Source organism: Chiroxiphia lanceolata, chromosome 6, assembly GCF_009829145.1.
Source record: "Chiroxiphia lanceolata isolate bChiLan1 chromosome 6, bChiLan1.pri, whole genome shotgun sequence".
Lineage (NCBI taxonomy): Eukaryota > Metazoa > Chordata > Aves > Passeriformes > Pipridae > Chiroxiphia > Chiroxiphia lanceolata.
This window is the reverse complement of record NC_045642.1, coordinates 37,029,763-37,503,961: the sequence shown is the minus strand read 5'-3', so window position 1 is coordinate 37,503,961 and position 474,199 is coordinate 37,029,763. Positions and strand designations below refer to the sequence as shown.

Here is a 474,199-nt window from a genome sequence, read left to right as displayed (position 1 = left end):
GATGGTTCCCTCTCTACAACCACCTGAAAGGAGGCTGTAGCAACGTGCTTCTTCCAGGCAACTAATGACAGAATGAGAGGACGTAGCCTCAAGCTGTGCCAGGGGAGGTTCGGGTTGGACATCAGGAGGAATTTTTTCATGAAAGGGATTGTTAAACATTGGAATGGACTGCTCAGGGAGGTGCTGTAGTCACTATCATTGGAGCTGTTCCAGAAACGACTGGACGTGGAACTTAGTGCTATGGTCTAGTTGACATGGTGGTGATCAGTCAAAGGTTGGACTTGATGATCTTGGAGGTCTTTTCCAACCTTAATGATTCTGTGATTCTGTTTGCACCAGTTAAAAGAAAACAGTCTCAGAGAACACAGAACTACAGTAAGATTATTGTTTGTTTATTTTAAAACTAAAAAATGATTGAGAGACACATACGTTGCTCTCATTAAGACAGAACTTAACTTTGATCACAGATTTCAGTAAAGAAAATCCCTCCAATGGAAATTTTCCCATGACCACTGAATTTGCTTATGAATTTTGGAAGGGCGGAAGTCATTCCAGTGATGTAGCAACCCTTTCCAGTTGGAGCACATGGAAGAAGTACCTAATGCAGTAGGAGAAACCAGGAGCTCCAGCTGACCTGGTCCTTTAGACACAGAATGACTCCTTGACTTGGGATCCCATATCGATTTGGGGTCAGAGCCTACACAGATGAAACTCAAGAGTAACTACTTTTGCAAATGTTGGGTTTGACATGCGCTTAATATAAAGGTGCTGTTCCTGTTACTGTCCCGTGCAGTGCCCAGGTGCCCTCTCCAGAAAGTATGCCTGTGGAGTGGAGTGGAAATCAGAAGCCATGGTAGACTCTTATGACAGCCAGGTACAAATCCCAAAAATGCCAGCTGAGCTACTTAAAAAAAAACATCACCGAGAGGGATTTTTTTTTGTTGCTGTTTTCGGTGGGAGAACGCTGAGCGCTGGCTCCCGGCCGTGCCCCGCTAGCGCAGCGCCGCTCACCGCCCCGGCGGCTGCGGGGCCCCGGAGCGCCCTCGGGGCGGGGTCTCTGCGCCCCCCGGCACCGCGACACCTCGCCCCGGGCCCCGCGCTCCCCGAGCCGCTCCCGCCCTCCTCCTCTCCGCCGCGGGCGCTCGATGGCTCCGGGCCCGATTGCACAGCCCTGAGCACCGGAGACGCCCTCCATCTCCTCCTCCTTCTCCTCCCCTCTCCCCGCCGGCGGGCGGCGGCAGCTCGGGCGGAGGACCCGCGGCCCCCCCGTGCCGGAGGAGGGCGGGCGAACGGACGGGGCCGAGCCCCGCAGAGCGGCGCGGGAGCCCCGCGGGCAGCCAGGAGGTACAGCGGGCGGCAGGTAGGGAGGGCGGGGGCGGAGATCGCCGGTCCTGCCTCCGGGGCAGGGGGCGCGGAGAGCCCCGGCGGCCGCCCGGAGCAGGGCTCGGAGCCGCCGGGGGAGGGCGGGGATGACCCAGAGCAGCGCGGTGGCAGCCCCCAGCCCGCGGGAGGGGATGCCCGGGCTCGGCGCGGCGTGAGGGGCTGTGTGAAAGGGCATGAGGGCCGAGCGGAGGCGGTAGCTCTCTACGGGGCTGTGCCTGCCCGAGGCCTGCGCCTGAAAAGTGCTCGATCACCCCCCGAGCCGCCTGGGTGGGTCGGTGGGTGACACACACAGCCGCCTCTGAAGCCGGCGGCCGGGCGGCTCCGGCGCTCCCTCAGCACTGCCCGTCCCGTCCCGGTCCCCGGGGCTGCGGGGCAGGTCTCAGCCCCGCGAGGGGAGCGGAGAGCGGAGAGGGGTCTTCTCACCGCGGGAGGAGCGACAAGCCGGGCACAGGGCTGGTGCCGGCCGGGTGTCACGGGGCTCGGCGGCAGAGCAGCGCTGCCGGCCGGCCCGCGGTGGGCGAGGGTGGATGTCTGCCCTGTGCGGGGCGATACTGAACCTGAGGCTGCAGGGACGGGTTCGGCATTTACTTTAACGAGGTTCCGTGATTTTAGGGTCTTTTTTGTACTTTCTTAAAAATCTTGGTAATTAATAATATTTAGGGGAGGAGTAGCAGTGTTGGACATTCTGGTATGCAGAAACGTTTTTGCAGGCTTTTGCACTTGAAATTTGCATCGTATAACTGGTAAAAACCGTGCACAGGGATGGAAAACCTGTAAAGTTGCATTAGTGTTGACATTTTTGAATGAGGGAAAGAGTAACAGATGTTGTAAGTTTAGTGAAAAGGAAAGTTTTTTGAGATATGGGTGGAAGGATGATAGGAGAAGAAGAAGGCGGATAAAAGTTCAGTTCAGCTTTGTGTTTCTCTAAATGAAATCTGATAAATTTTTAATTCATTATTTGTAGTGATTCTTTAAGTTTGGGTTTCGATTTAGTAGCATTAAGTGTTTGCAGTTCTGGCCATGAACTGTACTTTTATTTTAGTCTCACATGCCAGAAATATTTTCCCTGTCTTCAGAAACAGTCAAGCTATATTGTATATTTTGGTGTTTTGCTACATGATGTGTAATATTCTCATGTATGAAATAACAATTGAGACCCAGCAGATACATTACTTCTGCTTGTGTGCTGAATGGAGTTTGGGTTTCTTTTCCTGATTGTTTGACACAATGAAATGGAGCTGGGGGGAGGAAGCCGGTTTGATGTTACACTAAATCTAGCGATACATTGAAAACTTGTGCTTGATTATTGAACATAGGATTGTTTTTATAGTTGATAAAATATCTAACTTACTGACTACTTCATGACCGACTACTTCCCAACACATCAAAAACATTATTAATCAATGCAGTATGATTGTCTGGTTTAAAATTCAGAACATCCTAATGAGGTAGGAGGTTAGAAATATGTTCTTACAAAAACATATTCAGATTGTGGGATGTTTGTTCTATTCAGTTTTTACCATTGTGGTTTTTATAGATTTTAAGGAAGCAGAACCTTTAGAAAGACACAAAATATATCTATATTGACATTGCAGACCAAAAAGGCATGAAATTTTTATGCAGTTATATTTTTTTTAGCTGTTTTGGAGTTTTCTTTGGGGAATAACCATGTAAAATACCTAGAGAAAGAACAATTGCATTGAGGTATGTCAGTAATTTATGCCTGGATAGTGACCTCTGATCTGCCAAACAAGTCTCCTGCAAAGTCTGCATCTGTGAGGCTCCTACTGCTAAATTTCTGTGTTGGTGTGTTTCAGTGCAGTTGAAGTCTAGTCATAGTAATAGCTATAATAATTTTCAGGAAAAATAAGTATACTTTTCTGGGATTTCAGGATATGTTCAGCAAAAAAACCATTTGGCTGAATTTAATGCTAAACTAGACTGGATTCAGCATTTACCTTGATGGAAAATTGGTAGCTAAAATCAACCTACACTTTGCATAATCCATATGCATATATATCACCTAGTGTAAGTCAATTTAACATTTTAACAAATAATTTCATTTCCTGAAACTACTGTCATTGTGATAAAAACCCCCACCACCAACAAACCCCACCCTGTCAGCATACTCAGTTTGATGTATTTTTGTCTATATTAGATAAACAGTATTGTCTACAGTGTTCTCAGGAATAAAACTATATTCAGACATATATTGAAATTATTGGTAGGATTTAGATGGATGTTTATACCTCTGTGGTTTTCATGCACTTGCTTTGCTATGACACCAGCTTTCAAACCTGCAAAGAAATAAACCCAAAGCATTCTATGAATTTTTATCAGACAGAAGCTAGTTATTGCTTTTCAAAGTTTAGTTAGTACAGTTTTGGGGGGGGGGAATCTTTTAAACTCATTTTGTCAGTATCAAACTTCTAGATATTATACCATTTTTATGACTATTAGAAGCATTGGTTAATTATTTATATGTGGTTTGCCAGGTTACCTGTAAATAAAATAATGTTCTGAGGTCCCTGTAATGGAACCAAGTCTATCTCTTGGCTGAAACTTTCAGAAATGAACCTAAATAATATTAGAGAGTTGTGAGGGCTAGGGGGGACAGTGTGCCAGTAGTGCTGCTGTGGAGCTCAGGAAATGGCTGGCTTATATTTCTCAGTAGCTGAATGTTGTTGCTTCTTGGTTTCTTGGAATAATTCTTCTCATGTGGAGATAAAAATTAAAGTGCTGACAAGAAACATGAAAGCAAAGTGTATGTACTTTTTAACACAATGAATAAATGTCTTCCAAATTTTTTTTTAAAATGTCTTGAATATGTTGCATTGCTGAAATAGCTATTGCATTTCCAGGCACTTTTTTCAGGGTATTTTTCTCTAATTTTCCCTCAAGCCTTGTCCTCAAAACTTCACAGAAATCATTCATCATTCTTAGAAGACATTGTCTTGTCATTTCTTTCACATTTCAGCAAATGTGTATTGTGTTGTAGTTCTTATAAATGTCACTGTTATGTATGAAGGTTGTGGGTGGTCACATTCTTTGTGTGAACATTTTTAAAACCAGCAAGTCCAGAGCAAGGATTCTGATAGATTTCTGTTAGGTCTTTGTTGCCTTTGAGCTTTATTAGTTTTTCAGATAAAGGGCAACTCCTCTGAAACTTGGAAATCAATAATAGCATTTTGGTAGGAAAATCAGTCGTTTGGAACTGTTCCTGTGGGAGTAAACAAGTACTTTGTATGAGCATCATGGTTCACAAAACAACCCCTTTGTTTTGCAACACAGATGAAAGTAGCTGAGAAGCTAACAATAATTCTGTTTGGGCTGCATGATATTTGTTCTTTAGGACAGCCTGAAACGCTGTGTGAACACAGCAAGACCTACATATGTGGGAGGTGCAGTATATGAAGATACACTTGGCTTGTAACTTTAACGACTACCTGCATAAATGCTACCAAATTTTCAATGAGAGGATAGATACATAGCTGTCCTGGGGCAAATTGCTTCACCCGGAGCACAGCAGAAAGCCTGAAAGAATAGGGTCTTGGTTCAACATTTATGATTTCAGAATCATGTTTCTAATCTGAATAATTGCATACAAAAATATGATGTAAATGGAAGTTGTCCTAGTCTGAAATCTTCACAAATAATTAGAGGAAGTGGATGGTTTTGCAATAAGCTTTACTTTTTCTGCTTGTAGTTAGACTGATTCTTCAGTGCTTTTTGGTCTTTGGGATAAGCATGTGATGCAAGTGGATAGATGTTTTGTTTTTTTTTAAAAAAGGAAGATAATTTAATTTGTGAGTGGAACTGAATCCCTCTATAACACAGAATATACAACAAAACATATGAGTACTCAACTGTGGGATTTATTTGGTGTGGTTTTCACATGCTAATGCGCTTAAAATCTGATATTAAGAGTTACAATTCTGCTTGATTTAAAGATCTTAATATTTCGGACCATCTCCTCTGTGGCCTGATGTTCTTTTTCCATGTCCTCTGAGTTTTGGTCTTGTGATGACTTTGTCTTGTGGTCTGTTCTTGCAAACTGCTGTCAAACATGACTGTTGGCCCCATCTTCTCTGTGTTTGGCTTCAAATTTTCCTTGCTGCTGACCAATGTAACATAACACTGCTAAATACCTGGCATTCTTAATGGCACTATATTAATTTTGGGTGAAAAGTACTTATCACTTTTATGCTAAGGAGTAATTTGGTCCACATTGATGAGACCAATCAGTGACAAATTCAAGTATGAGTGTGTATGCATTGAAAGACTGGGTTCTGGTTTCAGAAAATCTTCACTGTCCTCCTCATCAAGGGTTTAATCAATTAAATGTACCAATGCTTCTGCTAAAGAAACAATTCTCAGGGGGGTTAACTTTCTCTTTTTTTCCCCTCCTCCTCTTCATGTCTTGGTGCTAAAATTCCCTGCATTTGCTTGTGTGTTTCTTTGAAAATGCATACAAGAAAGCAGTGAAAGGGCACACGAAATTCCCAGGGTTTTTTTCAGTCAAATGAGAGGCCAAGAGTGATTAGCACTGCTGAACATAAAATATGTACAGAAGGCTCAATGTTATATTGGGACCAGCAGTTACCTGCTATTGCTTCATGTAGCTCTGTGGAGCACAAAGTTTAAGGCTAAGGCTTGTGTATATATAAAGAAGGCAGAAGTTAGCTGAATGCTGAGGATCCTGCCACACAAAAGATTTGGAAGTACTGACAGGCATTGACACTTCTATTTAGCTTTGCCTACTCTAACTGAAGATTGTGAGGCAGACTTTGCTTCTGTGAGTTAGTTGGTGATAGTTTGTATAAGTCAAAAAGTAAACAAAGACTGCCCGGTCTTTCCAGTAATAATAAATACCTTTATCTCTTGAATGTTCTCACTTTAATCCATTTCCAGTACCTAAACTCCAAGCTCATCTAAGCTGGAATTTTAGTTCTTTTTTATTCCTTAGGAAATTACTGAGATTCTATCATTGTTGATTTAAAGCAGATTATTTCTGTAAGCTATAAATTCTAGCTAGATTACAGCTAAAGATAACTACATTCTTAATTTCCTGGGCCATCAGGTCTCCCACTTGAAGTAGCTGGGAGTTTGATCCTGCACTTTCTGCCTTCTCCAGGCCTCAGTGCCTCTTTCTGTTTGCCTACTAGTGTAAACAATAAACTATAACTATTGGATTTTGGTCTATGTTTCATTCATTAGTAGCTGAATTTGGCTGGTTCTTTAAGGTTTTTCTGCCCAGCTGGCAAAGACAATCATACTCGGTTTCTCTTGTGAGAAGTCCAAGGGGGCTGGGCAGGAGTTTTGTTTATGTTTGGAAGACACTCTAAACGGATATGTCCGAGGGCTTAGTAGACTTGAGCATCGATGTCTCTCCCTGCAGTCAGCTCAGATACATTGGTAACGATCATCCCATTAAACTTTTAAAACAGTGCTGCAGGAGTAACATTGATCTGAGCTGTTAATGGCTACAACTAAATGTGTCAGGCTAGAAGGCTTTCTCTGGAATGTATTAGTTCACTTGTTAGATAGATGATAAAAATTTTGCTTTCTGAGGAAAAAACCATGAATTTGAAGTCACTTAAATTACTGCTGCAGTGCAGTGAGGGACAGCTTGAAGCTAATGAATGTGCTTCAGCTCTGTTTTTCAGCAGTGGGATGGTTATAGTGTTGATTATATAGTGAGCCCAATGGCAGCTGTTATGAAAACTCTGGTTGCTATTACTGGTCATTTTTGATCTTACTCATTACAGTTATTCATTACTCTTTTTTTACTGTTACTCATTATTGGCAATGAGTAACAGTGATAATTTCTTAGAAGCATAATATGCATTTACTTCTCTGCTAGACTAGTGTTTGGTACAAAATTGAATCCACAGATATATCAGTGAGCTCCTGAGCTGTGCCATGCTTCAAATTGTCACCTGTGGGGAGCAACTGAGGGAGCTGGGGCTGTTTAACTTGGAAAAAGGGAGGCTCAAGAGAGACCTTGTTGCTCTCTACAACTACGTGAAAGGAGGTTGTGGCCAAGTGGGGGTCAGCCTCTTCTCCCGGGCAACCAGTGACAGGAGAAGAGGACACAGTCTTAAGCTGTGCCAGGGAAGGTTTAGGTTGGACATTAGGGGGAATTTCTTCACAGAAAGGGTGATTAGACATTGGAATAGACTGCCAAGGGAGGTGGTGGAGTCACCGTCTCTGGAGGTGTGGAAGGAAAGACTGGATGTGGCACTCGGTGCCATAGTCTAGTTGATGTGTTGGTGCTTGGTCAAAGGTTGGACTTTATCTCAGAAGTCTTTTCCAATCTAATTGATTCTGTGGTTATCTTTATGCTTTAGGTCAGATTTAATGCAGAATTATGTTAATACTGAAACTAGAAAAATATAAGTAATTATCATTAAGATAAATGACACTTTATTTTCTTCACTGCATAGTAGATGTAAAGGACTTGGACCCTTGTTTAGATTGTACATTAGATCCTCACCTGAGTGTCATGCCTACAGAGCTGAGGTTGATCTGATTTCTGTTTGAGCACTTGTTCCTGGAAAAGAGACAAACTGCTGGAACAGTGAGAGATGAAATATGAAAAGTCTTGAAAGAAAAGAAATTTGTAAGTACATACTTGATCTATGTGGTAGTTTCCATTACTTGTGTTGCTCTTCTTTGAAATAATGAGTCATAATTTAAAAGCTTTCTTTTATTGAGAGATCAGTTAGGAGTTTGCTTTATTGCAGATTACCTTTTTTTTTTCTTTTTATTTTTTTATACATATGCAAGATATGCTATGAGGTGGAAGAAAGGGGGAAAGTAAAAATCATTGCCACTATTGCTCATAGCTTTTCACTGGTTGTGTATTAGTTTTTGTTCTATCTTGTATTGGCCCTTTTAGCCACCAGCATGCTTGTAGCAAGTGTGGGTAGAGCCCTCCCCAAATCTTCGTTCGCAAAGCCCAGCCATGATGATTAGTTTTTGTCTTAGATGTCCATGTGAAAGAAATACAGCAGTCTATGGTCTGCTCCCCTCAGATTTTAAAACCTGAGGAGATTACCTAGCTCAGAATGAACTTGATAAACGTAATCGATCTGTTTGGTTTTTTTAGTCTGTTATAATTTTGTCATGGCTGATCTGTTGGTTCTCATATTTGAAAGATGGTTGCTAAAGGCAGTTACTCACATCAGTCTTATCCTGGATGAGTCATCTTGTATTTAAAGAAGACTACAGGTCCCTCTTTTCTCACTGTGGTCTGTCAGGAACTTCAGAAACTGAAGTGCCTTTTAATACTTGACTCACCCTATATTCTTTCAATTTACAGGGTGACATTCTGTTTAGAGCTTGTTCTAAGAGCTTTTCTGAGCTCTTTTCTGACCAGTCTTGAACAATCCTGCTTGCCAAATTTTCCATCAATAAATGAAAAAATTTTCATCAGTAATAAGTAGGAACACCTTCTGCCTTGTCCGATAAATCTTTCTGACAGTTTTGTTGCATACCGTAAATGCAAAATAAACCTACATCCTAGGAAAAAAAGGGATTTTTGATTGATCTGTTCCTGTAGCACCGATGGTAAAGTAATTCTTGTAATTTCTTCGGTTACCTAAAGACAAAACCAAAAGCACGGTGCTTCATGCTAGTTGGCAAATGAAGATTTTATCAGCCACGTATACCTTTTCATTTTGGTTGATGGCATAGTATACATCTCATTCAATTAAATTTCACACTTTTTTTTCCAGATTTCTTTTTTCAGATTGAGAAGCATCAAAATTATAACACCAGGGGAAAGGCACTATCAAATAATTCAACATTTCTAAACATGAGTTTCCTGTAAATATAGATGCATCTTTACATGCTGAGGTTGCACTCGCATCGATTCATTGGCATGTGATGACGTTCAAAAAGCTGCAGTGGCTGATGTGACATTCAGTCTTCCACGGTGCTTGCCTGGCCCCCTGCGTGGCTGTGCCTCGCCTCTGAGCTGGGCACAGTCCCACCCATGTCTGGACAGCGTGTGTTTTGGTTTGATGTTTTCTTCTGCACTTAGAAATTGCCTGGTAACATCTTGCATACATAACAAGGACATATTTATTATTAATCAAATGTAGCTCATCCCTGTGTTCTGTGCTTGTGTTCAGCTTTGCATAGGCTTGTAAGAAGTCTGCCTTCTGCATTGTTCTCTGCCCTGGCTGCAAAACCAATAAAAATAAGTAAAACTTAATTTCCTACATTCTTGGCTTTCTTCTCACAAGTTTGCATGCATATGCCCTTTTTTTATTGTTACTTTTGAAGCTTCATCAGTGTCCCTGGTGTGCAGACTTACTCTTGTTAGAGGGAGTCTCAGTGTTAGGGATAAGTTTTTTGCATGGAATAGGGGTTATACTGCTTTGTATGCAGTTTCATGGAACGAAGGTTTGCTTGTTGACCAGATCAGCTCTGTGATTTTTTAAAAATTTTTCTTTTTTCTGCATGTCCAGTTTTGTGTCTACAAAACTAAATCTTGCATAATAAACAGTGAGCCTTTGTAATTTAGTACTCGTAGTTCTCCTGTGAGAAATGCTAGCCTTTCTGACCTTGTTAGCAGGGGTTTGTTGTAAAGATCAGCAACTATATCGTAACAGTTTTTCTTTCTTTAATTTAAACTAAAAAATAAATAAATCTAGATTAATTTTGCAAATGTGTTGTTGTGGGTTGACCTTGGCCGGATTCTAGGCACCCACTAAAGTTGCTCTGAGCTGGGAGAGGTCACACAGGCAAAACAGACTCAATGTGGGGTTAATACTAAAATTTATTACTAACAGGATAAGATCTAAAGAGTGAGAAGTAAAACAGTCTTAAACACACTCTCCAGTCACTCCTCCTTCCTTCCATGTTCTCCCTCCTCCCCCTGCAGCAGTGCAGGGAGACTAGTCCACCCTTCGGGCAACAGGTCTTCTAAATCTGCTGTCCCATAGGTCACTCTTCCATGGGCTGCAGGGGGACAGCCTGCTCCACCATGGTCCTCACCACGGGTTACGGGGGGGCCACAGCTCTGAGTCATTCCCCTGCTCTGTGGGGTCCCTCCCACGGGTAACAGTCCTTGATGGACCTCTCCAACGTGGTTCCACCCCTCAGGCAGTAGTTCTTCCATATCTACTGTCCTGAGGGTCATTTCTCCATGGGGTGCAGGGGGGGTCTCTTCACCCCAATGGTCCTTCATAGGGTGAGCTGTACTGATGTGGATCCCCCACAGGGCCATGAGTCCTACCTGGGAATAACCTACTCCGGTGTGGAGCCACAAGTCTCTTGAAGGACTCCGCTCCATCCTGGGCCTTCCATGGGGGGTAACGACCTTCTTCCATGCATCCATCTGCTCCAGCATGGGCTTGGCTGCACTGCAGCGGGCTGCCCCGACCCAGCCTGGCTCAATTCAGCAGGGGGGGAAGGGAGGGCAGTGCCCGATGGCAGGAGCCACTCTGCCGCCCTGGCCTAGCCTGCGGGGCTCCCCCTCTCCACCCCTCGCAGTTTGCCTTGGGGGCTTTGGTGCTGTCAATGCTGTTCGGCTCCTCGGACAGGACAGGCTCCAGGACAGGCTGCTCGCGAGGCGGGCCCGGGGTGCTGCGAGGACTCTCTTCGTGGGGCCACACGCCCTGGCCCCAGCCCCGACTGCCCCTTTGCAGGGGCCGCTGCTCAGCTCGGCCGGCACTGCCGAGAGCAGCACGGGCGGCTCGGCCGGGGCACCGCTGCCTGCTCCGGGGTAGGTGCCAAGAGGCCCGGGCTGGGCTGCCACCACCTCCCCTCCCGCAGTGGGGAGGTGGCGGGGCTGCCCAGGAGCTTTGGTCAGCTCTCCCCTGGCTCGAAAATTCTTTAGCGCAACAAACTTGTTCTTAAATATTTTATCACAGAGGCATTACTATTGCTCCTAATTGGCTCAGCCTTGGCCAGCGGCAGAAGTCCCTCCTGTAGCCAGCTATCCTTGGCTTACCTGGGGGAGGAAAATTCTAGCAGCTTCTTACCGAAGCCACCCTATGTAGCCCCCCGCTACCAAAAACCCAACCACCTCAACCCATGACACGTGTTTATACAATTGAACCGTCTTCATTTAGAAACAAGTTACAATAATAGCTTCAGATGGCTTTGTCCAGTCAAGTGCTAGAAACCCCTGAGGGTGCAGATTCTGCAACCTGTCATCACCAATCCCAGTGGCTGATAATCCTTACAGTGAAAATCGTTTTTCTTCTATCAAGATGGAAGCTTCCTTGTTTTAATTATGCCACTTTTGTATTATTCCCTCCCATACACCTCAATAAAGATCCTGTCTTCATCTGCTTGATAATCTTCCCTTGTGAAGGCATTTCTTAAGGTCCCCTTGAACCTTCTCTTCAGCAGGCTGAACACTGGTTCACCAGGATGAAAGAAGTTTGGATTATTCTGAAATCTACATATACTTTTGATTTGTTTTTAACATCAGTCATTTGAAGACTGATTAAAAAGTGAATACTTTTTAAATAAAGTATTCACATTCAACCTCTATTTCATGTCCTGCCAGAATAAGTTCAAGTTGAATGAGTTTTAAAAGGAAATGTTTTGCCCATGGATTCTTACATTAAAACTATATCTAGGAGCTAGGAGAATGGATTGATAATCCTCATGTCTTGTATCCATAGTATTGTACATGAATTTTTCAGAACACATGAATCATCTGTGCCAGCTCTGCTGGTTGTTGGTTTTGACTTGAATGCTATTGTGTTGTTTATGGCTATTATAGCATTCCAGACTAATATAATGAATATTTTGCACCTCTGCTTTTTTAGATGTTTTGAAGTAATGTGGGTCTTATGAAAGCACTGAAATACTCTTGTATTATGCAGTTTGAACTTACTTTTTTTTTATGGTTTAGAATTAAACTAAGTTAACAAAACAAATAACAAAGGCAGTTTCAGTAGTTAAATGAATCCAATTTCATGGTGTATATGGTGCGTCTGCCCAATTTAAATGTAACATATAGAGAGCTAATAATATTTATGGAGCTCCAGTCTTTTTTGGTGAACTATCACTTAATACAAATTTTCAGTATTGCAAGACTTTGGAATTCTTGTTTTCTGTAAAAGCTACACTTGTATCTCACGTGCTTTCTTTCCTAAAGTTGATCTTTGTATTAATTATTTTCCTAGGAAATCAAGTTCTTAACATCCTTTATCCAAAAACCTGAAGCAGCAGAGAGATAGTTTTTACAATGAGGAGAAATTATCTTCTAGGTAAGTTAAGTGCCCGTGTCTGGTTACAAACTATGATCTTTTCAGCTGGGAAAAACAGCTACAAGTTGTAATCCTGAGCTGCATGTGTTAAGTGGATAAGTTACTGTGGTAGTAGGTGGTTTAGAGATGGTAGACATTGGACATGCCTTGGGTGAGGGAAAAAAAGACGTATTTGTGACCTGTACCTGTAATTTTCATACTGAGCAGTGATGAGACTCCACTCAAATACTCAGTGAAATATGTAATCCTACTTTTTTTTGTATGTTGCAAAAAATGTGAGGATAGAGCTAAATTCCGTGAGTGTTCTAGGAGCGACATAACTGGTAAATTATGAACTTCTGTGTACTTAGTTAGATAAAATATGTGTATATATATGTATAATGTATGTAATATGTAATATATGTATATTATATAAGTATAATGTGTTATGTGTATTTATATCTGCATGTCATTTTATAGTGTGGCACCTTTTCAAGTGGCTTGGTATTTCAGGTAGATTTGAAGTGACAGTTCACTACAGTAAATATAATATGACTAATTTTCTCTGTGAGTTACTTTTACATAAAAATGCATAGAATACAGTAAAGGTAACTTTCTGCTGTGCATTTGATGACAGCCTGAGTATTGAATTATTTACCAGTGCTTTATATTGCTGTTTACAGTTTGAGGGATCATTTAACGCTATAATATTGTTACTACATAGGAAAAAATGTGTTCAGCAGTCTTAATGACCTCTTAAAAGGATAACTTTTTTTGAGTTTAAAATATAGTTGACCATATTTTAAGCAGAATCTCCCTGACTGTTTTTGTTTGTGAAGCCTACAGAGTATTCTATTTTGTATTTTGAGGCTATATGGCATTTAAATGTAGAAATTCCAAAAATAGTCTGAGAGACATAAGTAAAACATAACTTCTTTTTGGATTTCAAGTTTCTGAGGTTTTTTTTTCAGGTTTGGGTGTTTTCTTTTGTTTTTGAGGGTTTTTTCCTTAAAAAAAGAGTGTATTAGAGGTTTGTTCAGTGATGAAATTCTGGATTTTTTTTATGCCTTGCTTGGCATTGAGAATACCTAAAGTGTTTGAATTAATATCTTAACATTTATATTTGTGAATATAATTAAAAGGAGTTTGTTATATGTAGGTTGTGGCTATTGCTACACTTAGCTCTAGATAGCAAAGTCATTTTGTTTGGGTTGGTCATTACTTTCAGGTATATATATGATCAAGGACTAGAAAACTTCACTTCTTGCAAAACAAGGAGAAGGAAAATCAGAAGTTCAGTGAGAACCCCTCTGATATATTCTGAAGTATATTTAACTTTAGCTGGCATATTACCTCAATACCATTGTCTCATATGAAAAACTTAAGTATTACTAAAGATCGCTACATCAAACTGCTATAATTTATTCTTTATATTGTTTTCCTCTGAAAATTTCATTTTAATAAACCAAGCATAAATACGATATGATCATTGACTTTCTATAACTTTTTTTTTTTCTTTTTCTGTTTAGCTGTTCAAACTTCTGATTCATCAGGTATTAATGAGGAAGAAAACCTGACTGATTAACATAGCTTCGGTAGTTTGTTGGGTTTTCTTTTCATTCCACAGTGTTTGAGAGATTTGAGGAAAATTTCAAGGAATGGAGTCAGCTCACAGTTTGTTGCTTAATGAAGAAGTGTATAACCAGCTTGGTGGCTTTCAAAAAGCAGAGTTCATTTTTGAGTGGTTACAGTATTTGGAAAAACTTTTACCAGTGACTAGCAGAGTAAGTATAATGAGATTTGAGAAGAAAATCACATTATATAGTTATTTCTTTCTGTCTTTTTGTTATTTTGTTTAAAACCAAAGAGCAGTATTCAATTTCATTTGCCTCATGTCTTTCATTTACAAGCAATGAAAGTATATTTAGTGTTAGCAGCAGCTTTCTAAATGTTACAAGAATTTGGTCACAGCCCTTCAAGTGACAGAACCACTTGTCCAATGAAGGGAATTTTAATTATTTTTAATTCATATTATTGCTGCAAGATTTTGCAGCCCCATTGTGAAGAATGTCAGTCATGCTTCCACCTGGCATTTGATAGTTCTCTAGCAAGCAAGAATGTAACATCTTTCTCTTCTTTTTTTTTAAATTTTCCTAATCAAATGATAAAAGATCTGTTTCCAGCCAACTCTCAAATTGATTAGTTCACTCTTTAGAGTATATTAAGTCGATTGTGTAGATATATAAGAGTAAACTGACCAAAATAATGATATTTAAGTGTTTTTATTTGTGATGAAAATATGTAAGTGAAATATGGTGCCACACTATTTTTTTAAAAAGAGTATTAAAATAATGTATTTAAGACTGGATGATTGTTTTAAGGGACGTTCTTTCCTTTCTAATACTCAGATTCTTGAAACATGGCTAAAGTTCTTCTTTGCTACTAAAATTACTATATATCTATTAATTGTTTTATTTTAAAGGAGGCAAAGCAAGAAAAGGAAGCTTTCTTTTAGAAATATATAAGTATATAAATGCCATAGGAAAATACACTTTCAATGCTACTAGAAATAGTAGCTCTGAAAAACGTGTTGTGTTTTTTTTAAGAAGAATAAAATAGTCACATACTTGAAATGTCTTTTCTTTAAGCATAAAAATGAAGCGAATGTTCATTTGTTATTAAGAATGTCATTATCAGAATGGTAATAATGAAAAGTAAACATAATTTACATTAATTATCTTTAACTAACTTTTAAATTTAACTGAATTTTGACTGGTTACGGATTTTATTTCCAGGCTGATATAAGAGAAAACCAGAAGAAACTGGTTGAACAATTGACTTCTTTATTAAACAATTCACCAGGACCTCCTACCAGACGGCTTCTTGCCAAGAATTTAGCTGTAATTTATAGCACTGGAGACACTTTTTCTGTTTACCAAACAATTGACAAATGCAATGAACTCATTCGGAGTAAAGATGACTCACCAAGTTATCTGCCTACAAAACTGTAAGTATTTTTTTAATCCCAAATTTCAAATTCAGTAATAACAAGAGAGACAGATTGACATGGTGAGCTGCATCTGAATTCACTACCACAAGATACCTAATAAAACAAAGATCGTGCTAGTGCTAGATATTGTATGTGTGCATCAGGAACCAAAAGAGTAGAAGAGAATTGGTGGTCTCCAGCCAGACAGTTGAAAATCAGGCTGGGGAGATACCAGTGATGGATAACAGAGTTATGAGGGCACAGCTGTTTGAAAAACAAGGAGAAGGGAAAAATATTGCTGAGAAGATCAGTGAAACAGACAAGTACAACTCCAGGTACAAAATGCAGTTACTGAGTACATTTCTTAATGCAACTGGGAAACTGGACATAGTTAAATATGTTTGTAACTAAACGCCTGAAGCCTAGCCGACGGAACAGAGAAACATCAACTGTTACTTCAGAACGTGAAACCAAATCTTTATGTGCAGAAATGTTGTAAGTAACCTTCATTCCTGAAACAATGCACATCTTTGACTATAACAAAGAAAATTAAAGGTAAAGGTAGAGATAGTAAAGCATCATAGTGCATTAATGATATGGTATTGAAAGCAGAGCTGAATATGTCTTCCTCCTTTACTTTGCATGCTAAATTTGTTTCTGACAACCCAAGTAAAGATTTCTGAAAATAAATTTTACAAGGAGTCAGTTGTATTTTCCAATACCATAATTTTTTTGTTTCCCTCTTGTTCCAGGTGACCTCTTGTGCAGTCTTTTGAGTTAAGAATAAGTTTGCTATAAAGGGTCTAAGTCCTGCAGAATAAATTACGCTATACTACATTCTCAACTATGATATGCCATTAACATTATAGTTGAGTTGTAGTGTGGGACAGAGCTCTGCAGGTCTTCCTTGCTTCAGCTGCAATATACCAGAGGGAAGTGGGAGGATGTCGGCATAGCAAGGAGGGATGATGGAGTCCATTGGCAGTAAAGCAGTAATGGCAGATATCCAGAGTCAGAACGCAGAGAAGTAACTGGGGGAGAAAGAGAGAGGTGGCATTGTTCAGAATGCTCCTGGGTATGTAAGCAGTAGTGAGGAGAGGAAATAAGAGATGGCAAAAAAAGTAACGGTAAAATATGGTTTAATTCAAAAAAGTTTTGGAAAAGGTATTTCTGATACAGCTGACACTGAGGCTGAGGCTACACAAAAATAATTGGAACCACAGAGCTGTTTACTGAGTAAAATCTTTCATCTTCGGTTGCAAATATATTAAATGCTTGGTGTTCAGTGTAGAAAAACTGCTTTTTTTTGCCCGATCTTGATTAAAGTGTTGTCTTTGTTTGCCATCTGTCCTTATTTAGCATACATGCCCATGCTGTCTCGTAGCAACACTTAACCATCAGTGTTCACAATATGTTAATACACTCGGGAACTCCTTTAAATACAGTTCCAGTGAATCATTCTCTTATCTCATAAATTATTACTTTTCTTCTTTGATGGAAATATTTTAGGCAAGCACTTTAAACATAACCTTAGCTAGGTGCTTATCTGCTACTAAAAGTCAGTGTGATATGAATACTATAAAATCAGATAAACAGGTTATGCAGTGTGAATGCAACTTATTAATTAACTTTAAATGATGAAGTTTTTGAAATATTGACAAGGGCTGCTTTTAAACTATAAGCATTTGCCTGGTCTGCAAACTTTTATAGCTTATCTCAGTGCTATTTTACCACATGTTTAAGTATCTTAGCTCTGGATTTTTGTTGGTGCCTGTCCAAATACAATTGTTAAGGCAAAATTTGAAAGAAAACAATTTAGATGTATCTTTCATAGAGAGTTGTGTATCAAGATGGAGGTGTGCTGCTAGGGAGGTAGAAACAGGGGCAGAGAGGCTTTTCCCTGCAAAACTTGTAAAAATTTACAGGCTTCCTTGGAAACTTCTGGCTGTTGCTTACAATTTGACAGTTAAAGTAACTCCACAGTTAGTACAGTTTGGACTTAGTGAAGAAACATTTGTGGAAAAAGAAAATAGACAACTAGAGCTGTGATGCAATCCTAGAAGGCAGGTACGAGAGCTTCCTCAGTCCTGTGCTTTGAACTTCAAATGTTGATGTGCAGAAGTAACTACATTCCCCTCTTTAGTTGACTAGATGTTACTTATCAACAAGTATGGTCACTCTGTTGCTAGAAATCACTGTTCAATACTGATTGACTCTTTCATGCGATGCTGAAGCAGTACATGGCAGTACAGCCAAACTTCTAAGAGTGTTTGCAGGTTATACCATGATGTAATAAGGTAGTTTATTTGGGTGGGGTTTTTTATATGTCTGTTAAATATTCCTTCTTCAGATTATTAAATAGATATTATTTAGTCTTGAAGCTAATTAAAGAAAGTATCTGTGACCATCAGATGCTCAATTTAGTAGTAAGATGGGACAATTGTAACTTTACGCCCAGGCACACCATGAACAAAATTAAAATCCAAACTGTTGGTGTGTACTGAGTTGAATAAAAGCAATAATGAAAAATGCTTTTTTAATGAAAATAGTATTTTGGTATGATAAGAGAGAAAGAAGGCTTTGTTTTTCTTATTGTGCTGTGTAACTTATGTGAAACTTGAATACAGTTGGGGAATAAGCAAAATGTTGTTTTGTTGAAGGGGATGCTGAGCAATGCTGTATATTTAAGTAGGTTAAGCCAAAGAGCTGAAAGCTGATTAAAGAGATAATTTCTTTTTTTCCTTGTAGTCATAAAACTAATTGGTTTAATTTATAGATCTGTCAATACAAAAGCAAAGTGTTTTCCTTAAGTAATTATTCAAAGGAAAACATTCTTTCATTAGGCAACTCTTTATTTCTTTTTTTTTTTTTTTGCTCAATATTAGCAATTTTTTCTTTTGCTAATGGAGAGGCCAATGAGCACACAGAGTCCAGCTGTCAGATATTTCACTAGGATGAAAAGGACATGGGTTTATAGTTTTATTTCCTTCTTATGTATTGTTATACATAAATGACACAATTGCAATTACTAGACCATTTGCAGTCTACTATTGGCCATCCAGTTGTAAGTAAACTCATGTGTGACTACTTTTGGCAGCATCTGCTGTAGCACAGTGCCATAGACTGCATGACACAGAGAATGCTTAGTAAAAAATTAGATAAGTTTTAAAAGTGGATATGGAAACCCTATTCCTATTTTAAAATTTATTAGAAGATTGTATTTACTTGAATTCTTGTATTGTGCAAGTTATTTTCCCAACCCTTGTATCTGCATTTCTCATAGAGGGTATGTGCCACACACAGACCATTTTTTTTCCCTATTCATAATCCACTTATGTTTTTGGGACGTTCTGTTCAGTTATTTTGCTGTTTGCCCATTGATTATGTTAGTCTCTTAATCCCTTTCATCTCTTACTGCATCCATTTTCACACGTCTTTGGATTTGCTTTTGTTTTAGTGCTGCGGTGGTATGCTTGGGCTATTTATACAAAAAATTGGGAAGAATTTTGGGAAAAAGTTTTACTGACACCGTTGGGAATGTGCTTAAAGCAATGAAGAATGCAGAGGTATTGGAACAGCATGTTTAAAAAATGATTGGAAAAATAACAGGATGTTTACTGTTGGTAGCTGGACCAATGAGTAAGAAAAAATGCATGATACCAATTTATGAAAAGAAATCATGGAAAGTCAGATAAAAATCAGTGTCTAAATTCCAAAGAAGTAATAAAGAGTTTATGGATAACGACTAAAAAAAGGATGGATTGTAGTTTTTCTCAATCTGATTTCATGAAAATTAGAAAATTTAATTGCGTTATTAATGAGAACCTTTTTGCTATAGCTCATACTTTGTTTTGAGTTTTGTTCTTCTATTTAGTATTTTTCAGTGGAACATAGAATTACTGTTTTCATTTGCTTATAGAGTTTTAGGGCAAGTTATCTGCTTTAACTTGCTTCAGCATAAATAGATCTCCAAAAGTCTAAAAGACCCAACCACTGTTCGCCTATATCAGTAATTGGCATTTTGTATTTCTAAGGATCTTAGGGTTACAAAATTTTAACATTTCTCATTTTCATTTTTCAGTCTCAAGGTCGTTATGAAATCATGCTTAGTTTGCAAAATATATTAAATGGTTTAGGAGCTGCTGCTATCCCCTGTCACAGAGATGTTTACAAAGCTGCCCGATCGTGTTTGACAGATCGATCCATGGCAGTGCGCTGTGCTGCTGCAAAGGTAAACCACTCTAATAGCTGGTTTTATTAAGTAACTCCCTAAATAAAATTCTGTTTTAATGGCTGATGAACACAGCAGTAAATACATTGTTTGCTTATCTTTATTTCTTTGATATTACCTTGGCAGCAAAAAACAAGTAATTTTAGTATGGGGCAACATGCTTATTTTGTTAGGAAAAACTCTGTGTATTCTGTACCAAAATAAAATTTTTGCTGACTACTTTCCCATGTTGAAACACTTTTATTTCCCTTTTTTTTGTCTAGTGTCTTCTTGAACTTCAGGATGAAGCAGTATTTATGTGGACTACAGACCTGGATAGTGTTGTGACCTTATGTTTTAAATCCTTTGAAGGTTCCAATTATGATGTACGATTAGCAGTTTCAAAACTTTTAGGCACAGTATTGGCTAGAGCTCTAACGTCTAAGCAGACAAGAGGTAAAGTATATACTTTATATCAGACGATAAGAAATTCTCAAATTCTATTGAAGCCTGAAGTAAAAATTCACAATTAAAGCTTCATCTGGCTGTTCATATCTCTGGTTTGGTCTTTTCTGTAACTTTTTTCTTCTGAAGTGAGATTATATATATATATATATATATATTTATTTATTTATTTATTTATTTATAAAATAATAAACAAGGAAAAGTATTTGGTAAAACTGTTTTTCTCTATTATAAGATTGTTATTCTATGGAGAGAAATTAGTAACCTGAGGAATTTAAAGGTAAGATTAATTTAAGCAGTATAGAAAGAACCAAGATTTGAGGCAGTGTCTCTGTGTCAAAAGAAAAAGTTAAGGATACCTTCAAGCTATTTTTCTGCACTAATCAATATCACATCAGGATTGTCCAGCAGTACTAATATGATCAGAAGCAGAAATTAGCATGCAGTTTTGTTCATATAACAGCCATGTAGCAGTTTTTGCTGACAGACAGTACTTGAGCTAACTGAAGCATCCTAGCACAAAGTTAACATCTCTAATATTTGGTGTCATTCAGACTGGGTGGTTTTAGTCCAATCTTAGAAGCCCAAAGCTAAGTATCTAACTATAATCTAAGCAAAATATAACAGGATGCAGAATAAGTGTGATTCAGACTGATTGTTCTGCTTTTAATGGCATCAGAGAAAAACTTCAGTGCAATAGGCAGCAAATGACAAAATCACATGCTTTTAAGCCCAACTTACTCTCTTTCAAAATACTTGAGGCTGTATATTAGCGTTGTGGAGTCTGAAGTCTTGATTTATAAAGTATTTTCCTAAGAATCTTTTGGAGAGTATTATTGTGTTACAGAAAACAGCACTTATCTTTTCTCGGTAAAGTAAAAAAAAATAATGTTCTGACCTCTTTGTAGTTTCAGTGGTTTTCTTTAATCTTTTTAAGAAATGTAGTTGTTATTTCTAAAGTACTAAGATAAAGTTATATAAGAAGCTTATAAATTATTTCGTTGACTGTTTCAAGGAGTTATTTCCTTATTGGAGTTATTTTTAGTTAAAAAGAAGTTACAGCTAAGTGAGACAGAAGCTAGGTAGGGACTAGAAGGGGCTGAGGGAGAGGTGGAGGGAGCAAATGAAGGAGCTCATGGTCTTGAAGTTTTATGTATTGTATCTGATGATATGCTGATATTGAGTTGTTTACTTTTTTTTCCTGGACATAATTATCTTGAATCCTCTCCTTCTTTTCCTGTTTCGATGCTTTCAAGAGAATGAAAAATGCAGTGAAAGTTTTAGGTCACTTAGTTTGTGTAGTGTGTTGTCATCATGCTGTTTGCAGACATGTCCCAGTATGTATTTTAAATGAACTTTCTGTAAAGAAATAAAGCAATGGAATAGGAATTGGGGATAAATAATTTTCCTAGCTGTTTTTGTTATTCTCATTCTTCCAAAGAGCTAGCTTAATGCCAAGATGAGTTGCTTTTGTTTGTAAGAGAACCTGTAGTTGTACCCTTACCTGGCTAAGCATAGCAGAAAGGGAATCCACCCCTCTGAATTTTGTAATAGAGGTTATCTTTGGTGGTAAGCTGAAATATGTTAGTCAGGACTTCCATGAAACTTTGAGTGGTAGGAGTAGATCACACAGACCTTTCTGCAGAGGGAACATAGATGGTAAATACTGAGGGTGGGTAAATATAAGTATGCATACAATGGCTTAGACTATTTAAAGGTAGCTAAAGGAGAAAAACTTGATAAATGTTGTGGTTTGCTGGATCACCGAGTCCTAAAATATCTTAGTTTCTGTTATGAAGTTAAACCGTATTTAGATTTGATTGTGCTACTGAACTTATGCAAATTATTTTTTCTAAAACAATGAGAGTTGAACCTCTCTACTTCTAAAAGGTAGCAAGATTTTAGAGCTATTCCTCTAAAGATTTACATCTATTCTTAGTGTCCACCAAGCATAACTTCCGCAGAATCTCTTTGGAAGAAGTGATGGAGCTATTGGGAACTGGATTTCTGCGTGGAAGTTGTGGATTTCTACGAGCCAGTGGCGATATGTTGAAAGGGACCAGTTCAGTCAGCAGAGATGTTAGAGTTGGAATCACCCAGGTTTGGTTTACGTTAGTTATGGTTTTCTGAGATTGCTAAACATTTGTATAACTGTTTTGCTCTGCATATATTTCTCCTAATTTCATCCTTTTTTGTATCTGTGATGAAATGTATGTACTTTAAAATAAGGATTTACATCTTGAGTTATATTGGAAAGAAAAAAAAAAGATTTCTGATCTTGCTTATTGTTTACCTGATAGTTTGAAATTTTAAAAGTTAAATGTGTATTACTTGTGAAAGCTTCATGTGATAGGAATTTCAAAGGAGTGATATAATTAAAATCCTTGAATTTTTAATTTAAAACTTAATACCTTATGTCTAAAAATTAAAGGGAGAAGTTACAATAAATCTTTGAACTTGGAATAGCTTCCAAGCTCGGAAGCTTGGAATAGCTTGGAATAGCTTGGAATGTACAGGGACATTCCAAGTCCAGTTTTGAAAAAAATGATTCTGCTTTGAGGAAGTGCGTGAAAACTAAGGAAAACAGAATTTAGTGGAAAAACCCCACCATCTATTTTGGTGTGTTCTAGGATGCTCAAAGGATAGAATCTTGTTAACTGAACGGTAGTGAAATCAGACCATATAGTGCATGGTGGTAAAAATTGTATAAATTTTTCAGATAATATCAGGTTGGCTTCATCCTGTAAATATTATCTTAAAAGTAAACATTCTAAGACATGGATACTCAAATGTGAAAACTGTGAATCAAGACTATAGGTCATGATGAACATTTACATATCAAACAGCTGTGGTTATTTTAGTATTACAGTTCCACAGCTATATGATAATCCACTTTGCCAGTAAGGCAGTTTTTTAGTACATATCAACTTCTGCAGTGCAAAAAAAAAAATATTTAAATTAGCTTCAATTACTGATACAAGCTGCCACACTTTGCACTGAAACAGCTAGAAGGTGCTCACAAATTGTCGTCTGTACTCAGGTCATGCTGAGTGGAAGCATTAACTTCTGGCAGAGAGACAGAAAAGCTGGGGAACAATAATACCTTGACAGCTATTTGCCTAGAAAATGCATACCAGACTCCTAGGGTGTTCTGTATGCATGGTGGTTTTATTAGTTTTCCAGGAACGGATATTTCAATTCAATGTTTTGACTATTTTTACTGGTTTTTGGAAGTTATCTCCTTTTTCATGCATTTCTATGTTAACTGAATAGTACCTGTGCTGGATGGTACACTCTAACTACCAGAACAGTTTAAATAGTGCAATGGTTCTATAAGAAAAACTTGAGAAATTATGTGTTTATCAGTGCTTATAAGTAGAAAACACTTGCAGTTATTAAATGTATTAATTAGTGAGTTTCAGCTTATTATGAATTTAAAAATAAGAATGTCACTGAAGATGATTTCTTACATATAGAAGATTTTATATTTGTTCAAGACACAGTCTTTATCGTGTGAAATTCCTCAATTTTCAAATCTGTAAAACCAGGATAATGTACTGGTGCATTATGAAGCATAAGTAGTATTTGTCAAGAGCGATTAGCTCTAGCAGGATCTAATAGTATAATTTCTCTGTCCAGAGTAGTTCACTTTCTTTTACATGAATAAATTTGTTGTTAATATTAGACACAAGACAAAGTATGTGTGAGGCAAATACAGAAATTGATTGATATGAGTAGTAGTAGTGAAGTTTCTTATGAGGAATTTTGTGTGTTCATTTGCATATTCTCATTTTTTGTATTCCCTTCTCTTGATCTATTCATTAAAAGAATCCAACACATGCACATGGAAGGCAATTGTAGGGGAGCTTATTATGTGGTAAAATAAATGGTCTTGTGGTGATTAGATTTGTAAAGTGATTCTGCATTCTTTCTCCTTGTTGTGATAAACATAGTCTTTTTATGGTTTTTATCTTTTTTATGATTTGCAAGGCAAACAATTAAAATTCATTGAGTTGAGGAACAGTGCTTGGGGGCTGCAAATATCCCCTGATTCAAACCCTTTAATAACAAAATTCTCTCCAGGTTATGAGTTATAGTTTTGTAATATTGTAGTTCTTACAATGCATTCATACATTAAATTTGGGTTGCATGTGCAGAATGTTAAATAGCTGTAAGCTGTTGTTAAGTGAGACCAAACACAATGTTTTACATAAAAAGTGCCTGTGCCAGGTAAACTGCCATTTCTCACACTCTGGAATGAAGTGACACAGGCAAGCATCTTGAATTAACTTACAGTCAAAGCAGGCTGCCATATTACTGGTACAACTTTGATAGTAATTTAAATTATTTAAACACATATGTAAAAAATTGCAGATACCAGAAGTGAGAACATATGTGATTTATAGATGCATAAATTTGTAAGTCATCTCAGTTTAGTGTTCTAGTTGTGCAATGTGCAGATTTAAGAAGATATGTAAGTAGGATAGTTAGCAGGGATTTCCCAGATATTTTACTCTAAAATATGTTTCTTTTCAAATCTCTTTCAGGCATATGTGGTATTTGTTTCTACATTAGGAGCAAAATGGCTTGAAAGGAACTTCTCTGCCTTCCTTTCCCATATTCTAGATCTTGTGTCTCAGTCTCACCCTAAGGCTGTTCAGAGCCCGGTGGATGCTATTGGCTGTCGTCGCTGTGTTTCATTCATCCTTCGAGCTACAGTAGGAGGCCTGCTCGGGGAAAAAGCTCAAATTGCAGCTGCCAAGGAGATTTGTCAGGCCATCTGGAAACTGAAGAAAGTTGTGGGTATGGGTCTAACAGGATTATCCATTTGGGCCTCTGTTTTTCCTTTTTTAAGCGACTGTCCAACTACCTAATCCAGAGACTGCAGAAATAGAATATATAGTGCTGATTTATTACCCCATGGTAACGTAAAAGGCTTTTGATGGACTGCTTTGTTTTTAGCTTGGGCTGGTTATTTGTGTGTGTGTGTTCATCTCTCTGTTTCTGTATGTGTGTACCCACACAAGTATAAACGTATTTTTTAACACTCCTTCCTTGGCAAAAGCAATTTTAACCAATTGCAAATAAAATTAAATAATAAATATATGCAGTAATAAAATACAGATATTTTATTATCTGATATTTATTTTAAAGTAAGTTAAATTGGCAGTTAATTTATGTCTAGCCAGATCCTGCCTTCCTGTTCAGAGCAGTTGACATTACTGAAGGTTCAAAAAAGAAACATTTGTTCCTAATTGAAAAATGAGCATTTCTCCTGGAGAAAACATATCCCCTTGGAGTGGAAAAGAAAGAAAATGCTGGGCATAACCAGTTGTCCCCTGGTGTACAGCTGCATATTGCATCTGAGTTAAATATCTAAATGTTGTATGTCTAAACTGACATACTCATTTGTGTCTCAAAAGATGAACTTTCAAAAATACATCATATTTTTCCCCTCTCTCTTTATTCCTTGTCTCCACCTTCTCGCTTGCTGTCCTAAAATTTCATTCTTTTCTTCCCTTTCTTTTTTCCTACTAGGTACTAAAATCTGGCAAATTATCAAAGCATGTCCTCTTCACATCACATTTGGTGGGGCAGGGATAGCATGCTTCTTGCTAGCCACTGTTTCCCATCACGTAAAGATAAGCAATTTGGTAGTTTCCGCTTTATCTACCCGCCTGCATCTAGTAATTGAAACATCTTCTCTTGCAAAAACCTTTTTCTGATCTGTTTGTTTGATTTTGTTAATGATTTCATGGTGATTTTCTTGTACTGTGTTATCAGATGCTGCAATGAGTGACAGTAACTTGGAAACAAGACTTAATACAACAGATGTAACAGGAAGTCAGCATGTGCTTGTGTGTGCACTTCAGGAACTTGGAAGTCTTATCCAAGGCTTAGGAACAACAGCAGCACCATTACTGCAAGACTCCAGTACAGGTACAAGCCCTGAATTATTTTGTCGTCCAGAGTAAAAAATATATTTATATTCCTTTGCTCACTTTCATCTTCTTTGATTTCTTATTTTTTCTTATTTCTTCTTTGATTTCTTATGGCTATTCTTCTGGCTCAGTCTCCTTACTAGGATCTCTGTAGTTCTTCTTTTCTGTATTCTTCCAATAAACTTAAAAAACCCCAACAAAACAACCAAAAACAAAAAAGGGAGAAGGGAAAGTTGGCTACCTAACATGCTGTAGGAAAGTTTCAGACATTGCCCGAAGAGTTCTGTATCTTCTCCAACCTGTACAACTATATTTATTAAAAATACAAAAAAAGTATCAAATTTAATTCCATTAAGGGTTGTATTTAGAGTCCAACACTTCATATTGTTTATAATAAATCAGTTTGATTGAGCTGGGTATCTTCATCAACCTTTATTGTTTTCATTTAGCTGCATTTTTTTCTGGATGGGTTCAAGTGGACATCTATTTCCACTGCATGGATTTCTGCTTCCTTGAGAATGCTTACAGATATTTTCTATGCATGTTGATGGATAACTGTGTAATATATTAGGTTTTCTCCATAATGTTACATTTCATTCAGGGTAAATTTTTTTGAAAAGTATTGAATTATTAAAATTCGTTAAGAAGTACTTCACAATAAAGAACAATAATAGTTTTTCAAGAGAAGTATAGAAATTGGATAGTGTTATGTTCACCAGTCCTCTGTATAGATTTTTGCTTGTTTGACAATCTGCTTACCTATTTCTTAAGTGTATTTATGCGTTTTATTTTTCAGGAGTTCTGGAAGCAGTGATTTCTATCATTCTTCATCCCAGCATTTCAGTCAGAATAACAGCAGCTTGGAGTTTGCGCTGTATTGCAGTAGCGTTACCCTCCTATGTGTCCCTGCTGTTGGATCGTTGCATTGAACGTCTTAGTACGTTGAAATCCTCCCCAGAAGCAGTAACTGGCTATAGTTTTGCTGTTGCTGCTTTACTGGGTGCAGTGAAACACTGTCCTTTAGGAATTCCACATGGAAAAGGCAAGGTATGGTTTGAATACTGTATATATAGGCAGTTCTTGGATGTTTTTACAGTAGTACTTGCAAGTTTTCTTTATGATGTGCTCACATAACCCAGTGTACTGATGAGATATTTTGGCGCCACAAGAAGAGGACTTTGAAGCATACCATAACTCAAATAAGCTAATGTTTTTTCTCAAATGTGTCAGGATTGTGAATTTCTTGGGAGATGTCGTTAATGATTTTGTTAACTACTCATATTACTACCTTTTTCTAATGGAAAATTTTGTTAGGGGAGAAATTCATTGTTTTGGGACAGAGCTTTTAGGACTTAAATTGAACAGTCTAAGAGAAGGTTTACCTGAAGAAAGTATTTCTTGAGTAGTTACATTTTTCAAATTTCCAGCTAAATTCTTTACAGCAAAATTAAGCCTTCTGCAATTCTGTCTCAGTTTGACACTGGCTTAATTTAGAAAGCTGACATTTCAGTAGTGTTAATGGTGAGAAAAGGCTATTTTGGAGTAAATCCAGCTGAAAAGTATCAGACTTTGCCAAAGGAAAAGATCTTCCTTTTATTAAAAAAAAAAAAATAGAAATACACATGCAGATCTGTTGCATGCTGTCATGTTTCTGGGAGGAAAGTTGTTCAACCGCAGAGTAAGCCAAATTAGTATTTCCTAGGCTCATCAATGACTCTCCAGAGTACAGTTTAGTCAGTTCTTAAAGCAGTAACAGATAATATGCATTATACTGAAAATCTTTGGTCAAGTCCAACAAAATGTTTAGTCAAGTGCAACAGATACACGCTTTTATTTCATTTTACAGAATTTTTTAGAAACCAATTTATTGCATTATCATAGTTTAAGATGCTTGTACCAATCTCCTCGCTAGTGCAGATAGGATATACAGTGCTCTGAAGTTTTAGGGATATGCAGATGTAGAAATATAGACCAGGAGAAGAAGCTGTTTCCATCTTATTGGCAACTTTATCTATGGAGTTACTCATGTTTGGAAAACTATGGTACATCATAAATGTCAGCAGTACATGGTAATTCTTTGCACAATGTAGAAACTTATATTCTCTCTTGTGAAAATACCTGTTTTGGAGTCAATGGACATTAAGAAAATATTCTCAGCATTCAGAGTTCCAAATGCAAATTGAAACAACTTATAAATTAAAAAAAAAAATGTACCTGTGTTTCCTAGCTTTTAAGAACTTTTCCTGGTGATTACTAAAAGATCATGCAGAGAGAACAAAATGAATACAGTTTGCCCACTTACATAGATAAGAAGTGCCATTCAAATACTATATGCTTAAGCAGAGCTAAAGTTTCTATTTAACAGAGAAACATAATTCTTAACAAAGATTTATTTTAGAGGAGTATAGTAGGATGAAATAGAGCCAGAAGGAGGTATGGGAGGGTACAAAAAAAAGTGTGGGAGAAATACTGTATTCTGTACTAAGCTGGCAGGGGTGAGAACAGAGCAGTTGACAAAGCCCTTTTCCATTCTCTCCTAGGAACACTTCCAGATTCCAGACTAGCTCCTCTTCTGAGGAGCTGAAAGAGACCAGTGTTAAATAGAGCAGTTTTGAAAAAGAAGTATCAAACTCAGACAATAGTCATCTGGATAGAAACTCTTTTATATTAATTCATTTTCCTTTGAGAGAGCAGTTAGAGTTGCAGGTGGAACCTAAAGAAAATAATTAATGAGTTTTTGTACATTTAACATTCAGTACTAGTGCTTATGCTTCCGTTAAAAAAATCCTTCAAAAATAAGACATTCCTCCTGTACACAGAGAGAAAAATTACCAGAAATCATTAAATGACATCCTTTCTCTGATGTTTGTTTTAGAGGTAATTTAATTATAATAAGTTTTTAGTGATTTTTTAGTAGCATAATTTAACAAGGGTACTGATTTATTTTAGAATCAAATACATTAAATCTATCAGGAATCTATACAAATAAATTTCTTCATTTACAGCCACCTGGTAGCATTATGGAATTGGGGAAACGAATACTTTCCGACTGAAAAAAAGATTTAGATGAAGTTTTGGCAGTGTAAAAATTTCAAACATTCATGAAACAAATTTCATATGCAAACTTTCACATAATTTTCTAAGTGTGCAAAAAAATTATAGAAGGATATTTTCTATACTGAGATTTTTAATGATACTCTTGATAATGACGCTTCTTACTTGTAATACTGATTTATGGGAAGTTTTGGAGACCAGACATATTGCAGAAAGTAAGAAATACTTTTTAGCATATGTGAAATGTAATTGAAGCAAACTACTTGCAGAATATTTACAGCATTAGTAGCCATGCTGTGGTAATTGTCTGTGGGGGTGTGTTCCACCATTTAAATTCTAGGTAGCTTGTGCTTTGCTAACAAGTGTAATCACCTTGCACTTAGCACTTGGTGGGTGTGTGCAGCTAAATGGGATTAATTCTAACTATACTATTCAGAGTCATTTGTTTAGCCATGCCATTTGTCGATTTGAAAAGTGGTCAGAGAGAATAATAGACCTTATTCTAAAACAATGATTAGAAGATCATTACAGGTCCATCCCACCACTTCTGAGCTGTAATTCATAGGTGTCATGCTATTCTTTTTCTACATGTTGACATAAATAGAATATCACAACACTTCTATCCTTCCAATGCATATTCCTGTGAGAATTATCAGTTGTCATTTTACTGCTGATAAAAGAAAGGGTACAAACCAGCCGAGTAACTTACCTAGTACTCCACAGAATTGTTGAAGCTGTCCCAGACTACTACTGAAGTCAGGAATTGCAACTTCAGGAGCCCGAGTTTATTGCCATAGCGTGAGGGGAAGATGGCATCCTATCTGGGAACACTGGAATAGGATTAAGTATCAAAATAAAAGTATTTGAAAAAAAAATTGTAGTTATGAAGATGCTGATGCTCTGTTTTTCTGTTTTACGTTGAAGGTAATCATGACAGTAGCAGAGGAGTTGTTGTGTTCTGCTTCTCAGAACGGTCGCATTTCACTGCAGCGAACACAGGCTGGATGGCTGTTGATAGCTGCCCTCATGACATTAGGTAGTAGCTTTCTACAATTTTTCTTAAACTCCGTTTAGCTGTTCAGTGTCACGTCTCTGATTTTAGTTCTTTTGAGATTTTATGTAATTTACCACTGCAAAATCATTATAAAACCCTGAAATGTTTAAAAAAGCTTTCTGAGATAAAAATGTCATTTCTCTCAAATTTGCTGTTAATTCATTGGGAGCAATGTCTGAAAACTAGTGACTGAGTGGGACCGCTATTAGTTAAATGTAGAAAATAAATTTCAAAGTCAATCTAACCAAATCTCTTCATGGTCATGAATTGTTAAGCATCTGTCCCAGTACAATTTGAGCTAATCATTTGTATATCCCTCTTGTCAGGCATTTGAAATCTTACAGAACTTTATGATATATCTTAATGGTCATATCATTAAGATATATCATTAAGACTGTGATCAGTAAGTTACTGATAAAGAATGTATTTTATTGGGTTTGATCATATTTTCAAGGCATCTTTCATGTTTCAGCTATTACTTCTGCCCAACAACTCCCATTTTTTTTTCTTTTATTATTATATTTAATTAACCTAAAACAGATGCTTACTTTCCTGAATATCGCTGTTGATTATTACATCTCTTTTATGCTGGTGATCTACAGGGTCTTAGTAGAACAGAGATTGCAGTTGGCTTGGTAGCATACTAGTAAATGTGTCAGTGGTTATGCAGTTATATATGAAAATGGAGTACCAAGATAGTAAACATCTGAGAAATTATATATGAGGAGGCTGGAAAAGTAGCATAAGGTTTTATTCACTGCTGTAAAGATTTTGTGAACTCAGGAAAAAGGAACAAAAGAGAAAATTTAATTTTATTAATGCTGCATTGGCATGACAACTGTCAATGTTTATAGGTCCTGCAGTTGTCCAACATCATCTGCCGCGAATGCTGTTACTGTGGAAGTGCATCTTTCCATCATCTCCTAAAGACCTGGAAACAGAGAAGACACGAGGAGATTCGTTTACCTGGCAAGTAACACTGGAAGGTCGTGCTGGTGCTCTTTGTGGTAAGTGGGATTTACTGTCTTTCTCTGCATATTTATAGTTGGGCTGTTAGTTTATTTTTCCTTCTGACAGAACAAGGACACTTCATATTGTTTTTTTTTTTCACTAGATGGTAAAGGATGTATTCACTCCCCAACATACGTGCTTCTGTATCTCTATTTACATATGTATATATGTGTGTTTCATTTTTGTTAAAAAAACCTCCAACTAATAAAAAAACCAAGATAGTTTTTAGTTTTTCCTCTTGTTCTTCTAATCAGTTGATTTTCAAGCAGTAAATGATAATCAGGAAGCTTGTTTCTCTAGTTTAACATACCTATCACAGTAATGAATGAAGACCCAAAGCAGCATATGTTCTGTTGTTTATACCTTTTATTATATTTGGAAAAAAGACGTTCTCTTTCCTATCAGGTAACTTACTATAAGCAAAATAGAATTGGTGAATCATTCAAACGCGTTTGTGGGAGTGGGAAGACTTGGGTAAAAGTTGCGATAAGGTAGTTGCACTTCTTACCTTGTGAAGAGCACTTTGTGTGTGGCTGCTGTCTGGTTAGGTAGCAATTTTTGAATGAAATACTGTGAATTTGGGCTTCCAGGAAATTACTTCAGTAATTTTCTTCAGATACTTAATGTGTTTCAGTCATGTATACTAGAGTACTAAAGGGTTCTTTGCATTGCAGAAATATGAACCCTGGTATAGTGATCACCCTTCTCTCTCACTGTTAAGATTTTTATCACAAAGTGCAGAATTTGACAGTAATTTCATTTTAGAAGTAACCTAAACAATTAACCTATGAGTATTTTCTCTTTAGAAAATAGGTATTTAATACTTCATATTCTCTAGGTGGTTTTGAAAATTAAACTCAAGTTTAGTTTTTCGTAAATAATGAAAAATACTTGTATACATATTAGCTGGTTCATAAGGTACAGTAATTAAACTAAGTTGTAATGGAAAACAGTAAGCAGTAGGTCATTTAATCATCCTTCTTCTATTTTTTTATTATTATCATGGAATTATCCCGAAGTTGAGTTATATACTGTAACTCAATTTATAACGAAAAGCAAAAAATAGGTCAATTTATATATGCAATTAAAAGTCAGACTATGAATGTCCAAGCTGAGACAACAAAATAGTGTATCTGTAAACATGACTTTTTTCATGAGATTTTTATCAGTTTCTTCAATTTTATAGGCTAAAATATTTTTTAATTTTGTTTGGTTTTTTGTTTTCTTCTACTTTTACATTATTAGATGTAACGATGTGATTACTTTGCTGACGTGATTTTGTGCCTGCAAGATACCTCACACTAAGTAAATTAAAATCCAATTCCTTTTCTAGCTATGAAAAGCTTTGTTTCCCACTGTGGTGGTCTTCTTACGGATGAAGTTGTTCAGAGACTTCTTCCTCCTCTCCCAAGTGCTGTTGATTTATTGACACAGTAAGTGTGTGTACGAAACTGTTAAATGGATTCTGGTTTTGAGAAGCTGCAGAGTAATGTGCATTTGACTTAGTGCAGTTTCTAAAGAACTTTCTTTTCAAAGGACAGAAATCAGAGTCTATGTGTTTGCAGATTCCAGTGTCATGTGTAGAAGCTAAGGAAGAAGCTATTGCATGGCTTTTTTAAGTTAGTGTTTATATTCTACTTTTTTAATCAAATGTGCACATTTGTGTTTATATGCCCTCATTTTTTATAAAATAAAAACAAAGTTCAAGAATATGCTTAGAAAAAATCTTTTAGACATGGGCACTTTTTATATATGTATTCAGAACTAAGTTGGAAAGGGTTTTATAATTTTTAAACATTTGCCTTTGGAATATAGAGTGCATTTGGGCTTTAAGCTCTAACTTAGAGAAATATATCCACAAAAGTTTATTGTCATAAATATAGGTAAAAAATCAAAGAAAATAGAAAATCTTGTTTATTTCTCTGGTATTAAGTAAAAATAATGCCTGGGAATGGACAACAGACATTCTGTCAGAATATATGAAATAAATTGGTTTCCTTCTACTATTGGTAATGCCAATCAGAACTGTAGTTATATAATACATACAAATTTTAAAAGCATTTGGCAGAGTGGTACAAATGAAACTGGGGCATTACATAATGCTTGCATCTTTAACATCTCTGATGTGCTTTTTATATTTTAAGGCTCTCTTCAATATATAAATCATACGGAAATGCTTTAAAAACACCATCAACAATTTACAGACATAAACTTTATGAATTACTAGCAGTATTGCCTCCAAAGACCTATGAAGGTATGTACTTCCATACAGAGAGAAATCCATTAAAAATGCCATGGGCTTATTTTTAAGTTTTTGTTCAATGTAAATTCAGGTAGCAAAAATTAGTTTCATCCTTTCTAAAAAACAAATGTTATTCTGTCTATTTAAATTTGATGACTTGTAGCAAAGTCACTGTGGTTTTGAAAAGGTAGTGTTCATGATCTCTTTTCCCCCTCTCCTATTATAAATATAGGCCTCTGTTACAAATATAGACTTTTGTTCTATTTTTGGTTGAAACTAGAAGTCAGACAACCTTTCAATTTCAAAGTAGTTGAAAAAAAAAATTTTGATGCCTGTTTTATTTTCCATTGAATCCTGAATCCCAAAGGTGTAATCTTAGTTTAAATCAGTTGCATATAGTCTATTGAAATAATTTCAGTTAATTAATTTAAGTAAACATATATTACAGATATATTAACCTGATCCTGTGGAGACTGTGGATAAAAAGTTTGTATTTAAAGAACAATTTCAACAAAATTTTGGGATTGACTTACTTTTCTGTAGGAGAACATAACTAAGTATTTAAAATCTAGCCCTCTAATGCAATAACTATGCACTGTAGTTAGATGGGTCTAACAGTTCAGCTAAAACATTAAATGCCTTTGTTGTCTTTGAATTGTTTGCCATACAGTACTGCATGGACTTCAGTAAGGAATCAGAGTGGTTTTGACAGCTATAAAGAGAAGTATAGGGTATTTTTTCAGGACAGAGACAATATGGGCCAGCCAGGGTCTAAATTAGCTGTGTCCTCTTTATCGTGGAGGGAATCCGTACTCAAATTATGTGCTCCATCTAGTGGTAATGGCTAAATAATTTGGGACAAATCCCTGACTTATGCCTTAAAGCTGCCGTCACATTGGAATTCTGTATATAGCACTTGAAGCATGGTGTATAATACTCATTCATGACTTGAGTTTAAAAGACTGAAAATTACACTTCCATCCCTTAGAACAAGTTATTCCTTTTGTTTCTTTATTACAGGGGTAACATTTTATACAATACAAGCGTTTGGTATGGGTTTGGCAGTTTCTTGATGTGTTTGAGATTTCTGTGTTATGTTCTAACTTCATTGAAAATACACCATGTTTTACAGTGTGACCTGCAAAGCATGATTCATGTGAGAGAGCATCCTAGCTGAGGGTGCTGCATTCTAGATCCAATAAATAAAGAAAAAGCTTGAAAGGTTTCTTATAAATAAGTGGTCACCCTGCTGAAAGCTTTGAGAATAGCCTTAGAATCAAAGCAGTAACTTGACAGATGTAGTCTCAGACATATCCACTCGTGTGTAATACAACAGTATGAGAGTGGGGAAAGAATGGAAATGCATACAGAACTTATTTCCAAGGTCTGCTATATATTTTAATGTATAAGTGTGCATCATTTAAAAGTGTGATGAAAAGTTTCTAAGGTAAAACTTGAAACAAATGCCGTTCTTTCCATATTATTTCCAGTATGAAAGCTTCATGCAGAAACTGTATGTCTTTGCAAATACCTGGATTTTTAAAAATTATATATTTAGGAAAACAATATCATTATGAAACCCAGAATTCTTTTTTTGATGTCTAAATTCAGTCATTATCAATAGGAACAATATTAGGAGTACTCTGGTGTTGCACAGCATGTCACATTTTACATGGCTCAGAGCGACACACTGAATGAGAAACTTTCACCACTTCATAGTTTTATTTCTTTTGTCTTTGTTTTCTTTCATCCAGGTAGTTAGGCAGATGCTAGAAACCTGCAAGCTGTTTCTTTTTGAGAAAATTGGTGATGGAAACATACACCAGAAGTTGTAACTCAAGCTTTTAGTATTTGCAAATAATGTGCAAAACTTGGTTTCTTTAGCACAAGAGGAACAAAACAAAATACCCAGGAAAATGAACAGTTGAAAAGAGATTCTTTATTCATAGATCTCAGCTTCTTTGTCAATTCAAGGCTTTTGATTTCTGAAGCCTGAGACACTAAGACTTGTTTAGGCTCTGCTTGGTCCTTTCCTGCTCACTTTCTGCCTCTTAGAGGCAGTTTCTTTTACTGTTTTCATCACTAAAAATCAATATCAACTCAAACAGCAGAATTTTACGAAGATCTACTATGAGTGTGCATGAATAGTAAGTGATTTTTTGCATTATTTCAGCGATGACAGAAATGAAAAGAACATATTAGGTAAACTTGAACATCAGTGAAATACATTGAACATGTTTTAGTTGCTGTCTTCAATTGAGTCTGAACAGTTAAGACTTTGCAATTTATCTGATCCAAAGTATGAACTTTTTAAGCTGGTGAAAGCTGTTTCTGTTTCTAAGATGACGAATCATATTTGTGATCATTTTCATGTGTAATTAGATCCGGATTATAATGTGCTTATGTTTTTGAGGCTAAACATTTATTTCCTGTTACTTAATACAAAAAGTTTTATAATGTCCAGATTGAAAATTTCACACAAATAATTTCAGTAGTCTGAATTTTACTAGATTTGTTGATGCTTTCTGTTGTCTGAAATTAATGTGTTTTGTCAGACAACTCATTAGGTTTCTTTTCATTCTTCAGCTTTTTGTGCTTGTTACGTTCCACTGTCTAAACCATAAAATTGAATACAAGCATTCACTTCTCTTTCTTAATAGGATGAATAGCTAGAATGCTGGAACAGCATTCTGGCTCAAAATTTTGAACTGCTTTACATTGGGAAAATATTGTTTGACATGTTGAGGATTGCCAAGTGTCTGAGACTAAAATAAATTTTAATTTAGTTAAAAAATGGGTATCTCAATTACATTTCATTTTAAAAGCTGTTCTCATAGGAAGGGAATTTTAAAAAAAAAGTTATTGTGATGAGCAATAATGAAAGAACAGCTTCTAGTTCTTAACTACTGTGTTTTTTTGAAAAGACTCAATTTGTGTCCCTGGCATACACTATTTGTGCACCTTGCAATATATTTGATAGTGCTAACTTTTTGCATTTAGATTTGAGTAAAGCATTTTGGAAAAATTACATACTTGCCTAATTAGTCAGGGAGGCAGGCAAAGCCAGAGATACCTGCAGGGAAGACAGGCTGATGGGGCCAGGAGTTTGGTAAGTAGGGGAGAGAAAGTCAGCTTTCTCGTAACAGTTTCAATTTTCAGAAAGGGTAAAATAGCTGGTTGTAGCTACCAGCTCCAACTATAATAATTCTGCTTGTGCTCATGGGGTGCTGATAACTGTGTTGTCCTATTTTTTGGAACTTCAATGTGTTGAGAAATGATAAGCAACTTTAGTGCAGATAGTTGTGCAATCATCTAAACTGAATGCAAAGAATTGGATATGTGAAGTTAAGCTCCTCCTCTTAGTGCTGATATTTCCCCATTCTTGAGGTCTTGACTTTGCAACCTTAATGCTCTGGAGGTAAATTCTTATGTAATATTTGTATAAAGACTGTGTGCATTCTTTAAGATCAGTTCTGCAGTTTTTCAACACAACTTAATTATAAATCAGACCTTTCTCATCACATGTGGTTCAGTGCTGGAAATGTTCTCTCACTGCAAGGACTATTTTAATGACCTAAAATAGTCTGAGTCAAAATGCCCAGGGTTGTTGTTTTTGTATAATGTACAACCTTGTCAGAAATATTAAGTACAAAAATATGTGAAACTCAACTAATAGTGTAATTTATCATAACGTAACCTACAGTAAATTTCTCCTGCTTTGCTTTTTGCATGCAAACTCATAAAACAGGGAACTATGCTCATCAGATTTTGTTATTTATCAAACTTATGGATGTTTTAAATTACCTCGACTTGCCAAGTCCAAGTATTCCCATGTAATTATGTAATACATTTCACAGCATTAATTTTCAGGAAATAGAAGAAAATATAGCTGTGTTTGTAACTACCTTTTTTTCCTCTACTTTAATTGTAAATGTAACTAATTTACTGGATTATCACTTGTATGGCACTATACCTTCTGTAAAAGTAAAGTCTTTGCTTTTCAGCTTCTGAATTGCTGTATGTGCTTAGCTTGCTTATCTCAGATACTGCTCTGTTGTTTCCCCTGTAACAGAGAGGGTTCTCCAATTAACTATTTGAAGACTTGAGAGAAATGTTAGATGGATGTTGCTATTTCAGTATAAATATCTTGCTCCCAAAGTTGCTTGTTGCGAGTAATTAACCAGAAGTTTAAAATATTTTTCCTTTAACTTAAAGGAAGTTTCTGTGCAGTTCTGAAAGAGTTAGTGACCGACTTGACTGTCCCAGATAGCCAGATTGATGCCTCTACATTCTTACTTCCACCACTTTGTCATGAGAATGATCTCATTTTACTCGGTCCCTTACTGCAGGATACTGACCACCGATTTATCGAAGAGCAGGTACTTTTTGTTCTGTTATAAAGGTAGTATTATATTTTCATGCAGTTCTAGTTAGTAGGGTCAGCACTCATTTAGACTTGGTCAAAAATACGGCTATCCCTTTTTTCTTTCTTACAGCTCCTTTTAGGTAGCAGCATAGCTAGTGGCAGCCTGGAGTACGACCCTCACGCAATTTATGAGAAAGCTGGAAAAGGGGACTCAGTACCTAAACCACTGCCTCCTGCATTGTCTGTTATCAGTGCAGCAACTCGACTTTTTGGAGTTATGTTTTCCCATATAGCAGAATCTCACAGGTAAAGTAGTAACTACAGCTACTGGGGAATTTGGGAGATGTTATGAGATGGTCACAGTGTTTGACATTGAATGCAGAAGAAAACAGTTCTGAAAACATAATAAATTGCTTAAGTGGATTCTGTAAACCATGTGAATAATATAATTTAGACCACCAAATTGTTCAAGTTTCTCTTTAAAGTTATTGACAACAAAAAAGCACATCCAGCAAGAGGTTACTGTCATAATAAATTCTGTTGACCAAGAAAAATGTTTTGTTCTGATAGCCAGATCAAAATGGAAGTTATTTTAAGAGCTATTGCACTATTTTTGTGGTGCTTAATACATAATTACTAAATACCTTAGAAACAAAGAGGGACAAAGGGGGTAGGAAGTGGCAGCATAAGGAACCCTCATCCTGCCTCATTCATAAAAAGTAGATGGGAAGAAACAAGTGTGTGTCTTACCACAGTTCTGTCAAGGTACAAGAATGCTCGAAAGGGTTCACAAAATTCTCTTGTGTGTATGATCTTCCTACTGTGCACATGGCATTTTGGTTTGTTTCACATTTATAAACGCACTGATTGCTAAGGCATAAAATTCCTTAAGATTTTTGTGTGCTGTTGCTTCTTCTGTATGCTGCTGGTATTATTTTCAAATGCGGCTTTAGAGCAGATCAATTATTTTTAAAATAAATAGCTTTGTATTTTCAAAGCCAACGGTACTTAGACCTCAGATCATGATCATTATAGATAGTAATGGTTTTATTTACCCTATGTGGGATGAGTGCTTAGTCTTGACGAGTCCTGAGTCTTGATATTTTAACTACCTAGAATGCTCCAGATTTAGTGTAAGTTTGAGGCAGCTTTTTGAATATGAAAATACCTGCCAATAAAATTGCCATGTGATTTATTTGTTCTTTTGACTCCCCTTTACTTTCTTATTCTGTCTTCACTGACTGCTTTTATTGTGGATTTTTTTTCTGTTTGGGATTTTTGCCCCAACTATCACCACCTTGCCGGTTGGTTTTCTTCACCTGTTTCTCAAGACCTGAACTAATTGCTGCAGATAACTGCATTTTCTTTTTCTTTTACCTCCTCTTTTCTCAATTGTAAGTCAAAATGCATCATTCCCCTATACAGTTTGTTTTAAGAATTTCTGTTTAATGTTAATTAGAATAAATGATTATTTGTGAATACATGTGTTATAAGGAAACAAAGGCAAAGAATTCATGTTCATGGATCAGTTACTTTTTCTAATACAGAATACCCATTTTTTTTGTAGGAAACAGGGATGCCAGTTGAAGGAAAATGCTCAAGAGTTAATTTGCTCCACCTCTGTTTCTGTAATATATAGGCTTTGTTATGGGTTTTAAAATAGAATTTAAACTCTTGAATTATATCCTTAACTTTCAATTCTGTGGTTTCTTTTCTGTTTGTTTAAGGCTCCAAGCATTAGAACAGTTGTTGAATTCCATAAAGCAAACAAAAGGATCACGACAACAAATAGTACAACTACATGTTGTGTCAGCCTTTTCTACTTCCTTAAAGGTAAATCTCCTCTCTCTCTCCTTTCTTTCCTTTGTTTCTCTCTCTTTCTCTCTCTCTCTTACTAAAATATAGCACCTGTTGCTTCAAATGTGTCAACTGCTGTGATTTAAACCCAGCCACACAACCACTAGCTAACTCCCCCCATAGTGGGACGGGGGAAAGAGTCATAAAAGTGAAAAAACTCATGGGTTGAGATAAAGACAGTTTAATAGGGAAAGCAAAAGCTGCACACACAAGTAAAGCAAAAAAAGGAATTTATTCACCACTTCCCATCGGCAGGTGGATGTTCAGCTCTTTCCAGGAAAGCAGGGCTCCATCATGCCTAACAGTTACTTGGGAAGGCAAACACCATCACTCCAAACATCCCCTTGCCTCCTTCTCCCAGCTTGATATGCTGAGCATGATGCCATGTTAAAGTTGCTGCCTGAGCATTCTCACACTGTTCAAGGAGTCCCACACAGACCACCCGAGACTTTAACTGCTGGAACCAGAGCCCCTTTACTGCGGATGCCTCCAGTGAGCCAGCGTGTTCTTTTCATCTCTCTGTTTGCACACACTCACTTCTCAGGCATGCTTCCTACTTCTTCTGGCTTGACTCTGGCTTTCCCATAGCAGAGTCTCAGGGATCAGATTCATAAAACCAAATTATTTGATAGAGTGGTAGAGTAGCAGGTCAGCTCAAGCTGGATGCCTCCGGAGAGGCACCCAGAACAAAAATCCCTGGGAAATTATACTCTTTATGATATATGGACCCATCCTTCATGTGCTCTCCACACACCCTGGATGCATCTCTTGGTCCAATGGTGATTTTTGGTTTGGAGTCTTCTAACACATTATTGGGTTCTTTCCCTGTTTTCATGCAGGTAGGCTTTTCATCGTTCTTACCTTGAGGAGTTGCAGCTTCTGCCAGTGGCTGTAGTCTCCTGATATTCTGGTTTGTGCTTCTGGTGCACCTGCTCTCTGGCAGAGCACAGGAAACTAGAAGATCCCTAGACTTAGCATAAATGTTACCTAGCAACAATCAAAACATCAGTGTGTTATCAGTATTCTTCTTGTGCTGAAGACAAAACAGCACTGTGCCAGCTACTGGGAAAATTACTAAGAAAATTAACTATATTCCAGCCAAAAACATCTCTTGACGTAAGTTCAGAGCTATCAGCATAAGGGTTCAGCTAATCCAGCTACTTGTGCTAAGCCAGTAAAGCATGGCAAACTGCATATTAAATCACACAGTATTATAACTCTGTGTACTCATTTTACTTAAAACTTGTTTATGCTAAACAACTCTCTTTTAACAGCTAAATGGTATGGAATATCCCTTTTGTCACTTGAGGTCAGCTATCTCATCTGCATCCCCTCCCAACTCCTTTTGCACTCCCACCCTGCTCACTTGCAGGGTGGTACAAGAACCAGAAAAAGCCTTGGTTCTGTATAAGCACTGCTCAAAAATAATAAAACCAACTCAGTATCATCGGCCATGTGTGCAACACAAATTCAAACATGGTCCCATACCAGCTACTGTGAAGAAAATTATCATGACCCCAGCCCAAACCAGCACACTACACAGTTCTTGTTTTGATTAACAGTCAAGGTGAAGATCAATCCCATTTTCTATGATAATATATTGGTTTTGTTGTCATAGCTTTCTTGAGTGCTAAAGAGTTTAGTTTTCACCTTTTTTAATGTTAGTTTTAGGGAAACCTGTTCTAGTACACTGTAGTATATCAGCATCCCTACTAGTGTCATTTAAATAAGAGAGATATGGAAAAATTCTGTTTGTGTCATTTCTGTCTTTATCAGTGTCCCTTTCATATTTCTTATTGTATAAATAAAAATTAACAATTGGTAAAAAAAAAGTAATCTCAGAACTATCTGCCATTTATTGCTTTTCCCTAATGCTTTATTCATAATTTCCTCAGTCCACATGCAGTTTTCATTCTTCCTTTCTTAGTGTTTCTTAATAAGGCAAAATGTTTTCAGAATAGGCAAGACCTTTCATTGTACAGTATTTGTATTTGGAGCATATTTAATATGGAATCCAGATAACTGCTAGAGCTTTTACTCATACTCTTATTTTGGACTGAGATTCTTTTTTGGGTCTTTCCATTCTCACTGGTTTTCTTCTTGATATTATTTCCTAAAGTTTATGCTTATATGTTGGTTTATTTTGTTCTACTACAATCTGTCCAGTATTTCTTAAAATAGTAACGTTGATATTATAATGCTGTGCTGTGATGTACACTTATGCAGGGCTAGATGTCTAACTCTCAAAACAGCAAATAAAAAGAGAGGAATTCCTCAGGTAAAGTGGAAGAAAATAAAATTCCTTCTGCAGGTCTGGAGTTTTTTGCATGACAGAAAAGCACATTCTAATTCATATTCTGTTTAATATATTTAATATTTATTTTTAGCATTTGGCTAACTGCAAGGGAAGTTTAGGTTCAGAAGAAGTTAGAAGGTCTGCCCTGGCATTGGTAATGGGTGCCTTGGAAAGCAATAATCCACTCCTAAGATGCGCTGCTGCAGAGTGTTTGGCCAGGTTGGCACAGGTGGTTTCTGACAGTGCCTTCACCGCCGGATTAGCACAAGTCAGTTTTGACAAGTAAGTTCAGAAAAAGCGTGGTTACTAGTTGAGTTTATAAAAATGTTTGAGAAATCTACCTAGTGACTATTATGATAATTTTTAAAAGATTATTTCCTTCACAAATTTGATGTCACTTCAGAAATTAACAGAAAAAAGCACAGCGTGAGTTCTGCATGTGGTTCTTAGTTTTGGTGATCTCGAAGAAGATTGTCTAAGTAACCATGTAGACTTTCAAATAAATAAAATTTTCTGCTGTTCTAGCAACATCATTTAAATGTATCTAAAATAATTTTGGTACTTTCTTCAGATAAGAAATAATATATGAACTTAGAATTTTGTCAATGTAACAGTGTCTAATTAAATGTTTTGCTTATTATATACCAAAAATTTCATTTGTGCATGTGCTTATTGCATAGTAAGAGTCTTGGTGATTAAACTAACAGCTTTCTTTCAATTAATAGGCTAAAATCTGCCAGGGATGTGGTATCAAGAACAGGTCATTCTTTGGCTCTGGGATGTCTGTATAGGTACCTAGGAGGAATAGGTTCTACTCAGCACCTGAATGCATGTGTTGGAATCCTATATACTTTATCTCAGGACAGTACTTCTCCTGATGTACAGGTACTTGCCACTTATATAAAAATGTTACAAATTAATTGAATTATATTCAGGGGTATAAGGTTTCTTTTCTTGTAAGTGTAACACTTCACAACCTCTTAGGTATACCTCACAGGTAATGGTTAGAGCAGCAAAGGCAATGTAGAAGATAGCCCCTGCTCGAAATCCACCTTCAACAACTTCCCTAGCAACAAATATGATGATATGTATGAGGTTCTTACTTAATGATCAGCAAGGCTGATAAGGCTAAGATATACTGGCTTCAGAAGCAGTATCTGATGTTTTAGGAATTAATTCATTTCACACTCACCTATATCTTGACTTTGACTGGATAGTACCCAAGTTTTTTTGGTTTTGTCAGTTTTTGTCTCTTCTACGATGTTTACATCACATTTTTTGTTGAAGGGTCATGTAGTAAATAACAGAGATTTGTAGCCTAAATGCTGTAGAACTTGGTGAATATACATCCTTGAATAATGCAAGAAGTTTTTAAGACTAATTCACATTATTTCTCTATGGCTAAAACTGTTATCTATCATAATAGCTTTAAGAGACATTGAATGTATTTAATGTATTTGTCTATATCCCAGTTAAAGAATTTTTAAAGCTTTTTCCACAATATCTTTACACAGAGAAAACTGTATGTGGACATGAAACAGATGTGGCTATTGGTGCAAAGTAACTGCAACTAAAACAATAGGTTGTTTCAGCAACTCAGTATTTTTTCACAATTCTCTTGTTCTTGCACGTGGAACCGTAAGAAACTTTAAAAAGAGTAGAATGTATTTAAGGAATAATAATCACTGTTAAATTAATTTACTACTAAATTCAAATTTTTGTTAATTAACAATGACAAATTTGAAATAGTTGTTGCATTGCAGAATATATAGTTCCTTGTAAAATATTCAAAATTACTTATTCAACATCAGATTCTTAAGGGTTTTTTTCTATAACCTCTCCATTTGTTCCTTTGGAACCTAAAAGTGCAACTTTTATTGCACTTCATTACTGAATTTCACTTGAACTATCAAGGTTTTAAAAAAATCTTACGTTTATCACATAAACATTACATGACTTCTTCTCTTATTTTACAGGCATGGGCACTACACTCTCTGTCACTGATAGTAGATTTGGCTGGGCCCTTGTATCATGTGCATGTGGAACCTACCTTATCTCTTGTTCTCATGTTGTTGTTGACTGTGCCTCCTGCTTATGCTGAAGTTCACCAAAGCCTTGGTCGCTGTTTAAATACACTTATTACCACTCTGGGCCCTGAGTTGCAAGGTATGTAACATACAAAAGCATCAGCTTGGTTTGGATTAGCAACAGAATTGCTAAACATTGTTTGAATGTGTGATTGCAATTGTAACAAACAAGCTAAGATTTTTTTCCTCGTTTTAAGACAGTATTTCACAGGCCATGACTTCATGCAATCAAGATGACATGACTGCTAGTTTTCTAAAAATAGTATGTCTTCTTGATATCATTTCCTTTGTTTGAACTGTTTCTCCAAGCCTTGCCTCGGGCTGAAATTTCTTACATAAATTTTTACATTTTACAATTCTTACATTTTTACATCTTATAATTCTAGCATGAGAACAGAAGATACTCGTATTTCAAGAGTTAGGAGCCGATCTGTGTCTTAGTTATGATGCACACATTTAAAATTAGCATCTAAATCACCTTTTAGATAGCTGGACAGTGAAATTTCCAGACAGCAAAGTGATCATTACTCATTGATATCAGAGTATAGCACAGACACAGAAGTCATCCTTCAAGAGGATGAATGTTGGCTGGCTTGGGAAAAAACAGGTTATCATTTTTATTAAAAAAAACAAACAAACAAACAAACAAAAAAAACCAAAAAAGAGATGTTTTAAAACCCCCCAAAAAAATCCTACTTTTTTTATTTCAAATATAGGCAGCAGTACAACAGTTTCAGCCTTAAGAACTTCCTGCCTCTTGGGCTGTGCAGTGATGCAGGATAATCCTGACTGCCTTGTTCAGGCTCAAGCCATCTCTTGCCTTCAGCAGCTTCACATGTTTGCTCCTCGACACGTCAACTTGTCTAACCTTGTAAGCTGCCTATGTGTGAGTATATATTTACTAGTCTATATCCTTGTATTTTAAAACATTTTGCTCAGAAACACTTAAAAAATGCAGATGTTTCTTTAACCAGAGAAACTGATCATTGTGTAGGGGTAAGGTGTTTCATGTCCTCCTACAGGCAAGTATTCTATATTTTTTCTTTTTTTTCCCTCAGTTTATACTTCCCCTTTACGAGATGAGCACATTCTGTAGAAATCTTGGCCTTCTGAACTGCTTGCAAGCGCATTCTACTGCTCTTAAGGCCAGTTGTCTGGCAGGATATACCATTCATTACAAATTTCTGCTGGATTTTTACCAGCTATTTTATGTTGACCATTTTTTTCCTTCTGCTGCTTTTTATGCCTTGGGTGAAGGATTGACTAAAAATATTTGTGTGTACTGATTACTGAGAATTGTTTGGTTTCGTTTTGTTCTTTCATGATGCTGAAAAATTATAGATTTCTCTGTTTTGTGATTTTTGTAGCACTAATGCTTCAATGTACTGACACCTTGGCAGTCAGTATAATTATTTCTGACAGTTACATAAGTAATAGTCAAACCAGGTCTTTGGAAAAAATAAACAAAACTCTTTTTCAGTCCCATTTGACACAGAGGTCGGAGAGTTTATTTGCTGTGGGTTTTTTGTTTGTTTGTTTCTTTTTCTTTTCACTCAGTATCTCTCTGTCTTTGAAAAGTTTTTGTTCTGAAGCACTTAAAAAAAAAAGGCAAAAAGGTAGTTATTAGCCCTGGTGTTTTTTTGTGGGCTAGGTAGAAACAAAAACCCACAGAGACAGTAAAGTATGGTGGGGTTTGGTTTTAATCTTGTCTATACTAACACAGTTCTTATTCACATCTTCTACTAGGTAGCTCTTGTGTATCGATACTGACTATATGTTAATTTTGGATAAAGTTTAGATTCCTCCAGTTTTCTTTATTCAGACTAGCAAAATGATTGTGGGAGGTAGGAAAAATTGAAGGTCTTTCAGCCCCACTTTGTGATAGGCATGAATATGCTAATTGCAGAAGAACTGGAACTAATCTGAAGTGTTCTTTGTTTTAACATAAACTAAGAATTATTTTCTCTTCTCTGGGTTAAAATCAGTTTTTCTTACATTGATAAAGTCACAGCAAACCATGTAAGCCACTCTCTTGCTCAGAGGATGTGTTAGCATTTGGGATCATTTGTAGGTCTGTATGCAGTCTGCTTCTGTATCTCTAGTTAATATCAACTCTTTAACTAATAAAGAGGACGTCATGATAAAGTTGTCTATATGATATTACTGATTTTTATTGTTTTTACAAATGGTCTCAAAGTACTTAATATAGTACTTTATGAATTTCATAATGTTAAATTACTCAATTAAGAGAAAACATGGTTCATAGCTTGAGTGTGTGTGTTCATTCATCTGTACACGTGTATGTTCCCCTCTAACCCAGAAATGATTCTGGGCTTCACAGGGTAGGAATACAAAGAAATCACTGGCCTTATAAGGGTGAACTTTTCTCATTCCCAGGAACTTGTTATATACAACTAGGGACAATTTTGCTGACACTGGCAATTCAGCAAATGCCAGTATGTCTCTGAAGAGTATCATAAACAAGGTTTGAGTGTGTGCTTTTCAGGTCTGTGAGAAGATAATTGCACAATCAGAATTCTGCATTTGTAGAACACTCCATCTATTCATGTAGTTTCCACCCACTAAACCACCATCTCACTAGGGAAGCAGGATAAATTATTGGATCTGAAATCTGCTCTTGACTCTGCTGTTTGCTCAGAAGGTGACCCTCAGCTAATCATTGTTCATGAGTTTAAATGTCTGCAAGCTGGAGAATGAAGTGTCACTGTCCTCCTTTGCAATGCATTTTGAAGTAGCATATAAAAACTAGGCACTAGATAGTGTGAATATTCACCACTCTACTCCTTATTTGGGGCAGAAAAACAGGAGAGGCAAAGAATCTGTGGTCAGATGATTGATCTTTTACCCCTCTCTCAATGAATTCTCACTCAATTTGAAAACAAATGTGCAACGAATTATTTTTTTTTCTGTTTTTAGTAGCATTTAGTAGCATAACCTGTTTCCCCAAGGATTTTGGAAAATGTCTGTGCCATCAAATTTGCCTTTTTAAAATTTTCATTCTCCCCAACCCCCTCCCCCTGCTTCCCTGTTCTCTCACCCTCCTCTCTTACTTTCCTCTCCTCTCTCATATCCCCTCCTCTTCTCTCCCCCTCTCTCTTCCTCTGTCTCTTCCCCCATCCTCCTCCCCTCCCTCTCTGCCTCTCATTAGGCATGCTAACAATTTCTGTGAGCAGCTGCAAGCTGCCTCCTCCACCTGTCTTCCCAGCCCTTAGAGGATGAGATGGTTCAGGTCTTCAGAGTATTTGGACAGTTCAGGTTGTGACTTTGCTAGCACTAGTAACACATGACTTAGGCAATGGATATATTGCTTCACTGGCTTGGTTTTTAGTGTTACTTTTTGTTATAATTGTGTACATGTGCCTGTCGTTATCCAGCTTCCCATCTTTGGTTTCTTTCTGAAAGTGTTCAGTGTTAGTCAATTGGATCTTTCGTGGAGTGTCTAACAGTAATGCTTATCCTGCTGTTTGAATTCTTGGCTCCAGCAGAATAGAAATTGCATGCTTTTAATCATGTCTAAAATTAACTCTGAAACTAACTTAGTTGAGCACAGATTGCTAAAGAGCTTATCAATGTAAGCTTATGATGTAGTATTCCTCAACATAGTGAATGTCAGTTTTCAGCTCTAAGATATTAAAGATATTTTGAAACACAATAAGTATACATTGTCAATAACTATGCTGTACTGTTGTCTTGGTACTGTTTAAGTACTAATTTTAGAGGCAGCTGGATTGCAATTTAAGTGTGTTCAACTTATTAAATATAAGATAAATGAAGTAAGCAAATGAGGGGTTTGGTATATTTGAGGTAAGATTCTGAATTTTAATATATGCTGAATTTACATATAACAGTCTCCATGTGTGGTTGATATCACTGTGATATCTATATTTTGGTTTTGTCATGACTGGTTTGTCGTTTGTTTTTTGTGCAGGAAATCTTGTTGGATAATTCTGTGTTGGTAGGTCCCTGTGCCTTGTTAATCCTAAATTTTGCAGTTTGCAGTGGTGTTTTTATTTCATCTTTTATCTTTCCTTTTAACCAGTTTAATGTAATTTCTTTTAGCATGTCAAGTGACATTTTATTGTCATCCTAACCAGATCCTTTCTAACTTTCTGTAGATGACAGGCATACATTTCATTTACGTGCTTAGTGAGGAATAGTTTTGTTTTTAATGTGTTAATCAGAGAAAGGGGACTGTTTGTTTAAGTTTTAATGTGATGCTTGCATTTTGTGTCTGTCATTTAGTCCTGTCCCCTACTTAGAATGTGGAAGAATGAGAGAGATGAAAAATATGCATCTTGTGTTATTCGGTAGCCTGAATTGGGTCCTCTTTTTTTTCCCCTATTGAAAATGAGCACGGAATTTATGCATGTTCAACTTAAAGCAGAATGTGTAGCCTGCTTGCATAAGTGTTGCATTAAAAGCCTCACTTGTTTTAAAGTTTCAGTTAAAGTATCTTACAGACATACTTGTTGAGTCAGAGTTCTTGTAAAAGAATTATGCAGAGTGTATCTTTTTACATATTAAATCTGTAAATCTGAGTATTGTAGATTCACGTGCATGCATAGAAATTCCGAAGACGAAGCTTAGTTTTGTTAATCTAACAAAGCTGAAATTCTGTATTGCTTACTCTTTTTGTCCTTGTTGGTTTTTTTAGATATATGTTAAGTAATATATATTAGTCATTTTGACTAACATATATTGGCCTGTTGCTGACAAATGAGGAGCATAGTCTTATGTCAAGGTTTTCCTGCAGCAGACACTCAGCTCTATTTTAAGGATGGTAATAGCTAAGGGCACACAATTACTTAGTTGTAGAGAAGAATATTTTTTTTTTATGATAAACTACACTTAATTTAAAAGAAGCTGCATAAATATTGGTGTAGCCATCTTGCCTGACCACACAGCTAATTTATCATATCTTTGGGATTCCCTTCAGATTTTCTTAAAATTGAAAGCAAGCAAATAAAAATCAGAAAGCTCTGCTCTAACAAAAAAACCTTGAGGCTATGTCTTGGGTTTTTTACATGGTTCTCCTTGTTCCAGTAATAATGAATCTGTAATTGTGTGTTTTCCAGTGTAAAAAACACTCACTGGCCTGATAGTTGTAAAATATGGTGGTGCTATGAACCTTTTTGCTAGAAAAGTACATTCACCAGTAACTCTCACCCTTTCTCTCACCTTCTCCAAAACATAATTTAATGTAAACTGAGTATGTGATATTTTTTTGCAATGAAACTACAGCAGTGTTCTCTTTGCCCTTTCTTTTAAACTTCCTTTCATGCATGGATTTCAGATTTACTAAAACCTGATTGACTATCTCACCCTTGGTTACATTGGCATTTCTCTCGTTACATCTGAGGATGATTTGAGTAATTTTCTCTTGTACTGAGTTTTCAAGCCCATTGTATACATATATACATATACATACATATATATACATATATATACATATATATACATATATATATATATCCTGTAGTCAAAGAACAGAGTTAATTGTTCACTGAGACCACGATTCACCTGTCATTGAAGTTAATGGGAGTCTTTCTACCAGTATTGGTTGTGAGTTGGATTCAGCCCCAAAGCAGTATTATAAGTTGCCTTTGGAGAGAAAATGCTAAAAGCACTGATATGTTAAAATTGATTACAGATGTTGCAAAACCTTTCATTTGGGGGTCGGACAAAAAAAAAAAAGCTGAGCAAAAAGAGCATCAATTACATGTTTACTGATGTAACAGATTTGCCATAACTGCAGTTGTTCAGAAAATACCAGCCTTTCTGAGGTATTGTTGTAGAGGTTTGTTAGCCATCTTACTGCATCTTTTTGCATGTTTCAGATGAATCTCTGTAGCTCATACTTATTACTGAGACGTGCCGTGGTATCTTGCTTACATCAGCTTGTGCAAAGAGAAGCTGCTGAAGTATCAGAATATGCTGTTGCATCAGTAAAAGAGAGCAGAGAAGATTTTACTCCAGGTAATGCATTGAAGTTTCAAGATCAAAGAGCTTGACACATTGACAGTAAATTTTGAACTCAGTCTGCTATGGGTATGAAAACTTTGCTACACTCTTGAAATCTTGAACTCAAAATGGTTTTCTATCTCAGTTCTCTTTATAGTACCAAATTATGATAAAATGAATAAAATGAGAAAATGCAAGTGGAATTCCAGAGAAAGCTAAGCCTGTCTAGCCTGTAGCTGTTGTAATAACTGCTTGCTAAAAGGCCTGAGACTGATCACTAGTTCGTCCTCATGGGCCTTTCTATGAGGAGATGGTGGTAATAAATGATTTCACTTCAGATTTCAGTTCAAGCTCATTTGGAAATTTTCCGAAAATATAGACTATAGCCATTTTGTAAAACTGCTGATATGTAAAAGTCATAATATTGAGCAAATAAAAATTGTTCATAGTAATTTAACAAATTACTTCTGTGTGTCTGTCCAGTTTTGTCCTTTGTTGAAGAATAGTTTTAACTTTCCTTTCAAGTTAAAACATTGTTTTAGAATTACCTTATGAAGTAAGATAAGTGAAATAGCAGTCAAAATGAAAATGAAGTTAGTGTGAAATATCATATGGCCAAAGGTAATTATTTTCAGGAGCTCAGATGCTATGGTGATGATAATGCTGTGAAATTCAGAGTAGGATTTTTTTTTTCCTGGGATAACTTTCTTCCTGTTTTTACTATGTTTCTGTAAAAACTCAAATTTGTTTTGTATTCAGATATAGTATTAAAGCAGCTAATACAACTGTTTCAAAAATATTTCAGGGCTAGTAGGTATTTATTCAAAAGATATCCCATGTGCAACATGCGGTGGGGTTTCTGTTGTCATTACTGCAGTTTTGTGATGTACAGCATTCAACTCACACTTTGTTCTTAGCAGATGTGAACATCAGAGAAATAGGCCTGGAGGGGGCATTGCTGGGCTTGCTGGACAAAGAACTGGATCAAAGATTGTGCCAAGATATCAAAGAGACTCTGACTCATATGCTTACTTCAATGGCCGTTGAAAAGCTCTCTTTTTGGCTGAAGCTTTGTAAAGACGTTCTTGCTGCCTCTGCTGGTAAGCCCTAATACACTGTAGTTGAGAACACAATCAAAATATGGTCTGCAGAAGTACACTGTGTCACTAAGGAAAAGTATTCATGTTTCTTGAATGTTTGGCATTTATGAAGTGTATCATCATCGTTCATATTGAAAGATTGGACCCTTTAACTTAGTTCCTTCAGAGGAATGAATATGCCTTTCTCCCTTCTAATTGCCTTTTCCCCATTGAACAACTTTTTGTCAACATCTTAGCATGTTGCCTGTTCATATTCTTGTTGATTTATAGTCCTAACGTTAGCTTATTTCCATATTAGAAATGGAAATGCGGAGTACGTTTGAGATCATGAGTCCTTTGCAATTACCTACAAGAAAAATATTCAGATGTTACTAATAGGAGTGATTCAAACCTACTATATCATGATGAAACTCTTGAGTGGACAAAATTAATTACTGTGCCAAATATTGGGGGAGGGGGAGGGGAGAAAGGAAATTCTTTTACCTGCAGTGCAGGAAGAAAACAAGGATTTAGATTTTTTGATTTGGAACATTACTAGCTTCTAATGTGTCACGCTTCTTTTAAAAGATTCTTTCACTGCAGTTCTTAGTTTACTTTCATGGTATTGATTTTGTCTTCCAGCAACTAATATCAACCAAATGTAGGCAGTTTTGTCATATTTTAATTCTAGCATTTACTTTAAGACACCAAGGTTGAAGGGAGTCACAGTGAATTTGAGGCTAGAGATAGACTTTGAAGAGATTTCCATGTGAGTCCTTCTGTAGTTTTCAGTTACAGTAAGAAAGAATATTATATTTTGGGGTTTCTCTCCTGTGTCTTAAATACAGATTTCAATACAGTAGCTTCAGTAGATACCACTCAAGAAGAGGAAACTGCCAAAGTGGATGATGCATCTGTTTTAACATCTGACAGCGATGACAGGTTCCATCCTTTCCGAAATCCACGATGGTCTACCAGAGTTTTTGCTGCAGAGTGTGTTTGTAAAATTATAAGCCAGTGTGAAAATGCATGCAGTGCGCATTTTGACATAACTTTGGCTCAGGAAAGAAAACAACGTGATTCAAGAGGTATGTGTTACGCGCTGAAAGAATTCAATAGAATGCAAAGTATGCTTAAAATAAATATTAGCTCTTTGCATCTTAGTGAAGTTTGTTATAAATTTGTTGTTTGTAATCAGTGAAGCCTTTAATTATTCTGATTAGAAGCCTGTATTTATTAAGATGTAGAGCAATTTTCATTTGCTAAAATATTGGCATCTTACTGCACCGTTTACACTCACTTTCCTGGTTATAGTACCATGGCATATGCGTAGGAAGCCATTGTTTCTGCATAAGCACTGGCAGTCAGAAGTGATAGCTGACACCAGCCTATAACATCACAGTATCTGGGAGTAGCTGAGAGTATGACTTTTTAAAAGCACCACTTTTTTTTTTTTCCCTATAATTTGCATAATTACGGGTATAAACACTGCCATTTTTTGGTACCTCTCTATGTTTATCTGGAGGTGTTTTCCTCTTTTTAGAAAATCTGCCTTATACATAAGATATTTACGCTTTATTCTGAGTACCTTTTTTTTACATATAAATGGAAAGCAACCTAGATCAGCTAACATAAGATATCCAAGTAAGACTGTTGTATGTGTAAGCTGCTTAAAGTGATATGTTAAGGTAAAATGTAAAATATTAATTTTGAAAATGTTTGAATCAGTCTAATAAAACACATTATGTCTAAATCTAAATTTAATAAAACTATTTTATTTCTCTTTTCAGATGACTTTTTGGTATTGCATTTAGCTGACTTAGTTCGTATGGCTTTTATGGCTGCCACAGATCATAGTGATCAACTTCGTCTTTCTGGGCTTCAAACATTGCAAATTGTTGTTCGGAAGTTTGCAGCTATTCCAGAACCAGAGTTTCCAGGTCATGTAATTCTGGAGCAATATCAAGCCAATGTAAGCACCATTACTAATAACTTAGAAAAGTTTAAAGTTACAGTCAATCACTAAAAGAAATTTGCTTTTGCAGTGCATAAGAGTTGGATTTCAGTGAGTTTGTTACTGAAAGTAAGTTTCTCAAGTTTTGGCATTTTCCCCTCTTGAATACAGCAAAACCGAAATAGATAATTGGTAGGGTTTTTTTGGAAAGCATTGGTTTCAAAGTGTGGAAGTATTGCAAAAAATATTAGGAACAACTGTAATTTTAAATTCTGCTCAGAAGTAAGTAGCCTTTGCACACGAGTGATCACACTTTGAGATCTTGGCCAATAAATAAGCTAGAGGAGATAAAAGCATGGATGATACTCAAAAGGTCCATTTCAGTTAAGTGTTGGCTGAGACTTAGAGAAAAATGTCCTAATCATTTTGCATTCCAGACTGCACTTGTGTTAAATACGGTAGACAGCTGTGTTAAGCCTCATCTGGGTCCCATTCTTCAATTTCTAGCAGGGATTGAATAGGTCAGATCACTTTCTCTCATAGGAATGGAGAGATCCTGACACTGAAGACATCCTAACCTACTTTAATCTCACTTTTGCCATTAGAATTCTATTTTACTGGCGCTTCTTTGTGGGAAAGAAGTGCCTTGGTCTAATCTGGAACTACCAAGGGGAAAAAATATGCTATCTGTCCTTGCTGTCTGAAACCGTCAAGCAGGTCATAAGTAGAGCTAATAATTTTCCTTTTAACCTTCAGGACCCTTAAAGTGTTTCTGCTAATACTATGTATAGGTCTGATCAGCTGTTCCATGGTAGTTTAAGAGATGTGAAACAGTTAAATATCAAGTCTTTATCTTCTAATTTTTTTTTCTCTAACAATATCATAATAGTCCAGAAAAAGATGGATATAGATTTTCTGTACTTGAGTAATAACTTCCTGAAATCTTGTTCAGAAGTTCCTTAAATGAAGTCTGAGCTTTAGTGGGTCTTAAAAAACTGTCATTAATTGCCATTAACAACAAATCATTTTCACTTATTTTCACAAACTTGTATTTGTAGTGTTTGTACTACACTTTCATTCCAAAAAGCATCAGACTTAAGTCTGAGTTTTCAAATACAGGCTAAAGCAGCAAGGGAAATTTTTATTGGACTTTACTGAAATGGCTTTTAACAGTGAGAGTAGCTAAAATCTCTGCAACCTGGTAACTGTATGTCTGTGTGTTCTTTATTAGGCAAATGGGGTTTGTGCTCTCCCTTTTTTAAACTTTCCAAAGTTGACCCACTTCAGCTGCTTGTTTCCTTAAATCTGTATTCTTTCTAAGTAAGGAAATGTCACTCAGTAGGCATCTTGCTATTCATCAAGCCAAGCGTTCAGGAAGGAAAAGGTTTCTGGTTCAGTTTTAGATGGTGCAAAAAATAGAATCAACTTTGAAGACCCCTCTCAGAGACAGCCATGTCTTCAGTGTAAGCAAAACAATAGAAGTATGACTGCAGCTGGTTCTCTGCTCTTTAGCTTCACTGAAACAGTCTGTGAAAAAAGGAAAATTATAAAGGAAAATTATAACGAAGTCTAATTATGAAAAGTAAATATTTAGTTAATTGTTCACTACATATTGAATGTTGTGTAACTTCTCTTTAGGTTGGAGCAGCACTTAGGCCTGCCTTTGCTCCTGAAACTCCTCCTGATGTCACAGCAAAAGCATGTCAGGCAAGTGTTGAAAGTCAGAAGTCTTAGGTAATAGACCCTCTGAAATATTTTTTTTTTGCTTGACACGCAACACAATAAAAAGAAAATAAATCATCTAGCCTCAAATCCTCAATGCACACAAAATAATGTTACCTCTGTATTGTGACAACTCAAAGATTTTTTTGCAGTTTAAAGTCTTTTGAGAAACTTCATAGCAGTTGATACTTGGTCGTTATTTGTGACACCCCACTAATGTTTTTGGCTTTCATTACTTAAGTATACTAAACTGTAGTGTCATTTAACATTTATTATTTTCTGAGAGTAATTGTATCTTGGTAGAAATTAAATCTGGTTTTCATAATTTTACAGACAAAAAAAAAAGTCTCCAGTGGTGGTTTTTTCTTGTTCCTCATTGTTTCTGTTTCACAACACTAGGTATGCAGTGCCTGGATAGCAAGTGGTGTAGTCAGTGATCTTAATGACCTTCGAAGGGTTCACCAGTTGCTTGTGTCCTCTTTGGTCAAAGTGCAGGCTGGAAAAGAAGCACAAAATCAACAATATAATGAAAGCACCTCAACAATGGAGATACTGGCTGTGCTTAAGGCTTGGGCAGAGGTTAGTATAGCAGCTCTGTAATGTTAGTCTTGATATCTGGTAGGTGAGTTGGAACCTTTCAGACAGAATTTTTGAGAAATTTCTTACAAGCTTCATTAAATAGAAAGTGCTGGCCCTTTGCTTTGTTACCTCTAAACAGTACATGAACTTTGTAAACTTGACAAAAGCACTGCTCCTTAAGCCATCGGTATTATACCTTACATTAAGAATAATGTCTCATACTTAAAAATATTAATTTCTTAAGATATTCTGATAGTTCCATATTCATTTAAAATTACATGTTATAAATGGCTATGGTGATGGTCCACTGAATGTACCATTTTAAATAGGTGTCATTTTTCTCAATGTCTATTGGCATTTCATTTCTTAGAAATAGTTCTTGTAAGTTAATATTGTCAGTTCAGTACTGCATTGGTTAACTTAAAAGTCAGCTCACGTGAATGCCTGTTTTAATACATGTAAATGGAAGGTTAAATATTTAAAAGTCAAGAAGGTGAACAATGTACATAATCTCTAAAAGATGTTTAGAAAGGAGTGATAAGGATCTTGGATGCTGATGCTTGATAACCAGCTAAATATGAACATGTTATGTAGGTACATGATATTTCTATGTGTAGTCAAGAAGCTGTTTTGGAGGAGAAAGTAGGCAATAGATAGCTTTTATGTGAACATTTGTAGAAAAACACCTTTGGTGTCCATACTTGAAAAAGGATATTGGCAAAATAGGAAAATCATTGAAAAAAATCTAGCGAGTGGGAATAAAAATCTTGGAAATGTGCTTACATTGAGAGATTTAAGTAGATTAGTCTATTTAATCTATTCAGGAAGAGATAAAGTACTGAGATCAACTTAAAATTATTAAATTAAGAAAATGTTTTTAATAGCATGTAACAACCTATCACTGGTCAGAAGCCTGTGAGGCTCAATTGTCAGAAGTGAGGATCTGTAGATTGTTCCAGCCTATAATTAACATCACTAGAATTCTTGAAAGTAAAATCCATATAGCTTTCCATAAGCTTTTGTGACCTGTAATTTACAAATATTTCACTTAAGCCCTAGGCAGTTCCTTCTCACTTAGTATCTTACCTATTTCCAAAGCTAACTTGCGATTCATTGAATCTAAATGTCTCCTTTATAGTGGAGAAAAGCGTCCCTCCAGGGGCATTTTGGAGAGAGTAAAGATGGCTGTTGGTCTGAAACATTCTCAGTTCTGTCTTTTTCATAGCTAGAAAGGCATCTAGGGAAATTAACATTAAATTAACCTATTAACACCCAAGAGTTTGCAAAGTATTGCTTTGCTGATTGATGGGAGAGAGAGAAGACACAGACACCAACAGCGGGAACGGTCTTACTTTACTAGCAAAATTAAGGCAACACAAAACCAAAATAATGCATTTAATATGGCAATAAGCTTAGCACGTGCACCATTTTGGCAACAAACAAACTAAGCAAAGTAATGCATCTAATCATTACTGTACAAGCAAAGAGTAGTGATTAAGAAAGACACATCACCAGTTACCCCACTAATAAATTACCGTCATCCAGACCGTTTCATTTGCTGGGGAGCCCTGAGTCACAGCGAGGGTCGGAGAACCACTCCTGGTAACTGGGAAATCCTATGCAGTGCGTCCACTCGTGGGTGAGTTCTCCATCTTCGCTGTGAAGGGATCCAGCTTTTGCAGGCTGGATATGAATGACTTGCATATTTTGTCATGCAGAAACACCTGGTGACAGTCTTCTCGACCACCTGAGACCAGAGCTTGTCCAGAGCCCAGGTCTAGTTTGGGCAAGGTTCCTAAAGGTCTCTAAAATATCTTACAGGCAGTCACAAGAGCATACTACAATTTCTTAAGCATCCGGTTTAACAGACAAGATTTAGCAAAAGATGTCTCAAATATATGGTTTGACAAAATAATGCTTAGCATAAGCAGTTTAGCTAATCCGTGTATAAAGTCCATACTTAGCACAAGCAATCTAACTGATCTGTGTATAAGGTTTGCCCATTTTCCTATATCAAGTAGGGACAGTACAGGACTTATCTGTAAGTCAATTTTGGCCTGTCTCAGGCCCTGGCAGTTCAAGTATGCAGGACTATACTCTTCCTTCTTTGCTGCTAACACAGAGTAATAAATAATTTTGAGAAGTCAGTTGCAAGTGCAATATGTCATTTCAGTTAAAAGAAGTTTTAGGAATGGTTTGATTATTGTTTCCGGATCATGATTATAGGTATATTATTTGATAAGTTCTTCAGTGTTGTAGCCATAGCTATAACAGGGTTTGATGGTTGAAACCAGAAGCTGGACAAGTAAAATATTATTTTTTAAGAGCAGGGAAGTTAACTGCAGGTGTGTTTAGGAATTTTAGTAGTTTTTCCTTTTTTTGGGACACTTGCATTATGATTAGCTGGGGAATGGATTCAGAAGGTTTAGAAAATAAGTGCTTGTTCACCTCTGCCTGCTGGACTTAAAGCAGGAATAGATTCTAGGAAACCTCATGTCTATTCAACGGGCAGTCGTGTTAGTGATCACAGTAGTTTTTTCCAAATGTCAATGCTTGTCAATATCTATATATCAACAGGTTTACATTGTTGCAGTTCAAAAGCAGAAAACTCAAACTGATGCACACAATCACTGTTTAAAAATTGCAAACTCTGCAGAAGAAAGCTACAGAGATGTAACATTTTCAGCCAGTGGACTTCTGGACTTGGTACAGGCAGATCTTGGGACACTAAGCAAGCTCTGGCTTGCTGCACTTCAGGATTTTGCTCTCTTAACTTTGCCTTCAGAATATGCATCACAACTACCCGCTGAAGGTAAAAAACAAATCAGTTGTATTTTCATAAGCCACTTGTCAGCATACTGACTAGTAAGTAAGATTAAATTTTACTTAACCATGCTTATGTGCTATCTAAAGATCAGGAGTGCTTCTGAGAACAGAGGTTTCACTGATGTGAAAAGTAGTTTTTGGTATTCTTGTTTGTTGGGTTATTTTATGGTGGAAAAAGAAGTAGGTGATTTATTGGATTTTTTCCAAATAAATATAAATTAGGTGCCCTTATTAGCCTGAATTTTAATATTGAACATTAAAAGAAAAAGTTATACATAAAATACATGATAAACATAATTTAAATTTTTTTCCATAGTTTCACATTACATTATAAACATAATTTCAATAAAAAGAAGAATCCTCTTTTAAAAATGAGAAAATATGATAGTTGAAAATAAATTACATCCTTAAAACTAACTTCTTTTCTTGTAGGTGGTACATTTTATACAGCAGAGACTATTGAAAATGCCAGACCTCATTACTACAACTCCTGGGCACTGATACTTTATGCTACAGCATTATGGCTGACTAGCACGGGTTTCGTTGTCGTTGATCCAGATGAAGGAGTTACAAATCTCTCTCGACCTGTCACCCCAACTACCATGTGTCAAGATTCTTCTACCAGACCCTTGGTGAAATCACCTGAGGATGTGAATACCGACAGATTTCATCTTATCTTAGGTTAGCGAGTGTCTATATGCTGTATCTCAAAATGTAATTCTTACTAGATAAAACTGCTAGCAAATATTTTCACATTATACTGCATCATTGAATATCCTGTCTCTTGGAAAAATATACAATCAGAACAATTTTAAGTCCTAGTGAGAAAATTGTGAAGTGTTTTCCAAATGTGGTACAAAAAACACTCATTGTTAGCTAAACAAGCCCTAAACAAGTGTTTATTGCTCTGACCATAAACATGCAAGTTCAAGGGTGAATTTTACTGTGGTTGTACCACTATAATTACAGGATTAACATTACTGAAGTACAGTTTTACATCACAGAATAGGTTGTGTAGGTTGGAAGGGACTTGTGGAGGTCATCTTGCCGACCTTCTGCTCAAGCCGTTCACCTAAAGCCAGTTGCTCAGGACCATGTCCAGACAGCTTTTGTATATCTTTGTGGATAGAGATTCAACCTCTCCATGTAACCTGTGCCAGTGCTTAGTCACCAAAACAGTAAAAAATGTTTCTTTACATTCACATAAAGCTCTCTTAAGACTCTGCTACTGCAGAAGCTAATCAGGTAGTTGAATTCAGTCCTGGTTCTCCAAATTTACACAATTAGACATTTGTGATAATATTTTTTTCTTTGATCTCTCTTTTGTATCCTTCTTTTGTAATCCCTTTTTGGAATGGGTTTGTGTGACCCAGTTGCATGTGTCTTCTTTTGAATCCCAGTTTTTCTACAGAGAGCCAGATTCCTTTTGAACTCCATTGCTCCCTCAGTTAAAAGTGGGACCTCTGATACAAAAGCTGCCTGTTTCCCCTGCTTCCTCTACTACTTAGTGCTTCAAATTTCACCTACTTTAACATGGACATCTGGCTTGTTTATTCTACTTTTGAACATATTCTAGTTGTTCATTTTCACTCCTACAGAGAAACTGAAAGAACTTTAAAACTTGGGCATTTTCTGTTGCACAGCTGTTCTTCAGTGTACGTCGATCCATTCCCCAAGTCATCACGCATTTTGGAATTACAGCTGTACAACTGAGAATATGGATTGCAGTTTATATGAAGATAAAGCCTCAGCCTTTGAGTTTATGCACTATTATTAATTTTGCCATTATTTCTTTCTATTACATAAATCAGAGCGATGAGGCAAATATTCTGCTATATACTCATTATTAATTATCTTGTCTGTTCATTGGACCTATAGTTTAGTGTTTTACTCAGATATTGCTGGGGTTTTATTTCTTTATGTTAGTAGCCAGTTATAGTTGTGTCTTATATTGTTTAGAAGCTGAAATTCTTTGTTTTGATGGAAATAGAGTTCTTGCCCCAAGATATTAGCAATAGGAGATGAATTCACAATATAAAATGCTATTTCTATGGCTGCTCAACCTCCTGTGAGGTTACTTAGTAATGGACAAAATTATTCCTTAAAATTTCGAGCACATATGGTTTTTTTCTTCTGATGCTTACAGGAATTAGTGTCGAATTCCTCTGCTCTCCTCGATCAGATGCAGCAATGGAGAATATTATTGCCTGCTTGCATGCCCTACAGGCACTCTTTGATGTTCCGTGGCCAAGGTCTAAAATAGGTGGTGATCAGGTAATGAATTAATGATCTAATGCCCCCCAGAATTAAGGCATAATTTTAGTTTAAACAGTATCTCTACACTCTGTTGTATTTCAGGAATCTTGAACATATAAGTAGTAGGTATATTATATGCTTTACCAAAATCCAAAGCTGTAGAGGGAGGAGAGAAAAAGAGCACATCATGGAACCTGTAAGAAGACAGGTGAGAGGCAGGGAACTTGAGGACATTTTGTCAGAAAGGGGTAATTAGATGAGTAGGATGAGAACCGGGTAAAGACAGAATTCCAGGAAAGAGAGTTCTCAAGGCACAATTGAATTAATTCTGTGGTAAAAATCAAGGACGCCCAAATTCTGCTGATTGTTGATGGTCTCTCGGAGGAAATGCATATACTGTAGGAGGGATACAATGTAGTATCCTCCCCTTCAAGAACGAAGATGCCGTAAGATAAAGATTACTTGAGGGGGGGGTGGGTTTAGTAATTTTAAGTGCCCTGTCTCTTAAATGGCTATGTTTACTATTTTATTGGGAGAATTGATCAGGACTGCTGCTACCAGGAGCTACGAGCTGGATGTTGAAGAAAATGACAACTGCTATGATTGTACAAATTACATTGTGTTCCTTAGGGAGATTAATCAGAATAATACTGTTGGCTTTAACAAGTATTAACAAGTTCCTAAAACTCATGCATTAAAATGAAGATATATTAAATGTTTCTCTTACTGTAGGAGTTAGGTGTGGAGCTGCTGAATGTTTTGCATCGACTGATACTGACCAGAGAATCACCTGATATTCAGCTTGCTGCCCTTGAAGTGGTTCGCTTGATTCTTTTTGCAGCTCAGGAACATGTGAAGGAAAAGCGGAGAAGTGCAGAAGGTACAGTAATGTGTGAGATGTTTAAATACCTATTATCAGGATTAAAGCAATTCTTTCTTGGAAAACTGGATTCCAAGATGCATCTTAATTGAAGTGTTTCACAGTTGGTTACTAGTTCTGATTTATTTAAGTCAGTCCCAGTGCCTGACATAAGAAATTGGAGTGGTATGATAGATAGCAGGTGGTTTGGGTGTTGAACAGAGGAAGTGAGGTGGAAAACTGGAGAAAGTGCAGTTGGGATAGTCTTGTGTAGTGTCAGGGAGGGAGGAGTTTTAATGAAAAGCTGCGATCAGTTGCAATAGAGCAATGGAGAGACTCCACACAGCTGTTACAAGCTAGATTCCAATAGTTACTCTGATTGTAACTTCCTAATGTTCACTTTCTAAAAGGAAAAGACTGGGAGAAGAAGAAAAGCACTTCTATCAGGTGACTTCATATTGGTTTGGTGCCTCAGGATGTTGTATATCTATTGCACACCCTTTTGCCTTTTGACAATCACTGTGTAGTTTGCTTATTCAGAAGGATGTATGATTGCCAGTAGAACATTGAATACATACTCATGTACATATATATGCATCGAGATTATGATTTGGTGATGAAACAGTCTTAAGAAGTAAACTTTCTGGAAACAAGGCACAGCTTGCAGACTTCTGCCATATTTCTTCTTCTTGTTTTAGTTGATGATGGTGCTGCAGAAAAGGAAACGTTGCCAGAATTTGGAGAAGGCAAAGACACAGGAGGACTGGTGCCTGGGAAATCATTAGTCTTTGCAACACTGGAGTTGTGTGTTTGTATTCTTGTCAGACAGCTTCCCCAGCTCAACCCTAAATTAACTTGTAGCCCTGCAGTTCAACATGGAAAACATCTGTTACTCTCAGAAGATGGAAGTAGACTGGTAGCAGCAGCATTAGTTATTCTCTCTGATGTTCCTGCAATCTGTTCTCCTGAAGGTATGCTGTTTCACCACAAGAAAAGATTAATGAAAGAATAGTGGTGTCTTCTCTCCCTTTGTTATTACCTAATTTTCTTAGCTGGATAAGTCTGGCAGCAAGTTTTATTGATTTGCTTGTGACAATTTCCTTTTCTAATTATTTTTTGACTGTCAGATTACAAAACTGAAGCAATTAAATGAGTAGTTTTTCTTTTCCTCCCACATGTAGCAGTGCAATTAATAGATTCATTTTGTACAGGGAAGTATACAACAGCTACATGATTATATTCTACTTGAATTGTCTATTCTGGAATTTATAATGGAGACATAAATTAAATTTGAAAGGGAAATGTGTCACGTTACCTTTCACTAAAAGCCATCATTGGAACATTAAGAAACCACTGTAAGGAGTTACGGTTGAATTCTCAGATTAGTTGACTTTCACCTAGTGAAAGTGGAGTGATTCATTTTGGATTCACTCCAAACTTTAAGGTGGTTCCCCATCACCAACCTCTAATATCATATTCATACATATGATCTTCCAGTGCTGTTACAGCCACACATATAAACCATTTCTGCCCTACTCCTCTATTCCCACCTCAGGTATCTGTGTACACCTTATGCAAATCTTTGGTATTTACCAGCCCTGAAAATGTCTTCTTTTCTCTTAATTTTGTTCTCTGCTAAAAGATTCTTCTTTGGGGAATATCATACTCCAAATGGCAGTCTTGCTATCATTGTAAGGTGATGATATGCTTTCTTTTTTCCCTCTGCAGCCCATTATTTATTGGTTCAAAGCAAATGGAAATAAACATAGCATCACTTAAAACTGAGGACAGCTATCTTGTATGAAAAATAATCTGTGATTTTTTTTGGTGGCTGTTGTTCTTTTTTGTCTTTAGCTGTCATGTCATGCCACAAACTAACAGCTTGCAGTATCAAACCATATGAGATGTTTACACTAAAGGACTTGAGCATTTCATTCAGGTGACTGAAAAGAGGAGCTTAAGCTTGCTTATACAGTCACTTGAATAAGGAAGCAGCTCCAAAAGTCAGCTCATATAATCAAAGAGAAGAGAATTCCTATGTGGAATTGCATCATTTTTTCCCCTTTAATAGGTAATTGAAGTTATAGTCCTGTGACCACCATGTCTCTTACTTCAGGCTGTCATGATAGGTATGCATAATAAAATATGCAAGTAAATGATGCTCATGAACAACATTTCCTACTGAATTCCAACAGTCAATTTTCAAAGACTTGGCTGTTTAAAAATAGAAGGTAGATGTCCTCAGCTTCAGAAAATACTTGTGCATATGTCAGAGACCTTGATTATTCAACAGGTCTCTCATGAACATCAGTATATTAAAATCTTAAAAGCATAAGCATTTTGCTGATTAGGGAAGGAGATAAATGTATTATGCCATATGCTTAACTCTGTGCTTTGCTGAGTCAGAACCTGAGATAGGAGTAACACATAAGTATGCAAGTTGCTAGGTTGTCTCCAATATTTGCAGAATTTTATATTACTATTAGGTTCCAAGATGTAAAAATAAGTTAAACTGCTATGCCAGGTTTCTTCTCTGTTTTATTTTTAATATTTTTTAATGGTCTGTCATTCTGACAGGTCAATTATCAGATTGTTAGAGATGAAGGTCTCGTCAGTAGCCTATGGGACAATCTGCTTCTCTCCCTAGGTCTCCTCTTTTCCAAAATATTTTAGAGGTTTTTATTGTAATTCTAAGAATTTTTTTACACATATTTATTCTGAGGTTCTTTTTTAATTACTCTTACTAAATTCTCGACTTTACTGATTTTCTGGAGCAATGACATCCTTAGCTAACCACGCACCATGGGAGAAGTATTTCCTTTTACCAGTTTTGAAATTACCCTCTGTTAATTTCCTTCACTTTATTGTCTTCACTGCAAAATAGACTTGGATGCTTTATTTTGTTTTCTGCTATTCTTTGTATCTCTTATACATATTCTTTGTATATCTTATATATCTTTCTGGTTTTGCTTTTCTCTGAACAGGACATAATTCCATGCTTCATATAGTAAAATCATCCATCCAGATCTACAGTGCTAATTTAAAAGGGGGAAAGGTTTGACTTCACTTAAGCAGTCTGACTCTGCTGTAGCAGGTCACACATTATTTCAAATATTTTCTTCAAATTGCTGGTGCCTCCATTAATACAGGTGCTTAAAAATTATAAATAATAAGTAAAAAAGAGAATTCAAGAAAACTGCCTCAATTTTTTTTTATGTAAAAAGTACCTGCATTGTTTTAACTCCTGTGAAATTAGTTTGCATTGTTTTACAGGAAGTGTTTCAGTTCTTCCTACTATTTTGTACCTAATTATTGGAGTATTTAAAGAAACTGCTGTGAAATCACGAGATGGCCAGTTACCTCTGGTGGTTGCTGCATCTCTACAAGCTCTTAAAGGACTCTTGTCTTCTCCAATGTCTCGAGCAGAGAAGAGTAGGACTGCTTGGACTGATCTTCTGCGTAGTGCTTTGGTCTCAGTACTTGACTGTTGGGATCAAGGTAAGCACAAATATTGGGTTTGTGTATTTAAAAACAAAACAAAAACTGTCTGTCTGAAGGGTTATTTGGTTTTATTTAGATTCAATTTATGCACATGTTAAAAAAAGATTAGTATGTTAGTCACAGAAGAATGTGTGAAGAACTACCAAGTACTGTTGAAACTGTAGTGCAACCTTGTCCCTACAGTTCATATGAGAAGTCATCATCTATAAAGTACAAATGAGGGTGTCCTGGTTTAAGCCCAGCTGGAAATTAAGCACCAGCAGCTGCTCGCTCAACCCTCCCTCTCCCCACCCTGCCCCCACCCTGGAGGAACGGGGAGGAGAATCAAAGTAAAACTTGCATGTTGAGATAAGAACAGTTTAATAATTGAAAATAAAGTAAAATACAACAATAATTGTAAATTATAATAATGATCCTAATAAAAAGGGAAAAACAAGGGATGCACAAGGCAGTTGCTCACCACCTTCTGACTAATGCCAGACCCCCCTTTCTGAACCCAGATCAGCACCTCTTCCAGGTAACTCCCCCTAGTTTATACACTGGGCTTGATGTTCTATAGTGCAGAATAGTCCTTTGGTCAATTCAAGCCACCTGTCCCAGTTGTGCTTCCTCGCAGTTTCTTTCCTGTACCTCCTCACTGGCAGAGCATGAGACAAGAAGAAAAGTCCTTGACTTAGGATAAACATGACTTAGCAAAAAACTAAAACATCAGTGTGTTATCAACACCATTTTCATTCCGAATCCAAACACAGCACTGTGACAGCTACTGAGAAGAAATTAACTCTACCTAGCTGAAACCAGGACAGTGGGTTTGCAGGCCTACTCCTGTGTTACTTAGTGCCACAATGTAGTTACAGGGTACAATGGCCTAAACAGAAGTTGTGGCCTCAGCCTACCGTTGAGCATAAAAGACAGCTGTTCTGTGTGCAGCTTCTCAACAGAGAGTTAGTGCCCATAGTAAAACAAAGGGTATTTAAAGCAGTAGTGCAAGAAAAACCTTTTTTGTCTTAAAGTAAGTTTACTGTGTGCCGCTGCTTCAACTTCCTGAGTTTGTAGTATTTTTATCATTCCTTATGTTTACTCTCTAAGGTGTAATTTGTCATTGGAACTTTTTTTATAGAGTTGGTTTTTTAAGTTATAGCAAAAGAATATATGTTAATGCAAATTTTATATACTCTCAAAAAAGATTGTAATCTTAATATGTCCTACCAGCTCTTCAAAGATATGTATTGTACTTTATATAAAGAAACAATGGAATAGAAGCATGCTGTTATTTCTAAATATGCATATAAGCACCCCTGAATTCCCATTTTGGCCTTGGCTTTTATTACAGGAAAAGTCCATATCACTGCATCAGAGTACATTTGTGTATTTGAAAAAGAGGTTCTTAAAGAAATGTAGACATTGATTTTTCTGTTCCACCTCTATGTAACACTTTAACTCATAAGATTACTTTTTAATGCAAATCTAACCTTCTTACTTTATTGATAGATAAAGAACTCCAAGAACTGGATGAAGTTAGCCTGCTTACTGCTATTACAGTATTTGTTATGTCTACCAGCCCAGAAGTTACTACTGTAGAGTGCCTTCAGAAGCGTTGTATTGAGAAGTTTAAAATAACACTTGATTCAAAAGATCCTCTTGTAAGTACTGGTGAAGTTATAGAATACCAGTATTGTATTAAATGAATTTTAGTTGTGTCACTAGTCCTGGGTATTGACTGAAGTTAATTCTTTCCTGACTATATCTGTTCTATTTTAAATTACAATTTGAACAAGTGACCAAAGACACGTCCAGCCATGCATTTAATCATTTTTTATTCTGTATGCAATTCTGTATTCCTATGATTTTTTTGGTTTTTGTTGCATTGGATGTAGCACTTTATACATTGATAAGTACAAAATACAGTTGTGTGGTGTTTCAGGCACCTGTTTAATTTTATTTGTTCATTTTATCTTCAACACATAGATACTATCTTTTGCACAGGAAATCACTCAGCTGTGAGTCTTTGGGAGCTGTAGCAAATACCACTACATAACTGTCACTGTCCCATAAGCATCAGCTCTTGGCCACTGCTGGATGCAGCCTACTGAACTAGATTAATGCTTTGTTCCGACCTAGTATAAATATTTTCGTGTAGTGGCTTTAGATTGTAGTGCCACAGTTCATATATTACTATTCTTCACCTAAAAATCCCAATGTATCAGGGAAAAAAAGTATTTATACAAATGGCTTTTTTAGGTGTTGGAACTTCTTCACTCTTGAAGTTCAGCTCTGAAAATAACATGCATTAGATTTCATCTTTGTGAGAATTCATTGTAAACTGTTTTTCTTGCATCTTCTCTGTATATATTTGTATAGTAATAAAAAATTAAATAAAGTTACCTTTACTTGAGAAATAGCTGTAAGACAGTACTTTTTTACAGATCAATACATTTCTAATATTGTAAATGTCAGTTTCCACTGTTAGGAAACTGGGGATGCCAAATATGACTGCAGGGAAATGTCAGAATGCATTTTCAAATTTTATCCAAGTATTTAAGCATCTGAACCCTTCAGAAATTGTGTAGGAGCTTGGCGATTCCAGTCCTGTTGACTTCCAATGAATGCAAGCTATTGGACAATCTGAGGCATTTTAAAATTGTGTCTACAGTTTGACAGGGATATTGCTTACATTTTAAGCACCTCTTTTCAGTCAGCTGTATTTTTGCAAAAAGGGGAGTATTTTCAAGTACTCATCCTCATACAAAAAAAAGTATTTTTCCGTCACTCAAAAATGTCAGAATATGTAAGACTTGGTGGAAAGAAAAAGGCAGTATGATCTAGTTTCTATTATTATTTTGATTACAAGTTATAATGCTCTTATAAAGTATTATACATTAGCAGCCTGAAACCTGATGGATTTTTAAGCTGTGAGGCACATTTTTCCCCCTCCCTAAAATTTTATCTGACAAGCTGTTAGATTTAAAATACTCAGAGATGTATTTTTAAGTACAACGCTTTGTAACTGCAAATTTCATTTTCCCTCAGGTACAGTACAAGTGCTACCAGCTGCTGCACTCCATCTTTCAGCATCCAAACAAAACCGTGTCGTATCCTTATATTCATTCTTTAGCACCATCCATTGTAGGAAAACTGCAGGAAACAGAAAAAGCAAAACCTGAAAATGCTGCTGAACTTCAAGTCATTCAAGAGGGAATAAAGGTGGTTACAGCTCTGACAGCCACTGCTGAGGAAGAGCACCGTAAGTTATTTCCATTACTAGTGCCCAAAGCATTAAATACGCTCAAAGTTGCCATAAGTAACAAACTAAACCAAAACGACCGCTAGGAATCCAGTCCTGAACACTAATTGCTAACAAAATTGCTCACAGTAAATGTTGGTTCTTTTTACCCTACAGTTCAGCTAACATTTGCAGCTTTATAGTTTGAGTTAACCTAGAGAAATATTTCTAGTTTGAATTTGAAACTATTTTTAAAAAGTATATGCTCAAGTTGTGTTTTCAATGTTGTAGGTGCTCATTTGGTGGCCTGCTTTCTTCCCATCCTTATTTCCTTTCTTTTGGATGAAAATGCCCTGGTTTCTGCTACAAATTCAGCAAAGGATCTACATGAGTTTGCTTTGCAAAATCTGATGCAGATTGGTCCACAGTACTCATCAGTTTTTAAAAAACTAATGGCCTCCTCTCCAACTATGAAAGCCAGGCTTGAGTCAGCTGTGAAAGGCAATCAAGAAAGCATCAAAGTGAAGACTGCTAAACATGCAAAGAATCCTGGAAAAAGTTCAAGCATTCAGCTAAAGACCAATTTTCTTTAAAGCTTTATATTGTCTTCTTACACATTTTGATATCAGCAGCAAAAAACATCCCTTTTAATTTCTCATCAAAGTAGAATTGCTATGAGTTGATCTTAAGTATTTGAGTTTGTGCTGAAGTATTTCAGAAAGTTTTTAAGAGAAAGGAAATCTCTAGGTAGCTTTCTGTTAGTGTAAGACTTCTTAAACATCTCTAAATACTGTGAATAAATCAGAGGTCATCAAATCTGTATTTTTTTATTATTTTGGACTAAAATACCAGAAATGCACATGTCTATATTAAAAAAAGTATAGTGAACTTTACCATAGGTATATTTAGGAGAAGCCCACACTTAGCCATTAAGTAAAATTAATTTTATTTCAAAGCAATATTTGTCAAAAAGAAGTTACCTTAAGTGGTTTTTGGATTTAACTGGGGCATAAATTTACTTACAGATTGTAATCTATGCAAATTACTAATTTAACAGACTGCATCATTAATTAAACAGGTTAAGTATCCTTTTAAGCCTTACAATAGTTTATTGTTGATCTCAGAAAATTCAGCTCAGTACAGGTAATATGAATAGCTTTAATCCTAATGTCTTGAGCTGTACAAGATGTAACAGTGAAACACAGCTCTATGATGCTTCTTCATGAAGGACTCTGTAGTGCTTTCCAGAGTGGGACTATGTAAGGACTGGCAGGCTTGGTGCCTTGCTTCTCAACATGGTCTCACTTTTCAGGATGTGTACTTGAGTTAAGTTTCTATGAGGTGAGCCAGGCAATTGGAGCTTACATATCCTGTCCAGGGTAGGACAGCAATTTTAACATACTGTGCCTCAATTCAGACCTCTGCTCTATCTGGATGTATGTTTCCTGATCTGTAAATGATCAGTTATATATACATATAACTCACATAAATTTATGTATCTCTGCAATGAGAGATGGACATATTTGAAGTCACTTTGTCCTGTGTCTATAAATAAAGTGCAACAAACTGATAGTAAGGAGTATATAATTAACATTTTTATCAAGGAACGTATTTTAATATAGAAAAATAACTATCAAAATTGCAAAGGCTATAGAGTATTTTGACTTCCTTCTTAATACCAGTATTAACTAAACCAAACACTGTCTATCAAACTGAGGATACTATTTCCTTCTTGAATCTAATTGCTTTAAAAGAAAGAAGAAAAAATTATTTACGGAACTGAGAAACACACTGTGACTCAGGAAGAGTGTGATGTACTGTATTTTATTAGAAGTTTTGTATATAAATATAATTGTAAATTGTACAGAATTAACCATTTGACCAAAGTTCTAACAATTAATTTTTCTAATTTACATAAATAAAGCTAATTTTCTTCCCTTAGTATTTGTCTTAGTCATTTTATCCAGTAGTAGAGGAACTCTAAGGACTTGTATATCAGAAAGAAAATCATTGTATGGTGCCTCAAGGAAACTAATAATAAAAGTTTGGGCTGGATTCATCAAGGTCTGTGACTTGATATTGCAGGTCTTCCTCTGTTCTGTGTAGGACATTGGGTAAATAAGTAGCACCAGGAAGACTGTCTATGTGTAGATACCTCTTCTCTGCCAAATGCTGAAATGTGTGAACTCTGGGAAGATGTTTGAGATGCTTTCCATCTTTCCCTGGAGAACCAGAAGCCCTTTGTTTCACCTCTTCATTGAAGTCAAATCTGTAGTTGTTGGCTCAGTTACTCATCTTTATCTCATTGGTAATTTTTTATCTTGTTATTTTTCCCTTCAAAGTTTACTGGTGGGGTTTTTTTGTTTTGTTTCCCAAGGCTGCTCTGGAGAATCATAGATTCTTATGAAACTTGAAACTTTTAAATGAAACTCATGTCATGTTTACCATCAAAGTGGCCAAATACATTGCTTAGGAAGTTAGTTACTACAATAGGTATATATGGCTACCTTTTTCATTTTCTGTAATGTATAGCAATGTATCAACATTTTCTAATGTTGATAGGCTGTTCAATCTACTGAAACCCTACCTTGCTCAAAAATTTTGAAGAAGCATATTGAAGTTGCAAGAGCACCAAACAGACCTGTTAAAAACCAAAAATAAAATTTTAGAACAGCTTAGTCCTCGATTTCTTAGAAGTTCTCATTGCAGTAGCTCACAACTGAATCATTGAGTAGTGCCATAATTATGTGATTTCATGTTTCTTGGTCAATTCTTGTAGCCACATGTGGAAAAGCACCATTTTCAGCATATCTGTGTATTGCAGAAGCAAAAATGATTCCAGTAAAGAGAACTGCTGCTAATTCTTAATGTTGACTGTAAATTAGGACGTATGTGTGAGCTTTATTTATCTAGATAATTTATCCACATAGTAAAAATATTTGTGCCCTGAGTTGTGCTTTTTTATGTACACCTAAAAGAACAAGTTGGATCACATGAATAAATCTACTCATTTAAGGTTATATAAACGAATATTACAGATATAATCTTGTTTCAGTTATAAAAAGATTTTGGCTTTTAGATATCAGATGTCTTTGATGCAGTCTTATGAGGAACTTGCATAAATCTCTTTTTTCCTGAAGAAATAAGTAAGACCACAGAGCAGTTTTGGTTTTAATTCCACTCTTCTTTTTTAGGCATTGCTTGGTATGCAAGCTCTTACGTTTAGCCAAGCAAAAAGAGCCCAGCATATGTTTAGCCATAAACCAAACTCTCACTTTTGCCATTCCTGCTTCCTGTGTCCTGTGCCTCCTTGCTGATTGTTTTTGTGCCATTTCTCTAGAAGCACCAGTAAATTTTCCTCCAGTAAATAGTGTTTGCAATGAAGCGTGTGGCCTGCGTGCATGTTTCCTTTGTATGTTTCCAATGTTTATATAGGAAGTTTAATGGTTTTGTGTGATAAAAGATCTTTTCTATGCCTAAGCTCAAGTGTATATATGCTCATATGAGTACATCATGGAATGTAGTATTTAAGTGCTATGCAAATAATTCGCAGGTAACTTTCTGCTGACTGCAACAAACCAGAATTAGTAAAAACTGTGCAAAAGCATCACAGCTGGAATGTGGTGGGTTTTAATTGGATACAAATCTGTAGCACTGCAGCTGAAAAAGCAGCATTTCTGATAGCATTGCTTAGGCTACAATAGGTCTGAGACTGACGTGGTATGTTCCAAGGTGCAGGAGTCACCTTCAGGTGGACAGAGGTATCAGTCAAGTGATGCACATATCACCATAAAATAGGAGTGCATAGGAAGCATAGCAAATTTTTGTATTAATAAATGTCAGTTACAATTAAAATTTCTAAAGAGATTTTTCCCCACCAGACTGCCACAGCAGTACCAAAAGAGGGTAATTGCAGAGACCAATTGCAGGAGGAGTGGAATGATCTAGGATAATTTGCTAGTTTATCAGAAATAGCAGTAATACTGCTTAGGAGGGATCAGGTGGAAAATTCAACAGAATTCCAATATAGTTTTAATTTGAATGAAGTTGGATGTATCTGTGACAGTAACAATGTATGAGGGGTCACTGTGACAGTCTCTTTTAAAGCTTCATCCCTAATCTCAGTGCTAGATACACACTTTTTGTATTCAGCTTCCTGAAATGTACCTGTTTTATCAGCAGACTGTAAATCAGAAGTTGTTTCCAAGAAGAATTTGTTGTTTCTTAACAAATACTGGTCTACTAATAAACGGCTTCTGTTTTCTGCCAGTGACAAACTTAGCAAATGATACTTCAAGCAAGGCAAGAAAGCAAGGGGGGGAAATCCTTAGACAATTAACACTCTTTGTTGAGTCATCAAATAAAAGAACATACAGCAAGGTAGGGTATTTGTCTACTTCTCTACACTGTGGTATCAAAAACCACAGGAAGAGTCACTCCATTTGTCTTGAAAGTAGCGTTCCTTGGCCAGCCCTGATCCTGTGGGTGTTCCTAGATACTGCTTTTTGCACATGAGAACCTCTGATCCTTAAAAATATCTAATAAACTGTACTTCCATGCAGCCAAGTGTTAAATAAAGTGGTCAGTCAGATTTGTCCATAGCACCCTAATTTGAGCAACACTGGAGCTGTTGCTGTGGATGACATTTCACAGAGGACTCTCATTCAATTAGCTGAAGTAGCAAGCAGTTCAGTTTTACATATACTGCTCAAGCTATTTAATGACAGCAGGCTATAGCTTCAAAGACATAAAAATTAAAAAGCACATTTGGCCAGACATGACATGCTTTACCTGCCTCTAACATATTTAATGTCATGAATACTGCAAGTTGATTATGCAAACTGAAGTAAACCAGCTACGTTTGATACATTATGCTGTCTGCACAAGAAAACCCTAAATATGCCAGTGCTATGCCACTAACCTCTCCAAAATGTTGTCTGGTTCTTACTTTGGTTTTTACGTAGAGTTGTAGATTTTTGAAACTTTTTTTCCTAAAATGTTCTCTGTATTCTCTGGAGAATAAATGGTTTATTACATATAACAATGTAAGGCAAAGTGACATTTAAATATAGAAAAAGTAGGGCTGAAGACCTCGTCTGAGAAACAGGTCAGCACAAAAGCAGACTTTTAAAACATCCTGCAAGAACCTGTGGTACAGTAACTCAAATTCACTCTGTAGCCAGATATCGATTTTACTCTATGGTCATATCTCCACTTCCATAGTCCCACTGATCTGAAGTGCAAAGTCTAACTCCGGAAGGAAGAATGTGGCATCAAATCCCCTTTCTCTCTGCTTGGATTCCAGGTGCTCAATGGTGGCACATGCAGGAGAAAACAAATTGGGAGGATGAGTAGCAGCCACAGCAGAGCCTGCTGTCTCTGTGCATATTAGTGCGTGTGCCAATTTGCCTGGTTATTGCACAGAAAAATATTCCTTATGCATGTAAAGAAATTTGCAGATAAGGAAAGTCTGTTTCTACAAGTTGCTGGTAAGAAGCTAAATTTAGTAATGACACAGATTCGTAAAGTCTCATTCTAAGCTGCAGTCTTACGAATTGCAATCATGTAGCCTAAAAATGGATTTTTTTTTGACCAATGTTAATATTCATGTATTAAAATGGATGTGAATTATCTTGCTGACAATGAAATGAAATATGGAATTACTGAGAGTCCCTGTTGCTACTACAGGGAATTTTTTTCCTATTTTTACCTCCTCTGGGGACAATTTTATTTATGGTATTTTTGTAAGCATTTTTTTTTCTGCCTACTTTGTCAGTCCTCTGTATGCTTTTCTGCAAGAAAAGGAGAAGGGCTTGTATGAGGCTCATTTTCAGTGGAATATGAAGTACAGGCCTCAGGGATTCTGGAAACAATTTTGATTTATATCTAAAAATAGAAATATTATGCAATTTGAAAATACAACCTATCATTATGAAGGAAAATGCTCTTAACCTCATCTTCCCTCATGTAAAATTCATGGCAAACACCAAGAAAAAATTGTCACAGATGTATGCATGTTTTATGGGAAGCACAGATGCAAGGATAACTGGTTCAAGCTGCTGCCACCAAATTTACCTGAAATTCAGTTAGAGAAATAGAAGAATTTGCCTATAGGAAAAAAATCAAGTTTTCTTTTATGATACTTCTTCAACTGTATTTATTAAATAAGCGAGGATGGGATAAAGAAGGGAAATAGAAGAGACGCTGGAAATGAGTGGTTTTCACCTCCAGTCTGAGGCACAATGCAATCTTGTGTTCAGCTGTCAGGGAGTCAAGCCACACAGTAATGCGGCCACGGGGAGGGGGGGAGGGTGGATGGGCTTTTTTTAGTCCATTCCTCCTAGTTCCCTTTTGAGACCAACAAATCTGGGTATAATTTACTTTTGTGAAATGAGACTTTTCAAGCTGGTTGGAGAGAGGTTCTCAAGAACTAGTAGTCTTGATTTGGAGCCATGACCCATCCCTAGTTCTGGGCACCCTCTAAACCATACGATACATATAGATACATGTGAACCCTTGGGGCTTAAAGGCTTGCAGTCTTCTGTCCTGATTTTCCCACATAACCTTGGAGATGTGGCAAAAGGCCATACCTGTCCCCTGTAGGTACAGGGAGGAAAAGCAGTCAGTGGGCATGGTATGAACCACCTGTGATGGTTTCACTCTAGGCCTTCCTGGAGACCAGCTTGTAGCCAGGAAGGAACTAGGAAGGTGATCACAGAAGTATTCCATGCTATTCCTTTACGTAACTTGAGGTATAAATAAAGCCAGCAGGAGGGACCTCGCTCTCTTGCTTTCTGGCGAGGTTTGAGAACGGTGGGTCCCTGTCTGGGTCTGGCTTATCTGGAGCTGAGGCCTGCGGTGACTGCTGTTATCTGCCACGCGTGAGGGGAGAGTGCTGGGCCGTGTCCAGCCGTCCTGCTTCTCTCAAGGGAAGTGCTGAGATTTTGCCAGTTCTTCAGTTTTCTGGTTACCGGGGTTTTAAATTGTGTAGACTGGTTTTGGTTTTGTCCCTTTTCGTCCTAGTTTGTCCTCTTCCCTTCTCCCTTCCCCTCTTCCCTTAGGAAGCTATTTAGGGTTTCTGGGGTTATAGGTATATAATATTCTCACAATATATATCTGTTTTATATGTAATATATACATTTTTTTGCTATAGCTTTGGCTGCTTGGTTCGATTTTTTTTCTTCCCTCTCTGGGAAGCAGGCCTTTGTTGTCAAGTTTTGGAGACTTGGCGGGAAGCCAGCCCTAAACTTGCACACCACCAAAGTATTCTTCTCTGTCTGAGGGCAGGTGCACCCAGGGAAGCTATGAGTGAATAACTTATTTTCCAAGTAGGCAATTTCCTTTAGGTGCCCAGAGAAACCTACTTTCAAGGACATTCAGAACCATGAACTGCAATGATTTAGGATAAGCTGTGGTCATTCCTAAAGACTTCTGGAGATTTTCCTGATCAAGACAGGAGAGAAAAGGCTGTTGGAGTACTGGCTATAGAGCAGAGAGACTTCAGAAGCAGATTTGGAAGATGAGACATCTACTGCAAAGCTTCCATGAGCAAGAGAAGAGGGAGCAGGTTGTCAGGCTTGAAGTGACCACCATGGCTGTCATGGCTGGGCTTTGTGAACGAAGACTTGAGGAGGGCTCTACCCATGTTTGTTACAAGCGCATTGGTGGCTAAAAAGGCCAATACGAGATAGACAAGTCCGGTTGCAAAAGGCACAGCAGAAAGACTCCTCAGGTGGTATATTCTGCAAGACAGGATTCTTTCTGTGTTGTCTTTTCTCCTCAAGAGTGATCCTGCGTGCTTTCTCAAAAGCATCAGCAGCATTATAGATGGTGTGTCTCCAGACCTCCTGTTTGGAGGCCAGAGTAGACCAGTTATGTTGATCAATGTGGCCAAGGCTGAGATGTTGTTTCAGGGAGTCCTTGTATCTTTTCTTTGGGGCTCCTCTCCTGCGGCAGCCAGTGGCAAGTTCACCATAAAGCAAGATCTTAGGGAGGCGGTGGTCCTTCATCCTTGAGATGTGCCCTGCCCAGCACAGCTGTGTTCTCAGCAACATGGCCTCAATACTTGTGACTGCTGCTTGCTCTAGAACACATGTATTGGTCACATAATCTGACCAGTGGATGTTTAGGATTGTACATAATCCGACAGACAACCTTTGTGTAGCCATGAGAGAATGTTTTCCATTACATGAAATTTGGCAAAAACTGCAATGGCTTTGGCACACTAAGGAGAGGACACATAGCATCTCATGAACCTGCTACTGCCTATGGAAACTTGCTGTTCCAGGCTGCGGTATATCTTGGCTGGATCAGCTCTACACCTGGTGGTCAGGATTTGAAACCACATACTTCAGTGGCTTGTTCTGGACTTTAACTAAAGCTTTCAGTGCCATAATTTTCTCCTTCAGGAGACGGTGAATACGTTAACTGTCAGGGATTCTCTCCTGACCCTCTAGGTTTGTGAAGCTGTAGCTAGACTACACAGAATGCCCCAAAACCAACTGAATCTTTTTTACTTTTTTTTGTCTCTTTTGTAAGTGCAAGAACTAGACAGAGATGCAAGTATTTAAAATCCGGTCCCTTTTCTAATATCCCAGAACTATGTGCAACTACGTTGGTGTTAAAGGTCTTTTCTGATTGTCTTCCTCATGTTCAGCCAACACCCAGACATGACTTGCTGAGTGACTTCTGCTGGGTAAAAGTGCTAGAGGGCAATATGCTCCAGACAGTGAATCAAGAGAGATAGCTGTGAAGATGGGGCAAGTCAGAGGACAAAGTAGCAGGAGAGGAGCAAATACAAAGGCTGCTGAGGAAGCAATAACACTCTTGAGAGATTTTTCAAATCAAACAAATGCTGAAGGATTAGGCCAGGACAGAGAGGAAGAATGGGGAAGCAGAACAAGAGGCATGCACCTGGGTAGTAAAAGAGGAAAATTTTTACAGCAGTCACCTGGTTGATTCATTGCTTCAAAACACCCTGTGTGAAATATCATAGTTTAATAGTTGACTGAAATAGTATAAAATATTTTAGAAATTAAACTGCTCTGATTTGTAAGGTTCACACCATTTTCTGTTGCATGAGTTTTGCTTGTTCTGTTTTGTGCTGCCTATTATTTAGGAAAAGAAAAGACTACCAACCATCTGCATAAATCAAAGCACAACACTTTGTAGTAGCAGCACAGGATGAGGCAAACTAATGACATTACTATAAAAAGTAACGCAAAGTTACTTGCATAAAATACTCTGAGTCTCTACCTGTTAAAATATTCAAAGCAGCCACAACAGGATCACATTCTACACAATCTCTAAGTAAACCATGAAAACACTCACTGAAATGACGGAAACTTCATCAGAAAGCACTGTTTGTTCCACACACACACAAACGCCAAAATTATTAAGCAGTATGCAAAGAAGACAAGTTTGCAATGATGTAACTCATGAACAGCAAGAGCAGCTACATGCCCTAGTTTCCGTTGCCTTTTCAGTACTGGTTACAATCAATACCTGCACATACACACTTTATATGTTTTCATCTACAGATTTCAAAATTACTTATAAGGAGTCAATTGAATGGCAAAATTTTCACTGCTGTTCTTAGGTTAGGATTTTGACCTAAATGAGTGGATAGTCTTTGGAAATGAAGATCATTCCTTGGAGGGTATTCAGAGGCCAGAGAGAACACAGAGAGTTGGGAAGGGTTTGTCACTGTTCAGTGGCAGATCAATTTTCCTAGGGCGGGTAGGTGGGATCAGAGTGGGTTTACTGGTTCCTACCTGCTGTAATCTCAGGGAAGTGCGTGTAATTGCTGGCAACAGCTCAGTCCCTTCAGGGCAGGGAAGAGAGGGTAAATACTGTCAACCTTTAATTATGGTTTGTTCTTTCTCGCCAGTTCTGAAGAAATGGAAGCTGCTGATAACACAGTCTGCACCAAGTAGGGGCTAAGATGGGAACTGATTTTTAAAAGCACAAATAAATGTGCTTGTCACCCTTCTGGGGAGAGAGAAGAACTGGAAACAATCATGGAGGTGCCAGAGAAAACATTCTGTGAGACTGAATATTGCTGTGCCCTTGTTTGTGCTCCCCATCCCAACCCCATAAGAGAGGGTCTTATTATCTGCAAAGAGCAGCTTTATCGACCTTGATAGACATATATTGAAGCTGCATGGACCACTGTCATGCAAATAAATACTTCCTGTGCAGGTTACCTGGTTAAGAAGTCCTAACAGTTGCTCACAGCAAATACTTTCTAAAAGTCAAAGCCATTGAATTCCTTCACAGCTACACCAATAGCAGTGAATTGACATTGGTAAGAGTTGTTCCACTGCAGAATAATGTTTATGAAGTGGTCAAGATTTTAAACGTTTCCCATTTTTAAATCAAAGATTATCCCATGTCTTAGCTGAACTGTCAGTGTTGACTCCTATTTTACTAACTTGATCACTTGAACTGGTGAGTTCTGGAAAGGAAGACAGTATTCTGAAAAAAAAATCACTGGAAACCTCAAAAAATTTAATAATTTGATATTATTTGTAAACTTGAGAAAATTGACTATTTATCACTACATAGGAAAGTGTTTATATAAGGTAAATGTAGGGAAGCTTTTTTCCTTGAATTGTTTCTGGTCTAAAATCACACTACTTCACTTCTTCAAAGTAAGTTAGACTCAAAAAAACTAGATGGGATTCTTTAATGAAAGGGTGGTAATGAGATTATCTTCATCCTTTTACATTTTCATGTCTGATCAGTCACTGATATTCTTTGGTTTTCAAGCTGAAGTTTGTGGAACTGATTTAAGTATTGAAATATACAAAAATGTGTTAGCCATTATTTTTTGTATGTAGGTTCACCATTTACTGCTTTCTTGAGACATCTTCTGGTGTGATCTGAACTTTGACATAAGGCTGAGCTTAAGGTTATCTTACGAAAAGCATTCTGATTCAATAGCTCTGGAAGCTGAAAGCAACACTTAAGCACAGTTTAAATAAAATCTAAAAATTTTGGTAGCCAAACTTTGATTTTAAATACTGGAATTCCCTAGAATTTCAAATTACTTTGCATGTAAAGCTTAGTCTGGAGTGAAAATGGGAGAAAGGGAGGATAAAAGATTGGACAGACTGCAAAGGAAAATTTTGAATGTACTGCAAATTGGATTTAGACATATCATTGTTTCTTGGGAGAAAAAAAAGTAGTAGAGGGGGATAATTTTCAGAAGTATTATATCACTGGTATTGAAGTGGTTTAGGGGTTTTTTTTGAGATGTGTTTTCACTGGCCTATCAGGTCGACATAGCCTGGCTACCCCCATTGCCAGGCCTGAACGAAGGTACTGTGTGGACCCACTGAGTGGTGTTCCTGCTGCAAGAGGAGGGAAAGCAGAAGCTTGTGGGTTTGGTGGCAGACAGCTTGTACTTAAGAGTGCCTGCAAGATGAAGAGAGTACTGTGGTACTCCTAGCTCCCTCCTAGCAGTTCTGCTTGATCTTAATAAAAGAAGTGTGCGTGTAGGATGTGTCTGTCATCTGAAGGATGATGTGGGAGAGGCCTGCTTGAAGAATGGAAAACCCAATGAACCATTTTCTCCATGTAAGTTATCATTTTTGAGAACTATTTAAAGCACTCTAGAGATCAAAATGTGTTTCCTTAAAAATCTTTTAGACTCCTGTAAAAACTCTGCGCCAAGGAGGGAGTCGGTGTTAGGGGTATCAGGTATGCACAAAGAGAATGGGGAGCTCTTTCAAGGGAATGCTGGGGTAGGTGTTGCTACAGTCCCAGAAATGCTCTGCATCTGAAGTGAAAGGCCCCGAGGGAAAAAAAAAAACACTGTATCAGTTAGGATTGGTCTTAAGAGTGACCATGCCAAATAGCTCTACCAATAGAGGTTGGCTGAAAGAAAACACAGCAGCATCACTGTGAAATGATAATGAAAATAACATTTTATATAATTTATACTAATAAAATTAATTAAATTTTAAATTAATTTGTCTTATTTATAACTGTCTGAGATCATCAGATGAGATTCCTTTTCTAATCCAACTGCATATTTCCAGATCAGTAGTACAAGATAGATTAGTTTTCCATGATTTTATATTCTGCTATTCTATGTTTTTATAAATCACAACTTGTACTGGCAGGATGGCTTTTAATATTAATTATTAATTAATAGGCTTGCTTTTAGTCCTCATCTGTGATTTGTGCTTACTCTAACAGCATAAAGCATCACTGAGCTAAGCCAGGAAGTGTCAGCGTGCACCAGCACTGTGCTGGCTTCGGCCAGTTGCAAAAAGCTGATTAAATTAGCTACAGAAGCAGAGTGGGGAGGGAGACAAACCTGGAGTTAACACAGAGCCAGCACCACCTTATACACAATTCAGCCATATTAATGACATACTAACCAAGGGTGTCAATTTCTTTTTTTTTAAATACAAATGTGTGATGAACCTCATGGTACAATTCTAATGAGCCACTTTTTCATTAAAAGCGATGAATGCAGATGTGTGGCAATTGTGATAGTGTTTTCAAATCCTCTTGTTTTGGAAAGGCCCTACAAACAGTCAACTGATTTACAGAATAGAGTTGGTAATGACACAAACTTTCTTTACATTTCAAATTCTGATTTACAACTAAGGGAGCTATGTGGGGTGTCTAAAACTGCTGTATCAGATCAAAACATCCTACAACAGGTACAGGTTAATACTGGAAGACAGTAGCAAGTTAGATGTTTAGCTTATTGGACAGACAAAATTGTGTATCACTTTACAGCTAAGAATGGTTTATGATTGCATCTTCTAACCGACTTAGGAGACATCAGGGTATAAGTCCCAGGATACTGTTTCCTACCATAATTGTTAATCAAGGTATAGAATAAAAGCAGATGGGCTACAGTCTTGAAGTCTTTAATTATCTTTATTATTTTAAAACAGGATATTCTGTTGCTACAGCATAGTTCTGCTAAAGTATACAGGAGGTGCCAGACCCTAAACACAGAGGTCTCATCTTTCTTGCCTAACACCATGGGAGGAAGTCTCTGACTTTCAAGTATGCTTTTGGGTTAATTTCTGCCCACATTTACATGCATTAACACCTACTGATTTCATCCTGAATTTCATACATTTGTGGGCTACAATATTGTGACGGAAGGCACAATTTACCTCCAGTCTGTCTTAAGCCTGCTTCTTAAGGTTGCCTGCTTGACATAACTTGTGTGTTTGTATATAACTTCTGTGGCCAGTAATGAGCTGTTTTTCTCAAAACATTGCTTATTGCTTCCCTATCAAATTACTAGTAGTGCTAAATGTTGGGCAATCTTACTAGGCAGAGTACCAGCCCTGCCTGTGAGATGGGACTGGATTCTGACTTTGATTTGTTATCTAAGTTTCCCAATAGGGAAAGAAGCTCTTAGTTGGTGTGACATTGGAAAGGCCAGCTGCCTTCCCCCTCTGCTCTCTTTCTTTCCTCTAGGTAAATCTTCCTTGTGCTTGGGTCACCTCTGGGCCAGGAGATGCAGCCTAGCTTGTAGCTATGATCCACATAGAGTATAGATGCAGAACAGCTTCTGTTTTCCTCGTGGCTTTCTTTGCACAAGGAAAAGAGTTTGTTCAATATAGTTGGGAGACCACTAACATGTAGAAGCGGGGTATGGGACTCTGGAGTTAAACTACTAAGCAGCTTATCAGTATGGACTGTGTTACACTCTGATCTGTTTTGTAGCCTTTGAATTTTCTTTTTAGTGTAATTTCTGAGGTGGAGATGTCTTTTATCACACATGTATAGTAGGCCTGAATCCTCATTTTTGCTTTTCAGTATTTAAAATGCCTACCAATGACATTGATCCTCCACTATGAAATACTTGGAATCACTAGCATAAGATTCAGTCTCCCCAAGCATTCCTTCTCTCATCAGGGTCAGAGCAGGGACTGGGACATAGACTAATTGTTGTAGTCAAGGAGGTGTAATTACATACAAACATAATTGTACATTAAATGTGACTGCAAAAATGACATAGACAAGTATTTCTACCAACAATAACTGCTGACACTGCCAGTGTAGCACACCACTTACTATAAGAACACATTTTAACTAAATAAAATTCCTCTATCAAAATAACTGTCTGATGTTCCCTATAAATGAGCTGCAAGAGACAATCTAAATGGTGCTTGTCATGGAAATACGAACAGAAAGTCTACTGATGCACTGTCAGGTCTTTGTACTCTTTTAAAATCTGCTGCTCCTTAAATGAACAGATGAGATCTGCCACTAGATCTGGGTCTCGGTCTCACCTTAAAATGCCAAGCTAGCTAAGAGTCTTGTACAAAATTTTAAATTTCCGTTGACTCGGTGTAGCTAAACTCCTATAATCAGTGCTAGTATTTGAGCCAAGCTGCATGCTGACCCTAAACTGGTGAAGCATTATTCACATCAGTAGAATGGAATTTCTTTACAAAGATAATTTGGCCTGCTGATTTTAAGGCTGGCACTGTATGAAAAAAAATGGGTAAAATACATTCTTGCTTTGGTGCAGGCTCAGACATACAATACCTAGTAATTTTAATAAGTTGCCTGTGTCCACTGAGACCAGCGTTTACACAGAAAGTTTACAGACAACAAAGCCCCAAGGAGCTAATATTTTACAGTATAAAAATATAATCTTATAACACAGAACTGAGAACTCTTAGGCAAATGATTTTACAATTATACAAATTTTCTCCCATGGCCACATATTCTCCTACAAACACACAGCTCTGACACAAAGCTATCTACTATCAGATCAAAAAGATCTTATATGGCCTGGGTCACAGTTTGAAATGTGGTGAGTAAGGGTAGTGTTTTGAACCCTCATCACTGCATATCCGTATTTTTTTTCCTGCCAGAAGTGCTGTTTAATCACTTACAGCCTAGTATAAACACATTTGAGATATATGACTTTCTAATTCACAACATGCTTCTTCTAAGATATCTTCTAAAAAGTGATGTATCAATATTTTTTTAATGTCCTTGGAAGGGTGGTGTTTCTCATAATTTCCCTCATATTCACCATTACAGAATGAATTTCAGGGCTTTGAGCTTTGAGAGTTACTTCTGCTCTTTTAAAAATATTTCTGTTAAGGAAGTTAAAAAAAAAAAAAGAAAGAAAATAGAGCAGCAAAAGGAAAAACAAAGTTAAGAAAACAGGAGGAATCCCCTCAGCATCATTTACTGCATTCATTAGCCATGGGCAAAGAATGAAACTCAACCCTGCTGATACTAAAAGTCCTTTGTCTGTCTTTGCAAAATATTTTCCCTATTTTCAGCCAGTTCTATTTAATACCGTTTGTAGCCTGGGAGTAAGTTCAAAGGTTACAGAAGAGGACAAATCTCAATACGTGCACAATGTGATCTTCATTGATTAATAAAAACTAATTAAGAGAAAATCAGGTACACAGTTTACTGCCTATAATATATTCCTTAAGGAATGTGCATTCTTTCCTTGCAGAAATATAGATTTGAGGATCTGCAGAAACCTGGTTTCATATCACTTGTAAAATTCTAAATAAAGTAATTTCACGCTACTGACAAGGATTTGTTTGAATGGCACCTTTCCTACAAACCCAACAATTCAAGCTTAAATGAGCTTGGGAGTGTTATCTTTCTGATCAAACAAACCACTAGTGAAATATACTACTTTCTCATTTTTCCTAAGAGTCATCAGTGGGGCAAGAAAGTTTTCCTGTTTCAGTAGTAAATGATACAATTTTTTTGTTGTCTGTCTCATATGCCCTAGGACAGTGCTAGCATTGAAATTTGCCATGCTCCACCATAATAGGCTGATGCTTTTTCCTGGTTTGAATGAAGGAAGCTCTTTTCAGTTAGCAACTAATCCAGAAATTCAGGTTTTAGGAGCTTGAGACTGTTTCTTCTTTTTTGCATGTCAAGACATCCAACAGTAGTGAATAGGGCATAATTTCATGAAAAGAATAGTAAAAGGCATTAGTAAGCTTTTAAGTATGTAAAAATTACAATCTTTTCTATAAAACTCTAAGTAGCTGGATTTTTTTAATCCCAGAATACAGAAGAATTGTTTTGTGATTAAGACACTCTCCAATAACAACAGACTAAACCCAGGAAGAACAAATATCAAATCTTAATTAACCTTCTGATTCAGAAAGTTATCACCTAGTCTGTGCCATTAAAACAGTAAAAAGTCCTGTGATCGGAGTCACTGATCTTTCCTTACACTTGTCTTGGATTGAGTTGCCCATGTCACAACTGGACAGGACAGAGCTAACAGCCTGAAATAGAGAACTGTTGCCTAAATTCTGTCTCACTTTCTCCATGCCAGTTGGAGGCAGAAGGGACATTAGTGAGGGTAGTGAGGGCAAGTTAATTTCTATTTTATGTCCAAATAACTGATATAGTTGGAGGTAAACTGAGGTTAAAAGTAGTTAACTGATATAAAGTTTACTCATTTCTCACTCTTTAGCCTGAAACTGCAAAAAAGTAAATTTATGCTTGAAAAAAAGCATTCCATTAACAAAGGCTTCACATTGGTGAGTTTACTTAGGAAAAAGCACTATAATGGATAAGATTTTGAGCAATAATTTCAGAAAGAAGAAAAGATAATTTTGGAGTATTTGCAGTTTTCTGGAAAACATGCTCTTTTGTAAATTTTCATGCTAATTCCCTCAGCTCCTCAGACGATAAGACCCTTCCAGGAAGCTGAGCCTCTCCTGAGGAGGAGTCTAACGTGATGAGCAATGACTCAGCCCTGTAGCTCGGTAAACACCAACCACCAGCGAGTCACTCGCATATTTATCATGTCAGCGTCCGTCGTGCCCTCACCACATTGACGTGTAATTGCAATGCTCGGACCCCCGAGAGGCAGCCTCGCACACGGCGCCGGCTGCAGCAGGTTGCGTAAGACCGCACATGTAAACACACCCGCTGGGCAGCAGGCACGGGGGTGTTTGGGGATCGCCAAGGCTGCAAAAACCGGCACGTCCTTCTGGAAAGCCAAGACGCCGACACTATGTTTGTGCTCCCCAGGCTTGTGCAGAAGTAAAGTGGCTAAGAAGAGACTGTGTTAACACAGGATACTTAAGAAGTAAAGAAGTTTAAGTAGCGAAATTCTATAAAACTAAATCTTACCTGATACAGCAAGGAAACTTCCGTAATAACTGACCTCCTCATTTTGAAATGTGTAGTCAACATTTATTAACTTTCTCTTTAGAAGTATAATGTTCATCCAAAAAAATGAAACCTGTATGGAATTATTCATCTTTTGGATTTGTAGGAGTAGGAACTTTCAGTGTTTTCTACTACATTATTGGGTGGGAGAGAAAAAAGTCTTAAAGCAAAAGAATAAATAATCCATAAACACCAAAAGGTTTTAATTGGCTGGGCACAGCCTTGGTCTTCAGCATAAACTACTCAATTAAATTTATGGAGGTGTTCAGGTCTATTTACTATAGAGAAGTGATATTTTTAGAAACACCAACTTGGCATGCGTACAGAAGTAGGCAGACAGCTAACAAAAACATCAGTTATCCTAGGTTCTAGTTGCTGCCTCAATTAAAAATACATGGAGGAATCAGATGCTTCTTACTTTGTTTGAACTGTAGGTGTTGTATTTCAGTTTGATTATTGGCCAGCTTTGTATTTTCTTAACAAAAGCCCAACAGTTCCAATCTGAAGCTTTCAATCCTCACTATCACACTGTGATATCAACAGTGCCCATGACAGATTTTCCTTCTGCTACCAGCTAAAACCATGTAGAAAACACCACCCTGATTATAATATAAAACCAGTGATAAATGTTATGTTTTTAAGCTATAAGTGAAAAAACATTTGGGTTTTTTTTCTATCCTGAGAACATTTTGCAGGATTCTAGCCAAATGTGAATTCCTTTCAAAGATGATCAAATCTTTTAGAGGACACCCGCAATGTCTTCTTATTGAGTATCTGTCTCAGATGGGCTGTCCTTTATAACATGTCTCAGAAGCTCTCTGCATCCACAATCCTCCAATCCCTGACACTTCTGCCCTCTATGGCATATTTCACTGTTGTTCATGGGTCCCTGACACTGTTCTAGTAAATGTGCTGATGTTTTCTCTTTTAAAGCCAGGTTTTAATTTTCAGGTAAATACACAGCAAAAATGCCGGTCATTGCTCAATATCACACTCTACAAAGGTCAATCTATGTTGACCCTATGTGGCCTAATTTCCAAAGACATCGTCAGTCACACATGTGGTCTGCTCAAGTGTAGTCATAAAGAGGGGTTCTGTTTTATAGTATTATTTAAGACTTAATGTAGTAACATGACTCAGCAACTCACAGTTCCATAAATGCTAAGACATTTCTGACGCCAGCATTACTATCTCATTATTTGGTAAAGGAGGAAACAGCGACACGCAGTGACTAAGGGATTAGGCCAAGGTCATACATGAAGTGCGTGTCAGCTGGTGTTAGCATTTAGGTAATTTTCTAACTGAATGAAAAATATGTACATTGCACAAGTACGGGGAACTGGAGCTGTTTTTGCAAGTTTCACACAATGCTCAGTGTTGTTTTCTTCAAAACAGCTCTGACAGTCAAGTTCCACTACTTATCAATTCAGAATATGCCATCACTTGCCTTCCCCATCTGGCTACACTAGCCCATGTAGGGACCTTCCTCCTCCGTATGCTTAGGCCTAGCGCTAGCAAAATGATAGACACGGGCTGGAAATTTGGGGGTCTGAACAAAACTTTGTTCATGTGAAATTTCAAATGAAAGTGAGTAATTTTATAAAAATGACTGATGCAATTCCCGTCTTTCTTATCCACTAACTGTACTCCTACTTGCTAGTGATTTCCTTCCTATTAAATATTAGAGAGCAGCCCCGTTTGAAGAGGCGATCCTAGTCTGTATCACTTGTTGTAGTGTATTTCAGTGGAGTACTGACAACTGTGGAAATAATTGGAATGTCCATCAGCATGTGAAGTGGAAAAAAGTATTAACCAGTCAATGAACATATTTTATAAGAAGAATATAATCAATGAAGCTGAGATTATCTAGTTAGCATTCTTTTTCACATTTGTTTATGAAATCTCATCACGAGGAACAAAAATCACTAGCCAACTCTTGACTATTGCAAATGTATCACAATGAAAAATGATCCTGAATCATGAAGCTGCAATACATTACTTGATATACTTCCTTTAATACAAAAATATTAGACATAGGAAATCAGGCAATTAATGCAGCAGGACATGGAAGTATTTGTGTTTATCCATTTAGAAATAAGTATGTACAGCACTGAAAACTATTTCCAGTATTTAAGTGTTGTACTCCTAATTAATAGTACTTTAAATCCATGATTTGTATTCTTCACATGTAGGCTATTTAAAATTTTGATTTTGTTCCTAAATTGGTCTGTATTTTTATACCCTCATCTTCTCCATAGATGATCATGTCCAGACACCTGAACCAGAAACTGTACCCTACGTGAAAAGAGTGAAACATTTGTTTGATTGCAAAGGTTTTGGTCTTTACAGTTGAAAATTGGGATTTATTTTTGGTCTTCAGAAGAAATTCATAATATTTTTTTAACTGAAATTTCCTTCGTGATAAAAAGCAAAGGAAACTGTTCTAGCATCATGCAACAGGAGTGAGGTCACTTAGCAGATGCAGTTCTCATAAGTTTGGCCTAATTTTGCTGCTTCTGCACTGGTGAAAGTGAAAGAAGACCAAGCTTCTAAATTTAAAGACTGCCGACTCAGTCTTCCTACTGCCTGGTGCCCTTAACTTTAGGCATATAAGAAGTCTTCCTGATCTCTGAAGGACAAGCACAGGCAAAGGATATCCATGTAAATCTTGTCAGGGCTGAAACAAGTGGCAGTTAAGAGAGACATAATATGGTAAGACAGAAAGGCTAAGCTGCCTTAAAAATCAGAAACAGAGACAAAAGAACTACTGTTCTTGTGTTCTGAAAACACCAATAAAGATAACACCTTTTAGAGGTGTTATTAGAACATCGAACAATAAAAATTTGGCATTTGGCAAGTTTTAACCAAGCATGACTGCTATTGCCTTTTTGTTCAGTGTGTAGTTTTAGCCTCCTAATTACAGGAAATGTCTATGAGGTAGGTAGGAGTGACATTCAAATGTACAATAATCTTATTTACTGTACTTATATTAATAGACTTAAATTCCTTTGAAAAACATGTCATCTTACAGAGAAGGAAATTATTTTGAAGATCCTTTGCTTTTAGTCCTTCAATTTACAGCAGTTTGCTTCCTTTGTATTTTGATTATCTGCAAGCTAACTGCACAGCGTTTTGTAGAAAGTATGGCCGGGGACTACACTGCAGGAGGTGTCTCAAGATATACAACTCAGGCGCAGCACTTCAAACTCACTACTGGGTAAGGGCAACTTAAAACCTCTGCTCTGGAAGGCCCACTACTGCGACGTTTAAACCTGCTCACCAGACCCCTTTGACGGAGGTGCTGGAGGTGAATCAAAGTGTTTGCAAGAGTGGCCCCTACAAAGTACAAAACCCCCTCGCCCACATAAATATAAAGAACTGAAGTAACTAGAATACGGCAAGAAATAAAACGACCTGCAAACCATTAAAAAAAAAAAAAAATCCCGATGCAGCCAGGGAAAGGCCTCCCGAGGCGCGGGGGGCTCCGCTGGGCAGGCCGCGGAGGGCCCCGCTCTCGGTTCCGCAGCGGCGGCGCGGGGCGGAGCGCTCCCGGCCCCGCCGCCGGTGGGAGCGGCCCGGCGGCACCGCCCCCGCCATGAGGGGCCGCTCCCGCAGCGCCCCCAGCGGCCGCCGGGCCGGGCCGGCTCCGCTCCGCCCCCCGACGGCGGCTCCTTCCTCGCCCGCCCCGCCCCTCCCGCGCCGGGCGGAGCGTCATGGATGCCGCTGGCCGCCTGCCGCGGGGCTCGGGCCGCCGCCGCGCCGCTGCCCCGCTCTCGGCGCGACGCTGAGGAGAGTCGGCTGCGGCGAGGAGGCTCCGGGAGGCTGAGGTGAGCGGCGGGGACGGCGCGGGGGCCTCTCCCGCCGGCGCCGGGCAGACGGCGCCTTTCTCGGGCCGCCAGGCCGGGTCACCCTGCGCGGCCTGCGGCTCTCCGGGAACTCGAGCGTCGCTGCCCGGGCCTGGCGGGCCGGTGCCGGCGGGCCCGGACGGAGCGGGCCGGGAGGCGGCGGGCGCGGGGAGGCGGCGGGAGCCAGGAGGTCTGTGCGTGGGGCCGGGGACAGAGCAGGCGGTGCTGCCGGGGAGCCCCTCACGCCGCCGGGTGCCCCGTGCGGGGGCGGCGGGGAGGAGGAGGCGGTGCCTGCCCTGCCCGGGCGGCGCCGTGTGGGGACGGGGCCCGAAGCCCCGCGCGGGCCCGGGGCCGCCTGGTGAGTGCGAGCAGGCCCGGGCGGCGCGGGGGGAGCGGGGCTGGGCCTGGGACGGCTGTCCCAGGAGCTCCGTTTTCCAGAGACGCTTCCGTCTAGCTGGAGCCCGTCTAGCGTGTAAGAACAGCAGGTGCCCATGTTGAACTTACCCCACTTTTCACTGTCTCTCTTAAATTTCTTGTTTCTCTCGCCATCACCCATCTCCCTGCTCCCCTGGAACTAAAGATTTAGTCACCTGAAGGAGAGGTACTATACTTGCAATACAATTCCACTTTTACTGGCTGAAAGTGGTATTATATAGTGTTGGTGCAGAAAATACAGCCTGTAATCAGCTCAGAGGATCATAGGCATTGTTTAAAGCACAGAAATTTACTTTAGTAACGTTAAACTACTTTTTAGAGCAAGACAATATCAAATATGTAACTGGCAAGCAGTAATTGAGTGATCTGTAACATTATGGCCCTAAATTACATAAAAATTCTACCTGCCATACTTTTGTCCCATCTTTGAGTTCAAAGCAATTGTGAAAGAGTGCTGCTGATCCAGTGTGTGTTTCTCCATGTAAGACTAATTTCTGATTCCCTTTCATAGACGTGCCCTTCATGGAGTTATTTTTTAACTATTAACTCGTTAGCAGCAAGTAAACAAGTAGGCAGACTTTGTCCAGATCAAGCTTCTCCTTCACACACCACCTCCCCCCCAGTTTGTGGGGACACTGTCGGTGTTCCATATTTACCTATGAGTTTGATAAGCTTGCTCTTTTTCTATAATCTGTATTTTTTAAAGATTTTTTTTTCTTGTGTGTTTTATTTGTAGAAATTGGTTTGTAATCTTTTAGTTTTCATATGTAAATAGTCATATTTGCTGTGTTGTTAGGCATGGAAGGTGAATTTGACTATTTGTTTGTAAAAAAATAAAAAGCAAGCATGTAGGTCAAAAATATCTCTTAACATTTTAAGGGGACTTTTTTGGTCTTCAGCTTGCATGTACAACTATGGCATTTGGCCAGCAAATAATTTTGTTTTCCTTATATGTACGTGAATTATTTGAATTACTCACTGCATATTTTAAAAAAACTATGAATTAGATAATTTTTTTAAAGAAAGTCCAAACAACCCAACAAACTTCTAACACCTGAAAACTGAAGTGATTCTTATACTGTCTTTTTTTATCTTTTGACATAAAAAGACTATTTTTCTTGTGCTTGAATGCTCTTAAAAGGGGAAGGATTCATAAAATGTTTTCAAAGATTCTGCAAGTCTGTAGTTACTCATCTCAGTTTTTCTTTTGTGGATTTCTATTTAAAATGTGAAATTTGTTGTCTTTCTATATTTGAATACTTTAGTGAGGTGGTAATACATCTCTAGTAAAGTTGAAGACTTTATAATAAAGTGATATTAAAGGGAAGGGGACGGACAAAACATCACTCTCTTAGCTTTGAGAATACACAGAAGGGTTAAGCACAATTTTTCTAGTCTTAATTTTGGATTATCCTCAAAACAGAACAAACTCATTACTGTTTACTTATAAAGCTTGGAAAAAAGCAAACTTTGCTGATAAAATATGTGGAAGTTTTCTTAATGTCGGCCCAAAAATGTGCTGTAGATTTTAGGGAGAAGCAAATACAGAAAGTTTAACAAGAAGATTGTGATGATGATTTGATGATTACTTTTTTTACTTATTCCTTTTAGGTGAAAACTGCAAAAGTGTGAGGCTGACTGAAGAGAGAAATTAGTTGTGCTGAAGTTAGTCTGGCTTGAACAATTAAAGGATATTTGTGGTACTTTTTAATTTAAGTGGAAGCGGCTTTTTTTTTTTTTTTTAATAAAAAAAGACACCATGGCAGATGTGGACCCAGACACGTTGCTGGAATGGCTGCAGATGGGGCAGGGAGATGAAAGGGATATGCAGCTAATAGCACTGGAACAGCTATGCATGCTACTTCTGATGTCAGACAACGTGGATCGCTGTTTTGAAACGTAAGTCCTCTTGGCTTTCCTTTATGGGATGCTGTTTTCCTCTTTCAGTAGCCAAATATAATATTTAACATTCGTAGAAACTTTCAGCTTTAAAAATGTTTTGACAGACTGAACTTCAGTTTAAATCTCTGAAATGAAGAGTTCCTCTTAGTGCCATGTGAAGTACCATTGTCTGATTAAAAACATAGTGTTGTTTGAGTGATACCGGTGCCTGGTCTGACATATGAGCCTGTTGCAACTCTTATACATTTCTTTAATTTAAACAATGTGGAAATGTTGTGTGGGGGGTTTTGTGTGGTGGTGTTTTTTTCAGTAGTGAAAAACTTTTATTTGCATTAGGACTATAATGATCACCTGGATAGATATGTTTAAGCATGTTTTGCCCCTTCTTTGAAGCATGTTGGTGTTCATGCCATGCTCCTTTTCAACTGCATTGGTGCATGTCATGTAGCACAGTCCCTGCACTCACTCTTCTGTATATTTCTCACAGCACAAAACTGATGTAATCACTCCTGTTACTTAATAATGTTGTTGTGCATGTGTTACACTGCTTTCTTTGAGAGCCCAGACTAGTTTGGAAAGAGGTAGCAGAAGTGTAAACAACCACAACTTTTAAATCTCACATATCTTTGTTTCTTCAGTTCTGATCTTGATTCTCTTGCTTATCTTCCGTGTTTTTTTCATTGTTCTCACTTTCTTTTGCATGGTAGAGTATGGCTGGTGTATTTCTGATACATTCTGCTTTTTGGGAGTGTGGGTTTAGAAGCATTTAAGAAGGTAGCTGTTTGTTACACTGTTTAGTTTTGTAGCTCTGAAGTAAACAGTTTTCAGGCTTATCTCTTAAAAACTGTTCTCTTTCATGACTGCATTTATTACAGGAAATGTAAAACTCATACATCTGTAAAATTTGGATTTGGATTTGTAGTAGTTATGTAACAGCACAACTTTGTACAGTGCGTTAAAATTTGAAATTGCCTGTTCTTGGCCTTGGTGAGCTGATGAGTAAAATTTTGACTTGGAAGAGACTTATTGCCGGGAGATCCATTCTACTTCCCTGTCTGCCCTCATAGTACTGATCCTGGTTGAACACTATGTTTGCAGCCTCAGAATTTGCCATCATAGAAAAGCATTTGTTGCTTAAGAGTGAATTTTTTTTATGATGGTAGGTGAACTGCCTGCTTCAGGATATTCAGAGGTATAATTAGGCATAAGTGTTCTTAAAGTTATCTTCTGGGTATTGGAGAATCAGGAATGAAAAGCCAACTTTTAAAATACAGATCAGTTGTGGGTTTTATGAATTTTATTTAGAACAGACTTTCATTTCCATATAAATGAATTAAATAGTCCAAGTGCTTTTTTTCTTAGAATGTAGATAATGAATGCTCTATTACTACACTGTTGTGGTTCTAAAGTGATTTTTTATGTCTGAAAGAAGGAACAGTTAAAATGCCATTTGGCATTTTAATTTTTGTTTTGAGCCTTGGTATAATTTAATTTTACTGGTCTTCTAGGTTGTTTATTTCTTTTACTGTCGTTTCACTCAAAAGAAGAGAATAAAGTGTAAATTGGGGAAAAAGTTACCAAGGTTGAAGTGATATTACAGTGAAGCTAAAACTGGTACTTTTGAATATACTGAAGCACATGATCTGGTATCTCAGCCTTTGGTGAGCTGACATGGTAGCTCATTACCTTCAAAAGGGACAGTTTCCTCTTCCCGTCTATCACCTACCAGTTTTATTCCTCACAACCATAGTCCTGCTTCATACCGCTGTTAGGGCTTACTGGACTCCTCTAGTTCACTGAAAGAGCAAGCTGCTCTTTAAACCTGCTGAAGAAGATGGTTAATTTCTTGCTGTTAGTTTTCTTTTTCTGAGGGTTAGTTTTCTGCTGAAGATGGTTAGTTTTAGAACTGGAGGTAGAACTGCATAACTGGAAGTATGGGAGAGGCAAAGAAAGGTATACAGTCTTCAGTGGAGAACTTCTCAGTGGATTGTCTCAGGTGCTTGTGGTATCCCAGCCTGCATTTCAAGGCAAATTTATGTATTTTGGAAGTCTGTTAGAAATAGATGGTGTCTTGAAAAGCATTTTTAAAGTCTTTCCAAATGACAGTTCAAACAGCCAAAATTGTCATGTGCTGAGAGAGTGTAACTAAAATGATAAATGGATAATATTTTATAGTTACTTTTCAGCTGTGTTTTTAAAGGAATTTTTGTTTACCTAAAGAGGGCTCTAGATTTTACAAGGTTTTTTCTCTTTTGCTAAGCTAGAACAGCATTTCCAAGTTCTTGGATGCTGTGCAGATATTCTTTCAAGATCTTGGAATTGTTTATTGCTATTAATTATATATTAACAAAACTTGAAGAAAATTTTTCGTCTGTCGCATTCAACAAGGTGGAAGGTGAACTTTTAAACAGTTTCTTGGAGAACAAAATGGGGTGTTTTTCAGGGATCAGTTAGTGACTTTAAATATTAAGTATCAGCTCACTTTTATGTAAGAAACTATTTTCTTATGTGATGTGGAGCTAAGAAAAAGCTCATCATTTTAGAGAAGTACATCTGGTGATTAAAAGCTGTATATTGTGAGGACTGGCAAAGCTGTGCAACAAAGACACATAAAAAATGTTGACATGTGTGCACTTTCTCTAAAAGCATAACAGTGTTTCTGAGCTTATTTCTTAAGGAGTTAAGGGCAATTCACAATCTCACTTAGCAAAGAAAGCACAAAGTTGGAGGGGAAAAAAGTATTGAACTGTTGGATTCAAAAATCTTGAACTTCATTATTGCAGTAAAGTAACGAGGTTACTTTGCAAACATATGCTCAAGGAAATGTTGTATTTTAAAGCTAATAATTTGCTTCTGTAGAAGAGTAATGAGTATTGAAAGTAGTGTTTCAGATCAACTTAAAAAGGGAAGCAAGCATGAGTGTACAGTAGTGTATTTTATAATGTTCTTGCAGAGTTCTAGCAGCATCACAGCAGATTGTGTGGTATGCAGCCCATTAACAGGTAGTGCTGCCAAACAGTTGACATTTCTTTACTTCTTCCCAGATTTACATATTACATCCAGTTAAATTATTTTGAAAGTTACTCATATGTTAACATTACAAAAATTAGCAGCATATTCATCTTCTGGTGATAATGAGTCACAGACACTGCTAGTCACTTAGCATGAAAAGTGGCTAACATTTTACCAGCAGCAAAAGCCAGTAGCTTGAACCATAGAAACTTAATGAATAAGGAGAAATGGTTCTGTTAAATAGTTGAACTGGAGTAAAATAGCTAAACTGGTTTGATTACAAGTGTTAGTCCCAAATTGTAGTTAAACTATGTGCTATTAAATCCACTTTAACAGGAGTTTTAGGTATGCATTTTATATAATACAGTGGGGGCTTTTTAGTCTTTTAAATTACCTGTAACAATTTAAATGCTAGAGGCTGTTAGTTACAATCTCACATGATTAATATAACCTTTTCCTCTAAGTTGTTTCAATTTATCTTTTTTTCACCCTCTTTCATTGTTTCACTTTTTTGGTGGAATAAAATTAGAGCATCTTTGGTCTGACCTTTCTGTTGCTATTTTTTTTCCTGTCTACCAAAGTAAAAGTATTTAGCAAGCAAGATGTTATTTATATATTTTCCTTAATTACAAAGAAAATTTGTAGAAGAAGGCACTAGTATAACATGTAAAGTAAAGCCTGAGTAAAACCTTTCTTATACAGCAGATAGACCTTATTAGTGCTCAAAGAGAGCATGTCTTCCCCTTTGCCTGTTCCCTAAGTCGCTTCTGTATATTTAGCATTAACAGATTTGGTCTGCAAAAAACTATGAAGAGTTATCAGTTCATTTGACAAATAAAACCAAGTTGTACAGGGAATCATAACTTAGAGTTCTAATATGTAAAATGGAAATCCTTTTAGTTTATTTTTTGGGTCAAATATGTTTAATTTACAATAAACCTTGTTCTTTCCAAAGTATCTATTCACTGGGGAAAAGGTACTTGCAAAATACAAATCTTTATCTTGTATTTGCTAGTGTGTGACAAGTGTGAAGAAATGCTAGTGAACTAAAGACTGTTGATAGGAGTTAGTGAGACTGTTAATGTGGGACAGTTTAGCTTTACCTCCACCTGATTGCTTAAAACTATATTCTCCTGTCTTTATCAGGGTTGTATAACTCCACTACATCAAAATTAGATACATACAGGAAAACAATTTTTCTTGTAGAAATAAGGATGGGAATTCAAATTGCTGGTTTCAGGCATGTATTTACAATCTGGGCTGGTTTAAAAGCATCTTGTAATTCAGGCAGTGGTAAAGTGTCCTTTAGCAGCTCTAACAATCATGGAATAAGTAACAGGTTGAGAGGGCAGCTCTGTTCTTATCAAGGTGATTTCACATTGTGTGTCCTACAGATTTGCTCGTTTTGTTATTTTAAGGGAAAAAAAAAGTCAGACCATTGTTACAGTTTTGTACTGGAATGCAGCCATGAGTAAATTAGGTAAGTATTGTTGTTATCAGTAGATTAGTTTTCATTATTTTAAACTGTGCAAAGCATTTCTTCTTTGTTTAGAGGTATTCCTGACTTTTAAAGCTGTTTGGTTGTTGGGGTTTTTTTCCAGTTATAAGAGTTTTTAAAAACTAATGTCTTTCTGCTTGCTCTTTGTAAAATGGGAATTACAGCCTCATTGTCACTGGTATTATGGAGATTAATTAACCTTGTCTAATTATTTTGACAATCTTAATGGTTGCAAAGGCCGGAAGGAAAGATTTGGTCATCTAAATTGGCATCCTCTCTTCTGTCATTGGCCCTTATATTTTACCTGGATATTACTGGATTGAGCATCTTGTTTGATACAAGCATAATGTGTAGCTGATGCTCTCTGAGAGGGCATCCTGCCTAATTTTATCTCATTTTGCTATTTAATGTGCTGTCTAAGTTGTCTTTGTTGTTGAAATTTGCTTGTTCTTTTTCATATGAATTGGCCAGGCTGCTGCATTCTGCAGAGGGCAGTTGTTTCACCTTTTCCTATTAGATTAAAAGCTAGTACTGTTCTTAATGTGAATGCACTTGCACACAAAGATCTCATCAACTCTTGATCTTCTTCCCCCTTTCCAGTTCTTCAATTTACAATTTTTTCAGAAATATTTTCCAGTGTTACCTTAATTCATGCTGTTTATAGTAGTATGTTTGCCTTACTGTTACCAGTTAAATATGCCAAGTTTAGTTACAGGTTTCCAAAATGTTGTACAGTAAGTGTGGTTTTAGTTATCTGTTTTCAGAGTTGCTTTCAAGGATATGATTGCTTGCTTCTTAGGTGTGGCTTGGTGTATTACCTAGACTAAGATCTGTAACTTGGCATTTGTGTGTGTTAAAACACATTTTGTTTAAATGCCTCTGGGTAGTCCAGACAACTGTATAACTCATCACATTGTCACTGTTTACTAGTCTGTCATTTTTAAGATTTTTTTCTAGTAGTATCATGAAGTAGCCTTTTTGTTCAGAGTTTTGTGTGTGAGATAAAATTGAAGTGACTCTTGCAAGTACTATGTAAAACATAGGTGCAGAATTTTAAGGCTTAAAGTTAATGAACTTTCGAAAGAGTCCAACTCCTAATAGATTGGAAGAGACCAATAAAAGAGGTGTTATAAGAATTTCAAATTGTGGGCTTCCTTTCTTGGATGACTGTACCAGTCAAGTGACTTTTAATATTGGCCTTTTATGGAGAGGTATAGATAGCATAGATGTTAAGCAGATTGCTAATGGGGAAGTGGAAGTTTTCTTAAGTCAGTTCTCTTTTTGAGCACCTGGAAATCCAGGCGAAACTAGTGGCCAGATGTGCATATTTAGGCACATATACAAAATCATACTTTTTGTTTTAATTGCTTATTTCCTTTTGAAATGTTAAGACATGTAATGTGTATTTGAAGCATTATCTGTTTGCACAGTTGAGGTTGCTACTAGTGGAAATCATAGGCAAAAAGACCTGTAGTTTCAAGGTCTTTAATTTATTCAGCTATTGTGGACCAACTTTCTGTGAAATATTTACAAAATGCTGGAGATAGGAGAAAAAAACATATGTTTTTTCTGAGGTATGGCATAGCTTTTATAATATGCTGAAAAATGCAAAAGGCATCCCAACACATCCTTTGTAAATTCAAGAGCAATGCTAATGATACTTTATTTAAAAACATAGAAGTTACCTAGGCTGTAGAAACTTTCTTTGTATGTATTTTTATTTTTTCATTTTACACAACTGATATTTACTGAATGTGTAGTTGAATACTTATGTGTTCCCTCCTAATAGTGAACGCTCAGAAGAGGGTTCAGCTCTGTCATTTATTTAGCTCAAAGGAAGTTTAAAAGTAAATATCAAATTTGATTTCTAAAATGATTTATTTTAATTTCTAATAATGTGGATTTTCTGCTGGAATGGATAGGAGATGGAATCGTTTTAGTTCATTTGTAGAAACAAAATGGTCTTTGAGCAAAAGAAACAATGAGGGAAAGTCTGAGGTCTCCTCCCATAGAACTACAGACAGGAAAAACAATCATTAAGCAAAAATGAGTTGAAGTTACTATTGCTTTAAGAAGAAATCAGTTGTGGCGAATGTTCTTTAAAGTTTCAAAGTTGTGTGACACATTGTAGTCAACTTATAACTTGTATATTTTTCCTCAAAAGCAGTTACTGATGAGAGTTAGCTTCAGTATTTTAGTTTTCATTTGAAATTATTATATATTAAGTAGGGCAGACACATGTAATGCCTTATTTTCCCACTTTTAATGGTCTCAGCATATGGTATGCATTAAAGATCCGGCACTAGCGCTGGCAGGCAGCTGAGCTTGGTTTTCTGCCACAAGTCACATGGCTTGGAGCAGGCGCCTGAAGCCGAAGGCTTTGTCACATGCCAGGGGCTCTGCATCAAGCATCGACTGAGTCCAGCGGTTACTCTGGAATTGAGTAACACACCCTTATGCTAGCAAGAGTTATATTAACTGTTTTGGGGATGAACTGGAGTTGTCTTTTTTCCTTCTTTCAGGTTTTGTTTAAGCACAGCAGTAGTCTTCACAATTATTATTTCTGTTTTAGCTAAGGATTTTAACTGCATTCAAATACGAAATGTAATTACAGAAATGAGTTTACAGTGCCTATTTTTACTTCCTTGGTATCTTTTTACACTGGCAAGCTGTAAAATCAGCTGAGTCACTTCATTAGAGTTTAAGGGATTAGCCCTGGCAGGAGCTTACTGCTGTAGCTGTTTAACAATTTTGTATCCCTATGGATGTTGCTGTTCCTAAAGAGGTGGATGTGCGTGTAAAGGTTCAGAAGTATGTCAGCATACGGAGTTATGCTGATTATAGTGCTGTAAATTCTGTAGTAATATAATTGTATCGACAATTTTCTTAGCCTTCCTTGTCACCAGGATGATTATGATATTTAGAAAATGTTTTTAGGCCAAGTAAATTTTTTGCAGAGGAAGAATGTATATTAAAGAATTTGAGTATCATGCTTTTTACAATCTAATAACTAGTTTTGACACTGAAAGTATGAATATCATACAGAATAATTATACAGAATCAGCACTTCTTAATATGGTTTAGTTCTTGATGTTAGTACTGGGAACAGAGAATGCTCTACTGCCTTAATCTTAATGGATTAGAATATAAATGGTAGATATTGATATGAAATAGTACCTATTTCGGACAAACCTGTCTTCCAGCAAGATCTTGGAACTGTGGTGGGTGGAGACTTGCAAGACAGTAGGTAGCAGACAGAAGCTCTTATCCTGACAGTACAGGAATGAAGTTGGGTGGACATGGAGACTTTAAGTAATTAGCAAGAGATGTAGTGTGTGTTGTCGAGTAACCTCATTAACTTGAAGTCCTTCTTTCACTAAGGAGTAACACAGAGTAACCTCATTAATTCACTAAGTAGTCCCTAATCACTCTTCTAAAGTACACATTTAAAGTACTTTAGGAAGTGCCCGATTTGATGTTAATACAGCTCCCTAGAAATGAAAACCTAAAAATACTTCTTTCATTTTCATATTCATCAGAAGGACCTAAATAGAAATCTGAATTTTGGAGCTACTATTTGCTGTTATTTTCTGATTTGAAAGAATAAAAACTAGCTAGGGTTTTTTTTCTGTATTAAAGAAAACTCACTACTATCTTTTTACTTGTTCCACTGCAAAAAAGTTACTGTGAACAGTGATTCCTCTCCTGCAACTTTAAGGATAAAACCAATTTTTTTTGGTCATAATTACTTTTTTCTCAGATGTATTACTTTTACTTGATATATGGTCTAGATAAAAGCAAAATGTGAAACTAGTTTTGATATTGGGATGATTTAAGTTTAGAAATGATGCACTTAGCTTTTTTCCCTTCAGTGGGCGTTGATGCCTGCGGTAATGAGAGGTTTATTTGTGTGCTTTGCTCTGGGTAATCAAAAGCATCATCTGTCAGTAGATGGAAATGTACTAAAAGGTGAACATCGGTTGCTGTCATGTCACATCAGTTCATTCAGTGCTGTAGTTCTTCCCTCAGCCTTCCTGCTATCTCAGGAAGTTTTGGCAGCCTTGTTTTTCCCATGTAAACTGTTTTCTAAAAGGGAGTCCCATGTGCAGACCCTGTCTGTGGTATAGACACTCCTTGAATGCTTTGCTACCTGTCAAATTACATTTTAATTCTGAGCATAGTGTTAGTTGGAACAACACTAAGGTCTGTATTAGTAATGGGCTCTAATCTTCCACAGCAAGTATTTGAGGCAGTTTTAGGTCCCTTTGATCTATTTTGGCCTGACTCAGGAAGCCAGTAAGGATTTACCTTGGAATTATAGTGTATTAGTAATGCATATGTAACATGACTTGTCTGACTCACTCTTTGTTTCTTGCTGGTGTTGACTGTGTTCGCTTGCTTGGTGCTTCATTAAAAAGAGAGGCTGGTCCTCAGAAAGTGCCCTACTTGCAACCTGTTTCCTGGAATTGCTTCCAGGTGAGCAGTGGATTTCTCTTCCCTGTGCTGCCTTTGCTTAATGCTGTAGTGCCTTTCCTTGGGACTGGATCAAGAGAAGACTCAAGGACTACTCTGAAAGCCCATTTGCACAATTTTGAAACATAAAAATCATCCACTGAGTAAGGGCAACACTTTCCCCCTTTTTTTTTTTTTTTGTGGTCAAGTGCCAGCACGCAGAAACCCCCAGTGGAGCTATGTGAACAGAAGGGAGAGGTGTACAGGCATTTACTATATGGCTGTGATGATGTTATATCCCATCTCTCATTGTGGGCTGGTGTTCCCACCTACCCCTTCTAGACCTTTTTCTGGTACTACTCACAGATGCACGTTCTTGTCCCTGAGACAATGTGTAGCAGGTGCTCATAGTTTTAACCATGAGAGACCCATGTCATAGCCTAGTGCGGGTTTGGGGATTAAAGGGTGATCTCCATAAAGCTGACCTGTGTACTTTTGTTTGTATACAGTTATTGATAGAAAGGTTACCTACAGCATAATGACTGAAGTCCTTCAAAATGACAGCTGCATGAATAATTATGCTGTAATTATTCTAGCCACCTGTTTGAGAAGATGATGGCTGGAGCAGTGGGGATGTGTTTGTACACCCAGCTTCTCTGCTATTACAGGCTGAACCATTGATCTAGAGTGTGTAAATGACGGAACTGATCCTTTCTGGTCTCTTGTTGACAGGAACATTAGACACTGATAAGACCTGAGTTCATGTCCAGGACATGAACAGGACTTCAGCAGGAAAAAAGAATCTGAATTTATCTGTATAGTGTATGTAGTTTGTATATCTCCAGAGAAGGAAGCTCCACAATCTCTATTTGTTGTTGCCAAGCCGCTCTCAAAGATATTTGAGAAGTCATGGCAGTCAGATGAAGTCCCAAGTTACTGGAAAAAGGGAAATCCATCTTTGAAAATGGTAGAAAGGAGAACCTTAGGAACTACTGACCTTTCAGCCTCACCTTTGTGCATGGGAAGACCATGGAACAGATTCTCCTAGACACTCTGCACATGGAGGACAGGGAGGTTATTCAAGATGGCCAGCACGGCTTCACCAAGAGCAAGTCCTGCCTGACCAACCCAGTGGCCTTCTATGATGGAGTGGCTACATCAGTCGAGAAGGGAAGACTACAGATGTCATTTATCTGAACTTCTGTAATGCCTTTCACACGGTCCCTCCCAACATCCTTCTCTCTAAATGGGAGAGAGATGGATTTGATGGGTGGACTGTTGGATGGATAAGGAATTGGTTGGACGGTCCCATTCAGAGGGTAGTGGTCAACAGTTCAGAGTCCCAGTGGACATCAGTGACAAGTGGTGTCCCTCTGGGGTCCATATTGGGGCCAGTGTTATTTGATATCTTCATTAGTGACATAAACTGAATTATACCCCCAGCAAGTTTGCAGATGACACCAAGCTGAGTGGTGCCATTGACACACCTGAAGGATGGGATGCCATCCAGAGGGACCAGAATAAGCTCGAGAAATGGGCCCACGGGCTTCTCTAAAGTTTTAACAAGATCAAGTGGCAGTGCTGCACCTGGGTTAGGGCAACCCCTGGTATTAATACGGGCTGGGAAATTAAGAGATTGAGAGCAGCCCTGATGAGAAGGCTTGGGGGTGTTGGTAGATGAGAGACCGGACATGAGCCGGCAATGTACACTTGCAGCCCAGTAAGCCAAACATATCCTGGGCTGCATCCGAAACAGCATGTCCAGCTGGGCGAGGCAGAGGATTCTGCCCCTCTACTCCACTCTGGTGAGACCCCACCTGGAGTACTGCATCCAACTTTGTGGTTCGCAGCACAGAAAGGATGTGGACCTGCTGGATCGAGTCCAGAGCAGGGCCACCAAGATGATTAGAGGGATGGAGCACCTCTCCTGTGAGGAAAGGCTGAGAGAATTGGGTTTGTTCAGCATGGAAAAGAGATGGTTTGGGGATGACCTAACTAGGGCCTTCCAGTACTTGAAGGGAGCCTACAAGAAAGATGGAGAGGGATTTTTTACAAAGGTATGTAGTGACAGGACAGTGTTACCTAGAAAAGTTGTGCATGCCCCATCTTTGGAAGTGTTCAAGGCAAGATTGCATGAGGCTTTGAGCAACCTGGTCTAATGAAAGGTGTCCCTTCCCACAGCAGGAGGGTTGGAACTAGATGGTCTTTAAGGCCCCTTTCAACCCAGACCATTCTGTGATTCTGTATGCCTCTTCCAAGAGCTCCTGTGTAGCTGACTCTTCTTTGTCTACTGGAATACTAGTTTGTAGTTTTCACTGTGAAATAAATACAGCGATGTTGTACTACAGAATACTGCAGTTTGTTTTTTTGCTTTGTGTTGCAGATGTTTCATAAATGCATTAATCCTTCTGTTTACAATAATAATAATTCTAGCAGTCCATGTCGTCTGTCTGCTCGTGTAGGAAATTTGCTGTCGCTTCATTCAGCTGCTGCTCTTAATTCTACCAAATCTTCTAATGCCTGGACCAAATATTTTTGCAAAGAATGTATCTTCAGTTATTACAGTTCCAGGGTCAAAGTTATTTTGCGATATGGAACTCATGGAGTCCAGTGAAGGGCTGTGAAGATGATTTAGGGGACCGGAGCATGTCACTTATGAGGAAAGGCTGGGGGAGTTGGGCCTGTTTAGCTGGGGGAAGAGAAGACTGAGAGGGGACCTCATCAATGCCTATGAGTATCTGAAGGGAAGGCACCAAGAAGATGGAGCCAGGATCTTCTTGGTGGTGCCAAGCTATTGCTTGGACAAGAGGCAATGGACCAAAACTGATCCACAGGAAGTTCCACCTGAACATAAGGAAGAACTTCTTTACTGTGTGGGTGACTGAGCACTGGAACAGATTGCCCAGAGAGGTTGTGGAGTCTTTGTCACTGGAAATATTAAAAACACACCTGGCCAAAATCCTGTGTAATGTGCTCTGTGGGGACCCAGGGTTGGACTAAATGACCTTCCATAGTCCCTTCCAATCTTACCTGTAGTTTGAGAAGACAATGCAGTGCGAAGTTCAGAGCTGGCAATGAGTGAGGCTCAGTCAGGATCCTTTGTGTCTAATGACCACAAAGTTGCAATAAGTTAAGGTGGAAAGATGACAATATTTAAAACTTGCAGAGTATGTTTGTGAATGCCTTCCTACCTTCTTATTTATGTGGTACTTGTGAAGGCCAGTCAATTACATTTGTCCCCAGGAAGCTCCTGCTACTGGATTGTTTCACTTAGTTCAGAAGAGAAATTTATCTTATCTATAATAACCTGCACATCAGGAATACTGTTTAAATTCTAGGAAATTATTTTTGTCTTTTCTCAAACTCTTGACACCTACAAAGTGAAAGATTATCTGAAGGGGCTTGGGCCTGGCTTCTCGAAGATGTATTTCAGAATTGCATACAAATATAACTCGATAGTTGTATTTTCATAGAATTATAAAAGGTCTGTAGCTGTCCAGAAAAGCTGTTATTTATGAGTAGTGAAAAAACTTACACGCTTGGCTGGCACAGCAAACTTTTTTTTTCTGCTGATACCAGTGCATGTTTGAAATGTTAAAGAACTGTGCTGCTGAGAACAAAGTATAGCAGTGTATTGGCCTGAAATAAGATGTTTCTACACCAATGCATGCAGCATGAGGAACAAACAAGAGGAGCTCGAAGCTTTGGCCCAGTCCCAGAGGCTGGACAGCACTGACATAAGTGAAACCTGTTGGGATAAGAGCTGTGACTGGAGCACCCTGTTGAATGGTTACAGGCTCTTCAGGAAGGATAGGCAGGGCAGAAGAGGTGGGATGGGGAGTGGCACTGTATGTAGTGGAAAAGTTAGAATTTATGGAGCTCATATTTGGCAATGGCACAATCAAGAGCCTCTGGGTGAGAACCAAGGGGCAAACAAATAGTGTGGATGTCATTGTGGGAGTCTGCTATAGACCTCCCAGCCAGGATGATGACACCAATGAATTATTCTTTGAGGAACTAAGGGACACTTACAAATCGACTGCCCTTGTCTTTATGGGGCACTTCAACTTGCCAGAAATTAACTGGGAGCATCACACAGTTGATAAAACCTGGGCCAGAAGATTCCTAAAACACCTGGATGACAACTTTATGGAACAGGTCCTTTATAAAATGTTTCTGCTAATCTTTCAGATGGTATAGTCTAGCTCTTACCTTTCTAGTTAGTACAACTGGAACTCCCAAAATATACAAAAAACCCCAAAGACAGACTATTACAAGAAATGAACATCAAGTATGTAGAAGTTGAAGGAGCTTGAAGGAATTTTCCCTGAAAGATCTTGTTAAAATTAAATCAGTTGCTGTTTTCAGAAATGATGAATGTTTTTTTCAGAACAAGTGAAGTTCTTAATATTGCTGCTTTTATAGGAATTCAATGTGCGTTACTGTAGTCTACAAAATTAGCTAAGTCTGGGTGGCTTTTTATTTTGAGAATCAAGCAATATCCACAGGTTAAATGTGGGACAAATCTACAGTTTCTTCCTGAAACCTTGTGAGAAAACTTGGTTTCCTTATTGGAGGACTAGTAATCATTCCTCTAAGTCAGAAAACACATGTCCTGACAGCAAGTGGATGTTGTTATTTACCTCCTAAATTGAAAAAGTGTGGTATCTGATAAATGTAGCTAGAGGTTGTGGCAAAAAAAAGAAAAGTAATTTAAAAAAAAACTCAAACCCTTACGTTTTTGCTAGAGAGCTGTGCTGTTATAAGAGGAACAGTGCTGATACAGTGCACTGGCCTTTGTGTGCTGACAAAGAATTCAATATAAATGAACTGGTTTTAGTAACTTTGTATTTTTGCTATGTCTGCTGGGTGATTGGCGCTGGTGGATAGGAACAAATTTCTTCCAAATTTTTAAATTTCCATTTTCAAAAAATACAACCAACTTCCCTTTGAGCTGTGTCTCTTTTTAAACTGTTGAATCACAGGGAAGAAAATGTAAATTTTAGATTTGCTAAGTATGGCTTGGACTCTCTGCTGCTGTCTATGGCCATCTAAGAGAAATGTTTTACTACTCTTGCTAGAATTAAAATGGAGACAGTAGAGCTCCCTACTTTTCACCTGGTTATACATGTGTGAGTTTGGTTTCTTTGGGGCTTTTTAAGATTTGTGGTTATTGTTTGTTTGTTTTTTCTTGCAATGTGGTGTTGGAAGAACACTGTTCATAGCAGTGTTTTAGTGTTCTATTGCGGTTGCATAAAATTCAATATAAAAGATCCAACACCAAAACACTTAAACAGATAGCATTGTCCACTTTAAATTTTATGTGCTGAAATGCTTCTTGTGTCATTGTATGGTAGTTGTCTAATAATGAGTACAAATTTGAGACTTTTTTTCCCCAGTGGATAATGCCTTAAAAATGCCAATTTACTGTATAAACTTTTCTTAAAGATGTACAGTTAAGTAGCAGATTTTTTAAGAACAACAGACAGTATAGGCTGGATAGGCTAATACAAGTTTTACTTACGTGATTTGACTTTATTGAAGCTTCACTTATTATTTTGTCATTAAGGATCATTGGGTAATATACTTATTTGTCAGGCAGTATTATTAATTACTTCATAGAGCATGGTCAGATCTTCAAGGAAACTCTTAGCATTTTGCTGTCCCAGGATTTAGTCCCTTTTATGAGTCATTGCATACCAGATGGGATACTGAATGACCTCTGAGTCTTCAGAATGATTCATCAACAAGTACTTCACCTGTCTTCCAGACCAAAAAACATGTTATTCTTTCTGTTTTGGATTTAGAAAAGTTTTAGGCTGTCATTTGAAGACCAAAGCCTTACTTGAAGGAAAAGTTGCACTATTTGCTTCTTGTAGATTTAGTCTGGTCTACTGCATCTAAGGTTGAGGTATCGGTTATTTTGACTACGGTCACAGCGTATATCCCCTTCACTTAATTCCCCACCATCACCTTGGAAGTCTTTTACCACGGCAGTGAACCATCATTGTGTTGTTATTTGTAGTTAAGTAAGTATGCTATTGGAAGATAAACTGAGGTAAAGTATAGGTCTGTGTCTTAGAACTTTTGATCCAAATCAGTCTTAACCACAGCTGTGAAAAGTAATTATATCAGTTTATATTCTGTTGTGTTAGAAGGGTAGAAGAAGGACCATTGCAACTTGCTCATTTTGTTTTGAAGTTGTGGGGATATCCAACATACAGACTCAAAATAAAAAGGAGAGGCAGAGGCTACCAAGGCAATGCATGTGGAGAGAAAATGCAGTAGAAACAAGCTAAATGAATTAAATATGTTCTCAGTATGATTAAGGGGAAAAAAATGAGGCAGGGGTGGGGAAGGAGACTGAAATAGGATAAAAAGACAAGGGAAATAACATAGAGAAGAAGGACCACTCAGAATTAAATTGTTTAGCAAAACCAAAATCTTTAGTCTTTATATAAACATAAAATTTCAAGTAGCTATTAATCATCATGAACCTTGAAGCTCTGTTAAAGAAAAAATACATTCTGTTTGGTGATGTGAGGTTAATTCCTAAAATAAATTCCCAAGACGATATATTTTTTCCTGTATGATTGTAAAATTTCAAGAATATTTTCTTCTACTGGCTTCTTCCCCTAATACAACATCTTTTCAGATTACCAATTTGAATTTTCGTGTGTGAGATGCAGTGTTCTAAAAGAATGCTCTGAACCAACTATAAGCTGGTTGAGCAAATCATGTGTGCATGGAAAGCACTAATGTGCTGATGTGAGACTGTATGAAATTACGTAATGTAGAGAAACTGGCACAATGTAATAATGAGTTCTGTTTTTGTTCCTGCAGATGCCCTCCTCGAACTTTTTTGCCAGCACTGTGCAAAATTTTTCTCGATGAAAGTGCTCCAGACAATGTATTGGAAGTAACAGCTCGTGCCATAACGTATTATCTGGATGTATCGGCTGAATGCACCCGTAGGATTGTGGGAGTGGATGGAGCTATCAAGGCACTTTGTAATCGTTTAGTAGTTGTTGAACTTAACAACAGAACGAGCAGAGATTTGGCTGAGCAGTGTGTGAAGGTACATATACTTAAGAACCTTGTTTTTAAGAAGAAACTGGATGTATTGAAAAAGAAACGAAATATTAGAAGAAGGTTTTCCCGTTTATCTTATATGACTAGAATACTAGTAGAATGCTAAGAGCTACTTTTGTGCTAAAAAGGGAATGAAGAATGGCTCCAGGTTCAGATTAATTACCTGTTGCAAAAAAATTGTCTGCTTCCTCTTCAATAACAGTAGACAGAGCTTCCCTTCACCCTTGTGAAGTTTTCTGAAAAATTTACAGGGCCCTTAAAATCTCTAATTTAAAGTGTAACTCATGGCCCTGTGGTAGCATACAGTTGTAGTCCTTGATTACCATGGCATCAGAATTTATGCATGTATTTCCGATTTACTAGTTCAGTCTACTTGAAAGTGCATCGCTGGAGTGATGGTGCTCTTAGAAGTTTCAGAGCTCTCAGTTGTGTGTTATCCCGAGATTTAATTCTCCCAGGATAAGATACTGTTATCTGTCTTCATGAACACCTGTTATGACCATGCCATTGGGGGATGTTCTTGTATTCACTCCTGTATTTTTGAAGAAAGCTCTAACAACTAACTACTAGAGTATTGAAGACTTTGACTGCTTCTGGGTGTTGAGGAAGAAAGGCGTTTTTATTTTTTCCTGTTGTTTCATTTTTTTAACTAGTTCTGTATATGGATATAAACATCTGACTAGGATATAAATAACTGACTTTTTATGTATGCTTCATTCAAATTAAATTTAATTTTGTCCTAGGTGTTAGAATTAATCTGTACACGTGAGTCAGGAGCTGTGTTTGAAGCCGGAGGGTTGAATTGTGTTCTGACATTCATTCGTGACAGTGGACACCTTGTTCATAAAGATACTTTGCATTCAGCTATGGCTGTAGTATCCAGACTCTGTGGCAAAATGGAGCCTCAGGATTCTTCATTAGAGATCTGTGTGGAATCTCTGTCTAGTTTATTAAAACATGAAGACCATCAGGTAATGTTGGCTCAATGTGCTGTGAATTTAAATTTCATTATGTTTAATAAATAGATGACTAGGTAACTTCTTTAGCCTCCCCAACTGTAGGTCTACATAGAAGTTGTTATATATGGATATTACAATAGTTTTCTTTATAGTTGTTATGATAAGAGGATAAAAATACTGCTTAATGTTTGACTCCAAGCACTATTGTTTGAATATAATCTTATTTAACCTCTGAAAACTTTATTGAAAAATATCTTGTAACTTTTTTCAGTGCATTTTGAGATACTTTCTAAAGTAATTATTGTTCTATGACTGCACTTCAATCACTAGTAAGTTTGGCATAAGTAAGAGACAAAAGTCAATTTGGTTCATTTTTCTTTTGCCAGACTAAGAGAAGCAATAAACTTTTTCCAGTTTATAAGGTGTTTGAAAAAAGCAGTTGCTGGGGCTGTTGGAGATGTGAATGAGAGTTCAGATCAACTTAGCTATTTAGCAATTAAGCTTAAAGATAAGTGGGCTTAAGACTGGAGTAACCCAGATAATAAGTAAGTCTGTACTGGTATCCTTCAGAAATGTCTTATGCATGAAACAAGCCTCAGGATTGCAATGGATGTTGATGTGTATTATGGATTTGTCCAGTAATGTCCCTTATAAAGTTTTGTTGCTCCACACCTCATCCTTTTACACTCTTGGGTTTGGTCACTTTTTGTGTGGGCTGCCAGTTAGTAACACAACTTGAGGGAGAAGTTCAGACCAGATGAATGTGGCCCCAAGAACAGCTTATCTGTAACTTGTTTTTAACCTTTCTGCTAAACTCGCAATGTGGGAGAAGAAATGTAAATACTTTCCACAGTACTCTTCTGCTTTGTAACCTGATGCCACTAATACGGTGTGTTAAATAGGTGAACCTTTCTTGTGTATTTCTGACAGCTGTCATGGTAGGGATCCAAAATGTGTATACAAATTACATAAGGGTTGATGGAATTCTTTATCTGTACCGTCAAAGAACTGGAGCAAAATGCCAGAAGACATGAGCAGTGACCATCACAAGTTAAAGAAAAATGTCCCTTGCAAAAGAGTACTGATAAATCAGAATATTTGGCATGCACAGGCTGTGCCAGAAGTTTGCAAACTTAATGGAGATTTAAAATTTTGTCTTCATGAAGTCTGGCTACTACTCTGATCATGTTCTGTGTGTTGATGAGCAACTGTCTTTAAGCTCTTGTTATGTGATAGCTGACAATCATTTTGAAAATGGACCGTGCTATGAGTTGACATTTTAGGGAGTAAGAACTGTAGTAATTTAGAGTTTGATAGAGAATAGATATTGTGGTTTGGTTTTTTTTTACTATTTCTTGACATCAATCTGGTTTGCTACTACAGATCTTTGAAGGCAAGCGTGCCTGAAGCAGCTTATTTTGATATGCCTACGCAAACCTGATTGAAAGATGGAGACCCTTGTAGTGCACAGATGAGAGAGATAAAGGGAAAGCCTTCCTTTCTTTTCAGTGTTGACATGAAAAGATGTTGGCTGCTTTCCTTGGCAGTTGGCCAGCAGTACTTTTTGCTGAATTGTTAAAAGGATCATCAGTAAGCCTTATTTCCACAGTGCCACTGTTTGCTTTTTTTTGTGTGTGTGTGTTTGTTTTTTTTTTTTTCCCCTTTAGTGACAAACCTAAATTTGGGAATTTGCATTTTATTGTCACAGAAGTGCTTACATGTCCTTGGATCAGGTGCTCAGTGGGCAATCTTGAGTTACCTAAAATTTGCTTTTCCCAGTTTGTCCTATTTTTAGGCTTGGTCCAATTGAAAAATTTCTTGTGCTCAAGAGAAATATCTAGACCTTTAAATACAACTTTAACTATCAAGCTTCACTGTCAATTTAATACTTTGAGAGTTCTTAGTCAGTGCATCATTTAATGGCTTATTTGATAGCATTTCTTTTGATAGAAAGAACCAAATTATTATAACATTGTAATATTAGCAGAATGTTAATTATAAATGTAAAAATATAACACATTGGAATATTTGGTGTTCTGTAAATACAGAAGATAAAACCACAAGGAAATTTTTGTCTTTATTATTCTTTGAGGAACAAATTTCAAATTCGGTAAATGTATGAAACCTAGGAAGTAAGTCCTCATAGAGCGTTTTCTTGGTGTTTTGGGTTTTTTTGTTGTGTATTTCATTTTTGTTATTGGAAGGCTACTGTAATAGTTTCTAGCATCAGAAGAACCAGAAGGTTAAGTATGCTCTTTCAATACCCAGCTGTGAGTTGGTATTGGTTCTTTTTCAAACTGTATGGTCAGAATGGACAGTTGCTAGTGAGGATTGTAAATAGCTGTAACAACAAGATCTATAACTAAAAACGTTTTGAGAAGTGCTTCCAATATGTATTTATTGGCAATTTCATTATTAAATGTGTTTTTCTAGATTGAGCAAAACCCCAAATCACACAGTTGAAGAAATGCTCATAATGCTGAACTTCAGAAATAGTTTCCTTGACTTTTATGTATCATCAACAGAGAGAAGGAGGGGAAGAAATGCAGCAACAATACAGTCCTTCAGTGAGCAGTTCAGAGCACTGTTGGGTTCCATCTCTGAGTTTCTGGCTTGAAAAGCCTGTTTCCTCCTTTCACTGACTTTGAAGGGAACCTGGGGAAATCAAGTTCTTCTATATGTCCTGTATTCTTGCAGATATCCCCTTAGCATCTTCTCCTCTTAAGTAAGAGATATTTCATAATTTCTCTTGCACTTCTTTCTTAGGTTTCGGATGGAGCTCTGAGATGCTTTGCTTCCTTAGCTGACAGATTCACACGGCGCGGGGTTGACCCAGCCCCATTAGCTAAGCACGGATTAACTGAGGAGTTGTTATCTCGCATGGCAGCTGCGGGTGGGACAGCATCAGGACCATCTTCAGCTTGCAAACCTGGACGGAGTAGTGCTGGTGCACCACCAACAGCTGCAGACTCTAAATTAAGTAATCAGGTGTCAACTATTGTAAGCCTGTTGTCAACCCTGTGTAGAGGCTCTCCAGTAGTAACACATGTAAGAAATCCTTTTATGCTACAGCTTTTTGTTTTCATAGGGCTTTTCCCTCTGTGTACTTTAATGTATGCAAGATTTATGTTGCTATTTTATATATTTATAAGTTTTATTTTTATAGATACACATGCGCACACACATGCACATTTATTTATAAAGAGGGGGAAAAAAGGAAACATTTCATATGGAAATGAAACCCAATTCTGATAGTATCTTCTAAAGCCCTGTATATTTTTTATTGTTCAGACTTTTAATTATTTCCAGGATCTTCTAAGATCTGAACTTCCAGATTCTATAGAAAGTGCGTTGCAGGGTGATGAGAGATGTGTGCTGGATACCATGCGGTTAGTAGATCTTCTTTTGGTGCTACTGTTCGAAGGGAGAAAAGCCCTGCCAAAATCCAGTGCTGGATCTACAGGCAGAATCCCAGGACTGCGAAGACTGGATAGTTCTGGGGAACGTTCTCATCGGCAGCTAATAGACTGCATCCGCAGTAAAGATACTGATGCACTGATAGATGCTATTGACACAGGAGGTAAGCAAAAAATACTCTGATAAAGAAAATGAGATGCTTGCTTTATCTCATGGTTTTCATATAATCTGTGGTGTTACAATGAATGCTTACTTAGTGCATTGAAAATCTTCATATACAAGTTCACTTATTTTGTTAAATACTTAACAGGTTCTGTTAGTATAATTCTTATGCCATCTTTTTTTATAGGAATTAAGGGCATAAATGCTTCTCTAGAATTATTGAGGATGCTTAATTTTTTTAAGACCTACTTTTTATTTAAAGAACAGTGTTGAAGTTTAGTTTATAATTCTGGGAACTTTAACTATTTATTTAATTGTATCTTTCAGCTTTTGAAGTAAATTTTATGGATGATGTAGGACAAACTCTTTTAAACTGGGCCTCAGCTTTTGGAACTCAGGAAATGGTAAATTAGGTTTCTAGATTCTTAAGAAGTTATGTTATCTATGTGAAGAAAGAAAAAAACTACTTTCCTTTTTCTGGTTTAACAGGTAGAATTTCTCTGTGAAAGGGGTGCTGATGTTAACAGAGGTCAGAGGTCGTCCTCATTACATTATGCAGCGTGTTTTGGAAGACCTCAGGTAGCAAAGGTATGATTTAAACTGACAATTAGGAAGCCTTACATATTGACTTTTCATCTTATTCTGCACAAAATGTTTTCAATATGTTGGACACATGCATGATCAAATATTTACATGTTCTTTATGATGTTTATCAAAACATAGATTTTTCATCATGATAGGGCGCTAAAGAATAAAAGTAGTTTTATATTAGCTCTACAAATATCAGAAGCACGGAATGCTCCAACTTTGTTTATAAGCATGAGAAGAGTATAGGAAAGATGTGTAAAAAACACATTTGCTACTTTGGAAGAAGAAATCTTAATGTTTTATTCATACATAAAACTATTTGTTTTCAGACTCTCTTACGACATGGTGCAAACCCTGATTTGAGAGATGAAGATGGGAAAACCCCTTTGGACAAAGCTCGTGAAAGGGGACACAGTGAAGTAGTAGCTATTCTTCAATCTCCAGGTGAGTGCAGTTTTTATTTCCATACCCTCGCTGTAATAGAAATGCTGATACATGTTAAATATCGCAATTATTAGAATTTTATTAAGGTTATTTAAAAAAAAATATTTTGTGACCGACCTTCCTTAACCTGTAAAGTCCATATAAAAACTTCAGTGGTTTAGTTTATAAAAACTTCAAAGGTCCCCCTCTTCAGGGAGGGGGAATTACTGAAGAAATGACTGACTGGCCATGAGCACTGCCAGTGGTCCTGCTCTTCAGCTGTGGAATGGGACTAGACTGGGATTTTCCTGTGGATTCAAAGGTGTCAGCCTTGGTAGCTTTTCTGGCATCCTTCCTTTGTACATGAGAAAACAGCACTTTATCTGATGTTTGTTAGATGCCACAGGTGTGATACATGCTATCAAATAGTTTAATTCAAGAAGTTGTGCACGTGTAAATTTTATATTTCTTGGAGTGCATATTCCTGTTCAGGTACTTAGGTGTTTTAAAGAAAACCTGTATGTTTATTTAAAGGGCTTTTAGGTTTGGTTTGTTGATTTTTGCCACTGAATGTTTTGGGGAAAAATATTTTCCAGGAGATTGGATGTGTCCTGTTAACAAAGGGGATGAGAAGAAAAAGAAAGATGCAAACAAGGATGAGGAAGAATGTAATGAACCCAAAGGAGATCCAGAAATGGCACCCATATACTTGAAAAGGCTATTGCCTGTGTTTGCACAAACATTTCAACAAACTATGTTGCCTTCAATAAGGTAATACTGTCGCGATAGACAGTTTCTTAATACAATCTTAAAAAAGCCAAGGTGGATCTAAAAGTTTAAGTAATGCAAGTAACAATCATATTTCTTTTTGAATAGAAGTGGTTGTGTGAAAAATGTTGCATGACTGATTTTTACTTAACGTTTTAAGTAGCATTTTTTCCTTTCTGGGGAAGTGATGTCTTGGAAAAAATATGGTTAGTCAGTCAGAAGTGGGAGAGCAAAGCATACTCTTGACTATAGTAGCATGATGAAAGAATTCTATGTTCATAAAGTACATTGTATACACTGCATACGTGATTTGGTTACAGCTCTTTGTGCCGCTGTAATGAAAGTAGTAATTTAGTAGAGGAAAACTAATGAAGTGATATCAAGATACATTCATTGGATAATCATCAAGACTGGAAAAAGCTGTTTTTAGAAGACTAACAACTTATCAACTGCAGAAAATGCTTCTTACTGAGAGAATTACAAGAGTGTAATCTAATTTACTACTTAGAAAAGGAATGCTGTGGGTGGCATAGTGGATGTGAAAAATTGCATCTGACCATAACTGCTCAACCTTTTATACTACAAATATGATGTTTATTCCAATCACTTACTTATGGTCCCAGTGTTTATAGGTACTTTGATGGGTGAAAATGCAAGATAAAAAGGGCCTCTAGTGGAGAGAGGCTCAATATGAGCTGATGATAGAAAGCTTAAACTAGGTCCTTTTAAATGAATGAAATAAGAAACTATGTTAACAATCTACGTATGATTAACTGTTGTTGCAGATTGTGGAAAGAAGTAGTTGGCTCTCTATTTTAAAGTTTAGTTTATGAATCAGATAAATTATGTTTTTAGAAGTCAGTCAAATAAAAAATTCGTCTCTACCCTATGGGGGTGATTGGCTTTCACATTAATTATGGTTTTTAGTATGGAGAGCTGCATGATTAATAGTGATTTTAGACTTTAAAACTATAAGGGTCTCGAAACATGGGAAATATGACTAAAACAAAAGGCTGGATACCTGTGAGGGGGATAAATTGTGCAGAAGTGAATTGCCAGCACTAAGAGTGGATACTTAGCAAAGGGTTGAGAAGATTAAAATACCTTAGACAGGTAGCACTGTACAATCCAAAAAGATCAGAGGCACATTATTCTTAGAGATAATCTAGGATTTCTTAACAAAAACTAATTTCGGTTCCAGTAACGAGCTGAAACAAGTTATTTTTTTTGTTTCTAAAGAATGTATAAATGTAGTACAAAAGTAGTTTTATCTTGAACTTTTTTGTTGATTTGATTGCTGCTTGTTTTATCATTGTTAGAATCTTTTTTTTCTACCATCTCTTAAAGGAAAGCAAGTCTTGCCCTCATTAGAAAAATGATACATTTTTGTTCTGAGGCACTGCTGAAAGAGGTTTGTGACTCCGATGCTGGCCACAATCTGCCCACAATCCTGGTTGAGATAACAGCTACAGTGCTTGATCAAGAGGTAGGAAGACAGTGCAAAAAAGGGGGTTATATTCATTGATTCCATGTAGTTGTTAACAGCTAACCCTAAAACTTTTATACCATCCATCTGTGACCATATGTGAAGTTCAGCATGTAAGGATATCTTCAAGTAATTGTTATTTTCTTTTCATCCCAATGTATTACAGGATGATGATGATGGCCATTTGTTAGCCTTGCAAATCATAAGGGATTTAGTGGATAAAGGTGGTGATCTTTTTCTAGACCAACTGGCTAGACTTGGTGTAATTAGTAAAGTGTCAACTTTGGCGGGGCCATCATCTGATGATGAAAATGAAGAGGAGTCTAAACCTGAGAAGGTACGTGTATGGAATTGATAGCTTTATTTGTTACTGTAAAATCAACACTTCTGGTAAAATTTTCACTGTTATGAAAATGTCCAGGGCAAGGTAGTTAGGATATTAAATTCATGCTTATAGTATGCCCCTTGTTTTAATTGCTTTTGCTGTTTTTGTCTCTACCTTCATTTTCTGTTAGCACATTATTATCTGCTGAGTTTTCCTATCCATATTTATTTATGGTCAAGTTGATTGACACTTGATTTTTTTCTAGTATTTTGAAAGTGACTGCAAAATGAAATGAATCCTTCCTGAAGTGTATTCGTGTCAGAACTTTATGCGCCAAATAATTGCAGATGTTTTAAATGTTATGGGATATATTAAACGTATGAAAAAGAAAATAATTGTTTGCTTAATGAAAGTCGTAAGTGTATATTGAAGTTATTTGTCAATTTCCAGCAGTCTTATTGCCACTCAAAAGAACTGAATGGATCACAGACCTCTTCTGTTATCAATTCAATTAAATTTATAGTTAAACCTTAAGTGTATAGTTAAACTCTTTTACTGTGGGTTTTGGGTTGTTTGGTGGTTTTCTGAGTTGCTGGTTTTTTAAGTGTTTGGATGTTAAAAAGTCATCTGGACATGGTTCTGAGCAACTGGTCCTATGTGTCCCTGCCTGAGCAGGGGTTTGGACTAGATGGCCTCCCGAGGTCCCTGCCAACTTCCACCATTTTGTGATTCTTTCCTCACAATTCAAGTTTTGAACAGAAGTGGCTGTCACAGTTAACAGACTGTTGTTACTGTTGAGTAGATAAAGCTGTATGTGACAGGAAACTTCCTAAGAAGTATCTTATTGTTTTAAAGAATACTTTTAAGGATATGTTTTACAAACAGAAATAGTATAGTTCCTGGTACTTCTCTTAAAGTCTTTTAAAGATGTCTATGTTTTTGTGTTGCGTTTTCTGTTGGTTTGGGGTTTCTTTGCGTTTTTTTAATGGATTGGGCGTTTTTGTTCTTTTATTGTTGTTGATAAATACAAATTTATTACAGGAGGATGAACCACAGGAGGATGCTAAAGAACTGCAACAGGGTAAACCGTACCACTGGAGAGACTGGTCAATCATTAGGGGAAGGGACTGCCTGTATATTTGGAGTGATGCTGCAGCCCTGGAGCTATCTAATGGTAGTAATGGATGGTTCAGATTTATCTTGGATGGCAAGCTGGCCACAATGTATTCCAGTGGGAGCCCTGAAGGAGGATCCGATAGTTCAGGTAATTTTTTTACCAATCAAATCTGAGTTAAGTTTTGAGACGGTTATATTTGTTTATATAATTTGATTTGAGCTATTTTGTTTTGCAGGAATTGGCTTACTAAATAGTAAAGGATATAAACAGGTGGAAGGTGGTCAGTTAACTGTGATGCTTTTTGTCAGATAGCATGTGACCATAACTTGACTTCCTTGGTGAATTGTGTTAAGTAAACATCTTGCCAGTAAAAGTATATTAACTTTTTGTTTTAATTCTCCATGCGTACCTAATTTTTTTCACCCCAGTCATTAAAAGCACTTTGTAGTGGCCATCCCAGGAAAAGCAGGTTGAAATGGTGATTTGTTGTTTGCTTCTAGCTAGCAGAATGGAATTGCATGTGTTTGAAGACAAAGTAATGGAAGGTTTCTCATCAAGATTGGGAAACAAATTACAATGTCTTAATTGTCTGTTGGAGAGAGGATAAGGGAACAGACCTTATGCACTGGCAATGCACAGCTGGTTCTAGTTTTCTGTACAGAATACACAACTTGTTCTGGATGTGGAAACAACCTTCCTTGTGTTGTTTCATGTTTTTTGCAGTTCATGAATTCATGAACCTGCAGACATAAAATGCTTTGCAATATTATTATGTTTTCAACAAGCCATGGAGTGAAATAACAGAACATATTATGATTCAGGATGAAAATAAAGTGTTAATGACTTTATGCATCGATTTTGGTGCAAGGAGACAAAATGCAATATAGTGTGTTTTTGATTATAATGCAACTGGAAACCACTTATAGATTATTTTTTTTTTGTCAGAAAATGTATCTTTGCATTCTTTTTGATAAGGATAATACCTTAAGAGGTAAACAGTTCCTGGGTTGAGATACTACTTTATCACACAATACAATTTTAACAAGATCTATGAGGATAACGTTTTAGATTCTCTTAGCCCCCAGATGCCAACTTTTTTTTCCTTCCAAATGGTTTGGGCAAGGGGCTGAGACTTTACCATATCTGTACAAGATGAGTGGAATGGGGACACCTCAGATGAATTTGGAGTGAAGAGAACTTAAAAGAAGTCAGATTGAGAATTTAAGAAGATATCTCTTTAAATCAGTCTTTTAAAAAAGATTGAATAAATCCCAAGTTTTTTGACAAGATACTTAGCATAGATTTATGGAGGGAAAGGAGCTAAAATTGGGATTAAATGAGGCTTCATGCAGTATTTTGTCAGATAGACCTCTACTAAGAGTACTGATGTTTGCAGCGTCATTTGCCTGAACTTTAACCATGAACTCTAAGCATGTGCAGCAGCCTTTTTTACTTAAGAAATTAATATTTATTAACTGAAATGACTACAGTACAGTATAGACTCAGTATCTTTAAGTCCTGAACTGTATTATATGTTCTGCTGTCCTAAGTCATTACTGATTAATCTCATGGTATACTTTTTAGTATCTTCACAACTGGCAAGAATATAGTGGGTTGAGTAGTGAAATCTGTTAATGTGTATTGCATGATGAAAGTTGAGGTGGGTGGGGAAATATATATATATAGTGTGAACATTTTTGGAAGGTCTGTACTCACCCCTCTCCACATTAACTCTATACTTGTTTTGTTTGAATTTTTAGAAAAAATAAAACTTCAATGCAAAAGTTGAAATTTAATGGTAATTCTGACGCTTTAAGTGTGACTCAAAATTCTGTCCAAGGGAACCTGAAATTATTCCCAACCATGTATAAACATAGTACTTGCAGTGCAGCATGCTATATAATAAATTTATTAAAGTGTAATTATGGAAATTTGAAACGGTTTAATTAACAGAATTTTCATTTTGCATATAAAATCTCAAAGTTATTTTTATAAACCTTCTGTCTATACGTTATGAAATTTAAGCAATAATGTTATGCCTTCGGTGCATATTTATTTTTGCACAGAGATGATTTACTTTTGTGTTATAAAAGAAAAAAACCTAGCAGATTTAAAAAACCTAGAGCTTGTCAATGCAGCAAAAGGAAAACAGCAATTTTTACAAGTGTATGGACTACAAAGGTTGTATGTATCAAATCAATATGAGGGTACCTGTTAACTGTGCAGTTGAGAGATAATCTTTACATTACTGAGGTGTTTGCATTTTTATTTTAAACGTAATTTTTATCTTTTAAATTATGAACTCAGCCTTGTAATTACTAAAATATTAAAATATATTTTAATTAAATCTGAGATAGGTTTTTGGAATAATTTTGGGCTAGATTGCCTGCCTGCCCTAAAAGTAGAACATGATTGTGTTTGCCGTCTATTAAATTTCTCTAAATATTGTCTTCTAATTAAGTATCATGTGGTGCTGTTTGGTGTATTTTTTTTTTGCCTTTCTCAGAGATAGAGATCCTTAACAGTTTTGTAATTACTAAAGAAAAATAAAAATCTACATCAGAAGTTGAATTAATGTAATGTCACTGTATTAAGTAGCATAGTTGTGGCATTCTTAGTTTCTCTGAGGTTCTCCAAATGAGATTAAATAAAAGTTTTAGTATACTTCATGAAAAAATTTTATGACACTTCATCTGAGGAAATAGCTCAAATTTGCTTTTAGTACATGTTAACTGTCGGACTAGGTAAAGTTTTGTGAATTTTTTTTTTTTTTTTTGTTAGGGCTTCAGCATATTTTCTCCAGTTGCTCTAAGCTATGAAACTGATTGCTGTTTTCCTGTTGGAAGATTCATTTAATTTCTTCTTTCTGAAAACTCACTTTTGAGAGTAAATCATGCTGGCCATAATGAGATTAATTTTTCCAAGACTAAAAGTTTATCATGGATTTCTTTGATATTCCTATTATAATTGTAATGACGAATTAATATATTTGTGAACAGCACTTTTCAGAAAGAGTTTCGTTGTTACATTGCAGCTTTCATGTGGTTGTGGATTAAATCACTGCTGAAGTGCAGAAGTACGCTGGGAAGACATTTAGAACACTTTAAGACCCTTAATTTCAAACTTAATTTTGCATTGAATGTACTCAGTTGTTTTGCTCTTGCCAAATAAAAAAAAAGACAAAAACAAAACTAAGATAAAATGGTGGAATCAGTTGTTGGAAGAAAAAAATTGTTTGTTTCTTTTTAAATAGAAAGTAGGAGTGAGTTCCTTGAGAAGTTGCAGAGAGCTCGGAGCCAAGTAAAACCATCTACCACAAGCCAGCCAATTTTATCAACACCAGGGCCAACTAAACTTACTGTAGGAAACTGGTCACTCACTTGTTTAAAAGAAGGAGAAATTGCTATTCACAATTCTGATGGTCAGCAAGCTACAATACTGAAGGAAGATCTGCCAGGCTTTGTGTTTGAATCGAACAGAGGAACAAAGCATTCATTTACAGCTGAAACTTCTTTGGGTAAGTATGTAGGTATGTGTTATGTGCAGGTAGGAGCAAGTGTATATGAGGTAGTTTTTTTATTTGTTACTTTTCATACCGATGAGAAAATGCAACTTTTCTAAAAAATACGTTTCAGGGTCAGAATTTGTGACTGGCTGGACAGGCAAAAGAGGAAGAAAACTGAAATCTAAACTGGAGAAGACAAAACAAAAGGTTGGTGGGCATCTGTCTATTTTATGCTTAGAATCTGAGTTTATTTTATAACATGCTTATAGAGTTGTAGTTTCTTCTCAGAGGATTAAAATCTCCGACTTCAACTAGACACAATTTTATGTTAAGCTTGAAGGGGAAAATGTCACTTGGAACAAAGCACTTCTTCAGGTGGTTTTATCCAACAATGTTAGTAAACCCTGTGCTCCTCTGGAGGAAAATGAATTTTCTTTTAAAAATGTAGGAAAGTCTAATCTTTCTGATTTAGATTTGTATAATTCTGCAGGATTTTTTTCTTTTTTTTTCTTTTATGCAAAAGGAAAAGATGTTATGATCAATACTACAGTTGTCAGAGCCGTATGATGGTTACTTCATTTAGATAGTAATTTCAGACTGGATGTTGTGACAGGTAGGGTGCTGGAAGTGAACAGTGTGCATTGTAAGAGTTGTGGTAGTGAGGCAAAATGAGTAAATACCCTCATTTTAGACCCCACAGAGTTAACAGTATGTTCTGTGACCTGCTGATGTCAAGGGCTCAAGCTAATCTTCAGTCTTGAACTGTCTTGCAGTTTCTAACAGGGCAGTCAATGTATTCTGTACCACCTGTCTGCAGCATGTAAGAACTTACATCTTAGGAAGTGTGACACTAAGTTGAAAACTAAAACACTGTGTGAATGAGAATACATGGGATGATAAGGAAAGGCAGTGCACTCTCGTACCTGAGATTGCACTGTGTAACTCCGAAGCTTGCGTATTATTGTACATGTAATGGTAATGAAAAGGAAAGATTTTTGGGGAATTTCTTATAAGCAAAATATTGTTTAATAAGAACTTACATTATCAGATCTGTATCTTGTGTGAGCCATACTTTGTAGAAACAGTAATTCTTATAATAAGAGCTCAAATAGGGACTGAATTGTTTTAAGGAATGTTAATAAAGCATTCTGAAACCGTATCAAGCCTCCTTAATTTTATCTTTAAAAAGATTATCTAATCCATGATACAGTTCTAAAAGAAAGATTTACAGATTGAGAGTCCTACCTTTTGTGCTGTAATTTAATACATGACACTAAGCTTAGTTTGTGAGATTCAGTAAGATTGTGTGTATTTCCATTTATTTCTCCTGTACCTTTATCCTTTCACAAGCTTTGCCATTTCATGCTGTATGATGGATCTGATTCTTCCCTGTTTGTCTGTCTTTCATGGACTTATTTAAAAAAAGATGACCAAGTTTCCAGTATTTGGGAAAATAACTATAGTCTCATTACAATAAGGTATGAGTTCTGATTATTAAAATCCATTTCTAGGTTCGCACTATGGCAAGAGATTTATATGATGATCATTTTAAAGCAGTGGAAAGTATGCCTCGAGGAGTAGTTGTAACTCTGAGGAACATAGCAACACAGTTGGAGTCTGCATGGGAGCTTCATGCAAACAGACAGGTAAGGGTATCCTTCATTTCTAATGTCTGATGTCAGTGAAAATCACATAATGTTCAGACTAGTCTTTCATGGTGTAAGGAGAGTCATAGTATGTCTGTCTGAAATGTGGGGAGTTTTAATGCATGTATTGCCTAGATAGGTACTTTCTTAGGATATGGTTTTTCAACTGAAGTGGAAAAACTGTTACCTTGTTTCACCATAATTATCTTTTTGTCTTTCAGTGTATTGAGGGAGAAAATACTTGGAGAGATTTAATGAAGACTGCTCTTGAAAACTTAATCGTACTATTGAAGGATGAGAATACTATTTCTCCATATGAAATGTGCAGTAGTGGCTTAGTTCAATCGTTGCTGACAGTTTTAAATAATGTGAGTTTATAGAACATCGTTGCTGAAGAAAATCTTTCTAAAAAAAAAAAAATTAAGTCATGTGCCTTCATTTAAAAATTCTATTATAAATATGTCTCCTTCCTGTCTTGGTGAAAATCAGGCAGACTTGCTCCAGTTATTGTTCTACCTGTTGAAGATAAACTGTCACAATAGATGACTTTAGTTAAAATGAGCCATTAAAAATCTTTAAATCAACACTGGTCAGGTTTAATGACTGATGTTTAGCTTTTCATATACATACCTTAAATAGGGCATTCAGTGAGATTGAATAGATATTTTTGCCTGTATAACAAACATTTGTATTAAATGTAATGTATTTTTTTTCTATTAGAATGTCGATTTAGATGTGAAACAAGACTGTAGTCAGCTGGTAGAGAGGATAAATGTTTTCAAAACAGCATTCAGTGAAAATGAAGACGACGAAAGGTAAAAATAAAACCAAACAAAAAAACCACTCCTTTTGCATTTGTGAAGCAGTATGGTATGTTTAAAATAATTTAAAGACTAAGATTATGTTCTTTGAATTTGAGTGGAATAGAAAATTGATCTTAAAAGACAGCATCTGGCATTGAAGTAAAAATGGAAGATTTTTATCTGTAAGAGTCAACTATACTGAATGAACATCTGTTGACAAATATGAAGTGACTTGTTCATCACTGTGCAGATTAATATCTTTTTTACTGTGCTGTAACCATGTGACTAGAACAGATGATATTAGTAGAAATAGCATGCTGAGTTACCTTTCTCAGCTGAGTACTGTTCTCTGAGACACTGTAGAATTTTTTCCTTTGTTTTGTGGTAACATGGTAACTGTTCACTTTCACAGTCGTCCAGCAGTTGCATTAATTCGGAAATTGATAGCAGTGTTAGAATCCATTGAACGTCTACCTCTGCACTTGTATGATACACCAGGATCTACATATAATCTTCAGGTAAATGTACAGTGATAACAGCATATCACCCTGGGTGGTACACATCTGAATGCTATATATTGAACACATTGTCCGCAGAAGTGGATAGAATTAGGTAAAGAACAACGAACTCTTTGGCATCTGTTTTCTCTAACACTTAACCTAAATGTGTGAGTGTTCCTCTACTGTGACTTTAACACTGTGAAGTGAAAGTAAATTTTGATTGAAGAGATAATGTGCTTGTTCTTTTTCTTTTGTCTTCAAGTATTGTTGTCTTTATAAAGGAATGTGCCCCCTTTTAAGTATCCTTACTGCTTGACCAAGCATTTAGTGGAAGGCATAGTTGAAGGCAATTATTAGACATTTATTTGTAATGACAAGGGATGGGTTTTAACTATTTAAAGGGTCTCGTCTAGGGCTGTATGTTCAGACACCTGCCAGATCATCAGCTTCTTATGCAGGACACTTGGCAGTTTGGCTAAAAAGATTACTTGGTTTTTTCCAGTTTGTGTGGATTCTTGATTTTTTTCTATTTGAAAGCACACTTCAGGATTTTGCAACATGCTAAGGAAGTGTAAATACTTCTGTTTTTATGTTAAATTATTAGCAAATAGTTGCAGAAAGTTGCAAAAACACTGTTGCTATTGAATATTTTTGAAAATAATTTTCAATTTATATAGTATTATAGTTGCTAGTCAACAAATAAAAGCTATGAAAACACAGGAGAAGTGAGAAAACATTAGCTGAGTGTGTTATTGACTATCATCTTAAAGCATTGCTTAATTGAAAAAAATAAGGTTATCAATTACATTTTAAAGTGTTTCATTAGAATATAGTTTACTTAAGTTATGCAAAGATACTTGATATGCCACTGAAACTGTTTTTCTTAAAATTTCAAAGCGTGAACAGAAAAGCCTATATTAATGTTGAACTACTCTTTCAGATATTAACAAGGCGCTTGAGGTTTCGTTTGGAACGTGCCTCAGGGGAGACATCTCTGATAGATCGGACTGGGAGAATGCTCAAGATGGAACCCTTGGCAACTGTTGAATCTCTAGAACAATATCTCCTAAAAATGGTGAGCTGCATACCACACACAGAGTTCACAGGGAATGGTTGTATTCTGTTTCTTTAATATTTTATTTCCTTTCATTCATATGTAGGTAGCAAAGCAATGGTACGACTTTGATAGGGCTTCGTTTGTTTTTGTACGAAAACTGCGTGAAGGCCAAACATTTGTGTTCAGACATCAACATGATTTTGATGAAAATGGAATTATTTACTGGATTGGGACAAATGCAAAGTGAGTTTCTTCAAAGCTAAATATATTTAAGTAAGACAAACTATATACCTTGGGGCAGGATGGGGAGAGAGTTCATAATGAAATGAAATAAGTTATGTTTTTAGGAGCAGGAAGTATCTTTTGATCAGTAGAATTACATTTCTTTTTGGTCTACTTAAATAATAGAATATGAATCACTGAAGTTGTGTTGAGAATTTTTATGCTTCCCTAAGAAATGAAAGAATGGGGAAGTTTGGGTCTTTGTTTTTGCTTGATGTGGTTCTGTTTGGTTTTGGCTTGGGTTTTTTCCTTTGCTACAGTAGTTTAAAAAATCCAAACAAATAATGTTTGAAACGTATCTAAAGTTATCTATTTATCTAAAATTATATTAGTCATTTTGGTTTGTGATAAACTCAGCTGTAGTATACAATTTACAATAAATGTCAAATGTTGCTGATACCTGTTTTTTTATGTAAGTAATAATTGAGCAGTACATTTCTCTTTTTTAATATAGAACTGCATATGAGTGGGTAAATCCAGCAGCCTATGGGTTAGTAGTGGTTACATCCTCAGAAGGAAGAAATCTGCCTTATGGTCGTTTAGAAGACATCCTGAGCCGTGACAGTTCAGCTCTCAATTGTCATACTAATGATGATAAGAATGCTTGGTTTGCCATTGATCTTGGCCTTTGGGTTATACCATCAGCTTACACATTACGCCATGCTCGAGGGTATGGACGATCTGCTCTCAGAAATTGGGTTTTCCAGGTATCTAAGGATGGACAGAACTGGACTACTTTGTATACTCATGTTGATGACTGCAGTCTCAATGAACCAGGGTATGTCAGTGTATTTTATCACTTTTCATAAAACTGAGCTCAGTTAAAAATGTACTTGTCTATAGACTAGTTTAATTTGTCCTGTAGTTGTAACAATATATCTATATAAAGATATGGTAGGCGATGTAAATTATCAAGGATGGGCTGGAGAATAAGTGATTCGTAAGTTCTCTGTGCTTTTCCATCATTGTGAATTTTGCATTTGATTTTTTGACAAAATAGTAGCACCAACACTCATCCACAGTTTGTTCCTAGTATTAATAGGTTTTATGTGTCTTGTAATACATGATCAGCAATATGATTTTGCTTACTTTGGTACTAAGATTTTTTGGTTGTGCTTTGGTTGTTGGTTTTTGTTTTCTTTTTCTGGTCACCCACCAACACTCCCTTTCTAATAAACTTAAAGGTCTACAGCAACGTGGCCTTTAGATCCTCCAAAAGATGAGAAACAAGGTTGGAGACATGTTAGAATAAAACAGATGGGAAAGAATGCCAGTGGGCAAACACACTACCTCTCCCTCTCTGGATTTGAACTTTATGGCGCTGTGAACGGAGTATGTGAAGATCAGCTGGGTAAGAAAAAGAATGTGTATATATCTTATTTGTTCTTTTAAAATGCCAGTGAGCATACAATAAAAAAGTCAGTGTGAAAAAGGAGGTTAATTTTTGCAGTGGAATTTGCTTGGAAATAAGCTCAAAATTATTCCCCATTCAATACTTTTAAGTCTTTTCATTTCAATTTACATCTCTTGTAGGAAAAGCTGCTAAAGAAGCTGAAGCAAATCTGCGAAGACAACGACGTCTGGTCCGTTCTCAGGTGTTAAAATACATGGTTCCAGGAGCTCGTGTAATCAGAGGAATTGACTGGAAATGGAGAGATCAGGATGGAAGCCCACAGGGTGAAGGCACAGTTACAGGAGAATTACATAATGGTGAGCATAAATTACCCGAATTTGTAACTGTACCATGATTAGATCATGTGGAGTGGGTATCATTAAAGTATTTCTTTTGTAATGTCTTGAAGTTGATGAAATTTTAAATAGTTTGGGGAGAAGGAACTCAAATCCTACAACTCTTGTGGTCCATTTGTGAATTCCATTTTGATGCATGAAAAAAAATTCTTTCTGTACATGAAACTTTTGTAGAGCTCCGCTTAACTAAAATACAAACTTGTTATTTAGACATCTGTCGCAAAGTCTATGAAGGTGATTGATGCAAACTGATAAAGCTTTGGGCCTTCAAGATCTATAATTACCTTCTTCATTTCTTCTAGCTTAGCATTTGCAATATTTTTCTTGACTTTTGTTGTATCCTATACCTTTCCTACCTTGCAAGCTTCATTGGGATCAAGTTGTTATTTTTTTTAGTTAAAGCATGAAAAATAATTAACTTACTGAGCAGAATAAAAACCTGCAACAGCCAGGGAAGTCAGTACTCAGGAAGCTAAGATACTGAAGAGGCTACAGGAAAGGTGATGATCTTGTCAGCTGAACATGATTTCCACCTTTTCCCTTCTCTTCCTCCTGTTTTGAGGTATATAAGACTTGCCTTGTTTCTGAAGCATCTTCAGCCACTCTTAGGTTCATTCTTAGCCAGACTTGAAAATTTCTTCTAGTTTGTTGTCAGCTCTCAAACAATGTCCAAAGTACAATGTCTTAAAATGTTTTGAAACTTAAATTCTTATTTAGGCTGTTCAGTACAGCTTGTAGGGAATTTTTCCATCATCTATATGTTGTTCTTATCAGATGCAACAGTATCCATAGCTACATTGTCACTTTGAAGACTTTAGGTATTATTGGTGAGTAGTATTCTACCAAATCAGTGTTTTTGTTTCTATGTTCCAGTAAAACTTTCCCATTTAAGCACAGGTGAAATTGAGGTTCATTTATGAAATGGTGATGCCAAACCATTTTTTTTCTGTCACAACTTTCTTTCAAATAGAATTTTGAAAATTTTGGTCATTATTCACAAGTTTAGACAAATTTTGAGTTGTTTTAGGGCTATAATGATGGAGCAGTATAACTTCAAGTACTTAATACGTACTTAAAACTTGTTCAGATTTAAAACGGTTTGTAATTAATATTTTAGAGAAAGGAACTATACAGAACAAGAACAGTTTAGATATGCTTTTACAAAATACCCTGTCAGATATTCCTGAACTACAGTATGGAACTTTTTTTTTGTATTTTATAAGAAAGGCAAATAAATTGTAGAAAGAAAAAAAATCAGGCTTTTTTCACAACTTTACCCTTCAAAGATTGAGTAATGGTACTCAGCTATAGCTCATGAAGAAGGAATAAAATCATACGAGAGTAACATGATCTAAGCTTGCTCATTTGGGGATGAGATGTCTGCTTATCCGATCTGAAAACTGTATCCCTTTTTTAAATACCTTTCCTCCAGAGTGATATTTCTAAATAGAAAGTTGTCTGTGATCTTCTGTTGTCTAGCAGTGGTGACTGTTGGATAGCTGAAAGCACTTTCGTGCACCTGACAGTACTAAAAAGAATATTTTACTTGAAATTAGCTCTCTTCTATTTCAGTTAAAAAAATATGTGTGTACATCTGGACCTGACATTTGTTTTGAGTTTGTCTGAGGTTGCAGAAGATGATTAAGCTTTAAAGATTTTATTTTCAAAGAAAATGTGTATCAACTAAAATAGTGGCACCAAGATTTGTTGCAGTTAAGATACAATGATAAATTTAGGGTGACTCATATTGTGATACATATTTAGACAAATAAAAATAAATCATTTTGCCCCCATTTCTGTTCTGGTTTGCTAAATTTTGCACATTACCCTTATTATTCAGATCTATTATATTTAACTTAAAAAAATTTTGCTATTCTAAATAATCATTCAATAAAGGAATTGAAGAGTAGCATCTTTTTGAGTGTTGTTTGGTCCCAGGATAAATTTTCTTTCTATGAAATATATTCTCTTCGCAATCCTGAAATTCTACTTGAAGTAGTCCTTACCTGACTGCTGTAAGAGTTCTCCTATGAAAAAGGAATATTCGAGTCTGTGTAACTCACTGAACTAAAAAGCTGTGTATCAGTGAATTAATTCTTTCACTTTAATAGGGCAAGAATAAGAAATCCCAGACTAATCAGTTTCAGTTTCATGACATATCTTCTGTTGGGTAAATATGCTTACCCGCAAACATCCAACTAAGAAAAATGTTATAGAATGTCCTTGCAATAATTATAACTTCTTGACAGATATTAATAAGGTTCTTAGACAGATATTAATAAGGTTATAAAACATTTTAATATACATTTCTGTTATTAGAGATTCTAGTAGGTAAGATTCCTTCCTGAAGGAAACTTTATTTTTGGCTGGATTCTGGGACCCTGAAAATAGAGGATGATCATTCTTGCCACCTCAGTGTTGACAACATTACAAAATACTAAATTGTTTAAATTTAAACACTTCCTTTTTAATCGGCATTAAGGGTTATTTAGTGATTTCATTAATTTCGACATGCAGCCCTTATGAGAAGCTGATCCCACATTGTGGAGCTACTGTCTGACACGCTCCTGTCTGCTTTCTGCTGGATCTCACAAACTCCTGTCCCTTTCCAGGCTGGATTGATGTCACCTGGGATGCTGGTGGCTCTAACTCTTACCGTATGGGCGCAGAAGGAAAGTTTGACCTCAAGCTTGCACCAGGGTACGACCCTGATTCAGCGGCATCACCCAAACCTGTTTCATCCACTGTTTCAGGCACAACGCAGTCATGGAGCAGCTTGGTGAAAAACAACTGTCCAGACAAGACGACTGCTGCTGCAGGCTCTTCAAGTAGAAAAGGAAGCAGCAGTTCTGTGTGTAGCGTGGCAAGTAGCAGCGACATCAGCTTGGGTTCGACCAAAATGGAGCGGAGATCAGAAAGTGTATTGGAGCAAAATATAGTTTCAGGCACTGACGTCCATGAACCAATTGTTGTTCTGTCATCCGCTGATAGTGTGCCTCAGGCTGACATAGGGTCATCTTCCAGTGCGAGCACCAGCACCTTAACAGCGGACATGGGAAACGAAAATGCAGAGAGGAAGTTAGGTCCTGATAACTCAATACGTACTCCTGGGGAGTCCAGTGCTATATCCATGGGAATTGTTAGCGTAAGCTCTCCTGACGTGAGTTCAGTCTCCGAACTGACTAATAAAGAAGCAGCTTCCCAACGACCTCTGAGCTCTTCAGCAAGTAACAGACTCTCAGTCAGTTCTTTGTTGGCTGCTGGGGCACCGATGAGCTCTAGTGCAAGTGTTCCGAATTTATCATCTCGGGAAACTTCTAGTCTGGAGTCCTTTGTACGAAGAGTGGCAAACATAGCACGTACCAATGCCACAAACAACATGAATTTGAGCCGGAGTAGCAGTGATAACAATACTAATACTTTGGGAAGAAATGTTGTGAGTACTGCAAGTAAGTAAGCTATTTTTGTTTTTAGTTGAAGCTGTTGTTGTTTCTTTGGCTTTCATTACACTTAAACAAGTTTGGATTCTGTTGGCCTGATAGCGAAATGAACTTAGAGCAGCCTTGACCTTGTGTGTACCTGTAAAACTCATGAAAAGCTCACAGAGTTCATGTCAGCTGAAAAGTACCCATCAGATAGAAGGTAATTTGAAATTGATACCTGTTATATATTTAGGAAGAGAGAGACAGTATGGTTTAGACCAAGAGGTTGGAAGTCTAGCAACAGTAGCTCATGTCAGCTATTTATGCTTTCTGATCTGTGTAGATTTTGCATATTCACCTTATACCTGTCTATTTCCGTTATTTTGTGATTTTCTTCAGGAGGCAGTTTGTGCATATTGTGAAGTCTCTGAGCATAGGAACTAAGAACACAGCAGAAAGAAAAAAGTGAACTTGAGTATAATGAAATATTAGTAGATTCCTTCATTCTATTGGGCTGCATAGCATAGTGTGCTCAATACTGTCTATGTTTTCTAAAGATGGTATCGTTGTTAAGGCTTAGATTCAGTGAACTGTTCAGGTGCATTAAATGTAAGGAACTTCGTAGGTAAGTGTTTTAATTGACTGTGTACATGCTTTAACATTTGCATGTTCTGAGATTATATGTAGGATTAAGGTGTTAGCAAGGGGAAGCTGTAAACCTGCTTGTTGAGAGTTCACTATTTTGAGCATACTGCCATCAAAGTTGTTACTCTGTTCTCTGATGGTGATTGTATTTTAACTGGAGAGCTGCATTTCATGAGGTAGGCAGGTCAGAAAAGGTAAAATTACCCAAGCTAGAAAAAACCATTCAGCTTCTTGTTAAGCTTTCATGCTTTCTGAGGAATGTGAAAAGAACGTCAGTGAAACCCGAGGGTCTGGAGCACAAGTCTTATGAGGAGGAGCTGAGGTTTGTTTAGCCTGGAGAAAAGGAGGCTTAGGAGAGACCTTATTGCTCTTTACAACTACGTGAAAGGAGGTTGTGGTGAGGGGGTGCAGTCTCTTTTCCCAGGTAAGAAGTGACAGAGGAGGTTTAGATTACATATTAGGAAAAATTTCTTGATTGGAAGGGTGGTCAGGCATTGGAACAGGCTGCCCAGGGAGGTGGTGGAATCAGCATCCCTAGAAGTGTTCAATAGTTGTGTAGATGTGGCCCCTGGGGACATGGTTTAATGGTGATCATGGCAGTGCTGAGTTAACAGTTGGACTCGATCTTAGAGGTCTTTTCTAACTTTAACAATTCTATGATTCTAGGCTTTCTTATTTGAAAATATGGTGTTTGCTTTTAGCATTTTTAATTTTTTTAAAATACTGAATGTTCTCTTTTTTTGTTGGGGAGATTTATTTTTTTTAATGTATTCTTACATTCATATTGTGATACTGGGGATGGGGGGGAATTGTTTGAAGCCTATATTAAAAATGTAAATAAGATATTCAAGGAAAACTTTCCAGTAATTGGTCCCTTTTTAGGCAGATAGTGCCTCTGGTTCTGAAGTAGTTTTGTGTTGGGGGAAGAGGGAAGAGAGCACCTTTGAAAAACATGGTAAAATAGTTCAGCAGCGTATTTAACAGACTTCATGAATGTTTGATACTGTACGCTGGAAAAGTTAGAAATAAGAATAAGGCAAATTAAAAATCTAATTATTTGATTAAAATCTTCATACTTTACATTATCCCTCATGTAGGAATTATTTTGTTTTATACATTTTATATTAATAGAAACTGTAAATGGTAACTCATGCCCCAAAAAGAGATCAGAGACTAAATTGAAGCAATTTCACCATAGACCATTGTGACAAGCTTGGATTTTTAAAAATTTTTTGGGGTTTTGACCTGTTCAGGTTAAAAAACCAAACAACTCCTCCCCTCCAGAAAACAAACAAACAAACAAACAAAACCCCAAAAATTCCCAAACCCCAAACAAGCCACTCACAACACCCCACCCCTCAAAAAACCACCAACACCCAAAAAGTAAAGAGTGAAATCATGGTTAGTGATGTGTTTCTGGACTTGCTGTACTGGTTGCATTGAAAAACATCAGTATTTACCAGAAGTTAAGTGGTGTCTGGGGTAACCAGTTTCAATTTGGTCTTGAATTCAGAGCAATTGAAATGCTGATGCTTAATGGCTTTTTCTGTTTCCTGTAACAGCAAAGAGTTTACTGCTATTAATTAGCAGTGGGTGGAAGATGTGCATACTGAACAACTTATTTTCAATTTCTTCAACAACAAAAGAAAGACTCTTTGGTTTTTCATTTCCATGGTTTCATAATGATGAAGATAAGCTTATTAACAACTCTAGATTTAAATTTCACACTCTTCCTCATTATTATATTTTTATTTTACATTCTTCCTGCATTGTTATATTTTCATTTGCAAAATGTTACTTACCTTCCTAATGGGCAGGGACGGGGATGGGGCAGTATGTGACAAAGAAGAAAAACAGAAACAGTAACATTTATTTTTCACAAAAACTACCAAATGCACTTAAGGGAGGAAGCTTTGTACCCTTCTTCAAGGGTAGTAACCTTTGCAAACTTTAATAATAGTCTGAAATTCAGATATGGGGGTTTTTTTAAGAAAACAGTTTCTTAGTTTACATAAACTGCAGTAATGGAAATGTGTACTTTAAAACTGCAAAACTTGAATTTGATAAAGTTTAGAAAAAGTAGATTGCAAAACATAAGGCTTAAATTCTAAGTACAGATGACCCATCAAGTTTTCACATGCAAATGTGTGATTAATCTCCTTGCTTGAAAATAAGCACGTGAGAAAATGTTTTGAAGACTGGGATCTACTTGCACATCGGTATAAATTGTACTCAGTTACATACATTACCTGAAATTCTTTCTGTTGAGTCTACAGTGAATTCAGTTTTGTTTCAGTTGTTAACTAAAATGCATTTACTGTGTTTTATTTGAATATGCAGTAAGGTAACTTCTTAGTTGTTGCTTGCTTTTTCTGAAAATTATTTATATAAGTGATCCAACATAAGTCAGTCACTGTGTTTCGCAATACTGTCAGTTCAGGTTTGTTGACCCTTATGATAATATATTTTAATAGTTATAGTTTAGTAGTTATGTGAAAAGTAAACTCAGAGCTGCTTTAAGAACTTTAGAAAAGTTCACAATAATCTCAGGTTTCATGTTTCTACTGTTCTCAATTAACTTATATATAGTTAAGTTGTTTTCCCTGTATAATATAACTGTATTGTTGTTTAAAGGTTAAATTACATTTTAGGCTTAAAGATAGACCACAAGATTAGAGTAATAGATTTCAGAAATTCTCTTCATACATTGAAAATGAAATTAAGTAATTTCAGATTTACAGTGGGATTTGGGGATTTATTTGATAAAATTACTTATTTTTAATATACACAAGGGAATAAGCTCAGAAGTGGATTACAATCTGCATTGTAAGGTGCACTTTTGCATTGGGAAACCCTTCCCTTTTATATTCTGTTGTTCTTTATTGTAAAATAACACACTGATAATTTTTCAATCCCAAATATGTTTTTCAACACAGGAGTCATGCATGTAAGTTGTACTCTTCAAGTCATCAAATCATTTATTTTATCTTACCATATCTTTATCTATAGCTTCTCCTCTTATGGGTGCCCAAAGTTTTCCTAATCTGACTACAACTGGTACCACATCAACAGTGACCATGTCTACATCCAGTGTTACTAGCAGCAGCAATGTAGCTACAGCAACTACAGTTTTATCTGTTGGTCAGTCGCTTAGTAATACTCTAACTACTAGCCTAACATCAACATCTAGTGAGAGCGATACAGGGCAGGAGGCAGAATATTCTTTATATGGTAAGTTTCATTTTTAAATGAACATAAGCATTAGACTTCCCATGAATGATTATTTTCCTTTCTTCCATTGTTGTGATTTTTCTCGTGTAGTAGTTTATTTACTGAAAAGTATTTGAAAGCTGAGCTGTTCATATGTTGCTAATTCTGTAAGGCAGTAAGTAAAATAATGTTAATGTAGTAGTATTTCCTTATGTTTTTAAGCGGTTTGTATCCCACGTTATTACTATTTGATACACTCTATTAGGTGCTTAAATATTTTCCATCATAAAATTTAATATCCAGTGTAGCTTTCATATGTACTTCTAATTAAAATCAAAGTGTTATTTCTTGTTGTGTTTTGTAGGTGTGCTACATGCACAGCCTGATGTACCTTGTATTAGTCTGATTGAAAAGCATCCACCATTAGGCATAGTGTACACTTAAAATAGGTTCCAGGTATCTCAGTACCATCATAGTAATTGCAAAAAATTGGAAAGAACACAAAGATTAAAATGACATGGAGAATGGAATTATATGATTTGAGGAACATCATCCAGAGTTATGTGGGCACTATACCCTAGAAACAGACTTTAGGACAGTAGTTACTTGCAGGATATGAATATTGGAAAAGAAGATTTAGATAACTAGGTCAGTAACACCTAGGAATCAAGATGATAAAATGAAGTAAAAAAAAAAACCCTGGGTTGCATATGGGAAAATACTTCCTAATGTAAAGTTTATTGGATTGTGAGGTGTTTTTGAAAAAAAGGTACTTGATTTGTTTAAAATTTTATTGGATTGTGTTCTATTTTGTTGCCTTTTAAATTACTTGAAGAATATCTGGTCGTTCCAATGGATACTGGAATTGAGCTGCTTGGAGGCAGTTGATTAATATATCTACATATACCATCTCCCTTTATTCTTTTAATTAAGTCTGATTTGATATTTCGATTGGGTGACAAGTCTTAAAATATATCACAAGCAACTGAGCAAATAGAGTATGTTAAATTTTCTGTATGGGTGGTGGCAACAATTCATAGGGTGTTTCAGTAGTATAGGTAGTTTCTATATGTATAGAAAAATGTAAAAGTTGAAAGCTTCATCCCATCCACTTGTATTGCTGTGAAATTCTGTTCTTGGGATGAAATTCTACCTCTTTGGGATGTTGTTGAAGTCTTAGTACTAGGTTGGTAAAATTGAACTTTGTCTCTACCTTCAATTTCTTGTTACAATAACTAATTAGCAATTGAATCTTTAAAAATATCACTCTTAAATGTTTATCTTAAATGTAATTTGAGGTCTAAGACACATTGTTAGTGGAAGTTACATAACTGACCTGTTTTTAAAATTAATTAGACATAGAAACAGACAGTGTGCATTTGTGTACCTCTTTTTTGAGATGTTTAGTAATTTAAAAGAAGTGTAATTATGTTTGCTATAAGCAAACAAAAAACTGATCACTCTTGATCACTATTAATTATACCAATATTAAGTGCTGCTTTTGTTAGTTATGGTCTTGAGTAGACCCATGAACTTTTTAACTATGTGCTAAAGCCATGGACTTTTTAAATGTGCTTTTAACACATCTTTTAATCTTCTTATGCAATAAGCAATGTTTTAGTTTTCTTTCTTGTTTTAGTGAGATTTGTTTTTTCACTCTGCCCAATGCTTCTGTTCTTTAATTTTAAAAATTTTGCTTTAAAGGTTATTCTTGACTTTTGTTCTGTATGTAAATATATATATATGTATGTATTATAGATTTTCTTGATAGCTGCCGAGCTAGCACTCTGTTGGCAGAATTAGATGATGATGAGGATCTACCTGAACCAGATGAAGAAGATGATGAAAATGAAGATGATAACCAAGAAGATCAGGAATATGAAGAAGTTATGGTATAGTACAGTTAGCATAAGATGGTATCTTAATTGACTAGCAGATGCATTAAAAATCAACAGATTTTTTTGGCAATAGGAAGTCCTAGCTATAATATTTCCATTAATTAAAACAATTTTATTTAGATTTTAGTTTTGCATATAATAAAAAAATACAAGAAAAGTGGTTTTGAACACCAGCACACCCTGAGACCGTATAGGTCAGAATGAACATCTTAAAACCAGCCGGGGAACAAAATGACAGACAGTGGAAATGATGGATCACTAGTTCAGTGGCTGATGAAATGGTATAACTTTGTGGGTAGGCTGCTGCATTTCGTAATGATACAGTTCTAGGATGTGTTTAACTGTAGGCTTGCATGAAGGAAAAAGTTTGTTAGAGGAACTATGTCTTCTAAAAAAACCTCCCCAAAAAAACAATGGGGTGGGGGCAATAGATTTTTGCTTACACTGTTGGGAGTTCTGGCCTTTCATCTGGTTGTTCTTTAGTGGAAGGGAATAACGCTTGGTCTTCTACCACCACTGAAGTGATCAGAATGGATATTGCAAAATATAAGACTTCACTAATAATAATTTAATGTTTTATGTAATAAAAGTAAATATTGTTTTATGGAATTACAGAAGCTTCCTGTTGCATTTAATATGCACAGTTTTATTAATTTGAACCAAAATATTTAGCATTTTAAATTAGTGATTATGCTCTTAATAGAAACTTTATTAAATATATAAATATTTCTTAATAGAAACATTATTAAATATTTTGTTATTTCACCTTCTGCACAAATATATGAAATTAGGAAGAATATGAAATTAGGAAGAAAAAAGCTAGTGCTACTTAAATAGATCTCCAATGTAGTGACATTAGTTTGTAGACAGTTGACCACTTTTCAGAAAATGTTAAACGGAGTTACTATTGTTCATGGGAAGCAGCAGAAATAGCAGAAATAGACTTTCATTGAGACTACACAGCAAGAAGCAGATCCAGAAAAGAAAATTTTCCCTTTTTGGGCTCCAGAACTATTCCCTCTGATATACCATGTAATTCTTCTCAGTGAGGAGTTCAACAGATTAAAAGGTTGTAGAAAATTCATAAGCAATTTATACTTGCTAAAGCTCATTGAAAATTAGATTTATTTTTTTTTCTCCACCATAATAGTTCTAGTATTTTTGATTTAATCTCTGGATAAAATGTGTATATTTTATATACTAATATGTGATACACTTTGGAAAAAAGTGCTTCTTGTTTTCAGAAAAACTAATGTGTTTATTTTGACACCATTGACTTATTTGAACTTATGATATTACAAAGTTTGTGGAATACACACAATATCTACACCAAGTTTGCTCATCTACAATACTTTGTATTTTTCCTGTGTTCTGGTGCTTCATGGAATGTTTAATTCTTTCCAGAAACTGTAAATATACCCATTGTAAGGTTAGCCCTGTTGTTTTCTCTGTGTCTGTGGTTTTGATAATTTTGGTTCCTGCTAAGGGGAACTAAAACTGTTAAGTGCCTACTTTGATTTCTTCTATGTCAGTTTTCTCTGAAAATTGGGGAAGACATAATGAATTGACAGAATGTTGACAAAAACCACAGTGAGACTCCATAACCTCTCTGGGCAATCTGTTCCAGGGCTCAGTCACCTGCACAGTAATTAAGTTCTTCCTCATATCCAGATGGAACTTCCTGTGCATCAGTTTCTACCCTTTGGCTCTTGTCTTATTTCTCAGTACCATCAAGAAGAGCTTGGCTACATCCTCTTGGCACCCCCCCTTCAGATACTTGTATACATTGATGAGGTCTCTTCTCAGAGCTGAACAGGCTCAGATATCTCAGCCTGTTCTCATAAGAGAGATGCTCCAGTCTCTTAATCATCTTTGATTAAGCTGGACCCATTCCAGGAGCTCCATGTCTCTCTTGTACTGAGGAGCCCAGAACTGGACACAGTATTCCAGATGTGGCCTCACCAGGGCTGAGTTGCAGTTCAGTTTATGTGATTGCTGTATTCCCTAAGTTTTAATTTTTTGTTTAAATGATTTTTTTGTAGCAGAATCTAAAAAACAACTACATTTTTTTATAGGAAGAAGAGGAGTATGAAACCAAAGGAGGCCGTAGAAGAACATGGGATGATGATTACGTATTGAAACGGCAATTTTCTGCTTTGGTTCCTGCTTTTGACCCAAGACCTGGTCGTACTAATGTCCAGCAGACAACTGACCTAGAAATCCCTCCACCGGGTATGCTGACAAGATATTTATGATGCTTAATCTGGCTTTAGGATGGAGACTCACTGTTAAGGGGCCCACTGTTCTGGGGATCCTATCACTGTTAACCAGAACAACATGCTTTTGTGGCTGTGTGGCTTTTCTCTGTTTGAGTGAGAGTTTCGTCTACCTCTGCAGGTCCAAGCATTACGAGGGAAAAAGTAAATTAAGTGCTGTGTAAAATAGGCAAACTCATGAATTTAACTTGGATCATCTCTTAAAATGATAAATAATAAAATCTTTTGATAGGATAAAGATGTGATAAATCTCTTGGTATGTCTGGTTCCACCTGCAGGGATTAAACTGTCTTAGAGCTACCCAGAATAGCTTTGATTGGAGAGGGCTTGCTGAAACAGTCCAAAGCAGAGGCAAGGGGGAAGGTAATACAGTAAGGGAGCTGTCTGTGCGATCAGCAGCACAGCACCTGATCTTGCTCCTTAGTTCATTCCTGTTCATCAGTGTGGAGGTACTCAATGTGCATAACAGAAAGGAATAAATAGGCTTTAGTGTATGTGGAAATGAACTGCTGTTGATTTTGAAGAACTGAAAGGAAGATGCTGTGTGTGAAAAGAATAAAGCACGTGCTGTGATAATATGAAAAGAGATGATAACAAGATGTAAGGATCGATAGGGATTTCAAAAATTCCAGTTAGCTTTACTCACATGAAAAAGTGCTCTGATTATAGCCCTTAGATATAGTCTGTAGTTAAAACTCAGTATCATCTCTTTGGCGTGTGTGCAGGAAGTCTTTACACTTCGTTATTGTGCCACTTTATTGATGTTGCAGCCAACTTGCAATGCATTATATATTTTGTATTAATGGCTTCTCAAATGATTTTTCACACACAGGTACACCTCATTCAGAACTCTTGGAAGAGGTTGAGTGCATGCCTTCACCACGCTTAGCACTTACCTTGAAAGTTTCCGGTCTTGGAACAACTCGAGAAGTAGAACTGCCTCTAACAAACTTTCGATCTACCATCTTTTACTATGTACAGAAATTGTTACAGCTTTCCTGTAATGGCAGTGTGAAATCTGACAAACTTAGGCGTATTTGGGAGCCAACCTACACGTAAGCTCACTAGTTTATTATTCTGTGTAGAGAACACTGTGACTGATTAGGAAATGGATGCAAAACAATGTTAATTTTTTTCTTCCTCCTCTGTAAGAAGCAATGTTAGAATTAGGTGGGTTTTTTGTGTTTGTCAGTATGTTCTTACTCGTTTTAAAACTACTGCTGTGCCTGCAAAACAAAAAAACCTCATAACCTCTAATGCTCAACAGTGATTTGTTAATATTCCAAAAGACAAGCATTGACCAAGGAAAAAAGAATTTTGTCTGTTCAGGGACCTGCTTGGAAAAATCTCATGGCGTTTACAGTCCTAGAGAAAAGATAAGTTTCTAGTTAAAAAGCATGAGAAACAGTTGTAAATATGCATATCTCCTAAGTTAATGCACAGTAAGCTACCGTAGGACTTTAAAATTTCAAAGAGGTGGTGCGTGTGTAGTGAAAAATCTAAAGTTGGTTTGGGAAATGTGCACGGTGAAGGTTGTTTGATTACTCAAACCTCACTTAAGGAAGCATAAATTAAATACTTTACAAGCTAAATATAAAGAGCTTAAGAACTTATTAGGGTATCCCAGATGTTCTGTGCAGCAGAGAGCTGCTGCTGTTGCCAATTTACATCATATTATCTAAATGTCACTGATGTCTAACAGGTCAATGTATGACTTCATAATTTAGAGGATGTGCTATGAGTATGAAATATTAACTCATTGTTTTGATATCTAGAATCATGTACAGAGAAATGAAGGATTCTGATAAAGAGAAAGAAAGTGGAAAAATGGTAAGACCTATCTCTGTGCCTTTGTTTATGTTCTGTGGTTCTAACAAAAGCAAAAGAAATCCTATTGCAGTTTTTGAAATGCTACATTAAAAAAAACTAACTGTCTTCAATTACTTAAAGGATATGCGTGAGTATATTTGTAAATGCATGCTCCTTTAAAAAAAATTATATAATGCATGTGAAATCTTCAAGACTTTACAATCAGGAAGAACCAACATTTGGTGGTTCCTGTTGTAGGGTTGCTGGTCAGTAGAGCATGTGGAGCAGTACCTTGGCACTGATGAATTACCAAAGAATGACTTGATAACCTACCTGCAGAAGAATGCAGACTCAGCTTTCCTGCGCCACTGGAAATTAACCGGCACTAATAAAAGTATTAGGAAAAACAGAAATTGTTCCCAGCTCATAGCTGCGTACAAGGTATATGTCTGCATCCAACCTTTTTTTTATTATGAATGGCTGTGTGCTTTGTTTTGCAGCTTTAAAGATTCTTGTGGAGGGAGAGCTGTGACATGGATAGGGAAGCTGAATGTTCAAAAGCCAATATCAAGTTTAGGTTTTGCTGCTCTTGGCCTTTTTATTTTAATGTTTTCTGTTAAACGTAGTCGTGTTGAAATGCATTTGAATCATGATTTGCACCATACACAACTTGACTGTGTTAAGTTTGAACACAGTAACCATTTTGATTTTTTTTAAATCATCAACTTAGCGTGCACAGTCCTAAAGACAGCAACACACGCAGTTTTCATTGTTAACAATTCTTTTTGTCACAGGATTTTTGTGAACATGGATCAAAATCTGGATTAAGTCAAGGAGCCATTTCTACTCTTCAAAATTCTGATATCCTTAGTTTGGCCAAAGAACAACCTCAGGCCAAAGCTGGCAGCGGACAGAACTCCTGTGGAGTAGAAGATGTTCTGCAATTACTTAGAATTTTGTATATAGTTGCCAGTGACCCTTACACAGCACGAACTTCTCAGGAAGGTAAGTTAGTTATTTTGCAGAGCTTCTGAAATATTTTAATGAAAACAAAATAAAGGAAAAATTTTCTCTTGATTATTTTTAGAAGGAGATGAGCATCCTCAGTTTAACTTTCCACCAGATGAATTCACAAGCAAAAAAATTACTACAAAGATTCTGCAACAGATTGAGGTATTACAATAATGTATTATGCACAATGTATATGTGTCATATTGTTTTTAAGCCTTTATTATTCTTTTCCTTATTTTGACTGTTTGAAATTAATAGTTTTTTGCCATTTTGATTTTTGAATTATTTCATACATATTTTCTTTATTATATTTTGGATGAGTAAATTATGTAAGAATAGACTAGTCTGAATGAAAACATACAGTTCTTTTTCATACATAACTTTTTTTCTTGATTATATTTTGCTTATGAATAATAATTTTTTTCCGTACCAGCCATTGATGTTACAACTGTAGTGTGTGTATGCCTGCCTGATGATAATGTAAAAAAGGCAATTGATTATGTTAGGGTTCACAGACATTTTATGGCTTATATATTCTACACAAAGCTTTCAAAAATAGCATCTAGAAAACATCTTACTGGTACCAGGTCAGTTAGATGCATTAAAAAGGAAATTTTAAGGTGTCGTTCTTCCAAAGAACTATGTTTTCTTTAACAAAGATTTGAAGAAAATTCTTGACTTACTTAACCCTTGTGTGGTTTTTGAGGTTTGGGTTTTTTTAATTACAGTTAAGGTGCCCTAATTTTTTGTTTAAAAAAAAAGTTCAGTTTTTTGTGTTCTTTTATAGATTGTTCAGGCACCCTGAACATCCTTGTAGTAATAATTTCTGTAGCCTTCTTTATTTTAGAAGAGACTATAGTAATATTTCAGTGGGGATCATCTTAACTGCCACCAAGTTTCTTTTGTGTCTTCTGGTATTGAGAAGGTGGTATCTAATCACTTTTGGGCAAAACTCAGGAGTAATTGGATCCTTAGATCTCCCCAGTGTTTTGAGTAGTACATATCCCACAGATTTACTACAGCTTTCAGTGTCTATGTCAAAGCACCCTGTGTCCACTCTTGAGTCCTAGAAGCTTTATAAACTTAGAATCATAGAATCACAGAACGCTGAATATGCCGAGCTGGAAGAGACCCGTCAGGATCATTGATCCTGGCCCTGTGCAGGACATCCCAAGATTCACATCGTGTGCCTGAGAGTTTTGTCCAAAACTCTTCTTGAACTCTGTCAGGCTTGGTGCTGTGATTACTTCTCTGGGGAGCCTGTTCTGGTGCCCAACCACCCTCTGGGTGAAAAACTTTCTCCTAATATCCAACCTAAATCACCCCCACTCAGCTTATTGCTGTTTCCTGTCGACTCCCTTCACTGGTCAGTACCTGTCTCTCTGCTTCCCCCCGTGGGGATGTTGTAGATTGCAATGATGTCTCCCCTCAGTCTCTGCTTCTCCAGGCTGAACAGACCAAGTGACCTCAGCCATTCCTCATGCAGTTTCCATGTTGATAGCATTTAAAAGGGGGGGGAAAAGTGTCAGTTGCTAAGGAAGAAACTTAAGCACAGACGAAAACTCTGTACTTTGGGTGTATTGGGTGTCTGTGTAGTTAGTTACAAACTTGTTGGGACCACCTGAGTCTAATATTAAAAACATTGTTGTTTTTTTTTCCCCTCTGCATTAAACTACAGGAACCCTTGGCACTAGCAAGTGGAGCTTTGCCAGACTGGTGTGAGCAACTAACAAGCAAGTGTCCTTTCTTAATTCCATTTGAAACAAGACAGTTGTACTTCACATGCACAGCATTTGGAGCATCAAGGTAAAAAAAAAAAAAAAGTAAGACAGCTTCCTTTTAATAAATTGCTGATTTGCAGAAGGACCTTATCCTAATGAGACAGATTTTGCTTGCCAGATGTGAAGCATTTTGGATAGTAGAAGGAAGATGGAAAAGTTTAGCAAGTCAAGAAATTTCATTTTTTAACTTTAGCTGAAGACTTGCTAGTGTACATCTAGCTAGGTTATCCTATCAGGCAGTAATTTGACAGAGTTGCAGTTCATTGCATAAAGGACTGAAAAACAAAATAGAAAACATTCTGCAAATCATATGAATTAAATGTTTTTATAAAACATACACCAAATCAGAAATCTTTTTATAGGTCCTGCAATTGTTTTATGATTGTTTTGGTTAATTTATTTTTAATTCACTAAAGTCTTAAAAAACCAGAAAAAAATCTAACAAAAAGATGCTATTTTGAAAGTTACTAGCTGCACAATGAAACTGTAACAAAATCAGACTTCAAAACATTTAAGGGTACGCTCTAGAGTTCATTAACTCGGAATCCTTAATATTTTGATTACAGCAGTGATTACCTTGAGAGTATATAGGCAGTGTAAACCTTTTTGATGGTATACCTTTATCTAATGAGAAAAAAGAATTAGTTTTTGAGGGTTTCCTTGGCTGGTTTTGCTTGTTTGTTTTCCAAACCAAGGTGTAGAGAGAGAATTGCAGAAATTACTGTTGTCTAATTCACAGTAGAAATGCCTCATAAAGACTATAAAATGAGGCATTTAAAAAGAAAGAAAAAGAAGGAGAAGAAAAGGTATTATCTTGCAAGACATCAGTTTAGATCTTTTTATTGTGTAAAAGTTTGACTTTTACAGAAAAAATGGTCCAGAAAAACGGACCACATGTGTTGGGGTTTTTTTTGTTTTGTTTTGAAAAAAGGTCATATTTTAGAAAAATTGTGTTTTAAAGAGATCCCTCAGGAAACATTATATGTTATTTACTTTGTAAGTAAAGAGCTCTTAAAATACTGGAAATAGTTCTTAAAACTCATATTCTGTATGAACTGTGGGTGTGTACACTCTGTCATAACATTTGACCATATTTGCAAAACAACCAACAGACAGTAGCTTGGTAGATAGTTTATTGCTGCACAGATGACAATGCATACAAGAAATGGAAAATTTAACTTCATGTAAGTATTGCTGTTAGAAGCAGCTCTTCTTCCTTCACTGATATGGGTTTATTTATGTATGATTGCACTGGACCATTGGTTCTGTATTGCTCTAAGGAGTGTGTAAGTAAATAAATCTTGCTGCAGAACTTGGTCAATATTAATGGGGTGATGTGCAACTGCCTTACAGTATATACTGAAGGGTGTAATACTTGACTCTAAAGAGGCTTGAGCATCTGTGATGAAAAGTTCAAGATCAATAATTGTATTGTTTTCATGGGTGCTATCATCAGAAGCTGGTGCTTATATTAAAAATTATCTAGTTTTCTGACTTTATAAAATATGAAGCAGCCCATATTGGGGCAAACTGAAGTATAAACTTCAGTTTATACTTCAAAAAAAATTAGGAGCTAATTAGTAATTAACAGGTAATATTTTATTAGTGACTACTTTCAAGTTTTCATGCTGCTGGGCATCAAAGTTTTAAACAACTTGTTTGTTTTTTTCCCAGAGCAATTGTATGGCTGCAGAACAGACGTGAAGCCACTGTTGAACGGACAAGGACCACAAGCACAGTGCGACGTGATGACCCAGGAGAATTCAGAGTTGGGCGCCTCAAACATGAAAGAGTAAAAGTTCCGCGAGGTGAATCCTTGATGGAATGGGCAGAAAATGTCATGCAGATTCATGCAGACAGAAAATCTGTTCTAGAGGTAAAGCATATCTGCCTAGCAGAGCGAGGTTAGATAGCTATTTCTAATGTACCGGACAGGATATTTGTTGAATATCCTGTTCTATAACCAACACTGAACATTTCATTAGGATTTTCTTTTATTAACATCCTTATGTTTTTGTAGGTTGAGTTTTTAGGGGAGGAAGGAACAGGCCTGGGTCCTACCTTGGAATTTTATGCATTGGTTGCAGCAGAATTTCAGAGGACAGACTTGGGAGCTTGGCTTTGTGATGATGATTTTCCAGATGATGAGTCTCGTCAGGTATATTTTAATTTGTATATTAAACTGGATACTTGTGTTAAGAAAAAAAAAAGGGGGGGAAGACAAATGTGCTAGATATCCAGGAAGAAAGAAGAGAAGCTAGTCATCATGGTCAGGAATGACCACTCTGCTCCACAGCTTGGTTTTTTACCTGTTCTCTGTTTAACAGAGTAGTAGAGTATAAGAATTTAGACTGTGCAAATACATTGTTAAAGGTGAATTTAATAATATTAACGTTTTTGTCTGTTAAATCAGGTTGATATTGGTGGTGGATTGAAACCGCCTGGCTACTATGTACAGAGATCATGTGGACTGTTCACAGCACCATTCCCACAAGATAGTGATGAACTTGAAAGAATAACCAAACTCTTTCATTTCCTTGGAATTTTCTTGGCTAAATGCATTCAGGACAATAGACTTGTGGATTTACCCATTTCTAAGCCTTTTTTTAAACTCATGTGTATGGGGGACATTAAAAGTAACATGAGTAAGTTGATATACGAATCACGGGGTGACAGAGACTTGCACTGTACTGAAAGCCAGTCGGAGGCTTCTACAGAAGAAGGGCATGATTCCTTGTCAGTAGGAAGTCTGGAAGAAGACTCCAAGTCAGAATTTATTCTTGATCCACCAAAACCTAAACCTCCAGCCTGGTTTAATGGAATTTTAACATGGGAAGACTTTGAATTAGTAAATCCACATAGAGCTAGGTTTCTAAAAGAAATTAAGGACCTTGCAATTAAAAGGCGTCAAATTTTAAGCAACAAAAATCTGTCAGAAGATGAAAAGAACACAAAACTACAGGAATTAATGCTGAAGAATCCATCGGGTTCGGGTCCTCCTCTTAGCATAGAGGATTTGGGGTAAGAGTTTTCATATTTACTCATAGATAAACAAACCGTGTTGTGTTAAGAGACAAAAGTCAACAAATATAATGAAAAATGAAGATTTCTTAATTTTAAATAGCATCATTGCAAGGGGGAATCATTAGAGATGCAGCCATATTCTTGCTTGGTTTGAGAATTTTCTCACTTCTTCAGTTTCCTACTCTTTAAACTTAAGTGTGGCACACTGCAGCATTGTAGGACTGTGTGCTGGTTTAAAGGTAAACCGGCAGGGGAAATGAACCCAACTCAAAAGAGAGATGATAAGTCAGAATAACAATTTAATAAAACAATACAATAAGTACAATTATACGGACAAACAATTGGTTTTAACCCACAAAACCCAAATGTATAATCCAGTACCCTGGGGCATGAACAGAGGGGTGTTTGTTGGGCCCCCTGAGTCCAAAGTAAAAGGAGAGGGGAAAACCTGTTGGTGAGAGTGCTGTTGCAGTCTGGTCAAGAGTGGTGATTGCAGTCTGGTTGAGAGTGGTGGTCTGCAGTCTTCCTCTGGATCCCAGGAGTGGTTAAAAAAGTCCCAAGACTCCAAGATTATGTATCCTCCAGTTCAGGCAGGAATGCCCAGTACCTCCCTCAGGGCGGGGAGTTCCACAAAGGGTGTGAGGACAGGAGCATCCTCCTGTCTCGCTGGCCTCTTAACACCCAGTTTATAGCCTGAGGAGTCAGGCTGCTCTGGGCAGATGGTGTAAATGGTCTATTGATAACAGTTTCTGGGAAATGGCATGGAAAGCTATAGAATACACAGCTTTGGGTTACACCCATACAGTGATGAACTGGTCCCAGCTGTTCTAACTAGGACAGACTGGGAACACAAATACTTTTAAAGACATTTGAAAAAAGTATGATACACTAATTTCTTTGCTATGATAACTGTTGAAATTTATCAAGTTTTTTGGAGAGCTTTTAAAGAGGATAGATTGACATTTCAGATTGTGTTCATTGTGCAGTATTTGAATCCATGTTAAAGCATGTATTAACTTTTAGCAAATGTTAAAGACAAAGTGCTCATACCTATGTAAACCTGATGTCAGGATGTAGTCTTAAATATTTCCTTTGAAACAACAATAGTTTTTCTACCATTAATATTCTGGGTTATTTGTTAAAATAATGTTGTGCCGCAAGGATTGCATATTGTCAGAGTTCAGGAATTGCTTATGGCCTTGGAATCATAGCCTGTCCTTAGCTGGAAGGAACTACAAGGATTATCCTGTACAGGACAGCCCCAAGTGTCACACCATGTGCCTGAGGGTATCACTGAAATGCTTCTTGAACTCTGTCAGGCTTGGTGCTGTGACCACTGCCCCGGTGAGCCTGTTCCAGTGCCCAAGCACCCTCTGGGTGAAGAACCTCTTTCTGATATCCAACCTAAACCTCCCCTGACACAACTTCAGGCCGTTCTCTCAGGTCCTGTCACTGGTCACCACAGAGAAGAGATCAGTGCCTGCCCCTCCTTCATGAGGAAGTTATAGGCTGCAATGAGGTCTCCCCTCAGTCTCTTCCAGGCTGAACAGACAAATGACCTCAGCCACTCCTTGTATGGCTTCCCCTTTCACAATCTTCGTTGCCCTCCTTTCTAATAGCTTCATATCCTTAAAGGTCTTGTGGACTTTAGCTGGGCTTGTTATGGAGAGAAAGCAGGTAGCACCGTTGAAGGGCCTAAATACCTAACATGTTAAGTGGCTCTGTAACTGTTAGGTGCTGGAAATTAATGGAAATGATTTTTCTGAGTTTGTGAACTGAATTAAATGGTTTGAGTAGTTTTGAAGCTGATAGCTTCTGGATATCAAGCTCTGACATTTTCAATGGTTATCCAATCCAAATAAATGGTGGGTGAGTATATGCATGTGCATACTATACATTTGAAACCTGCATTATCTGTGCAGTCCATTACTACTTGTAGTTCTATACTGTTGTATATACATGAACAGTGGTACAAAATGATCCACCAACAGCAGTTTCAAATCTAGTGAGATACTTGTGGGTGTAAGGGGTGCATGTTGTAAATCTGGTGTATTTACAAAAGTAGTAGCAGACTTGTTTGCTTTGTTTGCTAACTATCTTTGTATTTTGAAGTCTAAATTTTCAGTTTTGCCCTTCATCCAAAGTATATGGGTTTACAGCTGTGGATCTCAAACCAGGTGGTGAAGATGAGGTAAGGAAACTACCTACCTTTACAATTTAACGAGCAGTTAAATTTTTATAGTCTCAGCAGTAACTCTAATGCACAAAGAATTCTTATAGTATTTATCTATTGTCTTTCCAGACTGTAACAATGGATAATGCAGAGGAGTATGTAGACCTCATGTTTGACTTCTGCATGCATACTGGTATACAGAAACAAATGGAGGCATTCAGAGGTAATTTTAAATATAACAGAACATATATGCAGTTAGGTGGAGTAATTGGTGTTTAGAGTATGTTGGTTTAAAGTGGTGGCATAGAATGGCTTTCAAAAATAAACTTTTTAATTAAGAATGCAACAGGTAAGATACTAATTTCAGAATACCTTGGCATTAGTTATGCCATTTTTTATCTTGAAGAGGTTCCATTTACATTAATAAAGAAACTGTTGATTCTAGTTTGACTAAAATACAATTGAAATGCTGACATTATTTTATAAACACTATTTGGACTCATGTTTATAACTGTATCTTGTACAAATTAAAGATGGCTTCAACAGAGTCTTTCCAATGGAGAAGCTGAGTTCCTTCAGCCATGAAGAGGTTCAGATGATTCTTTGTGGAAATCAATCGCCTTCTTGGGCAGCTGAGGATATCATCAATTATACTGAACCCAAACTGGGATATACAAGAGATAGGTACTTATATTTTGAGTGATTTTAAAGTATTAGCTAAAATATAACGTTAAGTGACAAAATGTGCAGAATATTCTTTAGATGAAGATGCCAAATTGGGTGGGATTGGTGGTTCCTGAAGAGCAAGTGATTGTCTAAAACAGCGTGAAATAACCATGTATGTTACAACAAATAGTTTAGAAGATACTTGGTGGTTTTGTGATGATAGAGAATAAGAAAATTATTCAAATGAGAACAACTAGTGAAAATGTAATGGCAGCTAACTAATACAGATTATTAAAAATAGCATTTTAGAGTTTTTATTCTCATGTTAGGTGGTTATAACTTTTTTTTCAGTTGGGTACAATTGCTACTTGGCCTTATTTCTTATTTCTCTTCAAGTGTACTATGCAGGGGACAAATGTATACTGGTGGTTGTCTATCAGGAGGTGGTCTTGGTGTTTTGGGGTTTGTTAGGTTTGGGGTTTTTTTGCTGCTTCTCATGTTTGGTAGCAATAACACACAAATCACTTCTGGAGCTGTGTTAGTATAAGTCTGCTGAAGGATCCTAATCAGTCTAAGATTGTGTGAAGCAATTCTTCCATTGACCCTGCCCTGCATGCAAAGATGTAGCTGAGATTACAGTGCCTTATACCTGAGGGAGTGTTTCAGCAGGCTGTGCTTTCTTCATGCCCTCTCTTTCCCCTCGTTCCCTGGGTTCGTATGGATGAAAGCAGCAGCAGATTTCTTGAACATCTATTGTAGTCTATTGTATTTTTCCTACTTTTTTCACATAAGTGTCTAAAACAGGATAGAAATGAAATGAAATATAAATTGACTTTATACTGTAGTACTGGTACAGAAAAAGTCTTCAAGATTATAGGCAGTTGGATTCTTCTCTTAGAATGTTTGAGCTCTATCTACTTCTCTACCCATTCATATGCAAGATACCCAAATAACACTCCAAGATAAGTACGTACCTATGTTCTTTTGTGTAATACTAATACTCAGCAAGGAGACTAAAGAAGTATTTTTATAGATTTTAAGCTTTTTTTATTCTTAACTTAAAACTCAACAGGCCCTAGAATCTTATGATGTCTGCTTAAACATGACTAAAGGTTTTAATTTGAATGTCTTAAGAGAAATTAAAAAAACCCACACGCTTTCTTGTAATGTTACCAGAACTGATTATTTTGATTTATTTTAAGCCCTGGATTCCTTCGATTTGTGAGAGTCTTGTGTGGTATGTCTTCGGATGAGAGGAAAGCTTTTCTCCAGTTCACCACTGGTTGTTCAACACTCCCACCAGGAGGACTGGCCAACCTACATCCCCGGCTCACTGTTGTACGGAAGGTACGGCTTATTCAGGTCGCCCTTTAAACCAGCTGGTTTGGCTTTTGAATGGAATCATTGCTATGTTAACAGTGATGATTTTTATTTTATTTTCAGTTTTTAATTTATGGCACTATGCTAAGCTTTCAGTACTAACCTCTGTTTCAGATCTGTTCTCTGACTTCCTATATATCTATTTTGTATCTAATATATTTAATATATTTCATGTATATTTCATATATAAAATATAGTTCATATATTTATATTTGAAGTGTCATTGTACAGATAAAGCAAACATATTTATAAGTTGGTCTGTAGCTTTGCTGATGCTACTGTTTCCTGACAACTGGTGTTACATATGCAGTAAGTGCCATAAATTACAGGACTTTACAACTTTTAACTTCCATATCAAGTGCTGCAAACAACTGCAGTAAACGTTCTTTTTTTTTTCCTCAGGTTGATGCTACAGATGCAAGTTATCCATCTGTGAATACATGTGTGCATTACCTAAAGTTGCCTGAGTATTCTTCGGAGGAGATTATGAGAGAGCGTCTGCTGGCTGCTACCATGGAGAAAGGCTTCCATCTCAACTGAGCTGCTGGCCGCAATATGGAACATGGAAGTGTTTTTTGATACTAGCGAAGCCTCTTGTGTTTGTGTGCAAAAAATATGATCTCCCCGCTGTGCTCTGACGAGACTTGCCTTTTTTCACCTGTGAGGCTTTAGGAACATGTGGAATGTTTGTTAGCTGCTAATGACAAAATAAATCCCTGTAACTACACAGCCAGCAAGAAATTGGCACAGAACACTGTGTGATGCTTCAAGGGCTTGCACAACTGGAAATTAAGGTGTTTCTGTTTGACTGTTCCAAAGAACAGATCATCAGATTTTCAGTGTTCACTGATACAAATTTTTAACAGTGTATTGTGTAAAGTTTGTCATTTAATACCTTGTACACTACAGTTGCCATCACTGATCCCTGTTTTGCTGGCTTTAAGCTAACTGGTCAGAAATTTGTTTCCTTTAAAACTTAGAGTTAATGGGCATCTCCAGCCTTTTCTTTTTTAATGGTGCCTGCACTATTGGAGTATTTTAGTGGGTTTTTGCATATAATCATGCACAACCATTTTTTTTTCTTCTTTTTCTTTCAAGTGGGAATATATTTTGATTTCTCAAATGCCCTGCTATAAAGATCAAATCCTTAAGTGTGTTTGTGCAGCTCAACAATAAAGCTATTAAAAAACACTGGTTCCTAGTGCAAGGCACACTTAAAGCAAGTTTTACTTTTGGTTGTATTTTCTTTGTATATTATAAACATTTATTTAACTTGTTGCAGTTTGAAGTTTAAAAAAACCCACCCAATGTGTAAGCTCAAAAGTAATCATTAAAATGTTTGCAACATATAAAACTGTCTCGTCTGAATACTTCATTAGTACTTATTAAATCTTTACACATGTTCTGGACAATGTGCCATACTTTTTTAAAGGTTTAAAAGAACTACTGATCTCACAAATTCATTGCTGTGTTCAAATCTTTTCGGAATTAGACAATGCAACTTTCTAAGAACTAGCCTGGGAGTGATAACCCTGCATGTGGCAGGTTTTGGTGCTCTGCAGTGAACCGGTTGACCTGAGGTTATAGGTCTTCACTGCATTGGAATAAAATCTGGGTCAGGTGATACAGCTGATTCAGCTTTACCTGAGATGGAGTGGCTGCCTTGGTTTCAGCATGTGGTATTTATTGGTAAAAAGTGGATGGTAAAATGACAATATGTCCTTAAAGCTATTTAAGTACTTGATAACAGAAAAAAAGAAAGGCTATTATAGTTGAATCTGTGTGGTAAGTTTTGTTCTGTGCCAGTTCTCTTTGGTAACCACCTTTTCTCGCGCTGCTACTGAAGAAGGGCTTGCCAGAAGATTCCGCCGTGCACATATAGATCAGGTTGATGCCAGATGTCTTTTCATAGCATTATTCATAGGACTTTACAGTATTGGTTTTTAGATTTTCCCCAATGCAGAATTGGAGGGGAATCTCCTTCCTGCCCACTCCTGTGCCTATTGTGTTTCAGTAAAAACACCTGTACACAGGTTTATAGAGCTATCTGCTCCAGACCCAATGTCATCTTGTTTTGCTGAATGTGTTATTGTGTTAAAGCCATGTGGTGGACTATTCTCACAACACTCTTTGCTCCTTAGACCCTGGTTTCTGGGTGCAGTTTTTATGTGACCAGTATGTGCTTTCATACGTACAGCTCACACAGAATATGCTCATTCAGTATCGAGTTATGCCTAGGGTTGGGGTGAAGGTTATGAAGAAGGAGCCAGATAACTTAATTGTAGAAGGGTAAGTGGAAGTAAGCTCGCATTGCTGACTCTTCCATGACTTACAGTGTAGCATGCAGGTGTGGCTCAGCACGCTGTATGCCTGTGAATGCAAGTCAGTGTAGCTATGGCCTCCTGCTCAAGAAGGGACATTTGATTTGGTACCTACCTGGTACTGAGAAACTTGCATATCTTATTACTCATCTTTTGTAAAAGTTTTAATCTTGATGCATGGATAGCACATACAAGAGAAAAAAAATACACTGGTGTGCCAAAATGAAAAAGATTCTGTGTAATTTATGAAGCCAACATGATAAAAGATCATTAAACGTCTGATTTTAATTATCTTTTATTAATGTTATAATATTTAAGTGCTAAATACTTCTAGTTACAACTTACACGATATGCAGGAATACTAAATACCTCTGTACTTTTCTTTTGTATCCATGACTTGCATGGCAAAGGGAAGTTAACCAGCTTTTTGATGAAGGATGAATCTGGTTTAAAAGTGGTCATAGAAGTTACAGAACTGAAAATAAATCAAGTTGATGCTTAAGGGAAGGACTGAAACTCAGAATTTATATTTCTGTATTTTCTGTCTTCTAGGTCTGGCACAATGCTATGTAATTCCATGTTATACCTGGTTGGTAAGTTTCCATTTCTTCATCCTCAGTCCATTTTAAAATTGTTGACCATTCTAGGAAGATTTCTGCTGGGTCAGTAGAACTACATCCAAATGCATCTACATGTTTAGCTGCATCTTTCCCATTAGGTACACAGATTACAGGAGAAATGGAAAATATTTTCCAACTAATTTGAGTATTGCATGAGTCAGTCTTGCAGCATCAGAAAATTGCTGTCAGTACATTCTTGATGTTTTTGCCATCTTTTGTAGAATGCTTTAGTCAGTCTTGCATCTTCCTATCTTGCATCTTCCTAGCTTTCCGCCACTTTGTCAAGCACAAACAGAGGGGCGAGAATTCTGTTCCGGTTTGTTTCCACAATGCAACCATTTAGCACCATTTCATCCAAAATTATGTGCACTCTGTCCAAATTGAACATGATCTAGGAACATTTCAAGTTAAGTATATTTTGAACAACATGAAGATAATTCAGAAAAAATCTTAGGCACCTAAATCTTTAACCAAAATTTACAAAGATAGGTGTTTCTTAACTTATTCTAGTTTATTTGACTGTTTATTTTAATAGAGCTAGGGAAACAGTTCAAGGGACACTTTTTTTCTGATCACAGGGCAGTCAGAAGTTTGTAGTAGAAAAGCTGAAGCCCCAGCAATATCCTCTCCTGGAATACAGTAGTAGTACTAGTGCACAGTAGTAAAAGCAAACTAAACTTAGATATAGGTGGTTAATTTTACTGTCTGTCTGAGTACCATGTATTGTTTGGATATAAAATGTTATTCATGGATAACAGCCTTGAATGTGAAGATGCAAATATTCTGCATTCTTCCTAGAAAAGCAGTTGCCAAATTCTTAAAAATTGGATTCTGAAATTTTCCTTACCCTAAGTTACTTAATAGTATTTGATCTGCTTGGAAATAGCTTAAGAGGAATATGCTGATATGTAAAGTTGAGTCACTGATCTAACAATAAATCTCATAAAGAAGAGCAAAAGTAAATAAATGGTTCATATTTTAAATACTTTCTAAAATATATTTATAATCTCTCATATTCAGCTGTAAGAAAATAATCTGAAGCAATATGTATTTGTTCAGTTTGCTTCAGTACATCACAGTTGTGATATATGAAATTTGCCCATAATCATGTCTGTCTTTACTTAACATTATCTAACAGCATCTGTCTCAAACCCCCGATGACAGGCCCCACTCGGGTATTAAGTGGTGGGCATTCGTGATACATGACTGCATTCATGCAGACACGAGTGTTGGGTGCATCCACTTAACAACTGCAAAGGGTTGCGTAGTGAAAAAGGACTCGTATGTTGCCATTTATCACCAGAACCCGAAATGGAAACGGGCACAGCAAACCAGCCTGCTGGGTGCATCTGTTGTGCCTCACTGACATACACGTACACAGAGGCATGAATAACCCTTCGTCTGCCTTGCTTGCCACCTGTTGCTGCTTTTTAAATGTGTTCTTCACTGTGCTCAGCAGAACCACTTTGCCTTCATTTTGTGCCTTCCAATTCTTGGATGTGTCTGGAGGACTACTGCAGTGGAGCCAGCAAGACACTGTACAGTAACTTCTAAATGCATCTCTCAACACTTCTTGCCCAACTTTGATATGAGTCTCTTGAGTTCCTTCTCTGCTCATCATGCTATTTTTGACACTATGGATTGAACACAGGAAGATAGCCTGGTGTTGCTCTAGTCCTTGTATTTATATTAGTGGACTTCCCTGCTACTCACTGGAGCTGCAAGAGCCAGGTTTTTGAAGGCATCAACATTTTCCTCTGCCCAGTGTGATAAAATTGTCTAATTTTTTGAATATGACTCAGGCATTGAAGAGGATCTAGTGGATCTGACTTCAGCAGTCAGCTGTACTGCCCTACCAAAGAGGAGGAACAGTGGGAGTATTGTGAACTGTGTATGACAACAGCTGAGGAGCCACATATTTGTATATATTTGTTCCTCCTAGGTGGTAAGCGCAAGTGGTGGGGGTTTAAGACAACATCTTAAACCACTGGAGCTGCAGTGGCATAAGCTCATGCGAGGGAACAGTCTTGGGCTGAAGTCAAGAAATGGATTTGTTAGGTAACATTGAACATCTCTATGCCTTGTTTTTTTAGCACCTGGCTTTGAGAAGGGAATTCCTTAAGCTGAGTTAGGTGCCTTATTTTCCTCACAATGAGTGGTGACTGCCAGACCCATCAAACAAGGTACAGGTTCTGGAGAACCAGGGCTGAACCCTGTACTTGAGATTGCAGAAAGGGAGTTTTCCATGATCCTTTCTCTTGGATGCAGAAACTCAAGTCATTACATCAGGTGATGATGACTGGCTTGATCTCTTTTTAAATGTCAGTAGAGATACTGCCTGCCTGAAACCTACAGAGGACAGAGGCTGAGTCTGTCCTCAGCCTGGGGAATTCCAAACCCACCTCTCTCTGTGTGCATGCTTAGCTGAGTTGGTAGCAGCTGCACCAGCTTCCCTATGCTTAAGGTTCTCCTGCTGTCTGTAAAAGTTCATAAGTATGACAGTCTGGCCTGGCAATGAGAGAAGCTGAAGATTTTGTTCCTGTCTTGGTGATTGTTTCTGCTGCATGCACTTAAAGCAAGAAGAGGGGCACAGAGTATCTCAGCCGTGTGTGTGACCACCCTTCTAAGAGCTGAAAAGGAGAATTTGAACCTGTTCAGGGAGAATGGTCAAACTGATGAGACCACAGCTAGTGGGCTGTCACCTTCCTCTGCCATTTCAAATTGCCAGGAATGCTCTGAACTCGGTGCTACCGTGTATTTGTGCAGAAGAGGAAGCAATTGTACTGCTGCTTCAGCAGAAGTGTTCTACTTGACCAAGTGCACAGCATGTGTGGGTATGTGCAAGAGCAGGATTCAGGCCCACAAATAGCTTTTCTACTAGTTACCGTTACGTGACAAAATATAGTTGTCAACAGGATCTTGAGTATGCCCGTGGTTCATCAGATAGCTTCTAAGTTGCTGACCTAACCTTAACCACCTAATTTAATTCTAAGTTGTATTTTAAATACCAGGCTTCTTCCTGAGCCTGACCATAGGCCTAAATTCCTTCTAAAAATCAGACTCGTGCTGTCAGTACTGAGGAACAGTGCTATCCTTACAACTGTCACTGTTTCTGTGGTGCCAGAGGCAAAGGTGGTAGCTTTACTTTGCTTGGCAGATTAAAGACTGAAGATAAACTTCTTGCTGTTATATACTTTTTAAGTAAATTAGCCTTTACAGAAGTATTTTAATCTGAGAAGTTACGATTTCCTTATTCCAGTAATGTGAGAATTTTTAGGAAGACAGCTGTTCTGCTGCTTTGTGTTCACCTCTGGCACTGCTCTGCATTGGGCTAGAGGATCTGTTAAGGAAGTTAGACAACATTCCATTCATGTTTCAACAAGTGATAAAGCCAACTCCTCCTGGCTTTTAATTTTTACACTCTGCCAGATTCACAGTGCCCCAGTTCCCATGGCAGAGTCCAGACCTTCCTCTTCCTTTGACAGTTCCAAGGATCTAAAAACCAGATGAGTGGACCAACCAGGATCAATGATGAGGCAGCAACCTGCCACTCCCATCTTATTTTTCTGCATCATCTTGTCTAAGAAAACATTTAAATCACACTTAGCACTGCTTTTTCTCCTGATGTATTTCTGGAAGAGCCAATACTATGTCAAAGGAAAACACACCAGTAAGAATCTTGCAGCTGTTCCACTCAAACCCAATGTGGTTTAGTAGATGTCAGTTCAGGGCCATTCCAGGTTATTTCCAGACGGGGCTATTCCACTGCAGAAAAGTGGTATGATTTCTTTCCCTCTGTGATCTGGTCAGCTCACAGTCATCATTCCAGAACCAGTAACTTCATCTGCAGTTTGAATGGAGATACTAATACCATTCTGGAATGATCTATCAACTTGATTTTGGAAGGTCCCAAAGCATTCTTCACCCTCTACCCTCAGCCTAACATCCCAGCTTCCTTCCTCAGTTCTCTTCCAACCTCCCTTCATCACGCTGTTCTTGGCAAACTGTTGGATTGTACAGGGAGAAACCTTGGCTCTTTCCTGCTTCCTGTAAGTTTCACCTATGCTCTATGGTTACATCTTGCCATACGCACACAACTCAGCCATTCACATCTGAATGCTCTGCTCAGGGAGAGAGAGATACAGATCTCTGATCTTCAGTAAAGCTTGTCCTTCCCCCCTGTCACTTGTTTGGCAAGTGACCCCAAATTTCAGGGTTTAAAGCCCTGAAGTCATAGATCCACACCCAGCTGAAGAGCAGCAAAGCAAACCAGTTTCAGCAGCTGGCAAGGGGAAAAAGCTGTATTCAGTGTGTGCACTGCCGTGTGCTCCAGCCAGAGCTGTCATTTAAGGTCCTGCTTCCAGTAAGAATCCTGGCTACCCACAAAAGAGGATTAAGGGACTTTCACTAGATCCATGCAGAGGCTAACAGGAGTTTTTAAACAAGTATGTAGAAGAAAACACGTGTTAATCCCTGCCTGTCAGCCTGGGCAAAGGTGAGCCCTCCCCGGCTCTGTCTTACGGATTTCTGGCAATGCTGCCGTGGCTGTGTAACAAGCAGCGGAAGTAAATGGTATCTACACAACTGGCATTTTACATGTAATGCTCGCTTTTGGCAACTTTAAGAACTGCCCTTCTTAAAGACATTAATGGTACTTTCTACTATCACAAAGAGTTTTTATGACACATACGTACTAAGAGGAAGTAAATGTGACACAAGTATTTTGTTTCCTTCCCCAAAATATTATATAGACAGTTGAGCAGGGGAGAGGGGAAGGAAAGGAAGAAAGGAAAAAAAGCACATTTAGGACTTGGATGTGATAAATAACTTCTTCATATAGAGGCATTTTAAGAGCTCTCAGGATTTTCCAGGCAAGTAATTAAGGGTGTGCCCAGGCTTAACAGATGATGAAGCGCAGCCAACACCTTGTGATCATGGAACACACCCAGGAGCACAAACAAAGGCTTTGTAGATTACAGCACAGGTATGTATGGGGCAGATGGTTTGCTACTGAATATACAGCACTACAAAACCTTGATTTCTATCCTGGACACTCATGTTCAATGAGCAATTAGTTGGAGTTGCTTCTTTATTTAATCTAGAGTCACATATTCTGATTTAACTTTGCTAACCTTCACTTTCAGTGACTTTTAGCCTATTTAATGGGAGGCACATTAAACACACTGAAACCAATGAAATACTTTCTGTTTCTTCCTCAAATGGCTAAGCTGATATTAAATAGGTGACAAAAGTGCCTTCAAGTTCTGTGAAATTCTAGAACAACTAAGCTAATTTTAAACTAATCCTTATAAGTTTCCATTTCATCCAATTATGTTACAGAGAATAGCCACTATCACTTTTAAAATAAACTTCCTGTGGATCTGTACAAACTGCATAGCATCCTTATAAATTCTCAGAATAAATTCATCACTGAATTTTCTCACTCCTTAAATACACTGTATTCTCAGTGTTATTCCGCAGGGGACTGAAGAATAAAATTGATTCACATGAAAGCATTCCCTATACCAAAGTTTCTTATCTATCCTAGGAGGAGCACCAGCAGCTAGTTGCAGTGGAATGTAATGGCTTTTTTGGATCAAGACAACATTCCTCAAATGCTTTATCCTAGAGCACCCTCCCCCCCCTTCTCACCAGGGGAACATAAGTATCTGTTTCTTCTGTAAGTTAATAATGTGACTCCAAGTAAACTTTGCTTCACCAGTTCAAGCAATAGAAAACTCACCTTTTGTAATTTTAAAAATTGTCATACTACTAGCATTTTGTTCTCTATAAAGCTGCTGTGGTAACACGTTCATTTTTATAGTCTCTTTTGTCATCATCATAGCAAGAACGTAGTTCCTACACCATCCAAGCTGGAGTTTTAGAGCTACAAAAAAACCCACCCACTTATTTTATACACAAAGTGAGGCTTATCCAGTGCTATTAACACATTAAGACACAACACCCCTAGGACAGTTTCAGTACTTGTTCACTCACCTGGCCCAACAACACTACTTATCGATATTTTAAAACCAATTTGAACAACTTTAGAAATGTTATGCTATTCCAGCATAGGTACTCTTAAGTGTGCAACTGACTTTCAAAATGAAAGTGAACATCATATAATGGCTAAGTGGTTTACAAATTCACACGTGAAACCATCTGTAAAAAACTGACTATTCTGAAGTACTTAGCTGGACAGTAGCTAATCAGTGTTCATTTTTGCAGTATACATGAGATAACTTCACAGTTGTTCATGCATTGTTAAGCATTACACATGCCTATGTCATACATATCAATGTGATGTATGAATCCTGTTGGGCAGGATTCAGATTGGACCCAGTCCCTGCCTTATGCTCAAGGCATCCTTCCTGACAGCTGACTCCAGACTCAGGCCATGACACAACCTACGCTGCGGGTGCCCTGGGTGAATTCAGGGGCGTGGATGTAAATGAAAGCTGTAGTCCTGCCTCAGCTGGAGCTGCGTTGCCAGGAATAGTGGGGTAATGCCCTATGTCTGGGAAGATGAAAGAATCAGTGCATGTGCTGCAGGCTTCGTATGGGCTCCAGGGACATCTCAAAATTGTGTGATGGTCTCAGTCTTTAGATTTGATTTCATGTAATTTCCTACTATTTTTTTCATGTTAATAAACACTACTGGCTCTATAGAATAGCCACTATCACTTTTAAAATAAACTTCCGATGGATCTGTACACAAAAATAATAGCACAGAGTCAGGAAATTGTGATAGTCTCCTGCCGGATAGTCTGTAAACAAAGATTTTGTAAATGCTACTTGGCTTTCACTGTTGCAGATGTTCAGACACAGTACTTTCTCCATCAGATATTTTGTATCCAAGCTAACTGTACTGAATATAGGAGTTCGTGTGAGACCATTGGCAAAGGCAATGGTTTAATCCCAGGTGGGGATATTACCTTATATGTTATGAAAGGCTGATTGATGAATTATTGCTTGCACTGCAGTAACAGCTAAGACACTTGCCCAGACTCTGTATTGATTTTCTGGGTCTGCTATTCAAGCTGTTGTCAAAAATAAATACAGTCCTGAACAACCCACTTCTTCACAGTTACACCTCAGCTTTACATTTAATACTGAGGGCATCTCACTTCATTTCAACTATTTTAGGTATCCTTTCAACTTATGAAAAGCTCTTCTTCCTAAATGGGAAAATTACTTTGTACCTATAGAGAAGTAAAATGTTTCATTTTAAAATTGTTCCTGAAATGTGTATCATAGAAAAGTGCATCTCTAAATGGTAAAATTACATACATCATTCATATGTCATCCATATGAAGGAGAGAAATATCAGATATGAGATTTTCCAGTATTTTTTCCACTGTGATCAAGTAAGTTACTAATGCACACTCCTTTTTTCCAAATATTTATATTTACACCATCGTGCAGATGAGACCCTTAGATAAATTTCTATGGGAATCATTCACACCTCGTATTGCACCCATTGCAAACATTAGTGTTGGCATATAAGCAACAACTTCTCCAAAAAGTGCAGACTAAGGACAGGATGCCATCCAGAGGGACCTGGACAAGCTGAAGAAGTGGGCCCCACATGGAGTACAGTGTACAGTTCTGGGGTTCCCAGCACAGAAAGGATGTAGACCTGTTGGAGCAAGCCTAGAGCAGGGCCACCAAGATGATCAGAGGGATGGAGCACCTCTCCCTGTGAGGAAAGGCTGAGAGAATTGGGATTGTTCAGCCTGGAAAAGAGATGGTTTAGGGAGTGACCTAACTGGGACCTTCCAGCACCTGAAGGGAACATACAAGAAAGATGGAGAGGAACTTTTTAGAAGAGCATGTGGTGATAGGACAAGGGGGAATGGCTTCTAACCCTAGGCTTGGGTTAGATATTATGAAGAAATTCTTTACTGTGAGAGTGGTGAGGCACTGGCACAGGTTGTCCAGACAAGCTGTGGATGCCCCATCACTGGGAGGGTTCAAGGCAAGGTTGGATGGGGCTCTGAGCAACCTGGTCTAGTGAAAGGTGTTCCTTCCCATGGCAAGGGGGTTGGAACTACATGATCTTGAAGGTCTCTTCCAACCCAAACCATCCTATAATTCCATGATATTCAGCAGCCAATTGAACGGGCTGCTGATGGTGGCTCTAAGCATAGAACTACGGGAAATTCTTCTTGGTAGGAAATCAATGACCAGAGGCAAACAGAATTTAGAATCATCAGTACACCAAACAACCTAAGATAATTAGACACTTGCAGACTTAAATACACCATATGGAAACACAGGGGATTCTTTTTATGTGTAATTACTGAATAGGTCAGATTAGTCTCTGATTCAGCAAAGCTCATATACAAGTACACATAGTTCTAAATCCTAAACTATAATATCTGAATACAAAAAATGTAGTTTTACAGTCACTCAAAGACCTTAAGAGTCCCTTCATGCTGAAATGTCATTATTGCTCTTTTATAATATCAGTGAATTTAAGTTTTTTATTCTAATACCACAGCATTTTGTAAATTTCAGGAAGGAAATACAGACAGTATATATATATCTATATATAAGGTCAGTAAATGAGACAGTTCCAACAAGTAGCAAGCATTAAAATATTCACAAAAGTGAAATTAATTATTTCCTGTTGGTTTGGTTTTTTCTTTGTTAGTAAAGAAGGAAGAATAATTCCAAGAAAAATGACAGAATTTTCCCATGTTCTTCATAAGTTGTAATTCTTAAATAAAATAAATAAATGAAATTACGTGACAGTACTTCATTCCAGGATGGCAGCTGTATTTCAGGTGTATAATCGAAACTCTTTGTACCAGATCTGCATTTAACCAACAACAAACATAAGTGTAAGAATTGCTAGAGTAGAGTGAGCAGGCACTGGGATTGGAAGAACTGAGAATGAAGACTGTTTGTGATACATTCTCCTGGTTTAATTTTCTTCCAATCCAGTATTGTGTTTTATTTACTTGATATTTGTGTTTAATTGTTCAAAACTGTATTTTAGTATTTGTTTGTATTTGGGTTTAGTTTTAAATCATATTTTAATTAATCATACACATGAAAATACAGCTTTGTAAGTGGAGGGGTGGAAAAAGAAAACAGTAACTGTGGCAATGCCTAGTTTCCTAAATTTCCTCCTCTCAGGTCTTTCTCTGTTCATAGATACAGAAAGTAAAACTCAACTCTTGCTTCCATGAAGCAAAATCAAAGTGCAAACATAATCTTACAATGATGCTACTGCTATTTGGCTCAAGACACAGCTGTAACATTCAGTTATTATTGCAGGCATTTCAATATCTATTTTAGTGTAAACTTAAAGAAAAAAGTGAAACCCTGAAGTAATAATTAGTTAAGCCTGAAAGTTCCCCTATGAATATGACTTTTCATGTACTTAGTTCTCCCTGTCTTACTTTAAATGGAACCAGGCTTATCTTAATGATAGAGGATTTAAATAGGTGACATTGTGAACATCAATCATGCTTTCAGAAGGGTGCCAAAATGGTGCTACTTACTCTAAGTGCAAAATTGGTTAAACCTCTGCATTGTCTTGATTGACAGTCAGTGCTATGAAGACAGTATGAACTGGATCATACACCAAAAAGAGACAGACAAACGGATTTCTGATACTGAAAAGGATACATCTAATTCACTCTGCAAGGGAAAGAGATAGACAGTCATTAGTTACAGTTGGATCTCTCATCTCAGATTAAATGATCTCTCATCTTGTAATCATTAAACATTACATATCCATTTAAAGGATAAAGAAAGTCTTCAAAATAACTATAGAAAATTTTAGGGCGATTCAGATTTCTGGTCTGGACTGGACAATTACATGCTCTTTCCTGCAACACTGCTTTGCCTTACATATGTTACCTGCCTGTGTAATCAAAGCTAATGTTTTACTTAGAAGAAACCACTGAGGTCACCCACAAGTAACAATTTGAATATATGCAGTGCCATCTGAGTGCGTGGGTGGAAAACTAGCAGCTCTAATCATGGCAGCTCTTGCCCTATATTCTGACTCCTCTTTCTGCAAAACCCAGGATGTTAATGCCAAGTTCACACAGTTAAAAATGTTGCTGCAGATCATTTCAACAGCAAAATCTAGACATTGTATATACCCATAGCTGGGGTAGTAGTGGCTACATATATTAGGAAAGGGAAGGCAACTCCAAGCTTTGGACAGTTAGCACTAAGTATTCTCCAGCCCCAGCAACACAGTTCTTCATAGTCATCATTTCCCTTCTGTTTTTGCCCTGGATTTACCCCAAGTAGTATTACTCATTTAACCAAAATGTCTGAGTTAGAAGCCCTTGTGGTCTCTCTGCAGTCCCCAGAAGAGATGCAGATCTTCAACAGTCGGCACGCTTGAGGCATGACTCACTTTCTCGAGATACTCATAGGTCTCCACGGCCAGTAATGGGAGCTTAGGATGACCAAACTGCTAACTTAGGTGCCTCAGTTAAATGTCTAAACTTAGAAACAATTAATCACAACCTTAGCAGTTAATATTTTGCACAGTTGGGTGGAGGTTCCCCACTCTCTGCTAAAAGAGGGAACCTTTATCTGCTACCAAGGGAATTTAGTTTGCTAACGTGGTTTTCATTCATGGTCTAACCCTGGTTTTAAAGCAGAGTAATACTGGTAAAGTTCTACTGGTAAAATTGATATTACTTCTGTGGTCTAAAGATGCTCTAAACTGGACTAGTTCTAGTCTACAGGCCTCTGCTGCATGACTGTGCCATTGTATTTTAAAAGCCTGATCAGTTTAAGTTTCCTGAGCATTAAAACACAATTGAAGACACTGGAATTCTGAACAATATGCAGAGCTTTCTGTGGGTAGCCATATAAAAGTGAAGGGGACTCAGAATTACATCTCACAAACAAATCTGAAAGCTTTCCCCCTAATTCCATTAATGTTTGTTCTCATATCTGAATTCAAGCTCTTTAAAATCCATTAGATAAAAATAGAGTATGTGAGAATGTTTAAAGCTCACAAGCCTAAAAATAATAGATGACAAAATGTCCTTCTAGAGCAGGACAGATGTTCGTTCCTTTCCCAGAGCTCTGTCCCTGTTGTCACCATCATAATTTGGGATTCTGCTAAAATTCTGCAAATCCTAAATTAATCCATAATAGTACAGATTTATACTTTCTTGCTCTGTGGTTACTGCCAGTAACCCCAGCTAGAATTATAGCCCTCATCTTCAGTGCTCTGCCATTTATCATGTTATATGCTACTAAAAATAGAACCACTGAATGGCATGAGATTTCTTTAACCAGTCCCCTTTTAGGTTCCTCTAGTCTCAAACATGAAATGCTACAGAAATTATAAAAAACCCCTGTGGTATGATGAACTAGCAAATTTCTAACAACTATCAGTGGTTGGGTTATATGTGTGGTCAAGGAATTATATATACTACATTTCTATGTATAATAACTACATCTATTTTCGTTCTGCTTTAATTGAAGAAAATAAAACTTGAGAAGTGGTTGGCAACTATTAGCTCAATTAGATAAATAAGATGTGACTAAATTTTTTGTGCATTCCTGTGCTGAGAGGATCAAATTCCATTCCTGGTTATCACTGCTTAGGTTGGGACTGCAATCAGCAATTTTAAGAGAGAAATTCTGAACTCAGTGCAGTCAGAAAGTGATACACTTAGTACCAGTTTCAGTGGGGGTGCGGCATCAGTTGACATAACAGCCTAAAACATTTCCCAGGCATCTAAATCATGAAGGGTGCAGATGACTTTTTCAAGCATGTCCTTGAATTCACAGAGGGACCTCTGCCATGCCCACTGTGGTACCAGGACTAGGAAACCAGTTACAGACCCTGCATACTGATCTCTTGATTGTACAGTCACCAATGTAATACCCTCAAGTACGTGGACTACAGAGGAAACTACGCAGTCCTGTTTTCTGAGAGGGATATCCAAGACATTTCAGAATAGGTTAATTGAAATTTTTTTGTAATAAGGCTATTAAAAGCCGTATATTAAATAGCACATGTTCTAACCAGGATTATAATGCTGTATTTTGAAACTTTGTAAAAACGAGCAAGCAAACAAATCTCCCACCAAAAGGAATGGTGTCATTTTAACTGGAGCCATGTCTGATGTTAAATCCTTAACAAAATTACTATCTCTATAATAGCTGTTTCATCAGATATCTACTGTTGCATGACAACAATATGGAGACTACAAGTACAGACTGGTTTTTGGGTTTCTTTTGCTCCATCCCTCTGATCTTGTTCAGTGAGATCAGTTCCCTGCTTAATGTTTACACCATCTTAATCATGAATGAAGTTCATTTGGGGAATGTAATGCTAAGAACTGCATAAAAGAACTGCAAAGAAAAACCTCTTTATTTCTTTAAAGCATATAAAATGCCCATGGCTAAAATAAGAGTACATGACCCAAAGAAACTTTATAGCACATACAAACATGCTTTTCTAACAGAAGTATTTCTGGTGTTCCTTGTCTGATGATTTATAACCTATGTATACTTTTACTTCTCTGAAAAATCAATTCATCCTGCTTTCACCCCCCCTCCTGTGATAATATTTATACTAAAGTATTCAAAATTCTAAATGAATGTTAAATAATTATTTTCTTCTTTGATTTATTCCCTGAAATGACACATTCACTAAAGCTTTGAAAGAGAAAAAATGTTTCAGAATAGATTCAGTGTCTCACCACTCTGCTGAAGTATTTGTCCAAAACTTCCACAAAATTATGAATTAGTTCATATACAGCCATCTCATTCTGAAATTAAAAACAACTGAATGTTAAATGAATATCTAGAAAATGTAATAGCATTCTTTGTGTTAATTCAGTTTCTGGTGAATGAAAAGCAACTCGATAACATAAGACAACCTACACTAAAGTGCAGAAGCTCAGGCCACCACAGCAGGAGGCAGTGTCGTTACCCAGCAGAGGTGCCAAGAGCTGGGCAGTGCTTGGGGCAGAAGTTTCAGGCCGGCCACACAAGGAAGCACTGCAGTACCCAGTGGGTCTGTCTCTCCCAGGATGCTGCTGTTCCACTGCATCCTTTGTTCCACCATCGCCCAGGTCAGATATATGGACAGATACACCTAACTAGGTTATGCTGAAGTCGCACCAGTCAGCTGTAGCACAGAGCTAGGCTATGCTGGGCGATTTCTGCAGCAAAGCCAAATTAATTTGCCCCAAATTGCATGCCATTATAACCCTGACTTGAAGACACTGTGGTAATCAGTGCTACCTTCCACACTACCCTGTTAAGGTCTCTAGTAGTAAGCTTTGAATTAATTTCTGAGAACCAGGAATCAATGTAAACACTCAAGCCTCACAGGCACAACCTGAACAAATGAAATAACACTACTTGTCAACTTTCAGATATCTTTCTTTTTTTCCCTTTTAAAAAAAGAAAATAAATTGGCATCTTTCTAGCTGAACAGTATGGGAATTTGTTCTTTGGCCAAGGAGGTTAAAAACAGTGGAGAATCACCACAGATGAGACAAGTGATTTGGCTGTAATGCTAACAATTGTTGAGAAACTCCACCCCACATAAATTTGTGTTTAATCAAACATAAATTTGGAAAACAGAATCAATACAAGGCTCAGGAAGACTACCTCATGATAATAGTTAAGTCTGCTGCTAAAGACTGAAGTCAAATATACTTCCTTTGCTTTTATACCTCTTTATTTAACAGAAATAAAAATGTGGGAGCATTTTTGTTTGTTTGGAGGGGTTTTTTTGTTGTTGTTTGTTTTTTTGTTTTTGTTTTTTTCACAATGACTCCTTGAAATTCTCTAATTGCTATTGAAAAATTCTGTAGTGGAAGAAGACTTGAGCTCTTGCCTGTGAGAATCACTATAAGCTTTCATTGCAACAGGGTATATAATTTCTTACCTCTGTCTGGTCGATGCCAACAACTACAAAAAGGGCTGCATACTGTCGGTACACCAGCTTAAAGTCCTTATACTCAATGAAAGAGCACTAGGCAGAAGCAAAACAAGTCAACTATAGCAGCTGTCCTTTAAGCATACAACAGCACAAAGCACAGTGTTCAGAGACTAAACTTCCAGGTTTGTAAGACCCACAAAGAACAATGGATTTCCCAAGATCTATCAAACGATTTTGACTTGAAAGAAATTTAGTAGGATAACTATTACACAACACTTTTCATCTACTGGCAGAAAACATGCCACCACTTTTTAAATAGAAAAACTGGAACATACAGAACTGAAGAGACTTGTTATAAGGCACCCAATATCCCCCTAACTTTTCATTTGCAAGCCCTTCCAAAAAGAGCCCTGAAGATAATTTTTCTACTTTAAAAATTATCAAAATTCTAAAGTAAAAATTAAGAACATTAGACTTTCCAGATTCAGGGGGCACTGACATGTGTTTCCCAATAGGACGGGAGCCAGGAGATGGCGCCATTACACGCCGCTTTAGGACGTGCCGCCGCCTTTTCTTTCACTGTCATTTCGCTCGGTCCCCGAAATGGCAGCGGCAGCGCCGTCAGCTCCTGCGCTGGAGCCTGTGGTACGAAATGCCCTTGCAAGAGCAGTATGAGAAGGTTAATTTCTTTAGCCACTGTCAAGTCTGCGGACTAAGGTACTTTATAAGAACTGCTATTTTTTCTGAGGTTTGCTAGAGTGAAGTATGTGAGGACCACTGCACAAGAACACACATAATTAATTAAAAATAAAGAAGCTGACTTCAGAACACAAACCAAAAAACCCCATTCACAGTCCAAGTCACATATTTTTCCTCTAATTCAAGTCAATGTGCAAAAGTTTGGTGCTTTTTAAGTGAGCCATGAAAATCTCAATTTTCATCTAAGAAATTTTACAACTTCTGAGTTTTCTGACTTTCTTGCAGAAAGTGCGAACACTTTTTTTGAATAAAAAAGTCTAATACTGAGGCCTAAAAATTTGTGTTTCCAAATGCTCCTGTGCTTTAGGTAGTGTTTTCATAATTTGGAATCCTCTATCCGAAATTCTTTATTTAAACTTGGAGCTGTCAGTACTCTCCCTACTACACTCTGGCAAAGCAGCAGTAATATCTCTCTATCCATCTCTACATAAATAATAAAAGGATAAAATGAGTTTTTTCTGGACTTCTGAGTTTCTTCAAACAAATGAGAGGAATCTTCACAATAGTGATACACAAAACTCTAAAATCTCTTTAAGCCTCAGAAAAACATATTTATTCAATGCAGAATAACAGTTCAACTGACTAAACCCAAAATCTAGAAACTCAGTCTTTTTCTTCACGGGTACAAAAGAAATAATGACCTGCAATGGAAACTGATAGGTTTTCAGAATTATTGACATGAAAGATGTGAGATGTGGATAAAATAAAAACTGCAAAACTTACCTGATCCTTTGAACGGGAGAGACAGTTTTTGATCACTTCAGCTTCCAGCATTGTCCGTTTATTAATTTCTACATGCTCATAATACCTAGACAGTCTTGTTTGACCTTGCTTGTTAACCATAAGAAAAAATTTTATCATTTCTTTTTTGTTGATTTCAGTGGTAGATTTGAATATTGAGTGCAGGAATCAAGAAAAGTATTTCTGTTGGGGGGAGGGGAAAAAAAACTAGTAATACATAGGAGTAAAGACTTCCTAAAAGCTAGTCAGCCCAGATCTGCATATATTTATGACCGAGTTTATTGCCAAAACACAGAATATTGAAAAAAAATCTCTAACCTTTTGCATGTATCCCATGAGTAAAATTCCATTTTTCCCCCCACACAACTAATCACAAACTATCTAATAAATAACAGCTTTCACATTTTCACGCAAATTAATTTCTCTGTAGGATTTGGGCAATTGGAGGAGTAATCAGTTACTTCTTCATAACCATAAATCTACTCACCATTTTATTCCTGCATCCTAACTGGTTGGAAAACATTACTAGAAATTTACCCAATACCAAACCAGAAGGTTAACAAAGCTCCTAAGAGTAAAGTGGCCTCTGAACACTATTTTTCCCTTGACTTGTATTTAACAATTACATTCATACCATTGTCATATCATATTGAAGGGAGAGACAACAAAGGGAAATGCGTGGGCCACAGCACATGACCATTCTTGCAGAACGAGAGACTCCTAAATATTTGGGTATCTGCACTATCAGCACACATCTTAAACTGGACCAGGAGCCATTGAAATCAGTTTTCTCCTGTCTAATTTCCCACACTGATGCAAAAGGTAAATTCTGCACTTAATGAAAGCTAACTGTGTGTCTTTGATAGCTAAGGAGAAATCTGTTCAAGTTAATTATTTAAAAGAGCTTAATCTCAATCTAAATAAATATTAATCCACACAACATCACTGAAATATAGTTCTAGAATATAAATATACCCCATGCAATGTACAATGAAAAAGGGTATTAAAAAGAGCACAGCACATGTCAGAATCTGCTTGCTAAACAACTGACATCTTTAATGCTTTGAAAAGCATGGAAAAAAGGATAAGCTGCAGATGTAATTTTCCTCATTGTGCTATGGTTTACTCCATATATAAAGAAGTTTAGATTTCCGTATGTAGTTTCAAATGTATTTTTACTAATTTGACTTGATACTGGGAATTCATTTCTTAGTTAAGTGACACATGCTTAGTCCAGGATGAATCCTCAGGACAAGAGAATCTGTTTGAAATCGTGACAGTCTCAGAGCATTCTCACCTCCGCCAGTCTCTTCAGGAACGCACTTTTGTTGAGTCACTCCAACAGAAGACTCATGGATGCTGGTCAGTGCTGCTGCAGTGGTGCACACACCTTGTCCACTGCACCCAGGGCTTCTGAATCAGCACAAGTTGGTCTCTGAGAAAGAATAAACCAGGTAATTAAGACAAAAAAGGGCCCAGATGGAAACGTATAATGGGATCTTCACTGCTGGATGGCAGGTAGGCTGACATTTATGACTTAAATGGGAGAGTACCATCTATACAGTCTTTACTGTGTTTAATATGTGACTCTTTTTTTTTCCGTGTTCTATTTTGTATTGCCTCCTGAAGTTACAGTTGCGATGTCTTTGTATTTTGAAGCATAAAGGTGAAACAGTGAGTTGATGTAGTCATTTTTTAATACAAACCTTCCAAGAACTGAGGATAAGAATGAATGAGTCCTTCCAGCTCTGAGTGAGGCCCTCCACCAAGGGCCAACCTCACAACAGAAGGAATCAGAAGCTTTAAAGCTACTTAAGAAAGGGCTGTGGCATGAAAGAGAAACAATCGAAGAAATGCTGCCCATTGTTTTAATCAAGCTCAGACACAGGAGAACAAAAACTTTGTTCCCAACTGCAAAACATGTCTGTCCATGCTAAACAGATAATGACAGTGACATAGACAGCCTTTCTTTTTCCATCTTAGTTTTACACTTCATCTTTGTGTTTGGCACTGCTGAAGCATGAACAAGGTGTCTGTTTTAAACAAGTTGTTTCCAAACTATTTTAATAATTTAGTCATAAATTGTACCAAGGACCGTAAGTCCTGTTTTCACAAATCAGCAAGCTGCATAAATCCACTCTAGAAGAGTAACATAAGGCTTCATTATCATCATCATCACGGCTGGGCTTCGCAAACGAAGATTTGAGGAGGGCTCTACCCACGTTTGGTGCAAGAGCGCTGGTGGCTAATGAGGCCAATATGAGATAGACAAGTCCGGTTGCAAAAGGCACAGCAGAAAGACTCCTTAGGTGGTATCAACAAGGCACGATTCTTTCTGCATTGTCTTTTCTCCTCAAGAGTGATCCTGCTGCGTTCTCAAAGGAAGCAGCAGCGTTATAGATGGTGTGTCTCCAGACCTCTCGATTGGAGGCCAGAGTAGAACAGTGATGATGATCAATATGGCCAAGGCTGAGATGTTGTTTCAGGGAGTCCTTGTATCTTCTCTTTGGGGCTCCTCTCTTGCGCAACATAAGGCTTAACATGTCTTATATATGTGGATATTCAAGCAGGACTTGAGAACAGGAGGAGAGTAAACTATCCCAGAGCACTGACAGAGATGTAGTACACTTTGAGTTACTGTTAAGCAATATATGACAGAAAAACATACAAAAATCGATACGTATGATTTTATTGGGGGATTGGACCCTAATACTAATTATTCCTTTATTAACCTAATCTTTGTACATGGTTAATCCCTTTCTGATGTTCTGACTATTGTATCTGCATGTATTCCTATGAATGGCCTGGATTGTTTTACATACGAATATACTTTAGACCAGATTATTTTTTTTCTAATCCACACAAATGGCCTTACCCAGAATAGATTAAAAAAAAGATGTTGTAACAGGTAGAACCACAGTAGCACTCAAATGTGTTACGTGCAATTTATGACACAATTATTTTTCATAGGATTGGAATAGGTGATTAACATCTGTAGTAAAGAGGTCCACTAGTATCATGAGTAATTTTTGTATTTTCCCATCAGCCCCAAAGACAGCTTTCAAAATTTTAACCAGAAATTTTGTTCAGATAAATGACAGCACAAGCACACAGTTTTGTGCAGAAACACTGGATTAAATGAACATGTTCAAATAATATTTTTTTAAAAAAATTACAAAAAGCATGCAAGCATAGTTTTGGAATCTGACTTTGAGAATAACGCCAGTGTTAAAAATATTTTAAGAGTTTTTTTTTTTTAATTTCCTTTAGAACTAATTCTGAAGAAAATTGCTTGTAGAAATAAAAACGTTTGCTTGCACATTTAGGCAAAAAAAAAGAAAATTACTGAGTTTTGTTTCTAGCAAACAAAGATTATTTTTTCTCTTTTCATCTTGGCTTTCAGATACAGATAACATTTTGAAGTGAGGTTTGCATATACAGAACCCACAGAATCACAGAATATTCTGAGTTGGAAGGGACCCACAAGGATCGAGTCCAAATCCTAAGTGAATGGCTCATACGGGGATCAAACCCACAACCTTGGTGTTATTAGCACCATATCAACTGAGCTAATCTCAGTTTTATAAGATGTATATAACTTATATAAGATGTAAAGAAACCTGTGAAGTATAATAAACAAACAAAAGCCTATCTGTGTATGTTGATGGGTGGAGAAACTCCCATTCCTTCAAGTTCTATATATTTGAGAAGCTACCTTTTATGATCAATAATCAGTATTCCACTTACAAAGGCAGCTCCATTTCTTCTGATACAACTCTTACGTGCTTTCCTGTGCATTCTCACGCACATGCCTGTGTGTATCAATGCACATACACATGAATTACGATGCTTTTATGAATGCAGAATCCAATGGTTCAAGGGAATTGGTGACAAGATGCAAGCCTTTCATATCTCTGCTATTATTTTGCTCATTTTAGTAATGAAAAGACATTAGTATCTGAAGGCTGTTTGTCAGAACTGAATAGGCTGTCTCATTCCAGGTCACTGGACAACTATCTGCATCACAAATGCGCTTAGGAACCGAAGACTGGAAGAGACTATTGGGATCCTGATGGACTGTCAAGTCCAACTCTCCCCATCACAGTCAACCATGCATTAGAAATTTTATTCAGAATAGCCTATGGTATATGCCTCCTGCATATCCTGCATACCCAATCTACAAAACACCTACCAAACTGTCTCTGAACGAAGACTCCCTAGAAACCAAACCCTCACAAGGTATCATTTGGGGAAGATGTAAAAAGTCTTGAAACTGCAAACTTTCCTTCAAAAGAAATTACCTTCTGGAGTAACTGAGTAGAACCCTTACAAAGTATTTCTTCTGTAAGGGTAATTTGGCATGTGCACAGACGACATACAGCTTAACTACTGTGATTTAAATATGCACTATTACAGTGTGTTAGATCTCACCCTCATTAAAGTATCTCTTGCAGATAAATATCTATGAGAGAAAACTCATATGGTGATTGGCTTGTGTGACTCACACTGCTTCAGGATCTGTTTCCAGAACATGTCAGCTCTGCAGGCTGCATAACCACATAAGACACCTCAAAGTAAGCTGTCCCTGTTTGAGTCACACCCCTAAATGATGTCTTTTCAGATACTGGCTGAGACCTCTCACAGAGACAAAGCTGCAATACCTGTTCTGTGGATAAAAAGATCTTAAGTCTCCAGTGAGGCCAACCCAGCTGATTCCCATGCAGTAATATAAAACATATTTTAAACATATTTTTAATTACTCCTCCAGTATAGACACAAGCACTCAATTTAGTTTGTCAATGATTTTGCCAATATTTATGCATACTCCGATACAAAAATTATAAAAAAAGAAACACAACCTAAGTTTGAGTTGTACTTGAAGTACAGCTGTAATTCAAATTAGTCCTGTCTCTCAAGCTAAAACCACTCCAGTCAATGTCTATAGATTTAGAAGCATTTTACTTATTGCACTCTACGAACAGTTTGCAATATTCTAGAGCTCTCAGCTAGAATGTAAATAAGAGATCAAATCTCAAAAAGAAGAAATGCATGACTACATATTTACAGAACTGCTTACTGTTAGAAAGAACTATATGCAAATAATTTACTGCAGTAACTCTAAACAAGTTGATTTTCTGGATGCAGAGATCTAATGGCACTTAACGTGTGTACTAAATGTAGAATCACAGAATATCCTGAGTTGGAAGGGACGCAAAGAGGTCATCAAGTCCAGCTCCTGGCCCTGCACAGGACCATCCCCAAGAGTCACACCATGTGCCTGAGAGTATCACTGAAATGCTTCTTGAACTCTGTCAGGCTTGGTGCTGTGACCACTTCCCTGGTGAGCCTGTTCCAGTGCCCAACCACCCTCTGGATGAAGAACCTTTTTGTAATATCCAACCTAAACCTCCCCTGACACAACTTCAGGCCATTCCCTCAGGTCCTGTCACTGGTCATCACAGAGAAGAGATCAGTGCCTGCCCCTCCTGTTCCCCTCAGAGGAAGTTGTAGACTACAATGAGGTCTCCCCTCAGTCTCCTCCAGGCTGAACAAGCCAAATGACCTGATATGGTTTCCCCTCCAGGCCCTTCACCAAATGTAGAACAAGTAAAACATTAATGGAACTAAAACATTAATGAAAATCAAAAAATGGCTAAATAGTAGAGGCAAGAGGCAAAAGCAGGTGTAGCACAGGAACAAATATTTGTGATATATATGTTTATTGAGCTTCCTGACTATAAATTTATTGTATAAAACCATGTAGCAAATGAAGACCGCTCCCATAATCAGAACCTTTGGTCTTCCTACTTTTGTTCTGACTGTGGACAAGGCTTTAACAAAAGTCACATGCAACGTTATTTATCAGTAGAAGTAATCTTTGTATTCTAGAGCTTATTACCGTGCATATTCTTCCAAAGATGAAACAAGCATATCTATGTGGGTTTAAAATAAAACACTGTGTTGAACTTCAGGATCAGGGATTTTACAAAAGCAACCTTATTAACCTAGGGAAGTCAAGGGAGGAAGGAAAGAGTAAAAAAAGTTTTCCTTTGCTGTTGAGTTGTCAAAATGCTGGCTGAATATAGTAACGGAATTAAAATGCAGTAACTCCCACATACTCAGGAATGAGGAATGTCCCATACAATTCGAGCTAAACAAAAGGTTACACTAGTTATGAGCTAAGTCGCAATTTTTAAGAATGATTAGGGACTGTCAGTAGACAAAAGAAGTAAGCTAAGGTGGAAGGGAGTTGGATTTAGATTGCCTAATCTATATGGAATCAGGAAGACTGTACAATGACATTTTAGTAGGAAATGATTTAATGGAGAAAAAAGGAAGGACTGGATGAACTAACTGAAACATCAACACACACCTGAGCAGAAATTAGTAAAGAAAGGAAACACCAGCACTGAGACAAGGAGTATTTTTTTTCAGTAATTAACAGAATTCCAGCTCTGTCAAGAATGGGCCATGTTTAGGAAACTATCAATTTTTTTACTTAATGAGCACAGCATGTAAATACTTTGATGAGAGGCAAAACTTAAGGGCTACCTTAACTTACAGTGGGTGGCCTCTGGATCATTTCAAACAGGATGTGTCAATAATTTGTAAATACTGCATTCCAGAATAGGATTGTGCAATTGAGGTAATTTCACAATATCCAAAATACAGCATCAAACACTGCATTGCTATCACTGGCAAAACTGAGCCAGACAAAACAGACCAGTAATTATTTGCAAAACCTTCCTCACGTGGAAAAGACTTTTGAATAGCAAATATGGTGCACTCTTCCTTCCCATCCAGGGTGGAACACATTACACACAACACGACTGAGGTATCATGAAGATGAGCCTCTGGTCATTAACCAGCTTCCAGAAACATACCATAAATTCAACAAATCTATTCTAAAACCACCTCCTTGCAGGGCAAACTCAGCGCACCATTAAACGGCGCTGAGTCTCAAAAACTTAAGTGTTTGACCTAAAGCTGGCTGCGGGCCGCTTTGGGACGTAGGCCCCGGCCCAGCCGCATTCCCGCCGACTCTTCCGAGGCCGTTCGGCACTCCCGAAGCGCGGAGAGAACCGATCCCCGCCGCCGCCTCCCACGGTCACCCGGGGCGGACGGGACCCGCGCGGGGCCGCCAGCCGCGGCACCGACCGACGCGGGGCCGAGCGCAGGCGGGCGAGGCCGCTTCCACAGCGAGAAGATGCTCCCGCTCCCGGCCCTGGGCCCGTCCCCCTCCCCCCGTCCCGGCGCTCACCTCCCTCCGCGCAGGCGCCCCGGCCGCGGGAGGAGGCGGCGGCGGGGCCGGGCCGCGTTTCCCGGCAGGCGCCGCTCGCTCCCCGCCCGGCCGGTGGGAGGAGGGAGGGCCGCGGGGCTGTAATGGCGGCTGGCGGCGGCTCCGCGCTGCGCTGACACCCGCACCCGCTCGGCGCAGCCCCCCCGCCCGGCCCGCCCCCTCCTCCCCGCCCCAGCCAGCGCCGCTCGCCCCCTCCCCGGCCCCTGCTCCCGGCCCCCGCCGCGGGACGAGGAGGAGGGCTCCCTGCAGACAATGGACGAGCACCCTGGAGCCGGAGGAGGCGGTGGGATGGCGGCCGCCCCGAGACCGCAGCAGCCGCCACTGCAGGCGGGTGGGAACATGAACCTGCAGTCGGGTGGGGGCTGCGTGGGGGCCGGAGCCGGCGGCGGCGGAGGAGGAGGGCAACAGCCGCAGCCCCAGGGCCCCGCGGCCCCGGCCGGGCAGGAGGCGGCGGGCCCCGCCGAGCTGTCCCGGCCCCAGCACTACACCATCCCGGGGATCCTGCACTACATCCAGCACGAGTGGGCTCGCTTCGAGATGGAGAGAGCGCACTGGGAAGTGGAGCGGGCCGAGCTCCAGGTACGGGGGGCGCGGGCGGGCTGGGACCGGCCCGGGGGGCTGCGGGGGCCGGGCCGCGCGCGGGATGCGGGGCCAGCGCTGCCTGCGCCGGCCGCGCCCTCAGTGCCGAGCCGGTGGTCGTGGCCTGGGGACGGTACCCGGGCGAGGTCTGGCGGGCGGTGCTGGCGGAGGCCCGGGCCGGGCTTCCTCCCCGGGGCAGCCATTTTGGTTTGTAGCATGGCGCCCGCCCGGCTCCGGAGCGGCCCCGGCCCCGCAGGCCGCTCGCCCGCACCCGCCGTGCGGGGCCCGCAGGGCGGCCCGGGAAGGGAGGCGGGAGCTGTCGCGGCGCGGGGCTGTGACCCTCCTCACCCTTCTCCTCGCCGGTGGGGCGAGCTGCGCTGCGCCTTGACAGCTGCGATGTGCTCCCGCAGCACAATGACTCCGGGGTTCCCCCAGACCCGCGCGGGTCACGAACAGCAAGAGCTACCGGGCCTGCGAGCGAGGGCTGGCGCTTCCCTGGAGCTCAGCGAGCGGCTGCTTTGGAGGGAAAAGAGGGAGTTAGGAAAGGGCAGGAGTGTCTGCCGCCCGAGAAGGGAGAGGACGAGGAAAGGGAGTCCAGGTAAATCACAAGTAAGGGACTTGGCCAGGCACTGTAATTTGAGACAGGTCGAGTGTATGTTCTTGCTTTTCTTCGGACTTGTTTCTTTGGAGATTTCGTATCAGAGAAAAGTGAGGAGTCAATAAGTCTGCAACGTGGTCATTTCAGTATACAGAAAACTACGAACTTATCTCGGGAGCAGAAATCGAATAACTCCTTAAGGTAGAGAGCAAGTGTTGGAGTTGCAGTATGCATCTCTTGCCACTAATGTTTGCTTTTAGCAATAGAAAGGATAATTCTACTAATTACTTTTGTAAGTAAAAATAAAATCATGTGCAGACTTTTATAAGTTTATGAACAGATTACAAAATCTCCTGAATGTGAGATATTGGTATAGGAGTCATTGTCCTTTTATAGGACAGAAATATACATGATAACAATGCTAAAAAATGATAGCAAACTTTATTGCTTCTGAAGAATTTTTCGTGATTTTTTTACTGAGTGAATGTTTACTATCTTGAAGTGACATTCCATCAAATTGCACTCTAATTAGAGTTTTTAATAACCTGCTGCAACAGCAGCCAAAGTTTGCAAGGCATTTACTTTCAGATTTCAGAACCAAGAACTATACCTGAGCCTGAGCAGTTCTTTCAGAGCTTCTTGTCTCTATAATAAGCCTGTAACTCGCACTATTTTTGTTACAACTATAATTAAAAAAGAATTTTAAAAAAACCACCAAGGGAAACAGATGAAGAGGTTTCACTGTTTCCTTCGCTTACTGCTAGTCTTACCATTTTAAACCTTGTGGAATGGCTGGTTTTAAAATCAACGTGGTGGACATTGGTGGGAGTTTTTAGCAGAGGGTAATTGGCTATTTCTCCTGTTTCCTCTGGTGTCTTTGTAATACAGCACTGTGTTTAGAATCAAGTTGCTTAGTGCTATTCATTAGCAAAGAAAACCATCTTGAAATTTTTATGTATGGGCTTGTTACTTCAAAATGAAGTACTATATTCTGTACCCTGTTGTGGAGCTCAGTTCGGAGACTTTGAAAGTTATGTCTGACTGAAAAAGCGCTACTGTGAACTCATGTGGCCTCTAGACTCCCTGATGCACTCTTGCCAAGTCTGCTGCATTTTGTTTGTGGTTGCTGTTTGTCATCCATTACCACATTGTTTCAGGTGCTTATTTCTGGAGGTATGGTACTAGTTCTGACCCTGATTACGTATGTGTTGATTCACATATGTGTGCATAAGCCATGGGACAGAGACAGCATAGTTGCTGCACACTGCGACTCCATGAGGGAGGGATTTTTTATAACTTCGGAATCCCAGGATAGAAGGGAAGGAAGGAATTACCTTTGGATTTTAAATGTCAAATTTACAGTGGTGAAGACTGATACAGGAATGTGTTGAGAATATTTTTGGAAGATAGGTGTTTACCAGGCCTTTTGGGTTTTTTGTTGTTCTACAACTCAAGATGTAAAGCCACAGTATGTTTTGTGGCTAACAAAACTTTAATAGTTTGGACCCCAGACAACAGTTTTGTCTGCTGAAACTGGTGACAGTGTTGTTCATCCGTGTGATACAATGTACCAGTGTGAGTTTTTTTGATGAGTGAGGGCTCCTGGGTTGAAAGGAAAACAGCATGTCCATAGCATGGCAGTAGATAGTTTATATGGAAGTGAGTGTTAGATGATTTAGTTGCAACTCTCCTGATGCAGGTAATTTCATTGTTCTTATTTCTTCATTCTTTCATCATGATGGTAAACTCTGTAAACATTGTTTCTCAGTGCTGGCAATTACAAATTCTTTATAACTTTGCAAACAATGCACTTGGTGCCATGGTCTAGTAACCACGGCAGTGTTGGATCAAGGATTGGACTTGATCTCAGAGGTCTTTTCCAACCCAGTTGATTCTATGATTCTATAAAAACTATGTGGAAAACCAAGTGCCTTAGCAATATGTGTGATTTTATTTATCTGTTCTAAATTTATGACTTTATTATTCCACAGAATAAGATACTTTCTTATCTGCAGTATGAAATTAATGGGACTCCTGTGATTTACCCACCTACCCCCTTTCTTCTCCTGTATGGTTAAAGTGAGTGGAAGAATTGCCCCCCTTTTGTAAGAGTGCTCTTTGCATAGAGGGGTGATGGTGCAGGGAGAGATGGATCTTGTAAAGAACTTTTTCTTTTGTTCTGCCTGTCTTTGGGACACATTTTTATAAATAAATTAAAGTACATATTACCTTATTGTGTTGGGGCTTATACCACAGCTGTAATGACTAATAGAGGGTCTTGAGCCTTTGGATCTGAAGTCCTGTACTGGTAGACTTAAGTCTACATTTACATCAGACTTTGAATATAAAATGTTAATAATTTTACATTGACTTTCCAACTCTTCAGATGCATGGCTGTTCTGCTTGTGTGCAGAAGAGAAGCAGCATCATCATGAGACAGATCTGTGAGTGCAAACCAATATCAAGTACAGAATTGTCAAATATCAGGTGTGCAGTACTTGAAACATTTTTTCCTTTCACTTGTAATACTGGCTGCTGCAGTAACTTTTTAAGCATTTACTCACAACTGTGTAGAAAATAAGTAGTCTGGTATTGCATTGATCTGTTCCCTATTTGGTGAACTAAAAGAAAGGTTTTTTTACTGTAGCAATGTTGTGTAATTGTAACTGTAACTTTGAGCTGTCAATCTATTGACCTTGATGATTATAGCGGTTAAACTGAGCTACACTGTCCATCTTTTCGAAGACATTTATGCACTTCAGAGGAGTTACTCTAAGTCCATATTGTTGAATGTTATGTATTTGTTAGAAGTAATTATTTGCTCTAGGTGGTAAGTGGTTCCATAGTCTCCTAAAAGAAAAAGAAACATGGATCCAAAACCACTGTGGAGACACAGAAACATTTAAAGAAAGAAGATAAAGGTTGTGTCAAAAAGGTGTATCATAGGAAAGGTTGCAGCTTTGCAGGGAAAATCAAGAGAGATCCACTTGCCTGTGGGGCTTATAGTAAGGCTTGGCTGGAATAAAGGTCTCAGTTGTGCAGTTCTTCAGGTTTTCTGAACTAGATAAAAGTGAAATGGAGTACTCTCTGGTATTTCAAAATCACACACAAATATGTTGGGAGAGAATTATCAGTAGATGCTACTTCCAAATGTTCTAATGAATAGGATGAATAATTAGGAACATAAACACTCAGAACAAAATATATGCAATTTCAGTTTAAATGTTATATAGCCTCTTAACTTAAATGTGCATATGATTGTTAATACATTTTTTATCCTGACGTCTTTGGTGACACACAACTGAAGTTCCTAGTTTATCAAATTTTACAAATGCTCTTTTTCCCAACTGTTCGGTGACATTATGGGAAAGTTTTGTTATCTAACATGTTGTGTTAGATAACCAAACCCCATAGATTTCAGATTTTACTTGCATGCCTCCCCCTTTCACTTTCTGCTGGGGGGTGCGGAACAGGCTCATTAAAGGAATTTTTATACGGGGTATTCCTTTAAAAAAAAAGGTGTATCTTCAGATAACATATGTAAAAGTGTTGATATCATGAACTAAATTGAGACCATGTTTAGAGTATATATACCCTCATACTGTATTTCAGCATTTTCCAGTGTTTATAAAGTGTAGCGAGAATCAATTGCTGGAAGTTTTGGCTATATGTGGCTTGTTTTACTTTGTTGCAGGTTTGAAGAGGAGATGGAGATAATGGAGATAATGTTGGGAATGTTTCTCTCAAACGTGGAGGAACAGTTATTGCTTTTCATAGTATAGACTTTGCCTTGCATTTAGCAGGCAGATAATTTGTTTTGATGATAGATTGCAAGTAGAAGTGGTTATGAGGGTTGTGGAATGGTTATTAGTTTGTTGGAAATAATCAGTACGTCTCAGCAGCTAGGGAGCATTAATTAAAAATAAGTATTTACCCCCCCCCCCCCGGTCTTTTCAAGAATTAGTGGAATTTTATGCAGGGGGCTGTTGTAAATGTGTGTGTATGTAAATGCTAAAGTGTTCTTGGGTCAAAAAGGGTTTGCATAAGTTCTTGGAAGAAAATTTCCTGAGGATATCTAAATTCAAAGATACTATCTTTTTGATTTACAAGTTTTTTGAGATTTGGAATGTTTTCTGAGGTTTATTCTTTTGTTTTTGTGCTACTCCTGTGGCACTGGCTGCCCATGGTTAAAAGTGGCATACTGAGATTAGTGGTCTGATGGTCTGACTAGGCAAGCTGTTCTGATATTCTCATGACCAGTGAGTTACCTTTGAAATGTAATCATAGAATGGTTTGGGTTTGAAGCGACCTTAAAGATGATCCAGTTCCAACCTCCCTGCCATCAGCAGGAAAATGCTTCGGTTTGATTGTTTGAAAGTATACATAGTGCTGTTTTGATACTGTCTTGCTTAAGTAACAAACACCGATTGATATCGGGGCATTAATTGTGATCAAATATGCAAAATTAAGGCAAGAAATGCAGATGCTACAGTTGTGAAATACACAGTGTATTTTAACTGCATGTATTGTTTATCAGTTACATTCTAGACAGTTGAAGTTGGAAGTAGGATTAATTGACAAACTGCTATTTCATTGAGTCTTACAGGTGAATTTCAGTATTTAGTATAAAATTAAGCTTAACTAATCAGTCCTTTTTAAGCAGTCCTTAAAAAACCCACGGGTTACTTGATCAACACTGACTGAAAATAAAATGAAGTAGGTTGTAAAAAGTTGATCAGCATTCTTTTTTGTGATAGCTGTAAATGCCATGAGGTATGTGGGTAATATATGCATCTGAACTGGATGAATATTAGAAGTTAAACCCCAGAAATGTCTGTTCATTAATCATTTTTCTAAGCTAATGGTGAAAACAGGTACATATTTTCTAGAGTTAAGTCCATTTTGAAGTTCAAAGCACTCAACTGAGCGTTCTGAGTATTTTGGGTAAGAGCAATTAGACATAATCAAGGGTTTCCCTTCTATTTTCCATTTCCTTCAAGACTTTCCATAAGCATTTTAGTCTAAACTACGTCAAGAGGCAGATCACCTCTGGTAGAACTTCAGGTGCCTGTATACTGAAGGTTGAAAGTCTGTTCTATGTGTCTGTGGGTAAATCTTGCCTTTCCTCATAGGCTTCTTGGCAAGACTTCCAAATTAAAACTGTGCAGAGCTGCTTCCTTTTTGTGTATGGATAACCTATAAAGAGAGGACATGATTGTAAATTAAAAGATGACTGCTGTATAGCAGAGCTTACCTTAAGAAATACATGTGCGAATTTGGAGTAAGGAGATTTCTTGAGATAGTTCAAGATAAATAGAAATAAGGAGATTTTGTCCTGTGGAAAGAATGTTAATATTTCATTTGTTTCACTATAAAATTGAAGTATGATTTTTGGCACTAAAGGATTAGAGTTTTCTTCACTAAAAAACACAGTGTTTTTACTTCTCTGTGCCCCATTCTTCCATTTTATTTTTTAAAATGTTGATTTAGATCTTTAACACTTTTATAAAATTTTCTTGCAGTATGCACCTCATGGAGGCAAAACAATAAAAGAATGCAGGACACTGAGTTACATAAAGATCCATGTAGAGAGTGAACAGGAAATACCTGGATGGCTATGGAGTTTATGTACAGGAAGATATTGGTCAGTGTAGAAGTCGTGTAACTTTTTCTGGAATATTGTTCCTAAATAACTCCCTTCTAGCAACACTTGGTATAAAAGTTTAATGATTACCTTTTCATAAATGTGTATTTGGAATAAAATCTCTCTTAGAAGTGCACAGAACTGTTAATTTTCATAACAGTCTGAGGTTTTCTTTTAGGCACAGTGTAGAAGTGTGTGGCATGTAAGTTATATAACACTTCCTGGTGAAGAAGTGTTATTTGTACTTTGTTAAACACTGGACATGTATTTTATTTCTTAGTTTCATTGCTTATGCCTATGCATTTCTCTATGAGAAATGTCTCTTTGGGGAATTTTTTGTGAGGGTTGAGGTATCTGTTGGTGTAATTATTCATTTCATGCTGAAAGCAGGTTTTGAGGTAGCAGTGGGTATTCTTGATCCTTTTTGTCATTTAACCAGTTGGGAGAAAGTGATAATGATTTGTTTTTCCTAACTGATGAAGAGTATGGCAGGGAAGTTGGATCTTCCAGTGATTTAACATATCTTCAGGACTTGGAAGAGCTTTGTTTGCCTATCTGATTGTTACTTTTTTTCACTCAGACTGTTCTTGAATTATCCTAAGCAATGGCTCTGCAGGATATTGAGCTTAATGATACTTTTTACCTTTATCAGTGCAACTCCAAACAGGTATCAAGAGCTAATTATGAAGTTGGCTATTGTTCAGGACCAGTCCTGAGTCTACAGCATGAATTCAAGCAGTCTGTAGGTTTCTCTGCCACTACAGGATCTTTACTAAAAATGGCTGATTAGAGAGAGGTAGCCTGCTGTTAGCAATTAAAAGTAAAAATACATTTTTCTGAGTTCAGAATAAATTCAACTCAATGTTACTGAGAAATGGAGTGCATTCCTAGCTTTTTTTGAAGGTATTGTGCATGTTTATGGATATATTTATATTGAAAAATCCTGCATATGTTGAATGTAACATTCTGAAAAATTGTCCTTCTCTGAATGCTGACTGAAATGATCCTGAAATAGAGAATGAACTTTAGAAAGTCCAGGTCTTTCTGATTATAAAATTTTTTAACAGGTTGGTTGCTGTAAAATTTCTTCCATTTGCTCACCTTGTTTTTTCTTCACCCAAAATATTGCCACTCCTTAACTACTACCACATATGAGGATGATGATCCTATAATACTCCTCCTAGACTAAAAAACCCAAAGAAAGCCCCTTGGCTTTATACCTGTGACCACTATAACAAGCTGGACTCTAGTATTTAATTTGAAACTGTGGTGATTTGCTTTCTTTGAGGATGATGTGCTTAACTCCTGGACCCTGGGGTGCAGGAACAGAATCCTGCGATACACCTTGAGACCCTGGGAAAAGAAAAGATCCCACTTTGACAAAAAGCTCTCAGAAGAGAGTTCAAGGAGAACATGTAAACATCTTTACAAGCTTTATAAGAGCTATTCTGTTTCATAGCTTTAGCAAGATATATACAGCTGTATTGGTAGAAGGCAGGACTGCTGGCTGTGTTAACTCTCTGGTGAAGTGGTGTAAATTAGAGAGTGTTCTATGCCAGGAGACTGGATTAACATTTAGGAGGTGCAAAATACCTGCCCCTTTTCAACCTTCTGTGATGCCTCACTGAAAACACTTTTAATTATACACTTTTATTTTAATCATCTTACTCTTTCTTAACTTTTAATTCCCTCAACTTGATTATATTCAGTTTTGTTGCTGTCAATGTTACGATTGCCTTAACAATGCAAAGCTCTCTATACTCTGTGGACTGTATTCTTCTATGTGTGTGTGTATATATATATATATATATATATATATGACTTCTTATATTCAAATAGTTCTTGCTTTCTACTGTCTTCCTTAGGCATGTGTGCTCCTGATTTGCAGCTGATGAACATTGACATGAGTGTTCATCATTAGAACAGTCTAGGTCAGTTCAGATCACTGTGTTTGTAGTCTGCTGTGGATTATACTTTCTCCTTCTCTATTCCTGATTAGTAAGTAGATGTTCCTGGTTTCTTGAGGATGTTTGCCACACTGCAATTCTTCCCTTCCCTTTTCACTCTATAGTGATTATGAGAACCTGCCACACTGCAAAGTATACAATTTCATTCTTACTTTTGTGCTCTTTTACGACACATACTAGTAATAATAAAAAAAATGAGCTTAATATTTTCAGTTCTATGTAGTATTAAGTATCTAACGAAGCTCTAACTGTGGCCATCTGTCATTAGCTGTATAACTTAACAAAGTAGCTTCATGTTAATGGAATAATGTGCCAATGTAGTGATGCTCGCGGTAAAGATATTTTTAATACTATCAAATTCAAATACTGTCTTTTGGTATATACCTAATTAGTTTTACTGGTTGTAGTGGTGACTTTAGTGAAAAGAAAATTTTTTTACTAGCATAATGTGTTCCAAAAAATGCCAAGCAATTTAAAAGACTGTATGTGAATCTTTTTAGATAGAAATGGTCCAAGGTGTGTAACTGTTTTTTGGTTTTGTTTTAAAGATGTTATTTGGAAGGTTCATGCATTTAGGAGAAATGCCGAAAATAGAGATAATGGCAGAGTGAGCAACTGCAACTGAGGATGAACTTGTGCTGAAATAATCATGCTGAGTTGTTTTCCTCCAGGACTGCTCTGACTTTCCTGCTAAAAGAAGTTAATAAAACCCCTGAATGATCTCTGGCTTTATAAGCGGGAGCTATAAATACAGAAATTGGGAAGTGATTTCTGTCTTGTGATCTGTGCAGAACTGGCAAAGTCAACACTGAAATATAATGTCCCATTCTTTAGTAGTCATTTTGAAAAGAATGCTGAGAATTTGACATAAAACCAGTTTGAGGTCTGGAAATAACATCCTGAAGAGGTATCCATTTGGAATTCATTCTTGTTGGTAAATCAGAAGGCAATCTGAGGGGTAGCCTTATTAGATGCTTCACCGAGTTTTAGACTTATTCAGAGGCTTTTTATATTACAGTAGAAAGCTGTTTAGCTTAAGGGGTATGACACAGCAGACTGGAGCTTCACTTTAGAGAAGTTAAGTCCCAGTGAGGGTGTGTAAATAGTTTGACAGATATATGTGTGAAGTTGGGTAACTGTTTTTTTATTTTTTTCTTGTTTTATTTGGGTTTTTGTTTTGTTTGTTTGTTGTTGTTGTTTTGATTAGATTTTTGTTTGTTTGTTTTTCCTTTTGGTGCAACAGCCAAAGAAATAATCAGGCAACAAGTGTAAAACATACCAAAATAATTTTTGTACAATGAAAATTTATGAATCCTTTCTACATGGAGACACAGAAGAAATAGAAATGGATTTACAATAAGCCATCTCTTACTCTGTAGTCTAATCTACTACTGTTAAGTTTATATGTTCTGTCCATACTTTTTCATAAGGCATCAGACTTAAATTAAGAACTGGACCCTTGGAACTGAGAGAACTAAGATAGTTCTTAGTAAGGGACTTTTAAGAATGGCTGTCTTAAGTGAAAAGGGAGTCAGCACTATCTGTCCTGTAGTAGATGGAATGTACTCAACATAGCTGGTGTCTACTAAGAAAGGCACTGACCTTTTGTTTATTAGTTAAAACAGAGACCTAAACAGATTACTGATAGCCAGTATCAAAGTACAAGTAGTTCAATAGTTTGCTGGTGGGTTGTTGAATATGCCTGTCCAAGGCCAGAAGCTGTTCTTGAAAAATTAAGGTTAGAAGAAAATGTACAAGAACCCTTGCAGTGTAAATTCTAAGACTCACAACTGCAAAATAATCCTGATTTTTCTTCAGGAATTTCTCTTACAATTGCTCTGGTTGCACTGCACTTAAGCCTGTGTTTTACGATCAGTTTGTGCTGTAAGTTGGGACTATTATGTAGCATTATGTGAAAATTGTATACCTGTGTTGAGCACCCTTATTATATGTGTTTCAGTAATTTATAGAAAAGATAAAAGCATATTTAACAGTTTCTTTTCAATCTCTGATTATTTTGGTATGGCTAAGTATTTATGAGAGCTTAGGTCTGGGATGAAAACTACTTCAGAGATTTCAAAGTCAAGTGAAATTTTTTTAGACATTATTTTAGCATTACTTCACATAGAACATTTCATTAATAAACTGACATCTGTGATGACGCTAAATGTTTTCAAAATACTTGCTGCACTGTAGTGTTATAGCTGTCATGGTCGAGAGTATTTCTCAAGTGGTTTAAACACTATCTAAGCTGTGGTTACAGTGTATTTTGCTGTTGGTTGTCCAACATTGTGATTTGACTTGTCCACAAGCTTGTCTGTGTCTATTTTCATTAGTTTTTCTTCAGAGAAGGTACTACTCACAACCTTTGACTCTCTCAACCAGTTCATACTGGAATAATGTACAGAATGTTCCAAAATAGAATATTTACATAGGAAATGCTATATGTAGTCTTAATTGAGGGAGGGAACACTTAGAGTTGATAGCTGGTATTTTTGGCAAGACTCAGTTTTTGTCATTGGTGTTGCAATTGTGTTGTGGGTTTTCTCCAGCACAGACATTTGGAAAACACTATGACTTGATAGATTTTAAAAAAACTCAAAACTTCAATAGTTTCTTACCAAACAGTAGTATAAGAATTTCTTTTCATCTATGAAAAGAATATTAATTTTTGGCTGACATCTTGGGAATCCAGAAAGGTCCCAGTTGACTGGAAGCTGGCTAATGTTGTCCCGGTTTTCAAGAAGGATTACCCTGGTCACTACAGACCTACCAGTCTCACTTCAGTGACTGGTAAAATTATAGAGATTATTATTTTGGGAGGTACTGAAAAAACACCTGAAGGACAATGCAGTCATCAGTCACAGCCAGCACAGCTTCATGAGAGGAAAGTCCTGCTTATCCAACCTGATGGCCTTCTATGATAAGGTAACCCACCTAGTTGATCAAGGGAAGCCATTTGATGTAATCTTTTTGGATTTCAGTAAAGCTTTCAATACTGTCTCTCACAATATCTTTCTGGACAAAATGTCTGGCACACAGCTGGATAAACACACCATGTGGTGGGTGAGCACCTAACATTCTGTCGTAACTTTTTACTGTAAAAGACATATGAACACTAATATTGTTATTTTATGTATTGGAAAAACTGATGTGAAACAAATTGAAGTTCCATAGAAAGTCATTTCAGATAATAGATGTGGGATTTTTAGTTTTGCATTACGTGACTTGATCTTCAGGAAGTACATACTTTCTTGAAGAAGGATACTTATATTGTCAAACAGGCTGAATTGTAAAGAGAACTTAGTTTAATTTACATTTGTGTGCAGAGCTTTCTTAAATTATTATTGGGAGTGTGACTGCCTTAAAGTCTTCAGAGCTTGTTTTCAAACGATTCATGGATTATTCAACAACGTGCTTAAGAAATGTGGTTGAAATATGGTATCCAGACTCTTCACAGAATAGTGTTTATAACGAGTAAGAATTGCTTTTGCTGCTTATGTTTTACTTGGTTAACTATTTAGCTATCTTGAGTGGTGGCATTCAATTTGATATTTGAATGGAAATTTAATTTGTCATTAGAATTGTATTGATATGGGTGAAAAAAGAAGAACTTGGAGATAAAAACGAGTGAGCGTTTTTGAGGTCAAAATGAGCATTCATGTCTAGTTGGGTGATGCAGTAGCTCCAAGCATTCCTGTTAACTGTCAGTTGATTAAAGAAATGATTATGTCTGTTTAACAGCTTCAGATAAAATTTGGTGGCTCTTGGCTCTGATTGTGGGGAGAAGGACAGCTGGCATGTAGGGACAGTGGCTGACATTCTGACACTGTGGCATGGAGCATTTTAGTAGTTCTTTTACAGTGCATAGATGATAAAGACCAGATTAACTTCACTTTTTCTGAAGTTAATGTAATAATTCAGTCTTACAGAATAGAATGTTCTTTCAGGAAGGTGACAGTTCTTTTAATAATTCCTAGGCAGGAACTTCCTTTTCTGAATGAATGTCTCAGACTGAAATTGAAATGGAAAACAATTATTTATAAATTAAACTGTGCTTAGTGGTTTGTAAGTTTTTGACCGAAACAAAATTTTAGAAGCCTGTTGTTGCATGAAGAACACTTGAGTACAAGAATAGTCAGTGAGTGATAAACTTCTAAGGCACTTGCGTTTGTTATTAAAAAAATAAATGTTTTTAGTGTCCAGTTTTTAGACATGTGTATTTTAGTCTTTGAGGACAATGTTCTTTTTGTAAAAGAGTGTGAATCTGTTGTTTTTAGTGCCTTCAGCTTTTTTTGGACATGTAGTCTAAATTGACTTTTTTTCCCCACTGCCATTGGCTTCTCTGTACTGGGTGTAAGTCTGTGGACAGACTTGGTTTACTGTCTTTCCAAACCATGAAGTTTAGAGGGTGTTAGTCTTTAAAAACACAATTATGAGTTGTGTGAGTTTTGTTACTGTACTGTTCCTAAATACCATATTGGTTAAGAGAGTGCCTATAAAAATCCTAGAAAAAAATGATTCCGTGAAAAAATTCTAAGAGTGACAGAATGAAGGCAGTTTTATGCTGAGTTTAAGTTGTGATTTGGAAGTTTGACCCTAGCACTGAAGAGGATGCAATTGAAGGCTGGATTTTCTGAAAGTTGTTCAGAGATGCTGATGAAACTTGACACTATTTGGCCCTGTAGTGAAGAGGCAAACATTTGAATGTGAATGATATGGTGGTAGTGGGAAAGAGAAAAGACAGATTTAGGGAAGGAGAGAATTTTGCAAGCCTGGTCTTTGCCATCCATACCCATTGCAGGACTGAAAGGGGACTTATGGATGAGTAAATCCTCAGTTGTGTCATTAACCTCCTTAGACCTAGTTGGGTGTCTTGTGTCTGCCACTTCTGTGAGACAGTTGCTCAAGCATGCCACTTTTCTAGTGGTTAGGGTTTACTTTTAAAAAGATATCAGGAAGTGATCACTTGAGTCTTGGAAAAAAGTATCAGTTGGGGAGCAAGAAATGGTCATCAGCTCAAATGGAAAAGATCTGTAAAAAAAGGAACACATCTTAATTCCTTTACTACTCGAAGTGTAATAGTTAACTACCCTGATATTTAACTAACTTTTCGTAAGTTTCTGCCAAAACTTACCTACTTTATTTGCAAATGTTGTTCAGATGTACACTGGTATTAACTAGTTGTTGATATCTTTTTTTCCCCACACCTTTAACTTGAGCTTACTTTATGAAGTAAAGGTTTTCTGTAATGTAAGAGAGGTGGTGTTTCTATTTTTTTTGGTCTTCCAATTATTTTCTATTCTACTGGATCTTTTAAGGTAATATATCTTTGAAACATGTATGACGCTGATATGACCGGTGACATCTTACTGCGTAACTTACTAGAGAGAGAATCTTGAGACTTTAATTTACGAAATAAATATCGATTTTAATTTATATATATTTTTTTTATAGTATGGTATCTTCTTTCAGTCCTCAATTGACAGTTAAAGATTAACCGTAAGGACAAAAAATATATAAACATAATCAGGTCTGTAAGAATACTCTAAAATTCTTCTGAATGCCCAATGCTTTTACATGCTTCTAGATGTTCTGAAGGAGGTTAAGTTTCAGACTGTATTTATTGAAAACAGAAGGTGAAGGCTTATGTTCAGTTTCCCTTTTATGAATGGGAACTGGAATATTAGCTGCACAGGTGTGTTCACTCTTAAACGACTGAGTCAAATCTTCCACCTCCCCAGTATTTTTTAGCTTCCAAAACAGTGTTCTGCTTCATCTTCAACATAATAAGTATCTAAAAATTAAGATTAGATTAATATTTTTGTGTAGCAATAAACTTGTGATTAAAAGGTTAAAAAGGTTAAAAAAATTCCTGCTGTTTTTATTTTTGTGTTTTAGTTATCCTTAGTAGGATAAGCATACACTTAGTGTATGCACTGAGTATATATAGTTAAATTGCCCCAGTGTATTGCACTTCTTTCAAAATTACTGCAGTCCTTTCCTGCCTTCCATCTAGAAGTCTGAATGGACTTCAGAAAAACAAAACACAAGCATTGCATTGTAGCTGGTATTGCTTTACATATAGTTGAATTTTTTCAAAATAAACTTCTAGAGACTGAAATTTAACAATGTTTAGAACTGAAATGGAAAGAAAGTATACTCACTTATTGAGTGTGTTCCTGTATTGGTAAACCCATTAGAATTCAATAGTTTGAAACACTAATCCTTTCTGGTAATTTCAGCAGCATAAGATAAGGCTTTTAATCAGTCCTTTACCATCCAGGTTTCTTTTGTGCCTCTTTTTCCCTTTAATATGTTTCACTAGGTTTGAGATGTTGGACAAGTATTTCAAGTACTGCATATCAGCATTTATTAGTAAAATAATTTATTAGTAAAATTTATTAGTAAAATAAGACTATGAAATCCTATGTGGATATCATAGTTATTATATAAACTTTAGGTTACATATGCAATTTTACCTACCCAAAATGCTGTAATAACTTCAGTGTGAAGATTGTTGGTCTTTTCTGTGCAGTTAAAGCAATGAAGCATAGTTTATTATGAATGCTGCTATGGGTAGTGCTATATGAAATGTAGAGCAATAATTCTGAAGTTTTAAGACCTTTCTAGTTTCTTTCGAAAGAAGGGGGGAAAAAATCCTCATTTTCTTCCCAGGACACTTTTTTTTTTCTTTAAATTTTGATTTATGAGCTTCTGTATGAAATGAAATATTTTTAAGAATTGAAAGTTATGTGTAAGTAATTTAGTAAACTAGTTTAAATCTTCTGTTGCACTTTGAACAAGCACTGTAATTGCATACTGGGGATGTGGACTATCAGTGTAATCAGTGATTTTTAATTATTCCTGTCATTTAAGGGAAACTCAGTTTCTTGTTTGAGTGAAACACTGTTACCTGGTTTGTGTATGATCAGACGTGCTATTTAAAAGATAAAAACTTTTCCAACTCCAAAATGCATATATATCTGAAATGCAATATGCCATTAAAACAATGCTAAGTTTACAAAGTCTAAAATATTAGATGCTAGGGTTTTTAAATGTTCTTTTCTGTATGTGCATTCTGTAGTTTTTAAATCTCAGACAACTCTTTTTCATGGGATCCATACTGTTCAAGTAGCTATTCAGTAATTCTTTTTATCCTTGAATTCTATCTTGCCTAGTTTCAGGCATTATTTCATGCATCCTTGCACAAATACAAAGTATCTGTCACTCTAACTACTTCTCAGAGCTGCACGAATTCACTTTCATAATAAAGCTGAGCAAGTTTGTGTGGTGGTACTCACAGCTGAGGGCCAAGGTGTAGAGGGAGACCAGAGTTATTAAATATCAATTTTGTAGAAACATAGTGGATCCCAGGGATCTGTGAAAACACTGTAAATATGGAAATTTACAGGCTGGTAGAAAAGAAGGAACCTGCCCTGAAAATAAGACTCTTGATTAGGCTTTGAAGAATGTGAAGTACAGTCCTTATCTGTAGTGAAAAATATTCTAACAGAATCTGCACACAACTGAATACAGCTGGATTTTAACCCATGAAAGGCCATATTTTTGCTTACAGAACTATTACGTGTTTTGTTAAAAGACCAAGAGTTTTCTTCCCCTTAAGAAATGTTCTTGTTAATACACTTTTTAAAAAGTGCACTTTGATTGAATTTTCAATTCAAAAGAGTTAAGACTTGTATTTGACTTTTGTAGTCTCTCTGCTCTTGTTTTTGCAACTCTTGTGCCCTGGACATGCATGTTATGGTATCATGGTCAGTTTAGGCTGATCTAAGACCATGTTGTCTCTGAAGGGAGCTGTTACTTCAGTATCCTGTTTGCATCCCTTGTGCCAGCCTGCGTGCTCCCGTGGCTATACAGAGTAGAATCAGGAAACTGATGTAATTCAGAACTGAGTAAAAAATAAATAGGATGATTTCCTTGGTAGACTTGATATATGTGAACACAAGTAGCTCAGTCAGCACAGCAGAAGGAACAGCAGTATGAGGAGGAGGATTGCTCTTGGTAGTATCAGCCTGGGGACTTACAAATTGGTGTAAGACAATAGAAAGAAGTCTGTTGTGACTAGGGAGGGTGGGGTGAAAAGGTGAGACCAAATGCTTCTTTGCCATTTTGTTTCCCAGTTTTTGTGCTAGACAATCTTAAATCATCAGTATATTTACAAATCATATCAAATCTAGCTCTCCTGAGAATTGTTTCAATTGTTTCAATGTTTGAATATCTAAGGATTGTGAAAGTTGTATTATGTAGAGATAATTTCTTAAGTATTTGTCTTGGTGTATGGAACCTAAGTTAGTACAGCACCCCTGAGGGAGATTGATGTGTTTGCTTTATCTGATTTTATTGACCCTTAGATTTACTGCATTTCAGAAAAGAAGGTGTTGGGAAATTGTGTGTTAATTCTTAGGGCTCATAGTCAGGGAGTACATCAAGTGTATTGTTTGACACCTCTCATTTCTCAGTTCAGACCAAAGGGAGCAAGTTGATTAATTTATACAGCAAATTTTTGGTGACCTAATTCTTGGTTTCATGTTGAAGGTTTTGATGACTAAGTACTCCTCCAGTCTAAATTAATTTTTGATATTTCTAAATATTGAGCTCTTAACTTCTATTACATTTTAGCTATGTGACGGTTACAATGAGAAAAAAGTAATAAATCCTAAAATCAGTCAAATGTGTATCCAAGCAATTACAGAAACCAATGCTAGAAGAAATCTGCTAATATTGACAAAAATGTGAAAACCCCAGCTACAACGTGTGTTTTGTGGTAACCTTTCTGTTCAACCTACTGGACCCAGTAAAGATTATTATAAATACTATTGTTCTTTTGAGGGTTTTTTGTAGGGTGGATTTTGGGCTATTTTTATTTCTGTACCATTATTTCTTTAGTATATTAATTCTTAAGATCACTTAGCTCATTAACCTGTCTGGTTGAAAAGTATGAGATCTAGGCAATACCTTTTAAATATGGAAACTTGATTCTGCTTGGCCAAGTACTCCAGAAGTATTTCCATATGGAAAAATTTTGTCTGCGAGCCTTTAGGAAGCAGATGCCTCCCTCTGTGTATGATCAGAATTATGTTGTTTTCCTCTCTAAGGTTGAAATAAGGCCCAACAGTTGCAGCTGGCAACTAAGATTTGTCAAATAGTTGTAGAAGTGAAAGAAGAGTAATGAAAGGGGAGAAAACTATCACTTACAGAAGACCTGAAGTTTGGGAGAAGCTGAGAATTGCATTCAAGCCAAAGGGCATAAGAGCTTTTATAACCTTTATTAGATAATTATTAAAGTATTTAGTTCTGGGTTTATTTTTGTAGGAAGAGTTTGTGGGCAGTCAGTAACTTCCAAATGTTTGAAGTACAGTGTTGCGCATATGTGCATGTAATATGTTACCTTCCAAAAAACCCCTACTTTTATAACTATTTAATGTGTATTTTGTTATTTACGTAACAACTTTGCATTGACTGGTGAAAACTGGGATAACTTGTTGGGCTTGTGAAATTGTCTTGGTCATTTGCTGCCTTAGGTATTAGGGGAGTACAAATTATGTGTAGTCATAGCTTTCTGCAGAAGGCTGTTAACTTTGTATTTGATTAGAGTCAGTTTTGTAGTGTTTTTTTGAATCTAAATAACATAATTGCAGTTGAGTTTGCTGATTCTGGATCTTGGTCCTTACCTTTTATCTTGAAATATCTGTGCAGTCAGTATGAAGTCTGCTTCAGTGAGTTTGGGGTTTTTTTGGTGTGGCATTGGTGTTGTTTCCCTCCATCCCTTAAACTCTCCCCGTACACTGGTACATTACTGTTTCTTACCAAGTGACAGTGGTTAGTTGAAAATGCTTTCATGACAGACTTTTAACTGGAATACTCATAACTGCCTTGTTCTCACTAGGATTTTAATTGATTAAATCATTACTTAGCTAATGCAAGTTAAAGGAACATATTTTAATTTGGTCACCATTGAGCACAAAGGCAGAGGGGCTAAAATCAGGGCTCATATGTCAAGTCTTATACGATGATATCACTTAATCTCAAGAAAAGAGCGATACAAGAATGTTATCATCCTGGTTAAACTGTTTCAGGCTGTAACCACTGAGTAGTGAAAATGTACAACCAATCCCTTTAAAAAAATCTTGAAGTGCCGATTATAGCAGTTCCCCCTGCCTCCTTTAATAATTAAATTGTGTTGTTGCTCTTGAGCTTAGTAGAGCAATGTGGTCTTTGCTTTATCTTCCTTATTTTAGTTTTTTAAATACCTCTTCCAAGGAAATTTTATATCTAATCTTGTAGTGAGCTACCCAATGGCTTCCGTCAATTTAGAGTCATAATGAGGACAAATGAGTCTGTGTAATGATGGCCAATCCAGTACAATCATTGACTGTTTAAATTTTGTATTCATCTCTGCAGTTTCTCTTGTCTTCCTTAGGATTTTGGCTTGCAAAAGTCAAAACACAAGTCCTTTCACTTGGTAGTGAATAGACTACTTTTGTCCTCAACAAACTTATTGCTTTTATTTTTCAACTACTTTAAAGTTTGATGAGATGGCTTGTATGTTCTGCTGAATTTATTATCATCTACTAGGTTAGCAGGCAAGTAGATATCTTCCTTACTTCTTTTTAAATTAGGTGGGTAGTATGATTGATGCTTTAAAAAAACATAGCATTATTTTTCCCCATATACAACAGCACCCTAAACCCAGTTCTCCCTTGATAATCTAAGCTTCAGCTGTCAGTAGTAAGTAAAATGTGAATCCGTAAAATAGTTGTTTCCTGTACAATTGATTTGTAATTTCTGTATGTGAATTCATGTACTCATTTCTTAATCTGTTCAGTATGTTTGCATTAAAAGTTAAATTGCTGGTTGCTGTGTACCTGATATAATATGGCTTTGGGTTTGTAAGAAAATGTGTAATAGAATTTATGCTAGCAATGGTGCAAGGACAAAGATGTGTGTTTATTAATAAGAGTGCTGTTTGTGCCTTCTTGAAGCATTACTGTACAAACTAATACCTGTTCATCTTAAAATGATGAAAATAGTAGTGTCTAGGGCAGAAGTATTTTTGTTGTTACTGACTCGTTGAAATAATTAATGCAAAACAGTTTCTTTTATTTTTCTTCCCTTTTTTTTTTCTTTTTCTTTCTGAGCCAGACTTGGTTGTTTTTTTTTGGGAACAGAATGGATAAAATCTATTTTTTCTTTTTGTGTTTTTGTGTATGTGTTTTCAGGCTCGGATAGCGTTTCTACAAGGGGAAAGAAAGGGTCAAGAAAATTTGAAGAAAGACTTAGTGAGAAGAATAAAAATGTTAGAATATGCATTAAAACAAGAAAGGTAGGTATACAAATTGTTCAGCTTTTTTCTGACCCGGAAAACTTTGCAGACTAAAGGGAATTCTGTCACATTAAGTGAACTATCTTTATTAGATGATTTTATGTTACTTTATGTAATCTGTTTTTATGGTTGACCATTTGTACACTGTGTTTTCTGACAAACCTTAGTGTCAGCTATAATAAAAAGTTGCATAATTTTCAAAATGTTTAGACTCATGTCTTAGACAAACTGGAGAGTTTCCCTTTTCTGAGTTAGAGAATGAACATGCCCAACAGATTTATACCTTATTACTATACCTTTACGTGTACTTCAGAGCTCTTGAATTTGAAAGGATGAAAAATACTGTTCTGTTGATCCCTTTCAACCGTTTTTTTTGTGTTGCATGATGAAAACTGTACTTTTGTGACAGAACGGAATCTTTTAAAAGTTGATTTTGCATTTTAAAGTATTGTTTTGTCATTGGGTAGATGCTAGCATATTTAGTCTCAGTAGGTGCATTTTCTGTAGCATTAATTTAATGCTTTAAAGGTTAAAATTCCATTCAGTCTGTGCAGGCTAATGTCTTTCAAACCTACATGCTCTTTTGTAGCCTGGTTATTTCATTTGACCAAAATCGGTAGGTAATTTTGCAAAAACACTAGGAAAATAGTCTTGTCATGTGCCTGAACTTTCAGTAGTGGACTCAGTTCTTATACTTAGTTTTATCTTGCTCTTAAAAAGTAGCTGAATCCAATAGTGAAACAACTTGAGGATCAGGCAGCAAAACAGGTACTCTTTATTTGTTTATTTTGATTTCAGAGGAACATGCCTGTCAGAGTAAACTTAAAATTTTGTATCAAAGTGTAGTGGGGCTTTACCTGGACATTTTTAAGTTAGTTATCCAAGCATTAAGTATGTCTAAATATATTTTACATTATCCATGTACTGTAAGTGACTAGTACAGAGGTAACTTTCAGTTGGTTTCATATTAAAAACTAATGTTTTGGCAGTGATGGCTGCATTCTTCTGTGTGAAGTGTCCAGTGTAAAGGTGCTTCAGAAAACTGTATGTTCAATACAAAAAGCCATATCAGCACATCATGTCTTTTCTGGTGAAGTAGTAGACAGAAAGGATCTGTTATTTCATTCAGTCCTGTCCTTGTAGTGGAAAGTAGCTCAAGGCTTCCAACCAGTATAAGATTGAAAATTTTACATTGTTATATCAAACAGGTAATGTGCAAGTCAGTCTGGATTCAAGGCAGATGAGATGTATGCAGAGTATTGGGGTTTTTCTACTCCTCCTATAAAGAACATTGAGCATATCAAAGAAGTAATATGCTGTTATGGCAGACCCAAGTGTCTTGGAGATAAGTTATTATGTGAAATTGAAGGAAAAGATTTTGATTATTTTGGCAGTAATAAACTGAGCTGCACAGGGACTTTGTGCAAGTGCATACCATAAGGCTGTGAGGATTGCCTGCTTTTTGAGATAAATCAGAGGCCGTTAATTACAGCTGGAATGCGAAGACATCATATAACAGGATGCACAATTTGAAGATTAATGGCATTGGTGAAACCATATTCCTGCTCTCTCCTGAAATGCAGCTGCCTTTATAGTTTGTCTTCCCATGAAATACCAAAATTCATCCAATGGGCAAGAAACTTGTAAACGCACACCAGAAGCAGAACAGCAGAATCACACCACTTGCTTTAGTTTTTGTGGCTAGTGGGTACAAGCAAACACTGCACAGTTTTTAAGATGCAGAGCCTTGCTTAAGTTCTAACCAGAATTCTTATGGAGGTTGCTAGAAACAGGAACTGAAACTTGTGTTGATTGGTGAATGTGTGGGTGGCAATGAGGAAGCTACAAATGCCTAGTAATTCGAGGGGATCTAACTGTGAAAGTACTATGGATTGAGTAAGGAAAGCAAGCAGGTACTGACTTGTTAGTAAATCATATGAGAATGATACTATGTTGATTTCTTGCTTGTCACAGTGTTCAGGATAATACATGTTATTTTTTTGCCGTTTTTCCTGTGAGTGAAGAATCACAGCTAATGAAAATATACGTGTTCCAAAGCAAAACAAAGTTTGAGAATTTCAGACCTGAGAATTGTTGACAGCAAATTTCAGTGTTGCACCTGATTCCTCCCCACCCTCTTTCTCCTTTTCTTGTTACCAACTCCACACCATCAAAAAGTGTCATGCAGTGAAATATCAATTATAAGGAGTCAAGAACAAACTAATTCAGACATGGACTATTGTGACTTTACAGAAAAAGGATATGAAATTGAACATCAGTGTGTAAGATTAAATAAAATGCAATAGTTGCAAAATAGTTTGATATTTCTAGTATTTATCTCTAGGTATGTGTAATAATGTTTTGGAGACGTAAAATGTTATTATTTTAGTGTCCTGAAATGCTTTGGTAGTTCAGTATAATTTTTTTGTTATAAAATACGTAGTTATATGTATGGGATTTTTTTGTTTGTAGCTAGTGTGTATTCCTTTATGGTGCTTTGCAGACCCAGAGACACATTGTGTGCTGCATGCTCTGAGCACTCTACCCCAAGCTTCATTACCATAGTGCTGTGCTTAACTTAATGACACTTGCTGAAATCATAAAACTGGGACTGTGTTTTGGCTTCGTGGGCTTTGAACTGGAGCTAACTTACACCCTTGTAACTGAGTGATAGGTTCCACAGTTAAATAGCAGAAAGCAGGAAAATCAACTTAAGGCATTGTTTTTTCTCTTCTTACTTTTTCACTCATGGAAACCTAGCTTTAGATAAGTCAATACTCTTAAGGATTCAGAAGTTGGCTCTCACAGAATTCAGTTACTATGTGATGTGGAAGAGTAATGCCACTGACTTGTCAACTATGCTGTAGCTTGTTAGTGTGTTTGAAGGTATGTAATAATTACCATTTTTTGTGATCATACAGAAGGAATAGATGTGTGAATAAGATTAATTTCTTGCTGTAAAATTGAAGTTGTGATGTGAAAGACAGCTGATCTCATTGCCTGCAGCAATATTTTGGCTTATTTGTAGTGGCTAGTCATGGTATAAATGTAGATCAGATACATCATTATCTGCTCTAATCAACAATTAAAGCAGAATTTTAATTAATGTTTTGAAGTTGTAACTCCAGAAAGGGGCAACTGCTCCTAAATAGTGTTGCCACAGCTCAAAATTGAACAAATTTAGGTTGACTTTTCAATTACAGTGCTTTATTGGCTTCACTTATGAATTGAGCAAAAAATATTTTGTCAACTTTGTTTAACTTGAATTATTTTCACTTTGGTTGTTTAGAGTTGTTTTGGGGTTTTTTTTACCCCTAAATGTACAGTACTTTATAGGGCATATAAATCATAATATGTACTTTCCATATCTGGAAAGCTTGGTGGAACACTGCCCTATTACGGTGTGGCACAAAGCTTTGTCTCTCAAAGCTTTGTCTCTCAATTTAAAGAGAGCACCTGGAACAGACAGTCTTTACTAGTGCATGGATGAGCTATGAACCTATTCATAAATAATTAAAAAATATGGTTCTATTTAATTGGCAGTCAGTCAGATTCAGGTCACTCAAAAGTCTTCGGGGGCCTCATAGTTTTTCAGTTACAATATGATTGCCATGAAATGAGGGATTTTATCTTACTAAAAAGGGTCAATAGTGCCATCTACTGACAGTTTGTTAATGAGAGTTCCTATTTGCAATTTTAGGAGACACTTTTGTAACCCTAAAAGAAAATCTTCTATACTCTTGCTTTAAGGATCGGGAGCAGAAAAAACTCCAGGCAAATTTAGTAGAGATAAGACAGAGAACAGCTCTTTAATGAAGGCCTTCTGGTGCAAGGAGTATGAAAAGCGGGCACCCATGTCCGGGGTTTCCACAGTTTATGGTCTGATCCGAGAACCACCTGCCCCCAGATCTGCCCCCCAGAAATTGAGTCGGAGGTCCTAAGACCCCTTCCTTCCTCATCTTCCTCTTCTTCATGGCGCATACTGTCTTTGGAGCTCTTCCAAAGTTCTGGGCTTGAAGTTGCTTTGACTATGATGATATCTTGTTGTTCAGGCCTGGGGTGCAAATGTTCTTAAACAGAAGGTGTTACTACAGTTCTACCTTGAAAGGAGCCTAAACAAGCCTAAAGAATTTAGAAAATTCAATATGAAATAGGGGAATAGGGTTTGATGAGTGTTAACTACAATTCTAAAGTGACTATACAGCTACATTAAAATCTACAAAAAACTAAAAATCCTGAAAATTCAAAAGCATCAATACCATCAAATATACCAGGCAGCATTTGAGATGTACCTTTATTTTCAATTTGGAAACACTTGCAGTAGTGGCTCAGCCATTTGAGAAGTTTTTTTGGAAGTCCTTGATTTTTGTCCAGCGCGTGTTCCATTATGTATCTCTTCTTGAGAATTTTCATATTCAAGAATGGCCTTTAAAATTGATGGGAGATAAGTATGGTTCAGTTATTCTTAAAATTTTGGTCAAATGTTTCATTTTGAATTATAAAGACAACTGCATTTCAAACTTTTTTGAAATGTGGCTGCTAATGTTTCTGCAGAGATTTTTTCCCTTGGCTTTACTGCAGAACATTTAGATTTCTTTACCCTGAGATTCTGAGTAGTTTTGCAAAGGATCTGTGAAGCAAAAGTTGACCTGTGAAAGGTCAGTGATAAAGTTTGAGAACTCTAGGACATAGGTGTAGGTAGTTCAAATTATGTTCTTGGAGGTAAAGGGAACTGAAGACCTTTTGATATGCAACTTGGGTAGAGAAGAAGATTTTATAGGCTTATGTGTACCTCCATGGAAATAGTATCACCAAGACCAATTTTTTAGAGAGGGATGGAGAAGGAGAGGTTAGGGTTATTGGTATCAGAGATCAGAAGATGGGAAGAAGTGAGGCATATTTGCTTAGGTGGAAGCTAAGCCTCCGGTCAATGAGGAGAAGAAAATCAGTAAGAGAATACATGTGATGAGAGAAACTAGCACTCCAACATGGTTTTTCAGAGGGAAGGATAGGTATGATAAACAAAGACAGAGCAGGAGAGAAATGGAAGTGGAAATTGAAAGTGGCAGGCAGGAATCCCAAATAAGAGGTTCATTCATTGTAGTGTGATTACCTACCTATGACAGTGGTACCACTGGAAAATCATTTCTACTAAATAGCTGAACCTGCTGGTTTTTGAAAGCTTCTCTTATTAGCTGATCTACGTGGAAAACCCCACATTACTGGAGAACATACTGAACTCTCATCTGTAAGTTATTTGATAATTCTGAATAATTGTAAAAATATTGTCTTGAAACTGTGTTATAGGAAGACTAATAATAATAGTTTGCAATAATAATCACAAGAGTTTTATTTGGATTAATTATACTGTTGGCATGGTTACTTTAAATGGGAATGGTAGAATGTTTTGAGTTATTCAAATTTTTGTATGCTAATTTGTTAAACATCTGCATACTTTTTCAGGGCAAAATATCATAAACTAAAATATGGCACAGAATTGAACCAAGGTGACTTGAAAATGCCAACTTTTGAATCAGGTAACTTTTTTTACAATAGATTTGATCTGTTCAATTTATTGCAGCTTTCTGTCTTTCCCCCAACCCTCCTGTAAGTGTCTTATAGAGAATAAGACACTTATAAGTGTCTTATAAGAAAGATTTGGCATTGGGTAGATATCGTTTAATCTGAAAGTCAAAATTAATTGACCTTTCCTTTTTTCAAGGAGCTCTGAATGTTTTTATCTTGAATTAGAGAAAAAACTCCAAAGAGGAAAAAATAAGCTGTCCTTATTACTCCTCTGGAGTGCATTTGATTTTGCATTGTAAATATCAAGTTGATGGTAACAGTTTTGCTCTTCACAGTATTGCAGATAGAGGAAGGCATTTCTCGTAACAATACTGGGCTATTTAATAAGCAGAATTTCATTTGGCTTCTTTTGAAATGTTGGTCTTTGGGAAGACAGACTTTTGGCCTGTATTTGTATAGTATGCCTTAAAATTGTGGTCTACAGATTTATGTACCACACCCGTCTCTTTTTTTTTTCCCCTTCTCTTTTATAAGTGCCACATTTTGGGTACTTTTATACCCAGTTGAAGCTAGAGATCATGATTCGTATTTCTTGTTTGATGGGAATTTTTTTGTGTGTTTGAAAGCATTATAAGTTAGATATTAACTATGACACTGTATTTTCCAGAAGATACCAAAGATACAGAGGTTCCTGCAGTACCTCAGAATAGCCAATTGACCTGGAAGCAAGGCAGACAGTTACTGCGACAGTAAGTAACATTGTTGAATATTGGTGTTTCAAACTTGCAGTATGAGGAGCTGTATATATACTTACTCTATGTAACACTAGTTGAGGTGGGCATATAGTAGTTTGTTTTCCAAAACTTCATAGTCTTGAGCTTTTAGCAGTACAGAGTAAGGTTTTCCATATGAGATGGATAGCAGTGAAGCTTGTTTTTCAGTAAATGATGTAATAGTGGCATTCATTTTTAACAGTGATACTAAGTTTCCTTTTTTCTCAAATATGCCTTCCTCTTTCTTCCTCTTTCTTCCTCTTCTCTACTCTGAATGCAACTAGGTATCTTCAGGAAGTAGGATATACAGATACAATATTGGATGTACGCTCCCAGAGGGTAAGGTCTTTGCTTGGGCTCTCTAATTCAGAACCGAATGGTTCAGTAGAGACGAAGAACTTAGAACAGATCCTGAACGGTGGTGAATCTCCTTCGTCAAAACAAAAGGGACAGGAAATCAAAAGGTAAGTGAAGAGATAACAAATGCATAAAGTTTGTTTTTCTTAATCATTGGTCAGTGCAACTTGAACTTTCAGCTGGAGAGTCTCTGAACACCTGCGAGTGTAGCTGACCATAAATGATTATGAACTTAACTAAAACTGATTATACACAGGAACATGTACATCTATTACATACATACATGTATATTATACTAATATATACAGAAAAATTGTGTATTGAAGTTGAATTATGTCATATAAACACTTTGGAGGTGTTATTTTAATCAAAGATTCTGCTGAGTGGTGTTTTTGTAATAAAGACATAGGCAGTTGTAGAAACTTCTTCATACAATCATTTCTTGTTTTGCTAGCTTTAAAGCTCTTAACCTGTCAGGTAGCAATTTCATTTAATCTGTTAATCTTCGAAATCTATTCAGCAAGTAAAATGGATTCTCTCAATGTTTTTAATTATGTAGGAATTCTGGTGATGTTCTCGAAACATTTAACTTCTTAGAAAATGCAGATGACAGTGATGAAGAAGAAGAGAATGACATGATAGAAGATATTGCAGAAGGAAAAGAAAAGCATCGGATAAATAAGAAACACAAAGTAAAAAATCTTTTGTTTTGTTTTTTGTTTAAATAGATCTGAAATTCCCTTTGAAAAGGGAATTTTTTCTCCCGAGATGATATAAATGTGTAATGTTAAACTGTTTGTTGCACCTTTGTTATGTGAATGGATTGTAAGCAGATGCGTTATTAGTAAATTTGGTAGTTTAATTAATATATTACATAGAAAAATTAAAAACAACCAACCAACCTATTTGCAAATGTGAATTGGCCATGTCAGCTTCTCTCCATACTTTGAGTCCCTTTATGAGGCAAATTTAGCACAATACAATGTGCATCCTTTCTGAATTTTGGAGAAGGTAGGGACAATTCCTTAGAAGAAATAAGGTTATGTAATGTGAAAAAAAATTACTTCCACATCAAATACATGTTTAAATCTTCCTTTTAGGCAGTTTTTTACTAAATAGATTAAAAACCTAGCAGAGACTTGTCTCAAATCACCTTTTGTTTAAGGTTCAATTAAGTTTTATTTTTCTCTTTAGTTTTCCATTTTGTGAGCAACTTTCTGGGTAGGATAGACTGTGTTACCTGTCCTATTTTAGTTCTGTCTTCTGTACCGAAAGTTTCCTTGTCTTTGGGGTTTTTGAAACTGAAGAAGTGAAATCAATGTAAAAACATTGATTTATGAATGTTGTACTGACAGTTTTGTTACTTTTTACTAAGAACTGTGTTCTGTATCATGATGACCCTCTGGCTGCATTGGATTTTTTTAAGTAGTTGACAGCATTAGCTTGGCTTGATGCAAGTCTTCATGTCCAAGCTTGACTTGTCAGGAAGGAGTTTCCACCATACCTTATTAACTTGTACTTCTGGTAGACAGATTAATCAAGCAATCAATTGGAATCTCTTTTGTTCTAAGGCAGTAGGTAGTCTGATGAAAAGATTATCTAGTAAATAAATCTCTAAGCACATGTGAAGATAAGCTACTTCTTGATTTTTTTACAAAGCTTGTTTTTCTATAGAAAGCAAAAGGATCATTTATAGTTAAATTTATAAAAATAGTCTCTTTCCGCAAAAGTAAGAATATTGTGCATATAATAGAAAATTAACTCCACATGGAAATTTTTTTCACTTGAAGAACTTTTCACTGACACTTTGGCAGGGGATTTTTTTTTTGTTTTGTTTAAGGTGAAGATGTGGTAGAAATAGTAAAACTACACTTTTCTTAAAATGCTTCCTTTTCCAAATTTATGCTTAAAACTGAAATAGAACTGGAAAGCAAAAAGGGGAAAAGGCTCCTGGACCAATAGAAAGCAGAATTTGTTTGTAAGGCTTCTCTGCAGAGCTATCGATAGTGCAAGAAAATCAACAAAATTTTCTAATTGTTATGTGTTAAATAAAAAAAATGAAGACTGGGATCTATGGGATTGTTTTTGTTGCTAAAGCAGTGTTCTTTTTATTTTCTAATGATCACTAGACTGCACTGCTCTCTCTTTTTTTTTTTTTTTTTTTTTAAATAAACCAACTGAGATCTGTGTCTTTTTCTGCATTTCACATTGAAAAATGTTTTCCCCTGGAACCAATTACTCAACGAGAGTAACCTATATCTCTCTGTATCTCTTCTAACCTAAATGACTAGAAAATCTGTTCGTGATTTGAACACAGAAAAATGTTTATCTGCTTGCAGATTGGTAATGAAGGTTTAGCTGCTGACCTTACAGATGACCCTGATACTGAAGAGGCTTTGAAAGAATTTGACTTTTTAGTGACAGCTGAAGATGGTGAGGGAGCTGGAGAAGCTCGAAGTTCAGGAGATGGAACAGAGTGGGGTAAGATGCTAACAAAAGCATTTAGAAGTAAGGGAATATTTGTTCATGGTAGTACATAAGAGTTGCAATACCTACTAAAATGGTGTGAATGTGTGGATGATTGTGGTGTTCAAATGTTAATGCTTAGAAAATGGTGTCTTGTATACTGAAACTTTCATATATGTATGCATATACACACACACACACATATATATATATATTCTGTTGTAGTTGCCACAAATACAAGTATAGTTGTAATTGTTTTGGGTTTTGTTTTTGATTCCAAAACTAAGAGGAGAGTATTTTCTTTGTTAGATAGGAAAGGCTAGGATTCTGAATGTTTTTATACCTGTATTAAGTTTGCTTTCAAATATAGATATATTTTTTCCTATTTGTTTCTTATCAGGACTTTTAAACTTTTTGTACTTCAATTTCTTTGGTGTACTTGAAAAATGGACCATTAGTATTTTTAGTTTTTCTCACTGAGATTTTTAGATGTTGTTGCTCATATGGCTTCCATTAGTTAAAAAAAAAACCCAAACTTTTGTAGTAGCCCAACTTTTTCGTAGTAATTTGTGAAACAAAATACGTTAAGTCAGAAACTCCTGCATCCTACATGTTTCAAAAGAAGAAACTGAAAGGAGAAAATTTATGTAGGAAAAAGAACTGACTCACATAATTAATATTTGCCTTTAAATGGTAAGTTGAAATCTTAGTTTCTGAACTGTGATACAAGCAATTTTGTAGTTGCATACTCTTAAGTCTTTAATTGTAAGCTCCAAAGTGCCTCTAGATCATGTTCAACCATTTTATGTCATTGAGACAATGAAGTCATACTTCAATAAGCACCTCGGTGAGCAAAGAGAATATAAAGATCTACAGAAATTAAAATAACGGCACATCTTCCAGGAAAATAATCCAGTCTTGATTTTGAAGGTATCAAGGAGTAGAAAGCATTCCTTCCTGAAAACTAGTATTAAGGGTTAGTCACCTTTATTTTTAAAACTCAGTCTTATTTCTAGTTGGAAACTGAAGCTGAACAAACTGTTACCTTTAGTTTTGGTGATAACTGTCTACTTTTAGTAGAATTTTAGTTGTTGCTTAGTGTTGATCCCCTTTGAGGTTGCTGGTATGTGATCCATTTCTTGATCTTCTTTTTATTTAGGCACACAGGCAGATCTCTTGATGTAAGAACTTGAATCCAAGTTTTTTACTTTGTTTGCAACATTCCTTCAAATATATAGTGATGCCGAATGTTCTGGTTCTAGCATCAGTCTTACTGCTAATGTATATAAAAGGAAAGATTATTTGATACTATAATTCATGCAGTCAAAAGATTTATCCATTTTTGCCACAGCAGACTGATGAAACATATTGAACTAGCTTGTCCATTGAAATTCCAAGTCATTGTTCCCACGATTACTTTCCAGTGTGTTCTATCTCTGTCATCTTCTCAGGTAGCTACCCGATTTTCGGTGTCTATTTTAAAAGTCAAATTGACCCACCACAATTTTCATAGAGCAGTTTGAATGTCTTCTATTACAGTTTAAGTGAACCCATAGCAAAAGCGACAACTGATTTAAATGTAGTTCATTCCATTGTTACCAAAATAATAGTGTTTGAGTCAAGGAAGTGGGAAGGAAGAAATAAAACATAGACCTACTTTTCATCTTTCTAAGTATGTGTTCTAAGTTTTGCCATATGAAGACAATATCCGTAAGTTCATTGTTTATTTTCTGCTAACTTACTATTTAAATGCATCAAAGACACACTTCCAACTGTAGTAGCAGTGTTTTTTTCACATTATGTCACTGATTTAACTACAACTGTTCTTTTCATAAGTGGATGTTTAAGGATACAGTCTATCAGATCCTGGGGTTAAGCGTTACTTTTTTAAAGGTCAGTGTGTAAATATGACAAGGCTTCTTTATTAACTACCACAAATAACATTTTAAAAATTGTCCCAGTTAAATGCTTTCTAAAGTAATACGTTGCCTAAACCAATTTATTTTAGCCTGTCATATTATTTTGAACTTTATGAAACTGTTGTTACCGGAAATCTCCAGGTCTGTACATTTAGCTGTTTATTTTGAAGGGGAACTTCATTTAAATGAATACTTACCATGACTTTCTAAACAATTGCATCAACCATGCACACCAATATTTGTTAAAATTCAAATTTTTCTTCATAATGTAATATTGCTCTGTTCTGTTTTCATAGTTTTTCTTTCTTCCAATTTTAGTTTTCCTGTCATTAACATCCTTCTCTTGCAAAGGTTTAAACACTCTGAAAAAAATGTAAATGTTTACATCTCTATTTATTTATAATGCTTTTATTTAGTATCTGGAAACAAAACTTGTGATGTTTTAGACTCTAAACATATTGCCTAGTCTTCCTTTATTAATATTTTTAATATTTATCTGTTGAAGTATTGTCTGTAGATCTAACTTCAAATATGCTGAAATATTTCATCACCAAATTCAGTTATATTTTTGCTATTGGAGACTTCTGCAAACCAGCCAGTGAGCGCTGTGAAGTTTGGGTTCTTTTCTTCCTATAGTACAGCTTTTTATGAACACATTCTTTTTTTGTAAGTCCCTCAGTTAACATATTTTGAGTATTAAATTAATTTCAAGCATTGCAATATAATGTGTCCTGTCATGTAACATGTTTTACTTAGGAACAGCTTATCTTCAAAATAGTGAAAGATGAGCAAGTTCAAGGAATGTTCAATGAAAAGTCGAAGTATGTGACACACTAGAAGAAAATGTACAGTTTTAGATTGAAACATTTATAAATGCCTTGTGGTGATTTATTATAAAGAAAAAATGCATATATAATTTGAGTTTGCTTAAGCAAAAAGGAATAAATACATATTGTTATATATTGTGCTATGTATTACAGATTTAACATATTATGTAGTCTTATAATATTAACATATTATGTAGTCTTTATGGTTTCAAAGACTAACTGTGTGTTCATCACTGGATTTCTCATCTCCATGAAACACCAAAGTTCCGTTTGCAGTCAGAGAATGACTGACTGTGGCCAGAATTCTGGGAGGCAGAGTGTGACTGAAATTAAGAGTCTCTTGGGTCATCTTCTAAATATTTAAAAAAAAAAAACCAAAGCCCAATAAAAACAAATTAAAAACAACCTTTCTCCATGAAATTATAATGGTTAGTGGACATCCTGGATCCTCTGTGCTGTTCTGGTGTCAGTTTAGTGCAGGTATAAACACTGCAGGCAATTTGAGGAAGTTCACTAGAGGGAAATTACGGAGATCTTCTAGTTACATGGCTCTGTTCTGAAATACATAGTTTATCTAGGCTTACCAGAGAGAAGTGCTGCTGGATTTTCCTAAAAATCTTGTTTGAAATTCATTTCACAGCCTCCTCAGATAACCAGAGTTAGTATTTTATCTGGTTTTCTATTTTCAACCTGCATTTCAGCAGCCAACAGTGTTGGTTTTGGATATTTGTTTGTAGGCTTATGCTTTTCCTGTTCTCTGTTGACTGAATGAGCCCACAGTTCCTTCAAATTCTTTGTCTTGATATTTAATGTCCTGTTTGTTTTGCACTCTACAGACATTTCTAAACCTCCAGTGTAGAACACAGACTATGTTACTTCAGTTTTGTCATCACCTGTGCTGAAATATATGGGCTACTCCTGCTTTAATACAGTGCACCTTTTAAAATGTACCAAAATGACTTTTTACAACAGCATTGCATTGCTGTTCCATGTGGTCATCTTCTGGTTCAATTGAATTCCCTAATCCTTCTCTGCAATACTTCAACCTAGCTGATTATTTTCATTTTATTAATGGTGCTTTGGATTTTTTTAATTCATTTTAATTTGGTTTTAACTGAATTTCTTTTAATTGAATTTTAGGTTTTTTGGTGTGGGTTTTTTTTTTCCTGATTTTCTTCCTCTTTTGATTGAACATATCCTCTGACTTATCTTTCTGTGCCTCTTGTGTTTCCTGACTAATCACTATTCCTCTCTGTCAGTGTTTTGACCCAATGATTGTAAAGATCATAAAGGTCTTCATGTTTGCAGTTTGGTAGTTGTAGCTGCAGTTTGGTGTAGGATGTCATTGTTCCATTTTCCTCTCCACAATTCTTTGTGGTCAGCTCAGGGGACTTTGCCATTATGCTGCTGGTTTCATGCTTTCACTACCCTTTCCATTTCTATATTGATCTCCTTGATCAAGATTGACCTATCTTTGTCCTATTTGAATGATGATAGATGCATCAGTATCCTAGGGTATCTGTCCACTCCTTCGTTGTCATGTTTTGTCATGAAACATGTACTTGGAATAACTCCTATTGTGTTGCATCCTAAATGCATGTTTCCTTGTTTCTGCTGTGTATGATTCCTCTTGTGCACTTTTATGGTTATAATGGTTATAACTTCAAAAATTGATACAGTCATATTGTAGGTATGATTGGAAGTTGAGAACTGAAGAACTAAGTTTTATTATGTTATGCCTAAAGAATTTGTGGGCATAAAGCTAAACTGGCACATAAATCAAGTTTGCTACCTAGTTGTCTACTAGCAGAAGTGCTTCTGCAAATGTTATGTATGCCTTGTCTTAGAAACAGGTTTATCTTTTTACTAATTCTAAGTTTCCAGAAATATTTGAGATGGATAGTTTAGAAAAGTGGAGACTTGACTTTTCATAAAGAATAATTAATTCTGCAATGTTTGTCAAACAGAAAAAGATATGTCTTCTGAAACTACTGTGGAATGTTATATTTCTGTTAATTATGATTTAATTTCTGGAATGCAGTAGGATGTCCACCTGTGTGAACTACTTTTTTTCATCTTTATGTAAAAAACTGTGTTTATAGACTTGTTTCTCTGGTTAAATATAGGACCAAGGTTTTTTTCTTGTGCATGTAGAATGAATGCGAAAGGATGCATGGTGGTCTGTCTTCATGAATAAACTGGCACTGATTTACTCAAGCTTGCATTTTCATGAGAGATATAGCATGAATACTTTTATTTGCTTATTCAACACTGGCTGAATAATTTCTTAACACTGTCTTTCTAAAGATGCAGTAATTGTTTCTGAACACCAATGAATTGTTGTGTATGTTGAAGTATTTAACGTAAACAGTTACCTTTGAAGCTTAATTTGTTTGCTCCTTAGTAACAAATTAACATACAATTTTCAAATATGTAACTGCTAATATACAGTGCCTTGGAAAACTGTATGAAATGAGACTTAGTCTTTTATAAACTTAAAACTGAGACTGCACCTTTAAAGTAAAGATTTATTAATAACTTTATTAGTGCTCTTATACAGCTATGACAGTAAATCACCAACAGCTTGCATTGCCAATTGCTGATTTTTTTTCTTTTAATAATATGCTGCATGTAGACAAAGATGACCTGTCCCCAACTGCTGAGGTTTGGGATGTAGACCAGGGACTAATAAGTAAACTGAAGGAACAGTACAAGAAGGAACGAAAGGGGAAGAAAGGGGTAAAGAGTAAGTGCAGATTCTGAATCTTGTAATGCAACACTTTTTTGCCTATCTATATAGAAGATATTTTTTCTCACAATTCTGTTTTTGTTTTTTTTTTCATTAAACATCATTTTCTGTAATGGGGGCAACCAACTTTAACTTTCTACCTGCTGAATGTGAATATGCCAAAACCTTTGATAGCCATTTCCTAAATGAGAAATGTTGAAAACACATAAAAATTCAAGATTAAATAGGTGAAGAGAACTAAATGCTTTGCAATGTGAGTGTAAAAATAGTAAACAACCTACTCTGAGAAGTTTTCTGAAAGATTTAAACTTTATCTGCTTCTTAAAGTATAGTACAGTGATACTGTTCTGGGAAGGATGGGTGTTGAGGTCTTTTTTAGGGGTGGTGGGATTGAGTTTTTTGTTGTTTTTTTAATATGAGTTTGAATCAAGCTATAATTGCTATTTATGGGCTTGTAATTATTTTACAGTCCTAGGCATTGAGAATTAAAAAATGTCTATAATGTAAATATGAACTTTTTGATGGCTTTTTAAATGATATAATCTTTATTTTATGGTGCCCTTCAATTTTCTGTGCATTTACCACATTTTGGTTGACAACTCTTTACTCAGTAAGAGTTTTGTGACCAGCTGACCTATTTTAACTATGTAAGTTAAACCAAATTTCAGTGTTGAACAACCTGGTAAAAATGCTTTTAGAAATTATGTTATGAACTACACAAAGTTCTTAGTGGATAAAGTATTATTAAATCTATGTCATCATAGAATGGCTTGGGTTGGAAGGGACCTTAAAGATCATCTGGTTCCAATCTAATCTAGTTTACATTAGATATTAGGAAGAAATTCTTTAGTCTGAGGATGGTGAGGCACTGGCACAGGTTGCTCATAGAAGTGTGGATGCCCCATCCCTGGAAGTGTTCAAGGCCAGGTTGGTTGGGGTTCTGAGCAACCTGTGCCAGTGCCTCACCACCCTCAGAGTAAAGAGTTTCTTTCTAATATCTAATCTAAACCTACTCTCTTTTAGTTTGAAGCCATTCTCCCTTGTCCTGTCACTACATGCCCTTGTAAAAAGTCCCTCTCCATCAGGTACTGAGAGGATGCAATTAGGCCACCCCAAAGCCTTTTCCAGGCTGAACAATCCCAGTTCTCTCAACCTCTTTTCATAGGAGAGGCTCCATCCCTCTAATCACTCTGGTGGCCCTGCTCTGGACTCACTCCAGCAGGTCCATGTGCTGGGAACCCCAGAACTGTACACAGTAGTCCAGGTGGGGTCTCACCAGAGTGGAGCAGCGGGCAGAATCCCCTCCCTCACCCTGCCGGCCACGCTGCTTTGGATGCAGCCCAGAACATGATTGTCTTTCTGGGCTGCAAGTGCACATTACCGGCTCATGTCCAGCCTCTCATCCAAGTCCTTCTCAGCAGGGCTGCTCTCTATCTGTTCATCCCCAGCCTGTATTGATACTGGGGGTTGCCCCAACCCAGGTGCAGCACCTTGCACTTGCTCTTGTTAAAGCTCATGAGATTCCCATGGATCCACTTCTCGAGCTTGTTCAGGTCCCTCTGGATGGCATCCTATGTCACTTCAGAGAAGCTCCCATGCTTGCAGTGTTTTTCTTCTAAAAGTATATTTTAACAGCTTCTGGCAATATCTAGTAAAAAAATTCTTTTCCTCAATTTGAAAAATTGTGTGAATACGTACTAACTAAATTAAGTGATAATTAAAATATAACACTTCATGAAGAATTCTGTAATCATTAAGATTTGAATTTACTTTGTGACATCTAACAATTACACTTCAGTTGGTGCATGTTGGTTATTTTTGCAGCAGTTTTGCATGACTTGCACACACACACATGAATGTAAAATCTTTGACAAAGCAAAGATTTTTACCTAGTCTTGGTTAGAACTTACAGTAGTAATCTGCATGCTAATGAGCATTACCATTTAACATGGAAATCAGCAGCTGACACCAAATTCGCATGAAGTATTTAGTAGGGTTAGAAACTTCACACCGGAATGGACTTATTTTATTTGAAATTTTCTTATTAAATTTCACATTTTAGACTTTTGGAAGCACAGTGGCTGCAAAATAACAAACTTTTGTTCATCTAAAGTAATTTTGAAGTCTTCTTTTGCTCACATAAGAGAATATTTAGGAGATCAACTGTGTGTCACAGCGCGGTGAGGTCATGAAAGTCATTGTTTGGGTTTTGAGTTTTAAGCTTAAATTCTCCTTCGGGAAGCTTTGAGCTCATATAGTCTCACACAGTGGTTTGAGAGATTCTTTGCTTTTCACATTCATGATAGTAGTTTCTAATTAAAAACTTACCTCTAAATCACTGAGCTAATTGAATGGGAGAACTCCACACACATTCAAGGTTGGGCAGATTTATTTCAATTCTGTTTGCTTCATAGATTTGTTTTCTCAGCTTTTTAACATTCTGAGACTGAAAATAATGTTGAAGGCCTTCTTTATTCTTGCTTTTCATGTCTGATCATTTGGGAACTTCATTCTGAAAACTCATCTCTTACTTTGCTGTTCAGTGTTTTGTCAGACTGCTATCAGAATTTATTTTGAGCGCTGTCAGAACTTACCTGCATGGTAGTATGTATGTATCATCATAAACATCCAACAAATGTGCATTAACTGTCATCCCTTGCAATACTTTGAAGCATATTACAGCATAATAGACCAGAGATTCTAATGGTTTCTTTTGTGGGATATGCATCTGGTAACTACCATAATCTACATTTAGACTGTAGCTACATTTAGACTGCAATTAGCCAGGGTAATCATAGCCCTGACCCCAGGTAGGGAAACTTTCATCCAGATGTAGACATAAATAAGTGAACAGAAGTAAATCTGATTCTATTTTGATGCTTCTCTAGTCTGAATTCATATCTTTTCTGTTAAGTAGAACACCTTCATTTAGATCATCTTCTGTCAACAACTGTGTTTCTCTTTTTGGTGGGGAGGAAGAGGATGTCTGTCATGACAGTCGCCATGTTATGTGGGAATACTACCTCTTTATAACAGTCTATATAAACCCCAACAAAACAGCAACAAAAATCCACTACTTCACACTTAAATTTCCTTCATAATATCAGCTGCAAAATAATGCAAAGCTGTCTATTGAAGAGTTCCAATTTTGATAAGATCAGTTTTGGCAGGTAAATTGGGATGACTGTTTTTCAGATATAGCCTGTCACATTTGCAGGACATAATAGTGCAGGTGGTGTATATCTCGTTTTGTACTATCAGGTCAGCATAATGTGTTCTCAGCAATTTAAAAAATAGTTTTCACATCTTAAAATGTATGTGTACATCACTGTTGAAGTGAAAATACTCTTACTGTTTTTCCTTAGTTTTCTTGAAGCTTGTCATTTTTTTTTTTACTTTCCTGCTCTTTTCCCTTAGTGTAATTGTTCTGTTTGTTAAACAGTATCCATCCCATTCACTGCTAGCCTTGATTTCTGGAAATACAGTGTAATAGTTGATAGGCATGAAAATAGATCTGAATTTTACCTCTTCATTACCATCACCTTTAAGGATCCCTATGTTATATTCAGACTTGGACTAATACATCTCAGAGCTAATAGAAATCTGCTTAAGGTTTCTTATACTATAACTTTTCATCACGGAATGCTCAGTTACCATTTTCCCTTTTGATCTCTGAAGGAGAATACACTGAGATGGTATTGTAAAGCATTCTTTTCTTTAAAAATCTCTTCATAACATTTAAAATACTTCACCAGTTATATGAGGGTACACTTGCACTTATTTGAAAGCAGAAATCTGTACCGTCTTCTGTAGTGGTGGCACAATCTTGAATACTGACGTTTTTCGACGTGAGATACACAGAAGCTGTGACAGCAGCATCTGCTCTCTTATAAGCTTCTCCTTGTATTGTGTGATGGATTGAAGACTGTTTTGAGATTATGCTTGAAGGACAAGAAGCACTCAGACTTACTGGAAAACTTTAAAAGGCAAGGCTGTCCATCCTGTGATCAGTGACACGCTAAATGAATGGCTGTTTTAAGGTAGCAGAGCAGGAGGACTACTTCTGGTTACTTCTGAGTATGCTTTAAGACAAACTTCTCACACTCATATGTTTGGTGTGAAAGCACCTCCAAAAGATGCTTTCAGTTTGGATATGAGTAATATTATAAGCTATTTTTGGCATTTTCCATCAATGTGTTGAACAGTTCATGTATATCAACATGGAGAAGACAAATGATTTTTATTCTGAAAAGCAAAGGTTTATTAAAGTAGACAGCTTAGAGTACCAGTCATTACTTTTATCATGTCATTTATTGATTTCTCTATACAAGAACATATCTGCTGTTAGTCATGGAGGTCCTTCACTGATGGCCATCTGGAATAAAGACAAAAGCAAGCTTTGTGGCCTGTGTGGTAGAGACCTGTCCATTTTAAGAGTGACTTTTGTATATGAGGTCTTACCTGCTGACTGCAGTTAAGTATTGTACTTTTGAAATTAAATCCTATCAGTGTAGGCTATTAGAAAAAACAGTTGGTTCAAAAAAAGCATTCCTCATTTTTATTATTTTACACTCACTTCAATAGGTTAGGTCATGGGTTTCTAGATATACTTCTACACGAGAGTGGAATGAAACTTAACCACTCAAGTGATCTGTTGCAAAAGGGAAACTTTTGGAAGCCATTTTTATTCTCAAACAGCTTCTGGGTAGCAGCCTTTTTAGATTTAACTGGAATACTGAGTGTTCCATAAAGGAAAGAAAAAATATCAGAAGCGCAAAAAATATAAAGTGTATGTGAAGTTGTATTACTTCGCAAAATGAAAATGTCTTGCAAATATTAATGAGAGTTGTCATGTAGCATCCCTCAAGGGTATGTGTGGTATACTTGCTATGATTCTACTTCAAGAAATATTTTTCGTTGTCGTCCTTCTCTGCAGGGAATTCTTCATTATCTTCAGAGAATTCAAGTTTTTTTAGATACTTATTTTTGAACACATTGACTTACCCAGTAAGATCTGAAATGATCAGATACTTTTTTAAAGAGTGTGTTTTAGTGTTTAACTGTTGAATGAACAGTTCTGCTTTTGATAAGTCATCTGTTGTTATAGTCTTTACCTTTTACTTTTTTGAGAATAAAGGCTTTGTTTTAGTTTCCATTTCCTTTTTAATAAAAGTGGTACGTTTCACCTCAGAGTATAAGCACTTGTTCTCTAATGCTTCCTTTACTAAATGGTTTACAGTATCTCTCTTGCAGTCCCAGGAAAGGCTGTTTTATTGGTTAAAAGCTGGTTAGGTCTTTCATCATTGTGGATTCTCTCACTGAAATACACTTTATGACTGAAGCTTGACTTTTTGATGTGGAAGCTGTAAAGGTGGAAGCAGGAATGAGTTTATTAATTTAAAAATATTTTAAATTATACTATTCCTGTTTACTAGTGTCTGCGTAATTAAATGCACATATAATTCAACATGCTTTGTTTCTAGGGGCAAACTTTTATAATAAGGGTAATATACATCTGCAGTTTCATACAGTGGTGGAAGTATTCTTACTCTCATGTTTAATAAACACTTTATGCAATATAATATCATTCAAAAGCAGGGAAAGTTAATTGTTCGTTGCACCCCCATTATGAGTTGTCTGTACTTTTGCCCTCATTTTTAAGCATATTTTTATTTTGCACTTCTGTTTTTCAGTGTTAAATTGTTTAGTATAGTTAAAGTTGTGTAATATTATTAGAAAATGTTTAATTCATATGTTTTTTGTTTAATAGTTGATGTTCTTTTAATATTTGGCTTGACTTCAGTAGGGCTGTAAGATGATTTTTCGTCTCTTTCCTACAGGAAACTGTAGAATAGATCTACAGAACACAAAGGAGTATCGTTTGATTTAGTGAATTAAAATTGTTTGCATGTAGTTTTCAGATTTGATGTATGAACTCCTTCTTTTGATTTCCGAAATATTAATAAACAAAAGCAAAGCACTATTTATTTTAAGGAGGTCCCATCAGTAATTATTCTTTTTTAATGGATTTTTAGACTTCAGTCAAGTCAAGCGGTAGCAATCAAATGAATCTTTGCTGCTGACATTAATTTACAGGAGTCAACAGGACAAAACTTCACGACATGATAGCTGATCTGGGCGATGATGAGATACCCCACATCCCTTCAGGAATCATTAATCAATCTAGGTCACCCTCTTCTAGAATGCCTGATCATGAAGGTGCAAGAGCAGAGGAAGGTACAAAAAATTCAGCTACTTATTATATTTCAGGAGATTTTTTTTTTTTTTTTTAGAAAGCACACGCTGTAATTTATTGTCCCCTCTATAAAGCTTAATGAAATTGCAGATTGCCACATTATTTTATTTGCAGTTCTTCCCAAATGATTTTATGAGAATATGGCTTGAGTTTCTGTAGCTTATCGTAACTCACCATTATTTCATAAGAATTTTAAAATATCTTTATGTACAGCAGTGTGTTCTGAAACTATTAACTATTAAACCCCTGTTTGCAGACACCCCCCCTTCCCCATTAGCAACACCTTTCACAAATAGGTTGTATTTATTTAGGGGAAAAAAGGTGAGTATTAACATCCAATACACAGTTTGGATTTTAAAGTGGTGGCTTAAGTTACGGGACTAATTTGTCTCTTTTCCTCGAGTTTAATGTTCTCTTTTTAAAAATTCTTTTGGTCTACATATACAAGTTTGTAAAGGTACTATTTATTTCTTTATAAAGTATTTGTTTTGTTTCAGGATTATCTTAGACAATGGAAGTTAGTGGCATGCTTTTATCTAAAAAGTGAAAAACCTTGTATTCAACCTTTAAGTATTTTGTTTTAAAGGAATGATTTTCCTTGCATTAACTTTGAGATTAGAATACCATTATGTAAATTCTGTCCTCAGAACATATTTATTCAAAATACTCTGATATATTCAGATTTGGCTCCTTTAGGATGATCTTTGACCCATAAACCCTGGCATAGTAGCACCTATACCAGAAGTGGAATTTGTGTTGCTACTGATCCTTGTAATCTGTTGGTTCTCCTTTTCTTTCTTCACTCTTGGCCCCACAAATGCCTGTCACCAGGCAAGCAGAAAAATAGAAATGTTGCAAGAAGTTTTTTTGTTGCTCTCCCGAACTGTTATTTTACAAATGTCTCCTTTACTGCCTTTCTTTTCGTCTTTGTTTTTATTTACAACTTAAAGATGAACCAGTATCAAATTTACCTGTGGAGTGCAATTGGAAAACCTACTGGTGAAAGTTCCACTTGCTAAAACTTGTAGACATATATTTAGGTTGTATTTAGGTTTTGTGTTTACCTGCTCTAAGTTGCCTGTTCGCCTTGTTAAGGTGTGAAGGGCTTGTGACCCTACAGTTACAATTTCTTCAGTCTGTCTTGGGCTGTTTTTCTTTGGCCATACATGTTGTGCAAAGGAACACAGACCTTCATTGTTAAGAACAGGCCATATAGGGCTGTTATCTCTGTTAGAGACTTTAGATCTAAAATAATATTGGACAAAGCAATCTTTCTGAAGAAATAGATGCTAAAATTGAATTTTCTGGGAACCGTTTTGTGTTGCCTGGTTCCTGTAGCACAAACACTGTGCTGCCCTTCAAATAAAGATTGTTCACACTCTTTTCAAATAAACTGTTGTTATTGCTTTCAGGTTGATATCTTCATGCTGTTTAATGTGTCCATATGTTTTCAACTTGTCGGTGTAGTTTGACCTTTATTCATTAAGAGGAGTAATATTAATATCTCTATCATCTTATCTGGTAATTGTGGTTTCTGCATAGTTTTTAAACTTGAATATTAGAGTGTAACTTTTGCTGTTTCTATCCTGAATACTATGTGGCTTTTTGAGTGTTTGTTTTTACCATATGGTGCAAAGCTGCAAATGAACAGTGTTGTATTTGAATTCCTTCTAGGTGTTTCACAAAGCCAAATAGTTCATTATCATAAAATGTGGATTTTGCACCGTGTGGTACAAATGCAGATTTTACACATTTATTCAGCTGCATTTTAAAAGATAAGTTTTTGCAGATAACTTTAGGCTTTTTTCCTGGGACACACTAGCCTATGCTGATGAATGTTACTAAACCATAATTTTCTTGTAAGTGTGTGAAAGATTTATGTTATACTTTGAAATATTACAGTTCTGGGGTAGTGGTTGATAATTTTCTTTTCATCTAGAGGAGAAAGTGTTATTGAGCTTACTTTTTTTTTTTTTTCTTGAGGGGGTTTCAGGAAGGAACTGAATCTGACTGGCAGGGAATGTATCTTTTATGCCTCTAAAGGTGGGGGGAGCTGGGTTTTTTTTCGCACTCGCAAGTGCCTGGTTGAATATGATGAGGAAATTGTTATGCTGTAATTGGACTTAATAGTTTTGGTCATGAGAAAATGGGGTTTCCATTTTGACATATTGCATGACTTTCCAAAACAGATTCAACTGCAGCATGGTTGACCATCCAGTGTATTCTACAGAGAATTGCTCTCTACACTGGTTGTTTTCCTTTTTAGTATCTATAGATTGAGGAGGTGTCAATCTACAGATTGACAGAATAAAGCATTAACAGCTAATTGCTTGGGTATTAACAGCTGCTTTTGGTGTACCACGTATTAACTTTGTGGAAAACAAGATTAAGATGTTGCTGTCATCTAACAGACAACAGCAGCCTATATGAACAAACATATCTGATTAGAGATTGAAGCAGTTTCACTTTGTACAAATATTGCTGCTTGATTTTTACTTAATTGTGTATGACGTCAAGAACTTAAAGGTAAGAAGTGCTGGTTAGGATTGGCCAAGCAAATGTTTATTAATACCATTTTATATTTTAATATTTCAATATTTATTCAGTATTTATTTCACCTACAAAGAAACTTGTAGTATCACATTTTTACTTTATATTGATTGGTTGCAAACTCAGTTAAACATATATATTATGCTGTGAGGATAATATTGTACTGTGTGTTAGAAAAATACTTGGATATTTTTTTAAAGATGAAAAGCACTAAAAAGTGATTTCTTAACTATCATTTGCAAATATCTATTGATGCATTGTTTTTGATATGCAGAGATGGGCATCTTTATTTTTAGTAGCTATAGCATGCATCATTCATTGTGCTACTATTCTGCCTTTTCTTTTTTGCAAAAGCAGCTTGCAGGCATTTTTAAACTTCTCAAGTATGCTTTATTTTAAAATAATAATTTAAATAATTTAAATAATAAATAAAAATAATAGAAAATAAAATAATTAAAATAATTAAATAAATTACACAACATATGATAAATTCATATTGAAAACTTTAGTATTGAGAAATATTCTTCTAAATTTTGGATAGCATTAATTTTGAAGCTTTAAATAGATATTTACATCATGAGAATAAAACTTGCCGAATTTATAATATAAACTCTTAATGTGGTAGTGATTCATTTTTAGCATAAAGCATAAAAAAGCTGATCTGTTAAGGTCGATAACATTTATTTCACAAAGAATTGGTATGAAAAGTTGTGGGGCTTACCTAAACCTTGTGGGCCTGTCCTAAAGATCGAATAGGAGTAACAGTAAGGTAAAGAGGTGCTTTGTAGGAATACGACTTTTTATGAAATATGAATGGTTTGCAATAGACTGTCAAATTGAGAGTTTTAGTAAAATATTGATGGAAACGAAAAGCTTATTCATATAAGGGCATGGTAAGCCACTTTGGGCTGTTGATGTAATGTAGCATTCTAGTGAGTCAAGACCTCTGTATGGATTGTGCATGTTTTAGAAAGAGGTGATTGTGCATAGTTAGAGTATTATCTACTCTTTTTATGTAAGTGTAGGAACAGCAATCTTTACTCTTACACAGATTATTAGATTCTCACATCCAGTTATGTTGGCTGTTGGTAATAAGGTTACTTCTTAATAATACAGTAGCTCTCAAGCATTAGAACTTGTTTTATTCTTGATAAGTGAATTTTTTGATCTAACTGGACTGGCTCCTCTTTGTGTAGCCATAACAAGGATGCCATGCATCTATGACTTTACGCCTGGTCTTAGTTACTTCTCTTCAGCGCGAGTGGAACAGAACTAGGGTACCGTTCAGAGAGTGGCAGTATGAAATGGTGAAGGTGCGTGTTCGAAACAGCAATATGTTGATTATTAGTCCTCTTGTTTGGAACTACTTTTGCAAGACAAAGAAACAGGATATGGATATTTTTCACATCTGGAAGCTTTATGTTCTCTGAGTTACAAGGGATTTCTGAGAGGAGTAGATACAAGGAGTGGCGTTAAAGTGAGACCATAACTCTCCCTGCCAGATCAGTAAAATTCAAAAGTCAACCAGGTTTAATTTTTCAAGATGTCAAATATCATTTAACATATTTTGCAGATGCTTGTACTTAGCTCACACATAGCTTAATTTTACATTCTTTATTTAACAAGTGTTGCAATTTCTGCATGGAAAGGAATACTGAGAGGTAAAAACAGCTTCTGAGTTATGCTGAAGCATTAGTGTTTAAGCCTTTACTACTAAACTGATGTTTGTGGGTAGACAGAGATTTACAGAATTGTTGAGGAGTGTGAAGAATATGGGTGAATATTTGAAACTTTATTATTCAGATGTGAATTTATAATAAATGGTTATATATAACTTTTATTTATTCTAAATTATAATTAACAGAATTGTTAAATTTTGATTTGGGGAAGGCTTAGCTAGCCAAGATAAGTAACAGTTGAGTGTACTTCAAATTAGTTTCTCTGTATGGTTTTGGATTCTGAGAGATTAAATGAATGAATAATAGATGTTTCCATTTTTTCAGTCATCTGAAAAAACTCAAAGTAGAAGAGATGTTTTGCAGGAGTCTTTCGCCCAAGAGATAAAAAATACTTAAATATGGAAGTAGAGATATTTGACTAGTATAAAGCACAGAGACTTATTTGCAGGTGGATAGAAGGCAGAAAGCACATAGTGAATAAAATACTTAGCTGAGAATTTGGAGACCTGGGATGTACATTTGATGTTGCAATGTAAAGTAACGTCAGTCAAGTCACTTGTCAATAGTATTGAACACCTCTGTAAAGTAAGTTGAAATCAAATTACAAAGCATGACATCAGAATTGTGTATGTAATATGTGTGTGTGTTTGCACATGTGTGCGTGTCTTCATGCTTTTTTTTTTTAGTTGGGGCCGTGTGTAGCACATACAAGTTCAGTTTTAAACTCTGCTTTGCTGTTAAGTGATGAATAATGCAGCTTTTCATCAGTTTGAATTATTACATTGAGACTTAAAGAAACTGTTTTGTTCTTTGTAGCTGAACCAATAACGTTTCCACCTGGAGGAGGCAAGTCATTTATTATGGGTTCTGATGATGTGTTGTTAAGTGTACTGGGCCTTGGAGACCTTGCAGACTTGACAGTAACAAATGATGCAGACTATAGTTATGATGTAAGTGCAATTTTATTTTAAAATTCTTTATACAGTTTAATCAATAATAGTTGGGTCCCCTCTCCTCCATCCTGAACATTACAGTTGCAGAGAACAGAGGTTTCGCTAGCAAAAGCTACTCCTTGGGAGGGAGGACAGAGCACCTTGTGAATGAGCCAAGTAATTTGGGTAAACCGGAATTCAGTGAGATGACATGTTTTTTTCTGTGTAAATAATTTAATTCAGTTTTTGTCACTGGGAGCATATGTTATGACATAAAATACATGTCGATGTCTTAACATGAATTTGAACAAAAATGGCAATTATACACTGAAATGGAGTACTGAGAAGACATAGCATAAAACATAATATTGATATTAAGTTATTTCTTTACTGTCCCTTTTGTGATTATGTAGTGTTAACAGCATAGACTATATATAGAAGTATATTTCAGATGTAAGCTTTTATGGGGTACTTTTATGGGGTGCTTTTATTATAATCCAGAGTGTTCTAACATTCCTTTGACTGTGTTCATTAAGCTTCTACTAATAATGTTACATGAATTTTTCATTGGTTAGTAACATTGAATGGCTGGTTAGGGAAGTGTTCAGGTAAGTTTTGCATGTGGTATTGTACTTAATATGTCTTGTGATATTGGCTTGTTGGTTGTGTTTTATTGGGATTTTCTTTTTTTGGTTGGGAGTGCAGAATTGGGGTTTCTTAAGTTATGGTTGGTAAGGTACCTCTCTGTTTCTCTAACTTTTGAAGTTAGATAGATGGTGTTTATACTGGAAACCATTACTAAGAATTTTATTAACATCTGAGAATCTGCAAAGTGAAGAAATAAATTGTTTGTACTTTTTTGTACTTTTTGTACTTTTTACAGGGTCTGAAAATACTTGTGTGTGACTACACACCTATTTTTTAATCATAGTTGTCCTTTGGTATTTAAAATGGGTAGCATTATTAATTACTGTAATGAAGAAAGAGCTAATACTTAGGTTTCTCCATTATTACAGGGTGTTACATTACATAGTTGGATTTCCTGAAAAAGAAATGAAAATGTTAATTATCCATCCTCTTTCTGGACTGTATAAAAATAAATGAAAGACCTTTTTAAAATATTTTGAGTACTTTGTAAATTTGTGTAATATATCATCCTATTCACAGTAGAGAATAGTTTTCAGGTTCTGTTTCATTTCACATGACATAACACTTCTAGGAAATCACATAATATCAGGTCTTTGCATCTTAATTTTCTCAGTATTTTGCCTTCTGTTCAGCTAAACCTGTTGTGTAACCACTTCTAAAATGTGTCTGACTTGAGGATCGTGTATAATTGTTTAGAAAATTATCACTTTTTTTTTTAAGTTTCAGTGAAATCTATAAACAAGTGACATTCAAAGAAACAAAAGTTCAAAAGCATCAATTCTAAATGCTTTAAAGGCAGCTTAAACTTGAAATATCCAGAACTGGGTGTTCCTAACTTCTACTCCTAACCAGTAGTAAATTCCCCTGGAAAGTACAAAGTTGAATAGTTTGGGAATTTGTTTTGCACAGTGCTTTATTTACTTGGCTCTAAATTCTAAAATGCTTCTGTCTCTAGGTTTATCAAAGAATTAAGAAAAGTGTTTTAATTCTAACTTGAAAAAGTAAAACCATTTCTTTTTAAGCAGGTTAGAATCTCAAATCATGCTTATGAACTTGGCAGTTGATTGGTATATTTTCCTTAAATGTTGTTCCTAATTTACTGACAGTAAATATGAGGCATCTAAATCTAAATGGTGTACTTTCAGTAGTGAGGCAGCTGCAATTGTGAGATTAGGTCTAAAATTGTAGTCGCACTGAATTTTATGTATGTCCTATTCCCAAGTTCAGAACTTTGGAATGTCAAGGTCTGCTAGGTCACACTTACCAACTTCATTAAGTATATAAAGGTAGTGTGACAGCATTTGGCTCTTAAGGCACATGTTTGTAACCACAGATTTTTTTGATACTTTTTTCTTTTAAAAATCTGAAATATTTGTTAAGCACCCTACTTTCTCCTTCTGGCCACCAAAATCCCAAGTCAGCCTGTATGCTGGAAAATTAATGCATGGACTAATTAGTATGATGAGCCTTCACGTTAGTCTGTAATACTGTATTTTGCATGGCTCCATTCTTGGTTGGCTGTTTTTAATGTCATGAAAATGATTGTCAATTGCAATTAATAGCATCAATTTCAGTATCTGTACAACTCCCATATTAGCAGAATACTTTATATCTCTATTATAGACCATTATTTTCTGTTGTTCTCCAATTAGCTCTCTGTTGAGAATTACTAGGAACGAGTAATTAGAAGTAACAAGTTCCTGGGCTGAAGTGTGATAGCAATCTGGAAGAACAGTGAGAAGCACCACTGTTTTTATACTTTCTCTTCCACATTTTCAGTTGGTTTTAGCTATTGTCAGAGACCGACACTGAGCTAGAAGTATCTTAGATCAAAAGAATGCAATCATTAATATGTTCTGATGCCATAATGGCAAATATATGCCATACTTCTTTCTATGCTAAAGCGATTGCAAGAATGTCTTTTATGTAAAAGAACAAATTTGTGACATCTCCTTCAAGAATCCTAGCAGTGTAGGGGAAGTTGGTCTGTAGAGGATGGGCTGCGAGAGACTTTCAAAAGCAGTATTGGTTTTGAGGAAAACATCATACTTGACTGCAAATTGCAGCTTTGCAGCATAGTACTGTCTCTTGTCAAGTATAACTTCTTTATAAAACAGTGTATCCACCATTTTGCTTGTTCTGAGATGGAGGAATATATATAGGTGAGCCAAGACTAAACTCAGGAAGCATTACCATAAATAATATAATTGACATCAACTGATCAAACTGTTACATGAGAATCCATGATACTTGTGACAAGTACAGTTTCTGTGGTGCAAAGTGTGATGCAGAATAGAATTTGAAGTTGCTTTTGCTCTGGGGAAACTTAAAGCAGAGAACAAGTGATAAATACACAAGTATGAAATACTGCCTGAACTAATAAGGAATTTGCAGCAGAATTAGTTGGAAGTTTGAAGGTGTTAGTGATCCTGTAGAAGAAGTTGATCTTACTGCTTCAGCGTAGTTGAATTTTCAAAATTTTCTCAGAGACTCTACAATAGAGACTCTTTAATTTCAACTTGGTTTGGGAGGTGTATGGAAAGAGGCTATTTCATGGTTTAATACTTGGCACATACAGGAGACAAAAGATAGATGTAGGGTTTTGTTTTCTTGCTGGACCATTCACCAAATAGAAATGAGATGTGATTGACCAAAATTGTCACTTGATTTCCCTGCTTCCTGTCCAGTCCTCCTTTCCCAGTACTCTTAGGTTATCTTCTATCTTTTAAAGCATAGGTGAAAAATACATGGTGGCTTCTGACTTCATGTGTCAGAAAAGGCAAACATAAAGTATCAAGTAAGACAGATGGCAAGATTTTTTTTTTTATATTTGTATTTAAGAAGACTTTGTCCTGTCTTGGATTTGAAAGAGACTGAAATTCAGGTACTATTAGGTCTTTCTCAGGTTAAAAATTCCTTGATAGTTATTAATTTCTGAAGTTGTTTCCTCGTAACTGTGGATTTGCAGCGCAATCACACCTTGAGGTGTCACACTTTAGAACATTGACATACAGTGTCACATTTTACTTCTTTTCCATTATACCTCTGGCCCATTTTGTATCTCACATTTATCTTTTGTAATCATCAAATCCCTTTTCCAAGTCCTTGACTGTGTTTTTCTGAGGTGGGGTTGGGTTTTTTGTTTGGGGTTTGGTTTTTTTTTTTAAATATACTACAGGTTAGCTTTTTTTTCTTAGAGATTGCAAGGATCTCTTTAAAGATGTGTCAGTTGATCTCTTGCAGTAAGGATGTCAAGATTTATTAGAAACATGAAGGGGGGATAAATGTAAATTTAAGATTGAACGTGTATTAGCTGAATCAAGCATAGCACATTTTCCTAAAACACGAGGGGATATACATATTATGTATTTTTAAATCCAAGATAAAATTACTCCTTTCCTTTTCTTCTTTTAAGTTGCCAGCTAATAAAGATGCCTTCCGAAAGACATGGAACCCTAAGTATACGCTACGCAGTCATTTTGATGGAGTGCGAGCATTAGCTTTTCATCCTGTAGAGCCTGTGCTGGTTACAGCCTCTGAGGACCATACTCTAAAACTTTGGAATTTGCAGAAAACAGTTCCTGCCAAAAAGCAAGTATATGGGTTTTTATAAAACATCAATTGTGTTTTAAATGCCTTTGAAATTGATTGAACACTCACATTTTCAGAGTTTTTCAGTAGACGTTTCACGTAATATAATAACTTTCTTCTTTCTCTTTCAGGAGTGCCTCTTTAGATGTAGAACCCATCTACACATTTAGGGCCCACATGTAAGTGTTTGACATGATTCATGGTTGATAAATATATTGTCATTATCTCATCTATTCTTAAGAAACATCAGTGTAATAGCCACAAATCTATTCTGTTTTTACACTGTGTAGACAAGGTGCATTATCCTTGGTAAAACAGGTTAATACTGAGTCCCTGTCATTAATTGCACTGTCCATGATAACACAAGAAGAACAGAAAGTGGCAAATATGATTAGTTGCAGTGGAAGGGAGAAATTGTAGATGATGATAATGAAATCACCTGAGACATGTCTCGGACTGTGGATTTTTTTATATATAATATATGGTAAAGATAAATAATGTAGATGTTACTAGTCTTGCTTAGTACCTTCAGATACAGGTCTGAGTCTTAGTGATTTTTTTCAGCTTGTGTTAACTGTTTTGTTACTACCTGAGTTCCACTTGCTAATTATGAATTCTGCTTTCTTTCAATAAGAAGGCAAGACAAAAATCCGCAGTTGATAGCCAGAGTAGTTTGAATGTACTTTGCTTTTATAAGTAAAGATCCAGTCTCCAACCCAGTTAGCAGGTAAGCTTCACAAGAGTTTCGATAAGCACAGAAGTAGGTAACACTTCTTGTGCTGGCCTCAACAACAACAAAAGAAAATAAATTTGTGGGTTTATTAGGAAATCAACACATTCTATTGTCTCACCCTCCGCCTTCCCTTATGCTGTGTGGTAGAATGTAATGTACTACTTTTGTGTTTATTAACTAAAGTGTAAAACACTCTGCCCCAGGATTGGGAGACTAATTTGTCCTCATGTTGAAATATGTTCTTCTGGGGTTGCTGACCAGTTGAATTCTCCTTCAGATCTCTTTCTCTGTCCAAATTTGGGCTATTATTGGGATATTTGTTAGTGAATACCAAAAGGTAAGATTTGGGGAAGTTTTAATACAGAACTAATACCTACCCTGTGGCTCCAGTACAACATAACAAAGTAATTTTACTATTTTTCCTCTCAAGCAAGCATTAGGCAACATTACCTTTCAACCTATCTTCATTCTTCACTTTGCCGAATACATGAATGGATTCAGCCAATAGTCTTCCTTTTCAACATTTTCAAATATATAATTCTAGTTTGCTTATCTACTCTTACTTATATCATGAGCATGGCCTGTCAAATGATCCAGGTGTCTAATTTTGGTATTATGGTTTTACAGTACAGTTAAACCTGTGTTAGTAGTGTGTCCAAAGGAGTAAACCTGTTTCTTCCTTTGGGCTACCACTTGTGCTTATCTGGTATCACAGCAAACAGGTTCAATAACTTAAACAGTGGAAATTTAACCTTGGCCAAAAGGTACAATTTCTAGGATCATTTCTCTGAACCAGTTTTCCAGGACGTAGGTTACTATCTGTTTCTAAATGTGGGCTGAGAAAGGGAGGCAACTACAGCCACTGATTTCAGCACAGCTAGCTGTTAGATTGGCATAGATACACTGTAAAAACCCACCATTTGTAGGTGTACTTAATTCTGAGAAATAAGGCGGTGGTCTTTGAGTTGGTTCAATTTGCATAGTTTTAGTTAATTTCTTATGATTCTTTTAATAGAGATTGATATCACTTGTTGAGACTTAAAATGTTTTAATAGTATTGTTTCTTTGGAGTTTATGGGGTTTTTAACTGCTTAATACAATCCAAGTGTTTTTGAAAGTCTATAGCCAAATTTCTATCCTGTAGGCAGTATCAATCAGCTTCTTTTTCTTTGTCTCTCAACAGTGGACCTGTATTGTCATTGGCAATTAGTTCCAATGGAGAACAGTGTTTCAGTGGTGGTGTTGATGCAACCATCCAGTGGTGGAACATGCCTAGCCCTAATGTGGATCCATATGATACCTATGGTAAATACCTTTTAAAACATAAACATCTTATGACCATTGTCTTCAAAATTAATTTTCTACTTGATGTTAATCTGTTTTCTAGTGCTTTTATCATCTAAACCGTGTGTTTTCAACTTTTAATGTGTGGTAAACATTGCTTTACCCATTAGTTTACCATAAGTTCCCACTTAAATTGGTGATGTACTTTGTGTAGAATTGTAATAGGAAGACATAGCAATTCCTGAGATTTATACAGTAAAGAAGAAGTTAATCCAAACTTTGATTTTTGAGAAGCAAAAAATTTTGAAACCAAATTGCAACTTTTGAATGATTACTTATTTTTTTCACTGATAGAAATTTACCAGAAAACTAAGACAAGTGTACTCAAATTCTGTGTCCTGTGTTTCTGATTTGCATCTCAGTTCCCTACCTTTAGATGTCTTTAATTTTAGATGTCTCTAAAATTAAATAGATAACTGTTTGGAAAACTGTGCATCACTCTCCTGCCACTGACGGTGATCATGTCAATATAATGAATGGCCTACTACAACACTCAGGCTGCATTATCTGTGGCAGTGAGAGGAGTAGGTACTGTCTTGCACCAATTCAGGAAAAGCACTACACCCTGTCCCTTAAAACCAGTGTATTCTCCAATTGTGCCTCTCTGCTAGAAATATATTCAATACAGTCTAATCACTAAAAATGGTCCAATTTGTTCATGCTGGTAGGATTTGATGGTATAGTCTTTATGGGCCTCAGACAAAACTGTCTCTACTCAACTGACAAAGTTATTGTTAAAAGGGAGAGCCCTAATAGGACGTTTTCCTTCCTAAAGCTTGTTTGCAGGCTCTTGGGTTGCAAGACCAACTTGTTTTTTCTAGTTTTCCACAAAACTAAATTTTAGTGATTTACCTGACTTCGTGCCTTTCCATTTATCTTTTTCTCCCACTTCTCTACTCGAAGCCTGGTACAGAATAGATTTAAAAACCCTCTGTAAAAGACAACTACAAATTATCCAGGAGGTGAAAATAAGATTCTCAGGTCCCCAAGAGAAATAAGTTGTTTTAATTATTAGCGTGCTTGAGAGTTTTAGAACATACCTTTGTGTCAGCAGAGTGTGTTGAGTAAAAGCAGCATTAAGCATCAGTGGGTTTTGTGGTTGGAGTTTTTTTGTTTGCTTTTCTGTTTGGTTGGTTGGGGTTTTTTTTTGAGAAAGATGGCAGTGGTTGTGCGAACAGACCTCCTGTGCAATATTCTAACTGTTACTTAAACAGAAAGGGCAGGTGGGATATACGACTGTTTTATGTGGAATTTAATTTATGTTTAGGTACAATACTTAATGTTTCTTCACTAAAAAGGTTTCATTTCTGAACTTTTTTTTTCCAGAGCCAAACGTTCTAGCTGGCACATTAATTGCTCACACAGATGCAGTCTGGGGTCTTGCTTACAGTGGTGTAAAGAATCACTTACTCTCTTGTTCAGCAGATGGCACTATTAGGTTGTGGAATCCACCAGAAAAAATTCCCTGTATTTGCACTTACAATGGAGAGAAAGGTAACTTTTTGGAGTGGTTTTGAAAATCAGTTGTGAGGCAGCTGATGATGCATCCAGGCTCATTAACTCAATTTATCCAAATTAGGTAAAAGAGCTAAAGGAAGAACATTAAATAATCGTGGTGCTGTAGCATTACTTTAAAAGAGTAAATTTCTTCTTTAAATGAATGTAAAAAAACCCTAAATGTTTAAACTGTCAGAAATTTTAAAAGTGTTTCATTCTTTTAAAGGTTTTTTTCTCTCTTTCCAGAGCACGGAATACCTACATCAGTTGACTTTATAGGTTGTGACCCTGCTCATATGGTGGCATCTTTTAACACTGGCGGCACAGTCATCTATGATTTAGAAACATCCCAGTCAGTGGTAATGTTTTCATCACAAATAGAATCTGGTAAGTAAAGCTCTTCTGTAATAAATATCGATCTTGGTTGAGGTGCCCATGGTATTATATGGTACCTATTATATGATGTAGTAAATGAAAAAATTTTACTTCTCTTCTGCATTATTCAGTTTGAAAGATGGTTAGATACTTAAAGATGCTTGGGACAAACATGATGGAAAGGGGATTCAGCTCCTCTATTGCTCTCTCGTGAGACCCTGCCTGGAGTGCTGTGTCTGTCTTTGGGGCCCCAAGCATAAGAAAAATGTGTTGTAGTGAGTCCAGAGCAGGGCCATCAAGATCCCAGGGCTGGAGCACCTCTCCTGTGAAGACAGGCTAAGAGGGTTGGAGGTTGTTCAGTCTGGAGAAGAGAAGGTTCTTGGAAGACCTTATTGTGACCTTTTAGTACCTAAAGGGGCCCACAGGAAGGATGGAGAGGAACTTATTAAAAGGGCATGCGGTGGCAGCACAATGGGGAATGGCTTCCAACTGAGAGTAGGTTTAGATTAGATATTAGGAAGAAATTCTACTGTACAGGTGATGAGGCACTGGAGCAGGTTGTCCGGAGAAGTTGTGAATGCCCCATCCCTGGGTGTGTTCAAGGTCAGGTTGGATGGGACTCTGAGCAACCTGATTTAGAGAAAGGTGCTTCTGCCTGTGTCAGGTGGAGTGGGAACTAGATGATATTTAATGTCCCTTCAACCCAAGTCATTTTATGACTGTGGATTAGCTGGATTTGAAAGTAGTTAGAGATAGTGAAAGCAACAGTTATTGTTCTCTAAGCTAAGATTTCTTAAGATTCAGTTGTCTGATTTATATATCAAACCACATTTTTGATTATGTGGTCTCCACATGGAGGATATTAAGATAAGTAAATAGATGAATTAAACAGAATATTAATTCAGTGTAGAATTCTGTACAGCTTGGAATTAAACATGCTTTCCTATGAAACTTTATAGAAATCCTGTTGCTGCAAGTAAGGTGCTAGAAAGATGTAGCTCTTCAAGAGTTAACTGTATGTATCTGATGAAACTCTAGATAGAGGTGACTTCGTTTTGTGAACTTCTGAAAGTGTTTCATAAGGAAAATCTCCAGTTTCTGGTCACTCCTTTCTATGAAATGTGATCTAAAAGAATAATGCAAGGGGAAAATTTGCTTCTCCCCTCCAAGTAGTCTAGTTTACTTGATACTTTCAGACTTCAACACAAGTTACAAAACTGTGTAAAAGCTATCTTACAGATATCTTGTGCAAAGCCTGACGTTGAAGTGAGAAGGAAATTCTCAATTTGGAGCAATACCTTTCCTAGTTTGAAAACTCCTAAATGGAATCAAGAAAAATTAAGCAGAGAAATTAAGGGAACAAGCCTTAAAACACTCTGATATCAAGATAAGAAAGTGTTTTCTAAAAAGTATTCTGAAGACTTCTGAAGAGATTTTAAACTGTTCATTGTTTCTTTAAGTTGAAATTAAAGACATAAATATATCTGACAGAATCTAATAGGTTACATTGACTTCAGTTATTTGGATTCTCTGCTCTAGTGGAAGGCATGCCATCCAACCTGAACCATTCTATGATTCTATCTTCCCCCCTACCTCTTCTACCGCCCCAGCTAAATAGTTTTTGGTGTGACGTGTGCTAAATATATATTACAGATGCTACAGTTTGTTTTTACTTGACTAGTGCTGCCCTGCAGTACTTGCTTGGTTTCCTGTCTCTCTCAAGAATCTTTCATGTGTGTAAACCACTTGTACAGCTTTAAACTTTCAGTACGTTTCCTAGAGTCTACCTCCCTTAGCCCCGTCCTGTAAAGCAAGAAACTATTACTTATTTCTTAGGGGATCCATTGATCCTAAAATATTATTTACGTGATATTAATTACTATGTAATCTAAAGTGTAATGCTGAAATACTGTCATTTTAACTTTAACGCTTTCTCTAAGACAGGTGAATATTTTTTCTTTTATTTTTAGGTGTACAATCAAATAATCATATTAACAAGGTAGTAAGTCATCCCACACTTCCTGTAACTATTACAGCACATGAAGATAGACACATCAAATTTTTTGACAACAAAACGGGTAAGGATAAAGAGAACCTAATTTGTATGTATGAATATTTTTAAAGAAAGCTGGATGGAGAAAGGGAAAATCCATGTGTAGGAAAGTTACTAGTGATGTCGTCTTACACAAAACAGAACTTTTGGTATTTCTAAGAATAAACCTCTTCAGTACCTTTTCTATGAAACAGTGGTATCTGTTGCAATTGTGACTTCAGCATCAGAAAACACTCTCAAAACAGGCAGAGATAGTTGTGAGGAACAAGAAAGCTGTCTTTAATTTAGAGCTTTCCTAATTTATAGAATATGTCTGCTGTTTTATTACTCATGATTTTAACTCTAAGCATGTATCAGTTATATTTTTCAACTTTCAGTAATAAAGAACATTGCTTAGTACCTATTAGGGCAAGAAATAACACTGAATTCATTTTAGTAATGGAAGCATATGTTCTACTTAAGTTGTTGATTAAATTTATAAAACAGAAAAGGATCTGGAGGAAAGAGAGGGAACAAGGCTATAGGGGTAAATTGCACTGTCTGTCATGGCAAAAACATTGTAATAATTGTAAGAACAAACCTAAACTTCCCATTCGTGAAATTGTCAGTCACTTCCTGTGTGTTATCAAAGTTGGAAGAAAAAAAATCAAGATAAGCTCACTTTAAGTAAGCACATGTGCAAAACCCCTGTTTGAAGTTTGTTTGGTTCGGGCAGAGTGGGGGATGGTGTTCCTGGGGTTTTTGTTTTCCAAGGCAAAAAGCTGGACATTTTTTTCCCCTTTACACCTGCCATGAATGTATGTATTTGAGTTGTGATTGTTAAATGTGTTGTAATGATTGTGCTGAAATTAAGATTTATTACTTTAAAGAACAAAGATGTAGAATAAGGAGAAAAATTTTGCATGTACAAGTAATTGGGTTAAAGACAGGAAACAGAAGGTAGAAGTAAATGGTCATTATATTAGAAGCAGTAGCTCAACATAATGAGTCGTCTGGACACAGGGGGCAATATATTGGCAGTTAACTGACATTCATTAATCCAGGTTATTAAACATGAAGTCTGACAAGGAAGAACTGAAGATATTAATACACTTAATAGCAGGAAAATTAAATTCTGTGTGGATAAATAGGAAATGATACATATAAGGAAAAATAAACATTGTAATATAAAATAGTAATCACTGGGGTGACTGTTCTTACCCAAAGTAAAACCTTGGAGTTGAATAAGAGGTTGAGTGAAAATACCAGTTTGTTGCTTAGCAGTGAGGACAGCAAAATGAATGTTAGGAGGAAGGAAAGGAATAAACAGCAAAAAGGAACATTTTTAGTACCTTTGTATGAATACTTTGAATGAAGTCTCCCTTATCTCAGAAGGGATATAGCCAAATTAAAATGTTTCAGAAAATGGTTAAAAAGATCTTCGGTAGCTTTTAACTTCTTCAAGAAGAGTCTTAGGAACTAAATAAACTGAGATTCTTCAGAAAGACAGACAACTGGAAAAAGATGATATAATTTCTTCATGTTGGTTATGGTCTTACAGGGATTTATTTGCTCTCTTTTTCAATATACAGACTGAGGTTCAGTTGCTAATCCCCAGCAGGTGATAGATTATAAACAGAAAGAGGTGATGGTTCTTCTGTGCAGTTAAACATTTCAGAACTCCTTCCAAAAAGCATCATGAGATGCTGAAAGATGTTATTAAGAATCCAGGAATGGAGGTCACTGAAAAGAAATGTATTAAGAGTAGTTGAAGAGTTGAAGAGGTAACACTGGTTTGTGACATAGCTAAACAGTTAATTACTAGGAGCTGGGGAGTATTTTGGGCAAGTATCACTTACAGTTTCCTTGTTTCTATTTTCCTCCTGGTTTATTACCAGTGGCATCTCCTAGCAGTGACAGAGATAGATGGACCTTTGGTAAGGCTCAGTAAGTCTCGTTTTGCAAAGCGTCATCGACGCTCTGTCCTACTGGGGTAGTTATTTAGAATATTTAACAGACTAAAAATTGAGGTTCTCACCCTCATTTTAGTCTTGGTCTTCGTTGTCATTGCTACCAGTAAAGATGCCAGATGGATAAAAGGATTGCAATGGGAATGCCTTTTTGAGAGTTGTGTGCCATTTACTCTTATGGTCATACAAGAGTCTACAAAACTTTTTAATTTCTAATGAAATAGGATCATTCAGGTATTACTGGAATATAAATAAGCATGTTGTCCTGTATTGCATTTAATGTTTGGGTTTTTTTAATAAACAATACTTCACAGGAAATTCACTGTTCGTTTTGCTTTTAGGTAAAATGATCCATTCTATGGTTGCTCACTTGGATGCTGTCACAAGTCTAGCTGTAGATCCTAATGGAATCTATTTAATGTCTGGAAGTAAGGGTTGTTTTTTTTCATTTCTATATACTCTGTAAATTTTGCATTTATGATGTACTGAAGTGTCTGACAAATATAACTTTGTCTTTTTTTTTTTTTTTCTTAAACAGGCCATGATTGTTCCATTAGGTTATGGAATTTGGACAGCAAGACATGTGTGCAAGAAATAACAGCTCATAGGAAAAAGCTGGATGAATCAATTTATGATGTAGCATTTCATCCGTCAAAAGCATATATTGCCAGTGCAGGAGCTGATGCCCTTGCCAAAGTATTCGTGTGACATAGCAGAACAAACCTGCATCATAACAGCAGGTCTGTTTGGACAAAAAAGAGGGAATGCGTCACTGCCATCAATTATAAGGTTACCAATAAGACACTACATCTGATCTGCCTGGGTGAAGGCTCTTAAGTGGGGCAGGTGTAAGTTGGTGAAAAGTCACCAATGTCAGGCTCATTCATTTAACTGTAATTACTGTATTTGGGGGGGTGGGGACAAATACAAAAAAAAAAACAAACAGTATTTGTAGCCTTGACTGGATATGAACTGAGCGTATGTCTGTTCTTTAGGTGTCTTTAAGCAAACGTGGAGTCTGATCTTACAAAAGATTTTTATTTTGGACTCTGTGTGCTGCCTTAGGGTTAGGAATGTGGTGCTCTTGTGGGGGGAAGTGAGCTCCAAGAGTAGCTTTCTTTTCATCTCTTAGTAATCTTCTGTTTATCAGTTGAATGCCACAGATTCCCCTTTTAAACTTTTATTTTGCTTTAAAGAAAAGGAAATTTAACTTAAAATATTTTAGCATTAGTTGCACAAAATGTTTGGATAAAATTCTAGTTTTTATAAGTCTTTTTATATATTTAGCCTGTCACAACAGTGCTCAAGATTGTATTGATAATGTTTTTCTGCATTATAGAACCCTAAAACACAGAGATCTCACTGACCCGCTGCTGTGTAACCACACTCTTCCCTTCTTTTGCCTAATACAGCTCAGCTAAGTCCTTGCTTAAGGATGCTAATTCATCATCATCGCATAACTGTCTTCATAAATAAAGGACTGTAAAATGTGTTCAAATGAAACACAGAGGGGTTAACACCCCCGAATGAACTCTTTAAAAAAAAATTAATCTTGGCATCCTATCACTATGTGATATTTTGTACATCTTACTGTATTTACGAGTTTATTTATCAAGGATTACCCATCTTGCTAATGGCCTATTGTTATTTATTTCACTTTTTGTTGGTCTTTATATCCTTTTATGTAGTGTGTTAAAGGGCCCTGTATATCTGTTATGGCACTCTTTGAACGGTCTAAAATAGATGAGAAAACAGGACATTTGATAATCCTAAAGTTGCGAATCAAGAAATTCTTTTTCATCTGGTTAAGTACCTGGAGTGGAGTTGACTCCAAAAAACTAATCTTGTTTCAGAACCTTTGGAGTGAAAATTATTTTTATTTACATTTCAAATAGAATACAAAAGTAGTTGATTAAAGATTCATAAATCTGCTGTGTTTTGACTAGTTATTCCCTGCTTTTATTTTATTTTCCAGATGTGCTTCAGTTTATGGTGTAACTAAAAATTTTGTTTGTGTAATGCATGATTAATACAAAAAAGTATTTTTTCTAGTCTTCCACAAAACTTTTCTGATCAGTTTGCGAGTTTTGATGAGTTTTGTAAGGTTTCTGTTTTACAAACTATGAATCAGCAAATTTTTAAGATTGTACCACATAGCAAAATACAGCTGTTGAAAAATAATGTATATAAAATGCATATAATAAATATTAAATGGTGTACCTGTATGTTACTGTTGGCTACATTATTTTGTGTTGCACAGTTTGAAAGTGTCATTCTACAAATTACTAAATTAGGTCTCAATTTTAGCAAAATGACCATTTGTTTATTATGCTTATAAGCTGCTTTGCTTTTGCAAAATTGTAATAGTTGTCTGGATGTCAACCAACTGTTCAGTTTCAAGCAGCAGTACCCACATATAAGAACATGTTTCCACAATGTTTTAAAGGATTTTTACAAGACCAAATTGAATATTGCTAGTGTATTCTTACAGGCTTTATAAGATGATAATCACAGTGTTTTTCAGTATCTCTATATATGAAATAATTCTGAAGTGATTTAGGAGCCAGAAAGGTATACTCTTTTTATTTCAAACTGCCACTGAATCATTGTGTTGGATTTAAAAAAAAAAAATTGATTTCTAAATGCTTACAATTTGCCCATATATCAAATGTTATCTATTTACCTTTGTCCATTTCTTTATAAGTTCTCCAATAAAGATGATGCACAAAAGGCTCAACTGCAGGTCAGCATTTACCTACTCTGTGATGAATCACTTTGCTCAAAGTGTATCAGCAGAAGCAGAATACCAGAATATGAATATTAGATTTTCATGTAAAGCAGTATATTTGTGTATAAGTTACCTAAAGTTAGAACATGTTCCTATAAGTGGTTTAACTGCATTGTTCCCTGTAAGTTTCCAGTTTTGCAGTAAGAATGTATTTCATGCCATCTCATGTCAAGCAAATTAGAATTTAAAAAAAAAAAGGAAAAAGAGGTGCTTGTGGTAGGCAGAATATTGCAGTCATATTTTAAGATTAATTTTGTTTTAGTAATAATGTTGCATTGCTTGAAATGTTGCAGTAAATTATATATGAATTGGAGAATTTTGTCCTTTATCATGAAGATTGAGGTGAGGCCTTTTAGTAACTGCTTGTAGGACACTAAGACTTTACTTTTGAAAGTAACATTCAGCTGATTTGCACTTTTTGTTCCTTCCAGTCTAAAGCATTCAACTAATCAACAGACAAGAGAGTATTTGAATTTTATTGGAAGTAATTTCATAATCGCCTTTTCTGAAGCCGAACATTGTTTCTGGCAGCTTTTCCAGACTGCTGCATTTTAATGCTTAAATGAAATGTGATTGTTTAATAAACATTACCATGCATAACATTTACTTTTTTTTAATTGTATTAAAATCGAAATGATAAAACCAAAAATATTTGCTTATTTTCCTTAATTGATATCTTAACTCTCATCTTAGTGAACTAATGCATAGTGGATCAAATACTGTAGTGAGGCTTCACTTATTGAATATTAACAATAATCTCTAATACAGTCTTAGTTTATTTGTTGTGGGGTATTACATGCTCAAACCTTCATTTGCTGGTTTTGGGTTTTTTAGAACAGAAGAGCTCAAGTATTGGTGATGGGGGAAAAAATGATAGTGCTGAAAGAAATGTTTTTATTTAGCAAAAATGCTTCAAGTTATGAAAGGACTTACTTCTCTTTTGTAAGTAAGACCCAAAGGATTTGTATTTAGAACCTGAAAGATATCTAAATATGTTTAATAATACATTTAGTATTTAGGGTATGATTGATGTTAACATACTTACTCTCCATCTTACTTTTTTATTGTAGGAACTGTTCTAAGCAGAGGAGTGGTGACTGTAGTCCAGCACCTTATTTAGATAAATAGCAAATACATACGAAAACGAGTGTTAACAAGGCCTGGGCAAGAACCTTCCCTAATTTAGAAATACTAAGGAAGAATTTTGTTATGTGCTTTGATTTACTTTAAAACTGATAGCACTCTGCTCTAGCACATCCCATCTCGAATCAATGGAAAGCCTCTTGGTCACAGTGCTGACTTCTGTTTCTTCTACCCTATTACATAAAAAAGTTCTCTCAAACAAGCAACAGTTGAGCAACTGGTATTTTTGCAGGGATGCTAAACACACAGATAGGGTGGTCTACATAAATCCTTCTGGGAAGATGTGTATCTTTTTTTCCTCCCATATAGAGGAGGTACATGGTATGAAAATATGACTGACTTCACGTTTTACTTTGGTTTCATTTCATGGAAGCATAGAAAGGCTTCCAAAGGAAGGGAACATTAAAGGGGTCATTAAAGATCATCTATTTCTCTTCTCACCTCACCCCTACCACCACGGGCAGGGACACCTACTAAACCATGTTGTTAAAAGCCACATCCAGCCTGGCCTTGAGCATTTCCCCTTCTCCTGTCACTACATGCCCTTGTAAAAAGTCCCCCTCCATCTTTCTCGTAGGCTCCCTTCAGGTACTGGAAGGCCACAGTCAGGTCACCCTGAAGCCTTCTGTTTTCCAGGCTGAACAACCCCAACCTTCTCAGGCTTTCCTCGTAGGAGAGGTGCTGCATTCCTCTGATCATCTTGTGACCCTTGTCTGGACTCGCTCTAGTATATCAGTGTCCTTCCTGTGCTGAGGACCTCAGGCCTGGATCAGTACTCAAGGTGGGATCTCAGGAGAGCAGAGTAGATGGGCAGAATCCCCTCCCTCACCCAGCTGGCCACGCTGCTTTGGATGCAGCCCCAAACATGTCCAGACTCATCCACCAATACCCCCAGTCCTTCTCAGCAGGGTGCTCTCAATCTCTTCATTCCCCAGCCTGTATTGGTACTGGGGGTTGCCCCAACCCAGGTGAAGCACCTTGTACTTGGTCTTATTAAATCTCATGTGATTCCCATTTGCCCACTTCTCAAGCTTGTCCACGTCCCTCTGGATGGCATCCCATCCTTCAGGTGTGTCAATGTCACTACTCAGCTTGGTTATCCAAGTGTGTATATGTAAATATATACATATGTATTTATGTTCCGGTTTTAAGAAGTTTTTTAAAAGAATTAACAAAAGCAGAAGGCTCCAGAATTGTTTTGAAATGCTAATTCTGAGGTGAGCATGAAAGAAGGTTTAAGTTCCCTATTTAATACTTGCTCTATTGATAGCTGGAGAATGCACACCCTGGAGTCCTAAGCAGATAAAATATACTAACAGATTTTAAAATAAGTAGTTCAAGCTACAAAAACTTTAAATGTCCTAAATATATATTGTTTTGTTTTCTAATTTTAACATAGAATAAAACTCTTGAGTTGATAATGTAAAACAACATACTTTCTTTTTAGTCCTCCTCCTTACCTTATGGTATCATAATGGCACCCCACATAAAAAGTCACCTAGACTCTTTGAAGGTGCATGTATAACAACAATATACTTTTTAAAAAAAAAAATTTACAGAAGTTAATTTAACTCTGGTGAAATCCATAGTCATGAAAAGAAAACAATGTGAGGTAACCGATGTCATAAGACTCTTGTTTTCAGGAGTCACTGAACCTCTGACTGCAGTGCTGTAAAAGTCTCCACTGAAAACAGTACACTGATACATGTTGATACGCACTTTAACAGTAGCTATGCTTTAATGTCTTTAGATGCATATAAAATGGAACAAATGTCAGTGAGGCCTGCTGGGGTTTTTTTTGGTGATCTAAAACCTTATCAGGAGCATACGTCTTGAACTTGGTATTGGTATTTCCTCTGGGAAGGTTCCAGCTGATTTGGTCTAGTTTTCCTGCAGCAAAGTAACTGGGGAAGCCAGCCACTGGCCAACCCTCAGCCACCCTAGTATATCAACAGTGTCTGGGAGCAGTGCTAGAGCATTTAATCTGGCAGTAGAAGAATTTTTGCTTTGATTGTATGTGGTGCTATGACATAGCACTGAGAGTAATACAAAATCTCTAGTGTATTGTCTTAACTGAGGGAGAGAGAACTGATTCCTACAAGCATATGGCTCCTCTTTACATTCTTTTAGGAACATAAGCTGTTGCTGGTTGTTAGCTATTGACCACTAACAAATAGCAAGTAGCAACTTACCCATTTAGTATCTTCATCTGTGAACATCATACACAGTTGTCTTCAGTTACATGGAGTGTTCTGTTAAATCTTATCAGTGCTGTGAAACTTTTGATACTCTCATTTTGATACTCTCATTTTAAATTGATTCAAATTAATGGATTTATTACAGAATTAAAAACTTCCTAAACTAAAGGATCAGTGCTGTGAATTTATATATATATTTGGAAAACTAAGATTATAGGTAGGAATTTATAAGTGATCTTGTATTATCTGTGTGTGTAAAAGGCTGCCTCTTTTAAACTGATTATTACTGGGAGCTGTATTTGCTTTAGCAAAGTTCCAAAATATTGATATTGACCTATTCTTTACAAATGGCATTAATTCTTTGAAAAGAGATGGTCTTTCAAATAAAAATAAAGATAATGCTAGCTTAATTGTTACATGGCTTGTAGAATTGTTTGTTGCTATCACAAAATATACAGTGCGAGTTTATAACCTTTAGAGGAAATGCTCCATTCTACTTTGGAGAATACTGGATACCTTAGAAAAAATACATCACTTGGTGATCAAGGACTGTTGGCTTTTGGGATATCTTTGACTTGGATGTATTGGAGACCCTTTAACTTGAAGGGAGAACACTACCATAAGACAATCATTTGCAGCTCTATCATCAGGTTCCTCTCTGACAAAAATAAATGGGATAGGCTATGCGACCTTTTTGTTTTTTAAAGCTATTTTCAATGTAACTTCAAGAGGAGCTTTTCGCAGTTGAACATTTGTTATAATATTATAGATTCTTAACTGTATTCAGTCTTAAGCATTCATTAGTGCCAGCTGACCTGCTACGTCCTTCTCCCATCTACTTTTGTCTTTCAGCTTTTAGCCTTTCTTGAAAGCTTCAGAGGCTCTGAGAGGAGGAAGGAGTAGCTTGTACAAATGTTAGGTTGTGAATCCGTGCATTATCTACAGAAATACATGACCATTCGAACTTGAGTTGAGAGGGTGACTTTATAAGCTCTGTGCACAAGGTCTTGTGGCCCAGCCACGGTTGGCAGAGGGAGCTGGTGGGGCTCACCAGGCGATGCCACCTGGAGAAGGTGACAATGGCCACTTCTGGCCTGGGGACAGAGCGGAGCTGCAGGAGTCCTGCAACAAGCTGTGATTAGGTAGGGCAGGAGAGGTTTTGCCCTCCCTGCCTTCGGATGTTTTGATGTTGGCAGAGGGCAAGAGCTGCTCATGTTCTCCACTGTTGGTCACATATCCCTGAGGTGTTTCCTGAGGCTTGGCCTCTACCTGCAGCTTGACTTGCCATATGGCTGTTGGAAAGCTGTCACTGCTCTTCTGATCCTGGTGGGCCTGGAGAGACCAGTTGCATCCAGACACTTCTCAGACTGAGCCTGATAGCTGCTGGGTTTTTTGCTCATGAACAGCAGCTGGCCAAGGGGACATGGTTTTCCCTTGTGAAAGGAGTGCCGGCCAAAATGGTTGTACTGTACTGGTGACTTCGTGGTGACTAGCCTGATTGGCTTTTTTTAAGCAGGTTTTAGCCTGATTGGCTTTTTTTAAGCAGGTTTTTCTCTAGTTTCAGGTATCTTTCCAGTTGCTCTTTAGTACCTTGAAATGGGTGAGTTTCTTGTTTTTGAACTGTGTTTTAATTAATACGTGGGGATTGTTTTCTATCTAAGGAAAAGGCTTTTGTGAGAAAAAAGTTTCTCATTTGATTAGGGGAATCTTGAATTTAACGTCTTGTGAGACTATAATTCAGTGGGAATAAAGAGGTCCTGCTTCATGCAGAAGAAGTATCTTTCTTCTCTGAAATCTCAGCAATGGCTGGGAGAAAAAAATTCAAACCCATTAGCTCTATTGGTAGAACATCCTGCGTGCAGACAGGGAGGCATGGATGAAGGTGCTTAATGTGCTGCAGCTCAGCTGTTGGGAAGTATCAGGCCTCTGGGAGAAGAGCAGTGGGCAGCTGCGAATGTTGGTGGCAGGAGCTCAAAAGCAGAAGCTCTTGGAAGGGCCTCAGATGCTCTGCATGCAGTGGTGGTATGTTGAAGTCTGAATCATAGCTCTGGCTTACGTACCTGACACTTTTGGTGGACTGGTTGGTAGCCAGAGATTTTCCCTAGATTCCCTCTGCTGGAGTTTTTTGGTGTTACGTAGAAATACTACTGCATCTTAATGACAGCATGTCTTAAAATACTTATAGAAACTCATTGCTAGCGTAGAAGTTTGCAAAAACAGGAGCTGTATGTTAGTGTCCTGAATTTCTGCTTTGATTCTGTTGCCTTAGATAACCAAGGTGACTGACTCTGCTACTCTTAATAAGCATAGTTTCCTGTTAAGAGAAATTAGCTAACAGTTGCTACACAGAATTTCTTAGAGGCTGGAAATATTTTCCCCAATTTGAGTGATCTAACACCTGACAGTTTCCGTGGTGCATATGCATTATATTCTTTTAGAAACCTTTTTTTGGCAGATATTTGGGCTTACAGAAGCAACTGATCATTATCACTTTCTTCTAATTGTTTGTTAGCCTAGTCTCTGTTTAGATTTGATCGAATCTGACCATTGGGGAGTAAATTCCACGTTAATGTATTTTCTACCAGCATACGGTCGGTGCCTGACAGTTCTGTTTTGTTTCTAAACGGGCTCCTAGTTCTCACCAGAATTAGTTCAAGACAAATTTGTGTACCTCACCTTATTTAGAATGTTTAGATGGGAGAGAGCTGTTTTTCCCTATCTTCCTTTTCTGAACAAGTAGTACGTTATTAAAATACCCAAGGGTAAGTGTCAGAGAATTTCAGAAACTACATCCTTGTGAATTTTTGGATTTTAAAAAATATTATTTTAATTATATAGTTTGTTTGATTTAGAATTTACCAAAAATTCAAAAGTAGTGCTAAGATAGTAAGTATTTTTTGTGATTTTTCCCATCTAATTTAGATTATTTTCCTAAGTCTTACCAGTCTTTTTCTCAGTCTTTTGACTTGTTGTTGTCTCTAACTTGTATTCTTTGGCAGATAACTGTTTATCATATTTGTAATCTGATCACATCCACCAGGGCAGAAAAATAGTTCTTATCCCTTTGCTTGCATTCTGCTATACTCCGATTGCTGTTAAGTAGTAAAGGCAGTATCTGATCTCAGCAAAGGTTGGACAAGTTTAGTTAGCATTTGCTAGCAAAAACAGCAATGGAGGATTCACATGCTGGTGTCTGAGGAACCGGTCCAGTATGAATTTCAGCTGCAGATTCAGTTATACTCTGCAGCTGAGGGTATATTCAAACTGACAGCACCTGGCTGCCAGGAGAGTGCCCTCAGTGTGAGGTTTGGCTTCCTGGCAGCTGGGAAGCAAATGCTACCTGCTCCTTTTGGCTGTAGTAAACAAACTGGCCAAAGCAGTACTCTTTCCCTTTATCATCCTAGGATAGCTGAAGTTCAGCTGCCCCTGCTAGTGTTTACAGGCGACTGCTCTGGTTGTGAAATGTAGAGAAAAATAGTAAGGACACAGTAATGGTTTGTATGTAGATGCAGATGAATGTAAACAAATTTTAGAGTAATAAAACAGTAAGTACCCTTCAGTTAATGAAAACAGCTTATAATCAAGGACACTTCACTAACCAGACTTGATTGTTTGAAAGGAAAGAAAATTTTGATCCTAATGGGATTAAATTTAAAAGTGGGCATTTGCTTCAAAGCGGAGATTAAGACCTTGGATTTAGTCATAGACAGCAAATTTTCATGACCTATTCTTCCTTCAGCTGAAGCTAGAGGCAAAATTCTTGTTGAAGCCAGTAAGGGCAAAAGAGTGTGTGTTCCAGTTGATAGACATATATAACTGGAAAGTTGCTCATATTTTAATTATAAACTGTTCACTGGAAGTTTCCATATATTTGGTGTCTATATTTGAATGACAGTTGATCACAAACTATTCAGCCACATTTAGCTTTCACTTCTCAAGAACATCATTTAGGGTTACTGTCTCAGGACCAAACCAAAGCTAGTCAGTTAAGATTTTTCTTCATTTATTTAATTAGGCTGGGGATCTAAGCCCCCAGTTTCCACGTGGTTTGTTTAAAATAAAAGTGCATCATCTTTGGCAGTGTGCTCAGGCCTTCTGTGGCACTTGCCTGCAACAGTGAACTTTTCTGTGATTTTTTGGCTTTGATGCTTTCTGGAGCTGACTTACCCTTCAGCCTAATGAAAGGAAGGAAAGTGCTGACAAAATTGTTGAAACTAGGTAGTGATATTGAGAGCTGCCCCATTAGAAACAACTTATGTCTTGCTTTTAAGCCTTGTCCCCACTTTTCTTCTTCAGAACAGGGAAGGTGAAAATATAATATCTGTATTGTATGGGGCCATACCTCATAGAAGTGAAAGCTTATGTGACAACACTAATATGAAATGCAAATGGAAATAATTAAAAACATTTATGGGAGAATCTACTGTTCTGATGAAACTATACTACTTAGTGCCAAAAACAACACCCCTGTTCTTTCTTCTGTCTTCCCACTTCAAAATTGCTTTGTAAGTTGTAGAGAATTATAGTTGTTGGCTTTTGATGCAAATGTTTTTTTGGCTCATTTCTGCATAGCTCCTTATTGGCATTTATTTTAAAAGGCAAAGTAAACACTTTTAAAGTGACTATTTTCTCCTAGGAATGTTAGGATGGTCTTTCTTGTGGATCTTTTTTGTTCCTTGCTGGTTCAATATTAAGTTTCACAGATGGTAATAAAAGTCAGTAAATTCCTGAGACCCATTCTTGGACTCTGCTTGAGGATGTAATATAAAAGACTTTTGCTACCGGCTTGCAGGGTGTATGTATACCTGGCTGTATGAAGACTTCTCTACAGTTTACTGATCTCTAGACCTAGACTATATACCTGCTTTTCTTATATGCTGCACTTGTCAGACAAGTCTATAGCTAGAATGAGTCATGCTATCAAGAGATGCAGATACAAGGTGAGTCATGATAAAGAGGGAGCCTAAATACCTAAGATTTGTGCAAGGTGCAAAATTTGAGGTGCTGAAAATTTCCAGGCAGAATCAGAGACACTGGCCTGAGTTTCCTTCCAGGACTGAGAAAGACATACTGCCAATGACAAAGGAGTTGTGTGCTCCTTTCAGTTATAAAATAGCCTGTGAGTGGACAATTTACACAGGAAATGTAAGAAACAGATTTGGTGTCTTCCTTGGTCTTCTGGCAGTCAACACTTCCAGTGCTCAGGTGTATGTCCTAACCAACAGCTGTAGGTTGTAGCGCTTCTTGGAAGTTACCACAGTACAAAAATAATTTCAATTTATTTAGGATAGAAAATTAATAGAACTTTATAAATTTAGGTTGCTTTGGGAGCTCCACTGGGAAGGATGAGTTTTGAACTGTGTTAACTATTTAATGTAAAATTCAAAACAGCTCAATGGGAGTTCCAGTAAATACCTAAACCTCTAAGCTCAGAATTTTCTACTCAAGTGAAGGAATCTTTTTTTTTTTTTTATGTGCAGTGGTATGTCATCAGAGAATGATGGAGGTTGCAAATCTGAGGCCCCCTGAACCTTGTGAGTACTGTTCAGGGAAACAGGGCATAGAGAATCACTGAATGGTTTGGGTTGGAAAAGACCTTTTAAAGATCATGTAGTCCAGCCCCTTTACAATGGTTTTCATCGGTCACACTAGAGAACAGAATTGACCACCTGCAGACTATATCTCCTGACAGCCCCAAATCTGCTACAGTTTTCCCAGATTGAGTTTGCATGACTGACGGTAGCTGCAGCTCTGTTCACATTCTTTGTACTGCTTGGCCCAGCAGCATAAAACTGAATCTTTGTCTGAATCATTTACTTACCTTCTTACTCAAGCCAGAGTTTCAAATCACATCTGCTACCCTCTACCTTGCTATTCTTCCTCCAAATTTACCTTCTGCTTATAGCACAGTCCACATCCTTTCCACCCTGCCTGTGTATCTCACCAGGTCTCAATCCTTTTATCCATATCCCACCAAAGTTCTTCACAGATCAAAATTGCGCTCACAAATGCTTATTTGCAACAAACATTGTATGTTTCAAAAAGTATTCTCTGTGCTCACTTCCTACCCGAGTGTAACAGGACTCTGTGAAGGTACAAGTAACATTTCACCATTCCTGTGAAATGGAAATATGTGGGCAGTTAGCTCTGCAGGTTTCAGTGTCCCAGGGATCCAAACCTGCTTTTTGTTTGATGCATGAATGATGAGTTAAAACTGCCTACTCCTTTACAATAGTAAAAACAAAGTAGGAGGGAAAATGTTATTCTATTAGCTAGCATACAATTTATATTCAGAAGATTTAACTAGCATCATACCTAGTATAAACAATGACTAAAACTTGGATATTGACTCATTCAAAATATTTGTATAAATAGTTCCCCTGCTATTTAAGCATGACTTATGATTTAAGATAATACAGACAGGAAGCATCACACACAACTTACTCAAGCTATACTATGTGAGGTTCATCATATACTTTTGTATTATGGGATACTAAAACAGATAGCAGTAGTCCCAGTTTTCTTGCAGTATGTATTTCTATAAAAAGTTTATAAACTAAATGAAAGAAACTTTAGCACAAAGTTGATACAGCATATGAATTTATACAGCAAAAGCTGAATACTCTATAATCACATAACAAAATTAAGGATAACAGTTACTAGAAAAATACAAGGCATCTTTGCCATTTATGTTTAGAGTAATATATAGTCAGTTATATGTTCTTAAAAAATGCATAGCAAAAGCCTGATGAATACAATCCCTTCTGTGCCACTCTGTAACTACTAGAAATTTTACAATCTATATTGGGAAAAAAGGGAAACCCCAGACTGATAGGGAAAGTGCTGTTTTGTTTTCTATTATATATTTTACTTACAAACCCCCTTTATTTTCTAAATACTTGAAGTATGTTATTCACACCAAGAATCTGGAATAACTCTGTGAATATCTCATCATTTTAACCACATGTGTGTGTATAAATATAGCAATATTACTAGGTATGTAATTGAATGAAAGCCTTTTATCAAGAAAACTATTCTTTCATCTTCAGAAAACCTCACACAAAAAGATGTTTTTGCTATCCTTATGAAGTTGTTATTCTGTGAACTACTAAATTCCACTTAATGTGTCTGCCTACTCTCTTCTAACCATGTAATCTGATATAAATCAGTTAGGTTTCAAGGTTTGAGATACCTTTGGATTTGAATTTAAATGCTTTCAGTCCCCATTGTGTGGTCTAATTTAATCTCTTGGCCTAAGATTCCTGTCTCTAACTGTCTAGCCAATAACAACTTTGTTAAATCAAGATAGTACATAGCAGTAGACAGGAAATATCCAGTTGTCAGTTATATTTGGAATATCACTGTTGACTTCAGTGGTGCAAGAACCAGTAGTAACAGCTAATATTTTAGGATCCAGGTTCTCAAAAAACTACTGTGCCTTAAATACCTTTCAAAATCTGTGCCAAAAGAACCAACAGATCCACAGAAATCTGCGCACAGAAGTGAAATGACTTTTGGTGTAAATTTTTCCAACCAGATGGCAGTATCATTCACAATAGCAAAACCCTAAGTAGTAAAAACAGACTGTTTTAGTTACAATCTGTTATATCTTTTCTTAAACTACCTGGCAATAATGGATGTTTTGCAACTGGAGCACTGAAAGTACTTCATGTTACCAGTAGAACTCCTTTAAAAGATATAGAATCATAAGCTACAGAAGGCTTATAGAAGATGGTACCTTGTGTTTAAAATTATATTATTTTTGGTAAGAAGATATCTAGCAAGAGGCAGAAAAAAGTCAGAGCTGTATGATTTCCTCTGGACATCTGCTATCCTTAAGTGCATGATATGCATAGCTTTAAACTCTGGGATACTATGTATGTATTGAAAATATTAGCTGTCGGCCAAATTTTGCATTTCAGTATCAAGTACAACTTCTAACAAGCTCACAAGAATCCTTGACTGATTACAGAAACAAAAAGTAGCCCTTCTTCTTCCTTTGTATTATGATAGTATATACGAGTAAAACATCTGTACATTAGAGGGACCGTTTCAATTTCATGATTTTTAGTTTCAAATAGTAATAGTGAACAGCAGATTTTTTCTTTATTGCTTAGAGTCTAAAAAATCTTTACAGATGCTTCTAATAATATCAGGAACCATCTGCTCCAATCCTGTGAACTCCCTGGTGAAGAAAGTATGAGACTCTCTTGGTTCGGAAGCCATGTCTTTCAGATCATCCAGAGGTGCCCAGGCAACACCGACAGAGAAGACTGTTATTCCTACAAAAGGAAAAAAAATTGTTAAGGCCATTTTGCCTGTAGATACAAGAAAAACAGCCATTTCTACATTCATGAATTAATCCAGATTGAAAAAGTACATTTCAATATCTGCAGTCTGTCAAAGGTAATTAGAGTTTGCCACTAAATATCAGGAATTAGATTTGTCTCAGGAAGAATCCTGAAGGCAATATGAGGTATTGTAAAAGCTAGTGTCTCAGTAGTTTTTGTAGTGACACACATGAATGCAGTAGTTACAATACCAGTCTTGAAACACAAGTAACACTGTGCAAAATAATTCTGAAAATGAGTTTGGTTCCTTAATGCTTTCAAGCATCATCAGTCCAATGAGCTTTTTGGCCAAAACTGCTTATTCCTTTCCAAGTTGATGATGGAGCTTCCCTACTTGGTTCTTTATTCTTACTCTACCGTTTAGGGAAGTAAAACTGGGTGTATGTTGTTCACTAAGCTGCTATAAGTGAATCTATGCCTACCTGGCTCTGTAATACTGACTGCTGGGTTTTTTTCATCCTAATGGGAAACAGTTCCTCGGGGCTTACATTTTGCTGAACTCAAAGCAGGTATTATACTTCGCAAAGTTTAAAACCTTAACATTTACAGTAGAGCAGAAACAAGATGGATCAACTTGCACCGCTTTTAAAAATACGTAATTTACCTGCTTTTTGTGCAGCTGCAGCAGGTCCTCTAACATCATCATAAGACTGACCATCAGTCAAAACAATGAGGAAATTTTTGTTAGGTCCATCTTTCACTGGCCCGAACACATTTCTGACTGTGAAAGAAATTGCATCCCCAGTAGCAGTGCCCCCGCTCATGTAGCGAATGTTCCGGATAGCTGAGAGGACCTTTTCTTTAGTGACGTGGTCTGTGAAGCCGAACTCAGGGCGCTGGTCATATGTGAACTGCACAGCTGCGACCTTGGAGCCGATGTCAGAGATCTCAAAAGCCTTCGCGACGTTGCTGACAAAGTCCAGCATGAGGCGGAAGTTGCTCTCTCCGACGCTGCTGGAACCATCGATCAGGAAACAGATGTTGATGGAGTTGTAGCACGTCTTGCTACACAACATCTGCTCGTGTGAACACAGTTTTTGGACAAGAGGTTTTACGTATTTGGTAGTACCAAACCAGGTGGGCATTTGGTAAGAGAAGAAGCCGTTGGTTCGACAGACAGCCTGTTGGAAAACAGTAAGTCAATGAGTGGATGCTGACAGACCAGTTGAATGGATAATAATTGGACACCTATGATTTTTCTTTCAAGGGCAGGTTAGTGGAGCCTCATGGTGGGAGCTTGGGGTGACTTTTTTGCTTCTTTGTCTTGACAGAAACTGAGGACAAACATCTGCAGTTGAAACCACTGAAAGCTGTAATATAGCTTATTTTACCCAGGAATAAAGCCAATCCTGCCCCACAAGCTCTGGACATTTCAAATAATTTAGCTTTATTCAGAAGAACTACAACAATTCTGAGATTAGCTCAGCTGGTTAGAGCATTGTGCTAAGAATGCCAAGGTCACAGGTTTGATCCCTGTATGGACTGTTCACTCAAGGGTTGGATTCAATGGTCCTTGGGGGTCCTTTCCAAATCAGAATAATCTGTGAACTGAAAATAATAATTATGTTTTGTGAATGTGAACTGAGTCATGATACTGCATAGCCAAAGGATTGAAAGTTCTGTATTTTGGCTTATCCACTGAAAATTAGCCTCTGTGCTTTCCCTTGGAACTTGGTAAGACCTTTATTTTTTTAATCTCTAATGTGTCATAAACACAGACATAGAGTGGGTAGAAATATAGCTCCAGGTGATTCAAGGTAAAATTTCTTTTCCGCTAGCTTCCATAAGATGCATGTAAAGTACAAGGTAATTAAGAAAGGAGTTAAATTTGAAAACTAATTTGGCTAAGGATCAAAATACAGAAGGGGAGGGCAGGCCTCAACCACTTAAAGGTCATGTCTTTCTGTGTCTTTGCAGGGACAGACAGTGGTAGTACAAGGAAGGAGGATGGTTTTAAACTAAAAAAAAAATAAAATTAGGTATGCTATTAAGAAGACATTCTTTACTGTGAGAGTGGTGAGGCACTGGAACAGTTTGCCCAGAGTAGCTGTGGATACCCCATCCTTGGAAATGCTCAAGGCTGAGCCTGAGCTAACTGGTCTAGTGGATGGCATCCCTGCCCATGGCAAGGGGGTGAAAACTGGATGATCTTTAAGGTCCTTTCCAATCCAAACCATTCTGTGATGCTTCTATAAGTACATAAGGGTTGGACCTGCCTGCAGTACCTCTGGGATGAGCAGCTAGGTCTCCTACACCTAGAAGATGCAGAGCTGTAGTGCTTCATTTTGTTCATGCCATTTCTGCTGAAATGAGACATCTAAGACCTCCTTGTGGAAAATGAGTGGGTTTCTCACTGCAGAGTAAGTAAAGACCTAGTAATCAGAAAGCTCATATGAGAGTAGGTGATCAGTGTTTGAATTCAAACAGAACAAGATCCAAAACTGCATCCAAGATGAAAATCTTGTACATAAACTTGCTAGGATATGTTTTTCCATATTTTCTGTCCTCTTTGTAGTGGAAGTAAGTAAATAATTATCCATAGAGCAGGTACAGGAAGATAGGCCTCCGTCTGCCATTTCAGGAGAGGGAATATACTGTATCAGCATTTCATTGCTTTGGCACATTTAATCATACCTGAGATAGGGGAATTTCCTGCACTGAGAGTCTTCATGCAAGTACAAAGTCCAGGAACTACAAAATTGGCCAAGTCTCTGAACTGGGAGGACAGTGATACCTTTGTGTGGACCCTTCAGCAGAAAAAAAACCTCCAGTGTTTCTTTAACCTTCCTAGTGTTATTCTTTTAAATCGCTTACAAGCAGAGAGAATTTCATTGGATGGTTTGAGAGAATATTTTTATATCTATATAAGTTATTATATATACATATATTAGTTAATTAGAATTTTAGTGTAAAGTAAATTCTCCAGAATTATATTCACAACTGAAAACCAATTTTTTTTCCTTACTTTGTCAACAAAACCAGTGTCTTGTACCATTCCCAGCTCCTCTGTTGTGGGTTTTGCTACAGATACAATGAATACGTTGACTCCAAATTCTCTGGCCACTATGCCGGCTTCTTCTAGATCATCTGAGGGCCAGCCATCTAGAAACACTACAATGATCTTGGGAATTCCTTTCCGTGCTCCATTTTCCAAAGAGAAGAATTTCTGAGCTGTGTGCTTCAAAGCTTTTCCTTGTTTTGAACAGAAAAAGAATATGAAGAAATAACACATACAATGATGGTATGTTTTGGTACCAGTTTCCTGTCTGAAATTGTGCTGGATTTATGCTATGATTACAGGTCTAACCCAGTGTAGTATTGAAATGGTGTCCCTGGAAATTTGATAAAAATGAAGCTTCAGCAACCTCTAAGCTAAAAACCAACCACTCCAAATCAACACCCCCAGCCAAAAAACAAACAAACAAAAAAAACCAACAAACACCCAACTAAAAACACCACAACAAAATCCAACAAAAAATACAGATAAAGCTAAGGAAGAATTCACTGACTTTTTTTGTTGCCCATGGGTCTAGTTTTGTACTAGGAAGTAGATATACTGGTGCCTGCCAAATGGATTGGAAGGAAGACACTTCACAAGCTGAATTTAGGTAGCTCCTGAACTACAATGTACTTGGAGCTCAGTTTCCTCATTTGGCTGGTTTTGGCTGGGATAATTAATTTTCTTCAGAGTAGCTACTAGGGGACTGCTTTTTGGATTTCTGTAGAAAACAGTGTTGATAATACAGGGATGTTTTTTGTTGTTGCTGAGCAGCTCTTGCACAGTACCAAGGCCTTTTCTGCTTCCTGTACCACTCTGTTAGAGAAAAGGTGCACAAGGGAGACACATTCGGGACAATTGACCCCAACTGACCACAGGGGTATTCCATATTCCATATTATATCGTGTCATGTTCAGCATATAAAGCTGGAGGAATAAGAATAAAAGTGGGGGGACATTCAGCACACATAACAAGAACTGTTATGCATGCTGAAGCCCTGCTTTTCCAGGGATGGCTGAACACCTACCAGCCCATGGGACACGGTGAATGGATTCCTTCTTTTGCTTTGGTTGTGTGAGTGGCTTTTGCTTTCCCTATTAAATTGTCTTTATCTCAATCTGCGAATTTTCTCACTTTTATCTTTCCAGTTCTCTCCCCCACCACCAGTGGCTGTGTGGTGCTTGGTTGCTGGCTGCTCTTCACAATCACTTACTACTTACTCTGTATTTATTCTAACTCTTTAATTAGCCACCCAACAAGAAAGAAACACTAAGCCTTTTATGAATTTGTCTCAAGATGTCACTCTGTTACTAGACAACCGTCAATTACTGTTTAAACAGAGGAAGAAATATTTACACTTCTACTCTAATAAAATGTGTAATAAGCAGCCCTAACTTCTGGAAATGAAATGTAAGGTGTGGCCACATTCTAGTGGAAAAACACTGAACCTAATTAAGATAAGTGTGGCATTTAAAACACTTTCTTACCTATCTGAATTATACAAACTTCAATATACACAAACAAATGGACATATATAAAAATATGTAAAGCAATAATTTCTATTTCAGTGGAAGTATGAACTCACCTGTGTTGGAATTGCCTCCTCTGAACCCTAGTTCCTTTATGGCAAATAAAACTTCTTTTGCAGCAGTGAAGTTTTTCAGATAGAATTCAATTTTTGGATATTCGCTGTGTAAAAATAAAATAGAGTAATAAGGTTTGCAGTTCACTTTTCATATTGGTATGGCATTAGCAAGCTAAACCACACTTTGAATAATTTTACTCTTGGTAATATATATTATTCTCTGTATTTTAAAATAGAAGTATGCTCCTTGCTTAGTAAATCTCACAATCATTAGCAAGAGGGATTATCTACCTAAATGGGTAAATTAAGAACAGCTGAAAACACTTGGTTGAAAATATATAAAGAAAAAAAATGAACCTGCTAGACGTTAAAGTAAACGCATCTGTGTAATTAAAAATCGGCAGGCTTTCTACTATTTGTATGAGAAATAACTGCTTTAAAAAAATATCTGCACAATGTAGTTTGAGTTATTTAATTTGAGAAGTTTTAAGTTATGCTAGCTACTGACTCCATGTAAGAAATGAAAGATTTTAACTACGTTGTTTCCAGATTTCACTTTTGATTTACAGTAGAAAACAAAAAGAAATTAAGTTATTTTTGCCAAGTGAAGGGCAGACTGATAAACACCTGCAAGCCAGAGAGCTGCTGCTATGAGTAAATGGCTCAATTCTGCATCACAATCACTAGAATGAACCCTTGTGCCAAGCAGAATAACTGTTAAAATGGTACATTTTGAGCTATAAAGATTACTGTTTGTAAGATTAATTTCTAATGAAGGGTTGAATGTTCAAGGTGCTAAACTGTTTACTTTCTCCATTAATTGGTCCTCACCTTATAGTATATAAACTCAGGGCAGCAAGAGTGGAATTCATTTCCCCTAGCTTTTGATGGACAGAAACTGGATTTTTCAGGATGCAATTCATCACATCCTAAAAGAGGCATGCAAAGCAGTTCAGATGGTTTATGCCACAAATGTGGCCTTTCTTTCTAGTGACTGCAACAGCAAGCCTAGGTAACTAAATCACACTCAGGTATCTATCTACTCTACAGTTGCCTAAAGGCAGAAAGAGGAACAGACTTTAATGATGAAAGAAAGATGTGATAGAGAAATCCTGTGCTAATCTAGCAGATGCTTCATCTTCTTGGAATAAGTGAGTTAATTTTGATAATAAGTGGGTTCTTTGTGCTTCCTTTTTTCCAGATGCCATAGCCAAAGTGGTTAAACCTTGGAAAACTGCAATTGCTGGTCATTAGCAAACTAAGCTGTGGCTCAAAAAAGCCTTCTGCTAACATGCTGGATGTTCCAGTGGCTTTTAGACTACACTCTGTGAACGTACATAGTACGGTTGTACTAGATGATCTTAAGGGTCTTTTCCAACCTAAAAGAGTCGATGAACTGTCTTTAAATAAGCAAGAGACCAGATAAAATTTGAAAATATTAGCTGTAGTAACCTATAGGTTGGCAAGATCAGTTTTTTGTTTTGTACATGTACATAGTCATTTGTGACAATTCTCTCTCTCTACAGTTTTAAAAAGAGCCATCTCTCTCCTTTGCAGGGTGTTTCCTGCTGTTCTACTAAGATGAGCTACAAAGCTGTGGATAGCCAAGGGTCTGTGAGAAGTCCAGCTGTCCTCTCCATCCAAATAGCAAATATCATAGAGACAGAAAATGTTCAAATTTTTCATGTCCCCTCACATGGACATCTCAGTGTAGCACAGAGCAAACAGTGCTACAGCTCAAAAGAGTTTGCTTTCTCTTGTTATTCATCAACCATTCTGGAGTGATATTGTTCTGCAAAATAGGAAGTGATATATTGATTTCTCTTACCAATGACGCGGTTGTATTTTGTGTAGATCTGTCCTTACCTGGCCTGTACGACTCCAACATGAGGCCCTTCTATTCCAATTCCCAACATTACAGCTACTTTTCCAATGAAGTTCTTCTGCAAATTAAACCTACGCTGGCCAATGTTGTAACTTCCATCGATGAGAAATGCAATATCAGCTCTACAGTCTGTGAACATCCAAAATAATTGGACTTATTAACACCAAGAAAATATTAGGATTTTTCTTTGCAAAAGGTAAATCTGTGTATTCTTACCTTTGTTTCCAGCTTTTTTATCAAGAGTCTTCTTAGGTCTTTTACCTTCAGTAAAGAAAAGAGCATGGGTCATTTAAGAACAAGATGATGAATGGACTGAAATAAACCAGAAAAAGCTCAGACTCCAAAAATTACAATGCAATCTATGCACAGCAGGACTGTCAATCAGTTTAATTATTAAAATTGCACTAGTACTGCTTTGCTCCCTGGAGAATATTCTTTTTCAAATGAAACAGTTTAACTTTCCTTTCTACACCTGCCTGACTGATTACTGAATCATACAAAGATGGGTGGGTTTCTGTATCTCACCTTCCTAAGTGCTACTATTTCTCAGTTAGCAATTTTGCTGTACGATGCACAGTTTTAATGGTTTGGAAGCAAACCATGACTTAAACTGTACAACAAATGGTCTATTCACAAACAACATCCAAGTCCAGTATTTATATAGCACTAACCTTCATAAAAATTGATCTAGCCTTTTAATGCAGCATTTTCTGTGGTGAAATTCACATAACTAAATTTTTGCTACACAAATCCTCACAGCTCTCAGCTGTTGAGCAGTTCTGTAAGAACAAATGCTTTTCCTTTTTCTTCTCTTTTACTTAAAAGGAACAAATACCCCATTAGCTCATGAACTCTTACCTTTCTTTATCTGTATTACTTTTTCAAATTCATTAAGTTTTGTTTTTAATTTACATGAACACTAGTGAAATCAGAATCAATCTCCAAGATTACATGATTCTTCTTTTTTCTGATGAAAGATATGCTGCAAAACCAGATATTGTATGTTTTCTTCTTTAAAAATAAATGAATGATATGAAACATGTAATTTTAGCCAGGGATTCAAACACTGCAGCACATCATATCACAAGATGCTTCCCTTATTGTGGAGACCTCATACCTGTAGAAGGACGTGCTGTTGATACCGATCGGCCAACTGCTTCAAGTGCTGTGTCCTTGGTAGCTGCTAAAATAAGAATACATTCACAGTATTTTAGTGTATTTAGATGATGTTTGAAGAACACTCTATTTCCAATAATCTTTCTTCATCATCTGCCATTAGCTACTCTGGGAGTAGAATATGAGTCTAGGCAAACCTTTGGTGTAATCCAGTATTGCACTCTTTGTTTTACAGGTAATTAATTTCTGCATTTGAAACAACAGCAGCTGATGCATGATTACAGCATACTTATTTGATGAGAGATTTTGAGCTGTAGAAGCCATTATTTCTTTATTTCTAGCAGATAAAGTCAGGACTTGATCTGGAGAACTGAAAACTTTCACCCTCACCAAAAGCACCTGTGATTCCAAGTTCTTAGCTATTAACTTGCTGTGGGCACCAAATAAGGATTACTAGTGTCTTAGAGATAGTAGGCTAAATCTTAGCTGTGTAAACAATAAGAACACGTTAGAGAGATCTGTTTCACAAACTTTGAAAGAATATACCAGAAAACACATATGCCTTAATATTTTTGAAACCACAACACATACACCCAATATGCTTCTGCATATGATTTTATGAGGGTGATTTAGCCTCACCTGAGTGGCAAGGCATGACAACAGGTTTGCAGCTGGGGACACTATCTCAACTATGTGACAAAACGTTCTGGAAAAAAAGCCACTATGTCACACTGTAGCTTAATGACAGCACATCACATGTAAGTTAACATAATTGATATTTTTTGGAGGGTCATTGTTCTTTTTGCAGGGAATGCTGTATAAGGTCTTTGAAGGGTCTGACAAGTACTACTGCCTGCACGAATACAGGCAGGGTGAGAGAAGGGATAACACTATATGGATGGCTTGAAGTGGTAGGAGGACCGGACTGCAAAGTCAGGACCAAAGCACAGACTTTGACCAGATTAAACTGTCAGGGAACTGTCAGCTGCCTGCTATCAAGTCATTATATTCTAAATAACGGATGCATTTTTATGTATCAACTTCTGCTACAGACTAGCTAGTCTAGCTGGAATGGTTTTTCTTTAGGAAACCGGAAAAATGAAGGTAAAATAATGAATTAGAAGTGAAAAATACTATTACTACACATCAGATAGCAATCACATTTATGCATGCATGGAGCACTAAAGAAGGTTCCTACAGTTCTATCAACATTTCAAATACAGTTTGCAGAATAATAAGTGTGATCCACCTACGAGTCACTGAGAAAGATGAAGCCCATCTAGAGAGCACCTGAGACTGGATCCCATTGGCATTTACAGCAGGGTAGTTTTCCTGTCCTGGGAGAGTCTTTACCCTTACAGCTCCTCCTGCATTGGTGATCACACCCCTGAGATACAAAAAGAGTTTTTATGAATCAGACATTTTAATCACAAGAAAATGCAATACAGTTGTACCGTCATTAGTATATTTTACACCAGTCTCCTGAAAAAGATGCCATATATGCAAGCAGTTGTGTTTAGGCTAAAATAAGCTGCAAACTTGCTGAAAAGACCTTAAAAAAAGCTATTCTACACAGCATCACACAGACTTATTAAAAAAAAAAGGATCAGGAAAGTCCAAAATTCCGGCAGTGTTTAGACTAATGCAGAAGAGTGATGTTTCATATCAACTCCTAAGTGAAATTCTGAACAGTTCAGATCTCTTTTTATGTGGTACTGAAAGAATATTTATTATTTTTAGAGGCCAAAGGTCAAGGCTGAGCTTCTCTACAAGGACATAAATGCTTGATGCTTTGCAGTACTTGGGCAGGTACAGTGCTGTGGGAGACAAGTAGTAATTTCAAGACTACTTAGCACAGCAATGTGCTCCTTTGTATTTACTTTTCAATTTTGTTTGGCTTTCTGTTTGAAAAGAGGTCCTGACCTAATCTGATTTAAAACATTGTAGAAGAAGAATAATCAAGACTACAGTTTAGAAAACTTAGCGTATGTTTCTGGTAATATGAGCTTTGGGTATCTGTGGCAAAGGCAATTTCCATATCAAAGCTCTATGTGGATTGCTGTTAAAAGACATTCCTCCTTCATGGATGTGACTTGTATTTCTAAATGCAGCTGTGGTTATATCTATTATCATAATCTTCCAAGCTACAAGAATTTAACAGTTTCAAACTATACAGATATTTTCTCATCTAGGAATACTGTGTAGAATATGGAGACAAAGGAGCTTTAGTAAAGTTACCCTGAATGAGTTTAAAATCAGATTATAAAGTTGGCAAATACAAACAGCACTTTATAGTTCTTTTAAAAAAAATTGAGTGAAAAATCAGACCAGAGCTTTTAACTGGTTAGTTTTAAATGACAGGAAAATTCAGTAAGTCAAAATCATCTTTAAGGAAAATAACATATAAATGTATTTAGAATATTTCAGTCTAATTAGAACATAATTTTCTTCTCCAGTGCCTGATTCTTTTTGGCATTCAAACCTTCACTAGTGTCTCAGTCTTAATGGATAAGGAAAGATGTCAAAAATAGAGAATATGTGTTTAATTGGAACAGTTTCTAGTTTAAGTTTGTACTTGCAATTTTAGTGAAGCTACTTTAGGCTTACATCAGCAAACCTGATCTATGCCCAAGTTAGCTCCTAGGAAGAATTTAGTATCTCTTCCCACTTCTTTTGTTGTGGACTCACAACTTTGAGTACTGGCTGAATTGAACTCAAGAAAATGTTCAGTCTGAAAGCTCAAGAATTATTCTGGAAACAATGTTTTCAGCTTATTTCATGGCATTTTATGCAATGTTGTCTATATTGTTCCATTTTGTCTATTGGTCTTTACATTTTAATTCCACCAATTAAGTAACTAAATATAATTAGTAATTCCAGAGAAAAATAATTATCTACCTAGTCTCCATTGAATTTGGAAGCTTCACACTGAAACTGGAGTAGATTTATTTGCTCCTTATCTATTTGTTGAAAACACTGGATTCTGTATTTAAACACAGGTCAAAGTTGTATACTATCTTCTGAAGATACAATATTTCCATACAACAGCTCTGCTATTTTTAATTCCAGTGGGGGCTGATATTAGAAGTAAATATAACATGAACTGTAGCTTTATGGAAGTTATTCCTCCTTTGTTCTGTAGGTAACCGTTTAATCCACCCTTTACAATTTCATCAGTTTTACCTGGGCTGCTTCTTCAAGCAAGTCTACTCAAAATGCATACTTATATGCTGATGCGGAATAAATCATATGTTGTCAGCCTACCTTTGCATTCTGAATCAGATCAGCAAATTCCCTTCTGCAATCATTTATGATTGACTTTAAAAGTGATATCAACCCTGTGTAGATCTGCAGTGGTTTTTAGAGTGTGAAGAAGTGCCCATGCCTTTCCTCAGAATGACTTATGTCATTATAATCTGCTTTGAGTTTTGCTGCTGTGCTTTGCCACTGTGTGATTGACTTGCGTGCCATGGCTGTTTTTATTAAACGGGAATCTGCAGATTGTCCAGGAAGCTTTCACTTCCTTACTCACTATGTTTCGTGTTACTACCAGTGCTGCTTGACAGCAATTTTATATAAAAGCTGCAGTCTGTTCTCTTGGCTAGCTTCATTGTTAATAACAAATCACAATTTATACCTAAGCAGTATTTTTCACTCAAAAATGGACACAAATTAAACAGAAAAACAGATACACAAAGCAGCAATCCAGTACCTCACTGCACAATAGCTCATGAAAGAAAGTATACTGGCCAAGGGCAGCAGAACATATGGAAAGGTCTAATGAAATACAGGAATTTCAGCCAAAACATACTTAAAAATCTGAACTGAATTGAGGTAAATCACCAGATGAAATTGAAGCTTTTTATGAGCCTCATGCACTTCCTCAAAATAAAGTGCAAGAACTGTTCATTTGCACTCTCAGAGAAAGAGATACAGGGCTTTGCTGAATTTTGAATGCATTTTTCATGTAGTCTGTACATCAAAACTGATGCCTAGACCACAAAGAGATAGCCATGGCAGATGAGCCTTACAGATGTGTCTGCAGTCCGTTTATCCTCAGGGACTTTAGAAAAGGCAACTCAAGTTGCTCAATTCCCATTTTTCCTTTCTACTATTATCATCTGCCAACTCTTTCCACGTAATCTGCCTTTCTTAATCACTCCAAGAAGCATCCTTCTCTTCTCCAAACTGCAGTCTCCTGCTGCTGCCTGATTGCCATCAATCACCAATATGCAATTGCTCAGTGTTTCCTCCAGCCTCCTAGATTCTTTTCCTTCTGTTTTCTCTGCACCTCTATTGCTTTTGGCGAAAAGAAGTTAAGCAGCAGAAGCAGGCTCCATACCAAAGTTTCCCAGGGAATCTACAGCTGCTCAGAAATCCCTCTGGGAAGACAACATTTTTGTCAATATTCTTTTAGCAAACAGTAGGGTAGCTCAGGTGCCATTCGTGTCTAAGGGCACTTTGTGACCAGCTTGGTAATACCATGATATGCTTTTGTTAGACTTGAGTTCTGGGACCTCGATGCTTAATTAGAAATGGTTTCACCCTGTGACTAGTTAGGAAGGTCATGGAAAAAACTTACATGCCTGTTTAACATCTAAATACTACTACATTGGGCTAAGTTTCCATTTAGACGAACTGGCACTAGAACAGAACCACAAGCTGAGAACCCAGTCCTTCATTTGACCTTCTGATTATTAATCCAATTAATCACTCAGTGGTAGATTTAACTCAGCTCTTCATGCCTACATAGCATGAGCCTGGTAGGAGGTTCTCCATTCTTCCCTTGACGAAATGTTTTATTCTTCTGCCCAGAAAAAGAACAATATTAAATAAATATTCTGTTTCCTGAGAGTAATTACACATAAGATGAGAGAAAAAGCCAAATATAACAAACTAAAACAGGCAGAAAGCTTATTCATCTCTAGTACGCAGAATTATTTGTAGCTGAATTCTGCTAAATTCTTTTCATGCATTGTATAGTATTTTCTTGTGTTAATAACTGCCTCACAGTAATGGAACTACTCACAGGAATAAGCATTACTTGATTTATGTAAAATTAAGGGATCCAGCCTCAGTATGGACCCAGCATGCAAACTGAAGTGTATGTGGAACAGACTCATGCTCATACAATCATTTTCAGTTAAAAAACCCAACCAACCAAACAAAAGCACTGCTCCCAAGACTGATGCTTCTTGAAATGGTGAGTAGTTGTCTGACTGCTTTCCCTTAGACAACAGCAGGCACTGTAGGTGGCACAGGGCTAGTACTTAATGGTGCTGAAATGTACAGAGCTATGTTGCACTCACCATGCAACGAAATGGAGAGTATACTTAGTTTTAAATTAGGTGTAGTTATTTCGGTTATTTGGAAGAAATTTACAAAATTCTCAAAGCACATAAATTCTTACATCAAAATAACAGCAAACTAAGGTGATTACCTGTTAGGAATATCTTCTTGAAAAGTTACTTTCACACCAATATGGAGTTTAGGCATTGCAAGACAGAGCAAGAAGGTTTTTGTTCAGTTTTGCAGCCTGCGGTGTAATTAGTTGAGAACTAAACAGCTATTGCCTGCCCTCCACTCATCAATCCTTTTTTACCAGGGCCAGTATTTATGGCTGCTAACAGCTGCAGCAAAGACAACAAAATGTTCTCAAGTAGCAAATTCTATTCTGAGTATGAAAGGCCAAAAGGGTTAGTTGCCTTTAAGTTTGAGGCTGTCTTCAAAAACAGCAGTCCTCCTTTATTCTGCTTTTTCAAAACACTTTACTGCACTCTATCATATTCAGAAGGCTTGAACAATGTTAATTTACATCAATTCTGGAAGACATAGATTAGAAAGGTGAGTATATTTTAGTCTCTTTGTTGCTATTAGAGCCCTCATTATTCTCACAATGTCTATGGAGACAGATTGTTAGATTTGGAATTTACAAACAGGGCTACATATCTCTCAAGTAGTACAATTTATATCGATTCTTACTATGGAAAAATATCGATTTTTTCTTTTGTAAAGTATTCCCCAGCTGTGATGGAACCAAGTCCCATTCTTTAACAGTCACAGACATCACTGGCATGAGAGGTTCAAGAATGCTGCCTAGTTGAACTGGTTAGAAACTTCTTGTCTTTTCAAACTGTTCAAGTCTTCAATTTCTGTAGAAAAAGTCTTGACAGCAAGAGCTTTTTTCTCTTTAAGTAAAGACTTCTTTGGCAATCAGTAACGAAATGGAATGTTAAAATAAATGGCTACATCACTAAATACAAACACAGTCTTAGAAAAACTGACCATGGAAAGAAACCTCAGTTTTCCTCATTTAAAAACAAACAAACAAAACGCCCCAACAAAAAACAAACAAAAAGCACAACAAGCATTTGATCCAGACATTCTTTCACAAACTTTTTCTATATACCTAAACAAAGAAAAGTGAAGTACCAGAGCTTAATTTTTTTAAACACTCATGAAGATGCTTAAAGCACACTTAATTGAGGCTTTCTTTCTTTTTACAGAAGCATCAAAAGGAAGCCTGTCCAGCAATAAAATACACATGGAGACATGTAATTATATTTGAGACAAACTCTAAAGCTTTAAAAAAACTTTAGACACAGACCCCCACAATACCTTCTAAGCTCTCTCTGGCTCCTCTGATAGTACCTTAGCTCTTAGTCTCCTTTACAGCATTTGAGAAATTCCAGACAGTTTGTACTCAAACCCCCTCCTTAAGCCAATTTTTTTTTAAAAAGAAGTTCATTTTAGTTTGGAGTTTAAATACTATACAAGTAGCCTGAATTTTTTAAGTCTTATTAAAAGTTATAGAATTTTAATTGATACTTTAAATGAGATTCTGGATAGTAATGACAGTACCCTAAATATTATTTAAAATGCTTAGCATATTTTTATGGCATTTAAAGTATCAAACAATTAATAATAACTCAAGAACCCCATTATTTTCCTCCTTTATCTTCTAGTAATTAATTTCTTTGTAAAAATTTAAGTCCACAGTTGTAGGGTTTTTTAAATAAAAAATACTGATAGCTTCAGCAGCACATCGATATATTCTGAAATAGTTTCTTTCTGTTTCTTGTGGATAAAAGCCTCAGAGACTGAAACCATTCCTCCGTTTCTTTCAAACAGCTGACTTAAGCTTTTAAGAAAGTCAGAAATCTGCTTTTATTCTCTAATTAGTTACTATTTACACTGTATTCTTCCATATCTACTAGTGACACAAATAATTTTATAGTGAAAGTCAATCTGCTGCTGTACCATTTTAAAGAAAGTCAACAAAGTGCTTTTCAAGAGTACTTAAACACGATTCAGATAACTTGCAAACTGTCCAGACATTCTTTATCTTGTTCTCTTTTCTCCTAATGATATTCTTGTTAACAGGATTCACAAAGCCTAGAGAGATCTTTGTTATGATGGCATCAAAAGATTAAGATTTAAAAGCACGGCAAGACTACAGACTATATAAATTCACTTAACACATTGATTAGCAATCATTTGACTTACCTGTGTATGGCAGCTCCACAGATACTGGAGAGAGAAGCATAAATTCCATCCCCAAAGACATAAAATTGCCACAGAGGACAGTTTGCTGGGCAAAGGACATCTTCTGTCCCCTTTCTAAGGTCAAGTCCTCTTGTAAAGCACGTGATAGCAGTGGCAGCTAAAGAGAAAAGAACAACTTTTGACCTGAAAAATCAAAGGTTTTTTGTTGGGATTTCTTTTGCAAACCTCTCTACAGTCTCCAAGCTTAAAGCAATGTCTGAATTTGAAATTAGGTACAATGCCTGTAAAAATGTCTTTGGAGCTTACAAATGTGCAGTTATGACAAGGAAGAACACACTTTATTATTTATGGGAAAGAAGTGGCAGGAAAAGGTGGAAGGGTAAAAAAAAAAACAACCATGAGCAAACAACATTAAAATAACATTCAAGGAATATTACATGAGGAAAACCAATTCACATTTGTAAGTTTACTGCAGAAATAGAAGGACAAGAAGACCTTGGAAGGCTGGTGGACCACTGACATGGGTGGCACTCTTCATGGGAGAAATTAAATTACTCTGACATCCCCACAGTAATCTCCAGCTGTAAGACATCTATGAATCACTTGGGAAATTCTGAATCTTCTCTTTAGCGGTATTCATGAAGCAGGTTGACAGCAGTATTCAGCATTTCCCTTAGCTTCTGCAATAAATCCAACTGAGGCCAGTGCAGGGGAAAAAGAAAAAAAAAAAAAAGGAATACCCATCTTCTTGCTCCAGTAGTACAGTAACATCTAGAACATTGATATCAATTCATTACAATGAAGTTTACATCTTAATCATTGTGCAAAGGACTCTCAGAATCACACAGTGAGACAAAAGTTATTTATTCAGCTGAGGCACATGAATTTTTTTTTTTTTTTTTTTTTTTTTAAACACAGAACTGCCTTTTTTTCTTAGAAGTTGCTCCTCAGGTTATCATCATTAAGCTTTCACTGTTCTTGCCAATGTGCAGTGTAGGTGTGCAGACACAGATTTATATCAGTATACAATTTTACTTGACAAACATGCTTTTCACTTCGAAAACATAGAGGTCTTATCTTGGATAGTTACTACCAACCTTTTACTATGCAAGACAGAACATTCAGTTGGTCTGGTAGCACAGCAAATCAGGGTTTTGACTTCGATCAATACCAATTCAACATCATAAGTCCAGCCCATGACTGGCTGTTTATTCTGAACTTCCTAAGGACACGTCTTGCCCTTGCTGAGTACTAGAAGGTGCAAGAACCTTTTCTGTATGCATTTGGGATATTACTGTTTAATAATATTATGATGAAAGCTGACAGAGGCTGGCCAATGTATCACTGCATACATCATAGCATTATATCCCAAGGAAAGCATGTTTCAGGGATCAGTGATACGTCTCTCACCCGCTTCCCTGCCCATTGTTTTCACTCTTACCCTAGGGTGTTTACTGACACCAACATATGCTGCTTGTATTTGAAAGTATTCGGAACGTACACTGTTCTTCATCAGGGGACAGAAAAGATCACACCTCCTGCTAATCTCACTGACTTTGGAACTGAAAAGCAGAACAGTTGCAGTCAGAGACGTACAGGGAAGTATGTCTGCTTATTCTGGCTGCATAAACAAATACCTACGTTCATCAACCATGCATGTAGTTCTACTACTAAATATATATAATTCCCATTAATGCTATACTGAAACTATTTTAAACTACCTAATCACATCTTCCTGAAAAATCTTATATATGCTAAATCTGTCTAGATAGTCCAGAACAAGAAAAAAAGAAAGCAGTATGCACTTCTTTATTTTTCCCTTCTCAAGATAAGAGTTGTCTACCTAGCTAGACACTGTAAAGTGATTTAATCTGGTTCTCAAGTATTCTAAGAAATAAAGAAGTTTCTTTTAGGACTTAGTCTTACCTACCTACATCCTCTCTGTGCTCAATCTTATACATTTGCCTTAAAAACAAAAGACAGAAAAATCAAGCAGAATCACCACTGTTTATACCTAGAAGCTCCATATTTTCATTGTTACAAGTGCTATATTACTGGTGTTATGCTAAAAGAAGTAGATTTGTTTTGCTGTTTTAAGTTCCCTAATCCTTCCATGAAAGTTCCACGAGTGTTTTTGGTAATTACTGGGCACTGATCAAGTGATATCCACCAAATGACAACTAGCAAGAGCACCAGAATTAAACAGCAGCTGGAAGGCTGGAAATCCTTGGAGAAGTTCCTGCAATGAGCACCACTGGTACTCTCTGCTTTCACAGCTTTGCTTGTGCCACGCACCCTGCAACATTTTTTCAGCCTCTAAGAGTGCAAGACTCCACAGGAAGTTTTAATTCCTGTAGTTTCTAATGCACTGTACTTGACTGAATTCCTTGGCTGGCTGTGCACACAAAGACAGTACTCAGACATGTCTAGTTAACAAACACCTTATCACTTAGAGATCTGTATTTCCCTCATCACCAAGTACTTACTAATTACTGTCACGCGGAAGACTAATATTTTGCATAGCACAGGAGATGAAGGGGAAAAAATAATCTTTCTGTGTTCTACCTGGCAATGAAAACACAGAAATCCATGGTAGCCCAGCCACGGGATTTTAATGCACTGGCAGTCTAAAGGGTGTCACGATCCTTGTCTATGCATGCAAAGCAGGCTGCTGTGCAAACTGAAGAGCTGACACACCGTAGCTAGGGGATTTAGCAGTCTATACATCAGTTGGATAAGCACAGAGGTAAAAACACACACTTTGAAGCACATAACATTGTTAATCCAAAAGCAACAATTTTGGTTTTCTGTGTAGGTAGGTACAGTTTTCTGTAAGCCGTAACTCTGTAACTGAGACTAATATTAGAAATGTTTGGGCAGTATCAATGAAAGCCATTTTTTTTTACTACCACAATGAAGACTTACTATAACAGCTCTGCAGTGAATTTCTTTCCTTTTTGTTAATGCACCATCAACCACTCGACCCATAAAACCACAAGCATTCCATCACAAACAAGAAAATGTATTAATGAAATCTGAATACTAGAAAATATAAAATAGTTCTTTGCCAGCTTACATACTAATCACTCTCACAAATTTCATATGTGATATTACTACTAAAATTGGAGAAGGTGGTTGTTTTTTAATCTATCCAATATACTTCAACATGGCAGAAACTGCCAAAGAGATTATATATATATATATATATATATAGTAACTGAGATAAAACCCACGTTTTAATCACTGGAATTTAAGAATGTAAGAGCAGCAGCAGTGGAGGCATTTCTCTGGATGCTTATGTGATGCAATACTCTAAATCCAAGTATTTTTGGAAGAAGGAAATATAAGCTTGCAATTTGTGTAACTCATATCCCTTAAAGGATTCAGTCCTAGACTCCTACCCATTCTGGACTCTGTTGAGGATTAGAGACCTATGCTCTGTGACAGAAAATTAGGCCTTCAGAACCATAATAAATTGACCATCATCCAATCCTGTCAAGACACACACCCATCAAGCTTCACAGAAACACACTACACCAGGGTATCCTACAAAAACAAAGTACAGAGAAAAGAAACTGTAATTCTTCCTGATTTAAGCCATATTTAAAGGTAGGGATGAATGTCTTCCATCATTGTTGACCTAAAAAAGGGAAAAAAAAAAGCAAAGATTCACTTCTCTCCTCAAACAACCAGTTTTCAATCATTCCATCAGTTTCCATCTTTTTGATGCCTTTTCACATTTTGCTGTGAATAGCTGCTGTTTATGTCAATCTGTGAAAGTTCTCACTTAATTTCTGACACAAGTCGCTGCATTAAATTATTCTAGAAAAATAAAATCCATAGCCAAAATCTGAGCTTCTCTAATCTTGAAGTTTCCATGCATTGCTTTGGGAAAATAGAGTTTGTTTATGCAAAGGAAAAAAATTCTATGTACATTCTTACAAAATATAAAACAGGGGTTCCTACAAGTAAGATCACTTACTGTGATCACAGCTGTAAAATAGAGAAGTACATCCCTATAATGCTTCCTATTCCGTTTAATATTTGGTATTATTTTCAATACCAAAGGAAGATTTTATCTTGAGGGTTCAAATATGTCTGCTTTTTCTATCTTACACAAGGAATACTCCCACATACCTTATCCGTACTTGAAAAAAATGGACATACTAGTAAACCTAAACTTGTTTATATTTCAGAAAACATGTTCACAGATCACATGCTAATTTATGCAATCTCAATTACCTATCTTGATGTGGACAAGGGCAATGGAATTTAAAGAAATCTGGTCAGGGCTATATCATTCATTTCAGTCTGAGACTTGCCCTTTTCTGATCAGTGTAAGGTTGCTTACCATCACATGCCAATGTTCACCCACCTGCAGAGTCTCATGTATGGTAACCAGAACTGTTGAACTTGGTAGTATTTGTATACACTCCAGTGGGAGTATAAAGGAAGTTTTAAGATTCTCAAAGATCTTCCCAAACATTATGAGCCTAAATACAGTAGATTTTTAAGGAAATTAATGTTCTTATTGAACAACAGAATTTAAGCACTTTCATAAAAGTTCCTGCAAAGCTTCTAGTTCAATAACCAAATGCTGCTGAATTTAGGCTCAGAATAATGGTAAAAGATAGTACCTTACAGAAATTGTTCACATTTTATAGCACAGTTTTGTATCAATCTTCCATTTTGAAAATATACCCTTAATGCTATTTTAGCTGGTTCCAGATACCTTCAGGTTACAGTGGCTTCTCCAACCCTGGAGGAAGCATCACAGAAAACTTTTCATTTGTCTCCTGCCAGACTGTCAGCACTTCATCTATAATGCACCTGTAAAACAAAAAACGGAAAGGAACTGGGGTTGGAGTAGGTTTCCTATTGCTGTGCATTTTTCCCTTTTTTAGCCATAGCACTCCTGTCTCGTGCAGCTTTTATCAGTTTAGCACAAAAGAACTTTCCAAATCTTTGACTGAACACAAAATGAGCAGCAAATCCTGCTTCCTAAGAGCTGAGAAATCATGAACAACCATTCAGAAAAGCTTGAGGTCACTCACCTTCTGTCTGCCAGGCCTGCATCTGGAAGTGCATTCTTCTGGCGGCTCCTGTCCTCCCTTGGTGAAAGACTCCACGGGAAGGGGCAGACAAACTGCTTGTGTCCTTCTGCCACATTATTTCTTCAACTGCTTCCTATGGCTCCTGGTTCCCATGGATTGATTCTGGCTCCAGGAGAGCCTGCTCTCCAGCAGCAGGGAGGCAGTCCAATAGAGCATGGTACAACAGGCAGCCCCTGCAGTACCCTCCTAGGTATCCTAAGTATGTTCTTTTGCTTTTCGGGTCAAAATAATTGCAGGGCAGGTTGAAAGTGGTTTTAATTAATTTCATGGTCTAAAATATGCCAGAAATCCTCAAATTACCAAGCACTGTACGACTGCCTCTATAACACACAAAACACGCTCCCACTCACTCTTGCTACCGGCACTCTCCTCGATGGGAACGTTTGTCATAAAGGCTCTGCTTCACCCTGTGCCAGGAAGGTGTTTTCACCCTCGCCTGGAGGCGTTCCCAGACATCCTCCGTGCCCCTCTGCAGCTTCCCCCCGGCCGGCTCCGCGCAAACCTGCCCGGCGGCCGCACCCGCGGCCCCTCCGCGGCAGCACCCGCACCCCGCGGCGAGAGGCGGCAGCAACCGGGAGTGCCGGGAAGGGCCGGGCCGGTACCCGCGGCCAAGCGCCCCCCTGGGCGCCACCGCCTCCCGCCGGGGCGAGCCCGGCCGAGCAGAGACGGTCCGAGGGGGAAACAACATCCACGAGATGCGGAGAGAGGAGAGCGGCCGACTCACCTGAGCTGTCGCTCCCGCGCACAGGACTGGAGAGTAGAAAGGCGCCTGCGAACAGACAGGGAAGGGGTCGGGGCGCTGCTCCGCGCCCGCCCCGCCGGCCCCCAGCCGCTTCCCACCATACCCACCGAGGAGCAGGGGGAGCCACATGGCGGCGGGGCGCGCCCGCACCGCGGGGCAGCGCAGAGCTGCGGCGAGGAGAGCAGCGGAGAGCAGCGGAGAGCAGCGTGCCGACCGGGTCACCGCACCGCGGGCTGCCGTGCCCTGTTCACTGTCCCACACCTCCGCCGAGCGGTACCGCCGCCGGCAGCCGCGGCTCCCACTTTAAACCTCGGCGGGCGCATGAGCACTGGGGCGGGCGAGGGTGGTCGGGGAGGGCGGGAAGGAGGGAGCGGGCACACGGGGCTGGGCAGCCTCGCCGCCAGGCCCGGCAGGTGCTGCTGTCCCTCCCCCGCCGCGCCCCCCCGACTCCTCCCGCCGGGATCGGCGGCTCAGCGCTTCCCTAAGCAGTCGAGTCCGGTAATTCGCCCGCTCCGGCAATGGAGGCGCGCGGACGTTCCTGTGCCCGGCGAAGCGCCTTTGCAGTTTGCCTTCCCGGCTCTGCCCGAGCATCCCTCGATACCCCCTCCACCCACAGTTCTCCAACACCTCATGTCAGGTGTCTTTACTCCAGATATCTTGGGAAATGCGAGCCACCTATCAGCTACTTCGCCACAACATCTGTCCCTTCCTCGAAGTTGAGCGAAGGGGCAAAGCTGTCCCGAGCACTGCGAGGTGTTGCCGAGGGCGGGACGGCCGCTCCTCCCGACCCGCGCACCCCCGGGCCCGCCGGCCGTCGTCGTGCTCGGCCCTTACGCCGTCCCTCTCGGCGCTGCGGAGGGGAGTACTGGGGGATTTAAGCCTGACTAAATCATTCGAAGAGATGGAAATACCGGACCCGGCGTTTTGGGTGTCGTTTGTGTTTGATCTAAAATGTTAGCGCAGATATTGCAGGTGCCTCTCATTTAAGTAAAATTTTCTTTAAAGTAAAGAAAAAAAAGGCAAACCCAAAACCACCACAACCCCCCGAAAACCAACCGAACGAAAACCAAACCGAACCCTCCAGTTCAGAGCCTACTCCGTTTCCGCAGCTCAATGCACCCACGCATATGTGGCGTGAAGTACCGGCTGGCATTGATGTGCACTGGGCAGGTCACTTGGGAATGGTGGGCAGAGGTGCTGGAATTTCAACGAATGCCTTAAAATTGCTTTCTGTACCGTCCGCCAGCATCCGCTGTTTAATTTCTACTGGGACGGCTGTTCCCAGAAAAGAACTTTTAAATATAAATAAGCTTTCAGACCTCATAGGAATTATGATTTGCCGGGGCAGAAAATTAAGCGAGGGTGGGTGTTGAAACCAGCTCTGGGAGCTGTCGTCTTTGGGAGGGAAGCTGCTGGTCTGGGCAAATCACTTTAGGGTTTTTTAGTTTGTTTTGATTTCTTTTCTCTTTGTAACAGGTCGCATAAAAATGCGCTTTGTGGAGTATCTCTTCGCATGATCGAAAATAAATATATTTGAGAACTCTGTGGTCTCTTCAGAGATATGTCGCCTGTAAGAAAAAAAATAAGAAGCATGACTGGGTAAGTTATTCATAATTTATTCGTAATTTACTGCTTTTCCGGAGTTTAATTCAAGCAAAGAACAGAAGTGGTGAGAACACGATACCCCTTTCCCTCATAGCTTTGATCGTCCCAGAAACACATTTTTATGCCTCCCACACAGGATAAAGGTGGCGATGCTTCCCTCATGACGTGGTCTTCTCCTACGGGAGCATCATCTCAAATGCGAAATTATTCAAGGCGGATGATGCAGATGTCAGGAAGTTCTGCTGGCATTTCTCTCAGCTTCTCCGAATCCCGAGATTTTGTCAAGGAATTCCTGCTCGTCAGCAGGCTCCTTCCTCAGCTAGAGGTGCCCTCGAGTGGGTCGGTCACCTTTCGCCTTAGGCGATCAATTAAAGAGCTGGCAATGGCCGCCAAAAGCTGTGTCCCTGAGCTGGCCTCCGCTACGGTGTCTCCCGCAGGTGCAGAGGCTACCCTGAATAATTTCTGTGGCAATCCCCGTTCCTTAGGGATTCGATTTTCTTGGAGCTGAGGTAGTTAAAAGAGAAGGGACACTTGCTCAATTTTTATTTTCTAAAGAAAAAATGTTGGGAGCCAAACAGCGTGCAGGAGAGGATGGCATCCATGGGGCCTCTCGCCTCCTTGCAAGCTACCTGTGGCAAATGGGTGACGTTCCCACTCCCTTCCCGATGCCTGCGCCCGCCCCGCAGCTCCCGCTGCCGGCTCCCCTCGCCGCCCCCGCTCCTGCCGGGAGTACGGAGGCGGCAGAAAACCGAAGCTCAAGCCCAGCTGGAGCGGGGGAGGAGGTGTTGGCTGGTCCCGGGCTAATGTCTCAACTTCTCTGGTGGCAAGAGCAAACTGCTTCCCAGAGAAACTGTTGTCACACGGGCTGAGGTGTTTGAGGCAGTGAAATGTCCCGGGAATGCCTTCCTCTGGAGGCCGAGGGACAGACACGAAGAACAGGGAGAGGCATTCCATTTATCCTGGGAAATACGGGAAATGCCTGAACCGAGGGACACTGGCTGCCCTGCCTCACAGTAACCTCTCTGTCCTTTGTGTGAAGAAAGGCTTTGTGCAAAGATCAAAAGGGACAGAAGAAAGCACTAATTAAACTTTCAGCCCTATATGCCACTTGGAGAGGGCCCTATGACTTGCAGTTCACTCTCTGGGAAAATACATGCACCCATCCTCATTGCAGTACTCCTTTACCTTCTCTTGACATTTTTCTTTCCTCTGATTCCCTTCATCTTCTGGGGTTTTGTGTTTCTGGCTTGTCCCTGCATTCCTTCCAGACCTACAATGCTTTCATTTACACTTTCTTCCCTAGGGCTCCTTAATTCATCCTCCAAACTGTTTGGCATTGACTTGTGCATGTCACCTTCAATTTTATGTTTAAGAGGTAATGAGCTGTGCTTGAATTTTCTGGGCATCAAGGAGTTGCCAGGAACGGTGCTATGAGACAGGCAAACTGATGCCAGGCTGGTGGAACATACACACATGCCTGGTCCTGGGCAGCCATCTGTAGCAAGGCTGTTTGACACCTCAGGAGAGACAGGCGATTTGAAGAGACCTTAGAGGGGTATGTGGCAAATGTTCCATTGCCTGTGGACACAGCCCTTGTCCTGACACCACTGGGCTCAATTTGTTTATCCACGCCATCGTCTTAGTTAGGCTCCTTATGAAGCATTAATTTTTGTTTTGTTCCCAAATTACTGGCTTGATAGTAAACAAAACAGAAACGTATCCACGTAGGAAAAGCACATAGAATAAATAAAAATATTGAAACCCGAAGAAGGAAACCAATGATTGGTGGAAGCAGCACCTAAAGCAAATTGTGTAACACCCAATTTTCCTATACTCTCTGTGCTGGGTGGCTACAGCCTTGTCACAGTGTGTGGCAGGGGAAATGCTTGTTTGTGTACATGTACATGCATGCATACATATACACAGCATTAAGCAGCACCAGAGAGCGGGCTGCAACATTGGAGCTCTGCCGCCATTCCTGTCCCACTGTCGAAATGCTCCTTGGCAGCCCTTTGGCCCTGATCACCTGCCAGGCTCCCAGCCAGAGCTCAGCACAGAGTTTGCTCCATCCTGGGATCTACATTGCCTCCTTCCTTTGGAAGCAGAGAGTGCTCACACACACGGGCATGCACCAGATCACAGCAGCTGGCCAATGCTCATGGGAGCACCTTGGCAGGGGCTACAGAGGCAGCAGGCCTCTGTACCCTGGCATTGCACGGCCTGGAGTTCTCTCCAGGAAGGCTCTTCTGGAGTGGGCTCTTCACCACAGCTGGAAGCAGCACAGAACCACCCTCCAATGCACTAGCCTAATAGCCCAAGCACTGAGGAAGACAGGGAGCTGCATGCAGGTCTCCACTTTTAAGAGTTCAAGCACGACTGCTAGCAAACAGTCCCTGATGTGCAGCAGACCCTTGTCTACCTGCTATTTATACCTTTTAGATTAGCCATTTATTTTATACAGTAACTGTAGAGCTCTGTGAAGAGGGACTGTGAGTCTGTCTCCTCTCAGTGCTTTCCCCACAAAGGGACAGAAGACCACCCAGCTCTCACCCATGGTCAGTACTGATCTTGCCTCTGCCCTGTCTTATTGTGTGCTCTCCAGTGAGAGAGGCTGGTTCTTACAATGACATCTAAAGAGATTTTCAAGATAAAATTTTAAGTATGTTTGTTACTGTGGATTTTATTTATTATTATATTTATTTATATTATATGTTTATTATTTTATATCTTATATGTTTAACTGGCATGAGGATAAAAATGAAGCCTGGGTATAAAATAACATAAATAAGGGCAAACAGATTAAATGTTCTTCACATGTAAATTTAAAAAGCACATGTAAAAAAAGCACTGATTATTTCAGAATAATGACTCTGGATTCATCCTTGGCTGCTTAGCTTGGGATATCAAGACCTTTGTTGGCCCAGAGGTGTATTTTTATTAACACTTTGAGAACTTTTTTCTGTGTGAAAACATTGAGGACTTTTAAATAATTAATAAGGACAAGGATGGGGCCCCACTTCCATCTGCTGCCCATTCACTCTTCTGTTTCACTTGGGGCGGCAATGACATTGTGTGCAGGAGTTAACTGCCAGTCAGAACATCTGTTTTGTACTCTGAGAACTGGGGATGTTGATCTTTGGGATGATACCCAGTGCATGCTTTCTGGAAACAGAATTTCAAATCCTGTTTCTGTAGCCAGCATCCATAGTCTGAGGGTTCATCCATCTACTGAGTCAAGAGGCCAGAGGTATTGCTTCCTGTTTCAGGGGCACATAATTCTTAGAGAAATATATTGCTTTGTGTAAGCAAGGTGCATTTTTTTGCTTCATATAAACATTATGTTAATCCTGAATGGGAAATGCCCCACCAGAGCCTGCCTGTAGTCGTATGGCTGTTGTTGAACGTGTGGCTTCTGTTATTCCTGGCTCTGGAGCTGGTGAACATGCTGTTCCTTCCACTTCCTTTGGTAATGGTCATCTGCACATTTTGAGGGTAATCCAGGGCACCACACACACACCCCGCAGCCATTCTTAAAAACAGGAATTCTTTGTCTTTCCTTCATGCACACTTACATTTGCACATATTATTTGCAAGTCTTCATAAACAGAAAAGACGTTTTCTGATTATAAAGTGAAGATATGATGAATTCAGTTTATCCACTTTAACCCCTTATAATTGGAGTAAGGTGGGACAAGCAATATCTGTGGGTTAAAATTTGAAGTGATACCTTTTCTCTTGATTGCTGTGATACGTACAGGAAAAATAGATAAATGAGGAATATTCGGAAGGTGCATGGCATGCCAAGAGCCTCTGTAACGTGCTTTTGTTGCTAGTCCAGAGATGTACATGTTGCCAAAACTAGCCAGTACCTGGCCATTTTGACAAGCAGAAATATGTCACTGATGGATTGCCCAAAATCAGAATCATGCAAATGCATTTGTAACTCTTTTATATTTCACTGGGATTTTGAATATCATAAACTAATGAAAGTCAAACTTAGCTATAGTTCATTAAATGAAAGAGAAAACCCCTAGTTTTGCTGAGTAATTTAATCATCTACACAGATAGCTGAAAAGAGCCCCTTTTTAATTTCTAGAAAGAACAGACATACCTCTTATTATAAATTTTGTTTAGAATATTTTTCAGAAGAATTCTAATAACAACTAAGAAAACAGATCTATGATATTCATCTATTTATGTACCATTATATCTTTATTTAATACTGAGATTCTGATAACCCTCAGAGATTTCAGAAATAATTGTGTTTCTGTAACGTTCAGTGCAATATAATCTTATAAAAGAATAATAGTTGATCCAGGGAACCTTGAAGTAGTCTCCAGCAATTAAATGTCTCTTTTTTAAAATCAAGGGCACTATCATCTATCACATACAGGAATGAAGTTTCAGTTCAGATTTCACTTCAGCATTTATCAAAAACACTTAGGTAAGTTTTAAAATATTTTATACATATATATGTTTCTATTTTGTTGATTTTAAAAAAATTCTAACACTTTATGTTGTTAAATCACTAATTTTTACACCTGGAGTTTGATTTATACTCCAGAATTTATACTCTAGATTTATACTCCAGAATTCAGCTCCTTTGGCATCTCAGCTAGAATTCGTATCAGTTTGTGGTACACCTGGCTTTTGCCTTTTTTTATAGTTGAATTACTACCCATCTCCAGCAATAGATGGAGCTGTGAGTATTTTTCTCCCTATTAGTCCTTCATTGTTCTTTTTTCCCTCCTTCAGTAGTTATTTAAATACATTTTCTTACAATGGGAATTATTTACCACAACACTAATTTACCTCAACTCCAAGTTATGCGCTGCTAAGAACACAACTTCTCCAGTAACTTCATCTAGGGTATGGAAAGGGTGGGCAAAGTGCAGAGCTGAAAGTAAATTGCTTACATTTTTCTTTCTCTGAAGGTGATGGTGAGTGTCCCCCTTTGTTCTTCCTGCAGAAGGAAAGAGCTGTGGACAGTTTATGGCATCAGAGAGTGATGGCTGAGGATGTCTGGGTTTGTCTGGTGGCTGGTTTTGTGTAGGTGTGAAGGGTGCTTGGTGATTGATTCCTCTTGAATTAGGCAAAAGTAAGACTTCACCATGTGCATATTCTTTGCAACAAAAAGGATAATTTAAAAATAGAATTATTTGGAAACCGTCCTTAGATGGGTTCATCACTCGTCTCTGCTTGGGCAGATAATTGGAGGGCAGCCATGGATAAGAGGGCAAAGATGCCACCTACACAGAGATGTGTAAAGTGATGGTTTCCTTGCAGTGTAATGGTCTCTGGATAGCTGTGTGCAGCCGCAGACCATGTCTGTTGGTGAATTGCATCGGTACCTTTGGTGGTGAAGCTCTGCTTTTCAGAGGAATGTTCAATACTAAGGGTAGATGGTTTTAGGGTCCTCTAAGGACGCATTGAAGGCTTTTTGATGTTATGCTCTGTGAGCTTGTAAGTTTGGCCTTTTGTGAGGCTGTTTTGTGAGCCGTTTCAGTGTATGCATTGGTATGGGGAGAGATAAGCCTGGTTTCTTTTGAAAGAACACGTTTGAGAGGAGAAAGCAAACAGTATATTGGCATCTAGCTCTGCCATTTCCAGTCAGTTCAGAGATGGTTTATTCTACAAAGAGTATTCAGCACAGTGTTGGAGAGAATAATTAATTACTTTAAAACTTGTTTAAGTGAATGGTAGTTTTGAACTACCAGAGATTTCTGGATTAGTTCCTTTGGGTTTCATTGATTTTTATTTCTATCTTTTAACAGTGTATTATATCTTCGTAAATGGGTCTTTAAAACTTATGCAGATAATGAAATCAAAGAGAGGAAATACTTTCCCCTCCAAAACAGCAGAAACTAAAAGACAGAAAAAAACAGTGCTTCTTTTATTTTAAAAAGTCATGCTGAATGATGAATACAGATATTCACTTTGGTGCAAAATTTTTTTTTCCCTGTCAACTCTTGCCAGTTTGAAAGTGATATAAAATATTTTGAAATAAGAAGCAGCAGTGCAGAAATTAGTGGCCATTCATTTTTTTCCCATGGAGAGAATTTTAAAAACAGGTGTTGCTGTAACACTTTGCAGGAGAAATTCAAGATACATTATTCACATATAGATAGCGTATTTTTGTAGGACTAGGATCTCTCTTAACTTGTAAATTCAGAACTGCTTGGAAAAATACTAGGAGTAACATGGGTTATGATAGAATTGCTGGAACTGGTTAGGATGATAGTGTTTACTTTTATGTCTCTGAGACTCACATCCTGTAAAGGATTTAAAGGCCTTAAACTCATACTCTTTTTTTCTCAGATTTGTTTTAATTCCTTCTGGTTTTATTGATATTTATTTCCTTTCTTTTGACACTGCTGTCTATGTTGGCTCTTAAAATCTTACTCAGATCATGTATCAAAAGAGAGGAAGTATGTTCTTGTATCTTTCAGCTTGGCAGGGGGATTGGTTAATTCTTAAAATGGGAGTGTGGCATAGGTTTGAAATTATTATTTTGTTACCTCAAGTTTCATCAACATTCACCATCTCTGAATTGCATGTTTATTTGTATATACAGTGACTTTTGCGACTGTGATGTAAGTAGTTTCTTTTTGCAGTAACAATTGTGACACAATTTGATTATTGTTAGAAAAGTAAATAATAGGGGTTTTTATTTATGTCTGAACAAAAAATTAAAGCATTTTATTTCAATTTGATCACAAATTAATTATTTTGTTGGGGTTTTTCACATCAGGGTTTCAATTAAAAAAATAAATGGAATTTTGGATTGCAAATGTGAGCAGTTTTGTTTTTAAAGCATCAATAACCCCCCTGCTTTTCTGAAATGAAACGTCTGATTTTGACATATTCTAAATGTTACTATTAGTTAAAGACAGAAAATCAGAGTTTTTTCACCAGATTTAAACTTACTTTGAAAAACATCTCTGCAGTTCTGTTTTTTGAATAATTCACTATTCATGAAAAAATAAAGTTTCTCAGTTGTTTTTGCAGTTTTATGCCTTTGTGTCTGTGAAATAAGTTCTGTTAGAAATATTTACATATATCACTTGATAGACTAGGTTATTCTAACTCACAAAGTAAAACAGACATGCTGAACTTTTAAACTCAGTGTGTGTGAAGCAGTCAGTATCTGTTAAGACGGAAAAATAAAGTAATTAAGGAAATTTTTTTTTTAAAACTGTGGAGAACTAATCAACAGGAACATAAAAATTATCAAAAGTTTTATTTATGTCTTAAGGGTCTCATAGCCATGAAGGTAAAAGGGGAAAAAAGACGTGATAGACAAGAAAAATCAACAAAATATAACAGGCACAGGGATAAATCGTAGATGGAAAGGGCCAGTCACTGTTGAAGACTAAAGGTTCCCTGGTGGGTGCCCCTTCATTTTTCCTTTCCTAGCAATGCAAGGGGTGGGCATTCACTGGGGTAGCTGTACACCCTACAGAGGGTTGTCCATCCCCAGACACCAAAATCCCCTCCTAACCTGCAGCTCAGGCTGTCGGGAGGGTTGGGACTTCAATGAGTGTGCTCAATCTGACAGGGAGGGTATCCCTACGTCTGCGTTGGAGAAACCAAACTTTGCTTCTCCACTGGAAAGTGGGCCTGGGAATCTTTGAGTAAGGTTGGGTCCTTATTTAGCAGGGAAATTAAAGGTCAGTACAAAGAGATTAATTCACAGTTAACACTTTTAGTACTCAAGTGTCCACAAAGCCAAGTACTTTTTGTTTTTCAGCTGCCAGCAGCAGATGTGGCAGTCTCACTTTTTTTTTCTCCCTGTGGATTTGGCTCTCCAAGATACATGCTTTTATTAGTAGCATTTCATCTCTCTGTAATGAGGTAACCACACTGCAGCTTTGTCAAATTCCTTCCCTAGAATAGTACTTCATGTTCAGATTTTTTGTTTCTGTCACACAATGTCACAGAAAGAGCAGTTACAGGCCTCAGAAGTTGATTTATTGCAAGTGCTTCTTGCTGGGAAAGATTATTTTTATTCATATACATATTTTTAACTTTTACAGGAGACAATTACATTCTCGATTTTTTTTTGTGTGTGTTTGTACTGCAGCCATTTAATTAACATTAATTGGGTACATTAAAATTAAGAATGTCTTCAGGAAATGATGCTAAAGAAATTCTTAAATATACTTTATAAATGTTTCTGATCCAAATACGGACAATTTCTAAAAAGGACATTAGTAGGAGGTCCATTCTTCATTTTTATAAACATTTCTGTGCCTCACTAAGATCCACAAGGCCTGGGATAAGGCCAATGTAGACCAAAAACAAGCTGGTTGTTACATCTGCAGGACTTAAGGCCAATATAAATGCATCTATGAAATGCATGTGTATGAAAAATCTAGAGAAAACAGTTTGAAGAAGACCACCAACAAATAGATCACAGATGAACATTTCTTTCATGTGCCTGAGAAAGAATCATTGCAGAGGTGGTTAGACAGTGTTATTTGTAGATCGTAACTTACCATAGGGCAGGAGAGAAAATCATGTTTTCCAGCTAAGTCCGATCTGAGAGATGTAAAAAATAACCTATTATGCCACACTGGAGAGAAATATATCCATTTTTTTAAAGAAGTTTTTGTAAGTGAAGTTGTTGTTAGAATACAAGAAATCCATATCTAAATTTATGATGTTACTTTACAGTATGTCTCTGAAGAAATATTTCATCATTTAGCAAATGCTATAAACATTTGCTAAGCTGAATTGATTCGATAAGTGCAAGTTACCATTATGAATGCTGTATTTCATCAGAAGATTTTAATAATGCTTGAAATACAACCAAAATATAAGAAAACACCAGCTCTATCTGCTAGGTAGAAAACGAAAGTGTCGTTGGTAAAAGACCCAGGGGTTGTACTCCATTGTCATGTTCACATGAGTCATTCTGAAGTATGTGACAGTGATCACTATTCTGCTTCAGTGAGGGTTGCAGATTTGTTATGTTTGTTAGGATTAATTCTGTACTTCTACTTTCAAAGGGAAATGTCACACTAATGCCAGCATTTATTGGTATCCAGAAAAATTTCGAGACAATGAGTCTTTGCTCTTTCAAAATCAAACACTCCATGAAGCAATTCTTTCCCTAGAAAAGGATTTGATCTCAATGTCGCATCTGGCACATGCAAAGGCACACATAACTCTTTTGGGTTTTTTCTTTGCTTCCAGGAGAAAAAAGCCCAAATGCAAAAAACCCAAACAAACAACCTCCCCTCACAACCCCAGCTACAAAAAATATATTGTGCCACAGCTGCCCCTCCCTTCCCAAGTTTCCCTGTTCTGTCCTTTGTTGTAGGAGATAATGCTTTCTTTTCATTGTGAATAATTATTAGAGACTTATTTTGTACATTTTTTATAATTAAAACCTATTAGTTTATTTGAAAATCTCTGCAATTTTAATGACATTTAAGTTTTTCATTTTTAACTTTGCAATTCAACTGTCAGTAAAAATTCAAAATCCAAACTGTATAATTTCATGAGGATATATGTAGTACTAAATGAACTAAGTTAATTTTCTCATTAGGAGATAAGTGATAAGACACTATTTTCAGGTTTTTAAAGAAAATAGAATATAGAGTGTATTTCATAGAATTAATTTTGTCAGGTGCTTCAAATACAAGATTACCCCCTAATGGCATCAAACCATGTTAAATGGGATGCACATGCATGCCGTTGACAGGTAGAAACTGTCATGGGAATGTTGGATACTATTCTCGGGGAAATATTCACTATTGCCTTATCTTGTACTGCAAGCTCTCATCTGATAATTTAGAAGTTAATTGCCTTTGGCTTTAGTAGGTACTAAAGAAGTAGGAAGACTAACGTCATTAAGATGTGCTTCACTGAAAACAGAGGCAACCAAGGCACCCCAGCTTTCTTTTAACTTGGGAACCCCTCACTAATGTGGCTGATATCTGACAGAGAGATGTGTAGTATGAATGACATGACGTTCAATAAGGCAAAGTGCTGCACCCTGCACTTGGATCACAGCAACCCCATGCAGTGCTACAGCCTTGGGGCAGAGTGGCTGGAGAGCTGCCCAGTGGAAAAGGACCTGAGGATGCTGGTCGACAGCTAGCCAAACCAAGAACCAGCACTGTGTCCAGGTGGCCAAGAAGCCAATGGCATCCTGATCTGTATCAGAAATAGGGTGGGCAACAGGACTAGGGAAGTGATCAGCTCCCTGTACTTGGTACTGATGAGGCCACACCTCAAGTATGGTGTCCAGTTCTGGGCCCCTAACTAGGAGAAGGACACTGAGGTTCTGAGAAGGGCGATGAAGTTGGTGTAGGGTCTAGAGAATAAGTCATATGAGGAGTGGCTGAGGGCGCTGGGGTTGTTTAGCTTGGAGAAGAGAAGGCTCATGGGAAACCTTATTGCTCTCTACAACTACCTGAGAGGAGGTTGTAGCAAGGGGGGTGTTGGCCTCTTCTCCTGGGAAACTAGTGACAGGACAAGAAGAAATGGCCTCAAGCTGCACCAGGGGAGTTTCAGGCTGGACATCTGGAAGAATTTCTTCACTGAAAGAGTGGTCAGGCATTGGAATGGGTTGCCCAGGGGAGTCACCATCCCTGGAAGTGATGAAATGACAGGACATGGCACTTAGTGTTATGTTTTAGTTGACAAGGTGGTGTTTGGTCCAAGGTTGGATTTAATGACCTCGAACGTCTTTTCCAACCCTAATGATTCTATGATTCTATCCTATGATTCTGTGATTTAAGAGATGATAGTCCTATCTTCCATAAGTAAGTACCTTTACTGGTCTTCTACCTGGGATCCCATTTGCTGTTTCCTGCCGTGATGGGGTGATCCAGGGATTCTGAACACTCATGAATATCCTGTCTCCACGACTGGTAGGAAGTAAAGCATGGATTTCCATTGTGTGTAAAACTGAATTCAACATACCACTACGAATGAGAGTTATGGAAAAGACATGTATTTATAAAGTGTGGAACCTACAAGGGTAAATATGATGGGTTAGCAGAAGGGTTTAGCATGTTAAGGATAACAGAAAATAACATGCACTGAAAATATTAACCCCAAAAATTTTAGGGGCAATTTCAAAGGTTCGATGAGGTGTATTGCTACAAACTTCTGCTGGAACAACCGTGGGTTGCAGATGTAATTTTTTATGTCTGATATTGCTGTGGCAACAAGATGTCACCTGGAGTTCAGAAAAAGCAGCAGCAAATTATTGAAAATGAGGGTGAGATCAAGTGAGGAAAACACAGAAACAGGAAGAGGCAGAGAATGAGGTGTTGAAAAAAAATGACAAGTGGGATACATAAGGAGGGAAAAGGCAGGAAAAAGAGAACTTACTGGATAGGTGGTATTTGTTGTTCCTTTTTCCTGCTCACCATTTGAAACATTGCTCTTATTGTACTCTCTTCAAATACTTTGAGGCTTTTGTCCAACTAGGAGTTACAAGAAGGAGTAGGCAGACATCGTGAATATTTATTGACTTAACTGGAGCATAATATTTATAACAAGGCAAAAGACTTTTAGCTACATGGCAAAGAAACAGGATTAAATAAAACCCCAAATCCTCTTTGGCTGCAATATCAATCCCAGATCAGTCTCAGAGAGCAAGAATTGCAAAATTATTAAAAATAATCTAATGCTAAAGACTAAAATAGCTAATATTGATGTCCTATTTAGGTACAGAATCACTAATTGAATCAATGGAAAAAAAGCTTGTTTATGCAGCCAGTCCTTCAAACAAGCACCCAGGGGCAAAATGGCTATTGAAAAATGCATGGAAGTGCTGAGAGAAAAGTAATTTCGAGGATGTGGGTTTTCCCCTCACTGCTGCTCTCTGAGCTAGGAAACTTCTTCTTTATTAAAAAAATTCCTCATAGCAGCTAGTTCCCAGAAGCCTGGAGAAGGGAGCTGCTTCTGAGAAAGAGGAGTAGGAGTCATCAATCAACAAATAAAAGAGAAAGCTTCTTAGGAAAAGTTTTATCTTCCTCCTTCTAGTGTTTATTCAGTGCTCATTGTGCAGATGCATGGACACCTCTTCTGCCTCTGTGCGTGGGAAAGCACTGACAAGTCCCAAGTACAGCTCTACTCTCCCATTTTTTCAGAGTGGTGCCCCACTTCATTCGTGATTGAAAGTGTCTTATTTTTGTTGTTGTGCATATATTTTTACTTTTATCTGAAAGGTACTACTACTCCTCTCTGTGACACCATCATTAGAAAAGTGGTCTAGAAGGTGCTGAAATTAAGTGCTTCTGCTGTGGATAACAGACATGCAATTTGTTAGCAGAGGTTTCTCTTGTGAATATCTCTGACATCCCATGACTCATTTTTGATGGAGTCCTTTAGAAGAGGGAGTTAATTAAGTTGAGAGGAAAAAGAAAGTGAGGAAATAGTTATTTAATACTGCAAGAGATCTCTCTGTGTATATTTAGCTACAGGGACAGAAAAAGAAAGGAAAAGTATTCTAATGATTTTTAAGCATTTTTTAACTTCATTGTTCTCTTATGGCTATGACAGAAAGACCAGTATTCTTTCTGCTGTATGTATTGTACATACAGTTGTTAGACATGGATGTAGTTTCGCAATTCACTGCCTTTAGGGGAAAAGCCACTGTATTCTCCACCCCCAGCCATGCTTTTGGCAACCTGTTATCTTGCATTTCTACACTCCCCCATGTGCATAATGACTTGTGAGGTCACCCTGACACAATCTGAAGGGGTCCAGGTTAAAAATAACTCTCCTAAATGGTTATTTTCAGCAATCCGATCTACTGTGTGCTCTTGCAAGCAGTTGTTTTGGCATAGCTGGAGACGGAAAACTGCAGCGGAAGAGTGGGACCACGCAGCCGGAGGTGGGAAGGAGCAGCTGATGCCAGCCTCCTGTGGCCCAGGATGGACTCTGCTGCCATTAACACCTTTGGAACTATGGGTTTGATCCTGTTCTTGCCAAAAACAATAGGCATTAACCAGGGGCGTGAAGGAGGTGGTCTTCTCATCTCAACTCACTAGAACTGCGAAGGTTGTTTGGTGTTGGATTGCTCTCTCTGAGAATATTTTGCTATAGCTCTCCTAGTTGATAGTTCTGTAACAGTCTCACATGAACCATTCTTTTCCATGTATTGGATTGTTTGTGTCAATTGAATGTTGGCATGTAAAATTAGAACTCTGCAGTCAAAAATTAGCAACTGAGAATATTCTGCAATAAACCAATACAAAATTCAGTTCTGATTTGGGTGCATAACTGAAGAATATGTCTTTAAAATTTAATAGGGGTTTTTGGATGTCTTCAGGATCTTTGAAATCTCAGCAGAGTGGATTTTGTGTGTCAACAATTTTTTCCTGTTTCTGAATGATAAAATTTACTAGATAAAGATAATTTATAAAATCATGTTTAAAATAGTTTTTAATTTACAATTTTTAAATTTTAAATTTTAAAAATAGAGCTTTTGGGCATATTCACTTAGTCACTTATTATAAAAATTGAATCTGTTTTTTTTAAAGTTTGTTCCCTTGGACTGGGATCATGTTTTGCATGTTGCTTAAGTGTCATATGATGGTTTATTTTCTAATATTAAGTTTGGGAATATTTATGTATAATCCACTTGTCTGGGAAGAGAAGGCTTGTGAAGGTGTGTAAGAATAGGAAACACGAGTTTGCCCAGTCTGAGTGGGCCCTTAGTAAGCAATGCCTGCCCTCCAACCTAACCAGCTGGGCAGACTTAGAAACCACTGAACAAATCAAAAGATTCAGGCTCAAAGAAAAATTAGCAGAGGAAAATGTATCTCATTTCATTATGAGCAGTAAAAAAAAAAAAAGTAGTCTTTTAACTCTTGCCTGCTCAGTTATTTAGAATGAAAATACTGCTTGTATTAATCTTGTTATAAATTAAAAACTGACATAACTTCCAATTCTTCACAGTCTCATAGTCCTGTGGTTGCAAGGTCTGGTTACACTCTCTTTTCTGGACCTCAACTGTATTAATTCTCAAGCTTCAATTCAGAAAACCCTTCTGAATTCTTTTACCCTCTGCCCTTTATCTGCTGTCATGGAGGAAACTGGTTGTTCACAGGCATATCCAGCCCTTGGATCCAAGGAAATGAAATTTCCGCCTGGTGGCTACATCAGCTGTTCTCCAGGTTGACCTGTTTCACATTTTTTGCAAAGCAGCCTCCTCTCTGTGGAGAGACAAATTCCCTTGTCTCCCCATACTGGCATCAGGTTGATCTTGCCTGTTCTTTCAGACCTGCAACAGCTGTATCCTCCTGACGATATGTATAGAGTAGTCAGAAACTGATCCTGGGGATTAAAAAACAGCAAGTCTTGTGTTTAATGTGTGTCAACCTACACAGGGATGAGTTTCCAACCCTCTGACCACCTGTCATTCCCATCAAGTGCCATGGGAGTTAACAAACCTTACGGGATTTGGCTCAGGAATAGTAAGAATTTATAAAATGAGTTGTCAGATGTGAATTCCCCATGGACACGATAATTAGTCTGCAAAGTTTGTTGTGTGCAGAAAAGTTGAGATGCTGATAGAAAACTTGATCCTTATGCTACAAAACTGACTGGCTATCAGTGTGGTTATTAAAATAATTTCTACAGTGCTTCCATGGTATTTCAGCAATATTTAATGAGAAAATTAAAAATTAAAGCTGTACTAAGAGCAAATTAAACAAAAAACTGCTGATAAATTTTTAAAGTTGTAGTTGATGTGTTTTATTATACCTGGAAAAATATTAAGTGACATTTCAGTTAAAATGGGGTTCATTTTACAGTTCTGTCATTACTGGTACTGGGATACATACAGCTTCAGCAGTGGGAGAGCCTGCTACTTGTCTTAGCGCAGGTACTATTTCATGGAGGGAGCTGAGGTATAGGAATTTACATTTGCATGGACTTTTAAGTATATATTAATAGAAGTATCATATGTTTTTTAAGGGAGGATAATGAGCCAACAGTGGAAAGTTAAGTGTCTTACAAGTACTGTTGAAGCAAGAGATCTATCATGTTGCCATTTTAATGAGGCCATTGCAATGCCAGTAATCCCTGCAAAAATAATCTGTTGACAGACACTCACAAAAATGAATAGAAAGAAGCCTGTAATCAGTTATAAACGACTGCTGCTAAAAACACAGTTCTAACACTGATCTGTTTATCCAAAACAGCAGAAGATGCTAAGCTCATCTGAGATTGATTCTGATATTGAGAATTACATGGAAGAAACCTTAAATTTAGCTTTTAAAATTAAGAAAAGAAAACCTCACCAAAAGAATGCTAGCAATGTTGAGTTCTGAGATGATTTCCTGCAATGGTAGGAGATGATACTGAACATAAGTTTCAAATATTTTGGCTTTTTTAATAACAAACTACACTCCTGATTTCTGAGACCAACTCATTGGGAAGCGCTGCATTAATGTAGGGGTGATTCAGCTGGGTTGTGGAGTTTCTGTTCACATAAGGCAGACTGACTTTAATGCAGTTCAGTTATGGTCATCGTCATATTCCGAATTTCAACATTACATTTCACCTTAGATTGCTAAAACCTGTGACCCATCATCCTTAGCTGCATATGCCTCTCTTGCTCCAGTTTCCTGCATGGAAAGAGATGACTAAATGTAAAAACAGGTGACTAAAAGTGTATCTAGATGCTTGCCATCCAAATCCGAACTGCACACTACACACAAGCTGACTTGAAGGCTGAAGCAAGCCAGTTGGATCAGTAAGCTGTGAAAATCTGAGTGGGCAAAGGGATAATAGGAACAGAATGGGTACAGTTCAAAGTCAAACTTCACAGTGTACAACGTCCACAGAAACAATCTGAACAACTATGTGAACATAGGTCATTAAAAATATGGATATGGTCTATATGCCTAGAAACCTAACTCAAACCTAACAGAGACTTTAAAGGTAAGAGGAAAAGTTTTAATTTTCTCAGCTTACATGAAGATTTTCATACTTTGTTTTCAAAAGTAAAATCCAATGACATTTCTCTTCTTAGTCTGCATAAATAGAGACAGATTTATATGCAAATGTCCTCTTGTAACTAATCCTAGAGCCTCGTGTCTGCCAAACTGCCAGAATTTTGTCCAACAGCTACAAGCCTTGGCAGAAAAGACATATGTGTACATGCACACACACACACACACACACACATAGGTTTACAGAACACTGCCATCATGTTATTCTGTGGCCTAGAAAAAAGTGGTACTTGGAAGTTTATGAAATGTTACTAAGAAATTCTTGACTTATAATGTAGATGTATTCTACCACAGGAATTAGAAATCTTTCACAAGGTTTTAGAGCATGATAGTTTATTTCACATGCGTTGGTGAGAGCTACAAAGTAAGAGATGAAACAATTTGTTTACAAGAATACTGACTAGTTTCTGTGGTTTTTCTGATCTTCAGGAGAAACTGATTTTTGAAAGGGCCAGATGAGACTGAGGTCTGGACTGACAACACAAATCCTCGTCAGCAGTATAGAAGCCTCTAGTCTTGTTGGCCTTGACCTCTTGCATAGCTTGCATCAGTCCTCTCTGCTGAACCACACAGCATGCTCTTGGGAGATAGAGGCTGTGTTACTGGCTTTGCTAGTTTTCAAAAAAAGTCAACTAATCTCCCTATACCTCAGTTTTCTCCTATCTAGAATAGGAAACCTCAGTTTTCTCCTATCTAGAGTAGGGATAATAGGTCTCTCTTTGGTGAAGTTGCTGTAAGACATCTGTACATGTACATGTCACTGCTGTTATTATTTGTGAGTTTGGGACCAGCATGACAGGAGTACTTAGAGAGACCTACAAACCAGGCAAAACCTCAAATCTTCAAACATTCATTTATGCTCAGATAATAGACTTTTTTTTCTGGTAGCTACTAAAACCCAGACATTAATCAATTTACTAGTCAGTCCTCATGTATACAGTGATGCAAGTCTGATGCCACGTTGCTGGCTCTGAGGGCTTTGGTGGTTCTTCCCTCCAAGACTGAGATGGCTAGGCTCAAGAACTTTTCTCCAACAAAAGCTTTAATCTTTCTCAAGCTCCACAGTATATCACTGTTCTGTGGGTCAAGATCTGCCTGGTCCAAAGGGTTGTTTTCTCCTGCCAGGGATCAGCCTCTGTTCTGGTTTGTCAAGGGATGTTACCAGCTGCATGCCACCACTTGAATGTCAGCCTATTCCAGCCTGTTCAGAGCAGTGCTATCTGCTGGCAGATGGTGTGCCAGTTCTCTGATTCCTTCTATAGTTGTGGACTGGGTACTGTTAACTTAATTTTAACAATTTTTTTGCATTTAAGCCAAACAAAAGATATATTTTTATTCCTACTCTAAATCAATGTCATAGTAAGTCAAAAACAGAAATAAAGTGCAAATGAGCCTTCATACTACATTTCGATCATCTGATGAAAACATGAAAGAAATGTAAAATGTTAGTATGGCAATGTAAGACTATAACATTATGAATAGGGATATAGAAAACTTATTTTTCAGAATCCTTTAGAAAATGGAAGTTCACTAGTGTTTGAAATGGGATGACATGCAGAACTATGACACTTTGTTGCCTTTTGGTGTACTAGCAGAAATACTTCATACTTTGTGGAGGGGAAAATGGCTGCATTGGTACTGTAGAGGAATTAATCTCTGCACATTTGATGTGTCCTGTCTCTGTCACAGGCAAATGGTGAGTACGTGCACTATCCCATCACGTTCTGTTTTCCTGCAGAAGGATGAGAAGCACATAAGCATGGAAGAAGACAAAATCCTCCCTCATTTGCTTCCTCTGGATAGTCAGTGAACTAGGACTGTGGAAATCCACCTGTCATAGTGCTGGGCTGTGCCCCCTATGCTGTGCCCCTGAGAGAAGGACTATGAAGTGCACTGTGGAGCATAACTGCCTTAGCTTGCAGATATACCAGCAAAGGCTGTATCATGGGGATGGCCTATCTCACCTCTTTGCTTCTATGAAACTTGAATTTGTTCCCCCCTTTTTTTTTTCCTTCAGTTCAAGCACACCAGTGTGCAGACATGGTAGCTGCTCCTTGCCCAGCAGCCCCAGGTCAGCAGGCTGCAGACCACTTATTTCAGGGCACACAGACGGTGTGTATAGGCTGACATAAATGAAGCAATTTACTTCAGCTAAGAATCCCATTTGTCTGCTAGTTTGTTCCATAACCCCTTCTGTAGTTTGGCTAATTAGTTCCTTTTTCTTTTCAGACAAGTAAAAATCTCTAGGCTAAACCCAAAGCCTCGCATCTCAAATGACTTTTTTTTTTCCCCCTACTAAATCTATGTTGAAACAATTTCTGTATCTAAGGATATTCTGAAGATTTGGTTATAAACACCTGTTTTACTTGTGTTATATCACATTGCACTGTATCTGTTGATATTTAGTCATTCCAAATGCACTTTTTATGTAGACAGAAGGTGTAAAACGTAGTCAAGTATGAGAACTTGTTGTATATTTTGTTGTATTTCAGTGAAACAGTATACCTAGAATAAATAAATGTAAGTGATACTTGGGATTTGGTTTTTTTCCCCTATTGGGCCACAGAGTGAAAAGCTGTATTATTCCTTCATACCATTTCTGTTTTAATTATGTAACATTTCTAGAGAAATTGGCAGCTAATATTGGTAGATATTGTAGAAAAGAAACTTTTTTTCCCAAATGGTAGTTTCACAACATCCATAGGCTTGGGTACAAAAAATATTACAACTTGGAAAACTGATATTCATGACTGTGACAGAACTGTTTATCTGAGTTTTCAGGTTATCTGGTGTTTAAAGATTTCCCTAACTAATCTGATTCCTTCAAAATACTTCAGTTCATTGAAGCTAGAAATCATATGCTCAGAAAAAATACATTTAGGTGTTTTAGAAAAAGGGATGAGAAGTAGTAACATGGCAGGAGGTAGGATAGTAAGAAGGACTGGAAGAAGAGAGCAGTGGGAAAAATTATGAGATCAAAGCTTAACACTGTTTCAGTCACTTGTTTTGCTGGTTTCAGCTATCAAAATGTCAGTGTAGTTTTCTGGGAAATATTATTATATATAAAGCTTTGTTTCTAGCGACCATTTAGTGTGCAGTAGCTGGAATTATTGACTGTGGTCTTCTGTGTGATGAAAAAGTCTTGAGATGTGATACCTGGGAAGACAGGAATAAATAATGCTGTGGAGAAATGGGTGCTTGTAAATAAGGACATGGTGTAACTGGGCTGGGTTTTTTTTGTTGGGTTTTTTTGAGAAGCTGAGGAAGGATCCAAGAAACATTCTTGGGTTATTTTGAAGATTAGAGGATTAAAAGAATGTTATTAGAACTGTACTAGTTTGGAACATTTACTTAGCACATAATCTTCAATAACTTCTTATTACATTTTCCAGGCTGGTAAAGTAAATGAAGAATTTCATCCACATATTTACAAGTGTGAGGGAAGTGGTAGTGAAGAATAAGCAGTAATAAGCATGTTGAGGGGGTTCTCTCTTAACCAGACGTACACTGTGAAAAGTAGTGAGTGTTGATGAAGGAAATGTACTGTAGAGTAAAGGCATTTTCTGTGTGGCTTAGGTGTGTCATCATGAACGAGGAAAGATGATGCATGATATGTTTTCTAGTGTGAGAACAGGTCCGTCACTCTTCAGATCCTTGTAAAAGCCTTCCTATAAACACATAAACCCCACATTTCTCACTTCTCTGGGGATGATTGCTCCACCAACTGTAATGTACCTCTGGTGATATCCACCTGAATGAGAGCTCTGGTGGGAGCTAGTCAGTCAGGTGTTGGCAGAGCTGGAATACCAGAGTTTGCTTAGATGGATTGGAGATAAGGAGGACAGGGAGAGGCATCCAAGAGTAAGTCTTCACTAAGTAGAAAAATGAGATCTGCATCATGCAGCAAATACATGATCCAGCTGCAAAAAATCAGCTTTACCTTGAACTACCAGCTGCTTTTCAACCTGTATCATCTCCAACTTTATCACCAGATTTCATGCTGTCAGCCAAAACGCTATTGAGCCACACACTTCCAAAGAGCTTCCTATTCAAAAGTGCTTATATTGAAACATTACAAAGACCGTATTTTAACAGGATTAATTTTTTGTGCAAGTCAATCAAAGACATGTTTGTTTGATTTTTCATGAGATCAGTCTGGCATATACTATGACATTGTTAGTTATAAGTTGCATTTTACTGCAATTACATCCTTCATCAAACTATTTAAATAAGATATTTAATAGAGTTAATTGTTCTCTTTGAGTGAAAAAAGATAAGAACATAATATGAATCTAAGACTAGTGGGACTGAGGGAGAGGAAAAAATGAAAATTACAGTTTTCAGAGGGCTAAATCCAAGCCAAAGTCCTTTCAGATCTTTGGCTCTGAGAAATGTCTTCTTGAGAGGTCTCTAGAGTACTCTGTCACCAAATCTACTCTAGTTACTGTGGAGGTAGCCCTGAAGTCTGCTGGGTTTGGGTATGTGCTCTGAAGAATGTGCCAGTTTCTGAGGTAAGTGATTTGGATTAGCTTGCAGCATTCTCGGAAAGCCTTTTAGTGCTGATGGAAGCTCTCCACAGTGCACAAGCAGTCCCACAACTCCTTGTTTTAACAACAAAGCCTTGTTTAACATTGGCTTTCCTGCCTCTTCTGTACCCTGTGACCAAAGCAGTGAGGCATAAGGGATTTAGCCTCAGAGTTTACCAGGCTCTCCTTTGCATTTGCTGCATCCTGCAGTTGTTGTAGCTGGTTACTATGGTTTGAATGACATGGGAACATCCCTCGTAGCTGTTGACACCCTGTAGAGCAAAGGATCCTATAGAGCAAAGTGATTGATGGCCTGGAGTGCAGGACCTGACTTCACTTAACCCTAGACGATGAAGTCAGATATCCTTGCCCTGCATAAATCAGCTCAGCTCTGGCTTTTTTTTCCAGAAAGCTTGATTTACAGGGTCTAAGTCCTGGTTGCCACTTTGTATCTGCCAGCTGTAGAAGAGGGAGACTAGAGAATCAATGAAGAATGTGGCTAAGGGTAAATCCTTTGTAGTGCCTTGAAGTGCACAACTTTGATAGTTTTTGTGTTAAATCAGACAGAAGGAAAGCTACAAACTAGAGGAAAAAGGACAGTGCTTTGCAGGGTGTATTGAAGAATATCAGCAACAGGGCTTATCTGGAAAGAGAAGCAGTGTGGAAACAGTAGATTTTTCTGTGTACTTACATACATACATATATATATATATAAATATATTCACACACCAATACAACCCTCTGACAACACTGGAAGTGTTGTCATGTAAATCCCCTTTTCTTCTCATTTCTTCCCCAATATGTTCATCAACCTCATAACTAGCTCATGAAAGAAATTTAGGATTGAAGAAAATAAATTGTGTAAATAAAATTATTTTTTTCATATTCTGCCTTTAATATCTCTCATCATGGCAAGTAGCTTCACTGATTGTGGCTGCACTATTCTGTGTGTTATTAAAAATTTACTGTCATTGCTATGCTCATTAAGCTTTAATAGAAAACAGAGCATTTTAGGATGTGCATAACTCCAAATTCATGAGCAGCCAGAAAAAAATTGGACATTTAAACCCCATCATGTTTCAGGAAAAATGTAAATAATTATCCTTATTTCACTAAACTGTTTATTTATTTGATATTTGTCTCATTTCTCAGTGACTGATTTTTTTCAAATTACATTCATTCAAGATTATTATTGTTAATAAATTACTAATAAACTTGATCCTATTCAAGCAAGTTGTGAAGAATACTTCTCACCTGACAGTCTCAATAATAACTCATCCACCAGCAAGTTCTGAGCAAAATTCCTTCCTTTACTGTGATAAATATCTACTCAGTATTTTCAGATGAAACTTAGGAATGCTACCTGGTTTCCTCAACATCTAGTAACAATTTTTTCCCCTAGACTTAGTCTTTTAATGACTTTTGCTTTATTTTAAGCAAGAGTTACTTTTAACACCTCTTTATCAGGCATTAGTTAGAGGATCTTTCCTGATGCTCATTAATGAAACAATTAAATTTGTTCCTTAGTGTCCAGATATTTTGTTCTCCATAAGAATTTCTTCTCAGACTTGTTCTGCTCACTGAATTTTACCTTTCCTTTTTTGTCACCTCTGAGTTATTTGTTCTCTACTTTGGGCTTAATCTTCCTTGCCACAAGGATAGGCCTCTGGAAGAGGAAGCAATCAATTTCTTCACCTTTGAGGTATTTTTCTCTCCTTTTCCAGCCTGAATTTCCTGCAAAATCAGGTTAATGAGAGGGAGAGAATTCTTGTAATATTTCTACTTGCTTACCTGTTAGGAAATTAATTTTCTCTCTCCTGTGGTTTGGGGTAGTAGGTAGGTATGAAAAATTTCTGTGGAAAGTGTTTTATGCTTATAAATAAAATTGCTTTTGTTTTTTTTTTCCACATTCACTTTTTCTTCACATTTCACTTTTCAGAGACTGACCTTACTTCCATGTTTAAAAATGGCTTTTCACTTTTCATATTCACTGACCTCACCATGACCAAAATAATTAATCCGGTAAGTTTGTAATCTTTCACTGAGGTTCCACCTATTTTATTATTTTATTTTATGAAGATTGAGACAAACTAGAAGGCATTTGGGAAATTTTACTACTTCGGAAAATAAGATTAACTCACTGCTTGAACACTTTCTGAACAGTTTGGCTCATTGTACCTCCGAAATAGCTTGATATAGGACTTTCAGATGAGTACATTGGCCTAATCTGTTAGCTTTGACAACTATTAGTAGTGTTGAGTAGACTCTTTTTTCACTGATAATGGTTAAGCAGTTGTGGTTAAAATTACTTTGTTGTTATAACAGTTTCCACATATGTAAAAGGCTCTGAAAGGCTCATAAACAAAGCCGCAGGTAGTACGGTAATCTGACACGGTTTTGTGGCACTATTTAGAAATTCTGGAAATTCTGTAGAAATGTCAAATAATTTTGTTCCTGTGTGTTATTTTTAATTATTAGCTTTTAGTCTAGACTGTGAACCTTTTATCTTCTGATTTAGAATTTGTGAATATTACCCTTTGTCATGGTTTGAGATCTCCAAAATCTAATTCCCTAGCTCCATTCCCCCTCCCACATTTCAACCCAGTGTGAGATGGGTTTTCCAGACACCACGCCTTTAAATTAAGGGTAGGATTGCTCGAGGGTCAACAAGAAATGGTAGGAGTGGTGTCTGTAATTTCTTCATTATTGATGGAAATAATTAAACTGACCATCAAAGGTTTTAATAGGTGCAGCAATTAATGCACTTGTGTAGTTTCTGGCTGACTAAATGACTGAACATAGTGGCTTTCCTGCATTTCAGCTTGCTGCAGTGCGTGCATGGCGCTTGCCAGAGAGGCTGCTGGAAGTGGAATTTCCTCAGGAGCATGGACACCGCACAGGCATATGCAGCTGGACAATGTCCTGTTTATGTCAGGACTGCTTCACCCCTCAGACAGGAACTATAGAAAACTCTTTCTCCTATGACATTCATTGTGTTTGGAGATGGTGGGATTTTAAATAGATTTAGCTCAACTGATTTTTCTCAAATGTTTGGACTTTTTACAAGAAACATGATGCATTCAAAAGCTCCTGGCATTAACTCAGGACTTCAGATAAACTGAGTGTCTTCAGAGGTAACTCTACAGCTTCTGGATAGTTGTCTTTTCGTAAGGGCACTGCTTCAACATGACACAGCTTTGTGAGTTCAATCTCTGAATGAAAGTGCTCTTTTCCAAGTGTTTGCGGTGGACAGAAATAGTAGTTCAACAATAAATATTTCAGGCCACAATCAATTTTTTTCATAAACACATATCTGCATTTTAAATTATAACATATGTATTTTAATATTTTACTGCTTCTGGTGCTGGAGAGTGATTTGAAGTTATGCTGATTTTGTCCTGTAAAAACATTGATGGTGGAGCAGCATTAAGACAAGGGGTTTTGGGCAAGGATTTTTCAGGCAGTGATGGGCAAGAACAGCTCTGGAAATAGTTCAGTCGTATTTATGTGAACGTTACCAGCCAAGCACAGAGGTTTGGCAGCCATACAGTTATGGTGGGCTCTGGGGAGCAAAAGAAAGTGCTTTTCAACCCACAAATCTGCATAAGCTGTGGGTATGACTTGGACACTGACTACCTACAGCCTGAGCACTGCGGAGGTACCTCCAGACAGGTACCTGTGGCACTCCCAGGCCTTTTGTCACATAGGAAGAACTAATGAGATTGGGGAAATTCTTGAATTATAAATACTTAAATAGCAGTTCATTTATTTAAATTTCTAGAAGGGTAAGTTCATGCTGAGCAACTTTATTTAATTTTTTCATTATGAATAGTGCCACTGCTTCAGCAAAGGCCTGTTTCAATATGAGAACTGTTTAAGGTCAAATGTGGTTTATAGCATCATTATTCACTTCATGTGCTTGTTCTTTGGGAAGTGCATTCAGACACCTGATTGTTGAAAAAATATTTTTGCAAAGCAAAAGCTCTTTGTCTATGTGCTAGAAATATTAGTTTTGAATTTAAGTGAAATACATTATTTCACTGAGGCTGTAGAACGATGTATGAAAAAGAGATAAGATTAGTACTTTTTGTGCACTTTGATTTAATAAAGCCCATTTGCTTTTTGGAGGTACCTTTCTTGGCCTCCCACTGTTATTCCTCAAACAAAAGTCTTTAGCTACACATAGCTTACCAGCTTAAGTACACTTTAAAAAATGGTAATTTAAAATCCCTGTATAGCCAAAATAGCTCTGTTCCGGAACGACTCACAGCATGGTCTTTAAAACAGAACACCCAGCTACTAAACTGTTCTGTGTCACCTCAAAACATCTGCTGGAAAACAAGGCTATAATAGATACATTGTTCTCAGATGCTTTTTTCTTTTTTTGTTAAGTCCTGTTAAGTAGCCAGTATTTCATTTCAGTAGAATAGGGCCCTTTTCTCTTGCAGTAGGAAAAACTTTCCTCCTACAAGGATAATTCTGTATGTGTGCGTGCCTGTACTTTCTTTTACATCTTTTCTTTTAAGCACTCCAGTTAAGAGCTATTCTAACTCAAATGGTGGCTGTTTTACCCCTCTCAGCTGCTTCTTTCCTACTGTGCACGTGGGCCCACACTTCTTTCCCATTCCTTCAGTTGTACCAATGCTCTTGTCCCACTGTCTACAAAAGGACAGTGTTCACATGGGTAGCTGTTGTCCATTTTCCCTTTGCTCTTCGTACCATCATGCTAAATGCCTGCTGCTCTCTAGGTTCTGTTCTGCATCCACAGCCCTCAAAACAAGTACCATGCATTTTTCCTGCAAACATAACCTCTTCTGTGGTCCATGGAGCAACACCACCATCCCGCAGAGGAGATGACCAGATCAACTGGATATTTACACTATGGCATTGGCTTCCATTCATAATTCACCTTCCCTCTCTCCTTAAAAGTGGAGTGTGAAACAAGATGAAGTATGCAAATTCTACAAGGAATATTTGTAGTTGCTTTTAGGTCTACAGCCCTAGAAATTTAGAAGATAAAACCAGAAACTAAAGGTAGCTTTGAGATTCAGAGAACTCGTAACCCGAGAGGACCCTTTGGAGGTAGTATGCTGAGAAGGAATCTCCTGAGGCCTTCCTTTTTATTCATCCTTTGATCAAGTGTGTTTGCCTCTGAAATGGCAAAGTTTAAAGACTATCTACAAAAGCGTCTGCTATGAGCCAGCCCCTGAGAAATGACTGTATCTGTAGGCAAACTGGAAATAACATTTCCGCTGCCAGATGAACTTTCAGACAGTTACATTTTGATCACAGTGGGGAAAGGAAAAAGGAACACTGAGTTATGAAAAACACTTTTATTAAAATAATAAAAAAAATCTATTTCAAGTTAACTGCATTCCATTTTAAGTATGGCTCATAATACCCACCTACCAGTCAGGTTTAAAGTAAATAGCAAGCAAAATAACTTGATATAATTTGAATAGTAATAATTTTAATTCACATCATCATGTCAACTCTTTTCCCACTTCAAAACAACTGACTGACTGCTGACTTCTTAAATTTAGACGTGGATCTTTCAAACATCTAGTGCAATAAAAGCACTTTCATAAGGAAGGCAACGCATTCTTCTAATTATAACTCTGATATGGAAAATGTTAAGATTCCTAAAACCATATTATGTGTTTAATCACGAAATTTGTGTGTGGAAATATATATTGCAGGTCTGTCATCATAGTACATAAAAAATTGATGTTTCTTATGAGTTTTGATGAACAAAAGAACACACAAAACAGTGTGTTCTGCAGGTAGATATTCCTCGACTGTTGGTCTTTCATTATTTTTCAAGAATTAGCTCCTTATAGAGTTGCATGTCATATAGGTACTTGTTGGAGTACCAGTCTCTCCAAAAGACTTGGGAACCTGATTGTTTGTATTGCAAGGCATGTGCACTGCCATAAACTGATGTTTTCTTATGCTTTCTTTCAAAACAGCTGTAGCGGTATCTGGAGCAAAAGATGACTTTAGTTTTATAGCCAGCTTTTGTCTGAAATGTGGACCTGGCTAAGATATTCCTTTCCAATCTAGGCTTTTCAATACAACAACAGCGTCAGCCTAATGTTTTTAATCTCCGCTTTTTTTGTATACTCACAAAATTTTATACAGTGGAACTGAAGCTGTGACACCAAACAACGTGCAAGATCTCAGAGGCACCTATAGTCACTTGAACAGAATTTTCTTTTTAATTATAGCTTCAGTTGACAAGAAATCTGCAAATACTCTATGTATAGGTGGCATTCATCTTTTCCTTATATTTGATACTGTGCCTAAATATGTGAATTTATTCACTAGTTCCTAGCTGAATCTTCTAGTGAAGAATGCCAGTGTGCACCCAGTCTTACCCCTGGCTTAGTGGGGTGTCATTTCTGGATTCTGCAGTCTCTCTCCTGGTTCTGTTTGGTGATGGATATTACCAACCACACGTGGTCACTTGAGGTTCATAGGTTAGTGCTCTGTTCTTCTGGCCATCCTCCTGTGGAGGAGAGAGAAGGGAGAGAGATGGTCCCTATCCTTGGACAACTCCTCGGGATGGAGCCCACTTTTATTGCTGGGTCCCCTACTCATGACTACTGCGGGAAGAGCATGGGAGCCTGTGTAGTGTCTCTGTAGGTTTGCTGACTGATAGCATTACTTTCTCCCCTTGACTTTCATTTTGGAGGAGAATCTCCCTGTTGAATTTGTGCTGGAGTCTTTTTATGATCCCTCCCACTCCACACACTACTGCCTGAGTATCTCTGCACCTTGATGCCTTGGGAAGGGTCCTGTTTTTCCTTTTCCTTTTATAAGACAGGCCGAAACCCCTTCAGTTACCAATCCTCACCACATTGGACACAGTGCATTTAATATTTGACTCTTCCAGAACTTTCTGTAAACCAAGTTGGTTCCAAGCCCTGCCAGATGCATGAACCCTTCCTTGCGCTTTTGTAATCCCAATCCTTCTGATCTGGGTCTTCTGCTGGAAGAAGGAACATGGTTCATCTGGATGTGCCTCCCAGAGTCCCTCCTGGCCCCCCTTGACTCCAGCTGACTTCTCTCCCCAGGCAGCTGAGCTCTCTGTGCTGTCTTGCTTAGCCACAGCACCATGGTTCCCAACATGGCTTCTGGGGCCTCGGCTGCGCTGGAGTCTGAGCAGCCGTAGAGCCCATGTCACACATGCTCTGGGTGTCATGGCTGCAATCCCAGCCGTGCTGTGCTGGGGCTTCCAGCTCAGGCAGCTGTGAAGTTGCAGATGCAGCCAATATTGTCCTCCAATGAGCAAGGGAAATGAAGATGGTAAGCAAGCGGCATCTGCAAATTGCAATCAGTCCTGCCATCCTTCTTCAGTTTATATCCATTGTGAGGAGGGAAAAAAACCAAAACCATAAACAGTAAGCCTGTTTGAGAATTTGAACTTGGACACAGTGGCTGCTCACTTACAAACTTCTTCAGGATGCAGCTGCAGAAGTGGAAATCGTCTTAAATCTAGGAGCACCAGGCATGATCAGAAAAACTGGAATTCCGTGCATAGAAGGGGTAAATTTTGGGGAACTGGTAAAACACTTGAACAAATGGAATCCCTTTAATGTAATAATTTTAAGTAAAAGGAAGGAGGAGACTAGAGTAAAATTGCCTTTCAGTGAATACCCTTTGAGGTCACTTTTCTATTGTCATTGTGGAAAAAATAAATATAGGTATATGAACAGCATCAAAATGTGACATAGTAACTAAATCATAGAGACATTTGTCCTTAATTTCTTACTGGGAAAATTTTGAAAGAATGCAATCCAGATATCATCCTTTCTGTATCTAAGCCAGAGTTGCATTTATTTTCTTAGCACTGTTTTCATTCCCAAAATGAGTGTTTATTAGAAACAGGTAACAGAAAGCAAGGTCATCTTGTGCCAAAGGATTCTTGTTTTTGCTTCAGAAACTTTAGCTGTACAAATATTTCTGTGGGTTTGGGAAGGGAACTAGCTGTTTCCTTTGAGGTATCAATACGCGCATTTTGGGACTAAATCCTTGTCTCTGCTGGGATACTTGATCCTGGCTGGGATACAGGTGAGCTTGGTACTTGAAGCCCAGATTCTGACCAGAGACTGCACATAGGGAGGCCAGGCGAGGAGAATAGCAGAACAAATTACTAATGACACCTAAATGAGGAAAAAGAATTTGGAAAACATCACGGATTTGCTGTTCATGATTCGACTGCCACAATTATAAAACATCAGTTTTCATCACATTTTCACTGTTTGACTAAGCTGGATCCTATCCTGAAGCATAGGGACTGTGCTTTTGATCATTGATATTGCAGTGGATTGAAAGGGAGAGATAAGAAAAAGACAGAACATGGATTCTAACTAATAAATGACAGATATTATCATTAAAAAACTAATTAAAAATTAATTAAAAATAAAGGGTGACCTCTTTTAGGTTCACCTGTTTTCATGTTGGGCCCTGCGCCTGCACAAATTCAACTCTTCCAGTGAGGATTGAGTGTGGCACCCACTCTCCTCCCTGAGAGTCCTGAGCTGGTAACATCACTGCTGTTCCTTGTCCCATGCAAGGCAAGGTTAACAGACCACATTCCTCCCCTGAGGAGAAACGTAGTCTGCAGAAACATCAGAAAGCCGGTGATGTGGACAGTGAAGACTTTCCCAGTGAACAATTTCCCAGTAAGAGTTTCAGAACAGTCCCACTGCATAACGTGAGGGTCTACAAAGCATGTTTGTCTTCTTTGACACTTACTCCTAGGGATTTCTAGTTTTTTTTTTCCTCCCTCTTCTTCAAACTACCACCTATCCCTCATATGATAAACGTGACTTCCAGCCTGACGGAGATATAAAACCCACACATGGTAAATATATATAGTTACCTTCCCTGTGGAGTAGTGTTTACCTTCACATTGTTTGTTTGTGGTTTGACTGCCACGATTATAAAATGACATCAGTTTTCATCAGGTTTTCACTGACTGTTTGACTAAGCTGGATCCTATCCCAAAGTATAGGGACTGTGCTTTTGATCATTGATATTGCAACGGATTGAGAGGCAGAGATAAGAAAAAGACAGAACATGAATTCTAACTAATAGATGACAGATATTATCATTAAAAAACTAATTAAAAATTAATTAAAAATAAAGGGTGACCTCTTTTAGGTTCACCTGTTTTCATGCTGGGCCCTGAGCCTGCACAAATTCAACTTTTCCAGTGAGGATTGAGTGTGGCACCCACTCTCCTCCTTGAGAGCCCTGCGCTGGTAGCAACACACAACCACAGAAGCAGACTTATACAGTTACCTGCTTTATGGAAGGGTGTTTACCTTCACATTGTTTGCTTTCAAGGAGCATGGTTACAGTGAGGGAAGGCTGGCTAGCCAAAGGTTTTTTCACTGCAAAGAAAATAATATCCTCAGTACTGCAGCTGGACAGACCATGACATTTAGGAGTAAGTATCTTTCCCTGTGAGTTACCAATTCAAACTATATCTGAATGAGACCCACGGCTGATCAGTTATCTATGGGAAATGAACTGATGTTCCAGTTCAAGGGTGAATTCACACCCCAGCTGGAGCTTAGTAGTTTAGTTGTCAACAATCCCAGGAAAATGGCATATAGAAACACATATAGAAAGAGAGGGTTTATTTCAGTGCTAACAAAACTGGCAATACGATTAGCTTTGCTATTACACAAGCTCTACACAAAAAAATTGTGTGGTTGCCAGTGAAACATTTTGTGTCATAATCCATCATCCTTGGCTGGTATCTCTCCCTCATATGGTTTTGTGACCTGGTCTGACAGTCTTTGTTAGGGACACATAACAGAGAACGCTGCTGCTTAAAAGAATGAACAAAGCAAGTAGGAAGACACCGATCATATGGGATTTATAAATGGAAGAAAATGTTGTCCTTACTCAATCTATTTCATATGATATATATCTGTGGTCTAGAAAAAGTGTACAAACTTAGTTATTTGCACTTGAAACACAAAAAACTGTGTTGATTTATGGTTTAAAAAGTCTTTTGAGAGGCATGTATCAGACTGAATGTAATAAACATTTCAGAACAGAGCTCCCAATGCCATTTGGCAACTTATACAAGGTGTTGGAATTATTTTCCTGGTTTAGATGGTAAGAAACCAGAAAGCTTTGCCATTGTAGCTGAATGTACAAATGGTCCTAGTTCATTTCAGGGAGTAAATTTAACAGCTCAATTAAGTCCAACACAAAAAAAATTACTGAACTGCCCTGTGTAATTTTAGTTTCCAAAATGAAGTAGGAATAATACTATTATTTGTTAAAACTGTATAGTCAGTATGATTTCAAAATCTTTGAATGTCTATATGTAGAGAGAAGATATAAATTCATTTGGACGAGGGAGAAAATGGCGGGAGAATGGTTTTAGCTATAGGAAACACTGTGGAGAATTGTATTCATATCAGGTCATTATGATTAAAACCAAACCAAAACCTCCAAGCAAATACAGAAAGAAACCATACTAAGTGTTGTTAAGGGAAGCTATACACCTCTCTGGGACCTAGTTTTTATCCAGGTTAATTTTCATCCATTTATTTTCATGATACATGTGTAATACAAGAAAGAATTCAGAGCAGTAAATGACTGCATGTCCATGCTGAGGTGCTAAAAAGCAATTTTCTGAAAAAGCATTATGTATATGATTTACCTATCTTACATTGCCAGAAATAGGAATGCATACACAAGAGACGGGGAGACTGAAGTTGGACTTGGTACTGATAGTTCTGAGGCTTTGGGGCATGTGTCTGCTTTCACAGGATAAAGACCACTCCTCCATTACCAATTCAAGAAAGTCGACCTACGCAATCATGAGAAGGAGTTGGAATAAGTTAATATAACCTTTATAATTAAATTTAAAATTCCTTTGGCAATTTAACTACCTAAGGGTTTATAATTGTAGAAAAAAAAGTTATGATGCATTGGTAGATTAAATATTCAGATTTTTGTATACCGTTGAAGGAGGGTATGTGTGTTGCAGTGACATGTGACCACATTAAGAAGCAGAATATATCTGAATGTTGCTGAAAACAACTGAGATTGTTGCACAGAATAGGGTTACTAAACCACTTCCAAATAAAACAGAAGTGGGTTAAATCATCTACTGATTCACAGCAAGAAAATTATTAACATCTCTGATCTCTGAAGTTACATAGAAATCATCAACACTGTGGCTAACTTTTTTGTACCACCAGAACACTGGTCAGGCTTAACTTTCTCTGATCCAGAGCCATCTGTCAGCAATGAGTCACAACAAACGAATCATCCAAACAAAGAGAGTGAGTGGTCTCTCCACTGTCAGTAAACAAGGGATAGGAGGTTGTTCCAGCCCAACATCTTTTATTTCAGATCTGAAGAACATAGTTGTGATAGTTTTGAAGTCGATTCCTATGTACCTATTTATAAACCCTTTACATCTGAAACCTTTTAGGATTGCTCCAGCCAACACACTGGATTAACCACTAAGCAATTCCATTTTGGAGTGTATCATTTAAGCAAAAAGAGAAGTGCTGCACTTTCTTCAATCTAGTCCTGGAGCTCTGTATGCACAGCAGTGTTGGCTCTGTAACTGTGACTGACAGCAGCGTTCCTATTCTCTACAGCATTGATGTGTTTTGGGAAAAAGCTGCTACTTTACATTCCATTCAGACTGATGTAAACACCATCAATCTTAGCAAAATTTACTTCTAACATAAGAAAGATTTGTATCTGATTTCTATCAGAGAGCGTTATACAAGTAAGGGCATTTAAACCAGATGGTGGTCTCCAGACGCTTCTTTAACTCATTCTGATTGCTTCATTCTTTTAATTGTTACTTTTTCTTTTTTAGAAGTGTCTTAATTCTGAAAAACAGAGGCACTAAATTCATCATTAAATCAAAAAATATCCATCTAAATATTCTAAATCCTTCAAATTAAAGCAAGAAAGCAAGCAAAGGGCTATAATTTCAAAATGTGAATTAATTCTTAAGTACATGCAATGATTTTTAAGATTTTCCTATACTTCCTGAAAGATAGATGTGCCAATTTTCTACAGCTGAAGACCAGACTGCTAATTTTCTTCCTGAGAAAGGTTTAGCACTTGACACTCAGCCTCATGCTGTTTTACTTAACCTACATGGGAAGGTAGATCCCAATGAAGAATTGCCTGTCCTGAGATGTGGAAGCTGGAACTGCTGTGCCAGAAGCTGGCATTGGCGCTGGCCCTCTCAGAGGCTTATTAACAGAGAAGGTGCTAGAAAAGTTCCAAACCTCCCTGTCCTGTATGCAGCTGCCCAAAGTATTTATTAGCAACATGAATGCTGCTGCTATTATTTTACTTAAAAGATCCACTGAGCCATGCATAACCTCTCCTTTAAGCACTGGCCTTTGAGGATACGAAGGGCACGGTGACTGGCTATAAACTGAACAAACTTACCAAAGAAACAGCTTACTTTTAACATTGTTTGCCTCTGGATTAACCATAGAGACTTCTTGTACAACCTTCTGCATTCCTATATCCACAAGAGGTACTTGGGAAAAAGGGCCATGTAACAAACGCCAGCACACCATAACTCAAACTGTGTCAGAAGGGAAGAAGCATGATGTAGGTACACTCCTACAGAGACAGAGCTGTAAAGCCTTACCTTATTGGTAACAAAGAGCTTTAGCGCTACTACTACAACAAAACCAGAAAATTAGGTTAGAAAGGAAGGAAAAGAATGTCTGAAGTATGAAAATTGTATTAATTTTTTCTTTAAAAACCCAAACCTCAAATTGACCAGTGCAGTCTTGAAGATCCAGCTATAAAGCTGGCCGAAAACCAAAATGTTTCTCCAGAGGCCGTGTAAAGACCGAAAACTGAGATTTTTGAATGTAGCCACCCAGGTAATTTCTGGTATCTTTACACAATTTACTGAAAGAGAGAATTCTGTAAGCTGTGATTTCGAAGTGCTCCTGGTTTAAGGGAGCGGTGCCACGATCTGGACAAAAAGCAGTTGGTAGGTTTTTGGTAAGATGGTTATCAGCTGCAAGGCTAAAACACTGCATAGGAAGCACAGTTGAGACAGGATTATTTCAAGAACCTGGAATGAACTCCCACAGGAAGCAATAAACACCTTAAATGTAATTTTCTTTTCCAAACACACTTTGAGCTTGTTTTTACTAACAAATACAGTATATGCATAGGGAACTAGAACAACAAACTGCATTTGACAGTGAATTCTTGCTTATTGAAGTCTGGGAGAGTGCTCACATGCAACAACTACAATAAACACCACAATAAACATATTTATTGACTTGTCAAAGTTAGAAATTTATAGTAGTAGCATGGAGTAGCTTACAATGCTCAGCTGAGATAATTAAATAACATTATTACTTTTTGATAACATGATCCAGATTATGCATATTTTTCTTGTGATACTTTTAAGGAAGAGATCAACTCCATTTCTTGTATAAATGTTATGAAAAACAATCTAGCTGGGGAAAAGGTATTGTCTTTAGTGTAAAATCAACATTCAACACTGAAAAATGGTGCAAAAAACACTGCTGAAAAATTTACAGTAAGCCACACAAGAAGTGTTTTCTTTTTGCTTTTTGTGTGTGTTAAGCTTCATTTTGAAGGCATATTATTACTTCACCTGTAGCAGTGCTGTTTCCAGAGAGGATGTTTCTAGAGGCAGAGACTTACATCTATCAAAAAATCTTGTTACCTTCTCTCAATTCCTCCATGCACTCTCCAGAGCTATCATTACTGGCAAAACGTAATTATATAATGAGATTCTTTGAACTACTAAACTGCCCCTGCCTAATGGAATTGTTAAAAACTGTATTTTAAATACGTGCTTATAAAACAGTTAAAAGCTGTTTTGTGAGTATGATTTGGGTTCTTCCCAAACATAACAGTCAAAGCAGTTACAAACAAAAGTGTGGAAAAAATTAAAGATTTAAGTTCTACAGTTTGAAACTGTGACTGTGTAGACAAGCAATTTTCTCTTAAGAGAAAAGCTAAATTACTGGATCAGAAACTTGTATTGAAGGTATCTTCAAGTACATCTTTCAACCACCAAGCAAAGACTGCACAAATCTAAGAACTTTGGTTAAAATAAAAGGGTAAGAACTAGAAGTTCTTAGTTCTCTAGCACTAAGGCTGTTAGTCTGTGGTCCTAAAAGGTAGTTCCATCCTTTTCAATTTTGTTAAATAAAGCTATTCTGGCTCCGAGAAGAACGTATCTCCAAATATCTCAGATTTGACCTTCTCTTGAAATTATTGCCCTATTTACTGTATCAGAAACTTACATATAAGAACTTGAAAATGCCATGCTTTTCAGCCATCTCTGTCATATACCATAGCTAATACTGCGTTTAAAATTTAATAATGTAAAACTGACCCCCACCAAAAATATATCAGGTTTTAAGGTTTATTTCTGAAATGCTGATATACACTGTATTAATTACACATTTTTTTTAAAAGTTATCGTATTAGTGAAACGGGTTTAAGTTTTAATATAATGACAAAATTAAAGATATGAAGATATCTGAATGTGGTAACAATTCTGTTGTCACACTGCCATCCAGGTGTTTCAGTCTTATTTCTGGCCAAGCTGGGACAGCTAAACATGAAGAGACAGAAAATCATTAGGTTGCTAATCTTATTCTTTCAAACTAATATCCAGTTCATACAGTAAATATTTCTGTCCTATAAGCTTTGTTTGTCTCTGACAACCAAAAGTATGCTGTTAATAGAATATTTAATGCATACCCTCAGAGGAGAGGATCTGAGCTTCAAATCTTCAGATTTGAATAAATCTCAGAGGTAAAGGTACAGTGTACACAGTCAAGACAACAAAAATATTAATTAAGCTGAATGAGGAGTTAAAAGCTGTTAAGTACCATTTGTCTCCTTCAAGTGCAACAAAAATTAATTTAATTCTTTAAAATGTAGTTCTGAATAACAATTTATTCTCATCTTAGTAGGACATAAAACCATAGGTGGTGACAGCTACTGAAGGGCTGCTATTTGCTGACTACCATGAATAATTTTTATTTTGTATTTATAATAGAATGAGGCATAGAGAAGTAATGTTGATGATGATGTTTAAAAACACTAAAATACAGATTTTAGTATAGGTATGGACAACAAGCTTACACTAGGCCAGCATTTATATACATACACACACATATTTATAAACCAGGACAAAGGTTTAAAGATCTTCTAACTGTTGCAAGAACAGCCTGGAAAGACATGTTATTTGTGAATGTATCAAGAACTAACTCAATTTTTTTCACTAGGATTTCTAAAAAGGCAATTATGAACTTGTTCTCCTGCATTACCTGTGAACTCACATTCACAACACAGTCTTCGAAAGCTAATTAAAAATAATGGCTTCAAACCCCCACTTCAAGCAAACAAAAATGGTTAACAAGAATATGTATTAATCCTTCACAAATTCTTTTTTTTTTTTTTTGTAAAAATCCATGGAGAGATGTAGAGTTATATAAGTCAATACACAGTTAAAGAAGTAATAAATATTACAGAGGTTATCAAAGTTATCTACCTGTTTTATAAACTGTGTTGCATTAAAAAGTTCGCTGCAGCCATACAGGACATGTTTGCCTTGTTTACCCTGAAAAAGAAAAATCCATAAGAAATAAAGTGTTTAACAGAGAGCAAAAGTGGCTTAAAGTAATTATATACTAAAAGAACCCAGTAAAATCTTGATGATGTTGAAGTCTTACACTTTTGGCTGGAAAACGAATAGTTGCTCCACTGCAGGAAAAAAACCTGTAAATAAACTGAAGTGGAAAATAAAGGACCAGAGGCAGAAAGTGGAAAAATGGGACATCTTATACATTTAAACTCACTAGAATTCAAAGCTCTCTGTCTATGAATGGCTTCGGGAAGCTAATAACTTTACTTGAGTAAAGCCTTACTCTCCAAAATAACTGGGCGATTTGCTAAGAATAGTGCCAACATATTTACTGTTTCTTTTGGGTTAAAGCCTGAAAACTTCCACCTGTAGTTTATTTCGATATGATGATGATATTAAAACAGCACCTTTTTTTTTAGAGGAATTCTGAAACAAAATGTTAAGTTCCCTCAGATGCATAATAAACTTAGTTTGCAGTTTAACGGTATTCGCTAGATATAGTAAGGCTACCAAAGTGCAATGTTATAATTCGGGAAGTGAAAATTAGTTTAAGTTATACATAGTTTCAGACTGAGTTTACTTCCAGTGTTGGGCTAATAATTCCCTGAGTCTTCAAAGTTCTAGCACAGGCTTGAGAAATCTGTTTCACTGTTAAATTATTTTGCCTTTTCTCATATTAGTTAGGTAAAATTTACCTATTAAAGAGCAAAATAGGAATCATTGACAAAATGATTGTTTCACATAAACTGCTAATTGTGCCATTTCAGCAGAAAGTAACAGAAGCAGATTTAAACAGTCCTTAGCTGGTGGGGATGTCTATTGGGGAGATGGTAATCCTGGTTCAAGTTCTCATCTTTATTGAGTGTTTTGTAGTAATAAGCTGTTCTTGTTGCTGAGCAGGATCTTGAGCTTTCATCTTCAGACGTTTCAGGCCATTCTTTCAAATCTTGATATCTGTGTTCTAAACCAGTATTTCGACAGATTCCCCTTTCCATACTGTGATTGAGAACATTTGCTTCTGCCTTGTACTAAAGTTTTAAACTATACAAATAACTGTGAAATGAGACTGTTGCCTTTCAGGCAGCTCTAAGAAACATGAAGGTACACTTCCAGTTTGTCACACTCTAAAAGTGTAATTTTAAATATGTGTATGTAATTCATGTTCATTTCTTAGTTTATTCAAACAAAGAGCTATATCTGCAAATAATGATTGGAGCCAAGTTGAAACTGCTTTATATCTAAAAAACCCCCAAACCTCAGTACTCTTCAAAGTCCAGTATTTCTTAATGACTGAAAAAGTATGATTGATTTAAATTTCTTGTGATTGGAACAGATTAATAAGTAGTACTTTTCTAACCATCTACAAAAGGAAATGAAAGGATATGCTACATTCTTTTGTACAAAACAGTATGCTAGCCTTCCCTTGGAGGCTTCCTATGGATTGCAATTCTGGTGACATGGTTTCAGCACGTTGAACTGATCTTGGCCAATATATTTATTTTAAGGCACAATCTGCCTTAATGACATTATAAATATTTGCTTTTTGATATTGTGAGATAGTCCATTCTAGCACTGAACTGCAAATAATTGGATTTGAGTGTTCCTCTTAATTCTTGTACAAAAAAACCCTCAGAATGTCAAAGCTGAATGAACATTGCTTCCTGTTTTAGAAAGTTTTAAAATACTTTCTCTGTGCTTTCAGATGCAAACTGGCAAAACAGATAGTGCTTACAAAAATAAAGCAGTGAATAAAATCTCTGTGGTATCTGCTTGCAAGAACATGTTGATTTTTCTTGAGCAAGAGCTGTTGATTTTTCTCTTTTTTTTAATCTGGAGGAAGACTGATTGAATATGAGAATAATTAATAAGCTACATACATCTGTTGAAACTATAGATGCTGGAAGTGTACCATATGGAAAAGCTAATTTTATTGGATAAGCCTGTAAGAGTCACCTGGGAGAGGCACCCAAGTCTCTAGGTGGTGGGAGGTAGAATTAAGGTTTTCATTACTCTTGTCTTCTGAAGAGCAAATGGCTAAGTGGAATAAAGGTGAAGGAGTCTTTCCCCTTGGGAGGTCATCTCCCACTGCTCACGTACACCATCTGATTGGAGAAATGTACAGCACCCTTCAGCTGTGACAACTGTTCACAGGTTCCAGGAGAAGAAAGTGTGTTCAACTTCTGACTCTCCATAAGATCTAACATTACCATTCATGTAGTTTTTCAGTTCCTTCTGTACTCTCCCTCAAATGACTTCCTGTTTGCCCTCTTATTTCTCAGAAACTTCAGCTTCCTGTCACTTTGTATGAAGTGCCAAGTGCTTGTCATCTTACAAATGCCCTGTATATACACGTACACAGCAAACCTCAGTTCTGTCAGCGTGCAGCTATAATCAATGAAGTGTAGTAGCCTCTAGGGAATTCAGAGATTTTTTTTAGTAGGAAGTAACAAATATACACCACAAATACACATGTTGCTGGGCATCTTTTGAATTGGTATGGTACTGAAGTGGCTTTGGGTAAACTAAGGAGCAAGTTAAATGTTTGACAGCGCACTCTGCTCCAGGCAGATGCCTCACTGAATTAGTTATCAAGGATGGTGATAAGTCTAAATGACTTTAATTTACATTCCTCTTTTATACTTTCCCCTTTGTTCCAAAATGGCTGCCTGTTAGAGGGGAAAACTCAGCACATGTGTTCTGACTTTTCATTCTTCATGATTTACCTGGACATAAAGCCCTCACGTGCTTGTCTTTTGGAAGAAGTGTTTTTCAGTGACTAATGCTCCATATTTATTCTTTTGTGTGAAAAGCCTCAATCCAGTCTACCACAGGACAGGACAATTGTACCATGAATAAGGTTAGGATCAGAAAAAAAGAATGGTATGCTGCTGCTCTTAAATAATTTTTTACCTTCTTCAAAATTTTACTAAGATTCCTTTTATATTTTTTTTATTCCTGGAAAGTGCTGGAATACCTTCCCTGCTCCCCAGGAACTGTAATGATTTAGTTACTTTTCTCCATCCACTGATTTTGTGTTCTGCTAGACTGGTCATCTGTAACCAGAGAAATTAGATCTGTTACCTAGTTGGTTATGTATTTTCTTCTTTGTGCCTATGTTTTCTTTGTGCATATCTTATGATTTCTACACAGAATTAAATGATGCAGTGTAACAAGAATGAGCTTCCATTAACTCAGGAATGAAAACTTTTAAATGTGGGTAAGTAATAAGCGCTTAGATATTGACACCAATCTGATATTTGCTCTGACAGACAGCATAGTATTTGCACTATGTTGGCTTTTGAAACCCTTTACACTCAAGTAAGATTGTCATAAAATAAGATACTGTAATCTGCAGGTTGTATTTTGAACTGACTCCACATTCCTAAGCTGCATACAAAAAAGCACTGTGGTATCTCTTTTGTAATATTTATGAAACCTAAAGAATTCTGAGCAACTCCTTACTTTCAAGGTTACGATACGCTACAGCTGCTTTATTTAAGAACAGCAAATGAAAACTAGTAACAGGACTCTATGAACAGCCAAACTGACAGCATTTAATGCATCAGTACAGAAGACAGGTTAATTCACTTAGCTACATCTGCTACAGTTTTCAACCATGCTGGTGTGTATGAAGACAAAATAAAGAAGAATGCATATTATTTACTCAATTCCAAAGTGCAACAGAGCAAAATAGCAGAAACAGGTCTTTCTTGGTCTGAATTAGTAATCCACAATTTCTACTGATTTCTTACGTACTTTTTTCCCAGACTCTGTATAAAATAAGGATTTTAAGGCTAATTTCATAGACTTGATCTTCCAAATGCTAAATATTACAGAAAACCTGCTATGACTGGTTTCTATCAGTAAGTTATACGCTACAACCAAAGAAGTACACATACCTTTATGTAGTCAATAAGATTCTGATATTCAATATAGTTGCCTCCTCCAACTATAAACACTATGGCCTAAAAGGCAACACACACATTATCAGAGTATGCAATGAAATTCTCATAATGTCAGTAGTAAAATAGCAAATCATTAAATCCAAAACAGAAATAATCACAATTTTCTATTAAGAAGTACTTGAAACATACATGGTTTCAACACATTACTTTTTTTGTGCTTTCCCTCCTCACTTACTACTGCTAATAATCTATAATATTACAGGTAAAGGCCATCAGTATTTTCTGGGCTACGCTTAAAAGAGAACAATTAATGACTAGACAAAGGAGACTTAATAGTTGTATTATTATTACTGACATTTTTGCTGTGACCATCTGTTAGCCATGTATATGATACCACATGGTATTTCTTTTGTTCTGGAGGATAATTAGAACATCTGAGGAGAAATCTGAGACATTTGTATGTCTTTGCCATGGCAAAGATTTTGCTTATGAAACTTGGTAGTCAGGTCAGGTAAGTAAGACTTCCACTATTTGCAAATATTTATGTTGAAAAATACTGAAAGTTACAGGTATTTGTATGAAATGACAACATTAATTATTTTGCTTCTTTCCTTTAATTGCAGAGACTGTTTAAAATAGTCGTGTACATCAGTGCTGTTTAAGGCTGGACAGAGGATTAAATCTAGAGAGCATTCTCAAGATTTGGTATAAAAATGGGGTTTTAAATTGCTCAGTACCCAATTAGGATATTAGTAAGTCCTTGTATTACCTTCAGAAGAATTTGCTAGATTTTTTTTTCTCCAGTATTAGTTCATGCTTACACAGTTCTTTGAAGATGAAAAGCCTTCTTCAGAATAACAGCTAATTATAATTAATACTAGATATAATTAGTTTTAAATGCTTTTTTTGCAAACAAGACCTCTCATTTTCTTAATCATGATTATCAAAAATGACTGGTACTTCAGGATGTATTTATTTTTAACACATTGAAAAAATAATTCCTAAGTGACTTACCTCCTGGAATGGATTTTTATTTCTTGGAACTGAGCTATTAAAAAACCACACAAAAACATACAGCTCAAATTTTATTAGACATGAATATAAATATGCAAAATAAGTAATATACACATCATGTTTATGAAATACTATATAATATTAGACAAAAGTATAAAATAAAACAATAATTGCCTTTGTGCATTCATCCTCCAAGTATTTTATTTAAATTATTTGTTATAGAAAATCATTAATTCTACAGGACTGAATACATGAGTAAATAGGAGTTTTACTTCGTCACTTTTAAGGTTGCTGTTTGAATCATAAGCTTTATGACAACAACTCTTCCAGAGTTTAAAAGCTCTAACTTATGGTGCTGTTACCTAGGAGCAAATACTATGAGTAAAAAATGTCACCAGCATTAGCACAGTTCATGGCACTTAGAAATCCTGCCTACTGGAATCTTAACCAGGTAAGCCAGTCAGTTTGCAGTGGCTGGATATAGCTTCAAAATCTCAAAAACTACTCTAGGCAGGAGGTATGTAGGATTAGAATTATTTAGGGAGGAAAAGGTAAGTTACAGTTTGGTGGTACAGACTCTTCCTCCCATTTGAATTCACAGGCAGGTAGCACGGACAGTGGGAGAAACCTTGCACCTTCAGAAGGAAGGGGAAAGCGAAGAAAAGGCTATGAAGGGTCAGTCTGCCCTCCTGCCCTTTGCTCACATGCTACCACTACCTTCCTAAGTGTAGCCCCAGGCATTCAAATACATCTTATGTTCTAACACAGATTAAAAGCATTACATTTTCCCCTTCAACTTGTCTTTTCTCTTATTCCAAGAAGTTTTCTCTGAGAGACCAACAAAAATTGACTCAACACAGATTCTGGTGTACCAGAAAAACAGGTTTTAAAAGGGAATGGCTATGTCTAATATGTTGCTTTGTCCGTCATGAATATTGCAGACTCCCCATAAGTAGAAGTGTTACCCCAATGTTCTCTTTTGAATATGATATATCAAATCCACATACATTTTGTGTCATCCTTTCAGAGGACAAGGCCTGTTTATATTTGACATAGGCTTTACACAGGATATAAAGATACTCTTTAGCTAAGACTGAAATACAGGAATGCAGTTCCTACTCTATTTAAAACATAATAGATAGCAATGCCAATATTTTTTAAAATAGGACTAGATTAGAAAATAAAATTAGTCACTTCTTAATATTGTCCCATTAATTATACTATTTGATTTCACTATTTTAAACAAGTAATACTTTATCATGCCAGCTAACCTATGTTTTTTATCATCTACATAAATATTTGAAGTGAGAATTAGACAAACTCCTATATGGCTATATTAAGAGTTTTGCTGTCATGCTCAAATATGATTTAAGGAATATAACTTCAGTTTATGCACAAAACCCAAAAAAACCCCAAACCAGAAATTAAAAGCTTTTCCCTGCGATGACTATTACAGCTACACAGAATGGTACATTTATGAACTGCTGTAAATGCTTATTTTTACATTGTTTAGAGCAACATAAGAATTATACGGAGTGGGTAAAAAGCATATGTACATGAGAAAAACTCTTTGGCTTTAGTGAAACAAATCTTTGCACTTTTGCACAAAATCCACCAGAAATGCTACAAAAGCATTACAAAACAACGAAAGTTAAGATTAAAACATAAAATACTAGTGATTTTCTTCTCTGACACTTTCAAAATCGGCTTATCTTTGAAACTACATAATCTGTAACACTTTTCAATAAAACTTAGACATTAATTTATTACTTCCCATGTTTCAAGAACAGATGAAGCAAGTAAATAAAACCAAACCTGGACCTACTTTTATCCACATTTGTCCCGCAATAAACTCCTGCAACTAAATGAGCTGATGATTGTTTTCCCACAAGTTTGATGAAAATTATTTTTAGAAGGTATATTAAAATAAAGTATCTTCTCTGTTTCTAGGATATTAGATTAGGTGCAACTATCAGCCAGTTATTGAGCAAAGATACAAAGCAAAAGATAAAAATTTATAAACTTCTAGTGTAATTCCTCTTCCTCTTTTTTACTGGTAAAATAAACTATATCCAAATCTCCCTTCACATGAAGGGAACATAAAATGTGCACCTACCCACACAAAAGCTAATGCAGTCAACTTTTATTGGGTTGTTTTTCAAACAGTGGAAAACCACAAAGTTTCAGAGAAACCAAGCAGTACAACTATGAATAACTCTAACATTTATTATTGCTAAATACTAGTACAAATTCCCATGACTGAACTGATGTACATGTTAGCAGCATGTTCAGTCACTGGAACAAAGATTTTTTTTTTTGCAGTGTTACAAGATATATCTGGTTGATCCAAGTTCCCATTGTGAATTCCTTCAACACCAACTGTCTTGACTTCGAATCAATGATTAAAATTAATTACTTGTAGTCAGCAAGTAAAATAAAACCAGATTTCTTAAGTTAGCCTTTTCACAGAGTACAAGGAAAGAAGCAAAACTCATAGTAAACTCACCTGTCACTGCCTCGTAGCATCTTGGGGTCAAAATACCGGTAGTCATCTGTCTCCTATTAAAAAGTATGCTTTTATCTCAAAAGTTTGGCATTTTTCGCTTGTATCTATTATGTTAAACATAGTTCAAACCAACACAATTTCCCATCACATAATTCAAAATTAATTGTGGTGTCCACAAATATTTATAAAGTTTGGATGTAACTGAACCAATACAGAATAAACAGCAGTGAGAAGCTGTAAGGGTACTATTAAGCTTTTTATTTCTGGTTCATCTAAAATTGACTATCACACACTTTCCAAAAAATACACTGGTTGCATAATAAATCCCAAGAGAAAGGCAGTATGCTGAAAGAAAAATTACGGTGTTATCAGCTTTATAGGAACACCACACGGTTAGTTATAAATGCTAAAATTTTCCAGCTTACAGAGATTTGCTATTGTTTTAACATTATAAAACAACACACTTCTGTGGCAATGAATGCTAAATACAAGACAGATCAAAATCTGCTACTGTTATGTAACTTATCCTTCTCATTTCATGATTTATGACTACTATTAAACCAAAATTAAGCTCTTGAAGAAGAAATGTGTTCCACAAGCATTTGAAAAGTCTGTCTAAACTATACAAAAAAATTTTTTTCTTCACACAAAACACTGAGGCACTTCCAATATTTTTATTGGCAACAAGCAGGATTTTTACCAATTATAATGGACGAAAAACAAAACTTCTTAGTAACTCCTTTTGACAACTACTTGGCTTTTTGCTGTTTCTACACTACATTTTCATCCAGGTACTCTGTGGATAAACTGTATGCACAACTACAGTTGAGTTCACCTGGGTGTATACATGCATCAAAACCTCTGTTTTGATGATTCTGTACTACAGAAAAAATACTTCTTAAGTAGCAGATAGATTATCTGGGGAATTTACTAGAGTCAAAGCATAACTACCTCTAATACTAAAAAATATTTAATATACATGTGGTTACACACACAGAAAATAAATCTATTCTATATTAAGAACTTTCATGTAGTTACATAAAATAACTCTCTTATCCTGAAGTTTGGCTTTTAAAAAAAATTAATTTAGATCTATTTTCACACTGAACCTCTGTAAAATGCTTTTATATGCTCCACCAGCAATTTCAACTACATTTGTAGTCTGTTGGCATTCATGATTTTGGCAGCTTTGTACATAAAGGTGATATAATGACTTTGGAGTAATGAGAGAGCTGGGAATGGACAGAGATTGATAAACTAAAACTGAAAGGTATTTGAGAAACATTTACCTGGGATAAAGAACTGTACTTTCTCTGCTTGTTAGAATGAATTACAGATTAATGCCAGAACTAAAAATCAGAGTTAATACACATATTACAAACATTTATTCCTGAATGTATTACTCCTGTGTTTTTTCACTGTCGGCTTGTATAAGTAGACACATGAAAAGTGGTTAAGAAATCGAAATGTTATAAATTAGTTTATTTTTTTGCTGTTGTTTAAGTACACCATTCCTGTTGAAATCAGTTCTGAGGGCACAGAGAAAAGAAACTCTATTTGATTTTATTTGCTTTAAGAAACAGCTAGCTTGCCAACAAAAACAACTGTATAGCTGTTTCCTTACACACAACTGAATTTGTGACTTCCTGAAACAATTCAAGAAGAAAATGCATACTTTTGAGATTATAAACTTATTTGTCAAGATTTCAAATTAAAATGGAAAAAATCCCATGGAAATGTCATTAACTCTCAGTATGTATTTGTTTTTCTGCAGAATCTAAGATGACTAATTTGGATTAAGGAAACCCTCTATTTTTAGAATTTTATTTTGTAATGCATGAAAGGTAATCCTACAATATATCCCAAATCTGAAAGATACCATATACACTAAAAGGGATGGTATTAACCAAAATGCAGTTTCATTAATATATATCACAAATAAGATCTATCTAACTCTTAAGTCAATACAAATGTATATATTGTATTCACTGAAGCTAAACCCCTTTGTAAAGCTTTACTTATCAAAGATTGTCCTAACTCAATAATCAAATCATTTTGTAGAAGATACTTAAAAGAACCTCCATAATTCTATAGTAAATGAGGGTCATTTTCATACCTATGGGTTAAAATTCATGTATACTTGACAATAAGATTTTTTTTGTTTTGTTTTAGGAAGATTTAAAGTTTTAATCAATCTATTAAGGGACACCAAAACAAAGCAAGTATGTTAGTAGATTTATGAACAGAACATTTCTTTGTGAAAACATTATCTTAAAAGCAATTCCTTAAAAACCTGTTTTGACCAACAAATATTATTATTTTAAACCCCCCCAAGTAACGGATTACTTTAAGGTCATCAAGGAATGCTTCTGAATAAGTATTTAAAGAAAAAATGTAACTGTAGTTAATCTACACAAATTAAAAAAAATTACAAGATGGTATTATTGCCCATAAGAACTGTTCTAGCTGTTCCTGCTTCTGAAAAACTTGGAAAGCACAGGTATAGACTTATGTGTCCTTGCTGGTAAGCTTGTCCTTGTGAGACAAAAGAAATAGCAGGGACAAGTAACTCACAAAGTGATTTACAGACAACCTTACAGAGTTTTGCATAGGGTATCATTCTAAATAGGTTTAAGATTTCAACTGATAATATTTGTGAATGTTTGTGGTACAAGTTGTACATTTTATATATTTACTTTACTGTTGCAGTTCATTTCTAGAAATTAATTTAAATTATTTATGTTCATTGTAATAATTGTTTGACTTCTCAATAATCTGCTCTAATCTTGCATTACAACTTTTATTCATACACTGATCACTGTGGTTAATAAGATTTAATGAACCATAATAGAGATTTTTTTTCTGTTGTAAAAATATTAAATCACGAGGGCTTTTTTTCCCCTGCCTTTGTGTTTTGCCTGCAGTGCAATAGTTTTCTATTCTGGGGAACAGAAAAAGACTCCAAACATCAGAAGATAAACACAGAAGCCGCCACAATGGTGTATATCTACACATTGACTTTTTCCAGATGCAATTTCACTTCTGTTCATGGTACAGCAAATCTAAATATATTCCACAATGACTCTCTGGCTTGCATCTGTTAGCTGAAATTTACTCCAAAACTTGCTGTCAATTTTCCTGCAGGCTACGAAAATAATTTTTTAGAGCTTGCCTGGTCTCCTATGACTTGAAAAGTAGGACTCCCTGTTTCAGGCCATGAATATCAGTCTCTGACATGCCAGTGGAACATGAAGCTGCTGACTGACAGACTGGCTCAATGACTGCGTTTTTAAGTCAGAAGATCACTATTTTTTCCGAATTATCAAAGTGGTGCTGGCTGTTTTCTACTAAGTAAAATGTGGCAATATCAAGTCAGAACCCCCACCCTATATGACTTGTAAATTTTTCCAAATCAACTCCTAAACTTGTAGCCTAAGGAAGCTAGTGTTTATTTTGAAAAAAATTGTTTTGTTTTTCACCTACTTGTAAGTTTTCTGTAGTTTTAATTTCAGCTTTCTGTGGTAAGTGTTCTGGGTGACATCTACTGGTTGACTAGCTAAAATTAGCTCTGCACATGTTTTGCAACTCTTGCAAATAAGAACAACAATCCACTAACACTGAAAACAGTGTCAATTCCTTTGTTTGTAAAGAGAAAGCAAATTATCACTTAAGAACCATGATGCATATCATCAATGAAGTACAGTTTAAGAGAATAAAGGATTACTTGCATGTTGATAATTTTCATATTTTACCATTATTTTTCTCCCTTTATATATAGTTAATACCTGAAGGTGAAAGTGGACTAAGAATGTTTTGAATCTACTAACAAGTGTGAGATATTATAATTATATGATTATAATATATATAATACATATAAATATATAATATATAATATAATGTCTGATGCTGATGTCATTAAATGAGGAAGACTGATATGATGTGGTAAACATATTAAAGCTTTCTAAATAACTTTTAACAGGTGATTTTTTCAGGACAAGTATGTGAACAGGTTGGTCATATGTAAGAGTTTTGCAGGAACTAAATACACGGCAAGAAAAACGACTGCATTGATTATATACTAGGCATAACCAGACACAGGGCTATTTTTAGATGTAAATTCTAGCAAATGCCTTGACTATCTAACTAACACATAAGCATTTCAGAGTTTGTAATATATAAATCTCAAATAGTCTGCGTAAATTTTCACAGAAACAAGCCAAAAAGAGGACTTTTCCCGACAACAATAATCTCTGCTTGCAAACAGAATGACTGAATCAGTAGTAAAATATTTTCCTCTATATAGCACAGTTTAAAGATGTGGGAAATGAAATTTTCTCTAATATGCCTCTTTGTAACTACTTTACTTATGAAATTGTGCTCTTTTAAAAAAAATCACCTTGATGCAAAGAAAATTTCAACCCACAGCTTAACACAGAAATTTAGGAGCAACAGAAGCTCAGTACAGCAGAAGAGTAATAGAAGCTCAGATCAGGAAAAAATACTAGTTCCAATGAGACATAGTAAATTGTCATTGTTTAGAAACAATTTCAAAAAAAAAAGTCTTAGTAAATAGTTATGAAAATGGTTCTATTCTTGAAACACAGCATGATTTGATTTAACTGCATTATCATGAAAAAAAATAGCCCCGTTACATTATATATCCCAGCCTCAAGATTTCATTTGTTCCACCTCTCTCCGTATGAATGCAGTTGTACTCACAGGGTTTGACTTCATCTCCATGAGATTGTCCAAAATGCGTGTGACTGGCAGATTCTGTAAAACATAATGTGAAATTAATGGAATGCTGAAATGCTTCCTAAGAACTATTTGCAGGCACACTATTATTTATGGAAGAGTTTACAAAGCATTTGAAATAGTAATTTAAACATTTTCCCTCTTATATTTTGTAAAGGTTAAGCATATTTATCATCACCTAAATTACTCTTCTGTACAGAAAATGCAAACATCTGAGGTGCATCTAGCCAGAGGATGAACGTAAAGTACAAAAAAAGTGTGAAGATGGGAACAGAACTGTATTTGCAGACATGACCATACATGAACTTTCATTAAAAAAATTCTTTGCAGTTAAAGGAAAGAATGTTAAAGCTGAAGATGATAATTAAGGGTGTGATTCTAAGCAAGAACTAATGTTGTCAAAGAAATGGGTAAAAAAAGCAACCCTGGCAACAAATGCTTGGATGAACTGCAAAGGAATAAACTGAGGCGAGATTCAAGACCACTGTTCCGTATTTAAGATGGGAAATTTTAGCTTGGACAAAAGATGTGAAGTATTAAACAGTCAAACTATTTCAGTTATAATAAACTGAGGGTGAGTTTACATAGCAACAGAATTGGAAATGTGTCTTGTTGACAGAATATATCAAGAGGACATTCCAAAGGACAATCTACACACTACCCTGAAAAACGCTTAGTAAAAAACGAATGTAAATCCCCAAATGACTGAAGGAGAAATAAAAGTTAACTTCAATAAAAATACCACAGACTTACATTAGGCTTAAAAATATGAGAAGAACAGCATTTTATTTGGCTAAACTAAAATACCCAAAGAAGGAATTAGAAGCCAGAAAAGGCATATCCTGAAAACATTGGCAAATTGACTTCTTGCTCACTCAGAACTCAAAACAATGCAAGCCATTTTGTCAAGAATAATACTAACTCTTTAAAGCCACACATTTAAAGAATTGACAAAACGTTAAATAAAAGAAGAACAGGAAGTCTCCTTCAGAATGTAATTATCTTCTATTATTACAAGTAAGAGTTCATCTGAACAGTTCTCTAAAAAATATAACTTTCAAGCAAGCTACATATTTAAAAGTTTCCTCAACCATGTTTGGTGGTATACTACTGATTTGTAACTTGTAATGCAACTTATCATATCTAGTCACAGTTAAATTCCTGCAGAATTAACTTCATTGAATAACCTACAAAAGCAAGATCCCATTTTTATGAGATAGCTGATACCTTTCATGCATAAATTATGTGTTTAACAGGGTAAATAAACAAACAATGGCAATGATAAGATTAAGTAAGTCAACAAGATAAACGTTTAGTTTTCATTTTAATTAGTTCTGATATGCTGTATTTCTGAATTAAATTATGATTCTTCAACTAAGAATTTGATGATCTTTTTCTTAGAAATATTGATGTCAAAATATTACAGAATCAAGATTATAAACTACATATTGACTTATTGGCATCTGATGAAAGTACATATTGGAGAAAATAATGTGTCTTCTACAGGGAAGCACTTCTGGGAACCAGAATTCAAAATTTCAGCTGCAAGTTATACAACCAGTTTCTTTTTTGTTGTTGTTTGTTTTCTTTTGGGGGGTGTACACTGACATTTGCATGCAAATTATCCTCAGAAATATTTTATAAAGCTTAGTGAATATTTGAAGGTGGCCATGTCATTATAAACACACTTTGATTTTCATGCACATTACAAGATTATGGTTGCTGTACATTACTTATGTGGGAAAACTAGAAAGGTTTGAACTGTAACTGAACAGAGAATTAACACTTTTCAGCCTTTCAATCATTCTGGAATAGATTCACTTAATACATACTGTTCTAAGTAAAGACACAGATTTTTTGTTTATGAAGGTCTAGTCTATCTTGAGTATTCCACAGCTACTCTTCTTATAATGCTGAAATCAGTCTTAATTGCACATACTGGAATCTAATTCCTTACAAAGAGAGATTCAAAGAAAATGTGAACATTATTTGTTACTTATGTAAAAACAGGAAGTTCCAAAGTGATAGATCTATCCAGAGATTTATGTTTACTTTCTTACTGTACAATGGATTTTATTAATATGATAGAGGTACTGAAATCTGTTTTCCCAAGTATTCACAATACTCACGTAACAGACTTTTTTATTGTTTTTTTAAACTTACTTGTTGCTTCAGTACCAAATTCTTCACTCCTTCCATTACAAACTGTGATCCCGTATTCATAACACGTGAAAACAGACTGAAAAAAACAAAATAAAGATGATGTGTAAGACCTTTTTTATATTTTTATTCTTAAGCTTTATACTGACATCCAATTTCCATTAATGTTGATGGGACTTAAGTACCAAGTAATTCAATTTTTCATAAAATATATTCTTTATACCACACGGCAAACAAGTGTATGGGAATACATCTATAATCAGACAGTTAGATCCTTGCCTATCAAGAGGAGTCTTGAGCTCTAGTCTTTAACCCACTGAATAGTTTATTTTACAACTTCAGCAAGCATTTGAGTGTTCAAGTGGGTGTCCTAATCACAGTTAACAGAGTCCTAATCAGAGTTAGCAGAGATGCTGAGCACCTCCAACAATTTTTCCAAGTGAAACAGCACCAGAATTCTCTCCAACCATACTGCGTCACAGATTCCTTATGACAGTGACAGTGCACTCCTGAAAGTAAAGTTGGTATGAGGATTCAAATCCTCTCAAGCATGGAAAGACCCAAGTCCTAGACCCTGGATGGGATACAGGTACCCTTAGCACAAATAACTACACCTTTCAACAAGCGGACAGACACCCTGTCCATGACATTGTAATGAAAGAGCGGTGTGTTCTTGCATCCCTGACAGTCCAAGACCAAGAGAGAACTGATTTTGAATATACAGGGCTGTTCTTATCTTCTGCCATTGACTATGTAAGGGTTAAAATGATGGCTGTCACAGATCCAGTTCCTGGTGCTGAATTCTATTCCTGTGAGAGTGAATTCAATGTATAAGTGAAGATAGCACAATATTAAGATACTTTGTGGATTTAGTCACAGATCCATTTACTTTCCTCTGTGTGTTTCCTACGCACTGTTAAGGGGAGATGAGTGCTTGTAATCGTCTGTAACTTAAAACTTTTACAAATAGGGAGATACTTTGTTCTGAGCCATGTATAGTACTAATCACACTTTCAGTACCACTAAAATAACCTAAAAGGACTCAAAGGCTTACAGAAGATTAATCAAAAGCATACCCCAATGGTTTAGGCGTTGTGTTTCCATAGCTGGTTGGAGCTGAAGCCATCTTAGTGAAAGCCCTGTTAAAGCAGTGATAGAAAACAAATATTTATCTCATGGCACATAGGGCTGTAGAATGTTCCCCCCTAGTCATCTGAAAGTGAAAAAACTTCTGCATCTCAAACTCTTTTGGGAAGTAAATATTTATTATATCCATCCCTCTTGTCTACAAATACAATAGGAATTAGATTTGATACTTAAAAAACAAACACTTTATTTTGCTACCATGTAAAACTAGAAAAACTGATAGGCAGCATCACCCTTTGGTATGAACAAAAAAACCTTTGGAGTTTGAATTAGCACAACTTTTCATTTAATTCAGTAAGTTGTTTCTGTCTTGGATCATTAAGGGCACTACTACGTGTCATTGTTCAATAGTGTTCTTGTCATTGTTCAATAGTGTTCTGGCATTACTGGAGGTTAGTTTTAAAATAAGATTTGCATTTAGTACCGTAACAGTAAAAAATTATACCAGAATGAATGTTTAAGGACAATTTATGATGTATGAGAAGTAACACAACTCTTGAATACAATGCTGGGTTCTGTAAAATGACCCAGTTAGCCTCATATAGGATAAAAAAGAAAATACTTACTTCCATTGTTTTATGTAGCTCAAAGGAGCGAGATTACAACCTGCATCCATCAATGCTTTTTTATACTGCTCCAAATCAATCTGCAATTATGAAGTGGAGAATTATATGAGGTTGAAGGTACTCTAATATCCGTATCTAAATATTAAGTAAGCAGTGCAAAGTTATAGCATTAACCAAAGTAAGTTAAAAACTAATTATGAGTCTTAATTCTATTTCCTAGGAAGTATGAAAATATAACTTAAAATAAAATTTGCCAACAGCAGCTCTCATTAAATCCTGTGCAGGCATTAAATCCTGTGCACTTTCAGATATGGAAACAGTCTTTATATCAGCATTTTTAAAAAAAACCCTGACAGAATGTTGGTTTCTGTAGAATGTCACAACAGCAGATGATAAATGAAGAGGAGCTAATATACATTTATAAGAACACTTTCTATTTGTCTAACCAAACATTTTTCCATCACATAATATTTCTACAGTGCAAGAAGATTTTTCCTTGAAATTAATAATCCTAAATTCAAAAGAAATATTAAGAAATTGTTTCCTGAATTATTCAGATATTGGCACAAGATGCATTTCTCCTTCATTCATCTGCTAGTCAACTGACTCAATTATTCTTTAATATACAAAGACAGAGTGAAAAGAGTCATATTGCTTTATCCACTTCTATTGAGCAGTGGAGCAGAATAATAGACAGCATGCTAAGATGAGTCTTGCAGTAACTCTGATCTAAATATTCCTTCTTACTAGCCATTTGTATCCTTTGAAATGGTGGTTAAAGCTTTGTGAGCAGGCTTCTTTGTAACATTACGAAATTTATTTAAAGTTTTAATATTTCCTGGGCATTTCATACTTCTCTTTAAAAAGAAGCAGAAATATCTACTTACTGCTGAAACAATACAAAAAATCCTGTTTGTTGGAATCTGGTGTTGGAAGCTGTAAAGAACATACAAACCTCTGAAGGTGCCTGAGCTGAGCTTATGTAATAGATGAGAAATAATCGCATTTTATCTTCTGGGGTTCCCGCTGCAGTAAAAAAAATAATAAAAACCTTCAATTATAACTATGTTGCTACATTAATTGCTCTTCAGTAACCATATATATGTACATGCAGACCTTTAGTTATGACCATAACTGTTATGTCTATAACCAGGGGCTTGTTCAACGTATAAAACTGGTAGAACAACATATAGAAACGTTATGACAAGTTTGGTTAGATGTACTATTCTTTCTGAAAGTTTTACACTTTTCCCTTTTGCTTGGAGTGAACATTATTCTTCAAATAACTTAATAAATAAGTTATGCAGTTGAATTATTACTTGTTTCATGTGGAGACTGCAAGCATTAGCTAGGAGTAGGTCCATGAAAAAGTAGACTAAAGAAAAATCATAAAAGTAAAAGCCACAGCACATTTGTTTACATCTACAACTTGTTTACACAGCTCTATGGTTGACTGTACTGAAATACTTGAGATTCACAAAAGCACTTATATGAACTTTTGGTCAGGAAAAAAAAGCCTGAATTCCCAACTTCTCTTCAGAAAGGATTTCACCTCCTGAATCATATGTCACACTACCTGTTGGAGAAAAACACTTCCCATTCTTAGGAAGCATTATTAATACGACAATCAAAATTTGCCTCTCCAACCAAAATGATGACGTGGCCATGACTTGAACTATAACCTACTACAGCAGATTTTGAACACCATCTTCTATTTTGTCTAGAAGAGAATCACTGTTAATAAAGACTATAATTTCAAATGAAGATTTCAGGAGTACAACTTCTCAAAACAAACATTTCAAATTAAAATTCATTAAAAAACCTGATATCTTTAGTGCAATATAAGAATGCACTTTCTTGTACTCATGGTTAAGAAAATAGACTTTTTTTTCTGTTTTGTTTTTGTTATTTTTCCTTTTTCTTTTTCTGTTTTGTTTGCTTGTTTTGGGTGTTTTTCTCCTGCTATGGAATGTGGATCATGTTAGCAGGAGATCATCTAATCTAATCTGCAACATTTGTTTGTAAGTGAGCGTATATTTAGTTTGGCAGAAGTTAAGAGTAAGTGCCGTTAAAATGAACATTTATGACTTGGTACAATCTTCTCTGGAAGGTAGGTTTTACTAACCTTTACCAAACACCAGTAAGTCAGAAGATCAAGAACTGAAGAAACTTTGTATTTATCTAAACCAAAAGCCAGTTTTCAAGATAGACATCCACCTGGAATTCACTTAAACATTCTAAATATACAGTGTAACTGACTTGGAAACTTGGATTCTAGCATGCCCCTTTATGGCTTGTTTCAGTACTTTGCTCATCACTAAGTTTCAGTTTCAACTGGATTAGGCTGGCATGTAATAGCATTTCCTCTCCAGGCCTGTCTACCGTGCCTACAATGCTCCTAGAAAGTTTGTGCTCACAGAAGTGGTCTCACTCACATACGAGTTGAAGTGATATTTTGTCTTACTAAATAATAATAATAATAATAATAACAACAACAACAACAACAACAACAATAATAATAATAATAATAAATGTGACTGCATTATGTATACTTTACTAAATTGTAGGAAAACCACTTTGCTTGGAAGGAGTACTTTACTCTTGACATACTACTGATGTAATCATAGTAAACAGCCTAAAGACTCAGGTCAGCTGCCTGTAAAATATTCACGACTTTTTTTCTAGGCTGTAGTCTGTGACAGCACAGAGAGCCAAGTGGCTAAACAGTCTGAAGAAACTTAACTTAGCAAATGTAGAACAGACCAATTGTATTTTCCACTCACAAACCAGCAGGCAGCCTTTAGGGCTACTGATTAACTACTAGCAAAGAAAAGCCAGTAGCTCCCACTTTGTCACTCCATGATACAGTAATACCCACTGAACTGGGAGGCAACTAACAGTTGACTAATCTGAGTGGCAGATTAGTCCATGAAGCTGTTAAGTGATCACAGCTCAGTACTTTTGTGAAGAGCTCTGCAGATATCACAGTCCACAAGACAAGTATCCCCACAGATAATGCAAACAAATAGTTCACTGCTAGAAGCACTGGAAGGCATGATATATTATTCCTTCAAAATGTTTTGAGTTGGTATTTCTCAGTGAATCACACAACAGGAGTCTGGACAGTTTTATAAGAAGCACGCCCAGGAATAATCACTGTGATTTAACTTAAATCCCTTTGTTATATGAACTTATCTTAAAACTAGGCAATGCATATAAAATGCTAACATACTACCATGAAAACCTGAATAGCTTATGAACTAAAACTTGAACTTGTAAATCTAATCTTTCTCTTGCATAAAACCCAGGAACCTTGCTAATGGGAATGCTGACATGATACGTCAGGCTTGGAAAACAATTTGCTTTATACTGCAATCTAAAAAGGCATAGATTCAGGTAAAAAGTAACTGATCCAGTAGGACATACAAACCAGCATAAAAATTTCTGTTTTCAAATCTAAGTTTATGCAAACGTAAAAGCTGAATCAAAATAGTACATGAAAAGTTAATTCTTAACATTGAAAAGGACTAGTTTGTATTGTTGCTTAATAAAAGTACAGATTATACATTTTCTTATTAGCTTCATATTAAAAATTAATGTATGTACTGAATTACAGATTGATGTTTGACATTAAAGTTTCTGAAAATTTTTTAGTTTCTAGACTTGATCCAATACGAGATCTGTAAATTTTTAGCTCAAGACTTCTACCAATCTTCTACTGCCTTTGATTATATAACACAGACACTACTAAAATACTTTTATAAAAAGTCAGCAGGATGTATATAGACTCTTTATATAAATATGCATCATTATACAAACTCCAAGCAGACATTAAGTCCAGTAGGTAGCTAAAAGGCTACACACATAAGCATGCAGTAACAAAACATTTTCTAAAGAGTATACTGGGAAAAGAGCAGGAACCTTGGGTGTCTAAGTACGTGGAGTTTGCCAATATACTTTGCCAATATGCAGACATGTCAGTGATTATAATTTAAGTTTTACGATCTTGCTCTGCAGGTTATTTTGTTCCACCCAACTGGTATCCGATCATACTGAAATCCATCAGAGGGTTATGACATACCTCAGGTTGTGAGAGATTGAAATGCGAGCTGATGATATGATACTACAAAAAGCTGAGAACTCATTCGGATCTCAGCCTTTCACAGAAAGACCCTTAATGACTCCTGCTAACTGAGAATCTGAGTAACCTCAGTGTACAATGCTCTGTTATGTATGAACCACATCTGAAACAGAAGCTGGGATGCATTGTTCTTAGACAATGAAAACAGACAGGCCATAGCTGGGTCAAAGCATGCAAAGCTTCAGCTGAGTCTCACTGAACTGGCCAATTTACATCTAGCTTGCCTTTTCTCCACCTTCTCCCTTTTATCTTTTTCCTCACACAAGCAAGAGCTACCTACATTGCAGCCCCTTGATCTAACCAAATTCTATGAAATGCCATTTTTCATTCTGTTTGTGAGATATATATACATTACAAAACATGCAGTAGGATTTTAAAGGATCAGTACTCTTCAGACAACAGAATTCCATGCTACACTAACAAATACTGGAAAAGCACAAAAATTAAAATATCGTGACCTTCAGAAACAAGGAGCTGGGAAAGGATTTTACTGGAGCTGCAAATGTTGCTAATATTTTGGATATTACTCAACTGAAATCCTAAACTCTCTAGACTGCTGCTGAAGATCAATCAAAAGCTATTTTCTTTACAAGTCTTGCACAGGTTGCACATAAGCTCTCTACCAACCCTGAAGTACAAGCAGGTACAGATTTATTGTGTATACAAAGTTCATATTTAAAGTACTCACCATCTGGGTCAGAAATCATGTCCAGAAGAGATTTATCCAGAGTAGATTTGCTCATTATTTTTTCCTCATATTCAAAATACACATCCAGCTTTCGACTCTGTTTAGGAGTAAGTATTAGGGTTAACATCTCAACACAAAGAATATTTATTTCCTCTTTAAAAGGGTATGTAGCAAGACTGTTTTTAAAATTTTATTTTTAAATAAGGTATCAGTAAAAATATCTTATCCTTGCATTATAATATGCTTCTATTAACTCTCGGGATGTTGATGTATATGTAATTATCATACTAAAAGTGAAAATGCAAGTTAAGAAAGGGATATCCAATGTGAATATTGAACTGGAATGAAAAAATAATGGTCAAGTGACTATTATGTCAGATTTATGTTGAACCTCCAGTCTCTCAGCCAAGGAGACAATTATTCAATGGAGATAAGTGGGGGAAATTCCTTTATACATGAAGGTATCATCCCAGAGAAAAGTTGGCAATTGACAACTTGGGCCAGTAATGAAATACTACCTCAGATCAAAGACTTAGAATAGTTAATTCACAATGAAGATAGATAGGTTTATTATTAGATTATCTTCCTAACACTGGAAAACAAGTCTGTCATTATACAATGACATATAGATGTTGAGAAAATCGTCTTTTAGGGAGGATGGCACAGGGACTACACAAAATTATGGAGGCAAAAGCTTTGTGGAATATATCACATGGCCATGCAACTAATGACTGCATTGCAGCACATCTGCACAAACAAGCTTTGCACTTCTTGATTGTGGATTTACAATCTAGAAGTAGAAAAATACAATCCAAAACTTATTTTAAAAAGTTCCATTACAATGCAAATCATTATGTGTGCCTGAACATTAACATGTAGCATCAAAACAAACGTTACAACTACTCAGCTTACAAAACCTTAATATCTGGTAACTAACTAAATCCTGGTGTTTGGACATATTCAGCTATGTACTGGCTTGAAAAGGAAACTGTCAGAATAGATCTCCATCTTAATGCTTTGGAAGTGTTTCAGCTCCACAGCATATCCATTGGGAGACTGAAATGATACTGCCAGAGTGAGGCAAGAGTCACCCGTGCGTTTCTTGGGTTAAGTGATTCAGGGAATTTTGCCTGATAATGCCGAAGCATGCAAAACTGCTATGGGACCTTCTACCCACTGCAGCAGTTGTTTTAACAACAGCAACATAAAAACTTTAGAAGTCTAGTTTTCACATGTTTCTGAATTTATTTAAAATTATTCCTGAGACCACAAATAAGAAAACGGAATTTCAAAAAAGTTATTTTCCCACCCTTCAAAAAAAAGGTACTTCTCTAACCTAAGAATATTAAGATATTTCACCTTCTGAGTACTGTAAAGACCTGGAGTGGATAAACAAAAGAATATTTTTACATTGAAAGCATTTGGCAATCAGCTTATGATGCAGGTGATACAACACTTCCATTTCTCAGTCACCATTTACTGAACTCCTTGACGAGCAATTACTTGCAAAACAACACCTTAATTTAAACCTTTTGTGGAAGCTTGTAATTACAGCTTATAAAGTAAATTACCTTGAAGAGTGCTCAAAAATGACCCTTTGCTACTTTTAGGGGCAGAAGAATGTCTTCTTTTGATTGTCATAGTGATTGTAACTACATAGAAGGTGCATGAAGCAGAAAAAAAAGAGAGAGCTTCTAAGCTACATTTACTTTGAGCTTATGTTAGAAGAGTAGTTAGCCAAAGTTAATGTGATTATCAGTGGTTATGTTACACTAGTTTAAAGTATGAATAGAACTGAACTACCAGCCTTTTTCCAAGTCCTAAATTCAGATATTTGTTATCTGGCACATCAGACGTTCTGAGACTTCAATTCTACAGCATCTTGGAGACTATCTGCATTATAGTTTCCCATAATCTCTCTAGAGACGTAAAACAATTGCAAAGAAACTACTACAATTTTTCTAGTCTTTCCATTACATTCAGTTACTTTTTGTGTTTTAACTACATTTGTATCTCCTTATGTGAAGCTAAATTTAATGGTTTTCAGTTAAAATTATTTTTCCCAGACAAAAGGTATCCAATAAACAAGAGATTGTCTTGAAATGTGGAAACTTAATCTTATTAAAATAAATATATTATTGTTGAATTTGGCCATGCCCATATTATCTTAGCTGGTGATCTGTTTAGGACAAATTTATTTAGATGGCATGTAAAAATGTACAACATAAAAAGATTCACTACTTCTCTGTATTTGTTTACAGATCAACTTTTAAAGAAAATGATGTAATTCAAACATAAATTACTTTGAATTGTAAGAACAGATTCACAATTGTTAACTTACTTGGAGCACAAGCTAGGTAAAATTCTTCTCAGTCACGTGCAACTTTATGACTGTTTGACTAAGACTGCCAAACAAAACAGATTAACAGCAGCAAAGAAAATTCACTGGTTGCATATATGTGCAATATATAGTATACTTTGAGCCTAAACTGAAACCTTAATGATACATATACACTCACTCTCTTAAAAAATTTTGCACAATTAGTTTTGAAATGTGAACTTAGCACTCTTTGGGGAAAAAACCCCAAACAAACTGAAAATCCTAAAACTTCAGGTCCACATTTTTTTCCTATCCACTTCCTATTCTTTTTTCTATTCACAATAGGGATATCAAAGATAAGCAGCATTATACAATTTTTGAGACTCTTTTTGACACAATGAACTAGAGACGGATCATTATGATATGTCTAATCAGTTGCTTCTTCACTAGATAACTAATGAAAGTTACTAGCAAAGGTGCTAATTAGGGCAGTATTTTTAATACTGGTTTTTAGGAACTAGATGGACACCTAATCAAATTTTATATGGATTACTGAATAGCCTTGAACACTACTAGTTACCTTTTGATAGATATCCCAGACATGCCACACCAATCAGACAGTTACTTCTTGAAGAGCCAACTTGTCTAGGAAGTACTGGTAAGATGCAGATGTCTCATTTAATTTAAGTAAATGCAATTTTGCTCATTCAATGGCAAACTCACAGACATGCCAAGAGGAAAAGCTGGGGATTAGGAGCTAAAAAACCCTGTAGATTCAATAAAAAAACACAGCAAAGGAGAGGTTTTTATGGGTGCCAAACTGGCAAGCAAGGTGAAGAAAATCAATAATAATAAAAAATAATAAAATAAGGATGAATTTACATTTACAGTTATTCCTTTTCTGCCTCCTGCTCTTGATTTCTTACTATGACATCTTTTCCATACCAATCTCATTCAAGAGACCTTTCTGGCTGCCATTTCAGGGACAGGATCCGTATTGCAGTTAAACTGCCACACTTTACCTTGCTTTTTTAAAAATGTATTTGTGAAAACTTTCAACTTCTCATCTTTAGAAACAGGCTGTTTGTAAGCCAAAACTTATTTTAGGGAAAATTACTGAAGCACATGGGAACGTCTACTTGAGTGCTGTACTCGAAAATGAACATAAAATTCCTTCTTTTTTAAGCAAAGAAGTGGAAGCAGGACCCATTGAAATATCTTAGAGGGTCATTTTTGTAAGGACTTGTTGGAAGCTCTCCTGTCCTTTTTACAGTACAAAAGTTCTTAACTTTAGGGACAAAGAGAGAGAACATGCAGAATAAGAGAGAAGAAATTAAGAATCTACTTGAGGAATTTCTCAAAGATGCTGACTGAAAACAACCAGAAATAACTGCCCCCAGAATGAGTGAGGCTGGTCAGGTAATTTTAGTGTGCTCCTATCAAGAGGAAGAGAAACTCTGGAAGGCGGTTGGAAGTGGCAGTCATAGCCTTTCACTGAACTGCACAGAATGATGATGGAAAGGTCACCATAACTGAACTCAGAAAAAGCTGTTTTTACTGGAAGGTTACTGAATGACAGAAAACCAGCATGGACCACTGCAACATATATATTTCACAAACACATATTGTTTCTCTTCACTGAACAGTGAACAATGTTCACTTTACTGAACAACATTAGAGAATGAATGCAGCCCACAGATGACCATGGGAGTGAGAATGTACTGGGTCTGGCTGAGACGGCGTTCATTTCCCCACAGCAGCTGTCAGAGGGCTGTGCTTCACATTGGTAGCTAAAGGGTGTTGATAACACATCAGTGTTTTGGCTACTGCAGAGCAGTGCTGGCAAAAGCATCAGTACTCTCTCTCAGTATTCCTTCCTCCTCCCATTGATGACAAGATCCTGGGAGGGGACACAAGTAGGCCAGCTGATCCAAAGTAACCAAAGGGATATTCCATACCATATGATGTCAGCTCAGATATAAAGGCTAAGGAAAGGAGGGTGAAGGAGGCCATTCGTCATTTACAATGTTTGCCTGCGGAGCAACTGCTAAGTGTGCTGAAGCACTGCTTCTGGGGAAGTGGCCGGACATTGCTGCTGATAGGAAGCAGAGAATAAACCTTGTTACTTTCCCCTTCACTTGTGTGCATGCAAACTTTCACTTTTACTTTATTAAGCTGCCTTATCTCAACCCACAGGTCTCCCACCATGTCCAGCTGGGAAGTGATAGAGCAGCTTGGTGGGCACATGGCATCCAGCCAAGGTCAACCCACTACACATGGTATAAGACAAAAATGTAACCTTATTTAAAATAGAGTAGTTAAAATAGTGGAATTCCTTTATAAAATAAGAATTTGAAAATCTGAAAGGCTACTGTCAATCCCAATAACGGAGTCACTCAAATATCAGGCCTTGAGATCAAGCAAAAGCAGAGATACATAAAAAAAATTATGCAGGAATTAAAAAAAAACTAAACCAAACAAATGTAATTTATGACAGATAATTCACTTAAAATCTGCCACATAAATTCACATGTATAATTCTAGCAAGAGGTTACCTAATCTACCCCCTCTCCAACTAATCATTTTAGAAAAATGTACATGTACACCTTTTTATATGTCATGATTAAACATAGATCAGTAATCCTAGTATTCAAATTACAATGACATGCAAAGATAAGCATTACTTGAAACTCTAAAGCAGCTAGGTATTCATAATTCTAGCCCTAAATCTGTTTTCTGTTGGGTCCAGTCCTTCAGTCACCAGCTTCAGCAGAGAAAAAAATCCATCAGTGCAAAACAAGGATGCATTTATTCTAAGCACTGACAACAAATACTGGATGGTTCACTTAGTGAAAAAGTGATGCATACTTTCCATTATTTCACTAAACACTTAAGCCAGAAAACTGCCAGGACCCCTAAGTATGTCATTAATTTCTGGTTTCCTCTTGTTGTGTCTTAGAAAACAATCCAACAGAATGTAGAAAGCAGCTGTAAACTAAACATTAAAATATGACCACAAGAAAAATTAAATTCACTTAGTGTATCTAAAGCAAGTCTCGTAGTACTCTTTGCATTCATCCTCATATATGTAGTGAAAAAAAATGCTCAAATCATTAATAAAGCAAAAAACCACAATGGACAATGCATATAGTCTATTTTAAGGTATGAATGTACTCCCAGATTATTTTAAAAGAGAAACTATACTAACCTGAAGAAGAGTATGGTGCATCACTAGTTGCTCATGACTTCAGCACTTGCAAAAAAATTTCTCTCTTATCCTAATCTGGTTTAATTATTTAACTGTACATAAAACCTATTAACCATAGCCTCAAGGTGCCATGAGAATTTCTTTAAAAGTACTGGCTGAGACAATGCCCTTTTTGACAGCATTTTAGAAGAATCCATTAGGTAGCATAACATCCTGCATATTAAAATTTCACACCTCAAGACAGAAAGTTACTTTTTCTAACACCAAAGAGTTAAAAAACAGGAGAAAATGGTCAGGAGAAAGCAGTTGGAATACACTTGACATTCATTTGGTGAAAAGGCTTTAGTGTAGGCAAATTGCAACAGAAAAAACATGTGCTTCTGCATTACTTTAAGACAGTTTCCTAAATATCTGGAGATGAACTGATGCTTTCTAAATCAAAAGAAAAGATGCTAGAGATGCATATATCATCAATGTATTGAAGAAACTGCATGGCCATTTGTCTCATAATCTTCTTCGACAGCTATACAAAAACAAGGTAAGAAGCCTGAGCACTTGCAGTTCCAGAATTAAGAATCATGGAGAAATGGATGACCAATCCTACAGAACTCTCTAATAGCAGGCTCCCTGTCAGAGCAGTGAGCCAAAGGGCTAGTTGAGTACTGTAGTAATCTGTAGGAGGATTCCCTCCACCTCTAGTTAACTAAAAGTGTGTTGCTATCACCTAATGGAGGATGCACAAGTGCATTTGACTTCAGTCCGTTGCCAACAGGACACTGGTGATCAAAATTGATGTTACTGCCATCCTACATCTTGCTCTGAAAAATGGTTTCCTTCCAACAAATAATATATAAAACACTACTGGTGTAGGCCTGCAGTATCTTCTTAGAAAAGTGAGTTTACATCAAGGCATCAAAATACTGACATTGTTGACTTCTACTTTGTCAAGGGTATTGATGTACTGCTTTAAAATATTCAGATATGAAAAATTACAAGCCTAATACTGCAAAAGCACATAAACTGGCCCCACAGTAATAAGCTAAACAGAGAGACACGCTAATATCTCTTCCCCAACTTTAAAAACACCTAAAATTAATTTATTCTTTAAGTTTCAGAATGAATCCTTTGCATATATTGTACTTTAAAAAATTCAGTAGCAGTAATAACTGAGGACAGATCTTATGCCCTTTACAAATGTTAAAGCTAGCTTAAAACCACATTGCCTTCCATGAACTATAAACAGCTTGGGGTAAAATTTTCTAATTATTGATTTTCAGTGAAACTTGGTACTTGAACTACTTTCCAAAACCAGAATTTCAGTGTTTCTGAAAGCCTCATCTATAATTTCTGTTCTCATACTGTGAAAACAGATCCATTTTCCAAGTTATCCTGGCAGTAACCATGTTCTTCACTTGATACTAAACACTCTGTGAGGTCTCTGACACAAGACCAGCATAGTTAAACAGAAAAGAGAACAAGCATCCTTCTGAAGTGCTTAAATTATGCACAAGACATCTAACACAGACCCTGCTGGAAAGACCACTTCAGTAACTTGTGTCATAATTGCCACACCTCTGGGTATTATTTTTGTTGGTGAGGAGTCAACAGGGCCCTTCTGATAAACAGATACAGAGCAGAAAATTGCTTAGACTGAAGTCATGACTTGCCATGACACATCTCTAAAATAAACAAAACACTTCCATCAGAAACTTATTTTAGAAAGATTTCAACCCACAACAGCAGTTGTGGCCACCATTAAAAAAAGACTGAGAGGATACTAGTAAATTCTGATAAGAAAAGAATTGGTATGCATTTTCCATGCAGAGGCATTCAAAATTCATTCTCTGTCACCCTTTAACTCTAAGTAATGTTACACAGGAATTTCTGAAAAGGTAGCACAATTGAGAAGACTCACTTTCTTCACCAGCTTAAATATATTGCTCCAGTTAAGGAGCAGTACTAATAGAAAACTGAAATTGGAGAGCAACCATACCTTTATGTGCTCCAAAACAGCCGTTGCAACATTTGTATGAAGATCAATGAGCCTCTTCTTTTCCAGAAGTTCTGGAAGAGAGCTGAAGAGATTAAATACAAACTAACCTGCCCATTTGCACTATTAGTTGAATTGTGTATTGTATACAGTAGGTACAAAAAGAATTATAGAATCATAGAACTTTCTGGGTTGGAAGGAATCTCTAAAGACTATTAAAATCTAAAATTATAGAATAGGATTGGAACTAAGAAATTACAAAGTACAGAGGTAATGATTCTCATAACCATAACAGAATAACATAAAGACATAAGTCACACGTAATGTAGTAAACTAGGTTTTTGACCTTGACTAGCCAAAAATATACATAAAGGGTAATTCAATATTTCCACTGAAAGCTTGTGACCAACAACAGATACATGCTCTGCTAACCTAAACAAATAATCTACTACATTTAGCTCATTTCTGGTACATATAGAAATGTCAGTATCCACTAAATAATAATACCTGTAAAAAAATCAAACTTTGTCCAATAATTATAAAATTATATTAAATAATAACATCTGTCAAATAAATACAGAACCTCTAGATGTCCTGAAGTTTGTCACAGGTGCTTCTGCATAGAACATAATTCTCTATGCAGGATTTGTGACTGAAATACTTTTTTTTGCGAAATGGGAAACAGAATGGTTAAATTTACTTTGTAGAAAAATCGTTACTTAAGGTGTTATGATCTACATGATTTCCACTGCTGGCACTTGGCAATCACATTTATAAAAGACTGCTTGGGATCTACACATTTTCACATCCAAAAGCACCCTGGATACTCAGTGTCTTACTCAGTTTATAGGAAGCATGGAAATATCTGCTTGCTTTTTGGAAACTGTCTGATCCATCACACATCCTTTGTAATTCCAATCAAATCCTAACTAGGCATAGCATACAAAACAACTTTTGAAACTCACTAAGAGACAACTAACTAATGCAGGCACACTGGATTTCACAGTACACTGGGCACATCACCCCATCTATCCTCACAATAATTACTGTTTCTTCTTCCTTCTGACTGGGTCTTACTGAAAGGCAGCAAACTAAACATCTCCCTTCTCCAAGGCATCAGTGGAATGAAAAACAAATCTACAATGAGAAACAAGTCTAAATCTCAGACTTACACTGTCATCCATGGTGGCTAGGTCTCCAAAAGCAGGAGAGTAAATTTCTCATGCAGAGTTGTTAATAACTATAATCTTGTAAACAGATGTTATAGTAACTACATGAATCAAAATGTAATTAATTACACACTGTGCAAAGCAAGAAGATACTTCAAGAAGTGGATTTCACTAACAATTTTCTTAATGAAAGAATGCAGAGCCATGTATAGATGGCTCATACATATTGTGGAAGTTACATGTGCAAACACTTATCTTGCATTTAACTGTATCAGAATTACAAAACATTTAAACTACACTGTTGAGCTGAATAGCCTACATTTAAAGCTATTTATTTCAAAGAATATTAAAAGTGCAATGACAGAAAAAATCAGAAATAGTTCCCAGTTAATTAAACAATAATGCATTATTGATCACTTACCTGACAGCTGAAGTTAGCTTAGCTGTATTATCTGAAAGCATACTTATTGCTCCTTCATCCTCCCCTTCTATACCCTGGGTTTTGAGGAAGGGTTTGGAGAGAGGAATAAAATCAGATAATAAGTACAAATATCACACATGCATACAGAGTCAATACATTTAGAATCTATTTTTGCACAATGGGATTAATGTCTGGATAGCGTTTTTCAGTTAGTATGGAAATTATATAACTGCAACGCCATTAAACACAAGAAATTGAGCCTTCTCATGAAATATGGTACTTCTAGTCCTACTTTTAAGATTGTATTATGCCCAAAATTCAGCATGCACTGACAATTTTTGTGTGTGGGATGACATGGTGTGCTAAGCATCTATAAAAGTCCTGTAATGCTTTACATATACAGGTGATAAACTTACCATGATACTTTTAAGTCTTTTGACTTCATCTTCTTGGGCCCTGTAAGATTCCAGTTCTTGCTGAACAGACTCGGCTACCTCTGGAAAAGGACTAATGCAATACTCTGCATTAGGCTCAGTTAAATAAAATTGAAACACTAGAACCAGACCAAACCTTTTTGGAAATAACAAAACAGAAATCATGCACCAGTATCAAATCAGTGAAAATGACATCTCACTGTAGGTTTACTTAAACTTTCTAAGATAAATTCAATTTTCGATAATTTTATGTAATTTTTGAGCTCTGTAACAAAAAGCTCATAAACAATTAACATGGGCAACAAATATTGACAATGATGTGGCTGGTTGACCCTGGTTCGAGCAGGTTGGGTCAAGCCACTCCTCTCAGCAGGACTGGGTGGGCAGAAAATAAGATGGAAAAAACCCCAAACTCATGGGTTGAGATATAGACAGTAGAAAAAATCAAAGATTGTGTGTGAAAGCAAAGGAAAACAGAAGATTTGGTTCTCTACTTTCCACTAGCAGTGATGTCTGGCCACTTCCCAGGAAGAAAGGCTTCAGTAGACAGAATGGTTGCTCCAGAAGACAAATGTTGTAAAAAAAAAAAATCGAATGCCCTGCCCTTCCTCCTCCTTTCTCTTTGCTTTTATTGCTGAACAGACATCACATGTTACAGAATATCTCTTTGGTCAGTTTGGGGCAGCTTTCCTGACTACGTCCCCTCCCAAAATCTTGCCTATCCCCAGACTACTGGTGAGGGGTGATGTTGGAGAGACAGCCCTGATGCTGTGCCAGCACTGCTCAGCAGTAGCCAAAACACTGGTGTGTTACCAACACCTTTCTAGCTACCAATGCAAAGCACGGCACTGTAAGGGCTGCTGTGCAGAAAATGAACTCCATCTCAGTCAGACCCAATACACCTTAAAAAACCCCTCCAAACTTATAAAATATTTTCAAATAAACTTAAAAATAGAACTATCATAATATGAAGAATACTTAGAATTTGTTTTGACTAAACTGCGTACCTACACAGCTTACCTGCCCTTATGCTTTTGCCAGAATTTATCAGATGCAGTTAAATCATAGGACTTCTTATTTTTTTTCTTAGGTCTAGCACCTGCTGGAGAACTTTCCATTCCTATCGATTCTTCCAAGTTAACTCTATTCAAATGGAAATCCTAAAATAAAGAGGAATCTTATGTAAATATTTGACAGTTTTTAATTATTTATTCAGTCTTTCATACTCAACCAATATCTTCTAGAATATTTTCTAAAAAAATATTAACACAGCTATTTATTAGAACTTCATAAGAGGGCAGAAAACAGTTTACTAGCTAACTAGATAATAACAACAGCAATATAAGAACTCCAAAAGTATTTATAGTTACTTAAAAATACACCCAACAAGCAACAAATATTAAGCAAAGACATTTGATTGCCTCATATGTGAGCAATCTCCTGACACTGAACTTCAGTTTTCTGCACAGAAAACATGTTATTTAGCAAAAACTGTGCTCTAATAACCCTCCAAAACTAAAGCATAAAGGTGCCCCTGTTGCAGACAAAAAGTGTTTCTAAGGCTGAAGTTCACTTACACAAGGATAACAAATGTATCAAAGCTGCCAAGAAGCTCAGGACAACAGCAACAGCATTATTTACTGTGAAGACTACTTAGCTACACGTTCAGAGCTCTTTCCTTAATTTTTTTAAACACTAGTGAAATAGTGAATGCATGCTAAGGCAAAAGCTTGCAAAAAAGCTGCTGTTTGTCCATACAGTTTTTCTTCTTCCACAGATGCATAAACATAGAAATTTCAAAGGTGTCGTTTGCTTGGCAAACAATGATAATCAAATCTTCAGCTATATAGAATCTGTCATGAACCTTTTAGAACAGGTATTTTTTTCAGAAATAAAACCCCACTTTATTATGTTCATTAAAGTATACAGAAACAGATCACTGTAAGTGAAACTGTCAAATAAAATTTCAAAATTTTCCTAGTTGTTCCTTGGCAAGGACTTAAAATTAAATACTACAAATGATCCATGCCAGAATAGAAATAAAACTATCTAGAAGTAAAACTAGTACAAGCAGCTACTCAAAGAAAACTCATGCAGTCAATGAGCACAAACCTCATCTTACAAGATGTGTTTAATGTTTTAGCAATAGGAAAGTATTTTTCAAGTACATATATTCAATAAAAACTTGAAGGGGAAAAATTTATTTGATTGTAAATTTAGTTGTAGTTTTTAATGAAGATCTATGTTTTGGCTCAATTTAACTCACCAGCGACCTGAGTTTTCAAGTTAGTTTTCGCATTTACAAGGAGTTTTCCCAAAATAATTCTTATTGATTAGCGTTCCCCCTCTTAACTCCCCATTTTGTCCTTATAAGGCTTTCTATCCATACCTCCCATTTTTCTGTACCCATTCCTGAAAGGTTTTTTTATTTAGAAATAGGATCTCTTCTCATAAGCCTGTTTATGTGTAGAAACACCATGGTTATAAACTAAACAGATGCAACACTCAACTTTGTGCCTGGGTTAGCATACAGTTCAACACTGCACAGAATTCCTGGTCTATTGTAACTGAGACCTTATGTGAAAAGCAATGTGTTTCAAAGTACAGCTCACATAATCAACATCTTAGTAACACTTTCACGGTTACAATTTATGGCCTCTTAAAAGGCTACTGCAGTTCTTTCATGAAATATTACGCTCAGTGCATGAAGAGCCTGGCAAGCTTGCCTTTAAGGTGAATAACTTGACTGGTTTTTAAATTAAACTTTTGCCCTTGCCATGGAATCATAGACAACTTGGTTAGAATTTCACTAAACAAATTCATAATCCTATCCACCCAGTTAAAAATAAGATGCAACATCTAACAAGTTGTTCCAGAGAAACTACTAAAGCCTGATGCAGTACAAATATCCAAGAATCCTCGAATCATTCTTCTAGTGTTATTCTGATACCCCAGCATATTTGTAGTACTAGTTGTCCTCAGTTTCCAGTATATGATCACTCTGCACCTTGATGCACTGAAGTCCTATCCCAACACATACTTGAGGTCACCCAACTTTCTCCACATGGCAGATGAGCTGGAGTCAAATAGATGGAGCTTCACATGGTTTTACTATTGAGTAAGTGAGCATTTGCTGATTAAATGATTAGCAGGTGACAAACTGAAATTAGCACAGACCTTGTGCAATAGCATTTACACCTGTAGAAATTGTAATTCGGGTTTCCATACCCTACTCTTTACTATTTTTAAAAGAAACCTGCAGAAATTCAGCACTTCTACTGACAAGTCTCTAGCCAGTTATTGGAGAAAACTCAGTGCAAACTGTTCTTTTCACATATGCCTTCCCTAAAGAAACTAGGCCAAAAATTCTCTATCTGTAAAAAGCACCCTTTAAGTTAAGAGAAAGGCACTTGTCAGAAGGAATTAATCACATAAAATAGAATTTACAAATGTCCTAAAACATCCCATTAGTGCTGAAATATTTTCATTGTAGCAATGCAAGTTTCTGGACAGCACTCCATGTATGACCATACAGTTCTGTGGGATGATCAGGGAACCAAACACCTTTCACATGACAAGTTCACAATCAACCCTGTATACAAACACATATGTGCACATGCATATTTCATGTATTCCTCTAACAGTCTCAAAAATAAACTCCAAATACTTCTCAGAGCCAGATATTGAAATGATTTTCATAAGAAACTCTCAGTATAAAAAAGCCTCCAGATACTAATTATTCTTATTATTTTTTATTTACTCCATACCTACACACAAAATGCATAAATCTTAGGTAAGCATTATTAGTTTTCATTCAAGTACATTTCTACTACTGGTATTACAAAATAAACTTGAGGAAATAAAGGCAGTTTAAGCCTATACGAATTTCAAAAAAATTATTTTAAAAATCTGTTTGAGATTTTCAGTAGGGTTATATACCCCTTGGCATCTCTGTATTGAACACTTACACCACCTTGTGGAGAAAAACAGGAAAATATGTTTTTAGAAATTCAAACTAAAACCAAAATTGGTTAAAAATACATTAAAAGCATTTATTTTTTCAAAACTGAATTGCACTTAATGCAGTTTGGATATTACAGCACATAAAGACTCTGAACTACTATAGAAAAGGCCAGGATTGCTGAATTATCTATCTTTTGAAGACATCAAGATTTCAACTTTTTAAGTATTTTAGAAATTATTGCTAAGTAAACCTTTTAGAGAAAATCTTCCAAGTGTTTTTTACTAAAGTAACTTCCAAATAAAACAGACAAAACAGATTTGGATCAAGAGAGAAAGTGGTATTAAGAACAAACTGAGTGAAAAAATAGTTTTGGTAAAAAAAACAGATTTATCCTTACCAGAACATCATGCACTAAAGCTTGGTATGTCCAAGTATGATGTAGAGGAGTTGCTAAATCTATGTTTCTGTCAACAAGGACTAATAGGGGCCTTTGGAAGCTGAAAAGATGACAATGTGTTAGTACTTTAAACATGATTAAAACACCCCTGTAACATCCTGAGTGATATCAGCCACCTTCTACATCATATTTCAAATTAAAAGCAGAATTGCCTACTGCTGAGCTCCTCTAGCCTTCCCCAAAGTCACTGGGGCTGATCACTGCCAGAAATTCCAGGAATCAAATCTTAGTAATGATAAAAAGATTATTTTATTTTGTACTAAGTGAACCAACATATAAATATTGAACAGAAGTCAAAACACTGAACAGCAACTAGCCTTTTAGGTATTAACTGATACATCTTTTGTGTGGATACACATTTGAGTTCGAAACAATTGTCTGAGTGGGTAATATTCGACCTTAATCCCCATTATAAACCTCAAATATAAAATCTCTCTTCCAAGAACTTTTAATTTCATTTTTCTCTTTGCTTGGACATAAAGTCTGTGAAAAAAAAAATTATGAACTTCTGAGATGCACTGTAGTAATTCTATCAATACTCAATTTTGTGATAAAAGAATGCATTCATGCCTAAAGGTCTTGGGTTACAGCTACATGAAAAATCTATAGCAAAGACAGGAGGACTGTGAACTGACAGAAAATTATTACCACCATTTCCCTCAAGCACATTATCCCTACAGTAAACACGCCAACTGAAGTATATCTGCACATAGTAAAAGCATGTAAATTCCTTGCAGTAAGTATTTTCACTTTAATATATCATCTCAAGAACCTTAGTCACCTTAATGATTCCGAAAACCAAAGACCTGAAGCCATTTAATTGGTTGAAGTTTCCAATGTTTCCCTTTCCTTGCATTTTAATTTTGTGGGTAATGATGCTATACTATCAGGAAAACAGCCACTGAAGGAAAAGCAGTGGTTACAATTCAGTTCCCATGAAAATGAGGGAAATGGTATTTCACAATTATTCTCCCTCCTTTTATTCCATTTTGCCACCCTTGGTTTTTTTGTGCCTTTTATCCAAATTCTGCTCTTAATTTGATATAAAAGACTGTTTTATAACCAGTTAGGAGATATAAACAGCTTCTTTCAGCTACAGTCTTGCCAATACATGCCTCACCTTTTCATGTACAGTAAAACTCCCATAATACACTTTCCTAAGGCAGGCTGTGGAATATTCAACTATCTGGGGACAACAGTACAGAGGGACGCTACTGAGAACACATTATCAGATGCACGGAAGCATCCACAAAGGATTCAAATGGTCATGACTTAACAGACCGTAACCATCTAATTATCCAAGTGGTAGTCCTGAAGCAGTTCTCCTCTGGTATACACAGGGATCAGCTGAGAAACACTTGCTTTAGACATAACTACAACTGGTAACAGTGTGCACAAATAAGAAAATGGGTCTTTCTTTCTTTTAATGGACTAAAGGTTGCTAACAGATATGTTCAGACATTCAAGTGCGTATCATAGTCCTGTAAACAGTGTATTTGCATAAGCTTGGTTTAGAGAGGGAACAAAATTAACTGGTTCATTGGATTATTTTTGACTTACTGCCCTAGGACCGTACACTTATTAGCCATAAAAGTTTTAAAATGGGTTATGCTAAAAGACTGAAAAACTCCTTTAATTGTTTTAATATTGAAAAAAATTCTAATAAATACAGTTTTCAGTACAGTGGTGACTTATCCTAATGAGATATTTCAGACAACTGATATGAAAAATAAAAATACATAGTTATTACTAACACAATACCTGAACTGCCCAGCTCCAAGTGTGTCGCCTGTAAAAAGACTGTTTCTGGCATCTCTTAGATTCTCTCTGAGCTTCTTATCCAATTTCTGAGGAGAGGAAAAAACAAAACCACTTTTAACAAAACAGTGGTTTCCTAACCTCTTTATCTGATCAACACTAAAAGATTTATTGTGCCATTTTTGTAGTTTATAAAAATCTTAGCTGCAGGAAGACTAGGTCCACTGCACATGGGAAAGAAAGAAATCTCAATTCTATTTTCTCCCTCCAACATTTATATTTATATCCAGGACTACACTGAATATATTTCCTTTATGTCCACTAATCTCTTCCCAGACAATCAGCACAATTACTTTTCCCTAAACATGCAAACAGAAAATACCAGCAGGAGGCACCAAGAGGCAGAAAGCAGCAAACTGGGCTGTCAGATACTGCCACACAAGTGTTTCATAAAAATGAGATTATCCTCAATATGAATGCATGCACACTGAATGCTTAGGTTTAATCAGTATCATGGCTTCACTGACAAAGAAGACGTGAAGAAGGTGGAAGAAATGAAGCACAGTGACCCCTAATGAAGACAGTGTTGTAGATATTGTTCATTGTGATTTAGTTTGTGATCATCCCTATTTTATGATAAGTTCAATGTCAGCTTAGTCTGATTTACTAAAAATGTCTTGTACTTACGGGATTTTCCAGTAAGATAGATAAAAATGTCTTACTAAGACACACAGAAAAACACAAGGCCAGCCACTTTTTAAACTGTGTAGATGTATCTTAATCATAATGTCAGAAAATCTTGATAAACTCTAGATTAGGACTGATTATTTATATTTAAGTTTCCAGTCATCTCATTCCATAGCTCCCAATTTCTACAGAAGAGTTCCATGGAATTGAAATCAGAAAGGAAAATGGATGTATTTCCTTTCCAGTTTTATTTCCTTTATAAGGAAAAGGATACAATAACACTAGATCTCTGTCTAGTACTGAGAAAACTAAACATGGCGTTAGGAAAGTTTTAAATCAATGATAGGTGTTTAGAAAAACAGTTCTTACCACTGCCACCATTTCAGCTGCAGTTCCTCTTGAGCATCTGATTATAGGAATAGCGCCTAATAAAAGATATATTGACTTCTACGTGCATTATAATTTTCAGATTATAAATCAGTATACTTTTCATAAACAAATTTCACTAACATTCTGAGATAAATACAAACTTACTTCAAATTTTTCTCTTGCAGTCTTTATCTATGAAACAAATACTATATAGAAATACTAAAGTTTTACAAAAGTAAGTGAATACCTCATACAAGACAATGAGAAATATAGTGTGCACTAGAAAGATAGCTATTGTATTGTGGAGGGGACAAACTATCTCACAAAGAAGCATTAAAAGTTATTTTCAAAAGGTCAGAAGTCCCCTGAAAACAAGAGGAAGTATTATATCACCACCACAATATATCCATCACTTCAGGGTAATGCTATTTTCAAAAGCACATTTTCCATTGGCTTTCAGGTTTCAAAATATTTAGCTACTGTTTCTCACTTACCTGTACAAATATGAAAATTCCAAAACCATAGAGTTTAAGTGACTGAGTAAAAGACATCCAATTTGTATCACACTAACACTTGAAAGAACTGAACAGGTCCAAGAGAATCTCTACTGAACACACTGCCCCATAGCAATCCCCAGCTCCCCTTGTAGGAAAGCTATCTCATCAGACTGACCAAATTCAGTTAGAACTTAGATTAAACATCATCAGTATGAAAAATGTATGAGCTAAGTATCAAGAAAACTCACAATAAAATAAGTAAAATTAATGTACCTTCCTATTCCTTGAGTATTTCAGTTAGATTTTTGCAGGGTTTGTGTGAGTTTTTTTCTTCTATTTCTTTGAGTTTGGTTTCTTTTGAGCACTACAAGTCCAAACTCAAAGCACTACTACCTTTATTGCAAACTAGGATCTTGTAAAAACAGTAATTCCAAATCTTTGCATTTCAATATTCTTCTCCCATTGATACTGAAGACTACGACTCAACTTCCATGAAGGGACAGCCTTTACTGGACTTTGCAGTGATATAAAGTACTAATTTGAGCAAGATCATTATCCCACCCTGTGAATTATTGAGATTTTGGTCACAGATTTAATTCCACCTTTAATTTTCTATATTAAATCACTAAACTTCTAGTTGTCTCACTGAATATGGAAAATATTCCAGAATTTGGAAACTTACCAAGTGTAACAAAAAAACAGAAGAGACTATCAACAATAGTGTCCATTATCGTTTCCATTTCTGTGTCTGTTATATCTGGTCGGTTAATGGCTAAAATAGCAAGGGAAAGAGTTAAGAATAGGGTTAAGCAAGGTTACGCCACTTTCATACAGAGAAAACAATCCTTTTCTTACCTGAGAGCTGTTAATAGTCAACAGCTTTTGTTGCAGAGGAGATTAAATCATGAAATGCCCCTCTTAGCACATATACTAATTTCTGCTCCCTTTTTTTGGGAAAAAAATTGGGAGAAAATTATTGCTTACTGTCTGAGGTCAAACACTACATAATTGTTTCCAACCCTCTCTGACTGCATACTTTAACTTTTGGATTGTGTCAGTACTACAGTACTAAATACTTCCTAGGAAACCACATGTTATGGAAGAGAAACGGCCATCGACTTGGAAAACATTTTTCAGGAAAAAAATCCTCAAAAAATTACCTGTGCAATTTAAAGAGAATTATAGTATGCAGTTATCTATATTTAAAAATTCTAAATCCCACCTCTTGTAATGGAGATTCTTTTTTTTTTTTGCAACAAGTTTACTTTCAGTCTCTAGATTAAGGATTATTATCAAGTTATAAAACATTTCATATGACAGATAAGAGAGATTTCCCTCACACATCTAGGTCAGAAGAGGAGACGTAGCAACATTTCTCTTAAATAACTAACACTGACAAGAATATAACAGCCAACAGGAAACATCAAACCAAATCTTATCACAGATCTCAAGTCAAGCACTATCTCAGGATTCATGCCATAAATTCCACCCTTGTTTGCTTTATTTTACCTTTAAAATTTCTCACATAATTGCCTGTCTTTTCCTCTTTCTTCAAAAATGAATTTTAAAGCTCTAAACATTAATAAGCTTTCCATCCTAAATTTATGCATGGCCAACCATAACCATTCTCTAACTTTAAAGGTGCTTTTTTTCCCCTCAGCTTTTCTCCTCTAAGGGGAGATGGATTATACTGGCAATTTCTATCAGCAACTATACTTATCAAGTCAAAGTTTTGCCTTTGGCTGTTAGGATGACAGCAGCAATAGAAGTTTCAAGCTTCTGAAATATCAGCACCAAAAAAGGCAGACTGTTCCCAGTATCTGTATTTTTCTGTAATGACAAAGCTTTGAAATTAACTAGGGCTATCATTCTGTAGTTCCCTCCAACCAGTGGTCTCCCAGTTTACAGAGGGGAAATAACCTTATTTTTACTCTCTTGCCTTTTCCAGTTTTAAAAAGTACTCATTTATGATGGTCCAGTAATCTCCATACTGTCAGTGCCTTCTAATTTTGTGTAACATGCATTTCATGAGCACATTTGTTTCTTGTACCATAGCAATCAACGCAGATATTCAGTATTACTGCTTGTTAAGTCAACCTTTGAGAAACTCCATTAATAACCTTTCAGTAAAATGTTCTATCATGTTTTCTAGATGTTCCTCTCTCTCTGCTGTAGCAAGCTTAGGGGGAATGCATTTATTACAGAGAGGTAAGCTTAGGTCTCCTACATTTTGTTGTTGTTTTACAAAATTCAACAAAATGGTAAAGAATGGTAAAGAAGCATTTGCATAGCACAAAACAGGATGCCTCAAACATCGACTTTATACTAATATTACCCATATACTCTCCCACACAGTCATAGAAAAACAGAACCAGAGAGAGCCTAAGGGTTTATCTACTTAGTCCTCTTGCCCAAAGATGAGTTAAACCCATGCAATTACTGTATCTAAACTAATTCAGAAAGATTCCCAGTCATGAAAATACCGTAACATTTATAGGTAATCTATGGTAATATTTCACTACCTTTAATGTTAGAAAGTGCTTCTAATATTAGATCAGAAACTTTCTTGTTGCAATTTAAGCTCATAACTTCTTGTCCATTACTAAACAGAGAGAATCTTCTGTGTCTTTTCTGTCAATGAAAGCCTTTCACATAATTGAAGAATTTTATCACGCTTATTTGTCCCAAACATTACCCCTCTGTAAACAGAGTCTTACAGACAGGAAATCAGGTTTTTGAAAATTAACCTGTTTTGTTATATTTATTCTTAGTTCACACATTCAGCTACATTAATGGCCACACATGGCAGTGCTGCTGCAAGAACAGTAGCTGTCTTTCATTATCCTCAGATTTACTTTGACTTATGTAGATCATGAAACTATTACAAACTGGCAGTTTCCTGCTAGGGTTTTTCTCCAAAGGCAAAAAAGACCACTTCTTCCTCACCCCTGCACTCCCACTGCCTCTCTGTGTCAGATCTAGAATTCACACAAGGAGACATTGTCTCAGTGCTCTCTGTTGGAAAACTCATCACTCTCTATGGGAGATCAGATTTCTGTTCGATCAGCTTTTGGAAACTGCAAATTTTCAGATTGGTTTATACATAGTGTGGCAAATTTCAGCGGCCCAAGAGAGGAAAACAAGTCACACAGAAACTGATGGGTGCAAAACATTTTCATTTTAATTCAGATTCCTTGTTAGCATAAGGAATCTTATGAGAACCAGTCTTTACATACACATGAACACATCACACAACTATTATTAAAACTCTTAACAGCAGTTTTTAGTGAAAAAAATTAAAGTCTCCTTTTCAAACAAAAATGCCCTTCATTCTGCCAATGGAATCAATCCCCAGTGTGAGACACAACCAAGTATTACAGATCTAGTTTTAAAGAAAGGTATTGACTGTGGAAATTGCACAAGAGAGGAGAAAAATCTCACTGCTAAATGTTAGGCATACAAAGACTTCTCATCTCTACCAGATCAAAGCAAAATAAAATCACTTCTGGTTATTAGCTACAACTTCAAAAGTAAATTTCAAATTCAGACATTCTGGTAAAATTTTTATATAAATTTTACTTACCACGATATGAAACAAGTTCTTTGTTTTGGTTACACAATACAAACATGTCATCTTCTAAAGTAATAAAATTAAGATATTGATCAAACACCTAGAAATTAAGGAATAATGGTCAGAATAGTCCAGAGTGAAGCATAAAAAAAGCTATCTGTGATTTACAGCTACCTAATCTTGAACATTTCACAGAAATGCCTATTCAAAGAAAGAAATGCAAGATATAATTTATTAATTAAAAAGCCTGTGTAAGGACTGAGTGATTAATACAAAATATTAGAGCACTGAAAAGTGCCAGAACAATTCAACTGTTTCTGTGGACAAATTTTTAGTAGCCAAATATCACTAAAAAACACGTATGGACGACATTTCAATATTATAGGTTCATTTTTTGTGAACATGAAGGACTACAACATAAGCAGCACTAAGCTCTCGGGCAGGAGAAAGGGAAGAGGGCACTATCTGAAAAATACAACATTACAGCTGATGAATTCTACCTTTTCTGTAACATACCCATACATTCAGGAAAAAAATTAAATCTTTCTATGGAATAAATTACTCATGGGATATCACACCGGAAAAACAGATTTAAGGAAGTTAGTTTACACTGCTACACCAACTTACTCCTGCTGAGGATCTAAGGCTTAAACAACACAAGTAGAATTCATTTCATTTCACAACAGATTCTTTGTCTCGTGCCAGTAGTACTAACTGGAGTGAGAAAAAGCAAATGTACTTAATTATATATGAAAATAATAACTTAATTTACAGGTTTTGGTACAGGCATCCAACAAAAGAGTAAATACCTAACACCTGCCTTTAACTCAGAAAGGTATGGGAGTGTACTCATAAGAGTGTATATGTATGAAATACTATTTAAAATGACAACTGCCCTCATACTGCTTTTTTTGTGTACTTAGGAGCTAAAACGCCACCTCAACATATATGCACTGAAGGCACTCTGTTAGCTGATGAGATCACGAATACTCTGAAACCTCTTATCATTTAGCACAAAAGTCTTGCAGCACTTGGACTTTTGACTAAGCTGAAGTATGGTACTAAGCTACATTAATGAGATGACTGTAGATTCCCTTTTTTTCCCCAGGATGCCTGACAGTAAGAATGCAACAACACCTGAAATGGTGTTAACATTAGGGACTGGGAGACTTTCTTACCTTAGCCACTTGAGTTACTGCATTAGCACCTATAGCAGCATTTGCAATATCTTCCAGTTTACTTCTTGAAATGGCAGAAATAAAGTTTAAATAATAAGATTCATAAAGCTGGTTTCGAAGATCCTAAAAAAAAAGGAAAAACACAACCCTTTTCCTGAAAAAGTACTAATATACTTCTGACTAATTAAAAAAAAATCCATACTTTTACTATGTGGTGTTACAATTATCCACAGTCAAATTGAATTTTCAGAAGTGCTTGGCTGTCCATACAGCTCTACACAGTGTTTTGATTACATATCCAGATATAAACAACCTAATATAGAACTGCAAAAAAAACAGGAAATGAAATTTAATCTAAAAGACAGTAATCACTATTCCACACCTTACTGCTGACCAAAATTACCCTTTCCTCTTTTTTTTCCTTTGGCAAAGATATCAACCTTCCATCTCCTCCCAGAGAATGTAAAAAACTGAGATTAGCCTAACCCAAGCCTCCCGCTCAAAGCAGCGTCAAACAGCACAGGTGGCTCAGAATTGTGTCCAGTTAGGTTTAGAACATCTCCAAGGATGGAGACTCCTTGGAGACCCACAGACCCTCCAGGTAATCTGTTCCACTGTTTGTCTACACTCATTAAACCAGTTTTTTCTTATGTTTAAATGGAATGTTTGTACCCACTGTCTCTTGTCTTTTCACTCCCTACACTCTCTCTCTGAAACACATAAGACATATTTACCCTTTCTGGGAAATTGAAGTTTTGCACGTAAACATTTCGGGTAATATTTTTATGACAAATATGTGCTTAGGTGTGGAAAATGTCAGCAAAGGTGTTTAGACATACACAAGAACTATATATAGAACAGTCACACTCCAGTGACTGCACAATTACTTAACACACTGTTGTGCCAACTTATCTGAAACATTAAGCATGCAAGTTACCTGGCATATTCTGTCAATATTTTCTTCTGTTGGCATTACAAAGTAAACAGCTGGAACATCTGGAATAGCGTCCCGATCTGAATGCAAAAGCCTGAGAGGAACAAAAAATCCATCTTTAATGTGCTGCTTCTCTGATATGTGTAAAATTTAAAAAGTTAAAGAATTTTTTTATTTCTGCAGATAAATGTAAATTTTCTACAATGTTGCCCTATATTTAGCTATATTTTTAGCAAGAATGAGACACGAAAAGAAAATTAAAAAAACACAGTTGTATAATTTTTGGCTGAATATATTAATAGATGTCCCCGAAGTTTATTCAAAGCTTGAAAAAAAGGCTTTAGAAATCTTCAAAAACAGATTATCCATTCAGAGGAAGCTAAAATACTGCATCCACAAAGTTCACATGCAAACTGTTGACATGATAAAAAACCCCTGCATATCTCATTCTATTAAACTTGCCTTTCCTGCTTAAAGGTAAGGTTCTTAGATGTTTTTCTCACATATCTGCTAATGTGTTAACATGTTAAACCGTGTTTCTATTTCTAGCCTTCACTTAGCAAAAGTTTACCAAATTTTGAAAAAATAAATGTATCTTCAAAGTTTCTTCATGATTATTACCACAGCTAAGGAATGACAATGAGCTAAGTAAATGTAATCTGGGGAAAGAGAAATGGGAAATGTCTTAAAATAATACTTAAAGATTCCATATGTTTGACAGCAGACAATTAAATTCTATGTGTAAAAAGACAAGCAGAAAACATACACAGTCCCATGAAACAGTTTGTGTCAATATAATTTTAACATATATGATTACAGAGGCATTTGTAAATACAGATTCCAAAAGAATACCTCTTGGGTAATTTTTGAACAGGGGCCTCCTGTATTTAGCAAGAAATTCTACTGAACAATGTTTGGAACTCTCTCTCCACTCCGATTCTGAAAAATGCCATCAGATTTTAGGAACAAGTCAGGATATAAACTTTAGTAGCTATTTTTCACTATTTTGTTCATGATTTGCAGGAATATTAAATAAAGTTCTCTTTAGAAAAAAATCAAAATTTTTAAAAAACACTTACAGATGCAAAGTGATCCCCATATCTCTCAGCTCTTTCACTGACAGCAAAGGTGAGATTATATCTTGGCCAAATCTGTCATAAATGAGAACCTGAAATAGATACACATCATCTTATAAAGTGCTGTAAAAAGTGGATACTGCAGAATATAGGATACAGTGGATGCAGCAACTCAGGTTTAAGAAACTACTACCCTAACGTGAAAAGTGCTTAAACATCTACCAATTTATAAAAAGTCATTAATCTGTCATGGACTTCCATTTGTGCTTATGAATAAATAAAATATAAAAAAAACCAAAAAGAAACTCAGTCACAAAAGGGGGAAAAAGAACCATCACATCTATCTTCTGCAAACTGTCTTGACAAACAAGTCTGCTGTCAGAAATTTGTTACTGTACGTGCAGAGTTTTTCTGACTGCATTTGGGAGAAAACTGTAGGAGACGCAGAGAGGAATCGTGGAAAAAGACAGATGAAGAGACAGAATATATGCTTTGTAGTAGCAACATCTTCTCATGAACTACAAGTTACATTTTAAAGGTAATAAAGGTAGCTTGAGCTCAGCTTTTTCAAGGCTAACAATAGTTCTTCCCTTTGTATGGGCTTCTTTCTGACTTTGAGTTTACCTATAAGGTACCATGCAAGCTTCTGCCAATGGTATGAATGAGATCTAAGTACATTTCAAAAATATCCTCCTCAGTTACTCAGTAAAATATTGCCTAAAGAATCAGTTAGTCATTTAGTCCTTCAGTCATCAAGCAAACAACATCTGAATTTTTCTCAGCAGTTCTGATAATCAATTCTGTATATTTATAATACAGGAAAAAATATTTCGTACAAGTTAACATAGGGAAGATGAACTCGAGTTAGTTAAAATTTGCAAATCTGAACTTTTCTGAACACTATAAAATTCTCATATTCCTGTTCAAATAGTTCTTACCTTCCACACTGGTTCTCCTGTGCTGTTTTTAACAGGAGGGACATTGAAGTTCAGCATACGTTTCAAAGCCACTGGAAAACAAAGTCAAATTACTCTCTTTACATTTCAACAACAGTGATTAAACACATTAGCAGTGTTTTATTACACATTTCATTTGAGAGGAAAACCATCATAAAATATAAAGGCAACAAATCAAATTTTCATTACTTTTATACCGCTTTGACTGACAAGTGGCTTATGTCAGATAGAATTTATGGGGTCCAGAAGACACTGGAAAAGGAAAATAAGCAAGTTCCAAAACACTAACTCTTCTTAGTTATACAGGCTATATGACGTGGTTTGCCTTAAAAATAAGTCCAGTATCTTCCTTAAGGTGCATTCTAGACAGTAGGAACTAGTTTGCTTTATTCCCTGATCTGCTTTTCCTACTCCACTGGAACAACACTATACACACAAACAAAAAATACCTTTATGCCTGACTAAAACTGATACACATTTTAAAACATTTTGAGAAGTCATAAGAGGAAATTGCTGCTTTAAGGGGTACAAAAATGTCCTTAATTTGCAGCAGGAAAACTGTTTGAAACAGGAATGAACTTTCATGTAACTTGCCATTCAACACAGAAACCAAAGCAGATTCCTTCACCTACTGCTAATGTATAAATCTATTAAGTAATGAGTCCTTCCTCAGTTACCTGATTAAACAACACACTATGTGCTGCTCTCCCATCTTTGACTAACAGAAAAGGACTATTTGCATCATTATAAATTAGTGGCTATTCTCTTCAAATTCATAACCAAAATCATCACAAGGTTTTGCAAAGAGGAAAATCAGAGCAATGTATATCACTTTGCTCATAAACAGAAAGCAGTAGAAACAGTTAACTTCTGACTCTGGCTGAATGAAGCCTGTGAGTGTACTCAGTGCAGTTCCCTGGGATTTACAGTATCACAGGACAGGTCAGGCAGGAGAGGACTTTGGGAAACCTCCAGTGCAACCTGCTGCTCAAGCAGGGTCATCTGTGAGGCTAGGCCAGGCTGCTCAGGGCTTTATTCAGTCAAGTCTCGAGGGGCGGATATCCTACACCCACACTGTGCAACCTGTGGCACTGACCGTCCTTGTGGGGAAAAAGTTTTTCCTTATATCCAGCTTGAACATCTCATTTATGTTATGTAGTTTATGTCAGTTGTCCCTCACCCTACTGCCATACACCACTTCAAAGGAGCCTGGCTCCATCTTCTCAGTGCTGCCCATAGGTATTGGGGAGCTGCTGTTTGGTCACCCCTGAAGCCACCTTTCCTCCAGGCAGAACAAGCCCTACTGCTACAGCCTTGTCTCACTGCTCAAGCCCCTGATAACCCTGGTAGTCCCTGCTGACTCCCTCCAGCTGCTGGATGGCTTTCCTGCACTGTAGCCACAAACTGGATGCAGCATCTAGACACCGTCTCCTGGGGCTGGGCAGGGGAAATAATCACTCCCCTCCATCTACTGGCTGTGCTCCTGTGAACATGGCCCAGGATGCTGCTATGCAGGGGCTCACTGTGGGCTCACGTTCAGCTCGCCATCCACTGAGACCCCTCGCAGGCCTTTTTGGCAGCTGCTCTCCATCAATCGGTCTGGCAGTCCCAGACTGCTCTCTAGTCTGACAAAACACTGTTGCCTGTATGTTGCAAGGGGTTCTTCCTTTCTAGGTGCAGGAATTTACATTTGTCATTGTTAAATTCCATAAGATCTCTGCTGGCCTATTCCTCTTGCCCATATGGGTGCCTCTGAGTGGCAGCTCTGCCCTCAAGTAGAACAGATTCCCCTAGTTTGCTGTCACTTGCACACTTAATCAGAGTACGCTCTGACACTTCCTCCAGGTGACCAATAAGAGATTTGAAATAGGAGAGGTCACAGAATATACTCATGCGGTGCTCCAGTTGTTACTAGCTTATAGGTACATTATGTTTGATTAATCGCAACCCTCTGAGCCTGATCATCCAGCCTTTTTGCTTTATGTATCTAGTTGCTCATCCATTCAAGTCCGTAACATCCTAACCTTGATACAAGAACACAACACCAAAAGCCTTGCTGACGTCAAGGTAAATGACACACTCTACTGTCCCACTGCCTACAAGACCAGTCATTTTCTTGCTGAAGGCAATTAGGTTGGTCAGACATGATTTTACCACGTCTGCCTTTTCCTTCATGTGATGAGAAATATTTTCCAATAGGACTCACTCCATGATTGACTCCAAAGTGACACAAAGGCTGGAAGACCGTTGTTGAAGACTGAGGCAAAGGCAGCATTGTGTCCCTCAGCCTTATCTGTGCCTATCACCACTAAATGACCAGGTCCATTTAGCAATGAGCCAACTTTTTTTCTTATTCACATTTTTGCTACTAATGTTGCAGCAGAAGCACTTCTCATTTCTCTAGACATTAGCTGCACTGTTCAACTTCACTTGAATTTTGGCTTTCCTAACACCATCTATTCATGCCCAGGCAATGTTTCTGAATTTCTCTTTTGCAGCCTGTCCCTGCTTCCTCCTGGGTACTGTCCTTTCAAATCACATTACTAGCAGTGAAACGTGACTGTGGGAAAATCCAAGCTAGCAGTGAGTGCTGAGTCTCCCTGGAAACCAGCATTCCACTTCCTTCATACTTTTTTATTTTCTTCTTTTTTAAACAGCATGGAGCAGTCCTGAAAGTTGATTACAGACTGCTCCTGGATTCTTTGGTCCCTCACCACTGGTGACATCTTCAGCCATTATGAGCAATTTTTTTAAAGCTCTACGGTTACGTATTTTGGTACTACTGGAGCTGAAACAGCTGCTTTGCTGTTTATCATCTAAAGTAAAACTTAGCATAAGCTCTCTGTGAAGGAAGACAGTAATCAGACTAGTTATGTGCTGTGACAATCAAGATAAACATTCAGCAAGTCTCTGAGTTTCTTTTTTTGTACTGATATTGCCATTTCATTTACTTTTATGCTGAATGTTCCCTGGGGCAAGGATCATATTTTTACTGTGCTTGCACAATGATATGCTTTGACTGGTTATGAACCAGGATAAAGGTCACAACAGATGGTGTACATACGTGGTAATACAAACACTAAATGATAATAAATCTTTCCCTTTTTCCATGTATCTTTTAGCTCCTGAATCTATCTCCTTGCAAAAGACACAAAAGAAGACAATACAGGTTCAGTGGTAAAGGTTGACTGAAATAATCAAGTAACAGTTGTCAGCAAATGGACAGGGGGACTGAGTGTCACCTCAGCAGGTTTGCCAATGACATCAAGCTGCGTGATGAGGTCACAGAATCACAGAATTATTTAGGTTGGAAAAGACTCCTGAGACCATCAAGTCCAACTGTTGACTGATCGCCACCTTGTCAACTAAACCATGGCACAATTGCCACGTCCAGTTGTTTCCTGAACACCTTCAGGGATGGTAACTTCACCATCTCCCTGGGCAGTCATTCCAATGTTTAACAATCCACTCCGTGAAGAAATTCTTCCTCAATAAGCTGGAGTGAAGGGATGCCATCTAGAGGGACCTTGACAGGCCTGAGAGGTGGGACTGTGCAAACCTCCTGAAGTTCAACAAGGCCAAGTGCAAGGTCCCGCAGCTAGGTTGGGGCAATCCCAAGTACAAATACAGCCTGAGAACAGATTTAGAGCAACCCTGAGCAGAAGGACCCGGGGGTGTTGGTGGATGAGCTGGCAATGTGCACTTGCAGCCCAGAAAGCCAACTGTATCCTGGGCTGCATCACAAGCAGCATGGCCAGCAAGGCAAAAGAGGGGATTCTGCCCCTCTGCTCTGGTGAGACCCCACCTGGAACACTGCATCCAGCTCTGGATGTGGACCTGTTGAATCAAGTCCAGAAAAGATCCACCAAAATGATCTGGAGGCTGGAATACCTTTCCTATGAACACAGGCAGAGGGAGTTGGGTTTGTTCAGCCTGGAGAAGAGAAGGCTTTGGGGACACCTTACAGCAGCCTTCCAGTACTTAAGGCAGGTTAGAACAATGCTAGAGAGGGACTTTTCACAAGGGCTTGTAGTGATAGGACAAGGGGGAACGGCCTTAAACTTAAAGAGAGCAGGTTTAGATTAAATATAAGGTAGAAATTCTTCCTCATGAGGATGGTGAGGCACTAGAACTGGTTATTCAGAGAAGATGTGGATGCCCCATCCCTGGAAGTGTTCAAGGCCAGGTTGGATGGGGCTTTGAGCAGGTGTCCCTGCCGAGAGAGGGAAGAGGTTGGAACTAGATGATCCTTAACCCAACCCACTCCATGAACATGGTGAAGCACAATAGAAAAGAATAAAGCTGTACAGAACATGAGTGCAAAGAAATGGGCTTTATTAGACAGGTAGCAAAGAGAAGAAAAGCAAAGGATTGGAAAGGAACATCAAGTAGCACTGTCAATGGCAGATGGACATAGGAATGAGATTGCAGAAAGGACTCCTGGTACAAAAAGATGGAGCATACTAGTCAATACTTAAGGCACACACAGAGACACCAAGTTTTTTAGTCAGATGATTTTAAACATTTCATGCTAAATAAATGCATCCAGAATCGTCTATACCACCAAAGATACCGCAGTTGTCAAGGAGAAAGTGACAGGATTACAGCTCAAACTACTTTCAACTTTGGTAAGCAAGGGAAGTAGAGAGGACTGTGGAGTCGACATCCTCTATGCTTTAGGAGTATATTCAAGGCTCTACAGAGATTAAAGAGTCAATTAAGGACTCAGCAATCTATAAGAAGGGACTGAATAACAAACCCTTTACTCACAGAAAACCTGCATCATTAGTTGTTAATCTCGTGTTCTGAATTTCTTGACCACCAGTACGTAGTATTATCTTAACACGAGCATCACAACAGCAGCCTTATTTAACGCTATTTCCCGTCGATCCTTCTCACGGGCAGGAGGAAACCAAGACGGAGGGTGCGCGTCCATGGTCGTGGGAGAAGACACCGTTCCCGTCCCGGGCCCGTCAAGTTCCTCCCCGGGGGCGCCTTCCACACCCCGGTGGCACCTACGGCCGGGGCCCGGGGACCACAGCGGGGCCGGGGCCCCTCGGCGAAAGCCGCGGCCCGAGGCCCCCGAGTAGAGGCGGCGGAGCGGCGTCCCAGCTGCCGCCGAAGCAGAGGGGGGTGGAGGGGCCACCGCCCCCTTGCCGGGAGACCCAAGCCGGGCGAGAGGGTGCGAACCTCCGGTAGAGGCGAGGCGGCGCCCACACCCTGCCCCGCAGGGAGACAGGCAGGCGCCCCCGGCGGCAGCTTGCGGCTGACCCGGCTCCCTCCCTGCCCCGAGCCCCGGGAAGGCGCCGCACGGCGGGGACCGCGGCCGGCGCTCACCTGTCTGCTTGTCCCGGATACCGGCCGCCATCTTCCCGCCCGCCGTCCCGGCCGCGCCGCCCCGCCCGCCGCCTGCGCAGCCGCCGGGACACGTGGCGGCCCCTGCGCGGGGGGCGGGCCCGGCCCGGCCGCGCCTCCGGCCCCGGCAGGTGCGCAAGGAGCGGCCATGCGGGAAGTGCTGCTTACGGTCCGGCAGGCGGGCCTGTGCTTCAGCCCGGCTGACAACGGCATTTTCTACCTTTCCCCACCCCCGAGCAAAAAGCCGCAGGAGCAGTGTTTGCTCTCGCACTGAAGTCTCATGGAGGGAACTGGAACAACTCGGAGATGCAAGCAGCTGAGCCGCACTCGGATTGAGTACATGAAAGGACTGACGTTTCAAAACGAGCCAGCTAGCTATAAATAAAGTCATCAAGGAAAAATAGTTTCGAGTTTGCTTGCCTCTGCCCCAGGCAGCAGATCTCCAGAGGCAGCCTTCCTTGGATTCTCCATGCTCTTACAGCATCCTACAGTGGGAAGAGCCCCATTCGCCCTAACACAGTTTTAGATACAAAGGTATCTGGATAAACATGCTATATATTTATATAAATCTATAGGTACGCAAATGAAATTACAGAAAATAGCGATAACTTAATGGGGTTTAACCCTGTAAGTGTTAACAACAAAAAAAAAACCGCTGAAGAAAGTTCCATATTCCCTTTATTGCACTTTGAACATATACATAACATTTCCCACAATTACTGATTATTTCAACATTGATGCTACACCTGTCACATATAATGTTGCTTGAAGATGCAACAGTTCAGGCACTGATCCTGCAGTTCAAGTTAGAGCTAAAAATATTTACAAAATTACATTTTTTTAATTACCCTAAGTTTAAAAAGAACATTGTTTATGCAATATAAAAATCAGAGGATTGAATTGTTGGTTTGGTTTTTTTTTACATACATTAATGTTTCGAAAACTACTTTCTGTATGCATACAATTTGACACTTCAAAAGTTTAAGCATTTTAATTTTTCTTTTGTCCAACTAGGAACTCCCTTAAGTAAAAATCAGTAAAGTTTGAGCTTTAAAATGCTATACCATATAATACAGAATCAAGATAAACTTTAAACTAATATTTTGTAGGCTCCAAAGTTGCATTTCTCTCTATTTAAAACATTTTTTAATACTATTTTCAAAATGTATATGTAAAATGTGAGCGTGAATTAACGACCAATACTCTCAAAACCCTCAGGTCTTCACAGGCTGAACATCTTAATGAAAAACGTCAAAGCTGCAGCACACAATCATTTAGACTCTAAGTATAAATGAAGTTCTCCTTTTGACTCTATTTCACTCTTAAGCCAGTTAGTTAAAAATGCTAACAGCTTTTTCTGGTAAGCATCCTTTGAATGGGTGAAAGCAAGTCAGAAATTTCTTATTCCTTTGCTTTTCAAACATAGAGCTAAAATACTTGAGGGTGTTTTTTATTGTATGTGCATTGTTAAGGAGACCATACTAAACCCACTAATATATTATTGTTTAGTAGAAAATTATCACTCTAGAAAATAAATAGCTTATTTGATATGCTAATTCCAGATGGATGCTTAGGGTTTGATGCAGAAACTGTGGGGTGAAGTTTTGTGGCCAAGCACAAAGAGCACTGCCAACAAATTTTACAGATGTAAATTCCGTAAGAATATATTTACTACGTAACTAATGTATATACAATTATTCTCTCTGTTACAGAAATACTGAAACTAAGCAAATTCCCTAATTTCCAGGTGTGCCTCAGGTTATGTTTATGTAAAATGAAAACTACTCGATAATATTGCACTTTAGAGACCTGCTATAATAAAAAACCTGACGGTCCTTTTAGCTATGTAAACTGCTCTTACATTTTAAGGACAAGGGAGACCTTTCTGTGTTTTGATGAATCGGTAGTTAGCTTATTCAGTGGAATTCTAATGAACAGTTTAAATAAATTCAAGATTGGTCTATATAAACACATGCTGAAAATGCGAAGAGGAGAGGAATACAACTGGAATATACTGGAATGTCTAGATAGAGCTGATCAAACCAACAAAAAAAGGAAAGAAAACTTGTCCTGAATGCATAGACATCAGTATTAGAAAATGGGAACCAATTCTGTGTTAGAGAAACCCTTTCAAGCAATATTAGATACTACATAATTTTACAAATTCAGTGTTTGGATATAGCATTGTACAGCAGAAAGTTTTAAAGTTAACATTTCCTACAGCTGACCTAAAGGTTAGTTCTACCTTTATATAAAACCCTTTCAACTGCTGAATTAAAAGGAAAAAAGCAATAAAAGGTGTGAACTCTACTTTTGTAATCTCAGGTATGTTTTTGAAGCCCTGTATTCACATTATCTTTGTATTTCTTTCTCCATTGAAGGTTTTAAAATGTAGTTTATTTAGTTCCAAGTTCTGAACAGTTTCCCTTGCCACTGCAGATGCTGGAAGTCCAGGAATTGTCCATTAAAATTATTCACACTCTGTTTGGTACTCCTGTAAGTTCTGTACTTCTCACACAGAAAAATCACATAATATTACAGAAGACATTTATCTTTAACTAGGCAAGAAAAAGGAATACTGCACTGGGTACATTGCTCATTTTTGCAGGAGACTCATTGCTGTATTTTAAAAATACAAACATACAATATGAATCCTTATTATGCAAACAAATTTGCACCAAGCCATTCTCCTTATAATGGCAATGGACCATTCTGAAGGCTAAGACTACAAAGAAGTTATTGGAAGAATGAGACTCAAAAACTATGCGGAGATGAGAAACATGGAATATTATTGGAGGAAAAAAATAGAAGACAGTGAGAAAATGCTTAGTATATAAACAAGTCAAATTACATTCTCCAAGAGTTCATACATTAATTTTAAGGTAGACTTTAATATGCTTTTGACTAAGAACCATAAAACACTGTTAGTCCTGTGTTAATTTCTTATATTCTTAAATTTTTAATGACAGGACTTTGATGAGATTTGATTGTTTTAGCTACTTAAAAGTAGTGACAAATATCTGATCTAAGGCTTGTAATAATTTCCTTAGACTTTGAAATTAAAAAAAAGAATATAAAAATTAAGGGGCAACATGGCATACCTGCTTTTGTTACCCAGTGATGAAAATAGGTCTTAATATAAAAAGTTTAACACCTCTCCCAGGATCAAGAAAGAAAGAGAAGCTGCAGCAGTTTAAAAAAGATTTCAAAACACCTGCATCACAGTTTTAATTGAAACAAAGCTCTACAGAAATTATCTTTAAGATGTACCCGACTTGCCTTTGATAAATAAGTTACTGAAGTATGTGATACAATCCACAGACTTACCTGTTACAGAGTTTGGTACTTATACTTGTCTACAGCAAAAGTAGATATTTAAAATACTTCTGCAAGAGACTGTTGACTCAAGTCAACTTCAAAAGGAGAATTATTCAAGAAATAAAGTGTATTTTCATTTGAAAATTGTTTTTCATCTTACAATATTACTACTTTTAGCATATCTTTGGAGGAAAAGTGGGAAAAGACTGAGAGCACATTGTCCAAAAATACAGTAGCAAATTGGAAGTAGATGTTCCTGCAGAAAACTGAAGTTTCCAACATCCAGTTTAACAGCAAAAATACTTATTCTCTTTCAACTCTTAATGTGTTTCTGATGGTGAGCTCCATTTTACTTTTAAACTGCTGGTATGTATTTGTTATAGGGAGTTCTAAGCAATTAAGAAGTCTGTTTCCAATGGGATACCTTATATGCAAAAATTTAATAGTAGGTTCAGGATCAAAACCAATGGATGGTATAGAAGAGGAGCCTGTTACGAACAGCAGAATATCCTCAAATGTCACTACAGACTCACCACCTAAAAAAATAAGATTAGGTGTTATTTATCACTGATGGTCTATTACACAAAAACCATTATCCTGCATGCTAAGCATTAGATCAAAAAAAGCCCATATAAAATCAGATCAATATGCTGAATAAATATGCAGTTCTGTAGCTAAATAAGAAAATGTTTTAACAAGCAAAACTCACTTGTGTTAGTTCTGAAAAATCTTAAGTGAATAGAAAAAACTCTTCTGTAAGAAAAAGATAGAAAACAGTGGGCTTTAAGACTTTAGACAAACTATCTAATAAAGGATTTTTCTGTGTCACTTGTGTTCTGTTTTCTTTTTAAATTCACAGGAGCTCTAGTTCCTATCTTTCCTTTATTTACCCCTCTAAAGTTTGATTATAATTGGACAACAGTTTCAGAAATTCTAATTAGTAAGAAAGAGGGTGAAGAACAACAATTAGGAACTGACAGTGACTGCAAACCCTTGGATTTATTTATCCCACTGAATTCTATAAATCAAACCCTGTATATATATACACCAGGGTTTATATATACCCTGAACTGGGAAGGGGAGAAAAAAAAATTACTTACTTTCCACATCTTGCAAATAGCCCATCCAAAAATCAGCACCTTTAACTTTATTTCCATCTGATGAGGAATGGATTGAAAAGAGATCACAAATAGTTTCTGCTGAAAGTCTTTTGGGTTTGTGGCACAATATGCTAGAGAATGCATCTGGATGCATTTGCATTTTCTCTAGAACACCAAGAGTTTTCAAACCTTGCCTAAAACTAGGAGAGGGAAAAGAAAAAAAAAAAAAAAAAAGAGTGACCATGCATCAGAACTCTTCGTTTTATAAAGCTGCAAGATTGGATACAATAAATCTCCATGTGCTGTCTCCAAGTCTTGTCAATAAGGTCTACATAGTAGTCCAATTTTAGCTTGCAAAATATGTTTAACTCTCATTTTAACCATCTAGATGTTTCTATGGAGCTTTTTGGGCAGATGAAAGAAATACCAGTGATATGCAGAAATTATTTCCTAGTACTTGACTGTATGTGCAAAGTTTACTTTTAACTTTTACATAAAACATAACAAATCTCTTTCTTACAAACATCTCTTCAGAAAACAGTTAAAATTCCTTGTCTTTAGGTAAAATGAGATGTCTTAAAAGATAGCCTTTGCTTGGCTTCTGCAGTCTGCATGTGCTTACATGCTATTATTTCTCCCTGTGGCAAATGTAGATAACAGTATCCTGGGCTGTACTAGGAATTATGGTGCCAGCAAGATCAAAGGAAATGATCCTTTAACTCTGCTCAGCACTGGTACGGCCACACTTGAAATGCTGTGTCCAGTGCTGGTCTCCCCAGCACAAGAGGGAAATGGACACACTGGAGAAGAGCCTAGCAAAGGGTGACTCAGATGATTAAGAGACTGGAGCATAACCCTATGACGAAAGGCTGAGAGAGCTGGGATGCTTCAGCCTGGAGAAAAGAAGGTTCAGGTAGAATCTCAATGTCTACAAGTATTTGAAGGGAGTGTGCAAGGAAGTCAAGAGACAAGCTCTTTTCAGTGGTGGTGCCCAGTGACAGGACCAGTGGCACTGAGCACAAACTGAAACACAGAAGGTTCCATCTGAACATCAGGACCCTCTTTTTTACTGTCTGGGTGACTGAGCACTGGCACAGGTTGCCCAGAGAGTCTGTAAAGCCCCTATCAACAGAGGTATTAAAAAGCTGTCTGGACATGGTCCTGGGCAACTGATTCTAGATGGCCTGGCTTAAGTGGGGGTGGTAGACAAGTTCCAGAAGTCCCTTCCACCGTACACACCAATCTGACCCTGTAATTTAACTACATGCATTTAAACACACTTGCCTCTCCAAAAACAAAATCAAACCAAAGCAAAGAACCCAACAACTCTGTAGGTTGAAAAAAATTTCACTTGTTACTGTGCATTGGACAAGAACATTTCAAGCAACTGGCTTTACAGTTTGGCTGCCATAATCACAATTAAAATTTTACTTAAGGTGTTTACTCATAATTTCTTACATATCAATAGGCTGAATCAATAAAATTCAGAATAAACATGTTGAAAGTGTACAGTCAGGGTGTAGAATATTTAACAGCTAAAATAACCAACTCTTTAGTTACTCTGTCCTTGATAGTGACAAGCAAATTCTTGTTCTACTCACTTATGCACATTTAAGCCCATTTCCAAAAATGCACAAAACCACATTACCCCATAAACAAACAGGCTAATTATTACGTTTTACTTTCCAAATGACAAGTTTTAAAATATGATATATATTGTTCAAATATGCCAGAGGGCCTTGACTGAAAGATTAATTGCTCTGAACTTTATTTAAAAAAAATCCTCCCATTCAAAATTAGTTTTTATAGTTCTTGGAGATTCAGTTGATTCAAATTTGTCAAAGGTAACACTATAAATGTTTTATATTAGAATAATTAGCATCTAATGCCTTTTTACTGAGCAGATGAAGAATTGGAAGTAATGTCAGTGATTAATCAAAGAATAGTCAACAGCTGCAGCTTTTCCAGCTAATGAGGTCATAGCTACCTCACGGAAACATCAATGCAAAGCTGATGTTCTAAGCAGGTCAGCTTGTTGACATTATTGCCCTCCTAATGGCAAACATAAACTCCCTGATTAGAACTCTGGAAAACTCATTAAAATTTGCAACATATGTTTAACATTTCTAAAATTTAAAGATTCTAAATTCAAACAATGCTGAGTTAAAAATGAACACAAGCTTAAGAGATTTTGTAGTCTTTGTGATGCTTTAAAAACTTAAAAGTGAAAAAAAAAAAGTTTAAAAACTGTGAATCTGCCTTCTTCACAAGGTTGAAAAAGGAATGTGACCAAAAAGTGGAACAGAGCAGATATGTAGAGAAATAATTTCAGTCCTTCAGTTTAATTAGTCCTTCAGATAATTAATCCACTGAAAATTAGAGTACACTCCATTGGTTTAAATGAAGAATAAGTAAGAACATGTGAAAGATAGTTTTAGCGACATATTATTTAGTATTTCAGTGAGGAAAAACCCAAGTAGCATGAAAACTCAAACAAAACAAACCTTTCTAAGGGTGAAATAATTCTCTTGATTACATGATGGATCAATATGTCATTCACCAGCCTGTTCTTATCACACAAAGCTGTTACAGGTCTAAAACATCCAGCAGCAGCAAGGAATTCATAGCAGTCATGTATTGTAGACTGTAGGCTGGACAGACTATTTGCATACTTTATCTGTATAAAAAGACAAAAGTAGGAATTGGTTTACTACATGCACGTATACATATGAAAAAAAGCGCGCTTTTTAATTTCAATGAAAGGTCTATTCAGTAAGTCTTTATCTCCAAATATAGTCTCGAATTAGAAATATAACTTATTGCATATTACCATTTTTATTGTTTGTGCTACATCAACATCAGCAACATCTTCCAAAGCTGGCTTCACATTCTCTGGACCATAGACAAGACAATTAAATAGTGTTTTGGAAAAGAAACCAGGAGATGGACCGCCGTGAACCAGAGAAACTGCAATCATTTTACCAGCTTCGAAATAAAGGTTTTCTTTTACAGCTGCAAATAGAAAAATATATTTGCTATTTATGCATAGAAATGATTTGTGATCCTCACTTTTTAAAAGAAAGTGTCATAATGCAATTTCTTCTTATTTTAGGAAAGGCAACAAATGAGGTTTGCTATCTCCTGATGGTTGAAAGAATAAGATCACATTTTTACGTAGGAGTACCATATTCTTTTACTTCAACTCTTCAGCCACTATTCAAGGTTTGGGAGATGTAACTTCCTCTTCCACTTTGTACCACATGCACATTTAATTCTGAAGCATAAGAACTCAAAAAGGTAACTTAGGGTCTCTAGGGAGCATGCCATAAGAGATAACGTCCTAGAAATTTGAGGAAAGGAAAATAAGTAGTAGAGAAAGTGAGTAAGGAAGAAAGGAATTCACTTGACAAGAACAAGTCTAATTGTTTGCTGTATTTCTTCCTTCTTTGTCATCATTTCCAACTAAACCAATTTTTTTTTTGCTATTACAAATCCACACTCCAACTGCCTTCAGAATTGAAAAAAAAAAAAGCAAACAAAAAATCCAAACAATTTTTAGTCATCAAGATGACACTTGTGAACTGACACTCATACTGGCTGCAGACTAAAAAATGTTTAAAGTTACATAGTTCTCAACGTATTTTTGAACAAAGCATTTAATTACCTTGAAAATCAAGGGACAAATTCTTTGCAGAAGAGCCCTCAAACAGTGATGAATTTTGAAGGTGAAGCATTAATAATTGGAAGAAATGGTGTTTTGATGCAGCAGAAGTATCTGTCTTTGATCTATTTTTGCAGTTTGTGAAATTTATTTCAATGGTGTTTGTAGGACTGAAGTTGCGCTGCCTAAATCCTTTTAAAGCACTATTCCAGATATCGTCTGCATTGATGTTAAGCCTTGTTGTTTTTGTATTAACTTGTACCTTTAACTCCTTCAGAATATTACAGACTTCCTTTCTTCGCTCTCTCAAATGCCTATGAGAAAATTAGATGCATTTTCAGATGAAATCTCTGATTCATAATTAGCAACAGTTATACAGGAAACATTCTTACAAATCTATTAAGAAGAACACTTCTTTAAACACTGTGGCACATTCAGGTATTGCCTAAATTATATCAGTAAAATATTCAGTGTAGATTTTTCAAGTTTTAACTCTGTAGTGGTAAATTTTAAAAGTACCTCTAAGAACTAGAAAAAAGGAGGTAGAAATAATTACCCTGGCATAAAACAAGTAGTGATTTTTATAAATCAATGACACCAACACAGTGACAAACAATTCTCACACTGTCAGTCTACATTTGAACAATGTAAAACGAGTGAGAAATTGAACTTTACCATTTTGTGTTAAAGCGATATTTTGCAACCAAATCAGAATAATCTTTGTCGCTATAATTAAAAAGACATTTGAATAGGAAGAAATGTTGCAGTTCTCATATAAAAAAATAAGACCTCTTCTTTGTTTTCTGACTTCCAACCAAATGTTTCAAATACCCGATCTACTAGAAGTAACTAATTCCTTCATCAGAATTTTTAGCTCGTAAGGTAGAATTCATCAATTAACTACTCACAGCCAGATAAGGAATTTTACGTCCTTAAAATGAATATTTTATATTAAAACATGTTGTTTTAGCGCTGGTTTTAGTACAATTATGAACTATGCCTATGCTACAAGTGCAAAAACCTTGAACATTCAAAACATGTCTAATTACAAGAAAGCAACTAGGATTCTTCTTATTCCCTATTTTCTAAAGAATAACTAGCCATGCTTTAGTAAGGATGAATATACATTTCTGAGTTTTCATCCCCTTACTACCTGACCTAAAAATTCTCAATAGGTATCATTCTTTTCTCCTTGCACCCCTCTAGCATTTATAAAAAGCAGAAGCCTTTATGGAGCTATGACTCCAGGTTTTTAGTGTACTCATTCTATTTTTCCAGTGACTATATACATACATCTATACACATACATATATATATAAATATATCACACAGCTGGTACAATCTGGGCCAGAAGACTCCTGAGAAACCTGGATCATAACTTTATGGAACAGGTCCTAAGGGAGCCAACTCAGAGTGGACCTTGCGAGTGGAAACTGGTGGCCATCTTGGCCACAGTGACCATGAGACAGTTGAGTTTAAAAGCTCTGCTGACAGGAGGAGAAGTGCCAGCAAAACCTCAGCTCTGGACATGAGGAGAGCAAACTTCAGGCTGCCCAGGGAATTAGTAAGTGAAGTCCCCTGGGAAAATGTTTTTGCAGGTGCTGGGGTCTGTGAGATATATATATACATATACACATACACACACACATGCAAACAAGTACATATAGGTACAATACACTCCTCCCTCCACCCCCTTTGATATTTTGTAGGAATTATGGTATAAAGCCCTATGCTAGATTACTCTTCAACGTAAGAAAAATTAAAAGAAAATACTTTTGCCTCAGGGACCAGTTTCTGTTTGACATCAGTGGAGATAAGGACATTGTCACTCTGTTGGATGCTGGACGTTCTAGGTGTGAGCAAGGTGACAAGTTGTTCTGGTACATTATCTTTGGTGATCTATAAGTCAAAACAGTATTTTAAGAAGAGATACAACTGAAGAATGCATAACCACTTCTTATTTGAAGACAGCCGTATAGCTTCCCCCTACCATGAAGTCCATCAGTGCCTGAACTACAATTTTAAAAATAATAATTCAGTATTTTATTACATGGTGGTTTCAGGATCTGCTTTTAGTTGCATCCCATAGATGAGATGGAAGTCCTGACTGATACATTAAGTAAAAACTAAAATCATTAATTTCTACAGACTTGACAAAATTTTAATTCAGCACAGGAAAATATTACTATAAACATCTGTAAGTTAGATTTCTAGAACACTATTAAAGTGGAAAAAACCCCAATAAACAAACTTAAAGTTTTGTCATTTGTATATGCTCAGTTACCTCTAAATTGTTAAGGTTCCTTTAGAAAGGATCTATTTTTATCAAACTAAAAAGTGGTTTTCATGCCACCAAATCCATATATAACTTATTGTTCATGGCTTGCTCAGAAAACTTTAATCACTAAAAACTCTAGTTTTAATCAATTAGCAATTTAGCGTAAGAAGTTTCTCCTACAGAATAAGCCATCACCTCCTCATGTTTGAATATTATGTAATAATCAGTTTCTGCTCGAAAACAGAAAATTACACACTGGAGTAGAAAATTGCGTTGGGATCCAGATGACTGCTGAGGGGTCTTTGGAGATGGCTCTTCCATCAAACAAGTTGTCCCATCTGTCTCTTCAGAGGTAGTCAAAGCACGCTTTTTCTTTCTGCTGTACTTCCCTGTATGATTAAATTATATTAACTAGTATATTTGCTAACTGTAAAGTACATTTACGTAACTTAAAGTTATCGTTTAAGTTACTATCACATTCATAACTTTACCTGATTTTGCCAAGATACTTCTGCATTCTATGCACTCCCAGTTTTGCTCCCATGACTTCAGAGATGAACAGGCCAAATGAGTCCCACGAGAACCACAATACTGACAACGTTTTATTTCCCATTTACTAAAATTAAAAACTTAGGTATTTAGTATTAGACAGAAGAAAAGTTAAAATGAAGACTATTCAGTAGTAAGTACAGTCCAGACACGAAACTTAAAGCATAATTTTATCAGCCTAGTAGAAATTATTATAATCAAGGGGAACTTTCTTCATACAAGATGTACTCAGAAGAAGAAAAAAGCAGCTCATGTTTCAGGACCTTGTATTGAATGAAGCTATGAATTAGTATGCTCCCCTGCCTTGAAGTCAATAGTTTACAGGCAATATTTTCTCCTCGTGTTGTTAGTCAGGAAAATCCTCTTTATCTTATGGGTATCCACCAGTTGACTTTTCCAAATGGTAATTTTTTTTACAGGAGAGCTCTCTTGGGAAAAATTCAAACTACTGACGTGCTGGTGAACAGGACAAAGTGCACTTCCAACCCAAACCATTTTATGATGCTATGATAATTCTTACATTCTGAAGAAGAATATTCATTAATGACAGTGTTTAAATATCTGTTATGTTTTTGTCTAGATTTCTTCAATTTTGCTTAAACATACAATGGAAAAATGTGACTGATTAGTTCAAATACTGGAAGCCTAAGGTACAACTTTTAAAGGCAAAGTAAATCCTGAGGTGCACACCTACCATAAATGAACCATGGAATGCTTGGTCAAAACCATATAAAGCAAAGCTAATGTCTACAGGGAATAACCACCACAGTACTACAGAAACAAGTCTTCAAAGTAGAGGCTCTGACAGCTTTGAGCATACTCACACCAATGAAAAATAAAAATTTCAGAAGCACACAAACAAAACAAAAATTCATGTGGAAAATGAACTTATTAAAAAAAATTAAGTGAGTGGTAGAGCAGAATAAAGCCTTTCACATGACCTCTTATTACACTATCAGCAGTATTCTATCTGCCACTTGCATGCAGTGGACAGCTTGCAGCTAGATTAGTTTTACTAGCCTTTACACAGCTAATTAATTTTCATGTAAGCCTAGTACTTTAACAATAATTACTCGTAAAGGCTCTAAGTATTTTAGCACTTATTAAATTGTGGAATTAAACTCAATGAAAGACACACAACATTCATTTACGTACAAGCTAAACTATGTGTTATGTTGATGCACAAATTCTATTTCAGCTCTGTATCAAATGAGAACAAGGACAAGATAACCGATAAGTTTTCTTGGCTTTCATAACCTAGTTAGAGAAATTTAGTACTGAAATATGGAGTAAAACAAACACTTTATTTAGACAGTGTGCTGGCTTGACATTAAAACCTGATGCTGAAAAGTATCAAAGGATTTAAATAAATAAATTATAATGATAATAAAAGACAACAACCAAACCACACCAAAGAACTATTCTATTGTAGGTTATACTTTCCTGCTAAAGCATCGTACCTATCAGGTTCATTATAGTCTCTTCCTTTCTTGCAGAGACATCTTCTAATATCACAGTGTTGATAACATTGCAGTAAGTCTTGATATGCGTTCTCTTCAAGTTCCCAAGACGCATCTCTATAAACAAGGCCGAAGATCAGATATTAGAACTCTATTTCCAATTGTTTAAATGGGTTACATCTTTTTCCAAATATAGAGTATGTAATAAACACATGAATATATTTCAACCATGCAATGTTCTAAGCAACGGTTAAGGCAACTGAGAGGGGGAAGAAAAAAGTCTAGTAACTAAAATAATACTGTAAAATACAGACAGACTTCTTGTGTACAGTTACTTTGATTTGAAGTATTTATTATTTTTCACATGACCTCAGTGTGTGTTTGCTCTGATTCACATTATTTCACTTTCTCCCTCACAAGAAACACAGATATTTGTTTAGGTAACCTGCTCAAGTTACCACTGAAAATGAACTCATGAAAGGTAAACTCAGAATTTTCCAGGCCAGTATGGCAAAGTTCATCAAATATTTTGACTCTACTTCCTCTCAAAAATCTTGAGCTTCTGTCTCAAGAGGGAATTAATGGTACTCTCTGAAGAATAATAGTTATTAGAGAATACTACTTCTAACAAAGAAACATCATCCTGATCACTTTCTGTCCTATTTTGAGCCTCATCAAGTGGTGGAAACTTATGAAAAACAACTCAGAATTTTGGAAGCAGTTATTATGCTAAACATATCCTTAGCAATACCTTGACAGAAGATAGAAGCTGTATGGCTAAGTAATCAGTCAATTACAATTCTGTCTGGATAGAAATTCAGATAATTAGAAAACCTGGGCACAGAAAGCACACTTCCGAGCAACCTCTATGTTAAGGCAAAATTATTGTATTTATGAAGTGCTTTTATCTTTTAATTGGATTCCTAGTTGAATCATGGCATTAAAAATTACTTTTCAGAGCTTTCTGTTTTATGTTTGAGATAATTTGACCTTTGCCAATTTTTATGCATAACTAAAAGGAAACAGGCTACTCCTTACCAAAGTGAACAATTCTACAACTGAAGGTAGAACTAAAGTTTCACATATTAATAGATGCAGTTCTATAGAGTATCGAAGTTTTTGTAAAGGAGTGATTATCACAAAATTACTTACCTTTCTGGAATGTATATGCCCATTCTCAACATTTCTTTTTGAAACCTGTCCTTGTTATTGCATACTGTGCACCTAAAGAAAAATATCCCAGCACTCAAAGCTTGATACTGTGTCAAGAAAAAAAAAAAAAACACAACAAAAAAACCAAACCGATTATTGAATTACTACCATCCTTAACATGCCAATAAATGTCTTAATATTGATGAACATTACATTCAAGGATGCAATCCTCACATGGATGTTAAAGCTGACATCAATCATGATATCACTTGATATTGATGCAAATGGTGAGCATTTTCTCTTCCTTTAAGGGAGAGAGATCACATGCTAGATCGAGGTTCATAAACAAAAGCAAAATCCTTTTCAAGTCAACCTCTCCAAATACAGAATAAATTTACAAAAAGAACGTTGTAACTTTTTCTGGCTTTGGACTTAGGCAAAGAGAACTGATGATGGACAAATGACATTTTTAGCATTCAGATTCTGCACATAATGATTTGCAAGAAAGTAACTACCTAGGTTGAACTTCAGTTCCTAAACATAAGTGAAGGCATGAAGTGTGTATCACACATGCAGAAACATGTGGGGGTGAGGAGAGGAAAATAAACAGCATTAAAAAACCAAAATCCTTTTTTGTCTCCGTAACACAATTTTAGCATTGTCCTTCAAACCTATTTCCATACCAACTACCTCAATTAACATTAAGCAATTTCACACAATTTTAAGCAGCTGTTCCATTGTTTTTAAACAGAGAAGAAATGTGATCTCTGTGGATGCAAAAAGCAAGGGAGAACCTGTGTTACCTGCAAGCATTCTCGATGAAACCAAGCACTTTTACAGCAAGGACTTTTCAATACAGTGTATGCTGGAAGATGTTCAACCAAATCCAGACATATTGTGCACTGTGACGCTCCTGTAGATTCTTTATCCATAAAAGTTTGGACTGGTTTATGTTCCCAACAGTAAGATCTAAAAATAATAATTTACAGTTCCCTTATCAATATAACATAGAGTTAAATGTCTTAATAGCAGCTTGAATGGATGGTGGTGTGTTTTGGATCTGTGAAGAAAAGTGTTGATAGTACAGGCATGTTTTAATTATTGCTAAGCAGCGCTTGCATAGAGTCCAGACCTTTTCTGCTTCTTACACCACCCCAGGAGCAAGCAGGCTGGGGATGCACAAGCAACTGGGAGGGGACACAGCCAGAACATACGACTCCAACTGACCAAAGGGATATTCTGTACCATGACATCAAGCTCAGCAATAAAGCTGAGGGAAAGGAGGAATGGGAGACATTAATTGCTACACATAATGAAGCCCTGTATTCCTGGGGATAACTGAATTCCTGTCTGCTGATGGGAAGTGGTAAATGAATTCCCTGTCTTGTTTTGCTTGCATGCACAGCTTTTGCTTTACTTAAACTGTCTTTATCTTGACTAAGGAGTTTTCTTGCTTTTACCCTTCCAGTTCTCTCCCTGATCTGCTGAGGGTAGTGAGCAAGAAGCTGTGCTTGCTCTTCTGCCTGTCTGGGTTAAACTACAACACATGTAAACAAATTATGTATCTAACAGAGCAAGTCAACAGAATGACAGTAAGGAAGAATCATGGTGCCAACTGATGCTCTGTAAATTATAGAGATCATATATGTCCTTTCTCTCAAAACTTCCGGTCCAAATAATGCGTTTTTTGTCCTCAGAACTCCAAGTTCTTCCTGTATTTCAACATTACCATGACATTAAAGAAGAAACTTTGAGTTTGCATACTGATTCAGCAGAGTCTAGGTAGTGTGATAAATTTTATAATTTAGCAAATTTTTAAAGACATAAGACATCCAAGAAGTGCAGCTCTAGAAGAAACCTTTCTGAAACTGCATAATCTTTACATGTGTATGTAATGTGAGTCATTTTTTAAGTTGAAGTGCCTGCCAGAGTTCAACCCATCAACCCTGTAAACTCAGCTCACAGTAGGCAGAATAATGCACTTGAGCATTTTGACTACAGCCAAGATGCTAGACAGATGATAGCAATGATGTTAAATCCATTTCTCCTGCAGTCCATCTCCAGTAAGCTTTGAAATACAACAGAATGGCAGTGTGTTGTGATTGCTAAGAGATATAGGTACCCAAACCTCTGCCATTTCAACAAAGGCACAGGAGACAGGTAAATAAAAAACCCCCAAATCAGTCATTATGCAGTTTATTTCAGAGTCTGGAATTTAAAGCTCGATTTTATAAACAATTTAACTACTTGTAGAAGCACTAAATTATGTATTTTAGAAGTGTTGAGAACTTAGTTTCTAGGTATTAGGTATGCAATATAACTGTTGGCCTCCCTGTCTTCCACAAATACAATATTTTTTTCCTAGATAACCCTATGTCATTTATAATTAACAGCCTATCCAATTACAAGTCAAGAAAAAACCAAGCCATCCCCTGTATAAATATAATGAATTGAAAATGGAAAACAACAAAACCCCAAAACTCACCTGAAGTCTTCCATGAACTGGAAAATACATTCCCTTTTTATCCCACAAGGAAAATGGTAACTTCGTTTGCATTTGGGAGCTACACATCCAATCGAAGCACCCTTTTTCTTACAGATATTACATTTCTAAAAATAATTTTAGAAATAAAAGAATATTAACATCTAAAGTCCAAGTAAAATTACAGGAATTAAACCAATAGAAAAATTATAAATAGTGTGTAAGAAAGAATATCGGCTAATAGATTGTAACTATGACAAGACTAATGTGGTTTAGCTCTGTTTCAATGAGTAAATATATATAGTTATTTCACAGACTTTATGTATTGGTTTATATGCATTATGTCTCGTGACATGTAAGTTAAAATACAAGTTATTTTACTAGTACCTATAGTTTAGTTGCATTTATAAAATTATATACTGCCAGCTTGAGGCTCAGCACAATGTCTGGAGGTATTACGAAAGTGTAATTTGCTAATATCCATTTATCTGCAACATACCCAGGGAATAAAAATATTTGCAAACTTTAGAGGCCCAGAGAAGCTGACTGTGGTTGCAGGATGCATTGTGGTAGCAATTCCCCCCCCGGCCACACTGTGATCAGAGAAACGCTCTTTAGGCCTTGGCCTTGATAAACTGTACCTGGACTAAGTCTCTCTTGAGCTTATCAGAAACACTGTTCCCAGGAACTAATAGGTATCTAATGAGCTCCTGTTTTTTAACAAATACCCTTGGAATATAAGACTTTTGTCGTTCCTTTTGCCCAACAAGCATTTACGAATCTTAGGTGCTTCCTGCCCTTTAAGGGTGGGTCGTCACAACTTCTGCAGGTTTTATATTCCCTCATGGCTTCCAAAAACTCCACAGACATGTTACTTAAATGTAAAATTCAGATTCTTGAATAGGCTCGGCACACTGTCCATTGGAAAAAGAAAAGAAAAATCCTGCAGGCAACACCAAATGCACTTAAGTTACTTTTTCCCTTATGATGATACCAAAGACATCACTCTTACCAGTTTTGCAGCTCTATTTACTTCTTTTCTAATATCTGTGATTAAGAATCCATCCACACCTTCGTCTTCTTCCCCTCTTTGCCAAATACCACTTGACATCAACTATGAAAAGAAATTAAGTATTTTAAAACATTTACCTACCTTAAGATTTAAAATTATGTACGCTCTGCTTCTCAAGTAAGAGAGAAGTTTAGTCTAACAAAAGCTTGTATGCAAATATTCAAATGATTAAAAATCTGATCCAAAACATTTATATATTTTTGTCTGATATGACAGTAGGGAATAGTAACCAGTAACATGAAAATAAATATTTCATAACATCAAAGTATTGTGTAATACTTTAGATCCCGAGACAGTGTATTTTGCCTTCCTTTTTGAAGTATACAGACTATTCAGATAATTGTCAAACAATTACTTTCAGCATATAAATCTTCAGAGGAAGTAAAATTAGATTAGCTGAGTTAATATGAATGACAATTGTGCTGTGGAGATAATGAAGCACAGTAGGAAGTAACTGTACTGAAGTGCTACCTAAGAGGAAAAGTAATTCACTTTAGAGGAGATTCAAATAAACACAGAATCAAATAACTAGGCAAATCAAAAGAGCCATAAGATAATTTAGATTAAAGTTAGTTAGGTAGCTACATCACAATCTTCAAATAACTAAACAGTTTCACAACTTGATGCATTCTGTATTCTTTACAATCTCATTTTATAATTTCAACGTAGCATAATTTTAAAAACAGTTTTATCAATATTTTAGTCAAATAAATGTAAAATTATGTACTAAAACCAATTAAATATATTTTCCAACTGTGAGACATTTGGCAAAGGAAAACGAAACTGCAGCACTCATTGGCCTCTTTCTAGAACTCTTTTCTTATATAGCATGCACTATATTTAACTAAAATCAATGGGGTTTGTTTGCTTGCTTTTAAAAGTAGACACACCATAAAAGATACTGTGATGAGCTTCCTGCAGTTAAAATATCTTATAAATTGTAAGGCTCAGGATTGCAAGTATGCCCTTTCCTAGCTGTTCTGCTCCATCAGGATAGGACTTCTTCCTATTGTTTCATATGGCCTTATATAAGACAAAATTATCGCAAACAGACCAATATCTCCTTCCAGCTGCTTCAAATTTATTTAAGAAAATAAAATTCTATCTTTGTTTAACTTCAGAAAACCTCCACTCTCCTTAGTCTTTAAAGGATTCGGTATCCAACCTATAAAGCCACCTGCAATCAACACTCCTGAAAAAACTTGTTGAGAAAACATACCCCCCAAATTATTCCCGATACTGCTGAGACTTTTTTTAAACTTGGGGGAAAAAAATTCAAACTGTATTTATTAACAAACAAAAAACTTGTTGTGTGGGTTTGCTTTTTTTTTAGGTAGTCATATTATTTTAAAGACCTGCAAAAATTTAGAATTTGAGAGATAGTTGAAGTATACCTTTAAGAATATGAAGCTTGAAAAATGTCAAGTGTGATAACTATTCAACTGCAGTTTATATCCATAGCTTTGTTTAAATTACAAACTTTTACTAACTAGTGATACTGTAGCAATATAGTCAGTAGAGTATGTATTACTTAACTGAGAAGTAGGATTATTGTGTTACAAAGTCCTGTGTAACCTCAGAGAATAGCTCACAGCCAAAAAAGAACTAAACGAGAAAAAGAAAACCTTTCTCTACTTTTTCCCACAAGAGGTGAAATTTTCACATTCCAAATTTTCAAACTACACTTTTTTTACAGAAGGAAACATGTAGGTGCAAACCTGTACCTTCATTGCTATATGCTATGATAGATTGGGAGAATTAAATTGGGAGAATTAAATGGACCATGAATAGAATTTAGCTTTGAATGAAAGCTTGTTGGGATTTACTTACTTCATCTGCTTCACCTGACAAGTACAAGCCTTCAAGGAAATGAGTTAAAGGTCACAGTTCAAGCTTTAAAACAACAAAACTGTTAAAATGACTGGACAGATTATTACTATTAAATACTTTTTGCACTTACATTTGTTTTTCCCAGATAAAACAGAAAACTCCAAGATGAACACCAACACTTACCAAACAGTAATAATGAACAGTAAGACTGTATTCCACAAAGGTTTTTTTTTCTCCATACTTTTCAGGGCAGTCATCTGTCCGTCCACAGAGAACACAGACTAAAACAGAGAATCATGTTTATTATCACAGTGAATGTACTGGAATTACTACTGATCAGCTATAGAGGAGTAGCTTTCATTTCTTTTAATCACATGCACCTTCAAGTAGATTCCTGGATAAAGGACAGTAGATACCCCTTTCCTTAATGTTGAATTTTATAGTAGTTACAGAATAGAGTACTCTTTGTTCCTTCTCTAGTTACTAAAAAGAAAATACTTCACCAGCCTGCTGATTCAGGAGAGGTCCATGAGCCAAGCTAAATTCACAAGCAGTTTGTGCTCCCAACTGAAATGTTCTTCCCCAAAGCCTGAAGATATCAAATGGCCAACAATGTCCAGGTGCATATGAAATATGTAATCTAACTGTTTTTAGTATTGTACATAAAGTCATCACCATATTAGAATCCATGAATTGACTTAACTATTTCTTTGACTACTTATGTGATACCAGTGAAAAGCATATGAATGGTACCCTGACAGTGCCAAGTCATATGCTACCCACTGCTTTTAAAATATTGAAGGCTTTGAGACAACATTGGATTTAACTAAAACCTTGAGGATTTCTCACTAACTGAGGTTCCTAGCCGACTAACATACCTCCACAGACATTTAACAGCTTCCCTTTCATTCACAGTGGATATATAAAAGACAGATTAACAATATTCTAACAGCAAGAACAGTCATAATAGTGACAAGAATAGGGGTACTGCTTCAGCCCAAGGAAGTCCTGAATGGTACATCTCAAACACAGCTCTGTGTGATTTGGCAGCTGAATTCACAAGGTTAAAATACTGGAAAACACTGTTTTAAAATATTCAAATTATAGCAAACAAATCCAACGAAGTTTATAAGCTGGTTCTTTTTCACATCCTGAAACAAGTGGTTCTAATGCAATTTCACAGAATTGTTAGGGTTGGAAGGGGCCTCTGGAGATCACCTAGTCCAACTCCCCTGCCAAGGCAGGGTCACCTAGAGCAGGTTACACAGGAATGCTCTCAGGTGGGTTTGGAATGTCTCCAGAGAAGATGATCCCATAACCTCCCTGGGCAGCTTATTCCAGTGCTCTGCCACTGTCAATGTATAGAAGTTCTTTCTCATATTGAGATGAAACTTCTGGTATTTTAGTTTATGGCCATTGCTCCTTGACCTGTCTCTGGACACCATTGAAAAGAGTCTGGCACCATCATCTTGACACCTGCCTTTGAGATATTTATATGCATTAATAAGATCCCCTCTCAGCCTTCTTTTGTCCAGACTAAACAGGCCCAGGTCCTGCAGTCTCCACTCATAACAGAGATGCTCCAGACCCCTAACCATCTTTCTGGCCCTCTGCTGAACCCGCTCCAGTAGGTCCTTGTCTTTCTTGTACTGAGTGGGCCAGAACTGGGCACTGTAACTTGATTACTGAAACCCATCTGTTCTTTGAGCCCAAATAAAAACAGTTACAACTGGCATTATATATGCAGATTAAATATTTCTGAAACTATTTAATAAAAACTTTACTTACATGTAGTTTGACTGTCAAAATTATTTGGTTTACTCATCCTGAGTTCTTCTGGCTGGCTCTCTGTTGTGAAAAAGAAACAAGGTATTAAATACATCCAGTACCTTAAAGGTCATTATACACTTCTTTTACATTTTATTTAAAATTGTAAAGATGAGCATAAGCTCAATAAATTAAAAGCAGAAACTATAATAAAAGAATATTAGAATTCAACTGTTATTTTGAGAGATAAGGGTTCAGAAAGCAGGATGCAAACAGCCTAAGAATATTTTTTCTGGAAAATGAAACATACAGCAGCTTTTAACTATTTTCCCAAACTAACAAACACACAATATATTTTATTTTCTAAAGACAAAATAAAGTCCAATGCAACAGCTAATTATGTACAAATGTAATTGTACAGAAGAGTTCTTACTTATTTTAAGCATCAAAAATAATGGTCCAAGGACAAAGTAGGTAGTAGCTGTGACTTCCGCTTAAGTAAAGACTGTACTAACACGAAGAACTTGGAATAAAAAAATAACTGTGAACTGTGTAGGGTAATGATGTAACTGAATATAGTCTGTTTGGAGAAAACGAAGGATCCTGGCCTAGTCAAAGACATCCTGATCCACAAAAAAGCCCAACAAAACAAAAGAAAACAAAAAAAAAAAGAAAAAAAGAATCCAAAATTGGGAGGTGCATACAGGGGAATTTACATCACTTAGAACTATGCATTTAACATTTTGAAGTGGAGAATAATTTATTCAAAAACATCGACCTAACTCACATTTCTTTCAAGCATCACATGAGCTGCCCTTTACTATGTGCCATGCCATGCATCAAAGGCCACCTTGGAAAAAAAAAACAACAAACAAGCAAAATCCCTTGTTTCTTCACGGTAGCACTAAGATGATAATTCTTTATCAAAAACCTTCTAGGAACATATGTATAGATCTTTGACTTGCCTTCCCTTAGAAAGCTGAAGAAAGCATTACCTAAGTTTTGCAAGCCAAGAATCATGGGTGATTGCCTGCAGATCCATGCTTGACCTCATGCAGGCGGATAACTCCCTCCTCACACGCTGATGTGGGCAGGGAAGAAGCCGGTAACAAATCCAAGGTCCAAACCAGAAGCCTGACAGACTCCGACCTATCGGTGGTCTGGTACTTAGTTTTGATGATTGCCAGATATCAGCTTCAGGAAGAAACCTCAGGCTAATCCAAACTATTGCAAACAAAGTACTGCAGCCATTTACTGGAGTTTTAGGATAGTTCTATTAAGAAAGAAAGATAAATAAAAGGGAGGCAGAAGTCTCAGGCATAAGTAAACTGTTGTATGCCACTGCACTTTTAGAGGACCGGAGTAGTTGTACAGAAAAGATCTTTGCCAAAAAACGGTCTAAAAGGAGAACAAACCAAAGAGCACAACCAGTTTAGGAGAAGAGGCTCTTAAAAGCACACACCGCACCGACAGTCAGATGAAATAACCGATTAACGTTTTCACAAAAACACATTTTCCTCTTTCTAAACTACAAAGGAATAAATACACTTAATCCGGTACAAAGGGAGTAAAAGACAACCACAAAGCTCACACACGTTCCCCAGCATGGTCACTGTCAGTTCCACAGTCACCAAAGTCCTAGGGTAATACAACAAAAGTACTATCTGTATATGACCACACGAGACCAGATTTTGTTGTAAAAAGTTTTATCAGGTGGAAAAAGCACACATGTGGCTTGAAATCAGAAACCATCTTCCTAACTTTCCTTGGCTTCAGCAAAACACACACACACACAAAAAATCCCTATACCACTGCCACCCGCGATTCCTTCTACTTTTCTCGAATTCTTTAGAGAAATGAACCCGAAGTTCAAAGTTACGCGAGAAAAACCACTGAGGCCCCTATGGGGCTTTTCACAGAAACAATGCATTTCGCATCAGTCTGTTTGCGAGACAAGAACGAACACGTTATGTCCCAGAGTCTATAAAAACAGTGTAAATAAAATGTATCTACCTAAAGAAGCTAGAAAGGTCCTCAGAGTGGGTATTTAGGTTTTGCTAAATTCTGAAACTCTTTACTGCTCCGAGACGTAAGGTTTTTGGAGACTTTTAACTACAGGATGGGCAAAGAAAAAAAAAACAAAAATCCCACGAAGCACCTATCAGGCACACGTGGTATCCCCAGCACACAAAGGAACTCTCCCGGAGCCCATCCCTGCATCCTGCGTGTCCCGAACTTACACACAGCGGGGCCTCCAGCCAGCTCATCCCGCCGTTATTCCCTGGCGCCGCGTTCCCGGAGAGACCCGTCCCTCCGCATTCCCCCACAGGCGGGCACGGGGGAGCTCCCGCCGCGTCACGAGGATCCCGGCCGGCCGGGATTCAGACAGCCCGTGCTGCCCGCACCTCGGGGGGAGCTCAGCCGCGACGCCTGGCCCGCACCGGGGCTCGGGCGGGTCCTGCCAGCGACACCCGCCCGCGGCTGCACGGCCGAGTCTCCCCGGGACGCCGCTCGCCTCCCGCTAGTTTTTCCTCTCAGGAGCGTGGTGGGAAGACGAAGATGCTCCCTTTGGTTAGTTACTAACCCACCTCCTGCCACCAGCCAAGCGGCGGGAGCCAGGCAGCACTGACTCCCCCGAGCGCCGGCTGAGAAGCCGCCGCAAGGCGAAGGAAGAGGCTCCCGCCCCCCTGCCCCGGCGGCTCACACCGCCCCTCCAGCGCCGCCCCGAGCCCTCCGCCGGCCGGCACCCGGCACCCGGCACCCGCCCCCCGAGCCCGGAGCCCCCGAGGGCGCCACTCACCGCGCGCGGCCCCGCGATCCTCGCGCGCCCCAACCGACGGCCAATTCAAACCCCAACATCCGCCGCCCGCCGGAAGCTGAGCCGGCCCCGCCCCCGGCCCCGCCCCCGGTCGGGGAGCGGCGTTCGGGGTCCTGCGGCTCGGCGTGGGCTGTGCCGGGAGTCTGGGGCGGGGTGCGCTTGCTGCAGTAAAGTAGTTTCCCAACTAGAGCTCTGTATTTGATGTTTGTGCTGATGTTTTGCCACCGGAGTGCCACTGGTAGTGCACTGCATCACAAGGAAGCTCATTCCAGCGGCTGCGGGACGCATGCCAGTGTTGCTTCCTTGTCCAGTACAGCTGGGCTGCCGCAGTCCCGAGGTCTACCCAGTGGGAATGCCGAACGGGGTGCAGTTCCACACCCATACACTGGACAGTGTCCGTAGGAGATCTCCCACCTCGCCCCCACCTCCCTACCCAGGCAGGTCTCTCCAGTACCTGGCACAGACCTTTATACCCTCGGTAGCTTGGCTGTTGAATCCGGGATCTCTGCAGTAGCTCCAGACTCAAGCTCGTCCCAGTATCCAGGTCCTAGGCCACGAACCCTGTTCACTACCTACCCTGGTTTGAAGTTCGCTAGCGGCACACGCAGACAGAACACAGGGCTTACCTGGGAACCTCGGTGGGACTTGGCTAGGCAAGTGTGCTGACCAGCAGCTCGTTTTCACATAACTGCCCCCATTGTCCCACTGCCTTTTTTCTGTGCTTGTTCACGCACAATGTACCTTTCTAACAGTTAGAAAATTCCCTTTTAATTGCCTTCAGACTGGGCCCTTCAGTGGCCCCAGATTCCGATTGGCACTGTCTCTGTCATCTCCTGCGTTTGTGTATCTGGGGCTTAGCTGGTTGCCCAAGTCTTGTATGTTAAACAGCTGTTAATCAGATACCCTTTCAGTGTGTACTTCTGAGAAAAAAAAAAAAAAGAAGGATGTCTATGGACGGGGAACAGGACAGAAGGGAGAAATAGATTCTATGTAATTATTTGCTTGTTAAAAAAAAGAATTTAAAGAAATTACATTGTTTTTTCTAAATGTACCTCAATATGGTAGGTGTGCCATTTTATCCAATAACCGACAACCTACCTGCTATATGAAAAATCTGGAATAGCTTCCATTCTCCTACGTGGATACAAATGTACATTTTGAAGAAGTGTTGAGTATCGTTCTTGTCTGTATCCTCTCTAGCTTGCTAACTATTCTAATATGTAAAAGGAAATGTCACACTACCAGTGGGAATGACAAGCTTTAATGTTGTCATTTGAGAGTCAGCCCCCAGTCTGCCACATTCTGGATAACTGTCCGAAGAATTGGTCTACTGAATAAATAATGTTACTACCCCCATCTTTTTTAATATATACCATTATTTTCTTTGCTATATGCTGTTAGGTTCCATATACAGAATATTTCATTTTGGTTCAGCTGGTATGTTAGATTTATAAAAGTTATTATTCTCAGTCGAAAAAAATGGAACATTTTTGTTTTCTTTCAGTCTTTATCAGTCATGCATAAGGGAGAAAAAGCTCTAAAGGAAGAATCAATGTTTGAATGTGTCTATGTGTTTTCCTGGGTTTTATGGATTTTTTTTTTTAATTTAATGAGCCTCAAATATTTTTCTATATTTATGTAAAACTCTGACTAGCAGTACATCATCCTCTAAACATCTGAAGTATGGTAGGCTGTCTAAAACTCCAAATCACATATGGAGATGCTCAGTCATGGCATAGCTTATTAAGTTTTTAGGACCTAACCGTGATGACAGCATGTTATGCTCAATTTGCATGGTTATATATTATTAAAATTAAAAGAATAACTAATAAGGTCCTTATTCTTAATTGTTCTTAGAAAAAGATGGCCAGGCTACTTTAAAATTTTTATATATTGTTTTTAATTATGAACTCCCTTGTTTTTTTGTTCTCACATAACCCATAGCTCATTATTTACCTCAAAACACAAGTGTTTCTTTTCCTAGCTCTCCCCTATTATATTTTCTGGTTCTAGTTTGAATGTTTTGATATGAAGTCACTTCTGAATGTTCTCAATGTTTTTTGAGCTCAAACATACCACCTCTTGGCAGCAGGAACTGTCTCACAAAACAGCAATTTCAGGTCTCCTGGTACTTACTGTATTGCTCTGATAATAAGCAGATATGTGAGCAGCAGTGATTAGGGGTGATATTTCTCCTGCAGCAAGACAGTGAGGCTTCCCCTTGCAGAGCTCATGTGCTGCCTGCATTCCTGTGTTCATTCCGGGTGCCTGTACAAATGCAACAACACTGTTCCGCTCCTCAGCTTTTCAGGTGGGACAGAACCTAAATTGCTTACAATTTTTTATTTCCAAGCTAAAATTTTAATTAGTGCTTCTCTTTTGATGTATCTGGACACCGGGATCCATGGTCAGTGTTCTGCCCAGGGCAGTTGCATTGCATAGATGAACCTGGGGAGAACAACCATGATATCGATATTGAGGTGAAAGTGATTACACATTGTATCAGCTACCCTTCCTGAAGTTGACAAAACGCTTAAAATTGTCTTTCTATATGTGATGACTCATCATCATGGCTAGGCTTTGCAAACAAAGATTTGGGAATGTGATGACTAGTTGTTGTTTATATATCTCTGTTTCTTTACTTGATAGTTTATCGAGATTTTTAGGTTCATTAAAAAAACTTTAACAGTTTTTCCTTTTTCATCCTGTAAATAGTCACAAAACTTCTACTTCTCCCAATCCAAATGAACATCTAGCCTGTAGATGCAAATGTGTTGTTTTACTTGAATAGTTCATGTTTTGTTTTGTTTGAAAGTTATATTTAAATGTCAGCTAATACTTATCTTGCAGAAAGCATTTTGTAGAGTCATCGATTGCAGATTGTGGGTGATGCTGATGATACTTCATGAAGTATTTGATTAAGATGCAAATAGCCAGCCACAACATCTTTTCCAAGAGTAAGATACACCCTGTATTTTAAAGGACAGGAGAACACTCTTAGGTCATAAAGAGAGGTGGTCTTATATAGCTTCCTCAGCTCTCTGAATTAGTTTCTGTAAAGAGAAATACTTTTGGTTCAGAGAATTACAAAATATTCCAAAAGAAAAGTGTATCTTTTTTTTGCACAGTAAGTAGCTTTAGGGGAAGTAGTTACTTGGTAAAATGTTTTCATGTTCTACTACCACTTAGTTCTTTGCATGTTGAAGTCTTCCAGAATTTCTTAAACCTTTAAAACAGTTTAATATTTCTTGAGATGTTTGTTTGAGCATACAAATATTTAACATAACTTCGGAGATAGGTGGCTTTACTTAAAATTCCTAATCCACCTTGGAATCTTACCTATAAAGGTTAAGTAGAATATAAAACATTTTCTTTGAGCATTGAAATAAATACTTATTTTAAAGGTGGGTAGGGCTTGTTCTTTTAAGGGCTGGTATTTTCTGTTTAGTTTATTGTAGAAATCTTATATGTTTTATAAGTAAGCAGAAGTAAGCAAATTTAGCTGAAATCTGCTGAACCAAAGTATTTCAGTTGGGTAGACTTTAGTCAGCTTATTCATCCAGTAGTAACTAAACAGTGAAGAGTGAAATAGGTTACCTTAAGCTGTCCAAGAAGACTCAGATGAGGGAGCAGTCGCTGGACAGAGGAATCAGTCAAAATTCAAATTAATCAAATTAATCAAAAGTGCACATTAGATGATGATTTTTTTAAATTTTAATTTGAAGAAGGTTTTTGTCTGTTCCCTTGTTAGCATGTTACTTCTGCCAAAAACTCATGGGGAGCTCTACTGGAGAGGTGATTAATACTAGTTTTTCTTTCTTAATAGACTAGGATTTATTCTTTTGCTGATCTTCAATGAGAAGACTCAGATTTTCGAAAGCATGGAAGCATTGGGATACACATCCCTGAATTGTCATTGAGGGCTAACCGTCATTCAGAGTTGACTCTAAATTCCTTTCACCTAATGTCCAGTCAATCATATTTTCTTTTCCTTTCATACCGATGCTCTGAACATAATTCACAACTAAGATGGTTAAGTTCCTCACAATTTTTACAGATATGTACAGACAAATCTTCACACACCAAAAAAAGAAGCTGCCCTGACAAAAGTGAGTTATTGGTTTTTTTAAAATACATGTTTTTTTAAGACCTTTGTGTAACTGTGACAGTCAAGACACTAATTTTGCCTTCACAGGCAATGGTGGATCATCCTTCAGGACACTTTGCAAACACTTTGTTTTCATCAGACCCAGGCAAGACAGAAACCAGTCCAGAGTACAGTAGTGGTCCTGTGCAGCACAAATGCCTTTGAATTACATATGAATGAAGATCCCAGCTTCAAGGTCCAGAATGCCCAAGGCAACTTTGTTGATTTATGTCTTTTAAAAAGGTTTAGATGCTAATATAGGAATTTCACCACAAAACATTAGTTCTGGAGTCTGACAAAAGCAGAAGAAGAATGGTGATGGCCTCACTGGTGTCTTTGTTATTTATTTCACTTGAGAAGGTATTGGGTTTGCATGATTAGGTTTTGGAGGGAGTTGGGGGGGAGCTACAGGGGTGGCTTCTGTTAGAAGCTGTGCTAGAAGCTGTCCCCATGTCTGACAGAGCCAATACCAGTCAGCTCCAAGGCAGAGACAATCAGCAGTGGTAGTAACACCTCTGTGATAACATATTTAAGAAGGAAAAAAAGTTATTCTGCAGATATAATTGTGTCCAGAGAAGAGAGGAGTGAGACTATGTGAGAGGAACAACTCTGCAGGCACCAAGGTCAATGGAGAAGCAGAGACAGGGTCCAGAGACAGTGGTCCAGGCAACAGAGCTGGGATTCCCCTGCAGCCTATGATGCAGACCATGGGCTAGCAGGATGTGGCCCTGCAGCCCATGGAGGTTGACGAGGGTGCAGAGACTCATCTGCAGCCCCTGGAGAAGAGCCATGCCAGGGCAGATGTGTGCCTGAAAGAGGGCTGTGACCCCATGGGAAGTCCACACCTCAGCAGGCTCCTGGCAGGGACCTGAGGAGACAGTGTGCCAATTTTAGGAGCTCTGTAAATACAGACACAGAGTCTAGTTTAGAAAGGAGATATTGTTTATTCTGTGCAGAGTGCAAGGTGGAGGTTTCCACAAATCAAGCACACCAACTATCAAAACTTTTTACTTTTTATACATTTTAACAACTAAAGGCATAAATATGCCTTGGCTACAAGTTACATAGTTCTCTTTTAATTAGCATTCTCTCTTCTAGTGGTTAATGAGTCTCTTGCTTCTCATGCTAATTAGTCTGCATGCTCAGTCTTTCTCTTCTTTTAAGTCTGTGAGTTTCTTGAGTCAGTGGTCGCTATGTCCCCCTGTCGGAGTTACCTTTTACCCAGTCGGAGCTGATTTCAGTACAATTGCTGAGTTGGCTTTATTAATTTCTTCCTTATCTTGGGAGTTCTGACAAAAGTCCTTGTGGCTTGTAAATTCTGCATTCTTTATGTCTACTATCAGTGGTACACTCTTCTTCCCAACCTTTGTTAACCTCCCTGTACATCTGAGATCATTGAAGCATGTCAAGTCCCAAACCTTAACAAGGCCAACAAGTAGTTTGTCTTTCTAACACCTGGACATCACTTAGAGCTTGCTTGTTAGCTGCTATCTGATTCACAGATTAAATCTCCTTTCTTGTTGATTAGGCTTAAAAGTATACAAAGATCAAACATCAAAGAACATCCTTTCTTAAGAGAATTTTTACATATTCCACATTTTGCAATAATAAGGCAGGACCTGGTTTCATAACCCCTTCTCATTCATTGTAACTCTCTGGGCAAATTGTTAAATATTTCTGACTCTTAAGATGTTAGCCTCAAGAGGAGCCCACGCTAGAGCAGGTTTCTGTTAGGACTTTGTGACTGTGGGGAATCCACTCTGGTGCAGCCTGTTCGTGAAGAGCAGTACCCCGTGGGAAGAACTCACACCAGAGAAGTTTGTGGAGGACTGTGTCTCGTGCGAGGGACCCACACTGGAGCAGGGGAAGGACTCCTTTGCCGTTGAGCAGCGGCAGAAACAACCTGTGATGAACTGACCGTAACCCCCTATTTCCTGCCTGCCTGGGTCATAGAGCAGGGAGGGGCAGGGGAGGGTGGAGGGAAGGGAGAGAATGTAGAACCCTGAAAAAGGATGGAGGGGTGGGGGAAGATGTTTTAAGATTTTGTTTTACTTCTCATTATCCTCCTCTGATTTGATTGGTAATAAATTCAATTAATGTCCCCAATCGAGTTGTTTTGCCCGTGAAGGCAGTCGATGAGTGATCTCTCACGTTCTTTATATTTTCTTTCTTCCCATATTCAGTTGTGGAGGGGAGCAATAGAGTGGCTTTGCTGGGTAAAAGTAAAAAGCAGGAAGGTATCAGGGGGTTGCAATATCTACATTTTGTTTGCCCCAATAAAGAGTCTGTGGGGGAATGACCTGCGCTATGAAGTTTGTGGATAGATGTAAGGGAAATATCAGATGAGCAAACAGCAGCCAAGGAAACATTATTGACTGGTGACAAATGAGTCTGAGTCTTGATTTGTGTATTTATTACCAATGTCTTCTTTTGTATTTACAGAGAAAGAAAAATTTGTTCTTAAACCTCTGTATTATTTCTTCTCAAGTTCCTGAGATGAGGTTAAATTCTCAACTCTGAAATGGCTAGACAACCTGAAATCTTGATGTGTTTAATGATTATGATATATTCTGCACCTGAATTTAGCTGTGGTACACTTACATAAGGATTCTGTGTTTAATTACTATCCTCTATTCTATCGAGGAAGACCTTCTTTGGAGAAACAGAATAGTTTAGGTTGAGATGTTGTCTCATAAGTGTTATCTCATTGCAGAAATTTAGAGCTAAAACTCACTACCACAATCCACGATTATGCAGACTTCTCACATTCTGCAAATTGCCAAAGATATAAAAATTGGCTAGACAAAAGATTGAAATAGCAGGAGATTACTTAATACCTTGAATACATTCTTTTATTGAGCATTATCAAGGGAAGAAGAGCCTTTATTATTTTTAAAAATACAAATGAAGAATTTATTATGAAATAGATAGGTTTTTAACTAGAAGCCTGGGAAATTATGCTTATTAAGAGGTCTGTTCAGACAATTTTCCTTTCTCTAAGGTATGACTGTAATAGGAGAAGAAGGTTTTAATATACAGCTATAGACTGCAGTACTAGAACTATGCACTGGGGATCATCTCTGTGGCGTAATTTAAAAGGCGAATAGAAAAGTGCCGGTACCTGACACTGCTATTTTATACATTAATAAGCTGGGTTTTTTACAGCTCTATAGTGCTGCATGATTTAGCATGAAATATATAGTTACTCTGTTTTTTCAAGTTCTGCATTTGTTGTGTTGATCTGCATCTCATTTATAACAGTCAGAAGTGAGCTCATCATCAGATCAAACTACTTGTACCAAATTATTAGTTAGATGCTGTAGAGGATGTAATATATTCTAACTGACAGACCCCTTGCTAGGCTGCAGTTAGCTCATATGAAGACCTCAAGTCACCCTGTATCTCCATATTTGAAAATGTTTTAAAAAGAACTTTTCCTCTATTTTTTTGTTTGTTTTGATAATCTGAGAGATAACTATTCTATGAAATTCCAGCATTTTTAACTGGTTAGCTACAGAGTCACTCTCAGTTGTCTAGAGAATTATTTAAAGATGCTCTGTTCATTCACAGGCGTGAACAAGGACAGCATGTAGAATACGACTACTTTGTCCTAGAAGCAATGTACTGAACACATGAACATAATGGCTTGGGAGAAGGAATGCTAGTAGCTAAAAATTTCTTCAGTTCAGTGAATTTTCATTAGTAGTCTTGTCAAAGGAAGACAGGTTAGAGTGGGAGAGGGCTCGGTGTAGAAATCTGTAAATCAACTGTGGTTGATTAAACAGCAGAGGGTAAGTGACCTTTTTTAATGAACATGTAGTATTTATACTGCCTTTAGGAGACCACTCTGTTTGCCAAGTTTACTCATTCAAAATAATCTTTGGGTATTTCACCAGTGAATGTTTTCATAATTCAAATTTTAGCTCTGAAAGCTCAGTTTACTATAGTGCTTTATCCTTTGCTCAGTGTCATAGGTGTTATGGCTGTGCAGACTGTGACTGATAATCAGATCAAACTGAGTTGAACCCCAATCCTTGTGCTTATGGAATGATGTTTATTTCTGTCAGTAACTGATATTTTTCTCGTAGGTTCAAAATTTATTGATAGCTTTCCAAATTATTAATTGGGAAGTGTTATGTATTTGACTTTACCTAGCATAGAACAGTATTTATGACATTTTGTTGCCCTGTCATGGAAACTCTGGAGATGAATACTGGGCCTCCTTCCTGAGGTCCACCATATTGCCTGAATATAAACAAGTATTATTGTAACAATAGAAATAAAATTAACCTTTTTTGATGTCCAAATTCCCCCAAAGCCCCAAACCTTCAAAATGTTAAATCACTTTTCTCTGTAGTCCTTTGATTCTGATCACTGTAGACTTAATTTCATTTCAGTGACCCTGAATAAACATGTGGAAGCCTCCTGATACTGCTTTCCACTTCTCTCAGACTTCTCAAGCATACTTATATTTTAGTTGTTATATAAACAAGAATATCCAAAAATTACTTCATTTGGATTAAATGCTTTGAAAAATTACAGTTATGGCCCTGGGGACTTGACCTGTTGGTGGTGTTCTGTTTTGTTTTATGGAATAAGGTAGTCGGGGAGTGGCAGTGTAAATTTCTTTATGCCATGCTGTCACTTTGATTCAGTTGTACATTGTGTGGGTCTGAAGTCTGAAGTCTGAGTCTTTATATTGTCTCAGAGGGCTGCAAATGTGGTTACTTGTAATGACTGAGGTGGTGGCTTGTAGTGATACAACTACCCCTCTAAGTTATAAAAAAGAAAATACAATTTCATTTCATTAATTTAATTTAATTTAATTTCATCATATCAGTCACCATTAGTCTACTGGTGATCTGAGGCAAGCCATGCATGGAGAAAAGATTGTCTCCCTCATCCGTGTTCTCTGGGGGACAACCCTGTTGGAGAAGCTGAGGTTCTTGTCCACATTCTGGCACTAGTCCAAGTTGTCTCATTTCCTCTCTCAGCTTCCCAAGCTAGTGTATGAAAAATTATGTTGAATTTCTTTGCAAAATATCTTGAGCACTGTTTTTGGAAGAGATGTGGGCATTACTACCCATTGATTTTCTGGATTATGTTATCTGTTGTTGTTTCTTGGCTTGTAACAAATTAAAACTAAAGTTTAGAATTTAGTTCTTACTGAAGCAGAGTTGCAAGTGACAATTACAGAAAATTACCACTAGATGGAGTCAATGATTTTCTAAATTATTCTTCATAGCTCGATATAATAGAGCTGCAAATGATTATGATCACTGAGTTAAGTGGAATATGAAAATTTATGTAGCTCCCCTGTATCTTGTTATAATTGCATTATCTGTTCTTTGAGCTTTAAAATGCTATGATTTTTCACCTCATCTAAAAGGATTTTTTACAATTTGATGCTGAATAGCAATATTTGAATAGAATTCTTTATCAGACTTACAACATTCTGTATCAGTGCTCACTTTCCCTATTCATGTATCCAAGTTGTTCTTATGATTCTCTTCAGCCTTGTCATTTCAAAGGGTAAGTTCAATTCTAATGTTTTCATCCTTTTCATTAATTAGAAACTGATAAATAGGGTGAGTTGCCAGACTTATAGTTTTTAGTTCATGTTTAAATAAAAATACTGTTATGCACTCTTCTGAAAAGCAACTTGGATGTTATCAACAGTTATGAAATCCCAGTTGTTAGGAGTAAATTGTGCTAAATTTACAAGCACAAAGATTCCTCTGTCAGGATCTGCAAAGTTCACCTTAGACCAGGATTATTGTAAAAATTTTTTCATGTTGCATTACTTAGTATAGTCTAGCTTCTGTAAAATAAAACTTGTTTTCACTAAAGAGTTGTCCAGACATGCCAGCTTTCTTCCAATGGGCCGCTTCTGAATATGTCTCTTCTGAAGTTGTGCAGAATGTACAACCATTCTCAGCTTCATTTTCTGAGGATTTTGCCCTGCAAATAGACCCAATGGAGTTATCTTTTGTACAAAATGAAAAAAGAAGATAAGGTTTCCTTTCAATAACATTGCTTTCTTGGACTACAAGTACTAGGCAGATTTTTAGTAATTCTTGAAGAAACCGCTTCATTTCTGGCAAAACAAGTACGTGGCAGTACTTAAAAGGAACTCTCACCTTTTAGTGAATATGATCACTAGGTCATAACTCTTTTACCAGTGCTGAATCTCTTCTAATACAGCTTTTACCCTACTTTGTTTCTTCTTACAATAGCAACAAAAAAACCAAATAAAAATAAAAGCTCATCTTACATTAATGTTTCTTTTACTAGGCACATTAGTTAATGCCTTCAGTATATTGCTTTTACTCAGCTTTCTAGAATATTAATTTATACCAATAAAGGAAATAGTAATGATACTGAAAATAGAAGATAAAAATTTTTATATGCATACTACATAGTAACAAACCACACAAACAGAAAAGTATCTATTATTTAAATACTATAGAAAAAACAATGGGAAAAGTATAATTTGAAAATCTATTGTTGGCTGTAAATAATAAAAATTATAACTATTTAAAGAAAGCAGATGATTTGCATTGTATTTTTGATTACCTTATAATAAAATGATATTGAAAAGAGATTAAGAGTTTTGGGTGAATCCCTTACTTGTTTGCTTTTCATCATCTTGTGTTTGGTGAAAAAGATAAAATTGATGAGGAAGAAAAGGAAAACAGAGTTTTTTGATCCAAAAGCCTGTGTTTTGTTAAATATCTAAAATGTGAGCTCTCTTATTTCTTTATAGTATTACTGTAGAACACAAATAGTCATATTCAAACCTATCTATAGGTAGCTTTTTCTATTGAGGTTGCTAAAAGCCAGAGTGAGAATTTATCTAAATTGTGTTAATTATTTTTCATAGAATCATGGAATATCCTTAGTTGCAAGGGACCACAAGGATCATCGAGTCCAACTCCTGGCACTGCACAAGACACCCCAAGAATCATACCATGTGCCTGAGCATGTTGTCCAAATGCTTCTTGAACTCCGTCAGGCTTGGTGCTGTGACCACTTCCCTGGGGAGACTGTTCCAGCAATCAGCCATCGTCTGGGTGAAGAACCTCTTCCTATTATCCAGCATGAAGCTTTCCTGAAACAGCTTCATCCCATTCCCTCAAGTCCTGTCACTGGTCATCACAGAGAAGAGATCAGTGTCTGCCCCTCCTCTTCCCCTCACAAGGAAGTTGTAGACTGCAGTCTCTTGTTCAGGCTGAACAAGCCAAGTGACCTCAGCCATTCCTTGCATGGCTTCCCCTCTAGACCCTTCGCCATCTTCATAGCCCTCCTTTGGACATTCTCTAATAGCTTTATAACCTTCTTATATTGCAGTGCCCAAAACTGCATACAGTACTCACGGTGAGCAGAGTAGAGTGGGACAATTACCTCAATCAGGATGCTGTGCCTGATGCACCCCAGGACACAGTTGTCCCTTTTGGCTGCCAGGGCAAACTGGTGGCTGGTATTCGTTTTCGGTTAAGTATTGTCTGAAAAACAATTATTTTGCAGACTAGAGTCAGGTTCCTTCATTAAAACTACTGCTGAAGGGCCGTAGGTTTAAAAATACACAGTACAATTACTTTCATACACAATGAGGTAGCTAAAACTTTAATAGTTTGTGGTATCTTTTCAAATCTAAAGAAATGGCTTTATACAACAATTGCATTGAATAAAGACCACACACTAACAAATGAAATGGAACACACTATACATGCTTAATTTTGTAAAGTTTACAAAGATTATTTTTAAACATCGTAGGCTCACAGTCAGTTTTATTGTGCATCTGATGATATAGTCATCTCTTGGAATAGTTTGTTTGATTATCCAATCAATTTCAGAATTATACTGCATGGATTTGACATGTTTGTTTTATGCATTCATAGCTGTTATCAAGAACTTTAATGGCTTACTAACCCCCACCTGTGAATAAAGCTTTTTCTTTTGTTAAACTGGAAGGATGTGGCAGAATAGAAGCAAGAAGGGTTTTTACACCTCCTCTTGTCAGTCTGAATGATTCACTAGTCATGGTAGGCTCTATGCTCTATATCAATACAATTAAATAATCAGTACCTGTAAGTTAAATCACTTCTCACACCCACTAGTAAAAATATGACATTAAAGCTATTCCCACTATAGTTTTTTCTCTTTTCATTGAAAGTAGCTGCATATAATTTAGAGACTACAGCTACAAGACATAAAAAGTTATGTAAAACTTCTTTTCTGTAGGTAATAAACTAAACAGAAGAAAAGATACATTTCCGTAGAAGTGCGGTACATAATTTTTATACGGACAAGACACTGAGAGATGGTAAAGTATCTTTTGTTTATTAATTGTAGGCCTTGTGAATGACATTAGGATCCTAGACAAACAGTATTTTTGACTTGAGAATTAACTGGGATACAGTAGTTATAAAATGAACAGATAAAACATTTTTTTTAAAAAGTGAAGTATTGGTTTAGAACTTAAACTCATTCAGTAGGAAGAAAGTGCTTATTTTTACTATGAGTTACATGGCTAAATCTTCTAATAACCTGCATTGGGCCTTGGCAGCTCAAAAGTTCTGCTAATTCCATGTAAAACCTGTGGTCCCTATATTAGATTTCCATTAGAAACACAGGTTCACAGAGTTTTTAATCTAAAATGAAGTTGTTACTAATGTGGTTGCTATAATGTAAAAAATATCATTATGATTAATAAGATTTAGTGTCTCCAGACTTGTGACTTTCTTAATCTACTCTCAGCTATATTCAGGCACCATGAGAAGTCCAGCTCACTGTCTTTTTAATTCGATTTTAATAGTGGCTTAAAGAAACAGTGAGAAAACAATAAGGTTAATCTCTTTAGGTTTATATTCTACAATGATTTCTGCTCTAGTGGTTGCTCTAGCTCCCCAACCTTGGGCTGTCTACATCTTAGAAATGCAGATAAAAGATAACTCCTATCTTTTGTTGTGCTTGAGTAGTGACTACCTAAAAAATGTAGTTGAGCCCTTTTTGGCACCATCGGCACTGGCTTACAAAATTAAGTATTTCAGGCAAGCTCTAGGTATGAAATTCAGACACTCAGTCTAGACAGATAGTACAGTCAAGCATTAGTATTTTGACACTGCAAGTGGCATTCAACATGCATGAAATATATATTGTACATTGTCTTTTGGTGACTTATGTTGTCATTTTAATGTAGGGATGGTAATGAAAACTTTGAAGTGATGCAACTGACCATTAGTGAGGAAAAGCTAGAAGAGGGTTTTTTTCAAGGGTTTTCTGTAGGAAGGTTTCATTTTGCCTTATAAAGTATTGTATATAGCCCTGATACTCTACAACCTTTTTAGTATGAGAAAATATTTAAGTCTTCTTTAGGGAAAGAATTAAGTTTTCGGCTTTTAGACTTTCTGTCCTTTTGCCGTGTTTAGACTGAGCACAAATGTCTAATTAAAGGAAAGATGAGTTTCTGGCTCATATTGCAGTTTCTCAGGCAGGGAAAATGTTATATGAAGAAGTTACAGGGCAAAGCAAGAAATTTTGAGAAATACATCTTGACAAACTTATTTTGTTGGCTTGCAGTGAAATGGACTATTTGATAGTATAATGCAATGCCATTTTAGAATGCAAATATGTCTTCATTATTGATAGAGTCATAGGAATAGGAGTGACCACACTGGAGATTTTTGGGACAGACAGTGTTGTTAGTATTGATGCATTATAGGAGGTATACTTGGGCTGCAGGAAGCTTTTTTTCTTTTTTGGATGGACACCTAAAGCAAAAGCAGAAGTTTGTGCTGATATTAAAACTGGCATTTTTATTAAGAGTTTACAGCTAATCTTAAATGAATAGGCAGAGTTATTTTATCTACTAGATTACTACTGGAGAATGTCTCAGAGTAGCCAGATAGTGCAGCACTCGTTAGTCCAAGACTGCAAAGAGCCCTTCCTGCCCTGACCCCTCACATTTTCTGAAGCACAATTCTGTTATGTGTTTTCTAGCAAGATACAGGAGCCAACTAGCCTGCATTCATAATGCTTTCTGAGACTCTTTTAGGGACCAAACCACTCATATGCATGCTGAAGTCCTGAGTCCTGTGACATACCGTGGAAATACGGGTATGCTGAAGCTACCTTTGTTCCCCTATAAAGGTAGTGTTGTTCCATAGTGGAGTTCAGTGCAGGGATGGTAGAAAGGACCAGAGAAGAGGAAAACACACAGAATTTTTGTTCATGTCTATCACTAAAGATATCTGGTGGTATTGCAGAATTCTCTCAGCTGAGTTTATAACCTGTGCTTCTAGACTGGCAGGGAGATTCACAGGTGTTTTATGTCAGCTGCTATGCACTGACCATACAAATTGGGATAAAATGGCTTGTGATGAGCAGACTCATGCCAAAATGAGGGATGGCCTGTGATGCCACAGATAAGGCTGATTCCCACAACTGAAAGCTGCTTCTGACTTTTTTTTTCCCTTTCTTTTGCTTTTCCCAAAATTGATGCTGATGCTAGGCTACCCTTTGACACACCCTGGGAGAAGGCAGGAAAAAGAGATATGCCTGGTTTGTCAGCTATTATCTTGCAGAGTGGCTTAACAGGTACAAATGGTATTTGAAATATGTGCAATTAACCACAACTAATGAAGTTTGTGTGTTTGGGTAGGGGTGTTAGATATGAGCGATTGTTAAAACAGGTTATGTGGAAATGCTGGCAAGAATGTGCTGGAGTGGAGGCTCTGGAGAGTTGGGGCAGGGGTCACACTGCCTCTCGAAGGCAGAGGCTGTAGGAAGTATGGGTTGCAGCTACTGTGAGCCATTGTCATGGGTTTACTAGCCCCCTGGAACTAAAGATGGAGCCTGGAGCAGCAGCAGCACATGGCACGGAGTGTGCCCAGGAGCAGAGCGGAGAGGAGAAGCACAGCCAGCACAGCTACCACCGCTGCTCCAATTTGCAACTCGGAGAGAGATAGAGAGAGAAGCCATGCAGAGCAGGTTTATTCTGAATGGGACTCTGCTGAAAACTATCAGAGTATAAAGACTGAGATGAACCTCAGAACCTGTGACCGGGGGGGAGGTATGGACCTGACTTGGAGCGGTCCCCCGAGAATTTATTGCCCTGGGAGGGACCCCACGTAGCGGGGAAAAGACTCAGAGCTTTAACTCTCCGTGATATGTGGTGAAGATCATGGGGAAGGGAGTTGTCCCCTTGCAGCCCATGGAAGACCATTGCGGGGGGTGCAGAGACCCACTGCACCCTGATGAAGAGAGACTTTAGCTATTGCTCTGAGACTTTCTCCTCCTTCATTGATGCAGGGGGCCAAGGGGTGATTAAAAGTGTGTTTAATACTGTGTATTTTATTACTTTTTAGTTTCTATTCTGTTAGCAATAAATTTTAATATTATTCTCAAATCGAATCTGTCTTGCCTGTTGTGAACCTCTCTCACCTTTTAGCAATTTTTTAGGGGTTGAATCCGGCCACAGTAAACTCACGACAGCCATTCAGGCCATGCATAAAAGTTTAGCAAGCTTGCATCCAGGCCTGAACATACAGTATTCTTTCGTTTGTGACAATACTTTGCTCTGCACTGATGCCATGCATCTCCCCAGCATGTATGTTACAGCTGTGGCAGCATGGGTGGCCCAGGGAATCAGTCCTAACAACACAAAACAGGCAAGATAATGGACTGTAACTGCTGAATTTTGTGAATGCTGAGCAAATGGCAGTGGGTATCTGTTTCCTTTACCTGGGTAGATGTCTGTATATCACGTATCCCAGAGTGGCTTAAATTGAACTTTGGTCTTGGGACAGTTTTTAAAACATTTTATTGTGATTTTCCAGCCTTAATTTAAGCGACATTTACATCAGTAAGTGACTCGTATCAATAATTAGATCTTTACACAGCTTAGTGAGCACTCTGTTTATATATTTAAGTCAGCTATTTCCTTTCTGAGACAGAAAAAGTACTGTGAATAGTTCTGCTGTGCAATTTGTGATTCTGGTGTGTAGATATTTAAAGTAATTCTTCCTATTTCTTATTTTTCCTTATGATTGCCAAACTTGAAGAATGTTCTTATATGTTGAGCCATAATTTGTATGTATTTCTTTGTGTTCCTGTTCTACTGAACTGTTTATTCAACAGTTAATATAAGCAGAAGGATACAAATGAAGTTGTTAGCTGGAGTGCTGACTGATTAGTTTTCCAAGAGAAGGACATCGATAGTATTATATATGGTTTTAAGATGCACAACACTGGTGATATTTATGAACACATGGTAGGGTATATAAATGAGTATGTTTGTGGCATTTTATTGAAGAATCTGAGGTGGGTTGTCATGGAGATAAAAAGCTTCAGAATACTATTCATTTGTATTAGTTGTGTTTGCTGGGCATAAAGGTATTCATTCTGCTACTCTGAAACTTTCATTGTAAAAACAGCTACATTTCTACCTGTTTTGCCAAGGCTATTCTAGCAGGATAAGTAAATAAACACCTGATGAGCACACTAAAGTTGAAGAAAATAAACTGTGTTCTATTTTGATCAACATCACAATTTTAGTTTTGAAGCCATTAAGAGACTTGTCTTTAACTGTGTAGTGGTTTTCAGGTTATTTATAAGGTAGCAGAAAATTGTCAACGTCTCCAAACCTCCCTACCACCCACCAAGAAAAAAATAAAGTTCTGGTCACTGGTAAATGAAAGTATTTTCTTAGATGGAAATGTTATAGACATGAAAAGCATCAAATATATTTTGCTGGTATAGCTTTTACAGTAGTATATACACTTCAGATTTCTCTGTATTGAAAAGCTAGGAACTTTCTGGTATTCTTTCCTTAAGTAATGAGAAAAAGCACTTATAGACCAGTTAACCTGTGTAAAGCATTGTTTCTGCATGAGGTCAGTGATTGTTGCTGTTAGTATGGTTGTTTTTTTAACCATAAATTCAATGAAAGCTGCAACAAATGCTGCATGCATAACATCACACACACTCTGAATGAGTAATACAGTTTTCATAACAGACATGAAATGATGACTATTAACTAGAATTATATATATTTATATTTAAAACTGACACTACAGAATTCTTTTGACTCTTAACAGATCTGTGGAATATTTAAATGGAGTAATTGTAGTTACCAGGCCTCCTGGGATTAACCTGCTGGAAAGAAAGTGACATTTTGCAAAGAGAAAAAATGAATTTATAATGTGGAAAAAAAAGCTAAAATGAGGTTATGGTGAGCCTGTTTATAACCATTCAGGAAGAAAATATGTTTATATCAAGTCACTAATACAGTGTAGCAATGTACTTCACTTACACTTAATTATAGAGGGGCTTTGTGTATAACTTATTGGGTCCTATGTTTCCTGAAATAGAATAAGCCATACTGAAGGGAACTTAAGCGTTATTTTATTTTTGGCAAATTAATGTTTAAGAGTTGGTTCTCTGCTATTTGTAATTTCACCAGGAATAACTTTACTAAATTCAACATACTCTATACTAAAAAGGAAAAAGCCATCCAAAAGAGAACAATAGCAACCTCTCCCTCTGTGGCACAAACTACTTTAGATAAATCACACCCTTTCACTTATAGGAGAGACCTGTTCTGTCAGACATACTCAGATTTGCAATTAGAGTATTTTTTCAATGGCAAACCGGCCTGCTGAGCTCTCCTGAACTGATAGAATCACAGAATCACAGAATCACAGCATAATTTAGTTTGGAAGAGAACTTTTGAGGTCACCTGGCCCCACTCAAAGCAGGACCAACTTAATTAGGTTTACTCAGTACCTTGCCTGATTGAATTTTGAGTGATGGCAATGCCACAACTTCTCTAGGAAACCTGTTCCACTGTTTGACTATGATGAAAATATTTTTCCTACTATCTAGTTTGCATTTCCCATGTTACAATTTGTGCTCACCAACTCTCATCCTGTAATTGTGTCCCCTAGAAGGACTTAGGCTCTGTTCTTCCATACCCTCCTAGTAAGTAGTTGAAGAGAGCAAGAAGGTCACTAAGATCTCCTTGTTTATTCTTCGCAAGACTGAACAACTACTTTCTTTCAGCCCCTTCTTGTACACTGTGTGGTCTGGTGGCTGCCTGTACAGACAGCCAATGTCCATGGAGATTTGCTTGCTGATTGCCAAGACGAGAGCTAGAAAAAAATCACAATTAAGTGGAAAGAGCTTGTTTTAGAAGAAGGAAGTGAATAAGTATGTGTTTCTTTAGGAACTTGTGGAGATCTAACGTCAAGTGTATGTCCAATGCAACAAATAATGCATCCATGGGCTGGCAAGGAAAACTAAGGCGTAAGAACCTATGAAATTACAATTTGAGAGAACATGCATTCATGGGTATTGAAGTAACTTAACTGATGATCTACTTATGCACTCTGATATTGTCTACAGCACAAAATAAAAGTGAGGCATGGAGAATGACAACTATGTCTTCCTGCATTATAAAATTTTCATTTCATCACAATTTTTACATTATGTATGATAAATAAAAAATTAACATATTTATAATATTTTCTCACCATCTCTCAGTCAGTCAGGACACCATGCGTAATTTTCTTCTTCTAAATGCTACAGAATAATAAATCAATAATGCATCACCAAGATGAGGTGAAACTCACACATGACCCACCTTCTCTGTTACATGCTATTTATCAGCAAAAATCTGAAGTTCCTACCATTGCTTTTCCTGTATTTTCCTGTTATTAGTTAATTTCAACTGCTATTACTAGAGAAAAAAAAGTGCTGTCCCTAGTCTCTTTTCAGCGGCAAAAATGTCTTTTTTTTTCCTCACAACGGAATCATTCAGCCTTTACTGAAAGCTACACTGAAAGCTATAGCTCAGAAATAGTACCTGCTGCTATGCTCTTTAGTCTCTCTCCTTCCCTTGACCAGGAAGCAAAAGAAGATTTAAAAAAAAAATCTCCACTATAAATTGCTCTAATGAACCATGCAACTTGTTAAATAAATATAACATTTCTTTGCAAAACAAGTATTACTTGAAGGTAATTACATGCAATTCCAAATACAAAATGACCACCCCATCCTTGAGAATAACTGTGGTAAATGAAGAATAAATACAAGAAAAAAAACCCCACAAAACATGCAAAGTCCCCTTTAAAATATTTTACTCTGTTCCTTACACTATCTTGTGTCTTCATCAGAGTAGTGTCAGCATCATGTAGTTGTGCATTAAGTGAAGTGTATAATGAATGGTTCATTCCTTTTTTTAACTTCTCCTCAGGAGGAGAGTTAAATGTGCACTCTTACATCCTGTTTTGGTGGGGTTTTATTTTTTAATTTTTTAGAAGATTTATGCAGAAAAGTGCCTGAATTGCAGAAAGTTGTCAGAATGAAGGACTCAGGGGACAGAGAATTATAGAGCAGAACATTATTATGTATCCTAGTAACTATTCTTTTTAATCCTGTTTCAATCTATACAACCACAAAGGTGCAGAAAGAGGAATAAAGGCCTATTTCCCTTATTTCTTGAGTCTGCATGGGATTCTGCAAAGCAAGGCAAGCATTGAAAGGTTGAACTGCTGAGAGCTCTGCTGGACAGTGGGATCTTCTCCGGGTGTGGAGGAAGGTAGGAAGTGTCATCCCACCCACCAAGCTGTCCTAGGGGTTTTTCTTTTCAGGAGCTGCACACAGCAAAGACAAACCATTTTGGAAGGGGGTCTGCAACATAGGTCTTTGCTATCCAAGGGGCATGTACTACATACCAAACAAGAGGTGACAGTGTGTTTCTGAGTTCCTCTTGTTTGAGGCCACTTAGCACAGATACTAATTCTTCATTTGAAATGAGAAGGTGGGCAGGTATGGGAGTCAAAGGTTGAAGGCTGCATAGAGTTCCGCAAAATGTCCTGCATGCCCAGTACCTATATAATAGAGGAATTTTAATAAGATTTGTGTCTTTTTCTTTTTTTTTGTCTTTTGGATTTCACTGTGAAGGAAAGGGAACACCATAGCAAAACTAAGTAGAATCTTTAGATAAAACTTAGTAGATGTCTCCTTTTCCCCACTTTATTCTTTCTTGTTTTGCTGAATATTGGATGAATAGAAATACAAGAGAGAGGGAAATATTTCCCTAATATGAAAGAGAGAATTACAAAATGAGCATTCAATTTGAAGAGAATGTCAGGGAACAACAGTACCTTATACTGCACTCTGAAAAAATTGTAAAAAGTACAAAGGTTCGTACATATTGTAAAGAAAATTCTTAGAACTTGCTCTGTTATCTTGGAGGTAACAGACGCACCATAGGCCGTGTCTGGCAGTTGCTATGGGCACTACTTTTAAAATTTAAGCATGGGGAAACTATTGCCTAAATCTCCATGACTTGGGGCCAAATCTTGCTTGATGCTGAGCACCAAGGAGAGTAAAAAAAGATATAAAGGAAATATTAAAATATCTTTTTGTTTGCTTCTGAAATTTTATGTTGAAATACTTCTTTGTGCCAAGGATTGCAAGCCCTGGACTCCTGAGGACAATGAAAAAGAGATGAATGGGATGATTGCAATATCTTAAATTTAATACCATGCCAACTGTTTACAATGAAAAATAGGAAAAAAACATTTGTTCCTTGAGGCATTTTACATAAAAATCATGATATTTGTCGGAAAGTAATGTCTTTGCCACTGTTTTATGTGTTTGAGAATTCTTACTTAGAAGTCAAAGAATAGTAAAATTTTGAAGGAAATATATGGGAAGGTAATACGTCTTAATAATTTGCCAGTACTTATTAGAAGTTAGCATATGCAGATTTGTTTCCTTGGAAAAGTAGTTTCAACTTCTGAATAATGTGTTCTCTATCCCACCGGCAGCCTGCATAATGTACTTCTAAGGCAAAATAGGCTTAAAATGTCAAATAAGGATGCTTCTAAGAAAAAAGCAGTACAAATAAAATTAAGAAGATCTTGTTGTTCTTCACCTAAAAAGGTCTATTAGACCATGGTACAATTAATGCGGTTATAAACAAATTCAGCACCTGTGATCAAATTATCATAAATTCTATCTTGCCCACATGCATTCTACAGGGCCTCCTAGTCTGCAAAAGTGGGACATAATTTAGCCAGAAAACAATAGTTGAGTACTGTAGGTCTTAACAAAACTACCATACAAATTGCACGTGTGGCCTGGAGTCATTCAGTAATGGTCTGAAGCAAAGTCAGTGAAATTGATGGTTATTTCTCTATAATGTCCCAGGCTTTGTTTGAGGTGCTGTTCATGCTGCCGACCTTATATTGATACTTGTTGGATTAATCAGTACCAAAAATATGTCATGTTTTGAGCACACATCATGTAATACTGGCTTTTCAAAAGTAAATTTTAATAAGATCTTTGCAAGGAAGTGTTATTGGTCTCAAGTGTGTTTATCTCACGCTGTTAGTTCTCACTGGGGTGAGAACCTTCTGTAAGTTCCCCCTCCAAAATAATGCATCCTGTGAGCTATTATCCTGTGATTCTGGCTTTGATAAGCTGCTAAAATTACCAGTACTATTGTTCACCAGAGAAAGAGTTAGAACTTAAAACCTATTCTAGGCACTAGTCTACTCAGGGATCTTGAAATTAATTATTTACACTGTAAAGAAAAATATGTGAAATGCCCCCTGTTCAACTACATGGATCATTTTTCTATCTTTCTTGCTTTGTCTGCTGCTCATTAATCAAAGCACCTTAATTTAACTTCTTGAAAAAATTTTTGATAGACAGCAGCAACAGAAGAGGTTAAACTGACTTGCAAATAATGTGACATTATGTGAAAATTAGGAATGCATTCCTTATATGAGAAATTATTAATATGTAGGGAATCTGAAAGAGTAGCAGAGATTGGAAGAAAGTGAGGAAAATACTTTCTTCTTTGGCTGCCAATCCTGTTTAAGTTTTAGGCAAGGAAATGTGAAAGGATCAAGACTGTACTGAAGGAGACCTGATTTAAATTGGCAGAACCAGCCCTTAAAATCGCAGCTGGTTTCTGGACCTACTGTTAAAAGAGTTTTAGCACATTTTTGCCACTACTTCCTCTCTGGGGACATGGTGACCAGCTCATTCTGCTCTTTTCCCTGTCCACTCAGGTTTGGACCTGAAAGTCACTGCCATGTCTGTGAGAGCTGAGTGTTTGTTCCTGTCCCTGTCCTCTGGCTCTATCTCTGTACTATCTGTCCTTCTAGAAATGTCAAATATTTATTTGGCAGACGATTTCTTAAGGGGATACACATGGTTTTGCCAGAGAGCTGACGATTCTGGGTGTCACGTTAAGATATTTGCTTGCAAAACTAACTTGCTGCTGAGTAGACATTAAGGCACTGATGTTCACAGTATAGCTGATAGCTGGTGGAAATGAAATAATCTGTATTGACACATTTGGAAGTTTCACATCTTTTTCCGCAACATGCTAACGTGATAATTGCTAGACTGATGATTTTCCTGTGACATGTCTCCTTTTGTCAATATTTAGACCTGTGTATAGAAAACTTATCTATCACACCTGGCTAATTTTCACTTAATTTAAAAATAAATGAAACATGTTTAGTTTTCAGGGTTAGCAGAACAAATGAGATTTTTATAAACATTTTCTTGAAACATCCTTTGAAGGATAGGAAAAGATAATGACAAAAAGTATATAAAACCTGGCTAAAAGGAAGGTAGATTCCATGAAACAGTAAATTATTTTAATGTTTAAATAAAACTAATTGAACATTGAAGTTGAGACATTTTGCTTACCACTTACCGCAAATGAAACCTAAACATAATGCCAATAAAACCAGCAACAAATGCCCAGTAAAATCACTCAGCAGCACAGTCCAGGAGACAGGCAAATTTGTAGCCAAAGTGATTCTACATTCCACTAGACATTTCTTCATAGGATTTAAATATTGAATCTCAGGGTTTTATTATCCAACAATTAATTCATCTAGGCTTCTATCATAGCATTTCTTTTCTGTGTGTGCAATGACTTTCACTATTAGTGATTAGGTAACAATTTGTCAGTGAAGGAACATAGGCTGTAGTATTTGAGTATCCTGACATAATTGTAAGCTTTAGTTTTCTTTAGCTTTGGTGCTTTTTGGAGGACTGATGTTCAGTAATGAGTGTGACCAGACTGCAAGTATAGCTATCATGACCATGGAATGAATCACTTCACCATTATTTGGAAAGGTTGAAGTCAACATTCATCTACATGCAATTATCATTCTTGCCGTAGTTCTGTTTTCACACCAATGTCTTGCAACTGTGTTCTACAGCACTTCTGTAAAGAGGAATTTTGTTCACCTACTTAGAGCTCTTATTCCATAATACTTCTTGAATAGTTTTGCTTTATTGTGGTAAATGCTGATTTTCCGGTCACATGATTGAGAATTCAGTCATGGTCAGCTTTTACTTTGAATGGTTATGAATCTGAATCTTACACGTAATACATCTGTTTTGCATGGTTTTCAGTATTATACTTTTCATATATTGTAATTTTGGACATCATCAAGTTAGTTAAGGTGTTTTTCTTCCCCACCTCTTTCTTCAGATAATGAGGACCCACCTTTGGGTTTTGCATTCAGAGACTTTTGTTTCACAATGAAGGATGGCTAGTATTCCAGAAAAAAGCCATTGTGAATTTGCAACTTTATCTACACATAAAAGAGGCATAATTTATACCTTCTTCCACGAGGTCATCATAATTCCTAATCCTTCTTTAATGTGGAAAATATGTCATCTGAAAAAAATTTCTGCACGTTTTTATGAAATCCAAGAAAGAATCTTTTTCTGCACAACTGCGGTCATCACGGCAGGTTTGTCTTCTAGTTACATGCTTATTAATAAACTTCTGCTGTTCTTTGCACTGTGTAGTACAACTTGTGCTGAAACATGGAAGCTGACTGCTTTTACTGCGTGTCACATGGTGCTTCTTTACTGAAAATCTCTGAAATTGTTTCCACGTGTCTTAGAAAAAAAATCTGATATTTGCCATTTGACTATATTCATATTCTGTTTTAATACCCATTTAGTAATTTTTATTTAGCAGACATTATTTCAAATATTATCTCTTAATAGATGGTTTTAGTTTATCTTTCAAAGAGTTGTGATTGCTTACGAAATAGCTTGCCTTTGATCAGATATCGGGGATTCTGTATGCAGCTTTTACTAGTTTTTAGGCTTCATATAACTTCACCATTATCGTGTAGGCCTTTAAAATCACAAAGTGTGGGTAAGTGGAAAGGAAATGTGCTTTTGCAATCAATAGTCTTGTTAGAAATATTCTGAATTATTCTGTCTTGGAAGCCTTTCAAAGGACTCTCTCATTCTGCAGAAAGATTATGTCGTAGCTTTCCACAGACACAGCTGAGTATCTGATTTCCTGAGTGGTAGTGCTTTTTTTTTTTTTTCCCTACAAAAATCTGGAAACATTGCCTTCATTTCTTTCAATTCTCAAGTTCCTATCCAGACTTAGAGATTTAGATGTCTTATTTTTTTCCAGAATAAAAATAAAATTCCCCCATTCCATATAAGTGTCAGAACATTTTCAGAATGTCAGTTACTTGAAAAGGTCAGGATTATAATAGATTTGTACCCTTTCATATGACAGTACCCATAAACTTCTAGAATAAAAATCAAGATTCCAAAAGCATGCTGTATTCAGCTGCTTAAAATGATTTGTATAGAGGGGGAATCTGAGGATTTGTTTTAATAAAACATAAATTCATAACTTCGTGTTTCTAAAAAAATTAATATATTATCTAGATTTTCACAAGACTTATCAAAATGGAAAGTAAATAAAATACTAAAATATGTTATTAAATGCATAATTTCAAATCTTTATAATTTTGGTCCCAAAGCAAAGGACAGGGGTATTTTATGATGTTTGAATGCTTGTGGCTGATAATGTTGTGAAAAAGGACACAATTTTGCCAAATCTATGTCATTTTTGGAACTACCAAATTTCTGTATACATATGTTTATCTGTAGGTATATTTGCACAGAAGGGGAACATTAGGACACTGGTAGGGAAATACATAAAACAGAGAGACTAGCTTTGCCTTAAGACTAGACAGTGTTAAAATCACCCTCCACAGCTTTGGGAAACAGGAGTCTTGGTTTTGCATTTAAATCTGTTTGGCAATATGCACTATGTCTCCCAGCCACTTGGCTATTTGTAGAATTTGCTGTATTCAGGGGGTTTGAAATACTTTAAAGCAAATTGAGCTGAATGGGCATTTTAAACCGTTTCCTGATTGGTTGTCTCCTAGCCCCTAATGTGCCTTTCTAGGTCTTAGTTATTTCCTTTTCATAAAAAAATAATTGCTCTTAAAAATGTCTGCTTGGATTTCTTTTGTAAAGAGAGCCGAACTGAGGAGCTCTAGGCAGATTAACTGGACTGCGTCGTTTAGGCTCTCTGAGCTTTAAAGAATGCTTGAAAAGTATGGAATAAAGCTCTTTTTCTTCCTATTTTTACACGGGCTAACAACTTCCCAGTCTTCTAATTTGCTGTCCTGTTGCATTAGAGTTCATTATCTTTGTGTTTCAGTTTAGTAATTCTGTCTGAGTTCCTATCCTTTCTCTCTTCTGAGTCCCTGCTGAAAATGGCAATACAAGTAACACAGCAGAAGCTTGTATACAGACAGAAGATACAATGAGAATAGTACTTCTCGTGGGAATTAAATGCTGCATCAGAGGGTTTCATTTGTAAATATCTGCAAAGGAAAAGCATGTTTAAAAGTGCATTCAGATTCACTGTTTGGAGTCTCTTCTCCTTTGTACTATGCCTGCACTGTTAACATTACAAAACAAGGGATGCAGTTTGGGCTTGATTGAGGGTTAGATATGTAAATTTGGAGGAAACAAAGTCAGAACATGGTTTTAAAGTAAAAACAAAAATGACTTTTAACATACAACAGAAAACACAAAGCAATTTGCAAATATTGGTCGATAATGGCTTTATATACGAGAAATTCAAACAAAGACTACAAGTAACTTATCCAATGTTGTTTGGCCAGATAGTGGCCAAATACAGGTCTTCAAATGATAGTTCCCATGTGCTGACTTCTCAAGGAGATCATCACATTGACTGTGAACACACTTACTGTGTTCTGAGTGGAAAACCTGACCTGTCTGGTACCAGTCCAGAAGCCTTTTACAGCATAATAAAAGGTGGGAAGAATGGATATGGATTGTTTACACATGGAACTGTTAATTCAGTGAAAAGGCTATAGCTGTTTTCATAACTATATGGAGTTACAGTTACTAACTGAGAGAAAGGAAAAAGAATATACTCTGTGGAAAAAATTATACTGGCTCTTGTATGAGAATTATTCCCTTTGGCCTTGGAAGGGTCTTCCATCAACTCCATAGCTTTTTTAAGATGAAAATTGGGAAAAGCTTAAAACGTCAATGAAGATATTTTTTCTTTTAATAAGAAAGAATGCAAAACCTCCAGAAAGGTACTCTTGACGTTCAAAGAGATCTTGTCAGTTCTGTTGATGTCAGTATGAAAAGAAGTTGATAATTATCTGAAGAAAACACATTTCTCTTAGTTACTTTCTTTCTCATACAAAATTTCTCAGGTTAATCATAGCAGCAGATCTGCAGGGGTACGTACTGTGTGCCTTCACTTTTGCAGCACATTGTCTAAATGCTACCAAGATTCATACAGGCAATTGTTGCATTATACCTGCGCTGGCATGACTAAGTTATGTTGGATAGGCTGCAAAGAGAAAACTCCAGTAGTTATCTTAAACATGTACTTCTTGTACAGTATAATTATACCAAAGGAGTGGGTTGCCTTTTTGCTATCTATAGGTCACGTGTTTGGCCATGTTGTATATCATTTAAAAAGGACTACTGCAGGTGTTGAAGGTGAACAGGTAACTTATGGAGAATTGTGAGTGCATTTCACTTCAGTCTGATTAGCGTTTATTTGAGACAAGTAACCCTCTGCATTATTATGGAGTTCTTCAGCCAGAACAGACTCTATTCTGTGGAGCATTTGTCCTGATTTTGATCTGTACACCACTTCTCAAAGAGTGTTAACTTGTGAAGCCACTGGAGGACTTCTTGATGAGAATTTAATTTCTAACTGAATTGCCATCAAGATCAGTTCTGAAAATCATCTAGATGATAAAAGAAATCAAAAGGCCTTACTGCAAATGAAGCAGTGATCATTTTTTCTTTTCTACAAGGAATAAAAGAAATTCTAATATAGTACTGCTCTTTGGATTCTCTTTAAAATTTCCTTCAGAATGCAATAGGATAATCCTGTCTACAACTTCCTTTGCTTGGGATCATGCAGTATGATTCAGACAATGACATTTTCAATTCTGCTCAACAGGATTTATCAGCAGAATAGTGCACGGCAACATTTTTTCATTTATTTATTATGTTCCATTTTACAGGGTTTTTTTAAGGTCTTATAGCTTAAAAAGCCATGTGTTTTGCCCATTATGTTTCCTTCAAAGCTGCATCCACTAAAAGTAAAAGGAGCTTGGAAATGCTAGAAATTCAAAATTCTTACATACTAATTTGCTCTCCTTTGGATTTTCATAAAGACAAATCAGGCAGCACATTTCTGTGCCTTAGTTTCCTCAGCTGGAGAAGGAGGGGGAAAAAAGAAGCTGTGCTAACTCCCACATATATTGGGAGGATACATGCATTTGATAGGCTTGAATGGAAAGCTTTACATGAGAATATTTGCAATAACCAGTGCTTTACTTTGTCTGGCCTCTCATGAAAAGAAGCACGGGTTTAATTCTGGAAGCTAATTCTTGGAGCTATGCTGTTGTATAAATCTAACCTTGATATTATTCAGTGCCATGTTCTAAAAAACATCACATTTTTTTTTCTCTCTTCCTCCTCCGCCCCACCCCCCCAATAGTACTACACCATAATTACAATTGCCGTAAAGGCAGGAGCAAAGCAATTAAATTCCCCATAGGTGTCGCATGTAATTGTTCCTAGCGAATCAGGAGATTAAACATGGCAACAGTGCACAGCACAAGATAGCCTAAACTCAGTTTTCCTACAGAACTGCAAATAGTAGCAAATCAAAAGACTGTTCTCCTTAATTACCACTGTATGAGGCATCAGGCTAAAAGCAGGCTCACTCCGTAATGTTTTCTATACAATTACAGTATGTACATACAATGCAAGCCCTTATGCACCACCTAATAGACAATACTATACACACAATTATTGGTAACTTTTATTTTACAGGGAGAAATCACTGGTGAGTCTAGGACATTGGCCTCTCAGCTTCCACAGCAAGCAATGTGTTGACTAAACTAAGGGAACAGTTTTACTTCCTGAAGCTAGTAGAGACTATTTATACTTAAACACATTTCTTCACAACTTACAGCATGTTATATTAGGTGAGAGCTTGCGAGCTGGATGGGCTGCAATCTCTGTGAGGTTTTGCAAGCTGGAGCTTGTGGAGTACTTCGCCAAGTTTACACATTTTCTCTCTCTCCGTATTCTGAAATCAGCTACCCTGCTGATCAGAAGTCCGTTTGGGACTTGAACTCAAGTCAGCAAGAGTCAAAGAGCTGAAATAATAAAAACAGTGTGGCGTTTTAGGGAAGAAATTGTCATTCTTGTACATTGATGTAACATGTAGCAGTCTGATCAACATTTTTTGTTGTTGTTCTGAGGCAAAATAAGTATTGGTACAAGCTGAAATATGTGTCATTATCCTCCCTGTCACTTTTGCCAGGATTTTATATAGTTTCCCGTCATTATTTCTTTAATCAGCTTTTCAAGTGCTGTAAGGCAGCAAGCTATCCTAGTAATGAGTTTCTTCCTATTGTAGGTTAACTGCTCGTTGAGATTTCCATTCAGTTGGAGAAACCATTTTGCTCTCTGACATGTTTTTACTGATTATCAGGGTTACTGGATACACTGTGCACTGAATTTTAATTGGCACCAAGCTATATATTTTTAGTGAGAAAAATGGAAAGCGCTTTTCATTAAATCCTTGGGAATTCAAGTGCTGTCTTTGAGGATAAACTGATTCATAAGATTTACTGATTCACACATCAGAAGCAGATTATAAAGCAACCTCACTAGAGGCATACACAAAGGAAACAAAATTGTGAAAATCCTTATTAAACATACAATTATTCGTGTTGTTACAGCAAGTATTATTTTACTTACTTATACAAGGTCATCAGCTGGATTTTAACTTCCAGCATATTCACCTGGTTTTATTTATGAATTGAAATAACTGTACCAAAAAGTATCTGAAAACAGTTGCATTTTATAAAGGTTTCCTCTAGCATTATTAACACAAAGTAACAGTTATCTTTTCTTTTCAGATTAATAAAATGCAACGTTGGATGGAAAGTGAACTAAGCTTAAGCAGATTCGTACTGTTTTTTAATATGTGTAACCAGAGAGATGTACAGTTTTAAATTTCATAACAAGTGAATCAGAAAGAAATACACAAGTAGGAGTTCATCAAACATTTGTTCAATATGGTATAGTAGACAATCTCATCCACCAAGGAAACCCAGGTGCTACCTTTCTAGCCGCTAGTTCTGAAATTCATTACTTCATCTTCCGGAAAAGAAAGAAAATATTGTATATTCTCTCAAATTATCACAGTCCAGCCAGCTGAGGGGCAAAAAGTGAACTCTCTAAAGCAGCTTGTAATTCCACATATTTACCACCAGTTAATTAAAAAATAATGTCTGTAATTTGTACTTCCTTCAGTAAAAGGAAGGTAAAAGGATAGAAAGAATCATTAAGAAATACTGTAGCTTAGGTAACATCATGCTTTTGTGGAAATAAGATACACATCTTTTGAGACCATTTTATTAGTGCAGATTATACAAAACAAAAAATTTTCATTACATATGTTAGCAAAGAACTTGCATCTATATTTATTCCTTTGGAAATGTTTTAAATACTGTAGAATGAACCAGCCTAAGAAAAATGAAATGCAATGTAGATGATTTTCTGATTTGCATAAGGTGATAACCCACTGTTAAGCTACAAATCATGGAAAGAAAGGGAATGAAAAATATGTTAATGAACATATTGCAAAGAAACTCTGTCAATGAGTTTCTCAATACCTATGTCTATTTTCCTTCGAACATGGCCTGATTTGTAGTTGTTTTCACAGTTATTAATAGTTTAATTTTATTAGTTCACTGCAGAAAAACCTGATTTACATCTTGTGCAATTAAGTGATGAGTCAGACTCAATCACATACTAATCTCGATTTCTTGAATGCAACATTGGAGGTGACCTCAAGATGTTTTTGACATTGAACTTACAAAAAGTGTTCTGAAAAAACAAAATTTTGTGTTGCACCTTGAGAAAAGTATACCCCCTAGGACAGAACTTCCCTACCTCTTTCAAAATTGATGGGGGTGACTAAATGCTGATTCCAGTGAAACCATAATTAATGAACTTCTGGTTTTACACTATTTTAAATTTTAGAAATGTAGCCAGTAGCCATCTGGTGAAAAAGGTAATCTTGCACATACAGAAAGAATATTTTGGGATGGGAAATAGTCTAACTTGTGTGCTGAATAGCTATGTGGGAATTTGCTGCAGTAATTACCCTCCTATCATTAGTGACAAGTAATTGCTATAGCAACCCCACTGCCACCTGTCTCACACACTCTCTCTCTTTCAAACACATACACACACACACAGACACACACACACACAGAGACACACACACACACTCTCACTACATGTTCATAGTTTTGAAACAAAAGCAGAGAAGCTAGTAAGTTAATGTCATTTATTGAATCACTGTTTTTTCTAATCATCAAAATATAACCTCTTCCTCCCCTGCCAACTCCTCATAAATATTTATTAAAAGTAAAACATTTGTGTCGTAGAAAGTAGTGCTGTTCAACCAAAGTATCTCTATTCATTCAACACTAATTCTCTGAGGGAGGAGGAAAAGAATTCTCACAGCTTGATTTCTTTTTTTATTTTATTACATATTACATACACTGGGCCTGAGACCGATTTTGCAGATATATAGGTGAATTGTAACAAGGGCAACCATCTAATATATGTAGAATTGGTTTGATATTCACAACTAGGGCAGCTGAGATTTGCTCTCTTTCATTTAGACACATCCAAAACCACCGTGTGACTCTTTGTCAGCACCAGGTATTGCTTTATTGCAGGCAAACACTTCCAGTTTGTACACAATATTTTTAACTTGTTGGCAGTAGGTGGAAACTGAGGAACAGGCTGGCTATCACAGATTCACTATGGCTTCGTCTAACCCTGGTTCTATTTTGCTACCCCTTTTGGCAGTATCAGTGGAACCTGACTTTGAAATCCTAAAATAAACTACAAGAATAAATTTCTTTATATTTGAAAGTACCAGAAGTTTGCTGTTCCCTATGATTAGACAGTGAAAGAGGGGAACGGTTGCTGAGCCTTTTCTTCTGCATCTTACAAAATGCGAGCCTTACACCCACATTTACAAGCATTCTTCATAATGTGATGATCCTGCTACATCAGCATAGGACAGAAATCTGGCTAACAGCTTTGTCACCACTAGATGTCATCAAAATACCAATAAACAGGGTTTAGACGTGCAAATTTAAAAACACTAGGTCTCTCTAACCCTATCACTCAGCATGTTCTAATGTGAAGATTAAATAAAACAGCATTTGAAATATGAAAGAACAGTTAGGCAATGCAGGAACAGCATGCCTCGACATCAGGCATTTGTGTCCCACATGCTTATTCCAACACTTTTGATCAAAGGAGACCATTCACATTTAATTCTTAATATACGTATTTTTTCCTAAATAAGACACAGATTTTCTCACACTGCTCACTCCATCTAAAAATAACTCTGGGCTACAGTTCCTCATGTTGCTGAGGCAGAGAAGGGAAATGTCTAATGAAGTACAAAGGTATTCAATTTTTTCAGATAAGCAATGGAATGTATGGAATATTATTTCAGTTAAACGCTTACACGCAAAAAAGTAAATCCATGTAATATTTTTATGGAAGTGAATTCTACTGTTTTCATTATTTTGTTGAATACAAAAATGGATTAAAAATTTTCAGATCAACTGGATAGTAGTTGTAATTTTAAAATTACTTTACAGGCTTTTATTAAGGGCACTAAAAGCTATGTGCCTCCTTAAATCCACAGAACAACTCACTGCATCTGCTAGCAATCTGAATGTTTTATTTATTTGATTTAAAAACTAGCAGGAAGAAACCTGCTTCTGATCAGCTCACCATTTAGTGTGGAATGGTTGGGCGGTCATGTGAAGCATGGGCAGACTTCAGCTTTCAAGAAGGAAATCCATGTACTGTCCCTTACACAATTTGTCTCATTTATTTCTGATTAAATTATTCATTCTTTTTCTGACGTTCTATCTCAAGATAATATAGCCTGTCAAAATACAGGGTTTGCAAGCAGAAAGTAGTCCTCATTTCCCAGACGTGTGTAGTCCTCCTGTGCAAAATCTTTAAGGAGTATACATTAATCTGAGGGATTTGTTGGTAAATTATGTCCTGTATTTTGTCACCTATATGACTTGAATTGTTCCACATATTTGAAGATTGAAGGGGCATATATATTTTTAATGGGAAATTTCTACCTTATAACAACTGAGAATACTTAAAAGGCAAACAGTAACAAAAAAACCCCTGTACAAATGGATAAAACATGAAATGCTGTTTAAAAAACCTTATGGTAAGATCTATCCAATAGTTTATGATGAAGAGGAGGCAGGGATTTTTAATTTCCATCAGAAATAAATTGGTGCTATAAATGAGTTGCAGGAGTTACAGTGCTTCCTTGAAAAGTGCCAGGGGGGCACTCAGCCAGTGCCCAATACTGTGACGTAGCTCTGCTCCACTGTACGTGTAGAGAGTTTAATGTTTTACAGAAATACTGGTCTTATGAATTCAGGCACCTATTTTGAGTCCGTAAGAAAAAAAATAATTCCAGAGATTTCCCTGAAGCTTACTCTTAGAAATGAACAATTCAGTCCATTATTTCTGTGCTCAGTTCAGCAAACAAATAAATTTACTTTCAGCAACAAAGAGCCATTTATACAATTTATATTCTGAACATCAGTGCACTATGAAAGACAAAAACCTGTGATGATGAGTATTAAAATTCAGTAACTGCTCAAGACTCCAATGTTTAATAGCACTTGAGCTTCCTAGTTTATCTCTTCCTGATCCTACCCATTTAGTGACTCCTCCCAGAGGAGGAGACAGAACTTCCTGTGGGCAGTTCTAGGAGATTGTACTCCCATAGCTTGATTGATGCTTGCAAGAAAACCCACAACAGTGCCTTCATATTTGCTGATGGAAATAGTATGCACAGCTCTTAAGTCCATGGGTAACAAGGCTGGTTATTTCTCTAATGCAGTGGAAATAACAGAAGAAAATATACAGTTCACACCTGACTGTGGGTTCTGCAGACCTAAGGATCATTCTATTAAAGTCAAAGCCCATTAGCAGTGTGTAAACATCTTAGACACTGAATGTTCATGTTGAATATATTTTTACATGTTTTCAGTTCTCATTCAAGGCAGAAATGTCAACACTTTTGCCAGACAGTAAAGGGCAGACATTAAAGGGTGCTACAATCTTGAGGCTGCCATCTGTTATCCTTGAGTGCCAGTCCTGATGGAAAGGAGAGGTGATACTTAAGAAGGATGACAACAGAGAGGCAGCAGGAGGGATTGAAGGGGAGGAGGCATTGTCAAGAATTTCTGTTGCTCTTTCACATTGAATTTACACTGAAATCTTGCACATAAATGATTTTTTTTTTTTTGTTCTGAAGCTGAAAACTGCTGTCCTCCCAAAATCTGCTTGGTATCTTATGAAATCTCAGTGCCTTAAGCATGTGATTCAAATACAAGTAAAGGATTGATGCCATTTATAACATCTTCTACAGAAGGCATATTGATGGGGATTCATGAGTCACAAACAAATTGCACATGTGAAAGCAAACTCTATTGGAACACATTACACTTCTATCCAGAGGCTGTTTTAGGAAGCTAAATACTACAGCTTACTCAGTATGGGGGAAAACCGCATTTTAAATGGTAGTGGAATATATTCTCTGACACAACAGATGAAGAATGTCCTTTTCCTCTTTTGCCAAAAGTGGAAGAAAAACTGTCACCCCAGTAGGATGGCAGACATTTGAGGATCCAAGAGAATGTAGATTGTGTTGTTTTCTTCCCACTGGACTTATGCTCAAATGGAATTCCCAAGTCATTCCTAGGTAATTAGGGATGAGGAAGTCAGAATCTATTTTATATTTTCTGTCAAAGATGAATGGTTTTATTTCCCTTTCTGACCAACTGCTTCTATCCTTAAAACATCAAATCTATATTTACATCCAGAGACTTTTGGTGAGATTCTAGTTTTCTAGCTGTCATGACAGATATTTGGAATCATTTTGCCTGAAAATCAGTAATTACTTGTCAGATAGAATATACTAAGTATTCAATCAGCTAATGAAGGTGGATGATTAGCAAAAGACTATCCACATTCTAGAAAGTTGGTGTGGGTTTTGAACCTCTGTTGTACCTTGTGATATGATAGACCAAAATTCAAAATGAATTATACTTCAATAGGCTGAGACACTTAATATGAGTATATTTACACTGGTGTAGCTGAAAGCAAACACAGCAAATATGAAAAGCATCAGACCAAGATGTTACTCAGATCAAAATTATGAGACTGTCTGGTGCTGCAAAATCAACCATTAAAGATTGAGGTTTCCATTTGGAAGCATCATTCAGAAAGTGAGTTAAAATATCATCCAAGATAGGTTATGTGGAAAATTATACCAAACTAACTGGTAACTCAGTAGCAATCTGAAGATTCTTTCTATCTCCTTGCAGACTAATCGTATTTTTAAAGTGAAAAACTGGGGTGTTGTGTTCAGGGGTTCTCAGGGAAACATTCTGGCACAGGGAAAATGGAAGTTGGCCAGAAATTAAAAAAAAAAACCAACCAACCAACCAACCAACAACAACAACAACAACAAAAAAACGGAAAAAGGGGACACTCTTCATCTTGCTTTCAGTACTAAAATAGAAGATTGTGACACTTTGTAGTAAGGGCAGGTTGGGATAAATTTTTATCAGTGTCACCTTTTCCCTGTCTTCACTCTCAATTTCATTCATTCACATCTAGCTCAAGCCTTGTCCTCTTATGTCAACATGCACACCACCAATTCTGTATGTGATTTATTTTACATTTTCTTCTGCTCTGAGTTTTGACAACATAATTGAACCATTTTGAGGTCATACTTAAGATCTCCAAGAGAAATTAAGCTCTGCCTTCAGAAATGTTATCCCATTTCATGTTATCCCATTTCCTCTTCCTTCTGTTTGATCATTTTGCACTCAGGACCAACACTTCAACACTGAAACTTCCATCACTTGACACTTTGAGGCTCAGGGTATTGTTCTTCTCTCTTTCCTTTCCCACATTCCCTTTCAAGATCAAAGCTTTTCCTTTGATTGAAAGCTCACTTCCCTTTATAATAAAGCCCATATCTCACCATAGCCCTACAACTCACACATGCATACCCTGTCCTGCACCACCAGCGCTATTTACTGACTGAAGAGTCTGAGCATATAGCTACAAAGTCAATGATGAATTTTGCTTGGAGGGAGACTGCCTGTGTTAGCTACAGACTTTTCTATCTCTTCAGTCTCCCAAGAGAATAATGTACAGAACTATTACAATATCTTTCACAATATTTAATCAGAATCAATAATCATGAGCTTTATAGGAGGAAGAACATATGCTTTATTACCAAATTTCAGTATGTTCTTCAGCAAAAAATAGTAAACAGTAGCAAAACAATTCAGAAAAACCTACCTAAACAATAATGGAACAGGAATGCCAAACAGTTAGCCCAAGCAATAACCTGGAAATATGTTTGAGTTTAAAAAGAAAGTAGCTGATAACCCATCACAGTAAAAATATTACTATCAATTTATCGGTGGTCATACATTGTAAGTGCTCAAAGCTCAATTTTCAGGAAGAACAGATGATATTCAACGGAATTGATGAAAATGTTTTTTCTCAGACTACGAACACCAGCTCTTTTTCAATGGCAGAACAACTATGTGAAACATGGAAACTTTACAACATAGGAAACTTTAATGCTTTGGAATTCAATGGACATAAAATCCATTAAATTTAAGCACAGGTTACACCTTTACAGCCTCAGCACCTGAGTAGAAAATGCAGACTATACAGTTTAAAATCTGTACAGTGAATGAAAATCCACAAATACAGAATTTAATTCAGTCAAAATCATTGTGACTTTAATTCTATAAGATTTTAGTCTGCTGCTTCTGATTATCAGACTTGGAAGGTACTGTGTTTAATTTGCATTTGATTTAATAAATTAGTTGTCCGAGAAGTAGGTTAGAGGTTGATGAAAACTGATGAATATTCATCCCTGTTATGTTATAATGGTATAACTATTTAGTAGGAAAGACTTTAAGCAATTTGAGAAAGAAAAATATGATAGAAAAAATATAAGCTAACTTCAATACAGGTATGTTAGTATAGTGAAGTTGTGGAGTCCTTGTCTCTGGAGATAATCTTAACACCTGATTAGATGTGGGCCTGAGCAACCTGAAATAGCTGACCCTGCCTGAGTAAGGGGTGGGACTAATGACCTTCCAACCTCAACCGTTCTGTGATTCTGTGATCCTCCCAGGCTAATTTCTTCCATTAGCTAGAAACAGCCAAGATTTCCTATTAAAATTCTGTTGCTGCAAAATAGGATATAAAGGATATATCCTGTTTATAAATATGATCTTGTTACCACCAGGAAATAAACTGTCAGTTACTTTAATTAATTAAAAAAATAAAAACACATCTCAGATGAAAGCTAGCTTGGAAGTAGCCCAGAGGTCAGAAACTGAAATCTTTGATGTATGCTTGATTATCTCAGTCTTCAACATATGTCCTTGCATGATGCTGTCTGTAAGTTTCTGAAAATGGTGAAGACACTCCACATTTCCAGTGGGTGTAGGAACAGTGAAAACAAGCAAGAAAGTGAATTCCTGGATAAATGCAATAGAAATAGCATCTCTATGCTCATCTGAAACTTCATTAAACCAGCTAAGATTTACAGTCAGTCTAACATTACAGTGCTAAATTCATTCAGAGGCTCAACTGGCTTAGTGAAAGTGAAAACAATATTGCAAGCATTAATGTAATTTCTGATTTTGGCGCTGGGCACAGATAATTTGGTGTATTATTGGTTGAGTCTGAGCATTTAAGTCTGCCTATGTAAGCTACATCAAAACGACAAAAAATTTTTGTATTAAAACCATAAGATGATTAAAACCTCAAGAACTTGTAAAATAATTCTTCCACTATTAAGGAATCTGTGCAAGAAAATAAATATTTGAAAGAGATTAAAATTATCATGTTTCCTCTAGTATTTTGCTAATTGAACAAGTTTGGACCTGAATTTTTAGAGCATTTTAAATAACAAGCATAGATCCAACTCATTTCAGCCACAGCTGCGATCACTTGGCACTTCTATGAATCTGCCAAGGATGACTCAAATAGGTACCTAGAAAATGTGGCCATTTTTAGCAGCCATTAGCAGCCATATGAAAATGTTGGTGTGTCTCAATTACCATCACATTAGAACTTTGTGGTAGATGCAGTTCTCACTGTCATGATTCAAATCCATTATCCTTCACCTGCCATTTCCAGACATACCCTGGTCCTACAGACTTTCCTGGTTATATGATGGATTAATCAGTTTTCTTTTGGTTATTATTGTCCCTCACAGTTTATGCTTTATATGCTTCCAGAACAGAGTGTATTCTAATTAATTAGCCAAAATTTGAAAAAAATTCTTCCATGAACAGATAAATAAGGAAGTACAAACCAAAATGTAGATGTGAGGGCTGAATTGACATTGCTGGATCAACCTTATTTCTTGGGTTTCCTAAGTTTTGAACTTAGAAAGTTAACATTCTTGTACTGCAATACATACAACTTCTGATTTTATTGTTTCCTGCAGAAAATAAATAGCAAAAATTAGCTGCAAAGTAATAATGCATATATATCTCTTGTATGTAATTAACAGAACAGAACTTTAGTAATATATCTGGAAAAATAGGTGGTAAGTAATAGGCTATTTTCTTTAAGTTGATGTTACAGCCATTTTCCCAGCATGCTTCACAGATATTTTTTCTCACAACAGAAGAATTCCAGAGCAATTAAGTGGGAAATAGTATAATTATGTTGGCAGATTGATGCTCTGTAGCTAATGAGCCTGTGGTCTTAGCAGGTGTATTAGAATGGATGCAGTTTGGAGCTGACATGCCTAAACCATTTCTGGACTTTTTAAATTGGAATACATTGGACTGTATAGGCATGTTGGCTGCTGGGTAGAGTTGAAGGATGCCTAGTGCACAAACTCAATGATTGAGTTAGTTAAGTATGTCTATTGGTCAGGAAATTATATCACTCAATTCTAAAATCTTCTTACTAAGATCTAGTATGTGATGTTCCTTAGTACAAGATGAATTGTAATATCTTAAAGTTTATAACTTGGCTGTATTTGCCTGAACAAAATTGAGATTTTCCTTCAAAGCACACATGGGCTAAGAATTCCTTATGAAAGAATTTTATAATAGCAAGTTTTCATCCATGCAGTATTTAACATCCAACACCTGACTTGAGAATTTCAGTCCAGAGTCTGAAAATTTAGCAAATTTAATTGCAAGTCAAATTTGAATATTAAAATGGTAAAGCGTTAGACAACTTTAAGTCTAGATATTTAGTAAAATTAGTGTCTTTTATGTGTAGGAGCATGCATAAAATGATAATATAAAATTACTACCTTTTTGTTAGCCTACTCCTTACCTGCTTTCAAACAAATTGAAAACCATTTTGATTTTGATTTGGCTTCTATGATCCTAGATTCTTTTCTCCCCTGTTTCTTGAAACATGTCGAAGTCAGTTTTCATAAGACCTCTTCAGAAGGAAATGGATGTTTGCTTCTGTTTCCTGTGGTGGCGTGTATGTGACTAAATATTGTCAAGGATGTATAAATTTGTATAAATAATTTCAAAGAGGAATTAATTGGAAGATAATTCAGATATATCTCAGTTTCAGATAGAACAGATATATATTCTCCCTCAGAAAAAGCACTCTTCCATGTTAGTGACCTCATTACTATGAATTTCTCAAATGATGAGTAGACCAAAGATGGGGGAAAAAGTTTGATATGGTTTTATTTCATGATATTACTAATATTTTGTAATATATAGCAGTGATGAATAACCTTTCATGTATGTTTACAAAGTAATGGCATAATTGTTCATGCTTGCATGATAATTAAATGTGTTGATGTTTACAATTAGATATAATAACATAAAGATGGTCTGAACATTTGCCAATGCATCTTCTATCAGGATCTTTTAAAAATAATATACAGTAGCAACTAATTAGGTGACTAATCTTCATGACAGTTTACAAGTGGTCTGCATGATACACACACAAGCAGACATGCATACACACATTTACATTCTTACCTACTTTCACAGAATGAGGTGGATAAAATTGGTACATTTTTAGTATAAGTACCTTACTTCAGTCTAAGGCATATTATCCTTGCAGAACACCTGACTGGGTTTAAATTGAAATACAATATATGTAATTGTGAAGTATTTTATAATAAAGTTTATGTTATCTGACATTATGAAAAGAAAATTTTTTTAGTGCTCTGATTTGTATGTATATTTTAGACTAGTAGCATGAATCAATCAGCTCCTGTAGAGGAATGACAAAAGGGGTCATTTAGATGTCTGAAATAGAATTTGCATAAGAATAGATGTTTTTTGTATTTTGATAAAGGTGATTCTTGTTCACTAAAACTGAAAACTTTGAATGACATTTTTCTTGCAGTGGACAGTATAAAGGACAAAAAGCTATAAGTACTATCACTTCTGAAAAATGCACAACACAGTCTTTAACCATTGCAATTAATCACAATTTCCTTACAGAAAATATAAATCATGGGCTAATTAAATACCCATAAATGAATACTAATATATTTCTGTTTTCAAACGTTCTTTGGGAAATCTTGGCATAAGTTTTAAGTTTTCAAGGACTGAGGATTAATGTGGTTACTGTACACTTCTGAAGAAATAAACATTTTATTAAAACTGATCGGTAGGAAACTTAAACACAGCAGGAATTTAATAACCTTTGTCCATTGCAGTTTTATAGAACCTAGAAAAGGGTACGTCCATAAGTTCTGCTTAACACATCTGATATGTTACAGTTGTAAACTGTAACTATGAGCAGCTAATCTAATTTTAAAAAAATAATCAGAAGTGATTATTAAGCTTCAAGGGAGCTGTGAACAAGGGTTAGTGATTGAAGAATATGTGGGACTTCCATTCAAACAGTCAAATTATGTGATCAGCCCCTATTTAAGAGCCTTTTCAATATATTTTATACCCTGGGGAATCTAGATCCAACCAAGAGCCATGGCCTGTGGTTGTTCTGCCTACATTTGCAACAGCTTGAGGTATGCCATCTCACATGGCTTAGGGAAATTGCTGCCAGCATAAGCCAAATAATTCCCTCCCTCTGGTCCTCAAGAATAGCTGGAAAGTGTAATCTCTCATTATCAAACCTTCTGCTTTATCTGTCCTGCTGTAGCTCAGTGTCCTGGCCTTGTTCACAGTCATCTAATCTTTGTCACAGATGCATTTTGTAATGTGACAGAACTGCATTTAGTAGTCATGACTTGACAGATATGTATCTGTAAAATAAAAAATTATAGAGGGCAAATTTGGAAAGTTTTCATCAGTTTAATGCAAAAATGTCTACATTTTTGCCCATGTAGGTTCACACATTTTAGTTGAAGAGATAAAGCCTTGATTACAGTGTAACCTTATATATTCTTTACTTAAATAATAATGGTTGTTTATTTCAGTGTTTTTTCTCTCCATTCCGATGATTTCTTCAAATTTATTGAATTTGGTAGCTTCATATTTAATCTGTAAAATCAAACCTTGAATTTTAGATTTGTCAGGACCCTTACTTTACTTGTTTCTTGTATGTTGGTAACTCTCTCCAGTGTAAGCAGATTTCACTAGGGATAAAAGAGTGCTCACTTGCCACTGTCATAAACCAGCCCAAAGGTACAATCTTACCATTCATACGCTCAATCTGTGACATAGTTTTCTAGCCAAGAACATTCAGATATAATTACTTTGCCTTATTCAAATTACTTCACCTGACTCTAATCAGCAACAGGGATGCCCTGTCTCACAACATCTGAGCAATCTGAAAACATGAGGCTTTATGGCTATCAGTACTGAATGATAATATCGCTGTTGCTCAAATTGGCAAGACAAGCGTACAAACAACTGAAAGGCACATGATCTTTTGATGATTGCAAAAGCTCTCATCCCCTTCTGGTCTGTGGGAATATATTATATGAGTGTAATCAGTAGAAACAGGACCTTACTGGCTGAGTAGTAGGGGAAATGGCAGAGGACATGCTCCAACATCTCCAATAGACTTGTTAGAAAGGACAGAACCAAAGTGCTGTTACTGGAGGATCTGAGGAAAACATTGCATTTGACATTTTATAGCAAATCAGAGACAGAATCAAGATTGAAGTAAATGTTTTTGAAGAGCAGTTCTATATATTCAAACCCTAACAATTCTACATAAGACAATTTACACATATTTCTTTTTTTCTAATAACTTCTGCCTAAAGAGATGTTATTAGATATTAGAGTGTGATATAAGTACAATTCATAATAATGAGAAAAACAGGTAGAAAAAAAAGTATGCCTGAATTTATATAGCCCAAACTATATACTGAGAGGTGCCTCAAGGGCCACTACAAGAATTGGTCTCGCTTAGACCAAAACCAGTGCTTTTCTCTTTAAGTGCAATACAACATTTTTATTTTTAAAGTAGATATATGGAGAAGAAACAGCAAAAGCTTTGCAAAGGAAGTGTTTTCACATCCCTTGAACACGGTGTTCTTTCCCAACCAGATTTTGGAATCTGATTTTATTTATCCCATCACGGCTAATTTCCAGCTCTAATTCTTTTGATCAGGCCCCTTTAATAATAATTGGAGAAAAGTTTCTCTCTTGCTCTGACTGATTTCCAATATACTCCAGGTTATTTTCCTCAAAAGAATAAAAAGCAGTAGTGTAAGTAGAAACAGTTTAGGATGAGTGGGGAGAAAAGAATGACTGGACCAGACTGTCTCCCACAGTCCAATCATTGCACATTAACTCACTTATGCTATGTATATCTTTTCTTTCTACAGATCAACGGCCACCTTGCCTTACACACTCTAGTTTTTGGAAGAAAATTTGATTTAGTGGATGATGGTTTTATAACCTCCAAATTAATTTACTGGACTTACTCCACTCTTCATACTGCAGGAAGAGATTAAAGCATGGGAATAGTTGTAATCACATGTAATGTTGGGAATTGTTAAGAATACCAGCTATATTCTGTCTTGGGAATTCAATGATCCATCACTATCAAAATTCCATGTTTCTGCATTTCTTATTTTTTTAAATTGTGCACTTTTACACAAATATCATAGGGACCTGCCACCCATGCAGACAACATAATTAACACACAGTGCCCAGTATTGCAGATGTCAACCATGAGATTAACTAGTGCTGTTCAAACCTTCCCTATTTCATCAGTCATTTCAAAGCTGTTATTGCAGAAAACTTACATATTTTATATCAAAAGTCATTTGACAAACACATTCACTTTCCTCAGGAACTGTGCAGAAACATGTGTGGACTTTTCATCAGCAATAAGACTTTGTTCAGTATAGAAAAACTTACAAACTCTGATTAATAAAGAAGACTACACAAATCATTTTAATATTGGGTTTCAGATTATGCCTGATTAGGCTGAAGTTTTCTGGTCCCTATAACCTTTGAACATGCATACATGCCTGGATGAAGATATATGTAATTCAGAAATGAAGTCTAAGTTGTTTACCTCTGTTATTCCAACCTTGTTTCCATCCTGTAAAGAAGTCATGGTACTCTCTGCTCCCATTAGTGTTTGCGCAGCTCAGTAGGTGAGCTATACAGACTGCCAGACCACAGATCTGGCACAACATGTCACTGTGACACTTGTGATATCATTATATGATGCAATATTTTGCAATGACACCCACCACATTTCTCAGATGGCTACATTTCTCTGAGAGAAGTTTAAGGTCTGTCATGAGCTAAATTTTGCATTGTGAAAATGGAGTTTATGAACAATCAACCTGCAGACAAGAGATTACATGGAGACTTGCAAATTCAGCTTTTTAATAAATTTTTTTTCTACCTAAAGATATGTTTGATTTTATTGTTTTTAACACTTTTTTTGACTTACAGTTTTTGAGTGTGTCTTTCAATGCAGGTATTATAAAGGAGAAGCCGAAGCACTCAAAACCTCATCCAGTCTTGGTTTAGCCCCATCCAATCAGCCTACTTACACTGACATTGCTTTAGATTTAAAATATACTGAAATTTCATTTAAATTGATGATTTTGTTGAAAGGTTCATTTCCGCTAACAATGATAATATAATTTTGAACTTAAAAAAAATTCCTTTTCCATCTTTTTGCTTCAGTTTTTATTGTGAGCCATATTTAAGAAGGAATGGGCGTCAGTATTAAAAAGAATTTTTTTGGGATATTGTTTTAATTTTATTATCTAAGTGATTATTATAAGCACCACATCAGCTGTTAAGAACTCTTGAGCATTTCCTTTTAGGGAAGTGTAGAAGGTAAATAACATCTAGAAAAAAATAAAAAGAAAACTGTTTTTCAGTGTTTCAAGTGATTAGAATGGCATAAACTAGGCCTTAGATACAGAGGCCTGTGTGATAAAGCTGAGACACGAAATAAAAGAAAACAGGCATAGAAAACTCATCAAGTAGGAATTCTGATGGGAGGGTCATCTGCCTCTGTTAGAGCCGGTGGTGGAAGCAGATAAGAAAGAGAGACTTGTACAAAATGCTGAGAGGGATTTTTCAGAGGTTAAAAATAGCGGAAGTTATCTGACTCTTAAATTCATCAGAATCAAGGGTCATTTGTCATGTGAGAAAGACAGGTGGGAGCACAAGGAGCTGCTTCAGCCCTTGGTAACAAACAGCATTGCAAAGCATGTCGGTTATTCATTCAAAGCCTAGAAGTGGAGAATTTGTTTTCAAAATCACCTATTTGTGATAGGGAACATGGGTTTAGATGTTCAAACAACATTTCTCTTACAGAGACTGTTAATTCCTCATAAAAAAATTTGAGTAGATGGCAACTTTTCTTTGTTTTACATTGAACCAGTCTTGTGACAGGTACTTGGTAAGTAACAGTTATTGATTTTGATGACTATTAGAATGTAAATTTTATCCTCTTATCTAGTTTTTTACTATTTTTTAAATAAAGCAATACATACCTATTGCAGTTGGGTTCTGGGGTCCTAAATTACAATTTGTTTTTTATGCAACCAGTCAGTAATGACGCTGCCCCAGGCAAATGTTGAATATCTATTTTGACTTGACTCTTAAAAATGCTGTTTTCATATTTCATAGTGAGCTGAACAGAGGAACTCTACAGGAATTGGTCTGAAACCCATTTTCTACAAACTAATTCTATACTGAGGGGGAAAGTAACATCCCTACAACTATACTGTTACCACATCATTTCATTAAAGACACATTTAAAAAGATCATACCTGTGTCCCATCTTTCACTTTTGCTCTCAGATATGATATGTTAGCTAAATTTACATAAAAATACACACGTATGTTCTTCACTCTCTGCTAAACTCTATATATTTTTCCTAGGCAAGTGACTTTTTAACCCCTTATTCTTACTGTTTCATAGCACTTATTCTTTCAAATACTATTTTTCTCTCTTACATACTTGAATAACAGAAAGCTGCACCCACTATCACATGACCTAAATATTCACTTACAGTGAAATATTTTCAAAGCAGTGACCTTCCATGGCAGGCTACAAAATTGATAGTAAAAGCTATTCTATTGATGCTTCTCTTTTCCTTTGTTCCTTTCTCCTAAGGAAAGTAGATTGGAAATACAGCAATTATTCTGCCTGGATATTGAAAGGGATTTCTGAGCAACCTTGCACAATTGAGCTGGCACATGTAAAAACTCTTTCTGACTCACTGAGCTGGCATATACTGCTAAATCAGCATTGGCAGGACTCCAGGCAGCCTGTCACCAACACTGGATATTGCAGTAAGTACCAGTTCTGAGTATTGTATCCAAATTGGTTTTATTGAATTGTTTCATTCAGTGCTGCAAGGTCTGGCGTAAGAAACTAAAGCCTTGGACAAAAAATAAAGAGACCACAGTGAAACTAAACGTGTGCCAGCTGAGCTGCAGTAACTGAGTATGCTATTAATAAAAAGACTTTGCTTAAATTCCTTTCAATGCCCATATTTTCTTACTCAGACTTTTAAATATTTTACAAAGGTATCAATTAGTTTACAATTTATCTTTATGGAACAGTTCAGAAAATAAGCACACAGACCAAAACACACAAAGGTTGATTATAAAGTGTAATTCCCATGATTTTCTCAGCAATCTTTTCTTTTCTGGAGGGGATCCCTTAGAAACTCTTCTCCTTTATGAGTAACTAGGTAAATCTTGATGTAGTCAATTAGTCAATTTCTCATTTCAATTTAAGCTCTGCCATATTTTCTTTCACTTTCTGCAGACTAGGGACATCCATGGAGACAGCAATCACAGTTCAGCCATTCATACAGATTTACTAAATCTGTGATAATTCAGTTGCATCTAGGCTGTATGCTTGGTTTATAAATAGTGGTATCCAGTTTGGACAAGAATTATCCCACTTGAACTTAGCACACACCAAGGACTTTCCAGCATACTTGATGGAAAAAAAATAGCTAGGTCTCCAGGAAGGTTCATGTATTAAATATTGTTGACTTTAGAGAGAAAGAGAAGATGGTAGAGGTAAAAATATCAAGAAATAGCACATTAGAATAATAGAGTCTGAGATCATGCATCCTGGATGCCAGAAAGCCTATAAAGCTCTAAAAAGTCTGTGAGATCTTCATTGCTCTTCCTGTCTGTGTGAACTGGGTTAAAGTTAGTCTCTGTCACTTTTCTAGGCTTTAATACTGGCTTTATTTGCATAATAGGCATTCTCATAGGCTTTTGGAAAATATAAAAGGACCATAAGAAATTATCTGATCTACCCATCTCTTGCAAAACAGAATGAACTGCATCTGAACAAATCTTGTTGTGTCTTAGAAAATCTGGTCTTAAAAGCCTTGAGGAATGGATTTAGAGATGGTCTGAAACATTCTAAACAATTTGTTTGGTTGACATCTAAAACCTGTTTAATTGTATGTGTCTACATTACAAGCTCTCCACTTACAGCACGGTTAGTGTCAGCTAATATGATGGGAAATGCTAGAGTGCTTGATTGTCCCTATCTGCACATTCTGCACCTACTTTCAAATGGAATAAATCTTTTGTCACAGAAGAACTAAATACACCTTGTTTGAGATATGGGTGAAATAAACGTGTTCATTTATAAAATAAAAAAACAATGCAGGTACTAAGAAAATAGGTACAGAAATTAAAAGATGACTACAGTTCTACATAGGAACTTCTGAAAGTTTTTCTCACCCTATTTGTATCTAGCTGTCAAGCTGAAACATACTTCATGGTTTCTGGCTGATTTACAGCCTTGCATCTTCAAGATGTATTAATGGGAAGGAATCTGTCAGTGGGGAGTCAAACTTATTTTTATAGCAGATTATCTATGAGAGTTATTCATACAGCTCCCCCTCCCTCCCACCCTTTCTGGTTTTCTTTAACTCAGTGATGAAAAGTTTCCTTTCATCACTCCATTACCTTCCCTTTCCAGCCAAGGCCTTCTGGGCATGTTGGATGCCATTATAACATGCTGAAACACTCAGTGTTGCTCAGAGGTGAATTGCTACCAAAACAAAAAGGAAAATGCTCTTTTCTACCTCCTAAAAGCTTAGTCATTGTTACCTTAATACTTATGAAGATAAATTACACTTTACATTTCATGTAAATGTGTAAATTGACAATCAAACTTCTGCAAATGGGATTAATCCTTACTTTTGATTGTGTCACTTTATTGGTTTTTGATTAAGACTGGATAATAAAAACTGACTTTGGGGTGATATTGAGCTTGAGATGAACTAAGCCATCAGACCTGTCTTTAAGGTTCATGTAGCTACTGGTGATTCTGCAGTCTGCTGAATATATTTACAGCCATATGTTATTATACTTTCAATTTATGTGGTAGTTTTCAAGGTCTAATTTAACTTCCCTGCAATTTCAGGCTATTTTTTCTCATCATATCCAACACAGACCAGGTTAATAACAGATTCTCTTCCTTGCTGCCTTTTCTCAGCCTTTTTTAGTTACTTTCTTCCAGCCTATAGTCATATATCATGTTTTCCAGATCTCTGTCCATTTTACTTCCTCCTTTCTGGACTCTGGATATACACAGTTTTCTTTAACTATCATTTGCCAAGACTGGATGGAGTTCTCTGGCTGATCTCAAGCACACTGAAAAGATAAGTCAACACAACTTGGACAAAAAGTATGAGACTTACTATTGCAGATCATGTTCTGCAGATCATGTTCTCTCTCATCTTGTACTGCCCATGCCCCGCCTGTATAGCTAATCATTGCTGCTAATATGTAATACTTTGACATTTATTCCCTCTGAGCAGTAACCCTTTTCCAGCATCACCTTTTCAGCTTACAAAAAACCTTTTGAATGCAATTATAGTTTCCATTATACATGCAACTTGTCCTAAATTGTGTCATCTTCAAATGTGATGTCTGTTTTCTATTCCATAATGCAAATCAATAACAAGAATACAGAAGTAAACACAAGACAGATTCTTGTGGAACCTGTGCTGATGTATCATTCTAGTTAGATAATATGGAAGAATTTTCAGTGCACTTGGTATTGTTGTACAATAATTTGCTTCTGAGGATGTTATAGTGGATAGTGCAAAAAACCTTATGAGGTCAATATAAATTACCTCTCTTACTGTATTTACAAACAAACAAATTTACACATTTTTTTCAGCAATAGCGTAGATATATTCAAACAATATATTTTAACACACAAAATTACAGAATGTAAATGAGTGCAACTATTTCTGATAAACATTATTTTACTCAATAAATACGGTTAAATTGATATGTATTTGTTGATACTAGAAAGGCTTCTCTGAAAAAAAAAAGAATATATGAAAATCTGCATTGAACTCAACTTCAGTGCCTTAACAGTCCATAGATAACCAAAGGAGTAGGTCTCAAGACTTCTGAAAGAAAAATGCTGAGTTTTTCAGACTCCCCTGCTGTAGTCAGCTGATTTTCTCTGTGATGTCACTATTTTTTTACACTTTCAGCTTATGAAGATGTGCATGCTGAAATCCTTTGAATCAGTTGCTCTTCTAGAACTGACTCAAAGGAATTTAGTTAGCAGGGCAGTAGCCTTTCAAACCCTCCTGTAAAGAACCAGCTTTGGTTATCATTTTAGCAAAAAAGGTTTCTATCTTTATCTGTGTAATGTATTGTGTAGTATGATTTATTCTAAGAGCTTTGCTAACAAATTCTATGGTTAGACATTCATCAAAACTGAAGTATTTGAATTGCTTTGAACAGACAGCTAGAGGATGTCTTCCTATGTCCATGAAAGAACACTGATGATGATCATATATAGCACACTAAATACCTTTGCAAACCACTCTACTCTGGATTATTCAGTGATTTTGCTTTGGAAGTCTTTGTAATTCCTATGACCTATAGAGTTAAAAAACCCCCATGAACCCGCAGCTATATTTTTCCAAAAGCAGAACAAAGAAAAGAAATAACATACCTTTCACAAGGGAGTTGGTATTATCCGAAACCCTATAATACAAATCTCATTCGGTTTCTTCAGTCAGTTGAGTGATTTTGGTAGGTGTACCTGCAATCCAATCAGTTTTAAACCAGCTGTAAAAATAGATTTCATTCACTGACATCCTACTCATGGATTAACAGCAAAGTTAATAAACATAAAAGAGAGTGTGATGAACTACAAATATTCTGATAGTATCATGTATTTTACCCCAAGATTGTATACATCTGTACTAGAGCAAGCAGCAGTCACAAGTATTGAGGCCATGTTACTGAGAACACAGCTGCGATGGGCAGGGCACGTCTCAAGGATGAAGGACCACAGCCTCCCTAAGATCCTGCTCTATGGTGAACTTGCCACTGGCTGCCGCATGAGAGGAGCCCTGAAGAAAAGATACAAGGACTCCCTGAAACAACATCTCAGCCTCGGCCATATTGATCAACATAACTGGTCTACTCTGGCCTCAAATCGGGAGGCCTGGAGACACACCATCTATAATGCAGCTGTCTCCTTCCAGAACACACGCAGGATCACTCTCGAGGAAAAAAGGCAACGCAGAAAGAACCTTGTCTTGCAGATTACACCATCTAAGGAGTCTTTCTGCTGTGCCTTTTGCAATCGGATATGTCTGTCACGTATTGGCCTCATAAGCGACCAGCGTGCCTGTAGCAAATGTGGATAGTGCCTTCCCAAATCTTCATTCGCGAAGCCCAGCCATGATGAAGTAATTTTTCAGTGATACCTGGGGTAACTGCTTCTTTGGAACCCACCACTATAGCTGAGGAATAATATATATTATATATATATTAAAAAATCTTGCTTTATCTAGCAACAGAGAGAGGTCTCTGCCAAGGAGATCTTGTTGAACACTATAATAACTGGTTAACACTCATCTGTAAGCTTTAAAAAGATGTTTACATAATAAAATATCATAATAATTTCAGACATACAGAATAGGCTATAGTTGAGATCAGCTATGGTAACCTTGCTAATACTTTGATCTTATGTGTGCTTCCTTGAGAACAAAGAATGTTTTGTTAGAGGTAGTTCTCAGAATATGAGATCCAACTCTGAATGGTGGCAGCAATCATTCATTGTGCTATACTAAGAATACTGTTTCTGGTGACAATAAGTTAAATTTCTCTTCTTTAAAACACGGTGAATATTGAAGGGTTGAGCATGAGGGAGCCATAATATGAAGTACCCTAGGAGAAACACTGAAGTATTTTGCAGTGCATTTCCACTTCCAATAACAAAATATTAGTATTATTCTGTGTGTTACAATGAACACAGAAAAAGGAACATCTAAAGAGGAAAAAAATTACCCAGCAGGAAAACTCAGCAAATTTCTTGCTTTCATGTTTCCAAAGGCAAAGAAATCAGAAACAGAAGGGATCCAATATACTGGTGCAACTCAGAAGAATATTCTGAGTTTTATTTAATAAAATACGGTCACATATATTATGAACAAGAAATTCTCTACACTTTCAGTTCAATTCCTCACTCTGTAAATTGGCAGATACTTCAGAGGCACAGACGGCTCCACAGTAAGCATATCTGAAATTACCTAGTAAGAGGAAAACAACTTTTTGTTAACTTTCTGTATGATGGCTTGTTCATCAGCATGACATTTTCTATGACTTTCAAATCCTAAGTTTATTAGGCATTAGTAGTATTTCATAGCAATGAGTTCCCTAGGTTGAATATCTATGCCATATATTCTCTTCTTCAGCTTGTTCTACACTTTCCTTCTTTCCTCTAATGAAACTGCTGATCTTTCACATTACTCAAATTTGCCAAGCCATTTGCATTTCTTCAGTAATGTGTTTTGAAAACCTTTTCTATTATTGATGTGATCTTTTTTGAGGTAAGATTGCCAGGACTGAAATCAATTTAACGGGAAAGCATACTACTAATTTATATGGCTTCAGAATTATTTATTTCTTACTCTTTATTTACAACAAACTCTTTATTTTCATAGTTGAATTACATACAAGGAATCCCCACCCCCACAAATGTAGTTCCATTTGAATGGAGGTAGTAGAGATATTATTTGATACGGGGTCTCAAAATGCTTCTTGTTTACAGGTCATCTCATTTTAACATCCTGTGCCAAATATTAGTTTCATTCATGCTAGCAAACATCTAACAATATTTTAATGTAATATTTGTGCTTCCTATTCATTTAATGTGACAATATCCAAATAGTTCCCTGTGCAAGTTATTGAATGATTAATGTCTGTGGAAATCTAGAAATCTGTAGATTTTACTTTATCTCAGCAACAGTAATTTGAACTTATTTGAGACATTAATAGTGCATTGACGCCCTTTAGCTCACCCTGTTAAATGTTATCTACATTCAGAGGCAGTCTATGTCTTCTCTTAAATGATACACAGTTTATTTTTTCTAAAATAATTCTGTATATTTCATGAAAGTCATTGAAATGGGGAATCTTGTGTTCTTCCTAATACAGATACTGATATGTGTTACGTGTGAAAGGTACCCTTCATGAATAGCCTTGTCCTTGGTTGAGGGTTCTCTCCCACAATACTCTCTTGCATTCTTTTTTTGATGTATCATTTCATCACCCACAAAATCACTGAGAATTTAACCTGAAAATTTAATTCCCTGTCATTCTGCTACTGAGCATGACAAATGGGAGTTCTACCTATTAATATTAATTAAAATTCCAAACTAGTACAAAAATAAACAATGGCAGATTGAAATTGCAAGAATAAAAATTACAAGAAACCACACGAACATGATCAATAGATTTGATAGAATTGTGATAGAATGATAGATGTGATAGAATGACTATGCCTTGCAATGTCAAGACATAGTTTGGACACCTCTGTCCTAAATCCCCACTAGGTGTGGAAGGTCTCTAAGCTGAAACTCCACTGGAACCAACGCACACTCCATTATAGTGCATAACGATCAATGAGACTTTCACTTTGCAAGCAAATTACCTGGGACTATAGTGTTGTCTCCTGCCTCCTTAGTCTAAATTTGCGCTGAGTTTACCTCTCTATACTCAGGAAAATATAAGAAAAAATCTGCTTCTATTTGTGATAATAGGTTACAGTTTTAGAAATCATTTACTGCAATTGATGCTGTTCTAATCACAAGTATAATGAGTTATGAGGGAAGTTGTCCTTATATCTACTACAAGGTACGTTTCTGTTACTACACAAACCCATACTGAAGGTCCAGCAACTTCTTGTCTGTGCTGTTCTGAAGATGATGTGTTTTGGGGATGCTTTGTCTGCTGAATCCTTTCTAATAGAGACTACTTGTAGAATGCGTTATGTTATGCTCCTCCACACACCCACAAACGAGCACAGAGAAACAGTGGCTTCTGGGGGAGATTTGTTCCAGGCCCCTCACAGAAGCCTGAGCCCATCAAAGATCCATATCCAGGTGACCAGAGGATCACAGGGGCAAAAAATCAGGTGAGAAACGCAAATTAGGGACTGAAAGAAATGGACATTCTATCAAACCTATTCCAGGACGGACTGAGCCTCATTGTCCAGGTGTGAAACCCATTAAGGGTTTCAATGCTGGAGCACCTCTTGTTCTGATGGGAGTTGCTGCCTAAAGGTATGGGACACATTATCAAATGCAGGAAAAGAACATTTCAGGATTGCACAGGATTTACTGTAGGATGTTTAGGGGAGGAACTAACAGCAGGAAAAGGGAGGAAATTATGTGATTTGAGGAAGTGTGCAGAAAATGGAGGAATAAGGGGAAAAAAGAGCCTGTCTTGTAAATAGTTTGTAGGTGGATATGCTTATGTGGCCACGCCTTGTGCCTCATAAGTGTAATCGGTCCTATTTTTTGAATTCCTCCCCCACTCTTTCTTGGGTGAGGGACTCTATTCTGCGAGCATGTGGGGGGGAGGGGGCTCTGAGTGTGCCAACGGGAATCAGACCATGGGTTGGAGGGTCCCTGTGTCTGTGGTGCCAGTAACTGGAGGATGTGCAGGCAAGTGAATGAGCCTGTGAACACTAGTGAAGATCAAACTGGACTAGCTAGCATGTGGGTGAAGCAGTGACTGTTGGAGGAACCAGAGGAGTCCCAATCTGATCTAGAGAAAAACTGGAAAGACTGTGGAGTTTGCTGGTCTGTAGAGGTGAGAGCTGATGTTTGTGTATCTCACAGAGGGATTGGCTGCTGGGGGCTTCACTGCTCTCAGGCATTTCAATCCAGCAGCATTACCCCTTGCAGAACAAACAAATGTTTTGGTGTGAACAGTGTCATCACTCATGGAGACTCTTCTAATGTATTCCACTGTGCCCTCTTCTGACTTCCCCCCAGTCACAGACATTTCATCTAAAAGGTCACTTTATGTCTTTCCACTACAGAAAGCCGATGAACTAAAATGCCCTGCATTAGTATAATTCCAAGTCCCAGGCTAACGTAGAAAAAAATATTACAGGCTATGTAAACAAGCATGCTTCTATCTCACAAATGGAAAGCAGATGCAATTCTGCTGAAAATAAGCATATAATATGCAACCGGATGTGTCTATCTCGTATTGGCCTTTTTAGCCACCAACACGCTTGCAACAAACGTGGGTAGAGCCCTTCCCAAATCTTCATTTGCGAAGCCCAGCCATGATGAAGCATATAATAAATAACAGACATGTTATCAATTACATCCTACGTAGAATCTATAGTTGGCTCATAATTCAGGGAATGATATTTTATCCACAACTGTTTCTGCAAAGTTACAGTGGACTGAAGATCCAGCGAACAGTCAGCAGAATGGCTGTTGCTTTGACAGATACTGAAGACCTTCAAGTGTGAAGGTTATGATGGAAAACCTAAACCTGTAGCCAATTACAATATCGCTTTTACATTCAATGCTGTTCACAAACAAATGGCTTTCCCTTTATGCATTCTGCGTATTCAGTCATTGTGACTCTGAGGGTAATTAAAGTGATTACAAATAACTTTAAAAATATTTATTAATTTATAATATTTTTATGGGTCATTTTTGAAGTGTTTGATACACAGTTTGAGATTTCATTCAAGTTTTTAAATGACAGACTTGCCCAGCAACAACAGCGGTTCAAAGCATCAATGCTTTCCTGGCAATGCTGATATCAGAGCATTAGTGTTGTTTTAAGACTCTGCCTCTGAATATAGTATATAGTTTATATTTAGAAAGAAAATGCTTCTGGGATTCTGTAAATCTGCAAAATGGTCAGACTTTCATGCTGTTAACAGTCCACTGCACAGCAGCATTTCTGTGTATGACTCAGGAATAAAAAATGCTAGGTCAGCTTCAACATGCACAGAGCTGAAGAGTAGAATCTCAATCTTGGTTGAAAGGCATTTTGAACATTTGGGTAGCTTTTATTATAATTATTTTTCCTATCCCGCAACACCAGCTTGCTAACCATGAAAGAATTCAGGTGTATGCATAGCAAGCATGTGCAAACAATCTGCTCTTGCCATTCAGAAAGTGTAGAACTTGCACTATTTTGAAACTGCACACCAGCACTCTGTTCTTTACTGTGTTCTTGAAGAGATTCAGAGGCTTAAAAAAGCAAGAAAAGAACTGTCCTGTACCTAGATAAAATCTGTCTTCCTTTTTGCAGGTGTCAGATGAAATTACTTTCAAAGTAATTATTTAATTCATCAATAGATGGATATATACTTCTATATATTTTGCCCATGTCTGTTATTCCTGGTTTCTGCTAGGAAGAAAATTTTTAAAAACTGCATCAGAAAAATCTATATTCCTGGATTTGGTACTCCCCACTTTCAAAAATTTTTTGCACTTTAATTTTACTTACTGACTGACTAAACTTCTGCATGTAAAATGCAAACTGGCCTTTTTCATATGACATAGTTCTCAATGTATCTTTCACGTTTCAGTATCTCACTTAGAAGGTTTGTATAGTATTAATTGATGAATACAATTGATTTACAAAGTCCACAAACCAATACCAACTTAAAAGCTATTTACTGTGTTCGTTAGAAATTTGCAGGATCTGAAAACTATATTTCAACTTTTAAAATTGTGTTTTATGACTATAGCTCTAATATCTGTATCTGAGTTTTCTTTTTAGTTTTTTATTATGATGGGTATACGAAAAATGGAAAGGCCATTCATGAAAGCTCAGTTAAATTTTACATAAGGAGGAAATTCATAAATTGTAAAAAAATAGGTGCTGCACAGTTAAATTAATCACCATTCTTGGCAGAATGCTAGTCTTACTGTCATGCTAGCAATTTCTTCTGTCTTAAAACATTCTTAACTATTGGATTCTAAATGATGAGAAACAAAAAAAATCATACACTTAGTAGAGTGTGCTTGAGTGTTCGTGCCAAAGATTGCTTTAATTTAAATGTCTCAACTTATTTCTCTATACATGGAGCAAGCTGGAGCATAAACAGTATGAATGAGGATGTTCATTTTGCCTTACTATAGTTCTGTGACTGTAAGCTAAGTTTATATAGAGAGAATCAAGACACTGTGCATGCTACGTCAGTGTTGCTTGCTCTGATTTACATTTATGATGATGTAGGGAATGCATCTTCACTGATACTACAGCATGCTAATGACAATAATGTATTATTGGCACTCTGAGGCTTGATCTTATATATATACTTTCAAATAAATATGTTTAAATGCAAGCAAATATATTATATATGAGTGGACAGGGATGGCAAAGTGGTTAGTGTTTTACCTGAGTCTCATTAAAAGCGCCACTTATCAAGTTCTCCATTTGTGGGCCTGAAAAAATTTGATGACACTAATGACACAAGAGAAATGCATATCACAAAGGAACCTCTGTGCTCCACAGAAGTTGAGAGCTAAGCCTAAACAAGGTTATCCTTTTCAGATGCTTTCCTCAGAGCATTTCAGCAGTGGTGAAATTCATTTTGGGCTCTGACAGAGGAGCAGCAGCAACTCGCTGTGCTGCCGGGGAGGTGAGCCAGAGCCAAAGGTAGCAGGACAATGGCCTGATGGACAAGTCCCACAGCATCTGAACAAGAGAGGCAGAGCACGGCTGGGGACAGTGAGCCAACAAGCTGGACAGCAGGAAAGTCCAGAAGAAGTAAGGCAGGTGCAAGGTCAAGCCAGGAAATCCTGGCCAGCAGGTTGGGTTCAGATGTGAGGTATGTGACTGGGCACTCGCACGAAAGCAGCACAGCCCAGACAGGGAACAAGGGCTATTTTCCAGCTTTGATGCAGCTCCTGAGTGTAAGGGGACAGCTTGTGCTAAGGCTTCTCACAGCTCCTCCTCAAACAGCTCTCTGATTTGGGGCTGCACAGCTGCACTGCTGTCAGTGCTGGCTCTGAGGCAAAGCAGCCAAAACCCCACGAAGGGGCTTTGACACCAACTTCCTCTGGTTCATTCTTTCTCATTACCTGATTGCAGACAGGAAGAGAAAAACACAGATCTCACAGATTTGAGCACTGCTCAGAGTGACTTGTCACCCCACTGAAGTGAGCATTCACACTGTGTCATTATTTCCCTTAGTGACCCTGCATACCTATCAAATAGGATGTTACACTTTCTGTGGTCTGTACACGCTCATCACATAGCATGAGAATGTGTTTAAAAGTCTCCTTATTATCTCTCTGTGATCCTTTGGCTATTGTGCTAATTTTGGCTGGGATAGACAATTTTTTTCACGGTGGCTAATATGGGGCTGTGTTTTGGATTTGTGCTGAACACTGTGATGATAATATAGTGATGTTTTTGGTATTTCTGAGCGGTGCTTACACAGATCCACTTTTCTGCTTTTTGTACTGCTCTGCTGGCAAGGAAGTTGGAAGTGCATGGGAAGTTGTGAGGAGATGCAACCAGGATAGGTGACCCAAACTGACCAAAGGAATATTCTATACCATATGGCATCATGCTCATTATGTAAAGTGAGAGGAAGAAGGAGGAAGGGGGCACATTTGGAATGATGCTGTTTGTCTTCCCAAGTAAACATTGTGCGCAATGGGCCTTTGCTTTCCTGCGGATGGCTGAACACCTGCCTGCCCATGGGAAATGGTGAATGAATTCCTTGTTTTGCTTTGCTTGTGTATACTACTTTTGCTTTCTCTTTTAAACTGTCTTTAACTCAACCCATGAGTTTTCTCACTTTTCCTCTTTTGGTCCTTTACCCAATCCTGCTGGTGGGGGAGTGAGGGAGTGGCTGTGTGGGCCTTGGATGCCAGCTGGGGTCAAACCACCACACAGTTGAACTGGCTACCTTTAGAATTAGAGGTTCAACTTCATTTCAAGTTGAGAGATGGCATTAAGTGCATACAAACCCTGTGTTCATTTCTGTCAGTCCATTCGTTTCCTAATGTGCACATAAATTAAAAAAAATTACGAATCTAAGTAAAATACAAAACCTGCCTATTTCTTTCAGGTTATTGTCTTCCAGTGTTCAGAATTTTTAAAGAATCGAGTAGACGTGTTCAATGCAACTTAAGAGCTTTTATTGTAAATGTAATATGCATATTGGTAACATGTTATGATGAATTTGAATATAATCTACCCTGGAAAAATCTACCTTGTCTCTAAAATTTGAGAGGATCTATCTCAATATTTCAATCGTTACAGAGTTACTGCAGCCTCTCTTTTAATTTCTGTATGAGGTAATGAAACTCTGGAGTAATTATGATTTTATTATATGTGCTTTTATTTAAGTAATTTCACTCCTCTCTGCAATCTGTTAATCAGCTTCCACATTCTACAAATCAGTATAACACTAAGTTCACTGCGGCCAAATTCACCTGAAAAAGGCAGATATAAGTATCACATAAATCTTTGCAATTTGAAGTGACATCCATAGCTCAGGGCATTATCAATGGATTAGAGTTACTATACAATATAAATGTTTATGCTGTTTTGCAGTGTAATACAGATAAGACTACACAATCAAAGCTTTCACAGACATAAACAGACATCACACACTGTAATTATATTTGTCTGCAAGATTAGAATAATCATAAATGGCAGGTATTAGAAAATGGTTCTTTTTTTCTGGTTAACCCATTGAGTATACGCACCTTAATCCAAAAGTAATTTCCATTAATGGGTTAAAAATCTGGGTTTGCTGTATAATTATGCTATATATATATATTTACTATATAATTATGATGGGAAATTTCTATAAAATAGACGCTAAAGCATATTATTAATTTACTTTGCTTGTTACCTTTTCACTTAGTGTTTTAATGTGTAATATTTTGTTTTGACTCAACTCTTTACTTTCACTTTTTGTTGGATAACTTTTCAAGAGCTTCAAGCACGTGACCATAAGATGACTTAAAAAATGACCCTCAGAACCAAAGGTTTATGTGTCACTTGCAACTAGCACAGTGTCGTACTGTGTGAATCAATGCGTAAGGATTTTATCTTGAATCTTCTCTTTTTAGAATACAGATAACCCTTTTTATGCCAAATGTAATGAATCCTTTCTTGCACTGAGAATGCAAAAGTACTGACATCAAGAAATGAATGAGATTGAGAAACCTCACCTAGCAATAAAAAATATGAATTTCCTGTGATTTTCCCAGGGTTTTGTGAAGAGAACCTTTTGTTGTGTAGACTCAACACCATGGCAGTGACAAGACACTGGAAGGATGTGAGGAATTAAAGCATTAGAATAATGTAGAATTTGATTTACATCAGGCATAAAAAAGCTAGGAGGTGATTAATAGGGGGAAGTTTGTTTTAATAAAAGTATAGTTTAAGAAGTGTTGATGTGTTACACAGAGGAGTAACAGGGTTAAACAGAATAAAACCAAGAAGGAAATTTTTACTAAATTTTGACTAATCTAAGGAAAGTGACACAAATGAGGGAAGAAATGGAAGCCTATTCTCTTCTTGGAGCAACAGTTAAAATGAATTAAAAAAAATCCAAAAAGCATGCTTTTACAAAATAATCCATCTAAAACCGGTTTTAGTTGATTGAACTGGTGTTTATGTGAACTAAGACAGGAAGGAGAAAGCACTATATGCTCCCTCAAAACGTATTCTGAAGATAAATTTTTAATGGTTGTACTTCCATTACAATTTTTTAATCCTATCGTCATTAGGTATTTATTTAACCAGTGCACCACTTCCCCTACTATCAGGTACCTTAAACTAAATATAAACATACAGTTCTTACCAAAGACAACTTCCATGAAATGGTAGGTTCAGATAAGTAAGAAGCAAATGATATGATATGTAGAAGCTCAGTTACAATTTTTTTAAGTACAGAATTTACTTTTTTGCCATTAAAACAAATTATAATGAAGCTTATTTCTAATTGTCTCCAGCTACTGTGTTCATGATTCATTAGTTGTTGTCTGGTAGTAATCCTATCAGAACCAGGTTTTGCAATTTGCCTACATATATTAAGAACATGAGCTAGCACAAAGTTTCATTGGCTTCCCTCTTGAATGGAAGAACACAAAGAGTATGGGTAAGGTAATGTCATGATTCTGGCCCTGTTGACCCCAGATGTTATCTAGGACAGTTGCAAGAAGGGAGTGGGAACCTCTATGTTAACAACCATATCATATAGTATGTAGAACATTATGTACCATGTTAGCTGGCTTAAATTTTTTTTTCAGCACCAAACCAGGGTGTCTATCCCAAAGAAATCTGGCAGTATGCTGCAGTACTGTAAATTGAAGTACATTGCAGCACATTGCAGCACAGTTGTAGTACATTGCTGTACATTAGGTTGCTGTACACCCTGTTTGAGGACAGATTTTCGGAGCATTCAGAAGTCCTGATAAAATGTGTCTGTTAAAAAATTCTTTCCTGGCGTGGCTCCTCTTTGAGGAAGATCTGTACCTTCCCTCAAAAGAAAAAGGATAAATACAACCAGAAAGAAATGCAAATAATAAATAAACCTGACTTTATTTCTTAATATAATGCTGCCAAGAGAGTCTTGATGACTGGGTCTTCATCTCATAATGAAACTTCAAAGCTATATTACAAATATTTTAATTATGATCTTTTGATAGGGCCTTTAAAAGAAAAGAATTGGACTTTCATTGGGAGCTGGGAGTCCAAAACTGATGTTCAAAATAATTTACATCCATCTCTGATAATGGAAGTTTTACAGTACTTTTTGAAAATACTTTGTGCGTAGTATAATCAAAGATTCTGAAGAAGGACTAAATTTTTTTCAGGAAACAAAAACTCATGCAAGTTATAAATCTCCTTTGCCTGTCTACTAGCAAAGTAGCTACTTTGCTAGCTCTGAATACCTGCAATATCATTTGAAGCTGCCGAGTACATACTTGGAATTTACATCTTGCTTTACCTTTTGGTTTGAGAATTAATGAGCTTTCTTAAGATACCAGAACATTCTGGACTGAAATAACTTTTATTTTTAACAGATTGTTCTTAGCAGTCTCATGGAATGAAGAATAAAGATCCTCCTTTTGTCCTTTCCTCTTAGATTTTTTTCACACCTTAGTTTTCTCTTAGACCTATCATAATTGTAAATTCCTTTTCAGACTACTTCCAGACTATTACAAAGGAACCACACACTGGAGGAGTAAGTCTTTTGCAGATATTTTTGCTTACAAATCTCTGACCCCAATGCTACAAACAGGTGGGGGAGGGTGATTTCATTTTCACCTTCTAACCATCTAACCATCTGACATAATGAAAACAGGAAAATGGAAAACATAAAGAGATAAAGTAGAAAAAGAAGCTGAGGAAAGCATTTCATGAGATTTACAAATAGAGTTTTGTCCTTCAATTTTGATTTCTAAGAGACAAAATCATGTCTGGAGCTGTTCTGTTCGATCACAGGAGATTTCAGGGAAACATTAAAGTGTTATGGCTGAAAAACTCTTGATCAGTGATACTGATGAACTCCCCTTTTCATACTACATTTTTGTTATCTTAAGTGTGAATTAACAGGGGAAGTTTTGAGGTGGGGAAGCCATTGTCTATTTGTCCCCATTTTCAGCCTCCCTGCCAAAGAAAAGATGGTGAAAAGAATCACAAGGCCACAGTGATCACACAGTAGCCAGTGCGTGTTGATGTCCTTGACAGCCCAGACTGCCTCTGTGATGCTGCTGAACATGAGGCACAACCTCCTCACTTGAACCACTGCAAGAGGAATATCTCTAGCGGAGGACATGACACAGGGAAGAGTTTTTTCCCATTCTGATTTATATTGAAGAATAATCATATCTTCTCCCCGCTTAATGTCAGAGGTTTGCTATTTTGTTTGGACAGCAAATTATTCTGGAGACTGATTAAAGCTTCTGTTTGTAGTGAATGAATTGTTAAAAGGCAAACCAATCCTTTTTAAAGGCCATTTCCTGCCTTGAGTCATTTGTATAGGATTCACATTGAATTCAAGGAGAAGTTAACACACTCATCCAAGGACAGTATTCACACCACAGTTGAAAGACTGTGAACTTTGTAAACCCTTAAAAGCAGTTAACTTATATGTAGTAGAAACTGAACTCACCCCAGTATAACGCCTACAGTCTTAAATATTAGACTGTACGAATTTTACATGTTGAATTTTTTACTGAAAACATAGAAAAAGAAATTTACATTTTAAGTCTTAATGGTGTTTGAATACAGAGCACTAAAAGAATCTGTTTTAAAAAAAGAATTCTTAGTAGTAGTCACATGCTGATACTAAAGATTTTTTGAGTATAATGAAAGGCATTCGCATCTGTCATTGAGTACTCATAAAGTTTCAACAGGAAAGATGTGTATTGTAAAAGTTTTGACCTTGAACAACTGATATATATGAAATTATTTTATTTTGGATGTACAATACTGGTTACTTTTAAAACAAAACAAATATTTTCCTGACCATAACAGCCAGGGTTCAGTTCACATTTTGAAGAAACAAAAGACTGTTTGCTCCATGTACATGAAGCAGAGAACATAATGATCATTGCAAATACTAATATGGCTTCAGCCACTTGAGTGAATGACAGTATGAAGAAATGAGTGGTTGGAGAAAGACTGTCTAGAACTACAACTCAAGTCTAAGTTAAATTTGTGAAAATTTCAGGTTCAGGATTTCAACTCAGCTGACCTCTATCTTTGCAGTGAGTCTGATATATAGGATCACAGATTTAGAAGTCAGATAAATTTCAATTAACTATGGATATGAATGATACACATATTCTTTAACAGGTGGGTAATGAGTTTTCAGAAAAGCATGGGATATTTGCTTTGGGTGGTGATCTCAGAACCTCAATGGAGCAGCAATAGCTGAGATACAGTCTTTCTTTTATCCTATGATAATTTATAAATAGCTGGTGAGGATAAGGTTAAATTGTCTTCCATGAGTTGAACAAATACAGCAGCTGCCTGCCCTCAGTGTAAGGACTGCCAGGCAGGCCAACCACACAAGAAAGAAATACAGCTTGGCTCAGATGAAAGTATCACAGCTATGTTACTACAGTGTGGACTGTGAATATTGAGTTGCTATGACTATCTACAATCAGAAGTGACTTCACTATTATCTGTAATGGTTAAACTGATAAGATTTAAAGTTGGCCAATCCCTTTTAATACAGTCAGGCAGAGGCTTGCATGAAATTTTATGTTCTTTTACCTATGAAGAGACAGAGAACATTTACAATATTATTGTATAGGTTTAGAATTTTTTCATTATAATGTTTTTAAATACATCAGTGGCCAAAATTGAGAATCCCTTTTAATGAGCATTAGAAAAAAGGCCAGGCTGACAAATAAAAGCAGATGGTTTGCAAAGACAAAATCAGAATTTTCTCTGGAGCGTGAAATCTTAGGTAAAATATTTTATAAATAACACAGCTATCTGATATTTAAAAAGTAGTGCCAAAAGTTTCACATGAACATCTTTAAGCACTGAACTATAAATACTTAAATAAACTATGCTATAGACTTATTTATCAGCAATTTGTTGTTAGGCCTGGCTGCTAATGAAATCACTAAGAATTTTGTCATTGTCTTAGATAGTGGTCTTTTTTCCAAGTACAATTTCCACAGACTAGGGTGCCTGTTTCTCCATGAATAAAAACTGAAATAAAACACAACTCTTCTGGAGATAGCTTCCAAAGCTTGCCACACTGCTACACCTAATGTTAAATGGAAGAGGGACATAGAAAAGCTAGTTTTACAGTATTCTTGTCAATACTGCTTTCCATAAAGACTTATTGGGTTCTCACTGGTAACGATTCCAGCCACAATTATCTAACAGTATGCTCCTGAGTACCTATGATGTACAAAGATTATAAAAAAGGAGTGCAGTCTTCTAGTCTTCAGAAACATACTTGCCAAGAAGGAATACCTATACAGTAGAACTTGGAACAAACAGTAAAAAGTGCATTGATCCTCAAAAATATTTAATGAACTGTAGCTGTAACGTGCCACACATTCACCAAGTCAGTAAATTCAAAATAAGCTTTCATAATTCAGCCTTATTTTACTGCAAAAGGGACTGATAAGAATGAATAGACTTTGAGAAAACTAACACGAATCTTATGAAATTCAACAAGGATAAACATAAGATCTTGCACGTGGGAAAACATAATCTAGGAGTGCAGCACAGTTTGGGATCTACCAGTCTAGGAAGTAGCTCAGGGGAACAGGTTCTTAGTGTCCTGGTGGACAACAAGCTCAATATGAGTGAACAGTGAGCTGCTGTGTCAAAGAAAGCCAAGAGGATGCTGAGTTGAATCAACAAGGACATCAGCAGCAGAGATAAAGAAGTTGTAATCCTACTCTGCTCAGTGATTACCAGGCCACATCTGAAATACTGTGGTTGGTTTTGGTCCCTGCTATTCAAGAAAGACGTGAACAGGCTGGAGATGGTCCAGAGGAGGGCTGCAAAGGTAATCCAAGGTTATCTTGGGACTGGGAACTGGGGAGCCTGCCATATGAGGAAAAGCTGAGAGAAGTGGGGTTGTTCAGCCTTGAGGAAAGAAGGCGTAGAGGAGACCTCATCACCTAGTTCCAGTATTTAAAGGGTGGCTACAAAGAAGACAGAGACTCCCTTTTTTACAAGGAGTCACATTGAAAAGAAAAGGTAAGTTACTCCCATGGAGATTTCAACTGGACAAAAGAGAAATATTTTTCACCATGAGAACAATCAGCCATTGGAATAATCTTCCCAAGGAAGTGATGTATTCCCCAACACTGGACACTTTTAAAATTTGGCTGGAGAAGATGCAGGGTCATCTTGTCTAGACTGCAGTTTTTACAAGAAAGGTTGGACCAGATATTCCTTCCAACCTGGTATTCTATGACTCCATTACTAAGTCATGAACGTGTATGGAAAAGCTGAATAATATTTCTTTCTTAGTATTCCAAGGGTTAATACTGAAATACTCTCTCAGTTGAAGCCTGGACAGAGATTGTGAAAAAAACCAATTGGATTTCTGAATAGTAAATGATGAGTTTTCTTAGAAAAGTGCAAAGGCTTCAACACTGAAATTTCTGGTTCATATACAACACTTTACAACTGATTTCTGAAAATGAAAGTAGCATATTTTAATTATTTTTCAAGGCCTTAAAGGAGACATTCTCAGTAATACATTTCTTGATTCATATTTTTGGCTATAAACCTAATTTGCATCTCTTTAAGCTAGATCATGGGCTTAGCCATCCAAATCCTAAAAAATGCAACACGACATGAATAGGAGAGACTCCAAATTGAATATAATATCAACATTTATCATAATCATATAGAATTTCATGAAAGCAGCTTGATATTATTACAGAAATTATTTCATTGATAATGAAAAAAATTATTTCTGTTCTTGTTTATAGAAAAAATAAGAGAAATGAATACAAGTGCAATGGAAGGCAGTGTAAGCTCCATCTCAATTAATGAAAAATACAACACAAGGCTATTATTGTGTTTGTCTTGGATGTTGCTACATGACTGCTGATTAAGTTATACTGCTCAAAACAAGGCAAAACACCAAAACATGTAAATGCTTGAATATATCCAGTGACATTTAATAAGGTTTTCAAGGATGCAGCTAATTTTAGCACAGTACACAGTACTGGAGTAGCAAAACAAGAACTGGCTAGAAAACACTTGAGGGATTCAATGGGATCTGAAAATAATGCCCTATCTACATTTTAGGGATATTTTGATATTACTCCTATCTTACTTCTTATTCAGATTTTAGTCTTCCATGAAAAAGATGTCTATCCTGTCCTTGGGAAGACAGGACATTCTGAGAATCCCTCTGAAGCAGACTGCAATGGGAACATACAAGTTTAAAGTCTCTCATTGATGATGCATTTAGGGAGAAGGAATGTATATGAGGCAAAATATGAAGATATGGTGGTAAAAATGGATGGAAGGATAAAGAAATGGGTGAATGATCATTGAAAAGATCCAAAAGCATCCTCTGTCCTCTGCTTATATAAAAACAGTATTAACAAATTCCTGTTAAAAAGAAAGGCAGAATCTTAGGCAGTAAAGGGATCATACAACCAGTATTTTGATATCTGGCTTTGTGCTGAAAGGGGATTCTCTGAAGTTGCTGGACAGTAGAAACCTGTCGATCATGGTAGCAGTTCTCTCCACTGACAAAGGATGCACAGCTTGTATGGCTGAACTTCAAATGTAACCCAATTTACTGAAACATTCCTTGTTTCATTAAAATATGTGGCCCCACTTTTGAGGTGTCTGTACCAAATTGTCTTCCACCGACAATCATTATGCGAAGAACACAGCTGTTTACTCCACTGTGACCTGAGTACCTGTCTTGCCCATTCTGTCCTGACTATCAGTTCTAGAAAGATGTGTTGTGCAAAACCTTAAATGGTGATGCAGTTAAAATACATTGAAATATTTTTGTATCATCTTCCTAGCAAGCAAAATGAATTCCCATTGAGAACAAATGTATACATTAAATTGCAAAATTGAAGGATGTAATTACAAACAGAAAATACATAAAAATAAAAGAATAAATAAAGAATTTAAAATACACAGAAACAGAAATATTGTTAAGAAAGAGAAATAGTAGTTTTTGTGAGTGGCTCTGAGAAGCAGAGATGAAAAGTTAAATCCATGGATGCTCTGAGTGCAAGAAGAGCAAGTACCAACACACAAAGCAGAACCTCCAAAAACTGATGATTTCCCAATAGACTTGGCAGGAAAGGGGGATGTTACCTTAGGAGTCATTCTTGAAATTGAGATAGCCAATATGCAAATATGTAGTTGATAAATACAAGATATTGGATTTTGTAGCTTGCTGTTAGTACACTAGACTTACAGAACACAACAATGGTTTTATGGACACGTTCCCAAACTTAATTCACTGAGACATTAGGAAAGATGTTTGCTTTCTCCTTGTGAAGAATAGCTATAGTTTTTTTCCTGCCAGATCCTAACATTCCTTCTCATCCCTCCACCAATGCCTTTTTAAGTAGTACAAGTGCTGAAGTTGGAGCTGACACTCAAGATTTGCCCCCAAATCGTGAAGATAGCATTGCAGATGAACTGTATTTTTGATGTAATCACTGGGTTTAAATTTATCTTTGCTAATGAATAAAGTTAATAGTATGGCAGATGGGACAAATCCACTTCATGAGTTAATGAGAAAATGCATAAGTATACAAACCCTGATGTTATAAATGCTGACATGCATCCATGTATGTATTATTGAAGTATATATAGGAGAAGCTGGTCAAATATTTCAAAAGACTGTTTATAAATGTTTATAAGCATTTGTTCATTTTTGAACAGCTATTCAAATTAACTATCTTTATACACCTCATTATTTGCTGTTTACAAGCACTTATGTTTCTATCAACATTCTGGAAGTACTAGTCTTGAGAAAAAAAAATAAAGAAAAGAATGGTGAATAGTCAATAGTTCAATTTACTTTCTTTTAAGTTATTTATTTTAAATAATGTAGATATTCTTTAAAGTGTAGAAACAAACTATTTTTACAGTATTCTTGCCATACACAACAAAATATAAACAACTCACCAACAGCCTTAGCCAGTATAAATTGTTGTTCGAGACTTTCTAATGGCAAATAAGTTTAAATACTGCAATATACAGTGTTTAGGACTATCTAGGCTGTGCTCAGTTGAGTAACAGGAAAAAAATAACAAAAGTGACTATGCCACTTTTGTGCTAACAAAGCCCTTGGGGTAATAGAGACTGTTTTGACCTTATGGCACAAATTAACACTGCCTCAGGGTTCCTTTAATTTAGGCCACCCTGCAATAGCCTCTGGCAGTCAGGGATTATCAGATGAAAGCAAAACTCTTTGCTGTGAACAGAGATTCAGGAGACCTTCATTCAATTCTTGACTGTATCATAGAGTCTTTGAGCAATATTAGGAAGTATTGAAGTTTCTGTGCCTTCTGCTGCTGTATGTTGGAGCAGCAGTAACATTTACATACTTTATAAATGTGCTATGAAATTAATTTAAAATCTTTTTGGAAACTTTGAACATAAAGCCTTAGAAATCCACTATCAGTTTTGTCAGTCTTTGGATGGTCTGTGACAGAAGAGTCCCTAACTCACAGCTGACTGCTCAGGCTTCAATATATGAAGGATTTTTTTGTTTCTGCGTGTCTTTTAGCATGTAAAATTTAAGAAGGCATCTACAACCACCCATAAAAACAGGTTTGTTAAAAATCCCTTGAGTATATATTTCACTGAAGTAATAGTCATAAAAAATATCCTGCAAATGGATTTGCACATATTCATGGATTATTTCTGTGGAATGAGACATCTCCAAAGTCCAGCTCTTCTGATGTGTTGCAAAGAACATACTGTTCAAGGCAAAATTGGATATGAAAGAACTTTGATATGTTGGGCTGTGTGCACATTCTTAAAAATATAAGGCTATATTTTGAACACTTTTATCATTCACGTGTTTATTCGGTTACAAAACTGTCAGTTAGAGTATACTCAACTTCGTATTACTCTGTATTGAACCAATTACTCTTCTTCTAGTAATACAAATATTAATTACCAAGTTTTGAATTTTAAAGCAAATCCTCACTGATATTTCATCATAGCTTGTACACATGAATTCCATAAAAACTGAATGAAAGCTCAGCCAACTGAATATTTTTTCTACAGATTGACATGTTATCCTTACTTATTTAGCACAAACCCTATTAAATAAGCCCAAAATCTCTGAAGGCAATTTTCTTTTTGTTTGAAAAAAGTAGCACACCATATTACATAGACAGACAAAAATTAATATCTAAATTCTAAAAAAACTACATATGATAAATTGTGTAGCTAATGCAAAGGAAACAGAAGAGGTGGTGTTCTCAAGTATATCAAATATTTATGGGCTGGCAGTAACACTGGCAGGTGTGTAGTGACAGGTTGCACTCAAAATGCTTTGTACTTCATTTGATTATTTCGTTGATGTATGTCCAAAATTCTATGCACCAATATCTAGTGTGGAAATTTTCACTTTAAAGTAACATTGGAAATCTTGTTGTCTTTTTATCTTGGAGAGAAATATATAAAATATTTTCTGAGAGTATTTCCTCCGAGTATCTCTCTCATGGTTAAGAAGTGAGAGAATGGACACCAAAGAACAATCTTTCTGAGTTTAAGTTTTGAGATATTATTTTTGGTGTCTGATTTGCAGATTTTGAGCTTGTTATCAGTTTACGAAGACTTATGCAAAAAAATGTTGTGACTTTGTCTTTCGCACCTAAAGTCATGCTTGCCTGATTCCACCCAAAAATACTGTCTCATCTTGAGTATAATAGGAAGGGTATGTGTGTACCTATCTGCATGCACATGAAAGTTGCTTTCAGTTTTATACTTCCAATTTGTTCCCTGCAACAGCTGAAATCACAAATGTTGCTTTGTAGTTTCTTTATTTGTCACATTATATGAAACAGGCAATAAGATAAATTTTACCTTCTTCTTTCTTCAATGACTAAAACTCAGAAATATTATTTATGAAGTTTCACAGGTTTTACACTGGAATGGCTTATATTATATGAAAATGGCTTAAACCAAATTTGATACTGTCATATATAGTTAGACATATAGCAACATCAGAAATTAAAAAGAATAATATTGCAGCTACATGAATGATATTTTTTAAGCAGCCATATATGCTGTATATAAAGAATAATAACTTCTTTATTATTTATGCATTGCCATAAGTGTACATAGGCTGCAAAGTCAAGGCTTACAGAATGATTAATGAACCAAATAATAAATATTTTCAACATGCTCAGAAGACCTAAGCTAGCTCAAGTCCCAGTTGAGGAGGAAGGCAAGATCAGAGCAACTGGGGAGCTACGAGAAATCAAACATGCTATGAATGGGGCAGACATAGCCCGAGTGCACAGCTGTTCTGTGTGCTCACAAAAAGCTAATGCATTAAATAGTTAATCTTTCATTAACAGTGTGTAATCAGTTGGCATGATTTGCTCAACAAACAAGAAAACTGGTGACTGTTCCCTTTAGAGTGTAATTCCAAGCTTCAGCTTTATCACTCTTTGAAGAAGGCTCACCTCACTGTTTTAGATACCAAATATGGCAACTGCAATTTGGTTCTTTCTCAAAAGTATAAGGTAAAAGAATCAGAAAAAAAAAGAGAGAAAAGGGAGATAGTAAGACAAATTCTTCACCTTTGTTGGGACTGAGTGAAGGATCAATACTGAGTTATGAAAGACTTTGCAGATTAATTTGTGGATTAATACACTCCGTCAGCAGCACCTGCCATTTCAAAGGAGCAATAAGGGAACAAGATCAAGCAAGAACATTCTTCAGCTGTGATTCCTCCTTTGGAAAGATGCCTTTATTTGCTCACCAAAGGAGTTGAGCCCAGGTGCTGGTGTTGGTGTTGATGGCATAAGGAGAAACAAGAAGGAGTGAGATGGGGGATGGGACTCCAGGAAGTCTCTTCCACTAGTTACAGCCACTGGGGTTTAATGCGATCTATAAACTCATCTGTCTGTTTACATACCAGCAAATGATACGTCTCTCTGATCCACTTACATTTTCAAGCCTAATGTATACACAGGGCATTGACGTTGTGTATACAAGACACAGAGATAGCTGGGGGCTGTGTGCTATCCCTGCTTTCACAGCACACTGTCACTCTTATAAATAAAGCATTCGCTCGGGAAAAGAGTCTGAGAGCTGGAGAACCACATTGCGTGCAAATCCAGCTCACTGCCTGAGCTTCCTCGAGGTTGAAGCTAATCCTAACTGACATGTTACAGTAAAAGTACTTTATAAAATCAATATTAAATTCACAGCCTTTGACATCCTGGGACATCAAAGATAAAGGGGAAATAAGCTTTGGAGTAAACAGTCCTGCAGCTATGCCAGTTGCTCAAGGAGAGAGGCAAAGGAAGACACAGGAGACCATGGGGTAAATTAGTACAGTGCTAGTCTTGTTTTTATACCAAGGTCTTGACATCAATGAAAACATTATAAAAACAGCACGCGAACTCCTACAAACAAGAAAAAAATACTAGAAAAAACTCACTCGGTTACAAATTCATACAACCTTTTAAGGTTAAAGAGATATATAATGGTACCTATGCAAGCCACAGTATTAGCTTACTCTTTCAATAAATGATACCCAAGAGTGATAAGACAATAAAAAACTAGTAATAAAAAAAATATATCACTGAACTGAAGAACTGGGTTAGAATTTGGCTGCACAATTCTAACCTGATAGTATCATTCCCACTTTCTGTGATGTAAATCGGCATGTATTCTACAGTTATCCATGTTCACATACAGTCAGCCATCATAATGTTTGTACTGTGGGTTGAAATACAAATTGTATTGAGTCAGGAGGAGAGAGACTTCAACAATGGTGGAGCTACTTGCCTGCTGAATCCCAAATTCCTTCCTTTGTATGTAAAATGACAGTCAGGATTGATACTTTAAAAGATGACACTGGTCTTGATCAAGGCTAAAAGGAAGACCAGGATCAACTCAAAACTGGAAAATATCCCTTCTTCTCTCTCCTTACCCTCTTCAAGCTATTTCCTATTGACGAATAAACATAGCATATAGATTTGATGCATGGTTGTGTAAGTCAAGATGGCGAGTAGACAACACCTTTCTGGAGCATTGTATTGTATGAGCTGATGTTCCTTGACATTTTTGTGGCTTTGTGTAGTCAAGTTTGTAGCTCTAAAGGCTCTTGGTGGTACTTTCTTCAGCCTTAAGAACAGTCATCCGATATACAAACACTTCTACTCAAAATAGGTATTGAAGGCGTAGAAAAATTAATTTTTTGTATGGTGATATTTGATAAAATTGTAACTTCAAAGCTACAATATTTAACTTTTCACAGGGAATCGTTAATGAATCATGAGAAAATGACACACTAGCTTGTTGTGTCATATCATATTGTTACCAACCATTCCCCACAGGTTAATATTTCTGATGAGACAACTGTTATGGTTTAGGGAAGATTTGCTAGAATAAATATGGAAAAGAAAGCACAATAACAAGTGCTTTTATTTAGTTAATGTGTCTTCAAAAAAGAAATCTCATCCTCGATGCTTAGGAAAACAGGTAATTTCAGCAGTATTCATCCCAGAAGTTAGCAAGAGCTAGATACCTAAAAATTACTCTGAATAGCCTGGTTGCAAATATTTGAGGGTAACAGAGTAAAATGAAGGGAAGAACTGAAGGAGTGATAGACCAAAGTAGTGATAAAGGAAGAAACCACCTTACCTCTTTGTACAGGAAGACATACACATTTTCAGACATGGAAATGAATATAAGTTTTTCTAGCTCTTACAGCTGATGTCAACATTTATGAAAAGATAGTTAGGGGGCAGGGTGTGATGTGGTGTGCAAATCCCATTAGTACAAAAAAAAATAATTAAAAAAATCATAGAAAAGAAGGTACCAGAAAGGTCAGTTCTACCATCTTCTGATAGCACGTCTATGATGTGGAACTGGTTTTATTAGGATAAATAAAATCTTTGTCAACAAACAGAATGGAACCTTGACAAAGCCATGACAAAGACCAAACCAAGCTTTAGCCTAAGGCTAGTGTCTTCATCTGGGAAATAAAAGAACCCTCACTGCTTCCTCTAAATCTACTGCTGGGCCTAGTAGTGGTAACAACAAGAAGTAATGGTGTCTATGGCTGCCTTTTTTATCTTTCACGTGCTTGGCAGCATGCTAATTATGGAGTTAGGAGAGAACCAAAAACTGGGTTAAACAATTACTTCATGCAGTATTTTACTGTTGTAGAATAAAAAAGCAAAAAGGCTGATTGCCAGAAGCCAATGCTTTTCAGCTTGCTTTACTCTGCAGCATAGAAGATTCAGTCCAAAGCAATCTGATACTTCAGAAGGCATCGAGTATGTCTGGCCCTGTGGAAGACCCATGATGAGAGATTGGAGGATGACAGATAACTTGAAAATTACTTCTCACACCAAAAGGAAACTCAATAAAACAAAAGAATTTTTGAGAACAGAAGGGAAACTAGGTATTTATTCAAACTAATTTGAGATTTGAACAAGTAATTTGAGCTTTTGAGAAAGATTTTGTTCGTGTTGCTTAATGTAAGTACTCCTCCAATCTCCTCCAAGAAAAAGCATTCCTACGGTTGTATTGGGGACTTTACCTTTGTTGCGTTCTACGTGAAGTTTTGTGTGTTATTATAGAAATGACAAAACCAATTATTTTCATGTCCAAAAATGATGTAAAATGTATCAGACATTTTATTTTCTTGAAGTGTCAGCACTGTTCATCTTACTGAGTTATAGCTCATTTCATAAATATTTTTATTTTGTTCTGTATATATTTGCACACTGCACTTACCATAATCACATTCAAACAGCTCATAGCAGTGTACTAAGCAAGAAGAATAACATCCATCATGGATTATTTGCATTTTCATTCCACCAAAAGAGGAGGCATATACAGTCAGTGCCTCATTTTTATAAGGCTGATTTGATACTTTTTGGTGGTTTTTCGCCAGGATATTTTTGGATGGATCTTTTTGTTCAGTATATTTTCTTTCTTTTACAAATTTTCATGCTGCTGTGCGCTTAGGTTAGAGATGGTAGCACAGAAGAAATAGATATTCTATTTGGTGGAAGTTTTCTACAGCTTCTGCCCTTTTTTTTTTTTCTCTTTTCTTTTTTTTTTTTTTTCTGTGCAATCATACCATGACAGATCAGTTCTTTAGGACATTTTTGGTAGATTTAATGAAGATTCAGTCAGTCAGATTGACGGTCAGTTAATAGATAGTTGTTTACCCAGGAGGTTGAAGGTTAAATATTTCCCTACAGTGAAGAATAATTTGTGTATGGTAAGCTAAATGACCCTAAATAGCACTGTTTTTGAAGTTTGCAATTTTAAGTTTGTACAATAATGATTGTGTGTCAAAGAAAACATTTCAAATACAAAGCGAGTACATACTTAGACCATCAATAGCTTGAGTTACTACGTTCATACTTGATAACAGTTTGATTTTAATTGGACGAAAGGTTGGCTGGATAACATCTTTGACTATGTAGCAGAGAGGGGTGCCATAATACGTTGACGTAATAGAGAAGAGTTACACTTCTACTTGTTCCTTCAGGAAATAACACTTCAAATGAAATATCTTCTGCAAAATGTCCTGGAGGGTATAACAATATGCTCAACATAAACAGATATGCCATAAATATTCTAAACATTACACAACATTACAAATTCATTTCATCACAAATACTTAATTGACTTGTTCAGAAATAATTTATTATGGTCTTTCAAACTATTTTTTTTATAATTGGATACAACCCTAAGATAGTAAATGCATAAAATAAAGACTTTAGAACAAAATGCTAAATGTAAGTAATATTATATTTCATTATTCCTTCTGTAATATTCAAGTCTACTGGGGTCTGTGCCTTATCTTCCAAGCAAGTTTTGAATTAATATCTTAAAGTCATCTCTTGACCAGTAGGAAATTACCAAATAAAAAATTCCTATAGCATGCAGAAAAATTAGTATCTTCCTCTCCTTTGCATGTCTAGTTCATCTGTACTAGTAATGAGAGATCAGACAAGAGATATGGGGTTTTGTTTGATATTGCATAGTGCTGTTTTTAGCTCACCAAGCCATGGTTATTTATGGTTCATTTCCAGGCAGTCATGTGTAATAATCTCAGCTATAGTCTATGAACTGCAGTGGACTGTTGTACTAATAGCCTTATCTCATATTCTGATAACAACACAGATGGAATCAAAGTGCAATTTTTCATTACTACAAATTGGTGCACAGAGAAGTGGTCCAAATTAGGTGACACATTATCATAGCAGTTAAAAAGTCAAAATTTGCATATCACAATTATACATTCATTATTCAAAAATATGTAAGATAGCAAGGCTATACATAGGGCATCACAACTGTACCCCACTATCACTGAGTGCTAATTAAATAATGTGAATTTGAACTGAAATTCTTTGGCTGAGCTGTGTGTAGGAAGCCCATATTAATAATTATAGTCTTGAAAAACAATTATCCACTTCTACTGATACAAAGGCTTGTTTCTTCCTGAAAGGGATGAAGAAAATGCAAACAAGAAAACATTTTTCTTTTTGACTGAAATAGTCCCTGTCTTTATCATGTTATTTTTTTAAATAACACTTTTTCAGACTGTAGAGGAAATATTATCGCTTCATCACTGATGACCAGTTAAGTCATAAGTCTCCAGTGTGCAGATTGTTCATTGATGAAATATTGATGTGACCTCAAATATGGTGGAAAATTTAAACTACTTGTGAATCTTTAACAGTGAATCTCATTCTAAATACATTCTAAATTGTAACTGTACTTCTATAACCCAAAATTTATTAGTATAATGATGATCAAATATGTTAAATAAAGCTCTGTCATAAGGTGTTGCCTATTTCAGTCTGATATTCAATTAAGAAAATGAATAAATCAAACATATGCAGATGACTCGTTCTGTGTTTAAAAGTGTTCACAGTTTCAGATCTCAAAATCATTGCTTAATCCATTTTCTTGTCCATGTTTCCTCTTTTATTCCAAGATTTCTTCTGCATAACCAAAAAGTATGAAGTGTAGAAGTCTTAAAAGGTCCTTTCACAATGCATATAATTATGTATGTATTGTAACAGTGCATACCATTCACCCATGTGGGTAACACCACCAAGAACACTTGCTGAATTTGGATGAAGGCTGTACCTTCCTCCCAAAATATTGATGCACTAGCAACCATAAAAAGAAAAAGGTGTTTTGAAACAAAAACCTCAAAACATTATAGAAATATTAAGTCTAAACTAAAAAGGTCAAAATATTAAGTCTAAACTACAAAGGTCTTCCATGTATAGCAAGTAATACAGCTTCTAGCTTTCATCTGCTTTCAGAAAAAAACCCCAACAAACAGAACGCAGAAAGCAGAACAGAACTATAAAAGCCCTTTTATAGTTTCTCAAAAGAAAAAGGGAGATAACCACTTCTAAGGTAGCAAAATCCAGGAAACCTACGCATGGATTGCTGCTTCCAGAATTAGCAATTGCCAGTCTCAGGTTGAAATCCAGCCTGTGTCAGCAGATAAAGAGAACTACAGCTTTATATCTATCTAGTGAAGATGGTTTCCATGCAGTCTGTTAGAAAAGGATGGCTTGTCATACTCCATGACTCAAAAATAAATACCTCTGAAAATTTTGATAGCTATACATTAAAGTAATAATTGAATTAGCAGAAAAAAAAGTATACTTAAATGGACTGTTTTGGAATACAGGATCTGAGATACATAAGCCTCTGTTGTGTTGTGTAGTAACAATTTAAACTGACATATGGAGTACAGCTGATCTTTGGCAAAAAACTTGTCTGAAAGCAATGCCGAGCACCAGAGTTTGAGTTGAAATGAATAGTCGTGAATTAAACCAATACCAAATACTGCTGAATGCTGACAAATTGTTGCACAGCAGTGTTAACCAACAGTAAAAATGAATCTCGGGAAGCCTGGATTTTACTTTTATCTCTGCCATTTATCTGTTCCGTAGGATTCCAAGTCACTTTGCATCTCCTGTGAATTCTTCCATGTGTAACCTATCTTACCTGTTTAAACTGAAAGATCTTTGGGAAGAGGGTTTGATAAATTTCAGTTCTGTGGCTATGCCAGCAAGGCCCTGTATTCAACTGAGATTTTAATCTCCTGCCATAAAAAAATGTAAAAGTGTAATGCTTGCCAAAATGAGGAAGTTGAAAGTTAGCCTCAGATTTATTCCTTAAAGAAAAAATGTACTGCAAAGAGCAATTACTTCAATTAAAACTCAATCTTAATATTAATATTTTTCTCACATAAATTTAAATCAGCTATTAACTAGTGAAAATATTTTGTGAAGAGTCAAGCCCCTTAGTACCACAGAATCACGGAATAATTTAGGTTGGAAAAGATCTTCGAGATCATTGAGTCCAACTTTTGACCAATCACCACCCTGTCAACTAGTCCATAGCACTGAGCACTATGTCCAGTGGTTTCTTGAACACCTCCAGGTATGGTGACTCCACCACCTTCCTGGACAGTCCGTTCCAATGTTTGACATTTGTCTTTCTGTGAAGAAATTTCCCCTGATAACCAACCTAAATCTCCCCTGGTGCAGTTTGTCCTGTGAGAAGAGACCAACCCCCACATGGCTACAACCTCCTTTCAGGCAGTTCTAGAGAGTGATAAGGTCACCCCTGAGCCTCCTTTTCTCCAAGCTGAACAACCCGAGCTCTCGCAGCTGCTCCTTATAGGACTTACCCTCTAAATCATCCTCTTGTCTTTTAATTTGTAATATTTATGTCATGTCATCTTCATTTGTAATATTTCTGCTATTCTCATCTGTTGTTCCTTATGGTAACATCAACTGTTCACCCATCACCATTTAAAACATAGTAAATATAGAAAATAATTAGAAATAGTAGATATTAATGATTATTGCCATTTCGGATAATTAACTCAAAAGTAAAACTTAGTTTTTTTATTGCATTTGAAACCCTATCACTGATGTATTAAATTAGAATGTGGACATTAAGAAAGGCAGTTCTATATATAAAAAGGACAAGGTTATGTGCAGGACGTGTAAGGACAGCAACATGTGCTGAGATCTCTCTTCATGTATGCAAGTGTTTATTTATGCAGGTGTACAGATAATTATCAACAGGTGTTACGAATGGAATGAAAGAGACAAATTTGAATAATGGTATAAATGCATGATGCATAAGTGGCTTACCAGAGTTAAAAAGCTAAAGACCATGTTTAATGATACCCTTGTCTTTAAATGAAATATTTTGAGATGTTTTAAGACCAAGATGATGTCTCATGTTTCTCTCACTTTCCTTGATGTGAGAATGCATTCGGTACCATGAAGGAGAGAAAAGGTGCTTTATGTGGAGTGGCAAATTCTGTCACACTTTGCAATCATTATACATCTTTGGCTTACAAAGTACCTTTGGAAAATTCAAAATATTAATTGGACTTCGATTATTTCAGTGTAACACAAAATGAATTTATTTCCTCTGCTAACCCTGGACGAAGTGTTATGGAAGAATACATGGAAGCATGTATTTTAGTGGTATAGGTGACAGACATACGTAAGAATATATGTGTGGTTCGGGACAAAGAATAATGTTTATCTAGTTCAAACAAGCTTCTCTTACCATAGACTGTTTTTAGATTCAAAAACAATCTATGACAATGCCTAGTAGCAAGCATTAAACCATCTGTATCTGTAGGAAACAGACTCTGTATTTAACCCTACCTGCAAATAGGTGCAAGTTTGATTCAATGCCAATAATATTTTGATATAATAGTAGTTTTCAGAAACAAAAAAAAATCTACCAATGCACTCTAAGGTATTTTAGCACATGGTAGACATCCCTTTTTGAGAGGTGGTTGCAGCATTTTAATTTAGAATATGGTCATAAGATGCACGATAAAATCTTTTTTTGCTATTTGAAGGACAGCTTCCATGTATTTCAGTTCACTAGGAAGAAGGCTGTCACACTTCAAACCATTATAGTTCATGATTCTGCCACTGTTTACAGACTCCTGGTACCCTAGACGTTATGGAAGAATGGACATTGTCATTGAACATATTGTAGATAAGATATATCTGTCAAAGAGATGGTAATTTACTACAGAAGTCTAAGATGACTGACCACTGAAGTCCAGCACTAACTTTGTTATTTTGTCACAGCAGCCTCCATGCTATCAAGTAGTTAATTACTATTGGAATAAGCAGACTCTGCTTCATTATCAAGTAAATCCATTAGTTATTGATACTTCATACTTCTGAAATGATATTTTGCTTCATATTGTTTTGAATTAGTTTTGCTAACTAGTCGACTATCATATGTGTCACTCACACACATGTATAAGCTTGAAGAACCAGGTTTCTTGATGTGTCAAGCACTAGAAAACTATTTAGTTTGAATCGAAAGATTCTGTTGGTGCTTGTTTGCTATGGAAATATGAAAAAATATTATACACATTCACCTTTTTGAAACTGCACTTAATTTCAAGTTAATTCAGTATAACTCTACAATTCATATGCTTTACAGGTCTGATGACACGTCTCGTGATGCACAGAAGCTGATACTACTCATAAGATTCATCAAACAAATTAACTTGACAGGAACCTAGATGGAACTTCAGAATACTTTCCTATCTGTCAAGCATGTCAGCAAGAAAGAATTGAGGGGGCAAACTACAACTCCCAGATGACATGATGACTATAGTAGAGAGGGACCTGTGGGTCCTGGTGGACAACAAGCTGTCCATGAGCCATCAGTGTGCCCTTATGGCCAAGAAACAAGTGGTATCCCAGGGTGCATTAGGAACAGCATTGTCAGCAGGTCAAGGGATGGGATCGTGCCTCTGCTCAGCCCTAGTGAGGTCACATCTAGAGTATTGTATCCAGTTCTGGGCTCCTCAGAGCAAGAGAGACATGGAGCTCCTGGAATGTGTTCAGCAAGAGTAACAAAGATGTTTAAGGGGCAGGAGCATATCTCTTATGAGGAAAGGCTGAGGGAGCTGAGCGTTCAGTCTCAAGAAGGGAAGACTGAGAGGGGACCTAATCAATGTATATAAGTATCTGAAGGGAGGGTGTCAAGAGGATAGAGTCAGGCTCTTCTTGGTTTTACCAACCAGTAGCGCAATGGGTAGAAACTGATGCACAGGAAGTTCCACCTGAATATGAGGAAAAACTGCTCTGAGAGCGACCGAGCACTGGAACAGGTTGCCCAGAGAGGTCATGGACTCTCCCTCAGTGAAGGCATTCAAGAACTGTTTGGATGCAATCCTATGCCATGTGCTCTACAATGACCCTGCTTGATCAGAGATTGGACCAGATGACCCATTGTGGTCCCTTCTAGCCTTACCCATTCTGTAATTCTGTGACACTGTATGGAGTTTAGTGATCAAGATCTTCCTAACCTTTATGACCATATCAGTTAACTTTTTATTTAGTTTCTAGATTTTTCAATTATTGTCCAGATTTCAGGTATATTACAATTTTCTGTAAATTCCTGTAGCATTGAATTCTAAGTGGCAGGCTTGCCTATTGATTAAATTCCCTGAAACATCACATTTTCCATGTCTAATCACTCTGAAACTGTATATGTATTTGAGCTAAATTTTTTACATCAATATTGTTCTCCTTGTGAGCTTTTGTTTTGTTTTATTTTCAAGCTTCATCCAGAACACTAGAGCTTCTTGTAAGAAAAAGACTAAAGAAAAATTCACATCTGTTATGTGTAGCTGTTGTATTTCAGAGCTTTTCATTTAGGCAATGGCATTTGTTGAGTAATATTCCTTCTACTACCCCTACAAAAATCTTCCCAATTGTGACACTGTTATATAAGACCTAAATAAACTTGCATGTTGACTGTAATGTTAGTAGAACTAAATTTCTACTGTTTTACAATTGATGTTCACTGAACGTGCAGCACGTTGGGAACATGCTGTAGAACACTTGCTGCAATTGCTATTACTAATTGCATAGTGGAGGAATGGGGTTAAGCTCTGGTACAATATAGACATTATTTTATTTGTGCTTCAATGAATTACCTAACCACATGGATGAGAAAGAGGTACGAAACAGAGGTCAGACGAAGTGCTAAATAGGAAACCTGTGGTGCTGGTTTTAAAGAGACTTTAAAGAAGCTGTGGGAAGTGAAAGTGACTAAATAAGAAAACTGAGGTTAGAAACTATAAAGATGTCTAAGAATTATTCTATTCAGACAATGAAAAAAAACTGAGAAGAAAGATTATAATAACATACTGTCCCATGTATAGTCCCCTCAGGGCTCTGTATTTTCAATATCTATCAATGGCATAGTGAGATTGAGTGCAGCCTCAGCAAGTTTGTAGATGACACAAAGCTGAGCAGGGCAGTTGACACAAGAGAAAGAAGAGATACCATCTGGAGGGACCTGAACAAACTTGAGAAGCAGGCCCATGAGAACCCAATGAAGTTCAGCAAGTCCAGGTGCAAAGTGGTGCGCCTGGGTCAGGGCAATTCTAGAGTGAGTACAGACTGGGAGATGAAGTCATAAAGACCAGCACTGTGGAGAAGGACTTAGGCCTTCTTGTTCACAAAATGGTGGACATGAACCAATGGTGCGTACTCATAGGCCAGAAGGCCAACCACATCCTGGATTACATCAAAAGAGGGGAGGCCAGAAGGTCAAGAGATGTGACTCTATCCCTTTACTCTGCCTTTGCGAGACCCCACCTGGAGTACTGTGTCCAGCTCTGGGTTTCTCAGTTTAGGAATAATATGTACCTGTTAGAGTGGGTCCAGAGCAGGGTCATGAAGATGATCTAAGGGATGGAACACCTCACTTGTGAAGACAGGCTGAGAGAGCTGGGGTTGTTCAGCCTCAAGAAGAGAAGCCTAAAGGGAGACCTCGTTGAAGGGTACCTTAAGCGTAAATGGAGACAGAGGGACTTTTTATATGGACAGATATAGAAACAGAACAAGGAGCAATGTTTTTAAACTGAAAGTGAGTAGGTTTAGGTTAAATGTTAGGAAGAAATTCTTTACTCAAAGGGTGGTGGGGACTGGAACAGATTGTCCAGAGAAGTTGTGGATGTCCCATCAAAGGGCATCAATGTCAGGTAGGATGAGGCCCTGAGCAACCTGGTCTAATGGGTGGCATCCATGCTCATGGCAGGGGGCTTGGAATTAGATGATCTGTAAGGTCCCTTCTAGCCCAAACCATTCTATGATTCTATGATTCCATGATTCTATGACTCTATGATGTAATATCTCTATAACAGTATATTATTATGGCCTAGAAACTGGAGAACAGGCAAGGAGTAAGGTCTGGAGGATATGAGGAGAAATATAAAACAAATACCATTTTCAGAGTGTGCAGTGAAATTCTTTATTACTCTGCTGATAAGTATGTCTTGTGTCCTGTCCTTACAGAGTATGACAGTAGTTCAGTTATTTCAATGGCTTAAGTAGCCAACAACTTTACAGGGAATCTCAAATAAGAGATTCAGCTTGAACCTGGAAGTCTGATTTGCTTGAATGGCAAGTACTTACATTTGCAACTGAAGTAGTTGTGTTATAAAGGTATAAATTATTCTATAAATAATTATATATAAAATATATGTTATAATAAATATAATAAATTATTCTCTATGTGAGAATTGAAGATGGGTTTATCTGATTTGGGACTCTTAGTTTAAAAGATAAATTTCCCCTTACTCTCTGTCTGTCTCAACTTCCCAGCTGTAAAATGATGAGTTCACCCTCAGTGTCAAAAGGACCGAATGAATATAAATTGAGTGCTGCATGAAATAGCCAAACAGCACAGTAATGAATGTCACAGAAAAGAAATTAATGAATTGTGTCTTCTAAGTAAAGTTTGAATAATGCAGAGTATAAAAGGCAACATATTGATCAATGAGCATAAACCAAAACTCTCAATAAATGCTCAAAAAGAAAGTATTGTCCATCCTTTGCAGTGAATGCAAAAAGAATCCTGTGAAAACCAGCTTTTGTGATGCTTTAATTAAGCAAAATATTACAATGGCATACAAGGGGAATGATGGTGAAGAATTAGGTTTCTACAGGCAACTTTACATCAGTCATACTGGAAGTTTTGACTGCCTGCTTTTGAATCTTCGTGTATTTAAAAATATTTTAATAGTCTTTACAAGACTTTACAAGATGATGGAAAATTGCCCTAAATAGCAGCATTCTATTTCAACTTAAAATACATATTTTTATAATTATAAACATATTCTGTTGTTTGTATACTGTTATATTAAATAAAATTGGCAAGCATCAGTATGAAAGATATTTTTTTTTCTTCTAAAATCTCTGTGTTTTAGAGAGTTTCAGGCTGCCAAGATAACTACCAACTCTGTGGCTGCTTCCAGCTCAGTTTCCTGAACATCTATTGCAACTCATCTTTGTGCCCTCTTTTAAGCTGTCAACGCATGTGATATCTGACCTACTTTTGGGAACAGTGACGTGGAACCCTTCAAGACTCACAAAATAATTAAAAGCTCTAACTCTAATATAATCACAAACCCCAAAGAAATGGCAATAAAAACAATTTGTCTCAGTTATTCTTGCTTTGAAACAGAGCTGCAGACGGGGCAAGAAGTAGCAATGGTCTGCACAGAACCATCTGTTCAGCATTCACATTGCTTGGCATTTATAACGTGTACACTACTGCAGACGCATTGACCTGGAGGTTAGTGTATAGCACAGGGATGTGAAAAGAAAGAAAAATCTCCATCTAGAATCAGCTATAAGGCAACTGGAATTTTATATGCAATACTAGCTTATGTGTATTGTTAACACAATGACTAGAATATGATCATTTAGCAGTACTTAAAAATTATAATGGAGAAAATGACTCATCTACATATTCCAGTGATATTACTGCTATTACTGGTTGTATATAGAGGAAAGATAATTTCTGAATAATAGATTTTTGATTTCAAATAATTCCAGGTGCTCCAGCAGTTAATTATTGTTAATTTGCACAAATATCCTTGCTTAGTCTTAAATGTATCCTCCAACAGTTTGTATGATTTATTCTTTCTAAAAAATATACCATGACCAAGTATTTAATCTACTAATGACTTAGATAAATAATCTCAAATCCAGAAGAATGAATATTTACATTTTTAAATTTGACTGGAGAAAACAGTTATGTTTATGTGATGATGGATGACAATATGGTTTATAAAGGGATTGATCACATTTGAAAGGATTGAAGAAATGCTCGAAAAATAATTGTCACTGTTACATGGTAAGATACCTTTTTAAAAATAAAGGTATATTAATTCTACCGTGTCCACCTTTAACTCAGAAAATAATACCCTAATGAATAAATGTATCAAAATTGGGCTCTATGGGATTTCTTGCAATCTCCTGTCAAGCATCTGTTACTAGCCATTACAGGAAACAGGATACTGAACCAGATGGACCATCAGTCTGTTTTGAGGGAATTGGTTTCTGATGCATTACCAACACTTAAACTAAGTACACCAGCACAAATTTGTTCAGAAGGTCCAAATGCATACAGTAAAAACAAAAAAACCCCCCAAAACCCCCAGAAGTATATACCAATTAAGAAGAGAAAGAAAAATAATTCTAAAAATAACCAGAAAATGAGAAACAAAAACTTGTAAAAAAAGTCTTAAAATGAACAAAAAATACAGAGTAGCTTTTTTTACCTTACTCTACTGGTTGGCAGATTAATTATATCTCCACTATAAAAGGATGACAAAAAAAAAATTCCTTAAAAAATGTCTTTTCTACAGGAATTACAACCCTGATTAAAATGTAACTGTTATTTTCATAGTTTTGTAATGTTTCTGAGAAAACTTAGCAGAAGTGAGCTTAACTCATGTTAGCTATGGTCTCCACGTAGATCTTCAAGAGAGATCTTGCTTATTTGAGGCCCAAGTTATTGAGCGTATTGCAAGACTGCTATCTTAAAACATGGGATTTATTAAAAAAAGAAGTAGAAAAGTACACATTAATTTGAAGATGAATTGCAGTGTCTCATCCAAATTGGACTGTTTGCATTGTAAGTGAATGTCTTCCTTTTGAGGAGTTCATCTTTCTGTACTTGAGGCCAACTTGCTGAAAAGAAGACATTATGAGGAAACAGATGGAAAGAGTCTCTGCTCAAGGTCTCCCCAAAAGACTTCTAATAAGCCTCAACAGGGTTCTCTGCTTTTAAGATGAATTTCTAACTGTTGGCTCCTGCTTAAGTTACACTGCTTAAGTACACTTAAGTGTACGCTTAAGTTCCTGCTTAAGTGTAATTTAAGTTACAATAGGGCAGAAGCCATGTCTATGCCTATGTCTGTATCCAGAAAGGTACCCCACTAATCCGATCTTTACCATGACCTGTCATCTGATTTCCTGGCATGACCTCTGAGTTCTGTGGACTTGACTGGAGGTGCTGACCCTGTGTTTGCCCCAGGCCTATGTCTTTGGACCTGATCACCTTTCCAGATTGACCTTGAAACTTCTTCCTCATCAAGAGCTTGACTAGTGATTTGGACTATTAGTTGCAGCTGATTACCCTCACTGGACCTTCTCTGCTCACCTTGTTTGGTGCTGTGAGACCCTTGTCAGCGGAACCTCTGCCTGCCTTGTTATTACACTCAGCTTCTGGCTTCCCTACCCTTGCAGGGCAGCCTGCTCTTGCTGCTCCCTGATATGAAGCTACTGACGATTTCATGCAACGCATATGTTAATGGAATTTAGAAAAAGGAGACCAATGTTAATACAATAGAGGTCTGACCAACAGTTGCCTGGGATGGACACAGTCCCCTCAACAGCTAGACAAAGAAGAAAGTCTAGTCTATAAACAATATCTCTTTATTTACATATGAGGGAATCTTTTGCAGGCACACCAGAGCTCACTCTATCCACAGTGCTGTAGCCAGATGTGAGCCTGTTGCTAGGAAAAGCCACATTGGCTCCCTCTTATTTTTAACCTATTAAGCTCTGATTGAAAGCAAAGTATATTTTCTTCAGTGCTGTGCTACGTTAAGCCACCCAGGGCATAGTAGAGCAGAGCAAAGTGTCTGCAAAACATATCTAAACATACTAATAAAAAGCCTTGACCTGCAGGTTTAGATCTGATGAAGTAAACAAAAGTACAGTTACAAATTCTACAGAGACTCTATTCTCTGCTCATAGCATTAGCCTTGAATTGCTTGCATTCAGACTCAGCTACATGGTCTTTTTTGCCTGAACATTGGATCACAGTGGGGGGCAAGGAGTATGCATGGTGTGGTGTGGAGCTGTATATTATTTTCATGTTAGTCTTGTACCTAATGTCTACATCATTGTGTTGGCAGAACTGGTAAAACTACTGATCCCACTGAGACTTGACATTAGATATCATTGAGATAAAATCTTTAGTGAAACAAGGATATTTCACCTAAGGGCAAATCATGCCTGACCAACCATGAGGCCTTCTATAGTGGAGTAACTGGAGTGGTCTACAAAGGAAGACCAACCAAAGTCATCTACCTAGACTGCTGAAGGCCTTCAGCAGGGTCAGGTTGCCCAGAGAAGTTGTGGATCCCCAACTCCTGGAAGTATTCAAGGCCTGGGTGGATGGGGCCCTGAGCAATTGGTCCAGAGTGTGACATCTCTGCTCACAGGAACAGGGTTGGAACTCGATGATCTTTAAGGTTCCTTCCAAACCAAACCATTCTATGATTCTATGATTTTATGTTACTGACCCAAATATGGAAGTTATGAAGTCCATTTCCAATACTTCTGAAACATAAAAGTAGTGCTTTTATGTCTGTAAATTTTAGTAAAAGAAACTGTGAACTGAGTATGGAAACCACCATGAAACATTTTCGTTAGCAAGTTCTTGCTGATGAACACTGCTAACATCTGTCTGTGTGACAGGGTCTCCATAGCTTATAACTAATTTAATTTCAAAATTATATTAAAAAGCCCCAGTACTCTAAAGGAGTTTTGCAGATACTGGCCTGTGAGCATCTATGTCTGCAAACATCCCTTTTTCTTATGGCACTCATCCTGGCATCTTTAATGGATTCACCCGGTAATGAATCCTTTGCTCATGTCCTGTAATTATAACTATATGTCTAATTCACTTTACTGATTATTGGTATTAAGTTAATATTTACAGACAAATCTTGAAATGGTATGTTTTCCTAGAAATGCAAGTTATGATTAAGTTCATTTGCCTGAGATTTGCCATTTTCCCAGTAAAAATTTTAGCTCATGGCGTTTACTGTACAACATTGTTTTTGCATCAGTGCATCACTAATATAAAGCAAGACCTCGGCTTTCAAGATTAAATTAGCTTCCCATGGTAAAATTGGCCCTGTGCATGCAACAAAAGTTCATAAAAACCTTGTATGTTTTTATTCCATACTCATATTTAACACAATAAAACTGGGAAAAATAATACATTGGTAATAAATACACAAAAATATTAAACATTTAAAATGAGTAGACATATGAGAATGTATCTGAACTGATGGTCTTTCCTGTCTTAGAAAATGGAATTGAAGAAACAATTCTCTGAATATTCTATTAGTACTACTGGCTGATCAAAATCTAGCCTAAAGTCTCCATCGGTATTCACACTACTCGTTGTTTGGCTCTTGATTGCCAGGCTGGTGTTTGAGCTGAGATCATTTTGCACTATGCTTATGTGGCCAATGGAGGTATTTGATGTGCCTTATGTTATAATTCCTCTTTCTCCATCATGCAAATAAGAAAAAAATTTGCTTTTCAATGATTTTGCCTTTGTGTTTCCAGAGAAAGAAATTTCTATTTTGTCTTCATTGGATCTTTAAGATAATGGTATAAATATTTCCCATGCTTATTTTCTTGTCTTTAGTTTCAGGAAGCAACAGAAGGAGGAAGGAAAGGTGTTCTGCAAGGGAAGGTGAGCTGAGATTGACAGCAAGTCAGGTACAGGGTTGTGACTTCACTCCCATGGGCTGCAGTTACCTCAGTATCTGTTCCAGAGGAATGGAACAGGTCTGGTGCCATTAACCAGGGTCAGCCAACAGTTGAGTGACTGTCAAACAACCCCATAATGATGACACAAATCTGACACCAACCCAGAAAGTCAAGCCATCCATATGCAGGCTTACCTGCAACCTAGGCAAGGTCCTAGCGAGAAATCCTCGGCTTAAATGTAGCTCTCAACGAAGTGGGAGAATGAGGCTTCTCACCATTCTTTCTTATACTGCACTTTTTCCAGCAGTTTGATCCAAGGCCGTACAAAGAGAACCTTGAATACAGGCAATTAACCCCTGAGCTGGGGAGGGACAGGGGTAAGAGGTTGCAGAGTCTTTTGGTACACACAGGGCACTAACGTTTCGAGACAGCTGCCTTACTCCTTTATCTCACCAGTTCTCTGAACACTGGTCAGTGATATTGTTAAGTTTCTTTCCCAGTCAATGCCTTGACACTGTCCTAGTCCTAGTCAATTGTATGATGTTATGATAAGCAAGAAAGAAGAGCCACTTCAATACTGGGGACCTTATCATGCTCGATCTTCTTTCTCTTTCATCTTCAATAGGCAAGGAAAATAAAAAAATTTCCGGATGTTAAGAAAAGTTCAAAGGTAGAAAAACTGTTTAAAAAGAAACATTTTCTAGGCTATGGATTCATAAATTTTCATAATAATGAATGGCATGGAATATTGATTTTGAAATGTTTGCATGTGCTCTTTAAGGCTGCTTACATCTAATTGGTGCCTAACAGTCTTTCATGTACTTTGTAATCTCCCATATTCATTACTTTCATTTTATATTGTGCCAATCTGACATCTCAGATAGCCTTTCTATCTTGAAAATACTCCTGAGGGCTTCAAGGTACATAGGTCTCAAATTAGGCCTGTAATTACCATGGCTGTGGGCACAATTATCTTTGTTTGAGAAACTAACTAATTTTTCCCTATATTTTCAATTCAAATTCTAAAACTACTTTACTGATTAACAGTGCTATTGACCAATACTGCCTTCTTTTCTTTATACAGAATTATTCTTTTTCAGCTAAATATAACCTTGTGAATTGGAGTTCATTGCACATGACGTGGAAGATTTCAAGTATACTACTCACATTTCATATTTAAAGAACATCCTCCTCAGTCTTCGGAGGAAAACCAAAATTATACAGCAGAGAAAAGAAACTTTTATTTTATAAATCCACTAAATCTTCATGCCAAGTTTATCGTGGGTTACAGTACACTGGAAAGTCCAAGAACTCAGCACCTCCTCTAGTCAGATTAATGCCCAGCTGGTGTCAGAGCAATGGTCTTCTTGAAGACAAAATGTCTCTCCTTCCTCTACCTCCACTTTTTGTTGCTGAGCATGAAGTTGTATTGTAAGGAATATATTCCTTTGGTCAATTTGGGTCAGCTTTCCCAGCTGTGTCTCCTCCCAAATTCTTGCCCGTTCCCATCTACTGAGGGAAGTAGAGTGCTGAACTGTTCAGCAATAGCCAAAACATCGAAATGTTATGAACGTTGTTTTAGGCACAAATCCAAAACACAGCACGAGAAGAGCTGCAATGAAGAAAGTTAACTCTATCCCAACTGGACTCAGTACAGATGACAGTTAAAATTTAACTTCAAAAAAATTTTTAAAACATCTCTCACATAAAAAGGCTCAATTCAAGATCAAGCCAGAGGCTATATTTCAACCTTAAATATTCTTTAAATGTTACAACACATGCTAGAATGACTCAAGAAATTGTCAGTGATGAGCAATGTAGTGAGACAAAACAAGATAGTTTTGTGGGATGAGGACAATCAGAAAAGATTTGTTGAAGTTAGTTTGTAGCAGTAGCTGTAACAATGTAGGAGGTAATAACTTGCAAATTTAAATGACATTTTGTACTTAATGAGACATTCATTCATGGAATTTGATGAATTTTAAGAGGTGCTCTTTTTTGGACAAGCCTTTATTTGACAAACTAAACAAGTTGTTTATTTTTAAATATTGATGTTGTCATTGTTACCACAAAACACTGAGTAAGAATTCACACATAGAAAGTGATATATGAATGTGTCAGTTTAATATCAAAACAACTACCATAAGAAGTATCTCAGTTTGACAGGTTAAAGAGAAAGATGTGAAAGAAATGGTGTCATGGTCTGAATATAGTCCTTAGAGCAAGGAATTGCATCTCAGTTCTAAATACAGATGCCTTTGATTATCTCAGGGAGACTACAACTTTCTTCTTTCTTTCCCCACAAGAGGATAACACTGTCTACTACCCTATATGGATGTGCACATATTTTTTGAGCAATGCTGTTCCTGGGGATATCTCTCTCCTGAACTGTCACTTGCAGAACAATAAATATAGTGGCAGCAGATAATCTAGGTGCCAAGCAAATACTGTTTTAAAGAGCTTTTTGAACAGTAGTAAAGGAAACCCATTAAGATACATTAGTCTGGCAACTTCCTTAGAAGATGTAGATATTTAAGTCAAGGTCAAGACAAAGTATAAAAACAAACACTTTGAACCTGAAGTTACTAGAATAGTTGAACTGATTTTAAAATTCAATGTTAATAAAGCATGAGCATTTCTAAAGAATTGCTTCTGTAACCTCCATCCTTCTGTTTTTCCCTTTCATGCCACATAATAGCCAATCCCACCTCATTCTTCAAAGTCTGAATGTAATTATTACTTATAGGCATTGGAGTCTCCAAATCAGTCTGAAAACAGATACAGATATTCTTATTCCAAGACTCTCTTACCCCATCTTCCACTGCTCTACTACATCTCAAGCAGTGTCACTCCTGCCCCCACCAGATAAGAGAAAAACCATGCACTACTTTTGGTGTGTTACTGTCCTGAAGAAAATTGGTGTGGATCTATGTTGTATAAGGCAATGAAGGTTGTGTCCTTAGCATATTGTCCATTGATAAAAATAATACTCAGTTTCTCAGTTCACACGTCAAAAGCACTTCCATGAATAATATGAGTTAGAGGGGAAAAAACACTGAGATGAATACCATTCTATTATCTGCCATAATGGCAACAAACTAAATAGGTATGTTCCTCTTATCTAGCTTTTCCTTTCTTATTAGCATTTAGAGCGTGCCTATCACCCAACTAACTGTGCTCTAAATATAGACTTGATACCTGCACAGAATGTACTCTATAATCTGCCTTGTGTCATTACTGAATTTAGCTCCTTAATTAGTGCTATTGCCTCCTAGGTTTTGCATGTACTAGATAAAATATTCACCTTAAACTTTCTGTTAAAACCATTTAATCTTCAAATTCAATATTTTCTTAAATAATCACTCCAGAGGAATAAATTGCTTTATACACACTGGATTGTTCTTTTTTTTTTGTTTCCTGTTATATTTATAACATTTCCATGCTCTTGGGAGTAGTAATGCCATCTGTACATACAATGACATACTGCAAATCCTTTCTTTAGGAGCATCACTAGGTAATATGAAACTTAAACCCAATTTCTTTCATGTGTTTTGGTTGCAGAACTCCTTCGAAAAAAGATCATGGTTTACCTAATAATATTTCATGCTAAATTTTGTATCTATTCAATGACAGTAAAAACATATAGAGTCAACTGCAATATCTTCATCTATTGGTTTTTTATCTGGCTAATAAAAGCAATGAAGTTTGAAATAATTTTCTCTGAGAAAATGAATTCTTTGTATTGCTTATAGTTCAATTAACAATTGACGTTTTTGTTAAAAATACTTGACTTTTATTATAAATTAGCATTATATTAGATTATTTCTTGGCAATTAGTGCCAGGATTACTGTGTTTCCAACAAACCTGCTCTAAAGTAGAAATTAGTAAAGTGGGTTAACAGAGGCTAAAAGCTATTTTCTTTTTCATGCAATCTGAAGAAAATTTTTTCAAAGCAGCCCTGGTCTATGAACTCTAGTCACTTCTCTGAAAGTGTGTAGATCATGAAGCAATTGGAACTTGTGAAAAATAACTAACTGAATTCACTTAGCTACTTAATACCTCCACATTTTCCTAGACAACCTAGTTTTCCTATCTATTGCATTTCATCAGCATCTTAATGACTTGGTGACTCTTTTTGGTGACACTGATCTTGCAATCAAATCCAGTAGAACACTTAAGGGCCCAGAAACTTCCAAGCCCATCCTAATTTATTAATAGATTTACTTCCCTAATACAACTTTCTCTGTGATATATTTGCAATAACACTTTGTATCCTTCATTATTAATAAATTCTAACTTGAGCTATGATAGGACACAGTGCAGCACATATTTACAGAAATAAAGCAAGCTACATAATTTTGATTCTGCTTTGGATAATACCTCTAAGGGAAAAAATGAAATGGGAAAAGAATAGGAAGGGGGAAGTGAAAGAGGGGAAAGGAAGGATAAAGGAGAAGGGAACAGGAAAAGCAGCAGAAGAAAATGAAAGGGAAGGGGAGGGATGAGAAATGTAGAGTTCTAGAATTCTAGCAAATGTTCCTGTTTCTATACCATCAATTAAACTGAAAACAGTGAAGTTTGTTGCAATAGATACTGTGATAAGTTACATTAATAAAGCATTAAACCTTGCTTTAGACAGAGTACTTACAGAATAAACACACCTGTAGGGTAGCATGGAATGACCCAACTACATTGACTTTACCCTAGCTAGGATATCTAACAACAGAAGTGAATATCAGATACACCAGGGAAAGCCCTCAGCAGGATCTAGCTTCAGAAAACAACTCTGAAAATCTACAGTGCATACTACAATATGCACTACTTGTTCTTTGTTCCCTATGCTGATTAGCTGAACTAGCACAAATTATGGTCACATATATGATAGTAGTATTTCTACTTTTTTGTGCATACGTGTGTAGAAAGTCTATGGCTCTCTTGTAGTGCAGTCCAAGTAACAACATGTGCTTCTAGAGCAGGGACAAATACATTTTGTTATTGAATCCATTTTACTCATTTTATGAGAGAATAATCTGCAGAAAAAATGAGCTGTGATAGCTATTTAGACCACATAGTTATGAAACGTGAAAGAGAAAATTCATACGATTAGCACTGCAAATGGGGCACCACAGGATTTTGGATTAAGTGGCTTTTCTGTGAGGGGAGATCAGTCTGTACCTCTGTTCTGTTGCTCAGGTTAGATGCAAGAACATTCTTAGAACTGGAACTGAACAAGTGCTAGAAATAGAATGGTCTAATATTACTTTTAATTTTAGAACATTTTCAAAAGGACTGCATACTGACATATTAAGTATAGGAAACTTTAGGAAATTGTTCCACTGAGTCATCAGAGTTACTATACTGCTTACCATATTAGCTCCTGTTGTCTGTTAAGCCTACTTGCTAGACAGCTTTAGAAACCAAATTAGATAGTTATTCCACTTGTATTACTGCAAGGTTTGATCTTGAACTTTGTTTTCCAGATGTTGTGCATGAACTTGTCTTTGATTTCCTGACTTTTCTTCATTGTTCCTTAGATACACCTTCTTTCTTAAATTTTTAAATCTCCATGTAATTGTATGTAGTCTACTGAAAAACCCACATTCAACAGTCCAATGGGCAGGGCATCTGACAGTCTGTGAGACACCAGGATTCAATTTTCTCATCATCATGGCTGGGC

The 474,199-nt window shown here is 36.9% G+C and overlaps 7 protein-coding genes and 1 long non-coding RNA gene across 39 annotated transcripts; 4 read left to right on the top strand and 4 right to left on the bottom strand.

Annotated features, from left to right (window-relative positions):
- Positions 1 to 1,271: 1,271 nt before the first annotated feature.
- HEATR5A (HEAT repeat containing 5A) lies at positions 1,272 to 70,094 on the top strand. 9 transcript variants are annotated; one of them, XM_032690712.1, is made up of 39 exons: positions 1,316 to 1,360; positions 7,833 to 8,005; positions 12,537 to 12,620; positions 14,129 to 14,383; positions 15,395 to 15,606; positions 19,046 to 19,154; positions 19,670 to 19,819; positions 20,083 to 20,254; positions 22,203 to 22,363; positions 24,811 to 25,066; positions 26,048 to 26,203; positions 27,002 to 27,252; positions 30,184 to 30,295; positions 31,168 to 31,320; positions 32,658 to 32,757; positions 33,469 to 33,578; positions 37,782 to 37,945; positions 38,063 to 38,238; positions 39,660 to 39,765; positions 42,177 to 42,367; positions 42,811 to 42,970; positions 44,062 to 44,251; positions 44,889 to 45,058; positions 48,122 to 48,148; positions 50,031 to 50,169; positions 51,072 to 51,254; positions 52,082 to 52,321; positions 53,024 to 53,205; positions 54,826 to 54,894; positions 55,309 to 55,488; positions 58,066 to 58,300; positions 58,747 to 58,995; positions 60,461 to 60,588; positions 61,303 to 61,450; positions 62,128 to 62,400; positions 64,703 to 64,927; positions 66,422 to 66,573; positions 67,961 to 68,174; positions 68,445 to 70,094. In XM_032690712.1, exons 4-39 carry the CDS (start codon positions 14,258 to 14,260, stop codon positions 68,744 to 68,746), a joined length of 6,171 nt encoding a protein of 2,056 aa, XP_032546603.1. In that variant the 5' UTR covers positions 1,316 to 1,360; positions 7,833 to 8,005; positions 12,537 to 12,620; positions 14,129 to 14,257; the 3' UTR covers positions 68,747 to 70,094. The 9 variants fall into 9 exon arrangements, with proteins under 9 accessions (XP_032546607.1, XP_032546606.1, XP_032546602.1 ...); XM_032690716.1 differs by lacking the exon at positions 7,833 to 8,005 and having other exon boundaries at positions 1,272 to 1,360; positions 44,889 to 45,043; XM_032690715.1 differs by lacking the exon at positions 7,833 to 8,005 and having other exon boundaries at positions 1,272 to 1,360; positions 51,075 to 51,254.
- An 18,949-nt stretch (positions 70,095 to 89,043) lies between these two features.
- HECTD1 (HECT domain E3 ubiquitin protein ligase 1) lies at positions 89,044 to 150,982 on the top strand. 10 transcript variants are annotated; one of them, XM_032690736.1, is made up of 43 exons: positions 89,044 to 89,137; positions 91,202 to 91,489; positions 107,298 to 107,532; positions 108,290 to 108,517; positions 111,272 to 111,553; positions 111,815 to 112,085; positions 112,412 to 112,488; positions 112,574 to 112,672; positions 113,002 to 113,116; positions 113,692 to 113,866; positions 115,211 to 115,349; positions 115,516 to 115,686; positions 116,716 to 116,938; positions 117,027 to 117,071; positions 120,045 to 120,320; positions 120,427 to 120,503; positions 121,808 to 121,942; positions 122,164 to 122,310; positions 122,663 to 122,757; positions 123,158 to 123,263; positions 124,186 to 124,320; positions 124,406 to 124,545; positions 125,039 to 125,362; positions 125,769 to 125,935; positions 126,118 to 126,294; positions 128,946 to 129,782; positions 133,410 to 133,631; positions 135,369 to 135,502; positions 137,584 to 137,740; positions 138,617 to 138,839; positions 139,560 to 139,614; positions 139,852 to 140,034; positions 140,388 to 140,598; positions 140,681 to 140,766; positions 142,283 to 142,410; positions 144,060 to 144,261; positions 144,406 to 144,543; positions 144,799 to 145,406; positions 147,522 to 147,600; positions 147,712 to 147,805; positions 148,116 to 148,266; positions 149,451 to 149,595; positions 150,031 to 150,817. In XM_032690736.1, exons 2-43 carry the CDS (start codon positions 91,350 to 91,352, stop codon positions 150,166 to 150,168), a joined length of 7,770 nt encoding a protein of 2,589 aa, XP_032546627.1. In that variant the 5' UTR covers positions 89,044 to 89,137; positions 91,202 to 91,349; the 3' UTR covers positions 150,169 to 150,817. The 10 variants fall into 10 exon arrangements, with proteins under 10 accessions (XP_032546627.1, XP_032546631.1, XP_032546626.1 ...); XM_032690740.1 differs by having other exon boundaries at positions 111,797 to 112,085; positions 129,087 to 129,782; XM_032690735.1 differs by having other exon boundaries at positions 111,797 to 112,085.
- A 1,253-nt stretch (positions 150,983 to 152,235) lies between these two features.
- On the bottom strand, positions 152,236 to 176,287 carry AP4S1 (adaptor related protein complex 4 subunit sigma 1). 7 transcript variants are annotated; one of them, XM_032690754.1, is made up of 8 exons: positions 176,188 to 176,287; positions 169,258 to 169,395; positions 167,943 to 168,143; positions 166,467 to 166,553; positions 165,268 to 165,336; positions 162,209 to 162,220; positions 155,878 to 155,900; positions 153,016 to 154,083 (listed from the first exon to the last, which is right to left on the bottom strand). In XM_032690754.1, exons 3-8 carry the CDS (start codon positions 168,078 to 168,080, stop codon positions 153,813 to 153,815), a joined length of 600 nt encoding a protein of 199 aa, XP_032546645.1. In that variant the 5' UTR covers positions 168,081 to 168,143; positions 169,258 to 169,395; positions 176,188 to 176,287; the 3' UTR covers positions 153,016 to 153,812. The 7 variants fall into 7 exon arrangements, with proteins under 7 accessions (XP_032546648.1, XP_032546649.1, XP_032546645.1 ...); XM_032690756.1 differs by lacking the exon at positions 176,188 to 176,287 and adding an exon at positions 175,977 to 175,994; XM_032690752.1 differs by lacking the exon at positions 176,188 to 176,287 and adding an exon at positions 175,222 to 175,314.
- Positions 175,330 to 237,430, top strand: STRN3 (striatin 3). 6 transcript variants are annotated; one of them, XM_032690746.1, is made up of 19 exons: positions 175,330 to 175,839; positions 195,292 to 195,395; positions 200,859 to 200,932; positions 201,589 to 201,670; positions 201,979 to 202,158; positions 202,611 to 202,743; positions 204,391 to 204,532; positions 209,899 to 210,009; positions 216,109 to 216,249; positions 221,314 to 221,447; positions 225,493 to 225,668; positions 225,800 to 225,847; positions 227,585 to 227,706; positions 229,072 to 229,239; positions 229,489 to 229,629; positions 231,588 to 231,695; positions 233,961 to 234,047; positions 234,158 to 234,359; positions 236,839 to 237,430. In XM_032690746.1, exons 1-18 carry the CDS (start codon positions 175,513 to 175,515, stop codon positions 234,325 to 234,327), a joined length of 2,448 nt encoding a protein of 815 aa, XP_032546637.1. In that variant the 5' UTR covers positions 175,330 to 175,512; the 3' UTR covers positions 234,328 to 234,359; positions 236,839 to 237,430. The 6 variants fall into 6 exon arrangements, with proteins under 6 accessions (XP_032546637.1, XP_032546638.1, XP_032546636.1 ...); XM_032690747.1 differs by having other exon boundaries at positions 201,592 to 201,670; positions 234,158 to 237,049; XM_032690745.1 differs by having other exon boundaries at positions 234,158 to 237,049.
- Positions 237,431 to 246,260: 8,830 nt separating this feature from the next.
- On the bottom strand, positions 246,261 to 269,255 carry COCH (cochlin). Its single transcript, XM_032692146.1, has 11 exons — positions 269,153 to 269,255; positions 269,028 to 269,072; positions 263,190 to 263,346; positions 256,937 to 257,070; positions 255,685 to 255,750; positions 254,784 to 254,828; positions 254,549 to 254,696; positions 252,683 to 252,786; positions 251,065 to 251,291; positions 248,704 to 249,220; positions 246,261 to 248,030 (listed from the first exon to the last, which is right to left on the bottom strand). Exons 1-11 carry the CDS (start codon positions 269,172 to 269,174, stop codon positions 247,855 to 247,857), a joined length of 1,641 nt encoding a protein of 546 aa, XP_032548037.1. The 5' UTR covers positions 269,175 to 269,255; the 3' UTR covers positions 246,261 to 247,854.
- Positions 269,256 to 269,598: 343 nt separating this feature from the next.
- LOC116788000 lies at positions 269,599 to 270,869 on the top strand. The gene is made up of 3 exons (XR_004357507.1): positions 269,599 to 269,682; positions 270,522 to 270,644; positions 270,787 to 270,869. It is a non-coding gene; the product is annotated as an uncharacterized LOC116788000 (long non-coding RNA).
- Positions 270,870 to 304,449: 33,580 nt separating this feature from the next.
- Positions 304,450 to 358,106, bottom strand: SCFD1 (sec1 family domain containing 1). 3 transcript variants are annotated; one of them, XM_032691320.1, is made up of 25 exons: positions 358,037 to 358,102; positions 352,682 to 352,752; positions 351,747 to 351,835; positions 350,671 to 350,761; positions 349,734 to 349,856; positions 348,568 to 348,655; positions 345,667 to 345,756; positions 344,488 to 344,543; positions 343,435 to 343,520; positions 341,614 to 341,713; positions 338,273 to 338,412; positions 337,235 to 337,325; positions 336,819 to 336,892; positions 335,232 to 335,313; positions 327,711 to 327,807; positions 323,837 to 323,907; positions 322,882 to 322,961; positions 322,246 to 322,308; positions 321,173 to 321,248; positions 318,974 to 319,027; positions 314,255 to 314,307; positions 311,749 to 311,782; positions 310,729 to 310,794; positions 306,737 to 306,805; positions 304,450 to 305,791 (listed from the first exon to the last, which is right to left on the bottom strand). In XM_032691320.1, the coding sequence occupies exons 1-25, from the start codon at positions 358,065 to 358,067 to the stop codon at positions 305,768 to 305,770; spliced, it is 1,899 nt and encodes a 632-aa protein (XP_032547211.1). In that variant the 5' UTR covers positions 358,068 to 358,102; the 3' UTR covers positions 304,450 to 305,767. The 3 variants fall into 3 exon arrangements, with proteins under 3 accessions (XP_032547211.1, XP_032547212.1, XP_032547213.1); XM_032691321.1 differs by having other exon boundaries at positions 305,588 to 305,791; positions 323,837 to 323,904; positions 358,037 to 358,106; XM_032691322.1 differs by lacking the exon at positions 358,037 to 358,102 and adding an exon at positions 357,470 to 357,680 and having other exon boundaries at positions 305,588 to 305,791.
- A 609-nt stretch (positions 358,107 to 358,715) lies between these two features.
- Positions 358,716 to 381,619, bottom strand: G2E3 (G2/M-phase specific E3 ubiquitin protein ligase). Of its 2 annotated transcripts, none has more exons than XM_032691529.1 (16): positions 381,524 to 381,619; positions 378,745 to 378,804; positions 377,140 to 377,237; positions 375,067 to 375,168; positions 374,058 to 374,182; positions 372,376 to 372,541; positions 371,573 to 371,679; positions 370,421 to 370,537; positions 368,903 to 369,027; positions 368,668 to 368,800; positions 367,907 to 368,032; positions 366,137 to 366,447; positions 365,303 to 365,484; positions 364,977 to 365,149; positions 362,473 to 362,672; positions 358,716 to 361,908 (listed from the first exon to the last, which is right to left on the bottom strand). In XM_032691529.1, exons 2-16 carry the CDS (start codon positions 378,779 to 378,781, stop codon positions 361,676 to 361,678), a joined length of 2,235 nt encoding a protein of 744 aa, XP_032547420.1. In that variant the 5' UTR covers positions 378,782 to 378,804; positions 381,524 to 381,619; the 3' UTR covers positions 358,716 to 361,675. The 2 variants fall into 2 exon arrangements, with proteins under 2 accessions (XP_032547420.1, XP_032547419.1); XM_032691528.1 differs by lacking the exon at positions 381,524 to 381,619 and adding an exon at positions 379,719 to 379,933.
- Positions 381,620 to 474,199: the final 92,580 nt, after the last annotated feature.

Bases quoted from the DNA above. Each gene is read 5' to 3' on its own strand.
- SCFD1 (XM_032691320.1), bottom strand. From the start codon at position 358,067: ATGGCGGCCGGTATCCGGGACAAGCAGACAG. The intron at 351,836-352,681 runs GTAAGAACTATT...TATCTATTTCAG, and splicing joins CAGGAGAACCAGTGTGGAAG to GTTCTCATTTATGACAGATT. The intron at 314,308-318,973 runs GTGAGTACAACT...ACTTTTTAATAG, and splicing joins TGGAGATGAAGTCAAACCCT to GAGACAGATGACTACCGGTA.
- G2E3 (XM_032691528.1), bottom strand. From the start codon at position 379,743: ATGATTCTTGGCTTGCAAAACTTAG. The intron at 368,033-368,667 runs GTGTGTAATTTT...TTTGACTTATAG, and splicing joins CAACGCAATTTTCTACTCCA to ATCACCAAAGATAATGTACC. The intron at 361,909-362,472 runs GTAAGTAATTTT...TTATTTTTTTAG, and splicing joins CTATTTGCAAGATGTGGAAA to GTGGTGAGTCTGTAGTGACA.
- HEATR5A (XM_032690711.1), top strand. From the start codon at position 14,258: ATGGAGTCAGCTCACAGTTTGTTGCTTAATGAAGAAGTGTATAACCAG. The intron at 50,170-51,071 runs GTAATGCATTGA...CTTTGTTCTTAG, and splicing joins CAGAGAAGATTTTACTCCAG to CAGATGTGAACATCAGAGAA. The intron at 58,996-60,460 runs GTTAGCGAGTGT...TGATGCTTACAG, and splicing joins CAGATTTCATCTTATCTTAG to GAATTAGTGTCGAATTCCTC.
- AP4S1 (XM_032690754.1), bottom strand. From the start codon at position 168,080: ATGATAAAATTTTTTCTTATGGTTAACAAGCAAGGTCAAACAAGACTG. The intron at 165,337-166,466 runs GTAAGAAATTAT...TTTTAATTTCAG, and splicing joins TTGGCATCGACCAGACAGAG to AATGAGATGGCTGTATATGA. The intron at 154,084-155,877 runs GTGAACACAAAG...GCTCCACTGCAG, and splicing joins AATGCAGAGCAGTGCCAGAG to TAGTCCTCCAGACACATCCA.
- HECTD1 (XM_032690735.1), top strand. From the start codon at position 91,350: ATGGCAGATGTGGACCCAGACACGTTGCTGGAATGGCTGCAGATGGGG. The intron at 121,943-122,163 runs GTAAGGGTATCC...TTTGTCTTTCAG, and splicing joins AGCTTCATGCAAACAGACAG to TGTATTGAGGGAGAAAATAC. The intron at 140,599-140,680 runs GTAAGTTAGTTA...GATTATTTTTAG, and splicing joins AGCACGAACTTCTCAGGAAG to AAGGAGATGAGCATCCTCAG.
- STRN3 (XM_032690746.1), top strand. From the start codon at position 175,513: ATGGACGAGCACCCTGGAGCCGGAGGAGGCGGTGGGATGGCGGCCGCC. The intron at 202,159-202,610 runs GTAAGTGAAGAG...TTAATTATGTAG, and splicing joins AAGGGACAGGAAATCAAAAG to GAATTCTGGTGATGTTCTCG. The intron at 202,744-204,390 runs GTAAAAAATCTT...ATCTGCTTGCAG, and splicing joins GGATAAATAAGAAACACAAA to ATTGGTAATGAAGGTTTAGC.
- COCH (XM_032692146.1), bottom strand. From the start codon at position 269,174: ATGTGGCTCCCCCTGCTCCTCG. The intron at 269,073-269,152 runs GTGGGTATGGTG...GTCTGTTCGCAG, and splicing joins GTGGCTCCCCCTGCTCCTCG to GCGCCTTTCTACTCTCCAGT. The intron at 254,829-255,684 runs GTATGAGGTCTC...TCTTTACTGAAG, and splicing joins AACAGCACGTCCTTCTACAG to GTAAAAGACCTAAGAAGACT.